The 574250-nt window shown below is 50.9% G+C and overlaps 6 protein-coding genes and 3 long non-coding RNA genes across 22 annotated transcripts; 5 read left to right on the top strand and 4 right to left on the bottom strand.

Annotated features, from left to right (window-relative positions):
- Positions 1-171828: 171828 nt before the first annotated feature.
- LOC311584705 lies at positions 171829-191463 on the top strand. Of its 2 annotated transcripts, none has more exons than XR_014774975.1 (4): positions 171829-172212; positions 183669-183761; positions 183883-183992; positions 189339-191463. It is a non-coding gene; the product is annotated as an uncharacterized lncRNA (long non-coding RNA). The 2 variants fall into 2 exon arrangements; XR_014774976.1 differs by lacking the exon at positions 189339-191463 and adding an exon at positions 184400-184793.
- COL4A1 (collagen type IV alpha 1 chain) lies at positions 184911-294413 on the bottom strand. Its single transcript, XM_084759271.1, has 52 exons — positions 294185-294413; positions 250668-250727; positions 229827-229916; positions 229685-229729; positions 228764-228808; positions 228607-228669; positions 228006-228059; positions 227834-227860; positions 227287-227370; positions 227142-227204; positions 225634-225669; positions 224981-225022; positions 223971-224057; positions 222972-222998; positions 222767-222817; positions 222113-222157; positions 221974-222027; positions 221121-221162; positions 219709-219793; positions 219338-219373; positions 218366-218530; positions 217003-217098; positions 215722-215805; positions 215181-215251; positions 210992-211183; positions 210315-210483; positions 207798-207890; positions 207610-207714; positions 206837-206934; positions 205933-206083; positions 205661-205774; positions 204887-205054; positions 204661-204750; positions 203706-203858; positions 203450-203548; positions 203263-203352; positions 202477-202616; positions 201956-202082; positions 201781-201861; positions 201216-201314; positions 199207-199257; positions 198108-198293; positions 197270-197403; positions 196479-196551; positions 195363-195434; positions 194693-194821; positions 193396-193494; positions 192293-192505; positions 191470-191647; positions 188038-188152; positions 186950-187122; positions 184911-186235 (listed from the first exon to the last, which is right to left on the bottom strand). Exons 1-52 carry the CDS (start codon positions 294266-294268, stop codon positions 186154-186156), a joined length of 5010 nt encoding a protein of 1669 aa, XP_084615397.1. The 5' UTR covers positions 294269-294413; the 3' UTR covers positions 184911-186153.
- Positions 294414-294546: 133 nt separating this feature from the next.
- Positions 294547-427806, top strand: COL4A2 (collagen type IV alpha 2 chain). Its single transcript, XM_084759270.1, has 48 exons — positions 294547-294789; positions 295098-295177; positions 295300-295354; positions 335369-335449; positions 376908-377042; positions 377592-377636; positions 380208-380324; positions 381552-381623; positions 382343-382378; positions 382486-382548; positions 384157-384192; positions 386032-386073; positions 387528-387620; positions 388291-388326; positions 388698-388748; positions 389391-389435; positions 392651-392704; positions 393382-393448; positions 393982-394092; positions 394513-394662; positions 398825-398917; positions 399385-399539; positions 402710-402782; positions 402868-402974; positions 404224-404425; positions 404790-404849; positions 405882-405938; positions 406855-406962; positions 408275-408496; positions 411400-411561; positions 413538-413708; positions 414435-414578; positions 416185-416307; positions 416574-416755; positions 416964-417027; positions 417208-417282; positions 417610-417717; positions 417981-418088; positions 419027-419098; positions 419877-420002; positions 420580-420696; positions 421481-421642; positions 421744-421842; positions 422081-422227; positions 422340-422456; positions 424405-424596; positions 425490-425776; positions 426575-427806. The coding sequence occupies exons 2-48, from the start codon at positions 295134-295136 to the stop codon at positions 426830-426832; spliced, it is 5124 nt and encodes a 1707-aa protein (XP_084615396.1). The 5' UTR covers positions 294547-294789; positions 295098-295133; the 3' UTR covers positions 426833-427806.
- LOC311584706 lies at positions 366434-369001 on the bottom strand. Its single transcript, XR_014774977.1, has 2 exons — positions 368703-369001; positions 366434-368226 (listed from the first exon to the last, which is right to left on the bottom strand). It is a non-coding gene; the product is annotated as an uncharacterized lncRNA (long non-coding RNA).
- Positions 427807-432520: 4714 nt separating the features above from the next.
- Positions 432521-458393, bottom strand: RAB20 (RAB20, member RAS oncogene family). Its single transcript, XM_084758835.1, has 2 exons — positions 458051-458393; positions 432521-433519 (listed from the first exon to the last, which is right to left on the bottom strand). The coding sequence occupies exons 1-2, from the start codon at positions 458220-458222 to the stop codon at positions 432990-432992; spliced, it is 702 nt and encodes a 233-aa protein (XP_084614961.1). The 5' UTR covers positions 458223-458393; the 3' UTR covers positions 432521-432989.
- Positions 458394-458568: 175 nt separating this feature from the next.
- On the top strand, positions 458569-468905 carry LOC311584494. The gene is made up of 3 exons (XR_014774912.1): positions 458569-459163; positions 459349-459533; positions 464582-468905. It is a non-coding gene; the product is annotated as an uncharacterized lncRNA (long non-coding RNA).
- A 9678-nt stretch (positions 468906-478583) lies between these two features.
- NAXD (NAD(P)HX dehydratase) lies at positions 478584-493891 on the top strand. Of its 5 annotated transcripts, none has more exons than XM_084759836.1 (10): positions 478584-478693; positions 483884-484034; positions 484557-484602; positions 485720-485808; positions 487416-487524; positions 490374-490424; positions 490509-490613; positions 491262-491382; positions 492483-492603; positions 493506-493891. In XM_084759836.1, the coding sequence occupies exons 1-10, from the start codon at positions 478654-478656 to the stop codon at positions 493651-493653; spliced, it is 981 nt and encodes a 326-aa protein (XP_084615962.1). In that variant the 5' UTR covers positions 478584-478653; the 3' UTR covers positions 493654-493891. The 5 variants fall into 5 exon arrangements, with proteins under 5 accessions (XP_084615962.1, XP_084615965.1, XP_084615961.1 ...); XM_084759835.1 differs by having other exon boundaries at positions 478639-478807; XM_084759837.1 differs by lacking the exon at positions 478584-478693 and adding an exon at positions 478903-479080.
- A 437-nt stretch (positions 493892-494328) lies between these two features.
- CARS2 (cysteinyl-tRNA synthetase 2, mitochondrial) lies at positions 494329-534144 on the bottom strand. 6 transcript variants are annotated; one of them, XM_084759832.1, is made up of 15 exons: positions 533903-534144; positions 533668-533718; positions 531543-531660; positions 525207-525278; positions 524577-524682; positions 518970-519053; positions 512002-512131; positions 511295-511428; positions 507075-507142; positions 498485-498551; positions 498023-498161; positions 497383-497506; positions 495952-496050; positions 494700-494906; positions 494329-494507 (listed from the first exon to the last, which is right to left on the bottom strand). In XM_084759832.1, the coding sequence occupies exons 1-15, from the start codon at positions 534079-534081 to the stop codon at positions 494436-494438; spliced, it is 1650 nt and encodes a 549-aa protein (XP_084615958.1). In that variant the 5' UTR covers positions 534082-534144; the 3' UTR covers positions 494329-494435. The 6 variants fall into 6 exon arrangements, with proteins under 6 accessions (XP_084615958.1, XP_084615956.1, XP_084615957.1 ...); XM_084759830.1 differs by having other exon boundaries at positions 512002-512134; XM_084759831.1 differs by having other exon boundaries at positions 524574-524682.
- A 5902-nt stretch (positions 534145-540046) lies between these two features.
- ING1 (inhibitor of growth family member 1) lies at positions 540047-547165 on the top strand (the record flags this gene model as incomplete). Of its 4 annotated transcripts, none has more annotated exons than XM_084759273.1 (2): positions 540047-540224; positions 545344-547165. In XM_084759273.1, the coding sequence occupies 2 exons, from the start codon at positions 540047-540049 to the stop codon at positions 546045-546047; spliced, it is 882 nt and encodes a 293-aa protein (XP_084615399.1). In that variant the 3' UTR covers positions 546048-547165. The 4 variants fall into 4 exon arrangements, with proteins under 4 accessions (XP_084615399.1, XP_084615401.1, XP_084615400.1 ...); XM_084759275.1 differs by lacking the exon at positions 540047-540224 and adding an exon at positions 540306-540449; XM_084759274.1 differs by lacking the exon at positions 540047-540224 and adding an exon at positions 540695-541298.
- Between the last annotated feature and the right edge of the window lie 27085 nt (positions 547166-574250).

The following is a 574250-nucleotide window of genomic DNA, read 5'->3' on the forward strand; positions in this document are numbered from 1 at the left end:
GCTATTAATAAAACCCACTGAGTCCATGAAGTGCTCCATGCCTGTGCTTGGGGCGAACAGGCATGTTAGACAGTAGCCGAGACTGGAACTGAGGTAAATCCACAGCAAAAGAAGAAGGTAAATAACTAAGAGACTTTGTAGCCTGGAGCATTGCACAGCAACAGCAAAGACTATGGGCTCCATCCGAAGGACTGACCAAATAAGGGAAACAGTAGAAAAGGAGCTGAGCCCAACCTTCTCCTGTCTCTGCTTCCTAAGTGCAGACACAAAGTAACCAGCGGTCTCAGGTTCCTTCTGCCATGCCAGCTCCACCAGGATGGACTGCATCCTTCAAACTGTAAGCTAAAATCAATCCTTTCTCCTTCTCCTCCTCCTCCTCCTCCTCCTCCTCCTCCTCCTCCTCCTCCTCCTCCTCTTCCTTTGGTTTTCGAGACAGGGTTTCTCTGTATGGTCTTGGTTGTCCTGGACTCACTTTGCAGACCAGGCTGGCCTTGAACTCACGGCAATCCACCTGCCTCTGCAATCTTTTCTTCTTTAAGTTGCTTTTATCAGGCAGGTTGTCACCCCAATGAGAAAAGTAACTAGAAAATTCAAAATTAAATTTGGCGGCAAGGACTCAGAATGCCCTCTGTCTGTAGTATTCTAGACAGAAGGGATCCACATGAGCATCAGCAGTCAATCCATTAGAGTATCCTGGTCTGTAGATCAGGGTAGTGGATAAATGATCTGTGACCTGGCCAGAGACAGTGAGGGATGTGGGACTCCCAAGGAGGGGAGATGTGGGAGGGGTTTGCTGTCTCCTAGGCTCAGTGAATGGTAGGACTTTGCAAGTGGAGAGTAGCCAGGACGTCTGAGGGAGAATGAGAGGGGGAACAGTAGAGGAAAACACACACACACACACACACACACACACACACACACACACACACACAGCGTGAGATGGGACCCTTGTTCACTAAGTTCACTGCTGAGCCTTTATGCAGTGGCCACAAGTCTACTGTAGATTTCATCCACACAGAGTTAGCTGGCCACTGGGACGAGGCGGATGAGCCTCCTCCTAGGCAGTGCAGTGCCCTGGGCTGCTCTTGAGACTGTAGGACAGCCAGCAAGCTGTGCTTCTGAGAGAAGCAGCTGGAAGTCTCTCAGTGACTTTTAAAGTGGTGTTTAGGTTTAATACTCTCCAATTATCAACCTAGTAAAATAGATTAATTTGTCTTTTAGGGAAATGGAAGTGCTTAATGGAGGTAGACGGTACTGGGAGTCCTCCATAAACCACGGCTGGACTGAGACGGGAGTGTCAGAGCGGAGGATGTGTGTCTGGCCCTCCTGGTCCCCTCCCCTTTCCCACTCTCCTCACTCTGGCCGCTCTGCTGCAGAGCCTCCTCTCTCACACAGCTCCCCTAGGAGGTGGTTAGCCTGGCTCTGTGCCACACTGACTCTGGTCTAAGCCCCAAGTCCCATGGGAGAGCAGAGAGGTGACCCAGTAGCCCACCCACCAGAGCTGCATTCCATACCGGGTACATCACTTCCGCTTCAAGGATGGTGGCCTGGATGCTTATGCACAGGAAGATGCAGACTTCTTCCAACCAGAAGAAAGGAGGAGACACACACAAGCGTCATGGGAGTCAACGTCTCCATATTGTGGATCCAGTAGGTGCTAGAAGGTACAGGCCGACACCTGGGTTGAGGAGCACAGCCCTGCTCTGTTCTCTCTGTACCTGTTAAACATGAACCTACCCGGAGGAATCTTGGCTACTGAGAGACCCAAGATCTGAGTCCTTTGCTCAGAGCCATTAATTAAAGGACACGGGAGGTGATTCTTTCTGTGCCAGTGGCTCTGCGGGTCACATTCTTCATGGAAGCTCCGTGTCACACATGGCATTGGGGTTGCTTGGAACTCATGAAGCCCAAAGACGGCCAGGTGGGAAGAGTTGCCAGTGGCTTGCTTTTCCACATTCTTCCATTCGATGAGCCATTGGGGGCGAGGATGGGGGGCTGAGCGGTGTGTCGCTGTCTGTGTGTTATACACAGAGCCACACACTGGGCACGGGTGAGGCAGTGTAGGTCCTCCGCTTCTGCCCTGAGGAAGCTGGCGACACCATAGGAGCAGCCACACAGGTCACTGGAGGTATAGGAATGTCCTCTCCCCATGTCCTACCTCATCGAGACCCAGGAGGAAGTCATCAGGCAGCGCTGTGCTGCTTGAAGGTGTCCAGCAGAGATTCTAGAGTTCTAATGGTGTCCTTCATGTCGGATGATGACTTCTGTCGCCACCAGCACAGTATCGTCGGCAGCTCGCGGGTGCGGCCAGAATCTAGCCACCTCCAGATGCCCCGATGCACAGATGGATGTGCCGGCTCAGGCCTGAGCGAGATGCTGTCCAGGGAAGGCTTGTACTGCGTGTCCTTCCTTTCCTGACCAGGCCAGCCTTAGGCCAGTGTAATGCTGCTCAACACAGCTGGCTGGGCAGGTCCCCGGAAACTTGAAGTTCGTGTTTACAGAGAAAGCACCCCAGGCACCACTCCCAGAGCTGGTCCTTGTAACCTCTCCCCCAGGGAGCCAAGGTACATTTTCACATGGCGGTTTGGCAGGATCTTTACTGTAGCCTAAGCAGTAGTGCTGTGAGTGGGGCACCTGTAAGAAGTGTCCCCCACCATTCTGCAGTAAAAGGAAAGAACAGAGCACTCTTGATAACTTTTCTACCGCCAACGTGCCCTGGATAGTGACAGGACATTTGGTGAGGAGAAAAGTCACCCTCCAAAGGTCCTAGCTAATAAGCTTAATTAGAAAGAACTCTCCAATCCCAGATGACTCTCCAGATGATAGCAGCCACCAGTGAATGCTGGGAAGGGGGCTAATCACTGTCTCCAGGTGCATGCGCACAGTTGCAAACAGTCAATCGCACAGGTGGCCAGTATCAAACCGAAGGGGTCACAAAGCAAAGCAAAAAGCACATGAATGTAAGAAGCATTGTAGGTAAAGAGATAAAGGGGTGTGTGAGCATAGCCAGAACGCCTTATACACGGGTGTGAAACTGTCAAAGAGCACATTTAATACAAATTATGACTACTAAAGATGACAAACCAGCCCCGTGTGCCTCCCGATGACAGCCCAGTAGCACATATAACCTTGCTGAAAGGATTGGACCTGAATCCAATGAGACCTTTGCATCCAGCAGAGGTCTAGTCCATAGGAGAAGATGGGGTTACTGCCGTGCACAATCGTGAATGGTCCATGATGTAAACAGATGGGCTATAGGAATAAGAATGGAGCCGGGTGGTGGTGGCGCACGCCTTTAATCCCAGCACTTGGAAGGCAGAGGCAGGTGGATCTTTGTGAGTTCAAGGCCACCCTAGCCTACAAAGTGAGTCCAGGACAGTCAAGGCTACACAGAGAAACTCTGTCTCTGGAAAACAAAAAACAAACAAAACCAACCAACAAACAAAAAGAATAAAAACAGAATGGGGAAAGGACATATTTTATGCCATATGGGTCAGTAAGAAAGAATGCATGGGGTGGTTAACACAAAGTTAGGGGAGTTGTTAGCCAGAGGTGGGGGCTTGTGGCTGCATAGGACACCTAGAGTCATGAACTTCCACGTGGAAAATCACAGGCCTGGGCACCTTCAGAGGTGGCGGTACATCCATTCCTGTATCCGCTTGTTTTTCCCACAAGCTCCTGGGCATCAGTTGCTACGAGCAGACCAAGAAAATGCCCAGGCCTCTGTGTAGGGAGAGGGGGAATTCCTTAGGGGGATTGCCAAATGCATGCCAGGGGATGGATCAAGATGTGCCGGTAGTGAACCTGGCGTTTATAGGAACTTCCAGGAGAAAAGCAAGCTCCCATAAAGAACAGCCGGAGCAGCGGGAGGTGTGGCATGAGGGCTCTTCTGCTCGAATGGGCTTAAGTCAAAACTGTAGCTATGCAGTGGTGACTTGAACTTCCCAGTGCCTGGAGGTTCTTGAAGGCTTCTAAGCCAAGGGGAAGAGCTGCCTGCCCTGCAAACAGGAAAACCACAGAACTTGCAAAAAGTGGCCAGAGCCACATCTAAGGTCCTTTATCCACTATCGGTCAGCAGGGAGTTGTGAGGGGCCATTCAGGGAGCCTGGGTGCCTCCCCCTTGAGAAAGTGTCTGGTGGGGACTGGAAGTGATGAATTTCTTCTCTCAGGTCTGTGGATGCTGATGAGAGGCACTGAGAAGCCTCAGGATCCAGAGGGCACGGGCTCAAGGCCCTTCCAGACCCTGCAGCTATCCAAACCCAGGGGCGCTCCAGTGCTTATAGGAAATGGCATCGTTTTTGCAGGTAACCTGTGCACATTGTGCTGACAGCTGCCTGCCAGTTACTGACAACACCCATTACAAAGCAAGCACTGAGCACGGCACGACTGCTCTCCTGTGTCTTTAGGGATCAGTGACAAAGGAAAAGCAACTGTGTGCTCAGTGGAGAGGCAGACTTCTTCTCAAGTATGTGTGTACATATGTGTACATATAAAACAACAGCAATATGAACCAAAAATAAATTGTAAGAAAAAACTCTTAAATGCAAAAGAGGACAAGTCGTAATAACTCTCACTGGTTTCATCTGGAGGTGAGATTGCAGTGTTCATAGAAGAAAATATCACACATATCAAAACTTTACATTGCTTGTGCATTCGCACACCAGTGTGAGCCACAGATATGCCTTGCACAAGGATGGTTCTTATTAGGCCCCCACAGATGTCTGCATTAACTACAAAACTTTCAGTACAAAATCATATGAGTGTGTTCATAACCTGTAAGCATTGTCATTTGTTTTGTTTTGTTTTTTAACAAAAGCTACACCCTCTATAAAACATAGGAGGAAAATCAAATGTTTTCAATCTGACCTGAATCGAATCTACAGGGGCAGAGCTCATGGATATGGAGAGGTAACTGTCTTCATGAGAGAGGTGTCCTCCCAAGCTGTAAGTCCTACAAGGCCTGCATGGATCAGTGTGCAGCCTGGAACTGCTAAGGGGAAGGAACCAAAAGGCCGCAGTGCTGGTAGTCGGAGCTAAGAAAAAGGAGAGAGCCCAGCCCAGCACCGCGACAAAGACAGGACATCTGTGAGAGATGCCACGTCTTTCCTGAGCTGCGAAGGGAGCCAGGGCGCTGCCACGTCCATCGGGTCCTGGAGTAGCCCACTGTCTTTCTCCCAGTGCAGACACAGGGAGGGAGATACAAAGGAGGAATCCTCAGGGCCAAGCCTGGGGAGTCGGCCAGGGATCTCCATGGTCACTTTGATAAAAGCATGAAGTATTCATGAGAGTAAGAGAAGAGGAAGGATCTTTCATTCCGTCCCTGCAGAGCCGGGTGGCAGGGGCACCATCCACACCAAGAGGACAAGGGCAGGAATTTCAGGGGCTTCTTGACTAGGAAGATCCCAGCAAGGAAGAGACAAGGAGTAGCATTGATTCAAAGGAGGCAGAGGTGTCTGTCTGTGCCTGAGGATGTGAGACCAGGAGGATCTGCTCACTTGTGTGCCACTTCCTCAATCCCTCACCCTCCTCCCCACACTCATCTTTCACCCTCCTCCCCACACTCATCCTTCACCCTCCTCCCCATACTCATCCTTCACCCTCCTCCCCACACTCATCCTTCACCCTCCTCCCCACACTCATCCTTCACCCTCCTCCCCACACTCATTCTTCACCCTCCTCCCCACACTCATCCTTCACCCTCCTCCCCACACTCATCCTTCACCCTCCTCCCCACACTCATCCTTCACCCTCCTCCCCACACTCATCCTTCACCCTCCTCCCCACACTCATCCTTCACCCTCCTCCCCACACTCATCCTTCACCCTCCTCCCCACACTCATCCTTCACCCTCCTCCCCACACTCATCCTTCACCCTCCTCCCCACACTCATCCTTCACCCTCCTCCCCACACTCATCCTTCACCCTCCTCCCCACACTCATCCTTCACCCTCCTCCCCACACTCATCCTTCACCCTCCTCCCCACACTCATCCTTCACCCTCCTCCCCACACTCATCCTTCACCCTCCTCCCCACACTCATCCTTCACCCTCCTCCCCACACTCATCCTTCACCCTCCTCCCCACACTCATCCTTCACCCTCCTCCCCACACTCATCCTTCACCCTCCTCCCCACACTCATCCTTCACCCTCCTCCCCACACTCATCCTTCACCCTCCTCCCCACACTCATCCTTCACCCTCCTCCCCACACTCATCCTTCACCCTCCTCCCCACACTCATCCTTCACCCTCCTCCCCACACTCATCCTTCACCCTCCTCCCCACACTCATCCTTCACCCTCCTCCCCACACTCATCCTTCACCCTCCTCCCCACACTCATCCTTCACCCTCCTCCCCACACTCATCCTTCACCCTCCTCCCCACACTCATCCTTCACCCTCCTCCCCACACTCATCCTTCACCCTCCTCCCCACACTCATCCTTCACTCTCCTTTCACACTCATCCTTTACCCTCCTCCTCCTCCTCACACTCACCCTCATTCATTCTCATACTTCTTCCCCTGACACTAATCCTCATCCTCACACTCAGCATCACACTCATTCCTCACACACACCCTTTACACTTCTCTTCACATCCACCTTCACACTCACCCCTCAAGGACCCTCCCCTCCACCCTCACCCTCCCAGCAGGTGTCCACCATCTCTGCCTTGGCCAAATTACTCAAGACATAAAAGCATAGGTTTGCTTCTTTTTATGGCACAGTTGAGTGATAAAGTGGAGTTGGTTTAAACAGAGTATAGACATTATGACACGGTTAATTTTCATTCTGATATGTTATTCTTTAAAGAGTCCCATGAGGCAACTGACCTAAGTCACTGTTGTTAGATTTGCTGACGGGTACATATCTCACACATGTTTGCATCATGCTCAAGTGAAATTAGATAAGGAGATAGGAGGCCCTAGTGGAGGAATGCGTGATGTCAGCACCACCGTCACACCTCGGTACTCTTCCCTCATGAACTGTAAGGCAGCTGGGGTGTGCACAGTCCCTGCATCACGGCAGAGCCTGCTCTCTGGATGTTTGAACTCTGAGACAAGAGAAGCCATGCACACAATATGAGAAGAAAAGAGGCTGAAGAAGGGACCAAGGGAAAAGGGTGCAAAAGAAGCCAAGGAGATGACCAGGATGGAATAACACCCCAGCATGCACTAGGATGACCTGCATCCCAGCATGCACTAGGATGACCTGCATCCCAGCATACACTAGGATGACCTGCATCCCAGCATACACTAGGATGAGCTGACACCCCAGCATGCACTAGGATGGCCTGGCACCACAGCATGCACTAGGATGACCTGCATCCCAGCATGCACTAGGATGACCTGCATCCCAGCATGCACTAGGATGACCTGCATCCCAGCATACACTAGGATGACCTGCATCCCAGCATACACTAGGATGAGCTGACACCCCAGCATACACTAGGATGAGCTGACACCCCAGCATGCACTAGGATGAGCTGACACCCCAGCATGTACTAGGATGACCTGCATCCCAGCATGCACTAGGATGACCTGACACCACAGCATGCACTAGGATGAGCTGACACCCCAGCATGTACTAGGATGACCTGGCACCACAGCATGCACTAGGATGAGCTGACACCCCAGCATGTACTAGGATGACCTGCATCCCAGCATGCACTAGGATGAGCTGACACCCAGAATGCACTAGAATGAGCTGACACCCCAGCATGCACTAGCATTGTCAAACCATATCTCCTACATTGTGGTTGGATAAACACTTTGAAAGAAGTATCAGTACTTCCTCATCTGTGCCCTACTGTCCTCCACAGGCCCTGCCCACCTTGTCCTCTTCCATTCTAGGAGCTAAAAGCTGAGGTGTCTTCGGATCTTGCTGCTATGGAGCTGCCTCTGCTCACTTAAGCCTACTGTGGCTGATGGTTTGAATATAGGCTCATATATTTGAATGCTTGGTCCCCAGTTGGTGGAACTGTTTAGAAAGGATGAGAAGGTGTGGCCTTAGTGGAGAAGGTGTGTCACTTGGGGTAAGCTTTGAGGTTTCAAAAGCCCTTGCCATTCCAAGTTAGCTCTCTCTGTCTCATGTCTGTAGGTCTGGAGGTAATCTCTGAGCTACTGCTCCAGCGCCGTGCCCGCCTGCCTGCTTCCATGCCCCATACCATGGTGGTCACGGCCTCTAACCCTCTGGAACTGTGAGCCTCAATAAACTGTCTTTTATAGGTTGCCTTGGTCAGAAATAGAAAAGTAACTAAGACAGCAGCAGTTCAAGGCCTGCATGAAGGCACAGACCCAGTCCGTCTCCAAATCCCCATGCCTCTTTCTCTTTGTAGCAAATTAGTCATTTGTGAGTAAGGCCCTTCCTAATGACCCATCCAGACCTGACGACCTCTGCAAAGCATGTCTCAGTCGTGGGTTCCAGAGATAGACCTTGAACAAGTTTATGGGGAGCACAGTCTGTCCCATTGTGGGTGGGTCTGTGGCTCTCTGTTCCCTTTGCCCAGGGTACTTTCTCCTGGACCCATGGGGCTTCCTGTGCCTACACAAGGGCAAAGCCTGGGGCTTTCCGGTGCCTCCAAGGGCTGATAGTCCCAGGGTTTCTTCATTTATCCTCTTTCCCAACTCTGCCTCTCTCTGCTGCTTCTGCTATTTACCTCCGACTCCAGACAACTTTCTCCACAGGCCCACAGCTCTGGCTCCAAGTGCCCTCTGCCTCCTGCCTCCTTCAAGGCTTTGCTAACAGGTCACCCCTGTCCACCCCATTTGCCCTTCCCGCTCTTTTATTCTCACAGCATTGGTCACTTTGAGTTTGCGGTGTAACGTGTTCGTCTGCTGTGTCCTCTCCTCACCCTGTCCTTCCCACAGTGAGAGCATCAGCCCACGAGGGCATCTTCGCAGACACTAGCTACCCACAGCACAAACCTCTACAGGGTGCTTGACCAGTACTTGCTTCCATGCCTCCCCAAACGCTTGTTCAGAATCTATCAAGTATTGTGGAGGATCTGCCCCCTTAAAAACATGAACCCCTATTTGCATTCAAAATGAGGCACGGAGCCATAAACGATATTTATCAACAAAACGCTCAAGTTAGAGAAAAAATTTAAACTAAAACAAATGATATGAGGTCAGGATGGAGTATTTTGTCAAAATAAAAAGGTTTATAGATTTTTTTTTAATGTGGAAATTGCTGGTGAAATGTTTAAAAGAGTACTTGGCACACTTTCAGATACTGTTAACTATTAACTAACTACTAATTAATTAATAGCTATTATTAAAAAGCTATTGTTTGCTTTGAAACCAGTGTGGTGTGTGTGTCCCCTAGTATTTCCTAGGGGTATGCCAGACAGGCACACTTCCTGAGAGACTCTCCTGAAGCATTTATTATTTTTCTGAAGCTCAGCTAAAACATCATTAGGGGTACCCCTGCAGCTCTGTAACCTGTACACATTGTGGGTGAATTCTTACTGACACAAATTCCAGCAGGAAGCAGGACGTGGAAAATGGATAGCACCAAGCCCTGCAAACACATCCTGCTAAAGCGTCGCCAGAATAAGAGGGTTCCTGAAGGGAATTTTTTTTTTTATCTCTTGCGGACTATTTGAAGTAAGTGGATTCAGCTGCGTGAAGGATGTGGTTTACACGATTAGGACTGGTCCATTCTTTCAAGCCCATTCTATGTGGGAGACGCTCCGCCTAATACTAGGTTTTATATGGGTGTGTTGAAGGGATGTATCGCAGATGACATCACTCTCAGTTGCCTGGACCCCAGCAGGTGCAGGAGTGTGCCCTTCCTATTCTTGCGTTCAGTGTAGATGCAACGTTGTAAATGTATCACTTCATTGTATTTGTCAAACTGTTTGAAAAGCTATCCTATAGAAGCCTTCCGAGATGCACAGTGATTGGATCTGGCTGTGAGCACAAATGTTCAACAAGAATTTCCCGTTGGATTCTGAGGCTGTCCACCAACACCTCTAGGATAACACTATTAATATAATTTAGCATCTCAATATGAGTATGCAGTCACTGGAGACTACAATGAGAAAACCATGTATTTGACTGACTTTCACCAGCACTTGTTGGGCCCCCAGCCCAGCCCTGAGCTCGGGGTCAGATGGAACAGATTTCCTAAGGTGCAGCCAGCCTCCTGGCACAAGCCTGCAAAAGAAAGGTGACTTGGATGCACGGGGTGACCTGCATTTATGGCTCCCTCAGCAGAATGGTTCAGCGTAGGTGCAGCCCCTTAGGGTTGGTCATGAGTGTTTATCACAGCAAGTAGACTCTTCCAATGGAGATGCTAAACCTCCTGTTGAGACAGTGTCTCTCTCTGAGCCTGGAGCTCACAGGTTGTCTTAGCTACTTAGGAAATAAGCTGTCATGGTCTTCCTGTCTCTGCCTTCCAGCCCTGGGATTATGGGTGCAGAACACTGCACCTAGCTTCTTACATGGGTACTGGGCACCTGAGCTCAGGTCCTCATGCTTGTACACCACGCACTCAACACACAGAGCCATCTGCTCAGCACTCCTCCTTATCTCCTGTGGAAATTCCGGAAGTCACGCCAAGCCGGAACAGGACACTATTAGCCAATAGACTCAGCTTCTTAGTCAGCGATTTGCTCGCAGGCCTCCAGATCAAGCTCTGTGAGTGAACAAATGTGTGGTCCCTGAGTGAATGGGTGAAGCCGGGTGTGGCGTCTTCTTCTGATAGCGTGCATGCTTGGCGAGGAGGACTTCACTCCAGGTCACGGATTTCCGTTTGTGGAGGAGGCTCAGCACAGGCAGCTCAGGCAGGATAGTTATCAGGGTTCAATGTGCTCATGTGAGGACTCTGTGACCTTGAGCAAGCTGGTGACCTGTCAAGTCATAGTTCAACTCTTCACTCATTGAAAAGGTAAACATATGTGCGCTGATGATGCCAAGTGTATAATTGACACAGTACTGCGCATGTGACAAGCACACGGTACGTGATAGTACCTTACATTTGCATGGAAGGCATAAGTCCCATTTCTTACCCATTTATGCTAGTACTTTTGGAATTTGGAGTTTGGGTGACTATTAACATCACATGTGCATTAAGCTGTGGTCTTGATGCTGTCTGTGTGTGCACCTATGTATGCATATAACACATACGACTGTTGGTGGAGAACGATGGAGGACACCCTACTGTGTGCTGGGCTGTGTAGTTTGATGTTAGGAAATGGTCGTGATGTGCTTCAAGATTGAACATCATAATTCTCCATGAAGTTTCAGCATCACACACCTGGAAACCCCTGTTCAGACATCACTGCTCACAGCTTCAGAGGTCACCAGAGAGAACAGCACCATCTAGGGAGTCCCTGGATCTTTTTTCCACTTCAGGGGCACTCAAAGGTGGGGGTAGGAGGAGGAGGAAAGGGAGGAGGGAAGGAGAGGGAAGAGGAGGGGGAGGAGGAGGAAGAAGAAGGAGAGGAGGGAAAGGAGGAGGAAGAAGAAGGAGAGGAGGGAAAGGAGGAGGAGGAGGAGGCAGGGGAGGAGGGGAAGAGGGGAAGATGAGGCAGGGGAGGAGAGGAAGGAGGAGAAGAAGAGAAGGAAGGGGAAGAGGAAGAGAGGGAAGAGGAGGGGGAAGAGGGAGGAGAAAGGGGAGGAGGAAGAACAGGAGAGGGGGGTGGAAGGAGAAGGAGGGGAGGAGTGGGAGGAGGGGGAGAAGAAGGGGCTCTGTTCAGAGTTTCCCCACAAACCCTAAGGCCACAGGGGCTGAGCTGTTTTTACCTCAAACTTTGAAAACCCCTGGTGACTGTTTCTTTATGATAAGCAAGCCTCGGCCCCGTGAGAGAGTATGAAAATCCATTGGTATGTTTGAATTGAGTCTCATGTGGATCAAATGAGATTTGTCAGAAAACTGGTTTTGTTTGAAAGTAAAGCAGTATTATCGTTTAAATTAAACACTTTAAGGTGTTCCTGTTTACCAATACCCCCAATTTAAAAAAGAAAAGAAAAAGCCCTCCCCAGTGACTCTATTAATTGGGCTTTAGGCGGGGTATAGTCACAGCTGAAGTTTTTTAAAAGTATTAAGCATACTTGTCCACAAACATTTTTCTTACTGCCAGGACTCAGTTGCTTTAACGCTACTCAAAATCTCATAAATTACTTAAAAGTGTGTGTTCTGCACTTTTCTCCAGAAATCTCGATGGGCGGCCATGTAAATGGGTGTAGGCTTGATGAATTGCACCTTTCTTCCTGATGCAAGGCTGAGTTTCCTATTATTAAAGGGGCATGTGCCAAGACGCCGATGGCCTGACGGTCAATTAAATTCCAAAGGACGTCAACAGGCAGGCTAAGCTATTCCCTTTTTTCCTTCGATGCCTTAATAACAATGGCCTCGAATTCCTTGGAAAAATTAAAATGCAGTTTATTTGAAGTCATCACTGGGTAATTATGAAATATTGTTTTGCAGTTTCTTTTAAGAAGGGAACTTCACTCTAAGGAGCAGATGTGACAGTCACCGGGTGGTACAGTGAGAGGTAACAATGGCTTTGCTAACACTGTCAAGAAAGCTGCGACTTCCTGTGCTATTGAATATATTTTAATTCAGCGCCATTGTTTCGAAGGCAGATTTGCATATCACAGAGGGGAAAACTCCACCCGCAAGTCCTGGGCCACAGGCACGAATCTTACAGTTCACATGATCACTGTAAACAAACGCTTGTGAAGGAGACGACGATGGGGTGGGAGCAGCTGGGGTTTTTCCGTTACCCTGCGTGGCCCTTCAGTCTCCTGGAGGGAAAAGTACCCAGATTTCCTACTAGGATCCGAACAAACCCGTGGAGGAAGATCTCCAGCTGCTGCTGTCCCCCCTGCAGTGAAGGCAGAGAGCATTGGCTGCTGCCCAGATCTCTGCTTAGTAGAGGGACCGAGGGACGGTGAGATGTTGAAAAGTACCTGGAACCACATGGTATGCAAGTTGAAATGTGGAAATTCCTCCTCCAAGGTAATCTACTTTAAAAAAATTTATCTTAGAAGTCATGTTAGACATATGCAGACACGGAGACAAATGTGAAGAAGCAAAACCCTTGCGTGTCTGAGCCCCCACGCCCCCCACGCCCCCCATGCCTCCCCGTGCTCCCCATGTCCCCTGCGCTCCCCGTGCCCCCCACATCCCCATACCCATCATACCCTCCACACCCCTTCACCCCCAGCTTGGCCCACACCGGTCCTCCAGACTGCAGTGATGAGGTGGCCAGCAAAAGGCCAGTGAAGGGCTGGAGAGATGGCTCAGAGGTTAAGGGCACTGACTGCTCCTCCAAAGGTCCTGAGTTCACTTCCCAGCATCCACATGGTGGCTCACAACCAACTATAATGTGACCTGATGCCCTCTTCCGGCCTGCAGGTGTACATGCAGGCAGAGCACTGTACACATAATAAATAAATAAATAAATAAATTAATTAATTAATTAATTAACAAAAAGACCAGTGAAAGTCCACATTTAAGGGCTCCTTTTCACTTTATTTTTCCGTGGCTACAGATTAAAAGAAGGCTGCAGATGTAATCTGGAGAGATCTCTAATTTATTTCACCCTTAGTGGTACCTTGTGCTGCAGGATGACAGGGAGGCCAGAGCATCACATGGCTTAGCCTCTGTGTGGACCTCTCTCCAGTGTCGCCATCAGGATGTTCCCCCGAGCGCCACCCCTTTAGTCAATCCTACATAGGGTGTGTGTGGCCATTTACCCTGTGCATCCATGAAAGGAGGAATCTCACATAGACAGTGTTGTCCTAATGGATGGTAAAGGGGCCCGCGGGGAGGGACACTGGGCATCCTCATGATAAGTAAAGGGGAAGTCTCTGTTGCCCGGAAAGTTTTCAGCTGAAGTATTGGATGCTCGATTTCCTAAACAATCCCCTATGTGTTGATTGCTTATTTCCTGTTGACATGATGATGTCATAATCTAGAGTGATCCCCTGGCTCTGCAGCCAACCCATGCTCTAGTTAGAGCAACTCTCCCATGATACATGCTGTTCAATTGACAACCAGTGAGGTCCTGAACAGGGATGTGGTCTGTGAACACTTGAGGTGTCTATGTGGCTGTGCCACGGAGCTCAAAACTGGACTGTGAGGCACTCTAATACTCTCTCTCTCTCTCTCTCTCTCTCTCTCTCTCTCTCTCTCTCTCTTTATGTTTGTTTGTTTGTTTGCTGTGTGTGGAGATTAGGGGACAGCTTGCAAAAGTCAGTTCTCTCCTTACGCTATGTGGGTCTGGACATCAAACTCGGCCATCAGGCTTGTGGCAGGTGCCTTTACCCACTGAGCCATCGCACTGGCCCTAGATTTTCTAGAACTTTAAAGATATTCCCATCAGACACTCAAGGATCACAACATTCATTATCTCTCCGTAAGACCGTCCTGATTCCTGCTGGAGTTCAGCCTGGCACGTGGCCAGCTGTGAACAACAGTCCTGGACTTCACTGTGTCTGTGTCCCTGGGGTAGAAGAGACGCCCTCTCTCTCCCACTGATGCTACCAGGCTGTCTGTGCTCAGATCAGCTGAGACAGAAAGGGAGAAATTTAAATGAACACTCAGGAAGGAAGAGCCATTGTGGGGGTGGGGTAGGGAAGCCCAGACTTCATTCTGTGGAAGGATCAGATCGGCAGTTGCCATCATAGTCTTTGAAGGAAGCCTCTCGCCGCCGGGGCACAGCATGACTCAGTTGGCCCCTCTGTGCGTGGATGTCTCTGCCTGTGACACCACGTGCTTCTTTCTGCAACTTGGTCTCCCTGTTTGTTGATGTCATGCAAGCTACTCTGGTGTCTAACCACCTTAAGAATATTTTACCCAGATTCTTTGGGCTTTAATATAAACCTATGTTCCCCCCCCCCTGCCCCCGCATCATCATCAGGGGTGTGCCCCCCCCACCCCACCCCACCCCCCCCCACCCCCCCCCACCCCCACCGTGGACAAAGCCTACCCTGGTTTACTCCAGATGGTTCCAGAGCCAGGTTTTTAACTAGAATCCTGGGTATATGTCATGTTAAAAAATTACATCCCTGATGTTGTAATAATATTAAAAACTTGGCATGGTGCCTAGATCAGATGACAATATTTCCTATGAAAGCTCTCTGTAATATTTTGGATTCTAAAGGGACCCCGCCCCCTTCCACACTGCACTAAGTCAGTGGGGAAGTATTAGCTGCCAGGAGGTCAGGAAGGGATGTCACTGAGGAGATGGACCTCGGGCTCACTTTATTTTCATCGCATAAGCCTGGGTACAGCACAGTATCCGGCTGGAAGTTAGTCACTGAGCAAACAGCAGAGGCCGACCTCTGCCTCCCTTGCCTTCCGGTGAGGGAGAGGTGGAGAGCAACAGCCCTGTGGCTCTAAGAGGTCCCATGTGCCCCTCTCTGAGGCTTGGTTTAATGGCTGCTTAACCACATTTGAAACAATCTTTTGGACTTATCTGTATTATTAGCTTTGCAGGACTTCAGACCTTTGACCATACTTCTTTTTAAATAGTTATTTGTTCGTTCATTCATTCCTCTGTGTGTGTGTGTGTGTGTGTGTGTGTGTGTGTGTGTGTGTGTGTGTGTGTGTTTACAGGCAAAAGTACAGGTACACACACACTTGTGGACCACCACAGCAATCACGTGGAGGCCAGATGACAATTTCTGGGAGGATGGTCTCTCCTTCTGTGGCTTTAGGATTAAGCATAGGTCATTGTACTTGTGGGCAAAGATTTTTGTCCACTGAGCCATCTCACCAGTCCTTAACCAACACTCTTTCCACCCACTTTCAAAATCAGTGACAAAGATAGCAGGCTACCAAGAAGAGACTTGATACGCTATGAGCATATACAGGGGGAGGAGGTCCCCCTCAGTCACAGACATAGGAGAGGGGAGTAGGGGGAAAGCGGGATGGAGGGAGGAATGGAAGGATACAAGGGATGGGATAACAATTGAGATGTAATATGAATGAATTAATAAAATATTTTTTTAAAAAGTCAGTGACAAAAATGTGCTATAATATGGATGCTGGATCCTGCAGGCCATTTTAAGACTAGCAAATGGGCTTTTTTTTTTTTTATTTTAACCGTCGTATTTATCCTTTTCTCTCCAAATTACAGAGAATAGTTTTGACATTACGAGCCTTCAGATTTTTATAAATGAAGTGATTTGGTTACCAGGCATGCACTGAAGACTAACCATTTCACCAGGAAAGACAGTGGGCGTGAGGGAGGAAGAGGAGCTGAGACGTGACTGGGTGAAGGGTGCCCACGAGGGTCACCATGTCCTCTTCCCTGCAGTGAGAGTCAACTGCCTCCTATATTTATTTCCCCCGTGGACTGGGGAGATAATGCATGAGGCTGCCGTAGCCTCATCAGGCCTTCCTGGCTCAAGACCTCAGCCTGCCCGCCACGCTTACCCACGCGTAGCGGCACTCGAAGTGCAGGTGGAGATAAGTAAGCAGCTATTATGTGGCTTTGCTGTGGGCGTGGTGGCAACGAGCAAGTAAAAGCCAGAGTTACCCTCATGGGCTGAGAGAGGGAGGCTGGCCAGAGTCAGGGGCGACCAACCAAAAAGGAGAAAACGGTTCCCAACAGTTCCAGAAGAGAGAACTAAGCTTCCCGTATTCCCCGCTACTGTCCCCTCAGTGGCATCAGCCTTGCTAAGATACACTTGTAGCTGCCATCTGCCACTCTAGTCTTAGCCCCACTGGAACGGGGAACTCACTCACACACTGTCTCTTCTGCATGAGAACACTAACCTCCTGCAGACACTCACCCCTTCAGAACCCAGGTATGACATGCAGCAAGCACTCCCATGGGAATGTAGCTGTGACTCCATTTCGTAGCTTTTCCGTGTCCACAGACTGCTGTGGGAGCAGCAGAGGCAGGGAGACAGAAGTCTGTCTGACACAGCTTTGCATCCGAAACCGTTCTCAGGAAGCTCCAAGCCAAAGGCAAGCCTTTAGCGGCCCACTGCTCGGGACTGTTCCTGGCCACCTCCCAAACTTCTCCTCCTGCACCCTACTGGGGTCCTTTTATTTTGCACATGTAAGATTAATACATTTATTTTTAAAGCATAGTTTAGAATCAAAGAGAATATAACAAAGATTTGTTTGCCATTTCCAAGTCTCACCTCAAAGGTTCTGAGATTGCAAATTTAGTGAAATGGGAGATTACCTTCTCTACTTCGGAGTGTGCGTGCCATGTGCAGTGAGGCAAAGGCAGACTCAGCCATGTAAAGATAAACACGTGATTGCTTTACTTAGAATTGTCCTCTAGTACCTGAGCCACTCCCCAGCTACCTCTGCCCCTTTGTTCTGTGGAGACCAGCTCCAGTTACAGGTTTTCTGGAATCTTCTATCATCCAAACATAGCCTGTCTTTGCTTTGCTCCAAGAACTGTGTGCATTCGGTTCCAGGAGGCAGGTGGCTCTCCATCACTTGCTTGAGTTAAGTTGGGCTGGAGAGATGACTCAGTGGGTACAGTAGGATCTGTGCAGGCAAGAGGACCTGAGTTCAGATCCCCAAGTACCCACATAAAAGCCAGAAATGGCAACAGGTTTCTGTAATGTTAGCGCTCCTAGGGCAAGGTGGAAGGTAGAGATGGAAGAAGCCATGGACAACTGCAGGTCAGCTAAGCAGGAATATGGTCCACAATAAACCTTGGTAGAAGGTGAGAAGTAACATACCTCACACACATGGCATCACCTGTCCTCACACACATGGAGCATCACCTGTCCTCACACACATGGAGCATCACCTGTCCTCACACACATGGAGCATCACCTGTCCTCACACACATGGCGCATCACCTGTCCTCACACACATGGAGCATCACCTGTCCTCCCACACATGGAGCATCACCTGTCCTCACACACATGGAGCATCACCTGTCCTCACACACATGGAGCATCACCTGTCCTCACACACATGGAGCATCACCTGTCCTCACACACATGGAGCATCACCTGTCCTCACACACATGGAGCATCACCTGTCCTCACACACATGGAGCATCACCTGTCCTCACACACATGGAGCATCACCTGTCCTCACACACCTGGAGCATCACCTGTCCTCACACACATGGAGCATCACCTGTCCTCACACACATGGAGCATCACCTGTCCTCACACACATGGAGCATCACCTGTCCTCACACACATGGAGCATCACCTGTCCTCACACACCTGGAGCATCACCTGTCCTCACACATATGGAGCATCACCTGTCCTCACACACCTGGAGCATCACCTGTCCTCACACATATGGAGCATCACCTGTCCTCACACACATGGAGCATCACCTGTCCTCACACACATGGAGCATCACCTGTCCTCCCATATTCTTCCCTCTTCCTTTCCCTCCTCCTCTCTCGCTTGCATGTGTGTGCATGCACACACCACACACCACACACACACATACACACACACACATTTTTGTTTTGTGTTGCTGCTGTAGAGATGGCTCTGAGGTTGAGAACAATTGCTGTTCCTCTAGAGGACCCAAGTTTGGTTCCCTGCATCCACACAGGGTAGTTCAGAACCACCTGTAACTCCAGCTCTTGGGGATCCAGTGTCTGTAGAGGAACCTGTGTGGGCTCCCCTCCCCTCAGCGACCCTGTGCACCTTCCCTTCAGATTACCTGTATCTTCTGGGACTAGTTCCCACCTCATTCTCTGGAGCTCTCAGATCTGAGCCACCCCTGTGCAGCCTCCCCCTGCACAGTCACTGTGGTGACGTTCCCTGCCTCAGAGAGGAACAGGGATCATCCGGCCTCTGTGCATCGAGGGCTCCCATGCCCCTGAGAGTGAAGGACAGGGAGGAACTTCATTAGAGCAGCTTCCCACTTGTTTTTGAATGGTTCTTCCTAGACACAAAAAACTTCCTCTTTACCTAGGGAAAGTCACCAATCACTCGTTCCCCCTTCTGCCCAGTTAAGATGCTCACTCGGTTTTATCCTATTTGGGGTCACGATGCCATGGAAGCTCTGAAATGGTCAGAATGGCATATGGCCAGCGTCTGTCTTGCCATTAGACATTTTGAACCATAGTTGTTCTTAGTGGCTAGAACATTCTGGAACCAGTTTTCTGGCAGCACATATACAAACACAAACACATTTTATTGAAGTCATGAGATTACAGTAGAAACTAATGCATTGACTGGATTAACTCTTGTGTAAAAAAAAATTGACAGACTCTACCAACCTTTAGTAGAACATAACAACATCCCAGAGCTTCCAAGGTATAATAGACTGAAGTGCAAGTCAATCTGTAAAAGGCAGTTTCTCTTGATACACAAAGAAAACCAATATCCACGGCTCAAAGGTGCAGGAAGCACTTTAAAAATATGAGGGAAAGAGTCATCTAAGAAATACAGGAAGGCTGGATAGGAGCGATAGGCCAAAGTGGGAAGTCACCAATTTAAGTGTCATCTGTTTCCTGTGAGGCGGAAACAAAAGATTGGGGGTTGGGGGCACTTCCAGTGTCCCTGTTCCTCAGAACAAGCCCCACGGGCAAGCTCCTTTCACACACCTCTATGGGTGTGTGGGGGCTCTTGAGACAGGCTTTTACATAGCCATGCACACTTGCAACTCATTATCTCCCCAAAGAGGACCTTGAACTCCTGGCCCTGCTGCTGCTGTGTCCCCAGTGCTGGGGTTACACATGCCACCTCCGCATCCATCCCCAAATGCCTCAGAGGAGGGCCAAGTCAGTCAACAAAAACCATGATGCGGAAGTCTCCATCTCTGGCTTCAGAGAAAGGCAAGTGACAAGCGCATCAGCTGTGTCCTTCTGGAGTACGGCGGCGTGAGGTAGCGGGGTGTTCTCACACAAGCACAGGCTGAGTGGGGACAGTGAGCGGAGGCCCCAGTTGGGCGAGGGAAGGATGCACTGTGGAAAGCCTAGCCAGTGCAAGAGACTGCCATACAGGTGCTTGCTTCCCTCCCACATGCAGAAGGCAGTTAAACTAGATCCTCACCCCCTACCATCATCCCCAAGACTTAGCTGCTCCCCCTCCCCCCACCCCCCATCCCCTAGCCCAGCTCCTGTTGCTAGTGTTGCTGTTTTCCACACATGGCGACTCTCAGAGTGCAGCTCCAGCCTCCAGCTGACCCTTCCCCCCTTGGGTCTCAGACCTGCTACTTTGCAGGTCTGCCCTGGACGTTTCTCTTGAGTGTGCAGGTCTGTAACAATTGCCCGGCACGGTTCCGGCCCCCATGTCCCCTTCTGCTGCAGGGGCCCCTTTCTGAATGTCAGTGGAACTAGAGTGAGTGACTGAAATGTTCTCAGCACAAGGATTCTGTGGACTCAAGTTGCACGTCAGTGACATCGTGTGTCACGTATGGGGCTGGAAAATCGATATCTCAGCAGTTAAGTAGTTGGACCCCAGTTTGGTTCCCAGTACTCAAGTTGGGGGATCACAACCACCTATAACCCTAGTTCCAGGGGAACACACACACACACACACACACACACTTAAATAAAGCCATTAAACCTCATAAAGAGTACACACACCACCACTAGAAAATCTTTACTTCTTCACAGTCATAAGACTAAGTATTTGGAATCATAATATTTACGTAATTGCATTGAGCCATGATTGTGTGATGCCTAGAGCAGCCAGCCATGTGAGTCAGCCTCAGCCGACCATGGCTTAAAGGAGTTGTCAGTCATAACTGTCCACAGGCAGCTGTGCCTGAGGCATCTGCTTTGTCATGAGACACTGCTGCATTGATCTCCCATTAGAAAATGAGAGTAACAGCCAGCAGCACATGCCACCCCCCTCCCAGAGGTAAGCATGCAGATCCGAGGTGTGTGACCGGGAGTGGGGTGACACCACACTGCCGTTCAGTGAGTGCCTAGGAACCCAAGCTTGGAAGCCAGTGTCACTCCTCAGCTCTGTCACTGGCCAGGGAGCAGTCCCTTCTTCAGAGTCACAGTATTGTGGATAATATCGTGGGCCACAGAATCTCTGCACATATGTCCTTTGTTCCTGTGAGTTAGGACCAAGGCAGAACGGCTGAACTTTCTCTCTGTTTCAAACCTGAAGAAACTCCGCACTGTTTCTGTAAGACGTCTTGACGTGTAGTTCTGTTGTCTTTTCACCTAAAAGGATGAGGGACCTTCTGAAGTGCCATGGTGACCTCAAAAGGTGACAATGATTCCATCCATTCCTGAAATATCCTGACAGCTGCCTCTAATGCAGAGCGAAAGTGGTCCACCCCATCCACCCCCAGATGGCAGGATGCTTACAAAAGGATCAGACAACACCAGTGCAGGTAAACACTCCCACCCACACGCTCTTGTTTTAATTAAGGGAGATTGCCCTATGCCTGGCCAGGCCTGCCCCGGGTTGCTCCTTGCTTACTCTGTGGGAGCAGCATTTCACCCACACATTCCTATCCTTTGCGGTCACCCCTCTTCTGATACGCTCATTAGTAGACCCAGAATAGTTTTTCCTAGCGAGGAGCCACACCAGCCTGCAGCGACACATCTCACAGCTCTCTTGGTCACTGCTCTGTGTGTTTTCTCTCGCAAGTTTTCTCTCACACATGTGAGCCACACAGCGCCCAGGCAGTGTCATTCACTCCTCCGTCCGCTCTGGTTGAAATCTGCCAGAAAGCAGATGCCTATGGGGGGCTTTGTTGTATGTATTTTTTTCTATGCCTTTCTGGCCCTTAGGAGAAGCACTCAGGGAGAAAGCTGTTGCCATTCAAGGCAGTCTTTCTGTCTGTCTTGAGATTATCTCAAGTTGGTGGTCGCCTCCTTGCCTCCTCGGTTGTCCCACCCCTGGAGAAGGGGCTGCTGGGATGATACCAAAGTGTCGTGTTTCAGACACGCTGTTCTGATCAAGAACTGAACAATTGCACAGCACAGCGTGAGCACAGTGGGGTGAAGACAAAGTGGCGCCTACTCCACACGGTTTGCCAGTTGTAATAATTAAAATCAAGGCCGACTTCACAAAAGACGGTGGAGCTACTCCCGATGGTGAAACCGTTTGTTTGTTTATCCCTATCAATTAAGTTATTTGTTTACTTTATATCCTGATCACAGCTTCCCTTTTCTCTTTCCCTTTCCCAGTCTCCCTTTCCTCTGTCTCTCTCTCTCTCTCTCTGTCTCTCTCTCTCTCTCTGTCTCTCTCTCTGTCTGTCTCTCTCTCTCTCTCTCTCTCTCTCTCTCTCTCTCTCTCTCTCTCTCTCTCTCTCTCTTCCCCTGCATCTATCCCTCCTTCCCATCTCACAGAAAAGGAGGCCTCCTATGCATATCAGCCAGCCTGGGCATATCAAGTTGCAGTAAGATTAGGAGCATCTTCTCTTTTTGAGGCTGCACTAGGAAGCCCAGTCAGGAGAAAGGGATCCAAAGGCAGCCAATGTGGTCAGAGACAGCCCCTGCTCCCACTTTAGGAGTCTCACTGTTACACGTGTGCAGAGGGCCTAGCCTCGCGTGCAGAGCTCCCGTGCATGCTCTCTGGTAGGCAGTTTTGTCTCTGTGAGCCCCTATGGGCCCAGGTTAGTTGATTCTAGGTCTTCTTGTGGTGGCCTTGACCTCTCTGGCTCCTTCAGTCCTTCCTCCTCCTCTTCCACAGGATCCCCCAAGCTCCGCTTACTGTTTGGCTGTGGTCTCTGCATCAGTGTCCATCAGTCGCTGGGTGAAGCCTCTCAGATGACAGTTATGCTAGGCTCCTGTCTGCAAGTTCAGCACAATGTCATTGATAGTGCCATGGGTGGGCTCCCTCTCATGGCACGGGTCTCAATCTGGACCAGTCATTGGTTCTGCTCCATCTTTTACCCCTGCACATGTTGTGGGCAGGACAAATTGTGGCTAAGGTTCTGTAGCTGGGTTGGTGTCCCAGTCCCTCCATTGGAAGTCTTGCCTGGTTACAGGAGATGGTCGGTTCAGGCTCCATAGCCCTCATTGCTGGGAGTCTTAGCTGGGTCCCCTCACAGATTCCTGGGAGTTTCCACTGTCCTGGGTGTCTAGCTTGTCCCAGAGATGTCTTCCCCCCAATCCAGCTGTCCTCAGTACCCCCTCCTCTCTCTCTCTATGTCCTCTTCCCACCTCATCCCTTCTATTCCCAACCCCACCCCTCCCCCATCCAGTGCACTCCCTCCTCAACCCAAATGTCTAATCTATTTCCCCTTCAGAGTGAGGTTCAAGCGTCGCCTCGTAGGCCCCTCTGTTACTTAGCTTCTTTGGGTCTGTGGTTTGTAGCACGGTTATCTTGTACATTATGACTAATATCCACTTATAAGAAAGTACATGCCATGTTTGTCTTTCTGAGTTGCCTCACTCAGGATGATCTTTTCTAGTTCCATCCATTTGCCTGGAAATTTCATGATGTCATTGTTTTTAATGGCTGAGTAATAGTCCATTGTGTAAATGTACTACTTCTTTTTTTTTAATCCATTCTTCAGTTGAGGGACATCTAGGTTGTTTCCAGCTTCTGGCTATAACAAATGAAGCTGCTATGAATGTAGCTGAGCAAGTGTCCTTGTGGTGTGGTGGAACTTCTTTTGGTCTTGAGGTAAATCTATTGCAAATTTTTCTGAGAAACCGCCAAATTGATTTCCAAAGTAGTTGTACAAGTTTGCACTCCCACTAGCAGTGGAGGAGTGTTCCCTTTTTCCACATCCTCGCCAGCACATGCTGTCACTTGAGTTTTTGAGCTTAGCCATTCTGATGGGTGTAAGATGGAATCTCAAAGTTGTTTTGATTTGTATTTCCCTGATGACTAAGGATGTTGAACATTGCTTTAAGTGCTTCTTGGCCATTAGAAATTCCTTTGTTGAGAATTCTCTGTTTAGATCTCTATCCCATTTTTAACTGGGTTATTTGGTTTGTTGATACCTAGTTTCCTGAGTTCTTTGGATATCAGCCCTCTGTTGAGTGTGGAGCTGGTAAAGATCTCTTCCCAGTCTGCAGGCTGAGGCTTTGTCTTTTGACTTTCTGAAGCTTTTCAGTTTCATGAGGTCCCATTTATTCATTGCTGACTTGACTTTTATGCAGGGTGATATATATGGATCTATTTGCATTCTTCTACAAGCAGATATCCAGTTAGACCAGAAATGTTTGTTAAAGATGCTTTCTTTTTTCATTGTATACTTTTAGCTTCTCTGTCAAAACTCAAGTGTTCTCAGGTGTGTGGATTTACTTCTGATTCTTCTGTTGGATTCCAGTGATCGACCTGTCTCTGTTTATGTCGGTACCATGTGGCTTGTATTACTGCTGCTCTGTAGCTCAGCTTGAAACCAGGGATGGAGAAACCTCCAGCAGTTCTCTCACTGCACAGGAGTGTTTTAGCTACCCTGGGCTTTTTTGGTTTTCTATACGCATTTGAACATTGTACTTTGAAGGTCTATGAAGAATTGGGTTGGAATTTTGATGGGGATTGCACTGATTCTGTAGATTGCTTTTGTTAGGATGGGAATTTTCCCTGTGTTAATTCTGCCAACCCATGAATGTGGGAGATCTTTCCATCTTTTGTTGTCTTCTTTAACTTTTTTTCTTCAAAGATTTGAAGTTCTTGTCATACAGGTCTTTTATTTGCTTGGTTAAAGTTATACCAAGATATTTTATATCATTTGTGGCTGTTGTGAAGGATGTTGTTTCCCTGATTTCTTTCTCAGCCTATTTATCATGTATATAAAGGAGGGGTACTGATTTTTTAAAGTTAATTTTGTACGCAGACACTTTGCTGAGGGTGTTTATCTGCTGTAGGACTTCCTTGGCATAATTTGGGGGGTCACTTATGTATATTATCATATTATCTGTGACTGCAGATATATTGACTTCTTCCTTTCTAGTTTGTATCCCTTTGATCTCCTTTAGTTGTCTCATAGCTCTAGCTAGAACTTCAAGTACTGTATTGAAGAGCTATGGAGAGAGTGGACAGCCTTGCCTGGTCCCTGATTTTAGATTTCTCTCTTTTTAATTTGATGTTGACTATCACCTCTCTCTCTCTCTCTCTCTCTCTCTCTCTCTCTCTCTCTCTCTGTGTGTGTGTGTGTGTGTGTGTGTGTGTGTGTGTGTGTGTGTATTTAGGTGTGTCCCTTGTATCCCTGATCTCTCCAAGACTTTCATCATAAAGGACTGTTGGATCTTGTCAAAGGCTTTTTCTGCATCTAGTAGGATGATCATGTGATTTTTTTGTTGTTGTTGTTGGCTTGTATGGTGGATTACATTGATGGATTTTTTTTGTTTGTTGAACTATCTGTGCATCTATGGGATGAAGATTATGTGTCATGATGGTTGATGTTTTTAATGTGTTCTCAGATTCAGTTTGTGAGTATTTTATTGAGCATTTTTACATCAAGGTTCATAGGGGAGATTGGTCTGAAATCCTCTTTCTTTGTTGAGTCTTTGTGTGATTTAAGTATCAGGGTGCTGTGGCCTCACGAAATGAATTTGGCAGTGTTCCTTCTATTTCTGTTTTGTGGAATAATTTGAGGTGTGTTGGTATTAACTCTCTTTTGAAGGTCTGGTAGAATTCTACACTAAAATTCAACACTGGCCTTTGTTGTTGTTGTTGGGAGACTTTTAATGACTGCTTCCATTTCTTTCGGGATTATAGGTCTATTTAGCTTGTTTACCTTATCTTGATTTAACTTGATTGTCCATTTTGTTTAAATTTACCAATGTTTCGGAGTACAGGTTTTTGAAGTAAGACCTTATGATTCTTTGTAATTCCTCTGTGTCTGTTGTTCTGTGCCCCTTTTGATTTATGATTTTGCTAATTTGGATACTGTCTCTCTGCTTTTAGTTAGTTTGCATAAAGATTTGTCTATCTCGTTGATTTTCCCAAAGAACCAATTCTTTGTTTCAGTGATTCTTGACATTGTTGTCCTTGTTTCTATTTTGTTGACTTCAGCCCTGAGTTTGATTATTTCCTGCTGTCTAGTCCTCTTGGGTGTGTTTGCCTGTTGTTCTAGAGCTGTCAGGTGTGCTGTTAAGTCATTAGTATGAGACCTCACTAATTACTTTGTGAAGCCACTTAGTGCTATGCACTCCTCTTACTACTCCTTCCATTGTGTCCCATAAGTTTGGGGATGTTGTGCATTCATTTTCATTGAGTCCTAGAAAGCCTTAAATTTTTTAATTTTGTCCTCAACCCAGTGGTCATTGGGTATAGTTGTTCCATATCCATGAGTTTGTAGGCTTTCTATTGTTTCTATTGTTGTTGAGTTCCAGCTTTAATCCATGGTGGTCTGATAAGATACAGGGGATTATTTCAGTTTTCTTGTGTCTGGTAAAGCTTGCTTTGTGACCAAGTATATGGTCAGTCTTGAAAACAGTACCATAAGATGCTGAGAAGAAGGCATATTCTTTTGTGTTTGGGTTTGTAGATATCTGTTAAGTCCATTTGAGTCATAACGTCTGTTGGTTGCATTATTTCTCTGTTTAGCTTCTGTTGGATGACCTGTACATTGGGGACAATAGGGTGCTGAAGTCTCCCACTATTAACGTGTGGGGTTCATGGTGTTATTTAAGCTTTAGTAATGTTTATTTTTTTAACAAATGTAGGTGCCTTTGCATTTGGGGCATAGATATTCAGAAGTAAGACCTTATCTTGGTCAATTTTTTCCTTTGATGAGTATGAAGTGTCCTTCCCCATCTTGGTTAATTTTGGATGGAAGTCTATCTTATTAGATATTAGAATGGCTACCCCAGCTTGCGTATTGGGTCTGTTTGCTTGGCAAACTTTTTTCCATCCCTTTATTGTGGGTTTAGGACGGGATCTTACCTGGTTGAACCAGTTTCTTTTCCTTTTGCTGCGATAATAAAATATTTCGACAAAAGAAACCCATGAGAGGAGGTGTTTATTTTTGGTGAACAGTCCCAGTTACAGCCCATCAAGGAAGGAAGTGGCAGGAACTGCGCTGAACTGGTCACATGGCATCGCTAGCCAAAAACAGAACAATGGATGATACAGGTGCGTGCTCAGCTCACTTTCCTGGCAAAGTCCAGATCCTACCATAGGACGTGGGTCCTTCGCACATCAGCCTGTATTCCATGTTATCCTCATTCTGTCAAGCCGGCAGTGTTCTCCATCATACATACATCATTTCAACGTTTGTGGCATATACCCCATTGCCTTCGACCTGACAGGGTCAGGTGGGCTGGACTCAGAAACATCACGGAAGGCTAAGATGGGTCCAGTAGTTTGTGATGGTGTTCCAGAAGGGCATCTGGGATGCTGGCTGACTTAGGATGGGAAGGAAGTCTCCATGAAAGGTGTGTCAGAGGTAGGTTACTCACCCACCTCTGGGTGGGTCTTTAGGTGTGTGGGGACTCTAGTCCTGTGTGTGTGAAGAGAAATGGACCATGCATGGGAGTGGAGAATGCTATGTGTGAACACGTGTAGAGCAAGGGCCAGACCGCTTCTGTGTGTCAATGGAGGGTGATAGGACACTTGCAGACTTAGGGCAGGTGGTCACATGTGGGCAAATCCTCCAATACATGGAAGCTGCGAGCCCAGAAAGCCTCGAAAAGACTGATGACCCCAGGAGAGTAGCAAAGCTGAGGAAAATGATCTATTTGCTAGACACAATAGTCACTTTCTTAGTATATAATAACATCTCTCAGTTAATAACTGAAGAATGGAGTAACAGCTCACACCAGGGTAAAGGCGCGACGGCTTCTCCCTGAAGAGAGGAGGCTTGAAACCACGGGGGACTTTCTCGTCCCTTGGCTAAGGCAGAAGTTTGAAAACACTCTCTCTAGATGAGTCTGAGATGGTGACACTCAGAGCTTATGGGAATATAAACTAACGCGTTGTCCTTGTAGGGGGAGTATGCGGGAGGAGAGACTTAAACTCCCAATGTGTCCAGTGATTGTACAGATAATGAATTATACCAGAGTGCGCTTGAGTTAAGGTATGGAACAGTTGAAAAGTGTTGTATTTTGAAAATCAATATAGACAAGTCTGGGTCATGAATGCACAAAAGACCAAAGAAAGGGCCCGGAGAGGAGGGGATCACGTGGTTAGGGGTCCTGAAATTCAGGACAACAGTCAGGGAAGCATCGGGATGAGAGATTCAGTGGCATCTCAGCATGTGCTGCAAGCCGTTCCATCCATGGAGGATGAGGGAGCTGGTCTAAGAAGACAGGAAGGTGGGACAGAGAGACAACTGGACACCAACCAGGGTCACAGCAACAAAACAAAATGGTCGGGGAATGCAGATGTCCAAAGACCAAGGGACCACGGCTTCCCTCCTCATTCCGAGGGATGGGACTGCAGCCAGGCTACCCTAGGATAATTTAGGATGACCAGTGATGGTTTGCTGGCCTCAGAAGTGCAGTGGTAGGAAGCAGTCATTACAAGCGGTAATAAATGTTGAGATGAACAAAAAGGTCCCGGGAGAATTGTTTTGAAGCAGAGCACCGGTGACCACCTATTCAGAGCAGGTTACAGGAACATCAGCAAACCAGGAAGCCTTAAAGTAAGAGCTACAGGTGGCTAAGCCCTCTCAGAGCCCTCCGGGGTTGTGCCCTGCCTAGTGATGGGAGGTGTTTCCCCATCGGACCTTCATTTTGCCTTTCACCAGAATCTTTAAATCTCACAAATTGACCCCTTGGAAGTGATGACCTTTTCATTTTAGATACTTAAATATTTAAACGCATAAGAAAATATTTAAATATACCCGTGGATATGCGGAAATTCTAGAAGCCTCTGGAGTATATAAAATATAAGTGGCGAGAGCAGGACATTTAGGAAAGTACCAAAAGACACACAAAAGACAAGAGTGCTTTCCAGATAGCTCACTGTCAACTCCGCTTTGAATGTGGAAAAGCGAGTTAGTCCATATCCAAGAGACCACACAGTCTTCCCAGAAGCGTGATAGCCCGGGTGTTAACCTCAGGCCCTGTCAGCTCAGGGCCTCTTTCTAATACAAGCCTCTTATCTCAGTGGTCCAGCTGGTCTTGGGACAATGTGGTCACTGGGCCTGAGACTGAGGAAAGGCCAGTCCCTGCTTCTAAGTGTGCCCTGGACTGCCCCTCATGGGGCTCCCAATGCCTGTTCTGTCTGGTGACCAGTGAGCCATGGCTCCCTCATGTCCCTGACACCTCAGCTGCAGACTTCGCAGGATCTTTCCTTCAATGCTCTTTTATTAATTTGATTGCCTGGACCAAATATCATTCCACGCTGCTGTTAGAATTTCTGCAGTAAAGTCATTGAATCACATCCTGGACCTGATGGTACCACAGACTTGAACATGGGGCCCTGTTTTAGCACTCCCCGACCTTTTTATGTTAAAAACACCAATGGCGTTAAAAATGTTTTGTCTTTATTTCATTATTTATTTGTTCTGAAATTCTATCTAACCTCTAACTTAATGTTTTTAATGTGGGGGTCGCACATGCATGTGGAGGCTGTAAGTCCACACTAGGGGTTTTCCTCATCGTGCCTCCCATTGATTTTTTTTTTTTGAGACAGGGTTTCTCATTGATTTTTTATCTCATGGATATGGCTAGATTGTCTGGCAGGGTTGCTTCAGGCCCCCCAGAGCTGGGATTACTGTTTTATACTTCCCCGGCCTACTTTTTCATGTGGGCGTGAGGGAGCTGCTACCCAGGTACTCATGATTTGCTCAGCAAGAGTTTATACCGCTGAGCCACTGGCAGCCTCCCTCTTAAGCACATCCCTATATCCTCATTTTCTTCCTTCTGGGGTGCCACGACACTTCTCACTTCTCAGTCACCCCCAGAATGCTTTGTCTCAGCTCCAACTCTCTTCCCAGAAGACACTGCTGCCACCACCTTGAGTTTTGCTAACTCTTTGTTGCATTGGTCATGGCTCTAAATTTCCTAGGGGCCATTTGGAGCCCCCCAACATCCTGCTCTTTCTTCTCTGTGTCTCTGGGAGGAGCCTCCTTTCCAGCAGGAATGGCTCATTTTCTTGGGCTAACTGGATGTACACTGTGCTTCTTTCTGCTCTCTTGCCTGAGGAGGGGCCCTGCATTTGTTGGAGGGACAGCTGGACTATGAGGCTTTCCACCTCCCTGGCTCTACACTTGCCATGCTGTTACTCCCATGGACCCCTCAAGTGTGTTGATGTCACCTCCACCCCCTTAAGACAAGTTCTGAAATATGTATATGTTGACTGGCATGGTGGTGCATGCCTCTAGTTCCAGCATTCGGGAGGCTGAGGCAGGGAGCTCTCTATAGTGAGTTCCAGGACAGCTGGAGCTACATACTGAGACCCTGTCTACAAACAAAACAAACAAACAAACAAACAAACAAAAACAGGCCCTTTGGGATTAAAGGGTAAGAAATACCTTCTTGAGGAGACAAGTAGCTGTGGGGAAATGCAGCTGCCCATGAAAAACACAACACAGTGTAAAGGATTGTGCCGTGTCAGAGGCAATCGGAGTTCCACGGGAACATGATGAGTGCTCATTACGGTATCTTGGCAAATCACAGATGCGACAGAACATGGAACAAAATCCATTCTCCCTACACACACACACACACACACACACACACACACACACACACACACACACACACTCATCCATCAGCCTCTCCCTTTCCCTCTCCCATTTTCTCTCCATGGAATCTTTAACTGGGCTCAGTGTTGTTCAGAGTATCAGTGCAGCTCCATTCACAGCGGTGCCTGTTTGGAGCCCAGTGGTTTAAAGAACAGCACAGGGGCCTCTGCCCCCTCCACCACCCCCACCCCTTACTTTCTGCAACTTGATGACAAATGTCTTTTTCTCATACCACTGTAGACCACGATGCTTCTTCCCCTCGTCCCACTACTACAGGACAATTATGTGAAGGTAGGCTGGCTGCCCATCTTCCTAAAAGAATGTGCTTCATGAACTTCTTACACTTGTTTTCATCTTTACTAAACTGAACTGGAAAAGAAATCCATTATGAAGATTTCAATAAGGGCAAAGTGCTCCCTCTTTCCTCGTTGCTCTCCAGAGACGTTTGTATGTCACAGCAGAGAGGCCTTGGGAAGCCATGCTCCCTAGAAAGGTAGAACCCAGGTCAGGCCCTGTCCTAATCTGTGCATGGACAAGCTGGCCCCCTTCCCAGAGCTCCTTGGGGCTAGCCCATTGCTGCTTTGGGTTTTCTGTCCCCACAAATGATTCCAGTGGGTGAACAGTGTTGAGAGCCACCAAGCTGGGCCACAGACTGAAACGGTGACACTAAGGAAATGGACAGGCGTGGACTGGATCTTTGAAAAGCTGGTGTTCGTCGTCGGTGTGCCCTTAGCTTGTAGGTAATAGGGAAGTGATATGTTCAAGGGGACTGGAGCATTAAGAGCATCTTAAGCACAGCCTGTGACAGTGTTGTCCTTGAGGCTACAGTCAAGGCTACAGCAGAGCCACCCAAGTTAGAGAGGATCAGATGAACAGGGCTGTACGGCAAGCAGTTCCCAAGGGAAATGATGCTGAGGTCGGCCCAGGAAAGGGGCATTCTGGAGCCCAGGGGATCTGAAGTGAACTGTGTGCTGCTGGTTCTGCCGCTGAGGGAATAGGGCCTGGAGCTGGAGAGGAACCTAACTGTGCAGATGCAAGTTTCTGACACACAATACTAGAAAATTAAATCAGTTAATATGTTAAATAAGCAGTGAATCGTGCTACAGTAGTGCTGATACTTAAAATGCAAATTCAGCATCCGAATGGGACATGAAATGGAACACACGACAAAAAAAAAAATGATCTATTGTAGCACAGAGGCTCACCCGGAACCCGGCATTCAGAAGGCTAAGGTAAGATGGCCACAGAAAGCAAATTGTTCAAGCACTGTAGTCCATTGCATTAACAATCAAGTCTTAGTGTATCTGAATAAATTATCTTATCAAGCCCGATTATATGCATGATTTTTAAAAAAACACTAGGATAAAAGGGAGCTTCTAAAACCTGACAAGGTGATGCGCGCAATGGTAACTTACTGAGATGTCTGTCCCAGGGAGGAATTCCAGCAGCTCTCTGTGGGGCAGTCATGAGGGGGGGCAGCACTTGCGTTAAACTATTCTTCTGGCTCCTGTCACCAACACTGTAAGACCAAAAAAAAAAAAAAAAAGATTAAAAAACAGAAATAGATCTGTATTTATTCATAGGGAATATGGTTTTCTTTTTTTTAATACATTTTTTATTAATTTATTCATATTACATCTCAGTTGTTAGCCCATCCCATGTATCCTCCCATTCCTCCCTTCCTCCCACTTCCCCCCTACTCCCCTCCCCTCCCCTAAGTCTGTGTCTGAGGGAGACCTCTTCCCCCTGAATATGCTCATACGGTATCAAGTCTCTCCTTGGTGACCTATTATCTTTCCTCTGAGTGCCACCAGGCATCTCCGTCCAAGGGACATGTTCAAATATGGGGCACCAGAGTTTGTGTGAAAGTTAGATCTCCTTCTCCACTTCACGGTGGAGAATGCCCATCGGCTAGTCTGGGTAGGTTCAAGGTTTACTGCCTATTTTTTCCTTGGCTGTTGCCACAGTTTGCGGAGGACCACAGGGCCCAGACTCTCCTGTAGTTTTCCAGGACCCGCTGGATCCTTCTATTTCCTCTTTCTCCCAGGCTTCTCACACCTAAAGTTTCAATAGGATGTCCTCCCCTCTTACCACTATCCTGATAGGTACAGTTTTTCATGGGGACGTACACCTTGGACTAGTGTCTCGATATAAGTGAGTATATACCATTTAGCTCTTTTTGCTTCTGTGTGAACTCACTCATTATGACAATTTCTAGTTCAATCCATTTGTCCACAAATTTTGGAAATTCCTTGTTTTTAATAGCTGAGTAGTATTCCATAGTGTAAATGTACCACAGTTTCTTTATCCATTCTTCTATTGAGGGACACTAGGTACAAATCTAAAAGGGCCACAACTGCTGAAGTTGTCTGCAGATGAAGGCGAAGTCGGCGTGATGGTGCTGATGCACTTCTGTCATCCAGGAGTCATGAGACGGGATCTGACACTGTGAGCGGCACAAGCGACAGCAGCAACAAAGAACCACCAAGGGCCATCCTTTGTGGTGGCCCACGCCTTTAATACCAGCATTCGGGAGGCAGAGACAGGCAGATCACTGTGAGTTCAAGGCCAGCCTGGTCTACAGAGTGAGTCCCAGGACAGCCAAGGCTACACAGAGAAACCCTGTCTCTAAAAACCAAAAGAGAAGAAGAGGAAGAAGAAGGAGGAGGAGGAGGAAGAGGAGGAGGAGGAGGAGGAGAAAAGACCATCAAGGAATCAACACAGAGCATAAGCACAGCAGGGATTTTATGAGAAGTTAAAGCATGCATGAGTGCATAGAGAGTCTTTGCCTGTGGAGCAGGGGCTGGGTAGTGGCTGCTGTTTCATCTATGGCTTTAGCTCAGCCTCAGCAAAAATCCTGTCAGGTGCTTTCGGAACAACAGGAAATGGCAAAGGCCATAGAATAACTGAGCTGATTTTTTTAAAGGAGCAAAAGGCTGGAGCTCTAAATGTTACGTGATCCTGAGGTAAGCGAAGATTTCCTAAACAGTTGCAAAAAGACATGCTACCCAGAAGTGGAGGCGACAAGGTAAACTATCCTTCACCAAAGAAAGGTAGCAGCTCCGTCCAGGAGAGTCATCACTAAAACAGTTGAAAGCGGGAAATCAGCTGAATGGAGGTCTCTCAAGGGAAAAAACACGCATGGCCTGTAAACACACTAAAAATGCTTAACATCCTCAACCATCAAGGGGATACAAGTCAAAGTGATGGAACGTCGTCAGTCATCTCATCCCTGTCAGAGAAAACAGACAGAGAATGCTGGTGAGGGTAGGATGGGTAAAGGCAGTTCCCTGCTGGGAGTGCAAGCTAGAGTAGCCACCAAGGAAGTCAATATGGAGGCCTCTGAAAGAACTAAACACAGAACCACCGCAGACCCAGTTGCACCACTCCTGGGAAAGCCAGCCCACCACGGAGGTGACCACACGTGCCATGCTCGCTTTGCACCCTCCACGGCAGTCAAATATGAAACCGGCCTAGGCGCCCCACTGATGCATAGAAGAAGTAATGGAAGGTGCACAGAAGGGCCTGTTCCTTAAAGAAGAACACAAACACGTCATTTCTGAGAAAGTGGGCATCATTTATTAGGTTAAAATAAGCTGGATTCAGAAAGGCAAATGTTCCTTCCATGTTTTCTGTCATAGCTGGGGGGAAAAAACCCATGACAGTAAAATGGGGCCCAGGGAGCCACTGGGGGAGGGGAGGGGTAAGTATGGTAGGGAGTAAAGAGGATCAAAGTACCTTACATGCAGTATGGAAGTGTCTAAGCCGGGCGTGGTGGCGCATGCCTTTAATCCCAGCACTCGGGAGGCAGAGGCAGGCGGATCGCTGTGAGTTCGAGGCCAGCCTGGTCTACAAAATGAGTCCAGGATGGCCAAGGCTACACAGAGAAATCCTGTCTCGGAAAACCAAAAAAAAAAAAAAAAGGAAGTGTCACAATAACTCACGTGAGGTGGATAAAGACTTCACAGTACACCTGGGTGCAGTTCGGGTCTCTAATGAAACACTTGTCAGGACGGGGAAGGACTTTTTAATGCCTGCTCTCAAAGAAGGTCAGACGAGGAAAGTGACCCTTTTAAAAGCCAAGACTTGAAAGAGCAGACCACTGAAGTCCTACGAAACAGCCAGAATCTTCTAGAAGAGAAGGGCAGCCAGGAAGAGTGAACAGGGGAACCATCATCACAAACAGCAGGACAGGAAGAGGACAGGCTGACACAGAGAAGGGGAAGAAGGGGGAAGCGGAGAAGACAGTAAGTGCCGGGCTGGTGATCTGGCAGGTCAAAAGCACTGTCCTCTGATGCTCAGCTCATGCGCTCTTCAATTAGACACTTCTGCCCCTTGCTTCATGTTTGCCTGAACTGCACATGGATGTGTGCCTGAGACCTCCAGCCCTGCTGTTTATAGGAACTCCACAGCCCTTAAGGATGATGTTGTGACATATTCCTGCAGCGGAATGCCACCTACGCGTGAACACCCAGTGCCACAGATCAGTGGTGACACACAGACAGCATGGGCAAGTGGCAGCTAGCACTGGCTCCCATCTTTATAAGGCAGTCTGTGTTAATAGAAGTCAGGGAGTGGTGGCATAGGTGGCGTATGCAGTGTCTGGGACACGGGAGGGAAAACGTTCCTCAAAACACAGGTCACACATTGTTTTGTTAACTTGAGTGGAGATGAGGCAGGTGCGTGCATGCAAGCATGCATGCATTTATGTATGTGTATGTGTGTGTGTGTCTGTGCATGTGTGTGTGAATGTGTGTGTGCGTATGTGTGTGAGTGTGTGCATGTGTGTGCATGTGTGTGTGTGTATGTTCTCTTGGGAAAGCCACCCACCTGTCCACTTACATGCACTTTTTTGAGTGTCGATTTTACATATTTTTAATAAAAAATTAAAAGTGCTGTACCTATAGATTAAAGCACATAAGAAAACGGTTGTGGTTGCTTAGTGGCTGCTGAAGCTGCTGTCAATCATCTGTCTGACTTCCTAACATCTGTAAATCTATATTAGTTTGAGGTCTTGGTGACATAGAACAAAATGATGGCTCCAACAACAGAAACACGCTGTGCCAGGCTGGAGCCTAGAAGACAGAGTGAAGGTGACAAGGTGCCCCTTCTGAGGCAGGGGCCAGCCTGCTCTGGCTTCTTTCTCAGCCTCTGGTGAAGAACTGGTCACGCTGGGGCTCCCGGGTCTATGACTGATCGCGTTGAGCCGTGTCTCATCCCCACAGGATGCCCCCATTGCGCACACCTGTGCCCATAGTTTCCCTCTCAGGACAATCAAGCACATGGCCCGAGAGCCCTGAAATCTTGCTTAAAGGCCTCAGCGAAGCCCCCATCTCCACAGATGGCCAGAGTGTAAACTTCAAGGGCTCTAACGTCAACATATGATTCTGGGATACATAGTTCATCACACACACACACACACACACACACACACACACACACACACACACACGCTGTCAAGCGTTTGTGGTCCTTTAATAAAATCCTGCCTTTTGATTAAAGTTTGCTCTTGGAAAACGCAAGTTCCCTCCGGTAGCTGGGGGCAAGTAGTATAGTTGAGTTCAAAGTACACACACAGTGCACATTTAGCACATAACTTGGGACAATAAAACATGTGTTGCTAATAATTAGCTCTAGATGAATGACTAAGAAAGTCACTGAAAGAGGCCCAACATCATTTTTAAGTGGTAATTATCCGACGTTCCATGGAAGCCACTGGATTACAGTGTAGCAATGCTGCTCCCGGCAAACTGACTGGACTTGGCTCCTGCTTCAGACTGTACCACAAAGCGCTAGCATCTTAAATTAAGGTACCATTGTTGAAACTGGTCCTGAGTGGGTGGTGACCCTCTACCGGCCTTCGCACACAGGGTGGTGGATTTGGAGACCTGGGATCTTGTCTGACATTGGCCCCTCTGTGCCCCCCACTTGCTCTGCTTGGTTTGCAGTGACAGGACCCCTTTGTGCTGAGCACGGTAAACCTGACCCAGCTCCTGACCACGCCCCTTGCCCTGTCCAGTGTGAGTCAGGAAGGTGTTCCTACAGGATCAATCTATAGCACAGCCGGTTCTGCTGGAGCTTTACGGGGAACAAAGTACGCTGACACTTATTTTTGATCCTCAGAGCGTTCTTTAGAGCAGCCAGATAAGGTCTGTGGGCCCCCTCCTCCCAGGGCACAGCTTTGATGTGCTAGTGAGAGGCCAGTACCACACTTGACACGTAGCAAGCGCCCTGTAGTCACAGCCCTAGTGTCACACTCGCTTTTATTGTTATTACCTCCACAAGATCACATGGCTCATAAAATTCTGAGAAAGAACTTGACCTGAGGTCACCAGACATCACTCATTTCCCAGTGCCCTGAAACGTGACAAACAACAGGGCTGTAGTCAAGGCTGCCTGTCCTGAGGAGCCTCGGGGGGGAAAGTGGAGGCAGATGCTGGGGGCAAGAACACTGCTGTTATGTCTCATAAAGCTGCTGGTGTTTCCGGGTGAGCTCCAGCCTGACGAAGAAGTGGGGACACAGTGAGGCCCCCACAAAATGTAGTTCCCATTTGCCAATGTAGTTCACAGCAGGAAGCAAAGTAGAGGCCAGGCTCCCTGGCCTGTCTCAGTGAGGAGCTGTAGGATACGTTTCCCACCTCTCCACGCCTCCCACCACCATTTAAATCCCAGAGACAGAAAGAAGCCTGCATTTCCAGGAACTACAAGGAATAGTCACTTGGGAAATAGACCAGAATTTCACTGCAAGCAAACTTCTGAGGCATCCAGCCAGCTGGGCGAGGCGAGTACACGGAGGAGCCACCCATGGGCTTAGGAGTCACTCTGTCATCTCAGTAGTGAGCGCACAAGCCACAGGAGAGGCAGGCCCATTCTAGATCACAGGAAACAACATATTGTTAGCCAGTGGCAGGGCTCTGGCTGCAGACAAAGGTAAAGATGGCCTCATGGCCCTGCTAGGTCTCCAAGCAAACCAGTTGTAGCACCAGGAAGCCACCTCCAGACAGCCCCTGCCCTGTGTCCCGTCCTCTGCCTGCTGAGAAGGTCCCAGTAATGCTGACAGCAGGGGCATGTGTGTTGGTTCACAAGGGATTATCTGAAAACATAGAAGACCCCCACCTAGCAGAAGCCAGACTCCAACCCAACAGAGAATCTGAGAGGAAGCCTACCAGAATCTCAGAGCACAGGGTAGAGCCAAGGGCAGGAGTGAGGAGACACAGGGCGTCCATTGCAGGACTTATCACTTCCACCCCCACAGAACGCCCTGCACTTCCCCTCAACAGCAGTGAGGGAGGATTGTACCTTAGGGTGTGGGCATGGCGAATTGATGCTGAGGGTGATGAGGGGACTAAAGGAGCAGCCCTATGTTGCTGGTCTCTCCTCCCTGCTCTTGGCCTGCCCCTGGCCCCGTGGCCCATTATCTCCACAGTCATGTCGAAGCCATGGGCCTGAGCGCCACAGCTCTATGTCCATTAAGTATCAGAGGGAGGGGGCCGCTCCCAACATCAGAACCTCTGGAGCTGATGCCTTGGAAAGCATATTTCTAGAACGTTCCTCTAAGAAGCTTGGCCGGTGGGTAGTCACCTGAGGACTTACAGGTTAAGAAGCTCGTCTGAGGCCATCTCTCAGGCCCTTGTGGACTCCTGCTCCTCTCACCCGGATCTGGAGTGGGGAGGGGGCAACTGCTGCTGGGCTTCGGCTGCACCTCTCCACAGCCGGGCACCTCTGTGAGGGCCGTGGTTTTGTCTCAGATGCTATTCTCTTGTTCATTGTGAGATAAGCCTTTGTTCATCCTTCCCTCCCTCCCTCTCTCTGCCCTCCCTCCTTCTCTTTCCTCCCTTATTGCTTTCTTCCTCTTGTTTATGGTAGTGGGGGCCAAATCCATACCATTATGCATGAGGAGCAAGCACTGTACCAAAGATCCCCCTTTCAACTTTTTATTTTGAGACAGGGTCTCCCTACAATACTCATTACTTACCCATGCCTGCCAACCACTGGTTCTGTAGCCCAGTCGGGCCTTGGATTTTCAATTCTCGCACCTCAGCCAAGTCTCTGAGCCATGAGGCCTGCCTCTGTTTGACAAGAGCATCCATACGATTCCGGGAGTCTGTGAACCTTAGCTCGCCACTGTAAGCACAGCCTTTGAGTTCACACCACGGAGCACCCACTCTATTCCTTCCTAAGACACACTGGACTGCTCTACCGTATGGCCAGGCAGAGGCCGACTGGTAACAGGACTTCTTTCCTGATAGTGCCCAGAGGGACACAGACAGCAGAGGAGAGAGGATATCAGGCCACACGGGGAACCATATGAAGGTTCTGGCTAACCCTGAAAAGAGAGAACCCAGGCTAGGCTCACTCCAGTGCCAGGAGATCTGATGCCCTCTTTTGGCCTCCATGGGTACCAGACATGCATGTGGCATACATACATACATACATACATACATACGTAACAAACACTCACACACATGAAATAAATGATAACTTAAAAAGTGAGAGGGGTGCACAGTGCAGCTCTGAGGGGTCAGGAAAAACTGCAAAGCAGCAGAGTCTGCAGGCTACAAACCCACCAGTGAGGCACTCTAGAAAGCACCACAGCCACCAGGCTCCACCCACTCAAGCTTTGTTGAGAGGCCCATCACCCGTCAGGGGCTCATACACCTTAGGAGGAGATGACGCCTCAACCTGGGTCTCAAGTGTCACAGGACTGCACCATGACCGGAACCAGGAGAGGAGCACAGCAAACCGCTGCCCCTCCCCCACTCCTTGTTGCACCTGAGGTACCTCAAAGCCTGTTGCTAAGCCCTATGCTGGGAAGCTGTCAAGCACTCACTAAATGGTGGTCACCGGGACATCCTGCTGGGCAGCTGAGGGCATACAGGAGATTTAGTGCCATTGAGGCAGGCACTGTTTAAACACTGCAGCTCAGCTCTACGCTCCTGCCCATAAAAATAGTCAGGTGGGCCATGTCACCTGGTATCTCACAAGACATGTGTCTGGGTTTCCGGAAAGAATCAGAGTGACATTTCCTTTCAAAGCCTTTCAGTGTAAGGAGAAGGTGAAGCCATCTGTGGTAGTTGTGCTGGTAATAACTGACACACAGAGACAGTGACCCATGCTAAGCTGTTAGACCAGGCAGCTTATACCCCACACTGGCCGCTTACGGGGCCACCGTGACGATTTGCTTACCTTCTGCACACCTTTATTCTGAGTCAAGTCGCATTGCTTAGTTTCTGGGCTGCATGGCAAATCACAGCTCTGTGTAGGTGGTCCTCCCCAGGACCACCTGTGTAAACTGTAGCTACAGAGGGAGGGGACAAACAGGCTCGCCCCTCCTCTCTCTCTCTCTCTCTCTCTCTCTCTCTCTCTCTCTCTCTCTCTCTCTCTCTCTCTCTCTCTCTCTGCAGCATGTGGCTTCACAGGAAAACCCTCTATGAGCTAAAGACTCAAGCAGCATGTGTGCTCAGCCTCTGCACCAGACAAGGAGAAGACAGCATTTTTGCATCTTGGTCTCTAGTGGGAGCTCCCTCGTCAAGCTCGGGGGTAAGGCCCTTTTCTAAAGGCTCACGGGAAAAGCAGGACGCCCTGGCTCTCTGAAATAATCACACAGACCTTGGAGCAACTGTCCCACTGTGGGCCATTTCCAGACTCTGCAAGGTTAGATGGCAGGAGAAGAAACGGGATCCTGCAGCATCTGGGGGCTGTCCATCATTTTAATTGAATGCGCTAATTGAATCGCCTGCTCTGTAAGGAGAGCAGCCCCGGCTGCAGCCTGCGCGCTCCTCATAGCGTGTCAGAAAGCCTTTTGTCCTTCCAGGAAACACTGTGTGTCTTCCCAATGGAAGGAGAGCAGGTGGCCGATAACTTTCCCTAGAATTAATAAATTGCTGCGTTTAAGAGCTGAGCCAGGATTTCCAGGCTTAGTCACTAAGGCACGTGTGGTGACCTGAGTTGAGACCCCCCTCCAGCACCCAGATGAAGTTAGGCGTGGCGGTGCATGCCTGTGACACCAGTGTTGTGCAGGGTGGCTGGAGACAGGCCGGTCCCTGAAACAGATTGTTCAGCCAGCCTCGCTGAGGTGCCAAGCTTTGGGTTGGGAAACAGCCTCTGTGCCATAAAAATAAAGCGGAGTACAGTTCATTTTCCAGACCTGCTCCCCGCTGCCGAGGCCTTCTTGTCTGCTTCTCAATCAAATTTGCTTTCTCCCCAAAAGAAGTGTTGGAAGAAATGTGGGGAGTGACTAAAGAAAGGTCCCCAAGGTGGACGACACACAGCACACCACACATAGATACAACCACTAGGCACAAACTAACAAATAAATAAATGTCATACTATCAAAGCATTTCCCAGAAACATCTACTAGGAGGCTGCATGTCCTCATAAAGGACTTGTCCTGCAATACTGCCAGTGTCTGTCTACCCAAGCATCCCTTTACATCTTTGCTGGAGGTGCGGGGGGGGGGGGTGGGCTCTGATCTCCTTCTCTATCCCCAGCACCCCAGGGGACAGCACAGAGTGGGCTAGTACGGAAGACTCTAGCATCCAGTTATGGTTGGGGACACCCAAGTGCCCGACCTGTGATGTCACCCGACCTGTGATGTCAAAAGGTGACATCTCACAAGAGGCTCTGGGCATCCAGGGAAGAGGTGAAGCAAGACACTCCATAGAAATGACAGCATGGGGGAAACTCCTGCTCACAGTGGTCCTTTCTCTCTCACCCATCAGAACCTGTGGGATTCTGTTGGATCAGACGCTAAACATAAATAGATGGGGGACCCCTGACTGTTTACCTCAGAAACTCCGGTCTGCTGTCGGAACAGCCAAGCTAACCTTCCCAGGCCTTCGCTTAGATATGATGGCACAGAGCAAGCAAGGGTCCTGGAGAATGGGCAGGTGGCAGAAGCTGACGGGATGCTGGCCGCGTCAGTGCAGTGAGCCCTGGACACATACCTGAGCGTGGCGCCCACGTCCAGAGCATGGTTCCACCACAGTTAGGTGATGACGCTATGACCAGAGGCCTCTCTCCCCAATCCCCATGCCCCCACCTTTATCCAACTTCCTCTCTGAAGGAGCAACTGAAAGTGCTCTCCTGGATCCTCCCAACTGCTGTGTGCTGCAGTGATCCCAGCATGCCTGCATGGTGAGCTTCTAAATGTGCTGACTGGGCTCACACAGGACCCCTTATGTTCCTGAAATCTCCTCTGTCACATCTTCTTGTGGCTTCCCCTGATCTCAGTGTACAGCTTTTTTTTTTCCACCTGCGAAAGGACTTCGGTTGTCAACAGTGCACACATGCCATCACCTGCTGGGTGGCAATGGGATGTCTCAGGAGGTGAAGGCTGAGTGGCCAGGTCTGCTCTTTTAATTAGGGGAGGGGCTGCTGTTGCTGCTGCTGTCTTCACTTGTCCTTCCACTGCAGTTGTGTGCTGGAAGAGTGACTGGGCGGCCAGGCTGTGTTCCACCCTAGAAGGAGCCAGCACCTCAGACTGTGTGCAGCCCTGGAGCATAGGCAGAATCTTCTGTGGCTACTGCTCAGCTTCTGCCTCTCTCAAAGCCTTGCCTCTTTGCCCACTAAATCTTTGCCCTACTGGAGGCAGCAAGCGCACATGGAGGGAAATCCCACAGTGCGCACAGATCTGACCGCACACTCGCTCCTGAGTCTGCCACAAAGCACCCCTGACTTCATCCTCATCCTTCTGTGCCCAAAGGCACAGGATATGGGGGCTAACCAGGAAAGGGACAGAGGGCCGATGGCAGAGACAGGGAGCCATCCTGGTCAGTATTCCATTGCCAAACTGCCCTTCTTGGACAAGAATGTGCTCCGACTGCAGCCTTCCCAGCACTGTCTAGACTGACAACCCCAAGATTACATAACTCACAGTGCGGGAAGAGTTTCCTGTTAACTGCAGTGAGTCCACAGAGGTCACTGATAAAGTCATGTTTTGAAGTAGCATGAGAAGCGTGCAAAAAAACTGAAGAAACTAGAGGGCGGGCCACACCCGTAGCTTTCGGTACTGACTCACAGATAAAATGAAATCTCAGGCCTGATGGGCTCAGGTTCCAGTCAGGGTCTGAGAAATGTTGGGGTGGGAACAGGGGAGGAAAGAACAGGGGGGAAACCAGCTTGTCTCTTTACTGGCAGAATGAGGGTGTCTGTCCAGGGACAGGAACAGCCCCACAGCTTGCTAATGGCCTAATGGTGACCCAGGACAGTTGCTCTGGTTGGAGCATGCCAAGCTGATTGGTGCCTGAAGCATTGCACAATCACCTTTTGTAATGGATTTGGTAGACAGAGAATGAAAAAATATAGAAGAAAGCAAAGAAGACAGGAAAGCGAGGGTCATTATGGGAATAAGGACGGCCCTCCCAGCCCGGTCAGCAAGTCCTCAGCTAGGACTTCCAGGAGGATTTGCCACTGATGAACCAATATCTAACTCAGTCATGATCCTCTTTGTGTAAACGCTGTTTAGCCATCCGAAGGCTGTAGGCTGAGCCCTGCCACTCTCGGTTTCCATAAGTGCTGTAAGTCCGTGCATTTCCTGGACCAGGAGGGGCTCTTTCTCAAGAGGCTGCACTAGCCGCATGAAAGGCACATGCCTGGAGTCTAGGCTTGACTTTTGTGGTGGTAGTGAAGGGGGGCGTTCCTAGTCTTCTCTCCACCATGTGTGTCCAAGAACTGGCAACAAGTGCTTAGGTCTTTCTAGCTAAAGTGCACCCCCACCTCTGGATGCTGTCACTTTAAACACTGACCACTTTGTGAAAGGAATTTCCTGTGAGATTCGAGGCATCTGCTGCCGCCTGCTCTGTTCTTCAGTGACTTTGTTTGGTCTACTGATTTATGACTCATGATAATGTTTCTCTAAGTCCTGGCTGACCAATCCCCTGACCTCGGGGAAGCCCTTTCCGCTACTGCGGGAGCCTGAGCCACCTGTGATCATTTGCAGAGCCGCTGCCATATGCCTGTATGTCAGGAGCATGTGTCGGGGCAGCGTGGTAGGTGCGTGGGGACTTGGAAGCAAAGTGCGGCCCTGGCAAGTGTCCATCTGTCAGTCAACCCCTCCTCGGGCCACTGAGTCTGCAGAGCTTGGACATGCTGGTCCATAAGGAAACCAAAGGAAGAGGTTCTAAGGACAGGGGCAGCCACCATGATGTGCGTCCCTGTGCAGGAACAGAGGCGGCTCAGGCAGTGAGGCAGTTGCCACCCAGGCATGAGGACCTGAGTTCACACCCCCAGCACCTACGCAAAAAAGCTCCAAAGTTACAGAGAGTGTTGGGTGACTGTTCAGGCCGTAAACTGTCTTAGTCATTTTTTTTTTTCATTTTGGAAGCTGCTAACCTGCACTTCTGGTTCACTCAGGTAATTAAGTTTTATTCCTTCTCAAGTCTCTGATGAGGTTGGAGACCAGATAGTTTAATCTTACAATTAAGCTTAGTTGGTTAGGGGTTAAGATGCTTTTAGATTGAGATAGATGTTTTAAGTTAATAGAGATGAGATATGCTAGATATTGATTTTCATTCAGAATTTAAGACCCAACAAGATAGGAAAGTTTGCCACATACAAATAGCCAAATCACTATGAATGTAACATTTATATAATTCCTGATTGTCTCGTGGCTCTTCCTGCTGTATGTAGTTTATTTTATTCATATGTAATAATATAAATGTATATGTCAAAAAGGAAATATAATTTTAAAAATGCTAGACAGAAACAAGGGGTCCCAGCATCCACAGCCTGAATATCCCAGGGGTCCCAGCATCCACAGCCTGAACATCCTGGGGTCCCAACATCCACAGCCTGAACATCCCGGGGTCCCAGCATCCACAGCCTGAACATCCCGGGGTCCCAGCATCCACAGCCTGAACATCCCAGGGGTCCCAGCATCCACAGCCTAAACATCCCAGGGGTCCCAGCATCCCGAGCCTGAACGTCCCAGGAGCCCCAGCATCCCAAGCCTGAACATCCCAGAGGTCTCAGCATCCACAGCCTGAACATCCCAGAGGTCCCAGCATCCACAGCCTGAACATCCCAGGGGTCCCAGCATCCACAGCCTGAACATCCCAGGGGTCCCAGCATCCACAGCCTGAACATCCCAGGGGTCCCAGCATCCACAGCCTGAACATCCCAGGGGTCCCAGCATCCACAGCCTGAACATCCCAGGGGTCCCAGCATCCACAGCCTGAACATCCCAGGGGTCCCAGCATCCCCAGCCTGAACATCCCAGGGGTCCCAGATTCCCAAGCCTGAACATCCCAGGATCCCAGCATCCCCAGCCTGCTGGCAGTAAGCGGCCACAGCCACAGCATCTCTCCCTTGTGAGTTGTCATCCAATCAAGGTTGCTAAGATTTCTGCACAGAAGGACCCAGCAGGAACACGTGCCTCTGTGGTGACACAGAGCATCCATCCCGAGGTTCTGACTTAAGAAATTACATGAAGCTTGGTTCACACCCCCTTAGTGTCTCTTCACGATGAGTCATTTCTAGTGTCAGTTTCCCAGAAGGACAGGAGAACTTCAGGGATTTTAAAAAATTTATTTATTTATTTATTTATTTATTTATTTATTTATTTATATATGAATGCTCTATCTGCTTGTACACCAGCATGCCAGAAGAGGACATCAGATCATACTAGAAATGGTTGTGAGCCACCATGTGGCTGCTGGGAACTGAACTTAGGACCTGTAGAAGAGCAGAGCGTGCTCATAACCACTGAATCATCTCTCCAATTCCAGGGATTTTTTTAAATGCAAGTAAATTCAACCTGGGTTGCAGAGATACCAGGTCACAGTGGGCACAGAATGACCCATACTTTCTGATGAAAAGGCTGAGTTTCCATAGGGCACCTTTGAGTAAAGATAAACATTTCATTTCCATCACTAGGAACTTCAGAAGAGTTAACTCTTTAGTAAAATGTGAGGAAATTTCAGACTCAGATCTTAACAGGTCCCAAGAAGTCTTTATCCACCCAATATCCATCAAATTTCCACACAGGCCTTTTCCCCGGTCTAATTGGGGATGACTTTTCTCAAAGGTAACTTGAGTTGCCTGTGTTAGGAAAACAAGAAGAGGAAGCTATGTGAGAGGCATAGCACCAGGCAGGCAGCTGTCTCTCCTGAGCCATCCCTGAGCATGTGGAAAGAGCAGTGGTCCAGAGACACTGCCCACCGATTGGCGGCATTCTGTATGGACATCCTGGAGGACGTCTGCATATTCCCAAGTGTCATCTGGGCTCCTCAGCACAATGAGGAAGCTGTCAGCATCATCAAGAGACTTGGTCACAAACTGCACAGAAAACCAAGGTCCAGGGTGAAACTGGAGCCCAGAAGCTTCCTGCTGCTCTCTTTAACCGCGTAGCCCCCTCTGTTTGTGGAAATGTGATGGCGTTTGAAACCCAGACTTCCTCCAAGGAGAGCGCCTTCTGGTTAAGGCACGACACAGTTTCTGTTGTAGTTTGTATCTTCCAGTTGTGGGCCAGGTGACAAGATGAGCCGGGGAACCTCCCATCTGTGGGAGGAGGGGCCTCTGCCCACTCTCAGGTCCTTCCCATGCTGTGTTCCGTGAGCTCAGGCTGCATCTCTCCTGTGGAGGAGATGCCAAAACGGACTTGACCACGCTCCCTTGAAAGAGACTTTGTTTCCATGTCATCAGTATTTACAGATCTGTTTTAATATGCTTATTTGTTTATGTTCTAGATCAATCCCAGCTGCATTTTTTTCTGCCCTTCATGCATACATCAGTTCAGATGGCGTCTAGAAGCACTTGATGCTCAGCTGAACTCTACAGCGTGGGCCGCACGCAGGTGACAGACAGACAAAGCCTTGGAGTCACAGTTATTTTTCTAGATCAACATGTAAGGCTGACTTAAAGCTCCGCACACAGGGACCCTGATCTCTCCACTGCCTGGGCACATCTGTCAGTCAAGGCTTCAAAAACACTGCAGAAAATGTTTTTTTTAATATATTTTATTTTTTAATTCTTTATTAATTCATTCATACTACGTCTAAATTGTTATCCCATCCCTTGTATCCTCCCATTCCTCCCTCCCTCCCATTTTCCCCTTACTCCCCTCCCCTATGACTGTGACTGAGGGGGACCTCCTCCCCCTGCATATGCTCATAGGGTATCAGGTCTTCTTGGTAGCCTGCTATCCTTCCTCTGAGTGCCACCAGGCCTCCCCATCCAGGGGACATGGTCAAATATAGGACACCAGAGTTCCAGCCAAGGACAATACGTAAAGTAAACTTCGAACCCCAACCCAGATCTAGCCAATGGACAGGACTTTCTTCACAGTTGACTGGAGAGTGGGTTCTGACTTAATATATTTTATTAATAGAAAATGTTTTCTAATTGTCACTCAAAGGCAGTCAAGCAATCAGCAATACCAGGCACGAGCAGTGAATGTCAACCCAAACAAATATTTTAGAGAATTTTAATTTAACAAAGTATGGATTAAGTAGCTCTTGCATTCAAAGTCTGGTGCTCACTCTGAGAGAGACAGGGAAGGGAGGCAGCAGAGCTTTCAGACTAAGGAGATAGGATTAGCTCAAGTCCTGCAACACTGTCTGAACCCATTCTGGGGGCTTTGCAGGGTGGCCGTCTACCGTCACCACAGAAGCCTCTTTTATGTCCCAAGGCCTGTGTGCAGACATATGTGGGCAGCAGATTTCTATACTGGGTCTATACTGGGAAGCCAAAAGTGCCCCCAACAAGCCAGGGACTTGCGGATTTGGGTCCATATTTCCACCAAGTGATTGCTCTGCCAGCGTGTGTCTGGTGTCTAGGTCTATTGAGACAAATGAAGAATTCCTGACTAACCTGCCAGCCCTGAAAAACATAGTCTGTACATCCATATACTGTACATCCACAAGAAAACAGACACATAGCTCAAGGTCCCTGAGAGAACTTAAAATGTTGTGGTTCAAATGTACAAAGTTGGAATAAAAACTGAGTAAGTCCAAAATGAGACCCTCAGAATCTCCCTCTCTTCCTCTCTCTCTCTCTCTCTCTCTCTCTCTCTCTCTCTCTCTCTCTCTCTCTCTCTCTCCGTGTGTGTGTGTGTGTGTGTGTGTGTGTGTGTGTGTGTGTGTGTGTACAAAGCAAAAAACTGCAGTTTGGACCTACAGAGACTATAAATGAATACACACACCAGTCAATAGGCTATGGGTCAGAAACCAGCATTTGGCAGCTGACGAATGGCACCAACTTTCCTCCTACACAGAAATAATGGGCTTTATTGCATGATACTGATACTTAGAGTTTAATCATCAATAATTATCAGTAATTATTAGTATTCAGTTGTGAATAGGATAATTATGCAAGTGGTGTCCCCTTTTTGAAATGGGAAAGTGGGGTGATGCTGCGGAAACAGCCAATTTAACCCTAGGAGTTGTCATTCCCCAGCCAATGGTGAGAAGACCTCACACACGCCTACGGCTTGCACTGGCCATCTTCCCCAAGCCTGCCTGAGATCTCCTTATCTTCAGTCTGATCAGGAAGCGAAGACAGCCAGAGCAGAGGTCAGCCTAGCAGACCCCCATATCACCTGAGGAAGTAAGGACCAAACTTGAGTGCGGATCGAATCCCAGGATCTGCACAGTGAAGGTCCCCTGGTGAGTCTGTGTAATGCTTCTGCCTCTGCAGCCCTAACAGGCTTCCTGGAAATGACAGAACCCTGCCCTACAGACCATACATTGCAACGTGAAGTAGGAGAGGGTCTCTGCATGGAGACCCCATGCTTGTCATCCCAGGCCACCATGTCCATATTGTTAGGAAGATGAGCCAGAGCTAGCTCTAGCCTCTGGAGGCAGAGCTTACAGCAGTGGGGTGTAGAAATCACCCTGCACTGGGGCAGCAGCTCTGAGTCTTTTTTCATATAGCTGAAGTCTGCAAGGGAGGGGTTGGCCTGTGGAGCCACATTTATGCCATGTGATCTTCGTGTTGGGAAATGCCTCCGTGGGTTGGCATGGACTCACTTCCACAATGCTTCACGCAGAACACCCTAATGTGTGGGTGTAGGTGTGCATGTGTGTGCATGTTTGCGTGTTTGCGTGTGTGTGTGTGTGTGTGTGTGTGTGTGTGTGTGTGTGTGTTTAAAGAAGAGCTTTGATGATTGTTTGCTTCCAGGTGACTTTACAATGGACACTGTTAGAATTTCAAGACCCAGACAGCTTCCCTGTGTGTGCACTTGACGAATGGGCTGCAAAGAGATCAAATAGTGTTAGTGGAGAGGCAGTCGCTAAGAGATTTTATTGACAACAGATGATGGTAATCTTGTGTCTGAAAAAAATACAAATGCTACAGAAAACATGAATATCGACCTTGGAAACATCAGGTGTGTGTGTGTGTGTGTGTGTGTGTGTGTGTGTGTGTGTGTGTGTTTCCCAATGAAGGTTATTCCACTGTAAACCCAACATGAGGACAAAAATAGAAAACCATAAAGGGCATCCAACATAAAAATTATATCAAAGAGATGACAGGGAATAAAAGGAAGTCATTATAGCACCGGATATAAAAGTTAAGTGTAGGCCAAAGGTGGAGAAATGATTAGCCTTGCATTTTGTCGGCATACCCTGTGGATACAGACCAGTGTTAGCACACCGTGAGCAGCCCCTGCAGAGTTTCACAGTTTGCCGACTGCCTATTCCTTGTCAGCACTGGCTTAGCTCAATAAAGAGAACTGAGGGGCAGGCAGGAGAGACTGTGGATCTGAGATGTGGATCTGTGCTGTCCCTTGGAGCACAGAGACCCTTGTCCCTTTGCAGATCCCAAGGTCTGCTGGGCTGTGTGGGGTGAGCCTGCACTGTCTGAGGAAGACAGCCAGATTCCTGGCTCAGGTTTACTTTACAGCTCTTCAGTGGGACTTTACACAACTTTTATCCTTTTCCCACTGAGAAATCTGAAGAATTAATATAGACTCACAAGAATGATAAATTGCAGAGAAATTTATTCTCATTTTCAACTTGGTGCAAACGGGAATTAGCTGGGAGATAACTCTGAGCAGGTCTGGGAGGGTTTTCAGAAAGGTTCAGCGAAGGAGGGAAGCCTGCGGCCTGCACCATACCACAGGCTGGAATCCTGGAATGTTCACAAAGGAGAAAAAGGCCTACAACCAACTCTCTGCTTCCTGACTGTGGATGCAACATGACCAGAGGCCTCATGTTCTCAGCGGTGTGCCTTCTGCCTCATGGCAGACCACATACACCCACAAACTGTAAATCAACCCTAATCTTTACATCGCTTTTCTCAAGAGTTCTATCACAGCCGTAAGAAGAGAAGCTGGTGTAATTACCTAAATAAACCCGTCCTCTGAAGTGAGATCTTCACTGAATTCTTCCCACGACAGTTTTATTAAACATCTCACAGCACAATGCTCTGCATAATAAATAGGATGCAATGTACCAGCAGCGCTGGGAGTGACCAAAGCCTCTCCTTCATAAACGTGTCCAGGGTGGAGTCACTGTGAGCCTCCAGAACTCTGAAACCCATGACACAGCCTGGACCAGGGGGCTCAGGCACAGGGGTCAGAACCCCAAGATTTCCAAAGTTCCCAAATTTACTGACAAAGTTGGAGTCAACAGAGGAAGCATTTGCTCCAGGTCAGGGGTTTTCTGGGTCTCCTCAAGGTTGCTGAGATTGTGAGAGGGGCCTCTGTCCAAAGCCTGCACTGTCCTGCACACGGGGGAATAACAATGCCCCAGCAAAACCAGAGGGAGGCTTTGGTCGTGGACTGGCAGGGATGTGATGAGTGGGAGTGGGAGCCACCTGCTGGCCTGGCCCAACAATTTATGGTCCTTTAAATTCATCTTGCATCAGGTTTCACTGTGCAGATACAGTGAGTGACAAAAATGGCAGACTGTGAGAAAGATTTGTTTTTTAATGGAATGACAAGTATACCATGTCAGAGTGGGGGAGACTCGGGCCCCAAGGGAGCCCCCTTTCAGGCAAGAGAAGAACGGAAAAAAAAAGACCGTACACAGACATGCACACACATGCAGGCATGCACATACACACCTACATATACACACACTCCTACATATATACCACACACACACACACACACACACACACACACATGCACACTCACACACAGTGCATGCATCTACACCCACACACAGGCATATATAAAGCAGGCACACACATCACATACAGGCAGGCATGTGCATATACATACATACACACACACACACACACACACACACACACAGTGCTCATTTCAAGACTTTTTTCAGATTCCTGGATTGAATATGTGCAGTTATGGTGAACTGTATTTTAAATACTCCTGAACTCAATCTGCTGTTGTTTTGAATGTCAGTACGCACAGATTAGATTTGGCCTATAGTTTATCAAGTGTGCACATTTGTGCACCAGGGTGGTCTCTTCATATTAGGCCAAAGGCTACAGAGAGTGCACACACTTGTGTGCCAGAGGGTCTCTTTGCAAGATCTGATGTCAGTTTTGTTGACATTGCATCAGTGACCACTTCCCACGGAGCCATCACTGGGGACAGGAAGTGCACACTGGGGCAGGAAGAGTGACAGTCCCTGTGGGACTCAGGGCATCTTCATTTCAGAGGGTCCCTGGTCCCCAGAGGGTGTCAGATTTGCAGACAAAGTGGAACTCAAGTAGAAGAGACTGTCAAACCAGGGACTCCCCCCCATCTGCAGGCTCCCTGTTCCTAGAGTTGTCATCAGGGTGGGGGAGGAAATGGCAGAGAGTCCAGGGTGACTGCCTTGTTAAACCACCCTGGCTCCTGGGACCAAGCCTTAAGCTGCACTTCACACTAAGTCATGTCTGGCTGGCTTCTCACCACTTCCCCAGCTACAGCTAGGTTTATGTGGGTGTGATAATCCCCCACGCCCTTCTTCTCACCCCCCTCACACCTCACCGAGTTCTTATAACGTGTTTCTTGCCACTAAAGTCAGAGTTCCTTGCTTTCCCATAGAAAACACAAGAAGCCTGTCAGAGGCAGCCATCAAGGGAAAAACAGCGAACTTATTATCTGTTCTATCAACACCAATAAACCAGACCCTCTGAGTGTAGGAGGACTGAGCTAGCATCTGATACAATCAACATATGCATACACAAGTACACACACACTCACACAACACACACACACTCACACATACACACATGTAAACATGTACAAGTGCACATACACTCATACACATGCCTAAGTGCACACACATACACACATGCACAAGTGCACACTCATACACACATGTATAAGTGCACATATACTCATAAACATGCATAAGTGCACACATATGTATACACATGCACAAGTGCACACATATGCACAAGTGCACACACACATGCACAAGTGCACACACACATGCACAATTGCACACACACTCACACACACACACACACACACACACACACACACTCTCCATTCTCCTCATTAAACTATGAGGCAGAGAAACCCCCAGCGGCCCCTGACAGTACACACCTGCTGGGCTCGCAGGACAAGGGCATGTTGCGGATCTCTGTTGCGGGTGGCTGAGAATGGCCTCCCATCAGTCTCAGTTAACATGAAGCTAGGAAATTCCCTGCTAAAACGCCACCAGCTTGTTAAAGCATCGTCAGGTCTTATGAACCCAAATTAGCATTTCATCCACGCTGAGAGATATGGTCTCCTCTGTAATGAGCGATGTCGCCCATGCCCTATGCTGCAGGAAAGTTAATTAATTGCCATCTAACATGTTAATTAGGGGTGTGTTCAGTCCAGATAGGACTTACAGAGCCTCAGGTTGGCACAAGAAACTATCAGCTTACATTCCTCTGTGGTGCAGTATATGGCAAAAAATGTACACAATTCACTTTTAAAGAAAAAATTGCTAAGGCAAAAAAAAAAAATACTATAGTTTGCAGGGTATCACTTCTGGGAAGCCGCGTGGAGTCCCAGGCAGATGCGAGTCTTGCTTGTGTTCTGCGCTGACAACCTGAGAGCAGGCAGGCTTGCTGCCAGACTGAGCCCCTGGTCACTAGCCGCCCATGGAGACACGCCAGGTTCTTTCCCCACTAGCACAAACTCACGGTTTACCTGATGATAAGCAAAGGTCAGCTTAGGAGGGCCCTAGAGGGGGACAGCTGTGTGGTGGGACTTGGTTCCTGCTGTCCCTCCTCAGCACTGTGAGGACCTGGAACCTGCGACACCGAGTGTATGTGGTGGCCCCAGGCTGAGGAGGAGACCTGCAGCGTCCCATGAGGAAGGTGGATGGGTGGTGAGGGCCCTTGGCAGAGAGACAGCACAGAAAAGAACAAGGCAGGAATCTTCACCGGAACGCAAAAACTCCCTGGCTGTTGGCCAGCTCGCCAGTGGCTTTACAAGCCGCCAGATTTATAAAGGCATAATATGTTCTCCGCTTCCAAAATTATAACAAAACATCAACACGACTGACTATCCAGATAGAATTTGCATTCTGGTTTTAGAATTCTTAAAAAAAAAAAAAACTATTGGCATATATGCACATAAAACAAAGTGCTCTTGGCTTGCAGGATTTCATCGGTCAGCTGGCTTCTCTTCCCACCAGGGCTCTGGTTCACACATACTAGAGGCTCTGCTCTCACCAGAATCAAGAACTCAGCACTCCGTCCCCTTCCTCCTCCTCCTCCCTCTCCCCTCCCTCTCACTTCTCCCCCCCCACCCCCAGCCCTATAAACTCAGGAAACACTCTGGTTTTTATTGGGTACCAGCAGGCAGTTAGCAATTCCTTCACATCAGGACTTATACGTCATTTCAACTAATCGTTTTCCAACCAATGAAACAGACACAGTGTGGTGGCTATTCCATTGTAAATGGTGTTTAACAGTTGCTACAATTCCAGCCCAAAACAGCCCAGAGGCACAAATTTTTGAGCGTTTTGTTCTTATCTGGTGATGCTTTGTGTTTCTTTGTTTTGTTTTCAAGACAGGGTCTCACTATATAGCTCCGGCTGTCCTAGAACTTACTAAGTAGACCATGCTGGCCTCGAACTCACTGAGATCTTACTGTCTCTGCCTCCATTTAAAAGGCATGCATCGCTGTGCTTGTCTTTGGTGGTGGCTTTATTTGAAGGCTGTGGGATCCTTAGGAGGCATGGCCTCGCTGGTGGACACGCGTCCTTCTGACTTTGAGGGATACAGGCCAGCCCTCAGCTCCATGAACTAGTAGCAATGATGTACCTTTCCCATTACACTGAGCTGAAACCCTTCGATACAGTGAGTCAAAATACATCATTCCCCCCCCCCCCCCATTGTGTTATTTATTCTGGTCACGATGATAGGGAAGTTAGTAATGCAAGCGTCTGTCATTATCAATTCTCATACAAGACAACTGGACTGCCCAGATAATCTACTACATGGACGCTATGAAATGTAAGAATGCCTCAGGGACGGGTGCCAGGGTGTGTGGAGTAGCGGGAAAGGCCGCTGAAGGGAGGGATGAGGCTGTCCAGCATGCGCAGACACACCGCTGAAGGGAGAATGAGGAAAAGCATCTAGCACAGCGATTCTCAACCTTTTTAACGCTGCAACCTTTAATACAGCTCCTCATGTTGTGGTGATCCCGACCATAAAAGTATTTCGCTGCTACTTCGTAACCATAATTTGCTACCGTTATGAACTGTAATGTAAATTTCTGATACGCGGGATGTCTGATATGCGTCCCTTGTGGGCCCCACCACTGATCCCAAAGGTGAAGAAAATTGTCCAGGCTCACAACTCCTAGCCAGCTGTCCTAAGAAGGAACAGATGCAGGCTGCCTCAGTTTCCCTGTTTTCCAGGTGACATGGTAGAAGATAATACGTATTTCTTTTCCTTCCTTCTTGAAGGACATTCATATATTTCACATCTGTAGCTAACAAACCTGATGGGAGAAGTATTAAGACCAGGGGATAGTCTCTGGTCTAACTAGTGAGAGTGCACATGATTTCTGTAATGTGTTTGTATTGTTTCCTCTGTGTAACTTTTCTCATTAAAGCATATCTCTCCAGAATAAAAATTTTAATAAATACTCCCAGGTCAAGCTTAAGTTTAAAGCCAGGGCTATAGATTAATTTGAAGATAAATCCTGGAGAGTACAAAGTAATGAAATTCAAAAATTGTAGCCGAAGTAGTCCCTTGAGGAAAACAAACAAACAAACAAACAAAACTTCTTATCCCTAAACATATTAAGTATTAAGCATAAAAGAAACACAGACAACTTAACATTCAACCTAAGAAAATACAGAAATGGCTGCAAGGAATTCAGTGGATATGTTTTTACAGAAACATGACAAGCAATTCTAGCTTCCTTGTGAACACACCAAACGAGGTGTCCAAGGCATCCACGGATTTCACACGGCTGGAAGCCATCAGAATAGGACGTTTGGGGAAAGGTTGCTTCTTTGACACAGATCAGGGAAGCAGACCCAAGAAGTAGGATCTTAAGACAAGTCTACACCAATGCCTGGTGATGTCTGGGTTACTGTGCACGGGGCAGGGCTGTGTGGTGGAGACTGGCTAAGCCAGCACGGTGGCCAGTTTTCCCCAGCTGGGGTGAGGAACTGGGAAGATGCGCCATGTGTGGAGTATAAAGAGTGGTTCTTAGCTTTCATGACTGAGTGAGTGAGAAGAGATAACAAGAGGGTGTCCTTGGGGTGATGACTGTACCTGGGGCACCCCCATACACACACACACACACACACACACACACACACACACACACACACACACACACACACACACACGCCTCCTATACAGATGCCGCAGGCCAGATCCAGCTCTCAAAGATGTGACATCATCGCTGTGAGTGAACACTGTGCCCAGTATCACTGGACAAAAAGGCCTGTTTTTTCCCCCAGCAGAGGATATAGGATGCCTATAGCTTCCTTGTCTGAGATAAAATGCTGTACAGAGTTCACATGAAGACCTCTATAGTTTGCTTTGAATAGCAGATAGCGAACAGCCCCTCCTCTCCCCAGGTCCATGGGGTGGTTACAGGCATGTGGGGACCTGACTTCTGCACGAGTCCATCTTACTTTCAAGCCTTTATAAACCTCACCAGAGCGTCACACTCACTCTGGTCCTGCAGAACCTCAGCCTGGAGCACCAAAAGTTGGATCCCAGAGGAAGGATTCAGAAATCATTTTCTCAATTAAACACTTAAATGAAAATTGGAGGTTGAGAGGTGTTACAAATTATTCTGAAGAGACAAACCTTAAAACTACAAAGCCCTAGAGTTCAAGAATTGTAGCTAATGCTGCTCCTGGGGGCAAAACTCTCATCCTTAAATGAGCCAGTTATTAAGCATCAAAGAAATACGTCATGTTCAGTCTAAGATTCAAAAACAATCTCCCCAAGCCAATGGGTGTATTTTCACATAAACGTGATGACTAGTTCTAACTTCCCCACAAATCCACAAAAAGCAGGCATCCACAATGCAGGAGTGTGTGGGAGGAAGGCTGCAAGTTTTCTCATGAAGGGACGTTATGTGAAGACAAAGTTTAGATTCTGCAGACCCAATATTCTTTTTTAAATATTGTATTAATTTATTCATATTACATCTCAATTGTTATCCCATCCCTTGTATCCTCCCATTCCTCCCTCCCTCCCACTTTCCCCCTTTTCCCCTTCCCTATGACTGTGACTGAGGGGGACCTCCTCCCCCTGTATATGCGCATAGGGTATCGAGTCTCTTCTTGGTAGCCTGCTATCCTTCCTCTGAGTGCCACCAGGCCTCCCCATCCAGGGTACATGGTCAAATATGAGGCACCAGAGTTCGTGTGAAAGTTAGACCCCGCTCTCCACTCAGCTGTGGAGAATATCCTGTCCATTGGCTAGATCTGGGTAGGGGTTCAAATACTGCATGTATTGTCCTTGGCTGGTGCCATAGTTTGAGCAGGACCCCTGGGCCCAGATCCACCTGTCATAATGTTCTTCTTGTAGGTTTCTAGGATCCTCTGGATCCTATTTCCCCATTCTCCCATGCTTCTCTCACTTAAAGTCCCAATAGGATGTCCTCCCCTCTGTCCCAGTTTCCTGGTAAGTGAAGACTTTCATGGGACATGCCCCTTGGGCTAGTGTCCAGATATAAGTGAGTATATACCATTTGAGTCTTTCTGCTTCTGGGTGAACTCACTCATTATGATCATTTCTAGGTCAATCCATTTGTCCACAAATTTTGGGAATTCCGTGTTTTTAATAGCTGAGTAGTATTCCACAGACCCACTATTCTTGCCAATAGTGCAGGGAGGCTCAGTGATGGAGCACACGCCTGGTGGGGGGGGATGGGAGAGGAGGAGTGGGATAAGCTGTGGAAAGGTGGTGGGAGAGGAAAGCAGTAACATCCGCCATGGGGAAGGGCGGGTCTCATGAGACCCCACCCCTTCCTGAGGAGATGAAGTCAGCTAATGGGGAAGTCAGATCCCTCAGTGATGTAGCCCACTGGTGAGATGTTCTTGTTCAAGTAACCCCCCCCACCTCCACCCAACCCCATGATCATGTAAGAAAACCTAATTAAATGAAGTAACACGCATGCAACCACCACCACCACCACCACCACCAAAACCAAACAAAAACAAAGCAAGAAAGTAGAAGGGATTTCTGGGAATCATAAGGGGTCTCAGTGGGAAGGGGGGCTACAAAAGAGAAAACAGGAAGAATATGACAAAGTACATTATATATATATGAAAATATGAATAAATAACTTTAAACAGAAAGACACTGTAAGAGGATCAAGAACCCCAACAGACAGGCTCACATTGTGGCCTGTGGACTCCCTCCACAGCTAACCAGGCCCCACCCCATCCATGAAGGCTGCACATCACAAGCAAAATAATTCAAGCGTGAACGTATGTTGTATGACTTGTCCTGGAGAGATGTGCAGAAAGGTCTCTTGCCCCAGGTGAGGCACCAAAACAAACTAAGGAAATGACTCCAACCAAGTTCATCCTAATAAAATAAGTTTGTGGCTTTACCTACAGGAGCCTGGGTGGCTCAAAACACCTACATCACCAGCCCTGCCCAGTATGGACATGATCTTACCAGCTGCCTCACTGGAGTCCCCATCCTCAAGACCCCCTTACACACAGCAGCACCTCCAAGATGACACACACAGGTGCAGGAGGAGGTGGTGGGGCCGGGATCTGGGGTGAAGCTTGGGCCACCCTCCCCCACACTGTTCTGAAGACCCTCCTGTCAGTTGCTTATCCCTTTGCTGTGACTGTAGAGCTGATGTGCTCAGAAGCCACCACAGCAGCCACTGCTCCTCGACCGGCAATAGTCAATGTGGACTCTGACGAAGACACTTTCTGCTGCCCACATGACCTCCAGTGGACTTCCCTTCCCTCCGCTTGCTCCCCTTGGCTTGCTCCACTCCCTCCAGTCTGCGATTTTGTAGGGCTTCATATATAGAATGTGATGCAAATACTGCTGTGGACCTCCCAGTGCCGCTAGAGAAGATGCCTATCTTCTCTCTCTTTCTCTGGACCTCAACCCCTAGAGCCTCGAGGTAGCCATGTGTAAGCTCTGCTCAGAGGAGCACATAGGCATTCGATCTGACAGGCCCATCTTTGTAGAGTCCAGCCCAGTCAGGAGGCACCAACACTTTCATGAGGCCTTCAGGAACTTCCTGAAGCCATTTGTCACTTGTGAGTCCTTCCAGCACAGGCCACAGGCGCTGTGAGACAATGCTATTCCCACTGGCCCTGTCTGAACTTGTAAAAAAAAAAAAAAATCAGCTGTGGCGGATGCCACTGGCTCTGCTGTAACAGGACCAGTATGTTTTGATTTCATTCCCTTAGAATCATGAGCTGAAATTCTGACTCCCACCGTGCCAGAAGAGGACTTGTCTTGGCAATGGTGTCACTGTAGAGACAGCTACTCAAGGTGAGGTCATCCTGAGGTGGGCTGGATCCTTCATCTATCGCTACTGATAACATTATAAAAAGCTGAGTGAGGGAGAACATGAGGGAAGTTGGAAGTCAGGGCAGGAACCCGGAGGCAGGAGCTGATGCAGAGGCCACGGAGGCGTGCTGCTTACTGGCTTTCTCCTCACGGCTTGTCCAGCCTGCTTCCTTATAGCACCCTCAGGGATGGTGCCATCCACACTGGCCTGGCCTCTGCCTCATCAACCAAGAAAATGCCCCCACAGAGTTGCTCACAGGCCAATCTTAGGGAGGTATTTTCTCAATTGAGAGTACCTCCTCCCACAAGACTGTAGCTTGGCTCAGGCTGGCATAAAATTCCCCAGCACAGCGACCCAAGTCCACTGGTTACTTCCCACGTCTGTGAAGTCATACTTGGCAGAAACAAGGTAAAGGAGGGAAGGCTTCCTTTGCTCACAGTGTCAGGGGATTCAGTCCATGTTTGCTTGGCCCCATGGGCTTGGACCTATATCATGGTTGTTTGGAGCATGAGGTAGAGGAGAGCATCTCAAAGCATGGCTAACTGGCAAGCAGAGGCAGAGGGTGACAGTGGCAGTCGGGTGGCTTTCTCCTCACCAGCCTCCTTGCTTTTGTGTTGTGTAGCCCTTGGCCATTAACTCAGGGTGGATCTTGGCCCCTCAGTAAATCTGTGCGATGCTTTCACAGACATGCCCAGAGGTCACACCCGTTTCAGGGATTCTAAATCTGAACCAAGTGAGCTCTGAAGATGACGAGTTACAGAAAGGAGTGGGTTCTGTGACAGATTCACCAGCAAATACTTATTTAACACTTGCAAAGTTTAGATGGCAGCAGGCAAGGAGGACCAGAGGGGCTCGGAAATGCATGCATGCCCTCAAGTGCTCATCTTCTAGGGCCCTGGATATCTGTGGCTTCTGGGTGTGTGCAGAAGCCACACAGACCATGGGTAGCTCCCTGGAAAGCTGAAGAAGTCGCTTCAGGCTGCTTTCAGCCAGACTTGGCGCTTCTTCCGCCTTATCTTTGTTCACCAGGATGCCATTTTCAAAATCTTAGGCGATTTGTGTCCTGCTTTGACTGGACCATTTTGTCTGGGTCATGAGACTAATCTGCCCTGCGCATCGTCTTCACGGCTGGCCTGTATCACTGGCGGAACAAAAGCCAACCACCCTCCCTGGAGGGTGGCCAGATCACTAGATCACTGCAGCCACTTCCTGCCAGAAGATCACACCCAACTCTCTGTTTTCAGATACACTCTCAGATGCAGGCTCTCCCTAATTCTGAAAGAACATAATTTCCCCGGGACTGCTTCCAGGGTCAGATCTTTAGGGATCACTCTTGCATTTGACTAACAAATGGCAAAAGTTCTCAGGCAGCCATATGGGGGTGGGGGTGGGGGCGGGGTGGGGAGGAAGGCACCACCATGTGTTGCAGCTCAAAACTCAGGTTCCATTCCTTTGGGTTTGACTCTGCCTAAATCAAATATTAATATTTCAGCTTTTTATGTCCAATTCTTCACTGAAGCTTGAAAATAGGCGTGGTCTATGCCAGACAGGGATATTTAGAGAATCAGTATTGGGAAGACATGTGGATGGAGTCTGCCATGCCAGCCTTCATTAACAGCTAGAGACTCTGAATGAAGGGAGGTGTTCACACTAAGTCCACAATGGCTCTCTCTGCCTGGGGCCAGTGTAGTTCCCAAAAGAGCTGTGTCATTTTAAAAAGCCATAGCTATCTGCGTCATGTCTACTCTTGACAGGCACCGCTTTAGACATAGGTCTGTGGATGACAAAAACACACAGAAGGTATGTCCAGGCTGGAACACAGTCTCTCCAGATGCAACAGGGGCGTGTTGATTACATCTTTCCCTCTGTCCTCTATAAGTTAAGCCCAGGAATGATGAGACCGTACCAGGTACCAGCATCACTCATACAGTCAGCTAGCTGCCTTCCTGCCCATCGCACACCTAATGATGGAGCAACCCCTTGTCACGTTGTGTTTGTCCATGTTCACAGACTGACGCTCCAAGATGCAGAAGGGAGAGCACCAGGGGGTGACTGCCTGCCAGTGCCAAGCTGAAAAGGAAGGTGGATGTTAGAGTGATCTGGGAGTGGGTGGGTGAACTCTGGACGCTCTTCTCAAATTCCGCAGCAGGGGATGCAGTGGGATTCACCCACAGCAGCTGCTCTGTTTGATTTTTTTTTTTTTTTTAAGATTTAAATAAGCCAAAGAGAAGCAGGGAGGCAAAGCAGGGAGCATCAGCTGGTTGGATCCTGGCTGCTCTTCTCTACTGCTTCCCAGGGACTCCATCCAAGGGGGAATTCGTGTTGGTGTGACTCATGCTGGGGGTGCTGCGGCACGGTTCCCTGGAGCTATCTGCCTTACACAACAGGCCTGTGGTTCCCTCGCCCAGTTGTAAACACTCATTGAGCACTTTGGATGCACTTGGCGATGGATGTAAGAGATGAAGTCAGTGACTCTCCTCTGTGCCAGGGGCCTGAGGGATAATTATGGGTAATAACATACCTGACAGAGTTCTGAAATCTGAAAGATCTCCATCGCCGTTGGTGCAGAGTCTGTTGGGTGTGTCGGGCTTTCCCAAGGGCATGGAGCAAAGCGTTTCAAAGACCCGTTCTTGGAGAGGCCATCCCTAGCCATGCACATCATTAGAATGTAGGAAGTGCGGCAGACGAGTCTCCAGTCCACATTCTCCTTTAGTGGCCCAGGGTTGTACGTATTTGTTGTGAAAAGTGTGATGGTCTGAGGTGTAGCTGGCTAACACCCGTCACCTCACGCTGTGAGTCACCTTGCTCTGAGCCAAGCAGCTGCCATATTGGGGAGTTCAGCTACCCAACCCTTTTGCTGAAAGATCGTCCACGCTGGGCTTGTTGAGTATTTACACCCCCTCATGGGGGGTTGGGAAGGGTCACCAGACCCTCGCCTGAGTGCACAGCCACTCTCTACCACATGGGGTATACAACTCTGTCTTAATGGCTGTGCCCTTGAGGAGGGGCTAAGTACATACTCAGGGAGAAACTAAAAGAAGAGGTATCCATCTATTTGGCTGTGGGGAAGCCCTCACCCCTGAAAGCTTTCCTGAAGTGGCCTTTTGTGGGGAGGAGCATCTACATCCCTGTATGTAACCCGTCACCTATGCTCAATAAGGTGTCTGCTTCCCTAGAGTGAAGCTCGGCAGGATCCTGCTTTCTGTTAAGTGTTGGGCCTTAGAAGGAGGGTCAGGGGTCTCCCCCTGGCTGGGAGTTTCAGCAGGACCTCACACATTTCTCATTTCCATGGGAGCACATACCCTCTGTCTTTCTCCTTGCCAGGAATCCAGTCTGTCACATTTCACCAGAGTCGCCAGGCTGTGCTGTAGAGCTCTCGAACCAACCCTTAGCTGCGATTGTGTGTTTCTTGACTGGCGTCTCCCCAGCCTCCCTCCCACAGCCATCCTCATATTGTATGTTAACTTTTCTCAAAATATACACACTCATGTATGTGTGTGTGTGTGCATGTGTGTGTGTGTGTGCATGTGTGTGTGTGTGTGTGTGTGTGTGTGTGTGTGTGTGTGCTAAGACTGCTTAGAAGGTAAGAATATCTTTATGGGAACAAAGACCTCACACTTAGGAATTCCGCAAAGTGCTTTTATGTATCGTCCCAGCTAATGAAGACAATGAGATAACAAAAGGTTAAAGAGGGAGAAGCTGTTAAATCAACTTTTTAGATTAATGGTCTGCACGAGGACTCTTCCCCAGGGCCACGTCAAAGCATGAGGAAAACTGGAGATGAAAGATATATTTGCATATGATTTGTATCCGATTTGTATGCAATTAGCATATGTGTGGCTTGGCTCAGAAGTCTTGGGCAATTTCAACTTTAAAATGTCCCTTAAAGCTCCCATGTTGGTATTTCCAAGTGGGGTCAGTTAGTCTGGGAGTGTGGTCCCTGAGAGAACATCGCAGTGAGCAGTCGCTGATGCCAAGCCAACGCCAAGGGCATGACAACAGCGAGCATCACCCAGACACCTTCGCTAGGCTATTAAGAGCCTGGAGAGGAGATGAGAGGGACCACTGCCTAAAGAGCTTGGTGTGCAAGCACGAGGGCCTGAGCTCAGACCCCTAGAAAGTACATAAAGCTGGATACAGTAGGGCACATCTGTAACCTCAGTTCTACCTCAGTGAGACCAGAGGTGAGATCTAGAAAAATCCTCAAACGCTTGGTCCAGCTAGCTTGGTGCACACGGCAGTGCAATGCAAGAGAGCCCGCCTCAAACACATCTAAAGATGAGACCTCCACGCATGAACTAGGCACAAACATGCCTGCAGTCACACGCATGAACACAGAGAGAGAGAGAGAGAGATACAGAGAGAGACAGAGACAGAGATAGAGACAGACAGACAGAGACAGACACGCAGAGACAGAGACACAGACACACAGAGACAGAGACAGACAGAGACAGAGAAACACACAAAGACAGAGACACACAGAGAGATAGAGACAGAGAGAAAGACAGAGAGCGCAAGCCCAGAGCTCAGAGAGGCCCTGAGATGAGCTGGAAACAGAACGCTTCTAAATGCACCTCCATCAATGCGCACAGCCTGGTTATCAAGTCACAAGGACCTACAGGGAGAGTTTAAGACTCTAAATCAGAAGTTCTAAGTACAGAAGCCCAGAAAACAACAAACGCTGCCTCAGGGCCGTCTGTGCCACTGTCTCTACTCAGCCACCGCAGACACCCACGTTCACCCATGTCTGAGACCTACAGACTCTGTTTTCACCTTGTAACCAACTCTTTACCCAAGTACAAACCTGTTCCAGGCAGGATGGAATGACAACCCCCTGCACCGTAGCAAGCATTCACTTGGAGTTTTCATTCACTGCTATCGGTCGCCATCACTATGCGTTGATAAACTAAGAGCTCAAGCAAACTTTGAGACTTCCTTGTGGAGGGGCTGCAGAGATGCTTTCCCTGGAAAAAGCACTCCACACTCTTGCCTCTGCAGGTCCCTGCACACACACAAGTGCACATATCCATACGGAAACACACAACACAACACAAAATTACATCTTTTTTTTTAATTGCCCTGCTAATAGCAGCTCCAATCCTCCCAGGTAGGGCCCACATCTGCTGGTGAGGCTACAGTAATTTCACACTGCGGGGGCTGCAGAGATGACTCAAAGCTCTTCCAGAGGTCCTGAGTTCAATTCCTGGCATGACATGGTGGCTAGCAACCATCTATAATGGTGCCTGATGCCCTCTTCTGGCATGCAGGTGTACATGCAGACAAAACACTCATGTACATTCAATAAACAAATCTTTTTAAAAGACCAATGCACTGTTTAAAGGAGTAATGATCTAAACCAGTGGTCTCAACGGTCCTGATGCTACAACCCTTTAGCAGTTCCTCATGTTGTGGTGACCCTGAACCGTAGCATTATTTTTTGTTGCTACTTCATAATTGTAATTTCATTACTGTTATTAACTGTAATGCAAATGTCTGATATGTAAGATATCTGATATGTGACCCCTATGAAAGGGTCATTCGACCCCTCCGCCCCCAAAGGGGTCACAACGCACAGGATGAGAAGCTGTTGTAAAAAGAAGACTATAGGGCTTTCCTTCCTTGAAAATGGGAACCACTGCAAAGTATTTAACGAAAGGCATGATCTCGCTTATGTGACCAACTTGCTCATTTCTCTTCCGTTTGTCCACTTGTCCTTCTGTGTCCTTGTTTGGGGGAGCCACAGACACAGAAGGCTTAGGCACTGAGCATAGACGACAAGAGAACAGCGTGGGGACTACGGATTATACAGAACCGAACTGTAGGCTTCCTGTGCCAGGACTGGGCTATTTGACCAAATTTCTAATTGGATTAAATTACTAGAACACTTGATTTCTTCTGTAGAGCTCATGCTCTTTTGTCGGTTTTCTCTAATTTTCATTTCTTAGACCAATTTTAGGGGAAATAGGGTTATGCAAAAACACCGCACAAATAAATAAACCGCACTGAGAAATATCTGCCTCCTATTTCATAACCTATGATCCAGCCACTGAGAATAACTAGTGATCTTTTGGGCTTTTAATATTTCTGTTCAGGGGAAATTCCAAGCCTTTTTATGCCCCATCTATAAAAGGTAAAATTTTTACAACCACAGGTGTTATCACAACTAAAGCCCATGTCTGTGCTGCATGGAGTGGTTCTTTAGGAAAGGAGCTGGACAGACCTGCTGCCAGGAGCCGCCTCCTCAGCGCACGGCTTCTTGGAGCCTGCCTGTGCCTGGGACATCCAAGGACCTGGCTCAGCTGTGCCCAGCGGCTCCACCAGGCCTGCCAGGAGGGAAGCCTCCCACTGCTGTGACCAGTAGGAGCTAAGCAAGCCTCCTCTGCAGCAGCAGGCACCTCACACATAATCCCCCAGCCTCAGCTCCTCGGCAGTCACACCCATAGTGACTCCAGGGTGTCTGCTGGCCCGGCTGACCCGGCCACTCCTACCCCTCTTGGTGTTTGTGCCTTCTGCAGAGCTCAAGCTCTGGGACTCAGCCACCTCCCACGGTATGATGCTCCTCAGAAGGATGCCCCCCCCCCCCCCGCCCACATTCTGCTAGTGGCGAGGGTTACTTTTTTATATCATTATAAATCTTTTTTAGACATGACTTCTGCTGCCACTTGAGGTTCATTTTAGCATATTTATTATCTCTAGCCGTCAGAAGCTCCAGTCTCTAAGGACCTACAGACCACTCACGCTCAGAGCTTGTCTAAGCTCGATGGCCATAGCCCTCCGAGAATAGCCCGGCGTAGCATTTGCAGTGATGGCCACAGTTGTCCATGAATGGATTCTAAATTAACGCAGTCATTCAGAGGCACTGGTCCAGGCAGCTTTAGGATACACAGGCAAGAGCTTCACGGCCTTTCCCAGTGTAGAGCCCTTATATCAATATATACTAATGCGGCTCGGACCCAGGCCACAGGGAATGACCACAGCGTGGATATAAATGGAGCCATCTTACCTCCTTCCTGCTTCTGCATGCACAAGAAGCCAGGGAAAGTTCTGCATGTCTTGATCTTCCCAAAATCAAGAAGCCTCGGGTTTCAGTCAGCGTCCAGATGACAGTAAGTGCTAGGGTGTTCATGTCACTCCCACGTGTCCTCCTATGGAAACTTGACTATTAGGGGACTCAAGTCTGTCCATTGTCCCCTCAGTCATCCTAAGCTTGGACTTGTAACTTGGACAAAAGCAACCAAACATATTAGCCTTCCACCTCAGAAGGCAGCAAGCCACAGAATGGCAAGTCAGCCTTCCAGAAGCTCCACCATCGTTGCCTTTAAAATGCTGGACTTGAGCGCAAGTCAGCGTCATGGACCTCACTGGCCGCATGTCAGCAATCCATCTGCTGTATAACGAGAGTCACCTGGGCGGGCAAAGCACATGACTGCTTCCTCGTTCTGCCAACTGGTCAATGCCAGGGACAGAGATGTGATGTGACTAAAGACCGAGTGATGGTAAGAGACAGTTGCTGCTGTGGGCACAGGTCTCTAACTCTGGAGCGCAGGGAGGCTTTTCATGACACAGCTGACCTTCAGCCAGCAGCTGGGGCTGGACAAGGAGCCTCCATCAAGGCATTGGGTATCAGCCACACAGATGGTGACATCCCTGCCCTCCCTGGTAAGGACAAAGATGCTAATGCCTTCTGATCCTTTTTACATGCCAATACGGGACCAGTAGGAGCAGAACTTGTCCCACCAGTGCCCAGTGCAGCAGTTCAGGCCACTTGACTTATAGGAAAGATGACATGAGAGGCTGTACAGGAGTTGTTTCCAGAAGTTCAGCCTAGCCCATCCTGGCCTCATCAATAGACCCTAGATGTCATGTTCACACTTGGCCAAGTGGTGTGATGTCATGAGACAAAGAGGACGGATGTGGCTGGATGTGGTCTGCTTCTCCCTTTCAGGATAATTTAAGGAAGGAGAAAATACTGACTTACTTGATCTCATAGGAGCCAACATGGGATATATTTCCCACTTTTCTCTGTGAAAATATTCACTCATTTCAGGTAAGACTGCATTTGTCCAAGTCTTGAGAGATAGCTCTCAGCCTACCACTTCTTTTTTTGTGCTACCCAAGCCTTATCCCATTTGAATATTTACCATAGTGGGAAAAAAAAGTGTGCAATTCCTTTAAAGTAAAAAAAAAAAAAAAAAAGAATCTGCCCTCATGCCCCCTCCCTGTGCATCATAAGGAATGGATCGGCTAGGAAACCTCCCTGTCTGGGCTGTGATTTCCGCCAGCCCTGCCTCTCATAGCTTTAAGACCTTGAGCGACTCACCCACCTTGCCAAGGCTGAGACCTTTTTCCCAAGTCTGCCTTGTGTGAACAGTAATTTCCATTGAGAAAGGATCACAATAGAAGGTGTTTACTGCCAGTGTCTGCAACATGACATCATCGCTGCTGCCGAAGCTGGAATCTTTGCAATGGGCTTGGAAAACGCGGAGAGCCAGCCTCAATTTCTACAGACACTCCCTTGGTTTTCCTTTCATAGTGTGAACTCCTGAATAGCAGGAGCAAGCGACTCTTCATATGGAGGTTCTGAGCAAGGGCCAACAGCCAAGCCAGCTGTGGAGATCAGCTCGTGGTCTGTTCTGGATCACTCTGTGTTGTAGAGAGGACGGCTCTTTGGGCTGCGCGCTGCCTTAAGAGACTCCATTTTGAGGGAGAAGAATGACAATGGCCCCTTGGTGGACACACACACACACACACACACACACACACACACACACACACACACACACACATAGAGCACCATCAGCCAGGCATTTCCCTGTACCACAGATGGATAAATGGTTTACTTATTCCTGGGGCCAGAGAGGGAGCCACCCTCTGAGTTTATCAGGGGGTGTTTGGTGGGGGTACATAGAGTGTTAAAGTCTTATCAGGGAAACCAGGCCTGAGAACTGACTGACCATACCAAGGAAACGGTGCAACACCCTCGCCTGGACCCCAGGAAATTGGTGATGGACACAGCAGTGGCATAGCCCCATACCAACCTATCATCTAATGTCTGATGTGTGCATCAGGGACCAGGACACTCTAACTCAGCCCTGATGACACAGCCTACTCCACTGTTTGCCAGTTGACCTGTTTGCCCCTCCATGGCTGACCTGCCTGCATGGCATAGCTGCACCTTACAGCTTCACCTTTAAACCCCAACTCCAACAGCAGCATTTCTTAGTCTTGTTCACTATCTTATCAACACAGCCATCCTCAGCCACTTCTGAAACCTTTTGAACTCTGCTGCAGCCTCTTCAACTGCTCTGTAAACCACACACATATGCATATAGATAACCGGGCTCTGTCCGGTGTGCCATGTGATACGGGAGCTAACAGTACTGATTAAGATAGAAATAATAGTAAATTACTAAAGAACCTCATTCACCCAGATTATCAGGGCAAGTAGGATTATATATCAGAATGCCACCATTGGAACTGCTAAACTTCACGAGTTTATTGTCAGTCAGTAAATTCTGACCTTATGAGAAGACGGACATGCTCAACTACATCTCTGGCATAGTGCGCTTACAACATGGCAGCACTGTGGGACCAGGGCTATCTCGGAGACTTCTTTAGCCATTCATCCTCCTCTCTCAGCCACAGTGAGGGAGGGGCTCCTGCCACTGTGACTCCCACTATATCCACAGCCAGGAAATCAAGGCTCCTCTTGAGCCAGGTGGCTGGCAGGGCAAGCTACCAAGTCTGGAAAGGCCAGGGGAACAGCAGCCTCTGGGATTACCATATTAGCTCATCATTTCTAGCCAGAGGGGACCAGCCTGGCATTTCACATCATTCCAAGAAGATTCTTCTCGTGTCTGGGCCACGAGGGGAGGGAAGCAGTGGAAACAAGGAAGATACAGTTTAGATGAAAGACCCAGGAGCACAGAGGCTGAGCTCTGCACAGGACAGAGGGTTAGAGATTTCAGCAGGGTGAGCTAAGAACACTGTGCTCCAGCAGGCTTGTTCCTATAGGACTGTGGGTTGGCAACTCTGGCACCAATTTATAAGTGTGCCAAGATTAGGAGGAGGGAAAAGGGCTCCTGTTCTGTTTGGGTAACGGTAGCCAGGGTCCTTGAGAGAAATGAGTTCACACAGAGGAGTGGGTAGATACGCAGATGCTGGCAGGCTGAGACAGGGTGAGGGGAAGGTGTTACAAGCACGTGGGTACAGACGCACGTGGATCTAGAAATAGGCACGATATGAACATATATACTCCTGTACCTATAGATCTTCTCTTCATCTACAGATAGATACATATAGATGATCTCTTGATCAGGCTAGCGGCAACGACTGATTCGTGCAGCAGTGAATATATGTTCTGGTGAGTACCAAAGCTGCTTCACAGTTGAGGCAAGGAAAGTATGAGGTGATCCAGAACATCCTGTGGTGCCGAAATCAAGATGGGTCCTCAAAAGGATGGAGACGTTAAAGACCACGGCTTATGGGTTCTCAGAGGTCAAGTCTGTGACATCCTGAGCAACAGGACAAGAGGCCCAAATCTGAGCACCCCAAGGGCCGAATTAAACAAGAATGACCTGGAGCCCCAGTTAGGAGACATTGCCTGCGTGAAACTAAAACCAGAGGCAGCCAACGGCAAGCTTAACGACACAAACAGAAAGCGGAAAGACGGAAAAATGATATTCCAACCAAACGTTATCTGAAAAGCCAGGATGGCTAAATTCTATTATCAGGAAAGACCCCAGACAAGGAAGCTCAATTAATAAGTAAGAGAAGAGCACGGCAAATTCGCATGTGGCAAACACAGAAGCTGACGAACTCATGAGAGGGCAGGGAAGAAAGCTGTGGTGGGCCGTGTGGCTGAGATGTCTCCCGTCTCAGGAGACCCCAGGCTTGTCCACCGTGACCCACTTCTACGACAGCCTCCTGAAACAGCACTGCCTTGCTGGCCTCCAACTGTTCAAACACATAAGCCTGTGGGGGCATCTCACATTAGAATGACAACAGATAGAGTTAGCTGGAATACAGTTGCTAGTTAAAGATTTCATGGTTGTTAATTTATCTACTAAATTTTATTTCTGATACCAAGGTCAGTGTTTATAACATTTGTGTACCTGCACGGCGTATGGGGTCAAGTAAAAACTCTCAGATCTAGCTGGGGTACCCGAGGTCACACTCTGCCCTCTGCTATCATACTGTAAGCAATGTCCCTCGTGAGGACAATTTTTGTGCTTTTTATTAAGAGTGGTTTGGTTTAAAATCGCCCCATGCACAGAGCCAAGGACGACTGACGCGGTTGCACAGGGCTGTGTTTCAGTCCTGCTAACTGTGAAACTAAGGCTACAAAACCACAGTATGCACTAAATAAAGTGTCATTAAACATAAACAAAGTGTCCAACAGAGCCGTGGACAGAATGATGTGGCCTGGAGGGCTGGACAAACCGTGTTCTGAGGTGATGTCATAGAACACTCCTGACACGCCATGAAAAACCCTAGCAATGACAGGCTGGAAAAGAAACAGGAAATGAGGTCACTCATGCAAGGATGACAGAAGCAGGACTCCTTCGTTATGTCATGTAGTTTATGAGACTCCAGCATCCGGGCCCAGTGGGATAGCTCAGAGGCTAAAAGCACTTCCTGTTCTTTCAGAGAACCAGAGTTCAGCTCCCAGCACCCACGTCAGGCAGTTCAACAACCACCTGTAACTCCAGCTCCAGGAGATTCAACGCCTGTTCTAACCTCCACGGGAATCTTCCCTGATGTGACATACTTTCACACAAACACTTGCACGTGAATTAAAAATAAGGAAAATAAAAGGGAATTTAGCACTGGTTACAAAACACAATTTAAATTTAAAAATCATTTATTCCTATGATAAGTAAATGGAAACTTGTTCAGAATCTACTGAATATTCACATGGAAAAGGGGTCTCTTTCAGGATCATTTAGCCTGTGGTACACCTGCTCTAAGGGCAAGGGAGGCCTCAAGGAAGTAGCATGCTCCCTAGCAGCAGCAGCACATGCATTTAGTAGAATATAGTTATTTTGGGGAAGGTTTCCTTGTGCTGGATGATAAATTTGTAATCATATGGATTATATGAGGAGTCAAAAAACTGCTGTTTTGAGTGAAAAGAGACATAGTTATAAAGACAGAATATGTGAGCATAAATACTGTTATGTTAAAATCTGATGGGAAACAGCAAGGTAAGCCCATGACACAATTATGATTCCCAGCATTTTCTCCGAGAGCATGCCTTAGTTCATTCTCTCGTTCCTGACAGAAACACCTCACAGAAGCCACTGAGTGAAGGCTTCTGACTTCAGTGTCGTCCTGGTGAGTAAGGCCTGCCTGCTGGGAGTGTGAGGCTGTAGCCCTTCGTGTCTTGGTGGAAGAGGAAACAGAGCGTTCAGGCTAGAACCAGGAGCAGACATCACCTTCAGGGCCCCTCCACAGTGGCCTGCTTTAGCTGGGCCCACAACCTTCCGAACGTCACCACCAGATGGGAACAGTGTTCAGGCCCTTGAGTCTGTGGCACCGTGGCACCGGCTGACTATCACATGCACCCAGCAGTGTTGACACGAGGGTAGCCATGAGCTCCCCAGCATATTCATCACTAGGCTGATTTCCTGGATGAGTTGGGGCCAGGAGCCACAGCGCCCTGGCTGGCTCCAGACACCAGCACTCAGTTAGGCTGTCCTCCAGAAGCTTCTTAGCCCAGAGAAGGGCAAACAAGCAGCTGCTGCTGAGGTGTGTAGCTTGCTGGAGCCAGGCTGAAGGGTGCTCTCTGGCCAAACCTGGACACAGGAGATCAGCAAGAATGAGTGGATTATCTGATAAAGCACCATGGACATAAGAAACATAAGGAAACAATGATTTATTTTATCCTCTGCTAAGAAGAAGCCCATAAAAAAATTATTAAAACAGCAATGAAACAAAAACCAAGCTTCCTCCTTGGCTTACCAGGGGGAAAATGCTTAAGCAGCTTGGATTAAAAAAAAAATCTCTAATATTCACCATCTTTAAAACATTCTCAAACTTCAAACCACATTTCACTGACTTTAGAATTAACTGGGTGTTTGCTTAAAGTCAGGTATATACTGTTCAGCTGTCTTGGATACATCAGGACAGCGTGGGAAGTACCCAGGAGCTCAGCACCTCAAAACCACAGCATCTATTCTTGATGTCTGCCTACAGACTTAGAAGAGGGGTTCATCTGGCCTTGATGGACTTGCACATGCATGATTAAAGACTGAGCCGGCTGTGACCATAGGAAGTGAGGCCGTATGAGAGGGAGGCTATAATGACTGGGGGTAGTATGGCGGCAAGCAGCCAAGGCAAAAAGCTGAGAGATCCCATCTTCAACCACAAACACAAAACAGAGAGTGAACTGGAAGCAAGTTACAGGCTCTCAAACTCGCGCCCACAGATGCACTTCCTCCAGCAAAGCTCCACCTCCCAAAGGTCCCACAAACCTCCCCCAAACAGTGCCACCTGCTGGAGACCAAGTGTTCAAGTACATGAGCCTGTGGTGGACATTTCTCGTTGGAATCAGCACAGAAATTGTAACTGACTCAAAGTACTACTTTAAGAAAATGCTGGGCCGATCACAAGCCAATCTGTCAGTGATACTCTGCCCACATCTGCCTGTGCCTTCCTGGCCTGTGTCTGCAACTGCTGACTATACTCTTCAATTCTTTGAAGATTTCAAATTATTTTGAAAGAAAAATAAATGCAAGGCTTTAGATACGAGATAATCCATGGACTTCAGGTAAGACAGACCACAACAAGCCACACTGGGGGGCCATTTGGGGGTGCTCACTGGTCCATGCCACAGGACATTAAACCTCCCTAAGAGTCTTAAGACAGGAAGGACAGTGCTGTTTTGCCTACTAAGAAGACATTCTAACCTGTCAAAGATTAAACCTGGAGACACTGCCATCACAGACGTCAAAAACCATGGTGTGAAACAAGGATCGCCCTGGCATCTTCTTGACTGTCAAGAGAAGCTTCCAGAAGGATATATGGAAATCAATAGTGAGACTTACTCATCTGGTGTTTGTCTTTACTTTTGTAAGGGGGCTCATACAATGGAGAAAGGATAGGAGGAAAATTCTGAAAATATTCCTTTACAGACACTCTTATTAATACCCTTTTATTCAATAAGTAGTCAACTATTAGAAAATGAAGAAATATCCCCAGCTTTGAAAAGAATCAGAAAATAAATTGTCAATACACCTGAGTGAGAGTGGTAGAAGTGGTTGCGAAAATAATATTATTGTAATTTGTACTTTGTAGACCACTGCGCATTCTTCACAGGCATCTGCAGGACACTTACAGAAGTTGAGGCCGCCTCAGACCACAATCCCACACTGAGCTCCGGAGACAGAAATTACACAGACCAAGCATGTTAACCACAGTGAATAAATTAAGCTTTGTTCAGAGCGGAGTCTGTCCACGAAGCACTGATCACCAGACAAGGGGCAGGGAGGAGAAATGCAAGCATTCACTCTGGAAAGCTAATGGAGGAGACAAAGAGGGAGGAAGGAAGTGATTTTTAAAAAAAGAAAACCAAGGGCAAAAAATAGAATGAGACCGGATTTGATAACACATCTAAGAGCTCGTCCTTTGAGTTAAAGAGAAGATGAATCAGAGTCCCAAACATCTGGCAGTCGCTTCCAGAAAAATGAGAAAACACATTACACAAAATAGGAAATGAGAACATAGTGGGTAGGAGATTAATAATACGGTAAGCATCCCATAATACACATGGCTGACTCCCTGATTATACCTTGGGGAAACTTACAGAAATGGGCACATTTGTCCTCAAGGGTAGAAAGGTAGGGAATAGAGATCTCTACCCGACCCCCCAAAAAACATCCTACTGAAGAGTAAGTCTATGGCCTAACAAACAATCTCGGGGGGGGGGGTGGGGGCACGGGAGATACAAAGAATTGTGGAGTATTATTCCCCAAAGGGGCCAGGCTGCAAGTTCTGGATCTGTTGCTGTTTTTAGCTCTGGACCTGACAGTAACAAACTGTCTTGCTGCACTAAAGGGGAGGAAGTTAGAGGGAGCCTCCACAAGGCTCACAAAAAGACAAAAAGCCAGCACAGTTCTGAGCCCAGAGCCTGACGGAGGTGCTACCAAAAAAAAAAAAAAAAAAAAAAAAAAAGAGTGACAGGCTATGAATAGGCTTATTAAAATTCCAAATAAAATACTAGCAATTTCAGACCAAGGCTGTATTAGAATGACAATAGTTCATGTTCAAGTAAGATTATTCAAGGAACACAGGGGTATTTTAATACATCACATTAAGAGATTAAGAGGAAACACAAATGCTCTAAGAAGATGCCCATAAAAGGCATTAAAACAACAACAAAACAAAAACTAAGCCTCTTCCTTGGCTTAACAGGGCGAAAAGTGCTTAAGTGGCTTGGACCAAAAAGTCAACTCTCTAATATTCATCATCTTTTAAACATTCTCAAACTTCAGGCTATGATGCACTGACTGGGTGCTTGCTTAAAACCAGGTATGTATTGCTCAGTTGTCTTGGATACATCAGGACAGCATGGAAGGTACCCAGGAGCTCAGCACCTCAAAACCACAGCACCTATTCTTGATGTCTGCCTACAGACTTAGAAGAGGGGTTCATCTGACCTTGATGGACTCACACATGGTCAAGGGCTGCTCATGCTGTGGCCCACAAGGTGATGGTCCACGGCTGTGCTCCCCAGCCCTCCTTCTGTATCTGAGGCCAGCACCTTTGCCTGGGCATCTTCTCATGGGGATGACAGTCTGCACCAGACAAGAATCCTTCCTTCCTCGGGCTGCTGTTTCAGCGTCCATATCCCATTGGCCAAAAGAGCCAAAGGTTAGCCCACGGATGAGAATCAACAGCTAATCCCTTAACTAAATGTTTTCTTAAAGTAATTTATTCAGATCACATCTCATTTGTTATCCCCTCACTTGTACCTTCCCGTTCCTCCCCCCCCCCCCACTTCATCCTATTCCCCTTCCCTAGGTCTGTGACAGAAGGGGACCCTGTCCTCCACTATAAGATCACAGCCTATCGGGTCTCTTCCTCGTAGCCTGCTTACTCTTCCTCTGAGTGCTTTAATTAAATCTTTACTAAGGGAACAGAAGTGTGGGTCCTTGAGTGTATTCTGTATATATGAGCCGTGGGAAGAGAGATAACACACCTGGTGGCCCATGGAGTCAGAGACAGAGACTTAGACAGTGAGTGTGGGGACCCCAGACACAGGGAAAAGGACAGTAAGACGTGGCCTCCAGAATCAAGAGGTTCAGACTGTTGGGGGCAGCTTTCAGGAAATAGGAAGTTGGAGCGGGAGCTATCCAGCTTCAGGCTGCAGTCCATCCTCACAGTTAGTGAACCACCAAAATGTGCTAGAAAACATTAGAGGCAACTAAGAGAGGCACAGGCAATACTGTGCGATGTGTGCTGTGAGGCCACTTCCGTCTTTTCTCTTCCCTGAAAGACTTTGCAGTAGATTGACTTTGAATACTGCCTTAAGTAAAAGAGACAGAGGCAGCACAGTCAAACCAGGAGGGCATGGACAGAGGGGTCCACGCAAAGCGTGAGGGAGATCTTCTAACCTTCAGGTAGCCCATTTCGAGTTCAGGTGACCCTCGTGAACCACAGTTTAGTGAGACCTAGTGCCCACAGGTAAAAGGTAGACATGGGTTCCTCAGTAAAACTCAGGGGAGCCAGGCAGGCGGGTAATGGCTTACATGCACCTATGTTGCCCTCACCATCTACCTATCATCTGTCTGTCTGTCTGTCCCTACATCTACATCTTTGAACCTAATTATGCAGGTCTGTTTCCATATGTTGTCTACACTCTTGCATACATGTCCACATACATGCCGGTCCTCATCAATGTGTTTATAATGGCTGAGAATCAAAGCATCAGCTGGGACAAAGGCCCAGCCAGCTGGGTAGCGAGGCATGTGCAGAACTGAGGACAGGCTCTGGAGTGAAGGGTCACAGCAGAGTCAAGCCTAGCACCGCTGTTGAATTCCTACCAGGGTTAGCAGCACCAAGGCCAGTGATATTCTGAGACCCACTTGTCTTCTGCTTTTGTGTGGACAGCTTCTCATCACATTGTTGAGAAGCCCTGGAGACATCTGTTTGAGAAATGTGGGTGAAGAACATTTGAGTTAGTCAGCGTGTCCCCAGGGGCGGGGAACCAACAGGAGATGGTATGGGCATATGGATGGGTGGGTGGGTGGATGGATGGATGGACAAGTGATAGATAAGATAACAAATAAGAAACAAATTATAGATAATAGATAAATACATAATAGAGTGATGATAGATAAATAGATGTAATTGATAGGTATATGATAGTAATAGTAGGTATATTGATAGATGATAGGTAGATAATAGATCAGTAGATAGATAGATAGATAGATAGATAGATAGACAGACAGATGAGAGATTATAGAGGCAAAGCTATGGAAAAGCAACTTAGGCAGGGTGTCTAACTGACTCAGTCTGAAGCTCACGGCCTCCCTTCTCCAAAGCCTCAGACTGTTACCTCACATGAACTCCTCTGTATGACGGAGGGTTCTCTGCCCTAGTCACAGGTGCTATGGGGCTGACGGTCAGTGATCACCACATCATAGCAGTGTCTACCCCACCACTCAGGGATGGCGATTGACAAGACCCTGGCACACATGCACTGAGACAGCTTAGCACCACACAGGCTTTGAACCCAGGCTGATGCAGGGTGTGCATGCCTCAGCTAAGCAGGCTGGGCCAGGGATACTCTTTCCTCCTCTCTAGCACCGAGCGCAGCAGCGGAAGGAGTTAAGTGTGTAGCCAGAGACAACGGGATTTTTCTACTACTTGTTTGAGCACGGGGGATGGCAAAACAAAGAAAACGGGGTGAACCTGATAGACGAGAGAGGGCTCAGCGTTCTGGGGAGGACCCTTTCTTCTACTACTGCAAGGGGCCTGGGCTGGAGGATGAGACTAGCATCGAGAGGTCCCTCTGGGACCTGTCCTAGTTTGTCACAATTCCACCGACTACAAGTGCCCGATTACGATCGGGAATAGCCACCTCTGCCGGTTTGCTAAGGACAGTGCGTCCCCTGGGTGTCTCTGTTCCTCACAAACAGGACTGAGGTCACTACCTCCTTCCAGGGCACCGCTGACAGGAAAGAGTGCCTTTCAAACCCCCCTCCTTTCTAGGAACGAGCTGATGGCTGAAGCCGGGTTTCCCCAGTCCACGAGCAGGTCCTGTTCCACCGCCAGCCCCGCGCGGGTGCCTCCAGCAGAATCCACAGAGCAAAGAAGCAATAAAAGCCAGCGTTTTTTTTACTCCTGAGACTAAATCACGAGGCACAAAGCAGGTACAGATGTTCCCGTGACCCACAGCTCTGACGTGCGTGCGTGCGGCTGAGGTCACGGCTGACCGGGTGCCAAGGGTTCCTCGCCGCCTGCAGAGATTGTGTGTCATTGCTTTGCCGTTATGTAACTGCCTTGACAGAAGGACTGCCTGCACTCACGTGAGGACAGCCACCGTCTCCCAGCGCACAAATGCTGGGTCACAAGACACAGACCTCTGTGTGCCGGCTTCACGTGAGGTCATCAACCAATCCGACCCATGAAAGAAATGGAAAGCTGGCTGTCCTGGGGGACCTCACTCACTCCCCTGCCGTTAGCTTTCTGGCTGTTTCATTTGATTATGGAGTAACTGAATCCCTAATAATGTCACGATCCAACCACATGGAAAGGGCAAGCCGTGAGTCTATGGGGCAGCTCCGGGCCTCACCGATCCTTCCTTTTCTTGTTAGTTGAAAATAATTCTTGAAGGGGAAAAAAAAACATTTCAAAAAGAACTTTTCTTTTCCCAGAGATTTGAAGCAGGATGTTATTATGCGTATTCTATTACATTAGGAAACTTTATTAAAACCATCTTTCCCTGCCCTTTTAAATCTGAGGCATGTAGCACACTTGGCAAGCACATAAATACCTCTATAATGACGAACAGAGATATATATGTGTTTGTAACAGGCACACTATTGTTCTCCTAAAACATGACCCCCCCTCCCCTTCCATACCTTTTTCCTCCTGGCATCATGGAAAAGCAAACCTTAGATCAGTTTTGAGATTTATCACCAAACCCTAGTAATTCATGGACCAGTCCTGAGGTCCAAGTTTGTTTCTCCAGATCTCTTTCACCTTCCTTTGGTGTTCACATTTGCTTAGTGAAAGCCCACACTTACCAGCCAGACGCTCCACAAGAACTGGAAATCATTGAGTTTGCGACGTGTGACCTCAGACTATGTAGCATTGACAGGCTCTCACCGGAACTACAGCAGGCCGGGCACGCAATAGGCTTCAAGACCTCATTGACAGGCTCTCACCGGAACTACAGCAGGCCGGGCTCGCAATAGGCTTCAAGACCTCACAGAAGGTTCTATCTTTTCCCCCTATTATTTGATCATTTTGTCTGGTTTTGATGGGCTCCCAGCATGCCAAGCATTAGCCCCGTGTATCTGCTATCTGCTGGCTCAACAATGCGGAGTAACAAAACAGGAAAGTTCAGTTAAAACAAAAGTGTGTTTGTTGGATCCCCAACCCTATGGGTTTCTGCTGGCATGGCTGAATTCATGGCTAGTCAGTGCAGACCTTCTAGAGGGCTCCGCTAGCCTACCTGGGCTTTCTTGCAAATGAGAGTTTTCAGGGTAATGGCTTGTGTCCTCAGGTTAGAGGATTGTGGCTCCACTCTGCTCTCTCTGACTTTTCTTTTCTCAGACAAGTTCTCAAGGCCATTCAGCATCGGAACAAAGAAATGCCAGCATACAAACCCGTGCTGGCCTCTATGGCCTTGGGGATGCTGACACCCATTGGCTATAAGCAGTCACCTGGTCAGCCAAAAGCCAGAGAGAAGATCATACGCCAGTGGGGGAAAGGTTTGGCAAGGAGGCAGGTGGATGGGTGGGGAGCTGTGCTTGTCTGCTATCACTGTAGGCTCCAGAGGGCATGTGCCGGAGAACAGCGGGGTGCAAGCCCAGAGGAAGAGAGGTATCCTGCCCTGAATGTCTAGGAAAGCTCCCAGGTGGAGGTCACAAAGCCAGTCGTACATCAAGACATTGTGGCATTACGGAGATTTGCTTCCACTCTGAGGCAGTGGCCAGTGACTCGCGAGGGTTGGTGCTTTATGGTGGCTCCTACCTGGTGCCTCTGTTTCCTTCTCCCTCTTGTTTGCCAACCTCTGTACCCCTTAAGAGGGGGGGTTACTTAGCCCTCCTCCAGCTCCTGCTCATCTTGTGTGCACAAAGACAGCCAGGGCCAACTTCTCTAAGAACTGAACTCCTCCTAGTTTTCCAGACTGAATGTCCAGCCCTGTGTGTGTCCTGGGTCATGAGAGAACCCGCTACCAGACTCACTTCCTGTTCTCCCTAAACTAAAAAATTAAAGGGACAATTAAACAAGTTGGCCATCAACAGTAAACTGGAATGTCCGCATTGTCGGTTCCCACACAGTGTCCGTCAGATGCACAGGAGTGTTAGCTCACTTGCAGGACTTGGGTTTGAATGTCTGTGTACACACCTGTGAAGGAGGGGGGGGGGTCTAGGAAGAGGATGCAAGGGGGACAACGGGAACAGGGGGGCCTGGAGGTGATGAGGAACGAGCCATAATGGCTTACATCCCTTCCCTCCCAACTTTAAGATTTCTTTTTTTCTTTTCCCATTGAGCTCAGTTTTCCCTGCCAATCTTGGGAGTGGGGCCTCCCCTGGTGTATGATCAACCTAACCAGGGTCACGTCATTAAAGAAAACTGATTCTCTCCATGGTGGTTTAAATGAGACTGACAATTGGTGGAAATGTGTGGGAAGGATTAAGAGGTATGGCCTTATTGAAGAAGCTTAGTTATTTGGGGTAAGCTTTAAAGTTTCAAAAGCTCACACCAGGCCCAGTTAGTCTCTCTCTCTCTCTCTCTCTCTCTCTCTCTCTCTCTCTCTCTCTCTCTCTCTCTCTCTCTCTCTGTGTGTGTGTGTGTGTGTGTGTGTGTATCAGATCTGAGCTCTCAGGTACTGCTCCAGCCAGCACTGTACCTGCTTGCCTGCTGCCACGCTCCTGCCATGGCTGTCATGGATTCTAACCCTATGTAACTGTAATCCTCTAATAAGCTCTTTCTTCCATAAGTGGCTTTAGTCATGGCATCTCTTCACAGCAACAGAAGAGTAACTAGCATACTCCTTCTCCAAGCAGCTACCAAATGCCAATGGCTTCCCAGCTAGTGGTGGGATTCTGTGCCCACCCTCTCTGCACATTGCAGGGATTTTATTTGACTGGGGCTTGCAGGGGTCTTGTGTGTTGTCACAACTGCTGTGAATTCATATGTGAATCTTCATCATTGTGTCTGACCCTTCCACAAAGATCTCTGTGTCTTGGGAAAAGAGATGTAATATCCTTGTCCCGTATAGGGCTGAGCACTCGACAGCCTCCAATTCTCTGCACATGGACCAGCTTCAGGAGATCTTTGTGGTAACTGGCATCTACTACAGGAATGAGGGGCTTCTCCGATGATGGCTGAGGTGTGCCCTGATCTACGGGCACAGCATGAGTCACTAAGCGTCGAGGCTGGGGGCTGGCACAGATGGTCTGAGGGGACACTTCCCAGGTTCTTGACTCACGTTTGCTCCTTCCACATCCCGAGTCTCACCTGCCTAGGAACACTCACCAGCCTTCCCACGCCACGGCAGAAGGGCAGCCTTCCATCTACACAGACACTTTGCCTCCAGATGCCCAGCGAAAGCACTTGGGAAGGGCTCCCTGCTGCAGGCCAGACCGCAGGAGATGCCAGCATAGTGCTGGCGTCCATATCTTCTCAGGTGCATGGATAAAGCACCCAGATTCAAGGGGTTGCAGGCTAGAAAACCTCCACAGGGTAGCAGGCGTGACTCATCTGTCCCTCAGAACCGAGCTGTTCACACCCAATGGGCTTCTGAACCCACTTACTGCTGCATAGGACATCACAATCTGCAGTGCTTTCCTACTGTGGCAGCTGGCCTTATGCATCCTTATAAAGATACCAAAATCAGTCTAGAGGATTTAATGACAAGGTCTTGCTCATCACCACCCCAACCATCACGCAGTTCAGTACTATCACACTAGGCTTGGCCTGTCACCTGGGAATTATGGTAAGACATTGACTTTTAGACTTAGGCAGAGGTAATTGACAGGTAGGTAGATCAATAGACAGATAGGTACACAGATGATAGATAGATAGATAGATAGGTAGATAGATAGATAGATAGATAGATAGATGATAGATAGGATAATAAATGATAGATACATAATAGATGAATGACAGAGTAGATAGTAGATTAATAGATGACAGGTGGTAGACAGACAGGTTGAAGAAATAAATATAGGCAGATAATATTTAGATGATAGATTATAGATAAATGAAAGCTATAAGCTTGATAGATGATTAATAACAAAACAAAGACAGAAAAATAATAAAGGATAGATAATTTACTTATAGGTAGCAGATAGATTGGTGGTAGGTAGATAAGTGGAAGGAAAAGAGGGAGGGAGGGGGAGGAAGGGAGGGAGAGGAAAGGGAGAGAAGGGGAGGGAGGGATGAAGGGAGGGGGGAGGGAGGGAAGGAGGGAAGGAGGGAAGAAGGGGCATGAGTCCAGAAGGTGTTGCGAGTACTGTTGCTACTGTTTCTGGTGATCAGGAATTTTTACATTTAGGTGTTTGTGCAGGGGTCCTACTCTCAAGCCCAGAGGGCTGCTGGATGAGAAGAGGGACGAGAGCAGAGACATTTGAGCCCAGTGTGGACCATCCGTCATTCCCTCTCCATCAGCTGGACCACCAGGTCAGCGGCCCCACTCAGGATTCCTCCTCTAGTGGGGCAAGTATGGAATGGAGAGGAGGCCAGGCTCCCCAGATCACAGGAGGAGGAAGGCGCTGGTCCAGGCAGGGAAAGTAAAGATACCAAGATGACAGTCTCTGAGGTGAGTCATTAAAACGGATGCTGAGAACCAGCTTCGGGGAAAGAAGAAGTTCGCTGGTGGGTTTGTTTTGTTTTTGTGTTTTGTTTTCGTGTTTTGTTTTGTCAACTTGACACGAACTCGAGTGGGATAATAGCGAGAAGGAGCCTCATTAAGGAATTGCCTCCATCACACTGGTCCATGTGTATATTTGTGTTTTCTCGATTAACAATCCATATGGGAGGTCCCAGCCCACTGTGGGTGGGGCTACTCAGGGAACTGTGTTCCATAAGAAACCAGGCTGAACAAGCCATGCTGAGCAAGCCAGCATATAGCGCTGGTCCTGGGCCCTGCTTCTGTTCTGGCCCTGGCTTCTCTGATGATGGACTGTGGCCTATAAGCCAAATAAACCCTGTGCTACCCATGGGTTTGCCGTGATGGTGATCACAGAAACAGGAAAGCAAACTGGGACAAAGAAGGCGCTGTGTCCTGAAAGCTTCTGGAGGGAGGCACAGCGCAGGGGTGGCAACCGCAGGGCTTCCGAGGTGATTGTGGTGACGTGGCAGGCACAGTGGGCAGGGCCACACACTCTGTTGTTGTGATGTTTCAGGCTTGCCTTCTCCGGCAGTTCTGCCATATGCTCAGGGGTAGGCAGTCAGCCTTTCCAGCAGTCAAGGCCTTCCAGAAGCCCAAATCTCTGTCATGGAAGATACTTTCTTCTCGTGACACAGCAGGAGCTACACGGAGTTCGTCGTTGTCACTTTACTTTCCTTGTTTGTTTCTGCTTAAAAGCATCTCAACGTCCTTACAAATAGCACCTTCCGTGATTATGATATTCAAATGCTCTCAATGCCACTTAAAAGATTCAGAACAGACAAGCACCATGGGGGTTTAAACAACGTCTGAAGATGTCTGCAGCCCCTCCCTTTCCTAGTAGGCTTCTGCCTCTCCATTAGGCGTAGGGACATGTGCTCTGGTCCCGGCAAGCCTTTCTGAGAAGCCCGGTTCAGAGGACTTGGCCCAGCAGGCTCTCACGAACTGGGCCCTGCACAGTGGGCTAACAGCTGCACCCCGCACCCTGCGAATACTTTCTACCAGCCGGCTGACACGTATGACATTTGGAATCACAAAAGCTGTAAATGACTAAAGGCCCTTCTGCAGCAGTGTCAGGCGGCCAGGGAAATGTGCTTCCGACGCGTGTCGCTCTGCATTTGATCAGAGATGAAAGCGGCCCACTTTGAAATGAAAGCACATTAAAACAGCTGTTTCCTGGGACAAATGAAAGGCGGTGGAGCATAGTGGAGATCAAGAGAAAGGCAGGGCCAGCCAGGGGCAATCCTGTGGCTTAGGGGAAGTCAAGAGCTAAGGCATCTGGGAATGTGCCATCTAAGTCTGTGCGGTTTTAAACAGCGAGCTCTTCTGCCACCCCAGGACTTGGGGGAAGAGTGTGGCTATCATGAGACCAAGCTCCAAGGGCACACCAGGTGTCCAGGAGCCAAAGTACAGAGGAAGCAGGTTGTAGGGTTTGGTTTTGTTTTTTTTTTAAACATGTGTAAGCAATTCTTGCAGGGCTTCTGTGAAGTACGTGGTGCTCATAATTTCCTTGAATGAGACCCCTTTTATAGCTCTTTGGTTTGTAATCACTTTAGACTCAGGAAATCAATTGCTCATGTGTGAAAGAACTCTATGTTCATTACTACACCATCTACTCCAAGAGCTGGGCCTAAATTCTTATTTGTGTTTCTTAATAAAGTTATTAAGAGGAATTGCTTTTGCTGCTGCGTGAGCTTAAATTCAATAGGCTTTAAAACTCCCGGATAAATTACTTGGAAGCCCAGAAAGCATGCAATAATCAAAATGCAATCGTTCTTAAGATTATAAATTGATACATTTACAAGGTAACTCCTTAATTATTTTAGTTGTACCAAGGGGATAGAGGAGAAAAGAAGGGCCCTTGATCATCCGGTGCTGATGGCAGTGTTGCTAACTCTTGGAAGCCTGACGCAAAGAACAGTTGGAGTGCACAATGTTCCCCACAGGGGGATGTGCTTATACATTGGGTCCCCAGCTATTGGTGCTGTTTTGGGAGGTTGTGGAGCCTTTAAGAAATGGAGAAGGTAGGTCACCAGTGCGTGGCACTGCTCATAGGGAGACATGGGAAAATGTCTACTCACCCAAAGTAGAAAACCAACGACAGCCCGAAAGAACAGGACTACCAAAGTCCAACTTGGTGGGCCAATTTATTTACTGGTGTTTTCCTTACAGGATTATAAGTTGGGGAGGGGGGATTTACAGGAGCAACTGCATCACAAAAGCCAAGCCCAGTGTGAGTGACAGCTCTGAAAGCTGAAATTCTGAAGCTCTCTGCTTGACCTACAGGCAGCTCACAGGTAGGAAAAGATCTCATAGAGGGACAGTGGGGTCACCAGGATGGGAGAATAGTTGGGAGGGGACATCAAAAGGTTCTTGGGTACCTGAGGAGGAAATAGGAGGTGGCTTGGGTTAGGTGCGTGGTCACAACAGTGCGTGGAGAAGCTGTCAGTCAGACCTCATTCCCATGATGGCCTTTCTCAACTGCCCACTTGGATGGATGAAGACACTCCTAGGGCAGTCATGAAACATGCATTCAGATGCATCTGTGAGGGCTTCCCCAGAAAGGGTTAACTGAAGAGGAAAATCACCCTGTTAGTGGGGAGCACCCTGTCCCATTCCCTTCTTTCTGCCTTCCTATCAGCATAGCTGTGGGAAGGCTGCCCCTACTGTGGCTATGAGCAGATCTTGTTGAGATTCCTCCCACCATGACTTGACTATGCCTTCAACCCGTGAGCCTCAGTAAACCCTTCCTCCTCTAGGCATTTGTCACCAGGTAATTTGTTACAGCAACTGGGACATCTCCCTAAGTGGCAAGGACCACAGGACAGGAGAGGGAGCTGGGAAGGCTTTCATTTGGGGTGGCTTTTACCATCTTGCATCCTACTGTGGGTGAGGGATAGGGCTACAGAGACAAGAAGGGAGCTTCTGCTGATGCTTGGGGATGGAGTGTGAGTGCAGGGTTTAAAGACTGTCTCCAAAACGCAAAAAGTAAACAGCAAAGAGTAATCAGATCTTCGTCTTACATAGCATGGGAAAGTGTGGTGCAGTTTACCACGTCGCTAGAACACCAATCTTTCTTTCTCGCTTGATAAGCAGCATATACTTCTATTTGAAATTAAAAATTAAGTTTTTACTCAATGAAGTGTAAGGATGGGGTGAAGGGCAGGGCAGGAAGTATTGATGTTTAAGAAAGGGGGAGGGGCGTGGCTGAAACACACTGTAGATCCACTTGTGGGGCAGACTTTTGGCTTCCTACTTGAGAAGTCCCTTGTAGGTCCCAAGTGGGCAGCGTTAGTCAAAAGGCTTGCATAGAAGTAGTATCCAATGGCACCGACAAGGGGTACAGTACTTCACTGGCCCTAAGGCACACTTTCCTTTACACAAAGCACGCATGCTTGATTTGTGAAAGGCGTGAACCTTGGGGACTCGGGTGGATTTGCACTAGGGTCTCAAGAGAGCTTGATGTGTTGAAATGTGGAGCTATTCTGCGGCGGGACAGACTTGAGCGCTACTAAGTGCACTGGTGAGGCCGTGGCTCAACCACAGGCTCTGTACGCACCATACAAAGGATGTTATTAATAACAGCGGCATGTGGTTTCCAAGGTAGCCAGTGCAATCTACAGGCATTAACTCCAGACCAAAGAAAGTACCATTTATGTGTTTTTCTAGCAATAAATTCAGTGTGTCCTTTATACATTTAAGAATATAGAATCAGGAGCTGACTGAACTAGCCTTAAATCCTGGTGCACCGGGGGAGAATAAGCTCAGCCCAGTATAATAAGATAAAGTTCGAAAGGTTGGCAAATTACGAAGATAAACATGCTAGCTGAGGAATTAATAAACAAATGGGTGTGCATCCCCCTAGAGCATCCAGTTTTCAACGTGCACTGGCCAGGCTTCGGGCTTATGAGTGTTTGGAAGAGCATCTCGCTGGCTCACGACTCCCCCTTATAAGACAAGGTCACACGGGGGCTTAAGTCAAAGCTGAAACAGGCGGATCCAGCCAGCATGGCCCTTGGTGTAGCTGGCGGGGAGTGTCCTGACTGCATACAGATCAGGAATCTTGGTGACTTCTGTCTTTTCAAATGCTAGAAGGCATAAGCCAGGCGCTTGCTCCCAGGACAGGCTGTAACACTCCCAAGAGCTCAACAGGAGTCTCAAATCACGTGGGTCTCACAGTGCTGGATGCGGAAGCCCAGAGCTGAGGGGTCTGTGGGAGTCTGGGAGGACTTCCTGCTCTACTCCTCCTCCTGGGGGGCTGGGCTTGTTTCTACTTTGCTTCATAGATGTGCAGCCTCCCTCCCCCACTCCACCCCCGGCCTTCATCTTCACATGACACCTTCTAGTCTCTCTATATACAAATGCCTCCCTTTTATATATATAAGGATCCCAGCTGTGTTGCATCAAAATTAACCTTGACAACCTCACTTTCACCTGATTTTTCTCTCCCAAACCCCTCCATCTCCTAAGTCCAGCAGGTCAGAGCTTCAGTGGGGGAACTTGGAATGATTTTGTGGTAACATAGGTCACTGCACAGCAGAAAACAACCTCAAAAGTAAATTAGCTTTATTTGCCCCTTCCTGGAATAACACCTGACTGTTTTCCATCTATCTGGTTCCTAGAGACAATGATGAACAGAACAGGGCATGTGGATTGCACACAGAAAACTGTTCTTTGGAGAGGAACAGTGCAGGGGCCATCTTCCTGGCAGTTGGAAACTCATGAACCACAGAAGCCCTTGGTTTCCCACTGAAGGCACGGAAGATGCAGAGCCAAAGGCCATGGCTGGGGGAGTTGAGAGTGTCTCCGGGTGGTGCTCACCTGAAGAATTCAGTGTGTAAACAGGAGGAAAGAGACAGCAGCGGCTCTTCCTTCCAAACCATCCCAGCTGTCTTCTGTAGAGGAGGACAGGATGAGATGCTGTCATTTGCGACATCTGCCAACGACAGAGAGGGAAAACGGCATGCTGCATGCAGCTGCGGAGCCTCTGCCAAGGATGCCGAGGGTCTGATGTCATTTGTGATTTTCCTGCCTCTGGTAAGCAAGCTTGACCCTCCTCCTCGGCACTCAGGCTGAGCCCAACAACTTGTTTGTAGTGTGTAGACTGTGAATGGGGAAATAAGTGTGACACCTCAGTATGATATCCAATAAGTAGACAGACAGACAGACAGCTGAGAAGTCAGGCCTATATCATGCATTAGACATGTGTTGCCTGTATGCTTTCTTCCAAAACACGTACAACATCATCCAGTGAAAGCACCAGACAGTGCCAAGGTCTGGCTAATTCCCCAGAACGCCTGCTCTGCCCAGACCCTTCAAGAATAGGAGGCAGGGGAATATGATGGGGCGGAAGGAACCTAAAGGGAGCGTGAGGAGGACTGATGCTGGGGGTGTGGTCAGTGCTGCCTGTCAGCTTAGCAGGATGTAGAATCACACAAGAAAGACAGTTCTGTGCGGGTCTGTGGGGGGTGGGGGTGGGCCTAGATCGGGTTAAGTGGGGAGGAAGACCCAACTGCAGTGTGTGCTGCACCAATCCAAGGATTAGGGTCTTAGACTGAATAAAAAGGAGAAAGTGAGGTGAGCACCATTGTTTCTGCTTCCTGACCACAGACAGACATGGTGTGAGCGCCTGCTCTGCTGACATGATGCACTGCAAACATGGCAGACCGCTGCCGACGGAAAGCCAAAATGAACTTCCCTTTGCGTTGTGTCCCTCAGGAATTTGGTCTAAGCAATGAGAAAAGTCACTAATACAGAAAAATTGGTACCAGGAAGCAAGGTTCCTGTTGTCATGAACTTGACCGGCAGTTCTGAGGCCCCCAGGACCGATTTGTGGGGGAAAGTGGACAAGTTTGCAACTTGGAGCTGGAGGCACCCCGAATGCTGTGAGCAGAGCTTAACCATGACGTTCTTAGAAGATTCCTGAGGTTCATTTTGTCATTTGGGTTCAAAATTTAGCTCTTACTACATGCCTCATACACAGTGGGCATTAACAGAAGCCTGACATATAGTAGGCATTCAAGGAATACTTGTAGGCGAGGGAGATGACTCCATGTGTAACATGTACCACGCTGGTTGCATGTTACAGCACCCTGAGCTCAGATGCTCAGTCCTTACACAACCACAATTAGTAAAACAGATGACATGAATCTGAAAGGAAGCAAGGGGAGAGAGGTATGAGGGAGAGCCTGGGGGGGTAGGGGGCAGGGGAAGGAAATGGAAAGCAGAAATGATGTGATTATGTTATAATCTCAAAAACCAAAGGAAATAATTTTTAAAGAGCTAGGCACAGCCAGAAGACTGCAACTCCAGCTCTGGCAGAAGGTTGGAGAAAGAACGGACTGCTGGGACTGGCTGCCAGTCTAGCTGACAACCAGTGACCTCCAGGTTCATTGAGAGACTCTGTCTGGGTTATAAGATTATTAAACAATATACATATTCAGGCAATTGGATAAGCAGCAGTGGCTATCAGGGACCTAAAAAGAAAGAGTGCTTTGGCCATGAAGAATAAAAGAAAGGCCTATAGCCTGGACACACAATGAGCCATGGAGACAGGACACTTAGAGTCAGTGTGAGTCAGTGTAGGGTCCAGTCAGGATCCTGGACTTCTATCCGGGACACAAGAACTAAGATCAGATGCTGGGCCAGTTGTCCACTCTCTATCTACTTTATTCCTGTCAATTAGACAGTCACCACTCCAAAGACAGCAGCCGCTGCACCAGCTCCGCAGCCCCACTGCATAAGTCTGAAATTCTTTCCGGGTGGCGTCTCATCGAAGAAGGAACCAGGGCTGTGTAGGGCTAGCATCGATCAGACAGCATCCTAGCTCACTGTGTGCCTTCTCTTTCTGGAGGTTGAACTGATGCTCCCTGAAAGGATGATGCCACTTATCCCACTGGGCACAGGTGAGCACGGGACGCAGCACTGTTAGAATTAAACACCAGTGCTTATTTTAGTATCCTCAGAATAAAAGACAAACTTTGTCCCTGAAGAAAGCATTTTACATGAAACACTCATGTCTTCGTGCTAGTAACGAGGCAGTCGTAAAACAATGTTTAATCTTGGCCATGACAGAAGGGACCCACAGAAGTCAGAGGGGAGAGCTGGAGGTGGGTGTTCACCTACATGACCTTGAGAATATGGACAGGGCCTGTCCTGTGGCAGAAGGGACACACACAGGGCCTCTAGACAAACGTGTGCACCAACGTATAGGCTCAATACTTCACAATGGTGTCTCTGAGGCTACTCTGGGGAAGATTTGTTGGAGCAATCCAAGTGTGGGTAACTTGAGGCTCATCTTACCAAGAAAACACTACTGATATTTCTTCTTATGTGATGAGGAAAAAAATAGATTATTTTGGAAGAAACTCTTAAATAAGAACTGAGGAAGTTCCCCTAATTGGAAAAAAACAAGGCCTTGAGTTTGGGTGCTAAGAGTTCTAAGCACAAGGGAAAATGAGGTGTTTGTGTGGGGAAGAAATTAAAACGTGTTTGGCCTAATAATTCAATGTAAAAATAAGTTGATTTATAAAACACCTAAAAAAAACCCTGTGACTGTTAATGGCAAAATTGCAGCTGGAGTTTCTAAGCGTGAGATGAGTCAATGAGCATGAAAAATAGAACCAGAGGCACGTGTGACATTAAAATTAAATTTCACAGGGCATGAGGCTGAGTGCCAGTGGGTACTGTGAGTGGAACACTCCTCGTCACACTGGGGCATGCCTTGCTGGTCAGTAGGTAGAAGGACAGGGCTGTCACCCGTGAACACTAAGTCAAAAGGCCACAGCCCAATTATAGCCATTGTCTGTGCCCTGAACGGTGTTTACAGAGCATTCCTATGTATGAGCTGGTTTCTCCTCCAGTAGAGGCAGAGAAATGGATGGAGGGTTAGGCAGAGCTCCCGCCCAGCCAGGGGCAGATGTTCAGGTCTCAGTAAACCTGGGTCTGCCTCACTCTCAGCACTATGTTCTACCTGGAGGCCTGGACGAGCCAAGGTTTGGTGTCTTACGCCTGGGGTCTCAAGGTTTCTAAGGTAACGAATAGTCCCCTCCGAGTCGCCAGCCAGGATGGCTTGTTCTCACTCTTCAACCAGGTCCCCAGCTAACGAAACGATGGACTTAACACCACCAGCCTCACCGGATCCGGGCTCTCCCGGTAGCTAAACCTGAGCATGCCTATAAGAATTTTCTAGATTGAGCTGATAATTAAGGTGGGAGGATGTACCCTAAAATGGGTGCTGCGCCGAATAAAAAGGGGGAAATTGAGTTCAGCAGCATTGTTTGTTGACTGCTCTCTGACTGTGGGAACACTGACCAGCTGCCCTACCCTCTCTACCGTGATAGAAACCACCCCATTCCCCCTGAAGTTGTCTTTCTTAGATATTTCCTCATGAGAATGAGAAAAGTAACTTTTCTAAGAACATTCTAAATACAATTCCTTTCCTCTACTTGTCTGTGGGTCTGAAATATCACCTCCTAGCACATGCCGAGACTGCTGTGGTTTTGACCCACCGAGCTGTAGCCCAGACTCACACACCTTGGTGTGCCTCTGAGGTGAGAAAACTTAGCTGAGCTCTGTCAAGGCACTGGGGCTGCGTTTCTGTTGTCGGGTCGGTCTGTAAAGCTGCACTTTAAACATTGTTAAAGCGCTTTGCTTTGTGCCTCATTAAAGGGTTAGTGAAAATTCACAGCGACTCTGAACCCCTGTTTAGCACTTGTGTTTCAGCAGGAAGAACACGTGCTTGGCACCCTGGAAGGCAGGGTGAGCCACCATGGGGAAGAAGGAGCACGGGGTTTCCCTGAAGGAAAGATCACAGGATGCCGAGGAGCGTAAGACCCGGGGTTACGTATAACTCAAAGGCAATCACAGGGAAGTCTCTGCTGCAAATAAGACTTAAATCAGATGCGTGCCTGAGGTCATTCGAATCTATCCAGAAAATCTCTTCCCAAGATTGGGAAGTTATTTCATATTTCCGCACTTCTGGAATGGAGTCCTCATCAGGTGCTGAGGCCACACTCTCCCTGCTACTGAGGTGTCTTACAAGCCGTGAGCCGGTGAACGTACCGTTCCTCCCCCTCAATTGTTCAGTATGCTCAGCAGAGACTGAGATATCCGCATCGTGGAGTCTGAAAAAGTCAGGAATCAGGACTAGAAACAGTCTGAATGTTGGCCTTTGTGTGAATTCTGCATCGGCCCCATGAATGTCACAGCAATCCCTGAGGATGTCTCACCACGACCCCAGGTTTAAATAAAAATCCCGGCTTAGACCCATAGATGAACACAGACCTGTTACAGAGATGAAGTAAAGACCCGCCTTCTGGCCTCATCCACAGTAGCTCACAGGCACTGAGCATTTGCTAGAAGATGCCGCCAGGGTCTCCTGTGTGTGTGAACACTCGGTCTGCAGAGCACAGCACTGTTTGGAGGCGGTTCTGAATCCTCGTGCAGGTGGAGCCTTGATGAGGGCTGTAGGTCATTTTGGGGGAGGCTTGAGCTTTCACATCCCATCCCTACCCCATGTCTGCTTTGTGATGTACAAGCAGCTCCCTACAACAGAAGAGCGCCCAGCCTCTCCTGACCCATGTCTTTCCAACAGTCACAAACTAGGGGCTGGAGAGATGGCTCAGTGGTTAAGAGCAACACCTGCTCTTCCAAAGGTCCTGAGTTCAATTCCCAGCACCCACATGGTGCCTTATGACCATTTATAAGAGCATCTAATGCCCTCTTCTGGCACTGTATACATAATAATAAATAAATCTTTAAAAAAAAAAAAAACCTTAAAACTAACCCTTACTAAGTGGCTTCCCGCCAGGCATTTGGGGTCACAGCAGTAAGAAGGTAACTAGTGCTATGTGACCGCAATGTTTTGTTAAACAGGTTGTGGCAGAAAGAGAAGGCATGCAAACCCACAGGAAGCGGGAATGAGCCTTAAGGCTCTGGCAGCCTTCAATGCCAGCCAGTCCCAGGGAGACAGAAAACTCACTTCCACAACACTGCTGACAGCACCCATGGCACTCTGTGAAGAGAACACCGGCTGAGAACAAACGTTAAGTAAAGTAAGCGTGCGCGTGTACCCAGATGGAGACTCATGGGAACCAGCCAAAAGCTTGTCAAGACTTTAACATGGCTAAAAAAAAAAAAAAAAAAAATCTCACCCAAATCCCTTCACTACACAGTTTTAAAATAAACTCTGAGACTTAAACAAGGGCTGTACCTACAACAGATCTGACTTTCAATATATCTTATGCCCTCAGCCGTCTGCAGTAAACTTCACCCTTCACAAAATGCCACATTTTTTCATAATGAGCCATCACTGCATTCTTCAGCGAGCTTGGCCATTCACCCTGTGATTTCAGAAATCGTGGTATTTTCCGACAGATCGTTTCATCTGGGTCCCTCTGTTCATATAGGGGAAGCCAGCAAGAACCTGGACTTCATTTGCTTTCCCCCACATATTTCAAGTATTTATAACCATTAAAAAAGAAATAACCACTTTCTATTTGCGTGCTGACAACCACACAGGACAAATAGGAAATATTTGTCACAGTTCTCCAGCCTTCCTCGGTAGGCTCCCAAAGGGAAGCAGACTGCTCCAAACACAATCGGATGACAAATTAGCTCAGAACTCCTCTCTGAGAAAAAGAAATTGTTCTCACTCTCTCATCAGCTCCAGTGGCCCTGTGACTAACAGAGTCTCTGTGAAAAGAGGCCGGAGTTCCCTCTGCGGGGAATGTGCGCGTCTCTGCTGCCAGAGGGGCTTCACGCAAAGGCTTCCCTTGCTGGGTGTTCATACACACCCCGCAACGTGAGAACACCCCTTGCTGGAGGGATGTTTGCAGTCAGAATAATGAGGGAGCTCTCCACTCAACAAATAGCTAAATGCCTCCCATGACACCTTCACACCCTCCTCTCTCCCTCCTCCCCCACCCCCACCCCAAGTTGCTTGTAGCAACTATTTCTGACATGGTGAAGAGTCCACACTAAAAATATGGCAGCATTTAATAAGATCCCAGGGAGGGAGGGAGGGAAAGAAGAAGGGAAGGAGGGAGGGAGGGAGGTCAGGCAAGAGGGAGGGAGAGAGAGGTAGGGAGAGACAGAGGAAGGGTGTGGAAAGATGACAGCAACTTTTACCTTTGAGTTTTAAGATCGAACCCAGAGATAGAGCATTCCAACTTCTCTATGGTTTTTTATGTTTTGGTCTACAGAGATGTACTCATTGAAGGGTAAAAGATCAATTCAAGCCATCAGTTAGCTTCAGAGTGAAATCATTCAGGAACAAAGCAAACAAGTGTCCCAGCCCACATTGTCCCAATCCCAGAGCACCTTGCTCATCCTGGCCCGAACCCCCTCCATTTTCTCTGCTGTGTCTCTGTGTTCCCTGTGGTGCCACCAAGTTCCAAACACAGTCTCTCCTCCTGCCTCCTCTACCTACCTACAAGGCCCAGACTGAGACCAGACAAGCCCCTCGGGAAGAGTCCTGCAAACAGTGGGTAGGTTTAGAATCATTCTTGATTTCTAAGAAACAACTCAGTTACAGTTTGAGCATGAAATGTCCCCACAGGCTCTCAAGTTTGAACATTTGGTTCCCCAGCCGGAGGTTTGGGGAGGTCGTTGGACTATTGGTGGATGACGCATGGCTGTGGAAAACCACTGAGAATGGGCCGTAGGTTTTACTTGGCCCTGCCCCTGGCCCAGGCTTTCAGTTTCCTGACCTATCAAGATGTCATCAAGCGGCCTCATGTTCCTATTGCCACAGCCACAAGCCACTCCCAACACCACAAGTAACACCACAAACCCCACCATGACGGCTCAGCCACTAAATCATGAGCCATGGGGAAGCCTTCCTCACCTAAGTAGGCTCTTGAAGATGTTTCAACACAAGTGCAGGAAAAGAAACCGGTACAAAGACCTTCTCCAGCCCAGACTCCCTCCCTGAGACCAGCAGGACGGATGGCTCCTAGTCAACCTCTCTGTCGTCTGGGGAAGGGTAAGCATCTGCACCAAGCAGACACAGTCCCATCCTCAGCTCTGCGCTGAGCAGCTGGGAAGCAGACAGGAAAACTAGCAGGCATTCATAATGAATTTGCTCTGACAATGGCTTCTTTCTGACTTCTGTTGCTCACTGTCCAGTCACCTTAAGTACCAGCAAATAGCTCACAGCATTGCTGAAGAGGACCCCACACGGAAAAGGAGCTGGCAGAAGAGAAAGCAAAGGGCTTTCCAGACAGATGAAGTGGAGGACAGCAGGTTGGGGGTGGCGGGGGATAAACTTACCCTACTGGGAAGATATTGCCCTGAAAGGCCTGGCCAGGGGCTGTCTGTTGCCTGATGTGCCTGAGCTGGCCCTCTCCTAACGGCCACAGCCCCAGGTGTTCCAGTTGCACTGCAGTAAGGGTGCTTGAACAACTTCCACCGGACACACTTCAAACCATCCACATCCCAGGAACACAAGGATGACGGTTGGCGAGCCATGGCGAGCACAGCAGCGAGGCAAAGGTTAGAGAGGAAAGCAAGGAGAACTGAGGGCATTAGTTCTGTGCTTCCTCAGACCTCTCGTTACTGGGGTCTGAAATCTAGCTGCCATGAGCACGCTGTGCCAGAAATACACACGGACACGTTTGTGTCATTCAGCAATATCAGAATTGATTAAACAGCAGCTTCACAGGTTCACAGTGACAGCAGCTTGCCAGATAAATCCCACCTCGCTTAGTCAGTGAATTCAGGTATTTTTATCCCAGTCTTAATTATTAATATTAAGGCATGTGCATCTCTCTGCACATGCATATATCTGCATATCTAGATGCTCGTGCGTGGCTTCCAGATGAATACAAGATAGAGAGGCTGCCACAGAGTTTAAGGGTGTTCGGAAGGGGTGGAGGGGGTTTGTATTGCTAAAATAATGAGGCAGGCCAATACTGGGAGACAGCTACTGTTGCTGCTGCTGCTGCTGCTGCTGCCGCCGCTGCCGCTACTGCTGCTGGGGTCAGGTGGGTCTGAGAGCAAAGCTGCCAAGTCCAGCTGCCACACGAAAGGCTGAGGCAACCAGTGATGGAGGGTAAGCAATGGCAGATTCAAGCACAGGTCCAGATGGGTAAACAGTAGAAGGAACCACCTCAGCCGCTGGAGACGGAGTTGAGCTGAAGCTCCAGTGACAGTCAGGGAGTCATCTGCTGTTTGCACATACACCGAGTATCAGACCACAGGTTGGCGGGAGGCCATGCCAGCATCAGGTATTCTACGGTGTCTGTGTGAGACTGTCACATACTTTCCTTGGTTAGGTGTATCTGTCAAATTCTTAGCTTCGGCCTGCATTCCCTGATATAATTTTAATGTACTCATGTACCCCGATCTCAAGTCACCCCCCCCATACACTTATAAGAGTGGGTCCCTTTCTGTTCCTGGGAATAAATTGTTTACATCTGTGCTGCAGGGTGGTGCCTGATAGACTGTGTGGGTTTTGAGTCTACCAGGCTGTATTCTTTCTTCTCTGCAAAACAGAGTCCAAAGTTGCTTGAAAAATGGAGTCTCCTGGGTCAAGGCACAGCCTAAAGAACCACTGTTTTATGTCTCACAGGCTCGGGGAAGGCGGAGCTCCTTGAATTTACAGTAGACTCAGTGCAGGGCTGGGAGGGGGCAGGTGGAACACAAGAGGAGGCCCTGGGAGAGAGTCCTCAGTGGGGACCCCCAGACCCGGAGCCCCCGCTTCATGACGGCCACATCACCTGATCCAGTCTCCAGAAGAACGCTTGTCACCTTCCCATCCCATACCCACCCCTTCCTGGATGACAAACCCCCTTTCCCTCATCTGAATCCACGTCACTGCCAACAGAGGTGGCCTGTGGGTAGGGGCGCAGTTGTCCCTCCTCTATACTGAGCACACTCCATCTTCCTAGAATTGGTGACCAAGTCATGGTGCCCAGGTCCTCTCGGGACAAGTGACCTTCACTGACACTGTAGGGGGGGGGGCTGTCTTTCTTCTCTGTTAGATGTGCATGTGACTTGGACTTCCCTTTTCCCTGGAGCAAGTCTGAAGCAAAGCCAAGACTGGCACCAGGAAGGTCACAAAATTGAATCTTGATGACACGATTTGGTCCCCAAGCCTAGGATAAAACAAGGTAGCGTAACCCATAAGCTTACCCTTACCTGAGACACCACTTTCGCTTGCTTTCTTCAGCCCCAGATGCATTTTGTGTCTCTATGCCCTGCAAACATTCTGGAAGGAGGCAAAGGCACAAGGAAGGACAATCAAGTTCTAAGACGTTTCTGGGCCACATACCAGCCCATTGCTCCCACCTCAAACCACCACAAATCCACCTGCAGTTGGCCCGGCCTCCTTAAAATCCCCAAATGATCTCAGAATACAGGACGTTAAAAGAAGTTCCGTGCGTGATGCTGACAGGATGAGGAACGATCAGAGAATGCCCTCTCAAGAGTATGTTTGCAAATAAGCAGGAACTAGAATGCGAAGGGCGGCAACTAAAGTAAGCAATGGAAACAGCGACTCAAAGGGGCCCCGGCTCCTATCCCAGCAAGAAGTATTCCAGCTCATGGGAAAACTGCTGTCGCTAGTCTTCCCCGCGCTGTTCCTCATAACTCTGCTCCCTCGTGTTCGCCTTTGTGCACTTTGCAGCTCTGTCTCCATTTGTGGCACACAGCGATAGCGGCAGTTGGTACCTTGAATTTGTGTGAATTACATAAAAGGCAATCCTGATTAGAGCTGAAGGTTTTAATTAAATGAGCAATTAGCCTTGAGCATGGATGTTTATACAAAAGGAAAACTCAGCTAATTAATTTGGATAATGACTTGCTCCTGTGAACACAAGCCTGCCCGAGGCTTAGCGTGGCATGGGTGTGTTTGTACAACTGAGGGAAGGAACAGCTGGGGTCAGGCCGGGATCCTACCAGGAGAAACTCCCGCGCCATTACTAAGTGGCCTGTAAGGGACACCCTGGCTTCCCCCAGCCCTTCTCCCAAGGATGCACAGCGCCTCCTCGCCAGCTGTCTAAAACTCCACTGCAGACTCCATGACTTCTTCCGGCCGCACATCCATGTGTACACTCCGTCACCAAGAGAAAAGGGGCGCTGAGAGGTGAAATAACTGTGCCGCCTGCTGTTACTTGTCAACCTGACAGAACCTGGAGCCATCTAGGGAAGGGGCAGTGGAAGGCTGGGGAGATGGATAGTTGGCTTGGGTTAGTTGAGGCGGGAGGACCCGCCCACTGTGGGTGGGGCCATTCCCTGGCTGAGCTCTCTGACCCTGTGGATGGAGTAAACTGAGATGCACCGTTTCAAGCCCCTGCTGTTTTGGTCTCCGTCGCCATCCTCTTGCTGTTACCTGAAATAAGGCCGGTTTCCATGAAGCTGCTTTGGTTATTTTATCACAGCCATGGGAAAAGATACTAAGTAGGACACTATCCAAGATCTCAGGCAAGACTTTACTCAGGGATGCGATGACGCTGCCTGGGTTTGATTTTGCTGGTTCCTGGAGTGAAGTAACCACGTGACCCTGCAGTATCTGTCTCTACATTAGTTCCTGCTAAATCATTTAAAATTCGTAACAGAGAAAGTAGTTCTCGTCGGGCTTTATGATTGTTCGGTTTGCTTGGGAGTGAAAAGCACAAGAGCGATTTATGCTAAGCTGTGCCTTCCTATCGCCACTTGTACAGAAACCCTAATCAACTGCAACTTCCTTAAAAGCAGTGACGTAGCATGGCTGAGACCATCGGTAGCTAATGTAAAGTCCAAGGTCGCCTACCTTGCAGAATGTTTTCAAAACCACTGAATGCTTGAATCAAAGCAGTACTAAAAGGACATATGGGTTGTGGGCGTATTTAGAAATCTACAGCTGGAGCTGGAGAGATGGGCTCAGTGGTGAAAAGCACACATTGCTCTTGTGTAGGACCTAAGTTCAGTTGCCAGCACCCACATCAGGTGGCTCGCAACTGCCTATGACTACAGTTCCAAAGGACACCCAACATCTGCAGAGCACACACATACATACACATACATACATAAATATATACATACACACACACACAATTAAAAATAAAATATTTCCCTTCTTACTGCATGGACAATTGCAGAAGCTGCCAAGGGCTCCCAGTGTCCTCACTCCTTGTCCTCAGCTATTCCAAATTAGCTCAAAGCAGCTTCCAAGTGTTCCTCCTTTGGAAAGCTCAGTGTGCCCCCTTTGCACATTTACTGTGCCTACTCTCAGGCCACTGTGTGTGCATAGCCCTTCTAGGCAGTGTGCCCCAAACAGAGTGTGTCTGTGCCCTTGACACAGCACAAAGCTGAGTGACAGAGCAGGGGGACAAATGATCCCCAGAAGTCTTCAGGGTTAGCAAGGAACAAGCTGAAATCCTATGTCTTCTTTTTAAAGAGCTGCTGAGCCATGTTGGTTGTCCCTTGCCATTCTAAATTTCCCAGCGTTCCCCTCTTCCTAAAGGCGAAAGCTCTGTGCAGAAGCGAGGAGCTTTCCTTGTCCTCCAGCCCACTTGGAAGGAGAACTAGTCCCAGGAGCTTGTGACAGGATCTGTGCCCTCTAAAAGCAGGAGCAAGAGAGACTGGGGAAAGAAGGGGGTGTAGGCAGGAAGGGAGGGGAGCATGCGAGGGGGGTGCTGCTGAAGAACACCATGGCCTGGGTGATTTATTCTTCCAGGTCGCTGTGGACTACCCACTTCCAGTAAAGGGAGTGAAGGGGTCCACAGACCGGCTCTGATAGCTCCTGGCCTAATGTTGAACTGGGGGGAGGTACCTCTACACTGGGGACCCACTGTAAGCAAAGCAAGCTCCGGTACCAGATGTCCTAGTGGCAGAGACGGGGGGGGGGGCATGGAGGTGGAAAATGGGAGTCAACACATCATGGATGGAAATTACAGGAGGATCCCTGGGTTGGCTGGCCAGCCAGCCTCGCCTAAAACTGAGCCCCATGCCGTTGAGGGGCTCATGCCAGTGAGTCTCAAAACCCAAGGTGGATTGTATCTGAGGCGCAACACTGGGGGTTGACCTCTGGTTTCCACACACTCACACACACACATACAAACACACTATATGCATGTGCATAGGACAGAGAGAGAGAGAGAGAGAGAGAGAGAGAGAGAGAGAGAGAGAGAGAAGAGAGAAGAGAGAGGAGAGAGGAGAGAGGAGAGAGGAGAGAGAAGAGAGGGAAGAAAGAGGAAGGGGGGGAGGGAGGGAGAGAGCACCACAGGACTGCCTGTCAACGTCCTTTGTCCATGCTAGCCAGTGAGGCCACTACCATTGACTCCTGGCTTCAGTTCAGTCCTGTCCCCCAAGCTCAGCCCTGACATCCAGACTCTCAGGGTATCTTTGCTCCCTATGGGGAGGGGGGAACAATGTTGACCCTCTGAAAAGTCATAAATAATAACAACAGAGTAATTACACAAGGAGCGCCTAAGTGACACCAATTTCAGTGTCATAAAATACTTTTATTTCCAAATTCCCTAAATATGATTCAACCTATTTGTGCATCATTAGCTATTACAAGAAAGACGTATGTGTATGTGTTCTTTTCACAGTGCATTCCCTGATAATTAAGTCCTATAAGCCTTCCAGGGATCTGGGCCCAGGCTTTGGGATTATTGCTGTCTATGGAAGAACACAGGGCAGCCTGTCCTCTGTGCTAGGGCAATGGAATGGAGTAAGAGCTAGTATCCCCACGTGACACGGTGACCATGTGACCCAGCTGCTCCTGCAGTCTCCATGGCAACTCCATGGTGACAGTGGCTGGGGGGACACTGCAGACCCCACAGCAGAAAGGGAAAGACAGCCCAAGATGGTGACCAAATGAAGACGTTGTTTGGGTCTGACAAGCCAGCAGCACGGGTGTCTGAGAATGGAGACGCCAGAAGAGAAAGTGAGTGAGAGGGAGGACAGGAAGAGGAGGTGACTGGGGCCGAGAGAAAGAGCTTAGAATGTGGGGACAGAGGAAGGAGAGAGGGGCTGAATGGGGTGGGGTGTGAGATGCTATCTAGTGAGCTGTGACCACGGTATGAGGCTTCTCTATTACAGGACTCAGGCCTGACATTAGAGACTTAGACCTGTGGACCATGGCCTGGAAAAACATGACCTGGGCCTGCGACTAGAGACCTTGCACCGCTGAGCATCAGCATGACCTCATGACCCTGAGGATCAGCATGCTGGGGGTTATGAGAACCCTTCCCCCGCCACACACACAACATCTTAGGTCTCCCTCAGCAAAGTTTAAACCAGTTTCCACCCTCAGCTTCCTGGCCACAAAGGACAATTTTACATCTCAGTTCAGACTATGCCTTTGCAGAAATCTCTGCCTCCCACCTTCACATTCCTTTAGGAGAACTTCAAGCCCCACACAGAACAAAACTGACTGCTCCTAAATAGCCACAGAAATGCCCGGGCCGTTTGGTTCCCACACACGAAGCTCTCTCAGCCAGTTTTACTGTTTGACGGTAAAAGAACAGTCATGTTTCTCCATGTGTGTCATCCCTGAGACTCATGACAGGGTGGCTTCATGTGCAAATAGGACCGCTGAGGGATCATGCTGTTCCTTCCAGCATCCATAAAAGCTCAGAAGCATGTCACAACCACCTAGTGTTCTCTTCTGTCTCCATAACTCATCGTGGTATTAACAGGCCAACATTCTCGGCAAGTGTGCAGTGAAGTGCAGACATAGTTCAAGTTTCTCTCGCAGATTCCATCGACCTGGGAGGAAAACCAAGGTGAACTTCCTTGTCTCCCCGTTCACGGCCCAGTGAGGCTCAGCCTCCATCTACTATGTTCTCAACCGAGGCTGTTTCCCAGCCAGAAGCTTCTGTGTGTTTAAACATGGCATCACTTCGTTTTCAGTGTGGGTGGGTCAGCTGGGGAGACATCCTGCAGAGGCAAGGCTGGCATCTTCAGAGGGTGTGCCATCGGGCCATCTGAAAAGCCCCCTCTCCCCCCCCCCCCCCCGCAAAGCCAGGCTTGGTGGCTGATGCCTATGGTCCTGACACCCAAGAGACCTCTGTGGATTTGAGTCCAGCCTGAGATACATAGTGAGCTCCAGGCTAGCCTTGGCTACTGCCACAGACCTTGCTTCAAAAAGCAAAAGCGTTGGGAAGAGGTCACTCGATTTCTTTTTCTCATAATTCTGACCACCAACAAAAATAAGTTGTACAGGTCTATTTAGCAAAATTATCACCCAAGGGCAACCATTAGGACAAAGTGTCCCAAGAAAGGCAAGGATGCATCACCGGTACTCCAGATGCACACCTGAACTCCAGTGAGGACAAGCTAGTAGCCCAGGCCCTCCCTACCCAGGTCCACATGCATTGTTTGGCCTCAGTGACACTGTGATGTTGATCTATCAGAGCACCAGGTGGTGTAGCAGGCTAGTGATAGGTGGGCATGTGGTCCAGCTATTTGCTGGGATGCTGCCCATGACATTGCCCACATTGATTCCTAACAACAACTTAGTACTTGAAGGCAGCATCTGCACTTTACTCCAAATTTTTTACTCTGCGGTAGGCATAATTACTTCAGAAGTTGTTCCAAAATCAGGCGAGATGGTTGTTTATATTGATTGTCCACATGCTGGAAGCCAGAATCCCCTAAAAGACAAAGCTCTAGGCCAGAAGCATTTAAACGAGATGGGAAGACCCACCTTGAGTGGGAGTGTCATCATCCGTGGGTTGGGGGTTCTCGACTGAGTAAAATGGAGAAGGTGAGCTAAGCCCCAGAAGTTACCTCTCTCTGCTTCCTGACTACAGGTGAGGTGTGGCCAGCTTCTTCATGCTCCTTGACATGGCTCCATGCCCATGAGGGACCATGCCTTTCAACCATGACCAAAACAAGCCCTTCTTGTCCTAGGCTGCCTCTGTCCAGTGTTTTGCCACAGCAGATGAAAGGACAAGAGAGTCAGAGCATAATTTTATAATGCCTTTTTTGGATAAGAAAAAAATAGTCTCTCTCTCTCCCTCTCTCTCTCTCTCTCTCTCTCTCTCTCTCTCTCTCTCTCTCTCTCTCTCACACACACACACACACACACACACACTCTCTCTCTCTCTCTCTCTTTCTTCTTCTTCTTCTTCTTCTTCTTCTTCTTCTTCTTCTTCTTCTTCTTCTTCTTCTTCTATTTGTTAAGAATGCTACTTTGTAGACTATAAGAAGCAACAAGAGCAGAATGCGACACTCCCTGAAGACCTTATTTGGCAGTGAATGTGCTGTGCTGAGGACAGTGTGACTGCACCCCACTTAGCACAGAACTGGGAGGCAATGGGTGGAAAGTTCCAGAAAAGCCATTCCCGGGGCCATGTTTCTCTGTAACATTTTGTTCTCCCAAGTATACTGCTCCAAGGCATATTCATATTCCAGGGCTCATTGCTCACGGAATTTCAGATGGCTTTGCTGTTTATACTCACGCCCCCAAACACAGGTAATGTTTTGAATTTTTAAGATGTATTTCATTCCTGAGAGGAGGCATGTATCGGAAGCCTTTGTACACTCGGTTAATGACCCATAAGAAAATCCCATTATCAACCAGGTTTGTCCAGACTCCACCTTCTAAACAACCGATAACATCTTTGTTTCTAGAAAAGTGGTACTGGCTGAGACAGTTAACCCGTGATCCTACAGAGGTGGCTGTTCCCAGCCCTCAGGTAGGAAAGGGAGGTCCAAGAATTTTTGAGACGCCTCTATGCTCTGACAGACCCTATCTATCAACATCATCTAACTGGGACCAGCTCCGCAGCCTCCTGGGAGCTCTGGTTTCATCTTGTCCTTCAGTGCTATAGATCAAGCAGCCAGTTGTCAAGCACCTCCATTGTTCGGCTGTTGTGTTTTACTCCCGCTTTAAAAACATTTTTTTTCACTTGTCATCCCAAGCTGCTGGGGCCTCTGGGGCCTTCTGGAATTGGAGTGTGGCTCAGTGTGATGGAACTTGAGACAAAGGAGAAAGGCAGCTGCCTCTGAAGGCGAAGCTCCTGCAGTCAGTCAGTATCTGTTGCTCAGATTCAATCCTAGGGTTGACTTGTTAAAGGATCAGGGGAACTTGACCCTTGACCCCAGCAAAAGGCTTTAGTCTCTCACCCTTTTGGCCACCTTGGTTGGCTCTGCCCTTAACCATTAGCCTGTCTGCTAGTAGAAAAAGATATAACCAGAGCCAAAGCAGGAGGGGCTAGGCACGCAGAAGGACATCAGACACAGTGCTGAGTCATCACCCAACACAAAGGCAGGAGTGTGGCGTCTGCTCACGAGTCTCCAGAGGGAAGATGGCTCACGCTTCTTCCGTTTTAATTCTTGTGCTACACTAGCAAATGGACCTGGGACATCTTAAAGACAAGTCTCAGGTGAGACGGTATGCTTGCTCTGCCGACAGACCAGTCCAGTCTTTGGCCATGCCTCGTTCTGAACTGCAGGTCTTCTCTCGTTATGAGTCTATGGGGTAAGCGGTACTTCTCTGGGGAGCAGGGACATTGCACAGAGGTTCTGCCATCAGCCTCTCAGGACCTGCAATGCCATTTCCACTTCTGGCTGCTGGGATGGTTACCGGGGCCAGGTCTTCCCACGTGGAGGTCAACAGGAGGCAAGTATAGAGTGAGGTCAGTATCGCTTATGAGAACCAGTTCTGTCCCTCTCTACCTGGCTGCCAGAGATGGCTGCCTACACCCATCACAGAGATCACAGCCCCAGCAGGCATGAGCCACCCACATGGCCAGACACAGGACGCGGAAGAGGGACAAGCAACGGAGAGGTAGAGCGATTTCTGATGTGCCAGAGTTGTTGAGTCCTTGCTTTGGGATCACACTTGTTTTTTCCTAATCTCTTTGCTGTGTTCCCTTAACGGTGCCAAAACCACCTTGGTTTATTGCTTTTACCTATCAGTGGAACAGTCATGACACATTCATTCGGCCAGAGTGCTACAGTGTACTTACGTCAGGAAATTAAGTAAAATATAGCTAAAACTCTTTTACTCTTGGGGCTAAAATCAGGGAGATAAGCTTAATGGGGTGTGTGAATATGTTCACTAAGCTTTAAATTTTAACGCTGAGGTTTTCACAAAGCAGTCTAATATGGTGCCATCACACCTTAGGCCAGTATCCAGGAAAAAGGGACTCTGAGTGGAAGTATGAACCTGACACAGGTGGCTCTGCTTTATCTTTTTACATAAGTAGAGACAACACACTCTGGAAGAAGGAGACACCATGACTTTGTACAAGCCCCCACCCCACGCTGGCAATAAAAAGGTAACCAGCCTCAGGGAAAGGCACCCACAGAGATTTGAAACACAGCAAAAACATCAAAAAAGCATCAGTATATGTAGCTTAGATAGCAAAGAAAATCATCCTGAAAGGCCAGCAGGCAATAGGTTCAAGTCTATTGTCCCCAGAATGGGCTCATGTCTTGTGACTTTTCCTAAGGATGATGGCAAACCAAAGAACAATGTTCCTAAGCACTGAGTTTACTGGGGTTGCATACAGGACTGTGGGTGACTCATAGGCAGCTGCTCCACTGGAAAGGCCATGTTGGCACGGATGGTGTGTCCCAAGAGCTCCCCCATAGCTTGCAGGCAGCCCAACTGCAGAGTCTTCGGTCCCCAGTTACTGGTGACTGTTTATATAACCTCTAGATGGGGCCTCTCGGGTCTTGTGAAGAAACTCCTGAGAGATCAGACTGGAATTATACACAAAGCGCCCGCTAGGACCTGACAGCTCACTCAGCTGTCCTTGACAAGCACTGTCAGGGGTTGTGACATACCAGCTTCTGGACCAGCCTGTCTCCAAGTCTCCAGTCCCTGGTAGCCCATGAGGAAAGGGAAGAAGGAGATGGGGGCGGAGACTGTGAACACATGTCAATCATCAGATGATAGCATTACAAAGAAATAAAACCCTCCCTATTGGTACAGAGCTTGGGCCAGTTCACAATAGTCTATCAGGATTTTCCCTCCCCAAGTGTTTGGGATTCTCTGGGACCATTGTCAGAGCTTTTCTCATCCTCAAGGTTGCTGCAGCTGAACTCCAGCAACAAGAGCCCATGAGAGCCCCCCCCCCAATTTCTTACGCTGGGTGAACCTGAGCACACTTCAGTGGAACCCCTGAGAGATCTGAGCCCTGAGCCCTTGACAATGACCCCAGGACACAGTAATCAGATTCAGTGAACTGGTCAGAACTGGTTTTCCGTTGCCCCAGCATCCTCTGGGGTCTTTTGCCTTCTGTAGTGCTGAGCACCAACCAGGAGTACTTGCTCTCTCCTTTGCAGTAAAGCAAGGCCAGCATAGTTCTCTTCGACATACCCAGTGGACGCGACCATGCGCATCGGTGTGGGGAAGGTGGAAAGGAAGATGGCAACCGTGGACACGTGGACAGTGGTGAAATGCATGTCACTGCTCCTTGTACAACAGGAGCAAACCCTTTCCCCTCAGTGGAACACTGGAGGACACCAAGAAGAGCACGAGGCTGTATGAACAACTACCTCAATCTGTGCTGTCTGCATCCATTCTACAGTTGTGGAGAATACATTGTGCTTAGCCACTTGGTGCCGGAGTCCCACCAAGGGTTACAGAGATGAGTCCGGGTAGCTGTTCCACCCACCACCGCTGTACCTCCACAACCAACCCACAGGATAAAGCCGCAAGAGCTGAGAAGAATTCAAAGGCAGCCACACTCCTGCCCAAGGTCACTGACCTTGCATTTCTCAGAATGAACGACAAGAGTCCAAAGATCCAACCAGCAGAGATCAGCCTGGCCTGGGTGACAGCTGCACTGACTTGAAATGGGGATCTGGTTCCTGATCTTTAAAAATCCGAACTAACAAAATAACAATTTTGATGTTACCAGATAATAAGTGAATGATTGGTGATTTGGCTTCATGTACTAAGGCAATATATGTAAAAATAGCATTTCCATAAACTATTTTAATAAACAGTTTATAAATACACTTATTTTATGATGTATTTTCCTGTCTTATTTTTAACTTATCCTTTGGTACTTTCATACATGTTTATAAGGAATTTGGAACATATACACCCCTATCCCTTCCATGATAGCTCCCTTTTACTCCTATGGAATACTTTCTTCCTGGCAAGTTTTCCTATTGCTTCAGCATCTTTTTTTCCCAATTTTTTCCCTTCGGTGACCTGTGTGCTTAATTAGAGCCTGTTGTGTAAGCGTGGATACAGTGTGGGCAGTGGATAACTGCACAATGGCTACACCTATGAAGAAGATGACTCCGCCGCCCCCAACCCCGGCAGTCACTAATCACAATGAGTTTTGGGGATGGGTGGGCCCCCCTAGTTCCCTCCCCCGCCATGGTGGAATGCTGATGGGCCCAGTCTTATGCAGGTTTTGTGAAGCTGACAGCGATGTTCACTAGTACATCCAGAGCACAGCGTTCCACGGCTCTCCTCTCCACCCGGCGGCTCTTTCTACTTCCTCTTCTGCAATGTCCCCTGAGCCTCGGAGTGGGTCACAAAGATGCTCCACATAAGGACTGCACACTCAGTGCATGGCGGGACCCTATTGCCAAAGAACCACACACTTGGTTTAAGGACAAAGAAAAAGCAAGCTGACTGAGCTGGAACTGTCTCACATAGACAGTGACCCTGAGTGCCACAACACTGACCTGCCAGGCAAGGTGTGCCACCAGTACAATAATAACAGAGCTGATGTAGGGGTAAACAGCCACATTCAGATTAGATTGTGAGGTGTGAGCCACAAGAGGTAATTGAATGCCTTCACTGCCGAGATGAGACTCAGAGTGCTAGAGGCCCAGTAAGAGGGGGAACTGGACCAACAAGGTAACTTAGCAAGTAAAGGCGTTTGCTACCCGGCCTGGCGGCCTGAGTTTGATCCCGAGGCCCACATGATGTAAGGAAAAACCAACTCCCTCAGGCTGTCCTCCAGTGTCCACACAGATGCCACGCACACTCGTGTCCACTGATAAACACACACAAAATAAATGAACGTAATGAAAAGCTATTGGGGGGGCGGGCTGGAGGGATTTCTCAGTGGCTAAGAGCTGTTCTTCCACAGATCCTGCATTTGATTCCTACCACCCACATGGAAGTGCACAGCCACCTGTAAATCCATTCCCTGATATCCTATACTCCCTTCTGTCCTCCATGGGTACAACACACGTGCAGTGCACAGACAGACATGCGAGCAAAATTCTCATGCACATATATATAAATTGGTGGCACACGCCTTTAATCCCAGCACTCGGGAGGCAGAGACAGGCAGATTGCTGTTGAGTTCAAGGACAGCCTGGTCTACAAAATGAGTTCAGGACAGCCAAGGCTACACAGAGAAACCCTGTCTCAAAACACCAATAGAATATAGGTCCCATGTATTTTCCTACAAACACCTCCCTCCCTTTTCTTTGCCTGCACACTCAGTGCAAGGTGAGACTCTCACTGGGACACACGGGGAAAGAATCGGGTTCTATAGTGTGCCTTTATTCTAAGGACATTCTCTCCACACACGCTCAAGTCAGAATGCAGGGGCTCCTGTGCTGGCAGAGGGATCCACATGTGTGGTGGAGAAATACATGACCAGGTGTGAACACCTGTGACAGTCAGCTTGCTGTGGCATAATTCAGGTTGACCTCAGAAGAGATTTACAAGGCTCCAAACAGGTGGGCATCCACGAGCGCTCGGAAGCCCTTAAGGCATAGCCTGGCTTATACAGACATGTGCACAGCACACGGATGGACCCCATACAGCGCACACCGTGCTGTGCAGCATGCAGTCAGGAAGCGCTCACTCACTTGAGTAAAGATGAACTGCCTCCAGGAAGTACAGCTACCTCTGCGCTTTCTCAATTATAGTGGTAGAGAATGAAAAGCTTTCCTCACTCTGGAGAGGACTGCGGCGGTAAAAATCAATGTATCCTCTCTGTTTTTATCCTCACCGCATGTTTTAAAGATGGCTAACGGGAAGCATTCGGCAAAATATGAACATAACCCCAAATGAGAAGCAGGCTGGTTTACATCTGTCCACCTGTTGTGCACATCTGGCAGGGCCCATGCAGTTGCCTCCCAAAGATGAGCCCTGTACATCTCCAACATCAACTGCCCAAACCCAGGAGCCCCCCTATTACACAGGCTCAACACCACAGCAAAACACATTTCCCTGAGTCTCCATGAGGAAAAGTTAGACTCGTGTGTGTGTGTGTGTGTGTGTGTGTGTGTGTGTGTGTGTGTGCGCGCGCGCGCGCGCGCGTGTACATGTACATTGCCTGAGGAGGCCACAGAACAACCTTAGGTGTTGTCTCTCAGGAATGATGAGCTTGTGTTTTTGAACAGTGTCTCTCGCTGCCCAAGAGACGCTGAGTCAGCCAGGCTAACGGGCCAACAAGAGCCCCAGGATCCTCCTGGCACTGGCAGGAGACATCTGTACCATGTTTGCTGTTTTGGTGCAAGCTCTAAGACTTGGACTCAAGAGCTTCATGCCTACGAGGCAAATACAGATGGCTTACACACCTAGGAAAGTTCCTCGCTCACTTTGTATTAAAGCAGGATCATCTAGGACATCAGAAAATGTTGGGTGGAGGCGACTGTACACCCTACATAGGGTGCACCAGAAGACCACAGCCCATTCAGAAAGCTGCTTAGTTACAATGCATGCCAAAGGTCTGGCAAGCGATCGCCATAACCCATTCATTGTTTTCCTGGGAACCTTCTCTAAAGATAGAGCCAAAAAACTCAGGGAAACTGGCATTGTGGGTTCCCTTCTAGAATGACTTGTAAACAACTAAAGACAACCTACGCATCCGACACCAGGCGAATGGTTACTCCATAGAGCCCACCCTAGGATGATAGTCAAACTATTTCACTTCCATGTCTCATAAAGCAGGGTGTTAGGATCAGAAGTGACACCTCCCCAATCACCCTGAACCCCGCTGGGGTGGACAGGCACTGCAGAACACCAGCTACACGGCCATGCTTAAGGAACCCTTGTATATTAATAGAGATGTTAAAAGCTTCTCACAAGGAGCTACTTGTGGCACGGAAACCTATATCTGAATGTGGGTGGGGGTGGGGGTGGGGGGGGGCAAGCTGGCACATACACCAAATGCTAGGCATGCCTGTCCCTGAGCCCCAGGCTTAGAGTATGTTTTTTGTTCTTTGTACTTTATTCTCTTTCCCAGCATTCTATAAACAGCGCTTGTTTGTAATCAGGAAGAAATGAAGTGTTCTCCCCAGCGCAGCACCAAGAGCTTAGATCTCCACATCTGTCTGTCTCGGGACCTCCGTGGGGAACCGTCTTTCAGCAGAAAAGAGTGTGCATGAATCGATTTTTATGCTGTCGGTGGAAGCATCTGGAAAAGGTTCTCCACAGTTAAAACAATCAAGATGCAGCTTTACTTCTGCAGTCTATCAGGTGGTGTCTCCCCCCCGCTGTCCTGCCAACTTTCAGAGACTTTGGAAATTATATTTAGGGGTAAATATGAAGTCATACTTCATTGAAAGTCTGTCAAAATAAATGGAGATCCAAATCCATTTTTTAAGAAATCCAAATGAGAGAGCCTGGGCTCCATTTGCTCAGTCTGTGCTGATGGTAATGTCTTCTGACAGACTGTAGAGAACACCAGTACATCCGGGTACCAACACTGGTCCTCTCCATCACCCTCAGATTTCCCCAGCTACAGTGGCTACCTTTCATTAGCAGGGAAAAATGCCTGACAAAGCAAATTAGATAAAAAGAAGTCACTTTAGCCCACAGTCTCCTGGAGAGGACAGTCCATAGAGAGGGCAGCATGGCAGCTGGGACTCCATCCATGGTGGCAAGAGATTGCGTGGGAACTGTTACAAACAGAAAAGAGCTCAGCCACAACTCGCAGGCCCCGCCCTCAAGACCCTGGGTTGGCCAGTGAAGAGGATCCCAAGTTCTGAAACTTCCACAATCTCCCAAAACAGTGTCACCAGCTGTTTGGGGCTAGGGGTGCACTTCATATTCAAACCATGACATCGGCTGCGTTCACATGTCTGTAGATGTGTGTAGCTCAGAGTGGCTTTACCGCCAGCAAACTTGCATGTCCACAGCCACAGTCAAGACCCAGAACAATTCCTTCCTTGGTTGGCCTGTGTTTATCCCCAAATGGCAAGCAATTCCACCCATCTAGAGCCAGTCTCTGTTCTTCTCCCTGTGGTTGCTTCTAATTCTGCAGTGTACATTCGAGTTTACAGAGAGGGTCTTGCATTGCCTTTACTTGCTCTCGTCAAAGGAGTGAGCCCCTGGGCGCTTGTGTCCTCCACGCTCTCACATTATGGTCAAGAGAAGTCAGGAGCCGAGAGGAAGTGGGATTTTCCCTCTGGGTCTGTGAGTCTCACTGTGGGAGAGAGGCTGATTGGCAAGGGCTTGCTTCCACACACCAGCGGGAGGAAAACAGTGCTTTGGCTCAAGACAGCCTCCCCACCCAAAGAACCCGAAAGGCGCTTTCAGGGCCTGTCTGTTTGCAAAGCTTAATTTTACAGAACTGTTGGAATGGATGAGTCACACCTGCTGGGCCCTGAAATCAGTTCCTCTGGTTATCAAACTGATCACATATCGGCCTTAGCGCCCCCCTGACATGAAAACAGTATTCTCTAGAAAGAAAAAGCTTTCCCTAAGTGTCTGCATATGCGTCTAGGCTGGGTGTGAGCTCCCTGTGGGTTTGGCTGCAGGCAGGGGCCCAGCTACTGATGTAACCCAACCACCACACCCTCAGAGATACCAGGAGCTGACAGGCATGCAGGCTCCTGGAATGAAAGAAGGAACCATATAAACACTTGACCAAGAAGCTACTCATCAAAAGGCAGGGTCAAACATGGCTGCCCTGTTCTCGAGTGCCCTGATAATCATTCTGTTGCTTGTAGAGTTTCAGGTTCCACTAGAGAGCTATGTGCCATTGTGCACCCGCCAGAGCTGAGTCCTTTAATGGACTACAGTTGGCCAATGTACCAATGGGAGATGAGCCATTCTAGAAATATGTGCACTTACATAACATCTAAACACCTCTTACTCCTCTACCCATGGCCCCTCCACACCTCCCTTCTGCACCCATGGCCCCTCCCTGCCTTCACCTCCTGCTCCAGCACCCATGGCCCCTCCCTGCCTTCACCTCCCTTCTGCACCCATGGCCCCTCCATGCCTTCACCTCCTGCTCCAGCACCCATGGCCCCTCCCTGCCTTCACCTCCTGCTCCAGCACCCATGGCCTCTCCCTGCCTTCACCTCCTGCTCCAGCACCCATGGCCCCTCCATGCCTTCACCTCCTGCTCCAGCACCCATGGCCCCTCCCTGCCTTCACCTCCTGCTCCAGCACCCATGGCCCCTCCATGCCTTCACCTCCTGCTCCAGCACCCATGGCCCCTCCCTGCCTTCACCTCCTGCTCCAGCACCCATGGCCCCTCCATGCCTTCACCTCCTGCTCCAGCACCCATGGCCTCTCCCTGCCTTCACCTCCTGCTCCAGCACCCATGGCCCCTCCATGCCTTCACCTCCTGCTCCAGCACCCATGGCCTCTCCCTGCCTTCACCTCCTGCTCCAGCACCCATGGCCCCTCCATGCCTTCACCTCCTGCTCCAGCACCCATGGCCTCTCCCTGCCTTCACCTCCTGCTCCAGCACCCATGGCCCATCCCTGCCTTCACCTCCTGCTCCAGCACCCATGGACCCTCCCTGCCTTCACCTCCTGCAACAGCACCCATGGCCCCTCCATGCCTTCACCTCCTGCTCCAGCACCCATGGCCTCTCCCTGCCTTCACCGCCTGCTCCAGCACCCATGGCCCCTCCCTGCCTTCACCTCCTGCTCCAGCACCCATGGCCCCTCCCTGCCTTCACCTCCTGCTCCAGCACCCATGGCCCCTCCCCGCCTTCACCTCCTGCTCCACCACCCATGGCCCCTCCCCGCCTTCACCTCCTGCTCCAGCACCCATGGCCCCTCCATGCCTTCACCTCCTGCTCCAGCACCCATGGCCCCTCCCTGCCTTCACCTCCTGCTCCAGCACCCATGGCCCCTCCATGCCTTCACCTCCTGCTCCAGCACCCATGGCCCCTCCATGCCTTCACCTCCTGCTCCAGCACCCATGGCCTCTCCCTGCCTTCACCTCCTGCTCCAGCACCCATGGCCCCTCCATGCCTTCACCTCCTGCTCCAGCACCCATGGCCCCTCCATGCCTTCACCTCCTGCTCCAGCACCCATGGCCTCTCCCTGCCTTCACCTCCTGCTCCAGCACCCATGGCCCCTCCCTGCCTTCACCTCCTGCTCCAGCACCCATGGCCCCTCCCTGCCTTCACCTCCTGCTCCAGCACCCATGGCCCCTCCCCGCCTTCACCTCCTGCTCCAGCACCCATGGCCCCTCCCCGCCTTCACCTCCTGCTCCAGCACCCATGGCCCCTCCCCGCCTTCACCTCCTGCTCCAGCACCCATGGCCCCTCCATGCCTTCACCTCCTGCTCCAGCACCCATGGCCCCTCCCTGCCTTCACCTCCTGCTCCAGCACCCATGGCCCCTCCATGCCTTCACCTCCTGCTCCAGCACCCATGGCCCCTCCCTGCCTTCACCTCCTGCTCCAGCACCCATGGCCCCTCCCTGCCTTCACCTCCTGCTCCAGCACCCATGGCCTCTCCCTGCCTTCACCTCCTGCTCCAGCACCCATGGCCCCTCCCCGCCTTCACCTCCTGCTCCAGCACCCATGGCCCCTCCATGCCTTCACCTCCTGCTCCAGCACCCATGGCCCCTCCCTGCCTTCACCTCCTGCTCCAGCACCCATGGCGCCTCCCCGCCTTCACCTCCTGCTCCAGCACCCATGGCCCCTCCATGCCTTCACCTCCTGCTCCAGCACCCATGGCCCCTCCATGCCTTCACCTCCTGCTCCAGCACCCATGGCCCCTCCCTGCCTTCACCTCCTGCTCCAGCACCCATGGCCCCTCCCCGCCTTCACCTCCTGCTCCAGCACCCATGGCCCCTCCATGCCTTCACCTCCTGCTCCAGCACCCATGGCCCCTCCCCGCCTTCACCTCCTGCTCCAGCACCCATGGCGCCTCCCCGCCTTCACCTCCTGCTCCAGCACCCATGGCCCCTCCCTGCCTTCACCTCCTGCTCCAGCACCCATGGCCCCTCCCCGCCTTCACCTCCTGCTCCAGCACCCATGGCCCCTCCCTGCCTTCACCTCCTGCTCCAGCACCCATGGCCCCTCCATGCCTTCACCTCCTGCTCCAGCACCCATGGCCCCTCCCTGCCTTCACCTCCTGCTCCAGCACCCATGGCCCCTCCCTGCCTTCACCTCCTGCTCCAGCACCCATGGCCCCTCCCTGCCTTCACCTCCTGCTCCAGCACCCATGGCCCCTCCATGCCTTCACCTCCTGCTCCAGCACCCATGGCCCCTCCCTGCCTTCACCTCCTGCTCCAGCACCCATGGCCCCTCCATGCCTTCACCTCCTGCTCCAGCACCCATGGCCCCTCCCCGCCTTCACCTCCTGCTCCAGCACCCATGGCCCCTCCCCGCCTTCACCTCCTGCTCCAGCACCCATGGCCCCTCCCCGCCTTCACCTCCTGCTCCAGCACCCATGGCCCCTCCCCGCCTTCACCTCCTGCTCCAGCACCCATAGCCCCTCCATGCCTTCACCTCCTGCTCCAGCACCCATGGCCTCTCCCTGCCTTCACCTCCTGCTCCAGCACCCATGGCCCCTCCATGCCTTCACCTCCTGCTCCAGCACCCATGGCCCCTCCCCGCCTTCACCTCCTGCTCCAGCACCCATGGCCCCTCCCTGCCGTCACCTCCTGCTCCAGCACCCATGGCCCCTCCCTGCCGTCACCTCCTGCTCCAGCACCCATGGCACCTCCCTGCCTTCACCTCCTGCTCCAGCACCCATGGCCTCTCCCCGCCGTCACCTCCTGCTCCAGGACCCATGGCGTCTCCCCACCTTCACCTCCTGCTCCAGCACCCATGGCCCCTCCCCGCCTTCACCTCCTGCTCCAGCACCCATGGCCCCTCCCCGCCTTCACCTCCTGCTCCAGCACCCATGGCCCCTCCCCGCCTTCACCTCCTGCTCCAGCACCCATGGCCCCTCCCCGCCTTCACCTCCTGCTCCAGCACCCATGGCCCCTCCCCGCCTTCACCTCCTGCTCCAGCACCCATGGCCTCTCCCTGCCGTCACCTCCTGCTCCAGCACCCATGGCGCCTCCCCACCTTCACCTCCTGCTCCAGCACCCATGGCCCCTCCCTGCCTTCACCTCCTGCTCCAGCACCCATGGCCCCTCCCTGCCTTCACCTCCTGCTCCAGCACCCATGGCCCCTCCCTGCCTTCACCTCCTGCTCCAGCACCCATGGCCTCTCCCTGCCTTCACCTCCTGCTCCAGCACCCATGGCGCCTCCCCTCCTTCACCTCCTGCTCCAGCACCCAAGGCCCCTCCCTGCCTTCACCTCCTGCTCCAGCACCCATGGCCCCTCCCTGCCTTCACCTCCTGCTCCAGCACCCATGGCCCCTCCCTGCCTTCACCTCCTGCTCCAGCACCCATGGCCCCTCCATGCCTTCACCTCCTGCTCCAGCACCCATGGCCCCTCCCTGCCTTCACCTCCTGCTCCAGCACCCATGGCCCCTCCCTGCCTTCACCTCCTGCTCCAGCACCCATGGCCCCTCCCTGCCTTCACCTCCTGCTCCAGTACCCATGGCCCCTCCCTGCCTTCACCTCCTGCTCCAGCACCCATGGCCTCTCCCTGCCTTCACCTCCTGCTCCAGCACCCATTGCCCCTCCCCGCCTTCACCTCCTGCTCCAGCACCCATGGCCCCTCCATGCCTTCACCTCCTGCTCCAGCACCCATGGCCCCTCCCTGCCTTCACCTCCTGCTCCAGCACCCATGGCGCCTCCCCGCCTTCACCTCCTGCTCCAGCACCCATGGCCCCTCCATGCCTTCACCTCCTGCTCCAGCACCCATGGCCCCTCCATGCCTTCACCTCCTGCTCCAGCACCCATGGCCCCTCCCTGCCGTCACCTCCTGCTCCAGCACCCATGGCCCCTCCCTGCCGTCACCTCCTGCTCCAGCACCCATGGCACCTCCCTGCCTTCACCTCCTGCTCCAGCACCCATGGCCTCTCCCTGCCGTCACCTCCTGCTCCAGCACCCATGGCGTCTCCCTGCCTTCACCTCCGGCTCCAGCACCCATGGCCCCTCCCCGCCTTCACCTCCTGCTCCAGCACCCATGGCCCCTCCCCGCCTTCACCTCCTGCTCCAGCACCCATGGCCCCTCCCCGCCTTCACCTCCTGCTCCAGCACCCATGGCCCCTCCCCGCCTTCACCTCCTGCTCCAGCACCCATGGCCCCTCCCCGCCTTCACCTCCTGCTCCAGCACCCATGGCCTCTCCCTGCCGTCACCTCCTGCTCCAGCACCCATGGCGCCTCCCCACCTTCACCTCCTGCTCCACACCCATGGCCCCTCCCTGCCTTCACCTCCTGCTCCAGCACCCATGGCCCCTCCCTGCCTTCACCTCCTGCTCCAGCACCCATGGCCCCTCCCTGCCTTCACCTCCTGCTCCAGCACCCATGGCCTCTCCCTGCCTTCACCTCCTGCTCCAGCACCCATGGCGCCTCCCCTCCTTCACCTCCTGCTCCAGCACCCAAGGCCCCTCCCTGCCTTCACCTCCTGCTCCAGCACCCATGGCCCCTTCCTGCCTTCACCTCCTGCTCCAGCACCCATGGCACCTCCCTGCCTTCACCTCCTACTCCAGCACCCATGGCCCCTCCATGCCTTCACCTCCTGCTCCAGCACCCATGGCCCCTCCCTGCCTTCACCTCCTGCTCCAGCACCCATGGCCCCTCCATGCCTTCACCTCCTGCTCCAGCACCCATGGCCCCTCCCTGCCTTCACCTCCTGCTCCAGCACCCATGGCCCCTCCCTGCCTTCACCTCCTGCTCCAGCACCCATGGCCCCTCCCTGCCTTCACCTCCTGCTCCAGCACCCATGGCCCCTCCATGCCTTCACCTCCTGCTCCAGCACCCATGGCCCCTCCCTGCCTTCACCTCCTGCTCCAGCACCCATGGCCCCTCCCTGCCTTCACCTCCTGCTCCAGCACCCATGGCCCCTCCATGCCTTCACCTCCTGCTCCAGCACCCATGGCCCCTCCCTGCCTTCACCTCCTGCTCCAGCACCCATGGCGCCTCCCCGCCTTCACCTCCTGCTCCAGCACCCATGGCCCCTCCATGCCTTCACCTCCTGCTCCAGCACCCATGGCCCCTCCATGCCTTCACCTCCTGCTCCAGCACCCATGGCCCCTCCCTGCCTTCACCTCCTGCTCCAGCACCCATGGCCCCTCCCCGCCTTCACCTCCTGCTCCAGCACCCATGGCCCCTCCATGCCTTCACCTCCTGCTCCAGCACCCATGGCCCCTCCCTGCCTTCACCTCCTGCTCCAGCACCCATGGCGCCTCCATGCCTTCACCTCCTGCTCCAGCACCCATGGCCCCTCCATGCCGTCACCTCCTGCTCCAGCACCCATGGCCCCTCCCCGCCTTCACCTCCTGCTCCAGCACCCATGGCCCCTCCCTGCCTTCACCTCCTGCTCCAGCACCCATGGCCCCTCCCTGCCTTCACCTCCTGCTCCAGCACCCATGGCCTCTCCCTGCCTTCACCTCCTGCTCCAGCACCCATGGCGCCTCCCCTCCTTCACCTCCTGCTCCAGCACCCAAGGCCCCTCCCTGCCTTCACCTCCTGCTCCAGCACCCATGGCCCCTCCCTGCCTTCACCTCCTGCTCCAGCACCCATGGCCCCTCCCTGCCTTCACCTCCTGCTCCAGCACCCATGGCCCCTCCATGCCTTCACCTCCTGCTCCAGCACCCATGGCCCCTCCCTGCCTTCACCTCCTGCTCCAGCACCCATGGCCCCTCCATGCCTTCACCTCCTGCTCCAGCACCCATGGCCCCTCCCTGCCTTCACCTCCTGCTCCAGCACCCATGGCCCCTCCCTGCCTTCACCTCCTGCTCCAGCACCCATGGCCCCTCCCTGCCTTCACCTCCTGCTCCAGCACCCATGGCCCCTCCCCGCCTTCACCTCCTGCTCCAGCACCCATGGCCCCTCCATGCCTTCACCTCCTGCTCCAGAACCCATGGCCCCTCCCTGCCTTCACCTCCTGCTCCAGCACCCATGGCGCCTCCCCGCCTTCACCTCCTGCTCCAGCACCCATGGCCCCTCCATGCCTTCACCTCCTGCTCCAGCACCCATGGCCCCTCCATGCCTTCACCTCCTGCTCCAGCACCCATGGCCCCTCCCTGCCTTCACCTCCTGCTCCAGCACCCATGGCCCCTCCCCGCCTTCACCTCCTGCTCCAGCACCCATGGCCCCTCCATGCCTTCACCTCCTGCTCCAGCACCCATGGCCCCTCCCTGCCTTCACCTCCTGCTCCAGCACCCATGGCGCCTCCATGCCTTCACCTCCTGCTCCAGCACCCATGGCCCCTCCATGCCGTCACCTCCTGCTCCAGCACCCATGGCCCCTCCCCGCCTTCACCTCCTGCTCCAGCACCCATGGCCCCTCCCCGCCTTCACCTCCTGCTCCAGCACCCATGGCCCCTCCCCGCCTTCATCTCCTGCTCCAGCACCCATGGCCCCTCCCCGCCTTCACCTCCTGCTCCAGCACCCATGGCCCCTCCCCGCCTTCACCTCCTGCTCCAGCACCCATGGCCCCTCCCTGCCTTCACCTCCTGCTCCAGCACCCATGGCCCCTCCATGCCTTCACCTCCTGCTCCAGCACCCATGGCCCCTCCCTGCCTTCACCTCCTGCTCCAGCACCCATGGCCCCTCCCTGCCTTCACCTCCTGCTCCAGCACCCATGGCCCCTCCCTGCCTTCACCTCCTGCTCCAGCACCCATGGCCCCTCCCCGCCTTCACCTCCTGCTCCAGCACCCATGGCCCCTCCATGTCTTCACCTCCTGCTCCAGGACCCATGGCCCCTCCCTGCCTTCACCTCCTGCTCCAGCACCCATGGCGCCTCCCCGCCTTCACCTCCTGCTCCAGCACCCATGGCCCCTCCATGCCTTCACCTCCTGCTCCAGCACCCATGGCCCCTCCATGCCTTCACCTCCTGCTCCAGCACCCATGGCCCCTCCCTGCCTTCACCTCCTGCTCCAGCACCCATGGCCCCTCCCTGCCTTCACCTCCTGCTCCAGCACCCATGGCCCCTCCATGCCTTCACCTCCTGCTCCAGCACCCATGGCCCCTCCCTGCCTTCACCTCCTGCTCCAGCACCCATGGCGCCTCCATGCCTTCACCTCCTGCTCCAGCACCCATGGCCCCTCCATGCCGTCACCTCCTGCTCCAGCACCCATGGCCCCTCCCCGCCTTCACCTCCTGCTCCAGCACCCATGGCCCCTCCCTGCCTTCACCTCCTGCTCCAGCACCCATGGCCCCGCCCTGCCTTCACCTCCTGCTCCAGCACCCATGGCCTCTCCCTGCCTTCACCTCCTGCTCCAGCACCCATGGCGCCTCCCCTCCTTCACCTCCTGCTCCAGCACCCAAGGCCCCTCCCTGCCTTCACCTCCTGCTCCAGCACCCATGGCCCCTCCCTGCCTTCACCTCCTGCTCCAGCACCCATGGCCCCTCCCTGCCTTCACCTCCTGCTCCAGCACCCATGGCCCCTCCATGCCTTCACCTCCTGCTCCAGCACCCATGGCCCCTCCCTGCCTTCACCTCCTGCTCCAGCACCCATGGCCCCTCCATGCCTTCACCTCCTGCTCCAGCACCCATGGCCCCTCCCTGCCTTCACCTCCTGCTCCAGCACCCATGGCCCCTCCCTGCCTTCACCTCCTGCTCCAGCACCCATGGCCCCTCCCTGCCTTCACCTCCTGCTCCAGCACCCATGGCCCCTCCCCGCCTTCACCTCCTGCTCCAGCACCCATGGCCCCTCCATGCCTTCACCTCCTGCTCCAGAACCCATGGCCCCTCCCTGCCTTCACCTCCTGCTCCAGCACCCATGGCGCCTCCCCGCCTTCACCTCCTGCTCCAGCACCCATGGCCCCTCCATGCCTTCACCTCCTGCTCCAGCACCCATGGCCCCTCCATGCCTTCACCTCCTGCTCCAGCACCCATGGCCCCTCCCTGCCTTCACCTCCTGCTCCAGCACCCATGGCCCCTCCCCGCCTTCACCTCCTGCTCCAGCACCCATGGCCCCTCCATGCCTTCACCTCCTGCTCCAGCACCCATGGCCCCTCCCTGCCTTCACCTCCTGCTCCAGCACCCATGGCGCCTCCATGCCTTCACCTCCTGCTCCAGCACCCATGGCCCCTCCATGCCGTCACCTCCTGCTCCAGCACCCATGGCCCCTCCCCGCCTTCACCTCCTGCTCCAGCACCCATGGCCCCTCCCCGCCTTCACCTCCTGCTCCAGCACCCATGGCCCCTCCCCGCCTTCATCTCCTGCTCCAGCACCCATGGCCCCTCCCCGCCTTCACCTCCTGCTCCAGCACCCATGGCCCCTCCCCGCCTTCACCTCCTGCTCCAGCACCCATGGCCCCTCCCTGCCTTCACCTCCTGCTCCAGCACCCATGGCCCCTCCATGCCTTCACCTCCTGCTCCAGCACCCATGGCCCCTCCCTGCCTTCACCTCCTGCTCCAGCACCCATGGCCCCTCCCTGCCTTCACCTCCTGCTCCAGCACCCATGGCCTCTCCCTGCCTTCACCTCCTGCTCCAGCACCCATGGCCCCTCCCCGCCTTCACCTCCTGCTCCAGCACCCATGGCCCCTCCCTGCCTTCACCTCCTGCTCCAGCACCCATGGCGCCTCCCCGCCTTCACCTCCTGCTCCAGCACCCATGGCCCCTCCATGCCTTCACCTCCTGCTCCAGCACCCATGGCCCCTCCATGCCTTCACCTCCTGCTCCAGCACCCATGGCCCCTCCCTGCCGTCACCTCCTGCTCCAGCACCCATGGCACCTCCCTGCCGTCACCTCCTGCTCCAGCACCCATGGCGTCTCCCCACCTTCACCTCCTGCTCCAGCACCCATGGCCTCTCCCTGCCGTCACCTCCTGCTCCAGCACCCATGGCGTCTCCCCACCTTCACCTCCTGCTCCAGCACCCATGGCCCCTCCCCGCCTTCACCTCCTGCTCCAGCACCCATGGCCCCTCCCCGCCTTCACCTCCTGCTCCAGCACCCATGGCCCCTCCGCGCCTTCACCTCCTGCTCCAGCACCCATGGCCCCTCCCCGCCTTCACCTCCTGCTCCAGCACCCATGGCCCCTCCCTGCCTTCACCTCCTGCTCCAGCACCCATGGCCTCTCCCTGCCGTCACCTCCTGCTCCAGCACCCATGGCGCCTCCCCACCTTCACCTCCTGCTCCAGCACCCATGGCCCCTCCCTGCCTTCACCTCCTGCTCCAGCACCCATGGCCCCTCCCTGCCTTCACCTCCTGCTCCAGCACCCATGGCCCCTCCCTGCTTTCACCTCCTGCTCCAGCACCCATGGCCTCTCCCTGCCTTCACCTCCTGCTCCAGCACCCATGGCGCCTCCCCTCCTTCACCTCCTGCTCCAGCACCCAAGGCCCCTCCCTGCCTTCACCTCCTGCTCCAGCACCCATGGCCCCTCCCTGCCTTCACCTCCTGCTCCAGCACCCATGGCCCCTCCCTGCCTTCACCTCCTGCTCCAGCACCCATGGCCCCTCCATGCCTTCACCTCCTGCTCCAGCACCCATGGCCCCTCCCTGCCTTCACCTCCTGCTCCAGCACCCATGGCCCCTCCATGCCTTCACCTCCTGCTCCAGCACCCATGGCCCCTCCCTGCCTTCACCTCCTGCTCCAGCACCCATGGCCCCTCCCTGCCTTCACCTCCTGCTCCAGCACCCATGGCCTCTCCCTGCCTTCACCTCCTGCTCCAGCACCCATGGCCCCTCCCCGCCTTCACCTCCTGCTCCAGCACCCATGGCCCCTCCATGCCTTCACCTCCTGCTCCAGCACCCATGGCCCCTCCCTGCCTTCACCTCCTGCTCCAGCACCCATGGCGCCTCCCCGCCTTCACCTCCTGCTCCAGCACCCATGGCCCCTCCATGCCTTCACCTCCTGCTCCAGCACCCATGGCCCCTCCATGCCTTCACCTCCTGCTCCAGCACCCATGGCCCCTCCCTGCCTTCACCTCCTGCTCCAGCACCCATGGCCCCTCCCCGCCTTCACCTCCTGCTCCAGCACCCATGGCCCCTCCATGCCTTCACCTCCTGCTCCAGCACCCATGGCCCCTCCCTGCCTTCACCTCCTGCTCCAGCACCCATGGCGCCTCCATGCCTTCACCTCCTGCTCCAGCACCCATGGCCCCTCCATGCCGTCACCTCCTGCTCCAGCACCCATGGCCCCTCCCCGCCTTCACCTCCTGCTCCAGCACCCATGGCCCCTCCCCGCCTTCACCTCCTGCTCCAGCACCCATGGCCCCTCCCCGCCTTCACCTCCTGCTCCAGCACCCATGGCCCCTCCCTGCCTTCACCTCCTGCTCCAGCACCCATGGCCCCTCCATGCCGTCACCTCCTGCTCCAGCACCCATGGCCCCTCCCTGCCTTCACCTCCTGCTCCAGCACCCATGGCCCCTCCCTGCCTTCACCTCCTGCTCCAGCACCCATGGCCCCTCCCTGCCTTCACCTCCTGCTCCAGCACCCATGGCCCCTCCCTGCCTTCACCTCCTGCTCCAGCACCCATGGCCCCTCCCTGCCTTCACCTCCTGCTCCAGCACCCATGGCCCCTCCATGCCTTCACCTCCTGCTCCAGCACCCATGGCCCCTCCATGCCTTCACCTCCTGCTCCAGCACCCATGGCCCCTCCCTGCCTTCACCTCCTGCTCCAGCACCCATGGCCCCTACATGCCTTCACCTCCTGCTCCAGCACCCATGGCCCCTCCCCGCCTTCACCTCCTGCTCCAGCACCCATGGCCCCTCCCCGCCTTCACCTCCTGCTCCAGCACCCATGGCCCCTCCCCGCCTTCACCTCCTGCTCCAGCACCCATGGCCCCTCCCCGCCTTTACCTCCTGCTCCAGCACCCATAGCCCCTCCATGCCTTCACCTCCTGCTCCAGCACCCATGGCCTCTCCCTGCCTTCACCTCCTGCTCCAGCACCCATGGCCCCTCCCTGCCTTCACCTCCTGCTCCAGCACCCATGGCCCCTCCCCGCCTTCACCTCCTGCTCCAGCACCCATGGCCCCTCCCTGCCGTCACCTCCTGCTCCAGCACCCATGGCCCCTCCCTGCCGTCACCTCCTGCTCCAGCACCCATGGCACCTCCCTGCCTTCACCTCCTGCTCCAGCACCCATGGCCTCTCCCTGCCGTCACCTCCTGCTCCAGCACCCATGGCGCCTCCCCACCTTCACCTCCTGCTCCAGCACCCATGGCCCCTCCATGCCTTCACCTCCTGCTCCAGCACCCATGGCCCCTCCCTGCCTTCACCTCCTGCTCCAGCACCCATGGCGCCTCCATGCCTTCACCTCCTGCTCCAGCACCCATGGCCCCTCCATGCCGTCACCTCCTGCTCCAGCACCCATGGCCCCTCCCCGCCTTCACCTCCTGCTCCAGCACCCATGGCCCCTCCCCGCCTTCACCTCCTGCTCCAGCACCCATGGCCCCTCCCCGCCTTCACCTCCTGCTCCAGCACCCATGGCCCCTCCCTGCCTTCACCTCCTGCTCCAGCACCCATGGCCCCTCCATGCCGTCACCTCCTGCTCCAGCACCCATGGCCCCTCCCTGCCGTCACCTCCTGCTCCAGCACCCATGGCCCCTCCCTGCCTTCACCTCCTGCTCCAGCACCCATGGCCCCTCCCTGCCTTCACCTCCTGCTCCAGCACCCATGGCCCCTCCCTGCCTTCACCTCCTGCTCCAGCACCCATGGCCCCTCCCTGCCTTCACCTCCTGCTCCAGCACCCATGGCCCCTCCCTGCCTTCACCTCCTGCTCCAGCACCCATGGCCCCTCCATGCCTTCACCTCCTGCTCCAGCACCCATGGCCCCTCCATGCCTTCACCTCCTGCTCCAGCACCCATGGCCCCTCCCTGCCTTCACCTCCTGCTCCAGCACCCATGGCCCCTACATGCCTTCACCTCCTGCTCCAGCACCCATGGCCCCTCCCTGCCTTCACCTCCTGCTCCAGCACCCATGGCCCCTCCCCGCCTTCACCTCCTGCTCCAGCACCCATGGCCCCTCCCCGCCTTCACCTCCTGCTCCAGCACCCATGGCCCCTCCCCGCCTTTACCTCCTGCTCCAGCACCCATAGCCCCTCCATGCCTTCACCTCCTGCTCCAGCACCCATGGCCCCTCCCTGCCTTCACCTCCTGCTCCAGCACCCATGGCCCCTCCATGCCTTCACCTCCTGCTCCAGCACCCATGGCCCCTCCCCGCCTTCACCTCCTGCTCCAGCACCCATGGCCCCTCCCTGCCGTCACCTCCTGCTCCAGCACCCATGGCCCCTCCCCGCCGTCACCTCCTGCTCCAGCACCCATGGCACCTCCCTGCCTTCACTCCCTGCTCCAGCACCCATGGCCTCTCCCTGCCGTCACCTCCTGCTCCAGCACCCATGGCGCCTCCCCACCTTCACCTCCTGCTCCAGCACCCATGGCCCCTCCCTGCCTTCACCTCCTGCTCCAGCACCCATGGCCCCTCCCCGCCTTCACCTCCTGCTCCAGCACCCATGGCCCCTCCCCGCCTTCACCTCCTGCTCCAGCACCCATGGCCCCTCCCCGCCTTCACCTCCTGCTCCAGCACCCATGGCCCCTCCCTGCCTTCACCTCCTGCTCCAGCACCCATGGCCCCTCCCTGCCTTCACCTCCTGCTCCAGCACCCATGGCCCCTCCCCGCCTTCACCTCCTGCTCCAGCACCCATGGCCCCTCCATGCCTTCACCTCCTGCTCCAGCACCCATGGCCCCTCCCTGCCTTCACCTCCTGCTCCAGCACCCATGGCGCCTCCCCGCCTTCACCTCCTGCTCCAGCACCCATGGCCCCTCCATGCCTTCACCTCCTGCTCCAGCACCCATGGCCCCTCCATGCCTTCACCTCCTGCTCCAGCACCCATGGCCCCTCCCTGCCTTCACCTCCTGCTCCAGCACCCATGGCCCCTCCCCGCCTTCACCTCCTGCTCCAGCACCCATGGCCCCTCCATGCCTTCACCTCCTGCTCCAGCACCCATGGCCCCTCCCTGCCTTCACCTCCTGCTCCAGCACCCATGGCGCCTCCCCGCCTTCACCTCCTGCTCCAGCACCCATGGCCCCTCCCCGCCTTCACCTCCTGCTCCAGCACCCATGGCCCCTCCCCGCCTTCACCTCCTGCTCCAGCACCCATGGCCCCTCCCTGCCTTCACCTCCTGCTCCAGCACCCATGGCCCCTCCATGCCGTCACCTCCTGCTCCAGCACCCATGGCCCCTCCCTGCCGTCACCTCCTGCTCCAGCACCCATGGCCCCTCCCTGCCTTCACCTCCTGCTCCAGCACCCATGGCCCCTCCCTGCCTTCACCTCCTGCTCCAGCACCCATGGCCCCTCCCTGCCTTCACCTCCTGCTCCAGCACCCATGGCCCCTCCATGCCTTCACCTCCTGCTCCAGCACCCATGGCCCCTCCCTGCCTTCACCTCCTGCTCCAGCACCCATGGCCCCTCCATGCCTTCACCTCCTGCTCCAGCACCCATGGCCCCTCCATGCCTTCACCTCCTGCTCCAGCACCCATGGCCCCTCCCTGCCTTCACCTCCTGCTCCATCACCCATGGCCCCTCCATGCCTTCACCTCCTGCTCCAGCACCCATGGCCCCTCCCTGCCTTCACCTCCTGCTCCAGCACCCATGGCCCCTCCCCGCCTTCACCCCCTGCTCCAGCACCCATGGCCCCTCCCCGCCTTCACCTCCTGCTCCAGCACCCATGGCCCCTCCCCGCCTTCACCTCCTGCTCCAGCACCCATAGCCCCTCCATGCCTTCACCTCCTGCTCCAGCACCCATGGCCTCTCCCCGCCTTCACCTCCTGCTCCAGCACCCATGGCCCCTCCATGCCTTCACCTCCTGCTCCAGCACCCATGGCCCCTCCCCGCCTTCACCTCCTGCTCCAGCACCCATGGCCCCTCCCTGCCGTCACCTCCTGCTCCAGCACCCATGGCCCCTCCCTGCCGTCACCTCCTGCTCCAGCACCCATGGCACCTCTCTGCCTTCACCTCCTGCTCCAGCACCCATGGCCTCTCCCTGCCGTCACCTCCTGCTCCAGCACCCATGGCGCCTCCCCACCTTCACCTCCTGCTCCAGCACCCATGGCCCCTACCTGCCTTCACCTCCTGCTCCAGCACCCATGGCCCCTCCCCGCCTTCACCTCCTGCTCCAGCACCCATGGCCCCTCCCCGCCTTCACCTCCTGCTCCAGCACCCATGGCCCCTCCCCGCCTTCACCTCCTGCTCCAGCACCCATGGCCCCTCCCCGCCTTCACCTCCTGCTCCAGCACCCATGGCCCCTCCCCGCCTTCACCTCCTGCTCCAGCACCCATGGCCTCTCCCTGCCGTCACCTCCTGCTCCAGCACCCATGGCGCCTCCCCACCTTCACCTCCTGCTCCAGCACCCATGGCCCCTCCCTGCCTTCACCTCCTGCTCCAGCACCCATGGCCCCTCCCTGCCTTCACCTCCTGCTCCAGCACCCATGGCCCCTCCCCGCCTTCACCTCCTGCTCCAGCACCCATGGCCTCTCCCTGCCTTCACCTCCTGCTCCAGCACCCATGGCGCCTCCCCTCCTTCACCTCCTGCTCCAGCACCCAAGGCCCCTCCCTGCCTTCACCTCCTGCTCCAGCACCCATGGCCCCTCCCTGCCTTCACCTCCTGCTCCAGCACCCATGGCCCCTCCCTGCCTTCACCTCCTGCTCCAGCACCCATGGCCCCTCCCCGCCTTCACCTCCTGCTCCAGCACCCATGGCCCCTCCCTGCCTTCACCTCCTGCTCCAGCACCCATGGCCCCTCCATGCCTTCACCTCCTGCTCCAGCACCCATGGCCCCTCCCTGCCTTCACCTCCTGCTCCAGCACCCATGGCCCCTCCATGCCTTCACCTCCTGCTCCAGCACCCATGGCCCCTCCCTGCCTTCACCTCCTGCCCCAGCACCCATGGCCCCTCCCCGCCTTCACCTCCTGCTCCAGCACCCATGGCCCCTCCATGCCTTCACCTCCTGCTCCAGCACCCATGGCCCCTCCCTGCCTTCACCTCCTGCTCCAGCACCCATGGCGCCTCCCCGCCTTCACCTCCTGCTCCAGCACCCATGGCCCCTCCATGCCTTCACCTCCTGCTCCAGCACCCATGGCCCCTCCATGCCTTCACCTCCTGCTCCAGCACCCATGGCCCCTCCCTGCCTTCACCTCCTGCTCCAGCACCCATGGCCCCTCCCCGCCTTCACCTCCTGCTCCAGCACCCATGGCCCCTCCATGCCTTCACCTCCTGCTCCAGCACCCATGGCCCCTCCCTGCCTTCACCTCCTGCTCCAGCACCCATGGCGCCTCCCCGCCTTCACCTCCTGCTCCAGCACCCATGGCCCCTCCCCGCCTTCACCTCCTGCTCCAGCACCCATGGCCCCTCCCCGCCTTCACCTCCTGCTCCAGCACCCATGGCCCCTCCCTGCCTTCACCTCCTGCTCCAGCACCCATGGCCCCTCCATGCCGTCACCTCCTGCTCCAGCACCCATGGCCCCTCCCTGCCGTCACCTCCTGCTCCAGCACCCATGGCCCCTCCCTGCCTTCACCTCCTGCTCCAGCACCCATGGCCCCTCCCTGCCTTCACCTCCTGCTCCAGCACCCATGGCCCCTCCCTGCCTTCACCTCCTGCTCCAGCACCCATGGCCCCTCCATGCCTTCACCTCCTGCTCCAGCACCCATGGCCCCTCCCTGCCTTCACCTCCTGCTCCAGCACCCATGGCCCCTCCATGCCTTCACCTCCTGCTCCAGCACCCATGGCCCCTCCCTGCCTTCACCTCCTGCTCCAGCACCCATGGCCCCTCCCTGCCTTCACCTCCTGCTCCAGCACCCATGGCCCCTCCCTGCCTTCACCTCCTGCTCCAGCACCCATGGCCTCTCCCTGCCTTCACCTCCTGCTCCAGCACCCATGGCGCCTCCCCTCCTTCACCTCCTGCTCCAGCACCCAAGGCCCCTCCCTGCCTTCACCTCCTGCTCCAGCACCCATGGCCCCTCCCTGCCTTCACCTCCTGCTCCAGCACCCATGGCCCCTCCCTGCCTTCACCTCCTGCTCCAGCACCCATGGCCCCTCCATGCCTTCACCTCCTGCTCCAGCACCCATGGCCCCTCCCTGCCTTCACCTCCTGCTCCAGCACCCATGGCCCCTCCATGCCTTCACCTCCTGCTCCAGCACCCATGGCCCCTCCCTGCCTTCACCTCCTGCTCCAGCACCCATGGCCCCTCCCTGCCTTCACCTCCTGCTCCAGCACCCATGGCCTCTCCCTGCCTTCACCTCCTGCTCCAGCACCCATGGCCCCTCCCCGCCTTCACCTCCTGCTCCAGCACCCATGGCCCCTCCATGCCTTCACCTCCTGCTCCAGCACCCATGGCCCCTCCCTGCCTTCACCTCCTGCTCCAGCACCCATGGCGCCTCCCCGCCTTCACCTCCTGCTCCAGCACCCATGGCCCCTCCATGCCTTCACCTCCTGCTCCAGCACCCATGGCCCCTCCATGCCTTCACCTCCTGCTCCAGCACCCATGGCCCCTCCCTGCCTTCACCTCCTGCTCCAGCACCCATGGCCCCTCCCCGCCTTCACCTCCTGCTCCAGCACCCATGGCCCCTCCATGCCTTCACCTCCTGCTCCAGCACCCATGGCCCCTCCCTGCCTTCACCTCCTGCTCCAGCACCCATGGCGCCTCCCCGCCTTCACCTCCTGCTCCAGCACCCATGGCCCCTCCCCGCCTTCACCTCCTGCTCCAGCACCCATGGCCCCTCCCCGCCTTCACCTCCTGCTCCAGCACCCATGGCCCCTCCCTGCCTTCACCTCCTGCTCCAGCACCCATGGCCCCTCCATGCCGTCACCTCCTGCTCCAGCACCCATGGCCCCTCCCTGCCGTCACCTCCTGCTCCAGCACCCATGGCCCCTCCCTGCCTTCACCTCCTGCTCCAGCACCCATGGCCCCTCCCTGCCTTCACCTCCTGCTCCAGCACCCATGGCCCCTCCCTGCCTTCACCTCCTGCTCCAGCACCCATGGCCCCTCCATGCCTTCACCTCCTGCTCCAGCACCCATGGCCCCTCCCTGCCTTCACCTCCTGCTCCAGCACCCATGGCCCCTCCATGCCTTCACCTCCTGCTCCAGCACCCATGGCCCCTCCCTGCCTTCACCTCCTGCTCCAGCACCCATGGCCTCTCCCCGCCTTCACCTCCTGCTCCAGCACCCATGGCCCCTCCCCGCCTTCACCTCCTGCTCCAGCACCCATGGCCCCTCCCCGCCTTCACCTCCTGCTCCAGCACCCATGGCCCCTCCATGCCTTCACCTCCTGCTCCAGCACCCATGGCCCCTCCCCGCCTTCACCTCCTGCTCCAGCACCCATGGCCCCTCCATGCCTTCACCTCCTGCTCCAGCACCCATGGCCCCTCCCCGCCTTCACCTCCTGCTCCAGCACCCATGGCCCCTCCCCGCCGTCACCTCCTGCTCCAGCACCCATGGCCCCTCCCTGCCGTCACCTCCTGCTCCAGCACCCATGGCACCTCCCTGCCTTCACCTCCTGCTCCAGCACCCATGGCCTCTCCCTGCCTTCACCTCCTGCTCCAGCACCCATGGCGCCTCCCCACCTTCACCTGTTGCTCCAGCACCCATGGCCCCTCCCTGCCTTCACCTCCTGCTCCAGCACCCATGGCCCCTCCCCGCCTTCACCTCCTGCTCCAGCACCCATGGCCCCTCCCCGCCTTCACCTCCTGCTCCAGCACCCATGGCCCCTCCCCGCCTTCACCTCCTGCTCCAGCACCCATGGCCCCTCCCCGCCTTCACCTCCTGCTCCAGCACCCATGGCCCCTCCCCGCCTTCACCTCCTGCTCCAGCACCCATGGCCCCTCCCTGCCTTCACCTCCTGCTCCAGCACCCATGGCCCCTCCCTGCCTTCACCTCCTGCTCCAGCACCCATGGCCTCTCCATGCCTTCACCTCCTGCTCCAGCACCCATGGCCCCTCCCCGCATTCACCTCCTGCTCCAGCACCCAAGGCCCCTCCCCGCCTTCACCTCCTGCTCCAGCACCCATGGCCCCTCCCCGCCTTCACCTCCTGCTCCAGCACCCATGGCCCCTCCCTGCCTTCACCTCCTGCTCCAGCACCCATGGCCCCTCCCTGCCTTCACCTCCTGCTCCAGCACCCATGGCCCCTCCCCGCCTTCACCTCCTGCTCCAGCACTTTGGCCCCTCTCCGCACCATCACTTCCTGCACCCACAACTCCCTCTCAGCCTTCACCTCCTTCTCTGTTTTTGTTTACACATAGGGTCTCACATCGCCTTTACTTGACCTGAACTCTTGATCCTTTCATCTCTGCTTCCCAAAGGCTAAGATTACAGTCATATGACACCATACCCAGCCCTGCCATGAAGATTTTAAAAGACATTTGCTCCTTTCTGTACTTCTTGCAGAAGACAGCAGGATTCACAGCCTCCTGCTTTGACTGTCATCACATCAGTGACCCCTGTAGGCTCCTGGGCCTCTTTTGCTCCCAGGCAGCCCTTTATAAAATTAACACGGAGAGAAAGGATGAGTAAAAAGAGTCACCAGCAGTATTCCGGGTAAAAGATGGAGAACGTCAATGTGGTGATGTGAATGAAGGGGGCTCCCATAGACTCATGGGGAGCAGCATTACTGGAGGTGTGGCCTTGTTGGAGGAACTGCATCATGGGGGGGCATGGGCTTTGAGGTCATGGTATCTATTCATAGCAACAGAACCCTAAGAATGTCAGAAAAAAAAATCTACTGTGTCTGAGTGATGGAATTTAAAGAATTCATCAGCTCTCCCTCCCTGATGCTACCACTCAGCTCAGCCATGTCACCTTTGACCTTGCTGTACAAGAGCTCTTCTCCTGGCCTATGGCCTCACAGACTCTTAGCCTCTGGGACAGGAAATCTGTCTTCAACCATCTTATGGGTGTGGCTTAATGGGTTCGATTTGGGCTGTCCATAGGAGAAGGTCCTGACAGACTGAAATCGGCCTTTGTTCTAGCTGGGAGTGTTGACAGGCCTTCTCCTGCGATGTTCAGGCCATCCGTGCCTACGAGTGCCTGGTCTCTGACGGAGGTGACTGTCCAGCACTGTTGTCCCCCATGGGCATGTGTGTTTGAGCACTTGCTTTGAGAAGGCTGTGGAGCCTGTAGGAGTTGAAGGCTTGAGGGATGATGGGCCTTGGTCTTTATAACCCACCCACACTTGCTGTTCTCCTTCTGTTCCTGGCTGTCTGGTCCTGCCAACAAGGTCCTCTCTACCACCATAGAGTGTGTATTCCCCGGCATAAGCCAAAATCAACCCTTTCTGCTCTAAGTTAGCTTTGTGAGGGAATTTTATCACAACAGAGGAAAAAGTGAATCACAAGGCACCAGCCTCGCCATAGGCAGCTGCTGGCTTTGGAAATTTGAACTTTCCCCCTGTAAAGAGAGGAGGTGTCACCTGTAACCTTCAGGGAGCACCCAGTGGGTCTTGCATGCAGTTGTCCTGAGAGGTGTTGCAGGCTCTTAGACAGTTCAACCTGGGCCAGGACACACATTTAAACTCAGGACAATGGGCAGTGAAACCAACTCACCCATTTAGTTAAAACGTGGGTGCATCGGCAAAACCAACAGTGTGGACAAATTCTCCTATTTCAGTCCAGGGGCCCAGCCTGAGACTATAGCCACAGGCTGCTGAGCGCAGCTCTGTCCAGCCATCTCCAGGCTCTGCGCTTCTAAAGTCTCAAACGCAACTAAGCAGAAATAAAAACCCCAAACTCTCTCTCCCTCTCCCTCTCCCTCCCCCCCCCCTTTTAGAGGTGTGCTTCCACTTATGAACATTCTAGATGCAGAAACAGTAGTCCGCAGGATGAAGGCGGAGGCTGGAAGCTGTAACCCTGAGTGTTCCCCCACGCACCTCTGGCTCCTGCCCTCCATCGTCACTTACTGCAGGTTCTTCACATACTTGGCACCTCTGGCTCCTGCCCTCCATCGTCACTTACTGCAGGTTCTTTACATACTTGGCACCTCTGGCTCCTGCCCTCCATCGTCACTTACTGCAGGTTCTTCACATACTTGGCACCTCTGGCTCCTGCCCTCCACATTTGCCCTTTTGTTTGTGGTGCCAGATCTTCACCCCCAGAAAGATGGAGACTGAAGCAGATAGCATAGACATTTACCTTCTCTGCCGAGGGGATTAAAGCATAAACAGAAAGAGAGCAGTGGGCTCCCTGGTGTCCTGAGTAAGAGTAGATACAACTAAATCTCATGCACATTAAAGTAATAAATCTTCTTTGCAGTGGAACCCAAGCCAATCACACAGAGGGCCTCCCAGGGCAGGAAGCGGAGGGAGCAGAGAGGAAGCAGAGGAGGTCACCGAAGGGCACCAATTCCCTCCCCGCGCGGCTACAACAAAGGCCAAAGCCCCACACTTTTCTTTACTGTTCATTCATCATTGGCCATAAATTCTGTTGCAAACCTATGTCCCTTGGTGACACCGCTTCCAGGCTGCAGACAGCAGGAAGAAAGATAACACAGATGTGGGCATAAAGGGAGAAAATTCTAAGAGTAAAAGCTTAAGAATAATACTGATGACAACCTTCCTCAGACATGATGATATGAAAATAAGGAAGAGCGGTGGCTGCCTCATTCACAGTTTGTGTCTTTTATTTCCCTTCCAGGTATTAACATAAAGGAAGGAGAATTTCTTTCTTATAATAAAACCTGTCCCACTTCTTATCCTTTCTCCCCACAAAAGCAGAAGTTAAATAAATTAAGGTAGGGGGAAAATCACAACAGTCTATCCAGTGACAACCCCAAAGGACACCCGGAAATAACCGCTGGTCTCCAAGGAGTTTTCAGATATCTTCATAGGTCTGAGCAACAGGGAACAGAGTGGATTCCCAGTGCCAGCCTGGCTGTGCCGGGGCCCTGCCTGGTGGTCCCGTAGCTAGCTGCTCAACCAGCGGAAGCCGTCATCTCTCAAGATCACCAGCATCAAACGATGGCAGAAGTGGATTCGTTCACCACATTGCAGGAGGGGAGACTTCTGCTGTGTCTGCGCTACACTCACAGTGGCAGGCACACCATGAAGATTAGCAAACTACAGTGCACACAGACAAGGCGTTGCTGCCCCCACAGGCGTTCTACAGCCAGACCATCGTCTGCAGATCACGGGCCTTATTTGTGTCTTGCTAATGTCAGGGGAAAGGGCTTGTTTAGTAATTTTTAAACGAATGAATAGAGCAACTAGGGCCTGCTGATAGCCAAGATTAAAGATGCTAAACTTTGTCTAACGGCAGGAACTCCCACCCTGTGACTTTAAGTCACGTCATTTGACATTGGCTCTTGGGAGGATATTAATACAACATGCCAGAAATTCAATGTATCATGTCCTTTAAATGCTATTAAGAGACTATACACACACACACACACACACACACACACACACATTCATTTTCATGTAAGCTGGTTGTGTATTAGACCACAGTAAATTAATCTCGGTGCTTTGATGCATGAGCCACATTCCTCTCCTATTTCTAGGAATTGAAAGTAAATCAAATATTGCATAAATATAGCAGTGCCCCACTTCAAACTCTTCCCCAAGATTTATTTTTCCAGAGTCAGGTGCAAATATTTACTGTACTTGACAAAGTTCAAAGGCCACTGATAAGGGAGGGCCTCTGGTGAGCAGGCTCATTTGCCTTGCTGGGTCCTACCGAATTCTGCTCAGGGGCACTTGTGTTGGTTAGGCAAGCCCTTTACATGAGGATCCCTCAATTTTACAGTGCTTGGGGACACAGAGGACAGTGTTCCCTGGTCTCTGGTGCCTTCCCAGAATACATTGAGTTCCGTATTTTGGCAGCATCAAAGCCTTGACTTTAAGGAGGAGACTGTGTGTATGTGGGGGGGCGGGGATTTTTCTACATTCTGTGCCCCTCCCACAAAGGAGAGGAAGCTGAGGAGACACAGAAATCAGGAACCAGTGTCCATAGTCTGCCCACCCACTGGGGTGGACATGAACCCAGCAGGGATGCAGAAAACCATAGAGTGTGTGGTCTTGGGCAAAGCTTAGTTGAGCAATAGACTGAGGAAGTTGATCTGACCAGGGGTGTGAAGTTAGGGTAAGCTGAACACCATGCCTGTCTAAGAAGGCGGTGCCGCCCACTGACCACGTGAAGGGTTCTAGGAGTCCCAAAGAGCTAAAGCGTAGAGTGATCTCTAGGATCTAAGTACACTGTGCCTCTAGCCCTCACTTCCGCTTCCGGGCCTCCCAAGACCACACGGTCTCAAGCAACAGACTATTCAGGTGTCTGAGCAAAACTTGTTCATGTTCTGCTCAAGTGAGCTGAGAGAATTGTTTCCAAGGAACCCTCAGGCCAAGCACAGAGTTACAATGACCATTCTGAGCAATGTGAACATAAAATCAGCAAAGGCTGAATGCCGTACTGTTCATCCTTGTGTACACACAGGTCCTTCTAGTAAAGACCAGATCTCCAGAGCCAACTCTGTTGTCCAATTAAAGAGAATAATAGTGGGCTTAAAAAGAATTGCACAGTGGGTTCTGAGGGCACGAGTGAGGCCAAGACAAACCAGATCCCTTCTCGGACACATGTTCCCTGTGTGTGAGGGGACCCAGTGGGTAGGAAGCACTCGTGTTAAGTTAGAAAGAGAAACGTAGGGGTCTAGCCTGGCTCCTGACACAGCCTTTCTCATTCAGTTCAAAGGCTCCAAGTCATCCCAGCTTTTCCCTCCCTTTTCCCCCCTGGCTCCCTCTCTGCCCAGCCCCTCCTCCCCTGCCCTTCTGTATTTCTGTCTATCCACCCACAGTCTCCCTCCTCCCTTCTTTCTCTCCATGTCTGAACAATGCCTGTGTTCTGTGTGTGTTGGGCACACGCACTGAGTGGTCCAAGCTTTATTTCCACCCATAGTGCCTCATGGTCAGCTTACCCAGTGCTCTGTGACCTTGGTCATAGCCAACAAAAGACAGCTCTGGTGGGGCTAAGTGCCAGCGTGTCAGCTCACACCACAATGGCTCCTGTGCCTGTCATCATCAGGAAGGCAGTGGCCTTCACAGAACAGAAACTGCCTCAGGCTTTAGCACTCAAGCTCCTGGAATCCTAGCGTCAACACTGCCCAGGACTCTCATGGACCCCAGCTCAGCCTTGTCATTTTGGTTTTTGTTGTTGTTGTTGTTGTTGTTGTTGTTGTTGTTGTTGTTGTTAAAGAACAAGCTATAGGTGAACCATGTGGGTCCACAGTGATATGGCTGCCTTGCCCACCCGAGGACTGAAAGGTTTCCTGGTGTGGAGATAGACCCAGACAGGTGGACACCTCCCTCTCTTCCAGCCTCACAGAGCTGCCCCCAGCTTCACTTCCAGCATTTATGACCTGATCACCAAGTGCCAAGTGGTGTGGGCACATAATGTAGATAATTTCACTCCAGTTTTCTCACTAAGCTTTCAAAATTGATGAGTAAATCATTTAAATACAAAAATCACTGAACTGAGCACTTTCATTACCCATTGTTTTTGTACAAGGAGAATGAGGTTTGGAGGCAGTAAGGTGTCCTAGCTACAACACTCCAGGGAGGAGAATTGGGGACACAAGCTTGGCCACACCAACACCTCCCTTGTTTCTCATTGTGGACCGGGAGGCTCCTCTGACCCCCTCAATGGAGGCTGCTCAAAGCTTCCAGAGTGGTGCCTCCCCAAGTCCAAGGGAAGCAGTGGCGTGGTGCACACTGTTAAGTGATCACAGTCAAGCAAGTTTGAAAAGCCACCGCTGGTGCCCTCGGCTGTCTGTCATGAGGCCCATAGTCTAATGGCTTAGTCAGTCATATTTCAGCATGCAAAACGGGAGCGCCACCCACGGTGCCTGTTGTCCACATGGGTCTAGGCCGACTCACCCCACATCGTTGCAAGTCCACACCCTCTCACCTGCATCTCTCTCTGCTTTCCCTGCAACCACTGTTTGTACATTTTACACTTTTTTTTTCAAGATTTCATATACATGTGAGATTATGTGTTATTCATCTTTCTGCGTCTGACTTGATCTACTGAACTTAATGCTCCTCAGACTCATCTATCTGTCAGACATGGCGGTGTCTGCTCCTTTTCAAAGGAGGATGTCCCACGGTGTTTATGTGCATGTATCTGTTGCTGTCTTGAGTGTTGGGAGGAATGCCCAGGTGGACACGGAGTGCAAGTATTTTTCCCTCAGTGACCTGCTTCCTTCCTTCACTTTGCTGTATACCCAAGTAGTGGGATCTCTAAGTCTGATATAGCCCAGGCTGGCCCTGAGCTTTCTGTGTAGCGCAGCTTGGCCTTGGTTTTGGTCCATTTTTAAATTGGTTTTGGGCTTTAGGAGGGTGTTTTTGTTTTGTTTCCTTTTTGATGTGGGGTCTCAAACTCCTTGTGTGGGGGAGGGCTGCTGGACTCCTGATCTCTCTGCCTCCACATCCCGTCACATCCTGGCAGTCACGTGAAGTTCATCTTTATGCAGCAGTGTACAACCTCTCCTCTCCACCCCACCCCCACCCCACCCGTGCCACCTTCCTGAGACAAACACCCACAGCCCTTACCAAGGCTGTCTCACTCGTCAGTCTCAGTGGCTTCCATTGACCTTCAACTTGAACAAGTTTCCATTCAGAACGGCTGTGGTAGATGGAATCTAACTGCACAGTCCAGGGTGCACTCAAAGTACATCTTAAAACACACACACCAGGCTCCTCTGTTGGTGAAATGTGATGATACAGCGAGAGCATGCAACACTGGGGCTTACACTAGGCAGCAGTGCTTCCCCTCCTTGTGCCCTGGTAAGGACTCCAGTACCCCAAATGACGTCATCAACCATCTCATTCCCTCCCCCAATTAGACCCGGTAATTAAAGACGCAATACTTATTTATCATCCTCACCAAACACCACTCTGGATTTCTCCAAGAATCTTTGGAGCCCCAAAGGGGGAGGGGGAACCCAGAAACAGAACTCTTCCCCTCCCCTCCCTCGCCCAGTGCTTCTGTAACAGCTGCCTCTGGCCTTCCCTTTAATGCAGTCCAAACCACCCCTCTGCAGGCCTGAACGCCCCCACTCTGCAGCCTAGATGGTGTGGTGCATGGTGCTTCTGCATGGTACCCTCTAGGAATCCCCAAACTGCCCCCACTAGAGTGGCCGGGCACGTGTTCATGAGTAATCACAGTTGTGTGCAAGGAATGTAAGCAAGTTTGCAATCGGTACAGGCACACCAACTCCTCCCCACCGCCTTGCTATGTGACTACAGAAGATGCACCAGGGACCCAGAAGGAGGGGAGGTCCCACACTTCTGAAGCGTGCTGGCTGAAGCTTTCATGCAGATGTCAGAGAAACACGGCAGAAGCACACACGCCTGGTGGGACAGGCACCAATGCAGTGAGACGTGTCTCTCCCCACTGTGCTCTCACGTGGCCTGCCCTGAACTACTTCCCTATCCTGGTACCTCGCCCTTTGCCCTCTGAGGCGCAGCTGGCTGGCTGACTGTGCTACTTCCACTGCAGAGAGCATCACTTTCTCAAACCCCCCTGCCTCAGCTCGCAGAGTAAGAACTCTGTGGCACTTCCTCTCTGACATCAGGGATAACTATGGCTACTTCCAGTTTCCCAGGACTTTACCCAGGGCAGAGATAAACTAAGCATCTACCTCTCACCGGGAGTCCTGGGACTCAGGGTTGGAAGCTGTTAGTCAATCCTTGGGGAAGGAGGTCCTCGGGAGTGGGCAGAACAAACACCACACCTCAGAATCTGCCCCCAAAGTTTGTCTTTATTTGTACCAGTGAAACACAAGCATACCTTTATGATTTAAACCACTGTACAGAGTCTGGACACTGCTTCACTAGATTTATACGCATAGGATACATACGTATATATAGAACATACAGGGGAGGGAGGGAGCGAGCACAGAAGGTGTGAGATAGACTGGAGAATACTGACACAAATCTAACCCCTGTGACTAAGAATTTTGTCTTCTGGAACTTCATACTGAGTAAAGCGGCCCCTAGTCCAACAAGCATACAATGTTCTTAATCATGAAAGCAGTCCTACATTTCTTTTCAAAAATGTGTATGTTCCTAGAAGTATTTTCAGCAATATCTGATAATCTCTACAAATAATACAAAAATAAACCAAGAACCTCTCCTCCTGATGAGAAGGTCCATTTACAACAGAAACACTTTGGGACAATCCTTCTGAGAGCTCACAGGCTGAGTGAGAGTCCGCAGATCAGGGACACTCGGAGGAGCCTTCTGCAGCTCAGCACTGGCTGGGAAACCTTGTTAAAACCTCAGCCGTGGGGCTCAGGAGATGGCATAGAGCTTCAAGTGGGAGCTTGAGGGCCCAAGCGCCAAGCCCAGCACACACTTGTACCTCAGCACTGAAGAGGCGGAGACAGGAGACTCCTGGGGTTTTCTGGCCAGCCAACCCAGGATGCTTAAGTTTCTGGCCAGTGAGTGACTCTGTCTCAAAACCCAAAGAGGGTAGCAACTAAGGAGCAACACCCAAGGTTGACCTCCAGCCAACACATACACATGTAAACACACACACACACACACACACACACACACACACACACACACACACACACACTGTGCCTGAATACACATGAACAGATACATGCGTGCACACAGACACACATGTATACGCCCCCCCCCCACAACACACATGAATACACAGACATCTCAGCTACATGGATATTCTGCTCAATATCCAGGTCAAATGCACAGGAAGTTTCAACAATGCTGAATAAGCAGAAATGTTTGTGTTCCCAGATGAAGTTTCACCAAAAGATTTTAATTATCCAAAACCCAGCCATTCACTTCCCAAGGAGCAGACGTGAGTATCATAAACATCTGCTTGTATCATGGTAGTTTTCAAGGTGGGGAATGAACAAAGGCTACTTCACAAGCTGACTTCCAAGGTCAGCTTTATAACTGACAAGTTAATTCTGACTCCTGCTCCACAAATGAAAGGGGAGGTCATTAGCATGCAGACCACCACACCTGGGTTTTCCAGGATGCCTTCTGTAGGCTCCCCAGGACAATCGTGCAAAGCAGCTTAATTAAAGCAATTATTAAAGAGCTTTATAGTGTGGGGGGTCATGTAAGAAATGTAAACATAAATCTCACTACAGATTCTGGGCATACCAGCTCAGAGACAGCAGTACAAACAGAACCATGACTGACAAGAACTCCAACTTCTACAGAACCTTCTGGAAACAAACCCTGTTAGGATGAGAGTCCTCCCAGACTGCCCACAGCTGTCTGCTGCGGTCAGTAACTGTTCCCTCCCACAGCTGCCCTTCAGCCTTCTGCCAGAACCTCCCCCAGAGCCTGGCCAGCTTCCTTTGGCCTTTGGCCTGCATCTCTCCAGACAAATTCGTTTGCACGTGTGTCAGGGTGAGTTCCAGCCCAAGGGCTATCATTGACACTGTCTTAACCACAACGTGTAGCAAAATCATCGCCAGGAACCCTGCGCATGGCACAGTGCCCACCGCCTGCATCTAACAATTATTGGGTGCGGCTTTAGTGATGCCCTGAGGTGGCCAAGATGGGTAAGGCAACGCCCCTTCCCTCAGGTCAAGGGGTAGAAGTGAAGACAGAGGCCCTGTCCCCACAACATCCCCGACCCTTCCAATGTTTGAAGCTGAGGTTCTGGGAGCCCTGACATGGTCTCCCCTCGGCATCCTGGACACACATGCAAAGCCCCTATTTACAAAGCAGGCCACTTGCTGGGGTCCCAGACAGGACACTGTGGAGCCAGTGGAAGTTGAGGCTCGCCTTTCACCCCTAACTCCCAGCTCCAGGTAACACGTGCTCATTCTTTTCTTTCACCCACGGAACTGCGTTGGAAATCACGGTGTGAGACAATGACACCAACCATCCCACGTTCCTGCCGAATTCTGCTGGCTCTGCCAACCATAGAGGAACTACTGAAGCTATTGAGTTATGATTATAAATTTGCTATACGTATCCCCAATTCTGTAATTTTTCATGTATTTTAAAACTATACTATTAGGTGCCTACCTCTTGAGAATTGATTCACCACATCTCCCTCTTTTTCCTCAATTTGGATAATTTCTTCTGCTCAACTTTCAAAAGCATTGATCTTCCTCCAACAGTATCTAACTGCCAGGAGTCAGCGCAGACGAGTTCCCACTTCATACACAATATATTTAGTTTTAAACTTTTTTGTTTCTCTCTTTTTTTCTCTCTTTGCTTTTTTCTCTCATCTTTCTCTTTCTTATTTCTCTTTTTCCTGTTCTTTCTTTCTTTCTTTCTTTCTTTCTTTCTTTCTTTCTTTCTTTCTTTCTTTCCTACCAATGCTTTACTCTGTCACCCAGACTGGTCTTGAACTCACAGGTGCTCCTGTCTCAGCCTCCTGACTTATGTCCAGCTCATGTTTTCTTTTAATGATAACAGCTGGAGCTTGATCTGCGTCTTCTCTCCCTCTCCTCCTCCCCTTCCTCCCCTTCCTCCCTCTCCTCCTCCTCCTCTGTCTCTCCCCACTCTCTCCCTTGTGTCTCTGCCTGTCTTTAGATGAGTTTGTTTTTATTGTTTAAATCAGTGTCTACCTACTCATACCAACATTTCTGTCACCCCATCAGCCTTTTCCCTTCCTAATTGTGGCTACACTTTCCTGTTTCTCTTCACATCTACTGTTAGCTTTTGTGTATGTGACTATCTTGGTCAGAGTTTCTATTGCTATGATGAAACACCACAATCGAAAAGCAAGCTGGGGAGAAAAGGATCAATTTGGTCTTACATTTTCACAGCACTGCTCATCACTGAAGGAAGTCAGGACAGGAACTCAAGCAGGGCAGGAACCTGGAGGCTGGAGCTGATGCAGAGGCCATAGACAGGTTTTGCTCACTGGCTTGCTCCCCATGGCTCTCTCAGCCTGCTTTCTTATAGAACCCAGAAACACCAGCCCAGGGATAGCCCCACCCACCATGGGCTGGGCCCTCCCCCATTGATCAATAATTGAGGAAATGCCTTACAGCTGGGTCTCATGGAAGCATCTCAACTGAGGCTCCTTCCTCTCTGATGTCTCTAGTTTGTCAGTCAGTACAATCACCAATACTGAACTCTGTTTTCTTTTTTTTTTTTTTTTTTGACAATTTTTTTTTATTAATTTATTCATATTACATCTTGATTGTTAGCCCTTCCCCTGTTTCCTCCCATTCCTCCCTCCCTCCCACTTCCCCCCTTCTCCCCTCCCCTATGTCTGTGATTGAGGGAGACTTCTTCCCCCTATGTATGCTCTAAGATTATTGAGTCTCTTCTTGGTAACTTGCTATCCTTCTTCTGAGTGCCACCAGGCCTCCCCATCCAGGGGACATGGTCAGCAAAGGGGCACCAGAGTTCACGTGAGAATCAGATCTCACTCTCCACTCAACAGTGGAGAATATCGTGTTCGTCAGCTAGGTCTTGGTAGGGGTTTGAAGTTTACTGCCTATTTCTCCTTGGCTGGTGCCTTAGTTTGAGGAGGACCCCAGGACCCAGATCTGCCTGTCATAAAGTTCTTCTTGTAGGTTTCCAGGACCCTGTGGGTCCTGTTATTTCCCCATTCTTCCATGCTACTCTCGCCTAAAGTCTCAATAGGATGTCCTCTCCTCTGACCCACTTTCTTGGTAAGTAAGGTTTTTCATGGGACGTATCCCTTGGACTAGTGTTTTGATATAAGTGAGTATATACCGTTTGTCTCTTTTTGCTTCTGGGTGAACTCACTCATTATGATAATTTCTAGGTCAATCCATTTGTCCACAAATTTCGGGAATTCCTCGTTTTTAATAGCTGAGTAATACTCCATAGTGTAAATGTACCATAGTTTCTTAGTCCATTCTTCTACTGAGGGACACTTAGGCTGTTTCCATGTTCTGGCTATTGTGTATAAAGCAGCTATGAACATGGTTGAGCATATGTCCCTGTTGTGTGTTCGAGCATTTTCTGGGTATATTCCAAGGAGTGGGATAGCTGGGTCTTGAGGAAGCCCTATTCCCATTTTTCTGAGAAAACGCCAGATAGCTTTCCAAAGTGGTTGTACTAGCTTGCATTCCCACCAGCAGTGAAGGAGTGTTCCTCTCTCTCCACATCCTCGCCAACATGTGGTGTCATTTGTGAACTCTGTTTTCTTTATGAAAGATGAACTTCAACCTGGCAGGCAACCGAGGTGCTAGTGGCTGACTGACTGAACTTTCTGAGTTCCTTATGCTTCATAGGCCTGGAGCAGCCGTAACTCTGGGGTGGAGGCAGACCTCTGCCTCGTGCCTGCTGTCCATAATCACAACAATCAGAAAGCCTGGGAATTCAGAGATGTCCCAATACCCACCACAGGATCCCTGCCTCTTGCAACAAAGCACTCTGCTGAAAGCTGCCTCTGCTCACAGCTGCATTGAAGACCAGACCAGCCCACTCCCAGGACTCGGTGTGAGCCCCTTTAGTGTTTCTCACTCACACCAGGGCCTCAGAAGCCTTACTCTGCATCCACCACCCAAGGAGGCCACATAGCAGTGCATCTTCTCAGCTTTCTGTGCAAGGCTCCGGACCAGCCCCTGCAGCAAACTGCTGAGCCTCAGCCTCCTCAGAGAACCTCAGGGTCCAAGCTTGCTGTGTTGAGCATGTGGCTGAGGGCGTTCAGTGTTTGCTTTTGTTTGTTTGTTTGTTTGTTTGTGAGACAGGCTCTCAGGTAGCTGAGGCTGCCCTTCCCCTGCTCTTCCTGCCTCACTTTCCAGGTTCTGTGGTTATAGGTGCCCTCTTCTGTGTTGCCTGAATGTTCACCTTCTCTTGGGCTTGAAATAGTCCTACAAGAATGTGCCCAGATGGCTAGTGTCAAGTTTGGGGTGCCACACAGGGTGCCCCATAAGACTGCTTAGGGTTTGGGAAAGCAACCACAATGGATCCGTCTGAAGAGGCTGCTTCAGGAACCCTAAAGACCATGGTTTTAGTTGCCACATGGATAGTCTGCTGCCTGCCCCAGCAGAGGGATGCTGTGAGCCAGAACGGGACCTTCTGAAGTCATGGAGGTGTGAAGGAATGATGGAGGAAGATAAAGTGACTGCAACTCTTCAACCATGTGTCCCAGTCAGCTGGTGGCAGGGACCAAAGACCAGACCATCTCCACCTGTGAACCGACCCTCTCTCTCTCTCTCTCTCTCTCTCTCTCTCTCTCTCTCTCTCTTCCTCCCTCACTCCCCCTCACTCCCCTTCTATTGCATTTGGCTCATTCAGATCCATCTTACAACTCAGGCCAGGGAGCAAATCATTGTTTGTGACCTTGTTTATCTACAAAAACTCTCAGTGCCAAATTCCAGAGGACTTAACCTTGAACCACGAATAAAAGTCATTTGTGTATCAGAGCAGGCTGGTGGGAGAGCACCCAGCTCATCCTGAGGAAAACAATCTGCTGTCCTTGCGCCAGTGCTGGGAGTACAGAAGGCACTAGAATTTCTACCTTTAAGCCGTTATGGGTGATGTTTCTTTAGGGATACAACACTCCTAGGGCACTGTGAGTGGTGCTTAGTGGCCATTCTTCAGATGGGGAGAGGGGTGAGAGAAGGGAAGAGTTCGCCAGAGAATGAGGTATGAAGGTTTTAAGCAGCAGTGCACCATGGATCAAAGCCCAACACTCCGATAAGACGGTGTTCTCATTAATAGGACACAGTGTCATCAGCTTATTTTTAGCTCAGGAACCGGAATGCTCTCAATATCACATGACCCAAGTGTGACACAGGTGGCCAGAAATTAGGGCAGGTTTTGTTTTTCTCTCCTGGGGTGCAAAGTGTCTGCTTTGTTGGAGGAAAATAAGAGCGCCACCTATTCAGCCATGAGTCTCTTTTTTCTGACTCTGGGATTTGTGGGGATTTTTTGTTTTGTTTTGTTTTTTATTGAATATGTGCAGGGTAGTGTGGGTTAAAAGGCCTTTCTGAGTTTAAGCAGATGGCAAAGTTCTCCACATGTAGGTTTGGGAAGTGAAACAGGGCAAACCTGGGGCTGGGAATTAGGCTCACAGTAAAGTGCCTGCAAGTGGCGGGGGGGGGGGGGGGGGGCAGGGGGGGGCAGGGGGGGCGGGGGGAGGGGGATGGAGGGGATAGAGGGTGGGGGGAGAGGGGAGGGGAGGGGAGTGCACAGCCCTGGGTTAGCGACAATGCAAACTGCTTTCTCAGTCTTTTCTACTACCCTGTAATACACCCCCTCCCCAACTCAGTCCAGTATTTAACATTCAGTTCAAGTATTTAACGTTCTAGAAGTCAGAAGCTCAAACGGGGGCTCAGCGCCTAAAGCCTGGGAATCTTCAGGGTGGGGTCCCTAAGGAGTCCCGAGGGTGACTTCAACCCACACTCTCTCAGTTCCTGGAGGGAGGCTGTGGGTCCTCTGGCTATGGCTCTTTCCTCCACCCTCATGTCCTTCCCAGTGGGAAGCTGTGCTGGGTAAGGGCCTCCAACGGGAGGCACAGGGACACGGCTTTGGGCCACCCGGACTGCTCAGGCTGTCCTCCTCCACCACAGCCCTCCGCTTCCTCACCTTTGCAGAGCCCTTCCGCCATGCCTGAAGGGACGCAGCGGTTAGAGTATGGGCGTCCTGGGTGGCAGGGGTGTGACCACTTCTGGTAACTTCTTCCTCTGCTCCAGGGTACAGACCTGCTTTTCCACGCCTCTGCTGTCCCTTTTCATAGCCCTGCTGCTGCTGCTGTCTGAGCTGAAATTTCCTTAGCATTGTTTCCCAGGGCTTTGGTATTCGTTATGTCAACTGAACCGTTCCCTTGTATCACCTGTCCAGACGTTTTATTCTATTTATTATTTATTCCTTGGGTGGGGAGAATTACCTTAGAGTGCATGTCAAGGCCAGATGAGAACTTGGGAGAGCCTGCTCTCCACTTTTTTTCTTTTTAATTTATTTTATTAATTTATTCAGATTACATCTCAATTGTTATCCCCTCACTTTTATCTTCCCGTTCCTCCCTCCCTCCCTCTTTCACCCTTTTCCCCTCCCCTAGCTCTGTGATAGAAGGGGACATCCTTCCCTACCATATGGTCACAGCCTATCAGGTCTCATCCTGGTAGCCTGCTTATCCTTCTCTGAGTGCCACTTTTGTGTGGGTCTTAGGGATCAAACTCAGGTACCCAGGCTTAACAACAAGGGCCTTTACAGGCTGAGCCATCTGCCCAGCTGCCATTCAGTTGTTTTACATTTTAACATATTTAGTTTTACCCCCAACACACACACACACTGAGAGCTTTTTCCTCAAAGAAACTCATGTTTTCGGGAGAACCTATCTTCTCCTTGTTAAGAACCGGGTTTAGCTGTTTGTTTTATTTGCATGTGTATGTTTGTATGTACACATTTTTGTGGGCATTCATGTGTGCCACTGTGTGCATGCAGAGGTCAGATGACAACTTGCCAGAGTTGATTTTCTCCTTTCACCCAGTGGGTCATCAGACTTGGCAGCCAGCGCCTTCACCTGCTGAGCCACCGTGTCAGCTGGCGCTCCTCTTCTCTTTCAAAACAAAATACAGGAAAGCACTTCCAGCACGCAGTCATGTGTGGCCCAGGACAGTAGTGAATGAGACCGAACACAAAACCATAAACTAACACAAAATATTAAGGGTTCATTTTATTTTTGTAACTTGAGTGCTAGTCTCAGGCATGAACTTTGTGGATGCCAATATCAAGTCACAAAGCCACACAAAATAAACATATGTCTTCCCTAGCAATCTGTGGACCAGTGGCTGGATACATGTATGGCTGCCCTAACAACTCGTGGGCTAGTGGTTGGATATCCCAGGTTTGATTTGTGTCTTATGACAATTCTTTGTCCAGTGGGGTCCGTCCAAAGAAGCAAAAGTGTGGGCATCCTTGAATTTGAGAATCCAGTTCTGTTTCTTCTGGAGTGACTGCTCTTCCCCAAAGGGTAGCTGCCCTACCTTGCAGCCATGGCTGTTCCTTCTGGTACTCTTAGCTCTTTTCAGGCATCTGGAGGCCCCAGCCTGCTCTGAATTCTGCATGGAGAATTCTGCCCTCTTGAATGCAGGGCAGACACACAGTCCCCTCCAGAATGCCCATCAATCTCCTAGAGGGCACCTGGGTCCTCTTTGCAGACCCATCAGCAAGGAAAGATGTCTGTGTAGGAACTGCACAGAACAAAGGATACTACAACAGCCATCCAAAAAACAAAACAAAACAAAACAAAACAAAAAACAAAAACAAACAAACAAAAAAAAACCAAAGGTCTTGCCTTATCCTCCTCCACTGCCAAGGGATGATTTAGGTGGGTGCCATGCCTTTTCATAGGTATTTCCAGGCACAGGGATCACTCTCCTTAGGAAGTACCAGCTTTTCCTAAAGGATATGAGAAGAGAAGGTTCTGGAGTGATCTGTAGGTCTATGTAAGTACCTGATGCTATTTTACATCCCAGGTCCTCAGGCTTGGCAGCAAATGCCTCTACCAAGTGCACTATCTCACCACCCCATAATATGTTATTCCAGTTACTTCTACCATTTGCCTACTTCATTTGCAATTGGAAATGTCCCTGAAGTTCTCAGGGAAAGCATTGCCACTCCTTGCTGTCTTGGGATGTGATGTCTTACCCTCCTTCCATCTCAAATGCTTTCTCTCTGGCAGAAATGCCTCTGTGCTTTTGCCTCCTCAGACTCTTAGCCTCACTTTCTACATCGCTCTTAGGGTCAGTTCCTCTTCTGGAGTCCCTCTTGTCTGTGTCAGTTGGAAAGTAAAAGGGGAGCCCAGCTCCTTCCACCACTGAGCTCTGACAGCGGAACAGACCATCCAGAAAAGCCAAAGAGTGGCCTTCACAGTCCACCAATAAGAACTCAGGAAGGAGGCTCCAACCATCACTGTTTCCCTTAACTCTGAAAGCCATCTCACCATACACACCATGCCTTTCCCGGTGCAGAACCATGGGAGCTCTCAGTCTCTAGGCCCTGATCCTCCGCACATGTTGGCAGCAGGTGCTCCTAGCTGAAGACTCACCATGATGAGTCACTGCAGCCACACAATGAAACATAATAGCAACACATTGCTTCTCAAGGAACACTTTGTATGTTTCATTGGGGAAAACAAAGGGGAAAAAAAGGTTAAAACATGATTCTTCTTTACTCTATTTGCAAATAACATCACTGGCTAAGAGTAAACTATAGGAGCCAGAGAAGAATGTGAGCAAGCAGAGGCACAACACACTTCCTGAGCTCTGCCAAGCACACATGCCTACAGGACAGCCTAAGGATGGAGAGTCCGGCACATGAAGAGACCCTTACTGCCTGTCACTGCAAGCCCCGCCCTGACTGATAAGAGATGGAGCCCAGAGTTCCCACCCCACCAGAGGGACCATGGCCTCCCAAGAACCTCAAGCAGAAACCTGGGCAACCCAGCTGGGCTCCCGATGCACATCAGTCCAAGGGCAGGCACCACTGAGTCTAAGAGACAACTGGTCACCCTGCCTTGATCAGTGTATTTCCAGTACAAGAATGATAGCAACCAATCCCATAACTGATAAACTATATATCAGCTGCTTTAAAAACAGGGAAGGAACCCTTATTTGTATCTCCCACATACCTGTTGGTACCACATGGCTTTGACAACCTGAGCACGGCTCTGAGACTAAAGCGTTCACCCCTCACTTACGTCACTGACCATTTCCCCACCTGCACCATCACCACCCAGCATCTCAGGATCATACAGGAAGGCAGCAAGCAATCTCTTTTGCACTCTAACCCATTCATCGGTGTGAAAGCCAGGTGTGGTGGCATATACCTGTAATCCTGGGAGGCAGAGGCAGGCAGATCTCTGTGAGTTCGAAGCCAGCCTGGTCTACAAAGCAAGTCCAGGACAGCCAAGGCTACACAGAAAAACCCTGCCTTGAAAACAAACAAACAAACAAACAAACAAACAAACAAAACTAAATGTCACTGGTGTGTCACCTTCTCCACTTGTAACCCCAAGGCCTTCTGGGAAGCCCAGGCCAGCTGTTCTGCAGGATAGCAGGACCTCACAGATGCTCAGGCTTGGGACTCGTGTGCAGCATTCCTGTTCAAGCTGGAAGACTATGCTTTCCTTTACCCTCATGTCAGACAGGAGACACTGGCAGCAACTCACTCACTCTCCTCTCAGAAAACCAGTAAAACTTCCAGGGCCTGCTTTATCCCAGAAAACTCACGTCATTTCCCTCAGCCTGGCCTTCCTTACCACCAAAGATAGTGAGACGCCACCATTAAAGCTGGTTCCTCAAGGAGAAGGCCACTGAGGAATTATAGTTTAATGCAAAGGGAAGGGAAGGGAAGTCTTTCTGCATAAATTGAAGTAAGACAGTGCTTTTGCTGAGCATGACAGTTCATCCTCTCTATTTTCAGAAATCTAATAAACAAATTAAAAAATCCTTTTATGGCATTCCGATCGTGTAAATGAGGTTTCTCGTTACTTGGCCTGGGAGGTTCTGCCAACCGTTTAGATGTCAGGACCGAGTTCCAGAAACCTTAGGGCGCTCTAGCAAAAGCATTATCTCAAAACACCACAGGATTCGGTATGAGCGGAAGTGCTGCACCAGCCTTGTGCAGAGAGGCAGGGGAAGAAAGGTATGCCTCCAGGGCCCGCAGAGCTTGCCTCTCACTGTCAAGGCTGATTACCACCCACCGGCCTCTGCCTTCCCCTTCACCTCTCAGCTCCAAGTGCTAAGTCAGACCATGGAATTGCTAGAAAAGGAAAGGGTGCAGAAGTCACAGGCATCCACCATCTTCCCAGCTGAGGAGAAACAGCCCTGGACATCTAAGCAAGACTAGGAAGACGGTGGGACACTTAGTGTGTAGCCCAGCACATGGGAAGACCATGGGACACTTAGTGTGTAGCCCAGCACATGGGAAGACGAGTGTAAATTTTCAAGTTTTTCATGCAGAAAGCAGCCTATAGGTAGCTACCTTCCACCCTTGACCCAGAAACATGAATAACAGATGTGGAGACTAAAGCCAAAAGGAGAGAGTATTCAGAGACACCCACATAAGCAAAGATACTTATGCAAAATTTGTGTCTAGGAGTAAAACAGCAGCCCAGCCTAGTGGGAGAGGCTTCCAGACCTTTAGAGGCTGGCACCAGAGAGCCACAAGTTCTAGGCTAATCTGGTCAACAGAATGAGTTCAAGGTCAGCCTGGGCGATTTAGTGAGACACTGTCTCAAAATAACAAGAAAAATGACAGGTAGCTCCATAGTGGAGCACCTTCCAAACATGCGTGAGTCCTAACACTCACTGTAAAAAATGTAATAATAATAATAGTAATAATAATAATAATAATAATAATAATAATAATAATAATAAGTAGTAGTAGTAGTAGTAGTAGTCGTATAATCTCTGGGTGTATTATGGAGTAGTAGTGCAATTTGCTCTGGAAGCTTATAAAATTATATGACACAATTTATATTCAAATCTGTAAAGCTGTCAGATTCCTAGCAGGCTACAGTCTTCTCTGAGTGTCAGGTCGGGAAAAGGGCAACGAGGTCACTTAAGTTCCTCATGCAGTGTGTGGGCGTGGGCGCTGACAGACCTCCGGTTCTGTCCTGTAACAATGCTGTAAGGAAACGCACACCCAACAAACACCAGGAAAAAGAGCAACTGTGTGGAGGAAGGGCTTAGTTTAGCTCACAGGTCCATGGGTAGCCCCTCGCTGCCGGAAGTCAGCCGCTTCTCAACCTCAGTCAAAAGTGAGAGCGCGAGCAGGCGCCACACTGCTGGCTGCCTTGCTTGCTTGTGCTTAGCTCCATCTCTTCATTCTTCTATGTTCAGAAGACCCAACCCAAGAACGGCACCATCGGTTTCAGGCTGAATCCTCAAACATCAATTATGCCATCAAGACAATCACCACAAGCCTCCGCACCCACCAGTCACCATGATCTAAACGGTCTCTCACCCAGACTCTGTCCCCAAGTAATCCCAGATGCCTGGAGTTGACAATTTTAACTGACCACACCACAACCTAAGGAGGACCGTGGTCTCAGGCCAGCCAATGGGCTGAGCTCTCTACACAAGCTAGGGTGCTTACCCTCATGCTTGTGTGAGGGAGGAGGTCTGCCCTGTGTATGAGGTGGAAACAAGGCAAATAGGTGTCAGCTGAGACCTCGCAGCTAGCCCAAGCCAGAGCCAGGTACGAGGCAAGACCAAGTTTCTCAGGAGCCAAAGCAAGCCGCTGGACCAGAAGTTCTCAGGACTGGTAGATATCAGGGTCCAAAGGTCAGAGGGAGAGAGGGAGACCTGCAGAGATCCAGGGGGAAAAACGCGTGGAAAAGGCAGTTGTTGGAAAGAAGGAAGGAAGGCGAGAGAATGCAAGCCTCAGAGAGACATCCTCTCGAGACACCACACAAAATGCCCCTCACATCAGTTCCAGGCCTGAACTTGGAAACAGAGCAGAAAGACATGGGTGCAAGAAAGACCCTGCAGCCATGAGGGCCTGTGACACCCACAGCTAACACACAGGCAGGTTTGAAAACTGTAGCTGAGTACAAGGCAACAACTGGAACTTTCTGTTTCCTCTCAGTATCCCCTGGGGTTTCCTCCTCGTCCCCTGGTTCTGTCATGTGTTGCTCACCTATAAAATTAGCTTCTGAGTCATTTGCACTCTCACCTGTGTCTCGGTGTGTCCCAGCTCCTGGCCATGTGACATTTCTGCTACTTCCTTTCCTAAAACCCCAAGGATGCAACAGGAAACGTGTGCCTTCCAAACCATGAGGTGGGCAGTAGCTGCGGAAGGCAGGCGGGTTGTGGACGGCTCTCCTACCAAAGCCCCAGAGGACACGAGCCCTATTTCATGGGCTTCCGCTCCCCAGAGCCTGTGCCACCTCAAGGCTACCACGTTCTCTGTGTCTGTCTGTCTGTCTATGCACCCATCTCCTCTTGACAGCACACAGCTGAAATGCGGCTTTTTATCAATTTAAGCTTGGTCTTTGTTCCCGAGGCTTAATTTAAATCTCTGATGACTAGAACACTTAATTGGCTTTTTAAGAAAGTAAACAGAAGGAAGCAGCTTTTCATCGGCTTGCACTAATTGACTTCCCCCGCGGTGTGCTTGGTGGGAAAGCAGCTTTCCCCTCTTTCCTGGGTGGCTTGCGACAGAGAGATTAAGGCCCCCTGTGTCATCTGTGGTACTGCACAGCTTGGAGTCTTTCCAAAGAGGCTCCCGCTGGCAGCTGTGGCCTTGGGTCTTCTGGCCAAAAAGAGAAGCAGTGCCATCATTGCACAGGTGACAGGCAGGAGGCAGAGGCTCTGGCTTGTGATCAAATAGGAAATGCAGGAAAGCCTAGTGTCTGGCCCAAGTCAGAGCCTTCAGAGGTCTGTGTGACAGAAATAGTTACCATGACTGAACTCAACCAAAAACAAACACAAGCCAGCTTCAGGTTTCCCAAGGCCACGAGCAATGCAGAAAGACTTTGAGCCCATGGACTCCTGTGCATCCTTGTGTCTCCCCACCCCACCCCACCCCCCCACCCCCGCCACTCCCCCAACCCCCCCAGGGGTCTCTTTGCAAGCAAATTCATTGACAAGTGTGCACGAAGCTTTCAATGCTGATGATTTAAGATGAATGCTTTTATACACGTGGCCAGCTCTGAAAATTGCCTGTTGGATCCCTCCGAAGGAAGGGAGGGGAAGGGCACTATTTAACACGAGCTCCTAACTTCTATGGCCCTTAAGCTGCAGTGGCTCACAACAGGGATTGGGATGCAGGTCACGGAACGGCTTTCTGAGATATCTAGTCTTTCACTCAAAAATACCTGAGGGCCATCCTAGTTTCTATTTTTAAACCTAGCTGTATCATGATGTAAGATGGATGATTGTAAGAAACCACCAAGCTTCACACAGATGTTACGGAGGGAGTGTCTCAGAGGAAAGCGCCTGAGGACATCCATCGCTGAGCACTCCCGTGGTGATGGATGCGGAGTGTGCTGAGGACAGTGAGCTCTATCCACCCTCTCAGATTGTAGCTTTGCCTCTTGTTTTCAGAAGCATTAGCTCGCTCTGCTGAAACATCAGACGGGAAGTCTGATACCAGGAGGACACAGAACTCAGCAATGGCTTCTCTTTTGGGAAAGGGCTGGTAGTTTTTAATCGGAAAACACAAAGAATGTTTGACAGTCCCAAACAAAAGTCCTGGTGAGGTAAGGACTGTACACTTACGGCACTTCAATTTGTTTATGGATGTGTGTGTTGTGACCTTGAAGACTGATGGGACAGGACGGTCATGCTAGCCGATGAGAGAAGCCTGGACCATCCTCCACAAAGAGTGTGGTCCAGATTCGCGGAAAGCACAGAAATCCTTCCCAGAAACAGAGTGTCATGTCTGTACAGGAAAACACTCCTGGCCAGAACACTGAGGGCCAGGTAGAGTGCCTAAGCATACCCTTCTGTTTCACATATGTGTGCTAAGAGCAGGCCTTAAAAACGGCGTTTTTTATGAACACTTCTCAAGCCCTGGGAGGTTCGATGATGGGCCACTTGTGATATCAAGATAGGAGTCATACAAATGGAGACGGGCGGGGCGGGGGGTGGGGGGAGGCATGGACAGAAGGGTCAAGGTTAAGAGTGCTAACTGCTCTTCTAGAGGACCTGAGTTCACTTCCCAGAAAAAGTAAGGAGTCTCCTGGACAGTGTTCTGTTGTCCACCCTGCCTGTTATGGCCATTGGAACAGGATCCTGGCTGACCAGTCCCTGGCTGTGCACATTAGGCACATCTTCACACCTCATCAGGCATCTGGCCCTTGCCCTCAGCAGGATGGGTAGGAACAGAATGTCTCTGATGCCATCCTTGTGACCCTCCCTCCACATAACTCTAGGATGAGACCCCTGGGGACTACCGATGCCCATTCGCTTGAGGTGGCTGAGCGTCAAAGATGGAGACAACCCACAGTTGAACTGTGTCTCTTCCAACCCAGAACCTCAGAAAGTTACCTGCATTTGAAGGCAATCGCTCTGAGGAGTCCAGTACATTAAAATGAGGCCTTTGGAGGTGCCAGCTATGACTGGTGTCCTTATAAAACTTGGACATGGGACAATGATATACACAGGGCTGCTGGCATCTGCCAGCCAAGGAGAGTCCTTCTGAGAAACTAACCCAAATTGCATTGACCTTGGATCTCCAGCTCCGGGGCCTGAGACAACATTCTTCCTCCAAGCTCCCAGTGTGGGATTCTTTGTCTGGTGGGGACTGGGAGGAAGCAGCTTAGAGAGGACCTGAGTCTGCAGGTACCAGCTGCCCTGGTTAGCCAGAGATTTGGTTTTGTTTTTTGGGGTTCTTTTTTGTTTGTTTGTTTTTTATTTTTCTTCTCACAGAATTGGTGCGTTTTGTCCTCAGCGTCCCCACTACTCACTCTCTGTTCTACAGCGATGTCAGCTGAGCCTCAGGCAAATCAGCCAGGTCTGCAGGAACCAAAACAGTAAACACAGCCCCACACAATAGTGACATTTATTTCCCTCATACTCAGTCTCAGAATCTCGCACCACTACAGGAACATATTAGTCAGACTCCTTTGAAAGCTGACGCCATGTAGGCCTGGAACTCTCAGAACAAGGCCTGATTGTGCTCTCAGAGACAGCCGTCCCCCGGTGCCTGCAAGCCAACACCTGCCTGCAGTCAGGAGCAGGACCACATGAACTCTCAGTGGGGCTGCCTCTCTGTGGCTCAGTTAACCAGCATGCAGTGCCACACAGCCCACCTCCAGACCCTTCCCTTTGTCTCACGAGCCCTCCTGTATCCTGCTGCTGGGGCTGAGAGTCAAAGCTTTGAGGTGCTCAGGACATAGCTTTGTGCTGGGGAAGACACGTGATCTCATGCCCTAAAACCCACCAAGTCAAAAGAAAGACTCCTGTGGCTGGCTGAGGAGCCCTGGGGCTCTCCTCATCCACACACCCTCCAGGAGGATTTCCATCCGCACACTCCAATGGTGAGTGCCCATTGTGTCATTTTCCAGATACTGCTGGGCTGCTAAATATGTGCTAGACCCCACTCCACATACCTATGTTCAGATGCCGTGACAATGTCAGAAAACATGCCTAGGTGTTTACCGTCCTTATTCTGGGTGTCTCCCAGAGACAAACAACAAACACTCCAAGAATCAGCACATGTCCACAAATTCCATCTAGAGAAGCCCACTCTGGATGCCTCACATGCAAATAAAAACACTGCCATGATCTGGTTCCCAGGGTCCTGAGACAAGAGATCTTACCATAACAAGTAGAAAGACCCCCATATTTACATCAATACCAGACAGGAATGCACTACAGACACCCCATGTTGACCTATGTCCTCTACAAGTATACATATGTCTCTTTCTATCTGTCTGTCTGTCTATCTATCTATCTATCTATCTATCTATCTATCTCTGTCTCTGTGTTTCTCTCTCTCTCTCTCTCTCTCTCTCTCTCTCTCTCTCTCTCTCTCTCTCACACACACACACACACACACACACACACACACCAGAGATCAGATAACTGAGCTGACAGTATGAGTCAGAAGCTGAGCCTGCCATGCACAAAGAGGCACAGAGCATTAGTGTACAGCACACAAAGCCCTAAGTGAAAGGTGACAACCATAGCCCTGCTCACAGGAGAGAGCCCTGAGCCTTAAAGTAGACAACAAATGGATATAGACTTCTTTACAACAGAGAGTCAAGCCAAGATGTGAGTTCTGGTACTGGCTATCCAACAGAACCATGGACTTCCTAGGTAATATAAGAGCCTCACTAAATTTCTAGAGTATTCATCCCTCCTTTAAAAAAAAAAAAGGTAGCTACAGTGTGACTCTTCAGTGACAACTTGACTGGACCATGTCCAGAGACTTTGGTGTTCCTATGACTGTATTTGTGATGAACTTAATATTTACATAGACCGTCTTTATAAAGCATAGAGTCTCGCTAATGTGGTAAAATGTCTGGCCTGGAGGAAGAGGCAGAAGAGGAAGTGCACTTGCCTGACTGCTTTCAGCTGAGTCACCCAACCTCTTCTGCCCTTGGGCTTGATCAGCTCACCTGGTTCTCAGGCCTTTACTATGCCAAAGATGTTCTGGGTCTACATTTCACCAACCACATATCTGGACATCTGGGGCCTCTCAGCCTCCACAGTCATAAAACCCACCTCTTTATAAAATAGATAGATGGGTGGATAGATGGATAGATAGGTGGATGAATGTGTGGGTGGATGGATGGATGGATGGATAGATGGATGGGCAGAGGGATGGATGGGTAGGTGGATGGATGGATGGATGGATAAATGGATGGATGGATGGATGGATGGATGGATGGATGGTTGAATGGATGGGCAGATGGATGGATGAGTAGGTGGATGGATGGATGGATGGATGGATGGATGGATGTACGGCAGGTGGATGGATGGGTGGATGAGTAGATAGATAAATGATTGACAGACAGATTATAGGTAGGTAGTTGATAGATACATTGATAGATGGATGATACATAGATGATAGATAGATGGCTAAAAGTAAGTAGGCAAAGAAATAGATGAATATATAGATGGATAGAGAATAATAGCTATAGTATAGATAGGCAGAAAAATAACCAGCTAGGTGACAGTCACATAAATGGCTGACAGACAAAAAATTGATAGAGACAGAAGATAGAGAACAGATAAATGGGTAGATAACAGGCAAAATGATGAATAAGTAAAAAGACAATCACAGACCAGGGAAAAATATTTGTAAAATTATGTATCTTTCACAATACATTTTTGTATGTGTGTATGAGGGTGCACACACCCATTTATGTGAATGTGGAGGCCTGAAGTCAATGACAATTGCATTTCACCACACTGGCTCTACTGACTGGCTGACAAGCCCCATGGGTCCTCCTGTCGGTGCCTCTGGTGCTGGGATTACAGGCACAGGCATCATGCCCAGCTTCTTATGTGGGTTCTGGGATTGGAACTCGGGTCCTCGTGCTTGTACACAAGCACTTCACCCATTGAGCTGGATCCTTAAGCCCCTTGACACAGATCTTTTCTGAAATATATGAAGAACCTTGTGAGTCACAAAAGAGGAGGGAAAATTTTTTAATGAGCAAAATATTAGAAATCACTTACCAAAGAAGATGAGATGGCACCAAATCCGATGGTTAGTAACTGTAGATAAACCTGTTTGACAGCTGTAGTCATCAAAAAATGTCTAATGAAATGCCACCGCACACCACCAGTGTGCCTGAGATTAGAAAGACCGGCCACAGCTGGCATTACACTGGCAGGACACAGGGGACCAGGAGGGGCTCAAATTCACAGCAGGTGGGTGAGCAAAATACGATAGCCAATCCTTGAACAGTAAGTAGTTCAGAACTTTCCGGAAGGTGAAACAGCACTTACTTTTTGGCCTCATCATCCTACTCCTAGGTATTTATCTTAGAGGGGGAAAAATCTGTGTTTTCAAAGGCCCAGATTGAATGCTCACGGATTCTTTCTTCCCAGAAGCTCAACCCCAAATCACCCTCACAAACACCCACACGTCCGCTAACCCACGTACCCCAGCAGCTACAGCAGTCTTGTGTGGGGAGGGCTACTCTCAAAATGGGGGGCAGATGGCTCTCACAAGCCGAAGCATCAGCTCATGAGCAGCTCCAAAGGGCACCCCCTGCATGGTCACACTCAGGGGAAGCCACTATCCACATTGTGCAGGCACTTAAGCAGGACTAGAGAAAGGCCCACACAAGCTACTCCTGGTGGTGCAGGCCCGGAAGCCTAGCTACTCAGGAGGCTGAAACAGGAGGATCACGTGTTCAAGGCCAGCCTGAACCACATAGTGAGTCTAAGGCCAATCCAGACATGTTAGGGAGAAACCCTACCTCAAAATTAAAAGATGGCTGGGGGTACAACTCAGCTGTAAAAGGATTGTTTAACAGGAAGAATGCCTTGGGGACAAGCCCAGGATCTCAAAACACGATGACTAAACAAATAAACAAAGGCCTATGTGTCAGGGTAGAGGGCCCTCCTGAAAACACAAGGGTGAATGAATCCCACTGAGGCCCTTGAGTCTTCGACATAACCACCCCGCCAAGATTCTGTTCATAAGTTTGCATGAGATGTCACCCTAGCCACAGTTGCCTAGGAAGCATCACCCATCCCCCAGCATGTACCAAGCAATGCTCTCCAAAGGCCTAACACAGAGCAGAACCCATCAACCATCTGGAATACATGACTCTAACGACATTTCTGTGCCACACAGTTCTGGGGTGTGATTTGCATACGTGCGCATGTGAAGGCCAGAGATCAACCAAGACATATATCTTCAGGATGCTTTGTGTGTGTGTGTGTGTGTGTGTGTGTGTGTGTGTGTGTGTGTGTGTGTGTGTGTCCATGTGCTGGGCGCATACATACATTTCAGGCTACCATTCTGCTTTGTTTTTGAAACAACATCTCTCACTGACCTGAAACTCACCCATGTCGGCTTGTTAAGATGGCTGCCAGTGAGCTCTAGGAGTCAGCAAGTCTCCTCCCCAGCACTGGGACCACAAGTACACTCCTAGCTTTCTTCTGTGGGTTTTAGGAATTGAACTCAGGTCTTCTTGCTTGTGTGGTAAGTGCATTATGACTGAGCCCCTCCCCCCAGCCCTTTCTTTGTGTATTTTTCTCTCCAAGGCCAAGAGCCTCATCCAGATGCTGTATCAGTGGGACATCCTCCAAGACGACTCATAGGCGCCGAGAGCACCAGTTCTGGGTTTGCATATTTCCGCAGAAGCTGACTCTTATCTCATACTTCCCCTTTTCTCCAATAAAATAAGCAAATGCATATTTTTATGGTGGAAGAAATATAAAGAAAATGGTGTTAAGTTGAATCCACCATCCCATTATGTTAAGAGTGACACCTCCCACCCACGCACTTCTGTGACGGTCCACCGGGCAGACCGTGCACTTTGTCTGTTCTTGCCTATGTGGCTTGCTATTTCCTACTGGAGTGAAAACATGGATTAGGATGAAAATTCTCCCAATTTATCCTCAGTAATTCTTCCAGAGGAGTCTAGAAAGCCCAGGGACCAATGCTCCTGTCTGCACTCTGAAAGTGGCGTTAACACAGCATCGCCACAGGGTTATTCTAGGAAGGACCCTGAGAACTGCTATCCTGGTTGGCCAGTAGGAACTCTCCTGCCTGCTGAGATCAATGGTATCTTGGCCTGGCAGCTCCAAATGGCGCTGGGCAGACAGTTCCGCAGAATCTCAGGCATAGTCAAGGTTGTTTAAGGCAGTCATTTTGTTGGTAGATCTGTCCTTCTGTGTCCTGTGAACTCATAACAAGATCTCTGTACACTGCTGTGTCCTAGAGTACATGCCTAGAAAAGGAGAACCAGAAAGAGAAGCTTGCCTTCAGCCCCTCATACTGGGGAGGAATGTGATGTGCTTTCAGTAATATGTTCAGTTAAGGCAGGTGTCCTCCAGCTATGAGCTGTGCCAGGGACTGCCAGAGAACTGTCCTGCTTAAAGCTGGCACAGATACCTGTTCCCACTAAGGCTGCTGACTCAGTGGGTCCAGGCTGGGCCTCCACGTGTCTATGACCCAATGATGCTGCTGGTGGTGAGAGGCTGCCGTACTTGGGAAACACTTCAGCCAGACCATAGCTTTTCCTCCAGAGAGCAGATGATAGCAGGACCTCTGAAGCTGCAACGAACTGGGGCTTGGGGGTCAGGTCCCTGGGTCCACCCTTGGAAGGCGAGCAGGAAGATGAGCCCCTCAAGAGAAGCTGACCAGACCATCACCCACTGGAAACCCCGCCTGAAGTTGTCAGAACCTCCTATGCCCTTTCAGCGTGCCCTCCACTCATGGTCTCCCATCTTTTTAATGGTGTCCGAGGCATAACAATTGCTGCCACCCCCAAAGCCTCACTCCTCGAAATACACAGGCTATTTTAAGATAACCTCGCCTGAGGAAGTGAGTGTGGCATCCACACGGAGCACCCCCGATGTTGGTGCCACAGATGATATCACCCAGACCCGGCAAGCCTCACGCTGCGGTTAGCCCCTGTGTGCTCTGGGATGCCTAAGCTACTTAGGTGTCACATCTTAAACTACAGAACAGGATCCCCGGAGGAAGGAAGGCAACTCGATGCCGTCCACTTTCTCAGGACTAGGGCCAGGAAGGATATACAGTGCCATCCGCTATCCTCAGGACACAGCCTGTGTGGCATTTACTCTCTGGACACTGGCCAACAGTGGCTGGCAGCGGCTGATCCAAAGTAACTGTGCGGAAGAGTCTCGCTCGTGTGACGTGAGAGCCAGAGGAATGAGTCATCTGAGTTCAAGGCCCATATTCAGGCTTGGGGACACTCTCTGCTCCTTTTTAAGCTCTAACCTTGAAGTCCTTGGAGGACCTTCACTCCGTCTCTTTGTTTAGTCAGCAATATATCCATTTGAAGTCACACAGCTGCACAAACCTCCAGGGGCTCCAGCACACAGGGTGTCCTTTACCCTGGAAAACAGAGCTGTCTTAACTGTGTTTCTCAGGCGTGGGCAAGGCTTGGACCTAGTTAACTAACACTGGGATGTCATTCCCTGTGTGTTTTCACTAGCTGGAACCTCTGGCCAGTGGTGAGTGTCATGACCGTCACTCAAAGGAGCAGGGAATGTGGTTCAAAACCAGCTTCGGTGGCTTTTCTGAGGACACTGTGAAAATGAAAGTGCCAGGGACCCAGGCCTTTCTGATGCTTGCTTGCCTTGACTTCTATATGGCTGCCAGTGCGCGTGGCCGTCCATAGAAAGAGCCTGCTAGGACTCTTATGGCCTGCTGTGTGCTGAGCAGCTTGGTGAACGGCTGGGTGCGGATTGAGGAGACAGGTCCTCCTCAGAGGCAAGGGGACCGATGACAGGCCTTTAGGTGAACTCACTCGCTGATATAGTGAGGCTGGCGGCAGATACAGCTAAGATTCCTGGCTCACCCTGTCTTCAGAGCTACTTTAAAGTTCTGGGATAGTTTGTCAATTCCCTATTAGTTCCTCTCCTTCCTTCTCTACGCACACACGCACGCGCACACACACGCAGAAACTCAGGCAAATATCATGGGGCATGGCTCTAATGACTGGCATTTCACGTTTGTGTTATTTGAAGGAATCACTGCTCTTGTCACAACGTTTGGGGGAACCTCCTCATCTCTGCACAGTGGTGGCAGCGAGTCTTTATAGAAGCCCCAGGCCCGCTGATGAAGACAATGCCACACTTCCTGTGAAGCAATTGTTATCCAAGGGAGAAGAGTGAAGGAGACAGAGGGTGCCCTTTGCTCACAGTCTCCTGGTTCCTGAGGCAGCGTACTGCTCACAGAGGACATCGGCTGCGATGGGGTGAGCTCTGGTCCCAGGGTCTAACAGCAGATCAAGCCGGGATTTTCTCGGCTCCTTGGTCTTTGTGTGAGCCTTCAGCACAAGCAGCAACAGTGTACCCCCAAAGCATATGCTGACTCTGGGGACTGGCTTTTACCTTTCAGGTCAGGGAGCCTGGCGGGGTTGCTGACCTCATCCCTGAGGCTTGGAGCATAGGTAGCCAGAAGGCCTCAGAGGCCAGGAGCCCAGAAAGTTATGATGAGAGGACAGATGGGTCTGAACTGGCACCAGCAGTAGGACAACCAGTCTGTGAGAGAGCCTTGGGCTCTGCCCAAACCCATCTTCAGAGTCTGCCTGTATTCCAGAAGAAATACTAAGTCTGAGGACCTGGGCCTAAGCAGATCCTGAGGTAGGGCTTACAGGCCTGAGCAGGAGAATGAGGGGAGGACAAGGACTGTCCCAAACTGATCTTCCGGTAAGTTAAGGACATCAATGGATGGCTTGGAGGGGAGCCCAGCCTGAGGTTGTATGTCTTTATGGATATTGTTAACTCAGGGTTAATTGAACCCTGTTAAGTAATAGTCTTTGAGAGTAAAATAATCTCACAACCCAGCAAAAGAAGCGTGACTGGGTGAATTGCACTCCCAAAATGGCATGTTCAAGTCCTGTCACAGGGCTTTATCGACAGCATCTCAGATGCCACCACACTAGGACACCTGTCTCTGCAGCCAGGACAACGTAGAATGAGATAAGGTTTTGATGAGCCAGAAGGTGGTGTGGCCGTACAGACAGACCTCAGGGCAAGGACCCGAGTGTGGAGAACGCTGGACGAAGGGCTCGGCTCCCTGAGGGCGAGCGGCACGATTGCCTAGCCTGTGTGCTCAAGCTGCAGAACTGAGAGGTTAATTCCCCGTGACTGCCAGCCCCGAGGACCCTGAAACAGGTAAGCACGGTTAGATCAGAACTGGACACTTAGCAAGCAACTGTGGGGGTGGGGGGGGGGACCAGAGGCCACACCTTTGAGTGCTGCCCAGGTTTGCAGAGTTTCTGCTCTCATGAGGACCTAGGTGCGCCTGCAGTGGGAACCACTTTCTGCCGGCCAAGGAACAGCTGGAAGGAAAAGGCAACAGGAGACTCTCAGGCTGCTGAGCCCTCGGTCATATGATGCTGGCAGCCGAGGGCCTCACGTGGTGCCAAGTGCTCAATTGAGTCATTGGCATGCCTGGCATCCCGGTACTCTCTGTGGACGCGGGTGAGTCATAAAGACAGCATCACCACTGCTCACGTCAGGGCCACACCAAGGCATCAGACCAGGGACACAGGAGCCCCTAATATAGACACATGCAAGCAGATCCTGTCAGCACCGTTAGGCCTGGGGATCACCCTGGGAAGTCATGTGCACTCCCTTGTCACCCACTCAGTATGCAGCGGTGTCCTTTACAGGACACCACAGAAACCAAAGCTGGCTCCGTGGCGGGGAGCCCAGGGCTGCCCTTTCCTTTCCTATAACTGTGGCCAAAGAACATGGGTGAGGGTGGGAGGGCAGAGGCAGGAGGTGGCAGAGTCTGCGCGCCTGTGTGTGTGTGTGTGTGTGTGTGTCTGTGTGTACGTGTATGTGTGAGTGTGTGTGTGTGTGTGTGTGCTTGTGGGAGTGGGTGGGGGTGGGGGATGTGGTTGTGCACGTGTGTGTGTGTGTGTGTGTGTGTATGTGAGTGTGGTTATGCATGTGTGTGGTTGTATGTGTGTGTGTGTGGTTGTGCATGTGGGTGTTTCCATGTGTTGCTCACATACTGGCTGCTCAACAGGAAACACAAGGAAAGCAGGAATGGGCCAACCTGGTGATGGATGACTGACCTTTCTGCTCAGGGTCATTTGGTACCCTGGGAGAGGACAGTATCTCAGGCTCTGCCATTTTGTGTGGAGTGTGCTGCCCCCTAGAGGACAAGCAGCCAGGGTACTTTTGAATTGAAAATGGATCCCCCTATTGCCCTTGGGTGATTTGAGGCTCTGGGCTCCAACAAGGAAGGGTAGATGGGGCGCAGTGCGTATGAAAGGATGCAATTCCAGGGGGGATGATGGGGTACAGATGTAGCATGTAGGGTACAAGGCGGAGGGACGCGGGAGAGGCGGGTGTAAGAATGGAAGATGGAGCACAGGATAGGGGAAGGGAGGGGCATAGAGAGTGGGGCTCAGGGAGGAGGATGAGGAAGGGGATGTTATGTGACACAAGGGGTTATGAGGTGCAAGGGCATGTTGGGGTGCAGTGTGATGCCGCACAGGGAGAAGGAGATACAGGGCTGGGGAGACGGCCAATACTGAAGAGAAGCCATGACTACCACCTTGAGCCTATGCGCACACTGCAGACATGCCCCTCCGCGTCACTCAGTACCAACCACCTCTTTCTGGCACCTGTAACTCCAGTGCCTTCTGGCTCAGACCTGGGTCGTCTGACCCTTGACCTCTGTGAGCTTCACTGGCGGCAGGAGGGGGGAGGGGGAGGGAGGAGGGGGTTGTGGAGTGTGGATTTGCCTCTGCGGCATGAGTGGTCTTGGAAAACTGAACACATGGTAAATTAAAGGTAAATTTCCTTTTTTTTTTTTTTTTTTTTTGCATTTCCTCAAGTGGTGTGGCTATATAACTCTGGGGTCAGGTGTGGTTCTTGATCTGCCAGGAAGAGCGGCCGGCCACTCCCGGCTGCCAGAGGCTAGGAAATGGCTTTTCCATCAGGAACCATCCCCTGATAATGATTAGCTCGGCCCAGTGAGACCCGAGCCAAACATCTGACCTCCAAAAAGTGTTGGTTCTCATTAGTAAGACAGCAGTCATTTGTGGCTCATTAGCGGACTAGCGGTATCGAGGGAGATGCCTTTTCTTCCAGACTCCTGGGAGCGAAGAGGCGTGTAGACAAGAGGGAAACAGAGGGAAAGCAGCGCATAGCTTGCCGGCATCGGTAACTAACTAATTGCAGAGCGGTGGCGAGGTAGCCTCCTTCCAGCTTACCTCCTGTGACCGTGTCAAAGGCCGTCAGTGCACGTGTTCCTGTAGCCGAGCGTCCACTTAGCCAGCGATCCCTCGCTTAGAGATTCTTAGGGAGGAGAAGGTTTGTTTCAGCTGATAATTGTATTTCATTATAGAGTGAAGCCCAGGCAGGAAGTCAAGGCAAGACCTGAAGCAGAGGCCGGGGAGGAGTGCTGCTCACTGGCATAGCTTGCTCAGCCTGCTTAAATAAATACATAAACAAACAAACAAATAAAACAAACCCAGTTCGACCAGCCCAGGGGTGGCACTACCCACAGTGAGCTGGGCTCTCGCACATGAATCATTAATCAATACATTGCCCCCCAAGGCGATCTGATGGGGACATTTTGTCAGTTGAGGTTGACATGGTGACCTTCATAATGACCCCAGCTCATGACAAATGGACAGAAAATTAACCAGTGCAAATGAGTTACAAAAACTAAAGGGGAAGACATGGAGGCGGGGGGGGGGGGGGCGTGTTGAGCAGAAAAGGGGTTCATTAGTAATAGAGGGGATAGGAGTGAACACGCTGAAATATTTCATAAATGTGTATGAAATTATATTTTTAAAAAGCAACTTTAAGTGAAAAGTAGACAAGTAAGAGAAACGGAAGGCAGAGCCAGGTCTCTGTGTGATGGAGTCTGGAGACCTCCAGGGTCGAGCAAGTCCATGAAGACCCGCACACCTTCAGGTGGCCTCTCCTCGGACCACACCTAAACTCTTTCTGGGAAGGAGAAACTAGTCATGACAAAAGCCAAAAGACCCAGGAGTATTCATGTCAGGCGTAAGTGCCCAGGAATGTTCTAGCCTTTTGGTATGTCTCCATTCCCCAAGCAAGGCATGCCACTCGTCTGCCGTCTTTCCTTCCTGATCTGTGACCTAGCAGTGAGCATGCTCAGTAGTATGCATCTCAGACTGAGCGTGTTCACACGAATGTGCCCGCAGCACACTGTTTTCCTAGATGATCGTGTTCCTGAACAAAGCTGCCGAGGTTCCTTTGTTGGGAAGGAGACTGCTGTGGTGATGGCTCCATTGCTCTCTTTCCTTGCTGGGGCTGGGGGAGATGAGTCCTCTCACTGGAACTTCCCGGATGTGCTTGGTTTGACTTTGTCCTCACCAGGAGAAAAACCCATCGATTTAGTTATAAATGCAGCGTGCATCTTGTGCAGTCTTTTCTCTAAAAATAGCAAGAGGGAAGAATAAAAAACATGTGATTTTTATCTCCTTTTATGTGCATTCAAAAATACCAGGAGCGCATGAGCAATTAATCAGAGTATTTCCTGGGGCGAAGGGGAGGAAGCTTGTGGAGGAGGTGGTAAATATGGAAGAGGAAGGAGCTTTCCCACTCTTCCCTCTTTGATGTATTTTTGAACCACGTGAATATGTTACTTATTCAAAAATTTTTATTAATTTTTTTTTTAAATAACAGGTTAAGCAAGTTTCTCCAGACCATACCTAGTGGATTCCAGACCTTGAGGTGACCTGCTCGGAGACAGGCCTCTGCCAACTTCTGGGCTGTCCCTTTCCTGCCCTTGTGGGGACACTATAGGAAAAAGAAGAGCAGGCGGTAAAGGCTGGTGTCCACGGAGTGAGTGTCAGCACCGCTCGCACATGGCACCGCCGCACCATAAGTGCCCACCGCCTGGAGAAGGCTGCACAGGCACAGAGGTGGCATGAAGTTGCGTGTGGGTAGAGATAAGAGTCAACCAGGCAGGGCGCTGGGCTCGCTAACCGGCATGCTAGCATCCTAAGGCTCCTGGAGCAAAATAGCACAAGGTGGGGTTTCTTCCGGATACCTAGTCTTTCCTGTCTGGAGACTGAAAGCACCAAGAAAATGTACCCAGTCTTGCCTCATCCAGCCTCTCATCACTGCAGGCACCTCTCCCCCCTCCCCTCTGGCTTATAGGAGAGGATTCTCAAGAGGAGACGCCGCCACCTCCATGCTTCTCTGTGCACCTCGGACTTCACGTGACCTTCTCCCCACAGACGCCAATACTATTGGGTTCAGAGCTCGCCCCACTCGGCACGGGGTCTGCTTGCCCCACTCTGCACGGGGTCTGCTTGACTACATCTGCAATGACCTTATTTCCAGACAAGGTCGCTGGCCTGCTTCATTTTTGTTGCTGTGATTAAAATGCTCTGGGGAGAGGAGGGTGGGGGGATGGGGTGGAGGAGTGGGCAAGTGGTGGGGGGGAGCAGATGATGCAAAAACTTTGTGTCTATTCAGTTCACAGGTCCAGGTGACGGTCTATCCTGCTCACTGCAGAGAGGCGGCAACCGGAGAGTGAGGCAGCTGGTCAGATTCATGGATAAGAGCAGAAAGAACAAGTGCACGTGCATCCACTGTGTTCCCTGTCTACACAGCCTAGGACATGATGTCACCCGCAGTGGGCTGGCTCTCCCCAATCCTGCACAGACACACCCACAGGTGAATCTGATCTAGAAGAATCTCTCAGTGAACCTCCCTCCCCAGGTGACCCTAGTTGTGTCCAGCTGATAGGAGTTAACCATCACAGCCACATGCATAGGTGTGAGATTCGGGATGTGAACACATCTCCTCATCGGGGGCGCAGTGCAGCGCGTGACAGAACAGAACCTGGAAATGTAGTCAGTCGGGTTCAGTCACTGGGTTGCATTCCACTGTTCCACGATGCTAATTTTAAAGAACACAGAAAAGGAATGAAGTGTCTGTCAGGGAGCCTTATCCTCTCAAGCAATTAGCAAAATAAAGGTTTTCATTTCCTCCCACAAAAGTTCCTGAGAGCCTCGGATCTTTAAGCCAAATCAAGTGACCCCTGCACGCCACAGGGTAACCCAAGGAAGCCATGGCTTAGATGCATCTGGACACCCAGACATGGGAGAACAGCATATAGTATCTCCCTGGAGCTGTCTGGATCCCGAGAGATTACATTGTCCGAGAACTCGAAAGCAATGAGTAAAATGGCCTGAGACCAGCAGCTAAGCAGGGAGCCTGAGAACACAGATCCGGGTTATGCCAAATGGCAGGGCCCGCCATCGAAGTGATGGTGAACTTTTAGATCCACAAGGGAAAACATCATACGTCCACACACTGTCCAGCTACGTGGGTGGCAGTAGAGAGCAGGAGTTAGCCTCAGGGTTGGTGGAAGCTAGCCGGCAGCCTAGTTTAGAGGCACATTCCAAGAAGTGGGTCAGCTTGCCATGGGGATGTTATGTAGGTAACTTGCCATTAAAGGACTACAGAGAGTCCCGTACGGTTTGGACTCCGTGCCTGCAGCTTACTGTCACTCATGGTCGTGACACTCCTATTGGCCAAGGTCAACTGTCTATTGCACACAGATGCACATTGCTCAGGTAACCCTTGGGCTGCCTTGTGAGCGCGTGGTGGGCTTTAGAGATGCCTGAAAAGTTCAGGTGGAAATTGCAGGAGCCTGCTGAGCTCAGCGCGAAGGCTGGGTTAGCTGGTCTTTACTCGGTTCATCTCCACAAAACATTCTCTCTCGCATGACCTGTGGGACATGTGGCCTCTGCTCTCCTGATGAAGGTCAAAGGAGCAAGAAAAACAGGCAGAGGTACTCTGTGCCCTTAAGTTTGTGGAGACCGAGGCTTCTGTCTACACGCAGCCGGAGAGGATGTTAACTCTCGAAGCAGCCCTCTGCAGTGGGAGAACGCTCGCACTCAAGGACACGAGTGCCCGTGCTTGTGTTTGATCAGAATGAAGTCGGAACACCCCACCCCCACCGCGGCCACTGCAGCCATAATTAACCTGTAAAGTCTCCTGACTACAGCAGTGACTGCCGGGTAAAACCAGGTTTCCTCCACGCTGAAGACTGCGGTGTTGACCACCCATGCCGCCGCCCCTGTTCGTATCTTCTCAGGGCCCCACTGTCCAACTTCACATTTCCGTGAGATACGAACACAGGTGTTTCCTCCAGATGTGTGCCCGGGTCTCGTGGAAACTGGGCAAAGCGTTGTACTCAGGCCTACAAGCAGAAGTCTGGGGTCCTCGGTGCCTGCATGATCATGATGTCATTCTCTGGGATCTAGCCATGATCTTGAACGGTCCCTGAGCAGGAATCATGGCCACCCCCAAACCCTCACTGACCTCTTCTGCTTACTCATTTTGGCCAGTAAACACAGACAGCACAACAAAACCTACACCGGGACGCAGGGTTAAATTTTGGTTTTCTTTCTTTCTGCTCTTCAGTTAACATCAGCGAGGCCGTTTAGCCCAGCATCACACTGGGGCTCGCATAGCAAGGCCCGCAATGAGAGGCATGCTCAGGCTGGTCATGTCTGGGGCCGCCACCACTCAGGTTTCCGCTTCCCATTTCTCCAGACAACGTCCCACCCCTCCCCAACCCCGAACCACCACAGTGCCAAGAGGCCAGGAGGCACTGCACACTGGAAGTGGCACTTCCTCTGACTTGAACAGCTCCTCAACATCTCTCTTGGAGGGAACCTAGTTTCCCAACTCTCCCCGCACCCAGATCCACTCTTCCACAGAACACTCACGTCCTGTCAACAGAGCCAGATGACAGCTGAATCCTAGCAGAGGTGCTGCTCTTTTGTACGGCGGGGACCCGGCGGTGTGTTCATGGGTATCTTTCAAAGGAACACAGCTATCTGCTCAATCTTGGAAGCGCTAAGAAGGGCTCATCAGCGCCAGACTCTGTCCTTCTGAGTCTTGGGCAGTCAGTCAGAACACAGACAACTCCCAGGAGCCCCCTGGAGCTGATGTGCAGGATCAGCAAGGAGCCAATGGTGGAGACTCTGAGCGCTGTGCTGCAGGTGGGCAAAACTGGAGTTGGGCCCCTCCATTAATAAAGGCGCAGAAGAGATGGCTCACCCCTGCTTATCTCAGAGGCAGGAAGACGAGATGAACAGAGGCCCACAAGTGCCGCAAGTGCAGCGGGAGAAACCGAGTCCTGCATGTGCTCTGGTAGCCGCTGACGAAGCTCAGCATGGTGCCTCATCCTGAGCACCTAGGGACTCACTGCACCTCTGCAGCAGTGCCAGGGTGGACATGGTCACCTAACATGCTCATAGGGACGAAATGTGGAGGGAGGCACCTTTCCTTACCAACATGGAAGGCTGAGTCTAACTCACAAGGCGCAGCCAGAAGAAACTCAAGCTGCTAACTGGGGCTAGGTTCAGTGGAATCCTCTGCACCCCAGTCCAGCTCCCACAGAGGCCCAGAGTCAGGGGTGATGTGAGCGTGTGATCCTATTCGTTGTCGGAAGGGGCCATTCTGTGAGGTGGAGACCCCTCAAGTCAGTTAGGACAAGAAGGCTGAATGACTCTTCTGCATGGCTCCTTTCAGAGGACGGACAGCCACCAGTTCCTTCCAGATAACCTGGCCGGTGTGTCTCAGCTGGAAAGTGCCATGGCTTCTAGTGCTCTGTTCTCCCCGGTGCCAGCAGACATTAGGATGGGGCCCCTCACTCCCCTGACGCCTGATCCCGCCACCCCCTGCCAAAAGACATGGTCTTCTGTACGGAACTGGACTTCCCAAGTCATAGATGGCTTTCTGAAACAATGAAAGTGCAGGGAAGGTGTGGGGAAAGGGTCCTCCACCCACCCCCACCCCGACCCCTATCCCCAGAATGAGAGAATGATCCATTTCAGCAGACAAGTACAGCGTCGCAGCACGCAGTCAGGGTACGCAATATCTGTCTTCCATCGTTCACGGCATGTCACTGCTGTAGAGATGCCACCTTCAATTCAACCCTTGTTTAAATCAAAACCTCTTGACCTTTCACTTAAATAAAAGGCAATCACTGGTCTGTCACATTGTGAATAACAGATGGACCCATCATTTAAGAGGTTCCACATTAAGAGGCTCTGAGGAGCGAGGAGGCTGTCTGTGGAAAATCTATGGCGGAGGATAGTATAATTATAACTTAGGCTTCTGTGGCGTTCAACCCCAACGCATCTCAAAGCCCACTGTGGTTTCCTAACAACCTTTCCTCAAAAAAGAGACGGCCGACAGAGAAACGCATCAGCCAGGCACATTTCCTGCCAGATAAAAATAAGCTCCTGGGCATTTGAAATCTGCAGTAGCTAACAATAAAACCCTTCTCGTGTCATTGGACTAAAGCATCCACACTTTCAAAACCCTGTTGGTAAAATAAACTTGGCCTATAACCAGAAATCTCACAGGAAGGCTGCCTCGGGTGGGTAAGGTTAGGGGCGTCTTGCTAATGGAGCTTATCTTGCTAAGGGTACTGTGAAAATTGAATTGTTTGTCCCCAAAAACAGTGTCAAGAAGATGCTAAAAGAATGACCAAGGCACACCGGTGTGCACTCACACAGGTGTATGCACAGGTGCTCTCCACGTGCAAGAACCACAGGTACAAAGAGACACTTGGGCCGCATTTTCCAATACTCTGGTAGGCCTCTGGCCACAGATCCCAAACTCCATGGCCAGAAAACTTTCACGTACAGGCACACACCACCCCCAGCGTCTGCACACAAAAGGGTACTGTTTTCACAGCAGGATGCCCAGCACAGCCCTGGAGAAACAGCCTGCCCTGCAGGGGCAGGTGGCCCAAATCACCCTGGAAAGAACAGAAATGTTAGCTTTGATGACTCCAAGCCACAGCCACGTCAAAACACCTTAGTTCTGTGACCGTATCCCCGGGACCAGGGAAGGACAGTGTTTCACATAACGGGGATGCTTTATTTTTCCACTGGTGGGGAAGAGGGGGAGATTGGAGGGAAAGCTAGGCAAAGTCACCCCAGGATAGGGGCCTCGTGGAGACGCAGCTGACCCTGATCCTACAGCCTCGGCTTCCTGGATTCTGGGTTGACAAGTCACGTGCCACCATGTCGGGCAGATGTGGACCCCACTAGGCAGGCTCTAAACTCCACCTCCAGTCAACACACTGCTTGCTTCCTGAGAGCATTGCAAAGATGGCTCTGACCTTGAAAATGAGACTCAGGAAGACCAGAGACCTAGAGCCTGATTGTTTGGAATGGTTTGACTTTTGGCTTCTTAATAAACTTCATCTCTCAGTTCTATCCCACGTGATGAGGATGGGACAGAGGATCCCTGATGAAATCTCCAAAAACAGACACACAGGACCCTGTGCCTGTTTCTCCGTTGTTGTCTTCTGCGTGAATGCCCTGGACAGGGCTCAGAAGGTTCAGAAGTTTTGGCCATAAAGAGGGCTTTCCCTTGGCACAAGGCACTTAAAGCGATCAGGGAGCACTGCTCAAAGATGTCGGTCACTCAGGGACCACGAATGCTGAGCTGTAAGCCAGACTCTGTGTTTCTAAGCCAAGCTGTCACTTGGATGGATAATTGCTGGCTGAGCATGTTAGAACCATATCAGCCACAGTTCCTGAGTACTACCTGATAAGGCAGGGCAGACTGCAGAATTTACTGGAACGCTACTACTGCCCGTTGGCCTATTTATGGAGTTATTTTGCAGTGATGAAGGTTGGCTTCCCTGGGACATGATGTCACAGGAGCCATCAGGATCACCTAGCAACCGGACACAAGCAGCATGCCCAGCTTCTATTTATAACCAGCTTGCTGGCAATGTCAAGAGGTGAGCAGTTGGATCGGCCAGAGAAGCACGGGGTAATTTGATTCTTCTAGAAGCCACAGCTGTTGGTAGAGTTGACAGATGGTGCTGGAGCCCCAACTCTCACCTGTCACACTTGGTCCTTAAGTGTGTGCCATAGAACCAGCAGTTTGTTCACAACACTATAGAGCACTCCTGCCCTGAAAGGCTGGGCCAGATAAGCCATAGTCAGCACTCATTCAGAACCATCTCAGGCAATCTGGGCTCGAAGCCAGGAGCTGGTGTTGGGCATACTGACACAGAAGCCTGGTAGCCCAGAGCCCTTTCCTCCAGCCATGGTGTCCCAGGGCAACGACTGAACTCTCAGGGACTGAGGAAGGCGCCAGAGTGTCTCAAGGGGAATTCTGGGTAGACGATCACTGTCCTGAGGTGGGCTAAGCTGTGTGCTCTGCCTTGTCCACTTTTCAGTGTGACACATCTCTCATATGAAATGTGTGAAATACTTGACAGGACTGCCAGTGGAGTCACAGCGCACAACAGAGCAAAAGAAAGAGCAGTGCTGACAGGGAAGGTCCCAAGGCCATCGTACCCATCCTGTGTCTCCCCGCACCCTCCCTCCCTCCCCTAAGGCTCTGGAGCCCCTGGAGCCAAGTACCAGACAAGACAAAGGTGAACAGAAAAGATTTCTCTCACTTGGGGTGTGCACACTGAACTGTATGTACCCTGCATCTGCCAAGTCGCTCTGGGGTCTCGGGATACCTAAATCTTCAGGGTTCTATGGGAAAGTTTCCCAGAACTCCCTACTGCCAGTCCTCCACTCTGGACAGCCAGACATGTCTTATTCCCCCAACAGGTCAATGTATCTCACAGTTTCTCAGGGCTAGTGCCCCCTCCCCCAGAGGAGCCCCTTGTGCAGAGGGCAGGCAGGGCAGAGTACAACTGAAGCTCAGCTTCCTCCTCCCAGCCTTGGCGACACTCACGTCTCCAGGCTGCTATCAGCTGTGGGAACATGGGTCACCCTCTGCTGTCTTCTAGCTTCCACACACATGCCCCGCCAGGGAGGTTCAGGATAGGTGCCCAGCGGTGCAGACGCAGGGACTCAGCCAATGCCGCAGACGTCCCACCTCTAAGAAGAGGGCAAAAGGAGCAGGTGAAATGGCCCGTCAGCAAGTGTTTACTTTGAAAATATGAGGGCTTGAGTTCAGATCCTCAGTACCCAAGTAAAAGTCTGGCTGTGGTCCCCCCACCCCACCCCCCCACACACGGAGCACTGGATGGTGGAGACAGGAGACTCTTGTTGGCTTGTCTCGCAGCTAGTCTACACACACTGAGCCCCACATTCACTGAGAGCCCACGTCTCAAAGGGTAAGATAGACACTGATAAAGGACACACCCAACATTGACTTCTGGCCTCTACACATGCGCGCGCGCGCGCGCACACACACACACACACACACACACGTATGCATAGACCACAACACACACAATCATGCACACATGTGTATACTTGCATGCACACTGGAGCACACACACACACACATGAAGATCACAATACATATAGACGCAATCATGTACACGTGTGTATACTTGCATGCATACTGGAGTGCGCACATGTGTGTGTGTGTGTGTGCGCGCGCGCACACACACACACACACACACAAAGATGTCCACAAAGGTTGGATGTGCTTCTTGGTCTCCGGTGAGGCAAGCATCAGCTCCTTAACCTGAAATCCTCTGGGGAAGCCACATCTGTTGGAAATGAGCAAATCACCTGACTGACAGAGCCAAGCTGTAGCTCCCGGGCTTTGTTCAGTCCCCTTATGACCCACTGATACCGACCTAATATCTGATCGGTGTCAGGCATTCCTGCCACCGCTGGGTGGGTCTTTCGGATGGCATTCAGCAGGCTCTCAGCTTCACCGACCCCAGAGCTATACGATCAGATAGATCAGTTAGTATTGGAAGCCCACAGCAGAGAGCTCGCCGTCTGCCATAACCCCTAGTGTCCCCACCAGCATCTGTAAGTTCACTGATTTATTTGTGGCTTTGTTTTGTTCTGTGACTAAGGAAGTCACGCATCCACAGTGGGACACACCCTTCAAGGTAACCTGAAAGCTAAATCCAGGTACGTGATCATCTCTTACACTCTTCGTTCGCACCAAGAGCTGCGGACGGTGAGAACACTCCCCTCTAAGAAGCTGGACCATGAGGCCCTGAGGACGGATGCCTCGGGTCCTCACCCCCTCCTCTGTGCTCCCTGGGGGAAGGGTGCCTTGGGCAGCTCCTACCCAAGCCCTAAGCAAGCTGTTTCAACTCTCTTCAGAGCAGCAAAACAGCCCTTAAGATCTCTACACATCCCACAGAAACGCAGCAACACGTGGCCCACCGTTACTATGGGTACCCGTATTCTCCCTGCACTTTCACAATTTTGTCTAACTCTCCCTCACTTTCCTTCCAAAGCAGTGCATAGATCAACAACCCGTTTCCTATCTTTTACTGTGTTTCCTGTGCCTTCTGGCGGGGTTGAGCGCGACACCAGGTGGACAAGGGCGCCACCTGCACGTGATTCTGGAAAATAGCATAGCTGCCTTCCATCCCTGAGGCAACATGGTCACTGGAGTGTAGCGACCACTTAGGGACCGCCTAAAGTTCCCATCCACGTCCGCGTCAGCAAGCTGACTGGTCCCCGCCGCCCCCTCCGCACTCCAACGGCGCCCAGGTACACGCTGTGCCAAACTCGCCCGCAGCAAGAGAATCGCGTGGGAAAATGGAAAACAAGCCTGTACGCCTCCGCAGTGAGTTGATGATCTGCAAGAATTGAATCTTCGAAGTCACCGCAACCTCGCTCAGACTGGCAGACTAAAAAAGGCACTTCCTGGTGGCGGGAGAGTGACTCAGTTTCCCGGTGAGTCAGCGTCACAAGTGCGCGGTGGTGCGGGTGTGCGCGGCTATTCCGGGTGAGGCGTTGGATCGGCCTCGGGGGCCGGCGCAGCTCAGGAAGCTCAAGTGGGGTGTGAGATGAAGCGCTCCCCACGCGGGGCCTGCGGGGAGGTGACTCAGCTGCGACGCAACACGCGCTCAGGGCTGCAGCACTGCTTCTCCGGGAGTCCCTGCGCAAATGTGCGCAGGCTACTGAGTCCCCACGCGCGCATTTGTCCCTGTGCATCCCCGCCCTAGCAGGGACACGCAGGCCACTCGGTCCCCAATCTACATGCTCTGCCCCTGGGACAGGTGCACGTAGGTGACCGATTCCCCTTGTGGGGGTTGGATTTAATCCACATCCTAGAGACTTTTATTCTCAGACTAGGTGTGTTCCTGTATCCTTGTAGCTTAGACAAACTCCACAGACGCGGCTGGCTAGCTCAGCTATCCTGTTCCTGCGCTGCAGGACAACTTATGAGTTCAGTGAGGCTTGAGGGCGGTGGTCTGAGGGCCAGCAAGGAGCTGGTCAGACCTGTGCGCTCACAACGCACTGAACTAACTGGCAGCTCGCATCCCCACAGTAGGTGAGGGTTGGGAAAGAAATGTCTAAGGTGCCACCTGCCTTCCTCACTACAGAGCTTAGAGTAGTGTGCACACCTGGGGAGGTTTAAAGGAAAACCTGAAGAAGGGTTGCCACGGCCTTGGAGTCTGAGCCTTTCCAAGCTTGTCCTGTATGGAGCTGCCTAGGACCAGAAGCACGTCCAGGGAGGAACAAAGGGCTGTTTTCCGGTGCAGTTCCCAGCCCAGAGAGCCGTCCCACAGCCAGAGGCAGGAGACTCATGTTTGTACCGCCGACACCTATGCTGCATAGATAGAAAAAAATAATTTTCCAGAAGTTTTCTCCTAATATATGAAAAATTATCTTTACGTTGCTGGTTTGACTCCGGTGTGATTTGTAGGAAGAGAGGGAAATTTGAGATACCTACATTCGCTGCAAAGTAGATAAATCCATGTAATTCTAAATTTGAAAGGGAGAGGGCTTTACTACTTTGTAAACTAAGAGTCTGCCGAATGAACGTTAGATTAATTGGACAGAGGGGGAGGGGCAAGGAAGGGGAGGGGGAAAGAGAGAGAATCTGTAACTTTCTTCCCTCAAGCCAACAGCAGCAGAAAGACACAGAATAGCTCCAAATGCAGCTAAGATGATGGTGAAAATAAAGATGAGGGGCTCAGAGAACTCCTCCCTCCCTGCAGATCTCTCAGATCTGGAGCTGCAAAGGCTGGGACAACAAAACCCTCAAACTGGAAAGTCACTTTCGGGGCACTTGGACTATTGTGGTGAGGTCATCTTAAGTCTAAGAAAATAAAATGCAGCTTTGCATTGTGGGAATTAAATCAGAGCATCTGTAATTCAAGTAAAGTGAGGTTAAACAATGGAATCATACTCAAAGCAATTTTGGTAAGCCTGTAAAAAAAAATGCAGAAATACAGTGCAGGCTGACGTGGAGGAAGAACTGCCGTGCACACTGCCTGGCTGAGCCCTGAGTTAATACCATCTCTCTTCTCCTCTTTGGTAACACTGTGAAGTATGAAAGGGGTTGGTTTTATTTCCAACCCAACCCTCAGGTCCACTGCTTCCTGTTGTGTAACTACTTTTTTTAGTTCCGACCTAATTTTCACATCTGACAAGTTGTCCCTTTGTTCTACGGTGACTTTTTTTTCTCCTCACAGAACACAGTAAGGAGCAGGGTGCTATTTAGTCCCACTTTCCCTAGCACCTGAAACACAGATAGGTGTGTGCAATGCAAACAATGAGACAGATGGGAGAATAGATAGATGAATGAGTAATGGGCGCATGGAAGAGTGGGTATGAGTAATGATGCGAGAGTGGGTGGTGGATACATGGATGGTGGGCAGATGAGTGATGGGTAGACGGGTGATGGGTAGACGGGTGATGGGGAGATGGGTGATGGGTAGACGGGTGATGGGTAGACGGGTGATGGGGAGATGGGTGATGGGTAGACGGGTGATGGGGAGATGGGTGATGGGTAGACGGGTGATGGGTAGATGGGTGATGGGTAGGTGGGTGATGGGTAGGTGGGTGATGGGTAGATGGGTGATGGGGAGATGGGTGATGGGGAGATGGGTGATGGGTAGACGGGTGATGGGTAGATGGGTGATGGGTAGGTGGGTGATGGGTAGACGGGTGATGGGGAGATGGGTGATGGGGAGACGGGTGATGGGTAGACGGGTGATGGGTAGACGGGTGATGGGTAGACGGGTGATGGGGAGATGGGTGATGGGGAGACGGGTGATGGGTAGACGGGTGATGGGTAGACGGGTGATGGGTAGACGGGTGATGGGGAGATGGGTGATGGGGAGACGGGTGATGGGTAGACGGGTGATGGGGAGATGGGTGATGGGGAGACGGGTGATGGGTAGATGGGTGATGGGTAGGTGGGTGATGGGTAGGTGGGTGATGGGTAGGTGGGTGATGGGTAGACGGGTGATGGGGAGATGGGTGATGGGGAGACGGGTGATGGGTAGACGGGTGATGGGTAGACGGGTGATGGGTAGACGGGTGATGGGGAGATGGGTGATGGGGAGACGGGTGATGGGTAGACGGGTGATGGGTAGACGGGTGATGGGGAGATGGGTGATGGGGAGACGGGTGATGGGTAGACGGGTGATGGGGAGATGGGTGATGGGGAGACGGGTGATGGGTAGATGGGTGATGGGTAGGTGGGTGATGGGTAGGTGGGTGATGGGTAGATGGGTGATGGGGAGATGGGTGATGGGGAGATGGGTGATGGGTAGACGGGTGATGGGTAGATGGGTGATGGGTAGGTGGGTGATGGGTAGACGAGTGATGGGGAGATGGGTGATGGGGAGATGGGTGATGGGTAGACGGGTGATGGGTAGACGGGTGATGGGGAGATGGGTGATGGGGAGACGGGTGATGGGTAGACGGGTGATGGGGAGATGGGTGATGGGGAGATGGGTGATGGGTAGATGGGTGATGGGTAGACGGGTGATGGGGAGATGGGTGATGGGTAGGTGGGTGATGGGTAGGTGGGTGATGGGTAGATGGGTGATGGGGAGATGGGTGATGGGGAGATGGGTGATGGGTAGACGGGTGATGGGTAGATGGGTGATGGGTAGGTGGGTGATGGGTAGACGGGTGATGGGGAGATGGGTGATGGGGAGACGGGTGATGGGTAGACGGGTGATGGGTAGATGGGTGATGGGTAGGTGGGTGATGGGTAGGTGGGTGATGGGTAGATGGGTGATGGGTAGATGGGTGATGGGGAGATGGGTGATGGGTAGATGGGTGATGGGTAGACGGGTGATGGGTAGGTGGGTGATGGGTAGGTGGGTGATGGGTAGACGGGTGATGGATAGATGGGTGATGGGTAGGTGGGTGATGGGTAGACGGGTGATGGGGAGATGGGTGATGGGTAGACGGGTGATGGGGAGATGGGTGATGGGGAGATGGGTGATGGGTAGGTGGGTGATGGGTAGATGGGTGATGGGTAGGTGGGTGATGGGTAGACGGGTGATGGGTAGGTGGGTGATGGGTAGATGGGTGATGGGTAGGTGGGTGATGGGGAGATGGGTGATGGGTAGATGGGTGATGGGTAGACGGGTGATGGGTAGATGGGTGATGGGGAGATGGGTGATGGGTAGGTGGGTGATGGGGAGATGGGTGATGGGTAGATGGGTGATGGGTAGACGGGTGATGGGTAGATGGGTGATGGGGAGATGGGTGATGGGTAGGTGGGTGATGGGTAGGTGGGTGATGGGTAGGTGGGTGATGGGTAGGTGGGTGATGGGTAGATGGGTGATGGATAGATGGGTGATGGGTAGATGGGTGATGGGTAGATGGGTGATGGGTAGGTGGGTGATGGGTAGGTGGGTGATGGGTAGGTGGGTGATGGGTAGGTGGATGATGGGGAGATGGGTGATGGGGAGATGGGTGATGGGGAGATGGGTGATGGGGAGATGGGTGATGGGGAGATGGGTGATGGGTAGATGGGTGATGGGTAGACGGGTGATGGGTAGATGGGTGATGGGGAGATGGGTGATGGGTAGGTGGGTGATGGGTAGGTGGGTGATGGGTAGGTGGGTGATGGGTAGGTGGGTGATGGGTAGATGGGTGATGGATAGATGGGTGATGGGTAGATGGGTGATGGGTAGATGGGTGATGGGTAGGTGGGTGATGGGGAGATGGGTGATGGGTAGATGGGTGATGGGTAGACGGGTGATGGGTAGATGGGTGATGGGGAGATGGGTGATGGGTAGGTGGGTGATGGGTAGGTGGGTGATGGGTAGGTGGGTGATGGGTAGGTGGGTGATGGGTAGATGGGTGATGGATAGATGGGTGATGGGTAGATGGGTGATGGGTAGATGGGTGATGGGTAGGTGGGTGATGGGTAGGTGGGTGATGGGTAGGTGGGTGATGGGTAGGTGGATGATGGGGAGATGGGTGATGGGGAGATGGGTGATGGGGAGATGGGTGATGGGGAGATGGGTGATGGGGAGATGGGTGATGGGGAGATGGGTGATGGGTAGGTGGGTGATGGGTAGGTGGGTGATGGGGAGATGGGTGATGGGGAGATGGGTGATGGGTAGATGGGTGATGGGTAGATGGGTGATGGGTAGGTGGGTGATGGGTAGGTGGGTGATGGGGAGATGGGTGATGGGGAGATGGGTGATGGGGAGATGGGTGATGGGTAGACGGGTGATGGGTAGGTGGGTGATGGGTAGGTGGGTGATGGGGAGATGGGTGATGGGGAGATGGGTGATGGGTAGATGGGTGATGGGTAGATGGGTGATGGGTAGACGGGTGATGGGTAGACGGGTGATGGGTAGATGGGTGATGGGTAGATGGGTGATGGGGAGATGGGTGATGGGCAGATGGGTGATGGGTAGACGGGTGATGGGTAGACGGGTGATGGGGAGATGGGTGATGGGGAGATGGGTGATGGGGAGATGGGTGATGGGGAGATGGGTGATGGGGAGATGGGTGATGGGTAGGTGGGTGATGAGTGAAAGGGTGACGGGTAGGTGAGTGATGGGTAGGTGGGTGGGTGGGTGATAGAAAGCAGAGGAAACAGATGGAAGCTGAGTGGAGGAAGGCTGGATGAGGGCAGATAGTCTGGGTTTGTTTTTTTTCCTCTTCCTGTAAATTCCTCCTGGCTTATGGTTTTGGTTTCGAAAAACTTCAAACAAAATGACCTAAATCATGCAGATTTCTAGCCTCTTTTGTAGTTTGCATGTGGAATGGTCAGGATCTATTTTCTCATAGTGGTAGGGATGGGATCCAGGGCCTCACTCACTCCTGCTGGGCAAGCACACGGCTTCAGTGTTGTACGACTTCTGTCTGAACTGTGATTTTTCTAGTTCCCTGGCTACGACACGATTGTCTTTGGAACCAGACACAGGATGAGCAGGACGGTCAAGAATTTGAGGGTTCCAGTATGAAGCGGGCATGGGCTGTCTGTAGAAATACACAACGGACAGATGTACAGGAAGAGCGAGCTACAGGAGCCCAGGCATAGTGCACCCAGACCTTAAAAGTCCGGTAGAAAAATGGCTCAGTAGTAAAGAGTGCTTGCTGCACCGTCGTGAGGACTAGAGTTCAAATCCCAGCCCCCATGTAAGAAGTCAGACATCCCATCAACACAGACAGAGGGATCACTGGGGCTAACTGGCTTCTAGCCTCGCTGAACAAACATAGCCCCAGGTGGAGGAAGAGACCCCGCTCAGAGGAACAGGTGGAGAGTGAAAGAGAACATTCTGTGCCCGAATTAGCACACGCACAGGCACGCCATATACATGCATATATATGCATACACACACACACATACACACACATACACACACATACACACACATATACACACATACAAATTAAATAAATGCATCCTTTTAGAAAACATAAAATGTAGAGAGGGCAAAGTTCAGTCATTTGTTCCGGTTTCACACATCACCCTGCTATTTTTGAGAGCTCAGCATGTGCATCCCTCTCTTCAAGTGGACAGGCTGGCCAGACTGAATGCAAATGGCCCAGGCCTGCTAGATGTGGGTTATCTCAAGGTTCATGTGTTGGATGCTTGGTCCCCAAATATGATGCTGGGAGGCCAGGAAGTCCCAGATAGGACAGTAGCAGGAGGCAATCGCATCACAGACAGAATCAGTGTTCGCCTAATGGAACAAGTTAGCTCCCAAATGAATGGGATCTTCCACAAAGAACGGACCTGATGCTTGACTCTCCCTGGCCTCCTGTCTCATCCCCCTACCCCCGCCTTCTCCCTCCTGCACTTGTTTCCCCAATGCTGTCATCAGCCATGTTAGGATTAAGCCCCTCACTGGAGGCCAGCAGGTGAGGCTCAGGGCTTGAGGATCCAGAATTGTTACCTAGTAGGCGCTCCTTGAGAGTAGCCCTCACGTGACCCCCTCACGTGACAGATCTGGACAGCACTGTGGAAACTGACCGGGCGTCAGCACCTCACACCCCACAGGTGAAGTAGAACTTGCGACCTGGAGCTTACGTGAGCAACTGGACACCCATGACCAAAAGCAGAATAAAGGCACAAATCTACAGACAAAGGCAGTGAGGAGCTTTAGCAGCAGCCAGAGAGCAGTGGCGTGCCCTGGGAGTGATGACCTGGAGGAACGCAGGTCCTCACCGTGCCCTGGGAGTGATGACCTGGAGGAACGCAGGTCCTCACCGTGCCCTGGGAGTGATGACCTGGAGGAACACAGGTCTCACCGTGCCCTGGGAGTGATGACCTGGAGGAACGCAGGTTCTCACCGTGCCCTGGGAGTGATGATGACCTGGAGGAACGCAGGTCCTCGCCTGAAACCTCGGGGCCCAGGGGAAGGGAAGACAACCACAGTGGAGAGTTACTGAGAGAACTGAGGTGTCAGAATTCTGTCTTTTGGGAAAGATGCAATAAAGATCGTTTCAGCTGATGGGGAACCAGGACCACCCTCTCCAGCAGCCCTGCTCTGAAGGAAGTGCTTTAGCTATAAGAAGGATTTTTCTAGAAACAGACCATGAATATTAGGAATAAAGGGAGAAAATAAAATTGAGAAATGTCTGATAAATTTAAAATTGTTCTTAAGGTGGGGTGGGTGACTCCTGCAATCCAAGTACTTGGGAGACAGAAGCAGAAGAATTGCTACAAGTCTGAGACTTGTCAGCTACATATTGAGCTCTAGGCTAGCCTGAGATACAGAGCGAGACCCTTTCTGAGTTATGGGCCAGCCTGAGATACATAGTGAGACCCTGTCTTAAAAGAAACCAAACAACAACAACAACTATTTTTTTACTTTTGGTTTAAAAATATGTCAATATATCAAACAATATGCATACTTGAAATGTCAAAAAAAAACAACAACAACAGGAAAGAAGAACTAAATCTCAGAGGTAGCAAATAAAAAGTAAACAAATTCTGAGACACAAATCCAAATATAACAATAATTAGACATAAAAGCAGTCTATCACATCAGTTAAGACAAAGATTGCCAGAAAAGATTTGGAATCCATGATACGGCCATATGGCGTCTACAAAAACAAAAAACAAAACAAAACAAAACAAAAAAAACCTCACTTCAAATACAGTTGCATGGTCAGGAGAAAAAGTAAAAGAACAGAAAGGCCACACCAGCAGGACACAGATCCAGAGAAAAGGTGGCTGTCTCGATAGCAAACAAAGTAGATTTCAGAGGAGAAAAAAAATAAACAAACAATTATGAGACATGAGAAAAGTCAGCGCAGCGGGAAGATGGGGTGCATGGACAATCGCCATGCCCAGCATTAAAGCTGCGCAGGAGGGAGTAAGAGCTGCACCAACTGCAACTGTAAAGAAGATACACACCACCTCTCCGGAGACATCATCCCTCGTCTCCAGAGGCGAAGCCACCGGTGGGTAAGAGACTGACAGGACCGTAAAAGATGGGTTCCAACAGAAGTGCAGGCCACCACAGGCCCAACCCTAATGGGAGCCACGTCTTCAATGGCACAAAGAATGTTCGCCAAGAACATACCCTGAGTTGTGAGGAAACCTGGACATGCATTTGCAAGACCATGGAAGTCGGGGGCTGTTTACTCTGTGGCCAGAATGAAGTGATAGTGACACCAGACGCTACAACACTGGAGTGATAGTGACACCAGACACTGTGACACCAGACACTACAACAATGAAGTGATAGTGACACCAGACGCTACAACAATAAAGTGATAGTGACACCAGACACTACAACAATGGAGTGATAGTGACACCAGACGCTACAACAATGGAGTGATAGTGACACCAGACACTACAACAATGGAGTGATAGTGACACCAGACACTACAACAAGAACTCTGAGACACCCACCAGTCAGTGCCATGGGGTCCACGCAGGGAGCTAGCCTGAGACACCCACCAGTCAGTGCCATGGGGCCACAACAGGGAGCTAGCCTGAGACACCCACCAGTCAGTGCCATGGGGCCCACACAGGGAGCTAGCCTGAGACACCCACCAGTCAGTGCCATGGGGCCCACGCAGGGAGCTAGCCTGAGACACCCACCAGTCAGTGCCATGGGGTCCATGCAGGGAGCTAGCCTGAGACACCCACCAGTCAGTGTCATGGGATCCAGACAGGGAGCTAGCCTGAGACACCCACCAGTCAGTGCCATGGGGTCCATGCAGGGAGCTAGCCTGAGACACCCACCAGTCAGTGCCATGGGCTCCAGGCAGGGAGCTAGCCTGAGACACCCACCAGTCAGTGTCATGGGATCCAGACAGGGAGCTAGCCTGAGACACCCACCAGTCAGTGCCATGGGCTCCATGCAGGGAGCTAGCCTGAGACACCCACCAGTCAGTGCCATGAGGCCCACACAGGGAGCTAGCCTGAGACACCCACCAGTCAGTGCCATGGGGCCCACACAGGGAGCTAGCCTGAGACACCCACCAGTCAGTGCCATGGGGCCCACACAGGGAGCTAGCCTGAGACACCCACCAGTCAGTGCCATGGGGCCCACACAGGGAGCTAGCCTGAGACACCCATCAGTCAGTGCCATGGGGCCCACACAGGGAGCTAGCCTGAGACACCCACCAGTCAGTGCCATGGGGCCCACACAGGGAGCTAGCCTGAGACACCCACCAGTCAGTGCCATGGGGCCCACACAGGGAGCTAGCCTGAGATACCCATCAGTCAGTGCCATGGGGCCCACACAGGGAGCTAGCCTGAGACACCCACCAGTCAGTGCCATGGGGCCCACACAGGGAGCTAGCCTGAGACACCCACCAGTCAGTGCCATGGGGCCCACACAGGGAGCTAGCCTGAGACACCCACCAGTCAGTGCCATGGGGCCCACACAGGGAGCTAGCCTGAGACACCCACCAGTCAGTGCCATGGGGCCCACACAGGGAGCTAGCCCGAGACACCCACCAGTCAGTGCCATGGGGCCCACACAGGGAGCTAGCCTGAGACACCCATCAGTCAGTGACATGGGGCCCACACAGGGAGCTAGCCTGAGACACCCATCAGTCAGTGCCATGGGGCCCACACAGGGAGCTAGCCCGAGACACCCACCAGTCAGTGCCATGGGGCCCACACAGGGAGCTAGCCTGAGACACCCACCAGTCAGTGCCATGGGGCCCACACAGGGAGCTAGCCCAAGACACCCACCAGTCAGTGCCATGGGGCCCACACAGGGAGCTAGCCTGAGACACCCACCAGTCAGTGCCATGGGGCCCACACAGGGAGCTAGCCTGAGACACCCATCAGTCAGTGCCATGGGGCCCACACAGGGAGCTAGCCTGAGACACCCACCAGTCAGTGCCATGGGGCCCACACAGGGAGCTAGCCTGAGACACCCACCAGTCAGTACCATGGGGTCCAGACAGGGAGCTAGCCTGAGACACCCATCAGTCAGTGCCATGGGGCCCACACAGGGAGCTAGCCTGAGACACCCACCAGTCAGTGCCATGGGGTCCAGACAGGGAGCTAGCCTGAGATACCCACCAGTCAGTGCCATGGGGTCCAGACAGGGAGCTAGCCTGAGACACCCACCAGTCAGTACCATGGGGCCCACACAGGGAGCTAGCCTGAGACACCCACCAGTCTGGCACCCTGCAGGCCCAGGTAGGCAAACCAGGCCCAAGATGACCCAGGCCTAGTGCCACACTGCACAGGAGTGACTTGAGCCCACTGCTGAGACATCCTAGATCCCCAGAGACCCCAGTGCCACTAAGATGAGGAGGTAACTGGTGGAAACTAGAATGAGCTAAGCCATCCTGGGAAATACACAGGTGAGAGGACACTGGGATGTTGAGACACAGGTGAGAGGACTCTGGGATGTTGAGACACAGGTGAGAGGACTCTGGGATGTTGAGACACAGGTGAGAGGACTCTGGGATGTTGAGACACAGGTGAGAGGACTCTGGGATGTTGAGACACAGGTGAGAGAACTCTGGGCTGTTGAGACACAGGTGAGAGGACTCTGGGATGTTGAGACACAGGTGAGAAGACTCTGGGATGTTGAGACACAGGTGAGAGGACTCTGGGATGCTGAGACACAGGTGAGAGGACTCTGGGATGTTGAGACACAGGTGAGAGGACTCTGGGATGTTGAGACACAGGTGAGAGGACTCTGGGATGTTGAGACACAGGTGAGAGGACACTGGGATGTTGAGACACAGGTGAGAGGACTCTGGGATGTTGAGACACAGGTGAGAGGACTCTGGGATGCTGAGACACAGGTGAGAGGACTCTGGGATGTTGAGGTTTTCTTTAGGGGCTGGAGAGATGGCTCAGTGGCAAGGAGCACTTGTTGCATGCATAGAACTTGGGTTTGATTCCCAGGACCCAGATGGTGGCTCACGATCACCCTTAAACTCTAGAGCCAGGAGATTCCATGCACCCCAAGGCACAAGCACCCATGTGGTGCATGTACATACATGCAGGCAAAACACTCACATATGTAAATATTATTTTTAAAAAAGATTTACTTTGGAATTAACTAAGACAGTTTGGCATGGAAAACGGAGTGAGGTAGTTTGAAACAGACTGAAGAATCCCTAAGATGAACTTGCACCTATTGGCAGCTAAATTACAGATACTAAACAACCTAGTAAAGAAATGATGACCTCCCGCTAGGTGGCTATGAGTCAGATCAGATACTCGCATGTTAACATAATTAAGTTGTGTACTTAATGCCACACACGCTCTTTTGAAAACTAAACCGACTCTATTTCCCATACATCTAGAAGCAATTGATTTCCGGCGAACATGTCTGACAGCGCTCATTTTGAGGGTGGATGGTCAGGGGGGGTGGGGGGGGGCATTGCAGAAAGCTGGAGGGGTTTGGGTGATGTAACTATGGGATGGTTTGGCTATGGGAACAGGAAGCCTAGTTATTTGGTGTTCTCCTCCATCCTCCCAGACAGAGGGAAGCACAAAGAACTCTATCCATCAGTTAAGACAAAAGGGTGGAGGACCAAAGCCAGATCTCCCTCTGCGTCCTGGATCTAGTGATGTGAGTGTTCAGAGCATCATGCTTGGCGTCCACAGCATGGGCTCCTGCTTTATCTTTACACAGCGTTTTCCCGTGACCCTATCTTCCCTGTAAGTAAACACTGCTCATAAATTATCCTAAGTTCATCCTCAGGACAGCTGTGCCAGGTGAGCTCACCAGCAACATTTCAAAACTCTTCTCATGAAAGCTGAAAAACATATCCATCCCACGCGGACTGCATTTCCACCCCAGGTAAGCGGAAGCCTGCTGGTGTGGTGACACATGCCTTTAATCCAAGTGCTGGGAGGCAGAGGTGGTAGGTGGGTTCTGTGAGTTTGAAGCCAGCCTGTTGGTCTACAGAGAGAATTCCAGACCAGCCAGAAGGGCCTATGTAGTGAGACAGTGTCTCGAATAACAAACAAAATTACTGCGACTCTCTCCCTCTCCCTAACACACACACAATCTTCTTTTTGTACATGTGTTTGTATGTGTGTACACACGCTTTTATGTGCACATGTGAAAACTGAAAGTCAGTGTCCAGGATATTTTTAAATTTCTCTCTCTCTCTGTGTGTCTGTCTCTCTCTATCTCTCTCTATCTCTCTCTCTCTCTCTCTCTCTCTCTCTCTCTCTCTCTCTCTCTCTCTCTCTTTGAGACAGCCACTTTTTTAACTTTGACTTCCCTAATCCAGCCGACTGGCAAACCACAGGCATCCCTAGCATGTGCCGCCAAACCCGACTTTGTATGCGTATGCTGGAAATCCACAACCTCTCACCAAGTCACCTCTCCAGCATGGATGTGGCCTGACCACCTCCGATGAGTTCAAATGCCACCTTCTGGTCCAGTCCTCTCAATCACAGAAATGTGCTCGCTGATATAAGGGCTGGTGGATGCAATTTCAATAGCAGGATATGTATTTCTAGTCATTAAGCTTGCCTCGTATCTAAGGATGCCTGGGCTGACAAAGCAATGAAGGAGGGGAGGGCTGTCTCTTGCTTTGTAGTTAACTACTGTAAGTTAACCCCACCCAGTTCAGGACTCTTGTTTGAACAAATACAAAATAAAAATGCTGTACGGTACGCAGCAAAGCTCACAGGTTTATTAGCGGTATGTGTGGTAACTTTCCTTTTAATGTTTCAGTGGCAGTCCTAGCAACAAATCCATAAAAGCTTAATTTTTATACAAATAGTTTTATTACAAATTTGAATTCTTAAGAAATACACATTTAAGGAAATTACACAGAAGGCCTTAGTAGTCTTAAGAACGTTTTGAGGGGGGACTTTTAGTGAAAGGTCACTTCAAGCACAGTGGTCCGAGTCTGCCCTCCTGCGGCCTGTCCACTCCCTGCAGGAGCTGTGACGCAGCTCACGAGAAGCTGTGAACTGGCCTGTTGTGTGTGCTCAGGTGTGAGATGCTGCCAGGATGCAGGATGAGGGATGCTGACAAAGGCCTTGGCTGCTCAGTCTGCGGTTAGTGTTTAAAACCCTGAAGATACTTACTACGGAGCAAAAGCAGTAAGTGCCAAGCACGGGGCTTGTTCTCATGGACACCATGTTTCTGAATGGCTTTGGCATTGGCTTTGGCAATACACCTCTTTGGTTTGGGAGTAAATGAGGGAAGCTGGTGTTTCACATTTGGTGGCCTGGCGTTGGAAACCCTGTGAAGGGACAGCACAGTCTTCGGGAGAGGAAGACGAAGTACACTTTATTTAACAATTGGGCTCTACGCTAGAACTTGACCTGCCTAATTGCTGACACCTATATAAATTACTAATATATATATATTTATTTATTTTCTGTCTACCTTTGGACCATCTTTACTCCACAGGAAAGCCATGACTTTCACAAAAGCAGCTGCGTAGTACCACACAGGGCATGAGTTCGTGTTTGGGGCTGAAAAGATGGAATTCCATGTAAAGGGTAAAAGAAACCAGTTTCCTTGACTGCTTTTTGCACAGCCCATCGAGGGACCTGATTTGAAAACACAGGACAGTGGTATAGACAGACACTCACATCTGGGGTGACAGGATGAAACGGGCTGTGGGCTGTGTGGAGAGCACCGCGCACCCCTAGCACCTTTGGGTTTCTCTATGGAGTTCTCGCCTCACACATCAGTGCACTGGATTGCAAAAGGCAATTCATCTTTTATTTGATCACGAGTGCCATTTGGTATACGCCACTATGGAGAGCTTGTCGCTCGCTGTCTGTCCTTCTCCTTCAGCAAACAGAGGCCAACGAAGCGGGGTGTGTTAGTTACGCCAATCCCTAAGGCACTTTATGGTTTTCATAGTGGACAGTGAGGTACATAGGATATAATTCTAGGGTTCGTTGCTGTTAAGAGTAAAACAGGAGGGAGAAGAGAAGGAGGAGGGAGTAGCACCATGTTGTGACGGCGGCGGCGGAGGCAGGCCTCGCTATGTTCTCCTCATGCACACTTGGCAGCGGCTGACGTGCGTGCGCAGCTCCCCTGCCTTCAAGGTGGACGGCGTGGGCTTCCTGTCACACAACAGAGTTACACCATCAGTATCAGCCCATGGAGCATCGGAAACTCAAGTGTGTCAGGTGTGTCTCTCTCGAGCCCCGAGCTCCCTGAGGGACACACCCATCTACACCAATGGCAAGCACTCTGAGCAGGCATGCCCTGGGGTGGAGGACCCTTCGGCAGCATGGGGATGTTTTAGACATTATCCACACGCAGGAGCCCACCAGAGCCCAGCAGAAGCCTCCCCTGGGTCGCAGGACCCTCCTATGCTTTGCGCTATATTTATCTTCCCACTGCCTCCAGTAAGGATGGAGCCTTCCCCAGGGTATGGAGGGCTGTTACCCTTCTCCATACTATTTAACAAACGGCAAGTGCGCATTAGATTTTGTTGGATGACAGGATAAGCGGTGAACCTGGAATAACGAGCTGCCACTCATGACATGAGGTGAAGCCAAAAAGCGGGTGGGATGTCTCACGTCCTGCTCCAAGATTTCAGCTGCTTTTTTTTTTTATAGCATTTTAGCACATCCATGTACAGAAACAGCAGATGACCTCTACTCTTTCTCAGCTCCCCCAACAATGTGAGAATCCAGACCCATCACCTCTGTTCCCCTTTAAAAGTCATACAGGTCACCTGCTCATGCAGAAAGGGCTCTAATGTGATGGGGTCATAGAGGACAAGAGAGAAAGGCTCCCAAGGGGCCAGAGGGTAGGTAGTTCTAACTTACTTGAACATCTCGTTTCTCTCTATGGTGGCGAGCCAAAAGCTGTAAGCGTTTGCATAGTAATTGCACGTCCCTCGGCCATGGCACTCGATGAATGGGGCGCTTCGGAACTCTTCTAGACAGGACCCAGGGGAGGCGAGGGCTTGACCAGAACCCTCAGCACCGGCGCTGGTGTGCTGCGAGACACACATGAGGTATGAGCCGGAGGTTTCGCCACCCAGGGCCCAGGGACAGATTCATTGTCTCTAGCAAGGAGCCAGGGAGTCACCTCACTGAGGCCACAAGTCTCCCCTACTCGGCCCCCAGGCTCCCCAACTCTGGGCCCAAAAAGCTGCTCAACACCCACGATGCTGCACCATCCAGGCCTGCTGGCCATGCTGGGCGCTCAGGCTTCCACGCAATGCCAGGAACCAAACGCCAGCTCCTCCCAGTGGGAGAGCGGCACCCAGCTTTCCTAGAAAGTAGCCAGGAAGCTCTTTTCCTGCCAAGTAATAAGGCTAATGAATGTTACTTTATGGGTCAGGTAAAGGGCTCGGTTCTGCCCAGGGGCTTTAAAGAGAAAGATGTCTGTGCAGGGCGCTTCCTTGGAGCTGGTAAATTCTTACCCACGTTCTTACTGGGCCAGGACTGTGACAATAAAATCACATAAGGAACTGTCCCTGAAACAACCGGCTTTTCAAAGGTAAGGATGAAAGGCGTTAAAATCTGAAACAGCCAGGTGATAGGAGAGTGGGCCTCGCTGCCCAGGCGCATCCTGGGTATTAGCCTGGGAAGACTGTCCTTTGGCCAAGGTCCAGAGCATCGCAAGCTCACAGGCAATGGCCAAGTTCCCTCACACCTGATGCGGTCTGCTTTCAAGCTTCTCTGTGTGAATAATGCTAGGGAGATGCTGGGCAGCCTGGTGCTGGCCACGTGACTGTGGAACACCCACACTTGAGGAGCTCCCTGCTTATGGTGGGCAGCAGCTTCCAACACAGAGGAGCAGGGACCCCAGGAGTGACAGGTCAGGCTCCGCACTGTGTTCAGCACAGGGTGATCTGGGAAAGCCGGAGGCACATAGGGCACAGAGATGTGGTCTTTCAAACGCTCACCATCACGAAGGAGTAGCCAATCCACAGTGAGGACCAACCGTTGGGGCACTGCGGGATCTGAATGGTTTGACTGTGTACCGCCATCACCATGGCTGGTGCCTCACACACTGCACACCTGGAAGGGAGGGACAGACACTCAGTGTGGGCGAGGCCTAGGGATGGCCCACCCCCTCACCTTCCCTCCCTCTTCCTCCTGGCTCAGCGATGAATAATAATTCATTATTATTCAAACGTGAATAACGTGGCCAGTGCTGAGAGTCAGGCTGGGAGCCTCCTCTCGTTGGCACGTCCATCTCTGTCCTAAAACACTCCATTCAAAAGCAGTTGCTTTTTAACTGCCCACTCTGTAAGAGGCATGATGGGAAGGCTGGGTCATAGAAGTGGTCAGAGGGACACACTGATCTGGCCGGCCTCAAGACAAGGTCCCTCCCGTGCCAGGCTGGCTCAAGCCCAACCATGGCACCATGCCCCAGGACCAGTGAAAACCACCCGCCCACACAGGGTTCTAAAGCTCGCTCAAGTAAGGGAGCTCCTGATGGTGGGGGAGCATGTTGCTTAAAAAACACAAACAGCAGCGGCAAAATAATTACATTCCAGTCACAGAGTGAAGAGAGTGTTAGCCACGCTGCTAAATGAGTGCAAACGTGTGAATAATTACACAAGTTCTGCATGTGGATGGACTGGCAGTGGGCGGGCGGGCGGCTGGATTAGTCACTCTGTGTTCTGTGCTGTGTGTATGTGCCTGTATGTGTGTATGTGTGTGTGTGTGTATATGTGTGTGCATGTGTGTGTGTGTGGTGTGTGCCTGTGTGTGTGTGCATGCTCTCTATTCACACAAATGCAGATGAATTAAGAGGTTCCATTAAACACCACCCACTGTAAATTGAAATCATTTTGCCCATCTGCCGCCATCGCCTCTCAGGCATGGGAAACAGGACAGCTAAGGACAGCGCCCTCCTTCCCAGCAAAGAGAGGGCAGCTCTGTGCTCCAGGACAGCCAGAGAAGGCGCTGTCAGGGACTTGGCGTGATGCTGGCGGCCTCCTTGCCTGTATGTCTGAAGAAGCTGGAGCCACAGCTCCAGGCCATCTGCAGTTTCCCTGACTCTCTAACCAGTGGTCCCTCCACTCAGGTGATTAAACTGTGGCTCAGTGGCCGCTCCCATCTGAAGACAGCTAGCGAAAGCACTCAGAGACAGTAGCCAACAGGTTACAGACAGCAGCTGCCGCCTTTTTGGCTCAAAACTCGAAAGGAAAGATTTGTGTCAGTGTTTCTAAAATTAAGTTTTGGGGCCTTCCCACAGGAGAGAAGGAGCCGGGAAGTCCTGAGACCTTGCTGGAAACCGTTGTTAAAGCAACTCTCGCCTGGGAGAGGAGGCCACATCCCTGCAACAGGGAGTTGAAGATGCATGTGTGGGGCTGAGGGGCTATGGTTGGGGTGAGGCCTGGATGGCCCCTCAAGCTGTAGGGACATAAAGAGATCTGAAATGCCGAGTCCTGGGTGTGCTCACAGAGCCAGGAGCCCCGTAAAGAGACACATCCACCGACAAGAGAACACCCGAGACACACAGTCCCCCTGGGGCCTGTGTCTGCAGCCAAACTAAGACCAGTAACCAAGGGACAGAAATGTGATAATCATTTTCTACCTGTTTTCCAAGGAAAGCTAAAAAAGGAAACCACAAGAGACGTTAAGAGACGTTCACTCTTCTTCTACTGCTTCAACACAGTCTGCGCAGGAGCCTGTGTGTGAAGTGGTGGGTGCTCTGTGCACTCCTAAAGTGAATATACGACAGTTTCCAGCCTAAGGCCAATACAATAAATTTCTGGTAGCTCCAAAATGAATGAATGAATGAATGAATGAATGAATGAATGAATGAATAAGGCTGTCATGAGAGACTTGGGTGCACACGCACAGTGAGCCTGTGGTCCTCCGAGTGTCCCTCTGGTAAGGGCTGTCTTTGTGCTCCTGTTTTTAAAGGGATTGTGGAGATCCAGGTGTGGTGAAATGGACCCACAATCCAGCACTGAGGAGGCTGAGGCGTGAAGACTTCAAGTTCAAGGCCAACCTGGGCTGTATATTGGGAGCGGCCTTGAAAGGGTATACGGACATACCTGGTGCTTCCTCTTAAATCCCTAAGGAAAACTCCTGATTTCTAACTCACTCTGTCTTTAATGCTGCTGCATGCATAAAGGGAAGTTTTAGCCAAATGAGTTTCTCCAACTCTGTGTTTCTGTTACTTCTCAGTACAGCTGAATGATAAAACTTTCAATTTGATGGAAATTGGCAAAAACAGGACAATCTCATACTTTTCACCCATTAGTATCCTGTCTTAACTTCTCACCAGGCAGGCTCCTGAGCTGACAACACTCCAGATGTCAGTAGGGAGCTTAATTTAGGAATCACTCAGCCAGAGACATACACATTCTCAATGGGTGTGTCATGGCCTCACGGGACGTGAGGGGGCAGAACTGGGTGGAACAGGGCTTTACAACGGCATAATTAATTCTGTGGGACTGGGGATCACACAGAAATGTTTGAGCAGAAACAGATCTGCAGAATTTTTATGCACACGCACTCCATAAGCAGATGAGATATATTATATGCTCAGTACTACAGTTCCACAGCCTTCATGTCACAACTGGGCTACTATAAGAGACACAACAGAAAACGTCAAGTGTTACTGAGGATGTGAGGGGAGGGGAGAGAGCCCTTGTGCATGGCTGGTGGGAATATGTCAGAATGCCAAGGGCACAGCCACTGTGGAAAAGCAGCAAGGAGGTGTCTCAAACACTTAAAAATAGAATCGACGTATGACTCAGCAAAAGAGGCTGAAGGTGAGAAGTCAGGTGTAAACACCGACATTCTGAGTGACCTTAGCCAACCCAGGTAACCGCAGGCAGGTGAGGTGTGCAGCCATCGTGCGCCCATTCAGTGGGTTGTGATTCGTCCCTTTAAAAAAGGACAGTTGGAGCTGGGCGTGGTGGCACTCAGGAGGCAGAGGCAGGCAGATCTCTGTGAGTTTGAGGCCAGCCTGGTCTACAAAGTGAGTCCAGGACAGTCAAGGCTACACAGAGAGACCCTGTCTCGAAAAAACAAACAAACAAAGGACATTTGGGATCTTGAGAGATGAATTAGTGTAGCTAAGAACATGCAAAGGACCCAGGAGAGGTTTCCAGGGGCCACACCAGGTGACTCACAACGCCTGTAACTCAGCCCTAGGGGGATCTGGTGTCACTGGCCAAAAGGACCCCTACATGCGTGTGCGTGCATACACACACACACACACACACACACACACACACACACACACACACTAAATCTCATTTAAAAAGAAAAAGAGCGTGGTGGTGTACGCCTTTAACCCCAGCACTGGGAAGGCAGACAGTCAAGGCCGAGAGTGGACCGGTTTTCCTCCTTCGTGCCTCTGCGCTCACCTGCTAATAAAGGGTCGGATGTTGTCCCCAGAGATGGGCGCCATGGACATGGGCATAGGCTCCGGCGTGGACAGCCAGTATGAGTAGTCGTTCCTGGAGGCGAAGTTGCAGACGTTGTTGATGTTGCAGAACAGGAAGGGCATCGTGCTGAACTTGCGCAGACAGCTGCCAGCCGTGCCTGCGCCAGGGAGGGCAGAGAGAGGGAAGTGAGAGCCTGCTCCACGCAGTCAACCCATGCCACTGCTAAGGTGGACACTCTCATCAGAAGGAAGGACACAAACAGACCGGGTGGGCCACAGTAATGATTTCAATGGACTGGGTAAGAAGGAAAAAGAGCAACGCGGAGGTGTCGGAGGAAAAGAAACGTGCTGCCAACAGAGGGAAGTCTGATCTGGGAGGAACATTGCGTGTGTGACTGTAGAACACACTGTCGCCGTGCCATGGTTCTAACTTTATTCAGCTATGTCATCGGCTACAACTCTGGGGCATAACTTGGTGAAGGAACCCTGGAGCACATGAAGATAGTGGGCACCTATATGTGGCTTCCTAATGGGTCAAAAGAACTCGGCAGAGAAGGGGGCGGAACAGAAGATCCCGAGAGCCTCCATTAGAACCACACGGTATATTTCTAGAAGAACAGACAGCCCTGTTTTATAAACGCTGCACAGACGGAGGCGGTCATTATGTGTGAGTGAAGGGGCACAGACCAGCCCTGCTCAGGAGACGCTGCTTACCTGGCCCAACACACTGTGGTAAACAGACAAGGACACGTGTCACTAGCTGGGAACCCACCACGTGTCACACGGGGAGAACAGCATCTTACCTAAGTCCTGCCCGTGGGCCCTCTCGTTGCCTTGCACATAGAGCAGGGAGTAACCATGGTAAAGGATTTTGGTCCCCGGTGGACACAACGGCTCATCTGTTGTCTGACTATGCCTGGTCACAAGGAAGCCATGGTCCACAGATGGGGTACCTGGGGGACCCATAGATCCCGGCAGCCCATCGGGGCCTGGTGGACCAGGAAACCCTCTTGGACCTGTAGGATAGAAGACAAATCCAGTGCCTTAGTCACCATCCAGCTCCCTCCAGAGCCCCCCAGAACCCGTCTCCAAGGAACTGTAGCTATCAGCATTGCCCAAGAGTAGCAGAAGTGTCTGACGCCTCACCTCACAAAACAAACGCTAAGGAAAGGGCAGAACTAAGTAAACGCAGGCCTCCTCCTCCTGGGGGCAATCCCTTCTCCACACTCTACCTTGGCATGGCTTCATGAGCCCAGAGTGTGGCAAGAGACATACTCTCCAGTGAGGTTTAAAAAAAAAAAAAAAAAGCAGCCTCCACTGCAACCCCTGCCCCATTCACGAAGAATTCTGGGCTCCTCAAAGGGGGAGCAGGGAGGGGGGTGGAGGGTGGGGGGTGGGGTGTGTGGGGGGGTGGAGGGTCACTACAGAATCATTCAAACAGCTTTACTTTCATCTGAAAGCCTGAGTATGAACATGGTCTCAGGAAAGTTCTCAGGCCCTGGGCCCTGCATTCCCTGGGGCAGCTAAACAACATGCTGGCCCAGGTCTGCTCAGGTGTTGATGTGTTGTCATCAGCGCCATCATGGTGACACAGTCATCTAAGTCTTGTTCTCCATGAAGGCCCGTGAAGTTTAGCCCATACCAGTGGCCTTGGGACAAACACTGACATTACTCAGTACTAGCTATGGCTGAAACAGAATTCTTGTAGCTGTGGGACACTGGGATGTTAGGAAGCCACAGGGGCCTGCCCTCTTAGCTCCTGTGGAAAGCACAGACCTTAACTGATCAACAGCAGCAACCCTTAGCTCTCTTATAAACACATCTTTTCTAAGACGTGGGCTTCCTCGGTAGCCTGGCAGTACTATCTCTCAGGCCTGGACCTGCTGTTTCTGCTGTAAAGACCTACCAGGTGGTCCAAAGGGTCCAGTCTCTCCTTTCTGGCCAGGGGCACCATCAAACCCAGGGGCACCTTGAGGTCCAGGCAACCCCACTGAGCCTGTCACACCTGTAGGAAAAGGGGAGGAATTTATTATCTGGCATGGTGGACAACAAGTGGCCCCTCTTTCTTCTCTCCTGAAAAGTTATCTTTTTATCTTCGGGAAGCAAGCACAAGGCTGGGATGGCCAGCCATAGGGTGTGTCTGAGTGGCCTGTAGATCCTAGCCGCCTAAGGGGCCTGGGTGGATGCAGCTGCTTCCTGCAGAGCCCACAGCTCCCCCTGCTGGAGTCAAGGCTGGCACACTGTATGTGGAGTGGGGTATTTATTGCTCCAACCTTGCCCCTCAAGACTGTCCCCTGAGCTCTCCCAAGCTACCTGAGGCTGTTATGTGGCAGCCAGACCCAGAAAAGGCCAAGTAAGGGAGACGGGAAGAGGAGCCCGCCTAACCTCCCTCACAGTCATGGTCCAGAGCAGCAGTTTTCAACCTGTGGGTCACAGCCCCCAAAGGAGTCGCATATCAGACACCCTGCATACCAGCTATTTACATTATAATTCATAGCAGCAGCATGATTACAGTTATGAAGCAGCAATGAAATACTTTTATGGTTGTGGGGGGGGGTCACCACAAAATGAGGACCTGTATTCAAGGGTTGCAGCGTTAGGAAAGTTGAGAACCACTGGTCCAGAGTCTCAGTGTTCAGCCACAGACAGGCTGGTGTGACAGTTTTCTGTTTCCACAGGTATTAGGCAACTCATAAGCAGCCTGAAGCTTAACTCCCCCTGGATGCTGCCTTCGACCCCTTGGCTTCCTACCACCCGCCCTCTACCCACCAGCTCCTGAAACAGGAATGCCCACAGCAGCAGGGGCGAGAGGGGCGTGTACTGGAGACACAGGGAAGGAAGCTCAAGGCTTTGGCTCATAGACAGGGCTCACAGGTTGCTCTGCGAGTAGCAATCCCAGCAGCCCGTGGGAGCCTGCTGCTCCACCGTACCAGCTGCCCTGCCAAGCAAGGTTCTGGGTGTTTCTAACTAAGTCTAAATGTATTGAGTTGTAAGCCTGCCTTCCTGTATTTTTTTTTTTTTTTTGAGGTAGTGGGTGTCTTTCAAAATCTTTATCATGTCTGGCATACTTTAAAGAAAGTCCTATTTAATCATGTTTGTATCATCAACCAGGGGTCAGACTCTGTCCTAACACATAGGAGATAGGAACTCCCCCCCCCCATACACACACACATAACAGGCACCTGCACAACCCAAGGCCTCACCTTGCTGTCCTTTTGGACCTGGGGGTCCCTGGAGCCCTTTTAGACCAGGAGGACCCTCAGGACCAGGGAGCCCTGGTTCTCCTTTGATGACATCGTAGGGACCTGGGGGCCCAGGAGGCCCTTGGAGACCTGTGGGAATGACAGCAGAGGGTCAGTCTCACTGTCAGCAGGGTGACCAAAAGCTGCTTCGGTAGCTACCATCACATCATCAGACACACAGGCACAGAGCGTCACCAAGCACACACATTCACTGTGTAGTGCATCTTTCTTGTTTAACTAAGCTAAAGACCTTGAACTCTGAACCCTATACTCTACTCCATTGTGGAAGCTAAGAGCCTCCACCCTGCTCACGCTTGGCACCACCTGTGGGCACAGCACAAGCTACCCCAGGTCAGCAGGTCAATGCCTGTGCACCATGCTGGATAACCTAGCACAAAGCTGTTGTTCAGCCGGGTCCCTGTCCACTCTTCTGGACTCTCTGAGTCGCACATTGAACAATTCCACTATGAAGGTAGATGCAGAAACTCTAACAGAGTCCTTAAGTTTCTAATGACCATTTTCTGCTGATTTTTCTACTCATCGACATCAACCCCTCAAATCCTGTATGTTTGGTAGCGTCTGCACCTCCCCAGATCACTGATAAAGCCTCGTGCGTGAACAATTCACCTACCTTTAGGGCCGGGTATGCCTTGATCTCCCTGGTCTCCTTTCACTCCCTGTAGGCCAGGGAGACCCTTCTGACCTGTGTGGGGAAAGGATGTTATCTTTGCATACAGCTTTCAATCATAGGCAAGATATAGGGGGTGCATCCTGACACACATGTACATAGGCAGGCACACATATATGTAAAAACAGACACATAGCTGCACCCCCATGTGTGCATGCAGACATACTCATATGCATACATATAACATGTATGCAAACACATGCAGTGAACACATTCCCATTCAGGTTCAAGGAAGGAAACATGTTAATTTTTCAGCTGCAGCGTCTTGCAAAGCTTTTCTTTCTAAATCTGGAAACCATTACTCTATAAGCAGCTTATATGGCAGAGGCAATCAGGGCAGGGGCATGTGATGGAGTCAGAGGTCACAGACGCCTACAGCCTGAGGGCTTTGTTTTGGTTTGTTTTGTTTGTTTTGTTTTTATTTGCCCATCAGGTTACTCTGACTCTGTGGTAACCATGGTGTGTGGGAGCTGCTAGCATCAGGACATGTTTGCTGACTACACTCACTGATAAACTAACAAGTGGCCGAAAGCCACAACTTGTCTTTTTTTTTTATTTAATGAATTTACTCAGATTACATCTCAATTGTTATCTCATCCCTTGTATCCTCCCGTTCCTCCCTCCCACTTTCACCCTATTCCCCTCCTCTAGGTCTGTAACAGAGGGGGACGCCCGCCCTCACCACAACTTCTTCTTGAGACTCAAATGACTGAGTCATATGTGACCCACTGGTTCTTAATTAGGGAAATCAGAACGCCTTTAGTCGGCCACCCATGGGTGCTCACAGACTGGAATGCCACATGGAGCCATTGTTAGCTGCGATCCCAGCACTCAGGGGGTTGAGGCATGAGGGCAGTCATTAGCTTGAGGTCAGTCTGGGACAGACAGCAAGACCTTGTCTCAAAACCAGGGAAATCGCTGCATTTTTAACTTGAAGATAGCATGCTCTCTTGCCATGGCCATGCTGGCATCTGAACATGGACGCATTATGCTTGGGAGGCCTTTGGAACAGTGTTCCCTCAACAGCAAGGCTGTGAGGCTCAGATGTCACTGTCTTACCTTGAAATCCTGGAACACCGGGCGGTCCCATGTCTCCCTTTGAGCCTGTGATCCCTGGAGAGCCACCAATGCCCTAAACACACAAAGGAAGTGAGCAGGAGATGCCTGCCGACACCACGCTCAGTACCCTGTGTACTGTGTCAGGAGGAAAGCCCCTCTGCGTTCTACACGTGAGTTCGTGAGCTGACAGGGTCTTACAATTCCTTAAATGTGGGTGGTAACACAAGGAAAAGATGTTGCTAACATTGGTTCCTGATCTCCTTCTATTTGTCCATATCCACAGTAAGCTCCTTTGAGTTTGTAGCCACTGCCTCCACCCACCAGCATGATGGCACGAACACAGCCAGAGTGCCATGGACACTTGCCATGGAAGTAGACACAAACACATACACATACACACACACACACACACACACACACACACACACACACACACACACTGTTGGTGGTTCATGAGCTACAAGTCCCGCAGACTAGCCCAGGGCATCCTCTGCACTACACCTGTCCCTCTGTCAACCCTAGAAGCTGGCTGACAGAATTGTACTTTACCAAACCACTGAACATATGCACTGAATTTGTAAATACGTTATAAAGTTGGGCACTGAACTATAATTTGCAGCAGTATAGCACGATTCCTATAAAATTGATTGTAAAAAAAAATGCTGTAATAGTTTCTTGCACTGGTGCCAAATAAAGGAACTGCGTTAAGGGGCTGGGGAGTGTCACACGCGTGTATACGTGCATACGCACATATGGTACTCTTGAAAATGTTTCTATACGCAAGCACTCACCGGCATGCCTTGGAATCCTGGGTCTCCTTTAGGGCCTGGAAGCCCTGGAGTTCCTGGCCAACCTGGATTTCCCTTCTCACCTTTTGGCCCATTGGCTCCTGGGAACCCTGGAGGCCCCACAGGTCCCGGATGCCCTAATGTAAACAACAAAAGACACAGAGGTAAGACGGGCGGGTACTACAGTGGACTCTGTCCCTGGGCTATGGGGCAGCGGCCTTGTAGAGCAACAGGCCTCTAAGAAATGGCAAATGCTCACGTAAACACCAGACCCAGCACCCAAACGGCCCTGTCTGCTGTTGGCCCAGGTCTATCATCCCAGCTATACCAGAGGCTGAAGCATCAGGAAACCAAGTTCACTTGTATTGGGCTAGAGTGAGTGAGTTCGAGGCCAGCGCGGACAACTTAGTGAGAGCCCGCCTCAAAATAATGATGGTAATAAGATGATAATAATATGAAACACAATAGTAAAGTGAAGCCTAGCACACACAAAGCCTGTGGTCCAACCCCAGTACCACTAAAGTAATAAATAATAAAGTCCCATGGTTAAAAGCTTGAGATATACATCTTCATTGCAGTGTTTATGTAAATGACACTTCGAAGGCTTCCAAAACGCCCCAATAACACCACCACAGCGGGCAGGCTCAGGGGAGCATGAGAGCTCTGCGTAGATTAAAGCAAGAACCCAAATGGCACCTGTGTGGCATCTCTCTCAGTCATTTTCTTTCCAGAAGCTCTCTACCTAAATGCCTCAACAGGAAGGAAGCCACAAAGACCAGTAGAGGGGCAAAGTGCAGTTCTGAGCTGACAGCTTGAGCTTTGTCTGGGGGAAAGCCCTTACCTGGCAGGCCAGGTTGACCCTGAGGTCCTCGGTCTCCTTTGGGCCCCTCTACAGGGTGACCAGGGGTGCCAGGTATGCCCGGTTGTCCTTGAGGGCCCGGAGGACCCATGAATCCTTGCTCGCCTTTGGCTCCAGGAATTCCTGGACTTCCAGCTGATCCGGGGAAACCCACTTCCCCCTTGGAACCTGCACAAGAGATAGGGAGACGATGGTGACCAGAGGAGCACAGACCACAGAGAGGCCACACCACACTGACAGCCGGGGATCTTACATGCGAATCTGATGTGTGCTCTCAAGTGTGTAAGCAACTGTATTACTAAACCCAAGGGCCCGCTCATCCCAAGACTCGGACAGAGCGAGCTGTTACCAGGATGCAATGGGACACCCTGCCAAACACGTGAACTGCTAATACAAATAACAGGAAGACTGCAAACCAGATACACTGGGAAGAAGCCAGGCTATAAAAAGTGCAAGCTATCCAAGTGTGCTTGCATGAACTTGTGGGAGACACAAGGTCATTCATGGCTCCTAAATTGAGATGGGTGCTTGCTTAGGAGAGGGTCTCAGAGGATCATGGTACAGGATAAAGGGTCAGGAGCAGTGGAGCAGTGATGGGGTAAAAGGAATGACACTACCCAGAATGCAATGGTTCCATGGGTACATACATGAGTAAAAACTTAAAGAATGGAAGATTAAATATGTGCTGTCTATTATGTGGTAATGCTACCCCCAATAAAGCTATTTTTTTTTAAATAAGAAAGTAAGGGCTGAATAGATGGCTCAGTGGTTGAGAATACTTATTGCTCTCGCAGAGGACCCAGGTTCAATTCCCAGTACCCCTATGGCAGCTTACAAGAAACTTAGATATCACAAGGGATGGGAACCTATGTTTACATGTTACTCAAAACTTAAGCAATAATAATATCATATGGTATTTGGCATGTACCATGTGAATGCCAACGGTGAATTAGATGGTGTAATCGGAGGACATTTATCAGTCACCGCCTTGCTAAGGGGGACATGTGGAGTGGACAGTAGTTCCTGCCCTCCTAGTAAAGCAACGGCAACAGACACAAAGGTGTGAAGCTAAGAGCGTTACCTTTGTCTCCTTTGTTCCCTGGGTATCCCGGTAAGCCTCTTCCTGGTAGACCTACAGGATGAAGACGGAAAACAACATGGCTCTCACTCAGCTGCAGAGACAGCGGGAGGCAAGGTCCCGTTTTTCTCTGACATCACATGTCACTTTGAGGGTACGAGGAACACAGGAGGGAGGGTATGTCCCTGTCCTGTGCAGCCTCCCTAAGGACCTTTCTGCCCAGATCACTGAGGTGCTGGACAGGAATGACCTGCACTAACAGGTTCACCTCCCCTGGGCACTAGGGCAGAAGGGTAAACACAGCGAGGCCCTGGCAGACGCTACCACATCCTGTTCGCTGCTGCCAGAATTGAGAGTTCTCTGTCTAGCTTTTAAGACTTTACCATGCTATCTCTATGGACACAGGCAGCCATAAAGCCTCGAACAGGGAGTCCATCAGCCAAGCTGACCCATTTCTGAGACCCAGTGGAGCCCTGAGTGCCGCCTGGCTGTCTGGATCCCTTACAGTCTGAGGATGCTCCAGTGGCTCCAGATGGCCTGACCAAGTCTCAGAACATAGCAAGTCAAGACCCAGGAAATTCTAAAGGACCCTGAAGCCATCTTCACCCAGGCCACAGAAGAAGCCCCTGCCACTGGCGGCCCAGCAGAAAGGAAGGCCTGTGATTGGTGCAAATAACCTTGACACACCTCCTGGCCCCACCCCACCCCCAGCTGCCTAAGCTGAAGCTTGGCCCCTTACTCTAGTCTGCTGCCCCCTGGTGTTCATCAAGAGGATTCCTCTGAGTGGCCTTTTCTTGCCTACTCTTATTTATTATTTGTGGCAGGTCTCACTTTGTCAGGCCAGGCTTCTTGCACAGGTTTGACGTTTATCACTAATAGAACGGACTGAGCTGAGAACACAAGAGGAGACCGCGGCAGCAGAGACCAGAGAGTGGCTGGAGAGCTTCAGAGGGCAAGAAAGACAGAGAGCAGAAGCAGCAGAGAAAAATAACAGTTGGAAACAGTAGACCCTTGTTGCCAGAATTCCAGGAGCCTGCAATGCTTTAAGAGCCAAGGGTCACAGACACTCTGGGCCTGACAGCTGTGGCACTAGCTACTGAGGGGCTGAGGGTCTCCACACCTTCAGGAGCTGATATCAGCCGATGCTGCCGCCGGCTGCTGCCAACCACAGCCACATAAAGCCAAGGACTGTGAGGGACAGCAATAGGGGGAGACTCCTACTCTCAGGGTCTATGTGGGCCAGAACACCGCCCCCCATAAATCATGGGTAGCAACAATTGCTGTGGGGATACACAGACTGGCTTTCCTCAGATGACCATTCAACTCCGCATCCCTCTCAAAGGAGGCGAGAGAAGGACAGAGGGTCGGGCAGCGGGGAAGAGAGCTGGCTGCGCACAGCAGTGGGTAGAGAAGGAATTCAGATGGAGGAGAAGGCAGAATGGTTTCCTGTAGATTATCTTTGTAGAGGATGAGAAAGGGAACGGAAGACCAGCCAGCAGTAACAGCGAGGAGCCCCCGCTGCTCCAGTCCTGCCCAGCTCCACTCAAGGTCACCTGTCTCAAACTGCCACTGTTACAGCTGAAAACCAGCAGTCGCGCCAAGGTACAGCTCTTCCCATCAGCAACAGGAGCAGATGCACGAAGCAGCAGTAACCCCCAAGCCCCAGACCCTCAGAGGCCAGGATCCCTTCCCCAACTGGGGGACATGCCAGGCAGAGGAATTTTCTTTTCCTCTTGTTTTGTCATAGAGAACACAGGGGAAACAGCAACGGAGGTGTCTTTCCCACAAAGTGCTGTGCCTGTGTCTCCTGGACCCACTCGCAAGAGAAGAGCAGCTCTCTCGGAAGAAACTGGGCATCCCTGCCACACCCAGTCCCGTCCCTCGTGTCCACGTCTATGCATTTGGAACTTCGGGGAACACAGCTCCGGCGCTTCTGAACTTGTTCAGCATGGCGTACAGTCTGTCTGGAGCAGACGGCATGACGTCTGCTGGGAAGTAGGAAAAGGACTCACCCGTTTCTCCCTTCTCTCCTGCCGACCCGGGGATCCCATCACTGCCTGGCTCTCCCTTCTGGCCAGCCGGGCCTGTGGGGCCAGGAGTCCCAGGGAGACCTTGGGGAGAAACAACGTAGTCACTCATGGGGACCCTCTTAGTGCTCTGGCTTCTGCGAAATGACCCCTTTCAGACACTGTACAGAGCTGTTCCCTGCATGAGCCTGACATCCCTGAAGCCAGTTCTGACACCCCTCCAGCAGGATCCTCTCTGCTGCGTGGAACAGCATAAGGCCCAGCCAGGGCTCCCACAGGGAAAGGAGGAAAGTGGCCATCTCATTTCAAAAGCAGCTTGGAGATGCTGGCTTCACCGTCCCCACCGCCCCCCAACACCCCCCCCATGAACACCCTACAAACTGTGGATTTGAAAGTGGAGGGATAGAACCAGGTAATGCCAGACCCCGAACAGCATACTAGGGACGCTTCACAGTGAAGGAGTCTCCTGAGAGGCCAAGACACCCCCCCACCTCCATGAAGCCTGGGTGTTCCTCATCCGCCTGCCCAAGTGCCAGTAAATGGTGCCTACCTGCCTCTCCTTTGATGCCGGGAATGCCATCCAGGCCTGGGAGACCTTTGTCTCCCTTCTCTCCAGGCAGGCCTGGGCTTCCTAAAGAGAAAACGGAAGTTCAGAAGTTGTGTGCACGTGAGCTTTCCCCATCTGTAACTCACAACACAGAGGTAGCCCAGCACTGCCCCCCTACCTGGATGGCCGATGCTCCCTGGAGAACCTCTTGGGCCTGGGGACCCCGGCATCCCTGGGGTCCCAACACTGCCTTTCTGTCCCTTCTCTCCAGGGCTGCCTGGGAAACCTGTAAGCCCCTGGTCTCCCTGTGAGGAGGAAGCAAGCGTATTAGCTCCAGGTCTGGAAGCACCATCCAGGTAACAAATTCTGATGCTGTGAGCATCATGTGGCAGAACTGCATCTGCTAGGCTTCCCAGAAAAGAAATGAAGTCCGCGTCTGAGAGACAGAGCTGACACGTCTCCTTTCCGTCCGCCAAGTCCCTCAGCCAACCCCACTTCTTGCCCCCTGGGATATACAGCCACTGTCACCTCTCACAGATAGAGTCCCCCCCCCCCCCCCCCCGGGGAGAAAAGGCAGTGCGTAGAAGCAGGAGAATATGACTGAGTTAGTTGCAAGGGGCGTCGTGTCACAGTTCGTGAATGTGCTGGGAGAAGGGCGTGTCCAGAGACAGAGGAGTTTGCATGAGCAAAGGCGCTCACCTTGTCACCAGGCCGCCCAGGAATCCCAATGCCGGGCAGACCAGACTGCCCTTTCTCTCCTTTAGCCCCTTTCTCTCCAGGTGAGCCAGGGATGCCCTGTGAGCCAGGGATGCCCGGCACTCCTTTTTGTCCAGGCATACCTGGTGACACAGACAATAGAACTTGAACTTCATGCCACTAACACTGAACACAAACCACCCTGTCTAGCAGTCAGCCAACAAAACAGCTGGGGGTCCTCAGGCAAGCGGCCTCAGAGCCACCCTGGGAAATGTTCCTTCTCTGCCTTTTAGACATTATCATTGTATAAAGAGAGAGAGAATTCTACCAATGAAGAACCTTTATGACGCCATCAGCTCAGAGGAGTGCCTGACAGTCTGAGGGGTCTCACACGCATATGTGGGTTTACCGCATACAGACCCAGGTATACAGCCAGCAGCCTACCATGTTACACCAAGTAATTGGAGCACCTCACAAAGACTAGAGAGGGGACGGGAAGGCAGGCTTCCAGTTTGGGCTGTCACTCCCCAGCCTGCACCGGGGACCACCTCCCTGACGAAGCCACTTGTCCATAGGAAGCTCCGACTCCCAGTGTGTATGACTTATTCATTTTTTGCAGGGATCACAGCATCATCCAAAAGCCATCCACCCAAGACAGGAGACTGTACACTGGAGACACGGCTGCCAGGCCCTCCACCCTCCTAGGGAACAATACCATGCCACAGACGCCCTACCATGCCCACGAGCACAGTGTGTGTTACAAAGACGTTGACTCCACATCCAAGTTACCTGGCAAGCCCATTCCTCCAACTGATCCTTTGGGTCCAGGAAGTCCTGGGGATCCTGGTGTTCCGCTAAGACCTGGGTCACCTTTAGGCCCTACACAGACAGAGGAATTCCCACAGGTCAACATCAATGGAAAGCACAGGGAAGCTGGTTCCTTGACACGGACTCTGGCCATGCTGTCCACACCTACCTGGCTGTCCAGGGTGCCCTGCCTGCCCATCCTTCCCAGGCACGCCTGGCGTTCCAGGGTCTCCTCGGGAACCTTTATCGCCAGTGGGTCCAATTTGTCCTGTATGCCACAGACAAACATAAGTGAGCTCCCCACATCTGCTTAGGAAGCAGCTGTTGCAGAAGAACAGGGGCATGCAGTGTTCATAGAGAAACAGGCTCCGCAGCGAGGCCTGCCTGTCACCTCTGTCCCTGAGGACTCTCCTCCTCCCCCTCACCTTTCTCTCCTTGGTCTCCTTTCTGTCCCTTCATGCTGCCCATGTCCACGTGGTCCATCGATCCTGGCATGCCCGGAAGCCCAACGTCCCCTTTATCGCCTTTGAAGCCGGGGTCGCCCCTGGGGCCTGAGGAGCCTGGAAGGCCGTGGTCCCCTGTAGAGGAAAGAGCAGCAAGTACCCGGTGAGATCCAGAGCCGGCCTAGTCCGAGGAGGCACTCTTCCCAGCCGGAACCTGCAAAGTTGGGAAGAAACTAGAACGTGCCAGAAGCTGACACTGGTGGGCGAGAGTTTGGGTCACGTGGAGAACATAACTGCAGGGCACACGGCAAAGCTGTCTTCTAAACTTCATTACCTGCTGATAATTCCAGAAGATGCCACTTACGTGAACCCCGTTTCCCTCCTTTCTAAACGCCTTTCTCAATCCTCTCTATCCTCTGTCGCTCCTGGGTGCCCCTCAATTGTAAACAGTTATATAATGGAGAACTTCTGCGCCCTGACACCATTATGCCTTATGTTTACAGTCAGCTCCTTTTTAAAAAAGAAGAGGATTTTGGATGTATTTCAGGGAATAAGAAATACAAGCCGGGCTTGCCTGTGACGAGGGCTCTAGCAATATGGCTCCGAGGACTCAGGACTTGCCTCCCAGTGTTACTGGAGAGTCCACAGTTCCTTGCAGAGAGGAACTCAGCCGTTCCTGTCTCCTGCACACCAGCTCAGCCGCCACAGCACTGCGCACCCACACTCCATGCTGCACGGGGGTGAGTGCATAGATGCCATCCCTCTGAGAGAGGGGTGTCTCCCAGCCCCTTGGGCCACCTTCTGCGTTTCTTCCATCCACTTCTTAAAGCTAAAAGTGACGGCTGACAGCGGAAGAACTCCCCAGCGCTCTCAGGGAATAAAGGTACAAGGCGGTATGACACACCACGGCTGGCACGCCGTTTACCCTCCTACCTACCTTTTTCTCCAGGTAACCCTGGGGTGCCTGCTGGTCCTGGTGAGCCTGGTTGTCCCGGGGTTCCCATGACGCCCATTTCACCTTTAGAACCTGTAGTCAAAAGGAATGCTCAGAGCACGTCCCTCCGCGGACCTCAAACAGCAAACATCCAGGAGTCGGGAGAGCAGGGAGGAAGGAAGCTATATTTCTTCTCCAACGGTCCAGGACACACCCAGGCGTCACCTACCTGGGTACCCTGGGACTCCGGGAGTCCCCTGCTGTCCAGGGAGACCAGGGAGCCCTGACTGTCCTGTAAGGCCAGGGAGCCCTTGAGAGCCTTTGTCTCCTTTGGGGCCAGGCATGTCCAGTCCTGGAAAGCCAGGGAAGCCTTTTTCTCCTTTGACTCCAGGTGGACCTAAGGTTGGACAAGGGGAGTAAGTTATGGAATGTTCTGGAATGGACTTTATCCTGGGGCTTGCTTTCTGAGGACAGTGTGTGAATGTGCCAGCATTGGGGTCCTGAATGATGCCCAGTGCTCAGGGTAAGCCATCTCGAAAGAGAGAACCCTTCTCTCGCAGCCATTGTAATCATCATTAACCCGTGTAAAACCCACTCGCCCCCGCCAGTGCAGGCTGGTTTTCGCTAGATACTCTGCCCTTTCACCCTGGCACTAACATAGTCCTAGGATTATTGGTACAAGGACAGAGACAACTAGACAAAGAATCAATTAGTTTAAATTACCAACAACTTAGTAAGGCCACTAACGAAGATAACAGGTAGAGGAAGACACTATGTTAAATAAAATCTTAGGTGCTACCCAGCCCGTAACAGATTTCCTTGACACATTAACCAGACTCAGTGGGAGGATATAACGGGGATCTGTCAGGTTTAGATTAAGCCAACAACCAGACCATAACTATATATAAACTATAACTTACCCCTCCCCTTATTTTGGCAACTGTGCTAACCACCCCTTTCACCCCACACCTCACAGGCTCTGAAGAAGGGATAATGACATCACCTGATGATCCTGGTGGTCCTTGCCCTCCAGGAGGGCCCATGGCACCTGGTGGTCCTATCCCTGGAACCCCTGGTGGACCTGCAGGGCCTTGAACTCCGGCAGGTCCCGGGTCACCTGCCAGGAAGGACAGGAATACATTGGAGTCTAGAGTGCATTTCATCCCGTACACCATCCAGACACTGGCATAAAACCCTCACAGAGTCTCACCACCCACCCCATCAATGTGGCCTGCGCGCACGACACATAAAGCCAACAGACACCTGACACATTACCTCTGATCCCCTGGAGTCCAGGGGGGCCGATCAGCCCTTGTTCTCCAGGAAAGCCCGGTCCCCCGACGCTGCCCTTCTCTCCAGGTGTCCCAGGAATACCTGGAAGGCCTGGCTGCCCTTTGAGTCCTGGGAGCCCGATGCCAGGTTCTCCCTGGAAATCCCCAAGACACCAGAAGCAAATGAATCATCACTGTTGGCTCAGCACTGTCACCTGTCACACTTGCTTGCTCTCAGGAGAATGAAGACAAGCCCAGACTGGTCCCATCATGGGCAATGGTCCAGAGCCCCCAGCCCTTCCCCCACTTCACATTTATGCCTTCCAGAAATTTCCTCTAAGCAGTACAGGTAAGCATGACCACCAGTCACCCCCCAAAACATCCATCCAACCTAAGGAGATGCAGAAGGTGGACACTGAGGGGGCGAGGAAACTGCTAAATCACACAGCACAAGGTTGGGCCAGCATCATGTCTACCCAGGGCATGCTGGGCAAAGGGGCGGGGCGGGCTGTGTTTCTAGTTGTCACAGTCGGAAGGAGCTCTGTGGATGCCAAGAGTAGAAGCCGGAGACACCATTGCTAAAGGCCCACCAGGGTGGCCCTCACAGCCACAGCAGCCCTGACTGGGATGTCCTATGTGCCGCCCTCCCAGTTGACGTATTAGTTGATGTATTTCTTTTCTGACAGTGGCTCTCAACCGTCACTCACGGTTAGAAACACAGTTCACACTGGGACACAGCAAAGAGGCAAGAAGTGTTCACAGAGCTGAGACAATTGCTTTCCCTTCTGCCTCTGTACACTATGTCATTAAAAAAATAAATAAACCACCCTACAAAATTAATAATCCATATATCATATGCCCAGTTAACAAGGGTGAGGACCAGGCAGCCTGGGCAGGTCAGTACCCACCTTCTGGCCTTGTGGCCCTGGGTTTCCAGGTAAGCCGTTAAACCCAGGGCGACCTGGACTCCCGGGAAGGCCGGTGTCTCCAGGCAAGCCATCAACACCTGTTGCGAAAAGTGGAGAAAACCATTACCGATGCAAGGGTCCTCCCCGCACTCCTAACTTGTGTCAGTGACTGTCAAACTGGGAGACAAAACCTCTCGGCATGTCTGTAAGGGGCTTCTGAGCTGCTGAGGTGAGGCGAGGAGACCCGTGGTGGACGTGGGACCATCGCATGGGCTGTGTCACTGACAATGAAAGGGAGACAGTGAGCTGGGCCCCAGCACCCATCTCGCTCTGTTCCCTGACAGTGTGAGCAGCCAGGCCTTCCTCACCCTGAGGTACCCTCAAGTGTATGTCAGGACAAGCCCTTTCTTCCTTCCATAACTTGCTTTTGTCAGTGATTTTTGTCAGAGCACTGAGTGATGTAACTTAATATATAATGTAGAGGCAGTGTGTGGCAGTGTATGCATTCCTCGACTCCACCTGTGTCTGGAGCAGCCCCCCCCCCCCATGCAAGACGATGCCATGCCCGTTAGCCAATTGCCTGAGGTGGTGGGTTCACTGCCAGGTGAGTGGCCTGAACACATGGAGGGACTGAGGGTGTCAGAGCCTTCTCCTTCTCACAGGTTCCCATGAGGCAGATACCAAGACTCTCACCACAGGCCAGTCATTAAATGACAGGACGCCCTTCCCAATTTGGTCTCCTGGCCAGGGTCACAGCTTCACACTAGGCTCACCTTTGGGCCCGGGAAGCCCAGGAAATCCAATCCCTGGCTGGCCCACAGCACCCTTCTCTCCTGGGATGCCTGGCCGTCCTGGGGTTCCTGGGAGGCCTCGGTCACCTGTGGTTAGAAAGGCAAGTGGTCAGTATGAGACATGCCTAAGGGAGCCCTTGGTAACCAGACAAGCTAAGCTCCAACAGTACCTTGTGGCCCAGGGAACCCAGGGGATCCTGGGAGTCCTGCAGCTCCAGGGGGACCTGGGAGTGGGACAACCTTTCCTGCTTCACCCTTTGGACCTGAGGGAGGAAATCAACAGGATCATATATGGGCATTGTCACATCTCAGCCTTCCTGAAGACAGCATGGGTGATGTCATGCCTCAGCAATCTCTCAGTACAAAGGAGCCACCACTCCCCCAGCTGAGGCCTGCATTCCCTCAGGACACACAGGCTGTGGCCACCACTCCCCAGCTGAGGCCCTGCACCCTCTCAGGACACAGACTGTAGCCACCACTCCCCAGCTGAGGCCCTGCACCCTCTCAGGTGCACAGGCTGTGGCCACTACTCCCCAGCTGAGGCCTGCACCCTCTCAGGTGGACAGGCTGTGGCTACCACTCCCCAGCTGAGGCCTGCACCCTCTCAGGTGCACAGGCTGTGGCCACCACTCCCCAGCTGAGGCCTGCACCCTCTCAGGTGCACAGGCTGTGGCCACCACTCTCCACCCTCTAAGGCACCCTGAACCCCTACACAGAAAAGCCCTTGGGTTTCTCATTTCTTCGTTGCATGTCTAGAATCTCAACCAGAGATACCCACGATGTGTGTCACCAAATAACCAAAATATTTATTTGACTCCGGATTCTATAAGAATTTCACATTCAAGGCCTGGAGAGTTGGAAAACCTCCCATAACAAAAAGTAAGGTGGCCCTGGGTCATTTCTTGATTATCTTATCCAAAAAAATAAAAATAAATAAAAACCAAAAGACAAGAGTAACAAATACACAAACCAACAAGACCCCAAACCACTCTATTTTCATTCCAGCAGACAGAACCTTGCTTTCTACCTAGCTGGGATTTGCACCTGCTCACGAGAGCATGAAGGTAAGTGGGTGACTGTGCACCACCTCATTCCCGCAGTGTCACAGTCCTAGGGCCCCTGGGGGAACACAAGCATCTCCACTTTCAGGCCCAGAGAGTCACTGCTGTTCAGAAAGGATCGAGGCTCCTCTGAGCATGCACAGGGATTCCTCAGGCCAGCACAGGAATTCCAGATCAAGGGACCCTCCAGGAAAGGCTGATCTGCCTCTCACCACAGACTGTGAGAACCAGCTGACCCCGGCACACATCTGCTAGCCACGAACCCCTGGGATCCGGGCTTTTACGGTTTACCACATAAACACAGCTCTGCAGATCAAAGGTCAGCTTTCGGATCCAGAAGCTGACAGGGTCAGGAGGGCAAGGAACTCTCCAGAATGTGGACAGCTGGTCAACAAAACCAGCAGCGCCTCCTTCTAGACCCTTCTTCCCTGTGGTGCCTGGATCCCGAGGATCCACGCTGCTGATTCCTTGCCAATCTGATTAACTCTTTCCTTGGCTTCTGCAAGCTGTTGATTTGAATTCAGAACCAGGAGGAAAAGTAATGGACTTTTCTCTCTCTCTCTCTGGTTCACTGGGGTCTTCCTAAGCTATTCCAGGCTTCCCCTTTTCCAGCGGAGGGGTAAGGGAGATGTTCTGGGTGCACCTTAACAAAGTACAGCTAGCAACAGAGCCGTGCTGACAGTGCTAATGACGACAGTGGCCACATGGCCACCCCTAGACTTTACCCTTGAACATGGCTAAAGAAAACAATGTTTCTAATGAGGACGGGAACGGATGAAGCCTGGGCTACCGCTCCCGGGTAGGGAAGCCATCACCAGAGCTGTGAGGGCAGAGACACCCTGTAACTGTGCCTGCACAATCTTTCCTGAGGATTCTGTTCTTGGTCTCCTTACCGCTGTTTTTGATCACCCTGAATCCTTCATCAACCTTTGTAGCTTTTTAAGTCCTTCCCAATACATATACTTGCTTCCTCCTCTGTGGCAAGCCACTTCTGGCCTCTACCCTCACCGTACAACGTTGTCTCATGCACGATAAGCTTGTTCAGGCCAGCGTGAAGTCACATTTCCAAGCGTCCACTTATGCAAGGCAGAGGGATGCACCTCCCCTGAGTCCAGCCACCCTCAGTCACCCTGGGACCAATGACATCTTTCCTGTAGATTTTCTAACAAATTCTGTTAGAGAGCATGAGAGGGCAGGTGCTGAGGGCTTTTGTTTTCTTTTGTTTTGTTTTGTTTTTCACGATGCTTAGGGTTGGTGCATAAACTACTCAAAAGACAGTCAGCAAGCGACCTAAGCCAACCAGGGACTAGGACTGCAAGTAAGATGCCTGAACATCAATGGAGAGTGAACAGTATACTGCTTGGAAAAGCAGAAGCCAAAAGGAGCAGAAAATGGATTTTAAAATAAAAATAGCCTCGTGTTTCACCCACTCCTACCCGAGAGGCTGACTTGAGCTGGTCCGTGGTCTCTGCACGAGCTGGCACAGGAAGAAATGAAGCACACAACACCGACAGACTTGTCCAGTCACGTCCCTCATGTGGGGACAAGGGAACACTGTGTACCCTGCATCTCTGATGCCAGTGTCTGTGACCTTGAAGTTTCCCCACTCAGGTCCTGAAGTCTCACCTGGAAGGCCTGGGGACCCCGGGTTTCCAGGAAAGCCTGCATGTCCTTTTTCACCAATGGGACCAATGGAGCCGATTCCTGGGGGCCCCGGGGGGCCGATGTCACCACGACTCCCGGGGAAGCCAACACCTCCAGGTGGACCACGTTCTCCTTTCAATCCTACCAAACCCTGAGGAGACAAAATGGCCAGAAAGATTGTCTAGAGATAACGCTGATTTCTATACCTGTTTCTGTGTCATCCTCAGCAAATTAGTGACAAGAGTCTAGCCAGCTGGCACCGTTTACTACATCGCACACCACCAGGTCAACTTGGAGTTAATATGTGACACCACTACTCCTCCCCCTAAGAAGTTGTCACAGCCAGAGTCCAGGATCCTGTTCTTCAAACAATGATGGTGTGCCGTTAGCTTTAGATGTTTCCCCATGCAGGTTATGAGACAGGAAAACTCATCTACTCAGTCCCCAAACATCAAAGAGACTCAGCCATCTGTAACCCGTTATACAAGTCTACACCACTAACCCTGCATGCACTGACGTACGTTGGCTCAGGGGCCATGAGGCAAAGTCTACGCCATCTGAGGCAGGCCCCAGAGCTGCGACTCTGAGCACTCACTTCTCCACTCTTCGCAGATTCCCCATTTGCAAAGCACATGTTCCAAGTCTGGAAATGAACCTACCGGGGAGCCTTTGGGTCCAGGAAGTCCTGGGTGGCCATCTCTTCCAGGAGTTCCTGCTCTTCCTGGCATGCCTGGCTGTCCTGGGAAACCTGGATCTCCTTTGTCACCCTTGAGTCGCATGTCGAAAAATATCTCGCCAGGCTCTCCCTTAGCTCCAGGCTGGCCCATAAGCCCTGGTACACCTTGTGGGCCCTACAAAGGCAAAGCATCCCAGGACACTTAGAAGCTACTGTGGGTTGCATCAGCAGCCGCTCAGTCTTGGGGCTGAGGAGCCACCCTCCTGGGAACCACCACATCTTTAGACGTCATGCAGATGCCAGTCAGCAGGTCCGTGACAAAACCCTCAGCATCGGCAGCTTTCTTAAAGCCCCTTACTTTGTTAGCCATTCGACACGGGACAGAAGGGACAGGGGAGTAGCACTGAACACAGCTTTGAGAAATCCCTCCCTCAACAACTGCCAGGCCTTCTGGAGAACGCCTGCACTGCACATGTGTGGCTTCTAAAGCAGGAGCTCCAGACGCTTGTGTCTGAACGCAGAGGCAGCTGAGATGGCTTGAGAGCCGGGGCTGCCATTGTTCATCCAGTCTGGGGGTGTTCACTGCTGAAGCTGCCCAGGTTTCCTCTCCACATTCACACCCCAAGGTCCGGAAGAGATGAGGGCTTCGAGGCCACCGGCGACTGGGAAAACCCAAGGAAAGGAGCCCAGAGCCAGCTCGTTAATTGGGTTTTTGGGAAGCTATTTGGACTTTCCCAAGACTATGTCAAGAGACACACGAGAATATTTTTAGCTCCTGGAAGTTGAGTCGACAAAGAATGCCCACACCCCGCCCCTTCTCTTCCAACTGCCTTGAGAACAGGGGCGCCCAAAGGAAAGCAACATAAAACAAAACAAAACAAAAAGTTTCTATTGTTGGTCTCTTGGGCATGAGAAAGGCACATCAGGCTCACTGAGGACCTGGAAGAGTCCCAGCTCTTCATAAGTCACTTTAGTTTAATCTCTTCATAAGCTGCATCAAGGGGCCCTGTGGTTGGGCGTGACCTGAAATCACAAAGCATTGTGGGTGCCCACCGTGTATACTTCTCCAAGGAAGAGGCTAGAAGACCACTTCCGGGCAAAATGCATGCAGAAGTCATTTTTTTTTAAATGGTGACCACGGGTCACATAGGAGTGGAAGGACCCTAAGGTAACCATTCCTTCATCACAGATCTGTAAGGAAAACATGGGAGCCTCAGGCAGCAGAGAAGTGAGCCATGGAGCTGAGACTCACCAGCCAGGAAGTATAACAGCTGGACACAAAAGTCAGTGCTCCAGGCTGCACCACCTGCCCACTGTCCCCACACTCCCTAGGCACCGCTGAGGGAGGGTGTTACGTTGTACACCCTCCTGGCCCACACAGGGAGGGGCTCAAAGTCCATCTGGTCTGGGACTAATGCGTAATGGATAGTTAACTTTCCTGTCCTCAGTGCACTCCCAAAAGCCAAAAGTGCACAGGCTGGGAGTCAGCAGGAACTTTGCTCAGCCAGCTGTGCCCTGTGGAGCCATGGGCTCACCCAAGAAGGGAGGGTCTCAGCAGCTCCTCTCTGACCCATGCTATATGCTTTAAATATTTAAACAACTGAAAAAGGCAGTTCTTCAGTCACGCTGGTCACATTTCGAGGGCTCATACATGCCACCACTGGCCACTGGCCACCAAGCTGAATAGTAGTATAGAGTACCTCTACTGTAGCAGAGCCTTCCACTGGACAGTAACCTGTGGGCTGGGCTAGCTAGACTCTGGACATGAGATTGTATACACTAGTCTGAAGAATGGAAAACAATTCTTCCCGCCAGCCACCTGCGGGAAGTGTTGGCAGACGGCTGCAGAAGCTTCAGTGTTTCATCAAATGGTAAGGGTTTCTTTCTTAGCCTGTTCTCTGGAGTTTGTACGCAGATATTGTGCTTATAAGCCCTGGAAGAAACTTGACAGCCATACAAACAAAGCCCTTCCTTGGACACCCACGCCTTTGCTACCATGTTATATGTCTGTCATTCAAGAGACCAGCAGCTTCACTGAGATGATGTGTCCATGGTCCTGTCCCTCCTATATCTGAAAGAGTCTGGAAGAAGACCCAAGGTTTTTCATCCACTTGCTTGATTTCTGGGACAAAGATGCTAAGGATTTAGGAGGAGTATCTTGCTTTCTCTAATTTCTTTTTAAATTTATTTTATGTGTATGGATGCTTTGCCTACACATATGACTATGTACCACATGAGTGCTGGTGCCCATGGAAACCAGAAAAAGGCATTGGCTCTCCTGGAGCTGAAGCTATAGATGGTTGTAGACAGCCACATGGGTGCTGGGAATTGAACTCAGGTCCTCTGGAAGAACAGCTAGTGCCCCGATGATGCTAAAAAAAGTCTCAGCAACCTTGTGGGCACACAATATCCTGATCTGAGATGCTTTTGAAAAGATACTCCATCCAAAGTCTATTTGACCTGTGTCCCCTACAGGACCAATCGCTTCCCTGACCATGTCCCTTACAGGACCAATCACTGCCCTGAAAGCCTGGACCTGCTGCTTTAACTGGGAAGACAAGTCACCTGTGCTATGTTCTTCTGACAACACCCACTTAGGCCCTAGGCCTAGTCAGACACAACACGTTTTGGTGGATGGCTGATTGGTCCCAGTGCCTGTAAGGTCCCACTGCTCATCCCTAAAACCAAACACTTGGCTTTCAAAGGCAAAGGTCACAAAACACGATCTAAACAGAAGGAGAGGCTGCTCGCTGTCACATGGGTTCAGTTCATCCCACATCCCTCTGTTCCACACCTTCCAGCCTCTAGCCGTGAGGACCACATCTGAAGCTGTGATCTACCTTCAAATAAGGGAAATGGTTGCTGTCCCGGGAAGCTGTACACATGTCCCCCCCACCCCTCCCCCTCCTCCAACCCCACCCTTCTCCCCTCCAACCCCCACCCCCGTGCTTGAAAGGCTGTGCTCAACTTGGTCAAGTCAGGCTCCTGAGTAGGAGGGAGCATTTGTGCTGTGGAGGTTTGTTCTCTTCTTTAACCTGATGACTCCCCAGCTGTCCCTTTCCCTCACTTCTTGAATTTTCTGTGATATCTCGGGTCAGGAGCTGAAGGCCTGGCCTAGGTTCTAGCTGGAGCAGAGGCAAGAAGGACGCGCAGGACAGCTGGGCAGATAAAGGAAGAAAGCGATGTGCAGAGGTGGGAAGACCCTTTTCTGCCTCCTTCAAAGTTCTGCTCACTTTGATCCCCACCGCAGGATGCTATTTGAACTTCTCTGCTTAGAGCGATCCTTAACAGTTGTGTCTTCTACCTCAGCCCCGAGGCACCAGCAGCATTCTGCAGCCCGGAGCTGGGATCTGACTTCAAAAGCAGGGAGCCACTGCAGCATTCTGACTGCCTCCCTCCTACTTTGACTCAATTCTGCCCTGGCCTCCTCAGGAGATGCTTCCAGCAACATCCAAAAGCAGTGGAGAATTCTAAAGGGGTTTCATCAGAGAAGGGTAAGGTCAAATATCTAACTTTTGATTTCTAGCAAAGAAGAAAAAAGGGCTAAAAGGAATTAGAGAAACTGGCAATGCTTACAGAGCCTGGGTGAGGGGGAGAGGGAGGGAGGGAGGAAAAGTTTGCAAACAGACCAAGAATGACTTCTCTCAGAACAAAGCCAAGCAGGAGGAACCCTGTGCAACTGAAAGCTTTCATGTTTGTCCCTCTGAGTTTAGGTGGATTCGCCTACAGCCTGGAAAAGCCATCTACAGAATACATGCCGGTTACATGGAATGTCAGCTCCTTCCCTCCCTCCCTCCACAGAAGCTCTTGAGCTGAACTCATCCTTGGCAAGATTTGAGATCACATGGGGATTGCCACAAGCAGTGGTCACAGAGAGAGATGGCCACTGCTGGCACCATGTGGACCTGAGACCCTGTGACCAGGATGCTAAGCAGCCCAATAGAGCCTGAACACTGAAAAGCTAGCAGTGAGGTGAGATGGCTTTAGGAACATGGACTGTGGGTCTAAATCTCCTGTTCTCTGGGTCCTGCATTTGAGCATAAAAAAGGGATGCAGCCACAGCCTGGAGCAGCTCCTGCGACACACTGGAGCAAACCCAATGAGAAGCCATGACTGCAGTTCCTACGGCAATGACCTCAAACGTGAGCATGCTCTGCCAGCGGTGCACTTACCGGCATTCCTTCAAGGCCATCCTTGCCAGGCTCACCTCGGTCACCTTTGGCCCCTGGCTGTCCAGGGAAACCTTAGAAAGAGACAGGCGTACAGCAGCTGTGAGACAACTCTCCAGAACTACTTTGCCCCAAGACTCAAGTGCATCAGAGTCTTTCTGTGAAGTGGACTGTCATTTGAGGACCACCCCGGGCAGTCGGTAAATAAAACGCAAACTCCCAAGATAAGCTCAGAGAGGCAATCATGAGCCTTTGTGTGCAGGCCACTGAGACAGGACGCTGCCCTGTCCCCCAACCGCAACCCCAACAGCCTGTGAGACAGACCCACTGGCCTTCCTTGAGCTGACTGGCTACAGAGCTGGAAGAACCACTGTGCATCCTCCTGTTATCAGGAAAGCACATGCCATCACCGTGGCCTTTGGCCTTGACCATGGCCAGTGGTAACAGGATTTCATCCTCATTGTCATGCATCTGCATTTGAGGGAGCTGGCATCTGACCCCAAGGCCATCTCTGATGTGTTTTGTCCCATGCCCTACCACTTACCAATCTCTCCTGGGGGCCCCTGTGGCCCAGGAGGGCCTCGGAGTCCTTCTGTATCACAGGCGAGGCAGCTCTCTCCTTTCTGGCCTGGAAGACGAAACATAGGGTGCTTAATATATGACTAATGTGTGATGTGCAAACAGATGGCTCTGCGGTGCTCTGAGAGTGGACACAGGAGAGTCCTGCAGATGTTCCAGCCAGACTCTTCCCTTCCCCATCATCACTCTGGTCCATAGCACTGCCCACTAGTGAGATGACCTCACATCCATCCCACAAGGCACAGGCTCAGTCCCCAGTAGCACGCGCACGCGCGCACACACACACACACACACACACATGCACGCACGCACATACAAACACACACAACATACCACACATACATACACACGCACACATACACGTGAACACACACACACGCTCACACACTGAATTTTAGGATTCAGAGAATGGACAAGATTTTAGCCTAAAGAACCCCAGACATTGGGTCCATCGTAAAAATGGGTAGCTCGTGTCAGTAAGTAGTGACCCGTGGCGAGGAGAGTTATACGGCTGCCCTAAGAAGCCCTCTGAAGCTCTTTCCCATGCAGCATTTAGACTTCTAAAGGGCCAAAATTCCTTATAGGCCAAGCCAGAAATGGTCAACCATGGGGCTATTTTTATGAGGGCCCCAGTTTGTTCTGCTCCAAGGTTAACAAGCACATAAATATTGGAATGCCATTGTTTATTTCCTGCTAAGTCAGTGCTCGCACTGTTAAAGCAGCGACAGACCCCGGTCTCCGGAATCCAGTGGGTAAAGAGATAAATCAGTGTCCTGCATTGACATCACAGAAAACACTTGAAAGGTTAGAGATAAAGCCGAGAGCCCATGGCAAAGCCGGGTAATCCATCTGTGGCAGAGTTGTCTGTCCCGTTTGCGTTCCCCGTGTATAGACCCCTGATTGGCTCAGAGGAAGGACGTGACTCTGGGGAGGAAGTGCTCAAGCTTCGAACTGAAAGCTCGTGGTATCAGTTGTTAATACAACAGCAAGACTATATTCTCGGCCCTGGGAACGTGTCAGTCATCTGGCCACCATGGCAGGGCTTCTCCACGCCCCATTTCCCATCACAGCTGAGCTGCAGGATATGTCTTGTTGGGAGCAGATGTGAAGAGGCCCCTGATAAAGCAATGGTAAATGTGCCTGCACCCGGCCCTAGTCTGGCAAAACCAAAGCCAGTAGGTGGGGGACACTGATCACCACAAACACAGCTGCCACTTAAAACATGAAACAAAGAAGAATTTCTTACCTTTCTGTCCAACTTCGCCAGTCAAACCTGGCTGTCCTGGAGTCCCAGGAGGACCCTGGTCCCCAGGTGGCCCGGGCTGACACTCCACGATGCCATCTGAAAGTCATGTTTAAAAACTGTAAGCCAGAACCAGGCTTTCTTATTCTCTCCTAACCTGACCCTTGATTACAAAAACAAAATGTGTCAGGCTGATTTGAATGTTTATTTTCCTCCTTTTTATTATTATTATAATTTATTCAGATTATATACCGATTGTTTCCCCCCTTACTAGTATCTTCCCGCTCTCACCGTCCCTCCCTCTTTCTCCCTAGAAATGCAATTCTCATTTTCTTCCAAAAGAGCCTGTGATTTCAACTTGCAAAACAAAGCCAACATATATAGAGAGAGAGCGAGCGGTTCTGGGTGGAATGTCTCCAGGGTGGTCAAACCTTATCCTCATTTTCCACATTTCAAAAGTCAAAAGAGAAGGAAGTTCCATAAATCCAGATACGATCTGTGTGCTCTCCCGCTGGGAATTCACACTAGCCCTTTCCCAAGGGAGCTGCCTGCCTGGCCTCATTACCCTCCTCAGCTCTCCTTATCTGTCTTCCTTGCCAGCCTTGTCCTGGGAACTTCCTTCCCACTCAAGAAGATGGACTTGAGTTCCTGGAATCAGGAGCATCGTCACGGGAGGCCATAACTCAACCGCACACACAGCTTCCACTGCTGAGCCGCCTCTACAGCCCACAATGCTCATCAGCCTCGGATCCGGTTCCTGCTGCAGATAACCCATAGCTCATCCTGGTTTTAGCCCAGAGGTACCCAACACACTGCTCCCACTGATATGGGAAGTCTGCTATGTTCCCACTGACCTGGTTGACTTAGATCTTCTGGAACTTTCTTATAATTATTGAACTGAGATTACAGCATCACAACTAGCCAGCCACGGGCGTTCACTCCATGCCTAGCTTTTGTTGAAAGCTGATGTAGGAAAACTCTATGCGATTCTCCATCTAGACTGTGTTATGCCAGGGCATATTCTAGTCCAATTTGTCCCCATGCGGACCCTAAGTAGCATTATGCACAGTCTCTCTACATGAAGCAGAATACACTCAGCTGCCAATCAAAGCCAAACAAATCAGCCTACTTACCTTTAACCTCAGAGGCCGGGAGACTTAGAGCTGGTTAATGTGTGGCCTATTTGATTGTTACTGATTGAATTTTGCAACATAGTTAACTTTGTAAAACTACTCAAGCAAAAGGTGGGTAACCCGTGCTGGGAGGCCCAAGCCTTTCCACCTCGATGCTTCCAGAAGCAGTCACAGTCCCTATCCAGCTCCACACTGGGTGCCTGGCATCTGACAGGACACGCATGGCCACTTACTTGTGTGGCCTGGCTGCCCAGGGGGTCCAGGAGGACCAGGAGGCCCTGGGGCTCCATCTCTTCCACTTGGTCCTGGTAAAGACACGCCTGGAAATCCTTGGTCACCTTTTTGTCCTCTTTCGCCTGGGAAGCCAGGAGCACCAGCCTGGCCTGGAACAGGGAAGCCTGCAATGCAACAGGAGCTCAAGTAAATAGCCTGAAGGCAGAGGGAGCGCAGTGAGGAAACTATCCTCTATCCAAGGCAAAATGGCCACTTGGATCCCTAGTGAGGGGTCAGCCTGGGGGCTTCAAGCCTGGCAAAGCTCAAGGACAAGGTGATAGGTCTGAAACTGCGGAATCCACTCTGTCACCCTATATGCTGAGGTGCTAAGGGGCCACACAAGGTGACCTGTTGTTGCCCAGAAGGCAACATGGTGGACTCTGAGCAGTGCAGCTCAGGAAGCTACACACAGCCAGCCCTGCTGTCCTAGGAAAGAAGAGGCACGTGCGGATCCCACTGAAGATTCTGGAAGTCCCAGAACAAGTATAAAGCAGAAAGATGCTGCTGGAGGAAGGCAAAGGGATGCTGTGGCACGCGCCCATCTTGGAGAAATCACAGCCCAACAGTTTGGAAGAACTCTGGCGGAGCCCAAGACCCACGCAAGGGCAAGATGTGCACCCAGACGGCCAGCCCAGAGGACAAGTCAGTGTCCCTCGGGAAGCAAGGATCTGCTGTCTGCATGCATGCTTACAAGTGGGGAATGGCACGCTAGTCTCCGTCTATAAAACATAAGGCGAACACATACACACACACACACACACACACACACACACACACACACACACACGAGGGCACACTGGGTCTAGCTAACTAGAGAGACATAAAACAAGCTGCTGCCTGCCTTGTGCACATACACAGTGTATGTGACAAACACACAGGGCTCAGGCACTGTAAAGAAAGTGCAACGCTCTGCAAGAAATGAGGGTTCTCACCTGGAGGGCCTGGCTGGCCTTGGATCCCAGGGAAGCCTGGAAAAGGGAAGAGAGGATTGGACAAAGTGAATCAACTTCACTTGTGTGTGGACGTTTCCTGTTTCTCTGCCACAGTCTGGCCAGGGCTACTTAAGGGCACCCACAATCTAGGATGGGAAGATAGAGTGGGGGTGGTGGCGGCCCAAAACATCCTTACAGAGGTACCATCCTCAGAAAGCAACAGAGTGAAAAGGGCTCCCAGGCACCTCATAACAGCGAGGTTGGAGAGAGAAGGAGAGAAGGAAGGAGGGGGGAGGGGACAAAGTGGGGGAGAGGGAGGCAGTGGGGAGAAGGGAGGGGAAGCAAGGAAGCAGCAAACCGCAGCAACCTACCTTTAGGGCCAGGCTCTCCTCTTACTCCCGGTGTTCCTGGGTAGCCTCGCTCTCCTTTCTCTCCCAAAGGCCTGGTACCTATCACCTGCGTTAAAGCACGGGCCACTGCTCATATGGGGGTAGCTGGCACCACGTTGTCCTGTGTACTGTACACACTACCTCATGGAACTGGGCTGCAAAGCTGCAGTGGTAGTGTGTGGGGATCCCGGGAAAGGCCTGGAGAGCTACTGAGTGAGTATCAAGAGCCACTTCCTGTTGAACTGCCAGGCAGTTTGTACAATTTCCCCGGCAGCAGCAATGGTCTCAGTCAGTCAACTAAGGCCTAGTCTAAAATGTGCAAATGCAATGAAGCCGTGGAAACGCACAGCTTGCTTCACGGGCCACAGAGGAAAGCCCTTCAGTCTCTTCCGATGCACAGGGCAGGAATGCACGGTGGGGTTTTTCCCCCCTTTTACTGGAGGATATTTTATTCCTTCCTTTCTCTAAAAGCCAAAGGGGCCACTTCCTAGAAGTCACGGGGACACAGACCAGGAAGAAAGCACTGCCAGCCTCACTGGGAAAGCGCAAGCTGGCTCACCATGATCCCGAATCACCACAGTGCAAGGAAAATGGCAGAATGAAGCCTCGACGTGCTCCCTTTACACTAGCCCTGTGTCAATAAATGAGCGGTTACTGCTTAGAGTCCCGTTAGGCAGCTTTGATTCAGCCACTCTACAAATGGCTGACAACCATTCTCTACGAATCAACCAACTCTACAAATCTCTATATATCCCAAGGCATGTAAATTTTGTCAATTAAAAATAAATAAAGTTAAAACCTTTAAAACTAACTAAATAAGATGTGTTGATGGGGCTGAGGTGAGCTGAGACTCGGCCAGCCCCCAGGTGAGAGAAGAGCCCCAGGAATGCCGGGCACAGGAGGCACCCAGAGGACAGCAGCCCTATTGTTGAAATGTGGCCTCGGAAGTGATTACTCTGGCCCCTAAGCCTTCACTCACACAGCAAGAGGCACAGAGCACACCCACTGTGTCAAAAACACTTTTGACCATAACAGCTGACATGGCAGTGGGCCCAAATACGTACGACCAAGGAGTGAGCACCACTTGGAAAACAAAAGTTGTGTTTGCCAGAACAGTTAGGGGATGGCTGATCTGCTTCTTTTACTAACTCTTCCCCGATGGACAATTAAAAAATTTAAAAAAACCAGGTTTCAAAGCCAGTTGCTAGGTTTTCCATGTACAAAGTTTTTCATTTCCAGAGGTTCGAGGATATATAAAAATGCTACAAGTGTGATAGTTAAAATCAGAGGCAATTATTAATCGTTTCGTATGACAGGCACCCACTTCAGGTAAGGGGCAGCTACAGAGTGTCCCATGCAACCCGGAGCCCATCTCAGCCACACTCGTTACTTACAGTTCCAGGGGGGCCTGGAAGTCCAGCTTCACCCTTCTCTCCCTGCAAGACACATGCGCAGTTATTTGCAGCCTTGCCGTATAGCTGTCCGTGCAGAAAGCTGAACGTGCAGAAAGCTGGCCAGGAATTCTCTTGTAAAATAGAACTTGGTCCTACACTCCCCCCAAATTGTTATGCTTTCCCAACCTGGGAGAGCTCTGGGACTGGCTCAGCTACTCCATGGTCATCACAAAAAATAGGAGCACAGCTCGTCTGCATCCCACAAAGTGGCATAGAGATAAAGACATCTACACCACCTAAGCAGAAGGCTGAAGAGACAGCACGCACCTTCCGAGGTGGCAGCCTCCTCGAAGGACCACCAGAGAGCCTTGAAGAGGCAGAAGGGTCCTTCTCTAAGTTGCTACAAAGCACCGTTTTGAGCTCTAATCCCTTAAAGCATCTCCTTGGGGTTCTGGTGTCTGGCTTTCACACTGAAAGCCCCAATAGGAACTCCAGTGTCGGCCTCAGACAGCTTTAGAAGTATCCAGAACCCAGTCAGCAGTAGAAGGGACGGGTGTTAGAGACACTACATGTAACTAACTTATGGATGTCCATGTGGGTCAGAGTCTCCTTATTTTATTAACCGAGCAAGACGTGGGCCAAAAAGACAGAAGCTTGACCAACTGTGTCACGTGATAGTCATCTTTTAAATAGTTCGTCAGCTACGGAAAATTCAACCAGCTGTTGAATCCATACAGAGCAGAAATATTTTCCCTTTGATCTCAGAGTTCTTTATTCTAGAAAATAAATGAGCAAGATTCGAGGATAAAAAAACCCATTAAAGGTAAAAACTCAAAACGATGTCAACACGCACCTGCGGGCCCTGCCGGCCTGGGAGTCCTGGATACCCGGATTCACCAGGGAAGCCCTAAAAGGAAGGAAGATGCAGAGGTTGTCATGGAGGGGGACAGTAGCCCTTGTCCACTCAGGAACTGCAGAGGGAGGAGACTCACCGGGCTGCCTTTCTCTCCTTTCTCGCCATCTTTTCCAGGTTTCCCCTGTATACCAAAGAGACAAACATGAGTGTTTCACAGATGACTATGGCCACACCACAGCTCTATTTAGCTCTCTCCCTAGTGAGGTACAAGACAGGCAGAGAAGAGGACCACATGAGCTACTAGGTCACCAGAGAGGAAAAGCAGAGTGCACACGGCTACAGAGGTCAATGTCTTAGCCACCAAGGGGTCATTTTGTCATTGGCAGTGAGCACAGAAGCTGAAATGCAAGGCTGCTTCTTCTGACACGTGACTTCAGGGAAGCACCAGACGCTCCCAGCATCTGGCAGCTAGGCAGTGTCCCACCACCCGCTGTCCAGATAGCGAGAAGCACATGAGCCTGTCAGGGCCCCAGCCACTCACACGTGTGGCATAGGAGGGGGCAGGGCTTCAGGAACACCTTCTCTGACCACACAAGACAGGTATGGGTCCCAGGGGATAGCCCAGAGGGTAACTCTTGCAAAGCCCCCTTCCTAGGAGGCTCAGTGGTGTCTGAAGAGGGAATCAGAAAACCCTACAGATGCCTCCACCCTTCCCTTCATGTCTGTGAGTCTGGGGGCTAGAAGGAAGCGTGTTCACAGCGAGGAGGGGATCGCTCTGGGAAGCACTCACCCGAGGCCCCTGCTTGCCAGGTTCACCTTTCTCTCCCTTTCCTGGTATTCCCTTAAGAGACAAGAGGAGGAGGAGTTAGACTGGCTGATATATGCAAGCACAGCATGGAGCCGGACCACGCTGGCATTGGTAGGAAAAAGCAGCACTGTAACTTATCAACTTTCACATAGAACTAATAAATGGCAAAGAAGACAACAGAGCTCACCTGGAATCCGGGGTCACCTTTCTCACCCTAAAAGAATTGAGGGGTTGGGAGAGACAGTTCAGTACCACTGGCTTCATCAACCATCTAATAAGCTATGTCACACTTTCCTTGTTTTTCTTTCTTTCCTTCCTTCCTTTCTCTCTCTCTCTCTCTCTCTCTCTCTCTCTCTCTCTCTCTCTCTCTCTTTCTCTCTCTCTCTCTCTCTCTCTCTCTCTCTCTCTCTCTCTCTGATTTGCTTTTCTTTGAGATGGGATTATTTTATGAGGCTCTGATTAGCCTGGCATATAAGCCAGAACTTGTGGCAATCTTCCTGCGTCAGCGTTCTTACTGTTAGGATTACAGGGGTACACTACCACGCCTGGATCAGTTTTTCAGATTCTACATTGAATTTTTTTTTTTTTAAATCCAGGCTGCAGAGATGGCTCAGCCGCTAAAAGCACATACTCCTCTTGCAAAGGCCCTGAGTTTAGTTCGCAGCGCCGTATTGCGCTGCTGACAGTTGCCTGTAACTCCAGCTGCAGGGAGGGGCAATGCTTCTGGCCTCTGTTAGCACCTGTGCACATACGCACAAACTCACTCGGAGACACGTACATGCGTATAATTGCAAAAAAAATCCATTTTTACCCATATTTACAAAAGATGCACACTGACCTCCAGTAATCCCTTCCAAACATAATTTGGGGTAGGGTCTGATATGACCTTGGTGAAAGAATAGGCCGTGGCCTCCTTCAATCTGTCATTCAGACCCCTCCTACCCATACTGCCTTTCGCCAGGGCCAGGCTTATTTAAGAACCTCTGTTAAGTCAAGCAGGACAGAACATTCCTGAGCCAACCACATGCAGGCATGTCTGGCTTCCAAAGGATGTCTATAAACCTACTTTCCCAGGGCAAGACTGATCATGGCTGGAAAATCTGGATTTTAATCTAGCTTCTCTTTGTCTCTCAGAATTTGTTGAGAAGCAGAAAGCAAACATCCACTGAACAGAGCCCAGGCATACCTTTTCTCCTGTTGGGGCAAAGTCTCCTTTTTCCTTAACTTGTGCCTGTCCGGGTACTCCAGGGGGACCACTGACCCCTTGCTCACCCTGTCATGTAAAGTTTGGAGGTTGATTAGATATAAAAATAGAACAAAGGCTGAGATAGGATAGTACAAGCCTGGAGTTAAACACTAGCATGTCATCTTCCCTCGGCAAAACCCTTGACTTCTGTAGGAAAGTGGACAAGGGAGTGCCTACAACCAGAGAAGTGTGTTTCCCAGGCTTAGGAGCCTGCACAGCTGCAGGACACATCTGTGCATGCACCTGCACATAGCTGCACTGCTGTGTCAGTGAGAACACACACCAGCTGATAGGAGCTTGGCAGGAGAGAGGATATTTTAGGCGAGCCAAAAATAAAAGAACGCTAGGCTTCCTCTTACTCACACAGCCTGACAGCTGGGCACACTTGAATTAAAGTCAGCCAGAAATGAGTGAAGGCCAAAGACCGGAGCCCAGGATCTGTCCAGGGCCACCATGTATGGTACCTACTGGTGGCAGATGCTCATACCAGCTTGGCAGAGACGGGCAGCTACTGTGATGATGCCACTTTGTCCTACCCAGGGATACTAGAAAGGACCATGGGACCAGGTGTCCACTGTATGCCTTCTCGTCAGTCTTCACCACCCCATCCCCCACCACTTCCAAGGCACACATCCTTGGTGCTCTCATCTGGTCCCTGAGAAGGTTACCCCCTGCATCATGCCCACCTAGCAACCACTGCCATCATGGATAGGTTTAAAAGAGCTATGCTCCTAAGGAGGCAAGTTTAAATTTTACTCTTCTGAAATGATTTTGAGATCTGATGACTGTGTTGGCTGGGCCCTGTGTTCAGGTAAGGGGAATTGGAGTCTGTGTCACTGGGTGCCACAATCGGTCTCACTTTTGGGGAAGGTAGAGTAACATCTGTAATCCTAGCCTGCTCAGCTATGTTCCCAGCAAACTCAAGAACAGGCAGGTGGGGACACACTTACCTTGTCACCTTTTGGTCCCTGGAAGCTGGAGCCCATCTGACCCTGTTGGTTACAAAGTCCTCTTTATTATTAAGGCCATCTGTCACCTTGGCCAGCCACCCTAAACACCCACTCTGATGTGAGGGCCAGGCAACAGTTTTGTCCTTCAAGCATCATGAGCTTAGCAAGGAAAGTCACGCTAGATGCAATGACTGTGCAAAGATGTTCACAAATATTATAATAAATGGGTTAGTAAACACAGGGGTTTTAAACTCTTGGTTCAGAAAAGTAAGGGATTGAGCAATGAATCCAAAGTAACAACTAAGGGATGAGTACATTAAAGTGGAGGGTCTCGAGGATGGTGATGATGATAAAGATGAGGATGAGGATGGTGATGATAAAGATGGTGATGATGATGATGGTGGTGATGGTGGTAATGGCGATGAGGATGATAGTAGGTAGATAATAGATAATAAATGACTGGAAGATGACAATCAATAGAGAGAGATGGGCAGACAATGCATTAGATGTCCAATACTGACAGGTAGTCCCATACGTGGGTAAGGATGAGGCAACTTTCCAAAGCTCTGCACAGTGACTTACAGAAGGTGTTATAGAATCTCACCACACTCCTACACTAAAGCTGAGAAGAATCAATAAAAAAATATCTTTACCTTTTCTCCAGGTGGGCCAGGAGGGCCTGGAGGACCCTGTAATAGAGAGCATTTTAATTCAATAATATTCAAAACCAGCCGTGACCTGGAAGATTACACGCACGCACGCACGCACGCACGCACGCGCACACACACACACACACACACACACACACGGCTTTTGTGAAAGGCTTGGTCCCCAGCTGGTGGCATAAATGAAAGGTGACTGCATCACAAGGGTGCTTAACCACTGATGTGCTCTTGTGGTGGCGGAGGGGGCCCTGGAGGACAGGAGTCACTAGGGCTGTTCCTTCGAAGGAAGCATCTTGTCCCCCAACACTTTCCTCTTCCCTTACTGTATATGACCCAACTGTATATAGGTTGTGTTCCCCGCTACAGTGCTCTGCTTCCCCACAGGCTCAGAAGCCACAGGACCTAGGGTCTCATGGACCGAACCCCTGAAACCATGAGCCAAGACGAATCTTTCCTCCTTGTAAATGGTTTTCCTCAGTTTGCCCTTTCCTCGCTTGTCCTAGCAAAGAAAAACAGCCCTCTGCACTCTGTTGTCGGGAGGACGGTGCTTATCACACAGACCTAGAAAGCTTTGGAAACAGCCAGCTATGGGTCAGGAGAACTAAGAAGTGGGGTGGAAATCTCCCTCAAAGCCTGAGGCCTGCCCCGTGGGTGCTGATGGCCTACAGGCACTGCCTTTGCTCCAAGCCGGGGTTGCCCTCACAGGAACAGCTGTGGTCCACTTTAGACACAAGCATCTGCCTTGAAGACATGATTCTTCTGGGACACAGGCTGTGGCAATGCCAGAAACAAGGCCCCACATTTGCAAGAAAATTTCACAATCCCACAATCATTTTTTTTTTTTAAGGCAAAGCCAGCTCTTCTGTAATATAAAAGCAAGCCCACGGATCCATACAAAGGCGAATGGGTTCTAGTTCCACAGGTGGAGAAAAACAATATGAAGAGAAAAGAAAAAGCTTGGAGTATAAGCCTGCGGCTCTCTGACAGGGTGCTCAGTTGGGCTGCAGACAGGCCACTGACTCAATCATGTCTGCCCATCCTTGCACACTTGGTTCTGCCCTTGCACACTTTGTGCTGTCAAAATGAGGGGGTGAGGAAAAGCTTCTCTCCTGTAAATAACATCATCTGTACAGAGGCAAGGGGTGGAGCTTCACCCCAGTGTCACCTCCAGGTGCCACCCACTTCAGGGTCTTCTCCAGGCTTGTGCCTGGATCCTAGCTGGCCCTGAAGTTCCGAGTGCCCCTGCCTCTACAGCCCACCTCCCCTGCACAAAGGGCAGAGCCCACTCGACGACCTTCAGCCTTGCTTCCTCAGTGGCTGGACACACAGAGAGGAGGTCTGTCCCAGGATGTCTTGAGGGTTCACAGAATATTTAGCATCCTTTTCCCACAGCTCTGAGCATTGGGGGCTGGAGGTATGGTCCACAAGAGCAGGATTATCAGTCAGCTCCAGTGTGTCCCACATCTCTTCTCCAAGTCACTGTCCTCAACACTTACCGGTGGCCCAGTAAATCCTGGAGGACCAACAGGTCCCTGGAGTCCTGGAAGTCCTGGTGAGCCCTGTGGTGGGATAATAAGAAAAAGGATCACAATACTGCAATCTAGCTGGGCAGCGGCTGGGTGTGCAGCGGCCATGGCTTACCGGCATCCCTGGGATGCCAGGGAATCCTCTCTCCCCTTTCAGAAGCGTTCCAGGAATGTGGCCGAGAATCTCACCGGGATCTCCCTAGAGGGCGGGAAACAGAGAGGAAGATGCAAAGGTTGATTGACATATAGAGAAAACTGGGACCCACTCGATACTGGAGTGGGACTGGCTCTCGGCTGGGACTTAGACCTGGGGGTTGGGGCACACAGGAGAACAGTCTAGCTTGGGTTCGTTTGTTTGGGTTTTGTCTTGTCTTTTCTTCTTTCTTTCACTGGCTTGCAGCTCACCATGTGGACCAGGCCCGGCAGTCTATGGCAGAATCACACCCTGAATCCCTCACGTGGCTCACAGTATGCCCACCGGGGGAGATGGGCACGTGAGGCTCTGAAGCCCACGGTGGAGATGTGCATGCGAGGCTCTGAAGCCTGCGTTTCTCTGTTCCTTTCATGTAACAGAGTTTAGGACGTTTCTTTTGAGTGTTTGCACTAGGTTTCTTGTAAGGAGCCCAGGGAATTGAAACAAAATGAAATTAAATTAAACATACCTTCATTCCTGGTATCCCTGGTGGTCCCTAGAAAAGAAGCTTAGCTATAAGTTTTGTTTCTCAAAAAAAAAAAATATATATATATGCATATATATGCAGTAATAAGGTATAAGCACCAAAACAAATGAGAGGAACCATAAGCAAAGTCTGGTTTGAAAAATCATATACTCACGGGATTCCCGCTGAATCCAGGCAAGCCGGGAGGACCGAGAGGCCCTCTCTCTCCCTGAGAGAGATGGAAAATGTCACACACAGGTGCACACCCCAACACTTCACAATAGACATCACAGTCCCTCCCTTCAGAGAAACTGCAGTGGTGGTAGCATACACAGTCTGTTACAAGCAAGACACTGGGCGCCATGTCAAAGGGGGAGCACCACCCTCCCCAAGGAGGGACCATCACCCTTCCCATGGAGGGAACGCCACCCTCCCCATGGAGGGAGCGCTACACCTCCCCCCATGGAGGGAGTACTACACCTCCCCCCATGGAGGGAGCACTACCCTCCCCAAAATTAACAGAGATAAGAACACAGAACACCAGGTTTTGACTTGAGTTAGGAGTTGAATCCACATAAAATCTTTAAAAGAACTTTAGGCTAAAGCATGCAAGTAAAAAGGAACTTATATTTTCTATATTTTGAATATAGGAAAACTGCACTTTCCCATCAAAGAAAGAAAGCTTCAAAGTAAGGAACTCCACAGTGACTGTGCCCGATGCTCCTGTGTGAAGCTGTGAGCACAGGCACAAGGGAGGTTTTTGGGTCTGAGTTTACCTTTGTACCGTTGCATCCTGGGATACCTGGGGGACCTGGGGGACCATCTTGGCCAGGAATACCCTGCAATCAAGCAAATGAAGAAGTCAGCAAAAATAGGGACTCACCAGGTGGTTGGCTAGTCTGTGAAATGGATGTGTGCACTTTGTATACTTACAGGAAGTCCGGGATTCCCAGGGTAGCCAGCTGCTCCAGGGGGTCCCTGCAAAGACAGGACAAAAGCCTCTCAGCCACCTACAGGGCATCCTTACTTCCCTCTTCACATTCTCCCAGCCCAAGGAGCCGAGAACATGAGCACTGAGCAGAGAGCATTCTGGGAAGGAAGCATTGAGACCCAGCATAAGATGTGCACCTAAAGACCTAAATGGTTTTGTTTTGTTTTGTTTTGTTTGTTTGTTTGTCAAAAGCTCACTATTTTTGCCTCTATAATTGAGGCTGTGAATACCCCAGAATAACACTGCCCTCATTAAGTCTCTTGTGGCATCTGAATGAAAAATCATGTTTCATTCACATTAAAACCATAGCCACCTATGAAGGCCTGTTTGTGGCATAATAAACTCAAATGTATTGTGTGGAGATGCCTTATATTGTAATTCCCAAATGTTCACGTGTGATCAAGTGTTTCCCTCTCTGTCCCGTGAAGCCACGGGAATGCCAAGGAGTGTCCACCGACACCAGTCCCACATCCCTTCTCACTACAGCACCGCAGCCAAACACTTCAAGACATTGTCCTATGCTTCGGTATTCAGTGCGCCCCACGTAGCATCATCCTTGGGCTTTCTAGGGTTGAGGACATAGAAAAAGTAAAGAGACTGGCTCTGAAGATGTCTCTTCACATTCAGTGATGGTTTGTTTGTTTGTTTGTTTGTTTGTTTCCCTCTAATGACTCGGGGCAGATAATTAGCTAACGCCCCCCCCTTCCAAATGTAAATGTCTATACAGCCCACAGGTAAGAGGGGGAGATGGCCCATATCAGTGAGGAGAGCAGAAGGGAGGAAATAAGAAAGGCAGGTGTGAAGGGTGCACCCCACCCTGAACGCCTCAGGCCTCAGTCAGGGTCCTCAGCCCCTGCACTTACTCTTGTCCCTTTCGTGCCAGGAAGTCCAGGTTCTCCAGCATCGCCCTACAACAGAACAGAGATGTCATCAGGAGGCCTCAGGCCACTGTCACAAGATGGACACATCTGCAGTCCGCCCTTCCTCCACTGCAGCCAAGCTTACCTTTTGTCCTGGTGGTCCATGCGGCCCCTCAGGTCCTTGCATTCCAGGAAACCCAATGACACCTTGTAACCCTGGGAAGCCTCTTTCTCCCTACAGGAAAGCACACTGGTCAGATGAAGGGTGAGGGGAAAGTGTTAGCCTGACTGTGCCTGCAGCTTGTTGCTCTAAGAATAGCATCCGCACCAGCACGCAGAGGGAGACCTGCCTCTGAGTGACACAGGAGCATCAGCCAGAGGAGGTCCTCACAGAACCATAACAGAGCAGAGGGCAGTTCCGGCACCTTCTGGCTGACAGAGATCGTCTTCTGTCCTCGACATCACAAGTTCGTGTCCCAGTCTGCAGACTCACAGACTTTGCCAGCTGTCCCAGGATCTCGGGCTCACAGCCTCAGAGGGGGCTATACTGCTGCATTGCTTAAGTCACCACTTTCAGGACACACACGATACAACTCCTCAGACTCCCAATCACAGGAGTCAACTTTAATCTCTTCTCACCTACCTACAGACCCATCTGTCCACCTGTGAACCCACCCATTATCCACCTGTGCACCCACCCGCCCTCCACCTGCCTACCCATCTGTCCACACCTCCCCTCACCTGTTATCTCCCCTTCCACATCCATCCACGCACACACCTACCTTCCTGTCCACTCTCACCCACACAGCCATCTACTCATCCATCACCGTCTACATATGCATCCAACATGCCATCCATCCTTCCATCCATACACTCCTCCATCCACCCACCCACCAAGCTGCGCATCCTAGTGGCTGGCTTGACAAAGGAAATGGACCACAGCATAAGCCTTTCTAGGTCCCAGCATCATTGTAAGAGTGAGTGCCTGAGACTGGCTGTGTATCACCTGACACAGTGTTTCGTGTACATTCTAAGAGCTATGGGATATCTAAAGGCTGTAAAGTAAAAAGCACTTGAGTTGTTTCCCCTCAGTGGTGACTAACTCTCACCTAGTTACTGCACCTACTTGTTCCCTGCATAAACACATTTTCTCTTTACCGTCGGTAACCTGTTACAGCTGACTTCAAAGTCCGGGACGCTTTGGAGCTGGCCAGCAGGATTGCTTAAGACTCAAGGCTTTTCTCTAAGCTCCATTAGTGCAAAGCAAGGGAACCGACCTAGTGTGCACAGCGCATCATAACTGCTTACACCCCATCTCCTCAGCAGCATTTCACACACCACGGATTACTTGAAAAATTCCCATCATCAAAATGAGACAAGGGAGCACGTTGAAGGCCATGCTTCCCTCCAGACTGCTCAACTGATCCTGGCAGCCGCAGGCGTCTCACCAGTCCTCTGGTATTTACACATACAGAAGGACGATGGCGGCCACTGGCCTTCCTGGGAAAACTTCACTGGAGCTCAAGTCACACATCTAGAAGTTGGATGCAAGTAAACAAGAGGCAAATATTTTGAACTTCAAAATGGGAGGAGACACACAGCACCTCTGAGCCAGCCGCAATGGAACCTCCCAGACGGAGCCAATTTCAGGCGCACTGTGGGCCCTCAAATGAAGTGTGACATGGATGCCAGATCCCTCCCCACAGATGCCTCGTGAGTGCTGAGGAAGAAGATCCCCGCCAAGTCTTATCCAAATGTGGAGTGAAACGTATGCATTCACCCATAGACGTCATGACGGTGGCACCGTGCAAACTGCGGGAGATGCCGATGGCAAAAAAACAAAAAACAACAACAACAACAAAAAACCAACCAAACAACCAAACAAACAAACAAAAAACTGAGGTCACCACACAGGGTCACCAAACTGGAGCGGCTGGTTTTCAGATGTAGAAAAATGCTACACAAAATAGAATATGACCAAACTGCCAACAATTGGCCCCCAAAATAATACAAAAATTAAATTAAATTAAAATTGAATTGCATATCCTCATATAACCCAACATACGCTGGGGAGGAAGCGAGGAGGGAGCCTCAGCAGAGAACTTTCTAGTGCGTCTGTGGAGTATTTTTAGTACTTAATTGATACTGTCAGTATCTCCGGAGACCAGCAGAGATAAGACTTTTTATTTCTCATTTTAATCACGGAATGAGTGCAGCAGGGACGGGAGCCAGATGAACTGATTCCTACCAGATTTTCCCTGAGTCAGCTCAGAACCAGATTTAGAAATGAAGTCAGCCCACCCTGGGTCCCTTCCTTATCTAGGTCACTAGAGCAAGCTGGTTCCCAGTAAAGAACTAAAGGAGTCCACAGCATGGGGCCAGCCAATGAAAGGGACCCTCTTACGTTCTCATTGTTGGGAAAGTTCAAAACCCACCCTGAACTGACTGGTCACATGTCACTCCTCACAGCCCCCGGGAACAGAAAAGAGAAATCTGAATTCCCAGACTGGCCTTCACCACAAGAACACATTCTTCCCCAAATGTCACTAGATGCCTTACACAACCACATCTCCCAGGAGTTTTGTAATCAAGCAACCACGGAGGAAACGGCTCTTCCCTTCACAAGCTTCCTGCCCCCCCCCCTTTTTTAATTTTCCTATCTTTTTCTAGTAGCACTCTGCCCAAGATTACCATGAGCACAGAAGAATCGAGGACACACACTCAGGCACCTACACAATGAGTGTGCACACTGCGCTGGAACCGGCTCCTTCCTGCTTCCAGCAGTTTTCCACTGGGTAGGAAGGAAGAGCAGAGAGCCAGCCACTGCAGCTGCAGTGGGCAGTATTCCAGCTATGACCACCCTTAAACTCAAGGCCAAGTGCAGAGTGGGGAGGGGGGCTGGAGGGGGGGCAGGGGGAGGAGTTTCTCCAACATCCAGATCCCACAATGTGCTAGAGTCCATCCCAGACACTGCTGACCACCACAGCCATAGCTTATCACCACAATGGTGAGCAACACACACTGGGAACATAGCTCAGCAACAGAGCATCTGCTGAGCGTGTGGATCCCCGGGTTCTGATCCCAGCAAGGGAGGAAGAGATGGAGAGCTGAGAAGCGAAGTGTGTAAAGTATCACATACAACGCTTTGATGTGACCGTGATTTGTGACTTCATTCTCACCGGCAATTGCTCCAGCCGGAGAGAGAACGTGGAGGCTTTTAGCAGCAAAACAATAGATGACTGAACAGACAGAGATGCTGGCCACCCTGATCTGACCTGACACACACACCAAACGATCCCACTCTGTCTAATAAGTATGTGCCAACAGTATGCATCAGTTTTTTAAAAAAGCCTCATCATCTCTAGCCCCCAAAGTCATGTTAACTATTTATGGATTTTTAAAACTCAATCTGTATCTACATTTTTTTTTTTACAAAGGCTGTATACAGCAAAGAGCATCGATATGGCTCTGTTCTCCAGTGGAACTCGGAGCTTGGAGGAGGGACAGAACGCCACTGTTTATGACAATCGAAGGGGGAAGCGTGCAGGGTCATCTCGGGGCTGACAACAACCCCAAATCAGGCTGGAAATAATGCTGGAGAAACATAAAATGTTTGCTTACCGTACCGTCTACAGCAAGCACATAGAGATCCCACAATGTGTGGGAAGAAAGGTTCCTTTGTACTGTCTGATCATGCCCCTGCTTCTTACAGCACTGTAAGAAGAGCTTTGATTCTCCCCCCCTCAAGTCTCAGCCAGAAAGTCAAATAGGAAGTAACGAGAACATGTGAATCTAGAGTACCAGGGGATGCCGAGGCCCAGGGCACCGGCACCAGCCGCGAAGGCTAAAGTGGACACAGGATGCATCTAAAATAACTTGTCGCCAAAAATTTAAAAATCAAAAAATCAAAAGCAATCATGACGGAGGGGTGGTGACTCTGTAATCCTAGCACCTGGGAAGCTGAGGCAGGAGGATTGATGCAAGTTTTAGGCTAGCCTGGGCTACATAATGAGTTTATCCTGAACGATAAGTTAAAATTCTGTCTCTGTAAGATTTATCTAAGGGTCTGGAGAGATGGTTCGGTCGTTAAGAGCACTGGCTGCTCTTACAGAGGACACGGGTTGGTTCCCAACACCGACATGGCGGCTCACAACGCTGTAGCTTGAATTTCAGGAGATTAGATGCCGCTCTCCCAGCCTCTGTAGGCACTGGGCACACAAATAGTGCACATGCATACATGCAGGTAAAACATACTTAAACATAAACTAAAACTAAATATCTTTTTTAAATTTTAGCATATATAAATTAAAATTTTTATGGATAAGTGGTAGCTGTTTCTGTGGCCAAGATGGAACCCCCTGTTTCAATCAAGCTTTTCACGTTTTTAACAACAGGGTCATAGATCTTCGAAGGAACCACAATACATGCAAAAATGTTTTTTCACACCTGGAGCAAAACACGGGTAGGAGGGTCTCCATGAGGTTTCATAGAAAACACAGGCAATCAGATGATCAACACAGATTTAAAGAAGGTGGTTCGCCCTCTACATCGTCTTTGAAGAAATTACTGAGTTAGTGTTTGGCACTAGACAGGCTTGTGAGATAAACAATAGTACAATGCATCCCACGTAATGGGGCAAGTACACGAGCACACCCTACAACCTTTAGATGTTAGAAAATCCTGGGCAGAATAGAGCCCACGTCCCTGGCACAGGCCCTCGAGGCCCCATTAGCGCCTGGCTGATGCATCTGCCACCAGCTAAACAGCCACAGGAAAATCTCTGTCCTGGACACGATCCTAAGCCAGCTGCATCCTTCTGTCATCTGGCGCTCTGAGATGTCACTTTCCAAGCAAGGCTGACACCGAGAGATAAAAAGCCATGCATTCGTGCCCACAACTCCCAAAGCACAGTGGTTACTGGGAAGCGATTTGGGGTGCTGGGTCATGGTCAATGGGGGGATCACGATCAATAAGGGACCACAGTCAACAAGGGACCATGGCACTTAGCCAAAATTCCACACATTCAATCCCTTGAGCCTAGCCAAACAGGCATCTGCAGGAGCATATCCGGAATGCGACACTGCTGGGAAAGTTGTAGGCAGGCTGCAATCTGTGTCACCAGGTCATGGAAAAGCTCCTGTGACAGGGCCCCTCTGGGAGCTCCCTGCATGCCTGGTGCTTGACTCTGCATGGCTGTGGGGAGAGGGACAGGACCCCGCACTGCTGAGACAAAAGGAAGGGCTTTTTTACTCAGGGGAGCACTTCAGTTCTGTTTCCCGCTCCGCTCTGCAAATTCCTCCGTGTGTTAAATGTAGCACAGGAAATGGTTTCACTAAACTGCAGTACGCGTCACTTCTACCATTCCAAGCTCACACGTTCCAGCATGACCCTCAACACCGCTGGAAAGTTAACCGTGGGGCCCAGTGCTGCGGAGGATGGAGTGGAGACGTGGTAAGCACCTCTGATGGACAAACAGGCACCAAAAACAAACAAACAAACAAACAAACAAACCCTGCAGAAATGTTCTAGTATATAAAAATACAATTTTCCTCATCATCCTTTGAGGAAAAATAACAGATACTTCCTAAGGAACTATACTCACTCCACATGAGAGTCTCTGAGGGCAGAAAAATACCGTCTTGTCACAGACCGTCAGAACTTTCCCATGGAGGCATCCAACCGCCAATTGACCATGTGATTTCACTAACGGGGTGAGGGGTGGTGGTGGGGAACAGCAGCAGACGGAGTGCTGGCAAGTCACTGGCAGGAAGTGAAACGGATCCCCAAGTCCTCCACGAAGCAGACATCTCACAGCGGTTGGAGGACAGTTCTCTAGAGTTCCTTTCACGTGTTCCTAGCTCCTCCCTGAACCATGACAGTCCCCGTGTGAGAAAAGAAGACCTATGTGGCCCTTCTGTGTCTATGCTCACCAGGTGCTGTGTGCTCTTTCCCACCTGTCCAACCTTCCTGTTAGCCAAAGCCCATAAACACCAGAGGAGGCCACACCTGTGGAGTGTCTCGTCTTCAGTCGGCCTTCGGATCTGTGCTACACATGCGCTCTAAGGCCCCCTTTGCCTTGGCTTTCAGTAGACGCCAGAGGCCTTTCACCCCATCCCCTCTAGGCCCCCTGACCCAGGTGATTACCTGCAGGGAAGTGTCTTCCACCCCTTGGACACCCAAGGGGATCCCAGGCAGCTATCCCCTCCCAGAGAAGAACTCTAGACACAGGAGACTTCCCAGAAACCTTGGTCTCTCGTGGGCGGCTGGTCCTCTGTAGCACTCAGTCTGGCCACTAGGGGGAGTGCTGGGTCTACACATTTTCCGGAGACGCTCCAGCTTGTTAATACAGCAGCAGTGTGATGGGTGTGATGGCATGACCAGAAACTGCTGTACTCAGAAAGCAGAGGCAAGAGGGTGAGGAGCCCAAGGGCAGCCTGGGTTACATGGGACGCTATCTCACCTCTGCACCAGTGTGTGTGTGTGTGTGTGTGTGTGTGTGTGTGTGTGTGTGTGTGTGTGTGCACATTCAAGTAGGCACAGCAGAAAGAAATGAGTTTTGACAAAAACATAAGAGACAGAATTTTCTTGCAAAAGAACAGGAATTGAAAATTTATGAAATTACGTGTGAAGCGGATGACTAAATATTGGGGTTGTGATGTGCATAACAAGGTGCAATGACTGTAGAAACCATGTGAGCTGTGAGTTCTCTTGGATTTGTGGGTGAACACTAACTGTACTGGTTGAAGACGTCCACCCCTCCTAGTCCTCAGTCCTCAGTCCCCACTCCTCCCTCCTCCCTCCTCCCTCCTCCCTCCTCCCTCCTCCCTCCTCCCTCCCCACTCCTCCCTCCTCCCTCCTGCTGGCCCCTTCCACCTGCATCCTGATTATTTTTCAGTATGGCTTTTGTATCTACTACGAAACTGAGAAGACCCAGTTTGTTAAGTGACTGCAAGTGTCACAGAGCACAGAAAGAAATTAAATCCCACAAATAGGACAGCAGGGAGTTCCTGAGTCCACACTGCCAGCAACACATATTCAAAGGGTCGCCTTTGGCTCCCCTCCTCGTGTTGTAGAAAATGTACGCCTTAAGGTGGCTTCATCCATTCTCCTTGCATTGGCCAACTGGGCAGTGTGTGCGGCTGGGGTGGAACAGGGGGCCCATCCAATTGTCAGTAGCTTCCAAAGAGATGGTAATATGAGCCATCTTGCCAACGGCTTATTAACATGAGCATTCAGGAAGCTTCGAGTCACTAATACAACTTACGATTTGCTTTTCCCCTATAGACTTAACCATATAAGCCAGGCACAGAGGTTCACACCCAGCCCTGAAGGCAACAGAATTGTTGCAAGTTCAAGGCCAGCCTGAGCTGTGTAATGAGCTGAGAGCCAACCTAGGCTGTAGAGTGTTGGCAAAAACAAAAGCAAAACAAGCAAGCAAAACCCAAAGGAATTAGTGGTTGAGTGTGTGTATGTGTGTGTGTGTGTGTGTGTGTGTGTGTGTGTGTGTGTGTGTGGTGTGTGTGTGTGTACACATATATATTATTTTAAAGCAGAAAAGTAACACCTACAGGTACTGAATGGCAGACTGGGAACTTCCTAGCCGCAGCCATGGATGACTGTGTACACTGGACTTAGCAGTAAGTCAGGGATGAATCAGGCCACTGGTGCCAATGGAGATTGGGGAAGAGGGTTTATCTGAAACGCGCAGAACCTAACACACCATCCCAAAATAAGCAGCAGTCGTACTCCTGTCCTGACCTGTAGAAGCCATCCAAAGCACACAGCTCCGTGGTGGGTCTTTCAGTGGGCAGGGAATAGCATCAGGTGCTAAAACAAGTTTACCCCACACAGGCAGTCACTCTGGGGAAGCCAGACAACACAGAAAGGAGGCGCCCTCAGTGTAGACAAGTAAAGTGATGCTGCTGCAAGGAACTGGCCCGCCACAGTTTGGGCACCCAGGTAAATGTCCCCTTAGCCCTCAGTCCAGGGGCACTTCAATACCCATTCTGCGACTTGATCCACTGGTGTCTTTTGTTACTAGCCCCACCAGGAGGGGCTTTCTTTAACGGAGGCTGTCCTTGGAGGACAAGGTAGACTTTAGAGGAATGCAGGACTTACTCCTGACTAGGGTAACATGAGATGGCGGTTCTTGGTGGGGGTGGGGGTGGGGGGGACACTGCCCAGAACACCTGTGATGTCACATTCTGCTGGCAATATGGCTGCCTCTCTTGTCCCAAGTTCCACGGAAAATGACCATAGTTCTGTGCTCTGGCTTATTCGGGAAGGCCTGAGACTTCAAGAACATCGATAATGGGTAAGGAGACTTCACAGGGGTTGGCTCTTTTCTGAGTTCAGACAAGAAACAAGAAAATAAACCTTTTGTCCATAAAGATAAGTTGGTGTATTGTCCTCACTATCTCTGAACCAACGGTTTAAAGAGATCTGAGTTATCGGGAAGTTGGAAAAATACCCTCTGTTCCCGAGTGGTCCTTGGAGGATAAAGATGTTGTTAACTTGAGATTGTACGTGGGTGTGACGGGGTCTTAAAACAAAACCAGGACATATAAATGTCAGGAAATGCCACACAGTCTGGCCATGGACTTTTTTTTTTTTTTTTGTCTATGGTTAAAAAAAAAAAACATGAGCAATGCAAACAAAATACTCTGACAAGCCAGACTTGATCTACACATCCTGCAGCTCCAGCCCTCAGAATGGGGAAGGAGGATCTGGAGTTCAAGGACACAGGAAACATGGTCTGAAAAAGAAAATGATGAGGGAAGAGGGGAGGCGGGAGGGAAGAGGGGAGGAGGGAGGAGACCCTGACAGTAGCACTTGTAACTAATGATACAAAAGCATTAAGACAGTCTTTGGACTTAAACATGAGGGAATTTGGCAGATACCCTCAAAAGTAAATTAGGACATAAAATGTTTAAAAACAAGAAAATAAATAAGGCGAAGGATGCAGGCTAAGAGCCTAGCTTTCCACCCTTGACTGAAAAGGAGAGGCATCCGCGCACCAGTGAGCAGGGAAGGCTTACTTTGTTTCCCTTCATTTCTTGCTCTGATGGGGAAAGAACTTCAGCCAGGAACCAGGAGATTCTGGTCTTGGATCCAATACCAGCCATTTGGATTCTCCCAAAATTGGTTTTCCCGTGGGTAAACAGGCAGCCGTATTCCAAGGATCAAATCTGATCAAGTATTCAGTTACTTCCTGTGTGCAAGGCCACCGCCCACCAACGCATCCTCTAATGAGGTCCCAGGATTCATGCTGCAGCCCACACAGGGCACACTTGATGCCCACACTCAAGGTCCCTCCATCACTAGGTTTTGGGCAATTATCAGCACTGGACCCGTTTCCCCCTGGGATCCAGTGCAGTTTCAAATTCTACTAACTGCACCTTGACTCTAAACCGTAAAGGGCTTCTCCGAGGGAGTGAACATGAGAGCAGTCGGTTCTCTGTTAAATCAGGGTGGCCTTGGCTGAGCTTAGGAAGCCTCAGAGCCCAACCTCATGAACCTAGGAAGCCACTATCAAATGGGCCCGGGACAGCACATAAAGGGGTTTTTAGTCTGTTTTCACTAAACATCACAGCTCCTGCAAAACACAACCACCCAAACAAAGAAACCAGGCATGAAGATACGCTTCTGTACCGTTTTGCTTGGGGTCAAAAACCTCTTGATCTAACTGTCAGTGCAGAAGGAAGGTGACACACTGACGCAGACCACCTCAGTGAGGAAGAACCTCAACGTTTGAAAGTGTTTTCCCTCAGCTGGCCATCTCAGCGCATCCCAAATTGACATACAGGTTTTTAGAAGCCAGAGTGAGGCATGCTGGAAGTCAGGCTGTGGTCCAATGGCTTAAATAATAATAATAATAATAATAATTTACATTTAAACTCTCTGTGCCACTTTTACTAGGCCTATTTTAGAGAGGTTTGTAAAGTCATACTAAATTTATAGTATCATTTCCTGCTTTTATGTCCTTAATTACTTAATACTGATAGATTAAACGTTAAGTTCTTTGGCTAAGAACCAAGATGTGAAAATGAATTTCATTACAGTTTGCTAATTATTAGGCAGTAACTTTCCCATAAAGTAGATTATAGATGGTACAGTATAAAAACACAGTGTTCCCTCCCACACACGTAATTTGCTATTTTAACAATAACAACAAAACAGATTAGATAGAGGGCAGATGACCAAGTGCCAGCTGTGTTAGAGAGACGGCAACTGGTGCAGACAACTGAGGGAGGGCGGGCTTGCCAGCACAGCACCTCACACCAAGGGTCCGAGGCCAAATGAACCCCCACTTGCCTCCCAGGCATACAGTTGATCACTCTGTGGAAATCCTGAACTCACGAGTGGGATTCCAAACCAGCAAAGGCCTGTCCATCCTCCACAGAGCCCATAGAGACCTCACAGCAGTAGCTGGGCATAGAGGACTGGAGAGCTCACCCACCCTGTCCTTGAACGACTACTTTATAAATTATTAAGTGTCTCACTGTAATAACTTCAGGAGTTACACGCTGGACAGAGGACAAAGTGTCCCCTGCATGTGCACATCTGTCATTGTGCTAACAAATGCCCTTAGACAGCCCAACGTAACCTACACTGGGTGCGCGTGTTGCTCAAAGCAACACAGGATATGCATCTCAAGGTCTGAGATATATGCTGTCCAGAAGTGTAGAGCCTGTCTTGTTGTCCACGCTGGCTATCTGGCTATCTCTCTAGCTCTCGCTCTCTATATTGCCCCCCCCCCCATCCTTTTTCCATCTGGGACATCGAGAGAAATGCACCCTCGAGAATGTACGTGCACAATCCCAGGCTGGGATAAACAAATGAAAGATCCATACTGTGCTGAGAACGTGCACCCATCGATCAGTTCACGGATGACAGGGGAAAGGGAAGTGGCTTTGCCCACTCCCACGCTCGTGAGCTAGAGCCCGCCCTCTTCTCTTCAGTTCCAGGTCTCTATCTAAGAGTGAAATCGAAGAAACATCTGACAGACGGCTTCTAGATGAGGGATGGCAATTGGAGAAGACGTTGGAGGAAGTCAGGCTTCCTGACTTAAATAGTTCCTTTGAATCTTAGGAGATACTTCCCATGTCTAAAGGGGAAAAAAAACTTGGGGGATAAAACATGGAGGCCTAAGTAGGTCAGGAAATAGAAAACAGGACAGCGCTCCCATCAGGAGTCTCTCACATTTCACTTCAGAGCTTGCGAGAGAAATGAGCGATGAAGGCACACTGCGAAATACTGCTGAATCACGGGTCCCCTTCCCCAGAACACATCACTGGGAAAGCATTTGTCCCTGAGGAAATGTCTACTTAATACAGTCACCAGCATGGCTGGCCTCAGTCAGCTTCAAACCAGCGCAGGGTCCTGCAAGTCACCACATTCCACTTCTCGCTGATAAGACACTGGACAGTCTTCTGTGATGGCGCTGGGAGGCGCCAAGTCAGACAGGAGCAATCCTGGGAGCTCTCTCCTGTGAGAGTCACCAGGCAGGAATGCTTTAAACAGGAAGGTCCACACAAACAGCTGCAAGGCTGCGTAAGCAGCTGCCCCGCATGGACCACCTTAGGGCCCAGGTGCAGTGATGAAGGACACGTCCTCCTCCTCAGGTAGACCTCCTCCTCGCATCGGAGCACAGGGCCCAGGTGTTGCGTCCTAGTCGCCAGGTGGGGATAGGAAGAAGGGGGGGAGGTGACTTTGGAAAGGAACGAGGTCAAGACGGAATCCACACACGCAGAACCTAGGGAGCCAAGGGCCTCCCCCACCCTGAGGACACAACGGAACACCTGTCTGTGAGGAAGCAGGCCATCATCGGACAAGGAGTCCCTTTCCTCAGACTTCTGGCCTCCAGAACTGTTCTTAAGTCACCGAGTCTGGACTGTTGAGTTACAACAGCATGCTGAACAGACTGAGACAAAGAAATTCTGATACTACGTAAGACGTCAGGGTCCCACACTGATCCCCCTTTTTCTGATATTCACATCCCAGAACTGATTTACAGCTCTGGGGGTCCCCATCCCGTTGGTGTGCACCCCCAAGTAGGCCACTCCCATTCTTCTGCCCTCACCCACAGGCCAAGAGCAAAGAAGAAATCCTGGAACGCTGGGAAGTAGACCAGGTGAACCTATGTTGTGAGCAGAGAATACTGGGAAAGGAACATGAGAGAATTTTATAAAGAAAGGTAAAGAGACGGTCTGGGGCCCAGGAAACAAGCCTATAAAATTCCCCTCACATCAACATCATCATGGGCCTGAGCTGATATCTCCAGAGCCCCAAACTGCATTGCTCCTTAATAGAGACAAGCAACTGAAACCCATTGGGCGGGGTGGGGGGGGGCAGGAGAAGGGACACATCACTTTAACCTCAGTCAGAGGCTATAATGTTGTGCTCAGCTCGGCTGGAAGTCCCCTCAACTGTTTATTGCTTCCACTGTGGCAGGCAAGATGCTCCCTAAACTGCCGCTCAATGTCTCTGGAAGAGGCAAGTGATCCCAGTCTAAGGCAGGACGGTGGGGCCAGGAGGAGAGCGCCCTGCAGAACCACGCTGTGGGGACACAGCCTGCGTCAGTCTGTTCCCAGCACTGTGTGTGGTCTAGGAACGAACAGTGTGAACCTCTCTACCAGGGACTTCTGGGGCTCTCTACCAAACCCCCGGGGCTCCAGGTCCTTATCAGTAGGAGACAGAGCGAAGAACACCACCCGAATCACCCACCGGGTGAATCACGATTATTGTTTGTATGCTTCCTCAAGCCAGCAGGAATGGTTCTGGAGAAAATACCCAGACATCCTGGATCAGAAGTCTAGGGATCTTCAGGGCCTTCTAAGAACGAACGTCTGATTAAATCACAGTGCCACAGCATGACAGAAGGAGACACTCGTGCTCTCAAAGAAAGCATTTCCCATAATGAAAATGTGCCCTTCTAGAGTGAGGGTAAGTGCAGTGTGCTGTCGGGAAGCACAGGCAGAGGCCTACTCACGTACACACTGAGCACGCTGCTGTGTGTTAGAGATGTTAGTGCATAGACTGGTGGCTCCCAAGCTCCCATCCTATCAGTTTTGCGTGAGGCGCTGGCTCTCTTGCTGCGGCTCCCTCAGAGAGCGGGGTGGCCAGCCTGCAGCATCTCTGCACCTTTGCCACATTGTTGCTCCTTCCACTCTGGCTACGTGGTAAGGGCTGCCTGCTTGAGTAAGCCTCCCCCTGCCTTGAGAAGCACAGAGAGTCCACAGAGGGGAGAGGGAGAGAGGCTGGGAAACCTGCTGGCTCAGGGGGTTTCCTGTGGCTGTGTGACTCCTTCGTCAGTCTTCCAGGAGGAGGCATTTCCAAGCCAGTCCTGGAGGCAGGTGATCCTAGAGTTCACGTCACCTCGAGAGCCATAAACCTCTCACCCAGAGCCGCCAGCCTCAGCGGGACATTGGACAAGACTTTGTGATCCCAGGACATACGTGAGAAAGCATCCTTCAGACATTGTAGCGGATGAGTGAGTCTACAAAGCAGGCCTATAGCAGGGGACTAGGCCGACTGCAGGCTCCAAGCTTCAAGGAGGGACTGGCTTCCTTGCGGTGCTTTAGACGTCGGCACCAGAACGCAGCCACCACCTTCTCTCCCCAGAGCCTCAAGGGAAGAGATGGAACAGACTGGATGTGAAGCCAAAGAAAGACTATGCCAGTGCTTCTCAACCTGGGGGTCACGAGCCCTTTGGGTGTTAAACAACTCTTTCCCAGGGGCCGCATATCAGATGTTTACATTGTGACTCATAACAGCAAAATTGCATCTGTGAAATAGCAACAAAATAACTGTATGGGTCAGCAGGACATGAGGAGTCGCCTTAGAGGACCACAGCTTGGGAAGGCTGAGAGACACTGCGTATCACCATTATAAAGTTGTATAACCGGACAGGAGGTGTGCTAGCCTTTCCGCGGACATAGAGTTGAGGCGCACCTCTGACGTCATAATGGGTTTGCCAAACGGTAAACACACACCAAGAGGGACCACTTCCCCAAAGTCCTCTGGAATGCTTGTTATTTCTGACTAGTGCTCCATTTGGTTAATTGCCCTCCGTGCTGACCCGGGGCTCTGGTAATGTCATCCTGAGGGTGGCCCTCCCAACACTCACTCTCCATTTTCATCACTAGCCTGGCCGCTGCCTGGAACTATATGTGTGTACTCCTAACAGCAGCCAAGAGGCAACAGGGAAATCCAATGGCACAGTCTGCACACGCCAGGGCCCATGCTAAGCCTTGCTCTCTAGTTAAAACATAACAGCCTCATTTTGTCCCTTTTCAAAAGCCCTCGTCCTGCCGGCCAGTGCTGTGTTGGGTTCACCGACACAGAAAGAAAATATTGTAACATTGGCCAGGTAAAGTCAAGACAAGGACTTCCAATGCCTGCCTCACCGATGCAGCACAGCCTTGTGGGAAACGCCAGGCTGGTGAAGCCACAGGATGCAACGCTACTGTGGGTTGGCTGAATTCCACAGCCGACCTTCCAGGAAAACCCACTTCCAAAGGAGGCTGAACGTTGCAGACCAAGGGCTATACATCACATTCTGAGCCGTGGAGTTCTTAGCCAGCTCTTCGAGCCAAACCCTGGACCTAATTTCAAGGCACTAAATTCCCTACTGCTGTTTCTGAACATGGGAAACCAACCCCACTCTCGGCTCCAAGCTGTGCTGGACGAGGTGCGTTCCAAACAGCTGCAAGCGCGGAGCTACTAAGAGTTACCGTGGAGTCTAGCAGCCTCGGAAGCACACAGCCAAGGCACACGTGGAGCTAATGTTGAGATCTGGGCAGATGGATGTGAACGGTGGCAAAGGCAGCTCCAGGTCAGGTACTGATCCACCAGAGAGACATAACAGGACAGAGTGTGCAGACTGAGGCACGCCCATGTGGGCAAAGATTCCTTTTAGAGACTTCCCTGTGGCAACTTTTATAAAAATCCTTTTTAAATTCCATCCCCCTCACCCCCCGCAAAAAAAAAAAAAAAAAAAAGTAGGTGGCTGTGAGAATCCACGCTGATTCTCACGATCGGGGAGCCAGCGGATGATTCATGCACAGTGTGAGGAAATAGGAAATCGGGACATCTGGAAAAAATCTTGGCATGACAAGACACCAGACACAGATGGAAAAGGACGAGTGTACACTGGCCCATATCACCCACCAAACGGGAAGAAAACATCCTCAGAGCCTGCAGACAAACAAGCATGGCCCGGAGTGCTGGAGCCAGACACGATGGAGCCCCAGAGCTCTGCATTCTCAGAAATGCAGTAATATTTCACACAGAGCACCCCACAATGATACCTGCTAAGGCAAGAGAGGAAGGGAAAGTTGGGACACCCACCGTCTACAGGAACTGGCTTCTCCTGGAAGTCACAGGATAATAATGATTTTGGAAATGGGTGCTAAAATCACATGTGAGCTAGAAGTGGGTGTTTGATGCTTTCAGCAAGGCCTCCCAAGCACGCCCAGCTCACACTTCCTCCAGCAAAAACTACAAAGCCCACCACAGCTCTGCTGTGATTGACAGGCGGCCTGGCATCTCTTGGTCTGAGTCCTGGGAGCCTCCGGCTGGTCACCTGGTCTCAACCTCTGTCCAAATGGAGGAGTTCAGCTCTGAACCCGTCATGACTAGAGCCAGCATGGATGGTCCTCAGGGTTATAACGCCTGTAAAACCCCTGGCGCTGCTGCCATGTCAGATGTGTGGCACTCCACCCTGGAGCGCTTAGCTTCCTAAGCAGAATTCTGGGTTTCCCACTGGCTTTGGGTACACACTGGCCTGAGTGACTTGATGAGAGCCACGCCTTGAGAGGAGGCAGAGCCCAGACCAGAGTCAAGGCCAGCAAGGAGAAGCACCTGTGGACAGGTAGGAGCGCTGAGCAGCAGGAATGTGTGCTTTACTCCTGCTCCCCAAACTCTGTCCTCAGAATCTTCCCAAACCAAACCCAACCACGTGCGCCATCCTAACGGCAGACTGAGGACCACACTTAGGGAAACTGTACAGAATGCCATTGCCTCCCCAGATTGGTGGGGACTCCTGACAAACAGAGAATGTCCCACCAGGCTCAAAAGTGCTAGAGATGACCTGAGAGGCACTCGGGGCACTAACTAGTGTTTTTCCTAGTCAGAAAGTCTTTTGATATTTTACAGTGAGCAGTAGCATCTCTTTTCCACAGCTTGACTATATGTATTTCATACACTGAATATAAAAAGGGACTTTCTTATTTATTTTTTTTTATGTGCGTTACTGGTTTTGCCTGCATGAGGGTGCCAGATCCCCTAGACCTGGAGTTACAGACAGCTGCGAGCTGCTATGTGGGTGCTGGGAATTGAACCCGGGTCCCCTGGAAGAGCAGCCAGTGCTCTCAACTACAACCACTGAGCCATCTCTCCAGCCCTCAATGGATTTTCTTTTTAAATACACTAGCTTCTACTACTCAAAACTCGATAAAGTGTCTTCTCAGAGGAAATATTTAATAAATTTACTTATTCTAATGAATAACTTGTTGTTTATTCAAATCAGTTAACTGCCTCAAAGTTTCAAAGGATCTCCACAGGAGTATTGTTGGCTACAGAAAAGAATATATTTCCTGGGACGAAGGAGGCTACCTCTTGGCATTTAAGACAATATACTTGGTGTAGCTTATTTTATGGGAAATAAATTTATAATATTCTACTACACATAAAAAGATAATCTTGTCCTTCTATCATCCTTAAGGGTCTCTATTTATTCAATTATACAAAGACACAGAGAAAGAATTTTAAAAAAAGATACAAGGAATAAAAAGAAATCCACTAACTCATACACAAAGCAGAATGTATAAGAACATTGTGTTGGCACATTTGTATTTCACAATAAAATCACGACCAAAGTGTTTCCTATATTTTAAAAAAATCCACAAAATGAATGCATTTGTAAGTGGAAGATTACTGAACTCTCCAAAAATATCAATAAAGCACAATTTTTGCCTTGGGAGCAAGTGTCACCTCATACCTAGTGATGACTAAGAAAGCAGTCTGCGTTAGTGATGCACTGAGGGTAAAGTCCTGTATCTGGTAAGTGATGCTATGGCCTAAGGCTTTTTTAGTGATCATCCACAACAGAGCCCAAAAATGACTAGAATGCAAGCCAGAGCGCTCTCGGAATTAGAGAATTTCCGGCTCTGAGACAGGAGGCATGGCAGCCTCTGGCCCTGAAGGGATGAGAAACAGGCAGTGTAAAACAGCACTTGGGTTTGAAAGGCTGGAAAATTCCACGGCTCCTTCTAGCATCGCTGGTTAGAACAAGCACCCCTCGTGGCATGCAGTGCCTATGCACCCCTACGCTCTGAGCAGCCAGAAAGGCACAGCCAAACACAAGCCCACCAGCCACACCCCGCAGACGGACAGGCAAGCCCACCCGAGCTCTGAGGAGCTGCAGAGGGTATAGGGGCAGCGCCTGTTCCACATGGGGCCTTAGGCTTGGGTCTTGACTGCGGTTTAGATAAGGCCACATTTGCTGGCAGGAGACGCCAGTGGCACACCCAGTAAGCCATGGGGGGGGTCACCCTGAGTTTTCTTTGGGGTCACCTGTGTGCCAGCATTTCCTACAGGACTTCTTGATGAGAAGGGGGTGCAGCTCTCGGTGCGCCCTACACTGATTCCCTTGATGTATGGGACAAACTTTTCCTCAGATCAACTGGATGCTATTATTACCCTGGGCAGGATCCCCACAACCTACTTCTCAGGGTTGGGGTGGGGTGGGGGAGGGGGAGAACTGGCATACAAGGCCCACCTGTCCAGCTGCCTGTCACAACATGATTCTCTGTAGTCTTTTTGTCTAACAAGCTGACAGAGCCACTGACCCTGACCCTCTGAAAACAGGGCCTAGAAGGGCTGCCCACAACCCTAAGGGGACAGGCTGAGTTCTCAGGGACCTTCCAGGCACTGTTCCCACCACTATCAGTTTAGGGGGCAGCATGGATCTAGCAGATGCTCAACTCCATGGACTTATGGTCTTCACTTGACATTATGAATGAAACCAACCCCTACCAGCTGGCTCCTCTTACCAGCTGGCTCCTCCTACCAACTGGCTCCTCCTACCAGCTGGCTCCTCCTACCAACTGGCTCTTCCTACTAACTGGCTCCTCCTACCAACTGGCTCCTCCTACCAATTGGCTCCTCCTACCAGCTGGCTCCTACCAGCTGGCTCCTCCTACCAGCTGGCTCCTACCAACTGGCTCCTCCTACTAACTGGCTCCTCCTACCAACTGGCTCCTCCTACCAATTGGCTCCTCCTACCAATTGGCTCCTCCTACCAGCTGGCTCCTACCAGCTGGCTCCTCCTACCAGCTGGCTTCTCCTAGCAGCTGTTAACACTGGGCTAATCCAGTAGCTCTCCATCCTCTACCCTAAAACATACTTAGCTATATTGGGGACATGTCTGTGCATCACAATCGAGCAGTGTGCTTCCTAAACTGAGCATGCAGAGACCAGGGAGGCTGCGAGATATTCCTCGATGCACACAAACCTCCACCCGAAAACAAACAAACAGACAAAACCATCGCAATCTGAGCCAGCCGTTTTCTTCCATGGTAAGGTAGGTGTCACAGTAACACGTAGAAGAGTGCTCACCACCACGTGTGAGCTGGCGCAGACACGGAAAACCCAGCTCCCTCCTTTTCTTGTCCACTCTGTCACGCCTAAGCCTAGCTCTAGCGTCTGTGAACAAAAGCTGTTGTATGTGTGACGACATCTGTTAAGTCAAACAGGGGCCCCTGGGTAATTGTGTTAAACTTCTATGGGGGCTCAGCAGCTGGTCAAGCCACAAGCCAGTTGCCTACGTGGTATGGGGAAAGCTCTCGGGAGCATGCTTGCCTCTCACACGACACCGAACGCTTCCCAGATCTCCAAGCTAGAACCAGAAGGATGGCCTCCCCACCAGCCCTATCTCCAACCCTTTCAGACATGCGCATGCGTGTTAGACAGAGAGGCAGCAGCGTGAGGGAGCGTTCTGTGGGATGACACTATCTCTGCGGTACAGACCAAGCGTGTGGAGGGGTCATGAATCACAGGCGGTGTGATGAGTAGTGACAGGGTAATGCGCTTCCTCCCACATTTGTGGCAAGAGTCTGGGTAACTGCTGGGTTAAAGCATCCTGAGAGAATCAAGCCACATGGCTTGATTAGGACCCTCTGTGCATCCAGGACTGCAGGAAGACCCCTTGTGTGAATCATTGAGGCAGGAACCACCAAGCTTTTCTACAACAGCGTTCTCAACTGGACAGGCGCATTTCCAGTGATTAATGAACACGTCTTTCCACACATGTGTGGATGCCAGATTCTAACCTATATACAAGCAGGCCTGGTGCAGGATGGCCTTGATCCTGCTTCACCCCGGAAGCTGTCCCATCATGCTTCAGACCAGTGGTAGATTTACATAAATGAGGGCTGCCATGGTCACACAATTAGAAAGACTTCTTTTTGTTTGTTTGTTTGTTTTTTGTTTTGTTTTGTTTTGTTTGTTTTTTCAAGACAGGGTTTCTCTGTGTAGCCTTGGCTGTCCTAGACTCACTTTGTAGACCAGGCTGGCCTCGAACTCACAAACATCCTCCTGCCCCCTGCCTCCCAAGTGCTGGAGCTAAAGGCGTGAGCCACCACACCTGGCAACACCTGGCAAGCCCTGTTCCAGCAATGCACAAATGCTCATGGTCATGCCAGAAGCAGATGCCAGAGGCCGAGCTGCCTTTACCACCCCCAGGGACTAGTCCAGGGAATCCTTATCAAACAAAACCACCCAGGTCTTAATCAGGCCTGCAAGCCCCACCACACAGCCACCCCAGAGGACACAAAGCCATTGCATTCGAGGCCAAATGAGTGACTTAATTTGAGTCTTCAAGGCAGCAGGGGTGGTGGGGAGGGGGCTAGATAAACAATTCAGACTGACTCTGAAAAGTCAGTGAGAGCCCAATGCCACGTTGCCTGGCTCTGTGCTGATTGCTTGGTGACCGCCTTCAGATCGACCTGCAACGCCTCAAGAACAGAAGACAAAGTCTACCAAAGAGCCTGGTGCAGCACGAAACGGTGTGGCAATCGTTTCCACAGGGGGAACTGCGCGGGAACACCATCCAGTGTTCCTCAGGGACTTGGGAACGCACGTCTCAGAAACTGACCACAAACTTTCTCTGGCTTTGGCATTCTTTCCCACTTAGGTGGCTGTTACTCTTATCTGTGATGTGTGTGGCTCCCATCCTATTTCTGAGAAAACCACTTTAGAGTATCAGTGGCGGGTGGGAGGTGGGGGAACAGGGGGGCAGGGGGGGGGATCCTTGGGAACTGAAAACATTTGTGTGTCATTTAGGACCCATGACTTCCATAGTGTGGTCTGAGGGACTATGTGAAAGGAATGTTTGGGGTAAATGTTATCAAGCTACACTATACACATATATGAAAGTGCCAAATAACAAATAAATACAAATATATTTTTAAACTAAAAGGAGAGTTGCCCTACAAAAATAAAGAGAAAACTATTTTCCTACATCTGTGATTCTTAAACAGAAGGGGTAGAGAGCTTGTTCAGATAATTGGCGTCTTACATCTGAGAAACAACAAAAACTCCTCATTTTTATAAATGAATCTAGCCAAGTGTGTAAATGATGAAAATTTGTTTCAAAAATATTAATTTGAACAGAAAGCCTTCAAAGCATATAGGAACTTTTTCCCCAAAAAAATAAGCTGAATTTAGTCCTTATCCATCAATTCCAAAAAGCACCATTGAGTCAAAACACTGTGTCTGCAGGCCTACTCCTCTGCTGTCAGCACGCTCAGCCACTGGTCATGACGGCCCCTGGAGCATGCCTGTCACGGTGAGAACGTTGCTCAGAACCCTGTTACCACTCTGCTTCCCTTGCTGCTCTGGGGAGATTGTTAAAGCAGGAAAGTTAGGCTCATCGGGGAAAAGGAGCAGCATTCAGAAAGGATCATGACGTGTGTCCACTCACCTTTTGTCCCTTCACGCCATGACAGTCACATTTTCCACAGCCAGAGCCACCACAATCACCCTGAAAGAAAAAAAAGAAAGAAAGTTTAAACAGGAGATTACTTTCAAGGTATGGTCAAGATTTGCACTGGGAACCAGAGTGATGGCTCAATGGATAAAAGCACTCGCCACCAAGCCTGACTGTCTGCCGGTGTCCAACCCCCGGAACCCATGTGATGAAAAAATGAAAGCACACTGTGGCGAACTGTCTTCTGACTGCCACATGCATGCTGTGGCACATGTACACACCTTCACCCATAATAAACAAATAAATAAATGTGATTTTTTAAAAAACAGGTTTGAATTATGACATCAGCATCGTCCAACACCCAGTTATGAAGTACGTCCTGCTCGTCCCCTCTCGCAAGACCCAGCAGTACCAGAACCTGAATGCAGCTAGTAATGAGTCACACACCTCATGGAGAAAGCCTTGGGTTCTATGGGTCACAGCCCGGGACACAGAGACGCAGGTCACGAGACTGGCTGCTGTCTTTCGTCTGCTGAAACCGGTCTCACCTGGGGCTTATGTGAACAGTGTTGCGAGGCAAAGAAAACGGCCTGGCTCTGACTTAAGAGCCTGACACCTAAGACCATGAGAGAGCAAGGGTTCCCTAAGGTGGCCTCTGCTTGTCCCTCGTGTTTCCAGGGACTCAGAGCTACGCAAGAGACTAGAGAAAGAAGAAGTGGCAGGGCTGTCTTTTGGGCCTGAGTGTTTAAACTCAATGAAAGCCTGGACAGTCATTTAAAGATCGCTCCATTACAAAACTTGTTTGCTGTTGCCTGCTAACACACATCAACAAGAGGCGGAGAGGAACTGTCCAAGTGCCCAGTGAGACCCCAGGTACTATCATATCTTAAAAAAAAAAAAAAGCCCCCCATCCCAAAGTACGGACAGAAGCAGGGGAGGTTTAACATAACATTCTGAGACAAGATTGAAATCAGAAGCCAACTCAGCTTCCAGGACATAAAGTGGCCAAGGAGGGGGGAAACCACACACACACACACACACACAGAGAGAGAGAGAGAGAGAGAGAGAGAGAGAGAGAGAGAGAGAGAGAGAGAGAGAATGGAGCCTACATACAATTCATGAAGCCCTTGGCCAAACCCAAGTTTTAAACCCTTATAGACAGCGATATGGTGTTTAAAAGGGCGGGGAGGACACAGAGTGAGCCGTTTAGCAGGCTTTATTAGATGTGCTGTGTCTGCATGGAAATAAAATTTAGACCCATATTCTGCTTCAGGTGGTAACAGTTCCTTCAGAATAAAAGTATGCTATTAATAGCCCCTGGCTCATGAGAAGCCTATGTTTTTAACAGCATCCTTGAGGCTGCATCACCATGGAGATCCTCTGCCCAAAACAAGCACATCTGGAGACACTTATTTCATGAGCTGAAGCTGAGCAAGACGGTGGGCGAGCTGGTCTTCATTTTCTAGTTTGTAGATGGGGACACTTGACAGCTCTCCAAGCAAAGCCCAGCGGCCAGATCTGCTCTCCTCTCTGACTCACATCCCAGCCATTTCAGCCTGTTCTCTTACAGCCCTCCTGACATTTCAAACACTCCCTGTGCTCCTCTGCTGGCTCCAAATGTGAGTTTCAGCCATCACCAGGGCCGGAGTCTTTAGCTCGGCTGAAGGTGGACCATGCAGAACACATAGAGAAAAACACTGAAGGCCTCAGCCGACTTAAGTGTCTTACCTCTGACCACCTGGGTCCCACGAGACTCTGAGCCTTTAGCCACACCCTGAGCTTAGTGTGGAGCTGTCTCAAGACAGCTTTTTAACCAAAAACTCCCTGGCTAGGAAGCCCACACTAAGAAAGAGTGTTACTAATTAATTAGCCAGTGGCATGCCGCCCGCTGCTGAGTCTGTCTCTGCTTCCAGGTCACTGACACCAGCACCATCAACTCTAAGTCCCCCGAGGGTAGCCGGCCAGCCTCCTCGTTGGCACCTGCCACTTCGCACACATTCTGCTTTGAAGCGAGGGCATTTCACCCTACTTGTTCAGTCCTGCTGAGTCTAGCCCTTTGCTCACTGATTTCACCCAGAGAAATTAACCAGGCAATCGAGGCCATGACCTGATCTGCAGGGGCTACATGAGAAATGGCTCCCACTCACCCACATTTTGCCGAGACTCCACAAAAGCCTGAGGCAAACAGATTTCCTATGTGAAAGCCAATGGTGGTTCCTTTGAGATGTCACATTTCAAGAGAAGCTAAAGTCAGCTCTGTGGTGAGGCTGGGATTTTTCTGTCTGAAATGCCGTTGCCATCTGGGACACTCGGCTCCATTCGCTCTGAAGGAGGTCTTTGGGTCTATTTCCTAGAGTTGTCCCTATGTACATCAGTGGATTCCATAAGCACAGGGCAGAGATGGTAAACCCCCAAACCTGGGCAGAGATGGTAAAGCCAAGGCTCACAGCACAGAAAGCCTGAGGTGTGCGCAACTAGTAGGCATCTCGGCGGGAACCTATGCCAGGTCCCAAGAAACTCTTCAGAGAGTCTAGAACCAAAACCAAGGAGCTACAGTGCCCCTCCCCGCCACAGCCTAGACACAAAAATGTCTAATCCCAGAGCCAGTGCATGAATCTTTATTCAGGTAGGAAATCATCATCATTTTTAGGCATACAGGAAATCTTATTACCAAATGCTGGCCCCCGGGAAGCAATTCAGAAGAGTCAGGCGTCATAATAACACCTAAATTATGGTCTGCTTTTCAGAAAGAAAGGAAAGAAGGAAGGAAGGAAGGAAGGAAGAAGGAAGCTCAAAGGTGGGAGGTTGAGACAGGGTCTCACTATATAAATCAGGCTGCCCTAGAACTCTAAATACTCTTCCTCAATCTTCTTGGTGCTGGACCTACAGACAAAATAACCTCCAGACCCACAGTGTGAAGAGCTAGAGATGACACTTTCTGGGGCAAACTCTGGGTGGCCTTGCATCTTATGTAAATGGCTTGATTAAAAGCAAACATCAAGTTTTAGAAAAACAGCCACGAATCATGTGATATTTGTTTACTTTGTTAAATAGGATTTAGTTTGAGATGTCATTATTCTGGTCCTTAATGATTTCCACTTTTATAAAGTGGCCCCTGCAGGTCTTTACCCCAACACAGGAGGCCTGTTCTACCACTGTTGCCAGGCACAGAATTAAAACCAATAGAAATGGTACCCTGAGGTCCCCTTTCAGTCTGGTTTGACATTTACTTCTGAGACACCTAATTAAAACAGAAGCCTTTATTCACACGGTCTTATCCATGCGTGGTAACTTTCCCATGAGAGGGGCCCAGGACACTGACTTACATAGGTCTGAAGTTATTGGGGACCTCACATGTTAGGGGTTACATCACAAATTTCATGACTTCCTGAGGCCCCTCAGCAAAAGGGAAAGATATATGCACTTGTGATTTGTGAAAGATTTGTGAGGCCAGCAGTGCCCCCCTGGCTCCAGATCTGAGGGACTTTACGAGGCCTGCTCATGTCTGGAGCACACTGGGCCACATCCACTGGCTCCCGGCTCATCTGTTTCAGATCCTAGAACGGGAAGAACTGGAACATTCTGTGAATTGCACGATCCCTTCCCTCCCTAGGGTCAATTAGGTTAGCTAAGTCCTGTTCTCTCTTCCCATGAGATACAGACAGGAGGAAGTGGGTCAGGAATGCTGCCCACTTGGGGCCCTGGAATGTGACCGCATAACCTCAAAGGGCAGGCCATGTGAGACTTGGTCTATCTCGCAGAAGTTGGCCATCCACAGACAAGAGGGTCGACAACCCAAGTACGCAGGGGAAAGCAACATCACTTCTCAAAGTCCTGTTTGCCGCTCCCCACCGGACCCATCCATCACGCAGTGTTTCCAATACCCTGTGTTCTGGTTTGAATGATGGCAGCTCCCGTGGGCTCCCGTAGGTGGCGCTGTTTTGGTATGGTGTGGAGCCCTTAGGAGGCGGGGTCTTAATGAAGGATGCGGGTCGTTAGGCGTGGGCTGCGAGGCTTTATAACTCAAGCCCCACTTCCTTCTCTTTGTGGCTCTTGTTCCACCAAAATGTGAAGTCTCAGCTGGATGCTTCTGTCACGATGGGGCCACCTGCCGCCATGCTTTCTCCATGAACTGACCCGGGTCTTAGAAACGTGAGCCGGAGTAAACCCTTCCTGCCCGGCATTTGGTCATTGTAACAAAAGTTAAACAGCACCCCCAGGCCCCTTCAGACATGGGCGCACACGGGCTTCAACAGCAGAGACTGCATGAAACGAAACAGAAGACACAGTATTCAAGGAATGCAGAGGGCCCTTCGAAGTAATCCCCGGACCAAATACCTTTTCTATTCTTTCTCTGCAAGGTTCTCAAGACGAGCTAAAACCACTCGCGCATTAGTAAAACTTTATCTCACACTCCCGTTAAGGTTTCTAGAAAGAACAACCATCAGCCTTAATGGTGTTAACTACATTAGGCTGAAAGCACGTAATGTGCAATGTCCCTGCAGGGGAAGGATGGAGGACAGTGACCTTCAGCTAAATGAAGACTCTCCCTGGTTGTCCCTGAACTGAAGACATCAAGAAGCCCCTTCTAAACATCACAGCAGACTCCGCGTGACGGACAAGTGACAGAATGCTCTCGGAATGAGTGTGCCGGAGGGCATGCCAGCTGGGACGCTTCTGTGTAGAGGGATGGTCTGCCCTACGGATTCGCTAACTGTGGCGTGTGTGCTACGGGCGCCATGCTTGAAAGGAGCACGCAGCATGAGCCCTTGCATTTCTGATGCTCCCTTGCTACTGATGACGATGCACGGTTAGGATCCCCACTTGAAAGATTTTCGTGTGTTCCGTATCCCTCCAAATACGGACATGTGGAGCTCTGCAAAGCCCAAACAGCTTATCTTTCAGATTCCTTTACACATTCCCTGTCCTGTGCAAAATGTCAAAACACTCTCACAGGGGATATTGCTAGCCTGCTGCGCTTCCTGTCACAGCACTTCCTCAGGGGCCTTCAGGATGACTACTTACCCAACAAAAGAAATACATAAAGAGGGGGAAATGTATTTCAGGGCTACTGGCGCAGAATTAAAAGCATACACTAAAAAAGAGAGCATGGCAAGCCGAGCCTTTGTGTGCTGTGGTGGAGTGGTCAGGGGTACAACCCTATACCAGACTGGAAATGTCTGTAGAATTCATCCTCAACTGCACAGCATTAGAAAATTAATACAACGAAATAGAGATCACAATATAGGTCAAATATCACAGCATAAATAATAGTCTCTTAAAGGATTAGATTCAAGCTCGCTTTGGTGGCACAGGCTTGTGTTGCCAGCTAATTGGGAGGCTGAGGCAGAAGGATCCCAAGTTCGGAGCCTTCCTGGGCCTCAGTGAGTTCAAGGTTAACCCAGGCAACTTAGGGAGACCCCTGTGGCAACATAAAAGGTAAAAGAAGGCCCAGGAGGATGGGTCCCTGGCACAGTGTGTGCTTAGCCTATGCAAAGCCCAAAGGTCTCTCTTCAAACAAAAACCTGCCATTTGCACAGCGTTTTTTGATCTTTCAAAAACATGCCTGGTAGATTTAAAAGTAAAAGTTTGTCTCCTGCTGTCTAAGAAGCTCACACCCACCTTCACCTCCGCTTACCTCATTAGTGCATCATTTTGTTCTGCCCATGTAAGGCAGAAACCACCCCCCAAGAGGTGTGAAAATCATTCTTTATCTTCACTCAACTGAAAGGAGTATTTAGTCAGTAAAATATCATTTCTGTCTCATTTGATAATGGAAGACAGACACAGAACAACCATTATTATCCTGTAAACTTAAAAAAGTAACTGTGTTCTAGTTTGAAAACAACTACAAGTGTTGATACATTCTTGGCAAAAAATACAATTAAAAATTAGCAAGCCAGTTCAGTTTCTAATGTTCCGCTCCTTTCCCCTTCTTCTCTGCTCCCCAATAATATGACTAAGGCTTCGCCTGTGCAGTCCAGGCCCCATCTGTTTCTCGTTTGAGACCGGGTTGCAGAACCTATGTGGGTTCCCACCAACACCGTGCGCTGTGGAAACGAGGGTGTTGGCTTAGCTTCGAGCACTACCAACATGTGACTGCACTTCTTGTCCTATTTTCCTCCGTCGTGCAATTTTGTTGACTCATTTTCTTTGCTTTTCTTCTCTTTCTCCCACTGGACGGGGGTGGACATCAAATGTTCTTTCTGGGGTAAAGGACACCCCAGAGGGAACACATAATGAGGCCCAGTGCTTCATCTCCAGCTTATTGGTCCTTTCGCCAGCTGAAGACAGATGTGGCTATAATTAGCTGTCATGTGACAGTGGCCATTGGATGGGCTGCAATGAGCTGGTGGACTACGAATGTCCAAGGGGACCCACGGCAAACATGACCCAGAATGAGTCTTCCCATGACTGTGAGTCACTGGCGAGGGACAGCGCAGTGGGCTCAGCAAGTCCTTACTTTCAGACAGCACTTAGGAGCCTACCTTCCACGTCCCTGCGTGCTGTTCTCACTGGCCCATGAGGTCAGAACGATTCTCTCTTCCCCTCCCCCATCCCCTAGCCACTGACCCCTCAGAGACCATCACGCAAGTCTGGCCACAAGGACTTCCCAGTTGTCCTTGAAGAAAGAGCAAATTCTACACAGCCAGGCATGAAAAAATGGAAGAGATCTGTCTCCTCCATCTTTGAGAAGCTGACTCCCTTCGTGAGAGGGCAGCGTGTACAACCAAGCTTTGTTCCCGTCCTGCTCTTCTCCTTCCTCTCCCGCCTCCTCGCTGTTTCCTTCCCCTCCTTCGCCACCCTAGCTCACCCTTACCCCCTCCACACCCTGGCCTCCCGTCCTTCCTCGCCCACTGAATTCACACATCTACCAGCACTCCTTACATCTGACCCCCAGGTCATACACACCATCTTTCCCACGTTCTACCTTCAGACAGGTCCCTAAATGGGTCACATGTGGAATCTCGGAGCCCTTGGGAAATTACTAGGCCCTTTCTGTGATCCGGAGCATGCGCTATGCATTCTTACATCCGAGCATGCGCAGTGCTTTCTTTCAGGACCCATTGCAAGCCCCAGGCCTGGTTTAACTCTACACCAGGCATCTCATATATACACCCTACAGCTCCGTACAGAGTAAAGCCTTCCCTTGGGCAGGGCCGCCAGTCAACACCTGAGCAGCAGAGCAGAAGGGCTATCTTCACACACAACAGGAATGAGCAGAGAAAATGTTTCATTTATCCTTCCACATTCCATTGACTGAGCCTTTAAGGAGCCCTAGTTTGGAGCAAACTGAAAAGGGGAAAGAGAAAAGGCCTAAGTGACTAGGGAAATATTTCAAGAATGATTGACACGCGGTGCTCCAAAAGGATTCATGAAGCCGGTGGCTGGAGCACCCCGCTGTCTTTCACTGAACAATTAAACAGTTTAAATGGCTACTGATATGACTCACCGAGGGACGGAGGAGGTTCGCGGTCCCCCCTCTCTCCGTGCAACGCTGTACGCTGAAGAACAGAGAAAGCCGCGGACGCCTGTGGTGAAGCTTATTTCACAACAGGCGATAAAGGGCTCCGTTCTCCTGCTTGGCAATTCTATTGCCAATTAGCGACTCCACTGTCATCAAATTCATGTAATAATTTTTCATTCTGTTTGTCATACCCTGCAGCTCATATTCTCCTCATTATTAGGACTTATTTAATGCACGATTCTATTATTTATGCAAGGGAAAGCATATGCTTTTACGCATGGAGTAGCATTGGTTCAGTTCTAGTTCCCAAAGCTCACTCTCCCCAGTCTCTCCTGCCATCCACCCTGAAATCCAGCCAGAGTCAAGGACGGAGAGAGGAAAGCCACAAACCGTCCCTGGTCCATGGCAGACTTTGGACAGCAGTCTGTCCCTCCTAGCAGGAGGGAGGAGAAAAATATGTGTGAAACTAATAGTTCGGGCCCAATCACTGCCTGGTGGTAGCACAGGGCCTTTGAAAAGGAAGGCGGAAGTGAACGTCCTTTGTGGATGACAATGTTTGTGGCCCACAGGGCACCTGTGTATGGTTCACGCTGACAGTAGGGCCACAGAGCTCCAAGCTAGGCTTGGCAAGCCAGGGTGGCAAATGAGGACGGTCCAACAGGAAGACGCAGTATGCAGAGAGACAGAACCCCACAGAGGAATCACCACACTGGTGATGATCTGGGCACGCGGGGAGTGTCACTGTCCCAGGACAGGAAACGTGAGGACAGCAGAAGGCAGTTCCTTTTTGTGGGCTCAGATCTCTCCCTATAAAAGCAGTTCTTGTTGGCTCAAAATCTGCTGCTTTCCAGTCACAGAGAGACTACCAAAAGTCCTTCTAAGCAGCCATCGAGACTGGTCACCTTGCATGTCTGGTATGAGGCATATCTTACAAACCTGCATGTCTAGACTAATCCCACCAAGCCCGGAGGGAGCCCAGAAGTTCCAGCACTCCTGCCCAGCCTCACGTGCAAAGCAGTTTTTCAAAGAAATGAAAGAATTTGCACTCTTTATACGTGACAGTCGCTAACGTACAATGCAGTTCTCAAAGCTAGAGGTGTCACCTTAGAAGCATCACCGCCCAAGGATAATATCACCTGACTTGTATCCTTAAAGTTGCACTTTAAAACTCTGACAAAATATAAACAGAAAGTGCATGTAGTAAGTGTGTACAGCAAAACCGATGCGCATGCGCAGAGACGGTGGCACGGCACTGTGGTGCTTGGCAAGCGGCCGGGGTTTTGTCCGGATGATTTCTATGTGATCACGCCAATGTGAACAACATGGAACAAAAACCTTCCTAAGTGTAAGGACGATAATGGCTGGTGCACCCCAATGGCTACTGTGTAGACCATAAATGGCACTTTCAAAAGAGCTACCTAAAACTTTGCACATTTATGGTCAGACAAGAAATTTGAGGGAAACCACAGCAGAGAAGCAACCGCAACCGCCGTCGGTCAAAGCTGTGGTTTCTCAGGCATGCCTCACTGTGGCATTGGTGCTGTGTGGTACCTGTGGGGCTTCCTCAGTCAGCTGCACCATGCTTTGTGGAGCTCCTTGCCAGACCACACATCCCTGGGGACCCCAGGGCAGACTGATTCCCCCGAGACAGGAGAAACCCATGTTGACTCTGAGCTGCACCCACGAGGACAAGCGGCTGCACTCATCAATGGATGCTGTGCAGCTGCAGAACTGTGCAGTGGCATCTGAAAACCTCGCACTTCTGAGGGGCGTTAAAAATACTTACCAGAGTTAAATCATTCATAATTTATTATGGAACTAAGTCTGACTCCCACTTTAAACTAAGCTAATCCCGGTTCCCTGTTCCTTAATTTGAGCCAAAAAAAGAAAAAGAAAAAGAAAAGAACAACAACCTGTTTTGCCCTCTCATTTACATCCTTAAATTCCCCAGACCCCACTGAGGCTTATTTTTAGGAGATCTGTAGAAATAAAACCATGACCTCACATGCAAATCATTATACAGAACATTTTAACATCTAGAAGATTCTATAGAACCTTTGCTACCACTGTGTGGCTAGTAGTTTGAGTCAAACAAACATATCCTACAAGTCAAGATGAGGTGGGCAGTCTTTTAAAAAATTAAGTTTAGATAATAAGATATACTTTGAATATTTTTTAAAAATTAATCTCTTTTCCCTACTGTGTTTCATAGCCTAGGGTTACCGGCAGATGTGTCTCAGGGAATAATTTGCTAGTTGTTCTAGGTTTTGGTGCTACTCGGGTTGTAGTTGAGAGTCAGCCACAGCTTTCCATAACTGAGGCCCAGAGCAAAGTCCCTTCACCCTGAGCAGGTTTGCACCTGTGGCCAGTGCGCTGCTCACAGCCTATCTGTAGTTTCCCCCCCATGGACTCAGAGGTCAGGGACATTCCCCAGTCCCCACCCTTTTCCTGCAGGTTCCTCGCCATCACTACTGTCCACTAAGGGCAGGCTCCGAAGTCCCCAAGTCCTAAGATGTGCAGAGCTCTGGAGACAGGTGGTGGTGAGGGCTGAGAACCAGTGTGAATGTGCCTGAAGCCAGTGAGCTGCATGCTTAAGAGCCATTCAAATGGTAAAGTTATCATAGTGTATATTTCACTGCAGTAACTTTTAGAAGGCAGAAGGTTTTGTTGTTTTGTCTTTGTCTTTGTTTTTGTTTTTTGTTTTTTCCTCAAATTCCCAGAACTCTTCTTACAGTCTCAATGTTCCGCCAGCGATGCTTACAGCTGGGAAATAGAAACGTCAGTCTCCTCCCTCCCCTACGGCACAGGAGTGCATGCACACAACACACACACACACACACACACACACACACACACACACACACACACACACACACATGGCTGCTAGCCCAAGGCCCCACCTACCCATCACATCCTGCTAGGGATGCGTGCCTCAGCCAGAGGGTGCAGCCAAATCCACGGCTGCTGCATAATTTTGAATTCCCTAAGGAAAACCTTCGTTCTGGCCCCTTCTGCCCCCAGACTCCAAGGCCTGTCACTCTGTCTTCTGCCACATTCTCCCTAGTCCTCAGGTGTCTGTTGCCCATAAACAAGTGTCCTTCTCCTTGCTCACACCAGTCACACAGGACCTCATGTGCAGAGGGCAGAAGACACAAGATGCTCGGTTTAAGTCACTTTGAAAACAGACGCATGTTGAAAAATAAAAAATAAAAAAATGAAAAGTCTTGAACACTCCCAACATGCAGCAGGGACATGAATCTAAACAGAGGGTCCTGGCATCCAAAGAGCATTTTCTGAGAACCACTTCCTGTGAGGCTTCTGGGAGAGTCCCCACCATGGCTGGCAGCTGGAGTGGAGGAAGCCAGCACAGAGGCATCTGGGTGCTTGCCCAGACCTCAGCCCCTAACAATGCTGGACACTCCTCCTGCTTCTTACCCAGGCACTGTGCCTGTCACGTAACAGAAAGGCACAAGTCTCTGAACAAAACCTCTGGGGCTTCCATAGAGGCCAGGGCCACAGGAGGATGGTCACCAAGCTCTGCACAGGGCCTCCGTAGTCCAGCTGCGCAAAGGCAGGAAGGAGGCCAGGAAACAGTGAATCCTGTTCAAAGGAATCCAAAAGACCCGGAGGGGCATGAGCCTCTGGCCTGTGTGTAACGGACTAGATGCAGCACTCTGAGGACACAGAAGGAGGGAAAGGAACGAAGTCGGCCCCAGCACCTCATCCGTGCTCTAGACACAGGTTCTCATGGAAATGTCACCAGCAAGGATGTGTGTGATTGCTGTGGTGCAGCTGAGGTGTCGGCGTGCCTCTGTATAGTCCAGGGAGTGAGGCCTGCCTCAGCCAAGGCCTCTGACTCCACCCCCAGAGGCTGCCTCTACAAAGAAGCACTTCTGACCTTTCACCTTCCCAGGAGCCACCAGAAGAGGCCCCTAAAAGAATGAAGAGGCAACCAGGAAAGCCCGTCTATGTCTACAGCCAGTCAAAAACAGAAGGAAGCCCCATAAGCCCCCTTTATACATGTACACTAACCAGGGAGTGTTCATAGTTGTCCTTGGACCTTTCCCCTGCTCACTTTCTTGTTTTCTGAGACACGGTCAGGCTGGCTAGGAAGTCACTATGCAACTCTGAACTCATGACCATCCCCCAGCCCCAGCCTCCCAAGTGCTGAGATTACAGATGTCCACTGACACACCCAGCCTCTTCCTCTGCTCCTAATTCTTGTCTTTATTTAGACAAAATTACAAAGACACCAACAACCTTGGAGGTTCCCTTCCTCCCACAGGCTTGCTACTGTATGGGAGGAACACGCAAGAAAAAAAAAAAAAAACCCTGAGCCCAGGGCATACTGCGGAAGGAAAGTGCAGACAATTGTGCTAGGGAAACACACGCCTGCCGGCCTGCTGCGCTCATTATACCCCAGCCTGGAATTTCCAGGTCAAGGTCTATGGTTCCCACTGCCCTTTCCAGATGCTCCTTTTGTGATGCCCTTCCTGCTGAGGCTGGGTGACCAGCTCAGTACCTTACTGCCAGGATGCAGAGTCACCCAGCATGTTGCCCCTAAGGCAGGATCTTGGCACAGACCCTGCTGGACCCTGGGAAGCGAGAGGCACTGTGAGCTGGGCATTCCAATTGCGAGCCTGAACTTTGGTTGAATAAACCCAACTGGGCCCCCAGCAGGCAACTCTGGTTACTGGACCTGGCACAAGGATCCAGCACTTCTGGAAAATGTCCACACAGCAGAAAACATGAAGATGAAACCAAGAACACACATGTGCCATTCCAGACAGAGAAAGGTCTTTTGTGAACCTAAGGTGGCCTTGACCTCCTCCCCAGGGATGACGTCATACCCCACACCCAATACTGCCCAATCAGAAGCACGAATTCAGAAGAGGAAACAGCAGCTGACCCTGAGACTGGTCCCCACTGGAAGGACCATGGTTACATGTCCATCCAGGGCAAGGAGATCATGGGGAAGATGCATCGCTCTGTGGCATGACATATTCAATTGTGTCTCATTACAAAATTGACCATTAATGGGAACATAAACCTCATATCTGAAATGGTGTGCTAGCTACTACTACACCTACAAGGGTTATTTTATAACCTTAAAGAGGTAAGGTCAAGTCACTCATGTTATGGACAAGAATAGCCACATTTCTAATCATAGGCTTTTTTAAAATCTGAAATTAAACAGTTAAATGCTCATTAGTTTAAAAAAAAAGTAGGCCAGGAATTCTTTCCAGAGCCAAGGCATCTGCAGAGTTCAGAACACCCTCACCCTGTCACTCTTTGGCAGGCTCAGTGGCTCAGCAGCTGTATTCCCACTTGTCCAGCCCCAGCCAGACCCTCACAGTAGGTCCTCCAACCAGCTCACAGTAGGTCCAACAACCAGCTAACAGTAGGTCCCCCAGCCAGCTTACAGGAGTATGGGTTAATTAGTCTATTGACCCTGGCCATGCATCCACGGCCCCCGTCTGTGAGGAACGGCTCACTCTTTGCATCCCCTCTAGAGCGTCCTCCTACAAATCCCACCTACAGCAACATCAACAGATGCCCTTCGTGGCCGAAGAATGTGAGCCGTAATCCTACACAGTGTTTTTTCAACCCTTCCACATTAGCCAAAGCTCCTCCCTCCTGCACCCCGCTCCACTTCTTCCTTCCCTTCTTCATCGCCTTTCCGGTCTAGCGAAGCAACAAGGCTGGACCCCTGCACCCCCTGAGCCCCAAGAGCTGAGGAGCAAGGCCTCTTGGCCTCTACCACAGCTTGCTACATACACTTTCCCCATCATCTCTGCTGTGTTTTAATACTTGTCTTCCTGTCCTCATCCGTTGCTAGGTAACCAATGTGTGTTCCAGTGCTGGTCTGGCTGAGCGTGCGTCGGAGCTTCGGAGAGCTCTGGGCTTCAGGGCATGGTCTCACCGGCAATGACACTGTCGGTGACTGCTCAGAGGTCCCACTTCTTTCTTAGGTCTCATCTATGTCCCTAATGCTTCAAGTCCAAATGTTAGTATCTGGAAGAGCTCAAGTCCCCTCAGCAAGGTGAGGGACAGAGCTCAGCAGAGAGGTGGGAAGGCAAAAGAAAACCACAAAAATGCTAAAAGAAGGAAGTCGGCTACAATTAAAAGTTAATTTGTTGCCATGTTTGGATGCCGTAATCTCCCCCACACATGCAAAGTCAGAAAAAGGCCAAGAGTCTGGTCTCAGGAATTAAGAGTGAATAGGCAAGTCACACCCCGCATGGCAGGGAAGCAGTCACATCCCCAGCTGAAGCTACACGCAGCTGTGGCTCGTGTTCCCAGCTCAGGCATCCAGAACCTCAAACTTCAGAAGCTTTGATGCAGCCGAGCCACAGCCCTCCACACGGACGCGCTGCCACTCGAAGGCAGGTGAAAGGCTAGGGGAGCCTTGCAGGAGGAGGATGACACCCTAACACAAGTGACTAAGCTCTGCGTCCCTGGCTTTCAGGAGGGAAATGTCTTCCGTGCAAGTCCCAGGTCCTCACGCACGCACCCAACCAGAGTACGTGAGAACTCATGCAGACCGTGTGCATTCCGGGAGCTCTTTGTAGGTCGAAAGCTGGGGGCTTGGGAACTGCTGACAGGAGACAATGAAGTCCTGAGGACAACAGGACAAGCTCTCCTTACCATCTCAGCAAGGGCTTGCTTTATTCCCAGAGGAGTAATAGAAGGAGCACGGGGTTCCCTTAGACTCCTCTGGGATCATCCTCGACACCAACATGACCACCAGGATGACACTGGGGGCCTAGAAAGGCCTCCGGCTCGATCATCTGCTGGCATCGTCACTGACAGGCTCATGTGGCCCCTTCAGGGAGACCAACATCCACAGAGATGGCGCCCAGTAATGAATGCTTCTATCAAGGTTACAGAGCCGGCAGCCAGAAAGGCTGTACATGACCCAGAGAGTGAAGTCATGCGCCAGGGGAAATTCTCCACACAGCAAGATCGCCACCGTGATAAAAGGCTGAAAGCTATTCCCTGCCTCAGCACTTTCAGCAGGGTAGCCCCAAATGAGCTGACGCCCTACAGTGTCCACCCAGCACCGTGCCAGGCAAGGCCAGGACAGCAGCCCGGCCAACTCTCTCTGCACTGTGAGAACCGATGTGTCACTACAGGCCGGGAGAAGCTTGTGAAAAGCAAGACAATGTGTCAGACTGACAGATGGTGACCCCGAGCCTGATCTGGGTGAGAAAATATTAATAGTCAACCAGAGGAATGGTGGACACAATACAGGCACAGATACATAGTCCCAGGGCAGTGTCATCCCAGACTAGCCTCTGGCTGATGGGAGACAAACGGCTGAAAAGGACAGTCCTCGGCCAGCTGACAAAAGTAAGAAGTCGACTATACGAAGGATGTGACACTGTTAAAAATGTTAAAGTTTCCGAACCCAATAAGCACATCACAGTATGCTAAAGAACATTCCACTTCAAGTGTAATGCTGACCAGCTCAGGGGCCCACAGGGGTAAGTTTGTCAACCAGCGCTCTGAGCATCGAGCAAAATTCAGAGCTCTTGTGAGGGAAGGTCATAAAGGGGGCAAAACAGAAATGACTGAAGAATCAAGTGGGAGGGCATGAGAGTTTGTTTTCATAATTCCTGAAAAGTTTTAAGAAAAAAACAACAACTGATTTTTATTTAAAAGCTCTTTTTTAAAGGAAGGTGTAGAGCTAGGCACAGTGGCTGCTGATGTGCGGAATCCTAGCACTCAGGAGGTCCAGGGAAGAGAATCACCTTGTGACTGAGCCCAGCATGGGCTGTGGAATGGGTTCAAGGACATCCTGGGCCTGTCTCAGAAAACAAACTACAAAAGAAACGAACTGAAAAAGCAATCCATCCAACAAACAAACAAACACTCAGCCAGATGGGTCTCATAATATGGATTAACTAATGTAAATACTTGAAAATGGGAAAGGAAGGTCAAGGTTTGAGAAAGGCAGCAGGCAGTGGAGTTTGATGCTGCCAGGTTGCAGCAGCTGGGACACAGGGATGAGGCAAGCCTTTCTGAGCAGATAGAATTAGCTACAAAGGCCACTCCACTCTCAGCACATCTAACACAATGTGCCGCTGCACAGAGGATTTCCGGTCGGTCACCCAGTGTGCTCTGCGCTTCCCCACCACCCGCCCAGGCCATGGGAGGACTGAGTTCCCTCTGAAGTGCAGGGAGCCCACGGAGTGAGGCAGGGAAGGCTAGCTGGGAGTCACACTCAGAGCCTCAGGGAAGGCAGAGGGAGAACTGCCTGGGCCTGGGGATCCCCAGTCAGAACTCAGAAAGAAGAGTGCATCCTTTTTTTGTCTTACGTGCTGTCATCAAAGCACCTTACAGTTTCAGAGGCAACCCTTGCTGCATGGTTAGAATATCAAGAGAGCTGGGAACCCCTTGAAAGCATTTCTCTGCCCTGCAGCCTACTGCTGTGTGCCTTTTCTCTTTAGTTGTTCCTACTCATCCGTAAGCTCTTAACACTCCCCACCACCACCACCCACTGCCCCCTCAACAAAACAGCCAAGGGTACACTCTCCAGGTTAAAAAGCACTCAGAGAGAACATGTTTTCCAGTGGGCCACATCCCCAGCAGTTAGACAGCATGCATGTGGACTTGGGGGGGAGGGCAGGGCTGAGGGGAGCCTGGGGGGTGGACACATGCATGTCCATCACCTAAAATTAGGTGGTATATTTAGTGCAGACAGTGGCACTGAGCCTGGATGCATGGGGCTCAAGCTCACTACAGATAACAGACAGCCCTATTAATTCCATGGACTAGCACTAACCTTGGGAACCTTCGTGGGATGTTCTAAAATGATTACAGGATGAAAATTATGCATGGAGATCCCAAACACTCGGCCAGGAGGAAAAATCTACCTTATGCACCTCCTCTGGGGTGAAAGGACTTAGCTCTCACCAACACGGCAAAAGCTGCCTGATGGTCCAGGTCTGAAACACAAGGCTGGAACCACATGACATCACCATCACTTCCTCTAGCCCCCATCAGGACCAGGAGCTGCTGTGACGGCTGGATGCACCTGTGGAAGCTGAAGCCATTCGAATTCTCCAGCAAGCCGGTCCAGAAGAGATGGCCGTAGAAAACAAGGTCATCTGAGAGTGACCTGTGACCCTGCTGCCATATACATTAAAGAGACCATAGTCACAGCTTCTTATAATTGTTTGAGTAAGAATGATGCAGTTTTCCTCTCTAAAGTTTCCAATCCCAGCAAGAGGAAGAAGAAATGTAATGGCACTCAAGGTGTCCAGTGGGGAAGCATCTACTGCCACCCCCTCCCCTAGCCTCACTTCTCAGTAGATGGAGACCCTGGTGTCAGGGTTGAGGGCAAGAACAGCATGCAACTGGAGCTGTTCCAGTACAAGGAAGTGAAGGCATACGCCAATGACCTATAACTTATGCAACAGAATACGACAAATGAGTCCATTTTGTTATAAGTGTGTAACCAAGTGAATATGCAAATGATGGGGGGCTAGGTATTCCTTTTATGAGAAGCCAAGTGCCAACTGAGTAGTGGGGCCAGAAGGTCACACCAAGTGACACTTGCTTCAACAGGGGTCCTTGCCGCTGAGGACTTCAGCAATACAGGGTTTCTCCTATGAGGAGCAGCAGGTCTGCTTATGTGGCCAACAAAGTGTCTTTCCAACAATTGTATCTGCTAGTGACCCAAGGAAGTACATAACTCTTCAGTGGTGATCTAGAAGATTAACACTAGTCAGAGACCATGTCACTCACCACAAGAGTCCCCAAAGGCACCCCACCTGCCTCCTGAGGGGACAACATCGTTTCTGTGGTATTGCTGCGCAAAATATGTGATCTTGTTATAGTACTGAGAAAGCATCAGGTGGTCCCAGAGTGAAGGACGTTTTACAGCTTATGGGGCCACTCATCTGAACTATCAAGCTCACAAAAGGCCCAGGTGGCAACTGCATGTGACGGGAGACCCCTCAAAGACCTGAGATGGGAAAATGGCGCTATTGTTGTGAGCACCAATGACATCTAGAAGTTTCAGGGACAGGTTGTAGCACTTTGTAGCCCTCGCTTCCCTGTTCTAATGGCTGCTCTGTGGTTTATGAGGTGCTGCTGGTGGGTGGATTTACATGGAGAACCCGTGACGACTCTGAAACTTTCTTGTAAGTCTGAAATTATTTCATATCTTAAAACTTTAGAAATTACTTTAAAACTATTCCTGAAAGGAGCTGCACCAGGAAATGGGCTTGATCTGTAAGATGTCATCTGAGTAAAGAAAATAGACAAGAGACTTGTGTTTCCTGTCTCTCCACAAGAACAAGACAAAAGAGGTGGGTGTGAAGCTGGTCAGGCCCCGCCCTGAGTCCTAAGGTCAGAACTGCCGATTGTCTGACATGACCCCAAGTCCATCAGGCCTACACAGATGTGGGTTTCCTCTCTAATGATAGTTATGGGAAGCGAGAGCTGGGTCCTGCCTGGGTCGGGGTTCCAGAAACGCATCCCACAAGGGGAGCACAATCATCAGACATACAAGATGCTAGCACTGTGGCTTTAAACACCAGAGAGAGGTGACATCTCTCTCCATTCCTCAACAGGCTAAAGCAACTGTGAGTCTGAAGACACAGTTTGGCCAGAGGTTTGGGACCTGGCCAGCTCTACAATGCATGACAGTTGCAGACACAGATAGAGATACAGATCTGACTATACTCCACAATGTGCCCTGAGCACGTCACTGACTTGTCGCCCCTTCCCAGTTAGATGGAGACAGTACCATCAAATGGGCTGACCTGTGAGCTGCTTTGTGGGGATGGAAGCATGTGGCAGAGATGAGGCTGGACTGCACTCTCCCCAGGGGCATCACTATGGTTCCTTTGTCTTTTATAAAAGATATATCTATGGGCCAGACATGTACAAGTATCAAGCAGTGTAGAGGTGGACGAGCTCTTGGGAGATTAGGAATTCAACTTCACCATCACCCAGCCAACAAAAAGAATGGCCACAAAGCAGTGACCATGCCAAAGTCAAAAGCAGACAGATGTAAGAGACAAGGGCAGATCTGCAAACAGTTGCAACAGGCAGTGCTAGTGTCTATGGAAAGAAAAGAAATATATACACTTACATAAAATCCAGTGCATACATGTGTGTCTGTGTGCATGTGGGACATGAATAAAGTTAATAAAAAAAATGTTAAGCACTCTTTAGCTTGAAATATCTTCAAGAAGATATGGAAGCTTTTTCTTTTCTTTCTTTTCTCCCCCTCCCACCCCACCCTCCCCCCCACCCCCACCCCCAGGGTAATTTGAAGTCTCTAATGTACTCCAGTTGTTTCCATTTTTAGTCTACAGTTTCACGGCTGTCTGTGTAAAAAGAACTCCTGGAATTAACAATGGATTACAGCCAGGTGGCAGGATACAACGTTAAAATAAAGAGCCAGTCTCTTTCCAATACACCAGGAGTGCAAAGTGGAGTTTGAAATTAAAAGCCAAACCCAGTGCCATTCACATCTGCAAAGCCAAAAGTGAGCTGCTCAGATACAGTCTAGTAACATGTGCATAAGATGTGTGTGAAGAAAGACACCGGACTCCAAATGGGATCAGGTAACTCAGTTTTGATGAAGACTCAAACATCTCCACAGTAAGATAGAGATGAATTTTCAGAAGAACTAGACATCCATATGCACAACATCAAAAAACAAGCAACAACACACAAATGTGCAAGCCTACACTTAGGACTTGAGAGTCAGAGTCGGGAAGATTTTGAGTTTAAGGCCAGCCTGGGCTATGTAGCAAGACCCTTTCTCAAACGGCAAACAAATAAATTTAAAACATACACAGACACTTCATGTGTTCTATAAAAAGTTATCTCAAACTGAGTCATAGACCAAAATGTAAAAAAGCAGAGTTACAAAGCTCCTAGAGGAAAACACAGACACATTTGAGTTTGGTGAGGATATTTTTGATATAACACCAGACCCACGCTGGATGAAACCAAGTATTGCTCTGCTGCGCTTCGCCACAACTGACACTTCTGCCCAACAAATCACACTGTTAAGAGAAGGTGCAGGCTGGGAGAAAACACCTGAAAACAATGCGCAGATAAGAGATGAAGACTGCCAACGATATACTTTTAAAATGCAATCCAATTAAAGCAATGGGCCCAAGACTTTAGCAGGCACCTCACTAGACAGGGCATAGTACCAATTACAATGGTTCAAGTCGAGAACATTGACATGACCAAATGTTGGTTAGGCTGTGGGGCCTCAGGAATGTGCATCCATTCCTAGTGGGAATGCTAGGCTGTGCACCCGATCTTGCCAAACTAACCCTACTCTTGCATGCAACCTAACAGTCATGCTTCTATGCAATGACCCTGATGAGTCAAGGGCATACCCACAAGTGTGTTTTATAGCAGCCTAAGTCACATTTGGGATCCATTAAAATGCCTTTCAATGGGCAAATGGACAAACTTTAGTCCATCACATTATTCAGCATTAAAAATAACTGGTCTCTTGATCTGTTAAAAAAACAAAACAAAACTGAAGGGACTTTAATGGCCACTCTGCAAATGCTGCACAGATACATGCTACTGACTACATGACATTGTAGAGAATGAAGCACTGTGGGTCCAGCCAGATGATGGGCGTGGCTAGGGATGAGGCAGAGGAAGAGAGGCAGAGCAGAATGCTGAGGGCCGAGAAGCTGTTTGGGGGCAGTATTGAGATAACACACACACGTCACTTTACATCCATCCAAAGCCATAGCATGAGCCCTCCCACGAACACGGACTCTGGGTTGAGGATGCTGGTGACCCATGGGAGGAATTTTAATGTGCTATTTGTCATGCACCACATAATAAAAAAGAAAACCTGAGGCTTCAGATTTCTTTCCGGACAGTCAAAAGCAGGGAATGTTGGGCTCCCTTTGCCAGGACAGGGGTTCTCTCACAAAGCCCATGGCGCTCGCTGCACATCTACCAGGCCACTCCGAGCCTCTCAGACCAGAGCTTAGATTCCCAACTCACTGAGCCCTAGGCCTATCTTACTGGAATTCGCATTCCAATAAGCTCAACGCAGATTATGAGACTATTCTTCTGGAGGCACAGTCCTGGCCACTAAAGAACTCCCTGGCAGTGTTTATGCCCCACCTCTGTCTTGCCCATGTTAACACACCCTGTCACTGGCCTTTTCCATAAGACAGCACATGGCCAAGCATCACTGAAGTCCAGCTAATGGCACAAAACCTTCTATATTCGCCACTATGTTGTCCAACCCTGTCTTCCCCTTGAGGTCTCTGAGGATGTAACATCCTGTGGAGCATCTTTTTGTCACTGTTTTCAAGTCAATTAGCACCCATCTAGGGAAAGCACAAACTGGGGCTGCAGTAAGGCTCCCAGGAGGCTCACCCAGAGGCCTGGCGCCTGGGCTCTGCTCTCAGCACCTCCAGCAGCCAGTTCGTTTCAACTCTGGTGGATCCAGCTTTCCATGCACAGCCGACCCTGAGCAGATACTGGTCTTCCCTCCCACTCGCCTTCCTTGACCCAAGTCTTGCACACTGAGGGAGTTAAAGTTCAACCTCACTCAACCTAGCAATTTCATTCCCTCAGATTTCTCAATATCCACTTGGCTTTGTTTCCTCCTCAATTCCCATGTCATCTTAAAATTATTGGGTAACCTCCTCTAGCGCTACAGTCGTTGATGGAAACGGTTTCGTTCTCTCATATTTTGCCTGATGTCCCCCCCCCTTTTAAAACTAGCACAAATGGGACTCAAGATTTTTCACTTCCAGCCTCCTTTGCTGAGAAGTACATGCATCAACAGATTTGAAAGCAGTATCCCTATGGGAATACATGGCTCAGTGGTTAAGAGCACTAGCTACACTTCCAGAGGACCCAGGTTCGATTCCAAGCACCACAGGGCTGCTCACAACTCTCTGTAAGTCCAGTTCCAGAGGAGCCAACACACAGAGACATGCATGTAGGCAAAACGCCAGCGCACATAAAATAAAAATAAATAAATCTCTGAAAAATATATTATTCCCAGTAAACCAGATTTTCAACTGTAAGTTTTAAACAGATAGTTCTGACTTGTGGTGGGTGTATGTAATGCTTGGTGCAGTGAAAACTATGTTTATATTATGATTAAAGCTTTGTACCAAGAGGGCATTACACTGACAGGGACTTCTTTCTAATTCCATCCCCACTTAGTGTTTTCCAGATGAGATCTTAATCTCCATTTTATTCTCAGTCCCCTCCCTTTGATTCTTCTTTGGTTTTTGTTGTTGTTTTTAATGACCTGAATTCTGAAAATAGCTGAATAGTCACAACTTGGAAGCCTTAGAATTTATATAATGTTTTAGAGTCCTTAAAGTAAGTTTTTTTTTCTTATTGCTGTTGTTGTGAGACAAGATTTCGATACACACTCTTTTTTTTTTTTTAATGAGACAAGGTCTCACTACATAGCCCTGGGTGAAACTCACTGTGTAGACATGTAGACATGTAGACATGTAGACATGTCTGAGGCCCTTCTCAAACCAGTGGCTTTGAACTCACATGCTCTACTACATTTGCAGCAATTGCAAAGCATCAGTTCACTGATGGCCCACAGACACTGTCCCAAGTCTCCTGGACACAGAGCAGCCAAGGGAATGAAGCCACCAACGCTTGGTGTACAAGGCAGGGATACTGTCCTTTTGCCAAGCTACAACTACACTCTGCGCCTCTCAGATGGTTTACCTGGTTTCCAAGCTGTTTCTCCTCACTCTCCCTGTGTCCTATCAGAAATCACTCGCATCTCCCTGGCTTTCAGCTGCTTCCTTCTCTCTCATTGTCTTCTGAAATGACCTCTGCATGCTCCTCTCCTGGGTTTCCAGTTGGGTCTTCTCCTGTGGGTACCACTTTAAAACTGCCATCACAATAGCCTGTGGCACCATGACGGGTGGACAGGTCAGCTTTTGCTTCTTATCCCTCTGTGGGTTGTCCCTAAGAGCTCCACCGTTCAGCATCCACTGAAACCACATGCCAGTGCCACGCTAACCTCACAGGAAGTGCTTAGAATCAGGCTGTACCTGCCTCCAGCACTCTCAGTGTTTGTAAAGCCACCAGACATTTTGTGCATGCTTTTTAGCATTTACTAAGCCATCTTTTCTGTTATCCACTATAAAACTCTGTTCTTTAAAATCTGTTATCTTCAGTGAATACTCATTCATAGACATTTAGGGCAACAGCCACTGATCCCCTCAGAAGCAAGGTCTACTGGCACCTAAGCCCACTTCACACACATGCACACACACACATGCACACACGCACACACACACATACACACACACACCATGACAGACAGGGAATTCCTACTTTCCACATGTAGCCCCATTTTTTGAATTCATATCATCGCAGGCTGGGTATCGAGACACCATTTAAACACACACATGTTTCTGTGTCGATCTCAAGCCCCTTGAGAGCAAACCACGTGCTCTAGGCCTCAGCTCAGGGCTTCATTCCCCCAACTGTACACATTCCTCTTGAGTGTGAAGACCACACACACCTACAGGCTAAGGATGAACCCCAAATATGCAAAACTCTTCCTCTGCATGTCTTTTCTTGCAGGGCAAACCTCCCCAGGATCAAACACCGGCCACCCAGAAGTGCTTAGCGTGCTCCCCCTCCAGAATTCCAACCCTAGAATTCATTGGTTTTTTCTTTTATTTAAATATGATCACCCAACATTCTAGCCAGCTCCGCATCACACTAGTCTCGTTTATTCCCAACATGCATTGCACTATTGCTTAGTCACCCTCCTTTTGCAGGGCTTTCTTGTTCTTCCAGAGCAGATGTGAAGATGGCCAATGGCTCTTTGGAGCCATCGCTGCCTGCCAGGCTCCCCAAAGTGAGGTTCCCCGACCTGGGCCCACTGCACTAACTTTCTTTGCCAGACTTCCAGCATTTGTGCGTGACTTGCGTCATCCTTGATTCTCTTTTCCTGATTTCCCTTTCTTGTCTTCTTTTTGTCAGTCATACGCTCTCTGCTGGAAGTGTTTCTGCTTCAGTGGACCTAACTTTTATTTCTAAATCCATTGTGAAAAACAAGAGGTATGGAAAATGCTGTTTTTTACAGTTCGTTTTTAAAAGAACTGAAACGCCATGTGTTAATTTGTCCAGTGAACCAACAGGACACAACAAACTGCTTCGTGTGTGATGTGTTTATCCCGTCCCATAGTATCCAGAACATCTTAGACACAACAAAAATTTTTCTCTGATGCCTACTATGTGGTACTGGCCAACCACAGACTTCATATAAAGGTCAAGAGTGAAATGCCACTAGGAGTTCCCTCAAAAAATCCTAAAATAAAAGTCACATTCCGAAGGCCGTAATTCTCATGAAACCATCACAAAGTCCCCATTATGCTATTGAGAGTGAAAACAATTATTCACTTGTATTGCAAGGGAAAGCATTCTAAAAATGAGTTGTATAGAACCTTCAGGTTCTTGTTCACAACGTGAGTTAGCTTTCTTTGGCTTGGCTGCGTTACATGGCGCAGACTGCACCCATCACACCTCGATGAACAGACAACAGACCCGCTCCTCATGCAGACCCTCTCCTGATGCAGACCCTCCCCCAATGCAGACCCTCCCCTCATGCAGACCCTCCCCCCATGCAGACCCTCCCCTCATGCAGACCCTTTCCTCATGCAGACCCTCCCCTCATGCAGACCCTCCCCTCAAGCAGACCCTCCCCTCAAGCAGACCCTCCCCTCATGCAGACTCTCCCCTCATGCAGACCCTCCCCTCATGCAGACCCTCCCCTCAAGCAGACCCTCCCCTCATGCAGACCCTCCCTTCATGCAGACCCTCCCCTCACGCAGACCCTCCCCTCATGCAGACCCTCCCCTCATGCAGACTCTCCCCTCATGCAGGCCAGGCCCACTCCTGTTCCAGACCCACTCTGCCCTCTGCAAAACTTTCTGAATAGAGAGTTGCCCCTAAGCCTTGCTATTCTCCCAGCAAGCCCTTCTCATCTCAATAATCGCAATGACAGTGCTCACAGAGACATGTGTGTCCATTTCCCTTCTTTGTCGAGACCCACAGTCTTTTCTGTATTCTCTCTTAATAAAGTCACTCGATATTCCCAAACCTGGCCTGGAGCTGTCTTTATCCCACCCTCTATGTGTTAAGCATCTACATTAATTATCTGTTTCTATCGGCCTAATACACTGTTTGCCACAGAGGAAACACAAATCTCTTGAACTGGTAGAGCAAAGAGAGGAGAGCTCTTCCTCCCACCCCAAACTCTGCACACACGTACGTGCGTGCGTGCGTGCGTGCGTGCGTGCGTGCGTGTGTGCATGCGTGCGTGTCTGCATGTATGTATAGGGGGGCAGATGTACCCTTCAAGTGTTGTCCCTTAGGAGCCATTTGGCTTATTCTTTGAGACAGTCTTACTGGGACTGGAGGTCACCATTGAAGCTAGACTATCTGGCCAGCAAACCCCAAAAATCCGCCTGCCTTGGCCTCCTCAGCACGAGGACGCTAGGTATGTACCACCAAGCCCAGCTCCTTCATTGAGGGCTGAGCATCGAACTCAGGACGCACTGAACAGCCTCCCCGAATCCCGTCCCGTTTCTTTCAGCGCTGAGCCTAGGCCTGGGCTGCAGTCCTTCCACATGTCACCACAACTCTTTCAAATGCTCAGACTTTAAGGACAATTTAACAGCTCTGGTTTCCCTTGAAGAGAACGTCGTACAGCCAACAAGATCAGCGGCATGTCGGACAGCACAGCTGGCCTGCGCAGCCGCCGCCAGATATGTGATTCCCAGAGCAAATCCAGTGGTGCGATTCCAAAGAGCTGAGTCAATCCTCTAGCCCCTGTGAAGGACAGCGGGAAACCCTGGTTCATGGGAGATACAGCCTGCTCCAGCTCCAAAAACCAAGGTGAAGGGTGTGAGTGGGTGCTACCGAGGTGCTCAGCCACTGGTTACCCAGAAAAGGGGGCAGGAGACACCAAGACTTCTGCCGAGTTCATACAGGAGCTCAATTTTTCTTGTGTGTGTGGCTTTTTTGGTTTTTTGAGACAGGCTTTCTCTGTGTAACCTTGGCTGCCCTGGGATTCTCTTTGCAGACCAGGCTGGCCTCAAACTCACAGAGATCCAGCTGCCTCTGCCTCCCAAGTGCTGGGATTAAAGGCCTGTGCCATCACCGCCCGGCCAGGAGCTCAATTTTATTCTTCAGCTCTGAAGCTGAGTGTGCTCATGCCTTTAATCCCAGCTCTTAGAAGGTTGAGGCAGGGAGATCAGGAGTTCAAGGACATCCTCAACCACCTATGAAGTTCAAGACCAGCATAGGCTATGTTTTTAAAACATATGTATTATTAGTAAGCCCGGCTATCAATCAATCAAGACACTGACACTTGTTATATTTTAAAATAGCCTTTGTTAACCTGGGGCAGGGTAGACATTACTCTTCCAAACTACTTCACGTAGTGGGGCAGGTATGGGATCCCTGCCCCAATCCCATGCCATCTGTTTCTAATAATGCCTACCGAGCTACCTCCCATCCATAATCCCAAATACTTGCTAATGTTCTTCATCTGGGCCAAAACTTCCATCCAGGCCAGCCACATGCTTTTCTTCCACCTAACCCATGGTGGCCTTCCTCTCCCTCCTCTGGGGACCCTGTCTTCTGGTCTTTCTCCTTCTTCCCCTTCCCAGGAGCCTCTGTCTCCCTAAACCCGGGAACCTTAGTCACACCTCTCTCAGTTGCCCTGCCCAGGTGGGATGGCTTTTTATTAATTAGCATCAAAGTACATCAGACCATGCAACAACTAAGGTCTCAAAACAAAACAAAAATGTGTAAAGTGGATAGTCAAGAAGACTGGCTTGTTAAGACTAAGTTGCCTGGTGACTAGTGGGATGGCTTTTGTCACCAAGCTTGATGACCTGACTTCAGTCCTAGGTCCTACATGGTAAAACAGAGAGAGAGAGAGAGAGAGAGAGAGAGAGAGAGGAGAGAGGAGAGAGAGAGAGAGAGAGAGAGAGAGAGAGAGGGAGGGAGGGAGGGAGGGAGGGAGGAAAAACTCCTACTAGTAGCACATGGACTTCCAAGTGCACACTGTGACATGGACACACACACACACACAGAGCTCATACCAAATCAGAAATTCTTCCTCCTGCTACACGGTCTGCCAACCTGTCTGGAATGTCACTCCCTCCCACGGGCATCAAACATCCGCAGCCGTCTGCTTTGCCCTTCACCTGCTCAAACCCCACTCTGTGGGCGCTTCCTCTCAAGGTCTCCGCTCTCCACACTCCTCTTCCACTCCCCACGCCACCTGCTCCATTCTGACCTCAGTCCACACGCACCTGAAGAATTTTCCAAGCGGCAGCCCCTGTCTGGTCATGCAGCTCTCGTCCTGCTGTCCTGCTCAAGGATGGACGCCACCCACCGTCATATCTTGTCACCTCCTGCTGGTTCCGTAATGTAATCCCAACTGACAGGCACCACCCAGTCTCTGACCAAGACTGCCAGACCCTCTGTGAATAGAACTCAACTTGGCTTTTGCTCTGGACTCTCACAGCGGGGGAAGGATTGACACCTAACTTCAGGGTGAGCAAGAGAGAAGAGTCAGGACAAGTTGAGGGAGCCCCTCCCTTGACTCAGGAGCATGAAAGAGCTAAGTGTGAGGAGGACTCTGAATTGGAGGTGCCAAATCTACAGCAGAGGAAGATGAGTGGGACTAGAACCAGGGAGCAATGGGAACTTAAAGAAAGGCCAGGACGCCTCCTTTGCTTTATTCTTATGAGGGGACATGGCTGCCTAAAACTCTGGGACGGGGGCCTGGCTGGAGGCCAGGAAATAAGCTGGAGATGAGACAGCAGCTCCCCGTGGAAGGGTTAGCTAGCATCAGTAGTCAGTGCCTCAGTGGGGGAGGCCTGCTGTCTAGGGATGGAATAAAAGATAAGGAGGGTCAGGTGAGTAATTCTAAGACATCCATCCTGGGGAGAGGAGAGGCAAGGCCGAGGGAAGAGGGACTAGACTGGGACGAGATGGAAAAGCAAGCCAGAAGTTGTAGGAACCAGGCCCGACTGGGCTGCCTGCCTGTCTTGCTGTTTCATGTCCTGTTTCTAGCAGCTTCCACGTCTGTGTTTATCTTGGTTAGCTAGTCATGTTTGCTGCTCTGAGAACGTGCCCCTCCCTTCCTCGAGACTTTTCCTCCTGTGTGCAATCATCTCTTGAGGGATTTCACCTGGGAGGAGGATTCCTGTTTGGAACTCTGGGGGGAGAATAATAAAGCGCTGCCACAGCTGCGGCAGCAGCTACTACTCTCTTAGCACGAAGGACCCACTGTGTTAGTGTGTGTGTGTGTGTGTGTGTGTGTGTGTGTGTGTGTGTGTGTGTGTATGAATTAAATCCGCAGTCCCTCACCCTCGACTCAGTACCGTGGTGGTGCGGGCGCCACAAGAAGTCAGCCGCCATGGGAAGGGACAGGAGACCTTCAGGCATCTAAGAACCCTGCATAGGCCTGGCTCCTTGGCACCAAGGGTGGCTCTCTAAGCTCAAGGTACATTGGCCTCAGATGCAACTCTGAGGTCCCACTGCCTCCAGGTGCCGCAGGGGAGCAGAGCATTCAGCGAGGCCCCCACACACAGGCAGGACACACGTGGTGGAGTGTGTCTGTTGCTACCACGTCCCGGGCTATGGAGCCACACCCTCCACGGGAGAGAGCTAGGCAGACCCTACGTCTGGAGGGAGCCCCACTCTATTGTCCAGCATGCGTTCTGAGATCCACTAAAGGACTTTGGAAGCAGGACAAAACTCTAGAAAATTCAGGAGTGGCAGATGGAAAAAGGAGGGCTGAGTGGAGAGAGAAGAGCTGAGGTTTGCCTTGTGGCTCTCTCACTCAGAGGCCACCCACCTAGGGGAAAGCCAGAAGGAGCCAGGCAAAGGGCAGGATAGGGCCTTCCTTCCCTTCTCTGGACTGGAAAATAGATGCCCTCGGTTTCTGTTGGTACTTTCAGCAATAGTCACAGCATTCCCATAAACTCCAGGGACATCTCAGCATTTCAAAAGCCAAAGATAGCGGGCAGGTCTCCGCCCCTGGATTCAAGGTCCCCACCCAGAGCCCAAGGCCAGCCTAGTAGGATTTAGTACCTCTAAGCTGTTAGACATGGTTGCAAATCTAAATATTCTCCACCCCCTGTCTGCCTCACTTCCAGGACTATTAATACCTTATCTCTCAAGTTCCTGGTTTCCTCCAAGAGAAAACCAGGCCCAGGCCCAAACCAGAACCAGGTTCCCACCTGGGGTTTCCACCCAGTTGAAGCATGTCACAATGGAAGCTGGTGGCTGGGTCTCATGGGAGGTAACTGAGTTGTGAAGAAGCGCATCCCATCGGTCAGGGCCATGTGGCAGAGTGGCCTTGCTGAGGAACGCCTAGCCAGAGCTCAAGGACATGAGGGGATAATATGGCTTCCTCTCAAGTCCCACATGGCTTCCAAGCCCTATGCATAGGAAGCGGATATGGAAAGAAACAGTCTTCCTTTAAGGAACCAACCTCCTTGGGAAATAAAGGTCTCAAGAGAAGCAAAGATTTGCATCTCTGACAACCAAAAGTGAGTTTGCCAGTCTCAGTCAGTGCTATGGACAGGCTGGCCCTCATGGCACCTACTCTTTTCTACTTTTTATACCAAATGTATTTTCCTTGGACAAATAAAAAAGAGACTTGCAAGAATGTGGAAGTCAACCCAGGCATGGTGGTAGATGCCTCGGCCTCCTGTTTAGGAGGAGGAAGCGAGAGGATCAGGCTATTCTGGGCCAACCTGGTGTACAAGGGAGACCCTATCTCACAAGAAACAAAGTAACTACAGAGAATGTCTTAGCAAGGAAGCAGCAGACGTTAGCACAGCAGCTCTGAAGTGCCCAAGCCTGGCTTCCTACTCTCTCTCCCTGCCATAGGCAGGTCTCACCTTGGCCAGCCCTGGACTCTCTGACTGTGTTATACTGACTGGGGAGGAGTTTCTGGTCTCAGAGAACCAGTCTGAATAGCCCAGTCTTGGCCTGGAAGTGAATGACTAAGATGCTAAAAACTACCATGAGGAGAGACCCTTCCCCCCTCGCCCCACAAGGTGAGAGGCTCAGGACCACTGCATCCTGTTCTCCACGGCCTGGGCTCAGGTCACCTCTCATTTCGCCTGAGAAGACAAGGCTCTGTAAACATACCTGCTACTGGCCTTGTCCGCTCTCAGGAAGCACCCATGGGCCTTGTATCCACCAATTTCCCAGTCCCCAGTCAAAGAAGACTGACCACCTAGCTACCCCCAAGCTCACGCTAATCTCTTGCGGACCGTGGCCACTTCCTGCCTCCTCATACGCTATGTTACTGCACATCTGTGCCCCAGACCTTAAGACATAATTGCAGCCATCTTCGGAGGCAGCAGATCTGTCCACTGAAAAACTAGACCAGACCAGAGCCACAAGGCACCCAGCCCCAGGCTGCTCCTTTAGGGGCCACTGCCGGTCGCCACCTGCTCCTTCCTCCATCTTCCACAGAAAATGTCCTCTCGGCACCCTATGTGACCAGAAGCACATGCCAGAGTAGTGAGCACTCAGGGGCCCTCGGGTTGTTTCAAGGTCCCCCCAGGAAAGGGGCTAAAGAGGTCTGACCTTGAAAAGAGGATAACACAAAGGGGCTGGCCGGGCAGCAGCCATGACTAAGAACAAAGCTATTCTCCAGCCGCCGAACCCCCCTGTCCCCCCCCCCCTCCTGCCCTGAGCTCTAGCTAGCCGCACTTCTAAGCACTTGGCTCCCTTCGAAAGCAGTTTGATGTTTCTCTAAACAGGGCGGTCCTATTTCACACTCAATAATTTTTACATGCTGCTGCATAGATTCTGTGATTTTTCTTCCATTTTACAGCCCAGTTAACGGCCTTTTAAAGTTTACTTTCCCCAGCCATGCAACGTGTAGATGCATTTATGCCCACATGCCCACAGGGACCACACGGCAAGCCTGGGGACTGCACTGCGAACCCATGAACCTCCATAGGGCAGCCTTCAGGATTTGATTTCCACATCCCGTCTCCACCCCACCCCCACCCCGCCCCCCGCCGCCTCAGGGGACACACTCTGTGCAGCTTCCAGTTTTATCATCAAAATGTCGTTGCACTGTTTAAAGTTTATGTCCAAGACATAATTTCTTTTGTGATTTACCCTTTTAATCAGCACATCTAATGACCAACAACATGTTTACATTACCCGAGAGTTTCCCTTAAAAGGCAGCCTCGCCGGGAACATTCTTTCTCAGTCTCCTCAGCTCACTTGCCCCCTTCCCTTTGGACTCCAACTCCACTCCCAAAGTACAACACGAACATTCTCAGAAGTGTCTGAGACAGCCAGGGCCGCCTGGGGGAAGGTACCTGTCCAAGGTCCACAACTCCTGGATCACCCCAGTTCATGAGCTGAGCGCCTTGCAAACCCTTCATCACCAGATGCAGTTGGGTTGGGTTTGACATCTTTCTCACTTTTGTCCCAACAGTGGCCCTGGGCACACAGTCAGTCTCTTCCATGACAGGTGGTCAGTGAACTGGGAAACATGCCATTGGGTGGCACAGAAACAGAGTCACTGGGATGACCCAGGGATGGGTCTCCATCCGGCCAGGAAAGGATGGAGCTATCTCTGCCCAGAGCACAGACAGAGGCAAAGTACCCTGCTGGCCCCTTCCTGGGACTTAGGTCACCCCTAGCTTACCTGTCTGGGCATCCCAAAGCATCCATACTGCTTAACATCCTGCCCTTGCCCCTGAGCTTTTCTTGGAGGACCCTCGCCAATGCCAAGGGGCTACTCTAGATAAACACCACCTGTTTTGTTTTGTTTTGTTTTTGCCTACTTTATGTTTTAAAACAATTTTTTCCAAGCCTTTTCCCTTCTTACTCCTTACTCCTTCAGCAGCTCCCGGCCTTTGCCTGAGGCTGAGTAGAAAACAGGCAGAAGGGTTGAGCTGTGGTCCCTTCATGACCCGCTGGCCCTGTCATGGCACAGGAGACAATCAGGATTGCACTGGGTGTGCATAAGTGGTGCCCATCAGTGGACCAAGGCCAGGGGAAGGATGATGGTTTGCATAGCAACAACTTCCCATCATCCCTAGGCCACACATTAGCTGCTTCCTCTTGCCCAGGATCTGTAAGCTTTGGCCCCAAAGAGTATCACTCCTAGGAAAAGGCTGTCATGTCAATGTGACCAGAGCACTAACAGTCAGAGCTGGGCTGGGGACAGGCTCTGGTTGCTGTTATGCATGGCCAGTGTGTCCTCAGAACCTGCAGTTTAACAGCAAGACCACTGTGCGTTTTGTAACTAGAGGTCCCCAGTTAGTGTGGCTGGGGACTATGAAAACACCCCCTTTCTCATCATCTGTGAACCCCCTATTCACCTCACACTCGTATCCAACCCACACCCACACCCACCTATCCCCACCCCACCCACCACACTCTCCCTGACTTGTCTGTGGAGCACTGCAACTTTAAGTCAAAGGACAGTAGCCTTGTGTCATCACAGTTGTGACACACGCTGTCATCAAAGCATGCTGCTTTTTGGAGCGTCCATCCCTCTCTTTCTTACATCTGGCATTTCTACATCTGACAGCTTCACCCTCTGTATACCCAAGTCATTTCCCAAGGCTAGCTTTGTGCGAAACAGAGAATCAAGCCCATTTCAAAATTTCTTTCTAAAATGGAGCAACTCTGAATGTCTGTGGGTCTCACGCCCAGGGGAAGGGCTCGGGCTCTCTTCCTGCATTTATAGCTCTTTAGCAAATTTGAACTTCTGAGACACTCGTGAATTAATAAAGAGGGACACATTTTTAAACTGTGTCTAGTTGAACCTGATAAAAGGTAAAAAACTGTTTGCTTGTACTAATTCCATAGTCACCAAGGGCAGCGGCTCCTACATGCTCTTTCCAAGCCTAATGCACAGCGAGTGTGCAGAGATGACACACCGCACATTTGCATGCGTGAACACCATTTAGCCTGTACAGTATACACATGCAGATACAAATACAAAGTACACAATATATGTGAGTATGAGTGTGTGTGTGTGTCTGTAGTCATTAAAAGCCTTTCTTTAGGAAGTCCAGCTGCCAGCATGTTCACTGAATACACTTCACACACAAGCCAGCACTCTGATAAAGCAATGTACAGAGGGCTTGGAACAACGCCTCAATGCTTAAGAGCACTGGCTGCTCTTGCAGAGGACCCAGGTTCGGTTCCCAGCACCCACACTGTAGCTCACACCGCCTGTTATAGGAGGTCTTACACCCCCATTCTAGGGGCTCCTGCACGCACACAGTACACATATGGCACATATATATACATTCAGGGACACACACATACACATAAAATTAAACAAAGAAAGAAGGGATGATATAAAATCCGGCCTGTGCAGAGGGCCCTCAGGGAGTCATGTTCATACTCTCCCACTGAGTAACTTTCTGACCTGGGCTTCACTACAGTCAAAGATGGCTTCGGCAGTGAATGTGCATATGTGTGTGTGTGTGTGTGTGACATGTGTGTGCATGTTTTTGTGTGTGCACATACATGTGGACACCAGAGAACACCTTTGAGTGGCATTATTGATGTGTCAGCTGTCTTTTGGCCTGGGACTCATAAGTGGGCTTCAGTGTGTCGCCAGGAAGCAACACCCAGGCCTCCCCAGCGCGGGGATCACAAGCATGCACTAACATGCCTGGGTTTTGACATGAGTTCTGAGCGCTGAGTTCAGGACCTTATGCACTTCTGCAACTGAGCGATCATGTTGGCCCCATTATCAATACTTGTTAGCCGGCTAAGTACCGAGTTTGACTATGGCAGCTCATACTGTGCCTCGCCGAGATCCCCTATAGCCCTACTCTCCCCCTCTCACTGAGCCCTGTCCTCCCCACATGTGCTTCCTCTTCTGCCTTTGTTTTTTAAATCTTGATTCTAATTTAAGAGAAAATACAATATTTGTCTTTTTTTTTTCAATATTTTTTCTCCTCTCTTTCCTTTAGTTCCTTCCCCTACAAAATGATCCTCCATTCCACCTTCATGTCCTAAATACACATCACACACACACACACACACACACACACACACACACACACACACACCTAGATTTAACACTTGAAAGGAAATGTTTATCTTTCTGAGTCTGGCTAATCTCACTTAAAATGATGACCCCCAGCCCCTTGCATTTCCCTGCAAATGACATCACCTCATTCTTTAAGGATAGGAAACCCCATGGTCTGTATCCGCCATGTTTTCCTAGACTCATCTGCTGATGGGCTGTTTCCATAACTGTGCTGCTCTGCACTGGGCACAGTAAGAATCTATGCACTGGCTTCTCCTCGCAGCATTTTCTGTCATGGGCATGCTAGGGTGCAGCGGCTGGACTCACAGCCACGGGCCATTAGCTCCAATGCCTCCATCCTCACGCATCACTTGCTGCTGTCTGTGCACAGTTCACACCAGTCTGAGTTCACACTGGGACAGACCAAAATCAAGCTGCCCTTTATGCTCCTGTATGGTGAGGGAGAAGAGTCTCAAAGTGACTCTCAAGATGAGTGACTGCACAGGGTGTCTGCGAAGACAAGGCCTCTGAAGCAGGTGTAAACACTCAAGCATCGGAGCCTCCGGAGATGTGGAGGGCATGCTGGCATTGCCACTTTGTTCAGAGGAGCACTAGAGACACCTCATCCAGTCTTCCCGTGTTGGCTTGATTTCCATCATATTTTCCACCTGGGAAACCTTAAACATAGCACTCAAAAGTTGTGCAATAGCAACCTTTGATTGCATGTGTATAATATTAATTGCAATTAATTATGTATGTGTCATATTAATTGCAATATTTTATCATCCATCCAGTAAGCAGCCTGTTTTAAAGAATGCAGCAGAAGTTGAAAAGACAGTCTAGCCAAGGAGCCAGCAAGGAGGAGTGAGTGCCATCTAGAAACATGGCAGCCACTCACCGTATCCACTTCTCACACAACCACATGGACACAAGCCTCACAGCAATCCTAAATGTCTGGGCCACCATTCCTGACTTATAGATGAGAAAACGGGGGCTCAGAGAGGTCAGAAAGCTTCCCCAGCATCATAGTTACATCCTTGCCAAGTCAGGAATCGAACCTCATCTCCTCTGATTCCGGGTCTGCAGCTACATATGACACTCTTCCTCGAGTTTTAGGACCTACATGAACAACTTGTAAGGCTCAAAGGGAAGAGGTCACATGCTCACTGTTGAGTAGAACATCGTATCACCTTGTTATTAAAATTACTCTGACATCCACTTGAGCACACACCGGAATTCACAGTTTATGAACAATCTTAACCAGGTGCAGTTTTTCAACCAAAAATGAACAAACATACATCCGTGGAATGAATTTTAAAAGCCATGACAAGAAGTGACATATGGTACCCACTGTCTAATACTCTGCATTTGCATCTTAGGGAGCTCTTGAGGTTATTTTATTTTTACTTACATAAAAAAATAATAAATTAAAAAAAATAAAACAGTGCCCAAATGACTATGAATGATGACTTGTTGAAGTGGGAAAGCCATGTCTCAGAACATATTAGTGGATCAAGGCCCCATAAAAGATGAGAAAATATCCAAAGTCAACAAGGAAACATTAAACCATTATTTTAGAAAGAATTTTTTTTTCAATTTCAAAAGCCTGAATTCCAGAATAAAGAAATGTAACCATTCAATTTTCAAGTATTTGGGAAAACAAAATCTAATTATGAAGAAGGCGCCCAATGGTGACTGGGTCAGACTTGGGTAAAGCACTGATAAGAAGCATATGGTGTTGGCCCCAGCCTTGCATGCTAAAGTGTCTGTCAGTGCTCAGCTCTAGGTGAGGGCTGCATCGAAATAATGCACCCAGCAATAAACAACGCCATGGGGAACCAGAGTGCCCACCGGTCAGCAAGCGTCGCTGATCCTAAGCTTATAGTGTATATGCATCCAAACTAAACCTGATCCAGAAATTAAAAGACCATCTGATAGCTAGGATCTTTCCCCAGCACTGACCCATTTTCCTGCCTGCCTTGGCAACCTCAGCTCAACTTTATAGGCCATTTCCTGACCAAAATTTAGGAGTTATTTTAAACCACTAACCCCAAATGGTCCTTAATCTCCAGGAAATGGGCTTGGTTGTAACGAGACACACATCAGATAATTCCCAGTCGGGGAGCCAGGTGGCCGAGGCCAGGGAAGGGAAGTGCTGTGTGGGCCTGCACAAGGGTCAGTGCATGTCATCACACGCCACAGCTGGGCTCCACCCCAGCTGGCCACCACACAGATGCTCACTCACTGCCACCCTCAGCAGGTGAGTTCCTAAATTCCACTGCTAAGGCTGGCGAGTCCCTGCGAAGTGGCTCGCTTTTCCTGGTGAAGAGAAGGATGCTCAGGGAACCAGGGCAAATTAAGTCACCAACATCTGCTTCCTCACACACTGTCTATAAGCTGCTGGGACCTTCCAAGGAATGAGCTAGCTGTCAGCCATAATGGCCCCAATAAGAAACAAGAGGACAAGAGTGAGGAGGGACACTTTGCATGCAATTGGTTTGGCTTCAACCTAAGGGCAAGTGGATAGAGGGCCCTAGATGTTGGCATGCGGATACCACTGGGCTGCTAGCCAGAACCAAACCATCCATCAAGCCACTGGCTAGAAAAATCAAAGACAACAGCCAGAACCTATGCTCTCTAGACCAGTAACACCCCTGCACCTCACACTGCTGGTCCAGAAACTCAAGGTGCATCATCTATCCCTTGGTGATACGGATGTTGGAATGAGCTGACTTAACGATCTAAACAATCTCCTCCAGCCCCCACTGCCTTGTGACATCACTACTTGGCTATTTACCTCGGAGTTTGCTTTTCATTGAGCCAACATGATATTGCTTGGCATTATGCAAGCACTGCGTGAACGCTTTGCAAACAATGGCTCGTTTTCTCCTCATCAATCGGGCCATTGCCTTTCACACATGAGGAGGCCAGAGCCCATCTGCGAACATGCTACACACATACATACATACACACACACACATACCACTGCCACCCACAGGTCCCTTCCTCCCTAGATATGCCCCACAGTCTTTCCAAAGACATGTGCTTGCCTCTGATTGCCTAGCATCACTTACTAGAGAAATGGGCTTTTCTTTCGTCTGGCTAAGCTTAGGTCACCGGAATTAAGACCAACCTTCTCCTCTGACAAACACGCTGGGTTCTAGCTAAGTTCCCAAGCTTTAGACTTTTCCAAGTAAGCATTATAATAAATATACCAAACTCACATCCTGCCATGGTAATGACGATACTGTCACCATACATTGAGCTCTGACATGGGGGCACACTGGTCCTAGCACATGCAAATCGCTCACCTGGATGACAAGTCAGCAAATTGAGATACCACTGTGTTCCTTTAAAAAGCCAAAGCTGTAACTCAAAGCTTCAAGGCTAATCAGGGGGCTGGAGAGCTGGCTGGGTGGCTAAGGGTGCTTGTTGATGCTGCAGAGGACCTGAGTTCAGTTCCTAACACCAGGACAGGTGGCTTGTAACTACCTAGCTGTGACTCCTACTCCAAACTCCTCTAGTCCCTAGCTACTGCACTCAGGCGTATGTATACCACAGTTAAAAAAACAAAAGCCTTTTTTTAAAATTAGGAGCTAATTAGGAAACATAATTGCCAGGACATAAAAGATACTAGAAACTACATAGTAGCCCAATCCTTCCCCAACTGTATTATATATTCATGTTGATTTCTGTAAGAAAGACACATAGGAAAAAAATCACAACAGTTACCATTGGGCTCATCCAGCACCTGCTTAGACAGGAAGTGAGTGCCACCAGACTAGAACCCGGAGCTGACATCTGTCTTCTGTCCTTCAGGAAAGAGGAATAATGGCTATTCTTGTTATCCAAGAGTGTCACTGCTCCCCCACAGGAGTGTGTGTCTGTCTTTACTAAGGTTTCTGTTGCTGCAATGAAACACCATGACCAAATATTCAAGTTGGGGAGGAAAAGGGTTTGTTTGGCTCACACTTCCACATCACTGGTCATCACTGAAGGAGGTCAGGCCAGGAACGGAGGCAGGAGCTGATGCCGAGGCCATGGAGGGGTGCTGTTCGTTGGCTTACTCAGCTTGCCATTTTATAGAGCCCAGGACCACCAGCCCAGGGATAGCACCTCCCACAAGCAGCTGGGCCCTCCCTCCAATTACTAATTAAGAAAATGCTCTATGGCTGGATCTAATGGAGGCATTCTCAGTTGACGCTCCATCCTTTCAGATGACTCTAGCCTGTGTCACTTTGGCATAAAACCAGCCAGGACAGGGGCTGACGATGTCCCGAGAATCCTGAGTTACATACCTCACTACAGAAGTGGGTCTTCATTTTCCAAAGAAGAAATTTAATAACAAAAAATTAAGCCTGCTAATTAAGCATCAAGAACAGGAGGAATTCAGCACCTCTAGAAATTGGGCTGAGTTCCTGGGCGGTGGCAGTGTGCGCCTGTGACCCCAGCACTCGGGAGGCAGAGGCAGGAAGACTTCTGTGAGTTTGAGGCCAGCCTGGTCTACAGAGTGACCTGGAAAAGCCAGGGCTACACAGAGAAACCCTGTCTTGAAAAAGGAAGAAAGGAAGGAGGGAAGGAGGATGGGAAAAAGAGGGGAGAGAGAAAGAGAGGAAGAGACTGCTGAGCAGTGCCCCCTTCTAATCAGCGAAGTCTTGGGTAAATGAATAATCACTAAGTGGCTTTCTATGTGGTGTACTGGGCGAACGGAAAGACCGCTTCTCTCAGGTCACAGCCGTGTGTCTGCCGTCCTTAGAGGAAGAAAGGCATCAAACACAACAAAATACAGACTTAATTGTGAACTGCGGTCCTCCACAAAGAGTGGGATAGAAGAGCAACGGCCGATGGTGTTCCTTAGCAGCCCTCTAAGGCCCCTGTGACAGGAGAAGTGTGTCTGCTGTGTCTGACTCAGACACCACACTCACCTTTTAACTTACCACACCCCAAGAGAGATTCAAAACCCAGATAGCATGGAGTGCACGTACAGTGTGCAACGTACAAACCACCCCTAGCCGGGCTCCCATGATGAGCACCGCTAACCCACGAAATAAACTATTTACACAGCGGGGTCAGCATTGTGTGTGTTTCCATGTCATGTTTAGTCTGCGCTGGAATATCTGCTCAGAATTCCAAATTGAGGGGAAACACCTTCCTTGGCCATCATCTCCCTTTGTGTTCACTAATAATACCACAGGATGGACACTGTGACATAGTTTCCATGAGCCAGTGCACAGCCCCGCCACAACTCCCCGGGGGATGCTGAGGGAACTGCCTGGAAACATCAGAACCAATTAATTACCAGTGATTAACGTATGCCTCCGCCTATGTGTCAGGCTCCCTCCCTAACACAGGCAAGGTGCTTTAAAAAGATGTGTCCTTAGGCATCTTATAATTGGCAGGGATGTCAGAACCGCCAAGGCGATGCCAGAACAAAGTACGTGGCAGAGAGAGCAGCCTGCTTTTCCTGGTGTTTGCGTACTTACCTCACGCGCACAGCTTCCCTGTGAAGCACATGCCTCCAGGGTCCCTGGAATTATCCTCACCTTATAGACGGGTGGGGGTGTGTGTGTGTGAGAAGCTTGAAAATGACACGGACAGAGCAACACTCTCATTTATGATGATCTGTTAGATCCTCTCCACACTGTAACTCTAGGGAGAGTGCAATAGGGAATTCAGAAGACTAGGGGGAGGTTGGTGTTTTTGCAGGTGTGGGAGCATCAGAAACGAATTGGTCCCTGTGGACAGGGAGACTGGCTCTTCCTGAGAGTTGCATGGTGCCAGGTAGTGAGGTGCCTACGAATCCCATACACCCACACTAAACAGGGTGAGGCAACAGAAGGCCAGGCAGTATGCGTGAAAGCTGGCTCTGCGTAAGTCTGAAATCAAAGGAGGGCAGCCAGGGTGAGGCACCGTTCTGTGGGCTCTCAGCTCAAGAAGGCCACAGACAGGGGTGGTGGAGAATGCAAAGGGCAGATCCCCAGACAGAGAGCTGAGGAGGAGGGGCGGGGGGGGGGTGTGAAGCAGGGGGCTACTCCATAGATAGTCCCAGTGGGGCTGGGACAGGAAGCTACGGGCAGGAAGATAACCTTGCACCACAGGACAAGGCCAGGAGAACAATGGCAGGAGCACAGGATAGACTTGGGCCCCTGAGTAAGAGAATGCCAAACATTAACCCCAAAGGAATCCTAAAGTTAAAACCTCAGAAGAAATTCCCAAAGACCCGGTTCTGATTTTTGACGCCTTCATTGTGTGTCGGACAATGGCAGAACTCGTCCTCGGTATTGTCTGCAGCTGACGCGTTTGCTGGTCAGGAAAAACAATGCGCCAAGATACTATGTTAGGCATTCTATTGTTTTTCTTGCCTACTTTATCCCGAGTTCCAAATGCCAAACCCGCTTGAGAAACACTTTAATGAGGTTAATCTGTCTCCCATGTTGGGAACAATCACTGCTCAGTGCTGGTCTGTTGTGGACAAACATTGGACAATTCATCCCTAATAGAGATCCGTGCTGGGTCACCTCATGAAGCCCCCTCCCCACTTATCGCCAAGGCTCGGTGGTCCTGCGTGGCTCCCATTGTCTGTAAAATCTTTACCAGCTCTTCACTAAATAGCCCACTCTCAGGAGTAGGCCCACTCCTGTTAATGAATAATGTGGGGGGTTCCTGAGGTCCCTCCTGCCCTTGCCCAAATCCACAGAGGTTTTTCTGGGTCAGTTCCCGCAGGCACTCCTACCATGAGTAGGTCATCCTTGCTTAACTTTCCAACCTCCCCCGCCCTACCCCGACTCCCAGATCTTCCACCTGGAGACAGGGGACAGGTCACACACTGGGCTGGGCACTCCTTATCTCTGATGGCGCAGACCTTGCCCTTTCACTCCTCTTAGGCTCTGTAAGACCAAAGGCCAGCCACTCCAACAGCCAATCCCACAAATATCTCCAGGTTGTTATGGAAAATAAAGACCCTTAAGATTGACAGATGCCAGGAGATGCCATCCTGCATTCTGCTATGGGGCACTGTCCTAACACCCAGGGGCTTCTAGTCTTGCCCCAATGCCTCCCACAGGTTTGGGGAATAACACCCTTCCAGAAGTTTCCCTTGTCCCATCAAAACCCAGACTCAGTTCTCCTATGTCTTCCCCTTCTCTCGATTGTGACACTCCCTGCTTTTCTGTGTTTCTCATCGGTCTGTGTCCTCAGGCCAGGATTGTATGTCACTGCCTGGGACATGCTATGTGGCCAGCGCCTGCCTGGAACAGGACAGGAAGTGGGTGTTCCAAGTGCATTTGTCAAATAAAGGGACAAAAGAGTACATATAAGGAAGGGATGAGTGTGACTGCAAGGGAAACTGAGGCATGGGGTGGGGGAGTCCAAAAGCACTCTAATTAACTGCTCAATAAAAGTAATCCTCTCATTGAACATACTTGTGCCGTGTACACCCAGTAATTCAAAGTGTCAATCAGTTCCTCTGGTGCAGTCCAGTCTAGCACACACATGGTTAATGCGCAGACCTCTGTCTGGTCTCAGAGGCCCTCGCCTTTCCCAGCCCTACTCCATGTGAAAAGGGCAAGGGGACTGGGTACTGCCCTCACCAGCACGAGTTCTCACCAGTGTGCCCTGTTGGGGCTTATGTAGGAAACCAGCCTTCCCATCCATGGGCAAGGAGAGCCGCCCATACTGGCACGGGAACAGAATCTCCGTTCCTTGAGCTCTTTGGTCTTTTGGTCCCTGGAGAAGTGACTAATGGTCAGGAGACAGCAGGACAGCTGGGCAAGCATGGCCACACTTAGGGGAAAGTTCATATCCCAGACCCAGAAGATGCTTGCCTGTCATGTGCAGGACTCTGGTGCATCGCCAGGCAGACCTGTAGCAGCTTACTGTCTAAACAGGTGTGCTTGGAGTAGGTTTGACTTGGGTAAATACAGTGGATGCTACTTTGTTGCTGTGGTATCACTGACAGCTAGTTTTAAAAGGAGCAGGGCAAAAATGTTATTGCTAGCATGAAAAGAACACTGATTTCTAAGCCAGGGTGATATTGTTTTTACATAGATCTTCTCATATACCCAAAAGTCATGTGCACATTAACAGGTTTCCTAATTTAGGATAAATATCACACCAAGGTGATGTCTGAGGGTGCCCACAGGCCAGATTGCTTAAGATACTTCAGACAGCTTGAGGACTAGAGCAGAGCAAGTGGCCAGTAATGTACTTGGTCTTATAGAGCAACTAATAGGAAATAAATCAAGCTCAAACTTCAACATTAGTTCATTTGATTTTTCAAGTGAGATCAGGAGTTCGTGTGGGTGACTTATTCTTTTTCAAGTCCTCAGTGTCTGGAAGTTAGGTTTTGCAATTAGCTTTGCTAACACAATCAATCAGAAAAAAACTAAATTCAAGCAGTGGCTCCTGCTTTTTCATCATAGTGACCTAGCCTGGTCCCCTTACAACTCCAGATCTTTTGGTTAATATTTTCCACCCTGAGAACTGAACCCAGAGCTATGCACATGTCAGGCAAGCACTTCATCATGGAGCTACATCCATAGACCATCTTTTATGGTTGTTTGTTTGTTCTTTTTAATTATTTTTAGGAAGGATCTCACTAAGTTATGTGGGCTAGCCTTGAACTCACTCTGTTACCCAAGCTGGCCTTGAACTTGTGATACTCCTGCCTCAGTGTGCAAGGAGCAAGAACTATAGCCCTGTATCACCAGGCCCAGCCTAGCAACCTTGCTCTTTCGAGAAATTCCCCTCACCATGAGACGGGGTAGTTAATCAGCGATGTGGGGTGAGGGGAGGGGAGGCCAAGAACAGGGAGGGAAGTCTCTGAAATTGGTTGGGGATGGAATCGTCCCTCAGTAACCAATGCCATTAAGGAGGCAAAACTCAATTAAGAAAGCCTAGTACTTATTACCAGTTTACTCTAGTATGTAACAGTTAATAATTTATAGTATAGTTGATCGGTATCGCTCCTGCAGAAAAGAGGTGAAATTCTTAAAAGGAAAAAAAAAATGCAGAATTAAGAAACCGGTTTTTGTTTTTTGAAATTGGAAGTGCCCATAAGCAGCAAACATCGTTTTTTAGGCATTTAAGAGGGAAGGCAAACTGTTGAGAGGCCACACCTTGTGGCCTTTGGGCCTGCATGGCTGTCACAGCAGCAGCTGAAGTGTATTCTCTAGAGGCCAAGGCAGAAAGTCTGGCCCGGCTCCTCCAGAGCTGGAAGTCTGGCTCTCGCAAATATCTCCCAGCGCCCTCCTGGCCAAGCACAGCACCAGAGGAAACAAAACTAAAAAAACAATTTGCGCAGAGAACAATACGATGGAGTTTCGCTTTGGTTTCACACTCAAGTCTAAATGTGGTTATAATTTTCAGGCACACACTCATAAAAGGGAAGAGTTGAGGCAATGACTTTTAGGATGCGTAGAAGAGCCCGCTTCTGTTCTCAAGCGTGCTGTAGGCTACACAAAAGTCGTGGGAAAGCAAAAATACAGATGTTTCCAGGCAAACGGCCCAAAGCTGTTCGGCCTCAACCATCACGGTCTCCAAAGAACCAGAAACACGCCCAAAGCGGTTCCCCTTGCACATGTGTGTGGGACTCTGAGTGGCGTGGGGTGTGCGTGTCCACCCTTTCTTCCCCGACCCACTGGCATGCCTCGCCACTGAGCGCCTGGACGATGAAAGTTCAAATCTCACTTGCTTCCTGGGACCCTAAGCCCGCCACGGTCGCGCTAAGTTTCAGTCCCTTCCTAACTCTCCCGTACCCAGCCCGTAACAAAGGAGGTTCCGTAATGGATGCGCGATCGCAGCCCACAGGGACCACGAGCGGAGACCCACAGGAAGAGTGCACCTGGCCGTGCCACCCGCGATACCCTCGAGGGCCGGGCGGGTTGACCGCGCCAGGCGCTGGACAAAGAGGCCTCGCAGGGCACCGGGGGTGCAGGGCGGGAGGCTGTGGAGCGGAGCCCGCAAGGGACTCACCTTCGCAGCGGCCCGGCTGCGCTCCTCGTGGAGCAGAAGGGCGGCGAGTAGCAGCAGAAGGCAGGCGCTGAGCCGGGGCCCCATGGTGGCGCGCCCGGGGCGGCGCGGAACCAACGGAGACGGCGGGGAACTGCAGCCCGGTTCCTGGGGGCCGCGGCGAGCAACTCAGTCTCGGAGGGCCCGAGTGAGAGCCCTGCTCACCGTCCCGGGTGCCGCGGCTCTGAGCAGAGACCTGAGCGCGCGGCCCGAGGAGCTCCCCAATTTGTTGGCGCTGCCCCCTCCCCTCGGCAGTGCGCGGGCGGCGTCTCCAAGGGGAGGACCCTGCGGCGCGGGTAAGAGGCGGAGGCAGCGCGCCGCTCGGGACTTGGTGTCGCTGAGAGTCCGAACACAGGGGCTCTGCGCTCCGCACCCAGCTCCTCCCGCGCCTGGATCCTCTGAACCTCTCGGCTCGCCAACTCCGGGCAAGCACCGGCGAGGGCCGCCGGGGCCCGGAGTCCGGCACCCGCGGAGCAGAGTCAGGCGGGCCTGGCCGCTGGTGTGCTGCGGGCCGACGCTTCTGCAGGGCTCATGCGCGCGGGCAGTAGCTCCTGACGCGAGACCCTGAGGTGAGAGAGACTCCCGGGAGGCGCCGAGACCCAGGCCCCAAGTCGTGGACTTGGGGCGCTTGGGGCCAGGCAGAGGCTGCGCGTTCCATTGGATGGGAGTAGAAAGGAGATGGAGGAATGGTGATCGCGCTGCTTTGGGCTAAGCGGCTCCAGGAGGGCCTACGGAGAAGAGTCCTCTTTTTTTCTGTCTCCTGATGGGACTGGACTTTGGTCACCCTGCAAAGAAACAAGGGACCGCTCTGCGGAGTGCTGCGGTGACGATGCTCACCGGGAAACCCTTGCTCACCCGCTTTGTCTCTTGCCTCCAGGTTAGGAGGGGAGCCTAGAGCTGAGAGACTGCGATCATGGAGCGAGTGCGGTTCGCAGCGTCTGGCCCTGCCCTGCGAGGGTAAGTCACCTTCTGCCTGGTCTCCTGGCTGCAGGGGACCTTGCATGTAACTTTGAGAAGCTGACAAGTTGGGGCCCGCACGTTCATGTCATTCTCTCACCCTCCCTCCCTCTCCTTTGCAGGTGGCTGCTGCTGGCGACGGTGACACTGGGGCTCCTGGCTGAGAGCGTCTTGGCGGTAAGTTCCGCTAGAACTCCACGCGCTTGGAGTTCCGCGCCCGTGAGGCGTTGGGACGCTCGCAGAGCCTCGTGGAAGACAGGCACGCTGAGCCCACCTGAGTGTGCGTGCATATGTGTGGTGTGTGTAGGTGTATGCTACTGTGTCCGCCAGCCCTGTGTGCAGTCTACCGCAATGCAGGCGTCGGCCCTCTCTAGGGAGCTAATAATTAAAACGTAGCCTGAGGCACCGTTTGCTGCCAAGCTTTGGCCTTAGCAGCGAGGGAGGAATGTCTGTCACTAGGCCATGAGGATGAAGGGGGTTGGGAGCAAGAGTTCACAGAAACTCAGCGGTAGTGTCCAGGCAATGCGATGGGCAGGGAGCGTCTTAAATATGAGACTCCGGGGAGGGGCGGAGCAAGGAGTAGACAACCTCCTGCTTTAACAATGAGCTGGAAACCGCGGTCTCTCCCACGTCTTGAGAAGGCCCTGAAGAGCCACACGCCAGAGGGAGGCCTGTGGTCCAGGTCTATCTGGGACCTGTTTACTACACCCGTTGTTCTATCCACGGCTAAAGCAGGCCTGCCAGAACTGCCTTTGAACTCGAAGGATGCCCTGGGGGGCCCTCCACACGTGGTAAATGTAGCTACCGCACCCCTGTGAAGGGTCTCCTCATTGATAATGTTTAAAAGAGGCATGAAAACTGAGAGCATTGGCCAGGTGGCCTTTCGGCCCTGTCTACCTGTCTGTGTGGCAGCCAGTCTCTGTCCGATACACACTGGGGGAAGAAGATATGTCTCAGCTTCCTTCCCCCTTCCCTCGCCTAGCTGAAAGTAGCAGTAACCCTCGGCCTTGCAGGAACTGGTCCACTGAAGGGTTGCTTTCTGCTCTGCTGGGATCCAGGCCCAGCATGTAGAGAGAGGGAACCTCTGACCAAACTCTGGCCAGTGAATCCCGACCAGTCTTATAACTTGAGTCTGTCTCCTTCCTGCCTCAGTTCTAAGCCCTGACTTAAGAGCAGAACCTAAGGCTTAGAACAGCCATCACCTGTGGGTCCTCCTGCATGAGTCCCACCTGGCCAGGATTCATAGACCATCACACACAGTTAAACCCAGGTACCTACAAGGTGCCAGGACCTCTGCTGACTGCCACAGCCCTGGCCCCAGTGCCACTGAAGACCTTAGTGGGTGTCATTTTTAGTGGAAAGGCATTTTCCACAGCTTTCCCTGACCTCATGACACCAAACCCCAGTTTCCACATTTCACAGAGCATCTGCAGCTTGTCACAGAGGCCACGTTCCCTCCACACGTCTTTCCCCATGCTACAAACCCACCTTAAGGCCTTTGGCCCTCTGCCCTTGCATGTGGCCAACAGCGTGTATTTCCCAGCAAAGCCAGACTGCCAAGAAACGCTTTTCAAAAATTCAGATCCCTGACCATCGCTGCAGACATTCCGGCAGGACATTCCAGGCCGCTGCCTGGAACCCTGCATTTCCAAGACATAAAAATCAACTCTGGGGGACCTTGATCTGTGAGCTGAGAGGTCTTGTGTGTGCTTGTTTCATTCTCTTGGCTTTAGACTCTGAGCGTACAAATGCAGCGTGTGGGGGGGGGGGGGGAAAGGGTACTGTGATGGCTTTCCCACAGCCCTGCGCCTTAAGCAGCGGGTAATTGGTGATGGTCAACAATGCGTTGACCAACTTCTAAGCTTCTGCTGGGCCGCTGGGCCGCTGGCTTTATCGTGGCTGGTACCTGTGGTATAATCTCTCGGTCCTAAACCTTTGTGCATGAAATTCTTACTTGTGGCAAACCCAGCCCCTCCTCGCTTTGTCTGTCCGATCCTGTGGTCCCTTTTCATTGTTCTTGGTATCTGGAATCTTCGTGGGGCGGGTCAGTTCAGTAAATAGGACCACTGCTTGTATGTCATGGCGCTTCATGTGGAAAGAGCTGAGAACTGTTAGTGAAAAGAATGCGTAAGTATTTAATGAAAGATTCTTGTAAACCAATGTGTGTGCATGAATACATCAAAGCCTCCAGGAAAGCACTCCTGAGGTAAGCATTCATAACATAACTCTTATACCCATTTTACATGAAAAAAAAAAAAAGAGGCCAAAAGCATAAAAAAGCATGCCTGGGATTTCCCTTTTGTAAATGGCTAAGAGCATGGGAGCCAGGCACCTCAGCACCACACCCAGCCTCCCAGACCCCAAAGCCAACAGTGAGGACAGTCTTGAGGCTTGTCTTTGGGTCTTCTCATTTGGGGGTTGACCTTGGGCAAACAGTAAAGCTCAAACACTGATTTCTGGGAAGGGGGTGGGTCCCCCGTTACTCTAGAGATCAGGAGCACAGGAGAAAAGGAAATAAGGGTGCAGGATGTGCATCGCCATCACCTCAGCTCAGGGCAGTGTGGACCCAGATGTCCTACCTCAGCATCTCTGGACCACTTACTGTTCTCCATGTGGTTATTTCTGAAGGTTCCCAAATGTGAGTCATAAAAGGGTGCTAACCCCATGGCAGGCTGCCTGGGTGAGGATCCCAACTGGAGGAGCAGCTGAAGCCTACTGTGTGTGGGCACTTCTATCTGTGCTTGGGGAATAGTGTCCGCCTCTAGGCCTGTGAAGGGAGCAGGTACTAGTGTGAGAGACTGAGGGGGGCTGTGTGTGAGAGACTGAGGGGGGCCTGTGTGTGAGAGACTGAGGGGAGCTGTGTGTGACAGACTGAGGGGGGCTGTATGTGAGAGACTGAGGGGGGCTGTATGTGTGAGACTGAGGGGGGCTGTGTGTGAGAGACTGAGGGGGGCTGTGTGTGAGAGACTGAGGGGGGCTGTGTGTGACAGACTCAGAGGGAGCTGTGTGTGAGAGACTGAGGGGGAGCTGTGTGTGAGAGACTCGGGGGGGCTATGTGTGAGAGATTAAGGGGGGCTGTATGTGGTTCCCACGTCCCTGAGGCTTTGATCCCTTTGTGTGACACCTGGGCCCCTAAGACACAGAAGTGACCTGACGGTGAGAGGTCTCCCTTGATGGAATAGAGCCACAAGTATTTCAGCCCTCTGGAGCCTTGGAAGTCACACACACAGCCACCCCACCCCACCCCTGCCTCGGTAGCTTAGATGGCTTAGTCACAGCACAGACTTGAGATGGGTAGGAAACATGAGCAGAAGAGCATGGACAGGAAAGGGCCTCAGCCCTGTCTGGGCCATGGTCAGAACCAGAAAGAGAGAGGATGTGGGGAGGACAAATTTCCAGAGTAGAGAAACTGAAGGGCCGAAGTTGTAGGTCTGGGGAGAAGAACCTACCATGGGTGTTCAGTGAGGGGAAGTTAGTACAGAGCCCTGCCACTTTCCATCAAAGCAATGAGGTGGTGAGGAGGCCGCAACTGAGCGGTTGTCAAGAGGTATCTGGGATCTAAGGCATCTAGAAAACGCTTTGAAATTCACCTCTGGCTTTTTACTGCTCAGGCTGTTGTGCTCAAATACCAGCATGAGCCGCTTGCCTTGGGAACCAAGCACTCTTGGCCTGAGGTGACTCCTCCTGCACAGCTGCTAATTGGCTGCTTGGGCTCAGAAAGAGTGAGGGCTGAAGAGATGGTGGATGAGGTGCATGCGGCTCCTGTGCAAGACCCAGGCTACTCAGAGCCAGGCCACAGCCTGGGCTGCCACCTCTGCCAGGCCTTGAGGTACATTGAAAGCCCTGGCCGTGGGCATGGGGCTCAGGAGCCCACTGGGAATGAGGAAACTTGTCTGGGTGAACGTCACATTTACAGAAACTTGGGTGTGAGGCCTTCCCTGGCATGCTGTTGAGAAGCTTCTGGAATCCAGTACATAAATGGTACTTACTTCTCTAGCAGCCAGTCCCTTCAGTTAATGATGTCCATATCTCAGGGCTGCGGCCTTTGACCCCTCTGACATTGTCTCCATGTGACAATGAGTTTTTTGTTTAAGTAATCTATCAAAGAATGAGATGATATGGAGTCTTAGGATGGGGTGGGGCCTCTGCGGGTGTCTAAGTCCTGTGGGCGTGGCTAGAGGGAGAATTTCTAAAGAAGCTAAGTAGCTAGGGTTTCTGTGGTGAATTCTAATCTGTTGGGGGGGCCACTCTGGGGACAAGGGAGTCCCCTGACTTTGGCTCCCCTTAGGCCCCTGCTCTCTGACCAACCATCTCTGCTAAGGCCTGCTCTGCTCTGACTGAGGCTCATTTTGGAGTGGTGAGCTTTCCTGCACACCACAGCCTCAAATATGCTGCGCCACCCCGAGGGGGATCCCGGCACAGAAAAATCACATTAGTGAAAACTCCTAGCAGAAATCTACCGGAGTCTATAGTTGAATGTGCTAATGCTCATTTCTTCTTTCTTTGGGAAATGTGCAAATGTGTGTAAAGTGTTAGCTTCTCATCTTGTCTGGGTGGAGGGTGTACAGGAACCTGCACTCTCTTTGTGATTTTTCTGCCGGGGCCAACTATTCGAGAGTACAGATCATTGAGGCTCTTGAGTGCTGTGGTGGTGATGTCTGAAGTACGGTTTTGCTCTATAGCCCTAAGAGGTTTTTAGCAGCTAGTCAAATGTCAATAATTGGCCGATCATGGGTCAGTGACCAACAGGTGTGCCAAGGGCAGGGAAAGATTGGGTCTGTTCTTCCTCCAGCGAGTCAAAGTCATTGACTTAGGAAAAGTGGCCCTATGTCCCAAAGACATTTGTCCCCTGGCCTGGGTGGGACAAACTCTCTGCAGGGGGGGGGGCCTGCAGGGGAGCAGCAAGAGCCTTCCCCTCCATGCAGGGTGGTGGGGTGGCATGCAGATAGCATCTGCTCTCCTTATCCTGGGACCACCGCCCCCCCCATGATCAGTGTCCTTTGTAGTGACTGGCTGACTGATAGCTGCCTCTACAGGGAGCTGGAGGGTAGGTTCCTTCTCCAGAAGGACTTTCAGCCCCTCCTCTAGGAGAGGGGCCAGGAACAGGGATTACTGGTGACCAGTGAATTGACCCACCATGTGGGCGGCAGTGCAGCTCCCCAGTAACCTCCTAGGGCTGGTTGGCAGCTTGCTGCCTGTAGCCTGGAGGCTGGTACATCTGTTGAGAATGTGGGGCCTCCGTGTTGTCCCCAGACCTAAGTGTGTTCCCCTGAGCTTTAGCCAATTTATAGACCCAGAGAAGGGACAAAGGAACCCGGGAACCCGGTGTATACCCAGTGGATTGACTTTTTTTTTTTTTTTTTTTTTTTGGTTTTGGTTTTGGTTTTGGTTTTTTGAGACAGGATTTTATTTTCTAGCCTTAGTTATCCTGGACTCACTTTGTAGACCAGGCTGGCCTCCAGCTCACAGCGATCTGCCTGCCTCTGCCTCCCGAGTGCTGGGATTAAAGGCGTGCGCCACCACGCCCAGCCTCCCCAGTGGATCTGAAATGTACCTGGAGACTGGGCAGTTTGGGATCCGAGCTATCACCTGCTCTCTCCAGGACAACAGTGAGGATGGAAGGAAAGGAGCCCAGTTGGTGTACATGGTTTCCTTGGTTTGGGGAGTGGGGCACACATCTGGGTCACAAAGAAGAGGAGTTTGAAGAAACGGCTATTTACTCCCTCAGGGCTGGGAGGGGAAATGGCTGTTGTTTCTTAGGCTTGGGGTAAAATGGCTGAATTGAAGAGCTGTGCTGCCTCTAAGAGGGCAGAAGCCTCCACACAGGGCAGCAGAACCGTGCAGCTCAGCCTCCAGCAGGCAGATAGATGTCCGCACTGCTGTGGAAGAGCTCCGTGCCCTCTCCCACATGAGATGAGGAGTAAGTGCTGAGGAAGCAGTGGTGAACATGGGATCCCCCAGTGACCACAGCCTCTGTTTCAGGTAGCCTCTGGGGAAAGGCACCAGGAAGGTGAGTGGCACTTGTCTGTGGTGTGGCCTGGCACAGTGACCTGTAACCCACCTGTCACCACTTTACAACTGATAAGGAGAGACTGGCAGCAGGGGTGGTGCAGTCTCTGTCCTGGCCTGCCAGTTCTGCCCTGTGCACTCCTGTGCGGGCTTCTCCTCCAGGTCCAATTCCCACTAGAGCTTGCTCTGAGCACAGACCAAGACACCTGTGCTCACACAGAAATGGGGGCCCTTGACGAGTCTAACTGAGCCCCCTCTCCCCCAACTGGTAGGATCTTAAACCATCCTTGGAGAGACAGAATTTTAAGAGTATTAGTCACAGCCCTCATTGCGGGGCGAGGTGGGGGGCGGGGAGCACGGGGGCAGGGGAGAGACGGCTCCGCCCATTAGCCCAGTCCCTCATTGGGCTGGGGAAGGCGGCTCCGCCCACTAGTGCTGGGGATTCTGAGAAAGGGAGATTGAGAGTTTGAAGTCAGCTTGGGTCATATAAGCAAGACCCTGGCTCACAAACCAAATCCCAGAGGGTAGTAAAGGATGAGGAGAGGATGTGTGGCCCTCTATAATGAAAAAGAGAGGGAAACATAGACATTGAATGCATTCCACACCCGCCCTCTGCTTTTCTGACCAGACACCTACTCTGAGGTGTGGGCGCCCCACTGGAGTTTGTGCTCTGAAGCCTGGAAGGTAGTGAGGCCTAGAGGAAGTGGTGTCGTATGGAAGTGAGTGAAGTGAGTTCGGTGGCCGGTGCTGAAGCACATCATTTGGGTGAAGGCTGCACTCAAAGAAAAATCAGTGAACCACTACACCACAATGTGGTTTGTTTTCCACACTACATTTTCCCCTAAAATTAGATGTTACCTCAGTGGATGAAGCAGCAGTGGGGGGCGGGAGGGGGCATCTGACCCGTGGAGATTTGCATTTTTTCCTAGGGATTGTTTCAACCTCACCCATAAAATTCCTATTTTGCTGTTTCTGCCCATTTTGGCGATCTCCCACATGGGGATTAGAGAATTTGTGTTTTGAATTCCATGGCGCCATTATACAGTGACTGGCAGGACTCCTCCTCTTGTTGATTAGTGACTGGGCGTGTGGGGGTGGGGGTGATGGGGGAGGAGCTGTGAGAAGAGGGGGAGGGGCTTCTGGCCTCACATGGTCACAAATATGGCCTTGCTCTGTCCCAGGGCTCTGGCTGGGCCCAGGGTGCAGTCCCTCTGCAACCTCATTCTCCCCAGTTCTCACCCAAGATGGCCACCGTAGGTAAGGAGAGAGGGAGGAGGACCCCACAAAGGATGTAGCCCTGAGAACCCTGAGCCAGAGGGGAGCAGCAGGTGCTAAGCCCCGATCCAGCCGCTGCCACTTCCTGAGGGACAGACTGAGGCCGAGAGAGCAGAGCAGTCCACAGTATCAGTACAACCCAAGGTGGGAGAGGACCCAGGACACGCCCATTCGACGCCTCCTGCCCCCTCACTTTGATGTCTGGGTGATGAATCTCGCCTGGCCTCCCTGTAAATGCCTAACCCTGAGCATGCGATCCTCCCGCCCGGCTTCTTTCAGTCGCATCCTAAAGCTTTCATTGTGGCAGTTGTTTTGCCCCCTTGGTTACTTTATTCATAGCTGTTTAATGCAGTTACTGAATGGGTTGAAAAGGAGATTTACGGGCTGGAGTGATGGCTCAGTGGTTAAGAGCACTGCCTGCTCTTCCAAAGGACCCGGGTTTAATTCCCAGCACCCACTTGGCAGCTCACAACTGTCTGTAACTCCAAGACCTGACACTCCTACACTAACAAATGCACATAAATTTAAAAATTAAATAAAAAATATTAAAAAAAAAAGAAAGAAAGAAAGAAAGAAAGAAAGAAAGAAAGAAAAGGAGATTTACCACCACCCACACCACCACCAGCCAAGGCCTGATTCCTTCCTTGGTGAGTTTGTTATTGCCAGACAGTAAAGCTAATGCTTTTGTGACTGTGAATTTTATATCCTGCTCTGCCCAACATGCTTATGAGATGTAAGAGTTTCCTGGTGGCATTTGGGGTCATTTCTTGATGACTTCCTCCGTGTGGCTATTTTTCTCATCTCCTTGGATGATTCCCTTCTTTGGGTTCTGGGTTGGATCTGTTTGCTTGTGTCTCTGCTCTGGGGCTATTGGCTGGTTTTGCCAGAACATTTTGGAAATCTTTGTCTGGGATTTTTACTTACTTCAGCATCTTTGGACTCAGTAGCAGAGTTATAATCTTGGAAGAGTTGTGTCTTCTTGCCTTGTGGCTATCTCTTCTTGGTTGAAGGATCTTCTTTCCAAGCAGCCTGCTCTTGGAGGCCCAGTTGCAGACACCACTCAGCAAGGGGCCCACAAACGATTGTAGCACCAGCATCCTCAGACCATTCAAGATATGGAAACACACTTAAAAGTCTATACACTTTCTAGCCTGCACCTGTCTCAGAGCCTACACCCTTCAGTTTGTTGGTGTCTTGCCTGTCTGCTCTCGACAGCTCTCTCTAAGCCTTTCCTCAGCCCTGGGACCTTGACAAAATAGGATTTCTCTCCTCTGCTGACCAGAAGATCACCGTCTCACCAAAACCCATAACTGCTCTGAGGTCTGTGGAGGATGCAGGTTTCTCTGGACGGTAAGGCTGTAGTGGCGTTCCCTTTTGGAAGCGGCTTCCGTTTTCCTCCCGGAAGCCAGGGAAGTGCACAGCACACTGTGTTCATCTTTCCTGTCTTTCACTTCTCTCACCCATCTCTGCCTTTTGGATGAAATCTATTTTTTCCCTCTGTCTCTCTCACATTTACCTGCTCACAGCGAAGCAGGCCTTGGTCTGACACCTTCACCAGACAGTCCTTAGTGGGGTGCGGATTCTTGCCCATTTTCTCAGTGTCTGGAACATGGAAGCTGCATCGTCATGGCTCTTGTCAGGTCACTGCTGTGGTTCCCAGGAACCTGAGCCCATGGACAGAGTCACCCATGGTACCTCACACAGTAGGGGCTGCCAGGAGCTGCCGTAGCACACTGAGGCCTGAGACAGCTATCTCCACTTCCTTTATGAGTCAGAGGAAATTCTGTGTTCATTAAGGGTAAGTCAAGGTGCAGCTAAATTACTTCCAGAACAAAGGCTTATACCAAAGAACATCGTGTTCAAATAACTTGGAGATCCAAGTGTGATGTGAAGGGAGAGAAAGCCTGAAGGGCCTGGCTTGTCATGAAGCAACGCAAATCTCGTATTAAGGATAGGAGCATCCCTGCACACCGTATCCTAATAGCACTTGCTTCTAAGGTGAAGTGCCTCCATTTTCCTCTATAGCCCTACGAGTGCCAGCCGGCCCTCTGGCAAAGGAGGTCAGCCACAAACATCTCCCAGGAAATGCCTCCTTCCTTTCTTTCATATTTAGTGACTTTCTTCTCACAAGTAGCAGGGTCCTGGCCGGGCGTGGTGGTGCACGCCTTTAATCCCAGCACTCGGGAGGCAGAGGCAGGCGGATCACTGTGAGTTCGAGGCCAGCCTGGTTTACAAAGCAAGTCTAGGACAGCCAGGGCTAACACAGAGAAACCCTGTCTCGAAAACCACCCCCCCCCCAAAAAAAAGTAGCCGAGTCCTAACTGCAAAAGGACCAGGATGCATTCCTTTCCTGTCTGCAATCCAACTTCCCCTGCCAGCTCCCACCGGAGCCTGGTGCCCCTCCCTGCCCGCCCTCCAGGGAGGACCTCAGCTTTGACAGGATTTCCCACCATCTTACTGTCTGACCTCCTCCCTCTTCCTGCAATACAAGGAATGCTGAGGCCAAGGTCTGGCCCTCTCGGGGTCCCGTGGCAGATCTGCTGCTGTCGAGCTTAGCTGGGTGTGTTCAGCCACATCTGAACACCGTGACATAGAAAAAGAAGAGTATTTCCAGCCATTCCTGGGACAGGCCAGCCTCCAGCCTTGGCTTTGCTGGCTTCCTTCTGTGTGCCTAGAGAGTCTGCTGACCCACCATGGTCCCCTTCCGCCAGGCCAGCCATGAGTCGGCGTCACTTCTGCCTATCCCACCATACAAGGTGATTAGTCCCATGGGGCCCTGGTCCCAGAGAGACCCCTGTGCCCCAGTGCACTTTGCCCTCTGCTGGCTCCTGTGTTCTTCCCTTTTGTGGTTCTGGGTCTCCAAGGGCAGCAGCCTGTCATCAATGTCTCACCTGATTGGAATCCAGTGTTCCAGAAATGAATGCGCTGTCTCACCCTGGAAGGGGAAGGAAGTGAGCTTACTCATGCTGGCTCTTGGAGCTGGGTTTTTGTTTTTTGGTGTTTTGTTTGGTTTTGTTTGGGTTTTTAAATCCAAGATTTCTCTACCTAGGAAGTGGAGCCTCAGCTGGTGCTGCAGGCCTGTCGTTCTAGTTGCTTGAGAGACTGAGGCAGGAGGATGACAAGTACAAGGCTTACCTGAGCCACAGAGTGAATGCCACACCAGCCTGGATGATATGGTAGAGCCTGCCTCAAAAAAGCAAAAAGCAGAGCAGAGTGTTAGCTCAAGGGCGGAGCACTTGCCTAGCATGCAGCAGACCCTGGGCTCCATCCCAGGCACTGGAAAAACAAGCAAACAAACCCATATGATGAAGGTAGAATCTTGTCAGAAAGTTCTAGAATAAGAACAACTGAACTGCAGTGATATTTGGAACAGCTGTGCTTGGGTTCTCTAGCAAAGTCTGAACTTTGGGCTGTCCACTTCCACTCCCTGTGAGAACAAGGGAGCAAAGCAGCTCAAAGTCTGTTTCTTTAACAGAGGGGTCATAGGTTGACAGACAAACAGACAGACAGACAGACCAGTTTTTAAAATTGCCTTTTCAAGCTGGGCAGTGGTAGCATCCGACTTTAATCCCAGCACTGGGGAGGCAGAGGCAGGCTAATCTCTGTGAGTTCAAGGCCAGCCTGGTCTACAGAGTGAATTGCAGGGCAAACAAGGCTACACAAAGAAACCTTATCTTTTAAAAAAAAATTTGTTTTTGAATTTTTAAAAGAATGTATTTTCCAAAGCCACTTCAAGGAAGACTGTTGTGGCTAAGGCTCTCCCTTCTCTGGTTTGCCTGTGGGGTCAGATGCTATCTCTGCCTTCTGGTCAGGACTTCTTCCTCACTAGGTTTACCTTGAATCACTCGGGATAAAGACAGAGGGAGCGTTGTGGTCTTCACCTGTTTAAAGTCTTGTTCCTGTGCACATTTCACATGTTAAAAGACATAAAACTCTTAGGATATGAGTCACACAGCTCATGTGTGTGTGTGTATGTGTGTATGTGTGTGTGTGTGTGTGTGTGTGTGTGTGTGTGTGTGTGTGTGTGTGTATTATGATGTGGTTTTCATAGGGCTTTTCTTTTTAAAATTGTGGTAAAACATACAACATGAAATTACCATCTTGGTCTCTGCAGTGGAAAGCCTGGGGTTTTACTGGGTAGCAGCCATGATGCTGTGAGAAGAAATGTGTCCTGCATAGAAAGGCAGCTCAGGAGAGACATCTCTCCATCTATCTATGACAGAGGCCGGGTAGAGAGGAGGAGGAGGAGGAGGAAGAGGAGGAGGAGGAGGAGGAACTAGACCAAAGGAAAGAGGCTCCCAGGATTAGGCATGAGCCTCGAGGATTTTGGGTAGACAGGACCAGAGACAGTGATGCACAGACACCCTGTGCCCAGTCAGTGTCTGGCGCAGCGGGGAGGGCCTGACTCAGAAGGTCCCAGAGGGAAAGAAAGAGCAGAGATGAACCTTGGGCAGAACCAAGTGGCTGGGGCTTTTCGTCCAGAATCACAGTGCTAATCTGTGTGCTGAGTGCCAAAGGCATGTCCATCAAATGTGCACGCAGAGTCAGCCAGGGACGTTCTTCCCTGTTGGTTCTACTTGATTTGATTGCTGTGTTTAAACCTACTGGGGTAGGCAGACGTTGGCTTATCTGCAGAGTCAAGCTAATGCAAAATATGCTTCTGCTGCAAGACAGCGTGCCAAAGTATTTCCATTTCATAGCCTGCATTTTTTTTCCTTGAGCTGCAGACCCAGAGGGGAGAGGGCACGTGGCCAGTCAGCACACTGGGCTGAGTGAGCTCTGTCCTCGGGGTTGCAGAGGTTGCCCAACGGCCTCCTTAGCATTGTTCACGGGGGTGAGGATGTGGAAAGTGGGGGCTGGCAAGATGGCTGACTTTGTAGTTCTTGCCATCCAAGCCCAAGGGCCTGAGTTCAAACCCCAGAACCCACATGAAAACATCAGCTAAGATGTTTGCATTCCTGCTACCCCGGTGTTGGGAAGCAGAGACAGGCAGATCTCTGGGGCTAGGTGACTCTGTGAGCTCCAGGATCAGGGAGCGTCCTTGTCTCAAAAAGTAAGGTGAAAAACAATTGAGAAAGACACCTGACATCTACCATCTGACCTACACACATATACACTCACACTCATGCTCATACACACTCACACACACATACACACTCACATACATACACACTCACACACACATACACACACATACACACTCACACATACATACACACTCACACACACATACACACTCACACATACATACACACTCACACACACATACACACTCACACATACATACACACTCACACACACATACACACTCACACACACATACACACACATGCTCATACACACTCACACACACATACACACTCATGCTCATACACACACTCATACTCACACACATTCACACATTTATACTCATACATATTCACTCATACACACACATACACACTCACACTCATACAAGTAACACACTCACACACACTCATACTCATACAGATTCACATTCATACACTCTCACACACTCATGCACACTCATATTCATACGCATACACATGCACACACTCATACTCAGACACACCCACACATACACACTCACACTAATGCACACTCACACTTATAAACACACATACTCATCCACACTCATACAAGTCACACACTCACACACACTTATACTCAGACACACCCACACATACACACTCACACTAATAGACACTCACACACACTCACCATGGAAAGCTGACCTGTGTCCCAACCACACCCAATGCGGATGAGTACCCTCACTCCTTCTGATACCCATCCACCACGCTGACGGTGTGGACATAACGAAGGAGCGTACCCAACAAGGCACGTCATCCCACTCACTCAGTGCGGTCTCTCGAGAAAGCAAATCAGAGTGCCCATGTCCAGAGGAACCATGGTCCCTTCCCAGAATGCACAAAATACCAAGCTGGAAACAGTCTGGCTGGGGGTAAGCGATGAGGACAGGAGCAAGCATGGCTCCACTTCCTCTTCCACAGCCCACTCAGGGTTGGAGTGCAGCCAGGCACTTTGCATTCATGAGTCCAGTAGTGCTGCAGTTTGGAGACCACAGTGTGGGTGACTAGACAGAAGGACAGGAGGGCCCTGGCAGCCATGGGACTTAGGTCTGCCTGGACAACAGCAGCATATGTAACTGACAGTCTTCTGGGGTGCTCTGAGAAACCACCAGCTTGCATGCCTAGAGGTAAGCATTAAGAGATGGCCGTGTAGAAGGTCACTTTCCTCTGCTTACCTATGAGAAGGCGAAGGAATTCTTGTTTTGCAAAACTCTTAGCTTTGTACAAGAGGGCCTGAACCCTGAGGGTAGCTCACAAGTGTGTCCTGATCTTAGTTAAGACCGTAAAAAGGGACAATATGATATATGGCTTACAACCCCTATAAACATGAGCTTTCCCACACAGGCAGCCTTAACAGCCACCTTAATGAGGTTAAGTCTGAATGAGTTAAGGTGCATCAGAGAGCAGCCATCCTTGGAAAGCATTTACAGTGGATTATGGGAAACAGAAAGCTACACCAGGCTTTAAGAGTGTCCCTGGAAGTTCAGAGTTACTGGAAGCTCCTTCCTTTGAAGTGAGCCGGGCAGCCAGCCCCGCCCACAAGCCCTCCTCCATGTCGCCCTTCAGGCTTTGGCTGGCTGTTTCCCATCCCAGTGGTCAGTCCTGTTAGTCTCCAGTTGAACATGTCTTTGGTGTCGGCAAAATTCCACGTAATTCCATGCAAAACTCCTGCCACATCTTACAGGGTCAGAGAGAGAGAGATGAAATCAGTGCCATGATGGTTCACATAGACTGGAAGCCACCCTAAGGCAAGAAAGAGTGAGGGGGACATAGCAGATCCAGGACCTCAGTGCTTCCTCACACAGACGCCTCGCTTGGCTGTGCGTCTGTGCCCGCACCTGCTCTGGACCCCTCCACTCCTGTGGCCTCTGCCCCTCCTTCAAACTTCAGGATTTACACATGGTCTTCTTCCAAGAAGGGAGAGCCAGTTCTTCTATGGCACAAATGTGTCCTGCCTCTGACCCTGTTTGTAAGTCACTTGCACAGAAAGCAAGATGCACCTGCCCCCTGGAGTTTTCCCCCCTGGGTCCAGGGTGCATGGGTTAATGAGGCTCAATCCGTCACGGCTGCAACCTTTCGTGTCCTAAGCCTTTGTCCTCCTCTGTGAGAGGACTTTCGAATCCTCCCAGCCATGCAGCCAAAAGGATTCCATTGGTAATGAAAGGGAAGCCCTTAACCAGGCCTGGTGTAGAATAACCACCTCCCCAAAGGCTCTGGTTACTGCACTTCCTGTCTGGGCCTCCACCTTCAGACCTTTCCCTGCCTCCTTCCCCAGGCTTCTCTGCTTCCCTGAGCCCTGGAGCCCGGGACAGTAATTCCAAAAGCTTTCTGGTGTGGGGGCAGCTCCTGCCATCTCCCACCGCAGGCCTGAAAAGCCCCTGCAGCTATCTCAAGTCTTTATTCTAATCTGCTTGACAGCAGAGGAAGGTGCTTAGCTTGACTGTTGAGCTGCTGTCAGAAGACTGTGGCCACCCTGACATATCCCGCTAAAGGGTCTAGCTTGTGGGTGTAGAGTGGCTTGTGACTGTAAATGGCTCTGTTTGAAGTATCTGCCTAAGGCTCCGGAATGCCTTTCGCATGTAACGCAGCCTCCTTTGTCAATCCACTCGCCTACTTGGACCTGTACTGGCGTGTCCTCTGCCCCTCTGCCCCCCACCTGCCATTCTCAGTGTTGCTGCCCCATCCTAGCCACAAAGCTGGAGCTGGGTACATTGGCCCTCCACTGACTTATCCCCTGGCCTCAGTTCTCACGCACCCCCAGAGAGCGCACCCCCACGGTTGGCCTGGCCTGTTATCACTGACCATGCAGAACCAGGCTACCTCCCAGCCAGCTCTCCTGGTATCACGCCTCAGCATTGTCACCTCCTTGAGGCAGATTCACATGTAAGCCTGGTCTCTCAAAGGCTAGGGAGGGTGACGCTCTCCCACACTCCCAGCTGGCTTTTCTGAGTGTTGTCTCCCCACAGTGGAGAGGTCAGGGGGGTGTTGGAATGAAAAACAAAGAAATCCAGTTTGAAGTCATTGGCTTGTGTTGTTTTAAGGAGGAATTTATACTGTGGGTGTCAGTGAAGCGTTAAAATCCCCCAGCTCCCTACAGAGGCCTCCTGCTGTGGCCCACACCCCAAGAATTCTGTTCCTGTGATCAGTTACAGCCATGCCCTGAGTGCAGTCTCAGCCTTTGCCTTTCAAACAAAGTTGCGAACATGAACATCTCCATGGCTTCCAAAGCCACCTGGACAACGTGATTAGAAAGATTAGAAAAGTCAGACTAGTCATTTCTGTCTTCCTGAGGCTTTGCTTTAGAAGCATAGTAGGTGTGTTGAAGGGCTGTTGAGCAATGGTCTGCACTATCGGCAAGAACCAAGTTCTGAGACGTCACTTGTTATAGTCTTGACCAAAGTGGCTTGGGCTCAGGCAGCCTTAGGCAAGAAGGAGTCTTGAGTTCATCTCAGGAACGTTCCTCAAAGCATTTGTTTGTTTTATTTGTTTTCCAAGACAGAGTTTCTCTGTGTAGCCCTGGCTGTCCTAGAACTCACTGTGTAGACCAGGCTGGCCTCGAACTCAGAGATCCGCCTGCCTCTGCCTCTGCCTCTGCCTCTGCCTCTGCCTCTGCCTCTGCCTCTGCCTCTGCCATGCCCAGCTCGTCTGAGTACTTTTTTTTTTTTTTTAAGATTTATTTACAGTGCTCTGCATGCATGTATACCTGCCGGCCAGAAGAGGGCATCAGATCACATTATAGATGGTTGTGAGCCACCATGTAGTTACTGGGAATCGAACTCAGGACCTCTGGAAGAGTTGTCAGTGCTCTTCACCTCTGAGCCATCTCTCCAGCCCTGCTCAGGAAACCCCTTCTCAGGACGCTGCAAAGCACTTATGATAGAATCAGTCAGTTATCAACTAATGTGGTCTATTGGCTTGGCCCATGCTAAAGAGTCCGACTGAGCACCATGATGTCAGCAGGTGGTGAGTGGTTGAAGTCAGTGGAGGATCTAGAATTGCCTGGAGTCTACCAGTGGGGACTTGGGGTTGTGGCTTAGTGCCCAGAGTCCCCCAGAGAAGATCTGGAGGTCATGGATGGGTGGTAAAGCACGTACTTAATTTACCCAGGGCCCAGGGTTCTACACTCCGTTCAGCAAGTCAACAACACCTTCTGCTAACGCCTGTGCATGCACACGCACACGCACCTCAAAATTTTATTTCAGAGTTCTTCGGGTCATTTGTTTGTTAGTTTGTTTTTGCTTGTTTTACCTAATCCTTCCATAGATAAATTAGGGGATAATTTTAACCTCACTTCTTGCTTAAGACACACAAGCCCACGCTGGCCTTGTTTGCCTCAGTATGGTACATGGAGATCCAGCTCTGAAAGCATCTTGCTACTATTCCCTGCCATGCTTTTATGAAATATGGGAATAGAACCCCAGGATTGCACAAGAAACTGATGCCACTGGCGCGGCTTTCTCAATAGCTGGCCTGTGAATTTACTTTGCTGATTGCATGATGCCTAGGATAGTAGGACGGTCCCTGCGAAGGGTCCTGCAGCTAGACCTCTTAGACCAGGTTGGACCTGAAGATTGACAAGCCCAAACTTTTCTTAAAGTTGGGGGCTAGGAAGGTAGAGCACACACTGCAGAGGCTGGAAGGACAGAGACTCCATGCCTTGGCCCATGCTAGCTCAATAAGTGAATGTTCTCATGGAATTCCTCTAATTAAATCATTTTCCACATTAGATCATTTGGGGGATAAATAACGTGATTCCCAGTCTCTAAAGGCTTGTTTTGGAAACCATGAGCAGGACACTCCCGAGCCAAAACGCACAGACTTTCATAGAACTGATCTGCACCATGGACTTCACACTTTTCTGAGGTCCCCATATTATGGATGGATGGATGGATGGATGGATATATAGATGGTAGATGGATAAATGGATGGATGGATAGAAATAGATTGATGGATAGATGAATAGATAGATAGATAGATAGATAGATAGATAGATAGAATGCATTCTTCTGTTTCAGTACAATATGTTCACTGTTCATAAGCAGCTCAAAAGATAGGAAACTACAAAAGCAGAGGCATATTGAATGGAGAAGTTTAGACTATTGGACAAATTACTTATTTCTTTAATCCCTGCACTATTACATGTTTTAAACACAAAAATGCTTTCAAAGATAGACTAGTTTCAATTGATGTCAGACACAACCACAGTTCCTTTTGTATTCTAAATATGAAGTCTCACACACACACACACACACACACACACACACTACCCTGAGTCAGCATTGGAAAGTGTATACTATGAGACATGAGGCAGGAGCAACATCCCTGTTTACCGAGGAAGAGGAGGCACGGCCATGCTGAAGAGCTAGTGCTGAGTCTGCGGCCCTCTCTTGCTTGAAGTGCATTATCTGTGGGTCACTGACCTCCATACAAGGTGCTTTCCTGGGTCCCATCAGATGCTTTCAGTCGTGACTATGAAGAGAAGAATGCTCGTCCTATGGGGTCGTAATAGGGAGGAAAGATGCCACTGACATCTCAGCACGCTCAACAGAACACCACTCCGTAGCTGGAGGAAAATACAGAATCATGAAGCCAGATTGTCATCTTTTTAATGGGGGTGAGAGGGCATAGGTCATTGTTGAGTGTCTTATTTTTTCATCAGGGTCTCTCACTAGACTGGATGCCCAGTGAGCTGTCTCTGCCCATTACCCGCCTACACACACACACCCAGCGGTAGACTTACTGATATAAGCCACAGTGCCAGATTTTACACGGGTTCTAAGGACCTGAGCTCGGGTCCCTGCTGCTTGTGTGGCAGCCACCTTGCTGACCGGACCATATCCCCAGCCCTTTGTCACAAAAGCAGGTGTGATAGATGCAATATGCAGATGTTTGACCTTTCAGCATCATAGTAGACACTAGGCAGCTATACAAACGTATTCTGTCTCTCACTCTTTGTAAAATTTAGATGTGCTGGACAGTTTTCCAACAAAATATGATGGCCGCAGAGCTTAACTACTGAAGATTTTAAGGCTTCTGGCTGCCCCTTGAACTGGGAGTAGGAGCTGATTTTATTTTGAAAGTCACTCCGTAGCTGCATGACTTCACCCCAAGCCTGCTAAATAAATGAATTTTCAACATCATAGTGGACACTAAGCGGACAGCTGATGCGTCAGCGGTTTGAAGGGGGTGGAGTGGCAGGGCAAGTGTGGAAAGATACTGTGGTCCCCAGGCGCTTTCCTTGGATGGCTTCATTGTGTAGGTGTGTGGTGGGTCGGAATTAGCTGGGGGGTGGGGGTGGGACGATGTCCAGAGCCCAAGTTCTTCCCAGCCAGAGTGTCAGTCTGATTCGGGAAAATCCCCCTGAAGTCTATTGAACCACCCAGCTGCTTGGCCCCTGTTATGGGCCAAAACCTCCTCAGGCCACTGTTTCTGGGAGCCCCTTGTGGTTCAAAGCCAAGTGCATCCGTGAGCTCATGTACTCCCCCTTTCAAAAGCCCTGCTACCCCCATGTCCCACCACCTTGATCTAGATGCCCAGGTCCCTTCCCAGGCGCTTCCTACATTTAAGAGGGCTTAGCCTTCCCTGTACACCTGCAGCACAGGCAGCGTCTTCCCCAGCAGTTCCCTGCCGGCTTCTGACCAGGCCCTGTTGGCCTGCAGGTTCTGACCTAGTTTGGCTGAGTGAGTCTTCTCTAAATAGCTTGGCAACCAAGCCACAGGCCTGGTTAGGAGCCTTCCCCGCCGCATTCCTCTGGGTGTGTCTAACACCCTTCTGACCCTCGCCTGAAATCACTCCTGGAGAAATGGTGTTTAAGTAAATCCTGCGTGTCCAGATTCTCTGGGGGTCAGCTATGTTGTCTTCTTCTCATGCAGCTGTTGTTGTTGTTGTTGTTTGTGAAGGAAATTTACTGAAGTGATTTTCTTTTAGAATGATCTCTGCCTTTTCCAACTTAAGAGATGACTTTATGCTGAGACTAAAGGATGGCAATAAAGAACCAGGGCAATGCCACGGCAAAAGTGGCAGCAAAAGCAACACCATGCGCAGGGGGTAGACTAGGGCACCCCCAACCCCACAATGCTTTTCTGCACCAACTTTCCATTTTTCTCATCTCAGAGATTTCCACATTGCTGGGGAAACGTTAGAAAGACATGAAGTTCTTTGCTTTCCTGTTTCTTCACCATGCAGTGATCAAGCCCACCACAGGGAGATCGACAGGGACCACATCCATGGCCACTTTGGTTCCCCCCCCACCCCCACCCCCGAGACACCCCCACCCCCACCCCCGAGACACCCCCACCCCCACCCCCGAGACTGCTGTAGCAACAAGAAGCACAGGGGAGCTCATCCACCCTCGTAGCCCCATGATTGGTGTTGTGGTTGGCCTCCCTGCTGCTGTGATAAACACCATGACCAAAAGCAACACACACCCATGTCTGTAAGATTGCATCACGATCAAAGGACAACTCTCAAGAGTTGATTTTCCCCTTCCCTCACATGGATCCAAGGGTTCAAACTGGAGCCATTAGAGCCTTTACTGCTGAGCCACCTTGCTGTCTCTAACCCCTCCGTTTTACTGTAGCTCAACTTAAGAGTCTCCTTATATGGTTGCTGGTTCTCTCAGATCACTCTGTTGGATTTTTACAACTGATTCTGTTATGTTTTGTTTATATGAAATTGTGTGTCTAAAAATGACGATGACGACGACGATGGCTTCATCTCTTTTTATTTTGTGTGCTTTTTTTTTCTTGTCTTATTTCACTGGCTGCAACATCTTAGTCATATAAAGTCAGAAAGTACTTTTCAGCCACTGTCACATTACACAGGCTTGACTAGTAGGCTTGGAGGTAGACATCAGAAATATTTTCAGAACAGAGCTTTTCTGGACTCTTTCAACTAGAAAGTCTAAATCTTCCTGTCCCTGACAAGGTTGGTCATAGACTCAAATACCTAGAGACACATTGACACCAACACAATGTTTGATGCCTACTGCTATGAAAAATGTGGTACCTCCATTCACAGGACACCTTCTAGCATGTCTTCCTTTTCTTGTCCTCCTCAAATGGAGCATTGATTGTGGCTTATGGTCTCCCCCAAAGCAAGCGTCATTCGCAGAGGCAAGAAATGAGCTCATAAGAATTTCTGAAGTTTTAGACATTAACTTTTCATGGGATAATCACCTTCTCTGTCCGTGCTATAATTTGCTGACCTTGAAAGTTTAATTTGGAAAGGTCACCAGGGAATCCTTCCAGTATTAGCTGTTTTTCTGAGTGATTAACTTATATCATATTCCTGATGTCAGCGGCAGCCTGACATCAAGGGTGTGGCTGGCTTTTGGGAACAGCGGTGCCCACTGCCAAGCTCAGTTGGAGGTCTTCGCCACCTAAGCACATGGTGATATTTCTAGAAGTTCTATTCTGACAGTAGCTACAAAGGTCAGCGCTCCAAGTGACTAAGAAGTGGGTATGGGAGGCATTGCAGCCTGCTGAGGTCTTGCAGGGCTTGTTTCTGGCCTAGGTGGGTCCCATGTGGAATACTGAGTCCCAGGTCACCCTACTCTGACCTGGGAAGGCTCCTGACTGTAGACACCACTTGTGAAGACCTCCCTGCCTTGCCTTGTTTTACCTTAACTGACCTTTCCACTAAGCAGAAATGTGTTTCACAGAACAAGCTTCTTATTAGTAAAACCAGAGATGCCTCCAGTTTCTTGGAGGAATCATGACTTTCTGCTTGCCTATTCTGGGACCTCATGTACATCCCACATCCAACCATGCGAAATCCTGCATCTTCCAAGTCTGTGCAGTGACTCTTGGCCCTGTCGAGCCTCTACACTTGACCTTGTGCCTACAGACCCCCACATCTCCTCCAGTTCTCCTATGAGGATGGCTTCATGTAGTACCTCTTCAAAGACTTTTGTTTTTGTTGTTCTTCAAGGTAGAGTTTCTCTGTGTAGCGCTGGCTGTCCTGAACTCACTTTGTAGCCTAGGCTGGCCTCGAACTCACAGAGATCCATCTGCCTTTGCCTCCCAAGTGCTGGGATTAAAGGCGTGCACCACCACCCCCAGCCTTCAAATACTTCTTGACTGAAGCGCCACACCTGTGAGTGTCCATCCAAGAGCAGCGAGCTCCTGAGCTCTGGGCAGGGCAGCCCACAGCCAGGGACCCTATCTTACTATGCCACAGTACACAATCCTTACGGGGTCCCAAGCACTTATGCCAGAAGCATGGGTTGTGGCCTTCAATGGTCACAGCTGCTTCTCCTGCATAGTTCTGACTATAAATAATTACATTGTTCTGTTCTAAGATAAGCTCTTATCATGACGGAGGCTCTGAACTAAGTGCTTCAGGCACACGACCTTACGTTACCTTCCGCAGGAAGAAGGAACACTGTCCTCATTCAACTGACCAGGAAACCAGGCCCAGAACGTTCAGTTGGTGGTGCCAGGTACCACTCAGGCTGCCTGACCCCAAAGCTTTTCCACAATTGCTGTGCTGGGTGACAGAGCGTGGAGGGAGTGGCATGCAGTGTGCATAAACACCTAAACTCAGAGCCCTGGGCTAATATTTATGCTATAAATGCGGCCGGCCTCTAGGGAGCTGGGTAGCACATGCTGTGAGCCTGAGTTGTTATGTGCATCTACCAGAAAACCCAGCAAGAGCACTGACTCTCAAATGTGACACTCTAAAGAAAGCAGTTGGCTTGTCGGTCACAGCTGGCCTTGCCCTGCTCAGTTGTCCCTGTGAGTATGGACTGGAGGTCTGTCCCTAATCCCTTCTCATGGGCCACACCACAGAGGTCTACACAGGAGGGCAAATGCACGGCCACGCCCACATCCAAAAGCAGCATCCATTCTCAAATAGAGAAGAATCCCATTTCCCCTCTGTCCACCACACGTTTGAAATAGGTGTTAGCAAAATCTGCCAGGCAGATGTGTCACCTACAGAACCGTACAGAACCGACATGCAGAATTTTGTGAGAATGGTTGAGAAAACTCCGAAGCATCCTTACAGCATGGCACCAGGCAGGCGCCATTTGTGAGCAGTTGACTTATGAGAAGCTTTGTTCGCAGGAGGACTGGCTGATGCTAAGAAAAAATAGGAGCGAGATATTTTAGAGTGCCATCTCCACTCTATAGAAAGACATATGATGGGAAGACAGAGGCCAGTGGTTGAGTGTCCTCTGCTCACACCAGACCAGCCTCATGGGAGCAGCCACCTGCCCGTTCTGCAGATGCAGGCGTTAGAGTTCTCTTTGTGGCACTCTTGAATTCTCTGGTGTCTCAGGTAATGGATGAATTCTTCATCCTGCCCCACAGTGTCCACTCTGGTTTGCTCCCATGACTGTGACTGGGGCTTTGGCACATATCCTCTAGGAGGTGACATGTATATACCCTTGAAGAAAAAAAAAATATATATATATATAAAGGAATTTTTGTTTCTAAGAAATGGTTTCTCTGTGTTCTCTGAATGGGCCTGGACTGTGTCTCTCCGGCCTCGGCCTCCCTGGTGTCGGGTGTCCAGTCAGCACTACTACATGCACCAATCTTCTGGGAGACGTAAAGTGTTTGATGGGTGGGTTCTATCTCACTGTCTTTATACTACATATGGGAAGTAAGGATGAGAAAGAGGCAGCTTGGCAAGCCAAGTTCAAAGGTTACCATGACAACCTAGCTGTCGTCTGCCCGCTTATGTTGGACTCTGTGTCCTTCCGGTGGCATTACACCTCTCACTCTTGCCCCCAGATGGTCACTGGGCGGTTTCTCCTCCTCAGCCTACAGCTGCTTGCATCTGTGTATGTTCCCAGACAGTTGGGGATTTTTTTTTTTCTCCAGGCCATTCTGAATTATTTTCTCTGCTATTCTGGAACATTGATGCCGAGAATTAAGAGCTGGCCATTTCCTCTTTTCCTGGAAAATATTCTAATGACCCTCTGATAATATGTTTGATTGTGTGTCTCGGGCCTAGCAAACCCCTCATGAACATGTGGGGAGCCTATAATGATGCCATTCTCGGGGTGCTGAGTATAATGGCGCTATTCATGCAAACAGATGAATAAAAAGTGGGAAGTGGGTATCAAAATGAAGTTGAACAAGCAAGTTTTTAATGGGGGTCCTCAATGCAGATTGCAGATTGGAGAGTAGCCTGGGAGCCTGGCACAGGGGCTGTCCTCACCAGAGCTGCTGGTGCCAGCTTAGCTTGGCTCCTCCTGCCTTTGTTTCTGACCAGCGACAACCAGCCAAGTCAGCTTGATTATAGCACAGAGTACTATGTCACACAGAGAGGAAACGTTGCAGCTGTTACATGTGCTGGGGAAGACAGGTCTTCTCCTGTCTGCATCTGGGGTTCCTAGTGATTCACAAGCAGTATGGCATCCTGCCGAGAGCCTCAGGACTCACCCCAAAACTAACTGGTCCTAGAACCTCAGCTTCTCAGCATCAGTGCTGTCAGGAGCCTCGATCAGAGGCTGTAAATGATAGACTTGGGGTTTCAGACCCAGCAGTGGTGCTGGCGCCTGCACGCTGCCCTAAGGTACCCCCCACCCCCACCCCTTAACCCCACCCCTGCTGGCCCCTCTGCCAGTTACAGCAGAAGTTCCAACCCGCTCCTGTGAGCAGCGGCCATGTGTGGATGGTTCAGGGCGGCACTGCAGTGTGTTCTCTGGGGACACAAGGTACAGCTCACCACCACCACCACCACCCCCCTCACCAGTTTCCAGAGCAGCTTAGGGAAAGCCAAGCATTCATTCATCAAAAGCAGAGCTTTGGGTCTGGGGCCCCCATATTAGAGCACATACCAAAGACAGCAGGCCATGAGCTCGTCCCCAGCTCCAGCACTTTGTTCTGGCAGTTAAATGTGGCCATCAGAGGACGTGCTTCTAAGGTCAGCATCATGGCAGCAAAGCCTTGGAGCTGCTGTTCTTTGGGGGCTCTAGGACCATGTAAACACTTCTAAATGGGCCACCACCACTGTGTGGGTGTTTGTTACTAAATTATCCTGAACTAATTTTTAAACTAACTTTATGAATATGTCCATAGTTGGCTCAGATACTTGGACCCACAAAAAAAAATCTTCCATAGATTTAAATGAAGGAGTAAGCCATTGCTTGCAAAAATAGCAAAATGAAAACTAACGGTGAGAACAGAGTGGATAAAACAAAAAGTAATTTCCAAAGAACACTGGGCCGCCATGGGCCCACCTGTCCAGCATGTGCTGCAAACCCAGCATCTGGCGGAAGCTGAAGGGGGCACCTCAGAGGTCGAGTGTGTGAGACTCCAGGGGGGGGCGTGGAGTCGGGGCGCACAAGCCCCTGCTGCAGCTGAGGAGGGAGTGAGAGCATTAGCCTCCTCTTGTGCCTTCGCCAACCACAGGACCTAGAGCTGAACAACACAAAGGAAGAAACACTGGTGCGGCCTCAGTTCAATGTCTCGCGGTGGGAAAGACTCAGGTCGCAGCAGCCAGGGCATGGGGGCAACCTCATCACATCACAGGCAGTGCAGTGGGATGGAATCCAGGGGCCAGGCAGGTTTCAGCCTTCCAAGGTGTGCTCCTCCCCAGGAGGAGCCCATCTCCTCAAGGTTTCTCAGCTTCCCAAGATAGTGGCACCAGATGGGGACCAAGCAGTAAACGCACGAGCCTGCAAGGGTCTTTTCAGACTTGAACCATGACACATGGTTTCCCGAATTGTGAGCCTCAGTTGATGATGAGAGAAAGAAGAACTCAAAATAGATCTAACTAAGAAAGAACTCCCAATCCCAGCACCTGGGAAGCTGAGGCAGGAGAATTTACACGTTTGAGGGGCGTCTGGCTGGGCTGTATCATGAGACCTTGTGAGGACATAGAGCTCAGGGTGTCAATCATCTCTTCCAGTTCTAAAAGCCGATCTTAAACTTGAGTGCTGGAGCCTGAACTGTGTGGTTTAAACCAGCAGTTATCGACCCTCCTAACGCTGTGACCCTTTAATACAGTTCCTCAGGTTGTGGGGACCCCTCCAACCATAGAACTATTTGGTTGCTATTTCATGACTGCAATTTTGCTACTGTTGTGAATCATAATGTAACCATCTGATATGCGGCCCACTGGCTGAGAACCATTGGTTTAGATGGAGCCTGAACCATAGCGGCCCTTTATCAGGTTTGGTGGAAGGAGGAACCAGAGAGGTACCAGGGGCCTACAGATGCTGGCCTTCTATCGGACAGGTTACCCACGGCAATTCAGACACTCAACAGCCGGCATGAGTGGGTGTATACCAGGAGTGTGTTGGGTTTCTGAGAGTCTCCCCAAACTCTTGAAGAGCAGAGTCACTGTGCACAATGATTAGCTTTGCCTTGGCCTATGATGACACTGTCAGAGTAGCTGGGTCCTGGGAGGGAGAGGAGAGGTGGACAGGACGAGGGTGCCATGACTCCCAAGTGTGCAAACCTCTGATCCAGCAGTCACCAGCTGTCACAGGCAGTCCAGGCTGTAGATACAACTCAGTGTGGCTGCATCTAAAGCAACAGCCATCCTGTAAGCTACCCACTGTGCTGCGAAGGCACCTTAAGAAGCCAGGGAGCAGCGAGACCAGTGGGAGTGGAAAGAGCCGGGGTTACATGCTGTGACTCCTCCAGAGAAAGGAGCGAGTGGATTTGGCCCCTGGCCGGCCCTGGCATCCTTCTGTTAGCCAAGGCTCTGGTTCCTTGAGTGGTACCCTCACCACTCCCACCCCGGGGCCAACCCAGTCAGCCAGGCAGTCATTCCAGCCGAAGCCAAAGCCCTTCTGCAAGTCTCAACACGCTTTGCAGCAACTAGCTGGGGAGGGACAGAGAAAACTGAAGGTCTTGGGGTGGGGTCTCTCTAGCCTGACCCCTTACGTCACCTAACCCCTCTCCCCCAGCATGCACACGCACATCCTCTGACCTCCCTGATCCTCTCTGGTCTCCCTGGGCTGTCTCGGGGGCACCCTGGCACAGACTTCAAAGGAACTTGGCCTTTCATCTGCCTAGGGTGTTTGGGGGGTTGCTACTGAGAAAAGGAAGATTGTCCATTATAAGGGAAAGACCTTAGCATGTGTGAGGAGGTCAAGGCAGGCTCACCCAGCCTGGACGTTTATGGTATGTGAGGAAGCTGTGGTTCCTGGCAGTGGCTTCCTCCCTGGGTGGAGATTTGGGTGAAAGGAAGTGCTGAATGATGACAAAGTCAAGGCTGGGAAGGAGGCAGGCAGCTGACAAATCTACTCACTGACGGGAACAGTGACATCACTGCCTGAAACGCCGAGCTCAATACAGAGTGGGTCCAAGCCACAGCCCACACTACAGCCATTAGGAGAATCTTTCAGCCATAACCAAACCATCTCTCTCCCAACTGCATCCTCCACACCCACTCCCTTAAAAGCACTGTGCCCTCCGCTTTGTGACACAGTGCCACCACAGTCCAGAAGTCTCTGTTCTGGACTTCCTAGCCAGAAAGTGACATGACCCAAGCCCAAAGAATACTACTTGGAATAAATAAGCCACACCTGGCACACAGATGGAGCTGGATGAATGGCTGAAATCAGTAAAGCAAGAAGGTCATGCAGACAGCGCAGGGAAGCAAGCTCAGCTCGGTTCAAATGCAGGAATTAGGGTCAGAGTCGCCCTCTCCCTGTTCTGGGGTCTATCTGCCTCTATGGCCTCCCCTGCAGCTGTGTGGTTGAGTGTGTGTGGTGTGGTGTGGGTGTGCTGTGGTGTGGTGTGCTGTGGTGTGGTGGCAGGGGTAACATTAGTGGCGCTTTCCAATGGGAAAGCAAGGATCCCAGGCTTGAGAGGCTGATAGTTCAATGGCAGGGCACGTGCCTGGCAAGCTAAGGCCCTGGGTTCAAGAATCCACCAGACCAAACTGCTCTGTGAGAGCCCACCCTCTTCCCTCCCAGACTGGAGGTGTTTGAACCTTATCAGTTTCCTCTTGCTCCCAGGTCTGCGGCTGCCAGGGGTGACATTTCCTGGCTTTTGTGAGACTGTGGTATAGACTCTGTTTTGAAAGGACAGGAACATAATAAAAGCGGATGTGAAAGAAGGGCCAGATGACATCACTTAGAGCATTTGAGGAAATCCACTCTTGGATGTTTACAGACCCAGCATGTTAGTGGGCTGTATTTGATAAGGGTACTTTTGAAATGTACAGAGAATTGCTTAGTATTCACAAGGTTTGATCTTGGGCTTATAGCATAGAAAATAGGGTTCTTGTCTTAGGTCACAAAGATGCTGGCTTGTTAGTTGACGTTAGAGACAAGGTTCAGCAGTTAAGCCACACAAACTATACCTAAGCCAGACCCCTTTTCTTAAAGAAAGGAAAAAACAAAAAACAAAACCAAAAACCAAGAGGACAATTTATTAAGGATAAAACCAAGAAGGTAAATGTTTCTCAGAATCTTACTCCAGAGAAAACAATAGTCGGTCTGTGGAGCTTACGATGAGAAGATGGCCTTTCACATGTTGATTCCATAACCATTTATAGGCTTAGGAGTGCTGTGTGCAGGTCATTGGGTGAAGTCTTAAAACATCCCCCTCCCTTACTGTCTCCATAAACAGTAAGCTCTCCTGTTGATAAATGTCACCTACTCTGCGCTCTGAGCACAGGATGGCCTGGCCTTGCCCCTCCGTAGGTGTAAACAAAGTCAAGACTTGAACAGGGAGGCCTCCAGCCTCTGCCGGCCCTGCCCAGGCACCGTCTCGGGTTCCTCTCCTTTTAGTCTCGTAGCAGCCTACGTGTCCTATAAATGAGGAGACTAGGGGACAGGGCGTCGACATACCTTCCTTCCATTGTAGCCCAGTTCACAGCAGATCTGTTCCTTGCTGTGAAATGGACCAACTGGACACACAGGTGGGGCAAAGACACCAGGCAGCTGGAGGCCCAGGAGTTCCCATCTGTATGCAGGGCCCCTCCTTGAGGATAATGAAGCTGGAGACGTCACCTGTGTGCAGGTACAGGTTCTGTAGATAGAAAAAGCTCCAGACATGGTACTGCCCTGATGCAGACTTTCTCAATGCTGGATTGTTCCTGAAAATGTGTGCAGGTGAACTCTGAACCCCTCAGTAGGGCCAGCAGATAAAACTGGCTCTAAGCTAACCCAGGGCCAATTCAATGTATAGGGTGACTCTGCAATCTAAGGATGCAGCAAATAAGGAATAAAAGTAAGATGAGCCCTCTGCAGGGGTGTAGGGGCAAAGAGAGTAGAATTCAGCAGCGACTGTTGGAAGGGCTTCTGGGGAAGTGATTCCCTTGGTTATAAGTGCCTGTAATCCCAGTGCTGTGGAAGGGGACACAGGAGACTCCTCAGCCATCCCTAAACAGTCTAGAAGAATTGGTAAGCTCCAGTTTTAAGTAGAGACTCTGTCTCAAAACTTGAAGTAGAGAGTGATTGAGAAAGACACCAACAGTCACAGGCACAAGCATGTGCACCTGCATGTATGTGCACCTACAAATGACCGGCGGGGTGTCCGGTAGACAGTTCACACAGCGGCAGTGGCACGCTGCCCACGCTGGGCGTGTCTGATGGGCGTTCTCCTCCCCTGGAACCAAGAGTTCCTCCCCGCTGCTGTTCTTAGTAGACGATCCACAGGCCTTCCAGTGTGATGAGCAGACTGCTAAAGACCATGAGGTCACAGCAAAGGAATCCTGAGTCATTACTCATGTGTGAGGTCATACATAGGCCCTTCCAAACACCATCAGGCCTGATGACCTTGGCCAAGCGTACCCTGGAGAAAAGGCAGAAGTTACACATCAGAAGCCAGGTAACCAGGCGCTTCCAACGGCTGCAGTGTTTGGTGTCAGAGCTCCAGCAGTCCCTGGGGCCCCTGTAACACATGGACAGGGTTTGCAAGGTGAACTTACGCATATCAAAAACACAGCCTGCCCGGGCAGGGCCTCCACCATTCCTTGCATGCCAATACAAACCAAGGCACTCCATGCCTGGACCAGTCTGCAGTGCACAGAACAGAAATGTTATTGTATTGTGCGAAGTGTTGCTCAGGTCTCTCCCAGTCTGTTCTCCTCAGATCTTTCACAAAATGTATGGCCAGAGGCTTAGTGAACCAAGCTCATCAGTTAAGCATATTTCTCCGGGGAGGGGGGTGCAGGGGGGAGGAAACAGCTTCAAGGATGGATCCACTTCTCTTTTATGAGTGATGTTAAATATTCACTTAAGACCTATATGCCAACACCAACATACAAATTCTTATTCCTGGCCAGAGAACACCAAGAACTGACATGCCGTATAAATAATTAGAATTTAGTGTGGGTAGACTGTGAGGTAATGCCTGCGCTAAACTTTGTCTTGGTCCACTGTGTCTCACTAGCTGAACAACCCATGTGCAGGGTAATGGAAATATTTAAGGATATTTATTCTGGATAAAATAGGTGACTCTTCTGAGACATCTTCTCCTGTAGTTACACCCATAGCCTCTGGGATGAAGGCTGCTAGAGACAGAGCAGGATGCCTCAGGCTACAGCATGACTGCAGCCAACAGCCGCCCGCTGGGAGTCTTTAATGGGAACACCTACCCAGCAAAGCGTGTGGCGAATAGTGTCAGAGCATCCGCTTTATTAGAGGGAGTGCGTCTCTCTAACTCATCCTCGCTGACGGACAGTTGGCAGATAGCCTGATGTCAACAGAAAGCATTAGCTCGCGTGTGGTGTGTTCTGTTTGGCCTGGCCCACGTGAAGGGAGGTTCCCAGGAGCTGAAGGTGGAGGCGACCCATGCAGGTGCACAGGAGACAGCAAGCTGCACCTGGTGCCAAGGCCTACTGCAGGCTCTTCCAGGTGCTGGGTGCGTTAGCTTCGCTCCCCTCTGTGTGCCATTCACTGCGTTCCCACTCCTCTCAACACCAGGCCTGTGCTTTTCTTCACAAAGCACTATTTTTAACTTATTGAGAGGCTACCATGTCTTTTAAGCTCTGCTATTACTTTAATTGTTTTTTTTTTTTTTAATTAGAGCCCTAGCTGTGAAATCAGAAGGTATGGCATGCCCAGCCCAGCACTTTCTTCCCATGTGCCTTGTTAGTTTGCTGTATGCAGTAGAACGCAGACAGCCTTCAGCTACGGCCGTGTGGTATATTGTAGCAGAAATCCCTGTGCCTAAAAAGGACAGCTGGCAGTGAGAATGGAGCTGGAGTGGGCCTGATTTCCTTTTTCCCCAGCTTAAGTGGCTGTTGTGAGTGAGTCTTGACTGCACAGGGTGGTGGAGTGCAAAGGACATTCCAGGCCAGGGAACAGCACGTACGAGTTCTTTGGGGAAGATGCAAAGTCGGAGGTGTTCTTGCTCGGTGCCTTTAAGATCCTTGACATTCCTTCGCCGTGGGAAAATGTTTCATGAAACACTCAGTGGAAGCTGTAAAGGGGAAGGAGGCTTTGAAAGTGGACGAACAGCAGAGCCAAGGCGGTAGGTGACAGGAGAGAAGAGGGTGCTGTCCAGAGACCGCAAGAGCAGAGAGATCTGAGGGGATAACATGCTTTGTCTTGTGAGCAGGGTATGAGGTGATGCCAAACTAAAAGAGGAGTACCAGAAGTACCCGCCGGGCAGATTGGAAGTAGGGAAAATGTGAGGGGCAACAGACAGTCTCAGAGATGGAAGGGACAAAGGGAGGTGGTTTCCAAAACTTGGTCCGTTGACAGAGCCAACCAAAAACTTTAAATGGACCCTGTCATCTTGGCTGTGCATGTGTACCACAGCGCCCCCTAACGTGGCTGGTGCATATGGAAGCTTCCAGAATGGTACCAACTGTGTGACGAGAGGGGTTTTAGGATCAGGGGCTAGATCCTGCTCCCCTGCCCCCAGTGTGCTGAGGGACAGGAGAAGGAACCTGGTGCCAGCCCAGCCCAGCTCCTGGAATGGCAGGTTTGGGGCGGGGGTTGGGGGTGGGGGTGGGAGGAGTGGGGTGGGGGGTGCCACGGGGAGAGGTTGAAGGAAGGTGAAATGGGACTTGCTTGCAGCAGGACCAAAGGACACAGTCTCTCTTGCTAAGGCTTTTGAGCTCAGGCACAAGTTAGCTTTTCGGAGGCAAGTAAGCAAGACTCGTGCTCGGGTTGGAGTTGCCCATAGCTTTGCATATACACCCAAACTGCAATGAAAATAAATCTTTAGTTGCCTTTAGCAGTTGACTATGTTTCCACAGTAATTATAAGGGACCAGTAACAGAATGGATTTTAATGAGTCAGTAGGAACTAGAAATCAATGGATAGGCTGGAAAGACGATTCAGCAATGGCAGAGGACCTCGGTTCTATCCCCATCACCCACATGGTGCGCCTTACGACCATGTGTAACTTCAGGAGGGGATCTGACGCCCCTCGCATCTGTGAGCTGTTAGACACACACACACACACACACACACACATACACACAGAGTGCCTGGCATAGCATAGTACATCTTTAACCCCTGCACTCGGGAGGCAGAGACAGGTGAGTCTCTGTGAGTTTGAGGCCAGCCTGATCTGCGTAGGGTATCCCTGTCTCAAAACAAAACAAAAAAACAAGCAAACAAACAAAAATAAGGATGTCAAAAGGAAGTCAGACTTTGGACGGAATGACGGGGCTGGACATATGGCTCAGCACTTAAGGGTGCATACTGTTTTTACAGGAGTTTGGTTCCCAATATCTGTGTTAGGCACCTCACAACCACCTGTAACTCCTGCTGCAGGGAATCCTCCGGCCTCCACGGACACCCATGCAGGTAGTCCTGTACATATGCTCACGAATACACATAATTAAATCTAAGTTAAATCTTAGGGAAAGAGATATTAGGTGCTAGGGAAGGACACCCATAGAGTGCAAGCATTTCACACTGCAGACAGAACACCCCTCGTGCCAGCTGTCACCAGCGGCATCACCACGGCTCCATGCTGGCTCCTTGCACGGTTGCACCCTAGCTAACCACACTTGTTTGGTCACTGACTTCTGCCCTTGACTCCTCCCATCGGCCTCTCCCCAGGCCCACTGCCTGACTTTGCTGCCTAAGGTCCAGCCTTCTGCCTGAGATGACTCAGGATGAAGAGCTCCAAGTCCCCACCCAGCACCTAATGAAGCCACACAACAGAGGAGCCTCCATTCATCCTTCTAGTGACCGAGTTGCTCTCTGAAGCAAGGGAGGAAGGGTGCTTCCGGACGAGAGGCTAGGTGGCTTGTCAGGCACCAGAACTTCTCCCTGACCACAGCAGCAGGGCGGTGCACCTTCCTACTTGTTGAGAAGAGACACATTCAGACTGGCTTTGCCTCCACAAGGGAAGCGTATAGACAGGAAGTGTACGTTACAGGAAATGCCAAGCTCCCCTCTCCTCACCCCTCTGCCCAAGGCCCACTTGTCTCCACCTGTAGTCCAGGCCCACCCACACCTGAGATCATCCTAGCCCCAGGCCAGGTGTTTTCTGAGGCAGTGTCTGGCGTATACCTCCTTGGCTGGGGCTCAGCTCTCATTCCTGTGTCTGCAGCCCCAGGCCCACGAGCTAGGCTGTCTGTTTGGTGTTAATGACCCCGATCGTGGACAGCAAAGAGTCTCTAGGAAGCCACCGGTGAGTGGGAGGGTGACTGACCGGCCCGCGGTTTGGAGTTCAACGAGGTTAGGGCATTCTCCAGCCACACTGTCCTTTACTGTGTCTGGTCTTCCCCTGCTCTGCGTCTTCTCCCTGCCACCCACTCCTCGCTCAGTGTCGGCAGCTCCTTCCCAGAGTTCCTGTCTGCCATTCCTCATGCTCAGGCCCACCAGCCCACCAGTGTGCCCCCTCGCCTGTGCTAGCCATCATGGAAGCAATGACGTACACTGGGAAGCATTCCACAAGGGCTCCCGCGTCGGCCTGCTTCCTGCTCTCAGCCTGTTCCCCAGCATGGCGCCTCATGCCACCTTGTCAGAAGCAGTTCGGGTTTGGAAAGCACCATCTTGAAGTTACCTTGATGGCTATGTAGCTAAACCCAGCCATAGCTTCCTGACTGTCCTGTCTCTACCTCCCGGAATGGCTATTGTTCCCAATGACTCAGATGAGGCATGCTGCCCTGAAGAAAAGAATGAGGACAACTGTGCTGCTCCACAGGGGCACCCCTGGGCCAGCACAGGAACACTCTTGAGGCCATGATTGTCATGCTGAGGCCATGACTGTCATGCTGAGGCCATGACTGTCATCCTGAGGCCATGACCGTCATGCTGAGGCCATGACCATCATCTTGAGGCCATGACCATCATCCTGAGGGCATGACCATCATCCTGAGGCCATGACCATCATCCTGAGGGCATGACCATCATCCTGAGGCCATGACCGTCATGCTGAGGCCATGACCATCATCCTGCGGCCATGACCATCATCCTGAGGCCATGACCATCATCCTGAGGCCATGACCGTCATCCTGAGGCCATGACCGTCATGCTGAGGCCATGACCATCATCCTGCGGCCATGACCATCATCCTGAGGGCATGACCATCATCCTGAGGCCATGACCATCATCCTGAGGCCATGACCATCATTCTGGAAACTCTTTAGCACTCCATCTTCCTGCCTCTCTTGTTCTAGGAACAGCTTTCCCCATGAGACCTCTCACCCATGAATGCACAAGGCAACAGTGGCTACGCCACCCTGGAATTACTTGGTGCTTGGGGGCAAGCCACCCTTCCTGGATATCAGTCCCCTAGGTGAGCAGGGTGAGCCTTCTGTCCATCGTCTGCCTTTCTCTCCAGCTGGCACTGGTCTCAGGATACAGTAGAGTGGCTGCACTCGATCCGGGTGCCCTTGAGACGCTTTAAACAAAGGCATCGCGTTGGCTGGGCCTGCAGGCCTGTGCCTCTACGACTCGCGTTTCCTCTCCATATACCTTGTCTTGCTAATACCATGTTGGAATTATTTCCTTAATTTCTAAAGCTGCATGTGCGGAAATGGCTTATACTTCCTGTTTTGATAAACTAATAGAACTTTACTGGGAACCTTGTTCCCAAGTTGGCTCTCTCCCCTTAGCCGGCCTGTCGCTGGATTAAAGAGGTCTTTAAAACGCCCAGCTTGACTGGACTTGTGACAAAACAAAGACTTGTATAGATTGTGTTGCCTGCAGATGAGAAACATATTACCTTTGACAATAAGGCTTACCTCTCATGTTGCCTAGAATCGGCCATTCACGACTCCTCTGCAGAGGAAATTGGGGTTGGGTGCTGGGGGCGATCGGTGGCGAGATAGCTGTGAATTCCCTTCAAAGCAGCTCGGTTTTGGCTGGAGGTGCACTGGCTTAAAAATACTTCCTCGGACAAGATGTTTCTTGGAACATGTGGAGGACAAAATATTCTTTGTTTTAGGACAGATGAGTTTTGTTCTTGGATCTTCATATAAATTTGAGTTATCGTTATTTTTTCTTTTTATGTGCAAGTCAAAAACAATAGCCAGTGGGTTTTTTTCCCCTTCCCTTTCATTCACATGTGGTGTGCCAACCTTAAACGATGCAGGGACCTGGCTGCATCTCTGTCCCTTATTGTGCATGGTTGGTGCATAGAGAAACTGTCTTAAAACCTCTAAATGCCTTGTGAGTTTTATTTTCTGGTATTCAAATTATTATTCAAAGACAATTTTCAATGTCCTGAGCATAAGTGCTGGTGTGTCTCTGGGAGGTCTGGTGCCAAGTGGCTTGGGTAACTTTTGGGGCTGAGCATACCCTTCCCACCAGGCAGGGAGGAAAATCGTCCTGTCTGTCCCGTGGGACGTGGTCCTTGGTGAAGGCAACGTGATACTCTGTCTTGTCACTGCCATTGGGCTGCTGGACCAGGAGCCAGAGCCAGCTCGCTGTGGGACCGGATGTGCTCTTAATCTTGCAGCTGCCAGCACTGATCTCTGTCCTACCCTGCCACATGCCATTTATAGATGGCAGAAGCAGAGAGAGAGAGGCAGCAGCTTGGGGCATGACTTTCTCCAGGGGTAGCCTGATTGGGAGGCTGGAGCCTGGTTTTCCTTGCAAGGTGTTCTGACTTTTGGTCCTCCAGAACAGCTCTTCAACAACTCAGGCCATGTGCCCAGAGTGCTGTGGGGGTATATCCAGGACGCGCGTGAATGGAGAGTCTTAGATCTCGTTACAAAAGTAATGGGGGGGGGGCAGAGAGAGAGAGACAGAGAGACAGAGAGAGACAGAGACACAGAGAGAGACAGAGAAAGAGAGACAGAAACAGAGACACAGAGACAGAAACAGAGAGAGAGAGAGAGATGCTGCCCAGTGCCTGCCCACTGTGCCTAGGAAACGTCCAGCCAGGTACAGTGTAATCAGAGTCCTCCACAAAATGCCTCCTAGGCCTTTACTTTCCTACCTGCTGCTAAGTGGCCCCAGATGTTTCTCAAGTCCTGTGACTGGCAACCGTGCAGCAGTGTAGGATAAAACTCAGCTGAAAGAGAAGAGCTCTAAAAGGAAGTGTTTAAGAAGGAAGGGACTGCGGTCCATTTGTTACTTTGACTGGAAATCCAGCATCTGACACCTGGGCTCTAGGATCCTCCTAATTCCCAGTGGCAACAGGGCCAGAGTAGGAGGGGACTGAGGAGCCATGTCCTAGGCTGGATAGGCAAGGTCCACTTGGCCATGGACCCCACTCAACCGCTAGGAAATTCTTCCGCTCAGGGGAAGGCCCCACTTGTTGATAAGATCAAGCATGTCCCGGATGGTATGGCCACAGACGGGCCTGTTCCTTGATTAACCGGTCCTCTGAGCTCCTCTTTTTCACAGCGTCTGCGTGGGACTTGGAAGTGGTGTGAGGAGGCAGGCTCCTCACGTTCTAATCTGTGTTCCCAGCTGGCTCTGTGTGCACACTCCACCTAGGGTGTCAGGGCTAGTGGGAGGACAGCTATCATTCAGAGGTGACCAGAGCCCTCCTCCGCTCCCTTACCCAGCACCCTCACCACTGCGCTGCTTGGCTTTCCCAGGGCTATGGAGGTCTGCTCTCCTCTCGGCTGCCTACATAGGAACCGTTTGCAGGATGTATCCCCACTTCATGCCTCCCGTGGGCCCAGCTAGCCTCCTGCATGTCTGCCACTGAAGCCACTTGCAGCTCCGTCTCGTGGCTCTGGATTTGGCTTCACCTCCACACTGCTGGGGCTCCATAAATGCAGCGTATGGCCAAAGCTGATGGTGGGTGGACATTAGTGCCCCCCTCCTCCCCGCTCCTCTTCCGACAGCCACGTCCAGTCTTCTGCCTTGTTTGCGAAGCTGATTTACTAGACGGGGCTCAGTGCCTAGTGTGGCTGCTCATTGATGTCTCTAGTCCTTGCTGGGTTTGGAAGTGAGGCGCACAGACAGACGCTAGCAAGGCAGTGTCCATAGGGAGAGTGCATGGGCCGAGTCTGAGTGAGTCTGCCAACAGGTACATCACCTCCCCTTCCTCAAAACGTGTGCCAGAATCTAAGCGATGTCAATTTAGTCATCAACTTATTTACCCAACCAATCTTCTCTACTTATTCACACACCATGAAGGCAGGGACTGTGTCTAATCTGTCTCTGCTTCACACCAGAGCCTAGCACAGCACATGGTCCAAAGGAAGCAGTTAACAAAGAATGAGAGAAAGGGTGAGCGAGTGACTTCAGTGAGTGGGGGTGCACAGGTGTGAGCGAGAGATGAGTGTGTGACTGTGTTTGCATAGGAGCATGTGGCTGGGGAAGTGGGCGTGCATGAGAGTGTAAGTATGGGAGGTCCATGAGTGAGTGAGGAGTGAGTGACCTTGTCAGGGGAAAGCTGATGATTGGCCCCAGCCTCACCGCCCCCCACCCCAAGTCGCAGCATCCAAATACTTTGTGGTTGGGTGCCAGAGACTCTCATAGTACAGCCAGCCCACATGTGCAGGTCCCAGAATCCCAAGCAAGGAGTAACTTTACAGTAAACTTAAATGCATGAGGCTGGTGTCTCTGGGGATGAAACCCGCGGCTGCTCTGTGGATCCTCGGTGTAACTAACCCTTGGGCTGTGAGTCCTTTTTCACCCTGGCATTGAGGACATCTAATAATCAGAGTCTGGCCAGCCCGCCTGATTGGATGTTGGCAGCACCTGGGGAGGTTATGGGCGCCACCCCACCGTAGGAACCTCATCTCAGCTGCGGATGGCTGGGTACCCCTGGGGCCCTTGTTTAAACCTGTGATTTTGTGAAATAAATGTAAAATGCTTGCTGAGGACCCACAGAGCTATATGAGGGGACCTCACACTTGTGAAGACAGCAGTAAAGCCCAGGGTAGATGGTATCACTGAGGAGGCGAGCAGGCCCCCAAGATGCTCACGTGGGAAGAACTCACAATCTTTATTAGAGGATTAGGATTGTGACTTGAGTTTGAATAGTACAGAGCAGTGGAGTCAAGAACCAGATTCAAAGTGTAGAGCGATGGGGCTCGTGTGAGCTACTGGTGCTCCTCCCGGAGGCAGGGGATGGGTCTCCAGGCACAGGGCCCACACACAAGTCCCCCTCTATCCTCACACACAATCTCAGGAAGGCACTCAGATCTTGGGAATGTTCCAGAGCTCCACATCCTGTGGGGAGAATGCAGTAGTGTCCGGTCTCTAAGCGTCGTCTGGAGCACAGGCCCTGCCCAAGTGTGTCAATATTTCTGTTCGTCCTAGAGACCCAACACTCCACTTCAGGTCCTGAGGGCTCTTGTAGATGCTGGAATTCATGAGAGAACCCCTGAAGGGCAGGTGACATGGCTGGGAAAGCCCGGTCTCTCAGTGGCAGTCTCCCAGTACTGTGTCTGGCCCTCACCTCATGGGACAGGCTGCTCCCACTGGTGTTGCTCATTTCTAAATAAATCCAGGGACCATCCTCACCTCCAGACTAGGGAGCCTGTTGGATCAATTTCAAACCTTTAAAATTATCCAGCCACTGATCAATATATGAGGATTTCGAAAGTGGCTGTGAAATCAAATTTTAAAATAGCATGTGGAACATCAGACAGACAAAAGGAATGTAGGTCTTCCCTTCTAAACCGAAGACTTCCTGACACCTTCCCAGCAGCTGCGGAGCTAATTACTGGCAAATGAGAGACACCTGCCAACATAGCTGTCTAGTCAGGTCACACCAGGGACCTCCTGCTGTTTCGTTACCTCAAACGGGAGCTCCAGGGGAATTGCTTCTAGAAAGAGCTGAGAATGTTGGGCTTTTTGAAATTCATCAGACAGTAGATTAGGCAGAGGATTATTATCAGGGCTCCAACTGTGGAGCCACGGAGTGAGTCCGAGGGTAGAACATGCTCAGCTAACAAGAAAACAAAAAGAGCCTGAGGGCTTGCCGATCCCCAAGGTAAACTGTGCCTACAGTGGCCTGCACACCCAGTACAGCAAGTAGATCCTGGGCTCTGCAGGACATGCGAAGGTCATGGCAGTACCACTGGCATCTCCACAGGGAACACAATGGGCTCGTGTGCTGAGACATAGCTCCCAGTGACCTTCCATTAGGTCTTTGATGCTTAACCTGGAGTAAGAAGCCAGCTGTAGGGCTGGTGAGGTGGCTCACCCTGTAAAGGCACCTGCTACCAGACCTGATGACCTTCGGTGCATCCCTAGAATCCACATGACAGAAAGAGAAAGCTATTCCCACACACTGTCCGCTGACCTACCCACATGTACCAGCCCGACATACGTGCACACACAAAAATATATATAAAAGAAAATTTCAATTCTGTGGCTAAAAATTCTTTGACATTGGAGGGAAACTGTCAGCAACCAGGCCCCACTTGCATAAAGCCTGGCTGAGTGAATGGCAAAAGCAAACTGTCTGCTGTGCACAATTACAGGGTCCCTTACGTGTAACTGCCAACATCTGGGCTCTGTGGGTTGGACGGCATCAGACTGTGGCCAAGATGGAACAGGCCGAGTCTCTGTGGCTGTGCTCTTTCCTGCTCCAGCATGGGGTGGGACTGTCCTAGCCCATCTACAGGGGACCGTGGGGACCATAGCTGGTGCTTGACCAATAAGAAGGGGTGAAAGGAGCCAGGGTACCTGTCATTCCCTGTGTCCTGTGGCCGTGGTCAAAGGGGGAAAGTTGAGGCCATGTGGTCTTCATCCTTATCTCATCAGAAGAAGTGTTACGATAGAGTCAAGGAATGGAGAAAACACCCCCAGACCCTGGAGACGCAAGAAGCTAGCCCAGCCAACCAGCCCAGCACTTAGGAAAGGGTCATTTCTCAGTTTCTTCCCCTTACCCCAAAGAACATGGGTGGTCAGGGGAGAAAGAAGGAGATGAACTTGCCTGGTGATGCACCCCAGCTGAGGTGCAGGTGCTCTTGGGGTATCCTGCTAACAGGTGTATTTGGAAGCTCTGCCTCCTCACAAACACCTCCTTAACTTGCCTCATCGCTATTCCACGGAAGGAGCTGGAGTTGGGCATGCCAACCCCTCTCCTCATGGCTCACTTGCCTTCAGAGTGTGTCCTCAATCCCTGGACCACTGGGGATCTGCCTTCTGGGCCATGTAATTGCATTTCCCTGCCTAGGCCTGGGTTTGAGGAAGGTTTACTCTGACCCTCAAGCCTGGGCTCCTGGCTCAGCATCTGGAGCCACAAGGCTGTTGCCTGCAGAGTGTACTGTACCAGCTGTGCCCTGATGCACCCGGGAGCTTTGGGGACAAGACTGCACTTTTGTCTCATTCATGGCAACAGGCATGCCACGCTGGTGTGAGATGTGGCCAGCAGGGAGGCAGCACGAGCTTGGGACAGCACTATGGTGGGGAATCTGCACTCCACTCACTCAGTTTTGCTGTAAACCTACACCTGTCCTAAGATGGGCCTGTGCACCGTTTTGAACGACAGCTTGATGTTAGAGTAAGGACTTGCAGCAGGATACAGCGACACTCTTAAATCCTCTGTCTTGTGTCTGGTTCCTACAGGGTGTGAAGAAGTTGGATGTGCCCTGCGGAGGGAGAGACTGCAGCGGGGGTTGCCAGTGCTACCCGGAGAAAGGAGCACGGGTGAGTCACAAGTGTAAAATAATCCTTGGTGCTGTTTGAAAGTGCCTTAAATTGCCTGGCTCTATCACACTCGACTCTGACAAGGTACAACTGATTTCCTCTCACCATGCAATAAGTCGCAAAATGGATCATAAGTAAGTCACAAAATTTGAACCACTTTCCTGTTTCTCATGGTGGTGAATACACACAAACACAGATGTCCCTAGGTAGCCCCAGGGGTGTAGGTCCAGAAGAGACCCTTGGGTACCAAAACCTCAATGCTCAAGTTCCTTACATAACACAGCTGGTAACCTGCCCTTGTCCTCTGGTATTGCATCAGCAGGTTGCTTGCAACAACGTGTGTAAATGTGAGGCACTTATATGACACAGTGTGATGTTTAGGGAAAAGTGTGAATAAGATCAGTGCAAGCATAGGGTTGCTTGTTTTTTAGGATAAAATTTGTGTGTGTGCTAATACAGAGAGATGTTCTAGACTCATGGTTTACACAGACAAATATTTTATTAAGATACTTATGTTAAGCTGGGCATGGTGGTGCACACCTTTAATCCCAGCACTTGGGAGGCAGAGGCAGGCAGATCTCTGTGAGTTCAAGCCCAGCCTGGTATACAAAGTGAGTCCAGGACAGCCAAGGCTACACAGAGAGACCCTGTCTCAAAAAACAAAACTAAACAAAACCATCCTCATGTTATATAAAGCAAAGCATGGTTGCCCCAGTAAAGTAATGTGAGTCTGTGCTAACTTGAACGCTTTGGGAATTGTAGCATGGACAGGAATCCCAGGGTTCAAATCATTTGTGCCTTGAGTGTCTGTTTGATGAGAGTCACTTCCTAGACAAGTAAGGTGAAGATCACCCACAGAAGCACCCTGGCATCCAGTAGGCAGCTGACTTAACGTGCGCATTCAGCCTTTAGGTGGTTGGGTTTGCTCTGTTGCCTTTAAAACTGGTGCTTCATTCTTAGGGCTAATTTTTTTTTAATTTTTCAATTATTTTTGTTTTATGTGTATGAATGTTTACATGCATATGTGTATGTGCACTATCTGTGTACAGCATTCACAGAGGCCAGTAGAGGGTATCACATCCCTACCCACACCCCTCACCTCTGGAGCTGGGGTTACAGACAGTTGTGAGCCACCAGGTGAGTGCTGGGACTGACCCCTGTGTCCTCTGTAAGAACAGCACATGCTCTTGCCTGCTGAGCCATCTTGCCAGGAAGATAGACATCCTGGTATGCGCAATGATGCACAAACGCTTCTTTTTTTAGAAGGTATATGCATATTCTATTCTTCTTAGGCAGAGCGTAGCTTTTGACAATATCATACTTGTCCATAGTGTGCTGTGACCACACTCGCCCCTCTCCCCCCCAAACACGCTTTCCATTCCCCTCCCAGCCTCATAGCCCCCCTTTTCTCTCTCTTCCTCTTCCTGTCAGTCTTATAGGCACCATACAGACTTGTTATTGTGTGGACCATACATTTTTAAATCAATAACCTCAGTGTTGGGCATTTTAGTATATTATAGACTGAAAACAAACATTTACTTCTGCTCTGTTTTCAGACATGTTTACCATGTGATGACTTTTGAACTAAACTTAGACTTTTTGTTTTAACAATTAATGTAACACAGACTATTAGCTATTTATTTAAATCTTGTAAAATGCAATTGATCTGTATTTTTTTTTTAAAGAAGGTAGTGTTTTCACTGGGGTGGAGGTCAGTATGAGGCTGACTCAGCCTTATATGGACACAGCGCAGATTAATTGGTACTGTGTGGATATCTCCAGAACTGAGCGAGGGAGATGGAGTTTATGCAGAAGGCTGCACAAAGCCTCCATGAGGATGTTTTCCTCCCCAAGGACCACGATTACTGTTTGAACAGAGACTATCGTCTGCATGGCAGTGTGCTCTCACATTCCACACAAGCTCTTCCTCTTAGAGGCCCCAGGAAGGAGTAACCAAGAAGCCCTGCATGGCTGTAATTTAGAGATTCTATACCACAGCTACTGAGCTCTTGCCGTTTTCTTAGTGTCCCTCACTGAGTAAGCACCTGAGTCTGTCCTAGCCATGGCCACGTAAAGTGACAAGCGGACTCTCCCCTTCACTTGGCCAGTCGTGTCATCAGAGCTTAGCTTCTCACTGTTAGGCAGATTTGTCAAGACAGAGGAAATGACATCCACCAGAGGATGTCACCGTGGCATCCCCCGCCCCCCAAACTCACATGGCCAGTCACGTGGCAGGGTACTCTCCTATGCTTGATTCCCATCCTTGCACCTACGAAGAGACAGAACTATACCGTAAGGATGCAGGGTCAGTCAGCATAAGATATTGATACAAGTGTATCGCCATAAGATGTTGAGACAAGTGTATAGCCATAAGATGTTAAGACAAGTGTATCACCATAAGATATTGATACAAGTGTATGCCATAAGATGTTGAGACAAGTGTATCGCCTTGTATCCTGGGTTCCTGGCAAGACAGAGCTGACATGGAGACTGTTAATGATAATTTGTGGCCAGGCAGTGGTGGCGCTAGCCTTTGATCAGGCAGGTGGGTTACTCCCAGCCTGGTCTACAAAGTGAGTCCAGGACAGCAAAGGCTACACAGGGAAACCCTATCTTGAAAGACCAAAAAAAAAAAAAAAAAGATAATTGTGTGGGTTACTGTAGATGTCTCTGGGCACCTTATCAAAGATATTTTCTGTCCGGGCCGACTATGTGCATTCACCTCAAACAGCAATGAAGACTGAGACTCTGTTTCCGTATTATAAGCCAGGATATTTGTAACATATCCACCCACACATGTCTCTGCAGAGAGCAGAGTGACTTCTGAATTGCTCTTAGTTCAATAATATTTTTCTTAAATAATGTAAATGTAAAAATATCAGTAGGGCGGAGTCTGCTGTCCAGAGAGCCTGTGCAAGACGTGTTCTTTCCCACAGCTTCCCTTGTGGTCACTTACCATATATTTTCCCCACGGTGCTACTGTAGCTGCCACACACCCTCCCTACAGACTGTGCTCAGCTAACTCAGCCTTATATGGACATGGTACCCTCGTTACTGTGTTCTCACCATGGTGACAGCCAACAGCAGAAACTCTGTCACTGGATAACTTCTGGACTCCAAGGAGAAGTCACAAATGCACTGTGGTCCGGTTCCAAGAGAATGCTCAAGTTACAAAATGAATGAGTTTGTGTAAACTGCGTAGAGCACAGTTCTCCATCCTGTGGGCTGAGCTGCAGGGGAATCACTGCTTCCCACAGGCAGAACACAAACCCCTAGAAAATTCCAGTGAGGCACAGGCAGGACTGAGGAAAGAAGAGGCAGGAACTGTGCCAGAGCCCACTGTTGCCACCTCACTCCCTGGTCAGAGCTGGGACAGCAGACCAGGGGTCTAACCTGCCTCTTCAGGTGAATTACAACACACACAACTCTAACAGATGGTTGAAGACAATTTTTTAAAAAGTCCTTAGATCAGGAACAGAAAGGACAGAGGCATGGCAGCTGGGAGCATCCCCCCAGTGGCGAGATCCTCTCTCTAAGTGAGCAGTGCTGTGGTCGCTGCCATCTTCACTGATAGGTTGCCGAGTCATAGCTACTCTGCTTACCTAGCAGACGTCACCTGTAGTATTTCAGGCAGTCACCACAGGACAGGGCAAAAACTACTCATAAAGAGCAAAGACACCAGCCAGCTTCCAGGTCCCTGTGACGCAAGTTTACATATGGTTCTCACCCACCTCAGAAACCCGGGGCTCATATTACTAGGACCAGGGAACATTGGTGACCTTACATCCCTACAGCTTGGTTACCTGGCGGTTTCTGTGGGGACAGATTTGTATCAGGGCCATGTCCTCTCAATGTGCCTATGGTGATGGGCTTTGAAAATCACATTTTTTGGTCCCTGCCGTGTTAGGAAGAGCCCCGGCTTCCTCTGTGCATGGCGTTCTGCACTCATCCTGGCAGCAACTTGCGAGGCCACAGACGGTGTCCCCAGTGACAAATGGTTCTTGCTCTACTTCAAGGATAAAGTCTGGTGCTCATGGGGTGGGGGAGGGGGGCGCTGCGAGCAGGAGAGTTGGGGAAATGAAGCTGGAAAAAGAAAAGGAGAAACTACACAAGTCTGGGGAACGTCTCAGGGCATGTGCCAAGCTCTAGGAAGCTCTCTTAAGAAAGCTGCTTGGCTGAACCAGGCTCGCAGCCCTGGAAGAGAAGTGGGTTGAGGCTGGTCTCAGGCTCTGTTCAAATATGGGTCTAGTTTGACTCTAAGGAAATGCCGTGACAGGCCTGCACCCTGGCTTCAGCACAGGGAATGAGCTGCAGGCAGCAGCGCCGGCCATGGTCTACTCAGGAATGCTTACGGCACATCCGACACGTGTCAGGCAGCACAAGGAACCAAACCCCCAAGCGCGCCAAGCAGTCCGAGGCCCCTCAGCTGCTATGCGCACTTTTAAGAAGAATTCCCTTCCAACGTGTTTGATTAGCAGTGTCTGTGCGATCTTGTAAACGCTGGAACCGTGCTCCTAAGCAGATGATATGGATGTTAGATCTTACTTTAATTGATAAATTCAAATGAAAGAGATGTGCAGGCCCAGGGGGCACTGTCCTGGAGGTCGGTTGTGTCCCTAAGGTCGGTTCTGCTGAGGACAGGCTGGAGGGAGGAACAAAGGGAATAGAAAGACAATAGACTGTTGGTGGGTGTGTCAAATACCTTAGATAGTAAACCCTAGGTGAGGATGGAGCAATACAAAGCCAGGGTTCCCTGGACATTTGTGGCCTATTGAGCTCCTGTCCTTACAAAAAGATGTGATAAAAACAAAAAACAAAAAGATGTGATCTCAAAAGCAAATAGGCCTGTCAGTCATCCGAAATGGGAGTTCCTGGGGGAAGCTGGGGGGGGGGGGGAATCACCTGGCTCTCTGCCTCTCTCCAAGACCTTTGAGGAACATTGGTCTTCTTGCTTTTCCAATGCGAGGCTTCACCTGTGTCCCTATGATGAGATTGCCACCTGTTGGGTGGCTTCCATGCAGGTGACTTTGGTGACCCAGTTGCCTCCTGCACACAGGGGACTCCCCATTAGAGCCAGAGGGTCTGTGAGCAGCTGTAAAGATGAATTAATCTTTCTACAGGGTGAAGGTCACTGTTTCAACTAATCTCCTCCACTTTATCCTAACACGACAATATTTAATGTTGTCAGAAGACGATGTAAAACATTGTTCGGGGTTTGATACCCAAAACAGGCCAGTGTGTAGCTCCACCAAAAGGGAAAAAATACAGCCAGGCATGATGGCCCACACCTGTGATGCTTGCACCAGGACATGGAGGTTCAGGACTTCAAAGGGAGCCTGGGCTGCAAAAAGCAAAGGCACATTGCTAAAAGACAAAATTAGACAGAACGTCACTGAATGGTATCACAGGATGTCTCTGTAGGAAGAGCGCCATGGTGTGCTTACAACCAGGGTGTGGCTGAGAAGTGACACATGCCCAGACACACAAAGTCCCATGGTTCAACAGAACCCTACACACACACACACACACACATGGGAAAATGTATTTCTGTTATCTTTGAAACCATCATTCTCCTTACTCTAGATTTTGTTCTTATCAGCAAAATGCATATTAAGTAATGGGAAATGGAGAGATGTTTGGTGCAAGTTCATTGGCCTTAACAAAGGTCCCTTGCATCACAGCTATTTACTGTAGCAGCTAAGCCAGTGCCAACCCCCAACCATTGGCAACACAGGACAGAGACATCGTTTACCCGCTCTCTCAGGTGAGCTCTCGTCGTCATAAGCCCTCGTCGGCAGCCCTTGCCACGTTCTTTCATAATGAAAAATTAAACATCTTGAGTCCTGCCATGGTAAGGAAGGCAGCTGCTTCAGCCGCGGCCACTCAGACCGCCCTGGAGGTCCAGAGAGAGCTACTCTCTCTGCAGAGCCACGACGGCCTCTGACCAGTGAGCTGACATCAGAACAAATCAATCCCAGAGAAAGAATTTTCTAGCTCAGAGGAGGCAGCAAAGTGCAGAGGAAAAAATAGCCCTTCTGTTGCCTGGTTCCTGGTGGCGAGTGTTTTCTAAAAAACAGGATAGAAACATGACATTTATTTGGATGTTCAGAGGCATAGAAATGGCCCGGTAGCTGATGTGGGTGGAGAAGGCCGTTGGAGAGTTCAGAGCACTCTTCCTCCATATGGTCGGCCAACGAGGAGTGGCAGCACAGTTCCCACAGGCCGCTGGTTACTGAAGCTGAAGAAAGCTCTTGTAAAGCAACAAGAGCTCTACCTCAGACAGCTAGCTTCCCTTCCCGCCCTGGGTGGAATGTTTTGACAAGTTGGGCATTAAAGCATTTTTCCCATGGACATTCAAGCATATTTCTCTCTCTCTCTCTCTCTCTCTCTCTCTCTCTCTCTCTCTCTCTCTCTCTCTCTCTGTGTGTGTGTGTGTGTGTGTGTGTGTGTGTATGTATGTGTGTGTGCGTGCGTCAAGGTCATTTGTTTCTTTTCTATACTTCTAGTTCGTGCTTAATAGTTACAGGGTTTCTAAAAAGACCAAAGTTGTGAGAAAATGTTGTGTGGTATTGCAAGTACCTTCTGTGACTTTATCTCCTCAGGCAGCAGCTGAGAGTGTTGGGTATGGAAAGGTGATACAGTGTGTCTGCCAGTCCAGATAGTCACAAAGGCCTCTCAGAGTTAGTCTACGCAAGGCACTTAATAAGCACCTGTGGGTGGGTTTCTGCCCAGTGACTACAGAAATAAAGAGACCACTAAGGAAGCGTGGGCCATTACCCGGCCATGCTGCTCATTCTCTTTAGACATAATAAAACAAAATAACCAGAGAAGAGTATGGCAGAAATGACCAGTCACACAGCCCTTTATGCTTTCTTCTCCCGGGGGACTTTCTAACTGGCTCTTTCTCCATGCATTTGTGCAGTGTGCACCGGGAAACCGGACATAGAACCCTGTCCCAGTTTCTCCATCTTTGCCAGCAAGAACTGCTCTCTTCCGTATTTGAAAGGCAAAGAGGCCACATCCATCTTGGTGTTTCTGTCATTGCCATCAGGGCAAATACGAAATTAATTGATTGTTGGCAGCCTTGGGCATTTCAGAATCACCCTGTGAAGCTGGCCAACCTGTGGCCCTGAGCAGCCTTCAGTGCTCACGGGCAACCCCTCCCCCACCCACCTCATCCCCACCCAAGCTACTTTGCTGTGGTGAGGACAAGTGACCATTCAAATGGCCAAATGTCTGACTCATATGGGAAGCACAGAGCAGCTTTCCAAATGCCGCATGTCCCCACTGATTAGAAGGATCAAAATATCCTTGTCCCTTGTCTCTGCATCCAGCCCAGACACTGGCGTTCTAGGAGAAGTCATACAGAAATAGCCCCACTGGAAACTGCATAATTGGCCGGCTTCCCGTTAGCACAGTGAAGAAGGCATAGTCTCTGTAGGACAGAAGCTTGCATCTCTACAGTGCGGTGGGGAAGGACTCCCAAAGGTGTGGGACCACAGTGGAGAGAGAAGGGATGGAAATGGTCAGTCAGAGTGGGTGACATCTGAGACTCTCCTTACACTGTCAGCACTGAGGTTTTATTGCACTGTTGTCTTTGGGAGGCACAGAACTGATCTTCAAACGTAAGGCCTGTTTTAAATAAAGAAACAGATGTCGTTGGGTTTGGTTTCCCCATAATAAACAGGAGAAGGCTGGTGGGTCCTGGCTTTGTGTGGGAATGACTGCACTTAAAAAGATACACATTGTGTGCACCCTTGGGGCTCATGATGACAGCTGCCAGAGAACTTTACATTAGATCTGTGTGCCACATCCTAGTCAGTGTCTGTCAGCCAAACTGTCCTCTCTTGGATTTGGTGAGAGGGGTTTGTGCCCTGAGCACCAGTGATGCCCCCTGGCTTGCCACAGAGTTCACAGAATCCGCTCAGAAAAGGCTGCTCTTTCGTATGTGCTGTTTTCGGCTTCTCGTCTCAGCCCAGCCCCCAGAATCAGCAGATCTTATTCATCAGTGAGGATACAGCAGTCCCAGAGGGCAAGCTGCATGAACCCTTGGGGGTCTACTCTGTGTCCCAAGCTGTGTATACCACTGCAAACTTACAAGAAAGGGGCACTGAGTGCACAGGACCACACACGCCCTTAATCCCAGCAGCAGGGAGGCAGAGGCCGGCAGATCTTGTGAGTCCAAGGCTGGCCCCACGTATGTATCGTTCCAAAAAAGCCATTCAGGACTACCTACAGAGACTCTGGAGAGGAGGGGGGAGGGAGGGAAGGAGGGAGCGAGGGAGAGAGGGAGGGAGGAAGGGAGACAGACAGACAGACAGACAGAGACACACACAGACAGACAGACAGACTCATGAAGCAGCTGCAGAAGCCAGCCTTCCCAATGTTGTACAAATGCTCCCACTTCTCCATGCACAGTGAAGAAGTCACTAGTGTAGACCACTGACAGGGCATCCAGCACAGTTTATGGAAGGGAAGAAGAAAGCTCTGAGGCTGAGGAGTGACCCCTTTGTTCCCAGATTGCTCGAGAGATGGCAATCTGGCAGATTTTCCTGGTAACCTATTGGGAAAGGGAAATGCAGAATAGCTTCGTAGCCTCCCAGAGTGGGACCCGGGTAGAATATGGGGATTTATACGCCTGGTCTGCAGAGAGAGTGCCAGCCCAGCCAAGGCTGCATGCGAGACCCTGTCTCATCACCACAGACCAGGACAGCTGTTAAGGGTTGGGCTCCCTGTTTCACCATTGGGCTCTTCTTTGAAAGCATCACTCAACACTGTGTCCCCACATGAAAGCCCACAGCGTCCATCAAAAGGGACTTCCAGGAAAGGGCCGAGCATGGCTCAGTGGTAGAATGGCTGCCAGCTCCGTGTGAGGGCTCAGGGATCATTCCTAGCACCGCAGGCGAGAGGGAGGAAAATGAGAAGAAAGCCAAGGGCAGCCATGCATTCGCAGGGGAAGCAAGCTCTCCGTCTAGAGGCCACTTTTCTGATTCTCTTGTCAGTGTCCATTCTCTCTGGACACTTCCTCCTCCGGCCAGCCTTCTTGAGCTTGTCTGCTCTGTAAAGGGGCCAAAAACAAGAGACACAGGGAGCCATGGAGTGCGGTCTGCTCACCTGTGAACTATGGCCAGGAGGAAGCTAAGAGACCTTGCTCTGAAAGCCAGTGTTTTCCAAAAACATCATTGGCACCTGAAGTTAGCCTCCCTGTAATGTACAGGGTGGAATCGCTCTTCTGCCGCAATCAAACTGCGTCCAAGTAGTAACCTTTCAAATCCATACAAGGGCAGAGAAAATAAAACTGAGCTAAATGGGAGCGTTAGGATGTTTCCTTTGGAATTCAGGAAGACTGAAACAAAGTTCCGCAGCTACAATAGCTGCTTGGGGGGGCAGAGACACTTCAGTCACCCTAGGTCTTTCATGGCATCTGGTATTGAGCCCTGCCGGACACAGCCATCATTGGTAGCACACAAGTGTCATCAGGGTATAGTAATGGTCACCTGCACCAAGGCTCTGTATGAAGTTGCAGGACAGGAGGTTGGCAGTGGCACATGCTGCCTCCTCTTTGGGATCATCACCGTCCCAGTCCCACTCCCAAAGGCTCTCGGACTAGGTACCTCTTGATGATGTGTGTTGTAGCACGGCTCCAAGCAGGTCCTGACCTCAGCTTCTCAACACCAAGCGAGCTTCCTCCCCCGTCATCCCCCACCGCCTCTTCAAACCTGAGCCTCAGCTAAGCTCAGGGAGAATGTGGTCCCCGTCTTTTTGTACTGAAGGCTGATACTGTGCACTCAGAAGGCTAGGGCAGGAGGATCGCTGCAGAGCTCTAGGCCAGGCTGGGCTGCAGAAGCCCTGTCTTCAAAAAAAAAAAATTTAATTTTAAAATAGCCATTTATAATTCTGACTTGCTGATCAAAGCCTCATGTGGGAGTCCTGAAGGCCAAAAGCTATGCTTCCAAAACTCTGCCTTAATTTCTCATTACTCTGACCAAATACACTCATACATTTCTACCAAGATAACCGGATGTGATGGCGCATGCCTTTAATCCCAGCACTCAGGAGACAGAAGCAGGTGGATCTCTATGAATTCCATGTCAGCCTGGTCTACATAGTGAATTCCAGGCCAGCTGAAGCTAATAGTGAAACCCAGTCTCATTCATTTATTTATAGATAGACAGATAGATAGATAGATAGATCTGCCAAAATGGCCATCCAATTTGAGTAGGCTTTCTCTATGACCTTTTCTTGCTTCTTCATACTTGTTTTTTGGTCTTCCACTGGGGCAGTTGCCTTTGAACCTCAGTCTAGGATGATGCTCTGAGTCCTTTTGAATTACTAAAAAGTATAGCTGAAGTGTCTGGTATGGAAAAGAGAGCATGGGGGTGATCTTCTACCCTTAGTGTGTCTATTTGTCTGTGTCTCTCTGTCTCCATGTGTATGTACATCTGCCTGCATGTGTGCCTGCCTGCCTGTGTCTGTCTGTCTGTCTGCCTGTCTCATTTAAATCTGACCCAATTCAAACACAATTCAGACATCTCATGAAGGTGGCTATGGACCAAGAAAGATGTTTCTAAATGTGAGTTGCCACTGGTATTCTGGGGGCTTTATTTTGAGGCTAGCATTGATAGGCGGGGTATGTGGATGTCTGCATACCCTCAAGGAGAACAAGCCAACAAAGGAATAAACAGAAAAGACTTTGTGGGTGAAAAATGCCCTCCAAGCCCAGAAAATAAAAACAACTACTTCTTTAGTAGTTGGAAATACAATTTAATGAAAAGGATGCCCTTAAAAAATGTCAGTTATTTTGGAAAGAAAGATGATTCATGGGGGGGCCAAAGCCAACAGCAGAGCTGAATACGTTGCCCTCTGAAATGGGCATTTATGGGGGACAAGACCTGTCCTCGTGATGGCACATCCATCCCAGCAGCTGGTGAACAGGAAGAGACTCTTCTGGCTGCTGCCATGCCTCCTGCAACTAAGAAATGTGCTGCAGTCAGTGAGCCCAGGGCTGTAGCCCCTGCATGCTATGCACGTGTGCGAGGATGCTTGCACATACATTTATGCATTAAAATTTGTATTCTCTGTCTTCCTAGATCAACAACTCACTGTCATAGAAAACACTTTTATTGGCTAGTGTTGCGCACTGTGGGAATTTTGTTATTTTTAGCACTTAATCTTGTCCGAAAATTTAAAAAGTGGCATGGTGTTCACTTTTAACGTCCTAAGATGTTAGTTGAATATGCTGTTGCCTTCTAAAACCCATCCCGTGTCTGTGTTAAACCCTGAGCTGCTTCACAACGAGGCATCCTGCCTTCTGCCTGCTTCTACTCAGCCTACAGCCACAGGCACTGAGGCGGCAGCTCTCAAGACACACCCTGACTCTACTGCCTATTGTGTGAAGCTGGCTGCGCCCCAAGATCACGCTCCTTCTATTGTCACCGTGTCCCCTGTTGATCCCTGTTAGCTCTTGGCATTGAGCCAACAGGACTCCAGACATAGACCAGGAGTTGGCTCACAGGTGGGAAAGTAGGCCAGCAAAGCCAAGATCACATTTTACCCTAAGGAGCTGGGAAACCCCCGTGTCTCACACACACACACACACACACACACACACACACACACACTCTCTCTCTCTCTCTCTCTCTCTCTCTCTCTCTCTCTCTCTCTCTCTCTCTCTCGCACACTTACTTCTTGGTTTGTCTCTCCACTGTCCCCCAGTCCTACTCCAGGGGCTCCAGCTATTTTCTCAGTTCCCAGCTGCCTACGCTGTAAATGAAGCATGAACAATCCCATATTTAATAAGTGATTGACAGTGACCATTGACCTCACTGGGCCCAATACCCTCAGGCTCAGGGTCCCCTCTCAGAGGTGGCTCCTTTGAAAAAGGGTCTTGTGGCCTGCCCAAAGTCCTTGAACAGACTTTCGTGTTTACTGGTAAATCTCTGTCTGTGAAGACCCGAGCAGACTGTGTTTGCGTCCTTCGAGTATTGCTGAGCTGGCCAGGGGAGCGTGTGGAACTGGAAGGCTGCTCCTCCAGAGCTCCGCTCCCTGGATTTACCCATGCCCTATTAATTATAATGACTCTTTTGGGTTTTTTAAAACAAAGTTTTATTCAAATCTCATTTTGTGACCACTACAGTAAATCAGGCATTATTTTTAACATTCATCTGAAATAGTAATTAGTATCTTGTTCCGCTTTGGTGGGGGTGGGGGGGAGACATGAGCAAGTGTTTCCTGTACCTTCTTGGCGGGTTTTGCTGTTTGTCTCTTGTTTGTGCTGGATTTCCCGTCTTCTGCATGCACAATGGCTGTTGTGGAAACCCATTGTTCTGACTCAGAGGGTTTCATTTCCAAAATTCAGATGAGTTCTGGCCTATGTGAGCTGTGGGGGGACGCTCACCCCATTTCTTACTGGCGTATTGTTTAGTGCTAGAAGTGTGTTTTTGTCCACATCACCCTTCTTGGGGGTAGGCTGTCTATTCCCTGTTTCTTTTCTAATTAAAAAAAAAAATCATAGTGACTTGATTGTGAGTTTCCCAACCCTAGGAGATTATACAGTTAGGGTAGCTGTTGCACGGTAATAACACACCTGGGCTTCAGAATCCTCAGACTGACTTGGAACCCTAAAGTCAGGCCCCCCCTTCTCCCTGCCCCCTGAGTAATACCCACCCAGTGTGAGAGTAGCACACCTCTGGGTGCCCTCCTGTGCTTCTCGGCCCTGCGTGCTCATTAGACACATCTCACGGTCCCTTAGAGGGCATCTCCTGCAAGGTCTTTGGGGCGTGAAGCATTAGACTACTGTTCTTTTAAAGGGGAAATCAAAACACCTCAGAGAGCATTGCTCCCACATGACCAACTTCCTACCAGCCTGTTCTCAGTAGGGAACCCAGGGACACGGAATCGGAAGTCAGGGTTGTGTTCTCTCCATCATGTCCAGCTCAGCCACAGGCTTAGGGTCTCCCTCGGCTTCAGCTAAGTGGCCTGACCCGCAGGGAGTTATAGCACTCAAACACTTGTTACATACATATTCTGTACACGCCTGTGTCCCGGTGCTTAGGAACTCTGGAAATGTGAGGATGCCCCAAAGTCTTACCTCTGTGAGGGTCAATCCCATCTTCACACCAATCTTCAACGTCTGCCAGGTCAGTGCCTTCCCGCCTCTGCATTTTCCTTGCCCTCTTACAGATGTGTTTGGTGGGGTGTGTGCCAGAGAGGAACATCATTTTACTTTATCCTTGCTTGGATTCCTGCTTGCCTAGGGCCAAGCTCAGCACTGCACACCCATGGTCAACACTTCATCTAAGCATCCCCAGGAGCCCACACAGCGTGCAACTTGCGGTGTTCCACCGAGACGAAGCCTTACCACATCGATCACCACCACACTGTGTTAGTTTGAGAGCTCAGTGGGAATTATGGGGAGGAAAAAGTGGCATCCCCCCCCCCCCCCGTTGCTATAGTGATGCCTGGGCTTATTGGAAATACTTTGTGTCCAGGAAATTCTGTTAGGTCTTGTGAAGCAGCCCTCCCCCTCCCCCCCACCCCCCACCCCCGTTTCATTTTGAGGAAATTGAATCAAGAACAATAAAGTAAGCTGCCCAAAAATCACATAATTGGAGAGTCTGGAACCAAAAAAATGGACTGGGATCCAGTGCTGGCCCAGTGGGGCATCCTTGGATATCTGAGTACCACGTTACATACTTGAAACTTAGTGGTCCAGAATCGTTTCCTGCCACCTTACCCTCAGTTCTGCATGGGTGGTTTCTTTTCCGAAACAAAGTAGCTGAGGCGGGGAGGAGACAGTTCTGTAAAGTAATTCTCCAGCCTCCCTGCCTGTGTGCGCTCTTCTCCTGTGGCTTTTGGAGACAGTTCTATAAGGCAGGAACTGTGACCATCTAGTCCTGCTCGCTCTTTCCACCTGGTGCTCAGGAGTCTCCTGACTGTGCACCAGGAGGCTGCTGCACATATGGCCAGAGCTCCCCGCCAGGTCCCTCCGGCCCTCGAATCCCTGACTCCTGCTCGCTGCAGTCCAGCCCTGCGCTGCACACCGCCCCCACTCCTAACCTTAGCCTCATTACGCCACCACAGTCTCATGAAATCTCTCTCAGAGCATTCCTGAGCTCAAGAACACCCTGACCGGCCTGGAAGACTCTCAAGTCTCCTCCTCTGAGCCAAGGGTGGTACCCAGCAGCTCTGCCAGTAGCTCTCCTGTGGGGGCTGTGGGTCTGGGAAGTCATTTTTGCAACCTTTGGTTTTTTCAGGCCTCCCACTCTACCCGGGTTTGGGGGGAGAGGTTCCATAGCAGGCAGATGTGTGCATGTGCTGCTGAGTTTGCCCTGTAGTCGGACACCAGTTTGCCATCCAGGGCTGAAAGTTACATTCCATGTGAGGAACTGCATCCTGGAGCCCACTCCTAGCCCCATCATATGGATGCCCACGTGGACCAGACACACCCTTCCCCTTCAGTTTATCCTGTGTGTGCACAGCAGCCTCTAGGCAAGTGTCTACTCTTCCAACTCCCTGTCCCTCACCTCACCCCCTAACTTGTAGTAGAGCCTGGGATATATCTAAGTGGACCGCAGTGTAGGGTGACCTCTACAACCAAGGCTGATCATCTGACCTAAAGGGCTATTGAAGGGGGCCATGTCTAGAAAAATTCCTTTTCTTCCGTTTCACTAATTCCTTTCACTCATCAGTGTCTGCCGTCAGGTACTGTGCCATCAAATGAGGAAGCCAGCGCCAGGGCATAGTAAACTCAAAGCTTTTCCACCACGTGGACTGCCACTTCCCTATGCCTCGAAAACAGGCTCAAGCGAAACCATGACAGTGCATAAAAACTCTGGCCTACAACACTTGAGTCCAGGGCCAGCCCCCTTCTGCTTTCGGTCTCTCTTTTCTCGCTGACATGGTGGTGCTGTAAGAACACAATGTGTGGGACAGCCAACCTGTGGGAGCAGGGCCAAGTTAGCGGTGTGGGGACACAGAGCCCTCATCATCATCACCCGAGAGAGTGGAGACACAGAGCTAACTCCATCAGCCTTCCTGCTCTGGGATGGGCCCTTCTGAGCTGTCTGCATCCACTAGGCAGCCGCCTTAGCACCTATCAGGACGACAGAGCCCCCTTCGTGTCCTCTGCACACACTTTCTCCCCAGGAACAGTCTACCCAAGACCTGAGCCCAGCGGGGCCAGACCTGGGTCTGATAAGAACTGGTCAGGTCCCGGGGAGCCTTTATCAGGCAGATTTTCAAAGAAATCCTTTGGAATGCTTTTGTCTGGAAGGAAAAGCTGGAAGGGGTCACGGGTCTTTTTCATTCCACACACACCCACACACACTGTAGTTACCAGGCTTGTTTCATATTTAACAGGGAGATTTTTTTTTTTAAAGAAACCTCTCCTGTGCCATTACCTTATCCTCAGTAATCACGACCACTTGTTTGCATGATTCTAGTTTTTAGAATGAAAACTAACAAATATGCTCCTGTCTGTCCCTGCGCAAGCTAACTAACTCTTTGGAACTCTGATTACTTTAGAGGTGATCCAGGAACCAGTGGGCCACCAGCATAGCTGCCAGCTCCTCCATGTCAGGCAGTAGAAGGTGAAAAGGCTCCCTGAAGACCTCTCTGTGTCTTACGCTGAGAGTGTCTGGTTCCCCCTCTCCCCTGAGCCACACCCTCAGCACAGCGATCCAAACCAACCATGGCTCGATTCGTGCACACACATCTGGAAATGTCGAAGCGTTCAGTAATTAAAAAGGAACAAACCCTGCAGAGCAACAATCACTAAAGTCACTGTTCAAGGGCCTCTGGTATGAGCTTGTGCTTGGTGGCTCCTGCCACAGGAAGTGATTGTCCCAGCCACACACAGGATCAGTTTCACAGCCTCCGGGCACGGCATGAAGAGGTAAATCTCAGATGAGTGCCTTCCTAGTGCTGCTGGGATTGAGAAATCCTTTAGTTAGGTCAGAGGTCAAGCTTGCACACTGTCAGGGATCATCTGCCCCACATCCAGCCAGGGACAGGTAAAGCGTATTTAAGCTCATTGCATAAAGCACACTGCTAGGCGTGGCACTCATGCCTACATCGTATCGTGGATTATGGTGGATTTTATCCTGTCGCCTCTTCCTGTGGGTCCTAGTCTTCATTCTAGGGGCATTTCAGAGGGACACTTTTGCCTTGGGGCTGCTATGGTCATATTGCCTGGCTCTTCTGGGGCTAGCCTGTATTTGGCGCTAGCCTGTATCTATAAGCATCATTTGTTCTCTGCTGTTGGGACCCGTCCTCAGACCAGAAGACAAGAGCAGTGTGGTAGTCTAGAAGGGCTTGCGTTCATCAGCCCATACACAGAGCAACGGTGCTGCCTTCCATGACAAAGCCTGTGCCACATCGCCAGGGTCTTCACACAGGTGCTCTGGGACACTGGAGGACTGTTTGCTTAAAACAGCTGTATGGAGTCTTTAGCATGCTGCTGGTGAGCCAAATGGAACAAATTCCTTCCACAGCACACATAAAGACTTGAGGAGAAGAAACAGGACTTGAAGCTCGCCTAGGAACAATGCACACCCGTCTTCCGCCTGCCTCCCCAGGGAGAGCCCTGAATCACAGCCTTGCTGATGAATAAGTAGCAAAGCAGGTGCTGCTGTGGACAACAGGCGTGAGTCAGCCTCCTCCTTAGATACTTGAAAAATACAGCCTATTTATGGAAAGTCTGCAGAGTTACTTCACAAATTATTCAAAGTAAACATGCTGAAATGTACGTACAAGGTACGAAAAGTGTGTTACACCGAGTGAATAAAATTGAAGGCACCAGGTGACGCCACTGTGACAACTGCTGAGGGGTTTTCTTAAATAGATAAAGTAGTAGTAAGCAGGGCGTTTTAACAGAAGGAATTGACCCCCCCCCAACACACACACACCCTTGATTCTCACGCAGTAGCAAGAGGTTGCCATTTATAACCCACAGAAAGAGGGTTCAGGGCCAGTCCAGTGTGTGTCGTATAAAATATCAGCTGGCATTTGCATGTCGTGAGAAAAGGAGCCTCTCGGACATCGGAGACTAAGCTCGTTGAAGTCATGTACTGGAACCCCAAGTCAGGCTGACAAAACAAACCCACCAGCTTCAGCCGCCCACACCTCCCCCCTCCCCCCCAGTGCCCTCTGCTGTGCTTGCAGAGATCTCCCACTCTGTCTCCTGCAACGTAGGTAGACAGCACCTCTGCAGGAAAACCAAGTACTAGCCATGGCTGGCCACTGGTCTCCGGCATCCTACACTGACCTGGGCAGTTGCCTGCCTGGCTGCTGGTGACACCAAGCTGGGAAGGAACACAAGTGACCCAATGCAGACGGAGCCCTGAGCTCTTTCCTAAGTTTAAGTATCTGGCATTTTTGGCTTGGGTTGTTCGAAAGCCATGTCACCCTGGTAGGTTCAGAGGCCAGCACTGAAGCCACATGGCCAGTATTTCCTGGCGGAGACACAGGACCCCAGCTTGAAGTCGAGCATCTGAGGTTCCCCTCTCCCAGCCTTGCTTACGGAGCAGCAGCCCCCCTCCACATGCCACCCCCACCTGGCACCCTCACTGGGCCCTGTGGAAGGAACACTTGGCTGCTCAGCCCTGGTTCTGGCTTTGCGCTGTGTTGGGCTCAAGGCCCTTTGGGTCTGCTAAGAAGTGATTCTGTCACACTACTAAGAGTGTCTTCTGCTCGTCAACCCTACAACGTGAACTTCTGGGGCTGAGTGCAAAGCCCACCAATTGCACCAGCAGAAATAGGATCTCTAAGTCATTCTGTTTGAGGAAATTCAGTGTTATCTTAATAACGCGCGCGCGCACACACACACACACACACACACACACACACCAAAAATGGCCAAGGAGAAAAACTTAGGACCAAGGCTTGATTTGAATGGAATTCCTAAGTGTATACCTCGGTGGCCAGAGACAAGCTGTTGTGTTCTTATTTATGTGCCCCCTGAAACCCTAGACAGCTCATAATAGCTCAGCCCAGCACCCGCCTCCAGGCAGAGAGAGGCCAGGCACTGCCTGCATCTGTCTCTTCCAGGAGGCTCCGCCGGGTGTGGCTCCCGATGCAGACACTACTGGAAAAGGGAAGGTTTCTGGGCTTCTGGCACTGCCACCCCTCCTCTGCCCGAAATCCAAGATTTATTTTTACTCCTTGAATGAGAAAGAGAGCGAGTCCTGTAATCCATCACTTTCAGCTCTCTTGCCACATGTTTTAAGTCCAAGAGCAAGATGAATTGCTGCCGGGAGGGCCGTGTTTACAGAATAAGAGTTTTTGTCCATCAGAAAGCAATGCTTCTTGCCCGTAAGCCTGGTACCCAGAGGCAGCTTCTACATGGTGAGTCAGCAAAAAGCCCTGCACCCCTCACAGACACCATGCTCAGCCCATTGCCTGCAGTCTAGCTAATGGGTGGCACAGGCTCCAACTTATATATAACTCGGGGGAGAACTCTGACGCCAGAGCCCAAGCGTGACGGACAGTGTCACCCAAATTTCAAAGATCTGTTTGCCACAGCTTTCCAGACCTCCCGCCTCCCAGAGGCAGACTCCTCGTGTTGCCCCGCCAGCCATGTGTTCCATGTGTTCTCGGCTCTGCACCCCTTGGGTGTCATCTGCTCATGGCTCTCCTTGATTCCTGCCCCTGCCCCTGCCACATGTGCTCACGCCCCTGTGTCTCCCTCCAAGGGTACTTGAGGCTGGCCTGCCCATCGCTCAGGGCTTCTGGCTCCAGGCCCACCTTCCCCTGTGTATGGCACCCCCAGCTGGGCTGATGCTGAGGCAGATACCAGCTCCTTCAGGCCATCGTCCTGAACCAGCGTGACGCTGTAGTGGAGACCTGTGGGGACAGCGCAGGGGCCGGCCACCTCACCTCCCAGCATTCTAAAGCAGCACATTACTAGGATACTGCATGTCTCTGTGCTTCATAGGGGCTGCACCGTCCCTCTCTCCATCCTCCATACACACACACACACACACACACACACACACACACACCACATGCACACACACACACACACACACCACATGCACACAAACATACTCACATACATCCTCCATACCCACACATGCACACATGCACAGACATAAGCACAAGCACACATGCACATAAGAATACTCACATATACCCCCCACTATGCACACATACACAGACAGACACATATACACATGTACACACACACACACACACACACACACACACCATAAAAGCATACTCACTCACACACAGAGGAAGAGACAGGGCTGGAGCGAATCACTTTGTATCTGAAATCACAGGGATAAAGCAGCTGAAGTGAAGATGAACATCAAAGCCTTGAGGCCAGCTCCTGCTGTGGCCAGCAGTGCCTCCCCATAAGCAAGACTCAGCTCTCCTCTGCCCTGTGTCTTCCCTGTGGTCCACCAGACTCCCTGTCCAGGGCAAGGTGACACACAAGGTGACGTGCCTGCCGTTGTAGGTATTCTCGGGTTGCCTGTTTCCCCTCAGTGTGGCAACTTTCCCCAGGGCTAGGCACCAGAGGAAAGTCGACCTCAGAAACAGGCTCCCACGGAGAGTTCTCTGGGCCGGTATCTTCCGTGGCAAGCATATGTGGTCGAAGCAGCCTTCTTTGTTGAGTATATCCAGTGCTTTTCACTTTAGACATTTATTTTTGTTGTTTCTGCTTTTGTTTTTTCAAGACAGGCTTTCTCTGTATAGCCCTGGCTGTCCTGAACTCAATTTCTAGACCAGGCTGGCCTCAAACTCACAGAGATCTGCCTGCCTCCGCCTCCCCAAGCGCTGGGCTTTAGACAATTCTAAAGCTAATATAACATGGGCATGGTGATGTATACTTGTAATCCCAACACTCAAGAAGTTAAGGCCCAAGAGTCAAGAGTTCAGGCCCATCCTCTGCTACATAGTGAGTTCAAGGCCAGTCCCTGCCACATAGTGAGAGTTCAAGGCCGTCTGCTACATGAGACATTTTTCTCTGCATACGACTCTGACCTCGCTCCTTATGCAGTTCCCACTCCCCGCCTCAAAAAAATACCTGTTTGATAAATACGCATTAGTCAAACGTTTCCAATCAGCATACTGTGTGCTTGCTCAAGTAAATTCACTTTTATTAAGTACCTGTTTTACTTCCTGTGAGGTAATATGAAAAAAGTAACTACATGGCTCTGTCCCTGTTACTTATGTGCGTTATGTGTGTTCTGGGTATACGGTCCCATGCTGGACACAAGGATGTCAACAGTCCTAAGGTACAGTGCCCTGGCAGGTCCCTTGCTAGTCCTCTTAGAGCTCTCTAGAGAGGTACCCTTGGGTCACATGGCCACATGGTCACATGGCCATATGGCAGGCCCTAAAGAGTAGAGACCTTGGAGCTTAAGAGGATGTACTTCAAGGAAGACAGCAAGGTCTTCATCCCCCCTCGCCTCCCCCCCCAAGTACATAATGACCTGGCCAAACAGAGCCAGGAGGACCCTGCACACGTGGAACTCCAGTCACCCAGGTGACTAAGGTGACAGGAAGGCCTCAAGCACAGGTGAGGTGTAGCGTCTGGTCCAAACTCTCATGGGCCACGGATGCTTCATTAAGTCGTGTGTCAAAACTTGGTGGTAAATACTACAATCTGTGACTTCTAAGTTCTGCCTAGCTCTTCCTCAGAGCACCGGGAACCCATCCTCCTGGGACTGTTCTCACAGCCTCTGCCTCCGCTGATGGTGATGCTCAGTGACGCGTTCCCAGCATGTTGGAATTCTGCCCGGGAGGCCCCCTCAGCCAGCCGAGGACCCCAGAGAGTTCTGCTCACAAGCAGCCTGTGGTCAGAGCATCCCTGTTCCCGCGGTGCTCCGAACGTTTGGGGTTATTACCAAACCTGAATCATGTTCTTATTTGTATATTGACAACTGCTCTCTAAGCAGTTGGATATCAAGTGGAAGCCTCCTGTTTGTGTCTGGCAGCATCTTTTCCCGCTGTTTATTCAATATTTGGGTCACAAGTAAATTATAAATGTGGGTAAGAGAGTAGGGTCAAGACTTGTTTTTAGGGCATTTCCTCACTCATGGGAAAAATGCATTCGCTTTCAGTAGTGCTCTGAGTCAGCTTTTGTTGTTGTTTCTTTTTTATTTGGGTTGAACTTAGAAAACCTTATTGAAAACTGCGCCCAGAACCCTACAACTGACTACAGTGGGTTTTCTTGCCCCTGCGTGGGTCAAAGTCCCAAGGACATAGCTCCAGCATCTCCTGAGCTTTGCATCAGGTGAGGACTTTGGGTTTGCTAAAGAAATGTCTTCTACCAAGTCAGCGACCAGACAGGAGCGCCCAGGCTAGACTGCATGAGGTGTGGCTGCCTGGTGTTCTGTGGAGTCTGTGGCTATCTCCAAATTTTAGAGGTATTCAACCCTGCTAATGATTCTTTGAGTTGAAAGAATTCCCAGAGAAGTCACAACACTTTCTTGTATTGCCCTTCGAGTCACTAGAGATGACTTCTGAAGAAGGAATTGAATAGAAAAGCTCAGATCCAGGGCCTGGCAGATCTTCCTTTAAGAATGGATCTACCATGACCTGGCCCAGGGCCCTTGCATAAACTCCTGAGCACTGAGGGGTGAAGAGTTAAAAACCCTGCCCAGTAGGTACTACCTTACTAAGCAAGTGGTTTAAGGGACGAGAGAGAAATGGAGAGATCCCTGACATCCAGAGTGTGACAGTGGAGACGACAGATGACCGTGGCTCCTCAGAGGCTTTCTACCCAACCCAGGAGGGGTGCGTCACTCTCTAGTCTACACAATCTGTGAACACTGATGGCTGGTTCTCTCCAACTTGCGCTAGAAACCTCTTAATCATCATTTGCTTTGGATATGTTAGTCTTCCTTATATACCCACTGAATGTGAGCAGTTTGTCGACTTCTATTTGGAACTCTCTCTCTCTCTCTCTTCCTCTCTCTCTCTCTCTCTCTCTCTCTCTCTCTCTCTCTCTGTCTCTCTCTCTCTCTCACACACACACACACACACACACACACACACACACACACACACACCATTCCTCTCATGGTGACTTAAGGAGGCTTTCAACAATAAATGATACAGGTGACAAACTTCAGACTTAAGATTCTAAAAGAAAGAAGAAGTTGAAATCCTGACAGCCTGGATTGATCAGTGTGGGAAAGAAAAAAAAAAAAAGAACCTACAAGAAAACAAACAAATCAACAATTGTGGCCAAGAGAGCCGGTGTGGAGCTTGAGATGTATTCCAGAAGGCTTAAAAGGGAGTTCAAAGAACAGCATTGGAAGGTGACGGCTGCAGGTGGTTCATCTGCTGCAGAGGGAGAGAAGTGAGCAAGGCTGGGACCTTCACCCCCTAAAGCAGAGTTTCTCAACCTGCGGGTCACAACCCTGTACATTCTATCTCCAAAAAATTATTTACATTATGATTCCTAAAAGTAGCAAAATTACAGTTTTGAAGTAGCAATGAAAATAATTTTATAGTTTTGAGGGGTTCACCACAACATGAGAGACAGCGCTAGGAAGGTTGGGAACCGCAGCTCAGAAGGATCCAGAAGGAAAGGGAGCCACAGGAAGTGAGTGCACTGAACTGGAAAAGAGGCAGCAGGGACAGGGGTCATCCCAGCTCCCTGCTTGTGCCTCCACTTGGCAACGCCTGTGGCCTCTTCACCCACAGATGCTGTCCCTTCCCCAGAAGAAAGAGGCCCATATTAGTGCAAGCCCTGTCCCATTCCTGTTTCCTCAAGGGACGCCTGAGAATCTCCTCCACTTCCGCCCTCCCCTCCCACCCCTTATCAAACTGTGGCAGGAATAATTATTGGACATTTCCTGCCCTGGATGCATCTGCTTTTCTGTGGGGCCTCCATTTCCTTCTGTTTCTCTTAACTGCCAGTTAAGTCCTTGCATAAAAATGTGGGGGCAATCCCCAGAAAAGGAGAGGCAGAATAGGAGGTACCTGCTTGGCTGGCCTGTCCTGGCTGTGAGGTGAATTAGAAGGGGAGGTTACCAGACAGCACAGGTTAGGATGCCATCAGATATTAGGCATCAGCTGAGTGAGGAAGAGACTGAGCAACCCTCCATGTGGGGGTGTTCTTCTCCTGAGGGACCTTGGCCTGGATAACCCTTCTGAAGATGGAGGATTCAGGAAAGGCTGGAGATAAGGTTGTTGAAGTTGCTGGAGGCCCTTCTGGTGTGAGGTAAATTTGAGCCTTTGCAGTTTTCTGGCAAGCTCATTTCAAAGCTGACCAAAGTGGGATGTGAATCAAAGTATGTAAGTAGGCCTCCCAGGGGTTGCTCTCCTGCCTAACCCTGATAAAGGCTGATGCTTGGGGCTGAAGTGACGTCAGGACGACTTCCCTGTTACGCCCGGCACAAGCCTATGTAGGATGCAATGACGCTTCTGTGGAAATTTATTTGAGTTGTCAGGGGTAAGCCTTTTAGTATTAGGTTTTGATTCTTTAGTGTTCATCTGTACTTTCCTGCTGTAATTCGAGTCATTTCGGAGAAAGCTCCCATTCTAAAGACAAAAAACATTAATCTCGCCCGACTCAAATACAACTGAGGGCCGCTCTATCTGGCTCCTCAAGAGTGGATGTTGACTGCCCCTCCCCAGTGTCAGTTGCATGAAGGTGCTGACGTCCCACTGGGCTCAGACAGACACAGGAAGCACCGGGAGGCTGAACACAGCAGGACGGGAAGTTCTGACAATACGCTAAAGAGACATTGTGTGTCTTCCTCCCCCCACCCCCTTGGGCTATCAGTGTATTGAGACAGAAGACCCAAGGAACTGACTAGCTTCTCTCTGTGCTGGAGAGTGAACACAGAGTCTCCTACATGCTAAACACATGCTCTGTACATAAACATATGCTCCTGTACTCCACACCCGCAGCTGCAGAGCAACCCGAGGCGCCCCGGTTCCCCGTTCAGTCTTTAGCCAGTATCCAGCTACCTTTCCACGGCTCCTCACAGGAGGTGATGCTTTTCCCTGGGGCTGAAGCATCATAGCTAGAGTGAGATCTCACTAGAACATCCAATCCAGGAGCCTAGGCCCATCGCCGCCCCGCATTACACGGGCCCTGCTGGCAGCCACCCACTGTCTCTCCGTTCCTGCCACCTGCTGGCATAGATCCTGTTGTCAGTCGATATAGCTCATTCAAACATGAGTCAGAATGAGACCACGTGGGGAATCAGCGCAGCTTGTTGGAAATGCATAGGCTGTACCACCTAACTGCAGACCTGGGAGGGAAAGCCCTTGTTCCCTTCCCCTGGGCCAGCACATGTCTCCTGGGAAGTTATATCTCAGTCAGAGGCTGAGGATGCTCCGCATGGCTAGCATTCTCCCGGTGGCGGCTCAGAAGCGCAGCTCCAGGGAGCCCACAGACCCAGGGTTTTCTCTGTGTAGGGACAGGCCGCTTTTCCTTTGGCCATGATGGGAAACTGCCTTGATAAGTAAAAGAAGGTTTCCAGGGGTCGGTTTACCGAACACTCACTAGCCTCGTGCCAGGAACGGGCCACAGTTTCAGGACCTCATCAGTCTATTGGGCTTGCCTCACCCGTCCCTCAGTCTGCAGCTCCGTGAGGGTGTGACACATTTCTTTTGTCATTCATCAAACCAGCCTAGGGCTTGGGAAGAGATACAGAAGTGACACTGGCCCTGCAGTCGGAGGGTCAAGATGGTCTCAGAAGACCATAGGTTAGCGATGGAAAGCCTTCCCCTGCCCCCACAGTCTGCGTTTGGGGACTTGCCCTTCCTCTGAGGCAGGAACCCAAGGCACGATGAAATCTGGCCAACCAGAAGGTCTGTGGACAGAGAGCCTGCTCCTTGCCTTGGATGCTCTAGTGGAATGTCACACAGGCCCCACCCCTTCTCCACTTCTAATTTGCATAGTTGATATAACTCTGGTGTGTGCCACCACACTCAGCTCCAGGATCAAACCCAGACTAGGGACTCATACCAGGTGACCTCAGCACTTCCCGTCCGGTCCCTAAACTCTGCTAGTGATCTCAGAAGGTGAGTCCTGAGCAACTTGTAATTGAATTCCATCTGGAATCCATTTAGAGTCACGGTAGGAATGACCGAGTTTCCCCCTTTCACCCCACTTCTTGTGAAGAGAGCACCACAGCAGATGGTTACCAGCCAGTGAGGATGCAGTGACGTCAGCATTAGATTTGCTGTTTAGTAAGAACCGGTTTGCAGACGGCAATTTCAGGAAAGGGGCCTCGTAAATGTGCGAATGCTCTGCGGTTTTATTCTGTGATCCAAGCCAATCCCCCGAATTCCCCAGCGCCCTGCCAGCCCTGGGCCGACCAACTGAGTAATGCAAGCTACCCACAGCCTTACCATCCTTGGTCATAAGACTGCTCCAGCAGGAGCAAGCCTGCCAGGCGCACAGGGAGCCCTGCTCACCGTACATGACAGTCGGAGGGCTTTTGGAAACCTTCCCCCAGCCAGCTGTCTGTCCACCCCCACAGCTGTCTGTCTGGAGATAAGGCTCCCAATGGTGGTCACTCAGAGATGCGTCACAGGAGCCTTGGGTGCTGCCAGACAGGTCCACAGAGAGGTGGCCTGTGCTGACCCAGAACTGGAAAAAAACAAATCCCACACAGATGTTCTAAGCCATCCCTTTTTTGCCTCCGTGTTCCAGATCTGTCACTCATTTGAATGTGTCCTCAGAACCAGATTCTTTGTATGTAGGAGCTTGGTCAGTATGTGAGAGAGAGATAAGGAGGGGGCAGGAGAGAGGGAGAGAGAGAGAGAGAGAGAGAGAGAGAGAGAGAGAGAGAGAGAGAGAGAGAGAGAGAGATAAGGAGGGGGCAGGAGAGAGGGAGAGAGACAGACAGACAGACAGAGATTAAAAATGAGTTTCTATTGCTCCTTTCCACTCAGTGATGGATACATATTTTCCATTACCAAACCATTAAACCCTTCTTTACTTTTTAAGAACAGTGTAGGTGGCATATTTCACAATCTTGGCAAGGAACACATGACATTTGGGGAGTAAATCAAAACTAGAAGCCAGAAGTATTGGCCCCAACTTGGACGGCCACTTAGAGAGAACTGTAGCAGAGGGAATCAGGTGAAGGGCCAAGGGCGTCTGCAGTGATCCTGCCGCCTTCTCTGGGGATAACGGTTCTCTATGGAGATGGTTTGGAGGCTGTACGTGGACAAAGGGCTTGAGGCTTCTCCGCCCTAGTTTTTATAGTCATAGACTTATTTTCTGGGACTTTGGGTTCAGTAAGAGATTCTCTAAAGCGAGGCTTTAGCAGCTCTCCAATAAGTTGAGGCGAGGAGCTAGTGTTGGCCTAAAAGCAGCTGTACCCTACCTAAGAAAACCAGCCATCACCCAGGGAAAACTGACAAACAACCAGCCAGATCACTAGGACGTCAGCATGTGGAAAGACTTTGATGTTATTTTTAGAACACACAGAAAAAGAAAAATCTGAATCAACGTCAGATTTCACTCCTTTTCCCGCTTCCTCTTCCTGGAACTGTCCCTTCTTGGACATTCACTTCCCTGACCGTCTTCACATATTGCTGCAGGGGAAGACTTTTACTGTGGGGAAAACACATCACCTCCTTAAACAGCATCAGTACTCGGAAAGAACTGGATTTTAGGGAGGAGCTGGGAGCCACCATCACTTAAAAATGGAATGGAGGAAGTCACCATCAACTGTGCATGGAACCAGACACATCCGGCCCGGGGAGGGTGGAAGTTGGAAGCTAGCATGGCATAGTTTTTTAAAGCACCCTTTGTGAGGAGCCACACTGCTGTAAAACTAGTGTCTTCCTTAGATGCATGAGACTACTTTTTTTTTTTTTTTCTTGTCTTGCTCTTTGGGAATTTTATTTTTCTTAAAGGAGGCTATCACAAATTTCCTGCCAATTTTTGGTTGTAAGATTTTTTTTTTTTGGGCAGTAAAATTAAAAGAATGCATACATTGTGATGGGGCCGATGAGAGCCTGGCATTCTGCTAACAGCTGTGCAGGGAGACTAAGAAGCAGAAAGAATGAGAGGCCCCTGGGGAGAAGTCAAAGGAAGTTAGTTACCCACCTACTCCACGGTTCCCTGAAGTCACCACTGCAAAATTAGAGATTAAACCATGTGTTTAGAGCAATCCTAGCTCTCAGTAGGCGGAGTCATTCTTGGCTTCATAGCTATTCCAGGCCATCTTGGGCTACATGATACACACACACACACACACACACACACACACACACACATATATATGATTTTTCAGGACATGATTTCTCTGTGTAACCTTGGCTGTCCTGGACTCACTTTGTAGACCAGGCTGGCCTTGAACTCATGAAGATCTTCCTGCCTCTGCCTCCTGAGTGCTGGGATTAAAAGCATGCCCCACCACACCTGGCTTTCATTGTATAATTTTAAAACCTACTTGAGTGTTACTTGTCATAGGTCAACCTGAGACCCTGCCAAAGACACTCACTCCATCCTGACTTGCAGAAGTGAGGAAAGGACAAGGCAGCTTACCGCAGCGCAGCGGGTATTTAAGTTAGCCGCCCCCTGCCCCCCTTCCCCCAGCTTGCCTGGCCCCAGACCTATGGTTCTGCACATCAGAACTTGGTTGTTTTCCCACAAATGACAAAAACAACTGGGTTAAGTTGAATCTAGTCTTGTGAAATTGTTCCTTCTCCAAGGCGTGTTATATTCCCTAGGTGACAGAGTCATGTTTTAAGAAATACAAGAAAAAAAAAACTTGGAACTTTTCAAAAACCACTTACATTTGGGGAGAGAGAGTTGACATGAAACTGTTTAAAATGTAGATTTCCACACCATTGACCTAATATAGTTTCATCTGGTCGTGTTTGCACCCATCATCTTCCTGGCAGGAAAGCCATAAGCCACCTGTTCCTCTTGGAAAGAGGCTCGCCTGGATGCTGGCAGGGTCTGTGTGGGGCTCAACTCTGGCGTCTGTAGCCTAGTCATTTCAGAAGTTTCCTCTGTAGGACAAACCATTAAAATGCTCAGTGACTTGAGTAATGTCCCCAGGGCTAAGAGAATCCGATGTCCTTGAATGTGGTTCATGAGCAACCATGTAACCCTGTGGAGCAATCTGATTAGCTCTCCAGAGCACACAGCCAGCTGGAGTTCTAGACTTTCGCAGGCTTTTAGGTGGGACGTCTGTGCAAGCTCATCCGTCACTGCCCAGTGAGTAGTTCCCATCCCTAGCTACTCATAAAGTACATTTTGTTTATAAAGACCAAATCTTCCACGAACCTCCTGGACCAACTTTTGTATGGAAGTTCTCCAGGGGATGTAATATTTAAATGACATCCGAGATGTTTTCGGGGCATCAATTCACTAACCTTCTCTTCAGTAGAGACCTCCGTCCCTCCAGAGAGACTCTTCAGTGGAGAAACGCCATGTGGAGAGTTCTTTTTCATAGGTATTCAAATATTGTCTCTAGAAAGTAGGAGTCCATCGTGCATTAAGGTCACCTCTGACGCCTTTACTCTAAGCCCCTATTTATTAATGCTCCTGTGAAAACACCCGAAACCAAGAAAAACGGCCACTGTGACTCTGACATTACCTTCCCAAAGAGGGAACGGTTCACCACTGCCAAACCTGGAGAAACCACCTCCAGCTGAGTGAGACCCTTAAATAAGAGAGCAGAAAGCCCAGCGAATGGGACGTCCACCCTCGATCACTGAGCCCTTCAAGGATTTTCAAAGGCAGTGCTCTGGGCTCCCTGGGAAAGGTCTGGAGTTCACCATGCCGCCAAGCTTTGCATTTTGTGAGTTTAGCAGAAAACTGCTTAAGCAGGAAGCGCGTCTCTTAAATTGACTTGTTTTCCCAAGAAGGAGATACAGCCCTCGGGGGGCTTCCAATGCATCCTAACAGAAAGCATCTGCTGGACTTCCGGAATTTTCCTCAGGCCTTGAGCACACGCCCACGCATTTCCAGTTCTTTCCAAACCATGAAGTTGGCTTCAGCAGCTTTTGGTTTTTACGGCCAACTTTTACATCCAGTTGTTCCGTTTTTCCCTTTATTCCAACTTCATTTCTCGTGTTGGTTTCACAGTGGGTATTGGTTCTCTGTCACGGGGCAGAATGAGGCAGTGTCTTCATAGAGCCCCAGTGCAGTGGGGGCACCCTTCTCACGCCCACAGCGTCAGCACAGGCTGCTCAGGGGAGCCGCACCAGCTCAAGTTGGTCTGACCTGTGTATTTTACAGTGAACAAGGACAGAAGCAACATGGAGCATAATATAACATGTGCCGCACAAACTCCAGTAAGGGGCTCTCGCTGTGGTCACGGGAGGCCTGACGTGAGGTGTTTCTGGAACAATAGGGTTTTGTTTGCATGTCTGCCTGCCCATGGGAATGAACACGCAGACTTTTTTTTTTTTTTTTTTTTTTTTTTTTTTTTTTTTAGCTTCTTCAAAGTCCACCTTCGTTTTAGAAGACACCCGGTCCTGTTCCTTTCTGAATACAGCCGTCCTTGCTGACAGCTTGGGTGGTTTTGCTGACCACCACTTGTATCCTGAGGGATTGTTAATCTAGAGCAGCGGGGCTCAGCCTGTGGGGAAGTGTGCTAAAGGGCCGAGGCATTAGGAAGGTTGAGAACCTTGAAAACCCAGCTTTGTGACTCAGTCACTGTTCTAGTCCATGTGGGCCACTGTGATTTCCAAAAAAGTCAGCTGCTTTCCCTCGTACCATTGGGAGTCAGCCTTTTAAACTTATTACTCTGTGTTTACAAGATGACAGTGGGTCGGTGCGTGCCACGGGCTGCCCATAGAGGTCAAGGACAGCTTTGTGGAGTCAGTTTTCTCCTTCCACTCTTATGTGGGTCTCAGAGATTGAACTCAGTCCATCCAGCTTTCTGGTCACAAAAGCCACCTCACCCTTCGACTAGCCCAAAGCCAGCTGTCAGTAGAACGGCAACATTTTGCCCTCTCTCATGCTTTTTCTTTTTTTAGGTATTTTTTTTCACACCTTCTAAATGTAAGGCACATATAACAGCCCACCTGCATGTGTGCACATCTGTGTGCAAATGGGCAGGTGACAGAGATAGCTACAGGTGGTAGATCCCAGGATGATGATTGACAGATGATGGAGAGAGGCGTAGGCACATGCGTGTGCAATGGATACACCAGAAGGCAGGCAGGCGGCAGGCAGACATCTCTCCTGAGACTGATGAGCTCCTTTGTAAGCAGCTGACTGCTCAGGTGTCTTGCTTCCTAGAAGAAGAGTGAAGCCTGGTCTTCCGTGCTTGCTTAGCCTCCAGGACTCTAGTGGGCTTTTCTGCTTGCATGTCAAGGCCTTCAGAGTCCTGGGAGCACACCCCAGTGGTCATGCTGTGGGGTGGGGGGAGGGGGTAAGGACAGAGCTGTTACAAGGGCATGCTTCCTGGGCATTACAGGCAGCTGATGGAGCAGCCGGATGAGGGTGAACAGAAGTCATGTCAAATATCTAGCCAAGGTGCAACCACACCGTTCTCATCCCCAAGGGTCCTGTGGCCCAAGCACAGCACTGGACCCCTCACGATGCAAAACAGGTGCAGAAGGGGTATAGGGGAGCGTACAGAGCAGCTAAGAACCTAGGAGCAGACCAGAGGACTTATTCCAATGTCAGCTCAGAGAAGAAGCAACGAGCAGCCTTTCCAGGAAAAAGAAAATGTGTCCAACATTAGGGCATCTTTAGAAATTGGTTAGCATTAAAACACACAGGAAGTTCCATGGGGCTCCATAGTGGCCAGAGGGACTGTACCGGTTTAAGTTTGACACAGCACACACATTCTCTTGACTTCTAGAGTGACCGCATGGGTATAGCAAAGGGGATAGCAGGGAGTTGTTGGGGAGAGGGGACACAGAGCTAGCTAACGGGTTATTCCAAGGCCTGAAGCAGGAGGTGATGGGCCCTGGAGGAAATGACAGGAGAGGACAGGACAGAGTGGATAAATGCAGGACAAGAGCGCCAGGTCCTTGGATGTAAGCCAAACACCGGCAATGTCTCTACTTGTCCAGAATTGGGCTCTGGGGATTGTCTTAGGAGAAAGAAAAGGGAGATTCGGGGTTATTGTAGGACATAGGGCCAGAGGCAAATTTAGACATTCTGCGGTTAGGGATCTGTGGATGCTTGGGCAGATGTCCAAGAGGGAAAGGGGACATTGTGAGCAAGTGAGGTGTCCCACCAGGATTTCAGGACAAGAATTGGGTTTGGCTGACTCCAGAGTTACAGCTGGTGGACCCCCGAGCCAGCACCCAGGAGAAAAGCTGGTCTGAGGTGGAAGGCAGTGCAGAGCAGGGCGGGAGGCTCAGCTGCTCACCCTTGATAAGAGCATTTGGTCCAAGGGACAGCAAGAGCAACTCTCCCTGGCTCAAATTATGGATGGGAAAGAGGAAGTGGCTTTGGAAGGCGCCCAGGTCATTTCTGAGTGAGGAGCACAAGTTCCACGAAGTAAGAGACCCACAGTCACCACTGGCCATGGGAAGTCAGGGGGGGTTCATGGGTTGCCCCTCCACTGCTCTGCACACTTCTGCCATTGTGGCTATCCTGTGGGCATGAGTGGTCTCACTATTGAGGTTTCCCCAGCACACCAGCCTAGCCAAGCTGACCTCGCTGGACCATCCCTGGGAACCTGGGTGGGGCTGCCTAGGTATGAAGGGCTATTAGTGAGCAGACAGGCTCCTGCACATCAAGTTAAGATGCAGAAGGGAACCCATGGAAGCTGAGGACAGGCACATGTGTGCATGTATGCCACACACATCATGAGTACATGGCCTCTTGTAGAAATAGTCTCTTGAAAAGGCCTAGGTCATTTGTAAAGGATATCCTAAATGCCAAAGAAAGCCAGCATCTGCAATGGAAATCCTGCTTGGGGTCCCTGGTGCACCTTCTCCTTGGCGGCTAAGGTTGACTCCCATCTTGCTCCCCTGGGAGGTCACAACCCTTGTCACACTGATGAGCAGGAAGATCCATAATAGAGTGAGCCGTTCTTGGGGTCTACTGCCATTTTTTTGAAGAAAATCACTACCTACTTTTCTTCTTTAAACACACACACACACACACACACACACCATTAAAGGCAGCTGGAAACCATCTGTTAACTCTAGTTCCAAGAGATCTAAAACTCTCTTTAGTATCAGGAGCACCAAGCTCTAAAGTGGTGCATAGACAAACACGCAGACAAAACACCCATACACATAAAATTAAATTAAATTAAAAATAAAGAATTTAAATGTCATTAGAAGGAAAGAATTGGTGGAGAGCTGGAGACGGCTCAGCAGTTAAGCGTGCTAGCTGCTCTTGCACGCGGCTGCTCACAACCATCCATAACCCCAGCTCTGAGGGATTCACCACTCTCTCTGGGCCTCCTTGGGCATGGCATACACACGGTGCACATATATACATGGAGGCAGGCAAAACACTCATACACATAAAGTAGGGGGATCAGAAGATCAGTCATCCGTTGCCTCAGGGTGAGCTCGAGGCTGGCTGAGCTACACAAAGCACTGTTTCATAGAAAGAAGGAAAGGAAAGAGGGAGAGAGGGAAGGAAGGAAGGAAAGGAAGAAAGAAAGAAAGAAAGAAAGAAAGAAAGAAAGAAAGAAAGAAAGAAAGAAGAAAAAAGAAATTCCCCTGTGTCCCAAGGACATGCCCTGCTGAGTCACTGAGTCACACTCTCTGGAACGCAGAAGGATGTCACCAAGTCTTGGGTCTCCCGTCTGCATAGCTGAGCCATCCACTGGCTTCCCACAGACTAGTTGGGAGACTGGTCTCCTGTGGTCTGTTTTCTTCTGGGAGGCATGTTCAGTGTCATCAGAAGGGTCATCCTAAAGAAGAACAGAGGACGGAAGTGCAGGGCCTCCGGGGAGTCACTCGCAGAGCCTTATTAGTTGGCTCTGAGATCAGCCTCTTAGTCAGCGCTCAGAGACAAGTTTAGCCTGAGCGCTGGGACTGTGGTAGAGTGACTCTATGGGAGAGCGCTGCCCTCAGGACTGGAGGGTCTTACTGTGGGACACCCCCACCCAGAGAGCAGACCCTTCTAAAGGTGCAGGGAAGAGAGGCTGCTTGTGATTTAATGTGGACTATTTGACCTCCCCAGATTCAAACTTCTAGGGTCAAGGCTGGAGTGTAGCCCAGTGGCCGAGTGCTGGCCTAACATGTGCAGGGATGCCGGTTCTAGCTCCAGCAACGGATGGGGTGGGGCTGGGACTGGGAATATGGCTCAGTTAATAGTGTTTGCCTAGCACACACAAGGCCCTGGGCTTGATTCCTAGCACTGTGTAAACTGGGCGTGGGGACTTACACTTGTAATCCCAGGAGAGGCAGAGACTGTAGGATGAGAAGTTCAAAATCATCTCTGGCTATGTAGCAAGTCTGAGGGCAGTCTGAGCTAGAAACCCTGTCTCAAAAAAAATAAAAACAAAAACAAGTCAAATAAACAAGCAAGAGCATCGCAGAGGCCACGTGGATGTGAGAAAACGGGGATGGGGAATGCCAGAGCTGTCCCAGCATCCGGCCACGCCCTCCCCCAGGCCCTTCACGGCTGGGCTTACCCAGTCCCAGGTGAGGTCTCTCAGTAGGAGGTGTTCTCAAGCTTTTTGTTCAAAGTGTGTTGTGGTTATTTTTTACCAGTGTGCCCTGATAATGTTTCTCACTAGGCCTATAATTATTATTACAGCAGTATTTTCTAACCCGCTAGCAATCAATCGGGACACAGATCCCTGTTATATTGTTAAATAGCCTTAGTTAACTTGGGACAGGGTAGATATTAATCTCCTAAACTATTTCCCATAGTGGGGCAGGTATACCTGCCCCAATCCCATGCCATCTGCTTCTAATAATTTCTATCAAGCTACCTCCCATCCGCAATCCCAAATACTTGCTAATTATCATCATCTGGGCCAAATCCTCCATCCACGCTGGCCATGTGCTTCTCCTCCACTTCACCCATGAGACAACCTCCTTCTTCCCCTCCTCTCTTCCATTCCGTCCTTCCTCCCAAGATTCTCTCTGTCTCTCCAAGCCCTGGAACCTTAGCCACACCTATCCCATTTGCCCTGCCCAGGTGTGACCTTTTGTTGGTCAAACAGGTTAGGCTCTTAGGCAAGGTGAGTCACAGAAACAGCAAGCAGTAATTAGCATCAAAATACATCAGACCAACCTCCAACAGAAGTGACACACACTTAGGTGCCTTATGGTGGCTCCTTCAACTCCGGGCAAGGAGTTCAAGCCATTCAAAGATTGAGACATTGTCCTGCCCTCTCAGATAGGTTGTGGTGGTCAAGTAGCCTGTGTGGTCATCAGCACTACCCTCATCCACCCATGCACTCTTTCCACCTGCGGGCTGTCCACTGCCTGCGGTCCCTCTCCTAGCCTCTCAGCCTCGGTTAGGGAGTCACTTTTATACCCTTTCATCTTGACCTATATGGCTGACTACTCTTCTTCCCCAAGCTGCGCCCATTAGTCATGCCTGCCCTGCCTTGCCTGGTCTCACGCCTCAGCCCCTGTCTGCAGTGAGCGTACCCAGGCTGCCAGTGGGTCTCCACAGCCATGGGGCCATCTCCTGTGTGAACTCACCTCTTCCAGGATGTACAAGGTTGGTTGACCACACCCATGCCTCAGTTTCCCCCAAGAGAAGGAGCATAATAACAATATGTGCTCCTGGGCTTTGCAGGAATTAAAATCTAATGTGTTAGCAAAGCTGGAAATGACTCCAAGCAGACACTGTCCCGGGTCCAGGCCTGTGAGATATGTTCTGACTCAGCCCCGGGAGGAATTGGATCTAATGTCACTTGAAGTCACTGTTGTGTGGGCCACTGGGTAGGCATGGGTCCAGAAGGCTCCCAGTGTCAATGCTTAGCACATTTTCCTTTAACAGGATTGAAGGGGAAAGCATTATGAGTTGCTGAGTTCACCCTCCCTGTCTAGGGGAAATGAGATGCGATAGCCCCTTGGACTGGCTGGAATCAGGCAGCCACAGCTTTCATCAGGATTGTCCCCAAGGGAGGGTAGCACCCCATCACCAATGAAGGATTTGCCCTCTGTCCCCAAGAGATGAGTCATATGACCCCAGAGAGGCTCAAAGCCTTCGAGTCAGAGAGGGCGGGGTTTCCAGACACTGCTCGAGGCTGAGGCTGACTGCCACCTGGTGTTGACCACTGGAACTGCAATATCACCCACGGCCCTGTTCTCACCAGCAATCTGTTTTCAAGTTTTCACATTTGACATACTTGGTAAACGTTAAAATTCCCCCTTTTTCAGATTCCTGCAGATTGGTGTCGGTACACACCCCTTATTCTCTGCAACTGTGAACCGCCCCCACGCCCCGAACCTTAGTGGTTCCACCCCGGTCCTACCCATTGCTGAGCATGTTCAGCTCCTCAAAGCAGCCAGGTTCAGACATTACCAGCACCCGCGACCTCCCTGGAGGAGGAGCGCCCGGCATTCCAGAGTCCTGCCTCACCCGAACTTCAGCTGTCCATAATATTTCATTATCTAATCAGATGCTGAGCGCGGTCTGATACACAGGCTTCCTTCCAGGAGTCTGGGTGGTCTCCTTGATGACGTCATCGCGAGGGCCCGGGCAGCGTTCTGTCTGTTGCTGCCTACACAGATAGGCCGAGCCCTCTATGGAGCCAACAGTCAGAAGTTCCGCGGGGCTGGTGAAGAGCTAAGGCAAGAGGGAAGATTTCTGGAAAGGCTTCAGGGGGCTTCGGGCCTGGATGGGGCTGGGACAGATGAAGGTGGCAGGCCTTCTTTGAAGGGCCGCCTCCTTGGCTGAATCTCACAGCCCAGTGGCCGAGCACTTGTTTCACAGGTGCCAGACCCTGGGCTCAAGCCTCAAAAACCACAAAAACAGAAGGAAAATGTTCTAAAAATAGAACTGGGGGAGCGGAGGGGGGAAAGAACGTGAATTGTGAGTAAGACAGAGCCAGATACCAGTGCGGGAGCAGCCAGCCGCTCAGCAGGCAGCCTGTGGAGGGAGAGGTGCCAGTCAGATGCTGATCGCTGCTTAGGAGAGAAGTTGAGACCAACCACCATGCTTCCTGGGGCAGTTTGTCCTGTGCCCTGTGTGTGCTCTGTGCATCATAGGCAGGGAACCCCCATCCAGTTCAGGCCAGACTTGACTAATGTGGAGCCATTTATTTTCTTTTTTCTTTCTTTCTTTCTTTTCTTTTTCTTTTTTTTTTCTTTTTCTTTTTTTAGGTTTTTTTTGTTTTTGTTTTGTTTTGTTTGTTTGTTTGTTGTTTGTTTTGTTTTGTTTTTTAGGTTTTTCAAGACAGGGTTTCTCTCAATCACAGCCCTGGCTGTCCTAAACTCGCTTTGTAGACCAGGCTGGCCTCGAACTCATAGAGCTCCGCCTGCCTCTGCTTCCCGAGTGCTGGGATTAAAGTTAGGCGCCACCATGCCCAGCTGAGCCTTTTATTTTCAACATTATTTGGAGACTCAAACTTTATAATCTTGTCAACTATTTGTGTGTGTGTGTGTGTGTGTGTGTGTGTGTGTGTGTGTGTGTGTGTGATTTTTGTGCCTAAGAAATATTTCACAATCCCAAAGTTTCAAAAACTTTCTCTGTAATGTTTTCTTTTGTCTGCTTTGTTGGTGCTAATGGTTGTTGATTTGGGTTTTTGTTTGTTTGTTTGTTTTTTATCCTTCTCTTTTGAGTCTGGTCCACTTTAAGTGGATATTCCTGAGTGGAGTCCTGAGAGGGAAGCTGGAAGTTTGCTTCATTGCATGTGGATTTTCTCTCTTTATTTACTTACTTACCTGCCTGTGGGGGAGGGGTACACACACGTGCCATGTATGTGTGTGAGGTCAGAGGTCAGCTTGCCAGAGTCAGTTCTCTCCTTCCACCATGTATGTCCCAGGTGTGGACCTCTGATGACGTCAGCCTTGAGAGCAGGTGCTCTCAATGCCTGAGCCATTTCACCAAGCCAGGGCTTACTTACTTTGTTAACTGCAAGCTGTTAAATAGTTTTGGAAAGTCGCTCTAAGCTCCTTGTCACCCTATGTCATGTAACAAGTCCAATATTGTGAGGTTGGTCCTCTTCGGTTCACCCTGCCAGTTGACCTAACGCATTCACAGGTGTGAGCTGCCCATGCTCATGAGCAATAGGCAGGTTCTAAGTCCTGAGGTAACATTCCCTGGATCCTGAAGAAGGAGCCTCTTCCTGTGTTTGCAGCCAGCTCATGTGGTTTCCAGTGTGTGCCATCAGCTCAACAAAACTCCCTAGGACTTAGGAATCCCCCGGGGGGTGGGGAGGATCACCAAGAGCCATGGTCTACTGCCCTCAGAGGAAGAGAGAGTCTGCAAGGAGCTGGGGAGGGTAGGACAGTCTGTGGCCGGTGCCCATGAAAGGTGAGGCCGGGAGAGTCAATTTAGGAAGGAGAGGGGATTTCCTACCATTCAGCCTCTGCTTTGCGTCACAGGGAGTCTGTTCTGCTCCACACGGAAACGCTGCAGTGGGACTGAACATCCTGGTGTGGGGGTGAGGGGATGGGCAGGTTCTGTCCTTGGAGGCCGGTGTTTGGGCCTTTGTCACAATGTCAGTCGCACAGTTACTTACATTTTGGTGACACTTTGCCCTGTTTCCAGATGTGAACTTTTTCCAGATTCAGGAGCATTCTCGGAGGCTTGGAATCCTAAGCACCCTCTTTCATAACCATAGAGGCTCTGAGCTTGGCCTTACCCTCCACCAAAAGTGACCGGTGACTCAGGCACACACCACACGTGATGGAGAGAAAGGACAAATCCCTGTCCCGTTTATTCTGTCTTGTAGAAAGCTGGGTTAAAGTTAATATTTAGATGATATGATGAGGGTTTTTTTTTTCCCTCTACGTGATTCTATAAGCCAGGTCTTGCTCTGAACAACTGCTTAGTCCTAGAGAGATTTTTCTTACTAAAAGATAACCATCTCCTCCCATAAGCGCCCAGTGGAGGGGAGACCAGCCGTGCTGGACAGGGTTCCATCCCCACAGCAATGCACACAAGATCCTCTAGGGACCCTGGGAAATGCAGGGTCAGGGTTCCCAGGGCACTGTACTTCTAGCGAAGTCCTCTTGAGGTTGGGGTGGCCCCACAGGGAGACACAGGGAGGCAGACAGCCCTCAACGATGGGCCTTTCCGAACCCAGTTATGGCTCCTCCCCGCCGGTGTTCAGCTATGACCACGGGGACAGAGTGGGATTGCTGCTACTAAACTTCAGGGGAGCCACCTCACCTCTGGGCGACGCTCTGTGGAGTGACGGCCCTCATTGCCCCACACCCTAGGAGGCCCACCCCTGTGGATAGGATGGGACAGAGGTGGGGGGCACACACGTGCTCTTATAGGTCCTTTGAAAAGTGTCTGAAGGTATGTTTTTTGTTTTGTTTTGTTTTGTTTTGTTTTTTCGTTTTTCGAGACAGGGTTTCTCTGCGTAGCCTTGGATGTCCTAGACTCACTTTGTAGACCAGGCTGGCCTTGAACTCACAGTGATCCACCTGCCTCTGCCTCCAGAATGCTGGGTGTGCCACCACGCCTGGCCCTGTCTGCAGGTTTGTAAGACATACTCTGTGTCTCTGCCCTATGGATAGGAGCCGTGGGAAGATTTTCAAGAACATTGCAGGAATTTGAAGAGCTCTGTGGATTTGGGAGGTTGGAGGCTGGTGTGTAGACACCTTCTCTCGAGACAGTTTATTTTTAACCTCTTTACACAAGGAGAGGAGGATATAGAAATAGGTTTTCTGAGCTGGACTTTTCCAGAGGATGGAAGTGGCTGCCGCCACTGATTAGCACAAAGGGAAACCCTCCCTCCCACACCTGCCGGTGCAGCTGCTCTTACACTCCACGGCGCACTTCCCCACCAGCCAGGACATCCTGGGGAAAGCCCCAGCCTGCAGATCCAAAGACACCTCAGGAGCACACTGAGGCTGTGCACAAATGCCTGGTTACCCCACAAGGCAGGGTTCTAGTCCCGGACGTCAGGGGCCAACCCACATTCTCTCCCAGACACCCCTCCCCCTGCCCTGCATGCTATAGAATGTTCCAGTCCATCACACCCCTTAGAAGAAGCCGCTCAAAACTGATAGGACTGGCTAGAGCCAGAGAAGAAGAAAATACATGTTGGTGAGGGATGAAGCGAAATGGGAGGGTTTCTGGTAGGGCTGTAAAGTGAAGGGTGGTGCAGCCCCTGAGGAGAAAGTCTAGTCAGAAACGTAAATGTGGAGTTGTCATGAGATCCATTGAGTTCAGGGGTCAGACACCAAATGCTGGCAAGGGGACCTCAGGCGGGTGTTTGACACCCGTGCTCATAGCACGGCTGGTCAACATAACAGGCTGGTTCAGCAAACAAAGGAGCTTACACTGCAACCAGGGCCCTGGGTTTAATGCCACAGAGCCCACGTAAAGGTAGAAGGAAGGAACCAACTCCACCAAGCTCCTCCTGACCTCCAGGTGTGTCTATGGCACATACATATATAGAAATAACCAAAAAAGGAGACACTCAAATAGGCCCAAGAGTAGATGAAAGGACCGACCGAGGCATCTCCACACAGTGGAATTACATTCAGCCATGACTGTGAAGTACTGGCCCCTCCCTCAGTGTAGATGAGCACCCAATGCATTGTGTTGAGTGAAAGAAGCCAGACTCGAAAGGTCTCAATCATGTGATTTCATTTCTGCTGACTATTGGAAGAGGGAACCACAGAGACAGAAGGCTAACCGTGGCTGCTTGAGACTAGGGGAGAAAGTGGGAGGGGCTGCTTGCTGGGTCTGGATTTCCCTCGGAGGCCGCGAACGTATTTTGGATCTAGATAAAGGTGAGGGTCGCGCAGACCTGTGAGTGAGGGAAACCCACTGGGTTGTGCAATGGAATGAGGTGCGAGCGTGCTCCAGAGGAGGCAAGACTAGGGTTTACCCCAAAGTTAGGCACCCCATCCAAAAAGTCCAGGTTAGGGTCTGCTGTCAGTGGAGCGAAGATGAGTTTGCAGGGTGGTCTGTGTCTTTCCTCCAACAGGGCTTGAAGATGAGGGATGAGGATGGTCTTGTGTCATGTTCCACGTGCAGGTCCTATGGTAGCTAGCGACTAAGCCGGAAGACAGACTTGCAGGCTGTGAACAGTAAAGATGTCACTGTGAGGAGTGTCCCATCCTGCTGGGGTGGTCACTGTAAACACTGGCAAGGGGACGACCTCCACAGGGCAAATCCCAGGAAAGCAAGATCATAGCAGCACCATAAACTAAACCAAGACAAACGTTACCGGAAAAGACCCATAAAAGTCAGAGCCAAGACTTGTTCTCTTCCCAAACGAACAAACGGCAATCAAAACAGAGCTTCAGAGACAGGGGTGAGCTTAGTGGTCCTGTGTCCAGCCCACGGTGCCGACTGTCCTCGTGGGAAGACACACAGTGGGACCAGCCTCATGTTTGAAGTGTTCTTCCACAGGGCTAAGATGCATGAACTCCACACCTGTTCGTGGTGCTCAGCCTGCCCCTCCCTGCCGACGCGTTTGGCCATGGCTGGGCATTTGCTGGTGTGGCGTGGCTGGATGATGCAGACACCGCATGAAAGATTAGGAAAGAAGGGCCAGCACTCAGGCGCCGACCCAGGTGGAACCCCAGGGACTTTCCCAGGCTCCCCTTGGGCTGAGCTCTGGAGTGGGTCTCTGACTCTCTCCCACCAGTCTCTGTCTTCAATGGATGGGGCTCTTCCGCTCACAGGCCCATGGCTCCTAGAAGAACCAGCAGAGGAGGGAGGCGAACAGCTTTGAATAAGGTCCTTGCTGTCCCTGGAGGGGCATCTCTGTGGCCTCCACCCCATATCTCATGCCCTCCCTTGTAAAACTTGTCCTCTCACGTAAGTCCCAGGAGACACTGAAGAGAGCCCCTCCACACTCTGTGAGGACACACACAATAAAGACTGGCGTGGGGCGATGGGCGGAAAGGTCAGAAACAAAGGCACAAGCCTCCCTCTAGCCGTAGGGCAGCGCGGGGCTTGAAAATGGGACAGCAGATAGGTCTTGACCCCTTGAATGATGTTACATAAATGAGACTTTCATGTGTTTTATTACTGATTATTTCATAAGCAATGTATGTCTTCGGAGTCCATCTCTGTCGAGTGCTGTCTGTTTAAGGCAGGGTAACATTCCGTTGTATGGGTATACTGCATTTTGTGTAGCTCTTGTATGCATTACACGGAGAAAATCATTGGGAGCATTTTACACCAAGGAGACCTTTAGAAGCCAAACCAAGTTGATTCTGTCATTGCAACTCAACGTTTGGTCACTTGTCATCAACCTCACTATGGAGCACTCTCGTTTTCATACTGAACGTGTTTCTCCTTACGTGGTCTGATGTCTTGCCACAGCCAGCGATCCCTCTGTCGGGGCCCTGGTAGAAAAAATGGTCATTTACATAACGTTCCTGAAAATGGTAGATTTTGGAGAATGGGCCGTGCTATTTGGAAAACAGGACTGAGAATGCGTGGGTGCTTGTTTTCTACTGTGACCCTGATTATGTGTTGTTCCCACAGGGCCAGCCAGGAGCAGTGGGCACCCAGGGGTACAATGGGCCCCCCGGGTTGCAAGGATTCCCTGGACTACAGGGCCGTAAAGGCGACAAGGGTGAACGGGGAGCTCCTGGGCCGACTGGACCAAAAGGAGATGTGGTATGGTCCTGGCTGGAGTCATGTTCTGTGGGTGGGCACTGGGGGTCCTGGCTGGGGTCATGTTCTGTGGGTGGGCACTGGGGGTCCTGGCTGGGGTCTTCTGCTGTGGGTGGGCACTGGGGGTCCTGCCTGCGGTCCTCTGCTGTGGGTGGGCACTGGGGGTCCTGGCTGGGGTCTTCTGCTATGGGTGGGCACTGGGGGTCCTGGCTGGGGTCTTCTGCTATGGGTGGGCACTGGGGGTCCTGGCTAGGGTCCTCTGCTGTGGGTGGGCACTGGGGATCCTGGCTGGGGTCCTCTGCTATGGGTGGGCACTGAGGGTCCTGGCTGGGGTCTTCTGCTATGGGTGGGCACTGGGGGTCTTGACTGGCATCCTCTGCTATGGGTGGGCACTGGGGGGTCCTGGCTGGGGTCCTCTGCTGTGAGTGGGCACTGGGGATCCTGGCTGGGGTCCTCTGCTATGGGTGGGCACTAGGGGTCCTGGCTGGGGCCCTCTGCTGTAGATAGGCAGCAGGCCTTTCTGCTTTTGTTAATTGTTCTGCTTCTTCACAGGGAGCAAGAGGCGTCTCTGGATTCCCAGGAGCAGATGGAATTCCTGTAAGTGTTTGGGAAGATGAGACGGTTAAACATCGCGTGTGTTCCAAGCAATGCATTTATAACTTAAAGAAACCTTTGAAACGAGACGGCGTCTCTGTTTACAGCCTCAAACTGGGGCTATGGGGGGTGGGGAGTGGGGTTGTTCTCCACACTGGGTTTTCTCCTCCTGGATTCCTGACAAACAATGGATGAAGTGTTTGCTTCCTGAAGGCTTTTAGAGACAGGCCTTCAGAACTGAGTCTACTTTGCAAAAAACCAGACCTTGTTAGCAGTCAGGGCGACAGCATGATTCACGGATGGTCTGTAAAGACTGGGACCTGAGAGTTCACTTGGCACGTGGGTCAATCTGAATATTAAGTGGGCCAGCAAGTACCAGGCTAGAAGGAGGCTGCAGTGGCTGCTGCAGCTGCCCGACTTCTTCGTAACAAACACACAGGAACAGAGTCAAAAGGAGAGCCTCACGGCTCTCATCCTAGCACTTGGGAGGATATGGCAGGAGGATTGCCACGAGTTCGGGGCCAGCCTATGCTATAGAATAGGTCACCCCCACCACACCCAGATAGAGAGGGAGGCAGGGAAGCCTGGTTCGTTCATGAGAAAAATCTCAAATTGCAATAAAACTGTTTTTTTAAGCTAGTTTACTTCTTGTGACAAAAACCAAACAAAAACAGCCTGACTCGAAGAACTCACCCACCCAGCAGACTCCCAGGCAGGCTCTTCTGGCCAGACCCCGAGCTCAGGGGTGAGTGTGTTTGTCACACGGCCTGTCACGCCTCCTTCGTCTGCTGCTGTGGCTAGAAACACAGGCCTTGTGAACCTCACCTGCGCTCTCAGATGTCTACGCCCCAGCAGCATGTGTCTTCTCTCTTACTGTACACACAGGGAGCGACATGGTCCAGCCTCACTCGCCGGGCTGGTACCGGGAACGGGATCCAGGGAAGGAAAGGGAAGTCAGCTCTGTGCCTTCAGACCCACAGCCCCATGGTCTTGAAGGAAGTGGACAGAAGCAAGGCAGCCATATTTAGCAGCCTACATGGCCAGGTCCTCAGTGTCGCCCATAGAGGGCGCCCCAGGAGACTTGGAGTTGCACCATACTGCAGCCAGGAAGAAGGAGGCAACTGCCTCCTTACTTAGGATCTTGGGAAATGAGCAGAGTGAAGAATCCACACATTTCCAGAGATAAACAAGTCATAAAAATGGTTTTCCCACAAACAGCCTGACTCTAAATTGCCCATTTTTAAACTACTTCTTGGAACTCTTTGGATTGCCCAGAAGTTCTGTCTTGATGGTCTGGTCTGGTAATCCAAGTTAATTACGATGGAGGGACATTATGGGGTGGAATGGAAACTGATGTGTCTCGTTTCTGTTCATTTATCATCAGCATGTTTACTTCTTAGCAGAAGTCTTTCAGGGAAATGCCACAGGGCACAGCAGCCCTTGGGTGGGAGCTGTAGAAAGCTAATTCCTTGAGGCGTATCTGAAAGACCAGGTCCAGAGGCCCCTCTTGTCCTGACTTAGGCCCCCAGAGAGCTACGCGGAGAGGAGGAGAAGGGACGCCCCAAAAGGGAGTCCTGACTCAAGCATAAGTCAAGGCCACCTAATGCAAAGAGACACACAAAGAAACAAACTTTATTTTAGTATTTTTCAATATCATTCTATGTGTATGATTTTTTTTTCTCCCAGTTTTCTCAATTTCTCAAATAAAAAATAAAAAAGTATCCAAACGGACTCAGAAACCACTTTGGAATAAATGTTTGGTTCATTGCCAAGAAACATCACTTAAAGAACTTGCACAATTAGAAAACATATACTTAAAGACCTACTGTTTGATATCAAAGCCGACTGTTCTATCACAACACAAACTGGCGGTTACTGTCTCTGTCCCACGTCTGACAGCTCAGCGCAATCCTGGTCATTCCACAGGTGCCTGGCCATGTTGCCGTCCTGGTTCATATCTCTGAGTGCCCTAGGGTTTTAATATTCATGCCTAAATCTAAACGTTTGCAAGGCGTGGTAGGGCATACCTATAATCCCAGCATTTCGGAGACTGAGGCAGGAGGACCTCAAGAAGTTGGCATCCAGCCTGGGCTACATAGTGAGGCCTCGTCTCAGACAACAACAGAACAATTAAAACAGTCACACCACCAAAGAGAGCTGATCCCAGCCCTCGGGCGTCACCACCACCTTTGCTTGAGACTTGGCCTCTCTGGCTAGCCGTCCACAGTTCAGCAAGGCTGGTAAAGCCATCCGACAGCTGCTTCTAATGGCTCGTACAGGCTTTCAGGATTTGTTTCCTCTTGCCACTGCCTGCTGAGAGGGCCCTGAGCAAAGCAGAGGAAGCCACGTTCCTTCAAGCCCATGAGAAGTGGTACCCAGCCTCTACAGCCTTGCACCTGCTTAAGGCTCATCTACACATTTGCTTGTTTAATCTCATTCCTTCCTCTGGCCGTTTTTGCGAGTTATCCTTTCCTTGGATTTGTGCTGGGGATGTGGCTTTTGAAGACACTTGCCGCTGTTATATGCATCAATTACCTGAAAACTTGACTGTTGACCCGCTGTTCTGCTTCCCAGGGGCACCCAGGGCAAGGCGGACCCCGAGGAAGACCCGGCTACGATGGCTGCAATGGGACCAGGGGAGATGCAGGTCCACAGGGGCCTTCTGGCTCTGAAGGCTTTCCTGGCCTCCCTGTGAGTATAATAAGCACAGTGTGGTGCTCTCCTTACCCTGGAGTCTGGGTGACAAGCACCTGCCAGTGTAACCGGCCAAACACAGTGGGGTGTGGCCTTCGCTCCACTTCCTCATCATCAAAGCTGATGGAAGATGCTTTTCCCACCCACTTTTTTTTTCTGATTGTCCCAGGTTCAAGCGAGTTCATTGTCCCTATCCATGAGTAACTATTAGATAGAAGATACGTGGCTTGGTGTAAATTCTTGCCCACTGTCTTGTAGGATCACACTATCTCCACCCATATTCTAAGTAAAATAACAGGGACTTCTGTAATAATAGAACTGAAACCAGGAAGCCTGAATCTTGCCCAGACAGCCTGCTAAGCCCTGAGGACTTAGATTTTAGGGTTCCTGGGGACCTGGAAGGCACTCATGCTCTTCGGCATCTACAAAGAGGCAGATATGCAGTAGAAGTGCGTTTCTGATGCAGGAGCCTTCCTGTAACTGTCCATTTTGTGACCTCATTCTTGGGATCCTTGCAGAGAATCCTAAAGTGCTCCTTCAGAACCATATCTGCAAACCCGGGCTATGCTGACGTTCCTTCGCTAAGCCCTGTACTTTGAAAGCATTGGGGTGAGAAGGAGCCATGAGTAAGCATCCCCAACTTCACCCAGCAGTGAGCGGGTGTCTCTGACTGGTCCACCTCCATCCTGCAGCTGCTGCTTCCTGTGTCTCTTCTTCATGTGGTTCAGTGCTTCAGTGACGCGAGTAACGTGTCTGTCTAGCTAGCTTGAGTATCACCACCAAGAGGCACATGTCACTGAAAAACACTGCTTACATGTAGATATCCAAAGGAAACACGCACTTAGAGTTGGCATAATTCAAGCCGCTCTCCTGTATTAAACGGCTATTAGACTCTAGCTGCTAACGGTATCGAGTGCTAGCACTCCAGTACCGTTATGAAGAAAAGATAGCAGGCTTATGCCAGGGAGGAGTGCACAGGATTTGTCTGGGGTTCTGGAAATAGTTTAAATCCTTTAAAGTGTGTCCATCTTAACTCTAAGGGTATGAAATGCAATGCCTCATACTTACAGTTGGACTTTGAGGAAGTTGGTATTGGAGGTGCCTACCTAACCCACGGGGGAGGGACACTAGGCATTGCAGACAAGAGCCGACAGTCACCAATGGCCATGCTGAAAGATAACAGGCTCTTCTGTGTTTTTCTTTCTCTGGTGCATCTGCTGACAGGGGCCCCAAGGACCCAAGGGGCAGAAAGGTGAACCTTACGCACTGTCTAAAGAAGACCGAGACAAGTACAGGGTATGTTTGCCGTGGGCGGGAGCCGGGACGCAGGGGTCCCGTGAAAAGGCGCTTAGGAAAGCCAGTTAGAAATTAACTCTGCATGTGGGGAGGGATGCAGGGAAGGAATTCACAGTTCATGGGGTAACAAGGCTATGGCTAAATTGGGGTCACATTCCTGTGAGAGATGTACTCAATCTCCCCGTGTTCTCAACGCAGCAGACCAAATACCTCAGTGTCATGGCTTGTGCACTTCGTGCCTATTTCCAGCTCTTCTATAGACGTAGATGAACCCAAAGATGCTTAGAACCAGTAACTCTCAGCAGCTCAGGGCTGCTCAGTCAGGGAAAGGCTTGCCGTGCAAGTAGAAGGCCTGAATTAAAGTCCTAAAGCCCATGTAAAAAAGCAGGACACAGTGTCTTGCACTCAATCCCAGCACTGAGGAGGTAGTGACAGGCAGACTCCTGGGGTTCAGTGGCTGTCCAGGCTAGCTTACTTAGGGAGCTCCAAACCAATGAGAGAATGTGTCTCAAAAAACAGTTTGCATGTCTCCTGAAGAATGACATTTGGTGTTGACCTCTGACCTCACATGCATGCACATGCGCCTGCATGAACTCATGCACCCATATGCACACACACACACACTCACACTCACTCACATTCACTCACACTCACACACACACACACACACACACACACAGAGTCAATTCTTAATTAACCCCTTGTTTCCTCTCAACCAGGGTGAGCCTGGTGAGCCTGGACTCGTTGGATACCAGGTGAGTGACATTTTCGTTAGGGACTATTCCATGCAGAACTTTAGAAACATCTGGAGTAGACACACCAGCTGCCTGTCTTCAATCATGCTTGCTTTGTCCTTCCACAGGGGCCTCCTGGCCGCCCAGGGCCAATAGGACAGATGGGTCCCGTGGGAGCTCCTGGAAGGCCGGTAAGTCCCTGAGGCGGGTGTCAAGTCACTTCTGAGTGACACTGGGCCTGGCTAAGGCTTTTCCCACCATGTATAAGCTTCTCCGGGTTTCATATTAACTATGTGGCAAGGGGCCCATCATCCTGAGGTGAACCCAACCAAATGTCCCACTCAGGTCTATAAGAAGAAAACAGATTTTTTTTTCTGGGACAGGCCATGTGTGACAGGTACATCCCACCTGGGTCATGGCAACTCTAGAAAGGCAGACGCCTCACTGAGTAGAAGCCGCCAGCTGTGCCTCCCTTCAATGCAAAGACACAGAATAGTATGACGGGACTGAGGCAGGGTGAGGAGAGACTTGCAAGAGAAGAGAGAGAGGAGGCTAATGCTTCCCCAGCCCTGCCTGCTCTTACCACCACACTGAGCCCGGAGCACACGCCGGTTGCCATGAGAAGGTTTCTGCCTCATTAGGAGCACTTCGTAGCAGTGAGACAAATAGGCCTTAGGTGACACACAAGAGAGTTTGGCTCCAGGTGAGTGACCTTCTCCCAGAAACTTATTCTCAGGGTTCAGGCCGCTCTTGCTTGGGTCTGCGCAGCATGCTCACAGCCTGGGAGCGGGCACATGTAGTTTCCCCGCAGACCGTGATAATCAGTTGTAAGTATGATTCTCATCTTTGCAAAACCCTTGGGTGACGGAAGTCTTTATGCCACAACACTGTGGCAGAGTCACCCGAGACAGGGCGACAGAGGGACGGGGACACCCCCTGCTCTCCCTGCAAGTGGCTGCCTCACTTACATAGCAACCAATTTGTGGCTTAGCGGGGTCTCCTCTAATAGAGTTCCCAGGGACTGGGCAGGTAGCTCAGTCAGTGACGCGCTCGCTTGCTCACTTGCTTGCTCTCTGTGTAAGTATAAAGACCTGAGTCCCATCCATACCCAGCCCTATGTCAAAAGGCCGAGGATGGTGTCACTCTCCTGTAATCACAGAGCTGGGTGGGAGGATTCCTGAAGCTCGCTGACTACCAATATAGCTGAGTTAGCAAGCGATAGGTTTAGTGTGAGACCCTGTCTCAAGCCATGAGGAGATGGAGTATGATCGAGTGACTGAGGAAGGCCACTGGCCTTCACACCTGTACACACACACAGATACACACACACACATACACACACACACACACACACACACACACACACACACACAGTACACTGAATAAATAAAATAATAAGTATAGTGCAGAGACTTAGGATGCACACATCCAGGTACTCAGTGTATGGAACTGACCTACAGATCTGCTCCACCCGTGAGCATTTGGGAATCTCACGGGAGAGCAGAGGAGTCTGGCTGCCATCACAGGGCCTGGAACCTTACAAAGGACTCGGGTAAAGTCACAAGCCCAAAGCACACAAGCAAGCCAGGAACAGCTGTGGGTAGATAGCCTCACATTCCAAGGACAGAGCCCCTGCCTTCCTCCTCACTTTTCATCCTGCTGAGACAGATGTGGGAAGCTCCGACCGTGCTATTCCAAGTGGACAGTCGATGGTTTTCCCAGGGCCTCCACGCAGATGTCATCTGGGTCCTGGGAGGGGGAAAAAGAGCTTACACATACATGTCTTTGTATTTTTGCAGGGACCACGAGGGCCCCCTGGACCCAAAGGACAACCAGTAAGTTGGTGGGGACGTGGGTGAGAGAGGGCTCTCTGATGGCTCTGTCTGCATTCAGAGAACAGCTTGGCTGACAATTTCTCCTGGTGTACCTCATGCTGAGGACTGTTGTGCAGTTTAAGGCTAGGTGCTTAGGAATAGAGCCTGTGGCGTGTCTGAACACCTGGCCCAGGCCTCATGTGAGGATGCCAGGTGCTGCCTGTTTGTATTGTCATGGCATCTCTGTGGCTGTGTGCAGATCACACTGGTGAGCCATGGTGAAAGGCGTGCATTGGAGCAATCTCCTACGTATCTACAGGTGCAGTTGTCCAGGGTAGCCAAGGGGACACTATGTTTGTTTAAGGGGAGTAGGTGGCTTTCATCCTACCTGGATATAGTGAGAGTCAGCCAGAGCCTAAGGTCAGCACCAGGGGCTTACCCAGTGCTGCTGAGTCAGACTGGAGCCCAGAGCCACACCGCATCCACGGCGGGGTACCTGTTATATTGGGGAGAGGCACAGCCAAGCGTGTAGGATATTAGAACCGTGGAGAACAGAACCAGGCTCTGTCATAACCGAGAAGGTTGGACAGATGTCCAGACTCAGTAATGCTGATGAGAAAAATATCTGATCAGAGACACTTGGGGTCCAGCAGGAAGCCTGGAAGAGCCATCCGCGGCTGCATATGTCTTCTTGTGTTCCCACGCCTGCTCCATGTGCAGTCCCATTTCTGTGACCCCTGGTAACCTTGGCTGCCACCCACCCACATACCCCTCAGGCTCCCATCCCCTCCAACAGAGCCTCCAGCTGGAGCTGGAACTTGAGGAGGCTCCTGAATATCCCCCCACACTCTCCCCGCACTGACCCCCCTCAGACAGCCCTGAGCAGGGTGGGAAGGGCCTAGAGCCAAGGACAGCGGAAGCCACAGAGCTGCGAGGCCACGGAAGCAGTGGCCCGGCCCAGGCTCTGGCCTTAGATCTCCCCTGGCTGCTGCGAATACAAACAGCCCCCTCACTCTGGGCCAAGTCACTTCCTGGCAACTTTGACAAGCATCTATGAGTAGAGAGCGCGGTAGGGACGCGCTTAGCCGCCATGCTTTGATATCAGCTCCCAGCCAGGTGGCGAAGCAGGAAAAGCAGAATTTAATTAAAGGCTTTGCTTTTTATTTTCAAAAGATATCTAAGCACTGGAGGAGGCAGACGGTAGATTGCAGAGAGAGGCTTGGAGGGGTCCTGTGTGACTCCTGCTCACTGTAGCAATAGAGAGACCCTGGGAAAGAGGCACAGCTGCTTGGGGGCAAAGGGAGAGAGTGCTGTGTGAAAGCGCGTGTGAATTTGTGGGGTGGCTTCTTGCGTCGCTGGTCTCAGGCATGGGGGGGGGGGGCCTGACTCCAGCCCAGCTGCTCCTCAGAGGGACTGTAAGATAAACACTGGCTGAGACACAAGCCTGCCTTTGCCTCAGAAAACAATCTGAGCAGCCACGTAAATATGAGATGTGAACTGGGTTAAGTCTCCTAAAATCATTACAAAGGAAAAAATGTTTATATGAGGTCAGGGTGGTTTTTATCAAAAATGAGATGACTTGTGATCTCCAGATATGGAGTCTGGGCCATCATCTGGCCTGTGCCTAAAGTTAGAAGGCCCAGAACCTGAGAGAGCTCCAGCCTTCTTCAGATGGGTCTGAGGGGAGCTTAGTGCTAACAGCTGAACAGAAACGCTCTGGGCTCCTCCACTCACTCCTCAGGCCTGCCTTAAGCAAAGGACCAGGCAGAGCATTTGGCTCTTAAAGTTTAGGGAGGGTTTAGCTTGGTCTCTTTTCTCCTAAAAATGACATACAAACTCACAGACATCTCCTGTTTCCAGGGCAACCGAGGACTTGGTTTTTACGGAGAAACGGGTGAAAAGGTAAAGATGACACAGTCTATTGACCATCACTACCAGGGTGACCTGGTGCTGTCCAGGTGACATGCAAACCTCCAGTATGCATAAGATGGTGGTCGACTGCCAGGTCACCCGCACAGTTGTCAATCAAGGAGATACAAAAGTAATCCGTCTAGGTGGACATAGATTCTGACAGGAGCAGGTGACTTCGACCCGCTGGGGAGTGGCTGTGTCCCCTAAGAATGCCTTCTAATGTGTGGGGCCCAGAGATGATTAAAGGGACTCAGCTTAAGACTAACCTGGAACAGATCATGTGACTGCCCTGGCTGAGTTCAATCATGAAAGAAGGCTGTGTGGCTTCTGCTACCTCCAACAGCTATCCTTCCATGACCCCAGAGGCTGGAAGAGAACAGTGCCTACACCTGCAGCCGACCCCACCATCACACACACCTGAAGCCCACCCCACCCTCACACACACTGTGAGCTGTCTGCTCGCTGAGCAGCAGATCCATGCCTCAGGCTCTCCTACGTGAGTGATGTCACCTTGTGGGCAGTCTGCTTTCTCACTGAATACCCTAAGTGGAAATCAGAATTCCCAAAACATTAAGGGGAGAAATTAAAGATCAAAACACATAAAAAGGTAAAGTCCCCGACAATGAAATATCCCATAGTAAGTAGGTAAAAATAAAAGGAGGGAGGGCCTGGTGAGGAAACACTGGTGGGAGGGGATGGCCACATGGAGGGCTGTGGAGATGAAGGTAAACTTGGCAACCCACAAAAAGGCGTTACTCGGACCCTAATGAACACAGTGAAGCCTTCATGGCTACTGTAGCCTCAAACAGTCTTTGAGAGTGTTGACGAGTGTCCAGAACACACACAGGCCTTCAGAAGCCGGCCCGGCTCTCGGTCTGCTACACGGTAGCTGAGCTCAAACCAGCACTGTCATTTGAAGGTAGATATAGCAAAAGAAGCATCCATCAGGCCCTTCGGCACTCATCAGTGTCTGAAGGAGAAAGGGCGTGATCAAGACATGAGCTTGCTGGCCATTGCTGCCCACACGGGACAGTGTCTGCTGCTGCGGACACAAACGCAGTGAAAGTCTCCTCGAGATAGTTAGTCCAGCCTTTGCTCTTTAGTACACATAATACCTTTTGCTTGTGGCGACGACAGCCACCTCTCACTTCAGGCCTAATGACTTCCCTGTGTGGGCATCTGCCAAAGGCTGTAGCCCACAGAAGCAGGCGCAGTGGAGAATTACTAGTGATCTCTGTGACCTTTGACATATAAATGCTAAACAATTGCTGACGGAAGTTTGGTTCAGAGGATTTTAGATTATGATTCTTTTTGGTGGGGTTATTTTATTGTCACAACGCAAAGCAAGAGCAAAATAGTGCGTGTGGTAAGGGTGTGCTGTCACTCAAGTCCTGTGCCCTTCATCTGATTCAAAACCGTCGTCGCTTTTGCTGAACAATCTGCAGGGTGACGTAGGAGAGCCAGGACCCAATGGGATCCCATCCGAAATCACACTTGCTGGGCCTACGCCATCAACATACAACCCGGATCTGTACAAGGTAAAAGAGTGGCCATTCCCAGTCCACCTAGGGAAGGGGAGAGTGAGAAGCATTTTATGCAAACAGGCGCATCCCAAACTCGGGAAAACCCCTATCAGATTTGCACCAGCTGCTGAAGGTACTGTATGGTCCCAGCCAGCCTGCGGGAGGCAGTTGTGAGCTGCAGGAGCCTGAGTGTTGACGGCAAAAATGGGCCAAGGTCCTGCCAGTCCAAAAAACAAACAAACAAACAATAGAGTGAAGAATGTCTGCTCTGCGTTTAAAGCTACTTTGGCTTGAGATGTTAGGTATTCCAGCTGCCTGTTCCCAAGCAGACCTTAGTGACTGGGTGTGGCTGTGTGGGTCCTCTAGGGTGTGTTCTCTCACTGTGGGACAGATCTGTGGGAGCCCAGACGTGCTTGTGCCCTGGTGCTGGTGCAGATAGCACTCGGTCGGAAGAGGGAAGGCCTCCGAGCCACATGAGAACTCATTCACCTCAGGAAGATTCCTTTTTCCACGGCTGGGTTTTGAAGCTGCCGCATTTGGGAGTTAACCGATGGCCAGGAATCCATCAGGATTGCTTGAGATTTTATCCGATCCCTTTTAGCCTTGCATCCTAAGCTGGGATGGGTGCTTGCCCGCTGCTGATCTCAGAGGTGTGAACATGTCTTGTTCTGTGTGCTCTTCACAGGGCGAAAAGGGAAGCAAAGGAGAGCAAGGGGTCCCAGTAAGTCCAGCGACGACCTCCTCCCTCCTCTGGCTGCTCTATCCTCGGGGCTCCTGTTGGGGTGGTGGGCTGTGCCCTTGGGTTCTCGTGCACGTCTCTGTGCAAGGAGGAATCATGGATGCATGGTGTTTTCTTTAACAGTATGGATATTCAGCACTGTCTATCCCTTCCTGGTTCGTCCTCACAGTCATTCACGCTGTGGTGGCGTGTGGCATCCTGGGTAAAGAGGATCAGCACACAGCCCTGTGCTGTCTCTACCCTCACACTATCTGTTCTGGCATCTTATCACTGAGAGGCCTGGAAGGCTGCAGAGTGGCCCGGTGGTGGGGTCAGCTCCAGAAAGCCCTCACATCCTGGTTTCTCTCTCCTAGGGCATATCCATGAAAGGCGAGGAAGGCATCATGGGATTCCCAGGGATACGGGTGAGCCAGTCCTGTGTGTATTTGTGTGTGTGTGTGTGTGTGTGTGTGTGTGTGTGTGTGCATACGTGCCCCATGCTCTTTATAGCTACAGTTGTCTGCCCAGTTGGCGCTTTGCTTTTTAAACAGATTTTCTTTTTCATTAGCTCAGTCTTTAGGTTCATAGAAAAACTGAGCAAAAAGTAGAGATTTCCCATGGCCCTCTGGCCCCCACCCTGGACACAGCCAGCTGGCTGGGCACGTGACACCAGGGACATCCCTCAGGTGCATTTGCTACCACGTTCACCCCATGCTGAAGTTTTTAAAACACCGTAGCTGCCCTGGAGCTTTGTCCTGGTATGAGGCCTGACTAATTTTTGTAACAAACTGGAGAGAGTAATCTAAAATGTAGGTTCATTTCTGGTCACCCAAAGAGTCCAATAAAGATGTCCCTCGTTGTGGGGGGGGGAGACCTGTCTCTAAGAGGAAGGTGTCACCTTCAGAGCCATGAGCCTCAACAGCCACCTTGGCACCTGGGGTTGAGTTTGGCCACCTGTACCTTCTCTTCCAAACCTTGACAGCAGAAGGCTGCACCATGGTCGTTGGCACTGTCACTCAGCCCTCTGGGAAACTTTGTCACCTGACTGTGTTTTCTGTTCACCACAGGGTTTTCCTGGCCTTGATGGAGAAAAAGGAGTCTTAGGACAGAAGGTAAGTCTGACACACAGGATATGGACTGTGCAGGCATGAAACCTCATGTATATAACCAGTGGCATCTCAGAAAACTGTATTCGTCCCCAAAGCCCACTGGGATGTCCCCTGCATTTACAGGCTCATAACTTTACTGTTGCAACTCTCAGAGTCCCTACAGGAGCATCGGCCCCATCTCAGCTTTGCACAGAACTCACCCGTCATTAGGTTACCTAGGACCTAATGATGTCGCCTCCATCATTAGGTCCCCAGCCCCGAACTTCACATCCCTCTGTGTCATTGTCACTCATAGGTTGTCAGCAGTGTGACTGAGATCCCACCTGTATTTCCTAGGTACCCACACACACTTTAATACTTGTTTGTGTTTAATGACAGCTTGGTTGCTTTTCCCCTGTACTCTGACACAGTTTTGACTGTTTAAAAGAAAAAGAAATTGTATGTGAGAAATTTATTACAGGTCCAGATGAGATTAAGCACCAACTACACATGACAGGAGCAGAAAGTGCACACAGAAATGTCTTTATCTAATTAATGATTTATTTTTTTAAAATATTTATTTATTATGTATACAATGTTCTGCCTGCACGTACACCTGCCCACCAGAAGAGGGCATGAGATCTCATTGTAGATGGTTGTGAGCCACCATGTGGTTGCTGGGAATTGAACTCAGGACCTCTGAAAGAGCAGACAGTGCTCTTAACCTCTGAGCCATCTCTCCAGCCCCACCTCGTCTCCCACAGTGGGGTCTGATTTTAGATCTGTGCCAGCCTTCAGGGTCATGTGACCTGCCATAACTTGACAACAAAGGAATTATAGGTGCATTTGTGCCGTGCTGTTCCACGTTTCACCCAGCAGGCTACATGTAGGGTCATCCCAGGTCGGCACATATGTACCCAAACATGCTTGGAAGCTACAGAGTTAAAGGACACATATACAACATGTTTACTTGCTCCAGGTGTGAGCAACAGAGTGCACACACAGGGTACCCGCCACTGGGGTCCCCCCATGCTGTCCTGACAGGCACACAGAGAGCAGCCTCCGAATGCCAGGTCCCCCTGAGTCCCACTCACGTTGCCACAGCAGGTAGCCCAGAGGCTGAACTAAGACAGGAGGGCTATATGCCTGTTCTGGTGTAGCAGGGAGTCTTACCTCCTGGCGTCATGGCCAACTTCTATGGCTGCAGCTAGAGGCCAAGTTCTGGCACTGACCATGTGCCGTGGAGACTGGTATCACAACTGTTCATTTCCTCTCCTTGCTGACCCTAAACTCAGGCTGGAGGCCGCACACTCACTACAGCCAACTTCCTATGACATGAGTTCTTGGCTAAGAGTGTTCCCAAAGGTAACACAGCAGAGGCAGTAGCTGTTCCCCTCTCCACGTCAAGGCCAGAATGCCACTGCCTTAAGGATGGCAAAGAGCAGATACCGTAGAGGCAACTACAGCAGGCAGTGTACCCGAAACCCAGCCGAGTCGGTCAGCACACTGCTCAGGTGGCCAGGTGATGTGCCGCCACTCTTCCCCGAACACAAAGGAACCATCACGTCCAAAACTGCAGCTCAACACAGCTGCCCCTGGAACTAGAGGTCCATGAAGGCTAGAATCCTAGACTAGGGCCCAGCAAGCCCCAGCCCCTGGCTGCCTGGCTGCTGCAGCCTAGGGATGCCCATCCAGCTTTCTCTCTGTAACTGGAGAAGAAACAGACATCTGTGCTTAAGTGGGTCAGAGGAAGAAATAGTTTACCCAACTGAAAAAATAGAGAAATAGGCAGACATACACAAATGACTCATCGTACTGAGTGTCAGTGCAAACCACACTGTCCAGCCGTCCAGCTGCTGCCTCCCCATGAGCTTTCCAGATGTGCTGAAGAGGTGGCCTTTTGGAGCCAGAAACCCAGAGGCAGCTCCAAGGAGCCCGCCGTGCAGGGCGACCCATTAAGGCGGCGTGCCAAAGAGGGAGGAAGCTCAGAGAAGGGACCCTGGGGAAGCCCCCCACCCCCGCCTCCCTGCAGGAACAAAGAACCTGCTTCACACGCGTGTGTGCATGGACACAGAGATGGGGCAGGCAACACCCATGGACACACAAATACGGGTGCCTAGCAAAGTAACTGGGCCAGTCAAGGAATGGAGAGATGTCCTGTGCATTTGGTTTGCATTACGTTTTTCTGAAAAATTAGCAACTGTTTCCCCTCATTTGGGGAAACCCATGTTCAGGCTCCAGGAACCACATCTACCAGGAATGCTTTTCCAACTGTGCAGGAGATAAGAGCAGGCAGCAAGGCTGTGCCCACAGGCTAGGCATTCGATGGTGTCATGATGTTGCGTCCTCTTGCCCACAGCCCTCTCAGGTGGATCCTGGGAGACGGCTTTCCTCCAAAGGCCCTGAGTTGTGTTGCACTAACCCCTGTTCTTTGTGCCCCTGGGCTGAGGAAAGACCTAGAAATACAGAAAGACGTGGATACACATCCAGACCCATAAGACAGCATCCTTGTGCTGGGCATTTGAGGAGGCGTTCCCCGGGAGCCCAGCTGTAAAATCTTCCCAACAGTGTACCCGCTCTGCCAGCTACTGACCCCTGCTAGTGAGGCTTGGGGGCTTAGGGCTCTTTCTGGAGCGACATGAAGTCAACTGCTCTTGACTGGTCAGCTCCACCTAGTGTGAGAGGCTCAGAGTCAGCCACAGCCCTGCAGAAGAAAATAAACAAATTCAGACCATCTTAGTCTACCAAACGGCATGTGAGCTCCTGGGTTTGACTCTGCAAGGTGACTAGACAGGACCTGGGTTCTGTCCCCAGCACACACTTGGTCATTCACAACCCTCTGTAACTCTAGCCCAGGATCTGACCCCCTCCTACAACACCCAGAGGCACGAACTGCTCACATGGTACACATACATACATGCAGGCAGACTACTCATACGCATAAAGTAAAGTAAATCTGAAAAGAATTTAAAGCACAAAGGAAAAGCTGTCAGGAGCTAAACGTGGCCTGACAGACACTGCAGGCAAATGTCACATTTGGACTCTGGCTCCTGCTGCAGGCAAAGCAGGTTTAAAGGCATTTGTGCACCTGAACTGAGGGAGTTCGGACGCACACTGGATAGGAGCGGTGGTTGAGGGGACTCTTGGTGTCTGCATCGGCTGTGCTGGTGGAAGTGGCATGGAGTTGGTTCTGGGGCTCCCCTGGAGCTGGAGATAACAAGCCCATACCTCTCTTTCAGGGAAGCAGAGGCCTGGATGGTTTCCAAGGCCCCAGTGGACCCCGAGGACCCAAGGTGACTCATCTCTTTCTGCTCCTCACCTAAACAGCATGGGCTGAGGAGATGGGCAGCAGTTTAGAAACGTGTCCCCCGCTAGAGTGGGGGTGCTGTGTGCTGCTCAGCCCCCTCAGCATGCAAGGGGCAGCAGGGGACTGGCTTTGCAGCAACAAGATGGAGAGGTGCCTCCAGTTCCTGGTGGAGAATGGAGCATGTGTGGTTAATCCTAAGGGTTGGGAGGGAAGAGACCAGGTGAGGTGTGATCCAGGGTAGCTATGAGGGGGACCCAGCCCTGTGGGTGGCCTTCCTGCTAGAGGGCATGTCTGCAGAGGGCAGGGAAATGTGTGGGTGTATGTGGAGTCTACCCTGCAGTTCTGTGCTGCCTCCCTGCTCACCAGATGGCTCAGATGTCAGCGCCCTGAGGGTCTGAGACTCACTGCAGAGTCTCCCAGCCACTTCTGGCCCCTACCCGTGGCCAGGGCTTCATGAGGAGACTCTCCCATGCTGTGGTTTTCCCTTTTATGTCTGTGTGGCGGTGGGCAGGGATGCAGGGACTCCCCACAGTCACATGACAGAGATGTTGCTATGGGGATATCCCTAGTTGGATAGTGAGAACAATCCTGCCCACCCCTGGGCACTGTGAAAATTACAGAGAACTCCGAAGGCTAGGCTCACAGTTTTTTCTTTCCCCCCAGGGAGAGCGTGGGGAACAAGGCCCCCCAGGACCTCCTGCCTACTCACCCCATCCATCCCTAGCAAAAGGTTGGTACAAAAGCTTCAGTGGTCCATGTGGCCTCACGTAGACCCCCAATCCCCTTCTGTGAGCCAAAATGAAGGTATTCAGAGACAGCCCAGCTTCCCTGGTGGTTTCAAAGGGATAGCTAGAAACGCTCACATGGTTCCGGCTGACAACACTTGCCACCATCCAGGGGTGACCCTATCTGTGTGAGTGAGGGACATTTCTTCGTTTCTAGGAGACACCAAATGTTATAGTTTTTAACTCCCAGAATGCCATTCAAACCACTCTCCTCTCTGCTGAAACCTCTGTGTGTCCTTTTGGTATCTTCTGTGCCTCTGCAGTGTCTTAGATTGATCAGAATCGTACCCTGCTAGGCTGTGAATTAGGGCCCCCTGTATTTTCAGCATCTGAACACTTCCTGCCTCTCTCTGTGTACAGTGCACTTTCTGTGACCTTGGATGCCTGCAGTGGCCTGTAAGCAGCCTCATCACTATGGTGGGGGCTTGTCCCTCGGCAGTGATCTGATTGTAACTGCAGGGACCTGTCTTGGCTACAGGTGCCAGGGGTGAGCCAGGATTCCCAGGTGCTCAAGGGGAGCCAGGAAGCCGAGGCGAGCCAGGAGACCCTGGACCCATAGGCCCCCCAGGCCCGTCCATCGGAGATAAAGGTAACAGAGGCTCATACCGTCAAAAGGTACCTGGTCTCAGGTGTGGGCACGGACCAGGTGGGTTCGCTGCCCCAGGTGGCTTTCCTGTGGCTCCATCCCTCCTTCTCATGAAGTAGACTCAGCTCTGAGATGAGGGAGGCATGCCGCAGTAACCACCAGCTAGGTTAGAACGTGACACTGATGGTGGCTAATGTGACACCTGGATGGGAGGACTGGGGGGACACTGTCCAGTGTTGTCAGCAAATGGCCACAATCCAGGCCGTTGTGGAAGCTGACAGGTAGACAGTTGTGAAGAAACATAGCAAGGCTCTCAGCCAGACCCTGACACTTGTTCCTGACGGCGGTCCCCAGTGACCCGAAAGCTGACACAACCTTTAACTATCAGAACACTCACCTGCTGTGAATGCTCTTGGGTTTCAGATACAAAGAGAGGCCTTCCAGGTGAGATGGGGCACAAAGGCTTCCCGGGAGAGCCGGGCCTCCCTGCGCTCTATCCTGGTCCACCAGGCGCTGATGGAAAACCAGGGTCCCGAGGAGTCCCTGGGCCTCCAGGCCCACCTGGACCAGATGGTAAGTGGCTGTAGTTCACCTAGAACCTAACCAAGCTGGGTGTCATCTGGGGCTTTGTTTAAATGGTTCTGAATTGACCCAGCAAGCCGGTGAATGGGGGTATGGTGGCTGTGAGGGTCCACACAGGATCAGCTGCTGCCTCTCAGCCTGCGGAGGATCCGCAGTTCCACACAGGAAGCTAGCTGCAGCTGCAGGGACTTCAGCAGGGCATCTAGGATGCTGTGTCTGGAAGGAGATGAGAGCTGAAGTCGCTGTGCCCGGTCTCCGCAGGGATGCCCTCCCTTAACTTCACAGCTCTCTCTTCTCCTTCAACAACTTGGTTCAGAAATGTGGGGTTGGGTTTCTCTGTCGATGCAAAGCCAAAGTCGTGGGAGAGAACGGGCGATGACAAGAAAAGATAGCTAAAAAAAGCAGTGGTGGCCACTGGCCAAGGGAGTCAGGAGCCCCGGAGAGTCCGGGCATATAGTAGGATGTAGGTTCGGACATCTCCTTGGCCCGTGCTGTCCTCATGTCAAGGACGCTATGCACTGAGGAGTGACACGTGCACCATAGCTCTGAGCTGGCGTTCTCTTCAGCTTTGGCATTCCATTACTTTAGATGCTGGACAGCACCTTGTGAGACCATTTCGGCTCCTGGAGAGACTGGCTTATGGGGCCCTGGAAGAGAATATGAGGTCATTCTCTCTTTCTGGGCGACACTGACCAAATGTAGGCACTTCTTTCCAAATTGATTTTAACTCCCTGACATCTCCTCCAGCAATGTCTCCTCGAGTCATCCGGTGTTGGATTTTAGTTAAACTTCAAGTTCAGGGGCTGTTTTAATTGCTTTCGGGAAGTCCTTCCCTTCATCACTAACTCTACAAGGAAATTGTTGGCAGTATTTCCTTCATATAAATCAATACTTATGTAAGATAGATACATAGAAAGCTAGTCACTTTTGATTCTATTCATATCCTACAGGAACATTTTAACTTAATATGAGTCTGTTTGCCAAGTTTTCTTTCATCTGGAAGATAGCACATTTGTTTGAAAAATTTTAGGTGTTGATATTTCCTTGGATGATGTGTTTGAGCAAAGCTATCTTTAATGTTTTCTACTATACTAAAATTAATATTTACGATGTGAGTTATACTTGTTGATATTGACAGGAAAATAGTTATTGATGACATCTATGCCATGATGAATTTCTACGTGCCTGTCTTTTCTGTGTGTAGCATCTGTAGTTTTCCTTACATGTGTCAAAAACATAAAAGCATGCCAAAAGTGAGGACATCATCCCTGTCATTCCATCCTGTCATGAGCATCTTCTGTCTTCGTGGGCGAATTTTGCTCACTGAGTTTCACTGACGTAAGCTAACAGAAGCAAACATAGCTAGACAGCACTGAGGAGGAGTGTCAGCTGATAAGGGGAGGTATACTGAAGATGAACTCCTGGGAGAAAGTTTATCAACTAAAACTTTGAGGGCATCCAACTTGAGCCCTTCTTGACTTGTTTCCTCTGTGAGACACACTGTTACCAAATCATCTGCTTTTATAGCAAACTCTTATGGGTAAGTAGCCAGCCACGGTTTAGTAATCCACCTTGTACAGGAACCAGGGGGGTCCCAGGGAGTTTCTCCTTTCTCAGAATTGGAATGTTGGAGGCTTTCCTCCGGAGCTGTGTGCCGCAGCTGCTGGAAGCCGGCTGCTTAGTCATTCACGGTAGAGTAAGAGCACCCTGAGATGCCAGCTGTCCTTCAGGATGGAAGGCTCTGCTGGCGCCGTTTCTAATTCTGCTGACTGAGTCAGCTATTGGCTTCTTCGTGGAAGCCATGTTGAGCTCTCCCACATCCCAAAGACCTTATTTAAAATTATGAATGAACTAAATAGAGGAAAAGAATCTAGGGGAGAGACAGAGGTCGCATCCGTGTGGCTCAGCTGTGGCTTGGTGAAGCTCTTACTATCTCCCAAGAAGTACATCCCTCTTTGTCCTCGGTGACAGGTCTCTAGTTTTAAATGGCAATGTTCCTAAAGTTCCAGTGATGGATCCCTCCACTTATTCACACGGGCACACAGGCAGTGCCTGTGCAGCTTCCCCCACCTCCATGATGCCTGTCCACTGTTCTCATCTTCCTGGACACTTTGTACGATGTCTCACTGGCCCTTCATCTCCTCTCTCTCTCTCCCTCTCCCTCCCCCCCCCTCTCCCTCCCTCCATCTCTCCTCTCTCTCTTGATAGATCTTTAAATTCCTCTGGTCCCTTCTGTCTCCATTGTGCCTACACAAATAGATAAGCTCTCCAATGGGAGCGCCGCCCCTGCAGACATAGCCAGTCCTCCTCTGTGCCCTGAGCTGCAAACATGAAACGTCCCACTGGAAACAGCCAGCACCCAGTCTCACGAATCCCTAACCTCATAATGCCCAGCGTGGAGCTGCAGAACTCCACTCTCTCACGCTCCTCCCTGGACAGCACATTCCCTGGTGTCCTTGCTCCTCCATAGCCCCCTGAACTTGAGCCAGGACCCAGAAGTCTCTGGGCATCCCAGTCTCCACACTGGGCCCACAGTACATGGTGCAACCTCTCTCCTTTTGCCCTTAGGAATAAAAGTCCAAGAGGGTCCCCTCCCCTCCTCCACGTCAGCACCCCTCCATGTACCGTTTGCAAACCCCCTAGTTATGGCTCTCTCCTGTTAAGGGGCCATTTGGTCACTCTGTCCCATTTGTGGGCGCTCCTCAGCTCCCTGCCTGCCCAGTTCCCTCTGAGAGCTGCTGTTCATGTCACTTCTTCAGAAAGCCCTCGGTGGGTGCCACCAGTTCTGAAAACCTGCCACTCCCCGAAGCCCTCTCACCATGCTGGCTGTAGTCTGAAAATTCATGTTTGTTTTTGAGTGTGTTGGTCTTGTCTCTGCATCTCTCCTGTCAGAGGCAGGCTTGCTTCCCAGTGCCTACACAGCTCCTGGCTTGCTGCCTGGTGTAGCTCAGACACCGGCTCCACTCGTGGTGAATGGATGGACAGACGAGTGAGTGAGCCTGTGTTAGAGGTGCAGCCAGATCAGATTACACACAACAGTGCTCAGCGGCCTCTTTTACAAACCTCTGCCTCCCTAGGAGCGCAAGAGCCTTTGAAGTTACTGCTCCCTTATCCCTTCTCCTTCCTGGATCGCCACTAGCATCTAGCTAGTTTAGAGGCGTTTGCTGGGGCTCTGAGCACTACTGGATTTAGTGTGACGAGGCTTGTGGCTGACACCTGTGATCCCAACACTTGGGCAGCTGAGACTGGAGGGTCTCTGGGCTCCAGAGTGAGACAGTGAGGATCAGAGGCGTCCGTGGCTCCTAGCCATGCTCCCCGGGATAAGTAGCCTGATGTCCGCCACCAGATGGCGGTCTTCACAAAGGCCTCTCAGAATAGCTCGGCCTTTACGGAGTCTCATCTGGTCACCTGGTGTGTGTGTGTGTGTGTGTGTGTGTGTGTGTGTGTGTGTGTGTGTGATTATTGCGGACTGCAGTGAATAATACTTTTATTCTTAATGAGGAAAGGGACCTAGCAGAGGAAAGTTGGGGTCAAGGTCATTCACTGAGGTCAACCTTGCCTTGTACCAATTAGTCTGGATAATTCCTATTAGTTACCATAACCACACGCTTGCTTGTTTACATATGTGTTCATGTGTGCAGAGATAAGTGAAAGGAGAAGTGAGAAGGTCTGAGTGCAGGTGTGCATCCACTCACAGCTGTGCATCCACTCCACAAGTGTGCATCCAACCCACAGCTGTGCATCCACCCCACAGCTGTGCGTGCACCCCAAAAGGAAACAGTGGAGAGCTGAGTTATCCTAATTCTTCTGCCTGCCCCTTGGAGGGTGTTCTCTGAGGGAGAACAGGAATGTGTAGCCATCTTGAAATTCCAGCTACGTGGATGAAAAGCCAAATTCTTCTTTTAGATTGAGTGCTTCTCAGAAGGAAAGACATTGGCCTCGGTGCACTGATGGAAAGGCTAAGTTTGCAGGTTCTAGCGTCTGCTCCACACTGAGGGCCATGGCCGCGGGGCTGTCCACGCCACTCACTGTCTTTGGAGGTGTTGGCGCTGGAGATGCAAGGAGCTGGGATAGACTTGGCTGGGAGGCTGTGCTGGACCTGAATCTGTCTGTCTTTCTCACAAGCATTTTTGTCCCGTGTGTTTTCTCTTAGGCTTCCTGTTTGGCCTGAAAGGATCAGAAGGAAGAGTGGGTTACCCCGGGCCTTCGGGTTTCCCAGGGAATCGAGGGCAGAAAGGATGGAAAGGTGAGGAATGCTGGGGTGGGAAGGTCAGATTGGCGACCACAATCTAGCCCCATGTCACCTCACCTTTCAGGCTGACCCCGCCCCCACCCTTCAGTCCCTTTTTGAAAGAGAAGGATAGGCATTCCGATCTGAAATCCAAAATGCTCCAAAACCTGAAAGTTTTTTGAGAACCAGGATGACATAGCAGGTTGGAGATTCCATGGATGACGTCATCTGCTGGGTCACAGTCAAAACAGCCACCCCAAAACTGGATAAAGTTAACTTCGGGCTGTGTACAGGTCTTACGGAGCACACCTTACATTTGGAGGAGAGTCTCCTCAAAAGACACCTCAACACATATATGCACTTCTTCATGCAAGACACTCTGAAGCCAGGCATGCCAGTGCACGCCTCTAATCCCAGCCTGAGTGGTCTTCTCCCTATGCCAAGCCCAGCCTAACACCTGCCCTGCTCTCCCATTCACACAGGTGAAGCTGGAGACTGCCAGTGCGGCCAGTTCATCGCGGGTCTCCCAGGACGGCCAGGACCCAAGGGTTTTCCTGGCTTCAATGGGGAGCTGGGAAAAAAAGGGGATCAAGGAGACCCAGGAGTGCACGGGATCCCTGGATTCCCAGGATTCAAGGTGAGAGAACTGCGCCTCCTGCTGGCCAGTATTACCTCATAGCTGACGGGTGTCTGAGTCTGGCTAGATGTTTACACACCAACATATGGGCTTTGTTCTTTTGGTTTTTTATTTTAATTTTTTGGATTTATTTATTATTATACAGTGTTCTGCATCCATGTACACCTGAAGGTCAGAAGAGGGCATCAGATCATGTTATAGATGTTTGTGAGCCACCATGGGTTGCTGGGAATTGAACTCAGGACCTTAGGAAGAACAGGCAGCACTCCTAACCTCTGAGCCATCTCTCCACCCCCACCCCCAACCCTTTTTTTTTTCATGAGCTCTTTAAAACTTTCACCTGTTGGACTGAAATAGTCCAAGCCACTATGGAAGGCAGCCGTTTATTCTCAGTGAGACATGATGTTAGCACAGGACCTAGATTCCACTTCTAGGTTAGAGTACGGAACTGCAGCCCTGTGGCTTCTCAAGTGTCTACACAGATGTCCTCTGTCTGGGAGGCAGGAGAGGAAAATGTACATGCCCACCCTAAGGAATGCTGTGCTATGAGGGTGGAACACTGGCCACACTACTGTGTAGGTACATACACATGCACGTATGACAGCCTCACCACGTCTCCCACGCTGGCCTTCACTCCCTGGCAGTGCTCCCATTTCAGCCTCCCTTAATCTGGGATAACAGGTGTAGCCACCACACTGGCTGTCCGGGTGACAGGTGTAGCCACCACACTGGCTGTCAGATAATAGGTGTAGCCACCACACTGGCTGTCAGATAATAGGTGTAGCCACCACACTGGCTGTCAGATAATAGGTGTAGCCACCACACTGGCTGTCAGATAATAGGTGTATACCACCACACTGGCTGTCCGGATGACAGGTGTATCCACCACACTGGCTGTCAGATAACAGGTGTAGCCACCACACTGGCTGTCCGGATGACAGGTGTAGCCACCACACTGGCTGTCAGATAACAGGTGTAGCCACCACACTGGCTGTCCGGATGACAGGTGTAGCCACCACACTGGCTGTCCCATCATTTATCTCTTCAGCAATAGAGAAAAAAGTTCCTGAGGCACCCAACTAAAGGCAATTTCAACAATTCAACCCTACATGAAAGAGAACTTAAGCCAAGCAAGATGTTTTATCTTAGTGCAGAGGACTATCCTGGCCTGATTACAAATCTGAGGCTAGCCGAGGCTACATAAGCAAGACCTTGACACACACACACCAAAAAGAAAAAAAAAATGGCTTAAAGACAGTTGCCTCTCTAAGTCTGAGCATCGTTAACATGTTCAGAAAAGATGATGAACTGAAAGCCACACACTTCATCCTGGAGGATGATGTCAGCTGTTCAGCTTACTCACTCCTAGACACCAAGGGATCCCATTTGGTACCTCTGAAGCCTATAAGTAGCCCGGGTGTGCCTGCTTCCTGCCTGTGCGCGCGCGCGCACACACACACACACACACACACACACACACACACACACACACACACGAGCTTTTCTCTAACAGCCTCTGGCTGTGTTTGTTGTCCTGAATATAATTATATGTCTATGAGTACAACAACCCTATGTAAAAGGGTGTGTGTGTGTCTGCGTGATTGTGACTGGGTGGCTGATTGGTTGGATGTATAGCTATAAATGGGTTGTTGATTGGCCAAATGACTGATAAAAGTGCCTGAAATGGCATTCTGTGATCATGGCTGGTTATCTGATTAGTTAGTTGGATGTATGGATAGATGGATGTATGGATGGGTGGGTGGATGGATGGGTAGGTGGGTGGGTGGATGGATGGGTGGGTGGATGGATGGGTGGGTGGATGGATGGGTGGGTGGATGGATGGGTGGGTGGATGGATGGGTGGGTGGATGGATGGACGGATGGTTGGAGGGATGGATGGATGGATGGTGAATTAGCTGGTTAGTCGGCTGTTTGGCTGGTTAGTTTTTAGTGTCCATGCTCTATAGCCTGGCAGAGTGCTTGAAGCACAAGAATTGGGCAGTATACACCCACTGGGTGCCCCCCCCCCCGTGTGTGAACAGCTGCTCTGAGGATCAGAAGGGTTTCCCTTCTCTGCCGAGAGCAAACTCAGTAAATCAAGTTCCCCTGGAATTCTGTAGCCCAAGGAGGTCCACATGCAACATTCCGTTCAATTCAACCAACACTTAGGCATCCCAAGATACACCACAGGTAACGCCTCACACATGGAAGTCCAATCCCAGACCATTTCCACCCCGTGGAGCTGCAGTGCTCTCACAGCTTACGGTCTGAGATCCCCTGACGTAAGGGCTCTCTGAGGCATGACTTCCCTCCATGTTGTCAGCCTTGCTTTGCAAAAGATGCTGCTGTCCTCAGTTGGTCACATGTAGACAGAAAGTGACCACATCTCCTTTTATAGATTTATTTTTGTTTTGTTTTATGTGTATGAGTGTTTTGTCTGTGTGTCCGCGTGCAGAAATAGAGACAGAGGCAGAGAGACAGAGAAGAAAGAGGATGAGCTTGCATTGCCACAGACGCCAGAAGGAAGCATCAGCTCCCCTGGAACTGAAGTTACAGATGGTTGTGAGCTGCCATGTGGGTGCTGGGAGTTAACTGAACCTGAGTCCTCAGCAAGAACAGCAAGTGTTCTTAGCCATCTCCCCATCCCCATAAATGGCCATGCCTACCCCTTGCCCAAAAGGCTCATTTCCTGTTTGCATTCTAATGATTGTAGTTGAGAGTTAAGCCACCAGCTGGGTGTGGTATCGCCCACCTTTAATCCCAGCACTAGGGAGGCAGAGGCAGGAAGACCTCTGAGAGTTTGAGGCTAGCCTGGTCTACAAAGAGTTCCAGGACTGCCAGGGCTATTACACAGAGAAACCCTGTCTCAAGAAACTTATTTTTTTAAAAAATCCATGTTGGTGCTTCTCAAAGTTACTGAATTTAAGAACCCCTAGGTCGTTTTTGAGCTGCAGGTCACATTTCAGTTGTCTTGAACATCATTCTCACAGCTGGACTAGCCATCTGAGGGACACTGATGCTAGCTAGTGTCCACCTTCCCAGAGCCCAGATGCAGTGTTCCCGGCACTGTGGAGAGTTCTTTCAGACAGACAGTGGCCCACAAACTGTATAACTTAAAATCCTTTTAAGAGTCTGAAGGAGTAAGAGACATCCATGTGTTTCTGTCCACAGGGAGCCCAGGGCCCCACTGGAGTTCCTGGACGCAAGGGAGCAAAGGGAGATTCTAGAACAGTCACCACCAAAGGTTAGTTCTCTGCAACTCAACACTTGCCTCAGTTGACAACCTGTGGGGCCCTGTACGCATAGATTCACACGCAGATCTCTCCCAGGTGAGCGAGGACAGCCAGGTGTGCCAGGTGTGCACGGGATGAAAGGTGATGACGGCATCCCAGGACGTGACGGGCTTGATGGATTCCCCGGCCTTCCTGGCCCTCCGGTAGGCAGCTGCCCGTGCTGCAGGCAGCCCAGCCCCCTCAGCAGTTCCTTCATGATCTTTCTTTAAACATTTGAGGGGTGTGGCCCTGACCTTGACCCAGGACAGGTCTGCTCTGTTTTAGTCAGCGGGTGTCATGTCTCTAAAGACTAGTAAGCGGAGTAAAGTGTCAAGGCAAGGGAGAACACTTCGAAGAGTAGAGAAATATCTGTTACGTTCTGCTATGGAATAAGACCCCTTGTTGCCAGGAGAGGGTCTTCGCTCACTGTCCCCACGCAGGTGTTGGAGTGGTGGTGTCCCTCCGTGTTCACAAACCTTGCTTGTTCTAGCAAGCTACAACCTAAGCCAAGAACAAAATGTCTACCTACAGAAAGCCTACCCACCACCCACCACCTAAATCTAGGCTGCCTGCTTTGTGATCTCTGGGGGCCCTGTGAAATGGGAAGTCCTGCTCTGTTAACCCTACACACAGAGAGGCTAAACTGTGGGTGCACACATGCCCTTGAGATCCCATAGGCAGAAAGAGAGCTTGGCCCAGTGGCATTCCCATAATGCTCTCTTGCCTTTGAACGCAAAGGAGAAAAGTAATACCACGGGCAGGATGGCTTCTCACCAGCTCCCACATGCCTGCCATCAGGAGTCCCACTTTCACCCATGACTGTAGGCGTGCTGGGACATGCGGCATCTCATTAGCTATAGACAGCACTGACACCGGATACCCTGCAGGGTCCTGCCTTGTGAGAGCTATCCCTTCCCTCTGCCCAGGGCGCACTACTCCCTGCCATTGTCCATCTGTTGCCCACGCATGTGTCCCCACCTGGCTGGTATCATCACCACAGGCATGCCGCTGGCCAGGACCCCTAGCCTGTCCTCACTTCAATCCTGTGGGCAGCCCTTATTCAAGGAGCACGCGGCTCCTCCTCTTCTACCCCCCTCCCTTTCCTTTAACGATGTGAACAGCGGACACGCCAAGCATGCGAATCCTAGCGGTTGGGCTAGAGGTCCTGGGCCCGCAGTCCTGAATATAAACGCGTGCCTCCCAAGCTGACCCCCCCCCCCACACACACACACTGTGCTGAGAGGAAGTGCTGTGAACCCTAACTTCACCTTCATCGCTTGTGTAGACGTTTTCCTCCTCTGTGCTGTAGACCTACAGCACAGAATTCCAGGGAAGCCGGGGAGGGGAGACTAGGAAGCCAACGCTGGCTCTGATGTCTGTATGCATGTGAAGGTAACTGAGATTCTCTTACAGGGCGATGGCATCAAAGGCCCTCCAGGGGACGCAGGTGTCCCTGGCGTACCTGGAACCAAGGGCTTTCCAGGAGAGGTGGGTCCTCCGGGACAGGGCTTGCCAGGCCCAAAAGGCGAGCGTGGTTTCCCTGGAGACGCTGGACTGCCAGGACCCCCAGGCTTCCCTGGTCCTCCAGGTCTCCCAGGAACCCCAGGACAGATAGGTATGAAAGAGTTCTGCCCTTGTCCTCCTGAGTCCTGGGGCAGCTGGCATGAGTGTGTCCCCTGTTCCTCTAGACCGTGCATGTGTGCCCAGGGAACCAGGCAGGGGACATTATGCTCCACATCTGTTCACAGCACCTGGACAGATGTGCACCACACGCTCCCTGGGACCATGGCCCTCTCTGTAGGCAGCTGGAATGTAGAGCTTCTTTGGGCCAAACGAGACCACCCACACCCAGCCTGCCCAGCACCTCATGCACAAGTGCACACTCAAACTCTTGCACACATGTGCGCACACAGGTACACACATGTCGATGACTTTCACTGGTTCTAAGCGTGCCTCCTTCTTTGTTTGTGCCCCTCCAGATTGTGACACAAGTGTGAAAAGGCCTATTGGAGGCGGCCAGCAAGTGGTTGTTCAGCCAGGTATGATGATGGAGAGCAAGTGGCTCTAGACTGTGTTGCCACCCTGGGGTGGGGGGCGCAAAACATGGGTCTTGCTGGCGAGTGCCCCATGTGAGCCTGGCCTGTGTTCTTGTGGGTGGGCAAGAATGACCCCTGGAAAAGCAGTGCTTGCGAGACCTCGACAGCTGAGCATTGTCACCCTGGGCCCCAGGAGCGCCTGGTGCTCTGGTGGGCATCACTGCTCTCCTGCTGTGAAGAGACGCCATGGCCTCAGCGTTATAAAGGCAGCGTTTAGTTGTGGCTGGCTCCTGGGTTCAGAGGCTTCGTCCATGTTCATCACAGTGGGAAGCATGCCAGCCCCCAGGCAGACGTGGTGCTGGAGAAATAGCTGAGAGTTCTAAATTCAGAATCGTAGGCAGCAGGAAAAGAGAGACACTGGGCCTGGCTTGAGCTTTTTAAACCCCAAAGCCCACCCCTCATGACACACTTCCTCCAACAAGGCCACGCCTCCCAGTCTCTCTCAAGGAGCACCACTCCCTAGGGACCACACATTTCAATATAAGAGCCTATGGGAGCCTATAGCGGACATTCCTATTCAGACCACAGCACCAGATTTAACTTTGCACCTGCACAAAGCAGCTTATCACTATTGCTAACTCTGAACAATTCAAATTCACAAAGAAACCAAAGAATTTCTTTAGAAATCACAAAGTGCGTCCATCTGCTGACAGATATTTCCCAATGAAGAAACCTTCCCCTTGGACCTGTGGGAACCCACATTGATTTGACTGGGTCAAGGCTATTGTCCCCCATGAGGAAATAGTATTTGCTAACTCAGTACCAATTTTTATTAGACTGACTTCATTTGCACTTTATGTTAATATTCTGGCTCCTTTACAACTTTGATTTTCATCTGAGCCCGGAGTAATCAGGTCATTAAGTTGATCTGGCGGTTAAGTGGTAGCCACTCTGCTTCTGGCCACAGTGGTGCCCAGGCGGTGAGCCTCAGCATGGACATCATTTCAGCTCACCATCTCTCTCTCCTGCCTCTAGGTTGTGCTGGAGGGCCCACAGGATCACCTGGCCAGCCAGGACCCCCAGGCCCCACAGGTAATAGTCAGCCTTCATGCCATGGCTTGAGGTTTCCCACCTGGATTCCCTTTCACTGGCTCTGCATGCCTGGTCACCGCTGGACACAGTGGGGTTCTGCCATCCCAAAACTGCCACAACTGTGAGCACTTCCCAGGGAAGCCTGCTCTCATGCACAATGTAAAAAATGTATACAGAGTGCTGGGCATGGCAGTGCGTGCCTTTAGTGTCCGCACTCTTAGGAGGCAGAGGCAGGCAGATCTACAAGAGTTCGAGGCCAGCCTGGTCTACAGAGTGAGTTCCAGGACAGCCAGGGCTACACAGAGAAACCCTGTCTAAAAATAAAAAAAGGAAAAAAGTGTTTATGTGTGTGTGTCACAGAGAAACCCTGTCTAAAAAAAAAAAAAAAAAAAAAAAACAAGGAAAAAAGTGTGTGTGTGTGTGTGTGTGTGTGTGTGTGTGTGTGACACAAAGAAACCCTGTCTCAAAAAAAACTAGGAAAAGAAACGTGTGTGTGTGAGTATGTGTGTGTGTGTGTGTGTGTGTGTGTGCGTGCATGAGGGCGTGTGTGTGTGTGTGTGTGACACAGAGACCCTGTCTCAAAAAAAACCTAGGAAAAAATGTGTGTGTGTGCGCGCGCTTGCATGCGTGTGTGTGTGTGTGTGTGTGTGTGTGTGTGTGTGTGTGTGACACAGAGAAACCCTGTCTCAAAAAAAAAAACAAGGAAAAACGTGTGTGTGTGTGCACACGCGTCTGGTAAGCACTGGGCCCGTGCTTTGCCTGGAGAACATACAGTGAGAGCCATCCTGTGGCCTCCCCCAGTTTCATTACTTCCAAACTCCACGATAGACTTCATTGGTTCACAGTGAAGCTAGATCACATCCGGTTGGTGCTCGGAGCATCTGCTGAGCCTCTGGTTTCCTTGGGTGTTGTCTAGGTGTCAAAGGCATCAGAGGAATACCAGGATTCCCAGGAGCTTCTGGAGAACAAGGACTCAAGGGCTTTCCAGGAGATCCAGGTCGTGAGGGCTTCCCAGGACCCCCAGGTGAGTCAGCACACGCCCTTACCCTCAGGAGTGTATGATCAGGTCCACCCCAGCTCAGTTCTCTTCCAGGATGTAAAAGCTATTCCGGTCACACTAGCTGATAACTGTTGTCCATGCTCTTGTGGAGCCAAATGCTTGACTTTTGTCATTGATGTTGCACTGGATTGTGGCAGATATCTTACAGAAACAGGAGACGCAACGCAGTGAGGTTTCTCTCAGTGGATAGTGAACATTCTAGCATTGTCCTCTCCTGAGAGCATTCTGAACGTATAGACAACCCTGACACCATTGGTTACCAGTCTGGAGCTAGGTTTGCATGGCCTGCACACCTGAGAAGGCGACCCACAATGGGGAGGATTTATTTAAGCTCACGGTTTCATAGGTATCCATTCATCACGGTGGGGTGAGCATAGCAGGGCTGTTCATACCAAGGTGGCCAGGAAGCAGAGAAAGGGGCAGTAGAGGTAGACCCAGGGAGCGATATAGCCCCGCCCCTCCACGGCCTTTGCAACCTCCCCATAATGCCACCATGTTACTAATCCATAAAGGGATTAACATGTTGATGAAGTCAGTGCCCTGGGGACCTCATTGTTTCAGGGTCACCACAGTGCACTCTACTAGCTCTCCAAGCTTTTTTTTTTTTAATGTGTAAGAGTATTTTTCTGCATATAGATGTGCACACCACATGCATGCCTGGCACCTGAAGACTAGACTAGAAGATGCCATCGGGTGCCCTGGAACTGGAGTTAAGGAGAGTTTGTGAGCCACTATGTGGATACTGAGAATCAAACCTAGGTCCTCTGCAGGAGCTTCCTGTGCTCCTAGCCTCCGAGCCGTCTCCCCCAGGATGTCCTTAGTCCAGATGGGTAGAAGGTTAAGGATAAGCACACAGTGTCTGGTGTGGTGGTGACCACCTCTATTCCCTGTGCTCAGAAGGCAGAGGCAGGCAGACCAAGTCCTGAGCTAGCTAGGGCTACTCAACGACACTATCCCAAAACAGAAAGACTAAGCACACAGTCTGATGGTCACTCATCGGTGCCACACAGAACACGCCTGTGACAGCCGTTTTCCTGCTCTGTCTCTGTTGACCACCATCTCTAGGGTTGGAGTCTACTTACATCATTCTCTCGTGCTTTGACACAGCAGAGTCTGAAAGCTGACAGCGAGAGAGGGCAGTGCGTGGCCTCTCGGGGCAGAGCACCCTCCTAACGGCCGCGCCACACCCAGCCTCTTTCTCCACTCTGGTCAACACTCTCTCAGAACTTAATGACGTTGACTCGTGACTAAGGGTACCACCCTTGTTTTGTTACAGGGTTCATGGGACCTCGAGGATCCAAAGGTGCCCCAGGCCTCCCTGGCCCAGATGGACCTCCAGGCCCCGTTGGACTTCCAGGGCCAGCTGGACCCCCTGGGGACAGAGGGATTCCAGGAGAAGTCCTAGGGGCCCAACCTGGGCCCAGGGGAGATGCTGGATTACCAGGACAGCCCGGGCTAAAGGGGCTCCCAGGAGAAATAGGACCACCAGGATTCAGAGGTGAGTCACCTGACAGGCGGAGGGGTGTGTCCCAGCTGCACTGCAGTCCCCCAGGGTGAGCCCAGTGTCCTTCTCAGGAGCGTTGGTAAGAAGCCCACCAGGTCCATGTGAAAGGATGTGGTCTTGCTCTGTTTTCTCTCAATCCCAGCATAGCTGTGGAATGTTGAAGTTGACAACATATTAACCCTCCATGGCCAAGAGACAGTAGCCTTGAGACCCACTGACATCTGCTCTGGCTCCCAGCCCTCTCCATGTAGCCCCAAGTTCTCCTCAGACCTGTAGTGTGAAGACTGGGAAGGGCACATCCCAGAGGCTGCAGGATGGGCCTGCACTTGTGGCCTAGTGTGCTTGTCAGGGAGGGAGCCTGGTGCTCTGTCGCAACTCTCCAGCCCACCACGTCGCCTGCCTGCTTTGGCATGGCCCTTCCTACCAACTTACCCCCCACCAGCTCTTCACTCTAACGATGCACATTTGAAAAATCAGCAAAAAAAATAGGGGAGCCAGCATCACACCTATGCTCCTCAGGGGACCTAGCTTCAAACCCTTTTCTTTTCTTTTCTTTTCTTTTCTTTCCTTTTCATCTCCTTTAATTTTCTTGAAACACCCTCACCATGTAGCCCAGGATAGCCCTAAACTCACAATCCTTCTGCATGAACCCTCAGAGTGCTAGCGTTGCATACCCGAGCCACCATGCCCAACCCCCACTCCAGACTTCTGCTAAGCCCACCACCTGTTCATTCAACCTCTCGCTGTGACAAGGCTTGATAAACCCCAGTCACTAGCAAGTCAGGATGCCTGACTACAGGTCCTGTGGGAACCAGGACAAAGCCAGTCCCTCTGCGTCCACCCTCTCTCCCCTCCCGCTGCCCATCTGGAGACGTGGCTGTGTGTTCAGTGAGTGAATACACAGATCAGGCCTTGACAGCCTGGCCTTGTGCACTCCAAAAACAAAGAAGAAAGTATCCAAATATAAAGGGGTCAGAGACCAACTGCTAAGGGAAAAAGTGGAAGAAAACAGATGCCTATAGTATCTAGCCACCAGGGAGGGCAGGGCATGGCAAACACAGGAGAAGAAACTGCATGCGTGCACATACACACACACACACACTCACACGCTCACATCTGTGTGCATATCACAGCATACCGAAATGTGTCCCGTTTCCAGAAGCATGTTAATTGTCTGCACAGTAAAAACAAAGTTATGCTTAAGTTCATATGCTTTTCATGAGTAGGATTAACATCTGTAAGAAAATGCCAAATTGTCCAAAGAATAAAGCTACTAAAAAGCAAAGACTAAGAGCAGTACATCCTAGCGACAATCAAAAGCACGCACCTGCAGCCCACACCACTGCACATTTCTTGATTTTGTCTTAGTGTGGGCAGTGACGCTGGGAGCACACTGGCACTGATTGGTAAATCAGCACAGTGCATTAAGAATGGTTGGTCAGGGCTGGAGAGATGGCTCAGTGGTTAACAGCTCTGCCTGCTCTTCCAGAGGTCCTGAGTTCAATTCCCAGCAACCACATGGTGGCTCCCAACCATCTACAATGTGATCTGATGCCCCCTCCTACAGATAAAGCCCTCATATACAATAAACAAACAAATAATTTTTTAAAATGTGTCCCTACCTTAAAAAAAAAAAGAATGGTTGGCCTTTGTTTTAGCTTGCTTCCTCAGTGTCCAGGACACTGAAGAAGTCATCTGTAACACAACCCTCACACTCTTCCTCACAGCACTGCCTTGAGAGCAGGTGACTGGTGGAAGAGAACTGAACACACCCCAGTGTGTCTCTACGACTGGACACTATTCACCTAGCCATCTAAGTGTTTGCAATATATATATATATATATATATATATATATATATATATATATATATATATATATATAAAGATTTATTTTGTATTTTCTAATTATGTTTATGTGGGTGTGTCTGTGGGAGGGTACAAGTGAGTGCAAGTACACAAAGGGGCCAGGAGAGGGCGTCGGAGCCCCTGCAGCTGGAGTTACATGGGTTCTGGGAAGTGAACTTGGGTCTTCCACTAGGCTAGCTGCCCAGTCCTCAAGAATACTTTTAAATGTGGCTGCATGCTAATATTGGCAAGCCGAAATAGCTAGACTAAAAAAGGGTTTACAGTGCAGCATCAGGCAAGTTTCTCTTTCCCCTGGAATATTCACACAGTGCAAAGGCAGAAGGAAGCACTCAAGACACTGGCCTCCCAGTGCTTCTGTGGCCTTCTCCTCTGCACCCCCTTGTGGTGTGCAGACTTTCTGCAGTCCTGACTGACTCCCAGGGTGTGCAGACTTTCTGCAGTCCTGACTGACTCCCAGGGTGTGTAGACTTTCTGCAGTCCTGACTGACTCCCAGGGTGTGCAGACTTTCAGCAGTCCTGACTGACTCCCAGGGTGTGTAGACTTTCTGTAGCCCTGACTGACTCCCAGGGCATGCAGACTTTCTGCAGTCCTGACTGACTCCCAGGTGTGCAGACTTTCTGCAGCCCTGACTGACTCCCAGGGCATGCAGACTTTCTGCAGTCCTGACTGACTCCCAGGTGTGCAGACTTTCTGCAGCCCTGACTGACTCCCAGGGCATGCAGACTTTCTGCAGTCCTGACTGACTCCCAGGGCATGCAGACTTTCTGCAGTCCTGACTGACTCCCAGGTGTGCAGACTTTCTGCAGCCCTGACTGACTCCCAGGGCATGCAGACTTTCTGCAGCCCTGACTGGCTCCCAGGGCATGCAGACTTTCTGCAGTCCTGACTGACTCCCAGGGCGTGCAGACTTTCTGCAGTCCTGACTGACTACTCCCACTGATGATTTTATAGACTGAGTCTGATCAAGTAGGTGTTGTCTGCATTGACAAGCAGAGATGTTCTCACAGCTCTTGTCTCTGATCCCTGCAGGAAGTCAGGGGATGCCCGGGATGCCGGGCCTTAAAGGACAGCCAGGCTTCCCAGGACCTTCGGGACAGCCAGGACTGCCTGGACCCCCAGGACAGCATGGATTCCCAGGAGCTCCAGGCCGAGAGGGACCCTTGGGGCTACCAGGCTCCATCGGCCTTGGAGGTAAGACCTCAGCATCCCAGTAATGTATGGGGCCCTCACTGGTGCTAACAACCATCCTAACAGTCTTTCCCAGGAGTTTCCTCAAACTGAGTTCCAAGGAACCCCCAAGAACTACAAGGGGTTCTGAAAACATGTCCTGTATTTTATCAAAAAGAAGTTAAGCAACCGGAGGGGGCCGCTCAGCCTGGCCACGTGTCATGTGTGTTGAGGGCCTGGCTGTGATTGTGTTAGAGAAAATGGAGAATTCCACTGCAGAGGTTCAGAACCTCTGCTCTGATATGGAGAGGTGACATTCAGAGTGACAGGACAGGAGCTCGGGGTGGAGATGTCAGTCAGACACTGACAGACCATGGCAGGCTGCCAGCCCCAGGAGCTGTTAGCTCTTCCAGCATACTCAGCACAAAGCTGACCCAAGGCTTCTGCATCTCGGGAGCCAACAAACACTTCCTAAGTTTTGTTATGATTTTGTGAGACACAGTCTAACCATATTGTCCAGACTGGTCTCAAACCTCTGGGCTGCAGCAATTCTCCTGCCTCAGCTACTGCAGTGATAAGCCACTGCTTCTAGCTTCCTAATCGTTTGTTCTGCTCATTACAAACATTTTTTTTAAGTAGGAAGGTTTTACCTGTGCCATGGGTGAGCCCTTCCCCCCACCCCCTTTGGTTTTTTGAGACAGGGTTTCTCTGTGTAGGTCTGGCTGTCCTGAACTTGCTTTGAAGGCCAGGCTAGCCTTGAACTCACAGCAATCTGCCTACCTCTGCCTCCCTGATTGCTGGGATTAAAGGCATGCACCACCATAGCCAGTTCATGGGAAAGTTCTTAGCAGAAATATGTATATATATATATCTCCTAAACTTTAACAAACTCTAATCCCTGGTTTGCCACAGTCAGGAAGTAATTTTGCAGATGCCTTCGCTATCTCCTTAAGTAATCAACTATGCACACAGACCCCGGCCCCTTGCAAACCAGGCCTTTCCTGGTGTCCTGGTCTCAAAGGTCCCTATAAACTACTGCCTGGACCCTAGAGAAGCCAGCTTTCCTGTGTCTCTTGCTGACGCCTGGGTTTACAAGGTGACAAGTGTGGAGAAGCCTCCTGCTAACATGTTGTAAGAGCTCACCAGAGGCCTCGTTCCCACACGTGGCCTATGAAGGTCCATGAGGAGAAACACGAAGGCCCCGCTCTAAAGGAGCTACGCCTTGCTGCATAGATGGTCTCACACAGAACACGCTTGCGTTCGGCCAGGCTCAGGCAGGCAGAGGCTGCAGCTGGGAGCTGCGTATCTCAGAGACCAAGGAGCCAGGCAGCTAGGAAGATCCTGGCACAGAGAGGAGGCAGGGGGGCACTAGAGTTGGGGAGAGGACCCATAAGAGAGGGGCAGGCAGAACAGAGGCACAAATGGCCCCGGGGTTGGGCTGAGGTCTTATTTGAAGGAGAGGAGCAGCGGTCTGGGTACAGAGGTAGGCAGGGGTAGAAAGTAATGAATGCCAAGCTGGGGGCCAGTGGAGATTTGAAATAGACAAATGTAATTAGGGGGGCATCTAAAACCCACTAGCTCCTTGCTATGGTGGCAAGGGATGGGGGGGGGGGATGGAGGGGACAGTACTAGTCTGCAGGATCAGGACCGACCAGAGAATCAGGGCTTACCAAGCATCGGCCTCTTGCTGAGTCCTGAGCTCTTGGCTAACCCTGGGTCATTGTACCTATCAAAGCCGGCAGTCCCCTGTTGCGCTTCATCCCATCACCACGGATCCCTGTTTATGGAACAAAGACCCATCCGTGGAGAGAGCCACACTCACAGTCAGCCTCAGCTCTGCCACAGCGACCTCTCTAGGAAGTCTCTCCCCGCAGGCCTCACAGGCCCATCATCTCAGTCAGGACAGTCTCTGGGTTTTTTTCCCAAGGAAATTTACCTTCTCAAAGGCAGCCTAATGGGGGGGCCTACTCCGCTTTTAATTTTGCTTCTCTCTCTAACAGGTTTGCCTGGAGACAGGGGTGAGCCTGGTGACCCTGGTGTCCCAGGCCCTGTGGGCATGAAAGGCCTGTCTGGAGACAGAGGTGACGCTGGTATGTCTGGCGAGCGTGGTCATCCTGGAAGCCCCGGATTTAAAGGGATGGCAGGGATGCCTGGCAACCCTGGGCAAAAAGGTAAGTGTGGGGCCAAGCAAGGATGACCCGGGGCGTCCCCACAGCTGGCTGGCAGCTGGCTTCACACACCTGCAGGCCTGAAGCCACAGGACCCCAGCTGGTGCTGCTTAATGTCCCTCAGCAAGCCAGTTTGTCACCTTACCTAGAATGGTGGAAACAGGTTCAGATCCCAGGGCGATGGTGTTTTGGTTTTTTGGTTTTTGGTTTGGTTTGGTTTTTGGTTTTTCGAGACAGGGTTTCTCTGTGTTAACCTTGGCTGTCCTGGACTCGTTTTGTAGACCAGGCTGGCCTCGAACTCACAGAGATCCTCCTGCCTCTGCCTCCCGAGTACCCAACCATGCCCAGCCATGATGGTGTTTTTATTGAACACCTAGTCTCTGGAGTTGAACACCTCACACACAAACAATTGCGAGTGACCTTTCATGGGTGGAAGTTACTGGAAGTACCTTAATAACTTCCCCACCGCCGTTGGCATCGGCCCATGCTGTGAACACAGCTAGGTTGCTTTCATCTGTGGGACCAATTTAAACTCCTCATGGGACCTTTCTCCTGTGCCACCCTCGTACTGGCTTCTATGGGCTCTTATCTGCAGACAGCTGGGCCCTGCATCCTCCGGCTCTTAGAAGCAGTTTTCCCAGAAATCCTTGCTCAGGGTAAGGGTCTTAGCAGGAGACTGATGTGTCCCACACACTTGGTCCCTAACGTTCTTCTCCTCTTCCTCCAAAGGCGATCGAGGGTCACCTGGGATGGACGGCTTCCAGGGCATGCTGGGGCTCAAGGGACGACCAGGCTTCCCAGGAATCAAGGGAGAGGCTGGATTCTTTGGAGTTACTGGTGCGAAGGGCCTGCCTGGCGAGCCAGGTGTTAAAGGTATGGCCTAGCTTAAAATCCAGGGGTCTTTGTGTTTGCTAAGTAAGTCAGACTCAGTAGGGCGAATATCCAATATCACATTTTCTCTCATATGTAGAATGAAAAAAGTATGTATATATATAGATATAGATATGCATAGCTGTGTGTATGCATGCATGTGCACACCATGAAAATACAAAGAAGGACAGGATGGAGCTAGAGAGATGGCTCAGAGGTTAAGAGCACTGACTCCTCTTTCAGAGGTCCTGAGTTCAATTCCCAGCAACCACGTGGTGGCTCACAATTACCTATAATGAGATCTGGTGCCCTCTTCTGACCTGCAGGCAGAATACTGTATACATAATAAATAAATGTTTTTAAAAACAAAACAAAGAAGGACAGAAAGAAAAAGGGGACCAGCAGGAGGGGGAAAAGGATAAGCAGCCATGATGAAAGTGTGTCGTGTGTGGATGAAAATGTCCTGATGAATCATATGGTTTTATACAGTACATGCTAATTAACAAGCAAACGAGTCGGCTGTGATGGTGCCGCCTTTAACCCTGTGTGCCTCGAAGGTGCAGGCAAGAGGCTAAAAAGCTCGAGGCCCCACTGGGATACAGAGTGAGACCCAGCCCAGCCGGAGGAACTTAGTGGGACCCTGTCTCAAAAATAAAAATTTCTTTAAAAAACAAACAAAACAAAACAGAGCATGAACAGGGAGTGCTGCTGAAGCTCAGTGGCAGAGCATGTGGCCCACCCCAAAAGCATCAAATACATAACAACAGAAAGGTCCTCCTCAGAGAACAGTGGTTTGCCTTCTTGGCAGCCCATGCTGCTGGGAGGGCTCTCTCAGGCCTCAGCACCCAGAACACACAAGGCTGGATGCTGAAAACAGCCAATCAGATGACCACATCTCAGACCTCCTTCTGCCTCCTCCACACATCGACAGTGGGTCACACTGCTCTACATAGTGAGTTCAAGGACAGACAGAGCCACCTTGCCTGAGAGAGAGAGAAAGAGAGAGAGAGAGAGAGAGAGAGAGAGAGAGAGAGAGAGAGAGAGAGAGAGAGAGAGAGAAGGAGATGTGCCTTTGGCACAAGAGAGTCAGCGCTCCAAAAGGAAAGACCATTAAACATGGAGCTACCAACAGATTCTCCTTGGAAAAGAAACTTCCCAAAGAACTGGGTTTGTTTGTTCATTTTAGTTTTTCATTTTGTTTTCTTGAGGGACAGACTCCTGCTCTTTCCTACATGGTCTTGAACTTCCCGGTCGCTGGCTGGAATAGCCAGCCCTAATCCCACTGCACCTAGCTAAAAGTTACAACTTTAACTAATTTCTAGCAAATGCTTCCTCCAAGATTCCACCTGTGTTCTAAAATAATTTTCATGCTGATCTAGATATTTCAGGACAAAATGAATTAAAATTTAAAATGCAGTTGCCTGTCAGCGCTGCAGCCTCCCCTTCCTCACTGTGGCTCCCGGGGCCTCCCAGGTTGCGGCTCCCCTGACCGTCCATCCCCATACTCAGCAGCCACAAGGGCAAGACCAGTTTAGTGTCTGGTTCCCCACCATTTGGGGGCGGGCGGGGGGGGGGGCTTGGGAAATGACGGAATTCTGTTCCCTTCCAGGAAACCGAGGGGACCAGGGACCGCCAGGACCACCTCCTCTCATCCTGCCAGGGATGAAGGACATTAAAGGAGAAAAGGGAGATGAAGGGCCAATGGGTCTGAAAGGCTACCTGGGCTTAAAAGGTGAGACGCCAGCCCTGTCCTCACCTTGTCTGGACTCCAGGGCAGCCCTGCACCCTGCCAAGCCAGCCTTGTGCTTTAAGTCTCTTCCCACACCTCAGCATCAACACAGCTGGACTCAGGGCTGTTCTTGATACCAGAGCCGTGCCCCCTTCTCCATGTTGTGGCCTGTAGCTCTGGACACTGGGCAGTGTGCCCAGAATGCAGTTGCAGGTGCGGGGAGAATGGTCCTACCCTTCCCCAGGCCTTACTGACTGCTCTTCCGATAGGTATCCAAGGAATGCCTGGGGTCCCCGGGCTGACTGGAATCCCTGGGCTGCCTGGGAGGCCCGGACAAATCAAAGGAGTCAAAGGAGACATCGGAGTCCCCGGCACGCCAGGCTTGCCAGGATTTCCTGGGGTGGCTGGTCCTCCTGGAATTACGGGGTTCCCAGGATTCATAGGAAGCCGGGTGAGTGGGGTACCTCTGCTCAGCCTGTCCTGTGAGATCCACTCCCCTCCTCTGCTCTGGGATCGAGCCACAGATTTGCAAGCAGCTTGCCACGAAGTCCCCTGTGCTTGCCTGTGGTGGCCTGAGAACTCACCAGCTACCCCTGCCCCTGCCCCAGTGTTACAGGGCATGAAGACCCAACATTGCTTCCTTGCTTTTCTTCTCATAGGGTGAAAAGGGTACTCCCGGAATAGCAGGGCTTTTTGGCGAGTCTGGCCCTACTGGAGACTTTGGTGAGTGTCACTGGGACAGTGGAAGCAGGGAGGCCAGAGCTTAGCCCCTGGCTATGTGAGGTGCCATCAGGCCCTCGGGGTGCTGCCGGGCATTTGGAGGCAGACTGCACAGCCCAAGGTCCAACGCTAGTTTCCTCCCAGCAGCAAGGCCTGAGCTCATCTTCCTCTTACATGTTGCAGGTGATATTGGGGATACTGTGAACTTACCAGGAAGCCCAGGCCTGAAGGGGGAACGGGGAGTCACCGGAACACCAGGTACACATGAGTGTTGTTTCTTTAGTCACCAGCAGCCCAGAGCATTGTGTCAGGGCCCCGGCTTGCCGAGTATATTAGTATTTGCAAAAGTCATGAGAGACTACAGTTGAGTGGCTAAGGCCTTCAGAGCCAACGTGCATGGATGAGTCTGCGTTGTTTACTAAATTGGAGGACAGTCTCAGCAAATCTCTGCCTGTCACCTTCCGGCAGTGACTGTAGCCAGAAGCAGCCCCCCTGTGTGTGGGAGGTGGGAGGTGCGGCACACACGTCAGCATGTGTCACCCATGGAAAGCACACTCACGCCACACAGCAAATCTCTGGTTCCAGGTCTCAAGGGATTCTTTGGAGAGAAAGGAGCTGAGGGTGACATTGGACTTCCTGGGATAACAGGCATGGCTGGAGCCCAGGGTTCTCCTGGACTTAAAGGACAGACAGGTAAGACTGTATTGGCCTGCCCAGGGGTATATTCGGCCACCTACATCCAGGAGCAAGTGCTCAGCCACCTTTGCTATTTCCTCCTCTGCTGCAATCACCCAGCCCCAGGAGAGTGGCCTGTACATGTTTCCCACTTGTCTGGCTCTGTGCAGGGGCCAGCAGTACATGGTGATGCCACGTGAGCTCTGGCAACCCCTAGGAATAGGGAATACACATGACCTGCTCCACCTGCAAGGTCTCTGACCTGCACATTTCTCCAACAGGCTTTCCAGGTCTCACAGGGCTGCAAGGGCCACAGGGAGAGCCTGGGCGGATCGGAGTGCCCGGTGACAAGGGCGATTACGGCTGGCCAGGGGTACCAGGCTTACCAGGTAAGAGATTCACTCTCCGGGAAGAGAGACAAGGGAGCCCAGTACTCAGGGCCAAGTCGCCAGATGGCAATGGTAGGAGCCTCACTGTCAGCTGCTATCTCTGAGCCCCAGGGGTATGGCAGGGGCAGGTGTGGCAGGGGCTACCTGGCCACAGGGCACTCCGAGTGCAGGTTCGCAGCAGTGCGGTCTGCTAGCCACTCTTCAGCGGAGAGGGACTAAGCTTACAGAAAAGTGGCCTGAAGCTCCCAAGGAGCTCTCTGGCCTCTCTCTGGCCACTCTACACAGTACATAAGCAGGTCAGAAGGACAGACACAAGTGTCCTCATGTTCTGTCACTGGCTGCCGTGTGCCCATGTGAAAGGTTATAAGACTCTGACACAAAACCCTGGGTTCCCATAACCACACCCAACCCCAGTGGTCACCTGTGCTCTGTGTCCTTTAGAAATGCCTAACCTCACAAATCAAGAGAATGGAAGTAACACCAGGCTCTCTGCTACAAGCAAAGCTTTATTAATTTTTAAATTTCATTTATTACCATGTGTGTGCATGCTATGCCATGGCACATGTAGGGGAGGTCAAAGGACACCTTGTACCATGTAGAGACTGAGCTCGGGTTGTCAGGCATAGAAGTAAACATCCCTACCCGGGAGTCTTCTCACTGGCCCAAGCACAGTTTTATGAATCAGTTATAGCCACGACAGTCATCACCCTGACAGTGCCTCTTTGTCCCCTTCCACATCTAAGAGTCCTAAGCTGTCTGAAAAGTGTTCATGCACAGGCTTGTGGGCCACATAAGAGGGACAGGGTGCATGTCATATGAAGGTCAGTGCTGCTCACAGGCACAGAGAAAAGCACATTAGGATTGTCCTGGGACCAATCCCAGGCAGAGCCGTCTGCCATCCTACATGGCATGACTAATGAGAAGCCAATTTCCCACAGGTTTTCCAGGAATCCGAGGCATCAGTGGATTACACGGCCTGCCAGGCACCAAAGGCTCCCCCGGATCCCCAGGTACCCAGCGTCACCCCCAGCCCCATCACAGTGTTGGAGATGAGGGCTCTGGCCTGGGGTCTTCTTTACAGTTCATAAAAATCATCTATGTTCAGGGAGGAAACTTGTAAAAATATATTTAAACAAGAAGGGGGAATATCATCTTACAATTGCTACCTGACCATACTTTATGGAGTTTTTACATTAATAAATATTCAGCTACCTGCGGGGAAATTCATGCACTCATGTTCCCATTAACATCTGAGTTCCAGTTTCAATGGGCAGTTGACTGCAATCCTGGGGAACTGTAGCAGCCACTGTGAGGCTGTGGCAGTCATGGCAATGCTGTGGCAGTCAGAGTGAAGTTGTGGCAGCCACAGAGGCTGTGGCAATCACTGTTGAGAGATATTGCTGTTTACTTTGCTTTGAACACATGACATGTGAACAGGGAATATTTTGAATAAGGTCAAATTCCCAAAACCCAATAAAGACAGAGCAGAGCCAGAGAGCTGAACGAACCAGAACCAGGAGACTGGGATGGCTTCCCCCAGCACAGCCAGCTGCTGCCATGATCTCTCACTCCCTTGAGGCGGAGTTTTACTGTCCATCGAGAGAAGGTTTTACAGTGCTCTGAGTCTCAGATTCCATGATGCTGAGGCCAGGGCTGGCAGACATGGTGGCGACTGCCCGCACGTGTGTCTCCGTCGCACTTTGAGGACTGTCATACCACACAGGACAGGCCGCCTCCCCTGCGTGGATGGAGCTGGTGTCAACCTCTGCTGTTGTGACTCTTCCACAGGTGCTGATGTTTATGGAGACCCAGGGTTCCCAGGCCCCACTGGAGACAGGGGGGATCGAGGAGAGGCTAACACACTGCCAGGCCCCATGGGAGATCCGGGGCAGAAAGGGGAGCGGGGGACCCCCGGTGAGTAGAACCCACAGCGTGTGAACGAAGCCGCATGTCTGAGGTCACTGAGGAGAATCCATGGGTGCAAACTCTTCGCTCATCTCTATTACTATACTCTGTGGCTCAGCTTGCTTTACCCTAGTGTTGGCTCCCTTTCCTGCCCCACTCAGTTGGTGAAGAAAAAGCTCTCCCTTCTGCTGGCCTTTGGTACTTAGTCCCTGAGCCGGGGGTGGGGGGGTGGGGGGGGCAGGGGTGAGAGTGGGGGGTGGGAGGGTAGGGGGGGTAGCTGTGCTCATGGACTTCAGCATCCCATCTTTGTGAGTTCTGTTCTCTCATGGCAGTCTCTGAAGACCACGCCCTACGGTGGGCTCTAGGTGTAGCTGGTGGCCTGCAGGAGCTAGTGGGGCAGGGGGAGTTCAGCTTCCAGCCTCCTGAGCACAGTCATGTGCCTCTTTCTCCCCTGAAATGACCCTTGTCCTGAGGACACCTATCTCGCCTTCCATGACACCATTCCTCTAGAAGGAACAGCACATGAGGAAAATGGAATCCTCGAACGTGGGCATATAGTGCTAAATTAGCCTGTTTTCCTCCTCAGGGTCACGTGGCCCAGCTGGAAGCCCAGGACTTCAGGGTTTTCCGGGCATCTCTCCACCGTCCAACATCTCTGGGTCACCTGGTGATGTAGGGGCACCAGGAATATTTGGCTTGGATGGTAAGCAGGGACTGTGATGGCGTGTACAAAGGAGCAATGTCACTTCACACACTGTGCAGACAAGCAAAGGGACGGGTGTCGTCACCACCGGTCATGTATAGAATGTGGTCTTCACAACATCGCAAGACAGGCTAAGCCCTGACCTGCCTGGGTGGCCTCAGAAATGTTCAAAGTTTTCCCCTTTTCCCCACTTTCTAGTGTCTGTTCCTTTAGTAACCAGCCACACTCACCAGGAACCAGCTAGGTATTAAAAAGAGACAGAGCTAGATGTGGTGTCGCATGCCTCTGCGTCCCAGCACCATGGGGAGGCAAGAACATCTACAACACAAGGCAGCTCAGGCCAGCGTGAGACACACAGTGAGACCCAAATAGGAAAAGGAAAAATAGGGAGGAGAAGACATGGAATAAAGACGAAGCCATTGGTGGTTCCTGGAATGTCGGTGTTGCCTAGAGATGCTATTTAAAACAGTCAAGAGACAGAGGCAGCCTAAGTGACTGTTGGCAGGTCAGCAAAATGCACTTTACACATGGTGGTGCAACCGTCAACCTATAAAAGGATAGCATTTGTAACATGCACACTATGACAGGGATGAGGTCACAGTGCTCAGAGAAGTTTCCCCGGTCCCAAAGGAGAAATACACATGGTCCCTGGAGCAGTGACACCCACAGAGGCAGAGAGGAGAATGCTTTTCTGGGTCAAGGAGGGTGAGGAGGATTGAGTTTCATAGGGATGAAGTCCATTGAGGATGGTAACCCTCCCCCACGCTGTGACTTACACCCTCAGGCTACCGAGGCCCTCCGGGACCACCTGGGCCAAATGCGTTTCCTGGAATCAAAGGCGATGAGGGGAGCTCTGGAACTGCAGGACTCCCTGGACAGAAAGGATGGGTCGGGGACCCAGGGCCGCAGGGCCAGCCTGGTGTGGTCGGTCTTCCAGGAGAGAAAGGTAACAGTGTCCATATAAAGGGACTAGTGCTGGGGACAGGGGACGGGGGACGGCAAAGCCTGTGCCATGCAATGGTCCTGACACTCCTGCCTTCATTTCAGGGCCCCACGGTGAGCAAGGATTCATGGGCAACATTGGGCCCTCTGGGACTGTGGGTGAACGAGGACCCAAAGGACCCAAAGGAGACCAAGGATTCCCAGGTGAGTGGTGCCTGCACAGCCTGTGAGGTGACAGATAGCTCAACCCTGGGACAAGCCCTGTTCTCCAAAGAATGGAGAGAGAAGCTGGGTAGGCAGCCGACGCCCAGAGACTTGGTGGACGTCCGTGTGGGGACCTTTCAGATGTGTCTCTGTGTGCCTTCAGGGAGAACAGGCAGGTGGGGTCAACAGGGGAAAGCGAAGTAGCTCCTGACACTCGTGGTCTCTCTTTGCCTTGCAGGCGCCCCTGGATCCATGGGGTCACCAGGCATCCCAGGTGTTCCCCAGAGGATTGCCATCCAGCCTGGAATCATGGGTCCCCAAGGCAGGAGAGGCCTTCCTGGTGCACAGGGAGATATAGGGCCTCAGGGCCCTCCTGGAGAGCCAGGTAGGGCTCTGGGCTTGGCCCCTATAGCCCTCCCGGGAAAAGACCCCCTGTCCTCCTCACCTGGACACCACGTCATTAAGCACAGTAACACGTTCTTATTTGATGCTTACAGGTTTCCGTGGGGCTCCAGGCAAGGTTGGACCCCAGGGCAGAGGTGGTGTCTCTGCTATTCCAGGGTTCCGGGGAGACCAAGGGCCCATGGGACACCAGGGCCCAGTTGGCCAGGAAGGTAGGGGACAGGTGGCTGGTGGGACAGAGTTCTGCTGAGGGTGGGGACACCATGGCCAGGCTGCAGGTGAGGAATGGACAGGTACCCAGCAGAGCTGGGAACAAAAGCTCCCAAGCCCAGCTGCAGCTTCAACCCAGGCATGTCCTGGGTGCTGTAAAGGCCTGAGGTATTTCTTAAAATGATTTGTACATATGCAAGAGGCAATATGCCAGAAGTAGCAGCAGTCTGTACATACAGACACATAGACAAACACACACACACACACACACACACACACACACACACAGACACACACACACACACACACAGACACACACACACACACACACACACACACACACAGACACACACACACACGCCAAAATGTTTGTTTTAATCAGCCCAAGCTTGGCTTGAGCAGCAGTGGCGGCTAGGATAAAACAAGACACAAAGGATGTCACCAGTATCAAAGGACAGTGACCCACCAAGGAGAGGATGTGCTCAGGGAGAGTGGTGGGTGACAGGGCCAGGTGGCTGCTGACTGCCAGACTAGATGCTCCCTCAGCCTCCTGGGTAGAACCAGAGGCCTCAGTTGCCGTGGGCAAGTTTCACTCTTATGGAAGGATATTCTAACCCTGAACAACCCAGCTTGCCCTGAGCTGCTGGTCGGAGAAGTGGCCATCCTGGGAGGAAGAGGCCTCGTTGCTGGAGGGTGGGGGCAGCAGCACAGGCTGTTCCCTGACACCTCTTAACCCCAAGATGCCCCAGTTCTGCTATGCACAGAGCACTCCTGTGGGCACTGTGCTTTTCCTTCTGTCCCTGATGGGTGCCATCACTATTGTCCTGTTGTCTTTCTGTCCCTGATGGGTGCCGTCACTATTGTCCTGTTGTCTTTCTGTCCCTGACGGGTGCCGTCACTGTTGTTCTGTTGTCTTTCTGTCCCTGACGGGTGCCATCACTATTGTCCTGTTGTCTTTCTGTTCCTGACGGGTGCCGTCACTGTTGTCCTGTTGTCTTTCTGTTCCTGACGGGTGCCATCACTGTTGTCCTGTTGTCTTTCTGTCCCTGACGGGTGCCGTCACTGTTGTCCTGTTGTCTTTCTGTTCCTGATGGGTGCCATCACTGTTGTCCTGTTGTCTTTCTGTTCCTGATGGGTGCCATCACTGTTGTCCTGTTGTCCTTCTGTCCCTGATGGGTGCCGTCACTGTTGTCCTGTTGTCTTTCTGTCCCTGATGGGTGCCGTCACTGTTGTCCTGTTGTCTTTCTGTCCCTGACGGGTGCCGTCACTATTGTCCTGTTGTCTTTCTGTTCCTGACGGGTGCCGTCACTGTTGTCCTGTTGTCTTTCTGTCCCTGACGGGTGCCGTCACTATTGTCCTGTTGTCTTTCTGTCCCTGATGGGTGCCATCACTGTTGTCCTGTTGTCTTTCTGTTCCTGATGGGTGCCATCACTGTTGTCCTGTTGTCTTTCTGTTCCTGATGGGTGCCATCACTGTTGTCCTGTTGTCTTTCTGTTCCTGATGGGTGCCATCACTGTTGTCCTGTTGTCTTTCTGTTCCTGATGGGTGCCATCACTGTTGTCCTGTTGTCCTTCTGTCCCTGATGGGTGCCGTCACTATTGTCCTGTTGTCTTCCTGTTCCTGATGGGTGCCATCACTGTTATCCTGTTGTCCTTCTGTCCCTGATGGGTGCCGTCACTATTGTCCTGTTGTCTTCCTGTTCCTGATGGGTGCCATCACTATTGTCCTGTTGTCTTTCTGTTCCTGATGGGTGCCATCACTATTGTCCTGTTGCCTTCCCAGACTGATTTATATCATCTTTAATGAGGCTTTTGGTCTAGAGACCCTGGGCCCCAAGCTTTGGGAAGAAGGAAGAGGGGGTATCCTGAATTAATTGGGGTGATGTCCCCTGTCTGGGCGCCCTGAGGGCCCATGGCAGCTGAACAGTGGCCACTTTCTCTCGGGTTCTAGGGGAGCCAGGCCGTCCAGGGAGCCCAGGCCTACCAGGGATGCCAGGCCGCAGTGTCAGCATCGGCTACCTCCTGGTGAAACACAGCCAGACGGACCAGGAACCCATGTGTCCCGTGGGCATGAACAAGCTCTGGAGTGGGTACAGCCTGCTGTATTTTGAGGGCCAGGAGAAAGCCCACAACCAGGACCTCGGTAGGTATTGCTGTCAAGCCCCAACTTCATTCCCAGGCTTGATGGTGGTCACTGTGAAACTGTGAGCCCCAAAGACGAACTTCTCCCAGCCACACGGCCCACCACCTCCAGGCCTAGGAGAGGCTGAGATGACCATGGAAACAGAAGTCTTACCACACCCACAGCTTCAGGACCCTCACATAGGGCCTTTTAATTTGACATAGCATCCATGTCTCACAAGTAACTTTCACCAAGCACTGCCCTCCTCATTGGAGATACCAGTCGCCTCACAATTTTCTTGCTTTTGACCCAAAACTAGAACATAAGTTGGAAGCAGACAGACATGAGGGATGGACTTAAAGTCAATTCTCCACACAGATACTCAGAAAAAAAAAAAAGCAGGCATGTGCATATGTGTGCCTTTAAAGGGCATGAACATGACTTAAGAGAATTTTTTTAAAAAAACATAACAAAACAAAGCGCAAAACATGCAAGGTGAAAGTGGGTAGGTGATTCTGCCTGCCAGCCCCCAAGAGGGCCAAAGTGCATGTGGAAGGCTGGAGTGTTCTATAAGTCAGTGTTGGTGACGCCAGAGCCATCAGCTCTGGGAAATGTACCAACTGGACTCTAGCGATGTGGCCGTTCCTGTCTGTGGCCTCTTTCCCACAGTACATTTTACAGTGCGGTGGAAAAAAAGGCATGCAAGGGTGGGACCCAAAAATAGCCTCAGGAGCAGAGGATGAGGGCAGGCCTCAGACCCTGCTGGTTTGCCGAGGGTGGATGCTGTCTTACTGGGAGGCAACCCCTGCCCATCCGTAGAGAACCTCTGTGTCTAGCCAGGGTCCAGCTTTGTGCCTCGTGGCATTGCAGCAGAGGCAGAGCCAGGGCCATGTTCTCCTGCGCTCCTCACACAGGGCTGGCGGGCTCCTGCCTGACGCGCTTCAGCACCATGCCGTTTCTGTACTGCAACCCGGGTGACGTCTGCTACTATGCCAGCCGCAACGACAAGTCCTACTGGCTCTCCACCACGGCCCCGCTGCCCATGATGCCCGTGGCTGAGGATGAGATCAAGCCTTACATCAGCCGCTGCTCTGTGTGCGAGGCCCCGGCCGTGGCCATCGCCGTCCACAGCCAAGATGTCTCTATACCCCACTGCCCAGCTGGGTGGCGGAGCCTGTGGATCGGGTATTCCTTCCTCATGGTACGTAGTACTTTTCCGAGCGTGGGGCCAGGTGGAGCTCTCCCATCTATACATTAGCTGGAGACACGGGAAGGATACATGGATTTGAAAGGATCGATCGGGGCTGCAGATTGGAGCTCAGTGGGTAAAGTTTGGGCCCCCAGCACCCATATAAATGCCAGGGAGATGGGCATGCATGTAATCCCAGTGCTGGGAGACAGTAGGTCCCGGGCTCGCTCTTGCCAGCCAGATTAGCCAAAAAGAACCAGATTCAAGGAAAGATACCCTTCTCAAAAAATAAAGTGGAAACAGGGACCCTGGACGTGGCTCAGTCTGTCATACACAATGCCCTGGATTTAGGAGCCCACATCTGTAAGCCTAGCACCCAGGAAGTGGAAGCAGGAGGACCAGAGTTCGAGGTCATCCTCCAAGACATAGAAAGTGTACAGCCAGCCTGTAAAAAGTAGGATGATGGCCCATGCTCTTCATCCAAGCCGCTTGAGGCCCTAAGAGAAGCGATCATTTGAGTCCAGGACTTCAACACCAGCTAGGGCAACATAGTGAGTTTCTGCCTTAAAAGTATGTGGTGGCACATGCCTTTAATCCCAGCACTCGGGAGGCAGAGGCAGGCGGATCACTGTGAGTTCGAGGCCAGCCTGGTCTACAAAGCAGGTCCAGGACAGCCAAGGCTACACAGAGAAACCCTGTCTCAAAAAGCAAAAAAAACCAAAAAGTGCGTAAATAACACCCTCGGCAGAGGTGCCCAGGTGTTCCAGGCATGCGGCCCCTAACGCGCGCCATCTTCTGCTCTCTGCACAGCACACTGCCGCTGGGGACGAGGGCGGCGGCCAGTCACTGGTGTCGCCCGGCAGCTGTCTGGAGGACTTCCGCGCGACGCCGTTCATCGAGTGCAACGGGGGCCGCGGGACCTGCCACTACTTTTCCAACAAGTACAGCTTCTGGCTGACCACCATCCCCGAGCAGAACTTCCAGAGCACGCCGTCGGCCGACACGCTCAAGGCCGGCCTCATTCGCACGCACATCAGCCGCTGCCAAGTGTGCATGAAGAATCTGTGAGCCCCCTGCCCTGCCCGCCAGCAGCCGGGTGGGAAGGCCACTTTGGTGCTTATTCTTTTGTATTTTGTATTTTGTATTTCCTTTGTTGTGTGAGATGACGGTGTCTCACTTTTCATCCCTGTCTAGCCTGGAACTACGTAACCCAGGCTGGCCTCCAACTTGTGGCAAACCTCCTGCCTCAGCTCCCCAAGTGTTGGGATTTACAGGCCACACCCAGCTTGGTGCTTTCTCGTAACTTATTACCTCAGATGCTGCCCCCCCCAAAGCTGATCTTATATTTTCTTTAAAAACAAAACCACCAAAGCAATTGCACACCAGCACTCACACCAGTCGTCTGTCAGCAAGTGGGCACTGGTTCCTCTGGGCTCTACCACCCACGACTCACAGCCCTGCCAACACCCACCTCCTCCAGGCGACATTTTGGAGCTGCCCGTGGACCCCTCACCATGTAGGGCAGGGATATCATGCCATCAGGTGTAGCCAACAATAACTGTGTCCCTATGTTTCCCCTGGCTGCAGGTGGCTCACCTTCTTTCCTCTTTTCCTGGAATAAGGCAGGCTCCTCAGGGCTGCAGAGGAGTGTGGCCAATGATTGCCGGGGCAACTGCCGCCTGTGTCCACCCAAGGATGCTTGCAGGGTACTCTATCTAGTCCTGTTTTCTTGGCACAGGGGATGGTAGTAATGTTTTCTACCAAATCCATAGCTGCCACCTCCCAAGTCCCCACATGATGGCACCTGCCCTTTTTAAGACCCTGACAGTGGCACGAGGCTCTGGCTCTAGCCAAACCCACAGGAAAGACGAGGTCTCTCCAGCCCTCACCAGCATCTGCTGGAAGGTTCACTTAGCAAGTCACTCACAGTGATGTCCACAACCTGCGTCATGGTAAACACCTCCCTCCCCAACTGTGTTCCCTGTAACAAGCTGTTCTACAACCTCCCTGTGTAACACAACCAATAAAAGATATTCTAAGTATTTGGCTGACTCTCTTATCCCCCCATCCCGTGTGTGTGTGTGTGTGTGTGTGTGTGTGTGTGTGTGTGTGTGTGTGTGTGTGTGTTTGTATGGGGGGACACACAGGTGCGTGTGAGTAAAGGCTAAAATACATACTAGGTACCCCTCCTCAGGTGCCACCCAGCATTTTTTGTTTGTTTGTTTGTTTTGTTTTTACACAGGATCTCTCACAGGGCTGAAATTATGCCACGTAGGCCAGCAAGCCCCAGAGATCCACCTACCTTAGCATGTGTGTGGCACAGTGGGAACAAACTGGTGTTTTCTATGTTCCAGCAGATTCGGTCCCTATCTGTAGTGTGTCACACGTAGAGTTGAGGAGGCTGGGCCCCTCTAAGTACATTTCCAAGGTCACTCATTGGTCCCCAAATGGCTTCCAACTCCACTCTCAGCACTTGAAAGGCACAGTCCCCAGAGCACAGCTCAGCCTCTGATGGCTCTGGAGCCTACCCAGGTTGTGTGGCCTTGTTGGAAGAGGTCACTGGGGGCAAGCTTTGAGGTTTCAAGGACTCATGGGATTCTTGGTGCTTTCTCTCTGCGGTTGGGGATCAATATGTGAGCTCTCGGCTGTCCCTTCACACCACCATCATGGACTCTGGCCCTCTGAAACGATAAGCCAAACTACATGCTTTCTTTTATAAGTTGCCTTAATAGTGGCGTTTTATCACAGCAATAGAAAAGTAGATAACACAGTGTCCTTTTGAGGGGATGGAATGCAAAGCCTAGAGGCCCCACTGTGAAGCCACACAGGGACAGGGAGAGAGTACATGTCCTCCCTGGCTCCAGATGTACCTCGACAGTCCCTTGCTCCAACACCTCCTGCAGATAAACTTCTGCCAAATGCGAGAGTGACAGGAAATGTTCTGTCCCTTGCATGGCCAAAGCCCAAGAACAAGGAGTAGATGGGATGGATGGAGCAGCTTAGTGGATTAATGCCATGGTGGCATTAACCAGCCCTCGCATTGCCATGACTCCTACAGAGCTGTCTGCTGCTCCAAGTGACAGACCCAGCCTCTCTGCATGGTGGGACATGGCCGTCCTCTTGCCGTGATGGCTCAGTCCTCATTTGACACTTGGGAAGGCCACTCCTGGCCCCCCCCAACGCCCACCCCCCCACCCCCGCCGCATCCCTGGAGCTGTCATACCTCACTGCTTCCAGGAGGAGCTCTACCAAGGTTGAAAGGTCAGCAAATTCACTTGCCCCTGTAGATTTCCAGGCCTCTATGACTCCCCACAGGGAAGAACTGATGGAGAGATGAAGTGGGAAATGAGTGTTGCCGAACTGTCAGGGGCCAGGGGAGGGGCCCTCAGGAGCCGGGAAAACCAGGAGAGTCATGAGGGGCCCTTAGGAGCGGGGAGAACCACAGGAGTCAAGAGACAGAAACAGCTGCGGCCACCAGAGGGCAGCATTCGACCTGCAGATGGATTGCATCCCTCCCAGCTGCACCACCTCCCCTTCCGTCCTAGGGAGAGCAGAGTGCTCAGCCTGGTCACCACACCAGGCTCATTCTAGCGACCAACACACAGTGGCCTCAAAGGCTCTTTGCAAGCTGTGGGCCTCCGGTCCTCACCCTGGAACAAACATGGTTCCAGGCAGGACTTCCTCCGAGCAGCGGGTCACACAGAGCTACCTGCAGACATGTGGGTAGCCCGAAGAGGTACCTGGGCCCACAAACTTCCAAGACCAGCATCAAGGGTCTGTTGTGTGCTGGTGTGCCCTGCACACTCTGCCTGGAGCTGATTGTGAGGCCCAGATGAACCAGTGCAGTGAGGTGGGTGTGTGCTATGGAGCCTTGGCAGGAAGCAGCTAGGAAGAGCCATCCAGACCATCCTACCTCTGGATGGAGCCCATGTAGCAAGAAGCACAGTACCTGGAAAGGGGAACCACACACCCAGCTAAGGGCTCTGGGTCCCTGGGTCTCCAGGGCCTGTCTTCTCGGAGATCTGTGGTCATCCACCCAGTGGTGGCTCTGCACAGTTGGGGGCCCCCAGGAACAAGGAACTGAAGATATATGTTCCGTGCTGATTTTCTCCACCATGAGGGAGAAGCCATCCCTCGTCCTTCTGTCTCTAGAGCTCCCTCAAAAGCACCTACTTTAAGATTATGTGGTGGATGTAGTGGATGTACACATGTTTTTGTTTTGATCCCAAATGAGGGATGAGGAACAGACTCGTGAGAGATCAGGTGATGTTTATCCACTAGAAGATGAACCACCTCGTGCGGGAGGGCGTGGTCTTTGCCAGCTGAATCACATCTTAGTACAGACTCTGAGAGGAGATACATAAGAGCCCAAAACAGGAGGCTGGGGCTTTTTGGGTCTTGGTTTTGTTTGGCTGATCACTGCTCCACTTTGAGAAGCTCCTAGAGAGAACCACTTTGGCGCACCAGGTTCCGGCCGCTGTTCCAGGTTCCAGCAGCAAGGTTGGTTGAATTGCTGGTTTGCTGAAATCCTGCCAACTACGCCAGGGGAATCGCTCCCAGGAACTGAGTCCAAAAAGGTCTACTTCTCCTGTTCCCATAAACTTCCTTTCTCTCCTATCTAGGGTCGGTGGGTTGGAAGGGAGGTGTAAGCACTAAAGACCCTCAAACAAGGTAGGTTTGGGAAAGGTTGAAGCCTATAGGTGGCCAGAGTGGGACCGCAGCCCTGTCAGTCAGCAGCTCTTCCTACACTAGGGGGAGACAGAGTTGGGAATGACAGTTTTGCTTTTTAAGAATCTGGTCCCAGGACCTGGGGAAATGGGGCCTTGAGACAGGCAGCAGCCAGGATTTGACATAGCTAACCTCAGATTTCCCTGCTACCATGGCCAAGTTTGATTCCTCGAGAGCAGTGGGACGTGTCTGGACCTGTCCCTCTGCCTGGGGACACCGTGAAGAGTGCAAAGTCCAACAACAGGGTTTCTAAGGTCCCTGACAGCAGCCCCGGCTCCTGGGGCTACCACGAGGTGTTTGGGGGCGTCTTCTCAGACCACTTCCCACGTCTCGCAGAGATCCACACTGCCCACAGAAGCAAGTCACCCACTGAGGACCCACAGAACTGGTGGCTTCTTAGAGAAACTCAAGCCCTCTGGCCCCATAAGTAGGACCCAGGGACCTGGTTCCCTACAGAGGGACCGAGGCTGACGTACCAAGTTCCCAAGAAACACTTATCAGAAAAGAGTGCCAGCTTCGGCTCAGGACATCATGTCATTTCATTTTTCCTGAAAGGACATCTCGCCAGGGGGATAAGAGTATACAGATGGCTAAGCAGGCTTTTGGTGAATTGACCATCCCTCACCAGGGCCACACGGGGCCAGCCAAGTTCTAGAGCATGATGGGACTACAGTGAAGGGAGCCCACAGCGACTTTTACTCCTAGAGTAACAAATGCAGGCGGCACACCGAAGTGGAACTGGCGTTCTGTCCCTGAACACCAGCCCCTGGCATGCGGCCGTTCAAGAAAACAGCTCCTTGGAAACTCAGTGCAGATACAACTCGAGTCAGGGAATACCGTGAAGAAGAGACCCTGAGAATTCACCCGCCCATCCAGGACCTTAAACACGAACTGAAAAAGTCATGTCACGTGACAACAGTTTCATTCTGAAGTGTCAAAGAATGACCCCGGGGTCTCTGAGTCACACACTTCCCAGACTTGCTATTGGCCAAGATACATCGCATGGACAGGAAGTATAGCCTTTGCCCCCCATTGAGAAGCTCCAGATGTGTCAGTCCAGCAAAGCAAGCTCACTTTCAGTTTTAACAAGCTATTGTGAAACTCAAGGTGGGGGCTCTGGTCATCACTTCAGCAGGAGGAAGCCTTCACGGTGATGCTCCATCCCACGCTCCGTGGCAGATGCAGCATTGTGTCTCGTCTGCAGACTTGCAGGGAAGGCCACTCAGGCCTGCAGCGGCCTGGCCAACCAAGACATAGGCCTTCACCAGCATCAGCAAAACCCACCCACAGATCTGACAGTGGGCTGGCCTCTCTGCCTCATGGAGCCCCAATTCCTGCCTGCTTGCTCTCAATGAAATTTCTAAGAACACAGGCGCTATTGTCCCCCACATTTGCCTGTCAGCTTCTTGCAGGGCGGCCATCTCACGGCCCACAGGAAAACCACAAAGGGGTTTTGACTTGGAATGTGGAGGGCGGGGGGAGCTTCAGAGCAGAGTAGGTCAAGGCTGTGCCTATAACCACAGCTACAATTCAGGCCATCCAGGCAGCCTGGCAAAAGACTCATCCAGATACCTGGAATTTCTAAGGATTGAACCAAACTTAGAGACTCGAGCCAGGCGTGCTGGCGCATACCTGTAATCCCAGCACTCGGGAGGCAGAGGCAGGTGGATCACTGTGAGTTCAGGGCCAGCCTGATCTACAGAGTGAGTCCAGGACAGCCAAGGCTACACAGAGAAACCCTGTATCTTAAAAAACCAGGGGAGGGAGGGAGGGAGAGAGAGAGAGAGAGAGAGAGAGAGAGAGAGAGAGAGAGAGAGAGAGAGAGAGAGAGAGGGAGAGGGAGAGGGAGAGACAGAGACAGAGGGAGAGGAGTCAGTCAGACAGACAGAGACAGACGGAGACAGAGAGAGACAGACTCACTGTCATAATTTAATAATGGCAGGTTCATGGTCCTCACCGCCTCACCCCACCCTGCCCCCAGAGCCAACAACCCTTCTGTGGTTCAAATAAAGCCAAACACTCCCGATCACAAGGCTTTTCCAAAATAATTTTTAATAACGTGTAGCCCACCTGGCTTCACCCAGTATAAAAACAGCAGTTCCTGATTTTTATATAAATTAGACATGAAGAATCGCCGTGAAAATGCATCAAGGTCTCTAACGGGAGGACGGTATTTGAATCACAGTGGAAACAAGCCACTGAGAAGAGACACAGGACAGGGAGTAGTGACCAAGGGAGTCAAGGCAGGTCCTCAGACCATAGGATCCACGGTGGTGGTAGATATGCACAGGGCAGTGGGCGAGGTGGCACCAGGCTGCCTCTGCAGAGGGTCTGAGTCCCGCCTCCTGACACCCAGAGGTTTCTGGGTACTCTGACCTGCATTAGCAGCTGGAGGTCATTTCTTCCACCCACTGCCCTCTTTACACAGTGTTCTGGGAAACTTCTGAGCCCAGTGGCTCCCACACACGCCGGATGATGTGAGGGAGACCTCCTGCCGTCAGGCACAGCACCCAGATCTGGTCCGGTTGGGTGTTTTGCAGCTGGCTATATCCACAATCTGCGATGGCTCCTCGGCTCTCTGCCGCGCGATCATAGGCACCACCAGGTCAAACAGGGTCTCAAACAGGAGGTCCACATTGTACCCGGTCTTGGCACTGGTCTCAAAGCACATCTGCTCGGCGGCTGGCATCTCCCCCTCATCCAGCATCTTGTACTTGAGGATCTTCTTGTAAAGGGCCATTGCATCCTCTGGCTGCACCTGCTTGGGTACCTTGGAGGAGACAGAGCTGCTCGCCTTCCCAGAGGCCTGTCCGTCCTTCTCCCCATCCTCTGTGGCCCGCTCTGCCGTCAGGTCCACTTTGTTTCCCACGATGGCAAACAGGCAATTGTTGTTGGCTGTCTCTGTGAGGCCCAGGAATCTGTCCTCCAGCTCCAGCAAGCTCTGCGGGTGGTTCACATCATAGGTGAGGATGACAGCGGCCGCCCCCCGACAGTACATGGAGCCCAGGCCGTGGAACTGCTCCCGCCCTGGCAGGAGGAGAACAGAGAGAGATGATTGGTCGTCAGCTCAGGATACATCCACCACCAGCGCACTGTGGTCAGGGCCCCACCCTGCCCCCAAATGATTTAGGACACGGGCAGGGAACTGAGAGACTAATGGCTGACCCAGGTGACCAACCAGGACCCCATGGCCTGCTATAGCTGAGCAGCCAGGTCACTGAGCAGGGCCCCGTGTCCAGTTTAAGTTGGCCTCCCCATGCCAGGCACCAGAAGCAGCTCTCGCACCACCGACCCACACACCATTGTCAGTACTAGGGATGAGGGACACACAGGTGCCTCCTGATCAGAGAGTGCTTGCCTGCTCTCAAATTAAAACAGGATGCTTAGCTGGCATGGTGGCGCACGCCTTTAATCCCAGTACTTGGGAGTACTGTAAGACCAGCCTGGTCTACAAAACAAGTTCAGAACAGCCAGGGCTACAGAGAAACCCTGTTTTTTTTAAAAAAAAAAAAAAACAGGATGTTTACAGGACCTGAGTGCAAATCGCCACACCCATATAAAAAGCTATATGTGGGTCGAGGCAGTATAGGCCTTTCATCCCAGCACTCAGGAGGCAGAGGCAGGCAGATCTCTGTGAGGTCAGCCTAGTCTACAAAACGAGGCCAGGACAGCCAGGGCTCAAAAAAACAACAAAGCCGCGCATGGTCAGGAGTGGTGGTACATGCCTTTACTCCTCAGGATGGGACAGATCTCAGCGAGTTCCTGGCTGGGTTACACATTGAGACCCTGTCTCAAAAACAGAAACCAGGAGCCAGACATGGCCACATGCCACACGCATAACCCATAAGCCTAACCCTGAGGGGAGGAGAAAGCCAAGAGAATTGCTGGGGCTTGCTAGCTCCAGATTCAGTGAAAGATCCCAAGGGACCAAGCTGTACAGTAATAGAGGAGGAGGATGGATGTCTTGTTCTGGCCTCTGTGTAAGCATGGGCCACTACCCCACATACACACACACACACATACACACTTGCGTGCACACATACACACACATGTACATGCGTGCACATGCACACATACACTCAACAACAAAACCTGTGCTTAAACACAAGGCTGCCAGGGCTTGAGAGATGCCTCAGTGGCCAAGAGCACTGGCTGTTTTGCCAGAAGTTTTGGATTCAATTCGCAGCACCCACGTGATGGCTCATTAATCATCTAACCAGGATCTGATGCCGTCTTTTATCCCCTGCTGGCACCAGGCACACAAGTGGTGCACAGACACACATGCAAGCAAAACATCTATACACATAAAATCATTTTTTAAAACACAGTGCTCCCCACATGGGTCTTGATTTGGGGTGCACATAGCACAGGGAATGGGCCGAGGGCCTTGTGAAAGCAAGGTAACCGAGCTACAATCTCTGACAGTCACAGTCTATGTCACACTCTGAGATGTCTCAGTTAAATCTGATTCTGAGGAAACTGGATGGTCTGTATTTGTGTGGGTGAGGATCCCAGTCATCCACAGCTCAGAGGAGGATTCTCACACATGTGCTGTGACACAGGGACACACTTAGGAGGCAGCGATGCGAGCGAGGAGGGAAGGGAAAGCCACTGCACACAGTGCGGCACTCCCACTGTCACAAAGACCAGCAGTGGGCTGCAAAAGTGCGCCTGAGGAGCGCGGACCACCATGACAGGACATTCCCCATCCTGCTGACATCTGTTGCAGACACTACAACTGCAACCACCTCAAGAGCCTCACCAGCCATTACACCTACTGTTACGGCTCATTTCTGTATGGTTTGTGCTGTCAACTCAACCAAATCTAAAATCACCTAGGAGACAGGCCACTGAACATGCCTGCATGCAGAAATATATTAAATGAGACGGGAAAGCCCACCCACTGTCATGGGGCCACCCCTGGCTGGGGTCCTGGACTGTATAAATGGAGGGACAGGATGAGTGGCAGCATGCCTTCATCACTCCCTGCCCCTGACTGTGAATGTGACATGGCCAACTATGTCAAGCCCCTGCTGCCTTGATGTCCCACCAAGGTGGACTGTGCCCTTGAGCTGTGGCTGAAATAAGCCCCTCCCCACTGAAGCTGCTCTTGTCAAGAGTGTTTTATCACAAGGGGGAAAAGATACATGGTACCTTTGAACTCACAGAAACCCAGCTGTCTCTGCCTCCCAACAAGACTTCACCAAGGTCCAAGGTAATGGGTTTTTGGTTTTGTTGTTGTTGTTTGGTTGGTTTTTTGTTTTTTGTTTTGGTTTCTCAAGACAGGGTTCCTCTATATATCCCTGGCTTGTCCTGAACTCACTCTGTAGACCAAGGTGGCCTCAAACTCACAAAAGTCCACCTGCCTCTGCCTCCTGAGTGCTGGGATTAAAGGCGTGCACCACCACGCCCAGCTTCAATGGTAATCTTTAAGCATCCCCAGATGACTGTATTTCAGAGCAGCTGGTTGCCTTTGTAGCTAATGCATCTTACACTATTATCACACTGAGGAAAGGGTGGGCTCATCCCACTGAGGAGCTGGGCAGCTCTGAGCCTTGTTTGGGCCCAGGAGTCCATGGAATACGAGATGATGGCGTCCCAGGCCTCCTCTCTACCGCTGCTATTTCCAGCCAGCTTGGGACAAACTCCACACCATCTTCAATCGTTCTGAAAGGCTGCACTCTGACAGAGCACGTATGCCCAGACAATGCGTGGCTGCTACTCGCTCTAGCTCCTGTTCCAGCTAAAACTGCCTGGCTTGATGCTTGGAGTGGCAGCATATTGTCCCACTACAGAGTCTGCAATGCTGCAAAGACAGACCTTTGCCTATAAAAGGGAAATGTTCCCCCAACACACACGAGCATACATATACATACATGCACATGCCCACACGTAAATGTTCACACACTAACACACAATCACACATGCATGTATACAGACAATACACCTAGACACACACACACACATACACACACACACACACACATACACACACACATACACACACACACACATACACACACACACACATACACACACACATACACACACACACATACACACACATACACACACACATACACACACACACACACACACACACACACATACACACACACACACACACACACACACACACACACACACACAGCATCTCTCAGTACAACTTCCTAGAATCATGAGGTTGCCAACAGCAAGAACGTTATTCATTCAACCACCAGGTTTCACAAGAGCATGGCCACAAGGGCACGAAGTGGGGACATTCCATCAGCCCTGAAGGAATTTTTTCGAGTCTCCGTAACATAGTTCACACAGAACAAAGAAAGGATTGTATTAATACCCACACCCCAAACAACTTCTGCCTCTGATAAAACTGCCTGGTTTCATGCTTGGAGGGGCAGCATATGCCTGCAACCCCAGCACTTGGAAAACTGGAATAAGCTGTTTGCAAGTTGCAGGCTAACCAGGGCTACACAGCAAGGCCCTGTCCTGAAAATAAAGTAGGATTTGCCTGTTGAAAAGTAAATAGTTAGCCAGGTGTGGTGGCGCATGCCTTTAATCCCAGCACTCGGGAGGCAGAGGCAGGTGGATCACTGTGAGTTTGAGGCCAGCCTGGTCTACCAAACTAGTCCAGGACAGCCAAGGCTACACAAAGAAACCCTGTATTGAAACCCACCCCCCAAAAAGTAAATAGTAATTATACAAAAATAAAGATCGCAAGCACTGTAGGGAGTAGAAGATGTGAAACAAAGAACCCCAAAAGCAGCAGAGCAGGGAACCAGTGAACAGGCTTGTCCTATTATGACCAGCCGCAGATGACGTCAGCACGTCAGATAGCTACACCAGCTAAAGAACTTCCGGGCTAGCCTTGGTGCTCAGATCTGTAGCTCCTCACGTTGCTAACGGGACTCGCAGGTTCCAAGAATGTGGACAGCGTCCATAACAAGGTGACCCCAGCTGAAGGTAGCGGGGACCACAGAGGAGGTCCCAGGCACTGAGACAAGCCAGAGGCCATGATGCCAAGACGCCCACCCTGCTGTATTGGCTTTCCCAAACTCGCTTTGTCTTTGTCACATTGCTCATTTGTGTCCCGGAACTTGTGCACAAGTCAGGCAGGCTGGAGCGGGCCCCGAGGCCCTCCACCTGGTAACACACGTGCATTTCATCCGCACGCACCCTCCCACTGGCTTCCTTCGCCAGGGTACTTGTCTTTCTTGAGAACTGAGCTAACACTACGGGCAGTGTGTTTTGGCCTCCTCCCCGAACACTGGCATTGGCAGCCAACATCTGACTTCCTGGGAATTCCAAAATTTATACAGAAAGTCCCTGTGGGCCTGGCAAGCCTCTCAGCCCTGAGCGAAAGTTTCCCCATTGCCGAAATGCAGTAGCACCTGTAGCACCGTGCCTAGCATTGTGATCAGTAAAGTCATGACATTGACCCGTCCCACTCACCCCTCATCGAGGGCCATACGGACAGTCCTGCTGTAGCTGTCTCTGCAGCTTGCTGGTCACATGGGCAGCTGACCTATGTGCATCTCCGTATGTCTTGAGAATGACCTTCTCCCTAATCCTGGTGCTCACCCATTGGCTGCTACACCGGGGTTTTAAAAGGCCCAGAGGCAAACCTGGGGAAAACAGAAGCCAATGGCCTGCAGTAACCCAGGTCAGCTACTAGGGCTCTGAAAACAGCCAGTCACTTCCCACTACAGTCTCCAGTCTTCCCCACAGCCAAACAGCCTTTGAGTCCAAACGTCTGTGCTTCCCCCCCCCCCCCCCGCCGTGTTCCAAATCACTGAATAGGTTGGCAAGTTCAACAGAAATCAGGTACAACCTCGCCTGCCCAGGCTCAGCGAGTGGGAGGTAAAATGAGTATTGTAAATAAATAAATAAATAAATACTGACACTCCAGTCCTAGATCCACACAGATGGGGAGAGAGATGCAACATGCAGTCAGAACCGAAGTCACTAATCTGGGTCCCATTACCCAGAGCCATAGGAAATAAACACATTTTTTTAAAAGTACTTCTGAAATATGAGACTCAGATGACTGCTATGAACTACTCTGTGCAAGCCCAGAGAAAGGGGGAATTTTGTCCAGTGAGCTCCGCCACAGGCAGCCCCACAGCCGATTGGCTGGGAGCTGGTAGACTCCCGGGTGATGGTTTGAGCAAGAAGCATAAGATGACAGGCCACTGAAGCAGAGCTGGGGACGAGGACAAAGGTCAGACAGAGGCAAGAGCTCAGCCTTAGAGAGCTGCATGGCTCGGCCTGGGGCAGGCTGCGATGCGCCTCCCTGTACCCACTTATTTCTTTTCACAAGATTAAGATTCCCTCAGTGGTTTCAAGTTCAACCTACAAATGCTACTGGAAAGATCGTTTTAGCACCAGTTCATAAAGGCCAGTGGACTTTAAGCAACATTTACAGCCAGCCATAAACGTCCCTCAATACACAAGAACAACAAGCGACACTTCCCCTGCATCTGCTTTTAAAGTAGCTGCTGGTGGAATGGTCTGTGGAAGGCACAGCGTTCCTGGAGAGTGTGAAAACGACAACAAATAATGAAATCTTCACACAACAAGGAAAAGGGGGCCACAGGTCTCCCTAGGTCAGTGGTTCTCAACCTGAGGGTCTCAACCCTCAGGTGTCACCTGAGCAGCAAACCGCAGACCCTTCGTGCCACTGACAGGCTTTATCTGAGACTCTTCCATGGCTTCTCTAAGGGAACAACATCGCCTGATGTGGTGACACACACGTTGGATCCCAGCACTGAGGAGGCAAAGGTAGGTGGATCGCTGTGAGTTCGAGACCAGCCTGGACTACAATGTGAGCACAGGACAGCCAGGGCTGTGCAGACAGACCCTGCCTTCAAAAACAAACAACTAGTACCACTGATGGCATCCTTTGCAACAGGTCGTGGCGTGAGCCACCTCAGCCTGGCCACAGGCCAGGGTTTGGTCCAACTGTGTCTGCCTGTTCCTCTGACAGTGTCTCAGATGAGGCTAACCCACTGCGACCTTCTGTAACTTAGTATTCTAGCTCAGGAAGCCCTTAGGATGTTCCCAGAGCCTCAGCCAGGCAGAAATCCAGACGTCCTCTTTGGATCTCAACCTTCTGAGCTATTCCCTGAGGGAAGGGCCTAATACTACTGGAGCAATGTTTTGGCTTCTTAGTGTCTGTACCTCAGGAAAAAAAAAGGTGCATTTAACTGCCAAGGTCCCCCCAAAAGTCTAACGTGATCTCAGCAGCCAGGCTTTCTGGTGTGTCATCTTTAGACAACTCATCAAGGTCTGGTCCCAACACCCACACAGAGGCACAGCCTCAGAGAGCTGCCACTTCATGGCTGACTAGACCTGCACACACCAGGTCTAATGCCCCACAATGACTGTGCACCCAGAAAGAGGCCCGATGTGGGAATTTTCAAACACTGGCAGTAGCACTCTGCCCCTGGGGTAGTTTGAATAAGAATAGGCCCACAGGTTTGTATACCTGAATGCTTAGTCACCAGGGAGTGGAAATGTTTGAAAGAATTAGAAGGATTTGAACTTGTGGCCTAGTTAGAGGAAGCCTGTCCCTGGGAGGTGAGCTTCGAGGTTTAAAAAGCCCACACCAGGTCCATTCTCTAAGCCTGTGAGGCTGTAAGCAAGGCCCCAGGTGACTTCTCTCTTTATGAGAGCTGACTTGGTCATGGTGTCTCGTCACAGCAAGAGGACAGTGACTAATATAGACACCCACTGACCACTTCCCATTGGCAGTCCCTTCCTGACCTGCCGGCCTAGCCGGTGATGTCTGCTGACAGTCCACTGGTGGAAACCCCCTGCAGCCCGCCGACCCTCTCAGTCTTCAGAGTATGAGGAGCCACAGAGACTGGCAGCTGCCCAACACTGGGTCTGCCTTCAGAGTTCAACACAGGGCCCCAGAGAGGAAAGGCAGGGCTCCCAGAATCGGCAGCCAGCCTCCAGTCTGGGACCATTTTTCACAACTGAAGGGGTTCGGGAAATGGAGACCACAGCAAGGAATCTAAAGCCTGAGATTTGCTGGTTTTTAGGTCTCTTCCTCCTCCTCCTCCTCCTCCTCCTCCTCCTCCTCCTCCTCCTCTTCCTCATCCTCCTCTTCCTCCTCCTTTCCTGTTGTTTAAGCATATACCCCACAAGGAAGGAGATTTCCTACACGGTGACCCCAAAGGCGCATCCCCACCCCAATCCCAGAACCCATGGGGACAACCTTACTGGGAAATAAGTTAGGGTCTAGGGTTCCCAAATTATCCCAAGGGCCCTAAGTCCTGTTACAAGTGTCCACGGAGGGGCTGGAGAGATGGCTCAGAGGTTAAGAGCACTGGCTGCTCTTTCAAAGGTCCTGAGTTCAATTCCCAGCAACCACCTGGTGGCTCTTAACTATCTATAATGAGATCTGGTGCCCTCTTCTTGCATGCAGTGCACATGCAGGCAAAACACTGTACACATAATAAATAAGTACATCTTTGAAAACAAAACAGAACAAGTGTCCACAGAAGAGATACAGAGAGAAGGTCCTGTGACCCTAGAGGCAGAGACTGGAGCGACTCGGCCTCTCCACGGGCTGTCCTTAACCTGTGGGTCATGATTCCTTAGATAGTCAAATGACCCATTCACAGGGGTCATCCAAGACCATGGGGGAAACACAGATATTTACATTATGGCTCATAACAATAGTAAAATTACAGTTATGAAGTAGCAATGAAAATGGTTTTATGGTTGGGGCGGGGACACACCACAACATGAAGAACTGTATTAAAGGGTCGCAGCACTAGGAGGGCTGGGAACCGCTGCTCTAGACCTTGTTCAGACTACCAGCCTCCGTAGCTTAGAGGGAAGAAAGCCTTCAGCCTGAATCCACTTATCTGTGGTCATCTGTCACAGTCATCTCCGGAGCCCAACACCTTCCAAGCCACCGGCAGCAGGAATCCCAGCTTTGTCCTGCTGTCTGTCGTTTGGCAGGCGGCGCTCAGCTGGGGCTGGATATCTGGAGACTGAAGTGTCAGGCAGACACAGGTGGGTCCTCGGTCCCTTGTCTGAGCATATATAAATCTGAATTTCTGACAAGGCTGGTCATAAAGCCTGTAGGTCACACAAGTGGCCCTGTCTGAGTACTGCCTGCCAGACAGGCACCAGAAAACCATCAAAACCAGCCCTCTGGGCTGTCTGCACCAGAACCAGATGGGCAGGTTCCGAGGCTGGGAGGCGGCTCTGGCTCCCCGCCTCAACCCAACACTGTCAGCCCACAGGGCCCTCCCAGGGGACCAGACACATTCTCAGTGCCTGCCCACTTCGGAGTCTGAAAGGTCAGACCAGGATGTCCGTGTGGTACTGACCTCCTGCCATTCTGGTGAGCACATACTCCAAGGTCAATGGCAGCATCTCTGGCCTGGTGTCCAAAGTCCCCCCATTACCGCTTTCCAACTGAGCCCCCACCATCCTCCACTGACCCTTTGCAGCCTAACCCTCCACTTCCCCAGCAGCGCCTGCCCAGCCATATGTCCGTGAAAGCATGCCCACCCCCAAATGCTCTCAGTCATCCCTTGGTCCCTTACACCTCCAGGCTCCTCTGGTCACTTAAGCCAGAATAACCAGCACTCAGTTGCTCCTCCCTGCACACCATGGGTGACTGCAGGAAGCACCATGGTACAAATGGGTTTTAAGGGGCTGGATAGATGGCTCAGCAGTTAATAGCACTGTCTGTTTCTCCAGAGAACCTGGGTTCAATTCCCAGCACCCACATGGCAGCTCACCACGGTCTGTAACTCTAGATCCTATGGCTCTGACACCCTCATGGCAATGCACATAAAATAAAATAATAAAACAAAACAAGTGGTTTTTAAATGGTTCCTCTTTTTTTTTTTTTAAGGTTTATTATTATGTATGCAGTGCTCTGCCTGCATGTACACCTGCAGGCCAGAAGAGGGCATCAGACCACATTATAGGTGGTTGTGAGCCACCATGTGGTTGCTGGGAACTGAACTCAGGACCTCTGGAGGAGCAGTCAGTGCCCTTAACCTCTGAGCCATCTCTCCAGCCCCAGTTCCTCTTATTTTTAATCACTGGATGACCAGTACTATCTAACAACAAAAAGGGAACTCTCTCCCTCTCCCTGTCTCCCTCCCTCCGCGCCCCTTGCCCCCACACACACACCACAATAGTTTCTGATAGCTACATTCAAGTTTAGAAGAGTAGTCCTGGGAATGGCTCAGCCAGGGAAGTGCTTACTAGACAAATATGAGACCTGTGTCTGGTCCCCAGAATTCGGGTGTAAGAGTCAGGATGTGCTAGGAAGACAGGAAGATCCTGGAGCTTGCCGGCGGCCTAGCCAACCGACAAGTTCCAGGTCAGTGAGAGTCCCTGTCTCAAAAAACAAGGAGACCCACATCCTGAGGAACAGCACCTAGGTTGACCTCTGGCTTCCATAAACAAGCACACATGCACACACATACACACAAGTGCACACAAATACGCATGTATATACACACACTAGAAAAAGTAAAGGTAATGTTTATCTTAATATTGTATTTTATTTAGCAAACACAGCTGTTTCTCCACTTTAATATACAGTCCACAGAAAGCTATTGAGGCACCATCCTTTGTCTGGACAACCAGTTCAAAGTCACAAGTATATCTTACACTGCGTGACACCTCCGCTGTTCAATTCATACATGAGCAAGGCTATGTTTCATACAGATGGACTCAGATTCTGTGCTGAGGCAGAGGCCACACACACCTGTTCCCCCTCAGTGTGGTACCCAGTTCCAAGGACCAGAGGATGCTCCATCATCACAGGAAGGAGGAAAACAGAACCAACATCCTCAGTGTGGTACCCAGTTCCCAGGGCCAGAGGATGCTCCATCATCACAGGAAGGAGGAAAACAGAACCAACATCCTCAGTGTGGTACCCAGTTCCCAGGACCAGAGGATGCTCCATCATCACAGGCAGGAGAAAAACAGAACCAACATCCTAGTGTGGTACCCAGTTCCCAGGACCAGAGGATGCTCCATCATCACAGGAAGGAGGAAAACAGAACCAACATCCTCAGTGTGGTACCCAGTTCCCAGGGCCAGAGGATGCTCCATCATCACAGGAAGGAGGAAAACAGAACCAACATCTTCAGTCTTCTTGACCCTCACAGTCAGATGCCAATCAAGCCCATACCTTTTCCCTCTTCTTGATCCCAAACCAAGCCACAAATGTCAGCAATCCCAATCTCCTGGAATCTAATTGTCCTGCCTGCCCCAGCACTTCACAGCCCAGCCCTCCCACTCAGTAGGGGCAACTAGCAAGGCTTCATGGGTAACCAGGAAGGCACCATGCCCAGAGGAGGTCAAATGGGTGTCTGACCATACACTGTTCTCAGCCTAAGAAGGGAAGTGGCACCTAGGACACTGTGGCCTGACACAGAGTCCTGACTTTCACTTCCTTCTTGAAGGGTGAGGACAAGGCCAGAGGACACCACTCACGTTCACGTTCAAACATAGGTAAGTTTACTCCACGGTCACAAATGAGAGTTCAGCTCTGCCCCTAAAAGGCAACCCAAGCCCTCATGTCCACCATGTTCTCTGTGACCTTATCTGGGGGAGATGACTAACTAAGGTCACTGGAGGACGCCCCGTGTTCAGCAAGCTGTGATCCAGGGCCTTGAGAGAAGAGGTGACACAGGGTCAGACAGCAGAAGTGCAGCAGGTCTTGGGGACAGGATGGTGGGACTTCCCCAGAGGAGGGATTTGTTTGGTTCCTGACCTATAGTGAGGTGAGCCACGGGTACCTGGACTTCAGACATCCAACCTCCGGAACTGCAAGAGAGTAAGTTTCTGTTGTGGTAAGCCACAGAGTGTATGAGACTCGCCAAAGCAGCCCTGGGCTACTCAGGCCCAGACTGGAGGCCGCCACCCCTTACCCTCACCAAGAAATCAGAAACCATGAACTGATCAAAAAAAATTCACAGTTCCTTTTCCTCGGTGTCCCCATGATGTACAAGGGTCAGTCTGGCAAGTGGCGTGCTTCTTCCTTCCAGCCCAGCCAGCCCTCGCCCCGCCTTCAGAGTCAAGACAAGCCAATCGTGAACTTCAACGGACAAGGGGAAGTTGGTAAGAGTGGATCAGATGGACTGGACTTGCGTCACAAACTCACATATCACCCCTGCACAGAGTCAGCAAAGCCACTCACTTCCTGAGCACGAAACCCACCTGCGTACAGATTCCCAGAGATACCGGCATCTGGTTTTGTTTCTCAACCTTAAACCCAATCCAAGGCCACTAGCATAGGAACGACCTTTGCCCTTCCTCCTGACTGCATGAGCAATGAACAGCCAAGTCTGGCTCTTTATCACTTTCTACAAGCACAAGGACAGAAAGGCATAACCCCAAACAGCTGTCCAGGGGAGACTCAGGACCTGTCAGCCGGAGCAAGCCTCCCTGGCTGCACGGTGGGGACGGAAGCTGCCTGAGGCCTGTAAGAAGGGCAGATGACCTGCACTGAATGGTAACCCTTGGGGTGGCCACCACAGAACTTAGGACGTAAGAGCATGTGAAACAGTGCCAGGCCATGGTCACAGGAGCCACTGTCCCAAGGGCCACACCACATAGAAAGCAGGGCAGGTGAGGAGTTCAGGTCCCTGCTCCTCATACCGTGTACACTGTCAACCTCGGGTCCTACTCTAGGAAATGTTGGGAAAACAGATGTCAGGGGACTGGTGGCCTAGGGAGGGGCCCTGTCAGTAAAGTGCTTGCAGAGATGGGGGGGTTGGGGGAAGGGGGGGTTGGGGGGGACATTGGTAGCCTAGGGAGGGGCCCTTTCAGTGTTTGATAAGCAGGAAGTCTGCGTTCAATGCCCTAGAACCCAGCTAAGAAGCGAGGTGCGGCCGGCTGTGCACTCTGTGACCCCAGCACTGAGAAGAGAGACAGGCAGATCTCTGGAGCTCGCTGTCCAGTCCTCCTGGCTCAACTGGCGAGCCCCAGATTCAGTGAGACACTACTTCAAAACTAAGGTAGGTAACAGCTGAAGACACATGCGTACACACATGACACGATGAAAGGATGTTGGTACGTCATACCGTAAAGGAACAATGGATCAGGCAACCCAGAAAGTCAGAGAAGCCTAAAAAATGAAAAGTGTGGCTAGCTGGGCATGGTGGCCCAGGCCTTTAATCCCAACACTCAGGAGGCAGAGGCAGGAGGATTGCTGTGAGTTTGAGGACAACCTGGTCTATAAAGTGAGTCTAGGACAGCCAAAGCTACACAGAGAGACCCTGTCTCAAAAAACAAACAAACCAAAGAGAGAGAGGAGAGAGGGAGAGGGAGAGGGAGAGGCCCCTCCCCCAGACACAGCTCCCTTCCAGACACAGCTCCCTTCAGCAGATGACACGGACAGAAGTGCAGAAGAACTGCTCTCAGAGGCAAGCATAATAATGCCGTGTGTGTGTGTGTGTGTGTGTGTGTGTGTGTGTGTGTGTGTGTGTGTGTGTGTGGTGTGGGTGTGGGGGGGTGTGGGGTGTGTGGGGGTGGGGGGGTGGGGGGGTGTGTGGGGTGTGTGTGTGGGGTGTGGGTGGGGGGAGTGTGTGTGTGTATGTGTGTGGTGTGTGTGTGTGTAGTGTGTGTGGTGTGTGTGTATGTGTGGTGTGTGTGTGTGGGGTGTATGTGTGTGGTGTGGTGTGGTGTGTGTGTATGTGTGGTGTGTGTGTGTGTGTGTGTGTGTGTGTGTGTGTGTGTGTGTGTGTAAACAGCTAAGTTGAATCAGTCAGAAATGCCTGATTCCAGGAGGCAGGGTGAGGGAGAGCAGAGAGCTCGGGAAGGCAGGTTCACAGTCAGACACACCCAGCTCATCGGTGTCATCTGAACCACCTGTCCGGTCACTTGAAGGATAAAGAGCAAGAAAGCACCTGGCCCACAAGGATGACCAGCTGCACAGAGCTTGGTCCCGTAGCTGGGACTTGATGGGGGGAGGGTTGGCCAAACACTACAGTGGTCTGACAGTGACCAGAGCTAACCTCACAAACCTTTTCAAGCAAGAATATACTGAATCTTACTAACACCAAGTAATGCAAAGTGAAGAGGAACACTTAACACCCAGGAAAAATACACTTACATAACAGACTTAGCTGTGAAGACAAAAGCCCTCACAGAGCCCCACAGAGCCACCCTCCGGATCTCCTTTTCCTTCAACGGACATTGTGTGGCCTGCTGGCGACTGATTCTCAAAGGAGATTAACAAATGGAAACCCAATCTCTTGCAAAGTCTGCTTATTAAAGCAGGAAGCTAATATTAGCTTCAAACAAGTTTTAACTTGTTTCAAAGCCAAGACTGGCCCACAGAACCACATTAAGAAGAGTCTAGAAGGGGCTTTCTTGAAGTGCGTTATTCAGAATTGCCTCTCACGGGGCATTCACTCTGCAGACATCCCAGAACGCTAGGTCTTTGCCAAATGGAAGAACACCTTCCTTCTGCAGTTTACAAAGGCCACTGAGAAACAAACCCATCGGGCATTCAAGCCTTTCCCGGGACACAGGACTTAACAGAGGTCCAGGCCTTCAGTCACCTGTCCTGCAAGCAGTCGGAGCGGTGTCCTCTAACAAGACTCCTGCAAAGCACATTCACCATCGACAGCCAGGGCAACAGCAGAAGGCTGGGTATCTGATCCCAGTGCTCAGGCTGGGAAGATTCGGAGTTCGAAGCCAGCCTGGGCCACAGAGCAAAAGAAAGAGAAAGGACACAAGGGGAAGTCCTTCTGTGGGTGATAGAAAATCACCCGAGGAAACCTAGAAAAAAGCAATCATTTTTAACATACAAGAATCAGGGTTTTCTTCAGGGAGGAAAAAAAGCAACATTCTTAGATTGTTCATAATTGAGTAGTTTATAAAAAACTGACCATCATTTAAAATATAACAACATTAGGATGTATACAGAAGTAAATTTTTTTAAATAAGTAACAATACATGCAGTAAACATTGAGCCCCTATTCTGATCCAGCCAATGGACAGCACATTCTCCACAGCTGTGTGGAGAGCAGGGACTGACTCTGACGTGAACTCTGGTGCTCCATATTTATATTTGACCACTTCCTCTTGGCGAGGAGGCCTGGTGGCACTCAGAGGAAGAATAAACAGGCTACCAAGATGAGACTGGATAGGCTATAACCATGTGGTGGGGGAGGAGGTCCCCTCCTGTCACAGACCTAGAGGAGGGGAATAGGGTGAAAGAGGGAGGGAGGGAGGGAGGAACAGGAGGAGACAAGTGAAGGGATAACAATTTAGATGTAATCTGAATAAATTAATTAAATAAAAATAAATAAATAAATAAATAAATAAATAAATAAATAAAACTGTCAGATTTGTTGTGATAGAGGGTAGAATGTTGCACGCCAGGGGCTGAGGAGCCAGCAAGGAGAAGGACATTTTCAGAAGACTGAAAATTTCTAGAGGCGAGGAGTGTGAGGGGGCGAGCTTGCCGGACAGTGCCTCCCCTCCTGAGCAGGCTCGAGGTCCCAGATTTATCCTCCAGCCTCAGGAGGAAAGTCTGGAGCTGGTGATGACGTGCACAAAAAGCACAACCGTGTTTGTGTGTACCTAACTGACTAAATCGGTAAACTTAGGCATATGAGTACACCACAATTTTCTAACTCTGTAACATACAAAACCAACAGCTGCCAACTCCATGGAGCTTGCGTGCTGTGCTCGCTCTCCTCTCTGCTCTGGTGATAACTTAGTTTGTGGTCTACGGGGTCTACGGTTGTGATGAACACCAGGTCCAAAAGGCAGCGACGGGGGGAAAGGGTTTATTTCACCTCACTGCACTTAGTCCATTCTGAATGCAGGGCAGGGCAGGAATACAGCCAGGCAGGATCCTGAAGACAGGAAGCGAAGCAAAGACCGGGAGGATTGCTGCTTACTGGCCTACCCATCATGCCTTGCTCAGCCTGCTTTTTTATGCATCTCAGGACCACCTTCATAAGGAGTCCACCCCCCGCCCCCGGGGTCCAGGCCCAAACACATGAACCATCAATCAAGAAACTGCCCCGTGGATTTGCCTACAGGCCAGGCGGATGGCATCTTCTCAACCAAGATCCCCTTCCCAGGTGATTCCAGCTGGTGTCGAGTTGACAAAAACTAGCCAGCACACTCCACTTGGCAGAGACTACTTCAGGAACACACGTCCCACCAACACCTTAGAACTCAGCACTGCCCGTGGGCTAGTTTGAGAAGAGTGAGCCTAAAGGCTGACGGATCCTCTGTCTGTGCCTAGCAATGGGCTTTGTTCTGTGTTTATTGAACAGCACAGGAAACATTGCATTATAATATTCTACATTTACCTAAAAGTATATACATGTAAGTGAATGTATATAGTCATATTACGTATGTATATATACATACATACAGATAGATAGGTAAATGGATGGATGGATGGATAGATAGATAGATAGATAGATAGATAGATAGATGATAGATAAATAAAAGGAAGTTAATCCATTTCGGCTGAGAATGCTCTCCACAAGAATCCCAAGCTAGAAAAAATGTAAAGGACCAGGTATGAGAAACCTCCTTTCAAATGATTGATCAGGGTAGTCCGAGTGACTCCCCAGACAATATAGACTATTAGTGTACCCCTTAGTTACCCCTCAGGGGTGGTGCGTGGGCCCTCTTGCTGGAGACACCATATACTAAGAACACAGAATGTACATGATTCCAACTGGATCTGTCCTGAAAGCCTCTTCCTGCTATCCAGATTCCATGGCCCCAGAAAATCCTACTCAAGCTGCCAACAGAGGGGAGGAATTAAACAGTCATATCCCGCTGTGACCCCTGGAAACCATGGCAACTACCAGCAGGGTAAGATACACTTAAAGGTGCAAAAGGTTGGTTGTAGCCAACGGCTGTCTAATTGGACTTAAGGCCCTCTCAACAAGAGGGGAGTCATGCCTAGTACTGGAAACTGAGGCAACTTCCTGGGGTCAGTGAGGTCATGGGCCTTAGAAAAGAATCTGTTCCCGGCACTCTGCTAGGCCAGCATAATTCCTTGCTGTGTTCTAAAGTTTATCCTTACACTCACGGGTAAGTGTGTAGCTACAACCTCTTGTTAAAACAAAACAAAATGTCTCTTTATAGCAAAATAACAGGATCACAGCAAACCACAGCTGGGCACAATGCAGGGATCAGTGAATCCTGGGGAGCCACTCCCAGCGATTGCATCTACATCACAGTCCTGTGTCCGTGGCTGAAGGAGCCGCACAGGACTAGAGCCAGAACACCAGGAAGGCTGCCTTGAAACTGTCTCCCTGAGAAATGAATGGCCGCGTAAACAAGACCAGGACAATAGCAACATCACTGGACATGTTAACATGGCAGGGGACACTCTCAGGGTCACACTCCCACATAAAGAGAATTAGCCTCTCCCAGGGGCGAGCTCCTTATTGGTTGTCCGGTGAAGAGTGGTCAACCTTGAAACCACACCCACACAAACAACAAAAACAGACTCAGTGGCTTGTACTTGTGTGTACTTGTGCACACACATATACCACATATATGTATGTAACAAATATAATAAGATGCTATGCACTAGAGAGGGGGTTAGGGAAGGGTCAGGGGGAGGATAGCCAGGAGGGCATGGGGAGAGGAAAGGAAGGGGAAACGATGGGATTCTATTTCAACTAAGGACATTTGTGGTTTTGGTTGGTTTGGTTTGGTTTTTGGAGACAGGGTTTCTCTGTGTAGCCTTGACTGTCCTCGACTGGCTTTGTAGACCAGGCTGGCCTCAAACTCACAGAGATCCACCTGCCTCCACCACACCCAACTTAAAAACATGTTTTGCTTTGTTTAAAGAGAGCATGGTATAGGAAAAGAGTGAGGGACACACTTTACAGAATCTTTATCAGCGTTTACAAGAGATTAAGTTATGGACTCCAACTGTCACAAATAACAAACAGCAGAAACACTGTTATCAAGTTGATCTACGTTGTCTTCAACATTTATGTCAGATACTTGTTTTGTGAAGCTGACTTAAACCCTGCTGGTTGTTTTCAGCACATGATCACCACAGCATACAGGCACATGCATGCCTCACTCTGGGTCAGGGGCGCACATAACTTAAGAGCTATGCTTTAATTTAGGCCATAAACATTACAATTACATGTGAGACATCCAAGACAGGTAAGGTTGGCCGTTAGATTGTTCTCTTAAAGGCAGGTTCAGTTCATAGGCGAGGTGGGGCATGGTGGTGCATGCCGTTAGTCCTAGTATTCAGGAGGTAGAGGCAGGTGGGTCTCTGGGCGTTCCAGGCCAGCCTGGTCTACACAGGTAGTCCCAGAACAGCCAGAGCTAGCAAGACCCTGTCTTTTATTTCTTTGTTTATTTTGTTTATTTATTTTGGTTTTTTGAGACAGGATTTCTCTGTGTTAGCCTTGGCTGTCCTGGACTCACTTTGTAGACCAGGCTGGCCTCGAACTCACAGCGATCCTCCTGCCTCTGCCTCCCTGAGTGCTGGGATTAAAGGCACCTGACACCATGCCCAGCCAAGACCCTGTCTTAAAATAACAAAAAGTGTGCAGGCTGACTACATAGGAGAATATCAGGTCAAGTCTTCAGTGACCTCAAAGCATATTGTTAACCTGGCTGTGAGGGCCAACAAAAATTCCATCTGAATGTAAGAGGTACTTTCATAAAAATGGTATCACTACAGCTAACCCGGGTTAATCAGATTTTAAATTAATTAGGTTTGGAATGTGTTTTGTAATCTCTGTAGAAGACATGGCTTGCTAAGTAAGCCACAGGTCACCAGCTCTGATAGACAGGAATGCCTTCAAACAGTCTGGAATTACAGGCGGTGCAGACACAGCACACGTGCAGCCTCGGCCTCCCTGCTCGGTGAGGCGCACCATACGCAAGGAACTCGGCATGTCACTTTCCTGTTTATTTATTTTATTTGTGTGTGGAGTGTCAGGCACGGTTAGTGCACCCTTGCATGTGGGGCCCTTGGAGAAGGATCTCAGACATCTTCCTCCATTGAACTACCTTACTCCTTTGAAACAGGGTCTCAAAAAAAAGGAAGAGAGGGAGGGAGGGAGGGAGGGAGGGAGGGAGGAAATAGGGTTACCTACAAGCCCCGCCCCATCCCGACTTCTACCCCCAGCACTGGGGTTACAGGTGAGCTCACAGGCAAGCCAGGCTTTTCATGTGGGTACTGGGATCCAAACTCACTTCTTCATATTTCTCCTTACCCACAAGCCATCTCTGTAGTCCCTGACACACACACACAAGTCACCAGAACAGCATGGACGTAGCTTTCCTTTCCGCCTTCTCTCAGGCCACGGCTCCACGGCTGTGGGTTTTATGGAAGGTATGAGACATGTCCAGTGTCCTACTCCCGCACAGGGACATCGGGCTCCTCACCATCACTGAAATAGAGACTGCCCCTCCCCATTGCATCCTGGCCCTTTGTTAAAAATCAGCCAGTCACACATGCGTGAGTTTATTCTGGGCTCCCAGCGATGTCCCATCAAGGTGCCCGGCTTTAGGCTGCTTTGTTCCTTTTTGAGGTAAGTTTTGAAGTGAAGTAACGTAACATTCCCAACATCCTCCTTCTTGGTCTGATAGCTTTGGCTACTCTGGACCTTTGGAATTCCACAGAAATTGGGGTTAGGGGAATTGTTCTACCTTTGCGGGGGGGGGGGGGGGGGAGGGGGAAGCATTGGAGTTGAACCTGGAGACCCCTTTTAACATAGCCTTACAGCACGTGGACCCGTGAGCTCCTTTGTGTGTTTGTGTTTTCTTCAGTTTATGTCATAAATACTTTAGTTTTATGCCACAGCTCTTTCACCTCCTTGGTTAAATCTGCTTCCAGTATTTGTTTTATTTTTGATGCCATTCTAAAACGACTGCTCTCTTTTTTTTTTTTTTTTTGGTTTTTCGAGACAGGGTCTCTCTGTGTAGCCTTGGCTGTCCTGGACTCACTTTGTAGACCAGGCTGGCCTCGAACTCACAGCGATCCGCCCACCTCTGCCTCCCGAGTGCTGGGATTAAAGGCGTGCGCCACCACGCCCGGCTTACGACTGCTCTCTTAACGTCTTTTGCAGACAGTTGTTGCTGGCACACAGAAACATCGGCGTCTGTTTTTAAGTGTCAGGTCCAAGAAAAGCTGTGGGCGAAGGGCTAACTGTGCATTCCCTCAGAGCCTCTCGCCCTGCCCTCTCAGCCCATGGGCTCCACTACCCCTCCCCCAGGGTCTCATGCCCACGGAAGCCTGCCACTTTGTCCATGGGTCTCTTTGCTCTCTTGGTTCTCCTGTTCAATTCCCACCATGCATATGTTGGCTCACAGTGGTCTGTAACGCCAATCCCCGAGGATTCAGTGTCTTCTTCTGACCTCTGTGGACACTGCTTGTACACGCTGCACAGACCACAGCAGGCAAACTATCCATGCACATAATATAGTTTTAACTAAAGAAGAAGCCGATCCACAAAGTACAGAAATGGAACCTTAGCCAGGCAAGTGCAGCGGCAGATTATGCTCCTTGTGACGCAATACCACCGTGTCTCATCTCTCTGAGAATTAAATTATATAACACACCCGAGGAACTGTATGTCATGTTTGATAATTTAGTTCCACTTAGGCCAGTTGGTTTTCAAGAAAATGCCCCATTTGCAAGGATTCTAGGCTCAGGAGTTTCAGTAAAGTTCTAATGATCTGGGGCTGGCAAGATGGCTCAGTGGGGATGCAAGGCTGATGATCTGTGTGGGATCCCCAGCGGCCATGCTGGAAGGAAAGGAACAGCTCCACAGAATTGTCCTCTGATCTGCATATGCATGTTATGGCATGTGTACACCTGGCTACACACACAAACACACATATAACCCACACACACCACACACACATAGCACACACACACAAAACACACACATAACACACACACACACAATACACACACAGGGAAAAAAAACATTTTTTAAAAATTCTAAGTCTTTGATATGTGTGTAGTAAGTGCACCTTTTCAAAACTAAAGGAAAAAAGCAAACACATCACACTTCTCCTAGTTTCCTGAAGCCTGTGGCTCCCATCTTTATTGGAGAAGAGAGAAAGCCTGCAAACCATGACTAGTCACAAAGCCCTCCTCTGAGTCTGTAAGTCAGGACGCCCTGCCCAGCAGTTATGGGACTTGTAAGCTACAAAAGCTTCAAAACAGTCTTTACTGAGGCACAAAAGGAGCCCCCACTGCTTGATGCCTAGGAGAGTTCTAAGTAGCTACGATAGCATTTGCCAAAAATCACACTGTACCAAAGGGGGAAATACAACCAGAAGCCTGCCTGCCCCCACCCATGCTGAAGCTCAAGGCATGGGGTACCTCCTATCCCTGACTGCAGCCCCCCTAAAACGTTTCACCAGGAGCGGTCCTTGAGGACAGGGCCCTCAATCACAGGGTTGCAGGCAGAGAGACTCCACCAGCCTCGGCTGGTTTCCTCAGCAGGGAGCCATGGCAGGTTCCAGAAGCTGAGGCAGCCAGGAGATGGGATTCCCACAATAAAGAACACAACCCTGCTGTCATCGGAACCATAGCCCAGCTGAGACCACTTAGGAATCCTAGACACACGTTATTTTAAGTTGCTACTTGCTAGAGCGGCAAACCAAATAAACACCAAACCCAGAGATGCCAGGGACAGGATGGGATGCCGCTGTGACAGATGCGAAGTGGCTCCGACAGGCCACTGTCAGAGGCCAGGAGCTTGTGAGTGGTGAAGGGGACAGCCTGGGCTGCCTAGACTGGCTGTGGAAATGGGCAGAGCTGGGCTCACTGGTGGAGAGGCAGAGGGAAGCCAGCCCGGAATCACATTAGGAAATCCGAAGGTGTGTGAGCAGGGATCAGTGGAAAGCAGATGCCTCGGGCTTGGCTGGTCAAAGCCTCACAGAACGGAGTGTGTTAGAGGAAGACATGGTCTCAGAGGACCCCTGATTTGTGCCTGTTTAGTTGTGTGGGAGGCAAACTCTTCAGGTGACAGAGCTAAGGACCTTCCACGCAAATGCAGGAGGTGTGACCTGGCTCTTCCTGCTGCCTGTATTAAGGTGTGGAATAGAGAGGCAGAGGGAGGTACTATCATCAGAGAGGAAAAGTGTTGGTGTGGAGCTTTCTCAGTTGCCTACAGAAAGTGTTATCCACTGTCAGGGAAGCCCACTGTGCCTGCATGTGTAGGACAGGACCAAATGGCAGAGCACCCAGCAATAGAGGGCTCCTTTCTGCAGACCTCACCCTTTCACTCCCTCACATCTGCATCCCACTGATCCATCATCCTGCAAGCAAAAGCCATTTGCTCTATCCCAGGAGGAGCAGTACCAAGGCTGACACCATGACAGGGAACTGATACTTGGCTGAGCATGGATGGAGGAACAGCAGCCAGGTCTGAGCTGGCGCCCCCTGTTGCAGGGGTCATGCACTGAGGGACGGGGCGGGGTGGGGGGGAGGAGTGTAACTTTGAGGCTGCAGTCAGAAAGGGTTAGAACACACAAGGAAACACAGGGGCCTGTGCCGGCACACTGGTCACTTTCTCATCCTGCAGTATTGCCTCAAAACAGATCTGAGACTGGCAGGAAACTTGTGTCTCGTGTCTTGCAACTCCCGTCTTCCGGGACCACAAAGGACTGCCACTGAGTTGCCTGTTGTTGCTAAAATTCTTTCGTCCCCTAAAGTCCCAAGGACAAACCAAGGCAGGGTTCACTCTGGGGGAACCACTGAAGATAGTGGGCTTCCTTACAGAGCTTAGGTGAGTGTTATCTACAGGAGTGTGGGTGCTCAGCCCAAAAAAAGTTACACCAAAAAGTCTTTACCTAGCAGGGATGGGGACTTCCCCATAGCACCAACAGAGTTGCCTCGCCTATGTACTCCAGCCCGCTGGGAGGAGGCCACGTACAAGTAAAGCAGCTTCATACAAACAGGTGGCAGGTAGCTGCTGAACACACAAGTAAGGGTCCTGTGTCCTCCCATCCCTGTGTGAGGGCATGTGAATGGTCATCAAGCCCAGCTGGGATAACCGTTTGCAAGCAGGTACAGCTGAAAGGCCCCAAACAGCAGGTGTACAGCCTGTTCCGCCCACCACTGCTGTGCATAAGTCTGGGCAGGAAGCAGAACTCAGCAAACGAATGAATGAGGCTTGCTGCTTGCGTTCTATCTGCTAACAGCAGGTAACCTCGTCCCAGTTTTGTCTGGGTCCCCCGGTCTGACCACACCACAAAGGGTGAGCACCCCTCTCTCTACCAGAGCATTTTAGAAAGAGGTGTGAGTGACCAGAGCATAGTGGAGGCTAGGAGGCGCCTGGACCCAGACAGACACGGTCTGTACCCTGCTTGCCCGCCACTGGGCCACTGCTGAAGAATCTTCGTCAAGAGATAAAGATGCCTGATGAGCCAGCATGCCCTCCTTCCACCGAAGCCACACTCCGCCCGCCTGCCTCACAAGCTCCAGGTGCTGAGCGTTTGGCTTTGGCCTTTGGCCCTTGTCAAGAATCAAACACAAACCGGCCAGGTGTTATGGTTCTGACTACTGCATGCCCCAAAGCCTTCACAGGTTCTACCTGCCGCCACCCCTCCTGCCTGTCACCAAAAACAGCACCGAGCTGTCTGTCGGTCATAACCAGCTAGCCTTGCTCTGCCTCAGCTATGGGAACTATGCAAAAAATCAACTGGGGAAGGGACAGGGATTTTTAAACCAGGCATGAGGAAGACAGAGGTAACCCTTTAAGCTAGGTATTCCACCGGACGGTGGTGGCACATGCCTTTAGTCCCAGCACTCAGGGGACAGAGGCAGTCGGAACTCTGTGAGTTTGAGTCCAGGACAGACATGGCTACACACAGAGAAACCCTGTCTCAAACAAAACAAAACCAAAATAATAATAAACTAGATATTCCACACAAAATCCTCCCCTCTCTCTGCTCCTTCCAGGTGACTGGCAACCCAGAGGTTATCAGCAAAGCAGGCACCAAGTTGGTGACAGGAGCCACTGTTGACTCTGTACCTTGGTCCCTTGAGTGTGTGTACACAGACATCAGGAATGTGCTGAGAGTGCCTGGCCGCCCTGGACTGCTCCAGTCATCTGACCTCACACTTAGGGTTCCAGGAACACACAGGCAGCGAAGGAGGCCGGGAAATGAGTGGAGTCGCTACCACCCCCACCCAGGGAGCCAGCAGGCTCTCAGGATAGCACATCAGCAGTGTTACAAAATCCTCTGGCGACCAAGACTCCGGATGCATCGCGTCCTTGGCCTTGATGAAGAAACTAGCTCCACCCATCAAAGTGAAACTGCTACTTCATGCCTTAGAGGGGGAGGGGCCACAGGAACCCTGTGCGGTGGTCACAGGTCTATCCCAGAAACATTGAGAGGTGTGCAGAGAGCCAACCAATTCTGCTCCCTCTTCCCCCATATAAACCAAGGACAGCAGGCAAGCCTGAGAAAAGAGAAGGAGCTCTGTCCAAGGCTGGGAGTGGAGTCCAGAGTCTCTGACTGGCCTTGATTTTCCATGACTACATTCGTGGATGCTCAATGGGAGGCAGGCGGACAGCCTGAGAAAAATGAGAAACCTTCCCTGCAACCTGGAGTGAGGGCTAGAGTCAGAGGAAAGACGGGAAAGAATCAGTGCATCCGCCACAATGGCTCAGTAAGGAACAGGAAAGAGAGAGAGAAGGTGTTACTGTGTCCAACGGATTGACAAGCCCAAAACAAGGACTCAGGGACTAGGAGCAAGACTTTTGACTACATTACTCTTCCAACAACATAAAAAGCTAGAACTTGTGTATATACGTGTAATAATATAAATGTATATGTAAAAAAATAAGTAAATGTTTTTTAAAAAGTTAGAACTTGGAGTTCAGACACTGGAGACCTCACTCCCTGAAACTATACCCTACTATTTCCGGGTTTTTTCTGTTTTGTTTTTGTTTGTTTGTTTGCTTCATTTAGAGGATCTTATTCTTTACCATGGAAAAGGAAGAAAACACAGACCAGTGCTAATCTTCAAGGTCCAAGATGAAACTGTACTACTGAGAAATCACGAACAGCGCACACACTAAAAATAATTCACTACCTATCTTAAAACTGCCAGTACAGGAAGCTATTCCACCCACGATTTGCGCACCAGCCAAAACCCAGCAGTGGGTAAATAACCGTGAGTCAGTCACAGAGGCCAGGCGATTCCAACTCTACTTTCCAGTCAGCCTGCCTCCAGCGGGGCTCAGTTTCCTCCTTTGTAAAGGGGACAGTAATAGCATCTCTGCCCAGCTCCCAAGGTTGCCCACCAAAGGAAGGTGCCCTGAGGGGACACTAAAGCACATAAGAAGCGGAGTCGCGCGGACCAGAGAGCTCTCTCCCAGGGTAACATGGATCTTTGCGAAGACAAGACGCACGAGTGGGCTGAACTAGAGATTTTTCTCAATCAGCAAGGCAAGGCAAGTGCGGACAGAAGGGCAACGAATGCCACAGCCTGAGGTGGGGACCCCGCGGCTGCCGAGAGGCGACTCCTCAGCCCCGCGAAGACCGGAAGACAACCCGCCCCGGCGGCGCCGCCCTCACCTGCGGTGTCCCATATGGAGATGTTGAAGGAACGCCACTGCTTCAGGTAGAAGGCGCCGCCCACGGTGCTGACTGTGTCCGGGAAGCGACGCTCCATGTAACGCTGCAGCAGCGACGTCTTGCCCACGTTCATGTCCCCCAACAGCACGATCTTCCCGTCTGGCTTTCGCATAGTGGCGGAGGAGGTGGCCCTTGCGCTTCAGGGTCACCCGCCTAGGACGCCAGGGGACGCGGACCCCGGGCTCCCAGGGACCACGAACTCTGGTGACCCTAGCCTGGGGTCGAGACGCGCTGAAGTGCCAAAGAGGAAGCGGGACAGGGCTCTGTACCCGAGTGTGAATTCAGCCCTGCGCCCACATGGGGTGCCCGGCCACCACGCCCACGCCCACGCCCCCGGGACCGCCCCGGCCCCGCCCCCAACCTTCTCCCAAGCCCCTTCCCCAGAGCCTCATCATCTCTGCCACGCCCCTCTCCCTCCCTATCTCCCCTCCCCTAAATTCCCCTTGTCCCAGGGCTAAACCTGAGCCTCACACCCACCTCTCCCCATTCCTCCTCCCTCAGTGTCCCACCCGCGTCTCTGCAATCCCAAACCCCGTTCCTCCTTCATTTCCTCCCGGTCCCAGAGCCCTGGCCACTTTCTCCCCACCCGAAACTCCTTCCTCCAAGGCTCTCTCTAGCCCAGCTGGCCCTTTCCTGGAACTCCTCTCCTTGGCCCAGCCCACACCACGCCCCCCTCGTGCTTGGTTCCCCTCTCCAACTCTAGCAGGATCACAGTACTGCTTAGCCCCCACCCTTAGAAGGCCTGTGTGCTGCCAAGCTTGGAGCCTAGGACCTGGGACCAAAGGTGAAAGTTCCTTGGGACACCCGTTCCTCGTCAGCCGGGGTAGGCGCAGAGCCAGTGAACGTGGCACAGCAGGCGGTGTGTGTCTGGTTCCAGGCACCCTCCCCTCAGTTTCGCTTCTCCGGCCCCTGCCCAGCGCTCCTCGGTGCATCTTGTTTGCACGGCACAGATGGCCCTGGAGAGAGTTCTGGGGGCTGGGAAAGTCCCTTGGAAGACTACTGGGATGGAGGGAGGACAAAGAGGGGCTGGGGATACCAGGAGATGTCTGCTAGGTGAGCTCGCTTTTTTACTTCTGCAAGAAACTTTCTGTGCGGCAAAGGGGAGCAGTTGCTGTTCAGAACAGGGAAAACTTGACTTTGCGTTTGCAGTGACTGCTAGCGAAGACTTCCCTCCCTCCTATCACAGAGAACCCTTGAAACGTGTTCAAAAATCTTCCTCTTGTTGCTCTGTCCTACAGGGAGGTAGAGGAGTTACCCTGGGCAAGGTAGAGCCCAGCCTGTCCAGTTTCCTGAAAGGAGAGATGGCACTCCCAGGAGCCTCTCCCTCTGCGGATTTCACTGATGCAAGAACTCAACTCCTCAAGCACGTTGCCTGCAGCGCAGTGGACCAGCGAGCGCTCTTGGGAACGCAGTAGAAGGAAGGGTACGTTCTGGGGCGTGGCTGGCTCACCAGCACGTGAGCCTGGCTCGGTCTGAGCCCCAGGCTTCTGCTAGTCGCCCCGCCTCTCCCCTGCCCTCTCAGTGGAATTTGCTTCCAACTTATTAAGGGCTTGTTGCATGAAAGCTAGAAGGCCAGGCTGGGGCAGTAAGCAAACGAACTGTCCCTGAGGCTGAGGGATAGGTACAGACAGGTTCTGTGGAAACACCTCACCCAAGGCTGGGAAGTGGCAAGAAGGTCTCAAGTGTCCCCACGCCCACCTGCTGTCCCACCCCTTTGACAGGTGGGCAGCCTGAGGACCTTCTGGTGCGCAGGGTTCTTCTAACTTTACCAGTGAGATGTTCCGAATTTATGATATATTAGTTGGGGGGGGGGTTACTTCCTAATGGAGATGTTGTTTGTTGTTAAACAGAAAACAACAACAAAAACCCAAAACACTTAAAAATAAAATACGAAAGCCAGGTGTACTATCTCACTCTTATAATCTCAGCACTTGAGAGGCAGAAGCAGGCGGATCTCTGTGAGTTCAAGGCCAGCCTGGTCTACAAAGTGAGCTCCAGGGCTCTGTTACACAGAGAAACCCTGTCTCAGGAGGTGGGGGAACTTGCGTTGAAACTTACTAAGATTTATATAGTTCCCCCCCCACCCCACTAAGTTCCTGTGTTGGACACTCAGTCCCCAGGTGGCAGATCCGAGTGGCAGGGGATAGTAGGCAGGAAGGAAGGATCCCCTGAAGCCAGGGCCTTTCCAGGCACGCATCAGCTTCCCCTGAGGCAAATAGCAAGATGGGGTCTTAGCAGTGCCCTGGCATCATTGTTGTTCTTAAAGGATGCAGATTTCAGGCACTACCTATGGCTAAGTCAACAAGCCTCTCTGGCCTTTCAGTGGGAGATAAAGAGCCACAAGGTTAAAGTTCAGCTGATGAGGAGGGCTCTAAGCTGTGACAAAACTAAAGGGTAGAGGTACCTAGAACTATAATTCACCCTAGCCCTCCCGCACCCAAGCCTGACAGAGCTGCCTAGTAAACCCACAACAACAGGCGATTGTTACTCCCTTTATCTCAGCCAATCTTGGAGTGTAGGCCACACACCGCTCTGTGCTTAACCAGACAGTGCTAAGGTTAAACTTGCCTCTGGGTTGTCTTGAAAGGGCGGAGTGCTACCTTCAAAACCAAGACCCTTTGCTGTCTCGTCTAATAAATCTCTATCCAAAATGTGCCTTTCTCTCTCCTTCCTCTGACACCTTGGGGCTAACCTCAGAACAATCCCTCTCTCCCTATGACTCCAATGACTGTCCCCACTCTCCCCTCTGTGTGTCCCCACTCTCCCCTCTGTGTGTCCCCACTCTCCCCTCTGTGTGTCCCCACTCTCCCCTCTGTGTGTCCCCACTCTCCCCTCTGTGTGTCCCCACTCTCCCCTCTGTGTGTCCCCACTCTCCCCTCTGTGTGTCCCCACTCTCCCCTCTGTGTGTCCCCACTCTCCCCTCTGTGTGTCCCCCTCTCCCCTCTGTGTCCCCACTCTCCCCTCTGTGTGTCCCCCTCTCCCCTCTGTGTGTCCCCACTCTCCCCTCTGTGTGTCCCCACTCTCCCCTCTGTGTCCCCACTCTCCCCTCTGTGTGTCCCCACTCTCCCCTCTGTGTGTCCCCACTCTCCCCTCTGTGTGTCCCCACTCTCCCCTCTGTGTGTCCCCACTCTCCCCTCTGTGTCCCCACTCTCCTCTCTGTGTCCCCACTCTCCCCTCTGTGTGTCCCCACTCTCCCTTCTGTGTGTCCCCACTCTCCCCTCTGTATCCCCACTCTCCCCTCTGGGTGTCCCCACTCTCCCCTCTGGGTGTCCCCACTCTCCCCTCTGTGTGTCCCCCTCTCCCCTCTGTGTGTCCCCACTCTCCCCTCTGTGTGTCCCCCTCTCCCCTCTGTGTGTCCCCACTCTCCCCTCTGTGTGTCCCCACTCTCCCCTCTGTGTGTCCCCACTCTCCCCTCTGTGTGTCCCCACTCTCCCCTCTGTGTGTCCCCACTCTCCCCTCTGTGTGTCCCCACTCTCCCCTCTGTATCCCCACTCTCCCCTCTGGGTGTCCCCACTCTCCCCTCTGGGTGTCCCCACTCTCCCCTCTGTGTGTCCCCCTCTCCCCTCTGTGTGTCCCCACTCTCCCCTCTGTGTGTCCCCCTCTCCCCTCTGTGTGTCCCCACTCTCCCCTCTGTATCCCCACTCTCCCCTCTGTGTGTCCCCACTCTCCCCTCTGTATCCCCACTCTCCCCTCTGTGTGTCCCCACTCTCCCCTCTGTGTGTCCCCCTCTCCCCTCTGTGTGTCCCCACTCTCCCCTCTGTGTGTCCCCACTCTCCCCTCTGTGTGTCCCCACTCTCCCCTCTGTGTGTCCCCACTCTCCCCTCTGTGTGTCCCCACTCTCCCCTCTGTGTGTCCCCACTCTCCCCTCTGTATCCCCACTCTCCCCTCTGTGTGTCCCCACTCTCCCCTCTGTGTGTCCCCCTCTCCCCTCTGTGTGTCCCCACTCTCCCCTCTGTGTGTCCCCCTCTCCCCTCTGTGTGTCCCCACTCTCCCCTCTGTGTGTCCCCACTCTCCCCTCTGTATCCCCACTCTCCCCTCTGTGTGTCCCCACTCTCCCCTCTGTGTGTCCCCCTCTCCCCTCTGTGTGTCCCCCTCTCCCCTCTGTATCCCCACTCTCCCCTCTGTGTGTCCCCACTCTCCCCTCTGTGTGTCCCCACTCTCCCCTCTGTGTGTCCCCACTCTCCCCTCTGTGTGTCCCCACTCTCCCCTCTGTATCCCCACTCTCCCCTCTGTGTGTCCCCACTCTCCCCTCTGTGTGTCCCCCTCTCCCCTCTGTGTGTCCCCCTCTCCCCTCTGTGTGTCCCCACTCTCCCCTCTGTGTGTCCCCACTCTCCCCTCTGTGTGTCCCCCTCTCCCCTCTGGGTGTCCCCACTCTCCCCTCTGTGTGTCCCACTCTCCCCTCTGGGTGTCCCCACTCTCCCCTCTGTGTGTCCCCACTCTCCCCTCTGTGTGTCCCCACTCTCCCCTCTGTGTGTCCCCACTCTCCCCTCTGTGTGTCCCCACTCTCCCCTCTGTGTGTCCCCCTCTCCCCTCTGTGTGTCCCCCTCTCCCCTCTGTGTGTCCCCACTCTCCCCTCTGTGTGTCCCCACTCTCCCCTCTGTGTGTCCCCCTCTCCCCTCTGGGTGTCCCCACTCTCCCCTCTGTGTGTCCCACTCTCCCCTCTGTGTGTCCCCACTCTCCCCTCTGTGTGTCCCCACTCTCCCCTCTGTATCCCCACTCTCCCCTCTGGGTGTCCCCACTCTCCCCTCTGGGTGTCCCCACTCTCCCCTCTGTGTGTCCCCCTCTCCCCTCTGTGTGTCCCCACTCTCCCCTCTGTGTGTCCCCCTCTCCCCTCTGTGTGTCCCCACTCTCCCCTCTGTGTGTCCCCACTCTCCCCTCTGTGTGTCCCCACTCTCCCCTCTGTATCCCCACTCTCCCCTCTGTGTGTCCCCCTCTCCCCTCTGTGTCCCCACTCTCCCCTCTGTGTGTCCCCACTCTCCCCTCTGTGTGTCCCCACTCTCCCCTCTGTGTGTCCCCACTCTCCCCTCTGTGTCCCCACTCTCCTCTCTGTGTCCCCACTCTCCCCTCTGTGTCCCCACTCTCCCCTCTGTGTCCCCACTCTCCCCTCTGTGTCCCCACTCCCCTCTGGGTGTCCCCACTCTCCCCTCTGGGTGTCCCCACTCTCCCCTCTGTGTGTCCCCACTCTCCCCTCTGTGTGTCCCCACTCTCCCCTCTGTGTCCCCACTCTCCCCTCTGTGTGTCCCCACTCTCCCCTCTGTGTCCCCACTCTCCCCTCTGTGTGTCCCCACTCTCCCCTCTGTGTGTCCCCCTCTCCCCTCTGTGTGTCCCCACTCTCCCCTCTGTGTCCCCACTCTCCCCTCTGTGTCCCCACTCTCCCCTCTCTGTCCCCACTCCCCCTTCTGTGTCTGCTTTTAGAATTCTCTTATCACTGAGGCCAAGAATGCAGACAAGGAACTCTGCCCTATAACACATCATTGGGAGGTAACCGGATCTTGGATAAACTAGGAACTGAAGTTTCAAGAAAGAAGGAAGGAAGGAAGGAAGGAAGGAAGAGAGAGAGAGAGAGAGAGAGAGAGAGAGAGAGAGAGAGAGAGAGAGAAAGAGAGAGAGAGAGAAGAAAAGAAAGAAAGAAAGAAAGAAAGAAAGAAAGAAAGAAAGAAAGAAAGAAAGGCACTCTGGTCAGATTCCCCAAGGACAAATACTGAGCCTCTCCCTCAGGGAGAGTTAAAATGTTGCAGAGCAGAGAAGATTATCTCAGACTTCTGTCCCTCTGAAAGCCACTCCTGTGTCTGAGCTAATAGCCTTGTGACTTTCAAAACTTTTAAAATGTATCCTCAGGATGCTGCCAATCCCCTAGTTTCCCCCATCTTCCACCAATCCCCAAGCCAAGAGCATCATCAGATAGCAATCCCACCCCCCTGTGCTCCCCACCAATGTGTCTTCCCGGATGTCTGACTTCCTTTGTAACTAGTAAAATCTCTTAGAACTATTTCCATAGTGGAAATATGTCTTTCCAGGGACTCTGTGTCTGGGTTCCGGAGCCACCATCACTCACATTTGGCACAAGAATGAATTGTCTTGTTCCCTCTGTGGTGAGAGCTCTGCTTTTGCATCCACCAGGCTCTGAACTAATCACGGTGTGTGCTGGGGGCGAGGGGGAGGGATGGATCCCCTGATGGACTCAATACCGTGGCAGGGCCTAGCTGGAGGAGGCAGATCTCTAGGTAACTAAAAAAATACACCTGGTCTGGTCCCTTTCCCCTCCCAGGAGGTTAGTACCTCTGTCCTGCTGTGCTCTCTCACCCCGGTAGTCCACCCTGCACAGACCACAGCCAAAGACCAAGAGACATGGACCAGCCCCTCTGAGGCTGAGCCAAGCTATGGGTCGTGTGTTCGCTAATTTCTCATCCCTGTGACAGAATACCTGCACAAATAACTAAAAAGGAAATCTGTTTTGGCTTCTGGTCTCAGTCCACTGGCACAAGGCTCAGTTGCTTTTAGCCCATGGCAAGGCAGAAACACCATGGAGGAAAGGCTTTGGGGGAGACAGCAGCTTACTTCATGACACAGGTAAGAGTAACAGAAGGGTGCCATGGCTGAAATACACCCTTCAAACCCAGTGGCCTGAAGGTCCCACTACCCTAAGTCCCATCACTTCCCTTTAGTCTGCCTGAATTTTGATGTTTTGTTTTGTTTTCAAGACAAGGTTTCTCTGTGTAGCCTTGGCTGTCTTAGACTCCCTTTGTAGGCCAGGCTGGCCTCAAACTCACAGCCATCTGCCTACTTCTGCCTCTCGAGTGCTGGGATTAAAGGCGTGCGCCACAATGCCTGGCCTTTTTGAATTTTTGAATCCATTGGTAACTGGAACCTTTGACGAGGCCAGACCCCAGTGATCTAACTGGTGGAATCACCTCCCAGCTTCACAGGCTAGAGGTGTGCTTTACCAGTCACCTGACCACCAAGAGGAACCATCAGAGTGCATCACAGACCCACACAGAGACTTCTATGGCTCTGACACTCCACACGCTGTGCATTCAACCTGCCTTCCTCAGACTCCATTGTTCTGATTTACCCAGAATGCTGTGCTGGAGAAATCAGTGCACACAGAGACTGCACACTGGTTTCCTTCACTTACAAGAGAACTTTCACATCTTTTATTTTTGCTAATGCTGTACAACAGTCATCCATTAAAACCTTTTCTTAACTTTATGTGGCATCTATGTATTTGGATGTGCACTGAAAACTGTGGCCTGTGAATACAAAGGGGCCAGTAACAGTCATCCCAGGGGAAATGAACACTGGTGTTTGGATTTGCTGTGCGTGTGTGCACACGCATGTGAATGTGTGTGCAAGCATGTGTGTGTGTGTGTGTTTAACAAGCAAGGCTGTTTTGATTGCATGTATGTCAGTGAATTATGTTCATGCCTGGTGCCAGAAGGAGTCAGATCCCAGAAACTGGAGTTGCAGATGGCTGTGAGGCACAGTGTGGGTGCCGGGATTTGAACCCAGGTCTTCTGCAAGAACAGCTGGAGCACTTAACCCTGAGCCATCCTTCCCAGCCTTATGCTGTTTGGATTTGTTACAGTCAGCTACATTTAGTTTTAGGACATAAAACTAAGAACAAAATACATACTGTGGGTCTTAACTGATCCCGCTCTGTAGTCAGAGCAGGACCAGGCAGGCACCCGAGCTGAACCGTCATCCGTGGTGTAAAGCCAGCGGAGGGCTGTGGGCTCCCTACAAGGAATGACATTTCTCTACCCAGGGAAGAGCTGTGGTCAGCATTTCCAAAGGAAAATGGGGCAGAGTTTTGCATCTCATCTTGTGATTTAGCTTTCACTCCCAAGGCTTAGAGACACAGACACTTTAGGTTATACAGAGGAACAAGCACATTTTTATGTCCCAAATTTAGACTGTGACCTGAGCAGCCAGGGGCCAGGAAGAGCCTAGGGCACCTCTCTGTCCACTGTAACCCAGACTCCACCTCTGAAGAAAGCCACCATGACACTGAAACTCCGGTTGAGGCTTCCTCCTTGGTGTTGGAAATTCCTCTGTGGGGTAGCTCTGAAGTATTTATGTGCATCGGGAACACGGATGTACTCGCCAGGCCTCGGGTCCTCAAGCATGCTCAGCGTGCTCTGCCTTGGAGCTGCACCCCAGCCTGACACTAATTTTGTACATTAGTGAGCAGAGCCAGGAAGCCTCTGTCAAGGTTCTAGCCCAGCTGTGACATCCAGGGAGGGTGTGCAGTCTGCTTCCAGCCTTGAGTGAGTCAGTTATGGACCCTACTGCTATCTAGACCCTGGAAAGAACAATCTATACTTTGAACTGCTGAGGTAAATATCAGCATGAGCCTCATATGGTTTAGGAGCTATAAATAACCAGTTTATTTCTCAGAAATCTCTGACTGCTGCACCAAGTCCTGAGTTTAACGATTGGATGGCCAGTGTAGTCAAGTTATGGCTAACTCTGTGTGTGTGTTGTATAAGTGTGTGTGTACATGTGTGTATATGGCATGTTCATATGTGTCTGAGTGTGTATGTGTGTGCATGTGTGTGAGTGTGTTTTTTCTGTGTATGTGCATGAGTGTGTGTATGTGTGTGCATGTGTGTATGAGTGTGTGTATAAGTGTGTCTCTTGTGTAAGTGTATGTGAGTGGGTATATGTGTGTTCATGTGTGTCTGAGTGTGTGTATGTGTGTTCACGTGTGTCTGAGTGTGTGTATGTGTGTGCACATATGTCTAAGTGTGTGTGTGAGTATGTGTGTATGCATGTATGTGTGTGTTTTTTATAAGTGTGCATGTGTGTTCATGTGTGTGTAAGTGTGTGAGTGTATATGTTTATGAGTGTGTGGTGTGTGTATGAGTGTGTATGTGTGTGAGTGTGTATGTGTATGAGTGTGTGTGTAAGTGTGTGAGTGTGTGAGTGTGTATGTGTATGAGTGTGTGTGTGTGTGTGTGTGTGTGTGTGTGTGTGTGTGCCATAGCAAACAAGTGGAAGTCAGAGGACAACTTGTGGGAGTCGTCACTCTCCTCCTGAGGACATGGTGGCCAATGCCTTCACCCACTGAGCCTCTCACCAACAGCTACTTTTTATTTTGACAGCTCTGCTGCTGCATAGTGAAGAGGTGTAGTGTACACCTAGATCCATTTGACACACGCTCGCAGTGGCAGCACAGCTTGAATGAGCACATCAGTTGTCCCAAGTGGCTGCTTAAACCCCAGTCACGTCTTGTACTGCCCCCAGCCTCAACCAACCATGAGACTCCATCATTACAGACTAACTTGAATTTCCAGATTTTTACAGGCGTGGGATGGTACAACGTGCGTATGCCTTAGTCTGGCTCCTCCAGCAGGGCAGAAGTTCCCCGTCAACGTAAGTTGCATTGCTGTGGCTTTTTCTCTTCACTTCAGTGTGGACCCCACTGTCTTGATCCACTTCCTGTGGGACACTCCACTGTGGTCCTCTGGCTCCGGCCACGCTTGTCCCCCCAGGAGTGGCTCATGAGAGTGCTAAATTCTCATCCTGCCACAATTTGGGGTGCTGGTCTTCTTATTCTAGTCACCCAGGAGATGTGTCAGGGTTTCTTCCTCAGGTTTTGGTTTCCATTGTCACAGTGAAGCTCCTAAGCACCTTTTTACGTGTGTTTGCTCTTTGTGTATCTCTGATGAGGTGATGCTCCAAGTCTTTCCGTAGATAGTGGTATTTGTAAAACACCCCATGCCCCAGATGCATATGTTATTAATGTGTAGCCATGTGTGAAAGCCACCACACATTAGCCCAAATAAGTGTAGTCAGAAATACAGTAGCTTCCATGCTGGCCTCTTGCGCCCCCTGCTGGTGATAGTCAGTGCCTCCTGCAGCAAGGATGTGAGTGTGGAGGTGACATGGCCTCCTGTGCCCTCCCTTCATGCGAGCCCTCCTACAGTATGGTGACTAGTTTGTTCTCCCCCTGGGACCCAGTGGAGACCCCAAAGATCATGCAGGTAATTCTGATGCGCCGGGGCGTCGATCCACCTAAGCAACTCCTCCTGGAGATGGCTTTGGAGCTATGTGCAGGACCCCTTGGCTGAGTTACAGCCTCCTAGGCAGGAATTCACGATGATGGTCCCGCTGTGTGCATCTGGCCAGGTATGACATTGGCACATGGAAACTAGGCCTGTGGGTGGAGGAAAGGAAAAGCATAAGTAATGGCTCCCCACTCCCCTGCGTCCCCTCTGTCCCCTGCATCCCCTGTGTCCCCTGAGGTGAGAAGGTAGATCTGCAGCTTGGCTGCCACCTGGGGACTGATTTGTGGCCCTGCCAAAAGTCATTCGAATCCTACCTCAGTACCTCTCAGATTGTCACCTTGTGCGTAAATAGGGTCATTTCGCACATGGTCCCGTCAGACCCTGCAGAAGTAGACCACATGACATGGCCCCATGATCCGAGTGGTATACAAGAGGAGCATGAACCCTGGGTCAGTGTAAAGAGCAATGCAGGGACTTCAGGGACTGAGACTGGAGAAACCGCGAGAACCCCTTGCCACCAGGGGCTGCAGGAAGGACAATGCTCTCTGTGGAATTCTGAGGCAGACACCTTAACTCTGGAGCGTGGTTTCTAGTCACGTGGCTGTCCAGCCTGAGGAGAGCAGGCCAGGCTCAGGTTCGTGGACTTCGCTCTGGTCCCTGGTGACTGGCCTGCTTCCCAGGAATCTGTGCTTTGCCCCCAAGTGACATGCCAGCCTGTAGGGTTTTGTTGTGGTGGTTGTTGTTTTAAGTCTTTAAAAATACACAATAAATGCAGTTTCTTCTTTTCCTGGTGTACTAGTGGCTTTTCTATTGTCGTGGCAAAGCACATGACCACGGCAGCTTATAAGAGACAGCATTTAATCTGGGGCTTGTTATAGCAAGGCTGCTCTCACCCAAGAACAGACCAGGATACACTCTTTATGAATTTGAAGTTTTTATTGAGCCACAGAGATCTGGCTGGGGGGTACACACTCCTGTGACTGCAAGTCTAAAGAGGTGGCCCCAAATGGAGTGAACATGGGGTTTACAAAGGTAAAAAACTCAAGTTTGGTACACCCCTTGTTGTAGCTGCAATGACTGTTAGCCAGCAGCATAGCAGGACATGAGTCGGGTGTGGTGGCGCACGCCTTTAATCCCAGCACTCAGGAGGCAGAGGCAGGCGGATTGCTGTGAGTTCAAGGCCAGCCTGGTCTACAAAGAAAGTCCAGGACAGCCAAGATAACAAGAGACACCCTTTCTCTGAAAACAAAAGCAAACAAAACCCCAAAAAGAACAGGGCACGGTTGTGTCACTGTGGTGCTTCTGTTTGACCGGAGAGGGGAGCACAAAGCTTCACCGTTACAGAAGTGGAACAACAGGTGCGTTAGGGTTCCCGGGAAGTATGCGACATGCTTCAGGGACTGGATGACCTTAGTTTTACCCGGGATTGGGTCAGGGTTTGGCAAATGTGTTTTTCTCACTTCAGCTCAGAAGGTTCTAGGAGGTTAAAGTGCCCAATCATCAGGTGGAAAGCATGCAGCAGGCATGGTGCTGGAGCAGTAGCTGGGCGCACACACCCTGATGCAGGAACAGGAAGCAGAGAGAGCTGACTGGCAATGAGTCCCCTGAAATGCTTTCTCTGACAAGACCTCGCCTCCTAATTCTTCCCAGCTAAGTATTCAAATTTGAATCTTTGGGGGGGCATTCTCTTTCAAACTACCTATGAGTCACCAAACAAAGGTACCAACTGGGGACCAAGTGATTATGTGCCTGAGACTAGGAAGGATTTCAAACCATCACACCTGGTAAAAAGGTATTTATCAAAAATAAGCCTCATATTTCCTGTTTAATTTTAAACCTTTATTTTATCCTGTAGTCTTGAGATAGGGGCTCATGTAGCCCAGGCTAGCCTTGTACTGAGTCCTGTAGTCTTGAGATAGGGGCTCATGTAGCCCAGGCTAGCCTTGTACTGAGTCCTGTAGTCTTGAGATAGGGGCTCATGTAGCCCAGGCTAGCCTTGTTCTGACTCCTGTAGTCTTGAGATAGGGCCTCATGTAGCCCAGGCTAGCCTTGTACTGACTCCTGTAGTCTTGAGATGATAGGGTCTCATGTAGCCCAGGCTAGCCTTGTACTAACTCTCTGATCCTCCCACTTCTGCTTCCTGAGCACTGGATTTTCATTTTAAAACCATTTTCATTAATGTCAGAAAATAAGACAAAGTTACTAAGAATCCTGAGTACTTTGTCTGTCCCACAGAACAAGGTGGCCTGGCCAGTAGAGTGAGAAAGGAGAGGCAAGAACCCTGACAGCCGGGTGCGTCACAATCACAGGACAGGGTTATGTACCTCCAAGGGACCACAAAACTACCGTGACAGTGGCAGTTCAGTCAGACGGAGCAGTGTTTGGACAGCTTGCCAGCTGTGCCGGGGAAGCAATTTTGTCCTCCTCCTCCTGGGTGGAGAACAACAGAATTGATGGTAAATGACAGAAATGTCCTGTCTGAGCTCCAGTGCGGGGGTGACCTGTGAAGAGCCAGCAGCCAGAGAGATGCACAGCCACTTAGCAGCTGGGACTTGAAGCCTCTGCCCTCCATCCCAGGCTTTCTTAAGAGGTAGGAGTTCCATGCCCTCTGCTTGGCCGAGTGTCAGTTCTCCTCAGCTCTCTCCAGGATGATCTGTGTGGCCAGAGGCTGTTCAGGCCTATTTCTCAATTGCTTTCTCATGGCTTGTCTAAACAGGATATACGGACTTCGCAGACAGACATTTGGTAAGTGACACCGTGACTGTGAACTCGCCCTTATACAGACTATTTACTTTTGCAAAGAAAGCCAACGTGTTCTAAACACAGTGGCTGCTGCATCTCAGAAACATTTGAGTGCTCACAGAGATCTTAAAACACTTCACACTGTACCTGCAAGCCGAATTCAAAGGCCTCAATGAGGAGCTCGCTGAATTACATGGAAGGTGCCAGGTGTGTGCATGTGTGTGTGCGTGTGTGTGTGTGTGTGTGTGTGTGTGTGTGTGTGTGTGTACACTTTTTCATCATAACACGAGGGTGCTGTGAGGGTGTGAGGAAGGCCCTCAGGCTTTTCCTCCACCCAGTTTCCAGTTTGCCTTAGGTCACGGCTTGTGAGCCCCTGCAGTGGGATGTCACTCCTTCATGACGGGAAATTCAAGTTAGAGTTTGTAACTCTAGAAAAAAAAGGATGAGAAAAAAAGGAAGAAACTTCTCAGCAAATGCATTAATGATTTTTTAAAGATCTCATTCATAAATGAACACAATTTACTGGCCCTGAGAGCCCTAGAGGACAAAGGACCTTGAGAAAGGAAGTCCTGGATAAAGATACTGAAATGTATCTTTACTTTAAATGCCACTTTACAGGGAAAATTGTTAGCACAGTCAGCACCCCATCTCTCCTCTTCCCCCCATTCCACCCCCCCGCCCCCCGAGACATGTTGAGTCCAGTGACAGACAGAAACTAACCCACTGCCTCCAAAGCCAAGTTTTGTTCTTATCCTTGTGGGCTGCGCCCACCCCACCCCACCTCAACCCACCCCCTTGTCACCCACCCCTACCCCCTCCATCCTTATCACCCACCCCTACCCCTCCATCTTTACCACCCACCCCTACCCCCTCCATCCTTACCACCCACCCCTACCCCCTCTGTCCTTATCACCCACCCCTACCCCCTCCATCCTTATCACCCACCCCTACCCCCTCTGTCCTTACCACCCACCCCTACCCCCTCCATCCTTACCACCCACCCCTACCCCCTCCATCCTTACCACCCACCCCTACCCCCTCCATCCTTACCACCCAACCCTACCCCTCCATCCTTACCACCCACCCCTACCCCCTCCATCCTTATCACCCACCCCTACCCCTCCATCCACCACCCACCCCTACCCCTCCATCCTTACCACCCACCCCTACCCCCTCCATCCTTACCACCCACCCTTACCCCCTCCATCCTTACCACCCACCCCTACCCCCTCCATCCTTATCACCCACCCCTACCCCTCCATCCACCACCCACCCCTACCCCCTCCATCCTTACCACCCACCCCTACCCCTCCATCCTTACCACCCACCCCTACCCCCTCCATCCTTACCACCCACCCTTACCCCTCCATCCTTACCACCCACCCCTACCCCCTCCATCCACCACCCACCCCTACCCCCTCCATCCTTACCACCCACCCCACCCCACCCCGCTCCCACTTTCTTTGCTAGTATTGCTTTAGACAGGGTTTCCATTGCTATGATAAACACCATGACCAAAAGTACGTTGGGAAGGAAGAGGTTTATTTCACCTTACAGCTTATAAGTCCGTCATCTGAGGCAGCTCAAGCTGGCAACCTGGAGGCAGGAGCTGAGGCAGAGACCATGCAGGGGTGCTGCTTCCTGGCTTGCTCCAAAAACAAACAAACAACAACAAAAACAAAACAGAACAAAACAAAACAGGACACAGTCACAATCTGAATAAAGCAAAACCAAACTCCAGTAATGTAAATAACTCAGTGTCCAGTGTCAGGGGCTCAGTCACAATATTGTAGGCTCCAAAAGGGCTTGGAGAGTCACACTCTGCTATTTATGCTGGTTCAAGCTAGCTCCACTCAATACCAGGCTGGCCTTGAACTCACAGTCTGCCTGCCTCTGCCTCCCAAGTGTTGGGATTAAAGGCGAGTGGTTCTTATTCAAAATACCAATGGCCCCAACAGTCTTTAAGGAGCCCTCAAAACTTCCCTCCGAGGCTCACCAGCCAGCCCTCCATTGTCTGCACGGCTCTCAGCCTCGTCTCCAAAGTTCCCACAAGAGCTCATGGAGCTAGGAGCACTCAGTGGCTTTCCCAAACCTGGTTCAGACACTCCCCCAATCCTCTACAAATCACATGGCCAGTTCTGTCACAGCATACCCTACAGCCCAGTACCAATTTCTCTCTTGGTTAGGGTTTCCAGTGCTGTGACACAACACCGTGACCAAAAGAAACCTGTAGAGGAAAGAGTTTATTTCAGCTTCCAGTTCCTTATCACAGGCTGTCATTGAAGGAAGTCAAGGCAGGAGTCTAAGGAGGACAGGAAACTGGGGGGAGGAGCTCATGTGGAAGCTGGGGAGGAGCACTGCTCACAGGTCTTGCTCCCCATGAATTGCTCAGCCTGCTCCCACATAGTTGACTAATCAGGAAAACACACCCACAGATTTGGATTACAGGGCAATCCAATGGAGGCGTTTTCTCAATTGATTGATTTCCCTCTTCCCAGAAATGTCCAGGTTTGTGTATAGTTGACAAAATCCAACCAGCACAGGTATCAATTCATTGATTTAAGTTGTGTGTGAAACAACTTGCAGGAGGGTGGGGTGGAAAAATGGTTCAGTGGATCCCCCAAAACCTTTGTAAGAACAGATGAGTGTGAGGGCCTGCTTGTGATCACAGTTTGAGGCAGGAGGGAGCAGGGAGCCACAGGAGAACAGTCTAGCCAGACTAGCTGCAGCTGTGAACTCCAAGTTCAGGGAGACACTTCACCTCAATATATAATGTAAAGAAGAGGGACCGAAGCGGACACCTAACTTCAACCTCAGGCCTCTGCATACATGCCCACACATGTGTGTATGTGCACACACACACACACACACACACACACACACACACACACACACGTGCCCCAGTACATGCAGATACAAACACACACATTACACACAAAAGTAAAAGAAGAAACAGCTTAGACTTGACTGTTATTAGGCAAAATTCTGTCCTTTTCCTGGAAAAGATCCCCCTTGCTGACCAGGCCTGTTTATACCTCCAAGCCTCCATACCTTCCTGCCCACAATAGGTGGGTAAATTTCAGGCCCCTGAGCAGCTATCCCCATAACCCATCCCAATGCCACTGTCACAGCACTTCACATAATAGCATTTTTGTGTGTCTTAGTTCAGGCAGCCATCTGCCTGTCTGCCCACTCGTCCACTCCACCATCCATCTGCCTGTCTGCCCACTCGTCCACTCCACCGTCCATCTGCCCATCCACCCATGTACTCATTCACACATGCACACACTCATCTATCCATGTCATCCATCTATTTATGTAAATTTATCCTTGCATTTATACATACATGCATCTACTCCCAACCCTCTCTCATCTATGTCTTTAAGTATGTATCCTTGCATGTATGCATCCATGCATCCACCACCCATCCATCCACCCATGCATCCACCCACCATCCATGCATCCACCCACCACCCATGCACCCATCCATCCACCCACCACCCATGCATCCACCCAGCATCTCTATACGTACCTTTCCATGTACGCATCAATATAGTCATGCATCCATCTACCCTAGCATCCACCTACCACCCATCTATCCGTAGTTCTGTCTGTTCATTTCTCCACCCCGTCTGTGGCATTTATTATATCATTATTTTCCCTTGTGTTAAATAAGTGGAGTAGAAAAGTCTTTGAGGTTCAATAGGAGTTTACAAGAATCGGGTTGGTGGGGAGCGCAATGACCAGGGTATACACCAGGCAGAGTCACCCTCTCTCCCTCTCTCCCTCTCTCCCTCGCTCCCTCTCTCCCTCTCTCCCTCTCTCCCTCTCTCTTCCTCTCTCTCTCAATATATATTAATTTACTATGTATAGTGTTCTGCCTACATGACACATGCAGGCCACAAGAGGGCACCAGATCTCATTATAGATGGTTGTGAGCCACCATGTGGTTGCCGGGAATTGAACTCAAGACCTTTGGAGGAAACAGCCAGTGCTCTTAAGCTCTGAGCCACCTCTCCCGCCCACTCTCTTCTCTTTAGTTTTAAGCTTAAGCCCTTCCATCTATTAGTGCATGGCAAGGGGTAAGTGTCTGGGGAGCAACAGCCAAATTAACACACTCTGTCCTGGAGAAATGAGGATGAAAATGTATAATATGAGCTGTATTAGGGAGAGGCTGACCTCTCGTGCTTTGAGGAGAAACTGGAGCATGGTGAATATGCGACCTTTTGCAGGTACCCCAGAGGACGGAAGAATCATGCTCTCTACATCACGTGTGCACATGAATGTCTACATCCGCTTTATGGATCCAAACTGAAAGTAACGCACATGCCCTTCAGTGAGTGCTTAAGCAAATTCTGGTATGTCCATAGCAGAATGCCACCCATCTACAAAGAGTCAAGCTGTGGATGCAAGTGACAAGGAGAACTATTGTGGGATGGAAAACACCAACCCCCAAAAGGTTATGCTCTGTAGACAGAGTTTAATGGTGTGATCTTAACATGGGGTGATAGACTCCTGATTGCGATAAGATACCGAGGATGGCGGCTAATCATTGCTAGGGGCTTAGATAGAGGTGAGGGTGTGTGTGATCCTGGTGGGGTGGAAACGCTCTATAAGTTAACAGTGACACTGCAGTGAAATATTTGGGGAGCTGGGTGAGTTTATGGGATTTCTCTGTAATATTTCTTTTATTTATTTATTTATTTATTTATTTATTTATTTATTTATTTTATTTTTTGGTTTTTCGAGACAGGGTTTCTCTGTGATAACCTTGGCTGTCCTGGACTCACTTTGTAGACCAGGCTGGCCTCGAACTCACAGTGATCCGCCTGCCTCTGCCTCCCGAGTGCTGGGATTAAAGGCCTGCGCCACCACGCCCGGCTGTAATATTTCTTTTATAAAAAAAATATTTATTTATTTATTTTGTATACAGTGTTCTGTCTGCATGCCAGAGGGGGGCATCATAGATGGTTGTGAGCCACTGTGTGGTTGCTGGGAATTGAACTCAGGACCCTTGAAAGAGTAGTCAGTGCCCTTAACCTCTGAGCCATCTCTCTAGCCCTCTGTAATATTCCTTACCATTAATCAGCCAGAAGGCCAAGAGGAGATTGTTTGTTACCACCCTATGTGATTTTACAATTCATCTCAAAATTTTTAACAAAAAAATATTGTCAACAGGCAAGAAAACAATATATGTAAAATCCTAAGTAGTGGTAGGGGCTTTAATCTTATAACCAGAAAGTTCTGAGTAAGCCATGACAGCTGGTCACCCCACAGGACAGATCAGCAAGCTCGGGGTGACAGAGACGTGTGTCACCCCATCCTCCTTCTCTTCTCTCCTAGGTCCTGGGCTCGTGTTTAACTTAGAGAAGGCTATCTGCCTTCCTCAAGCCATGTACAAACTGGCGCCTATCTTTGGAATAATGTCAGGAGGGCAGAGACTGGTTTCCTGATTCTAATGACAAGAATGGGCCTCCAACAGGCACAGTGAAGGAAGCTGTGTCTCCAGGGTGCCCAGCCATGCCTGCTCCTCCTCCCCAGGGACCCCACAGCCTGGCATCTTCAGCTCTGGGAACCCGCTGTCTTCTGTAGGCATGTGAGGTCTTAATCATCAAGACCACGGCTGTGTTGGCTTTGGATCTTTGTATCTTACAGGTGCTCCATGCATGTTATTAATGGCCACTCTGTGTCCACCTCACCCCATCAGGACAGCCAGGCCTGTGGTACACCAGGGAGGTGGGGTGGTGAGTGCTTGGGCAAAGAACACATACCCAGGAACCGCTTCAGAAAACAGGTTCATTTCTTGGCGGGTTGGGGTGGGATTTATGTCCCTAAGGAGGTGGCCAGGGTCTCTGGGGTGTATAATTGGCCAGGACAGGGATGTTGGAAGATAGGGCTGAGGGTTTGGGTGGGACCTTACAAGGTCTATTTCTCTTCTGCCCAGCTATAGGCTGTCTAGCCTTTTTATTAACCAATTAACATTAAATTTGGGAGCAAGGTTTATACATCACATGGTATACGTGAGAATGTACTCGTCTAGGTAGCAGCCCGGTCTTGGGGGCCAGTATTTAGCATTTGAATACACAGCACCAGATCAACCCCCAACACTTGTCAATGATCAAATTAAGGTGAGGTCATCACCATGAGTCCTAAGGTAGGGTGAGCCTGTCCCGTGGTGGTAAACAGAAAGGAATGAAAGTGATGTGACTTCAAGGCAAGAGATGCCAAGAGCTGAACAGGTAATTGAACTGTAAGGGAAGGAGGGGACCTCCCTGAAGCTGTATTTTATTTCTAATGTAGGGGGCTGCATGCCCTCCCAAGTGCAAGGTTCTCTACCATGACCTTGGCGACAATTTAGTGTCACAATGCCAAATGCTGGACATTGCTGAATGTGAGGCCCAAAGGAAACGCCAATTCCCTCAAACTCCAAAAGGCAGCCCAAATATCCAGGAGCAGGCTCAACCTGAACTGTAGGAGGATTTCCCCGGGGTTAGACAAAGGCCAGCGTTCCTCAGGAACTTGGGAAGCCAACTTCCCTCTACCAAAAGCAATAATTTCCCAGACCTCTGGCAGAAGGGACGGAGGGCTGGCGACCTGTGGCACCTATCAGCGTGTCAAAGCACACGCTGGCCTCCAGGCGCCTCTGTGTTACAAGAAGCTGTTACACATTTCAAAGTTGATGTTAACCCTTCTTCCCTCCTCCCCTCCCCTAAACACCCCCAGCTCACAGGTTCCCGCCCCACAGCCTCATCCTCTCTCTCTCTCTCTCTCTCTCTCTCTCTCTCTCTCTCTCAAGATTTATTTATTTATTATTATGTATACAGTGCTCTGCTGGGTGTACACCTGCATGTCAGAATGTCAGAAGAGGGCATCAGATCACATTATATAGATGGTTGTGAGCCACCATGTGGTTGCTGGGAATTGAACTCAGGACCTTTAGAAGAGCAGCCAGTGCTCTTCACCTCTGAGCCATCTCTCCAGCCCCCTCATTCTCTTTTAAACCCCGCTGTTACTTATGGTCCTGTCTCTCTTTGTTTTCTCCATCCTCTATCACCTGCTAGTCTTCCCTCTCACAGACAACCCTGCCCATGTCCAGGCTGTTGGCCACGTTTAGTCTCCTGCTTTCTTTCTCTGCTCTGGACTCTTCCAGACGCCTCTGGCTGTTCTCTCTCACATCTACAATAAAACCTTTCTGCTTAGCCTTACCATAGGGAGCTCAGCTTATACACTCAAGCCATCAGTTCGTGTCACTTGGCTCGTGTCCCGAGCCAAGTCGGGATGCTTTCCAGTTTGGGAGTTTGAGCTGTGGCAATCTGGGGTTACCTATCTTCTACTGAGATGCCACAGACCTCGAGGAGCTGGACCAGAAGGTGCTTTGAGAGATGCAAAACTAGGGCCTGTAGACCTGGCTAAAGAACACCACCTGTTTGGCCAGCACAGGTGTTCGACCGGTCAAGTTAGCTGAGCTCTAAATGAATCCTGTCCCATCACGCCCACGGACAAAACACTACAGAGTGAAAAAGAAACAGGACCCTACACCTTCGCCAAGGCTTTTCAGTGAGCAGCTATCACTCTCTATTTAATCTGGGGCCAGGACAGATTGGGTGCCTTGATTGTCAATCGTCCGAGCAAGTGTGATTGGTGGAGGTTGACCCCGGAGGTGGAACTAGTCCTAGGACCACGCTTCCGGGCGGCGCGCGGGGGCCGCCAGGAGCCCAGAAGAAGGACCAATGGCGGTGGCCCGGCGGCCGCGCGGGGGCAGCTGGGAAACCGGAAGCCGGCCGGACCGCCATGGGTGTACGCTTTGTAGCGTTCCGCGCCTGCGGGCGAGGTAAGATCGATACCGGCGTCCCGCGGATGGCCGTTCGCGCGTGTGGGGCTGCGGCAGCCGTGGTGGCGCTGCTCTCCGCTGCTATCGCGCTCCACTGGCCGCCGCTGCACGCAGGTACCGGCCGGGGCCGCCCCTGCGGGACGGGTGCACCCGAGTCAGGAGCGCCGCGAGCTGGCGGACTCAACCCGGGCGCATGCACACACAGCGCTGGGGAGCCGGTGGGGCGGGCTCGGCTCCGGTGTTTTGTTGGGAGCCTGGGCTAGACGTGCGTGAGACGCGAGCCGTTCCGTGAGCAAGGTTGTGTACACACACTTGCTTGACTTGCCAGTACTTGTGTGCCCGAGACCGGCTGCCCCTCGGCTCCAAGCCTGCAAGTTCTTGGAGGAGGTGGGTGGAGACAGGATGTGGCTGGGCCCCTTTCCTGTCCCTTAACGCTTAAGGACTGTGTTCTGGGGGCTTGAGAGTTGAACCAAGTCAAGTGACTTCCGTATTCACAGCCCCAGTTAGACACTTTTTAAGCCCGTAACTCCGTTTGTAGAGCAGCCAGACCCTGTCCCAACAGTTGGAGTAGGAGGTAGGTGCCTTTTCAGATAGGACAGACTATGGAGGAAGAACTCAGGGATTAAGAAAATGGGTCGTTTGGTTCTCATGTCTCTTTATATGATTTTGTTCCTTTCTGTGCATAGTTATTTTTCTAACATCTCCAGCATAACCTTGCATTTTCTCACAAGGCAGAGAAAGCTGTTGTCTGCCTTTGTGTAGACACAGAGCCTCTGAAGACGTGACTTAGCATTCCCCAGGAGTGAGCAACGGACATGCTGCAGCGGACTGTGTGCTATAGGATTTATTAGGAAGGTTTGACCATGGGCCACAAGCGTGTTGCCTGAAACCCAGGAGTAAAATGTGCAGACATTTGGGCTTTTTTATTTTCAACATAAGTAGTTCTGAATGCCCTGGGAAGGTGGTTCCTTCAAATCTGCAATGCCCGCCACACCCGTGAGAAGGCTTCTAATCAACCCTTTATTTAGAGACCTCTTCGTGGTTACTGCCTAACATTTTCAGGCACTGATTATTAATGTGGTTTTCCTGGTGCTTATCTGAGCTTTCGTTACTAGATTGATTTGGTAAGCTTCTGCCAATGAACGGGTGGAGTTCTGGGCTTTAGATCTTTAAAGTAGCTGTGGTCTGGTTGACTCTCACTTAGTGTAAAAGATGGCTGTCATGTATTCCTGCTTAGAGTGCACATTAACTCAAAGCACTTGGGGCACAAAAGGTGTGCTAGTCTTTCTCAGCCATAGTCTCTCCAAAGCCACCAAAATACAAACAGGCTTGACCTGCTTTTCCAGACTCTGGATTGCCTTGGCGTCAAAGTCACTCATGTAAATAGTATTACATTTTAAGTGGCCTCTTAATACTTCCGTGGATAAGTCCACTAGGAGTGGCAGTAAGCCAACTAAAGCTTAACCCAGTGTGAAGTGTTGGGAAATCTAATTGACCTTCCTCAGGCCTTTTACTTGATGTAAAGTGCCTGACTTTTAAGTGTATTCACATCATCCTAATGGCGTCCTGTCATAACAGATATAAAAGAGCAGCCAACTCTTGAGTGACAGCAAAGCAGGAAAATGGGTGTTGGTCTCAGGCGTCATCTTGGGTTTTTTGTTGTTGTTGTTGTTGTTTGGTTTTTGGTTTTTTAAGACAGGGTTTCACTGTGTAGCCGTGGCTGTCCTGGACTCACTTTGTAGACCAGGGTGGCCTCGAACTCTCACCGATCCACCTGCCTCTGCCTCCCGAGTGCTGGGATTAAAGGCATGCGCCACCACCCCGGCTCATCTTGTATTCTTAGTAGACTTCTAGTTTGTTGTCTGTGTCTGAGGTAAACAACATGGGCAAAAGCAACTTGTGAAAAATAGGTTCATTTCAGCTTATATTTCCAGGTCACAGTCATCTTTAAGGGGAATAAAGACGGGAACGGAAGCAGGGGCCGTGAAGGGACTGTTCGCTGGCTCAGCCTGCTTTCCATGCCACCCAGCCCCACCTGCCTGCGGGCGGCAGTGCTTACAAGCAAATCCAACATCAAACAAAATTCAAGACAGTTTCCCCACAGACAGGGCCACAGGCTAATATGATCCTTTGTTGAGACTCAGCCTAGATGGCTCTTGGCTGTGTAAAAACTAACCATAGCTAGAGGCCTGTGTGATAGCTTTGTGACACCTTGTGGGAAGTTTGCTTAATACAAGAATGTTAGGCCACAGACAAAAGTTAAACTAAGAAAATAGTAAAGTCCCTAAAATAGCCTGGACTAATTTGGCTCTTGTCTTACAGAGGTCCATGTCTCCACAGTTGAGGTGTTGTAGTCAGCTCACTCGCCGTGTAGGAGCATCATGTGGCAGATACAGCTGCTTCAGCTGCTTCAGGGGACAGGGGCAGAGTCAGGCCAGGGGCAGTGCTGATTGGTGGCTTGGATTTTATTTGGCATTCATACAGTTCTAGTTAAAAACATAACATGCTGTACTTCGTGACAATTTTTTTTTCTTCCCAAATGATTTTAGAGAACATTTGAGAAAGATTCGACTCTGTTAGTTAAACAGGTGAAATCATTTGGTTAAAAAACAAGTTATTTTGCCTTCAGGTGGCAGCATTTTGGTAAAATGGTGCAATGGAACACAGTGAGTTCCCGTCTTGGTGAGCACTGAGTCAAAAAGCACAGCTGGGAGATAAAAGGTTGGAGAAAGGCATGTTACTTCCGTCAGGAGAAGGACACCGCTGGGGTTATTCCAAGCAGTGACGTCTATAAATACAGGTGGAAAGATGGGGGTGGGGCGGGGCATTCCTGTTCCTATAGAAAATGCTATGGGTTCTGGCACATCCTAGTTTAAGGTGTACTTTTCTGAGCTTGCTCAGTTTTAGGTTATTCAAGAAGGAAAGATGCTAGACATGTTTCTGGGCTGCTTAGCGCAACGTGAGAGTCCTGTTCAGAGGATGCAGGTGACAGGCGCACACCCTTCTTGCCGTGCTCAGTTTGGGGTCATAACCATGGTGGACATAAGATTTTTATGCATGATTATCTACTTTAGTTGTCTAAAAGAATGGTCTTAATGACTTGGTGACCCCCAGCTGCCTCTGGAAGTTTCTCCCAGTATTAGCTGAAACAGATAGAACAACTCTAAAGATACAACATGGAGGAGTTTGCCTCAAAGGTGGCAGCTTCCCTTAGCACCTGGAGCCTGCTTCCTCATCTGTAAGTGGAGGATAATTAGGTGCTAACGAGCCCTGTGATCCTAAGGATTCAGCCTGGCACAGCTCTTTCTCAACCACAGAGATTGGGACAAGGTGCTTTTTCCCTGAGTGATAGGTGGGGCTTGCAGGAGAGAGGGGTCTCGTCCCAGGTGTGGTCAGGTTTAGATGGTTCAGATGGGTGTGCAGAGGCTTAGGGGAGGGCAGGTGTTGGCTCAGATGCCACTGCTCCTGGGGCAGGCACACGCTAGCGTCCCAGCTCTCCCACTGCAGGCACACTGGGTCCTATGCAGGTGACGTAATTATGCTGTGTTTTCATTAAGTGTGTCCCAGGGAGCCAGGAGAGGCTTGTGCTGTCAGGCCTCTGTGGTGAGGACAGGGCAGGCCAGCCGAGCGGGTGGTATGTAGGGTGCTGAGGAGAGGCAAGAATGAGCAGCTGGGTCTGGGTGGGAGGGGACACCAGGGACAGAAGGTGGCTGGCGATGGCAGGCTCCCTCTACCAGAGGCTCCCTGTGGTCCAGGTCTCGTTTTCACCTGGGTGGAAGGGGCTGGGTTGGTGGTAATCGGTGCTGTCCTCACGCTTGGGGCTGTGTGTGCACTTGTGAGGTCAGTGAGGCCCCGCCCTTGTGCTTGCATGGAGCACAGAGGCCTGGATCCGATCTCCAGCCGCCCTGGAGCATCAGGCGTGTGGCATGTGCCTGTGACCCCAGTGCTGGGCCTTACTGGCTGGTTGAGCAGAGTCAGCAAGGCCCAGTGAGAATCTGACTCAGAAAGTCAGGTGAGCTGGGTGAAGGCTCAGCCAGTGAAGTCACTGCTGTTCAGGCAAGGGGACAGTAGTGCTGGGAGGCACACACAGGAGGAGCCTGGGACTTCCTGTGCATCTAGTTAGCCAACGGGCAGCTCTGGGCTCAGTGAAAAACCCTGGCTCAAGGAAAACACTGAGCATTGACATTGACCTCTGGCCTCCATAAACATACAAGCTCAAATGTGCACACTTATTACCCTCTTTACACACACACACACACACACACACACACACACACACACACACGGTGGACAGCTCCTGAGAACAGTTCCAGGGTTGGCCTTTGGCCTTCATGTGCATGCACACACCCTACCCACACCCCCAAAGAAAATAGTAGAACATTTTATAGAGTAAAAGTAAGGAAAATCAGGCTGGAAGAGAGTGCTCCATTAGGAAAATCCTTAATTATGATCCTAGGAAGTGGGTGCATTGGCTTCTGTGGAGTTACAGCTGAGCTGTTGTAAATAATCAGACAAAGCACACGTCTCCCGGAAGCTGCTGCTGCTGCTTCTTCCCCCCCCCCCCAGGAAGCTTCTTAAAAGCCAATTAAGATGGAGTTAATTAGACACAGTTCAACATGGTGCAGTGAGCCACCGTGCCACCTTGAGCCTGATTTAAGATGTGCTGTGTTTAGAACGGCCCTGAGTTATTTAATTACTATTTAACTGCTAATGCTGTTGGCGATAATAGGATGGATCCATCAGCCTTTTGACTAACAGTGAGGTGTGGGGAGAGCCCTCACAGGCTTAAAACGCTGCAGTTGAAATGAAAGAACAAGAGTGTGTTAAGTGATGATCTGTAATTTTAGGTTGCTAAAACTGGAAGATGAGGGGGTGTGTGTGCGCGCGCGCGTCCATCCGTCCGTCTGTCCGTCCGTCCGTCCCTCCTGCCCCGTAACTCTGGCAGATGAGGGTATGGGTGTGTGGGTGTCCGTCCTCCGTCCGTCCGTCCCTGTCCATCCCAGGGTCTGGTACATTACAGAAAGGGTGGTGTACAGAGTGCTGCTGTTTACACTGTCCTTTCTGACCCTCGCTCACCCTAAGAAGTAAGTGAACCCTCTGATAAAATGGAGAGTTCCCACGATCAGTTTTGGGAAGCCTTTTGAATGGCGGGTACTGAGCCTCTAGTGACGACGTTTTTCTGTTTTGCAGCTCTACAAAGAGCATTCTCCCTGCATGCGGCACAATCAACAAAGGACATGGAGAACCTTTTTCAGTTGGTGAGAAACATTGTGCCTGCTCTGACGTCGGAGAAACACAAAGGGCAAGATGGGAGAATAGGCGTGGTCGGGGGCTGCCAAGAGTGAGTGTCTCTCCTGCCTGGCTGGCTACATCTGCCATCCTTCTGTGCGCCTGCTTCTCCCATCAGTCTGTCCGTCCATCTGTCTGTCTGTCCATCCATCCATCCGTCCGTCCGTCTGTCATGTGCAGTGATCATTTCCAAATACAGACTGATTGGATGCAAAATACTTGTCACAGGTCAGACCCAGCTCACTGGCTTGCTGGTGAGTGTGTTGACATCATGCTCTGGGTCCTCTTACCTTCCAGTGTCCATGTGCTGTGCGGAGGGATGGCCTGCACCCAGCTAGCTCTTGTACTTGGGACAGAGACCTGTCACACAAGCCAGTGTTGGGAAACAATCACAGGTGTCATGTGAAGGGTTTCTAGTTCTGAGTGTCTCTGCGTGTTGAGCTTATGGTTTGGGCCTGGCATCTATATCACTTTTGATAATTCATATCTAGTCACATACTGTTCTTACCTAATCTAGTAACAGCAAATGTGTGTTTGCTTCCCTGAGGTTTTGATACCAGTGTTTCCATTTTAGGTACACCGGAGCACCATATTTTGCAGGAATCTCAGCTCTGAAAGTGGTAGGTTTACCTTGGAGTCTTCCATTAGGGCTTTTCTGATTTAAATTTGGGTTATTTAGGGACCTGGGGAGTTGGTTCTGCGTGTAAGAGCAGACCTGAGGGCCTGAGGTCACATCCCAGCACACACAAAAACAGCACAGCCACACATGCCTATAACTCAGCATTGCTGAGAGCAGAGACAGAAAGATCTCCAGAGTTTACTGGCCCCCGGCCTAGCTCCAGGTTCTGTGAGGGACCCTGACATAGCAGGACACCTGATGCTTCCTCTGGCCTCAGGGTATAGATACCCAAGCATGTGCATATACCACACATGTGCATAACAGTCACGCACACACACGAGTTGAATTGTTTATATATAATATGACTAAATATATATAAGATATAAAATATATAATATGACTAAAGCAAACGTCTTATGATAGAAAGTGACATCATAGGGAAATGGTGTGACAAGACCGGCCAAAATTGCCTTCACCTGAGATAATGCCTACAGTCCTTCCACAAGCCTTTTTAGCTATTTTGGCCGTCTGAAGTGATAGGCATCCTGTATTACAGTGGGGTTGTTTTTGACGTTAGAGGTTTGATTTGTTTGTTTATTTGTTTTGGTATTTTAAGACAGTGTCTCTTTGTAGGCCTAGCTGGTCACAAACTCACAGAAATCCTGCCTCTACCTGCCAGTGCTGGGATTCAGGCATTTGCCACTGTGCCTGGCTATTGTGTTTGTTAATCTCCTCTGTATTTGCCTTTTAAAGCAGAATGTGACTGCTGTGGGCACTAGATGTGCACTCACGGCTGAGGTTTGCCTTGTCCCTTACCTCACCAGCAGCCCCTGTATGTTGTGTTGTGCACAGCTGAGCAGTTAGTATAAAGTGGCTTATGCTGGGCAGGCTGAACCTAACCAGGCTGAGCTGGTGCCGTGGCTCTGTCCCTGAGCCTGGGAAGGGATAGCAGTCTGGTTGTGACTCTTACGCCCCTTTCCCTTCCCCAAAGCCACTACTATCACTTCCATCTGTGTTTGGGCTTGGGGGCACAAACAGTAACAGCGGTGTGAGAGCTGCAGAGCTGCTTGTGGTCCTGTTGAGTGTGGCCTCCTCTAAGTGCGCCTCTCCCTTCTTAGGGTGCAGATCTGACCCACGTGTTCTGTGCCAGGGAGTCCGCAGCAGTGATCAAGTCCTACAGCCCAGAGCTGATCGTCCACCCAGTCCTGTGAGTGTGCGTGTGGGGGCCTTTCCCTGCAGCAGTGCTTTCGCTCTCGTGTGTCTGCTGTGCTCTGAGTGCCACAAGGAGTAAGAAGACTAAAGGGAAACCGGGCCTTGTCACACACCTGGCTACTTAGGACTCAGGCCAGACACTGTCCAGTTGGAGGCCAGTTTGGACAACTAGCAACCCTAGCTCAAAAGAAACTTCTAAAAAGTTTAGGATGGCCAGGCGGTGGTGGTACGTGCCTGTAGTTCCAGCACTCAAGAGGCAGAGGCAGGCAAATCTCTGTGAGTCCAAGGACAGCCAGGGCTACACAGAGAAACACTGCCTTGGAAAGGTTTAGGATGTATCTCGTGAAGCGGAGGTTTGCTCCCCCGCACCACAAGACACAAAGGAAATCGCAGTGACTCCATTGTTCTGCATGAACAGGGCAGTGAGGGGACCTGGGCAGGGGGAGGGCAGCGGGGAGACCTGGGCAGGGGGAGGGCAGCGGGGAGACCTGGGCAGGGGGAGGGCAGTGAGGAGACCTGGGCAGGGGAAGAGCAGCGGGGAGACCTGGGCAGGGGGAGGGCAGCGGGGAGACCTGGGCAGGGGGAGGGCAGCGAGGGGAACTGGGCAGGGGGAGGGCAGCAAGGGGACCTGGGCAAGGGGAGGGCAGTGGGGAGACCTGGGCAGGAGGAGGGTAGTGAGGAGACCTGGGCAGGGGGCTACAGATGCTAGCTCTCTGGAGGACTCAGTCCCTATGTCATGTGGGGCCTGTGTGGCAGGTTGTCTGAGGTGCGTGTTCATTAATAAAGTGGGGTTGAAGAAGGGGCTCAGCAGTTCAGAGCACTGGCTGCTCTTGCAGAGGACCTGGGCTCTGTTCCCAGCACCCTCATGGCCGCTCACAGCCATCTCTAACTGTAGCCTCTGGGGTTTTGATGCCCTCCTCTGAACTCTGCAGGTACAAGGTGCGCATATAGTGCACAGGTACTTGTAGTGCAAGTAAAGCTAAAACAAGGGCTGGAGAGATGGCTCAGAGGCTAAGAGCAATGACTGTTCTTCCAAAGGTCCTCAGTTGAATGCCCAGCAACTACATGGTGGCTCACAACCATCTGTCATGAGGCCTAATGCCCTCTTCTGGTGTGTGGGTGTAAATGCAGGCAGAGCACTGTATAAGTAAATAAATACATCTTTTTTAAAAACCTAAAACAAAAATCAGTCCATAGAGAAGTCTGAGGAGATGCAGGTCAGGTGCAGGTGGGGCCCAGATGGCATCCTGGGACAGGGAAGGATGGGGTTGTGGGTCAGCTGCTCAGAGCTGACAGTCTGCACTTGGCTGTCAGGGTGCTGAGTCAGCCCTAACTTGAGTGTTCTGGGATGTGAGTGTGCAGGATGCTCACATGAGCGGGGGCTAGGGAGGGGGTCCATGGGAACTCCTGTACTAGTGTACAAGTTCACTACAAACCTAAATGACTTTCAAAGTAAAGCGGGTTAGAGCTGAGATGCAGACTGGTGTGGGCACTTCTGGCGTGTTCAGGGGCGTGGCTCCCGTGGCCAGCACCACACATACAGTGGGTTAAACTTAACAAATGGAAGCCTAAGAAAGCCATTGTGCCTGTTTCCTTTTTCAGTGACAGTTCCAACGCTGTTGAGGAGGTGGACAAATGGCTCCCCAGGCTGCATGTCCTTGTCGTGGGACCTGGCCTAGGCAGAGATGCCTTTCTTCTCAGCAATGTCAGGGTAAGTGGGCCGTTGGTCACGCTCTCCCTCTGAGAAACTACATGGGGCGCAAGTGTGTCTTCAGTTCTTGAGGCTCAGCTGCCTGCTGCTGTTGCTCCTTGGAGGCGGATGAGTGGGTTGTGGGGCAGAGAGGAAGTGAGGCCACCAGGAGTGGTGAACGGCTTCCAGGCAGAGCAGAGGGTGCGTGAGGCCTCCTGCCTGCTTCCAGAGGAGCAGCACCCTGAGGTATGGCCGGACTTGGCAGCAGGTCTGCGTCCCTTCTGGTGTGACCCTGCTTGCCGGGGTTCTGGTGGCGTTTCCCTCCTGTGCACCTGTAAGTTCTAGAAGTTTCATGAGAGGAATTGAATTGTCTGCTGTAGTGTGACTAGGCAGCACTGTAGGCGGTGCTGTAGTTCATAGTGCAGGATCAGCCTCTCCCTCCCTCCCGAGTCGCACGGCATCCAGTGGAAGTCAGAGCCCTAAATGACTGTGTGTCTGCGCCTCTGTCTCTGTGCGTGCTGTACGTTCCCTAGTCTTAGGGGCCATCTCTTGGTTTTCAGAAGAGGCTGGGCTTCGGGGGTGCCCTGTAGATCAAAGGTCCTCAGCTTCCTTATGCTGCAGCCCTTTAATACAGTTAGTTCCTCAGGACTGCCGTATTTATAAGCTGCTCATTCACAAGCTGGCTTTGAACCCAAGTTCTCTGGAATGCTGTTGGCTGGCAACACTATGTTTCTTCGGCTACTTGTTCTGGTCCTAGCGATGCTTTCCCTGGGTGGGTGTGTCTTTCTCTCACTTTTAAACTATCTCTAATAGCTGTATCAGAACTGCGCACTCTGTTAGGCTGTGTCTGTCTGGGGGATGACATGTGTTGACACGCACACCTTCACAGGGCTCTGCTCCTGGTGCAGTGACTCCTCTTTACAAGACAGCATGGCTCACCCTGTGGCAAACCTTCCCAGTGTTAAATGTTAGCTATGGGCTGCTACTCTGCTTTATTAAGGAAAACTAGAAGAGACCCTGGTGTCACATTGCCAAAGACCATGAAATTAGAAATGGACCTAAGATCTGAAGGGTTAACAGTAAAGCCAGAGCCACAGCAGGCAGGCAGAGTGTTGATGGGGAAAGAAGTGGGCTTCTCTGAGGTCCGCGTACCTGACCCTGCGGAGAGGCTTTTGCAGCCACACTCAGAACGCTTGGCCAGTACACACAAAATGTATGTTTCCTACCCTGGCGCATTCCTTGGTGTGCTGACACAGTTTATGTCAACTTGACAGAAGCTCAAGAGTCATCAGAGAGGAAGGAGCTTGAATTGGCGAAGGCGGGCTGTGGGCGGGCCTGTGAAGCATTTTCCTAATTAGTGATTGATGTGGGAGGCCCAGCCCATTGTGGGTGCGGCCATCCCTGTGCAGGGGGCCTGGGTGCTTAAGAAAGCAGGCTGAGCAAGCCGTCATGAGCAAGCCAGTGAGCAGCTCCCTCCATGGCCTCTGCATCAGCTCCTGCCTCCAGGTTCCTGCCCTGCTTGAGTTCCTGTCCTGACTTCCTTCAGTGATGTGGAAGTGTGAGCCAGATAAACCCTTTCCTCCCCAAGTTGTTTTGGTCACAGTGTTTCCTCGTAGAACGGTCACTCTAACTAGGACATTGGGAAACGGCTGAGAGCCTCAGGCTCCAGTGGTTCACTTTGTCTCCTCATGATTTATACTTGCTTGTCCATCGCTTTTTTCTTTTAAAAATGTATTTGTGTACATATGCTGCATGTGTGGATGTACATATCACAGCTTGTGGGTGGAGGTCAGAGGTCAGCATCCATCCTATGGGTTAGGTTAGGCCTCAGGCACCTTTGCTTTGAGGCATTTTAGTAGCACATCTGATTACCATATGTAATTTTGTCATGACGAGTTGGGTAATAATTAACAACTGTGTGTGGACAACATATGTATCAGTACGTTTTAAATGGGAAAGCTTTGAAGCTTTCAGTATAGGGTCAAGGTATAGGTCTGTCAGGGGAAACGGTCCACTGTTACTATGATCTTGCTATTTAAAAGCATGTAAGTCAAATGGTAAGAAAAATGGGTAAAGTGAGCTAGATGTTGGCACGGTGGACGGTCCTCATGGCTAGTGTAGGAGCCAAATGCTGTCTTATTACACAGTGTGGAGTGTTGTTTGCCTTCTGGTGACCTGTGACCTGTGGAAGCACTGCCTGCTCCTCTGCCTCCTCTAACGGGGTGCATTGTTCTGTGGGAGGGTCCGCTGCAGGCTTTAGAACAGGCAGGGAAAATGTTCCGTGTGAGGGAAGAATGAAACTCGGCTCCACTGATTTTATAGTAACTGGTGCTGGCCAAGACTTATTAGAGTCTGGCCCGGATCATCACTGCAGCCGTGTGTGAGCACAGTGTAGTTCTAAAACAGTTAACTCAGTCCCACGTGCACCACGGCTTAAGGCATGCTTACATCGAGAGCCTTACAGAGTACACCTGCTTCTTTCACACCTGTGGGCCCTGTGGACTCAGGTAGCGCCCAAGAGTCTAGGGAGAGTGACTGAGGTGCACATAACGCATGCAGGATTGGCCTGGCCCTAAGCTAACATAGAAGTCACACAAGTGACATCACTCATAAGGATGGGGTTTAAAAGCAGATTTAGGGGAGAAAGACTCTGGGATAAGTAAAGCATAAATTCTGGGAGACAGGAGTAGAGCCCGGCTCTGGATCCCCAGGCTGTAAGCCCCATCATTCCTGGCATCTCATGAGGAACAGCTACACACCTCAGTCACTGGAGAGACAGGTAGGCGTGTGTTTGCTTTCTGGGCTTCTCCGCTTACCTGGGCACACATGGCCTTTTGCCCTCTAGTTCAGCTTGTCTGTTTTTCTGCCAGGGCATTTTGGAAGCCACCAGGGCCAGGGACATCCCTGTTGTCATCGATGCGGTGAGTGTGGCCTCTCGTCTCCCCGCTCGGTCAGCGCAGGGTCCCTGAGGCCCATCGGTGAAGGTGCACCCTTATTCTGCACAGGACGGCCTATGGCTGATTGCTCAGCAGCCGGCCATCATCCGCGGGTACCGGAAGGCCGTTCTCACCCCCAACCATGTGGAGTTCGGCAGACTCTGGGAAGCTGTGGTGAGTTCATGGGCCTCGGGGAGGAAAGGGCATCAGCCTCTTGCCCCGACCTGGGGTGAAACGGGCTCTAGGGTGTGCCCAGCTCAAGCATGGCCTGTCTCTGCAGGGTCACTGACTTGTGAATCGCAGATGTTTGCTCTGGGATCCACCGCGCCTTAGTTCCTGGGTGAATTTTAGTGGATGAATGGTGGTGGGCTTGAGCCACGAGGGCCTGCTGCGCTCACCAGCCAAGTCACTGTGTCATGCAGTGCTAGTCTGCTCCAGGGGTGCAAGAATAAAATCACTGTTAATTAAAACGGAGCCATGAGTCCTGACCGCAAGTGTCCTTTAAGCCTGCGCTCTCTGTGAGGGAGGGGCATGCACATCATCCTCATCCAGATTTGTGCTGCTCCCACAAACCTGGGTCAGCCAGCAGGTCGAGAGGAGGATGAGCTCTAGAGTAAGTGTTGGTGTCAGTATCCCTCAGAGGGCTCGGTACCAGTGATGTCCAGGCCACTCGGACCCCTCAGCCCCTAACCAGTGTCCCTGATCTCTATCGATGTGGGCATCTGAGACTCTTGATGGACAGGATGGGCACTCCCTTGCCACGTGTGGGCCCTGTGTGTCCCAGAGGATGTGATCATCTGTGCTTGTTGTCCTGTGTTGTAGCTCAGTGGTCCTATGGACACTAAAAACCACAGTGGATCCGTACTGAAGCTCAGCCAGGCCCTGGGGAACATCACAGTGGTCCAGAAAGGAGAACATGACGTGATCTCCGATGGTCAGCAGGGTGAGTGGGGGCTTTGCGTGTCACTCAGGCCAAGCTGGCATGAACCTGGAAGCCTCTCATCCATTCACGTAGATTGATCTGCATTGAACTTGCCAGCCACAGCTTTCAAGTCCTGTGTTCACTCCTAAAGGTTTGCATGGGGCTGTGGTGACATGAGGTGTTTTAGGCTTATCAAGTGCCGTAGGCCTTGCCCTTTGGCTGACTTGAGACCATTTCCAGACACACACACCTTGAGTCACAGTCCTCAGGAGGAAGCAGAGGCCGGCAGGTGTGTGAGGTGAGCCTGTTCTACATGAGTTCCAGGACAGCCAGAGGCACATAGTGGGATCCTGTCTCAAAAAAGCCAGAGACGAGATTTAAAGCAGAGATCACACATAGTCCTAGGTTACGATCCTAGCCTGCCACCTCTCACCAAGACACCCACACGTAATAACAGAGTCACTGAGTCTTTTGTTGCACTTTCTCTCATTACAGCTGGAAAGTGAAGGAAACCTCAGCACTGACATTAGCTGGAAATGTCAGGTGCCTCCCCCAGGAGCAGAGTGGAGAGGCAGTGTGTGGGTGTGCTAGTAAGGCTGCCAGTCTGCACTGAGTGGCCAGGCCACCATACTGTTCAGAACAAGTAGCTAAGCTGCTAGTGAGATATGGAGTTGACAGGGACCTGAATTTAGAGTCATTAGAACCCTAAGGCTTGTGCGTGTGAATCCACACACATTCACCCACAGCCTGGACAGGAAGTGCACAGCGTGTTCTGGGTCCAGACCCTGGCCATGAGGCTCTGCTGATCCCAGCATGCTCAGACACAGCACCAGGTTCTCAAGTCACTTCCCAAAGAAACACCTTTCCATGTGCTCAGGTGGGTAGTGGGCAGCGGGAGGAGTGTCCACGTGGGGTGCTGCAGAGGGACATGGGAGGCGATGTGGAGATGGTCTTCGGGCTAGGCTCAGGACCTCAGGCTGAGGACGTGCCCTGCGCTGACTGCTCTTCCCAGGTGCTCACCCTCCGTGGGCTGGGTGTGTGGTGAAGTCCTCCTTAGAATAAGCAGGGAGGGGTAGCTCACGGTGTGGATGCTGATGCCTGCTCCTGCCTTTTCTGTGCAGTGCTCGTGTGCAGCCAGGAAGGCAGCAGCCGCAGGTGTGGTGGGCAAGGGGATCTCCTGTCAGGCTCCCTGGGTGTCATGGTGCACTGGGCCCTCCTTGCTGGACCAGAGAAAACAAACAGGTATGGCACACCTTCGCTTGTCCACTTTGCTACTGTTAGTTTTGACAGCTCTCCCGGCAGCTCATGCGTCACCCCCTTTAACATCCCAGGTGAGCTATCTGTGCTCCTTGGGAGACATCTGGAGCCAGAGTTCCTGCCAACAGGTGTTTGTAGACATACATACTGGCCCCAAACCTACCAGTTGAGGGGGGGCCCTGGCATTGGGGGAATCCAAGCAGCCATGGTTGGCTAAGGACACCATTGTTGACAGGGGAGTTCAGCAGGGCCTTCTGTAACCTGGGGGCAGAGAGCACACAGGCTGGAGGACTGCACATCATCCTCAAAGCTGTATGACTCCCTGAGGCAGCAGGACGCTAAGCTCACAGGCAGCCCCTCCACCTCTGACCTGTCCTATGGACCATTACGGCCACATGCTGGGTATGGGGCGCCCAGCTTCTGGAGGCCCACAGGACACCACTGGTGCAAACAGTGTTTCAGGTGGCCTTGAACTTTGCTGGGTGCTGCAGGGTAGTTGTGCAAAGGCGGAGCGTCTAATTTGTCCCATAGCCCAAGATGGGTGTGCATGCAGCAGCCCTCAGGCATTCTGCCACGCTCTAAGAAAACCACTGAGCACTGTTAAAGCCCACCGGCCAGGAGAAACTGTTGTCCTCTGCTGTGTTCCAACCAGTCTTTGGGGAAGGGACCCAGGGCTTCCTGCGCTTCTCAGGCCCACACTCAACCATGGCACATGCCTCAGTCTTAGAGGAGGGTGCTCAGCAGCAGTGAAGCGGCCCTCTCAGAAGCCAGCTGGTTTGAATTTGCCATTTAGGGATTGCAGGTGGAAATGGGGTGAAAAGTCAGAGCCCAGAGCCCGTCCCAGTGGTCCACAGTGAGGAGGCCTTGACTGTGCTCTTGTCTTGCAGCTCCAGCCCGCTCCTGGTGGCTGCCTGGGGTGCTTGTGCACTCACCAGGGAGTGTAACCGGCAGGCCTTCCAGAAGTATGGGCGCTCCACCACCACCACCGACATGATCGCCGAGGTGGGAACTGCCTTCAGCAAGCTCTTCACCTGAGTCGGTGCACACTGAGGGGTCCCCCAAACTGTCCTCCATTTGCTGAGCCGTGGGCCCAGCCTTTAGCCTAAACTAGCTGGCAATTTAGGACATGTGCCTATTCGGACTGAAATAGGCCCAGGCTGTCACAGCACTAATCTGGCCTTTTGCAGTTGTCTGGCTTCTCAGCAGTAGCTGAGGAGAAAATGAGAATAAAGTTCCTCCCAGCAGCCCTGCTGCACCTGGCTGCTCCAAGGCAGGACGCTTGGCGCTTCTCATGCCCTCCGTTCCTAGACATCCCGCACAGGGCTCCAGTCCTCCGGTGGCTGGTAGGTGCAGTTTGGTCTTTACCTGGGGCTCACAGATGCTGTGGACACACTTGGGCCTTATCTATAGTAGTCTGCCCAGAGCACCCAGTAACCATGCACAGGAGGTGTTTGGAGGCCTGTGTGAAGGGCAGGAAACTTGGGTGTGGCAGTGTGCCAAAATGTCACTCAGTCACCCAAGGCCACTCCCTAGCCTAGCCTCCCAGCTGCAGGCCTGGTTAGGAGCAGGGTGCTCTTTGGCTCCCCTTGTGTCATCTAGTCCTTGGGCAAAAGGGCCAGCTAACAGTGCCCAGGAATGTGTCCTGAACTTACTAAGGGAATGAACTCTGCTGGCAGTTCTGAACACAATGGTGGGCAGCACAGGCTCATGTTATTGTTGGCTAAACAGCCACAGTTGGCAACTTTAATATAAAGTTTTCGTCACAGAAGAGCAGATGCCATGGCATGGTGGCCTGTGGGATTGTATCTGCCCCAGCCTCAGCTTCCAGGTTTCTGGTGTTTGGTCCTTGGATCCAGCAGTTCCCACGTGGAGGTCGTATTGCCTCTGTCCTGAAGGAGAAGGCTCTGAATAGGCATCACACTGTCACAAGAAGCAGAGGGCTGCCACCCTGCCCACAAGGCTGAGCTTTGCAGCTCTTCCAGCTTACATGCCGCCTCATCTGCATGTTGAGTGGGTCTCTCTTGGCCAGTCTTCCCCTTTATTGTGTCACTGGTGTCCCCTGTATTTACAGTGCTGCTCACCTTAACATTGATGCCATGGGTGGCAAGGTCCTGTCGCAGTGTGTCACATGCCTCCAGCAAGGGCTGCCTCTCCTGGAGCTGCTGTCTCCGGGCCTCCCCGGTTGCCCCTGGTATGGCCAGTGCATACTGGCGGACCTTCAGCCTGAAGCGCACTAGTTCATCTACCACGCAATGCAGAGCTGCTGAGTTGCTGTCTCCTGAAATACACTGAGCCAGAGACACTGACATAAGTGCCCAGCAAAGCGGGGACCCACCCCCACCCTGTGAGACCACTCAGCTGGCTTCTGTTTGGCTATGTCTCTATGGGTTTAAAGATTTACTTAGAGGGCATCAGATTACATTGTAGATGGCTGTGAGCCGCCATGTGGTTGCTGGGAATTGAACTCAGGACCTTTGGAGGAACCACCAATGCTGTTGACTTCATCTCTCCAGCCCCTTTCTGAGGAATCTTAAGTGGGTTGGGGTGTGCAGAAGTCTAGTCACAGGGTCAGGTCCGAGCAGGAGTTCATTCCTTAACTGTCTCATGCTAGTAACACCTGCTTTGACCTCTTCTAGGCCTTAGAAGTGATTGTCAGGTGTTGGAAGTGTCAACAAAATCCTGTCTCAGGAGAGGCTCGCAGCCTAAGCCTTAAGCATGGATGAAGACAAACCTTTTTGCCGCAGCCCAAGTATGTAAGCCAATATAGGTGTCAAATGGCCCACCCTGTTTGCATGTGTGCACATACTGAGACTCCGTAAAGTGGTCTGCCCAGCTGTACTGGGTAAGGGGCACAAAGAGTGTCCCCTGTTAAAGCAGAACACAGCTTTGTCTGAAGCCAGCATGAGACCCCAGGAGGGGCTACAGAAGCCTTGGCAGGGTTGACAGGCAGCCAGGATGATGGCTCTGAGTCATTGCCTTCTTCGACAGCCCTAAAGCCGCACGCACAGCAGAGTGAGGAGCAAGGGGAGCCTAGAGGGGGCTTTAAGCCCACAGTGGTGTCCATGCATGGGGCAGAGAGGAGGGGCCACCTAGAGAAGAGCTGCCGGGCTGAGCGGATAGTGGCCCTGGGCTTTAGTGTCCGTAGATAGGTACAGTCGCTAATCTAGACACAGTCGTGTGTTCTTAGGTGCACACACACCTCAGCTCCCTGCATGGAGACACTTGCATGGACAGCTCACCCAGCACCTCCAGCCTGAATACTTGGTGAAAGAAGTGGCCAGTGTGCAACATGTAGGCAGCTTTAGTGCAAAGCATTGAAAGAGATGGGTGTACCTGTTGATTTGCCAGAGAAATCCCAACAGTCTCGAAAAACTGCTCAACGTAGGAGATGATGGCGCCAAACACAGTGGGACTTCTTGGACCACCAGCTTCCTGCAAGAGGATTGGCTTCTGGGGGACCACGTTACAGCCAGGCTCACTGGCAAACCCTACAGTCTTGGCGTGCTGGTAACGTGCCTCAGCCACCAGCCTTTCACACCCAGGTCCTGTGAGTTAAGCATGGCCATGGGGTACAGTGCATGGGGCATGGTAAGCTGTAGGCCTCAGATCTGGAGTAGAGAATGGGGGATCCTGGGAAGTGGTGTGTATCAGTCACTGAGCCCAGCCACATGGCTGCAGTGGCAGGTGCCAACCTGCTCTGCAGTCAGGTTCTGCTTGCCCTCCCCCAACACCAGAGGGGCTAGGTGTCATGGGACTCACAGGAAGTGATGCTTGGAAAGCAAGGCAAGGCTGCCACTCAAGAACTCTAGAACCACCCAAAGCCAGCTTCCCTGAGCAATGGCTGGGTTGACTTCAGTGTGTATAGTGTCAGCCTAAACAAGCTTGGTGACCATGTAAGTGACTCAGAAGAAAGGTACTATGGTCTGTCTGGTGCCCCTTGACAGGACACACTGCCCACCCGTGGTACTCACTGTCACTTCTGGGAATCTATTCAAGAATCCACAACTGCATGGCCACCCGCAGCCATCCACCACAAGGTTGCACAAAGCAAGCAAGGGCCCAGCACTAGAGTCTCATGTCACCACGGGAGAAAGAGGTCCTGGATGAGCTGCATGACCACTAAGTCTCCCGTCAACGGGGTGGAGATCCTGCCTTGTGACCAGAGGGCCCAGGCTGAGCCCAGGGTGGTGACTTCCTGACACCGAGGTCCCGTGTTCCTGTGGAGCACACTGCGGTCCAGATCTGGATCCCCTGGAGCTGCTTCAGCTGGTGGCCTGACACCCAGGAGACAGACGCAATTGGGTGGACTCTGAGTCCAGGTCCCAATGGACAGCTTTTCATTTGGGGGATGTTTTCTTTTTGGAGAGGGGGCAGTGGGTCCTGGAGATTGACGCTCAGGGCCAAGCATTTGCTAGGCAAACCCTTCTCCATTGAGCTACAGGTCCAACCTAACTTCCTGTTTCAACAAAGCCAATCCCTCCATGTGCTGCCAAGCCACCAGGGAGGTTGCTCAACACCCAGGGTGGCAGCCATGCAACACTACCATCTGTGCCAGGAGCACAGAGCTGATCCACCTGCTGCCCGTGCTCATGTATTTACTACTGAGCGAAGGGACCCAAATGAGTCCCACAGAATGGGAGGTTTACTGGGAGCTGCCCCAGTGCTGCCAGCTTTGGGAGGAGTCTGCATGGTTGATGGTGTCAGGACTCATTCCTCACTTAGGACAAGGCCCCACCCTGACATCCACAGCATCCTTCAAGTTACCTTGGAGACTGCCCTGAGCTGTCTGTTTGCATGGTGCACAAGGTCCAGGATGGTGTTCACTGCCCTCGGTGTGTCGAAGTCATTGGCTAGCGCAGCCTTCACAGCCTCCTTGGTGCTGGCCAGCCTGGAGTGTGATATGGGGGTCACCTATGATGATGAGGCAGCTAGGGCACTCTCCAGCCGACCCCTGGTGCCCAAGTCTGGCCTGGCACCAACCCTGGGTATACAAACATCCTTCCCTAAAAAATAAAACTATTTTAGCTTGGGGACCCTTCATAGGTGATGGCTACTGTTTCATAACAAAATCTCTTAATTCCCACCTTAGCCAGATAAAAAACGTGAAGAGTGCCTGCTGGTTGAGTGCACAGTGTCCACTCAGGTGATTTTGTAATAGTCAATTACAGAAGGGACAGTCCCCTCCCTAGAGACTGTGACCACTGAGAGCCACTGGAACAAGATAGAAACACACCTTGCTGTAGATGAGCACAGCCTGTGCAGGGCTCAGGACCACAGGGAAGTGGGGCTAACACCAGGCAGGAGGGGAGGCTGCACAGCCGACCTGCCTCACTTGGGTACTGGTGTCCTCTGCATCCTAGCCACCTGTTCCCCAAGTGACACCGAGTGCGTATGGCCTGCTTACCTCTCCCACAGCACATCTTCCCCCACAGGGCCACAGGTCAGCTGTCCCTTTACATAGGCTCGAGCATCCTCCACAAAAGAGGCCAGTCCCAGCAGGAGGTGCTTGGCTTCCAGCAGGGTACTGTCGCTGTATTCAATGGCTGCAGAGGAAGGGATGGTTGCTGGGGAAATGCCTAGCATGCCCTGTCGCACCAGTGGCAGGCGGAGCTGTGGCCAGGGGGCTGCCTGGGCATTTGGGTCCTGCTCCTGAACAGGCTCCAATGGAAGCTGTCCTGGAACTTGCCGGGCAACTGAGCTTATTTCAGTGACATGTGCTTGGATGGGCAGACAGCCTCGCCTTGGCCACTTGGCCTGGACACACTTCACAGTGACATTTCCTCCAGTCTCACTTCTCAACCCTGGGGCAGGAAGGCTTACCCCAGCCTGGCGTTCTGCCTCCACAGGCACCCGGGAGCCAGCTCACCTGACCTGTAGCTAGTGCGCAGACAGAAAAGCCGGAAGACGTCAGGGGAGAAGGAATGCAGGAAGTCCTAGAAACAGAAGACAGGCCGCTGTCACTCAGGATGGTAGCACTGGCTGTAGTGATGCAGCATCAAGCGGAAGGTGTCTACCCGAGCTGTGCCATGCCCAACCCTCACTGTCCCTTCTCCCCATTCATCACATCCCCAAGGCTACTGTCAGACCCGCAGGAAGGGCTGAGGGGGTACCCACCACACTCCTGCAGACCAGGAGTCTAGGAAAGCAGTTCTATCATCGGGGCCTCGGACCTGACATGGCCATGAGGCAGGGACTGGCTGCTACCAGGAGGCCTGGCGACTGACGGGGCAGTGTGACTGACAGTGGGGAGAGAGGATGGCACATTTGCCCTGTCCTCACTGGAGGGGAGGAGAGTTTAACAGTTCAGTGAAGGTCAGAACAAGCTGACGTCCAGGCTCAGGGTCAGACTGAGATCAGGACCAAGAGCTCTGCCCGTCCAATGTGATGGTGCTGCTCCCGGAACACTGCGGATGCTCTAAGTTTGTGACCCTCAGCAGGTACCGCCCCGCAGATGACTTACAAAATGCTTTATCTGACCTGAAAGCCTCCTCCCTGAAGACCCGCTTTCATGGTGCCAGAAAGTGCTATGCGAGCTTCCAAGGAAGGAAGCACCGAGCGATGCCAGCCAGCTATGACGCCCACAAGCCACAATAACCCTAAGGGGTGCAGTAACGACACCCAGCCCTTGGTGGTAACTGGCTAGGCCCGCAGGGTACTGGGAACCTAGCCAACTACCCAGGGTTGGTGAAGTCACGGGTTCTAGAGAGCCCACAACCAGCACCTGACTAAAGCAGCACAGCCCTCACTACAGCCCACACAGCTCCCTACACACACAGACGAGTGTAGTTCTCACCCTTCACCCAGGAACCTTCTCTTTGCAGCAGACAGAGAGCATAACAGGAGGCCAGTTTCAACTGATACATGTGCAACACAGCTCCCGCCCCCAAGGCCCGGGTCACTGTGGGCAGTGGGCGGGGCGCTGTAAGAGCCAGGGGAGCAGGGATTTTGCACTGAGATTGAAACTCAGAGAAGCTACAACTATGAACTCTTAGCAACATGACTGTAAAAATGAGATCTGAACAAGGACAACAGCGGCTGACGGGACAGGTGACCACTCAGGGGCCTCAGCCACACACAGCTTCAGGTAACTAAGGAATGTTGCAAGCAGGAGAAATAGTCTTCCCCAGGGAAAGACTGACTGGCTATTTAATACCAAATGGTCATCCCTGAAAACATACATATGAGTAACATTACACAGACCAAGCAAGTTATAGATTTGAATATATGCGCGCGCGCACACACACACACACACACACACACACACGAGACATGGAGGGAGGAAAGGGAAGGGGAAATGATGTAATTATAATCTTGAAAAATTGAGGGCTGGAAAGATGGCTCAGTGGTTAAGAGCACTGTCTGCTCTTCCAGAGGTGCTGAGTTCAATTCCCAGCAACCACATGGTGGCTCACATCCATCCAAACCCTCTAATGCCCTCTTCTGGCATGCAGGTGTACATTCAGATAGAACATTCATATACATAAATAAAATGTTTTTAAAAAGATAAATTATTTTTAAAATATACAGCCAGGGCTGGAGAGATGGTTCAGTGGTTAAGAGCACTGTCTGCACTTCCAGAGGTACTGAGTTCAATTCTCGGCAATCACATGGTGGCTCACAACCATCTATAACGTGATCTGATACCCACTCCTGGCATATAGGTGTACATATAGATAGAGCACTCTTTAAAACACACACACATACACAAGCAGCTGGGTGGTGGTGGTGCATGACTTTAATTCCAGCACTCAGGAGGTGGAGGCAGGCTGGTCCACAGAGTGAGTTCCAGGACAAGCAGGGTTACACAGAGAAACCTTGTCTCAAAAACAAAAAACAAAACAAAAAACCCAACCAACCAAAAACAAAAATAAGTGGTGAATGCTCCCACCTTGGGAGCAAGAACGTGAGAAACGTGCAGAGATCAGAGGCTCCGATCAATCACACAACATTGGTCAAGCCTTCCCTACATGGTACCCTGAGTCCTGGATACCCGTTATGGAACAGGGAGGACGACAGGGCTGACTCTAGGAAGGAAGCAGGCACATCACCTCACCCTTGCCAGGCTTGCTGTCAAAGACAGGCCCTGGGCCAGTGCCCAGAGACTTCTCTTGACCCCTCCAGCCCATCTGCCTCGCAAGCCACAGAGGCCTCTGTGGGAGTCAGGCGGCCTTCCAGCAGCTCCCAGATCACATTATTCCCTCATCACTGTCACCGTGGCAATGATGTGTGCATAGTGGTCGCTGGTCACTGGGGCTTGACACGCCCTTCCTCAGCAGGGACATGTCCCAGCACTGCCTGGCTACCACGGACAGGTCAAGCTACCAGGAGGCGCCATCAGGCCAAGGCGTGGCTGGGCGGAGACTGGCGCGGGCCACTTGATAACGTATGAAATGTTCCAGCCCAGGACCGCTCAGCAGTAACCCTGAGCACGGCTGAAACGCATCATGGCACAAGGTTGCTGGTATCAATCGCCTCCCAGAGCTGCATGGGGTCTCCCACGGGAATGGGTCAGCCTTCACCTCCTGCACAAGGACCACGTGTCTGTGGGCTGCTGGGGTGGGGGAAAGGACACACTGATGCACCTCCTCAGGTTCACTCCTCTCCACCACGAGAGAGGGGGTTCTGGTGCATCCTCTCCAGATGAGAACTCTGTACCCCTCTTCTACAGCATTATTAGGAGGCCGCCTGTCCAGGCCCCAGTCCTGGGTTCCATGACCTCCCTGGGCCACAGTAAGAATTAGGCAAAGGTGGGAATAAGTGGCCTGAGTTTGGAAGCGGTCACTCCAAGTCCCACTCACTGCTCAGTGATGAGCGTCACTGATCAAAGCCAAACCAGTGATCCAGGGCACAGACCCACCCGTGCCTGCCACGTGCGGGAGGGTGACCACAGTCAGGTCGTCCTGCTGCGGACTGCCAGCAGAGCAGTATGCCAAGGCAGCCAATGTCCACGCTTTCCATCGAAGTGTCACAGTGTCATCTAGGACCCCATGTGCTCACTCCTGTGTTTCCATTGCAATGACAAGAAGGTTCTAGACCTCACCAGGCTGCTGTACATGTGTGCGATCTAAGTATACAAGAGTGTGCAAATGTCTATGTGAGTGCATTTGTACCTGTTTCTATGTGTATATGTGTACATGTATCTATGTGAGTGCACATGAGTGTCAATGTGAGTTTATACATACAAGTTTATGTGCCCACAAGTGCATATGAGTGTATACATGTACATGTGCACATGTGGGTACATGTACACATGTGAATGTCGGGGCACATGTGTCTGATTATGCATAAGGGTAAGTGCATGTGTACATGCATCCTCGTGCACATGAGAGTGGATCTGTGGCTTTGTTGTCCAGGGTGGCCTTGGTGAATGACAGCTGTATAATTTCAAGTTCCATCTCCTGTGTGCACCGTCCCCAATTAGGAGAGTGGGTTTCTCTGCTGCCTGAATAGCCCAGACTGCCCTGTCTACCATGCCACACATATGCCAGGTGTGCCTCAGGTTGTGTCACTGTGGACACACAACCACGAGGAGCAGCATCCCGGGTGGACATGTGAGTGGGTGAGCAGGAATCACACACAGCATGCTAGGGTAACACATCACAACCATGGGGACCCAGAAGGGATGCTTACAGACCTGGAAACCAGCGCCCTCCTTCCTCAGAGGCTGCATGGGGCGCTCTGCTCTGAGCCCCCCAACTGCCACACCACCAGGTGAGCTGGGTCTCTTTCGCTGTTGTCTTCAAAATCCTTTGCAGTCGTTAGCCAAGCCCAGCACAGAGCTTTCTACACAGAGCTGCAGCCGTGAGCTTCACATCAGGAGCCTGCAGCTGCAGTCAGCTCACCTGGGAGCTCCTGCAGCCTGCCCAGCAGGAAGGGCCATGCCGGCCTGGACCCACTATGCCTGCACCCCACACCTTCTCTGCGTTTCTACCTGTCCTCATGGAGTCAGCAGACAATCTACACCTATAACGTTGCGCACATCTTATCTATGAAGTTCTCCCATTTTCTAAAAGCCACCATCTTCCTTTCAGACCTGGGGTAACCAGGAAACCGAGGTCTCTTCCTTGCTCCAGAAAGGAAGTTGGGTAACTTTGTTTGGATCATATATGAGATGACAGAGCTCTGAAACCCCAACCTTAACGCTATTTTCCTTTTGGCCTCTAGGGGGCACTGCTGTGGCGTCAGGGCAGCAATGCACATAGACCAGTGTCCCTGCAGCCTTTGATTCTGCGGACAGTTCAAAGGTGTGTCCCTGCTCTGAACTATGGATGTCACCAGTGTCTATACTTCCCTGGTTCCACCACACAACCTGGCCAGGGCACCTGAGAGTGAAACCGGATGCCGTGTTTAAGTCAGTGCGGGGGAACCTCAGAGTAAACAGCTGACCCACCAGGAGGTCAGGCAGCATCATACAAACACAGCCAATCTTGAGAGGGGATGCTGCAGGCTCTAACGGTGCCACCATGGTGAGCCTGCACAGAGGAGCTGGCACCCTCACCCCATGCTGGGGAGACGCCCAGGCCACCAGGCCCTCACTGTCTCACAGGCACCTCACAACCACTGTGCTATCACCTCATTTTAAAGAAGACACAGCTATGGCTTGGAGAGGCGGGGTAGCCAGGAGGGTGATCCCCAGGCCGGCACAGGCATGGGCTCCGCCTCCACCGAGTCACTAGAAACTTTCCTGCCGACTAGGACCCGGACTAAGCTCGTGGTTGTGGTCACACGTGGTACCAGAATCTGATGACAATTCTTTTGTTGTTGGTTTTGGTTTGGTTTGGTTTTTGTTTTTCGAGAGAGGGTTTCTCTGTGTAGCCTTGGCTGTCCTGGGCTCACTTTGTTGACCAGGCTGGCCTCGAACTCACAGCGATCCGCCTGCCTCTGTCTCCCCAGTGCTAGGATTAAAGGCGTGCGCCGCCACCGCCCACTGATGACGATTCTTGACATGTGAGGCAAGAGCACATCACGGCCACAGGTGAGGAACCACAGGCCGAGGGCAGATGCAGACTGGCCAGCAGTAAACTGATGAGGTGAGAGTTAGGGTAGGGGAGAGAGAAAGCACACAGCAGCTAAGAGAGAAATGCATGACTAAAATCACCCACAAGAAGGGTGTCAAGCTGACCGCAGTGTCTGTTGGACACTGGAGAAACTGTCAAAGCTGGGGCCACTCACTGCACAGGATGGAAGTTCTGCTGGTTGCCCATTGCCAGCGTGATATCGCAGGAACACCATGTGTGCACGACCTCAGTGCCATCTTCCTGAAGGTCACCAGACCCCACCCTGTGCACACCCACAGGCCCCAGGCTCAACCATTCACAGGCTGGAGACACTGCAGTACACCTGGACTGAGCACGTGCAGACCTCCTGCTCTTTCCCTATTCCCCAAAACAACAGTGTGTAACACTAATTTGCATAGCCATTTGTACATGTCAGGTACCAGGAGTCTTCGGGAGAGCTCCTGGCATGTGTGAAGAGATATGTGCACGGTATGTGCATACATTATACTCAGGAGGGGCACATGTGTGCTACAGTGTGTATGGAGGCTGGAGTGGGGGGCACATGTGTGCTACAGTGTGTGTGGAGGCTGCGGTGGGGGCACATGTGTGCTACAGTGTGTGTGGAGGCTGCAGTGGGGGCACATGCGTGCTACAGTGTGTGTGGAGGCTGCAGTGGGGGGCACATGTGTGCTACAGTGTGTGTGGAGGCTGCAGTGGGGGCACATGCATGCTACAGTGTGTGTGGAGGCTGCAGTGGGGGGCACATGTGTGCTACAGTGTGTGTGGAGGCTGCAGTGGGGGCACATACGTGCTACAGTGTGTGTGGAGGCTGCAGTGGGGGCACATACATGCTACAGTGTGTGTGGAGGCTGCAGTGGGGGGCACGTGCGTGCTACAGTGTGTGTGGAGGCTGCAGTGGGGGGCACGTGCGTGCTACAGTGTGTGTGGAGGCTGCAGTGGGGGGCACGTGCGTGCTACAGTGTGTGTGGAGGCTGCAGTGGGGGGCACATGTGTGCTACAGTGTGTGTGGAGGCTGCAGTGGGGGCACATGTGTGCTACAGTGTGTGTGGAGGCTGCAGTGGGGGGCACATGTGTGCTACAGTGTGTGTGGAGGCTGCAGTGAGGGCACATGTGTGCTACAGTGTGTGTGGAGGCTGCAGTGGGGGCACATGTGTGCTACAGTGTGTGTGGAGGCTGCAGTGGGGGGCACATGCGTGCTACAGTGTGTGTGGAGGCTGCAGTGGGGGCACATGTGTGCTACAGTGTGTGTGGAGGCTGCAGTGGGGGGCACATGTGTGCTACAGTGTGTGTGGAGGCTGCAGTGGGGGCACATGTGTGCTACAGTGTGTGTGGAGGCTGGAGTTGGCGCTCTCCTCCCACTGTGTAAGAATGTAAAGTAAGATCATGAGCTGCTGACGTGGCTCAGCGGTACAGCACCCACCTAGCCTGTGAGACCCTGGTGCAGTCCCTAGTGCTAGCCACCAAACGGATGAGACAGACCTAACTCTTAAAATTTACTCCTTTGTCTTACTGTTCATTATCATCTTATAGCAATTGTTTATATTTATTTTATGTATAATAGAAAGCAAGAAGTCCATACACTGTTACAGAAAAAAAATTTAGTAAAAGGGGGAAAGGCTAAAACTTAAAAACTTGTGATATTAAATTTGACTTAGACATATCAAATATGTGCAAATGAGATAAGAGGACTTGCTTCTATGTATGTCCAACTTCCTCCTCAGTCAGAAATCATATCTCCACAGTGATAGTCAGCATGGGGTGCGTCCAGACCCACCTGAAGGCAATGAGATGCCCCAGTAAGGCAAGCAGAAACCAGAAGATTATGTAAGGTAATTCAAAGGCAAAGTGGCCCACCCTGCCTGAGTCTGAGGTGACCCCCAACTCCCAGAAGGATAGGACTGGATTCACAATGCACCAAGCACATCCTTAACTCACAGGGCTCTGAAGCAACAGTGAAAGAGACATCAAAACAGAACCCCTCCATAAGACCCCCAAGGGATGGGGGCAGTAAGGCCCCAGGGGGAAGGCACCCCGGCTCAGATCCCTAAAGTTCATAGACAGGAAGTAAAGCCTTCCACCATGGAAGGGTCTGGTGGCATCTGGAACACAGTGGCCAAACACCAGGGAGCACAAACTTGAAGGAAACCGAGGTGACAAAGCAGCACCTGCGAAGTGTCCCCTCCACCGTGGCCCACTCGAACAGAGTCACGCCTCGAGCATCACTTCAGTAAACACGGGAGACAGAACGATACCACAAAGAAGTAAACAAACCCCAAACATGGAGTGTTCAAAAGACCAACAGCTCAGACACAGCCAAGAGTCCATGTTACGAGGAAAAGGAAAGCTGAGGGCCTAGGCTGCAAAGATGGCTCAGGGGCTAAGAGCACACACTGCTCTTGCGGAGGCCCTGAGTTCAATTCCCAGCACCGTCAGGCAGCTCACAACTGCCTGTAACTCCAGCTCCAGGGTCTCTGCCACCATCTTCCAAGGGTACTTGCCCTCTCGTGCATGTAAACCACCCCCGCACACACACAATTCTAACACAGGAGCTGAAGGTGTACTGTGGACCAGGAACGTCACAGGCATCAAGGAGCACCCTCCCAGGCATGCACAAATATGAATCTTTTTCTTTTGTTTGTTTTTTGGTTTTTCAAGACAGGGTTTCTCTGTGTAGCCTTGGCTGTCCTGGACTCACTTTGTAGACCAGGCTGGCCTTGAACTCACAGAGATCCACTTGCCTCTGCCTCCCGAGTGCTGGGATTAAAGGCGTGCACCACCACGCCTGGCAACACAAATGTGAGTCTTGAAAGGAAATTTACAAGAGGAAAGAGGAGCGCCCACATGAAGGCTCATAACCAAAAACCATTCACAATTCCAGTTCCAGTAGAGTTGGACTCCAGCGGCCTGTCTGGATGCATCACAGACATTCAGGCAAAACACTCATATACACAAAATAAAAATAAATAAATCTTTTAAAAATTTACAAAAAGAGGGATGGAGAGATGGCTGGTGGTCCAGGTGGTTAAGAGCGCCACCTGCTCTTCCAAAGGTCCTGAGTTCAATTCCCACAACCACATGGTGGTTCACAACCATCTGTAATGTGTGATCTGATGCCCTCTTCTGGCCTGCAGGTGTAAATGCAGGCAGAGCACTGTATATATAATAAATAAATAAATAAATCTTTTTAAAAAATTTACAGAAAGGAAGGAAGAAAAATGGAAGAGATGCAATTCTGGGAAGGCAATATGAAAGGCAGGTCCATGAAGGCAGCAGCAGAGGGAGGGGCAGGCCTGAGGACGGGGCCCTGTGCCCTGAGACAAGAAGAGCGGGTCCTGGAGGGGCCTATGCAGGGCTGGCACAGACTGCTGCTTGTGGCTTCTTCCAGCAGAGCCCTGAAGCCACTTCAGCAGTCACCCCGCACACTGCCTATCACCTTACCTTAATGGTGATGTAGTTTTTTAGGGATTTGGACATCTTTTCTTCTTTGCCTTTCACATGTAAATGGCCTGAAACAAAAAGAAAAGTGTCCTCTCTGAGGTGGGTGAAGAGACGCCTACAGGGTTCTAAGCAGCCCTGAGCCCACCACAGCTGGGCCCACGAAGCTTGTGTCACCCCAAGACATAGGGCAGTAACCCACACTTGCAGGGACCTGTGTGTGTGTCACCCCAGGACATAGGGCAGTAACCCACACTTGCAGGGACCTTTGTGTGTGTGTCACCCCAGGACATAGGGCAGTAACCCACACTTTCAGGGACCTGTGTGTGTGTGTCACCCAAGGACATAGGGCAGTAACCCACACCTGCAGGGACGTGTGTGTGTGTGTGTGTGTGTGTGTGTGTGTGACCCCAGGACATAGGGCAGTAACCCACACCTGCAGGGACCTCTGTGGGTGTGTGTGTGTCACCTCAGGACATAGGGCAGTAACCCACACCTGCAGGGACCTCGGTGTGTGTATATGTGTGTCACCCCAGGACATAGGGCAGTAACCCACACCTGCAGGGGCCTCGGTGTGTGTGTGTGTGTGTGTGTGTGTGACCCCAGGACATAGGGCAGTAACCCACACCTGCAGGGACCTCAGTGTGTGTGTAGCCTCCAGGACAATATTGCACTATGGAGTGCAGTAAGAGGCCTGCACAGCCCTTGCAGCAGACACTGCTCACCCATGCATTCCTGTCGTCTCTGGGAACACTGGTGTACCTGGCTCATCCCCTATCCTGCCCTGTGTGGCTGTCAGGTTTTTTGCCACAACTGTCTTTCCAGGCCCCTCCACAGCTGGATGTCATTTTCCCATAGGTGCACACACCAGACACACAAGAAAACCAAGCCTGAGACAGGGTCTCTCTGTGTAGCCTTGGCTGCCCTGGACTCACTTTGTAGACCAGGCTGGCCTCGAACTCACAGCGATCCGCCCATCTCTGCCTCCCGAGTGCTGGGATGAAAGGCGTGCGCCACCACGCCCAGCTCACGCAGGGAACTTCTAACCTGGGGTGTGTCTCAACAAGGCTCATCTCCATGGGAGACTTTCCCTCCTTTCCAAACACACCTTCACACCGAGGGTGCTGCAAGATCGATTTGCCTGAGAAGTGGTTAAAATGTGCCTTCTCCAAAGAAATGTAACTGTGAGCCTCTAATTCTATATAATGTCAATCTTGGTGTTGACAGTATCTAGGAAATAAAACGCACTAGAGGTCAAGAACACAGGAGGTAGGCAGGTACCAAGCCAGCAGGCCCCCCTTCTCTCTTTAAATTTCTTCTTTCTCTCTTTAAATTTCTTCTCTCTGTCTCTCTCTCTCTCCCCCCCCCCTTTAAATTTATTTATTATCTATACAGTGTTCTGTCTGCATGCCAGAAGAGGGCACCAGAATCTCATTATAGATGGTTGTGAGCCACCATGTGGTTGCTGGGAATTGAACTGAGGAACTTTGGAAGGGCAGCCAGTGCTCTTAACCTGTGAGCCATCTCTCCAGCATCCCCAGCAGCCTCTCTTGTGGACCTCCCTGCTGTACATGCACCACCAGAGCAGCAACCCTGCATTTATGTCACCTACAGGGCACCCCAGCTTCCAAATTCTAGGACTTAATAAAATTGCATTTGTTGGGCTGGAGAGATGACTCAGAGGTTTAAGAGCACCAGCTGCTCTTCCAAAGGTCCCGAGTTCAATTCCCAGCAACCACATGGTGGCTCACAACCACCTATAATGAGATCTGGTGCCTTCATGTGGTGGGCAGGCACACGTGTGGGCAGAATACTGTATAAATAATAAATATTTAAAAAAAATAAAATAAGCCGGGCGTGGTGGCGCACGCCTTTAATCCCAGTACTCGGGAGGCAGAGGCAGGCGGATTGTTGTGAGTTCAAGGCCAGCCTGGTCTACAAAGTCAGTCCAGGATGGCCAAGGCTACACAGAGAAACCCTGTCTTGAAAAACCAAAAAAAATAAATAAGATAAAATTGTATTTGCACTTATCCCATGTTGCAGACACTTGTGCTCAATACCCCTTAACCCCGTGGCTGTTGAACATCCTGTGTCTCCTACCTGAGCTGCCATTTGAAAGGATAGTGCTGACCCTGTGACCTTCAGCAAACATGAGCATTTTCCTGCTTAGCACTGAAGCTCTGACACCACCAAGCTCAGATTCTGGCTCATTCCCACCTGTGACCCGCTTCTGGGGACCGCGGCCACTGTCAAGCCACTGGGTTCTTTGTTGGTGGTGGGTGTCGGCTTTTTGAGACAAGGTCTCTCTTTTCTTGGTTGCTCTAGAACTCACAGTGTAGATCAAGTTGGTCTCAAACTCACAGAAATCTACCTGTCTCTGCTCCGCCCCAAGTGCTAGCCCTGAGGACTTCCCACAGCTAGCTACTTTCATAGTACTAGACAGTGCTATGCTGACTTCTGAGGAAAAGTCCTTAATGGTGTTACCCAGCTACGTTACTGGCCTGATGGGCAAGGTGTGCCCACTGCTGCGGCAGTGGCACAAAGCCTATGGTGACCTGTGGCAACATGGCACTATCTCTTTAGTCAAAGACACTGGAACTTTTGCTGGACCTCATGGCCAAGTTAATAATATACCATGAGGTCATGTAAGACAGCCTGGTCTCCCACTGTCTACTCAGCCTGTTTGTTTAACCTGCCTTGAAGGGGACAATGTAAAAAGCAAACTAACTTGCTCTGGGTTTCTCACGTAATCAACTTTACACCCTAAGCTAACGCACAGCTGTACTCCTGTGTTGTGTACGCTAACATGCCCTCGACGCAAGAGAGCAGTGCATGTGTGGATGGATGTGAGTTATAACAATCACGTGTTAAAAAAGAGTAAGCAGATCAAAAGGGGTCTTAGTCTACAAATAACCGCCGTAGCTGTGGAAAGAAGTGCGTGGATGTAACTCCAGGACGGTGTGTTTGCTGTACCAAGTGCCTCGGGGTCAGCTGAGGTTGGCAGGAGTCAAAACTTACTCCCTTGTTTAAAAAAAACAACAACAACAACCCAACAACTCTGTTAAGGATTTCTGTAACACAGCCCTCACTGCTTTCCTGTGTGAGCCAATAAATTCAGAGCAAAGCTCTTTGGTAGACAACCAAGACACAGATTCACAGTGAGACTTCGAGTAGGCACAGACAGACACACGTCATAGACTATAGACAAGCCAGAAACCACAAACTAGGGACAGACAGGTGGAAGTCACAGGGAGAAGTGGGGAGGTGAAACATGGGAGTTTTCTCAGTCAGATCAATGCAGGGGGAGTGCTGAATTTTCCTTCCTTACTGCAGCATCACTGCCTCTTGGTGCCTGAGACTCTCTTTATTGCATTTAACCGATGCAGTAACTGACCGCTTTCTGGGTTTTTGTTTTTTTATTTTTGTTTTTGGTTTTGGTTTGGTTTGGTTTTGGTTTTTCAAGACAGGGTTTCTCTGTGTTAGCCCTGGCTGTCCTGGACCCACTTTGTAGACCAGGCTGGCCTTGAACTCACAGCGATCTGCCTGCCTCTGCCTCCTGACTGCTGGGACTAACGGCGTGCACCAGCATACCCAGCTCAACTGACCACTTTCTGATTGAGGGAATCCTACCTGGTGCTTTAACCTGGTCAAAAGCCCATGGCTCAGGGGGGCACAGGCCCTAGCGGGAAGCCTGCTACTGTCATTTTGCTGAACAACTAACTGGGCACCAAACTGTTCTCTAAACATTTGTGTTTAGACTCCCAGGTGAGCGCTGCCCTCAGCGTTGGCCAGGGCAGCCTCTGTCTGCAGTGAGCAGCAGTTAGCGCAGACTCACAAATGGCCAAGTGCTGAGGCTAAGTGATTGCTGTGAGCCCAGGCCTAAATTTAGTCCCTGAAGGCTCAAGGAATATCTCAGGATAAAAAGGCTAAGAAGGATCTAAGAGGCAGAAGACGGGAGGGGTGCTGTGAAATGTCTTCCGGTTACCAGCACAAGACTGACACAAGATTAAGCCAACACCACCGGACTGTGGGTGCCACCAGTATGGTCAAGATACACTGCATACATACATGAGACTGGCAGAGAATGAAGGAAAGAAAAGGTGCTCTATGGAAACCCAAACAATGATTTCAGTCTAACTTACTGCCCTGCCAGCAAGTCTATGTGTTTCCAATAGACAGAGTTGACACAACCAGAAAAGATGTTTGCCTCAGGTCAGGCTTACCAGAATGTAGGAAGTAATTTCCCCACTGCTGACACTGGTGGAAGACTTCGCTCTGTGCGATTTCGTTTTCATGATGTGGGAAAGCCAAGTCTGCGCCACCTGTGTGGATGTCCAATTGGCTTCCAAACACCTCGCTGCAGGGCAGAGTGCAAGCAAGCACGTGTGAGCTGCCTCTACAGCTGGCCCACACCTCACACTCACTCCCAGCAGCACCTCACGCCATAAAAATGTGGTTCTGCTCAGCTACCCACGGATCTACCAGGCTGGCTGGGAGGGCGGGAGAGCCGACTGTTGGAGCTGTGAGCACCCTGGGGAAGCACAGGGGTGCCCGAGGGCAGGGAGGGTAGTATGGGGCTACTCCCAAGGCTGACGTAGATTCTGGTCTCAGGAGGAGCGGGCTGGCCAGAACACGGGCACATACATGGCTTTTCAGTGGTGCCCTGCCTAGCTTCGGTGCACTAACATGCTCTCAGGCTTAAGCTACCATCAGGGAGCATGAGGTCCCTGCTGTTGTAGGACAGGCACCTTCTTCTGCTAGCAGGAGGCCATGCTGAACAGGGAGGCTGGCACACCCCGGGCAAGGCTGGGCACTCCTCCTCATGGCCCCAGTGGCTACCCTCTAGCCTGGTGACTGTTCTGTCCCTCAGCAAGGCCATCCTGTCACACTGGCTTGAACATCTGCGGCCTGGGAACTGCTGGGGCCTTACCTTGCCATGGTGGAGCACTCAATATGCCAACCGGGCCGTCCGTCTCCCCACGGCGAGGCCCAGAACACCTCCTGAGGCTTGGCTGCCTTCCACAGGGCGAAGTCACTGGGGTGCCGCTTGTCAGAGTCAACTGCTGGTGACAGAAGGTTATTGAGTGAGAAACCATAGTGCAGCACTCGCCACCAATGTCCCCGCAGTGATGATGGCGTGTCTCCTCTGTGCATCTTCCTTCTCACAGCCTCATGCCTCCACCCACCGTGCACCATCCTTCCCCACCAGGACTGATGCTTCCATGTCAACAGGCAGAGCAGACGGTAGTAGTACCCAGGAAGTTGGCCACAGAGCCTGCAAACACCAGGGCCCAGTACCTGGCCAGCTCTGTTCAGGCAAGTGTGAGGGGCCGAGTTCCTAAGTGACTTTCTTCACAGTGACAGCAATCTTTCAGAGGGCAAAGGTCATTATCAAAGAGAGACATGAGGATAGAGGGCAGTGAAAGTCAGGAGAAAGAGCGCGCAGGGACGTGTCAGTCCCCCCAAGGACTGTGCAAAGCTGTTGGGTTCAACAGACAAGTCCCCAGACTAACTCTGCCCTCCATTAAATGCCACCCAGACATAGTCAGCTCACTGTTTCCTGGCTGTCGCTGGGTTTACTGTCCCTACTGACATACATTGACAGAAATGAGGTCACCGGGTCAATGTGGACCTCCGCCCCACAATGCCATGCATATGCTGAGCACAATGGGAGCCATTGGGAAGCTCAGGCTAGCAAATGGGGCTGGGCTGACACGAGAGGCCCAGAGAGCAACACAGAGGGTTTGCAGCCCATTGATGTGGGGCAAAGTTGGCAGGAACAGACAGGAGCTGGGCAGGGCAGCAGGGGCAGAGGGCCATTCCAAGTAAGAGGTCTGTCTGAGCGGGGGCAACATGCCTGGTGTTCTAGCAAGCTGGCTGCCCCAAGATGGTTTATCTATAGCCCCTAAAATCTCAGGTTTGACCTGGGGCTGGCTCTACTCATACAGCTTTGCCAAATACCCTGCCTGCCCCACAAGCCCCCTGACTGCCCCCGAGCCCCTTAACTGCCCCATAAACACCCTGACTTCCCTGTGAATACCCTATCTCATGAACACAGTTGCCTACCCCTCAAATACCCTGACTGCCCCCCGAGCCCCCTAACTGCCCCTGAAACCCCTGACCAACCCCGAATCCCCTGACTGCCCCGTAAACACCCTGACTGCCCCATAAACACCCTGACTTCCCTGTGAATACCCTGCCTATCTCATGAATACAGTTGCCTACCCCTCAAATACCCTGACTGCCCCCCGAGCCCCCCTAACTGCCCCTGAAACCCCTGACCAACCCCAAATCCCCTGACTGCCCCGTAAACACCCTGACTTCCCTGTGAATACCCTGCATACCCCTTGAATACCCTGACTGCCCCCCAAGCCCCCTAACTGCCTCTGAAACCCCTGACCAACCCCAAATCCCCTGACTGCCCTGTAAACACCCTGACTTCCCTGTGAATACCCTGCTAATCCCATGGACACCCTGCCTACCCCTCGAATATCCTGACTGCCCCCCGAGCCCCCTAACTGCCCCTGAAACCCCTGACCAACCCCGAATCCCCTGACTGCCCCATAAACACCCTGACTTCCCTGTGAATACCCTGCCTATCCAATGAACACCCTGCCTACCCCTCGAACACCCTGACTGACCCTGAACACCCTGCCTACCCCATGAACATCCTGACTGTCTCCCAACACCCTGACTACCTGTGAGGCTGGTGCAGGCTTGGGTACAAGCCCTGGGAATTTCAGGATGAGATTTCTCAGTACACACTGGCTCATTTGGAAGTCAGATGTGGTGCCTCGTGTGTCTAGATCTTGTTAAATGACTACACTTCAAAGAAAAAGGAAAAGTGGCTGGCACCAGGCAGGCAGGGTGACTCACTCACACAGCACAAGAGAATGGAAGCTGTCAGACTTCACTGACTAACACTGTTAGGAAAAAATGGTCCACGGGCTCCAGGACACACTGTGGACAAAGATTATGGTAGGACACTGTTAATGCAGAGCCCCCGAAAGCACATGGCTTGTCCCCAAGCAGAAACTGCTGGAAACAAACCCAAGTCAGGCAACAGACTGGGTAAAACCCAAGGCTGCCGGTGTCATCACACACACAGGGAACCAAAAGACAGGATGGTGCATACAAAGGAAGCATCTAACCATGGAGGTCGCAGGGCCATCACAGGACAGTGGCCACCTGTCAAGCTCAGTGCCCAAAGTAAACGGCCCCTGAGCAGACAGGGCCCACCAGACCTTGAGTGGCAGCTTTGATGACCAGGGCCTTGGCAACACCCCACTTCCTACACACACACACACACACACACACACACACACACACACACACACACACACTCTCAACCAGCTGAGCCATGTGGAGAAGAGATACTTTGAAGGGCTCAGTGCACACTCTGTTCAAACCACAGGGCTTCCAGAACACAAACAGAGCCCACCCTACAATGAGCAAAGGGCCCAGTCACACCAGATGGAGAGTGGCAAACTGTTTAAAAGACACAGAGTCTGGTGATGGCCCCATGACAGAAGGGCAACTGAAGGGTTAGCAAGCACATGGCTACGGTAGGGAGCTGCGAGCCTGGACCATTAGTGAGCGCCTAATGGTTCAGAAGACGGAGGGTGACTGTGAACGGAACCAACTCTTTATATTTTGTGTGTACGGGTGTTTCGCCTGCATGGACTGAGGGACTAGGAGTTAGTCCTCTTATCAGTAGTCAGATAGGGTGAGGAATTAAAGATGGCATTTCGCACCTCTCAGGCCTGAGACAAAAGCAAGCGTGGCAGCTTAAAATAGAGGTCATGTAGGCTTTTGTCTCCCGCCAGCTGACTGGCTGATGGACTGGCTCAACAGGTCTGGGGCTGCACCAGGACATGCAGCACAGCGGTTGTCAACTACCCAGCCATCCCATCTTTCTTCAAACCGACAAACCCGAAGCTAGTAAAGGAAGACGAGCCCACCGCCGGCAAGGAGAAGCTGGCTGCCCACTCTGTCATGCAGAGGCCTTTTCCTCCGTGAAGCTGCTGTGTGTGCTTCCTTACCCCTAACCAGAGCCTCCCTTCACCTGCTCACTCCCCGTTTGAGAATGTCCCAAATGCTGCCTGTCACAGAAATGAACCCAATCCAACCCCCTAGACATGCAGTGGCGTCAGAGGCCAGAAGATACTCTAGGAATGGAATTACAGATAGTTGTGAGTGCTGTGTGGGCGCTGGAAATCAAACTGGAGTCCCCTTGGAGAGTGGCCACTGAGCCATCTCTCCAGCCCTTCCCTTACACCCCACTGTTGCCATAGAAACTGCTAAGAAGTACCCAAGTAACAGCCTGTCTTTGTAAAGTACTCCAGCAAGCAAACAAGAAAATGACAGAGGGACAATACCATTGTCACAGAACCCCTTTGCGATCAAGAATGTCTGCTGGTGGCGAGAGGAACATTAAAAAGAAGCCACCGAGGCCTTCTGGGTCTTTTAGTGATGAATGCATTACCCACATCTGCAGATACCTGGAGCTGTCCTAAGCCCGTACATTAAATCACCAAGCTATAGGAAGTGTGTGGCGGGGAGGGAAAGCCATGCAACACTGCAGCAAATGCCACTGAATAGATGGGGACAGGGACAGAAGAATGGCAGGGGACAAGTGGTGGGGGGGAGAAACACTAGAGAAGACCTGAGGATACAAAGCTCCTGGAGACACGCAGAGTCAGGGTCGAGCAGACACTTAGGATGGAGCGGAGGGAAGGAAAGTGCTGTCACACGGGAGGGGTACAGGGGTCATGCAAACACATAATACAAGCACCCCAGCACCAGGGCCGCCTCTCCTCACAGAGGTGACCACAGGACCTCAACCTAGGAGAAGTCACAAGCAGGATCCATTTCCTGTAGAGTCATTGCTACAATTCCAAACTTGAAGAAAGTGAAACTCCTCGCTCTGAACTGATACACCAGGCAGTGTGGTAGAGCCTGCCATGGCGCCAGACGGCTTAGTGCCTTTGCTTTGCTAAACACCAATCCCCAATTTCAAACCTTTACTCACAGTGTCCAACAGAGCTGCAGTGAGAGGCCGGGGTGGGGGGTGGGGGAAGCACTCTCCCTTATTGCTGAAGATGCGGGGTGGTGCTGCCACAAAACCAAACAGGTCTTCCATGTGACACAGCCATCGCGCTCCTCGGTGTTTACCCAAGATGCTGAAAACATTCACGCACAATCCTGCACATGGACGCCTAATCCCTAACTGCCTAAACATGAATGCAGTCAAGACGGGCTTCATAAGTGGATGGACTGAGTAACTCCAGCACACAGACGACCGAGCATCCATTATTCAGTATTTGTGAGAGCCAAGTACCCGAACAAGCCAAGGCCTGGAAAGCTTGAAAGCATATCACCAGCCGGGCATGGCCATCATGCCTCTAACGCCAGCCCTCAGGAGGCAAGGAAGGAAGACTTCCTCAAGACCAAGGCCACACTGGGCTACATAGTATCAAACAAGGCCGTTTCCAGAAGCAAAGCACAAAAGCCTATTAAAATCAGAAAGAAACCAACCTGGAAGGCCTATGCTCAATGTGTACAATTTTGCAACATTCTGAAGAAACAAAGTTACTGATAGTGAAACGGTCACTAGGGTGAGGTAGCAGAGACCCGAGAAGCACTGAGCATAGGTGGTCTCAGGGCTGGGAAACCACTGCATGTGATTGTGTTGCATGGGAATGTGGCATGAAGCATTTATCAAAATGCATAGGACATCCACACCAAGGAGCCCACTAACAAACTATATATGAGAGTGACGCAGCTCACTCCTGTGGTGTTTGGACTGCTCTTAGGGATGATGGGCTGAGTCCCCCAGAAGAGGTCAAGTGCGCATTCTGAACCTTCTCCTCTGGTGGGCTGCAAACCCCAAGAGCCACTGAAAACAAATCCAAAGCCTGAGAACATAAAATCCTAAGCTGCGCCTTGTGGCAAACATCTGCATCCCTAGCACATGGGGACAGAGGATCTGAGGTTGTCTCTGCTGTACAGCAGGTTTCAGGCTGAGACTCTTTCCCCACAACCAAAAACAAATCAACAAAACTAGCTTGCTTCTACCAGAACTTTGCCATTCTCCCAAAGCTGCCTTCCTGAAAGGCTAAACCCAAGCCTGCCTTAAACCATAGTCTATAGGGAGTGGGCATTCCAGAATGCTCTTCTGAGGGTGTGAGGCACAAAAGGAAGCTATTCATTGGCTAAAAGTAACAACATATCATTTCTGAGGGCCAAGTAAACAAGGCCGTTAAAAATTAGGTTCAGCTAGGTATAGCAGTGCATGCTTTTCCTCCCAGCTGTTGGCCTCACTCTGAGTCTGAGGACAGCCTGGTCTGCAGAGCAAGCTCCAGGACAGCTGGAGCTACACAGTGAAAGCCGGTCTCAAAAATAAACTTAAGAAATTAAAAACTGGGGAGGGTACCAAGCAAGGGAGTAACAATCAGGATGTAATGTGAATAAATTATAAAAAACAAAAAAAATTTCAAAGATTAAAACCTACACTGGGGATGAATGTATTATCCACATTCTCGACCCGCAGACGCTGGACGTTGGGCTAAGCCTGTAAGGTAATTACCAATTAAGAAGGTCGGACATAGAGAGAAAGCCATCGCAACCCAGCCAGCAAATCCCGCTGAGCAAAGGAACCGGAAATGGTTCTTCAGCAGGACGGCAGGAGGAGACACTGGGGGAGGAATACAGGGGAAACAAAACGTTCTAGAAGATTTGGCGATACAAAGCATCTGCAGGTCATGAATTATAGCAGTAATTAAAGGCACGTGCTGTCAAACTCGCCATCCATAGGAGTTTAAATTCAGTTCTACATGTTTATTATTTTTTTTATTATTATATCTTATTCACATTACATCCCGATTGTAATGCCCTCCCTCCTATCTTCCTGTTCCCACCCTCCCTCCCTCTTCTGCCCTCTGACAGGTGGGGTCCTCCTGCCTATCAGGTCTCATCTGCATAGCCTGCATCCCTATCCTAGGTGTTCCCACAGGGCCTCTCCGCCAAGGGGCAGTGTTCAAATCACTGGCACCAGAGTTCCTGTCAAAGGCAGTCCCCCAATCTCTAGCCTCCCTCCCCACATGGAGAATGAGCTGTCCATCAGCTTTGTCTGAACAGGGCTCTAAGTTCTCTGCCTGCAGTGTCCTTGGTTGGTGCATCAGTTTGTACAGGCCCCCCGGGTCCAGAGCCACTAGCCTTGACAGTCTCTTAGTGCAGCTCCTGACAACACCCAGAACCCCATCTTTCCACCCCCCAACTCTTCACCCAGAGTCCAGCTGCAAGTCCCAGTATCTGTCCTGATCCCCTGGGTGAGGTCTCTCAGAGGACATCTATGTTGGGCTAAAATCCACTTATAAGTGAGTATAAACCATGTGTGTCTTTCTGGGTCTGGGTTACCTCACTCAGAATGATCATTTCTAGTTCCATCCATTTGCCTGACATCAATATTTCCTTGGTTTTGGTAGCTAAATAGAATGTTTATTATTTATTCTCCAGAAAAATGACCTCAACCTAACCAATTATTGAAGCACAAACAGCACAGGAATAGACTGACTTACGCTGAGAACTGAGTGTACACCAGCAAGCAGTAGAAGAGGCCACACTACCACATGTGTGCGTGTTGTCCCATGCAAAGAAATTCCAGAAGTAAGGAAAGGGAGCAAACAGCATGGGTGGGTGCAGAGCAGGACTGAGGCACAGGGTGCAGAACTTGCATTCAAACTTTCCTCTGCAAGTCTCACCTGTTCATGAAAATGGATTAGCCCCACAACAGGGTTAAGGACCCCAAGTCAGCCCCAGTCTCTCCAGTTCCAGATCTTACTCTCAGAACTCCACACTCAGAGACTGAGGCTCACGGGGACACACACAGTCACCTACCTGGCTCTGCAGCTGCACCGGGAACCACGTTGACCAGCTTGCCATACTTGTCCCCTCGTGCGTGCAGATCGAAGTAGACGCTGCCTGTTTGACAGAGACAGTTGTGTGTTTAGCACTTCCTCACCCAAGGCCACCACACTGGTGATGTCTAAAGTCTAACAGCAGTTACAGTTCAGCACAGAAGAGGGTACTCAGCCACTGTGAGGCCAGAAATAAAAGGAGCAACACCGCTTCATTAACATTACCTGGCACAACATGAACAGCAGGTGCAAAGGTGAAAACACAAGAATTCTTTGCAGAGCCAGGCGTAGTGGCGCACACCTGTAATCCCAACACTCAGGAGGCAGAGGCAGGTGGATCGCTGTGAGTGTGAGGCCAGCCTGGCCTACAAAGAGAGTCTAGGACAGGCAAGGCTACACAGAGAAACCTTGTCTCAAAAAACAAGCAAACAAAAAAGTTCTTTGCAAAAGGTTGAGACAAGTCCTTTTAGGTAGGGAGAAAGAAGGAAGGAAAGGAAGAAAGAGAGTGTTAAGATGCCTTATAGGATATGCCTATAGTCCCAGGAAAACAAGTTCCAGGCCACCCTGAACTACACAGAGACCCCATCAGTAAGACAAAATAATACCATAGGATGACACAGAGAAGCCCTCTCGCAAACAAAACAGAGCAAAATACAAACAAACAAACAAAACCCCACACTCAGCTCTTCAGCTTTTAGTTGCACACTAACTTAAAAAGACCCCATTTTGGAGGCTGGAGATATGTTCAGTCAGTAAAGTGCTGTGCAAGCATGGAGACCTGAGTTCAAATCCCCAGCACCCACACAGCGAGTCCGGCATGGGCGTAAGTGCCGGTAACCCCAGCCCAAGACTGGGAGAGATAAGAAGATCCATGGAGCTCACTGGGCAGCCAGCTGCATCGTCGTGAGAGATCCTGCCTCAAACACAAGGTCAAGAGGAAGACACAGTCCACCTCAGGCTTCCCCACGCACACAAGCACACGTGTAAACACACTGTCTTAGGGTTTCCAGTGTTGTGATGAAACACCATGACCAAAAGGCAGGTTGGGGAGGAAAGGCTTTACTCTGCTTACACTTCCAGGTCACAGTCCAATAGTGGAGGAAGTCAGGACAGGAACTCCAGCAGGGCAGGAGCCTGGAGGCAGGAGCTGACGCAGAGGCCACGGAAGACGGCTGCTTACTGGCTTGCTCAGCCTGCTTTCGTAGAGAATCCAGGCCCACAGGTCACAGGTGGGCTGGGCCCTCACTTGTTGATCAGTAGTTGAGAAAATGCCTTACAGCTGGATCTCATGGAGGCAACTGCCTCACCTGAGGCTCCTTTCTCTGATGACTCTAGCTTGTGTAAGTTGACACACAGCCAGCCAGTACACACATGCATGCACCATACACACTCCCACACACACCGCGCGCACACACTAACTCTACCCAGGCATCTTCTACAGCAACACAGCCTGCACACTGCACCTCCAGTGTGAAGGTGAAGTGCCTGCACTACAGTCCAAGATCTCAGGGAGACAGTGGTTACTGCAGGGAGGGGGAGAAGGTAGGCGACTTAGAAAACAAAGCCAGCCAACCAGGCAGCACGTCGACCTGTCCTGGTAGTGCCCTGGTCACGCACGCACGCTCTCAGGTGCAGACAGCACTCACTCCTGGAAGACAGCAGCTGAGGAAACACTGTGGTTCTCTGGGTAGAAAAACCATGGGGGTCACTCTCTACCCTGAGACGATTACCCTGCACTGGAACAAGCCGAGACAGTACCTGTCTTTTCAAAAGTGCTTCTTTGGAATCAAATTCCTTCACTGTGAGATGGGGCTCAAGAGGACCTGTGCCCAGCAGAGGACCTGGCTCCATACTTGGCCCTTTACCTGTGCCCAGCACCTCAACTCTTTTGTTCTTGGCAGGAGCAACGAACTATTGAGTAAAAACAAAAGAACTGGGGATGGAGGAGGGGAAAGATAAGATTACACACGTCCACACAGAAGTGGAGACACCAAAGCAGAGGCGGACGTGCTGCCTTCTGCCACGGTGGACCACTGAGGACGCCACAGGGCGTTCATTCTTGGGAGGGTTTATGGGACACAGCAGGGGCTCTCCAAGCACAGGCAAAGCTCCGGCTCTGCATGGGTCAGCTGTGGTGGACACCCCTGTAACTCCAGGATTCGGGAGGTGAGGCAGGAGGATCAGCATTCAAGGTCATCCTCAGCTACAGAAGCTGACAACTAGCCTGGGACCCATAAGACCAGATCTCAAAAGAAAAAGAAAAAAGCCAGGGAAAGGAAGGGAAGGTACGGCTGAGACCCGTGTGTGATCATAGGAACAGCCAAGCATGAACTGCCAGAGACAGGCATGGTGTAACAAGCTGTAAGCAAAGACAGAGTGGGAAGAGGGTATGCCAACAAGACCGGGACTCAAGTGAGTCACAGGAAGCAGTGGGGCGCTGGCTCAGAGGTTCTAAAAAGGCATAACCACTAATGAGGCTTAACTCCATTATGCAGGCAGGAGGCCACCAGGAGGGACCTGTGCCAGGCCTTGCAGCAGCACGGGAGCTCAGGAGCAGTGATGAGGGCAGGTGAACTCTGCTCTGGTGACTTACAGTGTGAGCTGGTCTGAGTGAAAATGGCCCCACAGGGGGCCGGAGAGATGGCTCAGAGGTTAAGGGCACTGACTGCTCCTCCAGAGGTCCTGAGTTCAATTCCCAGCAACCACATGATGGCGCACAGCCATCTATAATGAGATCTGATGCCCTCTTCTGGTGTGCAGGTGTACATGCAGCAAGAGCACTGTATACATAATAATAAATAAATAAATCTTTTTTTTTTTAAATGGCCCCACAGGCTCCCAGGGAGGAGCCCATTAGGAGGTGTGGCCTTGCTGGAGGAAGTGTGTCACTGCCCCCCCACCCGACTTTGCGGTTTCAGAAGCTCAAGCCAGGCCCGGTGGTTCACTCCCTCTTCCTGCTGCCTGGCCATCCAGATGTAGCACTCAGCTCCTTCTCCAGCACTGGCCGCCTGTGTGCTGCCATGTCTCCCACCATGAGGATAACGGACTAAACCTCTGCACTGTAAGCCAGCCCCAGCTAAAAGCTTTCCTTTATAAGAGCTGCCGTGGCCATGGGGCCGCTTCACAGCAACAGAACACTGACTAAGACACAAGGCGCGCTTGGAGATGAACAGCCTAGGGCTAGGCCCAACAGTCTCCAGGGGCCCAAGGGTAAGAGTGCTTGCTGTGAAAGCAGGGGACCTGTGTGTTCACATCCCAAGCACCCACATAAAGGCCAGGTGTGTCTCTGCATGCCTGTAACCCCCATGCTGGGGGGCAGAGGGTGGCTGAAGACAGGCACATCCTGGGAGCTCACTGACCAGCTAGCCAGCCAGCCTAGCTGTAACTGTGAGTTCAGGGTTAGGGAGCAGCTCTCTCAAAAAGCAGAGTGACCTTTAATCCCAGCACTCGGGAGGCAGAGGCAGGTGGACCACTGTGAGTTCAAGGCCAGCCTGGTCTACAAAGTGAGTCCAGGACAACCAAGATAACATAGAGAAATCTTGTCTTGAAAAACCAAAAAATTAAAAAAATGAAAATAAATAAATAAATAAATCAAAAAGCAGGGTGAAAGGCAGCAGAGGCTACCATGGGATGGTTCAAGCATGGTTCTTGTTCTGTGATCTGGTGTCTGAAGTCTGGATGAACAAATGCTGGGTGGCTTCCTAAGGGACATGCGGATCACCCAGGGGCATGGACTTTGGGTGTCACCCCTGCTAAGTTGGTTTTGCAGTCTGATAGCTCAATGCCTACACGGAAACGACGCGGCGCCCACGCCGAGAGGAATCCTTTCAGCTGTGTAGTCAGTTCCTAGCCACGTACACCCTTCATCACGTGTGTGAGAACCAGGGCACTATTTCTCTTGCTTCTCCACGTATTACATACATGTAGGAGGAGAGCAGGCCGCTATCCGGGAGTCAGTCTGTTTCAAAAAACTGTTTCCTGGAGGGAGAGTCGGGTGAGGAGCTGCCAGGCGGCGGGTGAGGCTGCTGTAGCAATGGCCACACAGCAGGCACCTTGGTGGCCAGGCCACTGTGTGCAGGATGTCAAGGCAGCGTCTACAGCTCTCCCAGCGTAATGACCACCAACGAGAGGGCAGGTGACCAGCTTTAAATGTAGGAACTGCTCAAAACCAAGAAAGCTTGTCTTTACCTGGTGTGCTGGCTAGTCTTATGTCAACTTGACACACAGCTAGAGGTATCTGAAAGGAGGGCGCCTCGGTTGAGAAGGTGCCTCCATGAGATCCAGCTGTCGGGCATTTTCGTAATTAGTGATTAATGGGGGAGGGCCCAGCCCACGGTGGGTGGGGCCATCTCTGTCCAGGCTGGTGTCCTGGGCTCCATAAGAAAACAGAGTGAGCAAGGCCTGAGGAACAAGCCAGTAAGCAGCTCCCTCCATGGCCTCTGCGTCAGCTCCTGCCTCCAGGTTCCTGCCCTGCTTGAGCTCCTGCCCTGACGTCCTTCAGTGATGAGCAGTGCTGTGGAAGTGAAAGCCGACAAACCTTCCCTCCCAGCTTGCTTTTTGGCCTCGGTGTTTCACTGCAGCAATAGAAACCCTGACTGAGACACCTGGTACCTGGCTAAGGTCTCTGCAGACTGAAGACTGCATAGACTTCCGCTAGCTGCTCGTCTGGGTTAGGCTGAATAAATACACATTGCCTTCATAGCATCTAACATATCTACGTTACATGCGTACATAACATACCTCCATCACATGCATACATAACATACCTCCATCACATGCGTACATGTATGCATAAAATGGGGTGGAGAGCGGTAGAGAAAGACACTTGACATCCTCCTCTGACATCCCAGTGCATGTGTGTGTGTAGGCACAGGTCCCTGTGCACAGGTCAGCTGCCTCTAACTCCAGCTCCAGGGCATCGGATGCCCCTCTGTGGTCCCTGTGGGCACTGCACCCACATGCACGTGTACACGGATGCATGTACACAACACACACACACACACACACACACACACACACACACACACACACGGGGCTGGAAAGATCAGTAGTTAAGAGTGTTTGCTGCGATGTGGGGTGGAACAGCGTGGCGGGGCACTCCTTTAATCCCAGCACTCTGGAGGCAGAGGCAAGCAGATCTCTGTGAGTTCTAGGCCAACCTGATCTACAAAGTGTGTTCAGGACAGCAGGGGGTACACAGAGAGACCCTGTCATGAAAAACTAACAAAAGAAAAAAAAGAAGAAAGAAAAAGAAGAGCGCTTGCTGCTCTTGCAAAGGCCCCAGGTTCCTAACACCCACACTGGGCAGCTCACAATTGCCTGTAACTACAGGCCTGGGGATCCGACTCCCTCTTCTGGCCTCCACAAGCACCCACACACATGCACGCGCGCGCACACACACACATGTGCACACACACATATAAATAAATAAAAATTTAAAAACTGAGCTGGACAGTGTTGCAGTCTCAGCACCAAGGCCACATCAACACAGCCAGCAGAGTGTCCGCACACGCCAGCCCCGACACAGTCTGCGTCTCAGACCTCCATTGGTGTCCCCCAACAATTAGTTTTAACTTTCACGAGCTACCTTCGGCTGTGGGGTAAGCGTGGCCGTGGGCAATGATGCCTTCAATGAACGAAATTATCTGAGGGATGTTCTCAGTGACTCTCAGGTACACTGTCGGCGGCAGCACCTGGAAAGATGCAGAGACCAAGCAGACAGGTGACTTCCAAGCCCACAGGGGCCAGGAGCAGACTCAGCATGACTGACAGGGCGGCCGCCAGCCTGAGTCCTAAATCATGATGGCCATGATGCCCCTGTGACCCAACTGGCTTTTCCTGTGTGGTGTCCTTACCAGCTCTCACCAGACAAGGTTAGGGCTGTGTGTGTGAGTGGGTGGGTGTGGGTGTGTGGTGTGAGTATGTGGTACATGGGCAACAAGGAGCAGGACAGCCAGCCCTCAGTGCCAGGAATGTGCCTGACTCTCACAGGAATGTTAGACAAATCAGGGACATTCTGGCAAGGACACAGCCTCTTCATCCTGACTGGTACACACATGGCCTCCTTCAGGCCCAAAGGAGAAGAACCCAGCTCCCTCCACTGAGCCCGTCCCAGGGTACACTCTGCAGTGCTGGCTCTGTGCCATTTCTTCAGTCTTGACACCACAGGGCCTGGACTCAGGCACATGGGTCATCCACCATGCCCTTCGCCGCTTACCTTCAGAGCCGCCATGTCTTGTTTAAATTCCTCTTCGAAAAGCCTGGCGAGAGAAGCGGGCGACACACTCATCTGCACAAAGTCAGACAAGGACATCAGTGCACCAGCAGGATCCCTGCAGACAGGATGGTGGCACGTGCCTCACTGGGGCTCAGCCTCAAGAAGGGAGTGCTCATTTTAGGTGTTAAACCTACCCTAACGCTCAGTAGTCAGAGGCTTATGGGCCCTGCCCTCTGGAGACAGAGAAAAGTGGCTGACTAAGGGCACCATTTCCAGCACATGATAAAAACAAACCACCTCCCCTACCCACCTCTATAGATGCAACAGCCTTGGACTCCATAGGACAAGAAATGAGGCTCTGGGCTGGAGAGATGGCTCAAAGGTTAAGAGCACCACCACCTGCTCTCCCAAAGGTCCTGAGTTCAATTCCCAGCAACCGCATGGTGGCTCACAGACGTACATGCAGGCAAAACACTGTATATTTAATAAACAAATCTTTAAAAGAAAAAAAAGAAAGAAAGAAAAAGAAATGAGGCTCTATCTTACCCACAGCAGGAAGAAATGGTTAAAAAAAAAAAGGCAGGCCGGGCGTGGTGGTGCACGCTTTTAATCCCAGCACTTGGGAGGCAGGAGGCAGGCACTGGTACTGACACCTTTGTGCTGGTCTCAGGCCACTGGAGGCTGACACAGTAGGACATCCCTTAGTGCTGGGTTCTCAGAGGAGGCTGGGACCCAGCACATGCGCCTCTAAGATGCTGAGCAGACAGCCGGGCGTGGTGGCGCACGCCTTTGATCCCAGCACTCAGGCGGCAGAGGCAGCCGGATCTCTGTGAGTTTGAGGCCAGCCTGGTCTTCAAAGTGAGTCCAGGACAGCCAAGGCTACACAGAGAGACCCTGTCTCAAAAAAAAAAAAAAAAAAATAATAATAATAATAAGATGCTGAGCAGGGGACACATGCAAGTATGTATATATGTATGTACAAAACTGTCAAAGAAAAAAATTTTTAACTTAAAAGAAGCAGGTGCTGGCTATTACTGGTAAGTACCATTAATCTCAGCACAGGGGAGGCACAGGCAGGGCTATAGTTCAGGGCTAGCCTGGTCTACAGAGTGAGTGCCACCTCAACCAAGGCTACACAGCAAGACTGTTTCAAACAAAACAAAACAAAAAAAGGCAGGCCTCATGCACACCTTGTACAAGACTCCACAATCTACCTACACACACCAAGCATTTATGCAGCGCCTACTGTGTGCAGGGCCATCCTCTGCCTGCCTCAGGGAGCACGTCTCCTTTGTCATGAGGTCTGAGCCTCCTGCTCTGAAGCATCAAGAATCTCCCGGAGCTTCTTAGTGGCTCGTGTGGAGCCTGGTGGCCAACCGACTGCTCAGCAGTCACCCAGAACCACAGCCACTGACACTGACTTCGGAGAGACGGTGTGTGGCCCTGGGCATCACCAAGCCACAATGCTCAGCCCGTGGGTTACCCCACGCCCCCTTAGTCTGCTGGGAAGATGCAGTGTCAGGTGAGAGACACAAGTGCTACTGCAGAGATGGAGTCACCGGTGCCTAGCGCTTTCCCTTTGCAGGACTAGACGTAAAGGCACAGCAGACACGGAGGCTGGGGAGATGGCTCAGAGGTTAAGAGCACTGACTGCTCTTCCAGAGGCCCTGAGCTCAATTCCCAGCAACCACATGATGGCTCACAACCATCTAGAATGAGATCTGGTGCCCTCTTCTGGTGAGCAGGGGAACAGGCAGGTAAAAACACTGTATACAAAATAAACAAATGAATCATTTAAAAATAAATAAGTAAATAAATAAAAAGGCACAGCAGACCCTGACAGCATACTAGCTAAATGTCGTATGTTGTGGTCAACATCTATACATATCTACTTGTTTGTTTTGTTTTGTTTTACGAAACAGGGTTTCTCTGTGTAGCCCTGGCTGTCCTGGACTTTGTAAACCAGGTTTGGCCTCGAACTCACAGAGACTCACCTGCTTCTGCCTCCCAAGTGCTGAGATTAAAGGCATGCGCCACCACCACATGGCCTACATTTATTTTTGTTGAGTTTCATTTCTATTTTGATCTTGATACCTTTAATCTTTCATTAGTTCTCTTAAATTTTTTTCTTTCTCTTTTTTTTTTTCAAGACAGGGTTTCTCTGTGTAGCTTTGGCTGTCCTGGACCTTGCTTTGTAGACCAGGCTGTCCTCAAACTCAGAGATCCACTTGCCTCTGCCTCCCAAGTGCTGGGATTACAGGTGTGCGCCACCACCGCCATGCATTTTTTTTTCTAATTTATTTATTTATTCACTTTACATCCTGGTCTTAGCCCCATCCCTTCTCACCTCCCAGTCCCACCCTTCCTCCCTTTCTCCCATTTTTAAATTTATATGTGTGAATGTTTGCCTGCATACATGTCTGTGTGCCACATGCAATGCCCAAGGAGGCCAGAAGAGGATGTCAAAATCACCTGGAACTGAGTTAGAGGGTAGATCTGCCCCGTGGGTGTAGGGTCAAGGCATGGTCCTCTAGCAGAGCAGCCCATGCTCTAACCACTGAGCCACCTCTCCAGCTCCTCCTCGACAGTTTTGTAACAGTATGGTCATTCACAGCACACTGAAAACTTGGCTCATACTTTCCAATCTTTTGTATTTCTGAGTATTTCCATATAAATGGACTTGCATTTGGAAATACACTGAAGAACGCTTCCCCAGAGGAGGCCACAGAAACACCCTGGGGTTTCTGAGAGACCTAGGGCTCCACTCCTCTTATATTTAATCGCTAATCTGCCTTAAGTTGGCTCCGAGGCCTGTATCTAACTTGGGTTTGTATCTTCTCCAGATGGCTACCCAACCATTAGCACTGGTCACTGAATAATCCACCTCCCTGAAGCCCAGTGATCTGAAATGCTGTCCTTATCGTAAAACATTTTCCCACTGACTACTCTGTGTGCTTCTGGGCTCCGCGTTGCTCCACCATCTCTTTAATCCACGTGTCTAACCGCTGCAGCCTTCGTCAGACAGGGGACACAACGAGCTGTCTGGGAACAGGAGGTAGAGACAGGAAGAGACAGGAAGGAGGAAGGGATAAAGGACACTCCAGGGAGACGGGCACAGACACCCTAATCCCACCAAGGTGTCTCCTTGGGATAATCCATCTGACAAGGGTCCCACGCCAAGGTGATCACAAATGCTCTTGTTCACAATAGTAATGGCTACGTCAGGCCAGAGAAAGTAAATATACAGCACATATACATATGCGTACATATAGATACACATGCATGTATTTATATGTATACACACATATATGTAAAGAAAAGATTATTGCTAGTGGTGACACCTTTTAATCCCAGCATTCAGAGGCAAGCTGATCTCTATGAGTTCAAGGCCATAGAGTGAGTTCCAGGACAGCCAGGGCTACACAGAGAAACCTTGTCTGAAAAAAAAAAAAAAGAAACAAAACAAAACAAAATAACAACAATAAACAACAAAAACAAAATCCACAGAGCATCAAGAAAGGAAATGCTATGCTGCAGAGGGCAACTGCCAGCCACAGACAGCATGTCGGGCAAACAGCAAGCATTTTAGAAAATGATTTCTCCCTCAAAGGCATGAAAGACGAGGAAGCCCTTTGGTGAGGCTGGCATTCAGGGCACAGTGCCCAGTCACCTGAAGAACCCAGAGAAGCCCCCTGACCTCATGCTTGCTACCTGAAATAACCACCTCCTCCCCCAAGCCTTCAGAGCTGGTGTGGGGCCCAGGCCTGAGCAGGTCTTCAAGCTGTGCAGGGGTAGCAGACACGCTTTCTGCTGTAGGCTTCACGTGCACAAGCTATTCACACACCAGCAGAAGGCCCTGCCTGTGGCCCCACACCAAGGACTCCGCCATCTGCAGGCTCCGATTCACCCCCCATACTACTGCAGAGATGGGGAAAGGCAACGCAAACCAAAGGGTCTGGCAGCCTGAGTCAATGAAACATCAGAGACGGGCGTGAGGATGCAGGATGCCACAGGCTGAGGGATACGTATGAAGAGGCATCAGGCCATTGGGGCAGCACCCTGGGCGTGGTCTCTGGAAGCATGGCTGTACCACTGCCTCAATACATTGCACCAATGCCCACTTCCTGACAAGGAAAGACACAGGGTGGTCATGCCAACAAGCGCCCTTGATTCTGAAGGGTTCACAATAGAGCACTGCCACAGCTGGCACAACCCACTTACAGAAGACATAAATGGCAGATAACTCAGAATCTGGTGGAGGTCACACAGATGACATCATTTCAAAACTGTTTGAAAATCCCAAACCAGAATGTGTATGAATAAAGCAGGCCCTCTGCATAGATTATGGCGCCCAATCTGCGTTCTTATAGGATTCCTGGTTGTGTAAAGGTGTGTGTCTCTACATCTGTTTGTCTTTGGGCTCTTCCTTGGCTATTTTTATTTTATTTTTTATTATTATTATTATTAGCAGCAGTAGTAGCAGTAGTAGTAGTAGTATTGTTATTATTATTATTTCGAGACAGGGTTTCTGTGTGTAGCCTTGGCTATCCTTTGTAGACCAGGCTGGCCTTGAACTCACAGTGATCTGCCTGCCTCTGCCTCCGAGAGCTGGGATTAAAGGCATGTGTCACCATGCCTGGCTAACTCTTATTGTTATTATTATGTTTGCTTGTTTGACTCTGTCCTATTCTGGTTTGATTATTTTATTTTATGTTTAGATGCCTGTTTGTTTTCTTTTTTTCTTTTTTTTTTTTTTAATATTTATTTATTTATTATTATGTATGGAGTGTTTTGTCTGCATGTGCACCTGTAGGGCAGAAGAGGGCATCAGATCACATTACAGATGGTTGTGAACCACCATGTGGTTGCTGGGAATTGAACTCAAGACCTTTGGAAGAACAGGCAGTGCTCTTACCCTCTGAGCCATCGCTCCAGCCCGCCTGTTTGTTTTCTAATGAGAGAGAAAATGGATGTGGACCTGGACAGGTGAGGAGGAGGGGAGAATCTGAGAAGAGGGGAGAATCTGAGAGGAGAGGAGAATCTGAGAGGAGGGAAGAATCTGAGAGGAGTTGAGGGAGAAGAAACAATAATCAGAATATATTATATGGAAAAAACTATTTGAAGATTAAAGAAAGAGACTGTCTCTATAATCCCTCTCTTAATAAAACCTCCCACATGGAAAAGAAAAAAGAAAATTAAAGAAAGAAAAAATTTTAAATCAATAAATACATAAAAGCACAAACTGTCTGCCTGGCACACAGGCTGTTCCAACCAGGATGGTGACGGACACATGCACCTTCTGGTGATCCAGATACATACTGCAGGGCTGGAGAGATGGCTCTGAGGTTAAGAGCACTGGCTGCTCTCCCAGAGGATACAGGTTCAGTTCCCAACAACCACATAGTAGCTCATAACCATTTATAATAAGATCTGGTGCCCTCTTCTGGTGTACAGTTGTACATGCAGACCCAACACTGTCTATATAATAAATAAATAAATCTTAAAAAACAAATAAACAAGCCGGGCGTGGTGGCGCACGCCTTTAATCCCAGCACTCGGGAGGCAGAGGCAGGCGGATTGCTGTGAGTTTGAGGCCAGCCTGGACTACAAAAGCAAGTCTAGGTCAGCCAAAGCTACACAGAGAAACCCTGTCTCCAAAAACCAAACCAAACCAAAACAAAACAAAACAAACAAACAAAAATAGACTGCAAACTGAGTGTTAGTGGCACACACCTTTAATCCCAGTACTTGGGAAGGCAGAGGCAGATGGATCTGTGAGTTCGAGGCCAGCGTGGACTACAAATTGAGTCCAGGACAGCAAAGGCTACACAGAGAAACCCTGCCTCGAGGGAAAAAAAAACCCCACAAACAAACAAAAAACAGACGGCAACATTCCTGAGGCTGAGGCAGAAGGCTCAGGAGCTGAAGGCCAACCTAGGGTACAGAGGCCACTCTGGGCTACAGAGGCCAGCCTGGGCTACCAAGTAAGACTGCATGTCAAACAGCAAAACAGAAAAAACATGGAAATGAGAGGCATAGGAGAATCAGCACAGGCATCCAAGGCCACAGTCAGGGCCCAGTGGCATTGAGGTGCTCACCGCAGGTGATGGGTGGGGACAGTGCCGCCAACAGAGAGGGATGCTTCTCCGCACCTCTGTTGACTTAACCTACTTTCCTGGGAAAAACACAGTCTTGACCTACCACTATTTTGTTTTTTAGCAGACTCTCTCTCTCAGGGACACATGGGGTCACAATGTTAGAAATACATGAAGATGCAGTCAGCAAAGCGCTGCCCCTCCCCCCCATCGGCACGGGGTCAGGGGTACCTCCGCTTACCTCGTTAGCTCTTCTGATGATCTTGTCATCCACGTCCGTGATGCTCATTGCCATGATCACGTTGCACCCAAACACCCTGGTCAGGATCCTTCGGATAATATCAAATCTAACATATGAACTGAAAGAAAAGAAACCGTTGGATTGTCTTCGATGGACAGAATCAATATCGTTAGTTTATTTTTAACTTAATTTTTTGATTTGTTTTGGTTTTTCGATATAGAGTTTCTCTGTGCAGCTCCGTCTACCCTAGAACTCACTCTGTAGACCAGGATGGCCTCGAACTCAGAGATCTGTCTGTCTCTGCCTTCCAAGTGCTGGGACATCTCTTAAAAATTATTTTATTTTTGATTAACTTGTTTTATTTCATGTACAGGTTTTGCCTGTGTGTATGTATGTGTACCGTGTGCGCACACACTACAGCAGCATGCATGTGGCGGTCACAGAACGGCTTATGGGATTCACTTCTTTCCATTCACCATGAGTCCTGGGTCACCACGCTTGTACAAGAGGCAGCTTTACCCAGTGGGCCATCTTGCCAGGCCCCATTGTGGTTATGCTTGAAAAGAAATGTGTTGCAGGCGGATCTCTGTGAGTTCGAGGACAGCCTGGTCTACAGAGTAAGTTCAGGACAGTCAAGGCTACACAGAGAAACCCTGTCTCGAAAAACTAAAACACAAAACAAGGAAAAAAGGAAATATGTTACAAATGTAACCCGCCACTATGGTAACTTCCAAACTGTAAGCTACAGTTGATAGTTGGTTCATAGGGAACTAATCCCCTTTTTGACAAAGTGGGTCCCACTTGGAGGCCCAGAAGGGCCTCGGTGAGAAGACTGATTTTAGGACACAGTACCGCTGTTTTTGAGTTTAGAGCTGTTAAATGTGTTTGCATCAATTTAATCAACAAAAAAGAGGTCAAATGACAAGAGGGTTTTGTTGTTGTTTGTTTGGTTTCTGTTTGTTTTTGGTTTTTTGAGATAGGGTTTCTCTGTGTGTAGGCCTGGCTGTTCTGGAACTTGCTCTGTGAGCCAGGCTGGCCTCAGACTCAGAGAACTACCTGCCTCTGCCTCCCGAGTGCTGGGATTAAAAGTGCTCACTGCCACTGCCCAGCACCAAGAGCTTTTTACCAGTCTTGTTCTGGGACTCAGATTTTCCACATTGTCGCAATGCTGGGGAGGCAGAGGCAGGTAGACCCCTAGGAGTTACTGGGCAGCCAGCTTGGCCCTATTTGTAAGGTTCCAAGCCAGTGAGAGCTTCTGTCTCAGACAGTCAGTAGATAGCACTTGAGGATCACATCCAAGGATGGCCTCTGGCCTCCACACTTGTGTTTAATTTAGGTCTAAAAAGACACAAATAAAGGGCTGGAGAGATGGCTCAGCAGTTAAGAGTATTGTCTGTTCTTCCAGAGGTCCTGAGTTCAATTCCCAGCAACTGCATGGTGGCTCACAACCATCTATAATGTGATCTAATGTGCACTGTATACATAATAAATAAATCTTTTTTTAAAAAGACACAAATAAAAATGTGCAAGACAACAAACAAGATATTAGGAAATGAGCAACGTCAATAAATGCAGAACTTCCCTCAGCGCCAATGCTGCCCAGGAGGGTGGCCACACAGCGTTAGCACTGGCAATCTCCGTGGAGGACTTAGAACATGTCACAAGGGCTGCCGTGTTAAGCAGCACTTCATGGACTTTATTTCCTGAAACTGGCACAAAGATTCCAAACACTGGGCTGTGTTGTTATTTCTGTTTCCAACCAAAATAAGAACCAGCCTCTTGCAGCAAGAAAGTGACCACACCCAAGCCAGGCAATAATGCCCCATAATGCCCCACAGTTGAGTTGGGGTCTCTGGGCCAACCTTAGAAACATCTAATTCGAAAATGGGTCACTCGCTCTCTATTCCTCTACACCAGCTCCCCGAGTGTACAGAGCTAAGTGACGAGTACTCAACTCCGAACAGCTACACGGACCAAACGAGACTAACACTCCGGTGTTTCAGAATTCCCAGAACGCAGACATTACTCAGTTCACTTAACAGACTATAAAACAACCTAACAGTTTACTCTTTGCATAATAAACGACCCTCTGCCTTTGTCAGAGGTTCATATCTAGGAAACTCACCAAGCGTGGCCAAGGTGCGCATGGTCGTACACAGTCGGTCCACAGCTATACCTGGGAACATAGGAAGATCCATCACGTGAGAGATCTGCAAGAAAGAGCCCTGAGCCCCGGATAACAACCACCACACGCTCGCACGGTGTTTAGGTGACTCACAGGGGACCTGGCGTCCAGGTTTCAAGGCTGACTTGACCCAGCGCACCCTCTCGCCCCGCCCCCGCCCGCCGGACGCACGCACCAGGAGACGGCGTCGGCGCGGGCCACGATCAGGGGCTCCTTCCTGCCTGTGAGGCTGTTGTGCACTTGCACGCCGGTGTCCTGGCCTTGAGGCCGTTGCCATGCACGCCCGCGCCGCCCGAGACCCAGCGCGGCCCGGAGCAGCGGAGCGCCCCGGCTAGGCCCGCGCGCCCGCAGCATGTCGGGGGCACACCGGGAGAACCGGCACCAGGCAAAATCCTACAGGCCAGGCCCCGCCCCGCCCACAAAGGCCAAGCCCCGCCCGGCGGTCCAGAAGCCACGCCCATGCCTCCACCGGTCTCCGCCCTCTCCCGGAAGAGGATACTCTGGCTGTCTGGCTGAAGTCTTGACTGTGAGCCCAGCACCACTGAGAAAGAGAGGGAGAGACAGAACCCCTCCTCCGCCCCCGCCCTCCCCCTTTTTAGCGCAGGTCTCGAAGCCGTTCCAAGTGTGTAAGTGGGTCCCGGTGTCCATCACTGTGTCTGCTGCAGGGACCTGGTGTGCACCGCAGTACCTTTGTACCCAAGCGTGCAGGAGATGTTATCTCAGCACTCCAGCAGGAACACTATACACCACAGCGTGCGCTCATCACATCTACATTCAAACACACGTGTGTGCCTTAACACACACTGTACCCCAGCATATGTACAGCACGTCTGCAAGTATACATCGTGCCACACTCAGTGCGTGGATCATCACCACATAACCAAAACACCCCAGTACGTCACGGTATTTGTATATTCACACTGTCCTGTAGGCTTAGCATGAAAGAACCCTGCCGGGAAATGATCCCTTTCCTCAAGTATGTAACTTGAAAGGTCAACTGGACCGTGGCTGCTCTTCCAGAGGACCCAGGTTTGAATCGTAGCACCCACGTGGTTACTCAAGAGAGGGCCCAGCGCTGCTTCTGCACTCAGCAGGCACTGCATGCACGTGCTCCACAGACAGACACCCAGGCAAAAATACCCATGCACATAAGAATAAATCACTTTTTTAAAAAATTAGAGCCAAGGGGGCTGGAGAGATGGCTCAGCAGTTAAAAGCACTGTCAGCTCTTCCAGATGTCCTGAGTTCAATTCCCGGCAAACCACATAGTGGCTTACAACCATCTATAATGTGATATAATGCCCTCTTCTGGCATACAGGTGTATACACAAATAGAGCACTCATATACAATAAATAAATAAAATCTTTTATATATATATATATATATATATATATAGAGAGAGAGAGAGAGAGAGAGAGAGAGAGAGAGAGAGAGAGAGAGAGAGGCTGGAGAATGGCTGGAGAGTGGTTAAGAACACCGCCTGCTCTTCCAAAGGTCCTGAGTTCAATTCCCAGCAACCACGTGGTGACTCATAACCATCTGTAATGTGATATGGCGCCCTCTTCTGGCTTGCAGGAGTACATGCAAGCAGAGCACTGTATACATAATAATAAATAAATAAATCTAAAAAAAAAAAAAAAGAAGCCGTACTTCAAGTATTTGGGAATTCTGTTAAAAAATAAAATAAAATTATAGATAGATAGATAGATAGATAGATAGACAGATAGATAGATAACCAAAATGGTGGCACTGATCTATAACTAAAGGAGGGGACACAGGAACATCAAGAATTTCAAGACGAGCCTAAGGCACATGAGACCCTGCCTTAAAAAACAAATCAAGGGGGCTAAAGAGATGGCTCAGAGATTAAGAGCACTGACTGCACTTCCAGAGGTCCTGAGTTCAATTCCCAGCAACCACCATGGTGGCTCACAACCATCTATAATGTGATCTGATGCCCTCTTCTGGCCTGTAGATGTGCAGGCAGAGCACTGCGTACATAATAAATAATTTAAAACAACAACAAAAAATCAAGCAGGGTGCAGTGGCTTATACCTTTAATCCCAGCACTTGGGAGGCAGAGGCAGGTAGATCACTGTGAGTTCGAGACCAGCCTGGTCTACAAAGAGAGTTCCAAGAAAGCCAGGGCTATTACACAGAGAAGGCCTGTCTCAAAAAAAAAAAAAAAAAAAAAAAAAAAGCAGAGAAAATAAAATCAAAACAAGACGAAAATTCTATCACTCATTTCTTGAGAACTGTTCTTAGTTATGTTCAAATTACCCCCACAAATGCACCCCTGCTGGTGGCTTACAAAAGTAAAAATCCCTTTGCTTGTTCAGTCCTTACCACATGGAGCATCCTCAGCTTTCAGTCGTTTTGTCTTCATTCTTTTTTTGGTGTTCTCTAGAAAGGCAGATGATTAAGCAGACATGTTGTTCCTAGAGTACTTTTTTCTGAAGATCCCAGACGCCCTCTGACTGCTGGAAGCTAGACCTCCACGTAATACAGACTGTGTTTTATACGTTACGGTAGTCACGCACCCCTCCCCCCACGTCCCGAGTTCTCCTGGAATGTTATTCTTCCTCACAATTATCTACCTTCGTGTCATTTTAACATTGCAAACGTGTGCACGTTCAACTGTCTCGTCCTATAGCAATGTGCAATTCTCTATCTGTGCCCCCACCCGCCCCAGCTGGTGAGATAGGCTTTACTCAGGAGCCCAGGCCGGCAATAGCCTACCTGGCTTTAAAGTCCTTCTGCCTCAGCCTCCCCCAGTTTGGGGATTACAAGTGTGAGCTTGCACCACTCCGTAAGTAGTCAACTGTAAACTCTTTTGAGCTCCTTGCCATATCCTGCAAATTCAGCAAAGACCTTGGCTTGAAAAACTCCCTCAAAATCAGAAGCCAAGGGCAGAGCTCAGGAAAAAGCTAGAGCATCCATTTAAAGCAGAGTCCTGGAATGCTGAGAGCCAAACCTTCTGTGATTTTGGATGGCTGGTATGTTTGGGTTGGCCCCCGGGAAACCATGATTTCAAAACTAACAATGGTGTTTTGTGTCTGCTGAAAAGGCTCTCATGTGATCCACCTCAACTGGCAGCAAGTCTGCTCCTCTGTAAGCCTTCTGAGAGTCATTCAGATGTTTGCGGCATGTGTGTGGTGGCTCACAACTGTGTTCCTAGCACTTAAGAGGCTGAGGCTATTCAGGAGTTTAAGACTAGCCTGGGCCTCATTGTGAGTTCTGGTCCAGTCTGAAGCATAATATTAACCTGTCTCAAAACAAAACAAAAACAAAAAAACAGAAAATGAAGCCAGGCAGTGGTGGTGCATGCCTTTAATCCCAGCACTTGGGAGGAAGAGGCAAGTGGACTGCTGTGAGTTCGAGGCCAGCCTGGTTTATAAAGTGAGGACAGGACAGTCAAGACTACACAGAGAAACCCTGTCTCTAAACAAAAACAAAAACAAAAACACACAAACAAACAAAACAAAAAAGAGATAGGGGCTGGGTGATGGCTTAAGGGTTTAGAGCACTGGTGTCTCTTCCATAGGATCTTGGCTGCTCAATTCCCAGCACCCACGTGGCCACTCACAACGGTCTATATCTCCAGTTCCAGAAGATCTAATGCCTTCTTCTGCATACTGCACACACATGCTGCACAGACATAATGCAAAGCACCCATACACAGTTTATAAAATAAATTAAAACAAAGGAAATGACGAATATAGCCCACTGTGTACTGGTGTTAAAAGCACAATCCTCTTATGCACTTAACTTCTGCACAGGTGAAGTGAAAGCAGCCAGGTACATTATCAGAAAACACCTCGGAGAGAATCCTGTTCTGTTCAAGTCACCGCCCTTAGAAAGCCCATACCTCATCTAGTACACATATGTGTATGTCAGAACAAAGGTGAGGGGCCAGAGGACACCTTGGGGGAATTCCTTTCTACCATGTGGGGTCACAGGGAGTGAACTCAGGTTGTCAGGCTGAGGGCCATCCCTGGCTGATCCATCTTGCTGGCCCCAGGCCTGTTTCTTATAAAATCAAAAAGTTTGCATACAGTATGACGCCAACCTGTTCTAAAGAGTGAGTTCCAGGACAGCCAAGGCTATGAACAGAGAAACGCTGACTCAAAACAAAACAAACGAACATACAAACAAAGTACACACGCACGCATCCCCAGGCTGTGAATGCAAGCCAAGCTCAGGCTAGCTCAAGGGAGAATAGGAAATTGACATTTAGCAGGAGGGTGCTCAGTGTGCCAAGAGCCGCAGTCAGGGAACACCTCCAACCAGAAACTGACTGCAAGGCGCCTCTCAAACTTATCTTGCCAGATTATCTCCCTGGCTAGTGTTCATTGCGTCCCCAGTGTCTGCTTTACAGGAAGAGGTTTTCCTAATAACTGCACGTAGTTATTTATTATGTCTGGGGTGGGAGGGCACACAGGATACGGTGCTCATGTAGAGGCCAGAGGACCAACTCTCTGGACAGGGTTCAATCTCTCTTTCCACCACGTGGGTTCAGGGGTTAGCTCAGGTTAAGCCAGCCATCTCCCCTGCCTTTCCTTTTCTGTTTTTCTTTTTTCCCAAGACAGGGTCTCTCTGTGTAGCCTTGGCTAGCCTCGAACTCACAGCGATCCACCAGCCTGCTTCAAGTGCTGGGATTAAAGGCATGTGCCACTATGCCTCGCGCTTGATACATTTCTAAAAATAATAATAATAAAAATCTATTGGTCTTCTGAGCTAGCTCAAAAAGGCACTTTATAAAGCCAATTAAAAAATGAAAAATTTACCCAAAGGTAAGGTAGACATATCCACTACTCTATTCTCAGAACATAAAACGTTGTAGTGATAGGCACTTGTGAAAAATAATCCTGGTCAACTGAATAAGATACCTATTGGGTTTGTGTGTCTATGACCTCAACGAACAACAGAATGGGACGGTTATTGCGACTTTGAAAGATAACCAGGGTCAAACTCCAGCTTGCCTATCTTTGTAAAGGGTCAACTATTCCTAATCTTTATTAAATCTAGACAAATGTTAATTCATGGTCCAACGAACGCTGAGATTAAATTAGATGTCTCCTAATTGCTATTGTGCCTTCAGACTGCTTATATGACCTCTGAGGAAAAGGCTACTTTTCATATTCAGTTCTGTACCCGTTTGCACACTTTATTACACATCGTGTTCTCAAGTCATATTGATAGTCTTTTGTGCAATTGCTTTCTTCCGGCAATTAAGTGACACTTCGTTCTTCTGGTTTTGGCTAGGGCTGAAAGCAGTCGGGTGAAAACCAGCCCCAGACAGCCGAGCTAACTTTCTCCTGCTGAAACGCACGCCTGGTTCTTCACCGTGCAGCCCACAGCGATGTCCCAATCTGAACGGTAACTCGGAAAAACAACTGAATCCAATGTCTCTTGCTGCGTTCTCACCACCCCGTCCTATTTTAGATACTCTGCGTTAGGAATGTCGGAGAGGTCTCGGGGTTGCACTGAGTACTTTCACACGTGCCGAGAGCAGAGGGTTAGGGTATCACCCTGTGTCTTGGGCAGTTCCAAATCCTTTCAAACTACATCTTATAGGTCTGAAGCAGTGGGTGAGTCTCGTTCTGCTGGAGGGATGAATCCCGGAGGCTGAAATATAACACCGTGCAAACCGGAGGTGGCTGCAGACTGTGAGCTGACCTGGCGCCGCGGCGACATCGCAGGCGAGGCGGAGCGCGGTCATTCATCAGCCCTCCGCGCGTGAGGACGCGGCAGCGAGCCCCGCAGCCCCGGAGCAAGACTGAGGACCGGGGACTCTCAGAGGGGATCGCAGGACGACAGCACCAGCACCCCGGCAACACAAAGGCGCGAACGTTGAGACCGCAGGCCAGGCTCCGCCCCAGGGCGGTGCCTAGGCAGGAAGAGGGCGGGACCGCCGACACCCGTCGCCTAGGCAACCACTCGCTCTGCCCGGGCTTTTCAGAAAGCCCTAAATCCGGGGGGTCCTGGGGGGCAAGGCGGGATGGGGAAGCGAAGGCCAAGCGACCCTGCGTGAGCGCGCCGAGTCGCCCACAGCTTTCACGGTGTGGCGAGGACACGGGCAAGCCTCGGGCGCGGCAGCGGCTAAGACCGGGGAAGCGCTGCTCCCGAGAGCCAGCCCGCCCTCCGTACATCTCCGAGCCGAACGGAGCAACCCCTCAGGGGCCCCTTTGTCTCCAGGCCATTCCAAAATCAGCACCGGGAGGCGACACAAAGGGACGGCGGGGGCGGAAGGCGCAGGCGCGGGAGGGGGGAGCCGCCGAGGATGCTGGGAGTGGTGGTCCCGCCGCGCTTCGGTAGATGCCCTGCCGAGCGGGTCCGCATCCACCGCCGGAGAGGTGCGCATGCGCGCCCGCTTCCGCCTCCCTCGGACCCGCCCGCTCGGTCCTCCGCGCAGAGGACAGCTCTCTAGTACTCGGAGCGCGGGAGGCGTTGCCGGCCCCACCACACCTCCTTCCCGTGCAGATTGGCCGCAGAGGTAAGAACCGCAAGGGGATTGGCTGTTGCCGTTGCCAGTTCTGTCCGGGGCCCTATTTATACGGTGCTAGGAGGCGGGGGAATGCAGTTAAGTCGGAGGAGGGTGGCTCTTCTCCGTTTAGTCGTGTCTCGATGGCAGCGGTCTGGAGGCTCGTCCGGCTCCGCCGTGTCTTTAGAGGAGCAGGCCACCGCCCCGCCGTTCCGGGCCGGCACACGGCTCCGCCCAGTAGGTCCGCCGCCGAGTGCCAAACTCCTAGTAAAGTTTCGCGTCGCCGGTCGCCCCTGCCCCGGCCGCCCTGCCGCTGTCCCCTCCGCGACCCTGGCCCCCGGCGACGGTGACAGGCCAGGCCACGCCCCCGCGCGGGCCGGCCTCGAGGCCCGCCGCCCCCCGGCCCGGGACGGTGAGGGGCGTGAATGCGGTGGGGGCGGGGCCGCCTCCGGGAGGGGGGGTGGCGGGGCGCATGCGCGGTGCGCGCGGGGCTGAATGTTTCCCAAGTGTTTGAAACTGGTATTTGGGTTTTCCACGTTGGACAAGTGCGGCGAGGCGGGCGGCGGAGCGCGCCCTTCCCGCTGCCGGCGCCGCTCTCTCCGCTCTCCACGCTGGTGGCGGGTGGGCGGCGGTGGCCGGCCCTCTTTAGGGTGTGTGCGCGCTCGTACGCACGGCCCCCCGCGCCGCCCGCCGCCCGGGAGGGGGCCTGCACGGCCGGCGGGGCGTGCGCCAGAGCCTCGGCCGCCGCGGCCCGCGCCTGCAGGCGCCGGGGTCCCCGCGGCCCCGGAGGCGGCGCGGCAGGCGCCAGATGTAGCCGCCGGCCAGCCCGGCCGGAGCGGCGGGGGGGCGCGGGAGGGCGAGAGCTTTGCATTTTGCAGTGCTGTTTGAGGGGGGCGGGGGGTGGAGGAAGCGGAAAGCCTCCGAGTCGCCGGGGACCTCCGGGGTGAACCATGTTGAGTCCTGCCAACGGGGAGCAGATCCACCTGGTGAACTATGTGGAGGATTACCTGGACTCTATCGAGTCACTGCCTTTCGACCTGCAGAGGAACGTCTCGCTGATGCGGGAGATCGACGCCAAATACCAAGGTACGGCGGGTGATGGATGGGCGGGGGCGGCCGCGTCCATCCCTGGGTCCCGGCGGCGAGGCTGGCGGGTCCTCCTAGAGCCGGAGCGCCCGGTAGCGTCCTCGGAGGGCTAGGAACAAAAGGTCTGGAGCGCCTCAGATACGCCGAGGTCCTTGTGTGTCGAGCCCTGGGACATGGAGGAGGAAGGAGCGCGAACGGCTGGCTGAAAGGCTGCGCGACCAAAGCGCTCTTTGTAGTGAAGTGATGAGGCGGTGCTGCGGGGGAGGGGGCGCGGGGCTCGGCCGCGTCCTCGGGGAGGGGGCGCAGGCGGCCGCGCGAGGTGGAGTGCTATGCGGGCGCCGGGGACTCGGGGTGCGGGCGCCCGGCTGGAGGGAGAGAGAGGGAGACGGCTGCGGGCCGTACTCGCGCGGACCTGAGTGCGGGTCCGGAGAGTCGCCGCCTCCCACCCGGTCCTCAAACCAAGTGTTACATAAAAGTACTGGACAGTCCCGACCCGGGGTCGCGCGATCGCCAGGCCCTGCCCGCCTGGGCCCTCCCTTGGCTCTGGACACGGCTCCGGGCCGACTGCGAGGGGCGCCGGCGCGGCGTGTCTTGCGGAGGAAGAGGGTGGAAGGGAGGATCGCAGCCGGCGAGGTGCACGGCTGTGCTGGGCTCAGTAGGCGCCGGGCAGGTGAGGGACCTGCAGTCCTCCCGGAGACCCGGGCTGCCCCGAGTGGCGAAGAGGCGGAGCCTGCCTGCCCGCCGGGAACTGTTAGCTGTTGGGGAAACTTTGCTGCGAGGTCAGGGGGCTCTGGTTTGGACGCGGATGGCCGCTCGGAGTTTACTCTTGTTTACAGAACTGCGCAGCAGGGAAACGGAAGAGTTGGGGGAGGTGGAGGGCAGCCGCTCGGCCCCGCACACCGGGAGCTGCCGGGGAAAGCGCCCCTGCGCGCTCTACGCGAGATGCAGCTTCGCAGCTCGGTTTATAGGAGAATCATTAACATATTGCGGAACGTTCCGCCTCTGCGGCCCGGTGATTGGTCCTAACACCCCCCGTGGAATGTCCTTACCAGTGTGCTACGGTGTCATTGGACGGCGGGCAGCATGGGGCGGGACTTGCTCGGACTTGCTCCAGTCTGTGTTTCCGCTGCCTGCTTTTCTCTCTGTGGAAGAGGGCCGGGCGGAGGCAGAGGGCGAGTTGATTTGAATGTCTTAGGGCCGGCTGTCCTCTGGCCTGGGATTGGCTGCTGTCGCTGCCGGGGCGGGACATTCTCGCGGGTCCAGCGCCTGGATTGGCCTCCCTTGTGGTCTCCACCCTCAGCGTCACCGATTAGCTTGGGCCTCGGGGCGGGGCGGGGCGCTGGAGTGCGTCACGCGGGGCCATGGCGGCGCTGGCCCTCGGGAGGCTCCGGCGACTGCCTTCTCGGCGCGGGCGCCCCGCGGGCGCCTCCGGCCACGTCCTCCTCCTCCGGTAGGCCTGAGTGAGCGGGGAGCGCCTGTGTGGGGACTGCGGGTCCCGGTGTGCGGGTGCCGTCCGCCTGGAGCCCGCCGACGTGGCCATGCGAGCTCGTTTGCGGGAATGACTCTAGGATAAGTCTGCTCAGAGCTACTGTCGCACAGCGAGATTTTTTACAGTCTCATAGTGCTCTGGGTATGGAGGAGTCCGGAGGGAGGGTTATGGCTTCACTGTTGTAAGTGGGGTTTGTTGCCTGAATTATTTTTTATATATTACTAAAAGTACCCCTTTCCGGAAGCAATGCTTTGTTAAGAACTTAAGCGCAACTCTGTGTGTGTGCGTGTGTAAATAATTTTCGAGCCAGGGTTTCTGTTTTAGCCTTGGCTGCCCCGAAACTCACTCTGTAGACCAGGCTGGTCTCAAAGTCACCGAGATCTACCTGCTGGGATTAATGGTGTGCACCATCACTGCCTGGCTTTTAAAAAAACATTTTTTTAAGTAATTGACAGAATAGATGTACTGCAGCCTCATTTATTCACCATCTTTATCCGCTGGTATTTTATGATGGCCCAGCTGCTGTCCGAAACAGAGCTGACCGGTGCCTCCCCAAATGTGGAAATGGTGTTGTAGTTGATTGTTGTTTTAAGTGGTTTTATTGACTGAATACTTTAGGGTAACTAAAAATTGTGCTGTTGTGTAAGTTTCACAATAACTTTGCGGTAAGTTTTTAATGGGAATTTTTCTCACCTGGATTTAGACTGAAAGGAGCTAGTATTAAATTAGCAATGGATAGAATTAGTCTTCTACTAAATACCAATAATATCTTGGAAACATAGCCTGTGAACACAGTTGGAGGCAAGGCCAGCAGTTTGAGACCAGCTTTGACTGGGTTAGTATGTTACCCAGGCTGGGTGTCAAAAACTGGAGAGACCTGAGTACTGGTTGAATCCACTTAAATAAATAACACAAACTTGTTTTGTGTGTTTATTTGTTGTTTTTTGATAAGGTCTCACTGTGTAGCCTTAGCTAACCTTGGAACTCTTAAAGATCCACTTGCCTATGCCTCTGGAATTAAAGTTATGTGCCATTCTGCCCCAAAATGCATATTTTAGGCAGTCTTTGGTGAGTTAGATCAGTCTCAGTCTACTTACCTCGTGACTTACTTTTAAAGACCAGGACTGCTCATCCGGCCAGTGTGTGTCTGTGTGTCTGTCCTGGAATGCCTCCAGAGCCTGAACACAGCTACACCCACCCGGACACTTCAGCGTCAGGCCTGTGTTGCTGCCTCCTGGGCTTTTGTTGTTGTTGCTTTTGTTTGTTTTTCCAGCTGACATGTATAAATCAGGCTGGCCTGGCTTCCTGTGTTTACTGCCAGCAGAGAGCAGAGCAGGGCTGTGAATGTCGAGTTGGTCTCTGCCTGCTGGCCTGCCTGCCTATCCACACAAGTGGCCTGGCTCCAACATTTCTGTAGTTGCCTGAAGAGATGGCAGAGGAGTCTCAAGAAAAGCCTGATACTATTTACTGTTTGGGGAAAATAACTCCAGGGATTTTCCGTGTGTAGTTAGACTTGAGGCAGAATGTTTAATTCTTTTCACTTTTACTTTTAAAATGGCCTGTGTATTTAATTGTTACTTCCGGGCACTTGAAGTACTCTTGGACCTCTTTGCCTGAGGTCCTTTGCCTCTGTCCTTAAGCTACACAACAGCAGTCGCCTGACTTCTAGGGTTTGCCTGTGCCGCCTTCACAGGCGCCTCCCCATTCCCGGAGCTCCCTTTTATCAGCCTTAATCAGCTGGTATGACGTCAGCACAGAGGGTCTCTCCCAGCATGCCACACCGGTCATCGTGCTTGGATATGAGCACACAGAGATCTAAGGCTTTGGCAGCATTGCATCCTATGTGCTGGGCTGGGAGGAAAGAGTGGCCTTCAGCACTTGTAAAGTACTGAGGTGTTAACACCACTTGCCTCAAGCAGGAATGCCTTCTTGAGCTATGGCCTGGATTACCACAAAGCCTCCAAGAGACCGTGTGTGCAAAAGGAAAACTGTTTTGGGAATATGTGACCCAGGCTGGCCTCACGTGTGTGCTCCTTCTGCCTCAGCATCATGAGTCCTGGAATTTCAGGATGGTGCTGAGCTGAATTCTTTGTTTTCTATTAGACTGTAATAACATTTTTCCAAGACTTACAGCTCTCCCAAGAAGGCTTAAATTTAATACTAGGGTCAAGTTGTCAAAATGGTGCTACTGAGTCCTCGGGAGGCAGGTCTCTATAGGTTCCAGGACAGCCAGGGCTACACATTAGGACTGTCTTAAAAAATTAGAGCCGGACGTGGTGGCGCACACCTGTAATCCCAGCACTCAGGAGGCAGAGGCAGAGGCAGGCGGACCTCTATGAGTTCGAGGCCAGCCTGATTTACAGGGCACAGAATCCATGGCTTACACATGGCAACATTTTTATACAGAGAGACTTGGCCTTTGCTGTTTCTGCCCCTTGTGAGGTTTTTTCTTTTTACTTACAAACTAGAGCGCTGTATAAAAGGCTTGTTTACTTGGTGTTGGGTCTGTTTGCCGTGTGCCTCGTGGGTGTGTAATGCACGCTGTTTTGTTTGCAGAGATCCTGAAGGAACTGGATGACTACTATGAGAAGTTCAGGCGCGAGACGGACGGCGCCCAGAAGAGGCGGGTGCTGCACTGCATCCAGAGGGCCCTGATCCGCAGCCAGGAGCTGGGCGACGAGAAGATCCAGATCGTGAGCCAGATGGTGGAACTGGTGGAGAACCGCAGCAGGCAGGTGGACAGCCATGTGGAGCTCTTCGAAGCACACCAGGAGATCAGTGACAGCACTGGTGGCAGCGGCAAGGCAGGCCAGGACAAGTCCAAGAGTGAGACGATCACGCAGGCAGATAAGCCGAATAACAAGCGGTCCCGGAGGCAGCGAAACAACGAGAACCGAGAGAACGCATCCAATAATCACGACCACGATGACATCACCTCAGGAACGCCCAAGGAGAAGAAAGCAAAAACCTCAAAGAAGAAGAAACGCTCCAAGGCCAAAGCCGAGAGGGAGGCGTCTCCGGCAGAGCTTCCCATCGACCCCAACGAGCCCACGTACTGTCTGTGCAACCAGGTCTCCTACGGGGAGATGATTGGCTGTGACAACGACGAGTGCCCCATCGAGTGGTTCCACTTCTCCTGCGTGGGACTCAACCATAAACCAAAGGGCAAGTGGTACTGCCCCAAGTGCCGGGGGGAGAACGAAAAGACAATGGACAAAGCCCTGGAGAAGTCCAAGAAGGAGAGAGCTTACAGCAGGTAGTCTGTGGGCAGTGGCTCGAGCAAACCCCCCACCAGTGTATTTATGATGCTGCTGCCTTTTCGGGGCCAGGACGGTCAGATGAGTATTTTTAAAGAAGGGTGGCAGAAGCAGCCTGTGTCTCCGTGGTGTACCTTGTGACCAGACTTGGCCTGCAGAGCAGCGTTTTAGAAACTACAAATTGTGGTTTGAATTAAACATGTCAGCAAGTGTCAGACTGATTTTTGGGGTTGGGAAGTGACCTGGAAGTAACCTAACACATGTATAAAGAAGAGATTTAATTTGGCTGTCTTAACAAAAAGGTATGGTTTACAAAAAAAAAAAATTAATAATTAGCCAAGTTGCTGAATACAGCAAGTGTGCTTCTTACTACCATAATGTAAATCCATGTGACAAGTTGGTCAAAGGTTTAAAGTCTAAATATTATTTTTTAAAAAGGTAAATGGTAAATTTTACATGACATATTTTATACATGGCCTATTCCCCAACTGGCCGTTTTTAATGCCTGGGTACATTTTTAATAGGTCAGACACAAGTGGTCCAGGCAGCGGGTCCGAGTCTTGCCGTTGCTGCCCCAGGTCGTAGCGTACCCACCTTTACCTTATATGAAGTGTATAAATGCACGTTTACCAGCCATCTTGCCCCTGCTGTATTATAACCGGAAGTGCAGCCCGGTGCTGTTGTGAAGCCAAGGTGCGCGTCCTGCTGCGTGTGCGCTGTGTAGATGCTGCGTCAAGGAATAAATGAAACTTGGCCGGTTTGTTTCTTTAGCATTTAATTTTAACACAAATCATTTTAAATTTTTTGTCTTAAAAATTTATACACCAGCAGTTTAGACAAAAGCCTTAAGCAAATTGTATATTACTGATGATCTCACGTAATAAGGAAGTGGACATTACGTCCACGCCAGCAAATGAGTGTCAAAAAGTATTTAGAGCAGAGATATTCAGAAGTGACTACTCGTGAGCCAGCCCCTCGTCTGTTTTTGTATGGCCTGTGCGCTAAGAATGGTCTCTGTGTTTCTAAGTGGTTTAAAGATCACATTTCATGATACATGAAAGTCCTATGAAATTCAGATTTGCGTGCGTGTCTATAAATAAAGACTCATTGGAGCACACCCATACCTGTCTCCTTATGTGCTTATGAGGCTGCCACCCATCGAGGGCTCGTGTCCTTAGCTGCCCACTTAGCGGGGCCGAGATCTTCATCCGGTGCTGTGTGCTTTGCTGAGATCTGAGTATGCTGGAGTGCGCTCCACAGAATCTGTGGAGTCCGTGTGGCTCCTGTGTTGTGTGCAATGTGCTTTGTAGCTGTCTGCCACGGATTGCCTTTGAGAACTTCTCTTACAGTGTGCATAAATTCTGTTTGCTGGCTGGGCGGGGGTGGCACATGCCTTTAACCCCAGCACTTGTGACGCTGAGTTCCAGGCCGGTCAGGTCTACAGAGTGAGTTCCAGAGCAGACAGGGCTACACAAAGAAACCCTATACGGAAGAAACAAACCAACATCGACAAAAGAATAAATTTAATAGATGATGATGAGAATTAAAATACTTGATAAAAAGAGCTGGGGAGAAGGCTCCATGGTTAAGAGATTTGTTGCTCTTGTAGAAAACTCAGTTTTGATTGCCAGCACCCACATGGCTCAAGAACCCACATCCTCTTCTGACCTCCATGGCCATAAGGCACGCAGGTGGTGCACCTTTACTTAAAAACCCACAGTTGTCGGTGAGTTTCTCTTTCCTAATTAAGCCAGTAATGAACGTTTATAAGATTGAAGGGATTCTGGTGTTTTCCCCTTTGGTTTGGTGCAGACAACTTGAGGTAGGGCGACCTGAGGCCACCTCAGCTTTATCCTTCTGCTGTTTGCCCCCCTACACTGCTTAACTCCTTACCACTTTGTGCATAAAACACAGCATCGCCTCAAACAAGTCTTGTGTTTGAGTTACTTCTCAGTTCCAGTGGGCAGTAATTAAGTCGCAGGCAAGCGCCTTGACCTGTGGATTTAAGGGTGCAACCGTAAGATGCAGGAAAGCTCAGCAACCCAGCTGGATACTGGAGCAGGCCATGGGACACGTCTCTTGGGACAGCTGCTCCTACGTATCCAGTATTCACTCGCGGACACAGTTGGGATAGGTCCAAGATACTCTCCATATGATGCAATCGATAACTTTATTGGGGTGGTTGGTTTGCAGGCTTGTTTTTTTTGTTGTTGTTTGTTTGTTTTTGTTTTTCATGTGTATGAGTGTTTGTCAACATGGATGTCTGCACCTTGTGTGCCTGGTGCCTGGTCAGAAGAGGGCATTGAGTCCCTTGGAAGTGGAGTTAGAACCTAGTTGTGGACCATGTGGGTGCTGGGAATCAAACACAGGCCGGCGGCGGCGCTGAGCCATCGCTCCATCCCCGCCTGCTTTAAACTAAACCCAGGGAGTGATAAACTTAAGTGAGATTCAAGCGTTCAGGAGGCCTGATAGCCAAGGTCCTGCCCGGGGAACGACATTTGGCTCCTTCCCAGCGCGAGTAGAGCTGAGCCTGCATCCCTGCCTTACCTTACTGTCTGTTCATCTTTCGGCATCGGGATGCCAAGTCTGGGCCTGCTCGCCTGAGGCACCCGGCATGCAGGACTCTTGAAATTGTAGGAGTAGCTCAGGAAGGCAGCACAGTTACACAGAATGGCAGGAGCAAAAGAAATGGCCTAGTGTGAATTGGAATAGCCTGTAGGGCAGGCGTGCCCAACCTCCCTGATGCTGCGGGCCCTTTAATACAGTTTCTCATGCTGTGGTCACCCCCAACCATAAAATTTGTTCCTGGTTGACCTGTGAAGGGGTCACGACCCACAGGCTGAGAACCACTGCTCTGAGTTTCTGTTTTGTTTTTCAAGACAGGGCTTCTCTGTGTAGCCCTAACTATACTATCAAGTTTTTAATTCATAGGCAGTAGATTACTGTTACCCCAGACTTCCTGGTGCTGCCAAAGGGGATGAGAAAATTAGTCCCGGTCCCTGCTTCTTTGCCTTACATTTGGTATTACCTGATTTTGTTCAGAAAGTTAGGGGTGTTGTTTTCCTTCATTAAAAATCCTGGGTTGAGCTGGGCGTGGTGGTGCACGCCTTTAGTCCCAGCACTCAGGAGGCAGAGGCAGGTGGATCGCTGTGAGTTCGAGGCCTGGACTCAAACTCACAGTAATCCACCTGGGATTAGAGGTGTGCACCACCATGTCCGGCTGATTACAGAATCAGGGTCTGGAAAAGGAAATGGCTTTGACGGATTTTGGAGACATTCCTAGAACTCCCTATGTAGCTGGGGCTGCCCTCAAAAGCCAGAGCAACTTGCCTCCACTTCCCTAGTGCTGGGACTACTGGGTGTGTCACCACATTCAGCTAGCTAGCTAGGGACCTGACTCACTCGAGGCCACGCCCACCTGTGCTTCCAAGGCCTGCATCCCTTCTGTAGCTTCTATTGGCTTGCTCCAGGTGGCCTGGAGGTCAGCCTTGGCGCTGCTTTTGGGTTAAATGACCAAGCCAGGAGCGTGCAGTGCCTCTAGCGCCCATGATGATGTTTTGTGCACACGTGATGCACTTTGGCTGTATCCCCTCCGATCGCCCTCACTCACTCTTCCCTCCCACGGATCCTCATGCCTCTTCCCAGATAGTCCCCTTCCTACTGGTCAGTGCTCTTAACCACTGACCCATCTCTCCACTCAGCCCCTCCCCCCCTTTTGTTTAAAAGAGAAAATGCGGTTGAGAGGAAGCTGTCTGCCATCTGTGACAAGTGCAGTTAGTGCTGCACTCTGAGCTCCCTCATCCTCAGCAGTGTCTGCCCAAGCCAAAGCTAAGAGAACAGCCAATAGTGAGGAGCTCTGCTTCCTCCCTCAGCAGCAAGGTGAGTGTCACAGACTCAGTGAGCAGTTGAACACATAAACAGAGGCTCGGCACTGCTCTTGAGAATGCCGAGGACTCCCTTTTGCTGTACGCGCTGTTGCTCAGACTGCTTTCACTGGTGACAGCTGTCGCCTACCTCCTGAGGTTTGAAGGGAATGGTCCCCACAGGCTGAGGAATCTGAATGTCTGGTTCCCAGTGGGTGGCCTGTTCAGGAAGGATGAGGAGGCGTGGCCTTGGAGGAGGTGTGCCACCAGCTTTGAGCTTTCTAAAGCACATGCCAGGCCCAGACGTGTCTCTCTCTGCCTGCAGCTTTTGAGTCAGGTGTGAGTTCATAGCTACTGCTCCAGTGCCATGCCTGCCTGCTGCCATGCTGCCCACCACGATGGGCACCCTCTGAAACTGTAAGCCAGCCCTAATTGAATGCTTTCTTCTGTAAGTTGACTTGGTCATGCATGGTATTTGATAACAGCAATAGAATAGTAACTCGAGAGACCTGAAACACACACACACACACACACACACACACACACACACACACACACACACACACACACACACACACACACACACACACACACACACCCCTCTACCTGCCCACTAATAGGAAGACCAGTTGTAGTCGTTTGGGTTGATAGTCTGTGTGCATCTAGACTCATACCCATACCTGATGTGTTTGGTTTCTGCCCTTACTGCGCCTCAAAAGTTCGGTCTGGAATTTCTTCTCCTGCCTGAAACACTGGCTAGAAGTTCTGTTTGAGGAAGTCCAGCTTACTCTTTCAACTCCTGTGGAAACGCGCTGCGTATCTCGCATGTTTCTGAGGTGGTAGCTCTGGCTGGGCAAAGACCGGCTGAGCCTTTCGGCTTTTGCTGTTACTTGGCAGAAGTCAGGAGCTCGTCAGATTGCCTTTCGATATGATCTTGTTATTTCTTACTGGCAGCTTAAAGCTAGCCCCACCTTGGATTTGTCTGGTAGGGTCTGTGCAGTTCTAGGCTGCTGACATTAAGGACTTCGGTGCTAATCCCAGTGTCAGCCGGTTTTGGGTTTTGGGTTTTTTTGGCTGTCCTGGACTCACTCAGTGATCTGCCTGCCTCTGCCTCCCAAGTGCTGGGATCAAAGGCGTGCGCCACCCCCGCCCAGCAACATCATGCTGTTTTAACAGTGCATTTAAAAAACATTTTCAAGCCACACATGCAGGTTCCCAGCGCTCAGCAGGCTGAGGCAGGAGGGTAAGTACAAGGCCAGTGTTTAGTTGTTTTTCTGTTACTGTGAAGAGACACAAGTGACCAAGGCAGCTTACAGAAGAGAGAATTTGGAGCTTACAGCTGCAGGGGGTGAATCCTGACCATCACGATAGGCGGTGTGGCAGATACAGCATCGGGGCAGTAGCTGAGGGCTTGCGTTTTGATCCATAAACACCTGGCAAAAAGACACTGGGGATTGGGGCCAGTGTTTTGAAACCTTAAAGCCCAACTCCAGTGACACACTTCCTCCATCCATTAAGGCCACACTCAATCCTTCCCAAACAGTTCCACCCACTGGGGACCAAAGCGTTAGGATCCCTGAGCCAGCGGGCGCCTTTCTTTCTCATTTGAACCACCACAGCCAGCCCAGGATACGGAGCAAGAGGATTTGTCTGAAAAAACAAACATTTTTGTGTATCCACTTGGCTCTAAGGGGCTTCCAGGTGTCTAGCCTGCTGTACTGCTGGAAACAGAAATCTGGCCAGTGCCTTCCTGTCCATTAACAGGGGCCATGACTGACTCATTTTTATTTCCTAGGACCTGTGTGTACAGGAAACACAATTTGAACGAATGCCAAAACCAGTCATTTCAAGTTTAAGTAATTACTTTGAGATTCTAAAATCCATCAAAGCCATTTCCTTTTTCAGACCCTGACTCTGTAACTCAACACCTCCCTATGGCTCCAGGAACTCTCAGGAAGTTGGTTTTTGCACGCAAGCTATCTGTGTTAATGGGATTAACTGGGAAGTGGCCCGGTTGTACCTTAATTTAAACCACATGAAGCCACTCCAGTAGAAGAAGGGAGACATTTACGGGGTGGGTAAATTGCCCAATTAAACGAATCAGATTGCAACATTTTAGAAGGGTGATGGCATCATGAAGTTCGCCTCTTCTGTCAGATGTCCCCACACTGTCCTCAGCTAATACTGGTCAGGACCTCAGATTGGCTTGTGGGTCCTTGCAGTTCAGCACAGTCACTACCCCGAGCTCTCCTGGACTCTGCTGAGTCTTGTTTTCTTTCTTTCTTTCTTTCTTTCTTTCTTTCTTTCTTTCTTTCTTTCTTTCTTTTTGTGCTGAGTCTTAAAACTCAGCAAGAACTAAGCGGTGGCAGAAGTTCACTCATAGTGAGCACAGCAGAGGCATGAGGGAGGTGCAGGTGGGGACAGGGACACCGCCTGTCTAGCTTGGGTGAGCTCACAAGGTCACACCCCTCAACTCCTTCGATCATTTCCCAGGCCTTTGGAGACCACAGAGACAGTTAAATGCACTATGTGCCTTGCTCAAATACTGGCCTCATGCAGGATGTTAGTGGGACACCCTACACTGTTGGACAGAGGCAGTTTTGAGGGCAGCATAGCAGCCGTATGGGCTGTGTCACAGGCACTGAAAGAGTGGCCTCATCTGTGGCGTCATGGGACCTCAAATCTCAAACTTATTCTCAAACGACTCAGGAAGTACACACCCATAAATACAACAAGAGAATGCTAAACAGGCACCGTCAGATACCAGCAGCTGAGGACCGTGAAGATGTCTGTTCTGTTGTTGTGGCCTTTCTGTTAGTTTGAAATGATCTCATAGTGTGGTAGTGCACTCCTGTAATCTAAGCACTCAGTGAGGCAGAGGCAGGTGGATTGCTGTGAGTTCAAGGCCAGCCTGGTCTACAAAGTGAGTCCAGGACAGCCAGGGCTATTACAGAGAAACCTTGTCTCAAAAAGAAAGAGGGAGGGAGGGAGGGAGGGAGGAGAGAGAAGAGAAGAGAAGAGAAAGAAAGAGAGAAAAAAATAAACAAATCACCTCAAAATAAAAGTTTCTGGTTGTTGTGTCTGATTATTGAGGCAGAGTTTCATATAACGCAGGTCAGCCTCAGTGAGCGTGCTAGCCAAGGGTGACCTTGAACTCTGGATCTTCCTGCCTCCACCTCCAAATGCAGGCATTACAGACTTGTAGCCACCCCAGCTGGCAAATGTAGGATGTGATTTAGGATGTGAAATTTGTTGGAGACACAAGGGGTCACTGAAATACATGCAATATCTCTTTTTGTTGGGTTTATTTTGTTTTCTGGAGACAGGGCCTTACATTCAGGCTAGCCTAGAATTTGCTATGTATCCCAGAATGACCTCAAAGTTGTTTAGGCCTCCTGGGAATTTAATCATGAGCCACCAAATTTGGCTATAATGGAATTTTTTGTTTTGTTTTTCCAGACAGGGTTTCTCTGTATAGCCTTGGCTATCCTAGACTCACTTTGTAGACCAGGCTGGCCTCGAACTCACAGTGATCTGCCTGCCTCTGCCTCCTAAGTGCTGGAATTAAAGGCATGCACCACCACACCCAGCCAGATTTCAATTATTAAAATTATATTTTCAGTACACAAAACCTCTGGGACTACTCCAGGCTTGCACTGTCTCCTCCTCGGGGCATGTGCACTCTGAGTGAACGGCCTGGAGTGGCCACCACAGTACCTGTCTGGGCAGCCTGGACTTCTGGGCTACAGACATTTTTTTCTCCGAAGTACTATAGAAGTGGTTAACAGGCATGCGTCTGTCCACACATGCAAATGTTGTTGTCAGTTCCCATCTGCACACTGATGCTCCTTCACTGTGGTGTATAAATGTGCATTTGTCATTTCCCTCAGAGAAACGGTTTCTGTATGATATGTTGCCAATTAAAGCTATAAAATGTTTATGTATATTTTCTTTTATATATTTAGTGTGTATATATACATGTTTCATGCGTATATGAGTGTTTTGTCTGTGTCCACACATGTGCACCATGTGTATGCCTGGTGCCACAGCAGTCAGAAGAGAAGTCATGGTTCTGAAGCACCATGTGGGTGCTGCGCATTGAACCCAGGTCCCCTGCAAAAGCAGCAAGTGCTCTTAGCCACCCAGCTAATCTATAGGCCCAGGAGGCTACTTCCTTAACCTCTGTAAGTCTAGCAGTCGTGAAGGTAGCCTGCCGAAGGCTGAGGGGCAGAGCTGCTAAGACTGGAGGCCAGGAAGTTCTCCTGTGAGTGGCAGCACAGATACAGGCTTCCTGTGACCGGTCTTGCACATCTTCACATGGCACTTGCCTCTCTGGGAGTGACAGTCTCCAGGATGGAGCAGGGAGCAGACCAGAAGGCCTCACAAACACGAAGCACTTTGAGGAAGCGGTTACCTTTTCCAGCCTTTCAGAGTAGGTTAAGTATTTAGCCAGGAAAAAGCTAACAGAAACTTTATTAATAAACAATTGACTTTGATGGAATTAGAACCAGTAGCTTTGAATTCTGGAGCCTTTTTTGTTGTTGTTTTTGGTTTTGGTTTTTCGAGACAAGGTTTCTCTGTGTAGCCTTGACTGTCCTGGACTCACTTTGTAGACTAGGCTGGCCTTGAACTCACAGTGATCCACCTGCCTCTGATCCCAAGTGCTGGGATTAAAGGTGTGCGCCACCACAGCCTGGCGAATTCTGACGCCTTAAGGCTACAGAGTCCTTGGTCAGGAGCCATTTAGATCCAGAGATGAAAAAGGAGCCTGGGAGGCCTGGGAGCCTGTGCTAGGAGGCATAGCATTTGCAGTGCTGGACAGGCTGGAGGCCTTCCATGCCGTCCCTGGCTCTCAGCGCAGTGCTGGACGGGCTGGAAGGACAGTGAACGTTCTCCTGTCTGCATCTTCTCCATCCTTGGGCCCTCGAAAGCCACATCAGCAGGACACTAGTGGCTACTAATCTTTCAAAGCTAGATCACGCAGCATCCTTTGTTGGGTACCTGCTGAGGCACCGCGTAGCCCTGTGGAGCCAGGGCCATCCCTACCTTTGTCCAACCAAGGCGGAACTACAGCACACAGCCACAGAACCGGAAGCCATGCAGGGAACCTGATTTGCTTTGCCACAGCCAGCTGGTTGCCCATTGGCTAATAGGGCTGCTCTCGAAGAGGGTTTGGTTCCTAGCACCAACATGGTGGTTTACAAACTTGTATTACCCTAGTTCCAGGAGATTCCAGCCTCCAAAGGAGCTAGGCACATGTGTATATGTGTTTACATACACACAAGCAAACATACATGTAAAAGTAAAAAATATATATACACACATATTATGTGTGTGTGTGTGTATGTGTGTGTATGGATGTGTGTGTTCCTTTCTTTTGCCCTAGTCCAGTATCCCTTGTGTAGCCTTAGTCTCTGAGGCTCTTCACACTAAGGTGGTCTCCACGCTGCTCTCCCTCAGCAGCACAGTGTCCCCTCAGCTTGCTGCCTGGCATGCACAGGCCACTGCTCTTCCCCATGTCTGCCAGTGCAGAGTCACAGAGGTAAGCCTGACCCCTTCCTTCACAGACCAGCCTACAGCAGCAGGAAAGGAAGTCTGAGGCAAGGCCCTTGTGTAAACTGTGGGGCTGGACAGCCATGGAGGAGGGTCACCTGGGTCCACACCTGACTGACAATAGAGCGTAGGGAGCATTCGGTTTCAAGAGACACCAATGGCTCAAGAGACAGTCACCCTTAGTTTCTTAGTGCAAGCCAACAGATGCGGGCTGAGGAGCTCAGCATCATCTTCAGGGAGACATGGTGCCATAATCCCAGCCTTGGAGATGCTGAGGGGCGCCATGAATCAGCTCAAGGCCAGGCTAGACCCTAGGCCAGGCTAGACCTTGCACTGATACACAGTGTAAAAGGAAACAATGTAGAGGAGAACCTCCCTGGAATCATGGGCCAGACGGTGACAGGTGCTGCTCTGGTGGCTCCACGGGACAATGTGGATTAGAATTTTGGTCCTTGTCAGCATGCTGAGCTGCAAAGGAGAGAATGGCGAGGGCAAGACACTCGGTGTGTTGGGTCGGAGGCTGATGGCCAGGAGAGGGCAGACAGCAGAGAGACACGGAGACAATGTCACAGTATCCGTGGTGGCAGCTGACACAGCACCATCTGGTATCCCCTTCTGGGAGCAGCTGACTTGGTCACCTGTCGTGTGGCCCTCAAAAGATCCCAGCTGAAGGCCCCCACTGCCCTAGGTTTCTGTTTGAGGTAAGCCTTATATTCTTTAGGGTTGGAGTCACAAGCTCCAGGGTTCTACTTCCTGGATTGGTGATGGAGGCCGACTCTAAAGAATTCACCCAAAAGCCGGGCATGGTGGTGCACGCTTTTAATCCCAGCACTCGGGAGGCAGAGGTAGGTGGATTTCTGTGAGTTCGAGGCCAGACTGGTCTACAAAGGGAGTCCAGGGCAGAGAGACCCTATCTCAGAAAAAAAAAAAAAAAGAATTCACCCAATGTGTCCTGTGTCGGGAGATCCTCCTGACGTCACTGGGGTCCTTCCACGAGGGACAGGAATGTCCAAGGAGGAACTTCCAACAGCAGGTGTGACAGTAGAGATCAGAGCTAGAAAGACTCATGGAAGAAGCGCCAAACCAGAAAGAGAAGGAAGCCTGGAGGGGCTGGAGCGTGGCTTGGGGACTCTCCCCGCTTCCCCAGGTGTTGACCCCTGACCCCTGACTTCTGCCTCCTGAAGTGACAGATGATAAGGGTGCAGACACTACAGACAGAAGTGTGGGGAGGGCATGAGGGAGCCACACCAAGGCTTGTTGGACACTGGTGACCAGTGATGAGCCACCTAGTTCACTTGGTGTTTCTTTCCAGAAGCTGAGGTCTCTGTCTCAAGGGTGTCCAGTGCCGCAGAGCCAGCCTGTTAGGGGACCAGTCTGAGGGAGTTCTGTAGGGTGCTGAAGTACTTAGGAGGTGACTGGAGCAGATGTGGAGGGCGAGGTGTCAGGGGTAGAGGTTGGGGAGCCACTGGGAGGCTGTAAGGTCTTGAGCTCAGCTGCCTGGAGTTTTCCAGCACTGAGGGCTTACTGTACTCTTGTAGGGGAGACAGGCCAACCTGGACTACAAAATGAGTCCAGGACAGCCGAGAAACCCTGTCTTGAAAAACCAGGGGGAAAAAAAGAAGCTGTTTTTTCTCACTATTTACCTCCAACGAGGCTTTCTATTTGAACATCTGTAGAAAAAGCTCAGGATTTTCTTCTTCTTCTTCTTCTTCTTCTTCTTCTTCTTCTTCTTCTTCTTCTTCTTCTTCTTCTTCTTCTTCTTCTTCTTCTTCTTCTGTTTTTCAGACACATTCTCTGTGTGGCCTTGGCTGTCCTAGGCTCACACACCAAGCTGAGAGGTGGGGCCAGGTTATTCCTCCAATAGGTCTTTGAGCTGCATGTCAAACCTGGGTTTTGGGGGATGGTCTGATGTATTTTGATGCTAATTACTGCTTGCTGTCTGACTCACCTTTGGCTTAATAAAAAGCCATCCCAGAAAGAGAGAGAGAGAGAGAGAGAGAGAGAGAGAGAGAGAGAGAGAGAGAGAGAGAGAGGGACTTAAAGTAAAGAGAGAAAGGCCGCCATGGGTTAAATAAAAGAAAAACACATGACCCGCGTGGATGGAGAATCCGGCCCAGATAAAAAACATAAACAAGTATATGGGATTATGGATAAAAGGTAGCTTGATAAAAGTTATTGGAAGTAGATAGCATGGGATTGAGGCAGGGATCCCATGCTTGTCCTACTATGGGAGATAGTTTAAAAGATTGAAATCTGCCCTGCCCCAGGTTAACTAAAGCTATTTTAAAATATAGCAAGTGTCTGTGTCTTGATTGATTGCTAGCTAGGCCTACAGGTAATACAGATAAATTTTAAAAGCAATCCCTGGGGCTGCATGTCAAACCTAGGGTTGATGCTTCTACATGTGGTCAGCCTAGCTACAGTGTGGTCAGGCTTGACCACAAAGGGGTTCTGACTGTCAGGAGACAGAGCGACCACATGCAGAAGGAGTTTTTTGTTTTGGTTTTGGTTTGGTTTTTGTTTTGTTTTTTGTTGTTTTGTTTTGTTTTTGGTTTTCGAGACAGGGTTTCTCTGTGTAGCCTTGGCTGTCCTGGACTCGCTTTGTAGACCAGGCTGGCCTCTAACTCACAGCAATCCACCTGCCTCTGCCTTCGAGTGCTGGGATTATAGGGTGCGCCACCACGCCCGGCTGCAGAAGTTTTATTGTTAACCTTTCCTGCCTGGCCTCATCATCTTTCAGTCTGAGGCTCCGTCCCCATCTTTCCAACGTCTGCAAAGGCAACTTCCTCAGGGACTTCAGGTGAGTGCAGCCACTTCCCGTTCGAGCGTCATTCAAGATGTAGTGTGTGTCAGAGCTGTCTCGTCTTGGAGGCTGAGTAACAGTCAGCCTGTGTGTACGTCATATATTTGCTCTCTGTTGATGGACACCGAGTTGCTTCTGCCTTTGGGCTGACCAAGCGCAGGTACCCGGCTGAGTCCTGCGTTCCAAGTTCAATGGCTGGGCCTGCCACCATCACCCACCTTCACTGCTTCTGTCGCATGTCTGAGTCCACAGCATCTGCTTCCAGTGTGGCCAGCCACACTCCTGCCTGTCTGGGCTGTGTGTGCCTAGTGAAACTCAGCCCTCAGGCAGTCAGCTCAAGAGTCAGAGCTCAAGGTGTGGAGAGTCTATCAAATGTTTCCTGTTCAAAATGCCCCAGGCCAAGCATGGAGCCTGAGCCAAACCCTCAGCTGCCTCTAGGGAGGTCTTGCTCAGCAGGAAGGAGCCCAGTGGTAGGAGCTGGGGGGAGGTGCAGTGGAGACAAAGCCAGGGCTTTGCTGGTGGGTCTCTTCAGGTCTGATCTGTGAGGACTGAGACACAGTGGCCTGATTGTCACCACAGCTCTGGCCCAAGCGCGGGAGCACTCAAATCAAAGGTCAGTTAGAAACACTTTGTTTAGGTAGTCAAACTGAGGTAATGCTTCCCTCCCCTTGCTTCCTACACGTGGTTACCTGGTTACGGTTTTTCTTATTAAAAAACGTGCCTTAGAAGCAGGCCAGCCACTGCAGTCTTGGTTTCCAAATCCAGACAGTGTCCCTGCCTGGTTAGTCTTTGTTCAGTGTTTCAGTGTTCAATAAACTTCATCGACTTGAGTCTGGTGTCCAAGTGGTCAGTGTGCAGCTGTTCCTGAAGCCTAGCAGATGCTGGAGGGTGGACACTGCATCATTTGCACAGATGGAGTGTGGTTTTGCTTTGATCTGATTGTGGTGGTGCCCTAGCTCTTCCGTCTTGAAAGTAAGAAAGTATTTAACGTACTTTTTATTCTATAGGCAGCCATGGTTGAGAGACAATAGTCTTTGGATTTTATTTTGTTTTTATTTTAAATTATTCATTTGTATTTTGTGTGCGTTGGCTTTTGTTGTATCGCTGTTGTTGTTGTTGTTGTTGTTGTCGTTGTCTGTGTGAGGGTGTTGCTGGGATTGAACTCAGGTCCTTTGGGAGAACAGTCAGTGCTTTTACTGCTGAGCCTTCTGTCCAGCTCAGCCTTTGGATTTTTCTTTTTTAATTTTATTTAATGTGCATTGGTGTTAGGGTGTGAGATCTATGGGAACTGGAGTTACAGACAGTTGTGAGCTGCCATGTGGGTGCTGGGAATTGAGCCCGGGGCCTTTGGAAGAACAGACAGTGCTCTTAACCACTGAGCCATCTCTCCAGCCCCCTAGCCTTTGGATTTTAAAAGATACTGAAATTTAGCCAGGCGTGGAGGCACACACCTTTAATCCCAGCACTTGGAAGGCAGAGGCAGGCAGATTTACCGTTTTACTGTTAGGTTCCTTTAGCAAAATAATAGCAGTAGGTTTTCCCCTAAAGCCCATGTCCTATCTGTTCTCACGTTCTTGGCCACTTCAGTAGTGTCCGGTATGGGTTCCTTACCCATGAACCTTAAATTCAATCAGAACGTGCCACCTATCACCATAGAGGTCCTCAAGTCGGTGGGGGCTCTCTTCGATGCTAGAGAATTGGTTACCCAGTGAGAGCTGGTCTCCAGGCAGGTGAGCGATGACCTCTCAGAGAGAGTGGTGACATTTGGGCTCATCCTGGATGATGTGTCCTTGACACATCTGACCATCGGGAAGGAGTTCCCAGAAGTGGTGGAAGCCAATCAGAACACCTGTGCCACTGTTACAGCAGCATATTTTACCAGCAGCTCACTGGTGTGGATTGCAGGGTTCACAGACAGGTGAAGCTGGTGGTTTCTCTTCTCTGACAGTGTCTACTAATGCTAGTCAGGAGGAGGGAAGCTTGTGATTGGGAACCAGCTCTGTTCCTCTCTGTTGGGTGACATGTTTGTGGTATCTTCAGTAGCGGGGCCTTCCTATCATGTTGTGAAGGATAACCGCCAGCCTTGGCAGTAGCCTGTGATATTAGGGTCTGGAACTCCATTATCTAATGACATAATAAATGTAACCCTTTTCCGGTACTGGGGTTCTACCTGGTAGCATATGATGTCTAGTTGAGGCCTCCCTCGTTATATCGTAACAGTATTTAAATTCTTTTTATATATTTTAAGAAGCTTCTACAGTAGTAAGTGTATTCATGGCTTTTCTTTCTTTCTTTCTTTCTTTCTTTCTTTCTTACTACCCCCTTCCCCCTTTTTTGTTTTTGTTTTCTGAGACAGGGTTTCTCCGTGCATCTGTCTGTCTTCGACTCTTTGTAGACCAAGTTGGCTTTGAACTCACAGCGATCCGCCTGCCTCTGCCTCCCTAGTGCTGGGATTAAAGGCGTTCACTACCACATCCGGCTTAATTCACTTTTCTTAACAACTAAATAATATTCTGCTGTTTGAATGTCCCACATTTTCACTATCCATCCATCAGTTGAGGCATCTGGGCCGTTTCCAGTTCCTGGGTGTTATGAATGGAGCAGCAATGAACGCGGGAACCAGTCCTGTTTCTTTTTGTTTGGTGATGTATGAGCAAATATCTCTGTAGTAGGATGAATAGTCCTATGGGAATGTGCCTTTATTAGTCAAGGTTCTCTAGAACACGGGCTCATGTGCTCGCGTGCGCAAACACACACACACACACACACACACACACACACACACACACACACACACACCAGTGACTAGGTGGGAATGGGAAGTCCAAGAGTCTAGCGGTTGCTCTGTCCACAAGGCTGATGTCTCTGCTGGAACCGCAAAGAAGTGGCCAGTGAAGGGTGGGTGTGCTAACAAGGTGAGGGCGGGCAGGCCAAGGGCAAATAAGCCAAGGGCTTATGTCGGCTTTCTTCTTATGCAGGCCTCCATCGGAAGGCGTGGCCCCGAGGGCAAGTGTGTCTTCCCACCTCCAGATCCGGATCAGAGGTGTGTCCTCCTACCTCAAAGGTCTGGACCGGAAATGCATTCACACCCACTTCTAATCAAGCAGGACATCTCTCACAGGTGTGCCCTGCACACCTGGACTGTAGTTCATTCCAGATGTGGTCAGGTTGGCAACCAAGAATAGACATCACAGTGTCCCAGAGTGGTACAGCTGGATCTCAAAGTTGATCTGTTCTCGGCCTCCTGAGGAACCGCCACACTGACCTCCATAGTAACCACAGGTGCGTTTTTGGTTGGTTGGTCGTTTTTTTGTTTTTTGTTTTCGTTTTTGGTTGGTTGGTTTAGTCTGGTCTTTCGAGACAGTATTTCTCTGTGTAGCCTTGGCTGTCCTAAATTGGCTTTGTAGACCAGGCTGGCCTTGAACTCACAGAGATTCACCGGATTACAGGCATGTGACACCGTGCCCAACTGACCACAGGTTTTATATCCTAGGATAAACACATTGTATCCTCTTCTGGAAACGGTTCACCCTCCAGCTCTTCTCATGGGTCTTTGCTTTACTCCTGGGGTCTTTTGCTATTCTCTCACTCCCTGTCACGGGGTAGGGGACAACGCATTTCTAGACCTGGGGTATTGGAGGATACTTGACATAAACAATTGGAGTTTGAAGTGTGGGGACCAGCTCTGCTTCCAGAACCAGCTCCCCAGTGAGCTTCAGTAGCATGCTCTTCTCCAGTTCATGTGCATCCCCATGTTTGTTATGAGTCTGTGTGAACAGTGTAATAAAGAGATAAATCATTGAGAAGAAAGCAAGCTTGACCTTTAAGTATTGACAGCTGAGGCCAGTGATATGACACTGATGAAGTTGGCTGAATAAAAACTCAGGAACATCCCCATGGAAAGGTGCCATTAACTCTTGACAAAATATAATGAAAAGCAAAGCCCACCAACCCAGAAGACTTTGCCTAGAAAGCAGAGTTTTTAACCAAGTGTGCATGGAGCCCGGTGTGTTTATCGTAGGCCTGCTGCCTGAATGCTGGTAAGCTGGAGGGAAATCTCATCCCTTTGTCATCGAAGCAGCTGGGCACATGCATCCTTAGAAGAAGCAGGAGTGGTCCCTGACAAAGAAGACAAACAGCACCATTGTCACCTCAAAGCCTCCCACATCCCCTAGCCTGGCAACTCTGCTTTTGTCCAAGGACAGAGAAAGCTTGTCGGGTTTCTCTGAGGATGCTCCTGCTGCTCTTCCAGAGAACCCAAGTTCAGCTCCTAGCATGCTCCCTTGGGTGTGGTGGTACCCCTATAATTCCAGCACTCGGGAGGGGAAGCAGCAGGATCGCTGTGAGTTTGGGGCCAGCCTAAGATACCTAGCGAAACATGTCACAGAAAACAGAAAGAGACAAGGGGGTGTGGGTGGTGGGATCCGGTGGCTTGAATGAAAATACTGCTTCCTACTTTTGTTAATTTGGTTCCTCGTTGGTGGAACTGTTTGGGAAGGATTGGAAGACACAGCCTTGTGGGAGGGGTGTGCCACTGGGGGTGGGGTGGACTTTAGGTTTCAGATCAAGATGGGAGCTTTCCGCTGTTCCTGCTGCCATGCCATCACTCCGAGTTGTCATAGACTGTAGCCCTCTGAAACCATGAGCTCAGATTAAACACTTTCTTCTAAGTTGTCTTTGTTATGATGTTTTGAAGGAGAGATAAACCTGTTTTTTAGGATTCCAAGTGCTGCAGGATCTGAACGGTCTCGTGAGAGAACAGGTGAGGTTAATTCACTAGAAGAGCAACCACCACATTCAGGAGCTTAATTGTTGTCAGCTGAAAAGATCCCATGAACAGACTCTGGGAGGAGATATATAAATGAGCCAGAACTAGAGGCGGGGTCGTTCTTGGAGACTTGGGATAGATTCAGCTCTTCATCGCTGCCCTTCAAAACGCTCCTAGAGAGAACTGCTCGAGGGATGGCTTCGGGGCTCCGGCTCCTACTGAGGTTCTGGGTTCTGGTTACCCTAGGTTCCAGCAGAAGAAATCCTGCTGCTCACGCCCAGAGAATTGTTCTGTGGAACTGATATCCTTACGGTTTTGTTATTGTGTCCATTAATCTCCATTTCCTATTGTTTTGGTTAGTTGGGTTATAAGTGACGTATGCTCGGTCACTAGGTTGTTAATAAAATATATTGGTTAAGAAAATTGAGCCTACAATGTTTTATCCCAGCGGTGGGAACAGTAACTGAGAAGGGGCGGGGTTGTGTGGAGCAGGACTTACTTGGTTTTATTTTTTCCCTGTGGGGCACACAGGACTCTTCCTCACCTTGGGCACCTTGACTTTATCCAAGAAAGGGAAGTAGAGCGTCAGAACAGAGGGGACCAGGCTGTCCCCACAGCCCACAGGTGTGCTGCGAGGCCAGAGCCCCTCTCCTAACCTGGGAGCCAAATCCAGGCCTCAGGGAGCTAGAGTACCATGCACAGAGGAGGCTTTCCCATTTTCCAATATGTCTTCTGAAGGAATAAATTACCAAAAATAAATAAATAAATAAAATGCTGGCTTCAAATTTACAAGGAGCCATTCTGGCTTGCCAATAAAAGAAAGCCCTGTGCTGAGACAGATTTGGAAAAACATGACTTGGCTTCTGAGTAAAAAACAGATGTCATTTCCTGTGGCTGAAATGAGCTATAGCTCACCCGACATGGCCCTGGCAACTCAGGTGCCTACTTCTCCGGGGTTTCCAAGCCATGGTCATAGCCTGCTCTGTGCCTGGTGGGAGCGGGAAAGATGGTCTTACCCTGTGCAATGCAGTAGCTCCTGACGAGTTCTCTCTTTCCCCTGGAGCTGATGTTTCAGGGGGAGGCCTTCCAACACTGGTCTCTGCAGGGCAACCAGAGACTGTCCTAGGGTACCCGTCAGCTGGGGGTTGGGAAGACAGAGCATGGGTTGACATTTTCCCAGCTTTGGGAGGTGACATTTGCTTCTTCATCAGAAACCATACCTGATGCCAGTAGCACACAGACGCCCAGCCCAGCGTCCTCAGCTGCCCAGGAATCTGACATGGGGTCCTCTGGCCCATCACCCTTGACCTCAGCCCCGAGCTCCCCCTCTCCCCATACCTCTCCTCCCAGCCACCCATGCTCTCAGTGGCCCTTACTGAGGGTTTCCACGCACAGCTGTATTTTCTTGACATCTTAACAAACCACCCCACGATGAAACGCAGACCCAGTGCTGCCATTTTCTTGCAGGCAGGAGCCGATTAATGGGACTTTAGGCCCAAGATAATGCGGGTCTTTTCACATGTGGGAGACACAAGCTGTACCGAGCTGGCTCAAAAGCTTATTAGTCCTGCATGACCCCTATGCCTTAGCAGAGTCGGCAAGGGCTTCATGGGTCCCCCCACCACACACACACTTTTAGCATCTGGGAAAGGCCTGGGTCAAGAAGAGAACCTTCCAAACAACGCCGGTGAAAGTGTCTATGCCTGGCAGCATGGTGAGGCAAGGCTGCTGCTCAACTGTGGTGATTACCTCGAAAATTACCTCTCCACAGGATTTGGGCTGTGCCAGAACCACCAGTGCCTGCTTTGTGCCATCTGTGGCTGAGCCAGCGAGAGCCTGAGGGAAAATGGCTTTTGCCAGTGCAAAAACACTTGAAGTTTGTTAGGTCCAAAGTGGTCCCCCAAAATAGTAGTGCTGTTGACAATGACCTAAAAACAGGACTTTGGCTGGGTAAACAAAGACATAAAAGAGGGTTTCTGTTTACCAGAAACCTCTTCATTTGTTTGGTTTTTTTGTTTTGTTTTAGTTTGGTTTGATTTTTTTAGACAGGGTTTCTCTGTGTAGTCTTGGCTATCCTGGAACTCAGTGTGTAGACGTAGCTGATGTCAAACTCACATAGATCTGCTTGCCTCCGCCTCCCAAGTGCCGGGGTTACAAGTGTAAACCACCAAGGCCCAGCTTTTTGTTTGTTTGGTTTTTTGAGACAGGGTTTCTGTGTTATCTTAGCTATCTTGGACTTCCTTTGTAGTCCTGGCTGGCCTTGAACTCACCGCAGTCCACCTGCCTCTGCCTCTGGAACGCTGAGATGAAAGGTGTGCACCACCACACCTGGCTCTAGGAACCCCTACCCCCAGACAGGGTTTCTCTGTGTAGCCTTAACTGCCACCACCGCCTGGCAGGAGGCAGGAACCTCGTTTTATCTGCCTGCAAAAGTCAACTACCTAGGCAGGGGCATGTAGCCAATCAAAACAGCCTGTATCAGCTCAAAGACGCCACCCTGCCACCTGTCACACAATACGCTTGCTTTTCCAACTTTTGCTTCTCTTTTGTCCCCCAAACCAAGAGATAGCCGTGGCAGTTTGATTCCCAATAAACCTTGCTTTCTACCCACAGTTAGCTTTCACTGCGCTCTCTGTACAAAGTCGGCTTTCACTTGTTCTCAATAACTTCTGTTTACTCGGCTACACTATTAAGTAATGTTAAGTGGACAGAGCAGTGCCAGAGAGGAAGGGAGTACTATGGGCTTCTGTGTATAGTTTCATGTAAGCCAAACACCTCTACTGATGTAGAATAGCCAGTGTGGCACTGGGACGCTGTTGAGTTTGAGTCTCAGATGGCTACCTGGATGTGCAAGTGGGAGAGCTGATATGACACCTTGGCGCCCCCGCCTCCATACGTCTGGGTTACTGGCCTTTTGATGTGTCTTGTTTTAAGGAAAATTAACCCTTGGAAAATTATTAGCATTTTTAGCTAATTATTATTATTAGCTAAATTAGTATTAGTAGCATTAAAAACTGTTTTGCACAGTGCTATTTTGGAAGGTTCTAGAAACTTTAGAAGGTGTTTATTTGTTTGTTTTGTTTTGTTTTGAGACAAAGTTTCCCTGTGTAGCACTGGCTGTCCTGGTCTCACTCAGTAGACCAGGCTGGCCTTGAACTTACAGAGATCTGCCTGCCTCTGCCTCCCTGAGTGATTGGACCGCATGGTTAGGAGGTGATCTTTGATGAATGGGAGGAAATGAGAGTTGGTTCCTTTGTAACAGGGCCTCAGACCTTAGGACCTGAGACCCTAGCACAACTGATTCCATGACGGAAGTACCATTCAGGTTGTAGAACTCAGCATGCAAACACTTGCCAAATCTTAAAAAAACAAAACAAAACAAACAAACAAAAAACAAAAAAACAAATCTATCAAAGTTCTTATAAATCTTGGAAAGTCTTAAAATGTACTGACCTTGCTTTTTTTCTGGGTAGCTGTTCTTGGTTTTTGTTGTTGTTGTTTTGGTTTGTTTTTTTGTTGTTGTTTTGGTTTGTTTTGTTTTTCGAGACAGGGTCTCTCTGTGTAGCCCTGGCTGTCCTGGACTCACTTTGTAGACCAGGCTGACCTCGAACTCCCAGTGATCCCCCTGCCTCTGCCTCCCAGTGCTGTGTGCCACCACTGCCTGGCTGTAGCTGTTCTTGTTAACTGAAGTACGTCAACTCAGAACATGGGGTTTGTGCTCAGAAGCTCACCTGAGAGAGGCTCAGTGCTGCACTAGGATCCCGAGCACCCAGTGTAGTCACTGGCCGCTAATAAAGACTTTCTGTTGGCTTAAACAGTCGGGGCAGTCTTCTCAGACTCATTTTGTAAACCAGGCTGGCCTCAAACTCACAGCGATCCACCTGCCTCTGCCTTCCAAGTGCTGAGATTAAACCCATGTGCCATCGCCACCTGGCAAACAGTTTTTTGTTTTTTTTTTTAAAGAAAATATAGTTGTTCAAGATCTGTCACATGCCATGAGGAAGGCAAACAGCCATCAGATACACATGTCTTGGCACACTGAAAAATAATAACACGAATTAATTTGTGCTTTCAAGAAAAAGGGGGTTCGCTGTTTTTAAAAGTAATAAGGAAAATCAACATCTTTTGGAAAGACATTTAAGGGAACCTTCTGGAGACAGATGAGCTACAATTTTATTGTGGCCCAGAATAGCCTGGGCTATTAGCAAAATGCTCCTGGCTGTATGTTAAAAAAATAAAATAAAATAAAAATAAATTAATTGGGCTGGAGAGAGGGCTCAGTGGTCAAGAGTGCTGCCTGTTCTTCCAGAGGTCCTGGGTTCAATTCCCAGCAACCACAGGGTGGCTCACAACCATCTATAATGTAATCTGATACCCTCTTCTGCAGATAAAGCACTCATATGCAATAAATAAAATAAATAACTCTTTAAAAAAAAAAAGACACTAACGGCTGGAGCGATGGCTCAGCAGGGAAACGGGGTTTTCCTCCATGCCTGAACTACAAGGACGCAGCCGACTGGCCAAATCATGTCCTTAAGGAAGGAGAGAGGGGAAGCACTGTAAGGCAAGAGCAAGTGGGGCTGGCCTGGCCTCTACAAAGCCGGGGTAGACGTAGATGGAGAAAACAGACTCGCCTGTGTTGGCTTTCATTTGGACACTCACGGTCCTTCCTGGGCTCCCAGAATGCTTTGTTCTGTTACTGAGATACGGTGTCAAGTAGCTAAAGCTAGCCTTGAACTCACTGAGGACCTGTGGATCCTACTGAATGCCTGGCTGGTTTGCTCTGCGCTAGAGATTGGAGCCAGGGCTCCGTGCATAGTAGGCAAATACCATACCAACAGCGCCACATGCCCAGCCACATAGATAGTGTCTCAGTATGTACTTGTGTCCAGAGGGTTGGTGAGCATGTGTGAGCCGAGCTGCCTAGCCCCGTGCTGAACGTGGGCAAGCAAACGCTATCCGGTTAGGAGTCTGGGTGGTGTGTAGTCCCCGGCCTCACGACGATGGGTAGCACGGCAATAGTTAGGTCTAGTTTTTGGTTCAGGAAACCTGAGAATGTGAAAAGTTACGAAATACAGGATTGGCTTGAAAACAAAGGATTTGCCAGGCAAGGTGGTGCACGCCTTTAATCCCAGCACTAGGGAGGCAGAGGCAGGTGGATCGCTGTGAGTTTGAGGCCAGCCTGATCTACAAAGCAAGTCCAGGACAGCCAAGGCTACACGGAGAAACCCTGTCTCGAAAAATAAAAAATAAAAAATAAAAAATAAAAAATAAAAAATAAAAATAAAAGAAAAGAAAACAAAGGATTTGCCAGGGCTGAAAACCCAGTCCTGTGCCTCCCTTCCCCCACATCACTGCTATTCAGAGAGGAGACTGCCCTCGGGACTTTGCAGCCTGTGCTGGACTGGACTTTCCCCCACGTGGAGCTGGTACAGTCAAGTCCTCCACTCCCTTCCAGGAGTTAATGGCATCGTGTGCTCCATGCCCAGTGGATGCAGATGGGAGGAATTTTTATAATCAGACCTGGTGAGAGTGCTCCCTCTCTGGACAAGCTACTCTGGTGTCACCACAGCCCCAGAGAGAGACGGGAGCACTGGCTCTGTCCTCAGCAGGGGTGGCACTATTCATGTTCAGAATAGGGACTGGGGAGCTCGGTGAGTATCGTGCCCTGAATTCTGTCCCCAGCACCAAGTGAGCCAGGTGTGTGGTGGGACACACCTCCAGCATGCAGGAGGATGAAGAGCTGAAGGCCATCCTCAACCATGTATTACAGTCTAGGCCAGCCTGAGTAACTTGAGACCTTATCCCACATACCCCCAAAAGAATGTTATGGAATGGGGTCCCAAAGCTGTGATCCCTCAAGCTTTACAGACAGCCATGAGCTGGAAGGGCTCTGAGGACCAGCCAGTCCTCATCTTACTCTCATGCTGCTGTCGTCTCTCCTGAGGACGCAGGGTCCCCGGAAGCGGAAGATGGGGCTGGGAGAGAGGGCTTGTTTGGGTTGGGACGTTAGAGTAGCCTTTACCTCTTCTGATAGTTTATTACTAAGAAACCACCTTCATGTGGGCATTTAAAGCTCAAATGTAACCAACCACTCAGTTTGAGGCTAGAGAGATGATGGCTCAGTGGCTAAGTGCACTCTCTGCAACCGTGAGGACCTGAGTTCGGGTCCTGGAACCCAAGAAGCACACTAGATACAATTTCATGCATGCCTGAAGACCATGTGCTGGCTGCCAGTCTAGCCAAATAAATGTAAGCTCTGAGTTTAGAGAGAGACCTTGCCTCAGTGGAATACGGTTAAGAATGAGAGGGGCTGAAACTCGTCAGGGATTCAACCCAGAAAATATGGGAAAAGGGAAGACACAGTGATCGGGGAGTCCCAGGCTCTGTGTGTAAGCCGCCCAATACAGCTGACCTTTGAACCGAGTTCTTGATGATGCTGTCCAGCAACAGCGGTGCTGGGTGCTGGAGAGAAGACCTTCCTTCTCCTGGCCTCACACGCACCACACACACACACACACTCCACACTCACACAAGAATTAGAAAAACAACTAAAACCACTCACTTTGGGGATTTCCAGCATGTTCTGCATTAAACCATGACCAGAGGAAGTCATGCCAAGGACAAGCCACATGCTTGAGTTTCACCACATAAAAAATTACTTTCAGGCAAAAGTCATGATGTTCTTTCCAAGACACTACTGTGCGGAACTATCCAAGCCTCGGGGGCTCTGTTAGAGGCCAGGACCACGGTAGCATCTGGTGAGGAGCGGGGGGGTGGGGGGACCCAGTCAGAGGGAGACAAGGGGCAGCGCAGCGTGCTGTAAATAAGTAGAGTGCAGTCCAGGAAAGCACCTGGGTTTCCCTGCTGGAAGCCACCCAAAAGCATGGCTCGTAGTCCACTAAAGGCCTCTCCAGGGAATGAACTCGGTCCAATGGCTGCAGGTTTGCCACAGACACCTCAGTGGAGTGTGTCATGGTTGAGAGTCAGAGCACACTCTCGGGCTGAAGCTCTTGTTTCTTACACTCATTCAAGGGCACAGAGCGTTGGAGAGAGACGTGCTGTGGCCGTGCTGTGGCCTGCCGTGGCCGTGCTGTGGCTGGGCGTGTCAGGCAGCCCGACCTGGTGTGAAGCGATGAAACCAGGTCAAGATGACAGGGACTTAGCTGTGTTTCATTCTCAATGCCGGTGTGACCATAAAGGATGGTCACAAAGGATGACATAAAAGACAGGCTCTGAGCCCTCGGAGGGCGTCTCCACAGATGCTCAACTGAGAGAAAACGCACCCTGACTGTGGGCAGCTGCATCCCATGCGCTGGGTTCCCAGCCTGTGAGAAGGGGAGAGGGGGAAGTGAGGTAGGCACCAGCTCGCATCTCTTACTGCTTCCTTTGGATCACACTGCTCTCCTCAGCCCACACCCACCTTGCCGTCCCCACCGGAAACAGAAGCTGAAACAAACCTCTTCTAAGTGGCTTTTTGTTGGGTTTTGATCACAAGGAGAAAAAAAAAAATAACCAATCCTGTTGCTCAGATGCAAAGAGCACTAGAGAGGCCGCAAGGGGCTGGCGTGGCAGAGGTCCATCTGCAGGGCTGCCAGAGTCCCTGGCCATCGTCACAGTGGTGGCAACAGCGGGTTGAGAAATGCAGGAAAAGGAGGCTTCTCCAGCATACAGCCCGAGGGCCTGACACCGGTCAGGGATTCGACCCAGAAAATACCGGAAAAGGGAAGACAGAGTGCTCGGGGAGTCCCAGGCTCTGTGTGTAAGCCACCCAATACAGCCGACCTTTGACCGAGCGTTCTTGAAGATGCTGCCCAACAACTCAGACAAGAACAGCGGTGCTGGGTGCTGGAGAGACGACTTGTGTCTTCTAGGGGACTGGGTTTCAATTCCCAGCACCCACATGGCAGCTAACAACTGCCTGTAACTCCGGTCCCAGAGGATCCAACGTCCTCTTCTGGCCTCGTGGGCACCTGGCACGCGTGTGCTGTACAGACACTGAGATCACAGTTTGATTTCAACAAGGTGGAAATGGAAGTAAAATGAAAAAACATTACTTTTCTGAAAAATATAACAGAATCCCAGCTCTTCATAACAAAACATCCACAGTGAGCCAGACGTGGTGGCGCACGCCTTTAATCCCAGTACTTGGGAGGCGGAGGCAGGTGGAGCTCTGTGAGTTCGAAGCCAGCCTGGTCTACAAAGCGAGTTCAGGACACAGAGAGGTCCTGTCTCGGAAAACCAAACCAAACCAAAAAACCATCCACAGTGTGCAGGACATTGTCCATTCGGATGATTGCCAAGGGAGGGCAATTTGCTACCCAGGAGGTATCTGGCAGTTTTGGGGCAACAATTTTTAAGTTAATTGTTACGTGTATCTGTGTGTGCTTACCTGAGTTTTTGGGGACCCAAAACCTGAGTTTCAGGAACCCAAAGAGGCTAAAGAAGACATGGGATGCCCTGGAGTAGCTGCCACACACACTGGAAACTGAACCCAGGTTCGCTACAAGAGCTGTTTTTAGCCACTGAGCCATCTCTCCAGCTCCAAGAGACATCTTTGATTGTCACAATTACGAGTATTGCTATTGTCATTATCTTTTTTTTTGGTTTTTCGAGACTGGGTTTTTGTCCTGGACTTGCTTTGTACACCAAGCTGGCCTCGAACTCACAGCAATCCGCCTACCTCTGACTCCTAAGTGCTGGGATTAAAGGCGTATGTCACCATGCCTGGCTGCTATTGTATCTTATGGACACACCAGGACCGTGGATGGGAACCACAGTAAAGGCAGGACGTCCCCTAAATGATTTCATCTGGAACTGGCAGGATGGCTCAGCAAGTAAATGCCCATCTATTGTAAGCTCGAACACCTGAGTTCAGCACCCCATCCCCCAAACCCACAGGAGCCACGACGCACACCTGTAACCCCAGCACTCCTACAGAGCCGGGGTGGAAAAGAGACCAGACAGCCGTTCTGGGCCAGCCAGCCTGGAGTGCGCAGTGCAGGAGGAACAAGTCAGACCTCTCTCCAACAAGGAGAGAACCAACTCCTAAACGTTCCTATCTGGCTTCTGCACACATGCCTGGGACATCCTGCTTGGGGACATGGGTCCCACTGTGGGCACTGACTGCCTGTCTGCACAGAACAGGCCCGCAGCGGGGAAGTAAGTGCACGTCACGTGCTTTCCCTAGCTCAGAGGTACCTCAACCCGCCTGGGGTCACCCCTGGAAACCATCCCTGTGGTGTGGATGTGCAAGAGCCAGATGACCAAAAGACTGAGTAACGAGACGCATGCTAGGACAAGCAGCCACCTGTTTCATGGCTTCCAGACACCCAGGGGAGGGCCTTCTGTTGGGGCCTCTTTTACGGTGATGTCCCGACAGACGGTGATGTCCCGACAGACACCCTCACCACGGGGTTAGGGGCTGCCCCAGGTGGGTGGCTATGGCTCCTCCTGCCTACCTCCACTCAGTCGCTTCAACAGGTCATACATGCTGCTGCTGAGCCAGAAAAACTATGGTGGCCTGAGATGGCAGGACAGTGGTATCTTCACATCCTTGGAGTTCACAACCCCCCTGACTCTGCTGAGCTTGGGTTTGAGACTGACCACGTTACATGTTCAACTCGGGACCATCTGTCAGACATACAGACATGCACATATACCCTGAGCCCACTCTCTTCACAGGGGAGCCCCGGCGGCATCCAGACTCTCCAGTTCTGGCTTCTGGTGCTGGCACGAGCCTCCCACAGAACTGTAGTGACCTGGACGGCGGCTCAGCCTACACCTAGACAGAGGTCAGCTCCTGTCCTTCATGGGAGCAAGTTCTGAGGATGTGGGCATAGCTGGCTTCCTGGCTCACCATTCCAGGGTTGCTCGGAGACCCCACTTAGGGCTGAGGATGAGTTCAGACCTCCAGCTCTCATGCGTACACCAGGGAGCATGGCCGCTCTCCTGCAATCCCAGGCTCAGGAAATGGAGACAACATTCCCAAGAGTTAGCCTGCTTCGCCAAACCGCCAGGCTCTGGGTTCAAGCAGGAATGCGGCCTCGAGGAAGAAGGTGAGGGATGAGAAAGGAAGGCCCCGTGTCAGCCTCTGGGCTTCACGCAAACACTACACACCACGCACACCACACACGGCAGGCTGCAGGCAGGAAGGCGGGCTTCCTCATGTCCTGTATCTTAGCTGCTTTTCTATTGCTGTGATAAAACACCACGACCAAGGTGGAGGAGAGAGTTTATTTTGGACTTAAGGTCGCAGAGGGTTAGGGTTCATGATGGTGGCCTGAGGACGGTAGACGCCAGGTGGCCGAGAGTTCAGGAAACCCAAGAAGGATAGCCTTAGGCCGAAACCTGAAAGTTCACCCTCAGTGATGCGACCTCTTCCACCAAGGCCACGCTTCCTACTTGTCCGCTAACAGCCACACTGGGGACTCTTAATCTTTCTGTTGCTGAAAAGAGACACTGTGAGTACAGCAGCTTGTAAAAGAAAGTAGTTGGGGCTGGAGAGATGGTTCAGAGGTTAAGAGCTGCTCTTCAGAGGTCCTGAGTTCAAATCCCAGCAACCACATGGTGGCTCACAACCATCTATAATGAAATCTGGTGCCCTCTTGTGATCAGGTGTACATTCAGACACAACATTGTATACATAATAAATACATCTGTTTTTAAATTTTTACTTCATTTATGTGTGTTCGTTTCAGATCTTGGAGTTACAGACAGTTGTGAGCTGCCATGTGGGTGCTGGGAATTGAACCCAGGTCCTTTGGAAGAGCAGGCAGTGCTCTTAACCACTGAGCCATCTCTCCAGCCCATAAATACCTCTTTTTTAAAAAGAGAGAGACCGCCGGGTGTGGTGGCGCACGCCTTTAATCCCAGCACTTGGGAGGCAGAGGCAGGCGGATCGCTGTGAGTTCGAGGCCAGCCTGGTCTACAAAGCGAGTCCCAGGCAGCCAAGGCTACACAGAGAGACCCTGTCTCAAAAAACAAAAAAACAAAAGAGAGAGAGAGAGAGAGAGAGAGAGAGAGAGAGAGAGAGAGAAAGCAGTTAATTGGAGCGGGCAGAGGGAGGGAGGCAGAGAGAGAGGGAGGGGGAGGGAGGGAGGGAGGGATAGACAGAGAGACAGAGAACACTACCTGGGAATGGTGTGGCCTTTTGAAACCCCAAAGCCCACCTCCAGTGACACACCTCCAAAATCTCCCTAAACAGTTCCACCAACTGC

The sequence above is a fragment of the Acomys minous genome (assembly GCF_964271855.1).
Source record: "Acomys minous genome assembly, chromosome: 15".
Lineage (NCBI taxonomy): Eukaryota > Metazoa > Chordata > Mammalia > Rodentia > Muridae > Acomys > Acomys minous.

Excerpts from the sequence above, each read along its gene's own strand:
- COL4A1 (XM_084759271.1), bottom strand. The coding sequence starts at position 294,268 with ATGGGGCCCCGGCTCAGCGCCTGCCTTCTGCTGCTACTCGCCGCCCTT. Across the intron at positions 202,617-203,262 it reads TGGAGGAATGGGCTTGCCAG|GTATGCCTGGACAAAAAGGA; the intron begins GTAACTTGGATG and ends CTGTGTCACCAG. Across the intron at positions 194,822-195,362 it reads AGGCATACCCGGCCCTAAAG|GTCTCCAAGGGCCTCCTGGG; the intron begins GTAGGTGAATTG and ends TCATTCCCACAG.
- COL4A2 (XM_084759270.1), top strand. The coding sequence starts at position 295,134 with ATGGAGCGAGTGCGGTTCGCAGCGTCTGGCCCTGCCCTGCGAGG. Across the intron at positions 389,436-392,650 it reads AAGGAGTCTTAGGACAGAAG|GGAAGCAGAGGCCTGGATGG; the intron begins GTAAGTCTGACA and ends CCTCTCTTTCAG. Across the intron at positions 405,939-406,854 it reads AGGACCCCCAGGCCCCACAG|GTGTCAAAGGCATCAGAGGA; the intron begins GTAATAGTCAGC and ends GGTGTTGTCTAG.
- RAB20 (XM_084758835.1), bottom strand. The coding sequence starts at position 458,222 with ATGCGAAAGCCAGACGGGAAGATCGTGCTGTTGGGGGACATGAACGTG. Across the intron at positions 433,520-458,050 it reads CTCCATATGGGACACCGCAG|GGCGGGAGCAGTTCCACGGC; the intron begins GTGAGGGCGGCG and ends TCCTCCTGCCAG.
- NAXD (XM_084759835.1), top strand. The coding sequence starts at position 478,654 with ATGGGTGTACGCTTTGTAGCGTTCCGCGCCTGCGGGCGAGGTAAGATC. Across the intron at positions 490,425-490,508 it reads TCCCTGTTGTCATCGATGCG|GACGGCCTATGGCTGATTGC; the intron begins GTGAGTGTGGCC and ends TATTCTGCACAG. Across the intron at positions 491,383-492,482 it reads GATCTCCGATGGTCAGCAGG|TGCTCGTGTGCAGCCAGGAA; the intron begins GTGAGTGGGGGC and ends TTTTCTGTGCAG.
- CARS2 (XM_084759829.1), bottom strand. The coding sequence starts at position 534,081 with ATGCTGCGGGCGCGCGGGCCTAGCCGGGGCGCTCCGCTGCTCCGGGCC. Across the intron at positions 531,661-533,667 it reads GCGCACCTTGGCCACGCTTG|TTCATATGTTAGATTTGATA; the intron begins GTGAGTTTCCTA and ends CTTTTCTTTCAG. Across the intron at positions 524,683-525,206 it reads AAGACATGGCGGCTCTGAAG|GTGCTGCCGCCGACAGTGTA; the intron begins GTAAGCGGCGAA and ends GCATCTTTCCAG.